Here is a 567,720-nt window from a genome sequence, read left to right as displayed (position 1 = left end):
GTGCGGTGGCAGACAGTGTCGAACGCAGCGGAGAGGTCCAGGAGGATGAGGGCCACTGTTTCCCCCTTGTCGAGCAGGGTCCGGATGTCGTTGGTGGCTGCGATGAGGGCGGTCTCGGTGCTGTGGTTGGCTCTGAAGCCAGACTGTGAGGGGTCGAGGGATCCGTTCGTCTCGAGGAAGGCGGTCAGCTGTCTGTTGACGATCTTCTCGATGACTTTAGCAGGAAAAGGGAGGAGCGAGATGGGGCGGAAGTTTTTGAGGTCGGTGGGGTCCGCTGTAGGTTTCTTCAGGAGGGCGCTGAGCCCGGCATGTTTCCAGCTCTCTGGGAAGGTGGCGGTGTTGAAGGAGGTGTTGATGATGTTCCGGAGTTGGGGTGCGATGGTGGAGTCAGCCTTGTTGAAGACGTGGTGTGGGCAGGGGTCGGTCGGTGATCCGGAGTGGATGGTGTTCATCGTGCGGGCTGTGTCTTCGGTGGTCACCGTGGTCCAGGTGCGAAGGGTGGCGGTGGGGGGCGTTGGTTCGACGGTTGGGTGCATGGGTGGTGCGCCGAAGCTGTTGTGGATGTCGGCGATCTTGGAAGAACGAGGCGAGGGAGTCGCAGAGGTCTTGTGACGGAGTGATGTCGTTGGTGCCAGTGCTGGGGTTGGAGAACTCCTTGACGATGCTGAAGAGTTCCTTGCTGTCGTGTGTATTGTTGTCCAGTCGTTCCTTCAGGGATTTCTTCTTGGTGGTGCGGATGAGCTGGTGGTGCTTGCAGGTGGCGTGTTTGAGGGCGGTCATGTTGTCGGTGGTCCGGTCGAGGAGCCAGGCTTTCTCGAGGGTGCGGCAGGTCTTCTTTGAGTCCTTGAGTTCGTCGGTGAACCAGGATGCCTTCTTGCTTCTGGGTCTGCTGGGAGGGTTCTTCAGTGGTGCGAGGTCGTCGGCGCAGGCGGTCAGCCACTGCGTGAAGTTCCGGGCTGCTTCGTTGGGGTCCGTTGCACTGGCGGGTGGGTTCTGGCTGAGAGAGGTGGTGAGCTGCTCGGTGGTGATCTTACTCCAGCTTCTGTAGAGAATCTGAAGCGGGTGGTGGTGGGTCGTGGTTCTTCTGAAGCTGAAGTGGACGCAGCTGTGGTCGGTCCAGTGGAGTCCGGTGGAGTGGTTGAAGGTGATGTGCTTGCTGGATGAGAAGACGGGATCAAGCGTGTGGCCGGCGTAGTGGGTGGGGGTGTTGACTAGTTGATTGAGTCCGAGGTTGGCGAGGTTGTCCAGCAGGGCGGTGGTGTTGCGGTCCTTGTTGTTCTCCAGGTGGAAGTTGAGGTCCACTAGGAGGATGTAGTCAGCGGAGAGGAGGGCGTGTGGGCTGATGAAGTCTGTGATGTCTTCGCTGAATTGTGTGCGTGGTCCCGGGGGTCTGTAGACGAGGGTGCCTCTGAGGGTCGTCTTAGGGTCGGTGTGAATCTGGAAGTGGAGATGTTCGGCTGCGGTGAAGGGGTCGTTGGCGTCGGTCGTGATGCGGATGGTGTTCTTGTGAATGATGGCGATGCCTCCTCCGGTCTGGTTGACGCGGTCCCTCCTGATGATCTTGTACCCGTCCGGGATGGCGATGGCGATGTCGGGTGCAGAGGAGGCGTTCATCCAGGTTTCCGTGAGGAAGGCGACGTCCGGTGATGTAGCGTCGAGGAGGTTCCAGAGTTCCACGACGTGTCTGTGGACGGAGCGGGTGTTGAGCAGGATGCACTTGAGGTGGTTGCTGCTGGTGCTTGGCTTGGCGGGTGCGGGGCAGGTTAGTTGCCTACTAGACTCTGAAATTAATGTATCAAGACTTAATTTGAATTGTGAGCCCTGCTGACCACAGTTTAGGCTGGAGGCAGCGGTCAGTAAAGGCCCTCAGCCACGTGGCGTTCATTTGAGCTGCACAGATTGGGAGCATTTGGTTTTCTTAACCGATTATAGTCTCTTATACAATTTGCATCAGTACGAATCTTGAATTGTGAGCCCTGCTGCCCACAGTGTAGACCGGAGGCAGTGGTCAGGAAGGGCCTAGAGCCACGTGGCGTTGAGTTGAGCTGTATAGAGTTAGTGGTAGGTATGGCGCTCAGAGTGTGCGCAGCCAGCGATGATGCGTGGTGTGGGCGGGCCGCACTGTGAGCAATCTATCTTGCCTACTGGACTGCGTCATCTGCAATCGCGACTCCATCTGAATTGTGAGCCCTGCTGTCCGTAGTGTAGATCGAAGGCAGTAGTCAGCAAAGACATTGAGAATTGCTTTTTGTGACTTCCTCTTGACAAAATCCAATGACATAGAGTACAGTTCACTCTGCAATAAATAAATCAAAACTGAATTCAAATTGTGAGCTCTGCTGTCCGCAGTGTAGACTGCCATTCAGTGTTCCTTTGGACTTGCAAGATAAATTTGGTCATTGTACTAAAGCTATAATTGATATAAAAAAAGTTCTTGAAGCAAGGATACTAAAAGGGTATTATGTAGGTTTTAGGGACGTTGTAGTTAGTTGCCTACTGGACTCTATAATTAATGAATCAAGACTCAATTTTAATTGTGAGCTCTGCTGACCGCAGTGTAGGCCGGAGGCAGTGGTCAGCAGGGGCCCACAGCCACGTGGCGTTGAGTTGAGCTGTACAGTTAGTGGCATTAGAATAATTCAGCGTGTAAGGAGCCTGCGATGATGCGTGGTCCGGGAGGGTCGCACTGATAGCAATGTCTTTTGTCTAATGAATTCTGCCTTAATAAGTGTACGTGGCGATGATATGGTGCACTGAGTTAGTGACACCTGAAGCACTCCGCAAGTGCGTACCCTGCGATAATGTGTGGTCCTGGCGGGCCGCACTGGTAGCAATGTCTTTTGTCTAATGAATTCTGCCTTAATAAGGCCACGTGGTGTTGACTTGTGGTGCACTGAGTTAGTGGTACCTCTGGCGCTCAGCATGTGTGCAGCCTGAGATGATGCGTGGTCCGGGCGGGCTGCACTGGGAGCAATGTTTCTTGCCTATTGGACTGCGTCATCTTTAATCGCCACTCCATCTGAATTGTGAGCCCTGCTGCCCTCAGTGTAGATCGAAGGCAGTAGTCTGTACAGATATAAGTCTGCTGTGCTGTGCCGCTGTATTCGCAGGGGGCCTCTGCTGAGGAGGCCCGCGGTCATGGTGGCAGCCACGTGGCAGGGTGAGGGCCGACGCTCTGGCAGACCCGTTGGCCTTCACACAAGTGAACCACACCCAGAGCCCTGGGCTATTTTTTCACACTTCTTCGCTGGAGTTGTGTACGTTGGACCAGCCCACTGCGCTTCCGCTTACTTGGGACGACGACACAGGTACATGACCGAGATCTTCCCCACAGCCTGAGGTAACATGGTTGCATCCACTGTCCACATCACTACAAGCAGCAGCAGTATATGTACACATGGAGAGGTTTGTGCTCTGCATAGTGAGGTCTGTCCAGCACATCACCGCTACACCTGGTATTGTGTGCATTATTATTGGTGGATGACTTGCGTCCTTCACACATGTTTGGTTGCCACATCTCGCAACATTCAGCTATTGTGTGGCTGAAGGGCCATGCCGTTTTTGGAAAGTCCGCTGTATTGTTGTGCACTGCCTCAGTGATAGTGGGGGGGTAGGTCCTAAGGGTGGTGGCAGTGGGTTTTGTGGCTTTCTTGGGGGTCGGAGGTGCATGATCAGTAGCTCTATGGCATCTGTTGGTCTTCAGATGTGATTCTGGGCTGGGTTCCTTTTCACACTGTAGGTAGTCGTCCTACTTTATACTAGTAAAAGGCAGATTTTACATTCCTACTGCTAACGCAGCTTATCGCCTGTATTTGGATCGCACTGCAGATTTGGTTGCTCATTGAAAATATCGAGAAATTGTGTTTTTGTGTCATTTCTGCACAGGAACGCCTACTCTTCATATTGTTAGTGTTAGTTATTGCTCTAATTTGTGACAATTTTTTTTGCGGAAGCTATTGGTAGAAAACTGGCGATATCAACTGTTTTCACCAGGTTGAGAATGGAATGATAATTTAAAATCACTGAAAAAACTATAGGTGTAAAGTATATTATAACTAGAAATTAGCATTTAAAAAAACCTTCTGAAATTCACAAAAAAAAATGGCGAGGTATAGTTACCTCTACTAACTATAACGTTAGATTTTCTCTGGTTTTGTATGTGTGAAATGTCCAACTAACTATAACGCCCCTGAAACCTATGGTCTTTTCAGTGAATTTCAAAGGTTTTTTAAATGCTCATTTCTAACTATAACGTCCCTGAAACTTATGGTTTTTTCAATGAATATATATATATATATATATAAAATATATATATATATATATCGCAAAAACCTGCAGTACGCCAACATCCTTCAGCACGATGAATAACAGGTATGGACCACTCGAGGGACTCAAATAAAGTTTCTCAGTGCTTTATTGATTTAATGGCATCCAGTCAGTCCTGGCCAGTGCCCCAGCATGACGCGTTTCGACAGACAGATCATATATATATATATATATAAAAATTCAAACGAATAGTCCCGAACCTCCGACTCCGTCAAACAGAGACCTGACGAATCCCAAAGAAAAGGCAAAATGGTTTTATTGCACCAAGTTCAAAAGCGCAGCGGACTGACGCGTTTCGGGCGGATGCCCTTGATCACAGTAAAATGCAATTAGAAATGCCTTATTTTTATATGCTGTTGTGCACACCATGTGATATATAAACATAGACAACATACTATGAAGTGAGCCAAAATCCATAGAGAGATGTTTAAACTCCATTTTTCTCGCTCTATCTTAACGGGCACAATGTAGCCAAATAGTCAATCAAAGTAAACATCAATTCTTATGCTGAATAAATTCATAAATGAAAGTAAGTCCCTGCATAAATGCATATGAGAAAATACCAAACATAGGGGCCGATTATGATTGCGGATTTCCCGCATCCACCGGGCCGGCGGAAGCCACCGCCGGCCCGGAGGATGCGGGAAATCCGCCGGGGAGCCTTGCTAGACCCACCGCCATATTAGGATGGCTGGTGGGTCTTACTATCTGCCCGCCGCTTTTCCGCCGCGGGTGGAATCCGTCCGCGGCGGAAAAGCATTAACATGGCTGGCGGTGTCTATCAGACACCGCCAGCCATATTAGGATGACTGCGGAAAGATGCCTTTACACGGCGGCATTTCCGCCGTGTAAAGGCATACGGATTTGTGTTTGGGGGCCCGTTGCGGGCCCCCAGGGGTGAAGGGGGGGTGGGGGGTGCACATGGGGGGTACCTATGGTACCCCCCTGCATTTGCCTGCGCAAAGCGGCAGGCACCGCGAGGTGCCTGCCGCCTTGTGCATGCAAATGCACAACTTACTTTTTTATCATTGCGGCGGGTGCTGCTTCAAGCAGCTTCCGCCTCAATGATAAAAATACAGGATGTGACCGCCAGGGTGGCGGTCACATCCTAATTTGCACGGAGGGACCGCCGCTGCCCCTGCGGACGGTTCCTCCTCTATGGTGGCGGACGGACTCAGGTCCGTCCGCCACCATAATCGGCCCCATAGTTTTTACAGTACTGATGGGAAAGTGCGTATTGCAACGTAATACAAATGTGCAAAATATCGCAATTGTAAAGATTGAGAATTGTGCACATTTTTGCAAGTTAAAAGTAATAATTCATATACTTAAAACCATACTGGAAACACAATATTTCCCTATAAAAACTTTTTCCATTAGGATGTGCAAATCTTCGCAATGTAAACATGATAATTAGTGCAACATACGCAAATAATTTAAGTACTGTTATAACTATAGCTAAAATACGGTAAAAACAGCATAACTTGCATCGGGGACATCACATATAGATGGCAACCCCTCTGTATTGTAAACCTATAGACTAAACCCTGGGATATTTGGCTGGATGTGCTAAGAAAAAAGGAAATAACCTCCATGGTGTAGTGCATGATCCTGATGCAGCCGGATTTAATAAGCCATGTCTACATCCCAAGTGTTATAAATCGTGACTTAAAAAAAAAGGGGAATTATAGTTGGATCAACAAAATTAGAAAACATTTCAAATTATTAAATTAGGGAATAGTCCTAACAAAGGGTGGAGGCGGCCTTAGACAAGTTGTTAGTTTATCAGACATTAAATGGTGCAAGCCAGCAACAGTTCCTCCACGATGGGACCCTATAAAAAATGATAGAGGTCCTCTGTCGTGTTCAGTCCATTTGGAACTTTACTGTCCAATTCAAGAATCATTTTAGATTCTAATTGCCGAAGCATTTTGTCCCTGTCTCCTCCTCTGCGACGATTAGGAACAGGAGTGAGTACAAAATAGCTGAGACACTGTAAGTCATTATTGTGTACACTTTTAAAGTGTCTCGCGACAGGGTAGGAGCTGTCATTGTTGATAATCGCACGAAGATGCTGTAATATTCTGGCATGCACCTGCAGCCTGGTGCTGCCGACATATCTCAGGCCGCAGGTGCACGCCAGAACGTAAACAGCATACTCTGTCTTGCAATTGTAGCTCCCTCTGATGGGCAATGGAACAGGACTGAATGGGGTGTTGTACTTAGTGGTATTGGTGCCAAACTTACACGCCCTACAACTTGAGCATTTGAAAAACCCCAGCCAGGGTTTAAACCAAGACTGACTTTTAAGTAATTCTGGGAAGGAATTAGATACATGGGTACGCATGGAAGGGCCCCTACGAAAAGTGATGTTAGGGTTGCTAGGAAGTTGGGGTGCCAAGACCCCATCTGTCATAAGTATGGGCCAGCTCTTAGTCAGAATTGCCCGAATCCTTCTTTCCTGACAACTGAAAGAAGTAATGAACCTGATATTGGATTTTTCAGGATCCTCTGACATCTCACCAGTGGGGGCCTTAGATGTGAAAAGCGACTCTCTAGTCCTTTCCTTCATCTTGTTGACTGCCTTGCTGAGTATTATCTCACTATACTCTCTAGCTTTAAATCTAGCAAGTGCTTCAGTGGTGCATGTAAGTAGTTTATCTTCACTGCTACAGATCCGTTTCAGGCGGAGCAATTCCCCATAGGGTATATTGTCAATGACATGGCGTGGGTGGGCACTGCTCGCATGGAGGGTGGAATTCTCCGCTGTATTTTTTCTATGTAGGGTAGTGGTTATTTTATCTCCCTTTAGAAACACCTTCACATCCAAAAAGTCTACAGTGTGTTTACTGATGTTATATGTAAACTTCAAATTTTCTAGATTGGTGTTAAGGCTTGTAATAAAGGTTCTAGCGCTCTCTTCATCTCCCCTCCAGATTAAAAACACATCGTCAATATAACGAACCCATAGTGCTATATGCTCTGAAAATGTCTGATGGTGCTCCCCCATGAGGACCTGCTTCTCCCACCAGCCAACGTGCAAGCGCGCATAGCTGGGGGAAAAGCAGGCCCCCATGGCAACAGCTCTCTTTTGAAGATAGACATCCTTCCCAAAGACAAAGTAGTTATGATGTAAACTCCTTGTTACAAAATCCAACAACATCTTATTATGGTTATCACATTGGAAAGGTCTGGTGCTCAGAAAATATTCTAATGCCTTCAGACCCGTATGATGTTCTATGCTCGTATATAGAGCTTCGATATCCAAAGTTATAAACAAGGAATTTTCTGTCCATGGAATATCTTTGATTTTCTTTAAAAAATCTCCCGTGTCTTTTATGAAGGTAGGTAGATTAGAGACCAGGTTTTGCACAAAATAATCAACATATTGCGCCAAATGTTCTGCTACACTGCCAATGGCAGATATTATTGGTCTGCCTGGAATTGGTAAGGTTCCCTTCTGAATCTTAGGTATTAAATAGAACCTGGGCATGACCGGTTGGTCAACATTCAAAAACTTGAACTCTTGGATGGATATTTTTTTAGGGAGTCCCTGGCATGATCATACTGTTTAATAGATGTTTTCTGATAACATGTGGTATCTGAAAGTTGCCTATTGGCCTCAGCAATATATTGTTCTTAAGGCCAAACCACAATGTTGCCTCCCTTGTCTGAGCTACACACAATGTTCTTATAGTCATTTTTAAGTTTAGATATGAGTGCCAATATTGTATTTCTTTGTTCATTTTGATTCTTTTCCGATGTTTCACCTGGTGATGCAATTTCTTCAAATCCGATGTTACCACCTCATGAAAGGAGTCTATGGCATCTCTCGGCATAGTCGGTATAAAGCAAGATACGGGTTTGAACGGGCTCATACCCGCGCCTGTTTGCTCAATTTCCGCTTCCACTAGTTCTTGCTGTGTGGACACACTTGGATCTGTGCTAGTGTTTATACTGCCCATTTGTTGCAAAGTCAGTAGAGCTCTTACATCCCTGGCCTCAAGTGTTGGAACCGAAGGTTCTGTGTTGGTCACATTAATGTTGTTTAGTCCATCTTTGATGTTAAAAAACTTGCGCAATTTAAGTTTACGTATGTAGCGAAAGACGTCGATCCTGGTAGAGGTATAATTGAAGTCAGTAAGGGGGCAAAATTATATATATCATTTTTTCTTTTCATAGGTATCAGGGACGTTATAGTTAGTTTCACTTTTCTCTCGTACAAAACCATAGAAATGCCATAATAGTTAGTTCAGCTAACTATAACTCGCGCTCCCACAATGCACTGCTTATGACATCACATATTACAACATTCATGACATGGTCAGTGACATCACTGATGACATCACAGATGACATCTCAAATTACATCACTGATGAGATCATCCAGTGACTGTGTATTTCTATAAAGTATAAATATGTTTTATATATATATATATTCACTGAAAAAAACATAGGTTATAGACCATATATAGTTAGGAATTAGCATTTACAAAACCTTGAAAATTCACTGAAAAAACCATAGGTTATAGACCATATATAGTTAGGAATTAGCATTTAGAAAACCTTATTTTACTCACACAAAACCATTGAAATTCCATATATAGTTAGTTGCACTAACTATATATCGCGCACCCGCAATCCACTGCTGATGATGTCACATATTACATCATTCATGACATGGTCAGTGACATCACTGATGACATCACTGATGACATCATCTAGTGTCTGTGTGTTTTTGTAAAGTTTAAATACGTTTTACATATTGAAGAATGACTGGATGGATGGAAGACTGAGTGTGTGTGGCTGGCTGGGAGGTGTGTGATGCTGTGCATATCAATGTGTACTTGTATCAGTGATTGTATAAGAGAGTAAGTATGTGTTAGTATATGTGTGAAAAGTATGGTGTTCTGTGTTTAACTATAGATGAGGAAATCGAAGTGTGATTGATTCTTCACAGGACTGACTAGGTGTATGAGTGCATATGATAGTGTTCTAATAATAACTGACTGTATGTAGGAGTAATTGTATGGGTGAATGAGTGAATGTGTGTGTAGACGTAGGAATCAGTGAGTGCGTATGTAGTAACTGGTATTGGTGTGTCATGATGTCATCAGTGATGTCATTTGAGATGTCATCAGTGATGTCATTTCAGATGTCATTAGTGATGTCATCAGTGATGTCACTGAAGTATGGTGTTCTGTGTTTAACTGTATAGATGAAGAAATGGAAGTGTGATTGATTCTTTACAGGACTGACTTGGTGTGTGAGTAACTCCATGGATGAGTGGCAGTGTGTGACTGTCTGCATAGGTGTATGAGTGCATATGATAGTGTTGTAATAATGAGTGACTGTATGTATGAGTGATTGTATGGGTGAATGAGTGAATGTGTGTGTAGACGTAGGAATCAGTGAGTGCGTATGTAGTAACTGGTATTGGTGTGTCATGATGTCATCAGTGATGTCATTTGAGATGTCATCAGTGATGTCATCAGTGATGTCATTTGAGATGTCATCAGTGATGTCATCAGTGATGTCACTGACCATGTCATGAATGATGTAATATGTGACATCATCAGCAGTGGATTGCGGGTGCGCGATATATAGTTAGTGCAACTAACTATATATGGAATTTCAATGGTTTTGTGTGAGTAAAATAAGGTTTTCTAAATGCTAATTCCTAACTATATATGGTCTATAACCTATGGTTTTTCCAGTGAATTTTCAAGGTTTTGTAAATGCTAATTCCTAACTATATATGGTCTATAACCTATGGTTTTTTCAGTGAATTTCATTGGTTTTTTAACAGCTAATATCTGTAGCTGTAAAATGTATTCTTCTTTAAATCCAAAAATATATTTTATATGTTTATTAATAATTTTTTTTTTTTATATTTTTTTTTCTTCGTTCCCGCTTCGCGAATCGGGAAGCTTCCCGTTAGCTGACCTTGATGCCGCGAAATAGACCGCGAGCCGGTAAACGTTTCTTTACCGCAACTGCCGCGTTAGAAAACAACATTGTGACGCCTCCCGTCCGCATGACGTTTCGCGTTGTCGCGTGATACGTCATATGACGTGCTACGTTAGCGAACTGGTACGCTTACCGAGTCGCAAAGCACAGGTTTCTGGAAGCAAACCGGGAGGCCCTGCAAAGCGCTTAACGTAAACACAGCAGGTCATGTGACTTGGTAATAACACTTTTCATTGGTTCATTTCACTTTTGGTTTCCTAATGATGTAAGACTAGGTCATATAATCTAAAATGAACACTTTTCATTGGTTAAGAACTATTGTTTTTCCCAAATGATGAAAATCCCTCCTTCTTTCCTCACTCTGACTTTCATCATTGTGAGAGAAAGACCCTTTGTTACCAGTGAGCAATGGCTTCTTTAGTAGCTTCAGCTGGTGCTTCCCCACCACCTCCACCACATCCAAGGAAGAGTGGACCACCTGCTCAAGTTATAATTCAGCAAGAAGAGGAAGAAGAGGAACAGGACGACGAGCACGAAGAGAGGCACTTTTTGCCTGAGGAGCCCAGGACGTCTCACCGGAAAGAAAACTTCATTTGGCAATTTTTTAAAATTCCCAAAGGTCAGAAAAAAGTAAATGCAAGATACGTAACTTGCCTTATATGTCAAGATAGACTGTCCAGAGGGACCGACAAAAAATACAGTTTCGGAAACTACACAATGCATCGCCATATGACTAGGTGGCATCCTAACAACTACAGTGCTGCACAGTTTCGTAACGACCTAGATAATCTCCCTATTATGGCCAGAAGATCTGTTGTACCGGAAGTAACGGGACCAGAGGGCAGGGAGATGGTGCCAAATATACAAACGAGATTTCATGAAGTAAAACAAGTCTGCGTATATTGCAGTGGATTCATTTGCTACGGAGAAAGAAGCATCACTCTGATCAACAGAGCTATTGACTATCATATGCAAGTTTGTACGAAACGCCCCAAATAATAAATACTTTTTTTTTGTTTTGTTGCTCCTGTTGAGCCCTTTACAATGAATCGTTTTCATTGCCCCCTCCAAGAAAAACCCAAAAAAATATAAAACTGTTCAGAAAAATTCAAAAAAAGTAAAAAAATGTTCAGAAAAATAATAAAAAAAATATAAAACAACAAAAACAATTAAAAAAAAGTTCTTTTCAGAACTACCTCCCAGTTATTAAAAAATTGGTACAATATTTGGAACTGTGCCAACCTCTATTTCTCGTAGTTCGCTTCCCAGTTCGCTCGCCGGTACGCGAACCGGAAGTGAACCAAAACATTTAAAAAAAAAAAAGAACAGTAAGTATAAGGGAAGGAAACAGACACTTATGTTAAAAGAAAGACAGCTATAGGGGAGTAAACTTGAGATACTATTACCCGTAATCCACTGCTGATGATGTCACATATTACATCATTCATGACATGCTCAGTGACATCATCAGCAGAGGATTGCGGGTTTTTTGGCAACGTGCCTTATCCACGGTTTAATAACGCTGCCTTTTGCTTTATATAAGTTTTCAAATTGTATGAAATATATACCAATAGGTCGTTATGAACCTTTAGGTAGTGCTTTTCTTCATGAGGTCTGGTCGCTTCCATACACATACAGATGTTTCAAAGATGATCAAGAAGTTTATCTGAATGGAGAGGAATGCACTGAGACGCCAGATCATTCACTAATGTGTAGGCACATACAGTTACACGGTTCATGCAACAAACACCGACCAAATATGGCTTGCGTGTTGCAAGGCACGCCAGTTCCTGCTATCATCCCCACGTTCAAGTTGTTGGAAAATGGTAGTTATTTGATGCTCAATAATGAAGATTGTTCTGGGTTAATTAAAAGTATTCCTTTTATCGTAACAGTAAGTGAACGGGTTATTTGCTGCAGAAATGTTCTATTTCCTCCCACACATGAACATAGGGAGTTTTCAATCTGGCCACAAATACCAACCTTGGGAGCAGATTTCAACGGCATGGCAAGAATAAGAGCTCTTTTGTCTCAGAGAGAGGTGGCCTTGAGTTCGGCCCGTGAAACTTTCCTGCTTCACATAGCGAACACCCGTACAGAGGTGCAGACCCTTTTCAATACTGATTCGCCTTTCCATTTCAGCAAGATGGTTCGGACTATCTTTAACGCGTCCTCCACAAAGGCCCTGGCGCACTTTTTTAAAGTTGTTACCAGTGGTCTCGTGACTTCATTTGAGAAAATCTTTGGAGTCATCCCTGCTTTCTTTCATTCTATTTTTTCCACTGTGCTTCGTGGATTCCCATTTTTACTTGCATTACCAGCGGACGCTCTTGTGCTTTTTTACATTTTTAAATATGGATGTCCCTCCTGTGCAAGCTCCCACCCTGCAGCTGCTGACACTGTTCCGCAATCGCATGCTAGAATATTATGGCACAATGCCGTTGGCGATATTAAGCACGGCATATGGATTATCTTTTCGATTCTCCTACTTCACCTGTGTCCAGCCTGTATTTCACTGCCTGACCTGTGATTTCGATTGGGCCATTGATTTGTGTCTCTGCGGACCGGTTTCTCCTGACGTCGACTTTAATCAGCTGATGACTCCTATCATTACTCACGAGTTGGTTTGTCCTGGCGAAAGGATTATGGCTGTGGCATTGATGCATGGACTAATTGGTCCCTGGAATTTACTGGCGGCAACACAGTCTTTCTTGGAACAGACCTTTCTTGAAAACCCACCGAGCTGTCCTCTGATGGTGATAGAGGATCCGGTGCTGGGAGAGCACGTATGTTCTTTTCCGCTTTTAAATTGGATGGCTGAACTCTTTTCGGATGAAGACGGTGACTTCCTATTGGAGGCTGTTGCAGCTTATTTTGCATACACAGTTATGTCATAGACCTTTTTCATGTTTGATATGCTGAGTACTAGCATTTCATTGACAATTCATTGACTTATTTGTCAAGTTTTTATTATTTAGCTTGCCTATTGGCTTAAGACTCGATAAAGTACTTGGCTGTTTTATTTTTCTTTAGCATTAAATTTTCCTAGTTTTTAATGTTTTACCTTGCGGACCGTCCACATATAAAGTTGCAATCTGCTCTCATGAGATGGCACTTCTATTATCTTATTCAGTTCGTTTCCGGATCATGGGGAGGTGTCATCTAGGTCCTGGATATCTTTACACCGTGTTAAGTTAGCATGGGCTCATTACCGGTTTAAACGCCATTTTTCCTTTTTTGCAACTTCTGCACACGACACTTAGTTGTTGCTTTAGCTTTCAACCTAGTAGTTCATCGTGGTTTACATGAGAATAATATGTTATTGCTCTACTATCTGCTTTGCTTGTTAAACTATATCTGTACAGCGAGTGCTGAAGTTTCAAGAACAACACAATACAGAATTGTTATGAGGTCTGATCTCCACGACTTCATACTCATAACATAAGTGCAGCTTCTGCCAATTCTGGGCATGAGGCGGGTTTTATATTGCTTTGCCGAACACACATACACAACAGTTGATGCGGTTCACATGAAGAGAGAGCTGGTGTATGCTGATGTGATTCCTTCAAATCTAAGACACTAAAGTATGGGCACGCCCTAAACCAACACAAACAGACCTTCTTAGCAAATAATATAATATGTGTATTAGGGAGGGTGAGATATAAGCAGCCGCGGGCCGTGGAGGGAGTTACGGTGGGGCAGGGAGGCGGGGAGGGGGAGGGGCAGGGTGGAGCCCTCTCCACCCTGCCCCTCCCCCTCCCCGCCTCCCTGCCCCACCGTAACTCCCTCCACGGCCCGTGGCTGCTTATAAGTGTTGCTAACTCTTATTCATTTACAGCATGTTAACATACTGTCACCATTCGCTTTTTATGTACTAGTAACTATGCTGGTAATTTTGCTACTGATAATATGTGTACTTGTATTATCTAAGATACTACGCCTGAGAAGACGGCATTAGTAAATAAACATTTCAAATACACATGTGTTCTTCTTAACTCCATGTTCTGGTTTCTAAGAAATATATAACGACCGACTGTTCATGAGTTCCACGTATCCTGAGGTACTATAAGTTCATATTCTGGATTGTCTAAACATTGAGAGTTTGTTATATCCAATGTGACACTGTACCTAGCTTGCTAAGGGGTTTTTGATTACTAAGGTGAGTTTTGGGGCACCCTAATTCGCCGAGGTTCCAATCCTCTGTCCACAGTTCTGTGTGAGAACAGAAACCCTGCGACAGGGGCACCCCCGACCCTTGCTGGAGCTTCATCACACTTGCGATACAACTCCAGCAATGCGCCACCTTTACGGCACAGATACATCACGCATCTGTGCTGTTTTTGCCCCATGATGCGCCGCATTGTAAATGCAGCACACCATAGGTGACGGAACAGCGGCACAGAATGACTAACACATCCCTGGTGATGCGCCAGTCATCATAAATCTATCCCTATGCTTCTTATCTTGTTAGAGATGAACCGCCATATGTATCATCAAAGTTTTTTGCATTTCCTAAATAGCGAACTTTAAGGAATAAATAGCGATTCTTTACCATTCCTAGTTTGCGATGAGCTATTTGCTAATTACAAATTACCCATTCATTTCCTTCATTTCCATAGGGCGGTTGGACTCACTTTTAGCTCGAACGGCTGAATGGATTTCCACGAAACTTGGCAAAATTGTAGGGACTGGTAGCCCGATGTGCCTTTGCTATGTCTCAAGATATATGCTCCAGTGGTTTTTACGAAAATTAACTTTGAAAAATATATATTGGGCTACATTGGCCTATATATATGTTGGAGCCCAAATGTAGCCCAATGTAGCCCAATGAAGCCCAATGAAGCCCAATGTAGCCCAATGTAGCCCAAAGATGGCCGCCAGAGACAAAAAAAACAAATGTAGCCCAAATATCAGCCAGATGTAGCCCAACTATAGCCCAGTGACAGAATGACCAATCAGCTTCGCAAACATCCGTTACGCGAAGCGGAGCGCTGTTACAGATATATATCTTTTTTTGAACGTTAATTTCTCAAAATCCACTGGAGCACATATATTGAGACCTAGCAAAGGCACATCGGGCTACCAGTCCCTAATATTTTACCAAGTTTCGTGCAAATCCATTCAGCCGTTCGATTATTATTATTTTTTTTTTTTTTGCCCCGCGGGGCCCTTTTAAAACCTCCACATCAAACCTAGGGGGTCAGCGAGGATCTACTATGCCCCCTTATGGTCATTTGCCCCTTCGCTTTGGCCTCCTCTTGTCTCTCGATCCTACCGAGAGACAAGATGGCGGCCGCTACGGACTGTTTGGAATGTTTACAGACGCCGGAGAACCAATCAGCTTCGCTTCACAAAGCTCCGTTGCGCGAAAAGTACGCGTACTGGAGCGCTGCCCGGTCCGCTGTTACAGATATATATCTTTTTTTAAACGTTAATTTCTCAAAATCCACTGTAGCACATATATTGAGACCTACAAAAGGCACATCGGGCTACCAGTCCCTACAATTTTGCCAAGTTTCGTGCAAATCCATTCAGCCGTTCGGGCTAAAAGTGAGGCCAACCGCCCTATGGAAAACTCAATGTTAAAAACACGTTTTGGGACCCCCCTTTTTTCTCGACCCCCCCTGGACGACCCCCCCCCCAATTTTCAGGGGCTGCTCAGAAACAGAATGTGCCATTTTCCTGTAAATTTCAGCCAATTCCGTCCACAAACGCCAAAGTTATTTGACATAGAATTTTCAAAAATCCCATAGGAAAAAAATCCTAACTATATATACCTACTGGCGACCGCCAGTAGGTAATATATACCAAGGTGTATTGAAAAATGAGTGGGTGTATAAGTGTCTGAATGGAGGATTTAGTAGACTGTTTAAGTAAGTGATTACATGTGTCTTACTGAATACATGGGTTAGTGACTAAACTGTGTGAAGGTCTTAGTAATCCGAGCACTGCCTGCCATCTCGCCCTCTCTCGCTGCTAAAAACGAGAGCACTTTGGTCTTTATTTGTTTTTAATTTGCTCTGTTGTAATAACTCTTGTTGTGTGGGAATTTTAACTTGGGAATTTTAAGGGAGGGGGAATTGAACTGGTCTTTCTGAGCTCCGTGACCGCTAACCGCCATTTGTCTCACTTTGGCGTGGTCTAGTGGTTGAAGCTGGCCCCTTCAAAATGGGACACTGCGCGAGCTCCTCAGTCTTAGTAATCTGAGCACTGCCTGCTATTTTGACCTCACTCACTGCTACAAACGAGAGCAATTTGCACTTTATTTGGTTTTAATTTGAACCGGTCTTTCTGAGAGGTTGGGGGCTAGCCATCATATATAGGAGCTCCTTCACCTGCACTCCTTTAGCGAATGTGGAGATAGAGGTGGCGGAAGGCTTGGGTTTTCTCCTGACGCTCTCGGCCCATCAATCTATGGCAGGAGTAGTAATTTACCGTCCACCTGGTCTGGCGAAGAACTTCTTGGATTCTCTTAGCCATTCCATTTTCCCAATTGCAGCTAAATATAGCCATTGTATGGTCTTGTGTGATTTTAACATCCATATGGATAAATCTTTGGAGCCTGATCCTCTAAGATATAATGAATGCTTTGATAATCTTAATTTGACCCCTTTCGTATGTCTACCCACGCACGATAAAGGGCACATATTGGATCAGGTTTTTTCCTCCAATCAGATTTATATGGATGTCCCTCTAGCCTTAACCTGGTCTGACCACCATTTGATCAATTTTAAAATTTGTAGAGAAACCGCAAGACCCCAACCCCTGGATACAGCCAGGGTTAGTCATGGTGTTAGGCCATTTCATCTGATGACACCTGAGGCCATTCAGTGTGCGATGCGACAGCAATCGATTCCCCTAAGTGACGCCATGGAACAAGACTTTAGAGGGTTGGTTACAGCAACAAGCCACTGAACTGGCCCCGCTCTCTGCGAGACCTGTTAAATCTACTCAAGTCTCAGCCCCTTGGTTCTCTGAGGCCTTAAGGGTTAGTAAAAGGGCCTGTAAACATCTCGAAAGAGAGTGGTGGAGGAATTATACTCCCTCAGATAAACTGACTTACAAACTTTGCCCATAAAATTCATTAGAAGAAAGTACGCGAGGGAAAGAAAATCTTTCAGTCAACAAAATAGATTAGGCGGCTAATAAAAGTAAAACTCTTTTTAATGTTGTAAAAAGCTTCTCCTCTCCTGCGTCTATAAGCCAACCGTTTGTGCCTACAAGCGACTGGACTGAACGAATTGCCCTCTTCTTTTATGAAAAAATTAAATTGATCCAGGAATCCTTTGACGTTCAGTTAGTGGGCTTGGATGATGTTGAGGGTTCCCATCCAGCTGATTGTTCCAGCCCTAGTGCCTCCCCTAGGGAGTTCCCGGAGATTACTTTAGAGCAATCTTTGGTGTTCATGAAAGCTTTGAAATCTGATTCGCCCACTGATCCCTGTCCAGCGAAGGTTTTGTCCTCTTTGGCAGATGTGATCAACCCTTGTGTGAACTCTATCTTGAACACCACTTTATGGGAAGGGCTGATGCCACAAGTCCTCCTGCTACTTAAGAACCTGTCAGCTGACCCAGAGGAAGCATGTATTTACAGGCCTATTTCTCTCCTGCCTTTCTTTTTTGAAAAAAGTGTAAATCAAGTCCTAACGAATCATGTGGAAACCAATGATTTGCTGCATTCTAGCCAGTCAGGCTTTAGAGCCAATTTCAGTACTGAAACGGCCCTATTGGCAGTTGCAGAAACCATTAAAGCTACAATGGATAGTGAAGGTAATGCCGTCCTGGTTTTACTGGACCTCTCCGCAGCTTTCGACACCGTGCCTCTGTTGAGATTACTGCAGAGACTTAGCAACATCGGTATTGGAGGCACGGTGTTGAGTTGGTTTGCGTCCTTTCTCGCCAACCGCTCTCAAACCATCTGGTCTCTTCCTTTCTCGGTGGCGATTTCTCTTCTGAATGTTGGGGTGCCTCAGGGCTCTATTTTGAGCCCCACATTATTTAACTTATACGTGGCCCCCTGGCCCCTCTAGCTGAGAGATTTGGTGCCATAATAGTGTCATATGCTGATGACACTAAGCTGTTGTTTACTTGCGAGAAAGGAGTTGAGTTTGATGGCAACTTAATCAACACCTGTCTTTCTAAAGTCTTCTCTTGGTTAAGTCATAACCATCTTAAATGTAACTCCGAGAAGTCTGAGATTATCTTCTTTGGGCCTCGGCCACCTGATACCTGGCTTGAATGGTGGCCCCAGGATATGTCCCCTCCTGTGTTGGCCGTTTCCACAGTGAAGAATCTGGGAATTAAGCTGGACTCAACTCTTACTATGAAGGCTCAAGTACATTCGGTAAAAACAACGAAAAAACCAACTTTTTTTGCACCGCGCTGGATCAAGCCAAAAACAGACCAAGAGAACTCTTTGACATCATCAAAAAACAAACGTCTAAGTCAACGAATAGTGTCATCCAGCCCTCAAAAACACTATGCGACAACTTTGCCAACTTCTTCAACTAAAAAATCAACTTGATCGAAATCTCCCTGGACCTTAACCCTCTTCCCCCTGACAAAAACTGCTCTCCAACAAGCGAAATCTCCTCCATAGAAAGCCCGGCATCAACCTGGTCCTCCTTTGACACCGTCTCAGAATCAGAGATCCTCAATCTCATCTCCTTCTGCAAGCCATCCTCTCACAACCTCGATCCCATTCCCGCTCAAATTGTCAAGGAGCAGAAACTCTCCCTAGCTCCTCTTTGGTGCCAAATCATAAACAGTTCTCTAAAAACTGGCTCCATTCCAGACTGCCTTAAAGTCGGCCAAGTAACTCCTCTTCTGAAAAAAACAGGCCTAGACACAACCGACCTGAACAATTTGCATCCCATATCCAATCTCCCTTTCCTTGGCAAAGTCCTCAAAAAATGTGTCCTCCGTCAACTGAACTAACACATTGACAACATAAACTTGCTCGACCAACACCAATCTGGTTTCAGAAAAGGTTACAGCAGCGAAACTGCAATCCTCAACATCATGGACGACATCTTCAACTCCCTCGACGCTGGCCACTGCTGTCTCCTCATCCTCCTAGACTTGTCTGCTGCATTTGACACTGTAGACCACAGTCTTCTCATCAAAGCTCTCAATGAACGGGCTGGCGCAGAGAAAGTGGTCCTTCAGTGGTTCTCCTCCTTCTTCCAAAACCGCTCACAAAGAGTAAAAATCAAATCCTGTGCCTCCGAACTCGTTCCCGTCAACAGAGGAGTTCCTCAAGGCTCCATTCTCTCCCCCCAACTGTTCAACATATATATGGAACCTCTCACCTCCATTCTGAAAAAAGCGTATATCCCCTTTCATTTCTATGCAGATGACACACAGATCTACTTGGAAACCTCCTCCCTCAACGATATTCAAAGACTTAACAATACCCTCAATGAAGTCCAAGAATGGCTAGCAAAGAACCACCTCAAACTCAATCAGGGCAAAACCGAGTTCCTCCTCATCTCTAATAAAGAAGAAAACCCACAAATCGTTGAATGATTGAAAGCTATCGATGCCCTCAACGGAAATCCCACCCTGGCTCCCTCAGTCAAATCACTGGGAATCACCCTTGACCACAAACTCTCCATGTCCAATCACATCAAGAACTCCGCCAAGAGCGCCTTCCTCAATCTGAAACTCCTTAACAAAATCAAACCCCACATCCCCTCTTCCGACCTCAAGCAAGCAACCCAAGCCTTGGTGCTGTCCAGACTGGACTACGGGAACGCAGTTCTCTCCGGGACTGCCCGCTCTCACCTAGCCCCGCTCAAAATCAGCCTCAATGCTGCAATCAGAATAGTCACCGGAATCAAGAAATTTGACCTCATTTCTCCTGCGCTCAGAGATCTGAAATGGTTACCAGTTGAAATGCGAGCGAGTTTCAGAACGGCCTGCCTCACTCACAAAGCCCTGCCTCAGGAGCTCCAACTCTCTCCTCCTCATTCCCTTAAAAACGCGTAAACAAAAGACTGCTGCCCACTCTTTTGCTGGAAACGCCACAAAAATCTGGACCGCCATCCCAATCAACGTCAGAACCACCCCCTCCTTTCCAAAATTCAAAAGTCTCCTTAAAACTCTCTACCTCAACCGTGCCTTCCCGCACGCAATTACGTGATGCTCTTGGCTCCTCCTGGCTGGCTCCCATCAGCGCTCCCTCAACGGGTAGCCACGAGGCTTCGCACAGCCACTTCCTACCTATTCCATTCTCAGACCACCGGCTGACACCACGAAACGAAGTTCTCCAGCTCCAGTCGTGCCTTCCTTGGACTTTAATACCACCTCCTGACCCCTCCGCCTCTATGCCTCGCCTGAGGCTACCTCGTCCCCTCTACCTCAATCGGCTCACCGCAGAGACCCAAGAGAATTGTAAAGTCTGTTTTTGAACTTTTTCTCCCTCAACCGGCCTCCCTCTGACATTCAGCTGAACTCTGTAATGCTTCCATTTGAACCTTTTCTGTGTTCCCTCTTTCCTTGCCTCATCATTTATTTTTGTCTCCTCCTCATCTTGTTGTAAAGCGCTCCGATACCCTCGGGTCTGGCCAGCGCTATAGAAAACTTCCAAAATAAAAATAAAAATAAATAAATAAGAATATTGCGAAGTTTTCGCCCTTTGCTCTCTATCCCTCATAGGAAGACAGTGGTTCAGGCTATAACAATGTCTAGATTGGACTATGTTAATTCCTTGTTTCTCAGCCTTCCTGAATATCTTTTGGGCTGTCTACAAGTGATCCAGAATGCAGCAGCTAGAGCCCTCTTTTTGACAGGTTCCAGAACCCATACCACTCAGCTTCTATCTACACTTCACTGGCTTCCGGTACGGAAAATAATTCAGTTTAAAGCCCTGGTTCTGGTTTTTAAAGCCTTCCACAAGATTGGAGCCCCTTATCTTAGGGATAGATTTCAGCCTTATTTTCCCCAGCGCATCCTGAGATCTTCAACCCAACTTTTGATTGTCACACCCAGGGTGCGGCTGTGAAATAGTCTTCCTTTTTCTATCAGACAGAGCCATGATCTCCTTACTTTCAGGAAAAGTCTTAAAACGCGGGTCTTCCAGTTGTGAGCCGTTCAGCCGTGGTTTGCTTTGCTCTATGTTATGTGACTTAAGGATGTTTTCAGCGCCTGGACACTCCAGGGAGTAGCCGTGCGCTATATAAATATGTGCTAACATAACATAATATAACATATTGGTCTGTCTGTTGTTGTATAAGCTGCTGCATGGGTTGGTCAGTAGCTACATGAGTGTCCATATGAGTTATTGATTAGTTGCCTGAGTAATTGTGTGGGTGCCTGGGTGTGTGTGTGGGTGGGTGGGAGGTGCGTGACTCTGTGCATAGATGTTTGAGTGGTTGATCCACTGTGTGAATGGTTTTAAGAGTGCATGTGGAAACAACTGTATGGGTGGGTAAGTGTGTTTTGGTGAGTGAATGGATGTCTCAGTGGTACTTGTCCTAGTATCTACATATGTAAAAGGCAGTGTATGTGAGAGTTGGAGTATATAAATGACTATACGTCAGAGTCAGTGACTGTGAGAGTGGCTGTATGGATGAGTGTGTACTTGTATCACTGATTGGAAGTGTGATTGATCTTTTTATGACTGACTAGGTGTGTGAGTAACTCTGGAGGAGTGGTGGTGTGTGAGTGTCTGTATAGGTGTATGAGTGCTTATGATAGTGTTATATTGATGAGTGACTGCATGTATGAGTGATTGTATGGGTAAATGAGTGGATGAGTGTGTAGACCTAGTAATCAGTGAGTGCATATGTAGTAACTGGTATTGGTGTGTTGATGGTTTCGAAAATGGTAGTCTGTATTTTACAGTGGGTGTATCAAAGGTTATATTAGAGTGTGAGGAGGTGGATCAGATTTTCACATGGATGACGTCATCAGTGATGTCATCAGTGATGTAATTTGAGATGTCATCAGTGATGTCACTGACCATGTCATGAATGATGTAATATGTGACGTCATCAGCAGTGCATTGCTGGAGCGCGAGTTATAGTTAGCTGAACTAATTATAACAGGGGAATTTCTATGGTTTTGTACAAGACAAATGTCCAACTAACTATAACGTCCCTGAAACCTATGTTTTTTTCAGTGAATGTCTAGGGTATTTTAAATGCTAATTTCAAATTATAATGTTCATTAAACTTATGTTTTTTTCAGTAATTTTGAATTTTTTTGGTGATATTTTGTAACTTTGATATCCTAAAAATAGTTTTGTAATTTTTTTTGTTGCTTATTAAAATAATATAATGTCTTCTGTTTTCTTAAATATTTATATATATATATTTTTTAGATAAAAGTGGAGTCGCGCACCCATCGTGTACCTATCTCGGTGGGTGTGTGGATTCAAACCGCCATATTGGTAAAGTCATGAAGGATGCGCGTTTCAGCCAGCCCACTCCGCTTATGCTTACAGGGAGGGAACTACAATGCTGCATGTCCCAGGTCTTCCCTGTAGTGATCTGCTGATCACAGGTCTAGTTGTCAGCATGCCACAGCCACTCCCTCTTGGCTGGTTTACACCCATACCACACCCATGCAACACAGGCTTCACAGGACATGTGACCCTTCCAATAAAAAGGGCCGGGCACACGTTCTCGACGCCATTTCCACTCTCTATCTGGGTGTATTCCTGTGGTTATTATGTTGGTGGCAGCCGAGGTACTTTGGCCGACACAGGCCTCCTGCAACGTGGCAATGACTTGAGGTGCACAGAGTTGATGGCAGCCGAAGCACTTTGCCCGACACTTGCCTCCTGCCACGTGGCGATTACTTGAGGTGCACAGAGTTGGTGGCAGCTGAGGCATTTTGGCCGACACTGGCCTCCCGCCATGTGGCGATGACTTGAGCTGCACTGAGGTAGTGCCACCAGAGCTGAGCGGGTGTGCAGCCTGTGATGATGCATAGGCTTCGATACACCATCCTGGCAATCAAGACCCGATTTGAATTGTGAGCTCGGCTGGACCGAGTGTACGCCAAAGGCAGCTGGCTTTACAGACATAACTCCTCATTGCGGTGTAGCAGATTGTGCTGGGGGTCTGTGCCGCGGAATCCAGAAATGGCTGAGGAGGTTGCTTGGAGACACGCAGGTGGCGGCAGATGAGCATTGAGGTCTGGGTGTGCTGGGTCAGGCAGTCATCGGTGGGTGGCGGACTGGTCTGGGGACCTGGGCTAGGATGCTTGCGAAAGATGTAGGAATCATGAACACTGCCTGAGAAGTTTGCGACAACATTAGTATACAGGCCCCGTGGTCCAGTTTTGCCTGCAAATCGTAGGAATGTGTGTGCTTTCTGTTGCAGTGATTGTGTGCAGTGTCGGCAGGGAGCAAAAGTAGTACATGCAGTCAATTGCCCCCAAAATGCGCAGGAAGCTTGCTATTGGTTGGTTCCCTTGCTTGGTTTCCAGCTGTTGCTGCGCAGTGTGGGTGAAGTGAACATGCAGGTGTATCAAACTGAAACGAACCGTGATGCTTACAGGTATGATAAATCCTGCATTATGAGACCGTAACAGAAGTTTGTGTAGTTGTAACGTTCCTTTTCTTTCCTACGAAGGTTACGACCCCCCAAACTGCTGTTACGGTCATTTTGTGCAGGATTGATCATACCTGTAAGCATTCTGGTTTGTCCAAGTGCACTACATTGTACCATATCAGGTTTGTGACCATACTAACGCTTGACCATTGTCTTCATTTATCCAACAGATTTCTGAAGGCGTAGTTTGGGATTTTCAGGACGATCTACAGTTATTTCGATCCACAAGTTGATGTTCCCCATTGGGAATGTCAATCGTTGTTTGATGTTTTTGTGTTGTTAATTTATGTTTTTCGAATAAAGTACTGTTTTTTCACTACTGTTGACTACTAGACCTCATGACCTGGTGCACGCCCATTTCAGTGACCACAAACTTGGATCTGGAGCACAGAGGCATCAGGCAATGGCTGGGTTTGGGGTTGGTTGTGCAGGAATACTACAGATTGGGACGAGCGGGTGGTGCAGATACAGGGGCCCTACGTTGCTTTTGTGGACATGCATCCAAGACGTGTGATGAAGTTTAATAGGGCTAGCTGTGAGACTCTCGCAGTTGTTAGTTGGCAGGTACCAGAGGCCAACAGGTGCAGCACAGCCAGCAGATTTGCCTGCGGAAGGATGTTGATTTTCCGCTGTGTTGGTATCGTCAGCCTGTGGGCAATGTGGCAGTGTGCACCAACTAGAGAATAGGGCGATAATACTTTTGCTACTTTTACTGCACTAAAGTGTCAATAACTCGGCGATAAGTCCCCACTGTTGGGTTATAGGGTGACTCTAAAATGAGCCCTTGTGTTTATTAGGACTTTGTTGTAGCTACATGTGAATCACAAGATAAAAGATGAAAAAACAAGAAAAGTGGGCAAGGTACAACCTCCCTGACCCCCTAGGCCTGCTCAGGGGATCCCACAAACCCCAGGTCACAAAAATGATTACTATTTCTTTTCTTAAAAATCATCTGGGTGCAAGAATCCGGACGAAAAAATAAAAATAAATGATGGGGCGTATTCTCAAGGACTTATCACTGAGTGATAGGCACTTTAGCGCAGCAGAAGTGGCGAAAGAATTATCATCCCATTCTCAACCTGGTGAAAACTGCAGATATCACCAGTTTTCCAGCTATAGCTTCCGCAAAAAACATTGCCACGAATGAGAGCGACAACTAACGCTAATGATATGGAGAGTAGGCGTTCCTGTGCAAAAAAAGCCACGAAAACACCACTTCCCAATATTTTCAATGACCAGCCAAATCTGCAAAGCGATCCAAAAACAGGCGATAAGCCTCGTTAGCAGTAATTATTTAACATCTGCCTTTTAGTGGTGTAAAGCAAGATGACTACCTACAGTATGAAAGGGAGCCCAGCCCAGAGACACATCTGAAGACCAACACAGGTCATAGAGCTCCTGATCATGCTGCTCCGACGACCAAGAAGGCCACAACACCCACCGCCACCACCTCCAGGACCCCCCCCCCTACTACCACTGATGCAGCGCAGAACAGGAATTCGGACCTTCCCAAAATGGCATGGCCCCTCAGCCACACAATAGCTAAATGTTGGGAGAGGTGAGAAACAAGTATGAGTGAAGGAGGCAAGTCACCCATCAATAACAATGCACACAATGCCAAGTGTAGTGGTGATGTGCTGGACAGACCTCACTATGCAGAGCACAGACCTCTCCATGTGTACATATACTGCTGGTGCTTGTAGTGTTGTGGACAGTGGATGCAACTATGTTACCTCATGCAGTGGGGAAGATCTCGGTCATGTAGCTGAGTCTCCCCCCCTGTAAGAGGAAGCCGAGTGGGCTCATCTGACGTACGCACTCCAGCGTAGGAGTTCAAAAATCAGGCCCGGTTCTAGGCGTGATTCACTTCTGGGAAGGCCAACGCATCTGCCAGACCGTTGGCCCCCACCCTCCCACAAGGCAACCCCTGTGACCTCCAGCCTCCTCGACACAGGCCCCCTACAAACCCAGCAGCACAGCACTGCAGAGTGATATCTGTGCAGGCTACTTCCTTCGATGTACACTGCGGGCAGCAGGGCTCACAATTCAGATCGAGTCGCGATTGCAGATGACGCAGTCCAGTAGGCAACAGACATTGCTATCAATGCGGCCCGCCCGGAGCACGCATCATTACAGGCTGTGCACACGCTGAATGCTTCTGCTGCCACTAACTGCGCAGCTCAATTCAATGCCACGTGGCTGTGGGCCCATGCTGACCGCCGCCTCTGGCCTATACTGTGGACAGCAGGGCTGACAATTCAGATAGTCGCGATTGCAGATGACGCTGTCCAGTAGGCAACAGACATTGCTATCAGTACAGACCGCCCGGACCACGCATTATCGCTGGCTGATCACATGCTGAATGCTTCAGGTACTACTAACTCTGTGCAGCTCAAGTCGACGCCACATGGCTGTGGCCCCTTGCTGACTGCTCCCTCCGGCCTACTCTGCGGTCAGCAGGACTCACAATTCAAGATTAGTGCAGATGCAAATTGTGTAAGAGAGCATAATCGGTTAAGAAGACCAAATGCTCCATTCTGTGCTGCTCAACTCAACACCACATGGCTATGGGCCCTTGCTAACCACTGTCTCTGGCCTACACTGCGGTCAGCAGGGCTCACAATTCAAGATTAGTGCAGATGCAAATTGTGTAAGTGAGTATAATCGGTTAAGAAGACCAAATGCTCCATTCTGTGCTGCTCAACTCAACACCACATGGCTATGGGCCCTTGCTAACCACTGTCTCTGGCCTACACTGCGGTCAGCAGGGCTCACAATTCAAATTCAGTCTTGATTCATTAATTACAGAGTCTGGTAGGCAACAGACATTGCTCCCAGTGCGGCCTGGCCGGACCACGCATCATCGCTGTCTTTGCACACGCTGAGTGCTTCAGGTGCCACTAACTGTGTAGCTCTACTCAATGCCCTGTGCCTGTGGGCCCTTACTGACTGCTGCCTCTGACCTATACTGTGGTCAGCAGGGCTCACAATTCAAATTCAGTCTTGATTCATTCATTTTAGAGTCCAGTAGTCAAATAACTCTAACGTCCCTGAAATCTACATATTTTGACAATGTATTTCATACATATTTCATATTTTGTTCCACACACCTACATTGCAGTCAGCAGGGCTCACAATTTGAGTTCAGTCTTGATTTATTAACTACAGAGTGAATTGTACTCTATGTCCTCGGATTTTGTCAAGAGGAAGTGACAAAAAGCATTCTTCGATGTCTGTGCTGACTACCGCCTTCCATCTACACTGAGGACAGCAGGGCTCACAATTCAGATCGAATTGCAATTGCAGATGAAACAGTCCAGTAGGCAACAGACATTTCTCCTAGTGTGGCCCGCCCGTACCACACATCATCGCTGGCTGTGCACATGCTGAAGGCTTCTGATGTCACTAACGCAGTGCACCACAAGTTACCGCCGCGTGGCATTATTGAGGCAGAATTAATTAGGCAAAAGACATTGCTCCCAGTGCAGGCCCCCCCGAACCACGTATCATCGCTGCTGCACAAACACTGAGCGCCACTGTTGCCACTAACACAGTGCAGCACAAGTCAACACCACGTGGTTGTGGGCCCTTGCTGACCGTTGCCTTCGGCCTACACTGCAGTCAGCGGTCTCACACATATCCAATCCAATTCTGTCCTGCAAGGACACGCCATCATCGCTGGCTGGGTACATGCTGAGCTACCTCAGTGCACCACCAGAAATGCACCCTTTATGATACAATCTTTTGTGGGTGATTAAGATCTGGTGCCCCTACCTTAGTGCACCACAAGTCATGGATCCTTTATGATTGAATCTCTGTGTGTGATCCGATTATCACTGTTGTAGTTGTTGCCAGCACCAACCATTCCCTGAGGTCTGGCTTGCACTCACCCCACACGCATCCAGCACAGGCGTCACTGGACATGTGACCTTGGTAATAAAAAGGGGCCGAGCGCACGTGCCCGTAGTCAGTTCCACTATCTATCCAACTGTGTCTGTGTGTTCATTATGTATGCATGATGGCCCTGGGCCCTACCACATTACATTGTGCTGATGACTGAGCACGCAACCATATTACCTCTGGCAGTGGGGAAGACCTCGGTTATGTAACTTTGTCTGGGTCATTCTATGAGTACATATGTAGAGACTGGATGATTAGAGTACTGCAAGGAGAGTGTATGGTGAATTTATAAGTGCTTGGGGATTGGCGGAGTGATTGGATAAGTACATATGTTGGCTGAGCCTAACCCCCGAGCACAAGCTTGGCTCTAATTGGCTGCCAACCAGTGGCAACCCCGGCGGAGCGTCAGGATTGCAAACCAAACCTCGGGAGAGCCGACGCTACACACAGAGCATGAGTAGGCACCACGCCGGTTCATGAGGCACCCGCCTTCTTTGCTACGGGATCCACACAACCTTTGCTCTAGTATCCTGGGTTCCCGCCCACTAAAATCTGGGCCACTGGCTGGCGGGAATACCACAATTATGACTGGAAAACAGAGTCCAGGAGCTTCGAATTCTCATTGTGGTATACTGCATTCTCATTCAGTGGATACCCTCCCAGGTCGTTAATGTCTGGATCAATGAATTCTGACTGTTGGATCCCCGGAGACCCTTCCACTGGATCCCCTGATGCGAGCTGCTGAGTGGGTGGAGCACCAGTAATAAAAGGCCCAAAATCCTGTCTGCAAGTTATTCCCAGCCCCACAGCTGGATCATTGACATACGGCGGATAGAAACTACGGAATTCTGTAAGCTTCAGTAGAGTGGGTAGAGCCGGTGTGCTCTAGTCAGGGGCTCAACTAGAGCAACATTTTGGGCAAGGCTGATAAAAAATTTTGGGGGGGGGTGGGGGGCCCCTAATTCTTCCAGTCATAAGCCTCATTTACAGGTAAATGGGCTTTTAAAGACCTGTGAAGTACTCGGGGGCTCACACAAGGGGGCTGCACTGAGAGCCGCACACCCAGCGTGTTCACACCAGGGGGCCACGCTGAGAGTTGCGCGCCCAGTGCGTTCACACTAGCGGGTCGTGCTGAGTGAGGCGCACCCGGCGCGTTCACACTAGGGGGCTGTGCTGAGCGATACGTTAGTATCGTCACTCCAAACGTTTCTAAAAAAACGGTCCACTAATTTAAATTCGCCCCGAGGACCCCATCCCCCGGGGAATGCCCAATTCTTGAATGTTTTTATTAATCATTAGGAAGGGGGGCCACGTGGTTCGCCTACCCTTGTTGACTTCTGGCCCTGGTGACCCAATCCCCCGGGACCTTGCCTCTTCGTTGGGGACCGTGTGGGGAGCCCCAATGCCCCCACGGTCCCGCCGGCTCCCTGCCTCCTGCGGGAACCGGCATTGCTTTTGGGCAAGGGGAGCTGCTAACATGCAGCTCCCCTTGCCCAAAAGCAATCCTGCTTTGCTTTATTGAAGCGAGAGCAGGTTTCCCTGCTCTCGCTTCAACGAAGCAAAGCAGAGTTTGCTATGACACGGAGGGAGTCATGCTCCTGCCCTGCCACCGCAAATAGCAATGTCCCAGGGGTGGGTACCCCGGGACATTGCATGAGCCGGCCCTGGGGGGTGGTGGTCCTCAGGGCCCTCAAGGGCTTCAGGAGGGGGGCCGCACAGCCCCCCTCTCTATTTTCAAAGTCCAAGGGAGGTCGTGGTCCCTGGGTCATCGAGGGGCCTGTGAGGCCCTCAGCATATTTAATTAAAGCCCCGGGGCTTAGGAGGGCCTCAGAGGCCCCCCACTAATTACAAAACAAGCCACGGGGAGGTGGCGGTCCCCAGGGCTGTATAAGGGCCGTGTGCCCTCCTGCACCTAATTTACATAGTCCGGGAGGTGGCAGTCTCCAGGCCCACGCAATATAATTATGGGATTGCCCCCGGGGCCTGGCCCACCCTTTGGCTCATTTAAATGAAGTGGGGGAGCCCCCGGTGCGCATTCGGACGTTTTACAAAAGTTATATATATTTTGTGGGGCCTGGGGTCTTTGTGGGACCCCCTGAGCAGGCCTAGGGGGTCAGGGGGTTTCTACGGTGCCCCCTTTTCTTCTTTTTTTAATCTGTTTTCTATTATTTTCTTGTGACACGGTTCTACTGAGTCACAAGATGGCTGCCAAACACTTCCTGGCTTGGAGTGTTGGCAGCCAATCACAGTGCAGCTCGTGGTCGTGGCAGCCAATCACAGTCACAGTGAAGCTCGTGATCGGGAGGTTGTGCAAACCCACCGCTGCCCCAGATATCAAAACTTTTATTTTTTTAATTTCTCAGCAACTGCTAAATGGATTTACACCATTGAAAACAAAATTCGCTTTCTGAATCAAGCACTACCCTGTTGCCAAATTTGGTGTAATTCAATTCAGCAGTTTGGGCTGTAGCCTTGGCTAAAGTTTCCTATGGAAAATAACATGGGGAAAATGTGTTTTGGGACCCCCTCTTCTTTCTCGGCCCCCGCTTGACGAATCATCCCGAAACTTTAAAGACAGGAGCTGACTGGAGTGGGCTACTAGTTTTGAAAATTCGTCAACTTACCCCCGGGCCCAGGGGACCATCACCTCCCCGGGGCTTTAAACATTGGGAGGGGACCTGCGCCCCCCCTCCTGAAGCCCTTCATGGCCCAGGGAACCAACACCCCCAGGACTGGCTCCTGAAATGTCATGGGTTGCCCACCCCCTGGACACTGCTGTTTGCTAAGGCAGGGCGGGAGCTGTGCTGCTCCCACCTTGTCATAGCAAACTCTGGTTTGCATTTTGGAAGCGAAAGCAGGTTTCCTGCTCTCGCTTCTAAAATCCATAGCAGAATGTTTTTCCACACGGGGAGCTGCATGTTAACAGCTCTCTGTGTGGAAAAGTAATGCCAGCTCACGTAGGAGGTGGGGAGTCAGCGGGACCGTGGGGGCATTGGGGCTCCCCCCATGGTCCCCAACGTAGTGGCTAGGCCCCGGGGGATGGGGTACCCGGGGCCAGAAGTGGCCTGCGAGGGGGGCCACCACCCCCTCCCCGTTAATTAAATTAAAAAAATTAAAAACACGGAAAGGCCGGCCCTGGGGAAGGGGTCTCTGGGGCCTTAAATGGCCTGAGGGGGGAGGCCACATGGCTCCCCTCCCCAAAAATGTAAAAAAATTAAAAGGCTGGCCAGGCCCTGGAGGATGGGGTCCGCAGGGCCATAATTGGCTTCTGGAGGGGGGCCATGCAGTCCCCCTCCCGAATATATATATATTTTTTTTTAAAGGCTGACAGACCCGGGGGATGGGGTCCCGGGGGCCAAAAGTGGCCCTGGGAAGGGAGGACACAAGCCCCCTCCCATAACAGTGAATTAATTCAAAATTTGAAAAAGGAACCGGCAAGTCACTGGAGGCCCCACTCCCTTCCTGCAGCAGTGTACAAACGTGCCCCGGTGCGTTGTAAGTTGGGGAATTAATTCCCCTTCAATCCTGAGGGTCCCTGGGGGTCAACTAGCCCACCAGGTACCTCCAGCAATCACCACAGGGCTGCTTTGTGGAGAGGTGGTCTGAGGCCACGCCCCTTTTTTAAACCTCTCTGCAACGCAGCTCTGTGGCACTTGTTGGAGATACCTGGTGGGCTAGTTGGACCCTAGGGACCCTCAGGATTCAAGGGTATTTAATCCCCCAACTTACAACGTGCCAGGGGGCGAGCCTGATATGACAAGTGTGCAAACACACCCCCTGGTGCGCTGTAAATTGGGGGATTAAGTCCCCATGAATCCTGAGGGTCCCTGGGGGCTAACAAACCCACCAGGTACCTCCAGTAAGTGCCTCAGAGCTGTCTTGCAGGGAGGTGGTCCAAGGCAACGCCCCTTCTTACCCTAACCCCACTCTGCCAACGCGGCCTCTGGTGCACTGCTGGTGGGGCGATGAGGTCTTCTTGTGTCCTGAGGACCTCGGGACACGGGTGGACTTCATCGTCCGAGCAGCAGTGCGCCAGAAGCAGCATTTGCAGTGTGGTGTAAAAAGGGGCGTGGCTTAGGAACACCTCTTTGCAAGACAGCTCTGTGGTGCTCACTGGTGGGCTTGCCTGGTGGGCTACTTGGCCACCAGGGACCTTCACGATTCAAGGGGAGTTAATAGGGATGTTAGATTAGCATATATATATATATATACTGCTACATATTTCACAAATGCCCCTTCAGAGTGCAAGTGAGGAACAGCAAATCAAAATGCATAGCTAATGTGTAGTGAGGGGATGTACTTCTGATCAGTAAAGAAATTAGTGGGCAACAAACCAGAAAGGCATTGGGGAAACAACCTGTACTCCAAAAATTTTTGTTTGTATTACATTTACCACACAATTAGGCATATTATCAAGCCTGTGCGATAAAATTATCGCCGCTTTATCGGCCGAAAACGGCCGATAAAGCGGCGGTAATGGGCTTGATAATATGCTCTATGAATTCCAATCGAAGCCCATGTTAGATGTCTTCACATCTAACATGGGCTTCGATTGGAATTCCTTAGAGCATATTATCAAGCCCATTATCGCCGCTTTATCGGCAGTTTTCGGCCGATAAAGCGGCGATAATTTTATCGCACAGGCTTGATAATATGCCCCAATGTTTTCATCGTAAAGACTGTTGGCATGCAAGTCTTTCCACTGCAAGACAAAACCATCCTGAAGAATTAAACATTTTAAAACAGTACGAAACCTGTAAACGACAAATGCAATTTAAAATGTATTAAGAATGAATGTATATTTTTTGCACAGTAGGTGGCAGTGTTGGACTGTGAAAAAGTATGCATGGTAGTGGAATGCGTGGTGAAGGTGTTTCTAATGCGAGTGAATGTCAATGGGTGGTAGTGGTATGTGTTAAAAAATCTGCGATGTAAAGACGTGCGTGGTGAAGGAAGGCGTGGTAATGTCATACGACCCAGACACTGGGAGTAGTATAAGCCCATAGCATCGAATACTATGGTCCTTATCTTCAAGAGCCTGCAAAATCCTCTTCTCACGATCACTTCAGCCTTCATGTGACTGAAGAGATGGTGCAATTTCAACACACAAAGGGGCAGATTTATGATAAAACTGGCGCATCCCCAGGGATGAGCCAGTTATCTTGCGCCGCTGCTCCGCCACCCATGGTGCGCTGCATTTACAATGCGGCGCACCATGGGGCAAAAACGGCACAATGCGTGACACATCTGTGCCGTAAAGGTGGCGCATTGCTGGAGTTGCGTCGCAAGCTCCAGCAAGGCTCGGGGTGCTCCTATGCCTAACATGCTGCGTCAAGACCTACGCCTGCTTCAAGCAGGCGCAGGGTTTTGACGCAGCATTGGCCTGAAAGTGACTGAGTGAAATCTTATAGATTTCACTCAGCCACTTTTAGGAGGCGTTCCTGCGCAGGAACGCCCCCCCCCCTGCGAAGGAATGCCTCCTTATGGCGCAGGGCTTTACAACGTGACGCATCTCCTAGATGGGTCACGTTGTAAATAGGGTGCATTGTTTGCGCCGGTGTTGCGTCAAATAAAGTGACGCAATTGCAGCGCAAAGAGGCGCAAGGGCCTCATAAATCTGCCCCAAAGTGCTTGTTCCTAAAAACCTGGCTGACTGTAGGTGTCCTAGTGAGCACCTGCAGGGATATAGAGTGGAGACATGAGGGCAGATTTACTACTTCTGGCGCATCTCTGCTAATCAGCAGGTATGCTCCAGAAGAGTTGCGACGCATCTGGCCACCCGTGCACCACCACTGACGCGCTGCATTTACAATGCGGCGCACTGTGGCGCACAGGTGGGCAGATGCGTGTCGCATCCCCTGGCGGAAAGGCGGCGCATTGCTGGAGTTGTGTCACAACTGCGACGCAGCTCCAGCTAGGCTCTGGGTGCCCCTATCCCTAACATGCTTCGTCAATCCTTACACCTGCTTCAACAGGCGCAAGGTTTTGACGCAGCATGGCCATAAAAGTGACCGAGTAAAATCTTGTAGATTTCACTCAGCCACTTTTGCAAGGCGTTCCTGCTCACGAACGCCCCCTGTGCTGGCACGCCCACGTGTGGTGCCGGGGTTTACAACATGACGCATCTCCGTAGATGCGCCATGTTGTAAAAACCCCGCAGCATGGCGATGCCTTTGCGCCGCAGCTGCGTCACAAAAGTGACGCAACGGTGACACAAATGTGGCGTAAGGGGCTTTTAAATCTGGCCTATATAGTTTTAAAATTAAATCACAGCTCCTAAAAACGAATAACACATGGTTGCAAAGAGAGAATGCTGGAAAATTTCCGGAAAAAAATGCAATAGTGTGGCACAAAATTTACATTTCCAAATCGATGCCACAATGTCCTCAGGGGGGGCTGCCTAAGTTTGATATTGTTGTTCTGAGGCCATAATGCACATCACCGAGGTCAACATGGAGAAAACATGTCACTCTGAATCTAAGATGGATATCGCCTGTCTCCTAGAAACAAATATGTGGTTCTAAAGCCACGCTGCACATCCCCTGAGTCTCCTTCTAGCAAACTTTGCTCTGAATTCACACTGCACGTCACCTAAGTCTACTTTAAACAAGGTAGGAGAAATGAAATTATCGTCGCTTTTGCGGCAAAATTTCATCGCCTTATTAGCAAGCTGTCACTAACATCAGTTAGCGACAGCTTTTAGGTGATAGCGAACGGTTTGGGCCCACTTTGCATGTCAGTGATTTTTATCGGTAATGACATGCAAAGTGGGCGTACCAAACCTGTTAGCGACTGGAAGCAGTCACTAACATCGCTATTGCCTATTATCAACGCAGGCGTAGTGACAAAAAAATCGCGCTAAGCGCAAATATCGCTGAAAACTAACGCCTGCTCAGACCACTTCTTAACCTGTATATCCAATGGGAGGTGGATATTCAGGCTAAGTCCCTAATAGTGATAATGCCTGAATATTGCTGGATTTCCGGCGATATTCACGCATTTTGCCGCTATCGCCGGATATTTTATCGCTTTGGAGATAAACGTTGCTAATAGCACGTTATCTCTGCAATAAAATCCGGCGATGCGCGGCGCTAAAAATGTTTGCTAAACTTATTTAGCGATAAATAACGCTAGTTGTTGATAATATGCCCCTGTGACCTGAGGCACAAACACTCTGAGGGCCCCTGGATCGCTCTTTTTTTGTTAATTATGTAATTGCGGCCATTGAGTGTCTCTTGAAATGCTTCTGTTTGTCATGTCGGTTCTCCAAGGAGATGCTGACATCAGACAGCTCTGGAGAAACATTCCAAACAGAAAAGCAAACCTTTACACCTTATGACTGTGCACATGTATCTATGTGTCTATGGATGTGAGTGTGTTTCTGTGTATAGTGACAGTTTCATGGTGATCTAAGCACCTGTTGTTTGTGAGTAAGGTGTCTAAACTTTAAACATAGAACTTGGAATTTCTCCCAGTTAATACATGAACTTTAGACAAGAAAACTTGAAATCAGAGAAAGGCAATCCCAGGTCATTGGTTCCCATTTGTTATTTTTTCTGTTTAAAGTGTATGCATGAACTCTGAGAAATTCTGAGTGATAGGTGTCATGTGTTGTCATTGAAATGTATATGCTAAAACTAATTGAATAACAATGATTAACTACAAAGCACTTATCTTTGGTGTTAAATGGAAGACAGAGGACGTAACCCTTCAGTGTCTAAACAAGACAATATGCAATCCTAGACTCAAATCCCAGCTTCCCACCAACCAAATTGTGTGACTCACTGCCCATCGCTTCAGGTCAGTGTGTATCCTTTATTTAACCATCAACTTTGAAAGCATGTTGAAGTAATCCAGAACAGGATCTCGCTCCAGACAAATCTCACCAGTATGGTTATTATAAAATAATCTTACTTCACATTGAATAACAATGTAGGTTATGTAAATAGAGAGCATGACAAATATTGACATTTTTGGTAATTGGGAGCAGTGTCATCAGACCATGAGGGTATTCCTGAATATTACTTTCAATAAATGTCACTCAATTCAGTGATATAATCCCATATAATTGAGACACTGAGATGTTGGAAAATACATGTTTAGCCTTTTAAAGGTTCAGTTTTCACTGTAAAAGTGTGGTGTGTCCACGTTGTGTTTTGGGCCGTTTCCTATCGCGTGCACTAGGCCTACCCACATGAGTGAGGTAACATTTATATCAGGAAACTTTGGGAAATGTGGTTGGGTGGAATTTTGTGGATACATGCTGATTCCAGAACTTTCCATCACAGAAATATGAGGAAAATATATATATTTTTTAAACTTTGAGATTTGCAAGGGGTTCTGGGTAACATAACCGTCTGAGAGACACACAAGTCACCCCATCCTAGATTCCCTGTGTCTAGGTTTTAAAAAATGTATAGGTTTGCTAGGATTGCCGGCAGAGCTAGGGTTCAAAATCCACAGTTAGGCACTTTTCAAAAAAGGGGTCTGTTTTCACTGCAAAAATGTGGTGTGTCCCTGTTGCATTTTGGGCCATTTCCTGTCTTGCTCACTAGGCCTACCCACACAAGTGAGGTACCATTTTTATTGGGAGACTTTGAGAAATGCAGGGTGGGTGGAAGTTTGTGGATGCACCCTGATTCCAGATTTTCCATTACGGAAATGTGAGGGAAATGTGTTTATTTTGACAAAGTTGGAGGTTGCAAGGAATTCTGGGTAACAGAATCTGGTGAGAGCCACACAATTCACCCCATCCTGCATTACCCTGGGTGTCTAATTTTCAAACATTTATAGGTTTGCTGGTATCCCTAGGTGCCGGCTGAGCTAGGGTTAAAAATCCACAGCTAGGCACTTTGCATAAAAAGGTTCGGTCTTCAATGTAAAAATGTGGTGTGTCCATGTTGTGTTTTAAGCCAGATACTGTTGCTGGGTACTAGGCCTACCCAGACAAATGCATAGCATTTTTATCTGGAGACTTAGGGAAACACAGAATAGTAAAACAAGTGTTATTACCAATTGACTTTCTTTGCATTTATTCCTTCCAAATGTAAGACAATTTATAAATAAAGATGTTGAAAAATAACCTCTAATTCACATGCTTGTATGGGAACCCATAATTTTGAGATGTGCAAAAAAACACGGCTTATAAACTCTCTATTTTGTTCAGAAATATATTGGTTTCCTTGGTGTCAATTGTTTACTCTTTATAATGTACCAAATGAATTGCTACATACCCCGTACACAATGAAATACCATCGCAAGATGCAGCTCAGTTATTGGTTCCTCGGGTTCTTGGTGAACCTACAAGTCCTATATATCCCCACAACCAGAAGAGGCCAACGGATGTAATGGTATATTGCTTTCAAAATTGTGTCAGTTACAGGTGAAAACGGTGGCACAAATGGCTGTTTTTTCAACTTACTTTCAATATTTTCTATTTTCATTTCATTTTAAGGATTCATGCAAATTACCCATTGCTGAATTCAGAATTGTATCTAGTTTTCAAAAATGTATAGCTTTCTGGGATGCATTATTGATTTCACACCCATTTCTACCACTAACTGGAAGGAGGAAGAAAGCACAACAATTGGGATAAACAGGCTATGTCCCAGTAAAATACCAAAACTGTGTAGATATTTTTGTTTTTCTGACAAAAGTCTGCCTGTCCCTGAAAGCTGAGAAGATGGTGATTTCCGCACCAGAAAACCGTTGTTGATGCCATTTGCAGGGAAAAAAACAGACACTTTCATCTGCAGCAATTTGTTCCCATATTTAAAAATAAAAACTAATTTAGCTGTATTTTGGCTAATTTCTGGGTCCCTTCCAAGGGAATCCACAAACCCTGGGCACCTTTAAAATCCTTAGGGTCTTGGAAAAAAGGGCACAAATTTGACGTGGATATCTAATGTGGACCAAAAGTTACAGGGGCCTAATCACAAACTACCCCAAATAGCACTGGGGAGGGGGGACTGGGGGAGGGGTAAAGGCCTAGCTGCAAAAGGGCTAAGGTGATGTGGAATACTTGCCACTTGTGTGGGCACGATTAAGCTTTGTTTGGCTAATTGACTGTAAATGGTAATGGTTTATCATCCCTAGAAGGTGCCATGATCAGGTCAGCTGATTGGCCTTGTTCAGAATTTATGGCCTGTATCCTGCTGTGCTTTAGTATTGCTGGAAATCTCTTTATTTCATTGAGTCCTACTCTCAATTCCTACCCTCATGACAGTTACAACCCCCTCATACACCCTCTGTGAAGTGGGCCTAGTTCACAGGGCTCAAATTGCTTTACCCCTGTTGTGCTTCATGGTGCGATATGATACCATGACTGAGGTTCCTCAAGACCTTTAATTCCGTTCCGCTTGAATCCCTGCAAGCGTCCCCCAAAACCTGTGAGCCAATAGATTATTTGCATCTGTTGTCATTAGGGCCTTGGTGTGGTTTTCCATCGAATACCTGCAAGCTTACCCCAGAATCCCGTGAGCCAATGCAAGCCTTGCTACTGCTGTTACTGGGGCCTGGGTGTTGTTTTCCACTATACACGTTTGAGCGAAAATAATACTTTTGTTTCCTATTATTTGGTTCAGATCATCATATTGCACTTTCCCATTCTGTAAGGTCAAAGGGTCAACATCCTCCCAGACAGCTATGTGCCTCACATGCCTCACGTGACCTAGCTACATCCGTTGAGTCTTCAAGAGGGTATATAAACCCTACTCAACCCTGAATAGTGGCTTGAGCTCACTCCCTGCGTAACAAGCTTCACCCTTCCCAGTCACCAGAAGAATCCTGCCAGGACCCAGGAGCGCTCCAGTCTCCTTTGAGTCCATCTGAACCTGTGGTTCCAGTGGCTCAAGCTCCCTTGATGTCTTCCTCCTCTCTCCCTCCTGCACAGCTTCTCAAGACCCCTCGAGACTCTCTAAGGCAAAGCCTCGAGATCTTCTTCGAACTTCAGTCAAGGAGAAGAACTAGAGTACTTGATATCAGGCTAGTGCGCGCTAATCCTCCTATTGTAGTAAGCAGGACCGAGTATCCACGTCTTCAAAAACATAGACTTTTCCTCCATGCCCTCTCTGTGATTTACTCCAGCACTTCTTGGGTGTTTATACTCCAGACTCTTCCTGGAACCCTTGAGCTAGAGCTGTTTGTGGAAGGATTAAAGACTTGAGCTCCGGGTTTCTCTGATGAACAGTAGTGCCTAGAGAAAGCGCTTCAGAGTCATAGATATATATATGAAACTTGTAACAACATCTGTGTTCCGGGTTTAATCCTTGGGAGTGTTCCAAACTCCGATCTGTGATTTTGGGTATTTTTCCTCTCATGTCGAGCTGCTGATGAAACCTGTAAGTGTATGCCACTGAGGTCAATGCATGGTCACTGTATACAGAGGCCAGTTAGGGCACTGATGGCCTCCTCTTGTTGTTTCAATTGTTGCGTCATCGCAGTACCAGAGGTTCTGGTCCTGTACTTATCTACCTCGCAGACCAAAGGTCTCTGGAGTGACAAATTCTCTAACGCAGTGTCGCAAAGCCGCTGAGCGCATCCAGTACTGCACGTCTCTCTTTTCATATTTTATCCCAACCCCCCTTCCCCTCTGAGGACCACACTTTGTTTAAGGAGTTTTCATTCCCTGAACAGGCTGGGCCTGGGAGGGACAGGAGGTCCAGCATCGGCTCCAGTGTCATCTCTGCATTTGGGACCAGGTGAGTGCGTGACAATGAAGCATCTCCAGACGGTGCAGGCAATTAAGGTAGCATGTTGCCCAATTTTTGCATTGAAAACATTTATGAACAATGTCCTCTCTGTGTTATGCCACACTCAGGATATTGTGGATTTAAATATTGACCGGATTGTTTATTTATCAGAGAGACCTGGAACACCCCCTATTGTAGTCATATCCTGCAGACACTAGGACAACTTTGTTTATGATATTATTCCTAGCGTGTGAGAGAGACACTCTCATTATGCATTCACTCATTGCATTTTACTGTCTTGGCAAATAACTTTTCACTTCATGTGACTAAATGTAATTAATTCTTAAACCCCTTCCTATCATCTTAAAAATTATTCTTTATTTGTCTGTTCAAAGACATCCAAAATGTATTCATGGGCAATGTGTTTCGTTCCTCTAGGATGTAAATCAAAATAATGCAACTTAATTAAAATCAATTCCAGATTACAAATATTAAAACCACAGAGACTGCTAACACATTTTCACCACAACCCTTTGTATTAAATACAAATAGGTGACACATGTGACAAATAATATACAAGCATATCATGTTTATAGACACTTGTACAGTTTCTAGATTCTCATTACACCAAGATTCATAATACACTGAGATCGAAATTGGACAATTATTATTCTTTTTCTTGCAAAATACATGAACCCAGTCTTGTTTTAATAAAGCAATCAGAAGATATTCATTTAAATAGAGTCAAAGACAGACTTTATATATATACTAGCAGCCCGTCCCGACGTTGTTCGGGTATGAATTGCTGCCGGCCACTAGCATATGGTTTTGTAGGATTTTGTTTTGATAGCATTTCTTATCTGTGACAGGCCTGTGAAACGCTCCGATTCAAGTGCACTGCTGATGCACTTAAGAGTGCGCGTTCAGTAGTGTGTGAACTCGAGTTTCCCTACTTTATTTTTCCTTGCAATATTATATAGCGCGAACTCGACAACATGGCATGGGCACAATTTACATTACAGAAGAACACATTCATTTGTGGTAGGCACGGGGAGACAAAGCGATTTGCCTGAATCACAGGATGTTGAGCTGATGCTGAGATTCGAACGTAGCTCCCCAGCTCTAAAGTTTGCAATTCTAGAACTTGTGGCGGGAGGTGTGTCTAAAAGTGTATGTCGGTGCTGGCCATCAATGAGAGAGACCTGTGCATTTTTCAAATGGATGGTGAAAAAATATGAGTATGTTGCTGGAGATGTGGGCCGCCGTGACACCAATGTACTTACCGGGGAGGGTAAACACCCATTGTTCCGCAACTTTCTTTTCGCATACCATCACTCCGCAGACTTTCATTACAAAAGTACCATGACTCCGCAATGCCATTATAACGCATGGCATTAATAATAATAATAATAATAATAATATAATATATAATATAATAAATATATAATATAACGCATGGCATTACATTTTATATGCTTTTACCACGCATACATTTACAACGAAATTCGTTGTAAATGCATGAATGGTAAAAGCATGTTTTTTTTATGTTTGGATAAGGTAAGTATGGGTATAGGGGTATATGTTTGGGGTACTGAGGTATATGTTTTGGGGTGTTTGGTTATTTTAAGGGTTCAGATATAGTTGGGTAATGGGGTACAGGGGTAGTTTTAGGGTTTAGGCATAGGTATGGGTTTTGGGGTACAGGGGTATTTTTAGGGTTCAGGGCTAGGTTTGGGTTTTGGGGTATAGGGGTATTTTTAGGGTTCAGGGGTAAGTTTGGATTTTGGGGTACAGGGGTATTTTAAGGGTTCAGGGCTAGGTTTGGGTTTTGGGGTACAGGGGTCTTTTTAGGGTTCAGGGCTAGGTTTGGGTTTTGGTTACAGGGGTATTTTAGGGTTCAGGGGTAGGTTTGGGTTTTGGGGTACAGGGTTATTTTTATGGTTCAGGTCTAGGTTTGGGTTTGGGGGTACAGGGGTATTTATAGGGTTCAGGGGTAGGTTTGGGTTTTGGGGTACAGGGGTATTTTAAGGGTTCAGGGCTAGGTTTGGGTTTTGGGGTACAGGGGTATTTTAGGGTTCAGGGGTAGGTTTGGGTTTGGGGGTACAGGGGTATTTTTAGGGTTCGGCTAGGTTTGGGTTTTGGGGTACATGGGTATTTTTAGGGTTCAGGGGTAGGTTTGGGTTTTGGGGTACATGGGTATTTTTAGGGTTCAGGGCTAGGTTTGGGTTTTGGGGTACAGGGGTATTTTTAGGGTTTAGGGATAGGTTTGGGTTTTGGGGTACAGGGTATATTTATAGGGTTAAGATGGGTTAGTGTTTAATGGTGTTGGGGTATTTTAAGGAATAAGGGTGGGTTATGATTATGGGGTGCAGGGATATTTAAAGGGAGCAGGGTGGACACCTGGAGCTGGAATGTACAGAACCTGGGAAGAAAAAACAATGAAATATTGGGCACAACGCTCGCTTTTTTTTCCGTAATCCCGCGCCCCGCACGCGCCCACGCCCCCAGCACACGCCCACAGCACACAATATGAGACATGGCATGAAGGGCGGAACGTACCACATGCCCCCAGCATTTGTCACGCCCCCAGCACACGCCCAGAGCACAACGCAGACACGCCCACAAGGGACTACTTTGCTGGCACAGTTCTTTTACCTTTTAAATGTATATGGTGGGCGTCTGCATAGCCTATGTCCTTCTGCTGCAACTGCCCTTTCCAAAGCTGTATTGGGTGTTGTGATTGGTGCTGTGGTTCCTGAGATTACCCGCCTCGAAGGTTTGGGCTCTCTCTTTATTATATTAGTACTAGCAGCCCGTCCCGACGTTTTCCGGGTATGAAATAGAATGTGTGTAATGTGTTTATTTGGCAAGGGCAATTTATTTTAAAATCCCGCAGTAGACAAAAATTTTTGTTTTATTAGAATAGGGACGGAGAAGGCCCAGCTGCAGCCCTGGTTGATGTTAGCAGGCGCGTGTAATTGGTATAGTGATCCGCCGCCTGAGCCCGGCTACAGCCCTGGTTGATGTTAGCAGGCACGTGTAATGTCGTTGGATTAGAGAGTTATCAGCCGCGGGTAAATCCGTTTAATGAGAGAGTTGAGTGACAGCGAGTAGGAGAGGCTGCAGTAATTGCCCCCGAAGACACGCTCATTTGCGAGTTCCCCCGCTTAAGGCCCAGATGCAGGCCTGTTTGATGTTAGCAGGCACGTGTTACCCCGCTTGAGGCCCAGCTGCAGCCCTGGTTGATGTTATCAGGCGCGTGTAATTAGTGTACTGATCTGCCGCCTCAGCCCGGCTAGAGCCCCGGTTGATGGTAGCAGGTGCGCGTAATTTAGTTGAATGAGAGAGTTCAGTAACAGCGCGCAGGAGAGGCAGCAGTAACGTTACTTACCAGGCCTCCAGGTGAACGCGTTTGTCACGCCCCCAGCACACAGCCACAGCAGACGATCTTCTGATAAATGTACGACCCACATGGCATGAAGGGTGGAACGTAGCACACTCCCCCAGCGTTTCTCATGCCCCCATCGTGCCCCTTGATGCAGCGCAATTGCGTTCACACGGCATGAAGGCCAGACACACGGCCCCAGTGTTTCTCATGCCCCCAGTGTGCCCTTGATGCTGCGCAGCAACGTAATTGGCGCTTGTATGTACGACTCACATGGCATGAAGGCCGGACACACGCCCCCAGCGTATGTCACGCCCCCAGAACACGCCCACAGCCCTCGATGTGATGGCTGTACCACACACACCCAGTGTTAGTCGCGCCCCCAGCCAACGCCCACAGCACAACGCAGACACGCCCACAAGGAACTACTTCGCTGGCACAGTGCTTTTACCTTTTAAATGTATTAGAGGAGTTGGCCTAGCGGCTAAGGCGCTCGACCTCGGACCTGGGGATCTGGGTTTGAGTCTTGGTAACGACACCAAACATCCTGTGATTCTGGGCAAATCACTTAATCTCCCCGTGCCTAACAAAAATGAATGTGTGTTCTCATGTAAAGTAACTAGTGCTATGTAAAGCGCTCTGATCCCTGATTCAGTTTGGGTCAAGTTCGCGCTATATAAAACCCTGAAAAAAAAAAAGTTGGTAATAGGAGATAGCGATATTAGCGACTGTTTCCAGTTGCTAACATCTTGGCATGCCCACTTTGCATGTCATTAGTGATAAATATCACTGACATGCAAAGTGGGGCCCAAGATGGTCGCTATCTCCTACTAGCTGTCGCTAACTGGTGTTAGCGACAGCTAGGTAATAGGGAGATAATTTTATCTCCGCTTTCTTGGCTTTTAAAGATAAAGAGATAAACCCCCTTGATAATATGCCCCCTAGTTATTATTGTCCTCATACCCTGTTAATTAAACAAACCTAGGCAAAATGAGAAACAAATAACCAGGAGCCTGAGATAGTTGAGGTGCTCGGACCTCCCATTGTGCTCTTGGGGGTGGAGGCTCGATGTTTTTATTTTTCTTATGTCTTTTCCTCCTCACTTCGATGAGGTCGTCAGAGGTATGGGAGCTTCGCCCTCTGTAGTGCCGTGCTCCTCATTAGGGAAGGACCTCTTAGATGTCATGACTCGATTCAAGGTCTTGAGCATGCACAACCTCATTTCTTTATGAATCAGTTTTTTCAAGGTTTCATTATATATTATTATGGATGGGAGCGACAGCATCGTCTGAATCAATGTCAGACATTGCACAGACACACTTAAGGTTGATATATTGGTGTAAGCCTTATAATGTAGAGGCAACTGTAGGATAGAAGGGCTTGAAGGCACTGGGTCAGATGCTGAGGGCAGGATTATATGTTATCTCTAGTAAGTTAGGCCCTTAATTAGTTTAAATCCTAACCGCTTCAGCGCGGCGCGAATTTTCGCGCTGTGCTGAGCGTTCTAAGAAACGGGTGTGGTCGTGACGGAACGGTTCCGTCATGAGCACAGCTCAACCGTCGCTCATGACGGAACCGTTCCGTTGTGGTAAATAAATAATTAATTACCGGATCTATTTTTCGGTATACTCTAATAACAGATAGCTCAATAAATAAGAGTCAAGATACGAGGTAGCTAGAGTGTACAGGCTTTAATCAGGCATAAAAGGACAGGAATAGGACAGCCTGCATGGGAATGGGATGGCAGCTGCCGGGGGCAGGATCTGGGAGCATAAGGGGGAAGGCTAACTTTTAATAACAGTGCACAATATTTATAGTTAAACAAATACATTGCATTCAATACAGTAGGCGTAGCAGTAGGCGGAGTATGTAGCAGTCGCGAAAGATAAGGCATAAAGTGGGTGTAACAAGAGGTGTGTACAGGGCGTATACATAGACATGTGATGCAAACGTAAAAGAATATGTCATAAACGGGGCGGAAACATGGAGGGGGCTACCTGAGCAGCTGGGACCTCTAACCTAGTGGTGCGCGCAAATGGGCAATGACGTGTTACCAGGGAGAACTGGGGGCTATGACTTCTGTGCTAGACGAGGAGACGAAAGTCTGGAGTGTCAGAGCGACATGTACCTAGGCATATCTAGTATCTGGTGTTTAGAGTACATGTTGATAGAATCCAAAAGTTATCAGGGCAAAGGCTAACAGACATTAAGACTGGTGCGTGCATAATTCTATATGTATTGTGTGTGCGAGGAATATTCTATGAATATTAATACAGTATTTCTCTTGCATGGAGACATAAAGACTAGACCATGACGGGAACTATTGATGCGATTTAGTAACTTAGGAATGCAGAGAAGGAGGGCTGAACTGATAACTAGAATCATAACATACTCTTGGCAGACTGGGAGGCAGAGCCAGGCCGAGCCGGGCACTGCGAGGCAGGAAGTAAGTTAAGGGTCAGGGATATAGGTGGGGGCTGTATCGCTCCTCGGAGAGTGTTCAGGAGACAGGAGCTGAATCTGAGTCCGGGCCCTTTTGAGGCCTAGAAACGGGGATAATTCAATGAATTAACGTGCACACTGTAAAACGTGGCAACGTAGCTTTACATAGGCCTAATATTCGTTGTATTCACGAGGACTGGAAACTGGCATACTAGAGATGGACACAACTGTAATTGCGTCTTTAATCGATCAGAGGGGAATACATGCATATTGATCATACACATATAACATAAGATGGGGAACACGTAGGCACATATAACATGGCAAAATTTACTTTTCCACATTCCCTCCTTGTGTCCTACGTTTCCATCAGGAAACATCTATATTCATGATACCATCTATCATTTCATATAGCATCATTTGCTCGTCTCGAATTGTCTTGGAACGGGATTTAGGACTAGGAATACAAGAGGTAGCACAAATGCCGCAAATCGCAGGGCCACATTGTATACAGAGGCAGCAACTGAATATGATCATTACTGCAATACCTAGAAATGACAATACTTTCCATCCCCAGGCAGATATAATACTCCAGAGCCAACCGGACCATGTCCAGGTGCCTGGATTCTGGTGTAACTGATGGGCAATTTTATGAAGTCTGGTTATAGCTGAATAAACAGACGGCGCGTTATTAGGAATGAAAATGCAGCAACTAGATCCGATGACTCTACATGCTCCTCCTCTATCGGCCAGTATGACGTCAAGAACGAGACGATTTTGGAGCACGACAAATCTCATAGCAGATTGCTCTTCGGTTAAGTTACCTAGAGCAGAAGTAGTCTCATTCACTACTGCTTCAAGGGTTCTGGTTAGTCTACGTATTAACTTACTATTCTGGACAGGGCCTATAAAGAAGAAGAAACCTTTATTGAAATCTTGATATTGTTCTAGAGTAGTTTCAGTTTGATCGACAATTGGGGACTCAATCTCCCTTCTATGTCTGACGTGTACTAGATGTGTGTTTCTGTGATAATCAGATGGGGCTAGAAAAACTGGTGGCAGTAGGAAGGCAATATAACATGTTCCATCCCAATCGAGGGGCAGACGAACATATGCGGTCTGACCACAAACAAAATAAGAATGACGTGAAGCTTTGAAAGTAGATTTCCCACTGTCACTATACTCGACAGTAGTAGTACAATCACTATGTCCTACATGTGCGGAACCATTCTTTCTGACACATAATTCGCCTTTGACTGGTAGTACTGAAATAGCAGGTAAATCTGGAGTAGTATCAGACTGAACATTCAATACCATAAAATTCGAAGAATAATTACCTAAATCATATACTTCATTTTCTAGATCTAACCCTGTTCTATGGGGGAGACCTTGCTTGTCTGGAAAACATGTTCTATTCAGAAGGGACATATCACTTGAAGATGACGTTAACGTGGACCATGCTCCACACGAACCATTATGTGAAAACGGATAAGGAAAGAGTGGCAGAACTCCCTTCGGTGTCTGGAAAGGGGGGAGTCGACCACACACCCAACAATTAGTAGCATTGCTGGTCTGGTGTGAATAGTGTAACATTCTGATAAATGTATTATTTCTCATAGCAAGACGATAGGATAACTCGTGAGGAGGCAGATCACTAAATGTGTGCTCTACTGTAGCATTAGAAAACTTATTTACATGAGGAATTGGGAAACATAAATGCAATGCATAACTTGTGCAGGTAACCATCAAACTTAGAAACAATAAGAAACTTAGAAAAACGATACATCTTATAGAGGTTTGACTAACTCCCTCACTATGGGGGTCTATCTCATACATGTCAGATACCTGTCTAACTGTTTCACCCGAGAGGGACTTAGACAATTAAACTGGCTGACTTATTTTACTAGACCGGAGCTTCAATTTATACTCCTGTTGCGGAGTTTTCTCTAACAGAGGAACTTTCAGTTCAGGATTTAGATCAATATTTGGTTTCAGGCAGTCTTTAGAAGTGGAACAGTCTTTAGAAACGTCCTTTAAAAATGTCCTTTTCCGGACTCCATGGAATTTCTTGATATGGGACAGATGGACCCAACCCTTGCGGCCTTCCAACTTCACGGCCGTACGGGTGGTCAGAAGGACAAGTCTCGGCTCCTTCCAACGAGGCTCCAGCGGACTTGAACGATCAAAGTTCCTGACCAATACGAGGCTTCCTGGAACGATTTCATGCGGTTTCACCTCGGTATTGTCTGGAAATGCAGCGGCAACCTGTGAACGACAAGAGTGTAGGGCAGACATCAAGGAAGCTAGGTAATCTGTCAGCATATTACTGGAAACATCTGTAATACTGCGGGGTCTAGGTGTACCCCACATGTTTGGGGGGCGGCCGAATACGACCTTGTACGGGGACAGACCTGATCTGGAATGTGCAACCATTCGTGTATAAAATAGAGCAACTGGCAGGGCAACTAGCCAGTCTACACCTTTCTCTTGACATATCTTGGCAATACGGATTTTCAGGGTCTGATTATGTCTCTCTACGAGACCGGCTGCTTCAGGATGGCGCACACAATGGAACTTCCACTGGTACCCTAACAGAAGGGAAACATGTTTCATTAACTCGGATGAGAATGGCTGGCCGTTATCAGAATACACGACCCTAGGGAGTCCATAACGGGGGAAGAATTCACGAACCAACTGCTTGGCAGTGGTCGCGGCTGTGCAATCTGGAACTGGATATGCTTCTGTCCACCTGGACAAAGCGCATACAACTACGAGGACATACTTGAAACCTCGACATCGCTCCATCTGAATATAATCCACCTGGAGGACTTCAAAAGGGTGGTCAGGAGGTTGGAATCCACCTTGTTCCACCGGGACACTTTTACCTGGATTGAATTGACAACATATCATACAAGTACGGACTTTCTGCTTGGCTGCAGCGCGTAAGTGCTTGTTAAACCAGAGGTTCTGAATACTGTCTAACATGGCTTTTTCTCCTAGATGTGCTGGACTATGTGCGGTATTGATAATGACTTGAACCATAGAGTCGGGGAGAAACCATGTGGATTTTCCCTTCGTCAACCATCCCTGATCTGTCTGGACCCCTCCTTGTTCGGACCATTTCTTGATTTCTTCAGGAGTAGCTTGTAACTGTATGTCTATGACATCTTGTGTAGGGTCCTTAACTGTCATACATGTAGTCTGTTCTGGAGTGGATGTCTGTGTCTTGTTAGCTGGAATGTCTGGTGTCTGAGCTGTAAGCTTGGCTGTTCGATCTGCTAGATTGTTACCTTGGGAAATGATATCAGTAACTTTCGTATGTGCCTTGCACTTCATGATAGCGATAGCTGTCGGTAAATGTATTGCATCTAACAGAGCTTGAATGAGGAGACCATGCTGAATCTTGGTTCCATGAGAAGTCATGAAACCTCTCTCCTGCCAGAGCACTCCGAAGTCGTGTACAACTCCGAATGCGTAACGTGAATCTGTATATATGTTTACTTTCAGGTTCTTGGCACGTATGCAGGCTTGGGTCAGAGCAACTAGCTCTGCTGCTTGAGCAGACAGGGTGTCAATACGGTGTGTTTCAATAACTTCGGTGTCCGTAGTCACTGCATACGCGGCTACTAGTTCTCCTGTACTTGTTCTCATACATGAACCATCCACATAAAGTGTCAGGTCGGGATTAGGTAATGCAATGTCTGTCAGGTCTTGTCTTGGCTTGGTCATAGTATTAATGACTTCCACACAGTCATGTGTGGCAGGATTTGAAGTAACTGACGGTAACAGTGTAGCAGGATTTAGAACGTTGCAGCATCTGATTTCTATGTGTGGCTGGAACAGTGTCAGTTCATAACCTGTTAAACGTGCAATGGTCAAATGCTGAGTCTGTGTTCGGTTTAAAAGAACTTCCACGGAGTGTGGAACTTGTACTGTCAGGGAATGTCCTAACACTATGGAATCACTTTGTCTGATAGCTAGAGCTGTGGCTGCAACTGACTTGAGGCACGCAGGCAAAGCCTGGGCTACTGGATCTAATGTGCTCGAAAAATAAGCACAGGGCTTGTACTGTCCTGCTTGATCTTGTGTGAGAACAGATAATGCAGTACCATCACGTTCTGTGACAAAAAGTGTAAAAGGCTTACTGTAGTTCGGTGTTGCTAGAACAGGTGCTTGGCATAAGGCTTTCTTTAACTCATTAAAAGCAAGTGTATGTTCAGATGTCCAAGGGAGAACAGTCGATACGGCTGCCTCCTGTGTCGTTAACTGTATCAGTGGCTTGGCTAGAAATGCATACTGAGGAATCCATTGTCAGCAGTAAGAAGTAAGGCCAATAAAAGCTCGTACCTCCTTCTGTGTCTTGGGCTGTGGAAGACTCGCTATTAACTGGATACGGTCTGGTGTCAACTGCCTACCCCACTTGGACAGTAAGTGGCCTAAGTAGATCACTTGCTGGACACAGAACTGGAGCTTCGAAGGGGACACCTTGTGCCCTATCTCGGCTAGGAAATACAGAACTGTAAGTGACGCTCGTTCGCAGTCACGTTCAGAACGGGCTGTGATCAGTAGATCATCGACATACTGGAGCAGGGCAGTGTCAGTTGGCATGTGAATATTGTCTAGTTGTCTTTTAAGTGCTTGACTGTAAATACTAGGACTTTCTGTGAAACCTTGAGGAGCTCGTGTGAATTTATAGCTCCTCCCATTTAAACAAAAACCGGAAAAGGTACTGGCTGTCTGGATGAATCGGGACACTGAAAAATGCATTCTTGAGGTCTATTACAGTAAAAAATGTAGCTTCAGAATCAATAGCTGTCAATAGGGATGAAATATCTGGGACTACTGGATACTGGGGTATGATACATTTATTAAGTTCTCGAAGGTCAATCACTAATCGATATACTGGAGGTGCATTTGGATCAGTATGTTTCATGACTGGAATGATAGGAGAATTACATACATTGGAGTCAGTTTCTACAACCACTCCTTGAGCAATAAGCTCATCAATAATTTTGGATAAGGCTGTTACAGCCTCAGGTGGCAATCTGTATTGTCTGATTCGTGGCAAGACTATACCTTGCTTGAGAGTCACACGATGGGGTGTGATGTGCATACATCCTACATCAGTTGGACCTTGCGCCCATAAATGCTGCGGTACATTTAGTAACCTTGGATCAAAATCACATAATACATAGTGACCTTTAAAGTCTCTCAAAAACAATCGGACTCCTTCTGGGGAACAGCAAATTACTGCACCTAATTCCTTCAGTGTTTTAATGCCTAACACATTTTCTGGACATGATTTCGTAAGTAACAAATCAGTAGTAACTGGCTTTGAAATTTCGTTAATAATAGGCTTTCCTGAAAATCCAAGGGAAACATTTCTAGAGCCTGAGAGCGGAGCCCCTGGAACCTCGTCATGACTGATAGTAGTCCTACTTGCCCCTGTATCAATCAAAAACTTTCTGTCTTTCCCTAATACTTGACTGTGTACATAGGGACCCTCTTGATCTACAGGTATCTCGATGAGAGGCAAGCCTACCTCCCTCTCTAGGCTGTTTCATGAATACTGTTGATACTCTGGATACTCTGTCTGAGCCTACTGGTACATTTGCTGTGTAACATGCTGTGTTGCAGCGATAGGCTGCGGTGCTGGAACTGGCTGTTGTGCATTCTGTGGTGACTGAGAAGTCTGTGAAACTTGTTCTTGTCTAGGCGGACGTGGTCTTTCTTTAGTTTTACCAGTGGCTATGTTGTGTTTCAGAACTGCACACTCGTTTATAAAATGACCTGGCTGTTTACAGTAATTGCATGTCCCTTTAACGGGAGCTGCAGGATGACTGGCTTGATTCGGACTCCTCTTCTGACTGTCCTGTGGAACAGATTGTGCAACTAGTACTTTCATTTTCGTGTCTTTCATACGTCTCCTTTCGTGTTCTTGCTCTTCCCTGATTCTGTTCTGGTGATATTGGAGCATCTGGAGCATTTGTGACGGGGTATTAGCTTGCCAAGTACTTTCGACTTTCAATACTCGATTTTTAACTTGTGGGCTTGAATTCTCGACTAGTTTAGTAACAAAAAGATGAGGGTATGACTCACTACCTGTCTTCAAACCACTGTTAATTATAAAACATTTTTCAAATCTAGAATAAAAATCACTAGTGTCTTCATCCTGTTTCTGTTTACATGCTGAGATTGCATCCCAATCTTCCTTTTTCGTGGCTAGTAACCTTGGCAAAACCTGAATCAATAACTCGGGCAATTCTTTAACTTTACCCCCTAGATCGGTACCTGGTACTCGTGAATTATCTTCAGCTTCTAGAGCTGTCCAATCAATCTTTTTCTCTCCCACCTCCCATTCTTTTTCCTTGAGTTTTTCATATACCCCTGCGGGCAACAGGACCTTTAACATTTTAATGATATCTGGATACGTGTATTCTCCCATACGGAGCATGTCTTTTAATTCGCGATGGAACCCTGCTGGATCTTTGTCGTGACAGGGAATTAATTTCTTCATCTCTAAGAGTTCCATCTTGGTGATAGGGGTGTAAACAAATACTCGTTGCATTTCACCACCCGCTGTCCTAACTGGGTGTACTTCTCGTAACGGATGCTGTCTATCTATGTAAAATGATTTACTTTCTGGGGGTGAGACATGGACAAAATGCGGATTCAGAAACGTTCTATATTTGTGGCGCTGTTCCAGAATGACACTAATTAAGTCGGTACCAAGACCTCTCCATCTATACTGGAGTAACTCGTTCAGAACATCATGTAACGGACCTGGATCAGAATGTTGTCCCTCATACAGTGTAATGAGGTGCTGGATCATATACATACCCACCAGTCGCTGCTCGGCTGGGGGCAGTTTCAGAAACATTTGTGCCACTATTTCGTCTGGAAAAGTGGTAGAATCAGTAGCCCATCGGACTGCTGATCGGGCTAATTCTTGTTCATGCATGGTACTAAGTTCACTATAACCGATACGTGATTTCAGAATGTGATCGGTAGCTTGAAATACTTGCTCTAGAGAACCTTGTTCTGGTGCTGGAAGATGAAAAACGTTCTTGTGTTCTGGACGTGAATGTCGGTCGGGAAATCTAGATTTACCTACATACGCTATTCTGGCGGTATTCTCGTCTTCTACCTCTTCAGTAGGAGAGTCGTCTTCTTTCTCGGACACTTGTGCTGCTTTACGTTGCTCGTGCAACCTTATTATTTCTTTACGAATTTTCTTGTACATACTCTCTATACTAGCTAGTGTCTTGTGTCTTCCCTCGGCTATATGGTCACTCCACCTGGTCAGGACTTTAATTTCTTCCGGATCTTTATCCGGATAATCTTGTTCTCTTATCAAACAATTAATTAGAAACTTTAAAAGCATGAGCTGGATCTCGGCTTTCCTTTGAGACATGGCCTCGCCAATACTTTCTGGATCTACTCCTGTACGGATGAAACGATATATTCTGTCTAGATATTCTTTCATATTCGGTAGGGTGTCCAAATATTCGGTCACCCGTCTTACACGCAATGAATACAGGACCATACCATCATCGCCTGGGACTGGATCATAACGGCATTCTGTAAGAGCTCGTTTGATATCTGCAACTGACTGATTTTTGGGCGACCGCTGTAACGCTCGGGCATGTAGCTCGAGTAATGTCACACGTCTGTGTTGAGGCGGGGTTCCAGGAGGACTTCCCCCCGAGGCCCCTAAACTAGAATCGTCGACGGGTATTGTACGGGCTGGCAGAGTGACTGATGTAGCGGGAACTTGTACTATGGGCTGGACCGGGGGTACCGTAACAGGTGCTGTAACGGGTGCCCCGGTGGCTGGAGGAACAGGAATTACATTATTTACAGGAGCTGGCGGAACAGGATTTGCATATTCTGGGACTGTATCGTCCAAATAGGACGAGAGAAAAATATCAGCTGCGGTCGGTTTGTGACGTAGCTTAATCGGAACTAATGGCGGCGGAAAATTACATGGTGCTTCCGGGGTTGCTTTCGGCAAGCCCTCGGCAAGAAGAGGATACATACCCTTAATAAGGGCATTTCTCTGTCTGTCTGACTGTTCGGCTTTAACTCGTTCACCTATTTCGATCAATTCCCTTTCTTGGGCTCTTTCTGAGGATTCTCTACTTAATTCTGACTTTCTGATTTCTTTTTCGGTTCTTTTATGAGATTCTTTGCGCCATAACTCGATGGCATCTTTCTGGGACTGTCTGGATTTCTTTTTCCATAATGCTTCTTCTACTCGCATGATACACTCGGGATCCCATGTACCTGACACGGGCCATCTATACTTTTCTTCTAATTCTTTGGTGTACTCCACCCATAAGTCTAGATATAATATGGCACTTATGCCATGCTTGTGATACATAAAATGACCTGGACTGTCCCTAGGCGGGACAGGAACTGCTTCTTCGAGCAGACCTTTTCTAGTTCTTAACTGGCGTAACTTCGTGAACAGAGGCATAACTAAGACTGGAATCTGGACACAATACAATACACGATAAACACAATAATAACTTTAAGAAAACAAATCCCTCATACCACGACATTGAAAACACATGGAATAACATTTAGAATAACAGTTCGGACAAAATGCTACCTGGAATACTGAGAACAGAACACATGAATTTTTCGAGAACAGAACTTACTGGAACAGAAACTTACTAGAATGACTAGATGCACTGCTAAAACAGTACGAAACTTACCGGTCCCATAAAGAGACACGTCAGGACCCGCATCCACCTAGGTGGACACTTCGTGTTGGATCTGTGTACCCAAACCCACGGACCAGAGACAAATTACTTTGACCCTGTCTAGATACTACCCCAGCAACGGTACTCACCGGGCAGCAAGAACGGAAGGCCTCGGACTGGACTGGACTGCTACGACGACGGACGGACGAACTTCGGACTTCAGTTACAGGTGGGCCTCCGGATACCTCGGACCTTGGACTCTCGGCTTGGGCTCTGGTCGGGACTCGCCGCGTTCCTCCACCGCCTCGTCTGGACGCTGGACCGCAACCTCCGTCTCCTCCGTGGGCCTGAGGGATACTTGAAGCAGAAATATCTGCACGTGCACGGTATGGTTCCGTCACGGCTGCAGAGGATCAGGGGGCCTGCGTGGCTTCACCGGCGCGTGGGGAAAGGGCAAGTCCCTATTCGGGCGCCATTATGTGGTAAATAAATAATTAATTACCGGATCTATTTTTCGGGATACTCTAATAACAGATAGCTCAATAAATAAGAGTCAAGATACGAGGTAGCTAGAGTGTACAGGCTTTAATCAGGCATAAAAGGACAGGAATAGGACAGCCTGCATGGGAATGGGATGGCAGCTGCCGGGGGCAGGATCTGGGAGCATAAGGGGGAAGGCTAACTTTTAATAACAGTGCACAATATTTATAGTTAAACAAATACATTGCATTCAATACAGTAGGCGTAGCAGTAGGCGGAGTTTGTAGCAGTCGCGAAAGATAAGGCATAAAGTGGGTGTAACAAGAGGTGTGTACAGGGCGTATACATAGACATGTGATGCAAACGTAACAGAATATGTCATAAACGGGGCGGAAACATGGAGGGGGCTACCTGAGCAGCTGGGACCTCTAACCTAGTGGTGCGCGCAAATGGGCAATGACGTGTTACCAGGGAGAACTGGGGGCTATGACTTCTGTGCTAGAAGAGGAGACGAAAGTCTGGAGTGTCAGAGCGACATGTACCTAGGCATATCTAGTATCTGGTGTTTAGAGTACATGTTGATAGAATCCAAAAGTTATCAGGGCAAAGGCTAACAGACATTAAGGGGCTCATTAGGATGGCGGACGGAAGAGCCACCGCGGCCCTGTAGTAGGCGGAAAAAGCCTTTTCCGTGTCCGCCTGCCGCGGATACTCCGTCCGCCATATCAGGATAGGAAAACGTGTCAAATTCCCGTCCGCGACGGGAAAGCACGCTCCGCCGCCGAACTACACACGAGAGCGTGGCGGACGGAACACATCCGGAGGCCACGCCGTACGGACTGACGTCGAAGACCGTCCTCCAAATCAAGATGGCGGAAAATACACATAAAACCGCAGCGGAAAAACAACCTGTCTGAACACGGCGGAATCCCCACTGCGAAGACAGGTGACATAGCAGAGATACCCACCGCAAGCTGACCAACACCATGGACCCAGCGCTACACGCTTTCCCGATGCTCTTCGCGATCCACCACGTCCTAGTCATGGCCCACCACGGACGACGACGCAGGTAAGGCACAAACCATTGGCTGTCTGCAGGGGAATACCAGTAAGGGACGTGACGTAGGGAGGGGGAGTGTCATGTTACCGAAACCACTGATGAGAAGCATATACAAATACACATTTGTAGTACGCAAGCAGGAATGACAACGACAGACCACGAGACCTGATAGACAACCTTTATTGTACAAAATAGGGGTAAAATCACAGTGTATGCGTGAGCATGGGCAAAGTGGGCACCACAGCAGCTACATCATTGGCAGTCAACGAGAGGGCAGAATGCAGTATCAGAGCATCAACAGGGCATTGTGCAGTACAGAGCAGCTACATCAGAGGCAGTCAACGAGAGGGCAGAATACAGTATCAGAGCATCAACAGGGCATTGTGCAGTACAGAGCAGGTACATCATTGGCAGTCAACGAGAGGGCAGAATGCAGTATCAGAGCATCAACAGGGCATTGTGCAGTACAGAACAGGTACATCAGAGGCAGTAAACGAGAGGGCAGAATGCAGTATCAGAGCATCAACAGGGCATTGTGCAGTACAGAGCAGCTACATCAGAGGCAGTCAACGAGAGGGCAGAATGCAGTATCAGAGCATCAACAGGGCATTGTGCAGTACAGAGCAGCTACATCAGAGGCAGTCAACGAGAGGGCAGAATGCAGTATCAGAGCATCAACAGGGCATTGTGCAGTACAGAACAGGTACATCAGAGGCAGTAAACGAGAGGGCAGAATGCAGTATCAGAGCATCAACAGGGCATTGTGCAGTACAGAGCAGCTACATCAGAGGCAGTCAACGAGAGGGCAGAATGCAGTATCAGAGCATCAACAGGGCATTGTGCAGTACAGAGCAGCTACATCAGAGGCAGTCAACGAGAGGGCAGAATACAGTATCAGAGCATCAACAGGGCATTGTGCAGTACAGAGCAGGTACATCATTGGCAGTCAACGAGAGGGCAGAATGCAGTATCAGAGCATCAACAGGGCATTGTGCTGTACAGAGCAGGTACATCATTGGCAGCACATGAGAGGGCAGAATGCAGTATCAGAGCATCAACAGGGCATTGTGCTGTACAGAGCAGGTACATCATTGGCAGCACATGAGAGGGGCTAAGTGCATCAACAGTCCATTGCACAGAACAGGTCCATCACAGGCAGCACATGAGAGGGGCTAAGTGCATCAACAGTCCATTGCACAGAACAGGTCCAGAGGCAGCACATGAGAGGGGCTAAGTGCATCAACAGTCCATTGCACAGAACAGGTCCATCACAGGCAGCACATGAGAGGGGCTAAGTGCATCAACAGTCCATTGCACAGAACAGGTCCATCACAGGCAGCACATGAGAGGGGCTAAGTGCATCAACAGTCCATTGCACAGAACAGGTCCATCAGAGGCAGCACATGAGAGGGGCTAAGTGCATCAACAGTCCATTGCACAGAACAGGTCCATCATTGGCAGCACATGAGAGGGGCAGAATGCAGTATCAGAGCATCAACAGGGCAATGTGCAGTACAGAACAGGTACATCAGAGGCAGTAAACGAGAGGGCAGAATGCAGTATCAGAGCATCAACAGGGCAATGTGCAGTACAGAACAGGTACATCAGAGGCAGTAAACGAGAGGGCAGAATGCAGTATCAGAGCATCAACAGGGCAATGTGCAGTACAGAACAGGTACATCAGAGGCAGTAAACGAGAGGGCAGAATGCAGTATCAGAGCATCAACAGGGCAATGTGCAGTACAGAACAGGTACATCAGAGGCAGCACAACTACGTGTCCCTACCAAACCGTCACAGGGACCACAAGAGTGCCACGCAGTTCTCAATGGACACACCATGTGAACTAACATTTGAGTGAAGTGTACAGCACCTCACATCACAGAATCAGGGGGACTGCGTGAACTACCTGCCTCGGACACACTGGCAGCACCAGCAACAGGAGTGTGAGACACAGACACAGCCCGAGTGACACACACATGGGCCACGGACCCAGACACACTGGCAGCACCAGCAACAGGAGTGTGAGATACAGCCACAGCCCGAGTGACACACACATGGGCCACGGACCCAGACACACTGGCAGCACCAGCAACAGGAGTGTGAGACACAGCCACAGCCCGAGTGACACACACATGGGCCACGGACCCAGACACACTGGCAGCACCAGCAACAGGAGTGTGAGACACAGCCACAGCCCGAGTGACACACACATGGGCCACGGACCCAGACACACTGGCAGCACCAGCAACAGGAGTGTGAGACACAGCCACAGATGTAGTCACTGACACGTGAGCCACTGACCCAGACAGACTGCCAGCACCAGAAACAGGAGTGTGCAACACAGCCACAGATCTCCTAACTGACACGTGAGCCATAGACCCACATACCCTGCCAGGATCTGCAACAGGAGAGGGCACAACTGACACTGTGCCACCATCTGATACACGAGAGTCAACTGCACCAGCGCCACTGGGACAACTGAAATGATGAGCCACAGGGCTGTATGGGCCAGGAGGCAGGGTGGGCCTGGGAGCTGGGGATAGCTCACCTAGAGCCAAATCGGGGTTGGCAGGTGTCAATGGTGTGTGTCTGCGTTTCTTAGGGTGGTGTGAGTGCACCCTGGACAGGACAGGACTGCCAAGTGGTGGGGACTCCAAAGAATCACCACCCAGCATAGGTGGCGCAACTGCTGCGGGGGATCTGGTTTCGGGGGACGTGCTGGAGCCTGCTTGTCGTTTGCTCTGTGCCTGCCGCCTGGACTCGGAATGATGTGTAATGGGGGATGCAACAACAGGGGACACCCTCCTCTGCTTCTGACTGGCCTGGATGGGAGTGGAGGTATGGGGGGACTCCGCCGCGGAGACATCAGTGTTACGTTTAGTAGAAAACATCAGCCTCAGTGCAGCCAGGGGTGAAGTATGCCTGTCCTTGATAGCGCCATTGTCCATGCCAGATGCCTTGTCCGTAGGATGTGCCTTATCCTTAGGTGGAGTGTTGTCTCTGGATGTAGCCTGTGCCCTGCTCGCCGCCCTGTTCCTGCCAGCAGACTTGTCGTCTGTGGTGCACCTGTCTCCAGCAGACACCTGCTGTCTGTGTGTGTCCCTGTCCTTGGGAGAGTCCCTTACCTCTGCTGTGGGCCTGCTCTTGGGAGTCTCCCTGCTCTTAGTAGGTGCCTTAGTCTTCTCACTGTCCTTGGGAGAGTCCCTTACCTCTGCTGTGGGCCTGCTCTTGGGAGTCTCCCTGCTCTTAGTAGGTGCCTTAGTCTTCTCACTGTCCTTGGGAGAGTCCCTTACCTCTGCTGTGGGCCTGCTCTTGGGAGTCTCCCTGCTCTTAGTAGGTGCCTTAGTCTTCTCACTGTCCTTGGGAGAGTCCCTTACCTCTGCTGTGGGCCTGCTCTTGGGAGTCTCCCTGCTCTTAGTAGGTGCCTTAGTCTTCTCACTGTCCTTGGGAGAGTCCCTTACCTCTGCTGTGGGCCTGCTCTTGGGAGTCTCCCTGCTCTTAGTAGGTGCCTTTGTCTTCTGACTGGCCTTGTCCAAGGAACAGTCCATGGACATGTGACTATCCCTTGCCTTGGGAGTACCTTTCGTGTTGAATGGCTGTGTAGCTCCGGAAGGCATGTCCCCCAACAACACTTGTGGATCCTGTGTGTGTACTCCAGTGCATCTGACGTCGTCTACGTGAACAGATTTAGCTGATCTAGGGGATGGGGTCTGTGCCCTGCGTGCCCTGACGTGCTGTCTGACGCTGCTTCTAGTGCAATAAGCTGTATTTGAGTCCTGCTCAGAATAATCACTACCCCCTGAGACATCCAGCGGTGTAGATGGTGAAACACAAGTAGCACCCTGTTCGTTCGACTGTACTATTGCAGACGACACACTGCTTGCCAATGACTGCACTGTCCTGTGTAGACCTGCAAGATCGCCATGCATCCCTTCCATGAATGCCACCACCTGCCCCAACTTCCTATCATGGTCCTGGAAAGCATTTGTCATATTGGTCTGCCCCACACACAGCTGTCTGAGCAGATCAACGGCCTCAGCACACAGTGCATTTTGGCTCACCGTGGCAGGGGCAGCGGTGCCTGCACCGAACGCCACTCTGCTCCCCCTACTCCTCCGGCCACGAACAGTACATGGTGCAGTTGGCGGAAGTGTGGGCCCTGTGTGCTGTCTTACGACAGAAGGTGGTGAGTGCCCACTCCCAGTCTGTGACAACAGTGCAGGCTCACCCAGAGTGTCCGACGAGGAGGACGATGGCGTCTCCACATGCGAGTCCTCAGGGACGGTCCTGTCCCCCTCTCCGGCGCTGGCCTCCTCCGTGTCAGTCTGCGTGTGTGCGAAGTCTGAGCCGGACTCATTTCCTCGGCTACTCTCCACCGTCTGTGGCTGAGTGTCCTCTGTCAAAGCTGAAATGCACAGAAAAGATGTGTGAGTCATGGGCACACTCACGTACAGAAGGAACAGGATAGCCAAATCACATAGCAGACAAAGGTTTAGGAGCCCTCATCCTGCACATGGCCCACCCCTACCAGTCATCCTCACATTTTCTGCCATGGGGCCTTGGACCACTAGGGGATGTGCTTTTACACTCAACTACTAAGCAAGTGGCGTGTCAACATGGCGGACCTGGATGTCAAATGAGTACCGCCCAATGGGACCAAAAAGGCATCACAGGCATACATACGCAACACGGAACTCAATAGTGTGTCTGTGCACCAATACATGCATAGCACTCACAGGTTTCCTACACAGACAGTATGCTCACCGCTAGTTTGCTGTCGATCGGCACTCAGACGTTCGGCCAGTTCAGGATGCGTCACTGCAATGATACGTTGCATGAGAGGGGTCATGGAGCGTCGGGCCAGACGGGGCGTCCTTGGAATCAGGCCCAGTGTTACTTCCGCTACATTCTTGCTCAGCCTGGAAATGTCGTCCCAGCGTTTGTGGCAGTGTGTATGTCGTCTGTTGCACACCCCCAATGCCCGTACTTCCCTTGCTATGCTCCTCCACAGGTCCTTGCGAAGGTGCAGCTTGACCTACCATGATGGGAGACAAAAGGGTGTAAGTCAGTGGACAGGTGGCCTGTCACACACATAGGGGCAAGACGTTACTGTCAGCAGCCATGCACAATCAGGAACATATGTCTAGCCCACACTACACAGCTAAGATAGAAATAGGCCTGATCATTCAGCCCCCTCATGCACACCAACATGTCCCACACTGCACTTACCACCCGTCCCGGTGCGCCGTAGAGGCGTCCATAGTTGCGGAGTACACCGTCCACGAGGACATCAAGCTCCGCGGCGGTGAAGGGTCGAGACCGGATCTCTTTGCCTGACGACATGGCAAGATCACGGAGTATGGCACTAGAGCAGCAGTCGGTGGTCAGCTCAGCAGCAGCAGCAGGTCGAGGTGATGGTCACAGGCAGCAGTCGGTGGTCAGCTCAGCAGCAGCAGCAGGTCGAGGTGATGGTCACAGGCAGCAATGGTCCCCAGGGTAGAAAGTTTCATTTTGGCCAACACACATATATAGGGCCCTCAGCACGTGTCAGTGGCATACGTCGCCAGCAATTGGTCAGCCCTGGAAGCGTGATCGTGAAATGGCCCAATGACTGGCCCTGTTGTTGCGGTGCACAGCTTCCTCTACTTGCGATTGGCCGTATGCGGCCAGCGTCCCTCTTCCCATTGGCTGCATGTGCAGGGACCGTCACGGGCACACATCGGCAACCGCACGTGCAAGCCTCACGGAAGGAAGCTTCAGTTGCAACAATGTTGTATCACTGGCGCCTCCATGGCGGTGCACGTACACAGCGGGGGAGGTGCAGGCCTATACACCCTGTAGATGTACTCAATGGACATGCCAGTTCATGACCCCCCTTACAGTCACCTTGCATCATCCACCGTACACCGGCCGGAGCGGCCGGCCCATGAACAACCGCCGTGCCAGGCCCTGCCCAGGACCGCCGTGCCGGCCATGGCAACAACCGCCATTGCACGGACCGCCAGGGAACGGCGGTAGTGGAAGGGCCGTGCAATGGCGGTTGTTGCCATGGCCGGCACGGCGGTCCTGGGCAGGGCCTGGCACGGCGGTAGTGGAAGGGCCGTGCAATGGCGGATGTTGCCATGGCCGGCACGGCGGTCCTGGGCAGGGCCTGGCACGGCGGTAGTGGAAGGGCCGTGCAATGGCGGTTGTTGCCATGGCCGGCACGGCGGTCCTGGGCAGGGCCTGGCACGGCGGTAGTGGAAGGGCCGTGCAATGGCGGTTGTTGCCATGGCCGGCACGGCGGTCCTGGGCAGGGCCTGGCACGGCGGTAGTGGAAGGGCCGTGCAATGGCGGTTGTTGCCATGGCCGGCACGGCGGTCCTGGGCAGGGCCTGGCACGGCGGTAGTGGAAGGGCCGTGCAATGGCGGTTGTTGCCATGGCCGGCACGGCGGTCCTGGGCAGGGCCTGGCACGGCGGTTGTTCATGGGCCGGCCGCTCCGGCCGGTGTACGGTGGATGATGCAAGGTGACTGTAAGGGGGGTCATGAACTGGCATGTCCATTGAGTACATCTACAGGGTGTATAGGCCTGCACCTCCCCCGCTGTGTACGTGCACCGCCATGGAGGCGCCAGTGATACAACATTGTTGCAAATCGACCATCCGTCCCGGAACCTTACACATGCACTTGCCGGTGTGTGGGCGTGACGGTCTGTGCACGTGCAGACAGTGTGAATGTCGAAGGCGGCCCGCGTATGCCCAGACGTAAACAGCGGATGCAGTGCACCGCCATGGCGTGATCAATGTTAGCATCTTAGCCGATGATGCACCTTGTACCATTGTCTGCAGCTGCCTGCTCACGGTTGTGTGCGTGATTGCGTGGCTACACATGTCATGCTCCATCCCATGTGTGTCCATACCATGGCCATCGGTGAGCCACAAGTGTCCATCACGTGTGCATGTCCACATCGGGTAGTACCCTACACAATTCAGTCGTACCTCACATGTACACAGTAGATCCCGTATGAATGGGCACCTGTGAATCAGTTGTGAGTGAGTGGTATGTGTCAGATGATGACTATGGTGGGGGTTCTGTTGTGTACTGTACATGTGTGTTGCCTATTGTGTCCCCATGCATGTGATGTCCGTATGCCCACCATTCCTGGTGTTGCCATTGGGGCATCATGATATGGGGGGGTGGGGGGGTGTTTAATTTAGTATGTGTGCATGTACTTGCATGTGTGCATGTGATGTTGGGCCTACACATGTGGGTCATGTCACATGTCTGGTTGGCAGTGATGTTGAGGTGAGACACTGTGCATTGCACATGTTGCTAAACATCATGTTGCTAGTGGATGCACATTGTAGCTACGTCGGTCCATGTTGTCCTGACAATCAGAGGAGTCACACATATGACAAGCATACACTGGATACTACATGTTGGTAGAGGGCGTTGACATGTGATTGAGGTGCACACACGTGCGTTGTATGTTAATTGACTTCCATTCCATCTACTCCCACACAGGAGGGCTCCAAATGTCCTTCGCCCATACACTGTGCTGGAGGATATGGTGGACGAGGAGGTGATCCGGAAATTCAGGCTGGATCGCCGTCGATTGTTGCAACTTGTGACCCTATTGTCTCCTCATCTGCAGCCGCGAAGAACCTATCCAGGTTCCATGACACCCACGCAAAAGGTGATGGCGGCACTCCATTTCTTCGCAACAGGCACATTCCAGTACACAGTTGGAGATGCCGGGGGAATGTCACAGGCCATGTTCAGCACGGTACTCCGGGATGTACTGACAGCCATGATGCTGTACAAGCATGACTATATACATTTCCCTCAGGCGGCGGACTTGCCAGCGGTCAAAGCTGGCTTCTATGCCCTGGGTCGTATACCACACGTTGTGGGTTCCATTGATGGCACGCATATCGCGATCATTGCACCACGGGCACGTGAGCAGGTGTATAGGAATCGGAAACACTTCCATTCCCTGAACGTGCAGGTGGTGTGCCAGGCCGACAACATCATCTCACATGTGTGTGCAAGATTCCCTGGCTCTGCACATGACGCCCACATCATGCGGAGCAGCATGGTCCCCCAACTGATGGCTAATCTTCGTCCAGCACAAGCGTGGCTTGTTGGTGAGTATGCTGTGGTGACAGGAGTGATATCTGTGTGGCATGGTGTGCCCCACAATGCAGGTTGTGATGTTTCTCTCTCTCTCTCTTCCACCAACACAGGCGACTCGGCTTACCCAAACAGGCCTTGGCTGCTCAGTCCCTTACGCAATCCCACTACACCAGGAGAAATGAGATACAATGATGCCCATGGTAGGACACGTCGAGTGGTAGAACGGACATTTGGCCTGCTCAAGTCAAGGTTTCGGTGCCTGGATAAGACTGGAGGGGCCCTGCCTTACTCACCAGGCAAAGTATGCAAGATCGTGATAGCGTGCTGCATGCTTCACAACCTGGCTGTGCGCTATAACATTGAACTGCTCTTGGACCCTGATGAACTGCAAGTTCCTCGCCCTCCCGACCCAGCCATGTCAACTGATGAGGATAGTGGTGAGGAGGAAGGTGTGGACCAGAGGCGCCAGATCATTGATCGCTACTTCCCTTGATTGTGAGTGTGCTCCTCTTGTGCTGCTTGGGTATGCCCTGTGAATGTGTGCTGGTGTTGTGGCATAGTGGTGTGCTTCATCTCTGTGTTCTGCTATGTGATGCATGCATGTGTGTGTGTGTGCTAAATTGTGGCCAATGCACGTCTCCATGATGTGTGTCGTCTCATCCATTACTGTTGTGATGCGTGTGGGTAGTTAAATGTTGCACTGCAGTGTGTTCTGATGTGTGTGATCTTGTTTCCTGACGTGTCTTTGCGGTTTCTATTTTCCCTAGGTCACTCCCGCAGCGCCATGATTCTGTACCAGTTGGATACCTGTACCTAGTAACATCTGTTTCTGATGCATTCATGTGAATAAACATGGAGACAACACATGATTGAGTGAGTAAGTGGCTTTTATTTACAAAATGTGCATGGGTGTAGGTGCATATTTACAAATGAGTGAAGGGGTGGGGGAGTGAGAGTTGAAGGTTATGGCAGATGAAATGTCCGTGCGGACACCACATAGGGTGGTGTCTGCCTAGTACAGCAGGCCTGTGGCAGGTGGGACCGGATAGTTGGCAGGGTGAATGGCATGCGCAGGTACTGGGACAGTCATTTTCTGTTCCTCTTGGAGCGTGTGGCAGGTGCTTCCACACTGCTGTCGCCCACTTCCAGCCTCGGTCGGCCCCTCCGTCTTACTGCCGGTACGGTGTCATCTGGTTGCGCAGGGGCATCGGGTACCACATCCGCCGCAGGTGGCGGTGGCGGTGGCGGTGGCGGTGGCGGTGGCGGTGGCGGTGTTTGTGGCCTGATTGTCCTGGTGAAGATGTCCACTAGTTGGCCAAGCCGCCTCTCAATGGCCCCCAACATTGCAGTGTTATCTACAAAGTCCTGGTGGGCCCGGTCTGCCTGTGCCTGACCACGTTGGTAGCTCACCTCCACCCTGCCCAGTGCCTCCAATGACTGTTGCACTGGATTGGGTGTGTTGGTATCCTCCCGTGTTCTTTGACGTATGCTCCTGCCTGCCGGATCTGGCCTTGCATCTCTGCCTTGCCTCACACTCTCCCTGCGTGGCTGGGATGGCGCTGGCACGGCGTTGGCCGTTGGGTTGGGCAGGGTGGCAGGAGTGGTGGTAGCAGTGGTGGTGGTGGTGGAGGTGGTGCTGGTGGTGGCTGTGCAGGTCACAGTGGCCGGTGTTGTCACAATGGCAGAGGCCGTAGTTGTTGGTGCAGGGGTGACCTGGGAGCCAGATGGCCCTGGCTGGCTGCTTGTGCCGGGATCATCCTCTGCCCCGGAGGTGGCTGGCCAATCGTCCCCTGAGACGTCTGTGATTGGCGAGTCTGGAGGGCGGGTGTTGCTTCCAGCTGTCAGATGAGGATGACCTGCAAAACCAAAATGTGATGATGAGTAATGTGGACTTGACAGGTTGTTTTCACTTTTTTGGCCGATTCTGTCTGCACTGGTACTCACCCCACCCACCACCACCGCCATCCCTATGGACATGGGGGCCTGTTGGGAGTTGTAGTTCCATCCCCTCACACCCACCACCACCCACCACCACCGCCACCGCCATCCCTATGGACATGGGGGCCTGTTGGGAGTTGTAGTTCCATCCCCTCACACCCACCACCACCCACCACCACCGCCACCGCCATCCCTATGGACATGGGGGCCTGTTGGGAGTTGTAGTTCCATCCCCTCACACCCACCACCACCCACCACCACCGCCACCGCCATCCCTATGGACATGGGGGCCTGTTGGGAGTTGTGGTTCCATCCCCTCACACCCACCACCACCGCCATCCCTATGGACATGGGGGCCTGTTGGGAGTTGTGGTTCCATCCCCTCACACCCACCACCACCGCCACCGCCATCCCTATGGACATGGGGGCCTGTTGGGAGTTGTAGTTCCATCCCCTCACACCCACCACCACCCACCACCACCGCCACCGCCATCCCTATGGACATGGGGGCCTGTTGGGAGTTGTGGTTCCATCCCCTCACACCCACCACCACCGCCATCCCTATGGACATGGGGGCCTGTTGGGAGTTGTGGTTCCATCCCCTCACACCCACCACCACCGCCACCGCCATCCCTATGGACATGGGGGCCTGTTGGGAGTTGTAGTTCCATCCCCTCACACCCACCACCACCCACCGCCACCGCCATCCCTATGGACATGGGGGCCTGTTGGGAGTTGTGGTTCCATCCCCTCACACCCACCACCACCGCCATCCCTATGGACATGGGGGCCTGTTGGGAGTTGTAGTTCCATCCCCTCACACCCACCACCACCCACCACCACCGCCACCGCCATCCCTATGGACATGGGGGCCTGTTGGGAGTTGTAGTTCCATCCCCTCACACCCACCACCACCGCCACCGCCATCCCTATGGACATGGGGGCCTGTTGGGAGTTGTAGTTCCATCCCCTCACACCCACCACCACCCACCACCACCGCCACCGCCATCCCTATGGACATGGGGGCCTGTTGGGAGTTGTAGTTCCATCCCCTCACACCCACCACCACCCACCGCCACCGCCATCCCTATGGACATGGGGGCCTGTTGGAGTGATTTCGACGTTGGTGAGTATGTGGACTGCATGCATGGGTTGGGCTCTGGGAGATGTGTCTTCACAGTTGTGTGAGGCACACCATGTAGTAGTGCTCGTGGTGCTTGGTTTGTACTTACCAGCCTCTTCTCCCTCAGGAAGTCCATCAAGGCTCTCAGGGTGGATGATGGTCATCACCTTCTCCTCCCACTCGGTGTAGGGTAAGGGCTCCGGAGGGGTTCCACCGCCTGTATGATTAGCCCGGAGATAGTTCTTGGCTCGTATGGCTTTGACTCGGGTCTTTAGATCGTGCCACCGCCTCTGGATGTCCTGCTTCGTCCTCGGGACGCTCCCGGAGGCATTCACCCTGGTGACTATCCGGTCCCACATGCTGTTTCTCCTGGCTATGCTGGTCTGCTGCACTAGGGCCCCGAATAAGTGGGGTTCCACACGGATGATCTCATCGACCATAACCTTCAACTCGGTGTCAGTGAATTTGGGGTTTTTTTTTGGTGCCATGGTGTGTGGTGCTCGGGGTGTGGGTTTGCGTGGATGGGGTGGTGCAGGTGTGTGGTGTGTAAGAATGGTGTGGTGGGTGTTTGTGTGGTGGGTGTGTTTGGGTGTGGGTTGTGTGAATGCTATTTCTCTTTGGGCTCAGTTCAGTGGTGTGTCCTGCTAGCAGCTATGCTGTGATGCAGAGGAGTTGTGGAGTGGGTGGGAGTTCTTTTATGGTGTGTGTCTAGACCGTGTCTGAATGGTTATTGGCAGTCAGGTGCTAGGTGGGAGTGTTGGCAGGTGTGGATTGTGTGGTGCTTGGCGGTGGATCATTGTGTGTTGTGATTGGTTTGGATATTTTCGGTGGGTGGGCGTTTTTTTTCGTGTGTTTGGTGATAAACTTCCGTGCCAATGTATGGCATTGGTTTGACAGTAGGGATGTTGTTTGTGTTGTCGTTCCGCTGTGGTGCACGGATTCTCGGTGCATTGGTTCCGCTGCGGACGTGGATGGCGGTGACTACCGGGGTACTTGCGGAGTTATCCTAATTGCGGACACGGACATTGCGCAGGTATAGCGGGGGTGGTGGATGTATTCGCGGTCATGTGCGTACGCGGCGGTCGGTGTTTTTACTGTTCCGTCCGCCTGCCGCGGACTCAGGTGTACTCCGACCGCCGCGGACGGGGATTGGAGTGCTCCGTACGCCGCGGTCGGCGTTTTTTGTATGTTTTATCCTAATTGCTGTTGCGGATTTTCCGCGGACAGGTCCGGAGTAGCTTGCCACCTTCCGCGGCGGACGGTACACGTTTCCGTCCGCCATCCTAATCGACCCCTAAGACTGGTGCGTGCATAATTCTATATGTATTGTGTGTGCGAGGAATATTCTATGAATATTAATACAGTATTTCTCTTGCATGGAGACATAAAGACTAGACCATGACGGGAACTATTGATGCGATTCAGTAACTTAGGAATGCAGAGAAGGAGGGCTGAACTGATAACTAGAATCATAACATACTCTTGGCAGACTGGGAGGCAGAGCCAGGCCGAGCCGGGCACTGCGAGGCAGGAAGTAAGTTAAGGGTCAGGGATATAGGTGGAGGCTGTATCGCTCCTCGGAGAGTGTTCAGGAGACAGGAGCTGAATCTGAGTCCGGGCCCTTTTGAGGCCTAGAAACGGGGATAATTCAATGAATTAACGTGCACACTGTAAAACGTGGCAACGTAGCTTTACATAGGCCTAATATTCGTTGTATTCACGAGGACTGGAAACTGGCATACTAGAGATGGACACAACTGTAATTGCGTCTTTAATCGATCAGAGGGGAATACATGCATATTGATCATACACATATAACATAAGATGGGGAACACGTAGGCACATATAACATGGCAAAATTTACTTTTCCACACCGTCATGAGCATCGAAGGGGTTAAACCAAGTGATTTAAGCTCTTATAGGGTTCAGACTGATGTCTTTATTACAGCCTGCGTAGGGTTAGGAGGATTAAGCGTTGTGTGTCTCTCCCTTTTTTGGATTTTTTATGCAAAATAGTAATTGGGGTACGTGCGGAACCGGATTGAGATCGGCAACGGCTGGTTTAAATCGGGAAATGAGCAACTGGCGCTCGCATGTCCCTAAGAACAGCTGATGCCGGTCTCCATCACAAGTGGTGCAGAGGTGTTAATCTTCCCTCAAATTGCACCAGGGTCGAAACGTCAATGCCCACCCCCCTGTTCTTACTGTGCTTTAGGGGCCTGCACCCTTGTGTCCCTTCCCGCCCTCTTGTTTTGAATTGTATTGTGGGCAGGCTCCCTTGTTGTTCATCTGAACTAAAATTATAATAATTTCGCTTATAAATTTGTCTTGATTTCTCCTATCTTTTTCACTCACTTGAGCACGTACCTTTTCACCCTTCCTGCTGCATCTAGCAGTGCTTTTCAAATTGTGCCTAATTGAAAAGTTTTTTTTTTAAATAATGTTTTCAAAATAATGATGTGTTGTAAATAAATTGTTTGTATATGAATTTCTGAAAATTGATTTTTCATAAAATTGGTTTAACCTTCTACCAATTGGTTTATGTATCTGGCTTTTTTGAGTGTTGTGTTGTCTCTCTTCCTTTCTCTTTAGGATTGAAAACCACTGTGAAAAGTACTATTTATGCATTAATTGAAGATTAAGTAATGTGAAGGACCACCGTGTTTTCCTTATCAATTGATACCCAGGTCCTTTGACTTTTGTTGGGTTACCCCATTGATTCAATGGTCTCCATAGGGATACGGTGCCTCAAGCTTGATCGTGTTTGAAGATCAGCTGGAGGAAGGGAAGCCATGAAGAATGGCCCCTGGCAACGCGGGGACAAAGTGTGCCACTTGCCGAAGGTCATTCCTCTAATGCCTTTAAAGGAGAAGGGGTCCGTGTAAACGTTTGAAGAAAGAGGGCTTCCTGTTTGGAGTGAGGGTTATTTGAGGTAGGGTTTACCTCGATAGGCTATTGTACAAATATTTTGAGGTAAAGATTAGCCTGATGTTAACGCGCGATGTTATGAGGAGTGAGCGAGGAGTTAGACAGGTAATTTAAATGAGGGGGCTACGGCAATAATGAACATGGTATAAAGCGCAGTGAGAAGGGTTGCAAGGGGGGTAAGGGGGTGGGAAAGCTCCAGAGTTAGGGGGAGTTTTTTGGAGGGAATCTCCGAAAATTGGAGATCGGTTTGGAGGCAGGGGTTAGTGGGTGAGGTAAGCACCACACATCGACAATAAAACCTCAAAGTTGGTAAAGATAATAGAGACAAATGTTAGTCAAGTAATAAAAGCTCAACTTTTCTGCTCGGATCCGCATTTAAAAGAGGCAGATTATTGCTGGCTCATGCCTATTATATGTTACCAATATTCAGGAATCTTTATTTTGTGATGTATGCGGCTGCTTGGAGACTGCATTAAAAGTGTTTTGCATAATGTAGCCTCCATTCTTGTAATCAAATCTACAAAGCAATAGCATAGCCTTTGATTTTTCTCCAGAGGCTTTCGAATAATGGCCCATAGAGCAAAACAGTGGTTATGGTGGAATGACCCTCACAACCCCCCCCCCCTTTTAATGGGATTCTCTTAGTTTCAATGGCCCAGTCTTCGAGTTTAGCTAGGATAATCTTGGAAAAGATCTTTACTGAAATATCCAAAGGGGTAATAAGCCTATAGCGAGTAGGGTCTGAACCACTTCCTTTAAAAAAAAATCGGTTTCACTTTAGCCCCTTTCCAGGAAAAAGGGTAAAGACCAGACTTAGCAATCCAACTGAACAAGGAGGAATAGATCGGGCCCACCAGACACTATTTGTTTTAAATATTACTGCTGAGATGTTATCGGGGCCAGTGGCTCGGGAGAGTTATACTCTCTCGGTAACAGCCTTCACTTCCTTTACCGAGAACCATATAACTGGAAGAGTTTGCCCAAAAACTTTCTCAGGGCCATCTGAATCAGAAGGGCCCCTATATAAGTCTGTCAAATTAGTGGCCCACCGAGCTTCCGGAATCATACCGACAAGTGTGCCGCTATTTTGGCCATTAAACTCATTGACCTTTGTCCAAAACGTTTGCTGATCATTTAATATTATTTACGAGGAACTGACGCATCTGCATAGATGCGTCAGTTTCCTTGTTCCAGGGCCGAATGTCCTGGCACCACCATGGATGCGCTGTATTTACAATACAGTGCTCCATGACGCAAGGATTAACAGATTAGTCCAAAATTCTGACGCATTTGTTGGCACAAAAGTGACGCATTGCTGGAGTTGCTCATGAAACTCCAGCAATGCGCCACAACGGATGGGTGAGTCCGATTCAAAAAGCCCTGCGTCATTCCTCACGCCTGCTCTGAGCAGGAGTAGTTATTTTAACACAGTGTAGGTGTAGAGTGAAGCAGTGAAATATTGTAGATTTCACTGCGTTAGTTCCACAACGGTTTATGTGTGGGAACGCCCCCCCTGCATACATTAGACCTAGCTCAGTTTGTAGATATGGTGCAGTGTGCCCGACTGATTGCACCACCGCTGCGTCAGAAAAAAGTGATGCAGCGGTGGGGCAAGGGGCTTGTAAATAAGCCCAGAGTGCTTGAAATAAATATCATGAAGGTAAGCACAGTGTCATAGCTAGAACTACCGCCGCCCGGTGCAGGTAGGACCGACAGAGGATTTGTTCTGGGGGCGGGTGGCGGGCAACTGATGAATATTTTTCCGGGGGGGTGGAGTCTGGCGGATGATGGACAACTTGTTCTCGGTTGGATGGTGGTAGTCAGCAGACACGACTTGCTCACCTCCACTGCCCCCAAAAACAGTGCCGACCGGGGCAGCCCACCCTACCCCCCCCTCCCCTAGCTATGCCACTGGGTAAGCAATGTTTTGTTCGGCACAGTACAAGGACTGAGGAAAATGCTGCCGGATCCAGCAAGTATTTATGAAGTGGCTACATGAATTTATTGTGGTGTAAACCAATGTCACTAAAATCTATTCAGCAGTGACCACGTGCTGTCTGCTGCCTTTCGGAAAAGTGACCTGCAGGCTGTCGGGGGGCGTTCTTATTTTCACTTGCAGCTGGGCACAAAACAAAGGCCTGATTTAAAGGTCCATCGACACCCCCTTTTGTTGGAGTATTGTACTTGCTGGGAGCTCTCTGAACCCTAACACCTAGATGTCGACGCACTGGAAGGAAACCAAGGCACACCGCTGATTACTTCACAAGTACTTTGGGGAAACTAGGATTTGGAGGAGGATTTGTGACTGTTCCATCGTTGTATATCAGATAAATGCAGGCACTGTAAGAATGTCAGATGTAGGAGTTATTACACGAATAACAAGGTCAATAGCGCTTACTAATTTATGTTTGTTAAGTTCCTTGGGCCTTATTCATGAAGCCCTTGCGCCACCGGTGCGTCACTTTTTCCCATTTTAAAAGTGACGCATCGGTGGCGCAAGGCCTTCATAAATCTGCCCCCTTATTTTTAGCACTGCCTAATCCCAGTACAGGGTGTCAGAGCACCTTACATCACACCCACATATTATAAAAAGGCAATAGCTCCAGCCGGGCCTGTCGAAATAAAGCTGAATAAACAGTCTCCCGTGTGGTGTTTATTTATTTTTCTTCTATCCTTAGATTAGAAACAGTATGCCCATGCGCGTGAAGAGTCAATAAAGGCCAGAGGGAGGCGCACTCCTCTGTTTATCGGCCTGCAGCATCAGTTCCGTGCTGCTCCCTTCCAGTCGGCCTCCCACCTGCCCGGGACGTCCTGTCTGGCACAGATGTGCGAAGCAGCTGTTGTCACGGGGTGGCAGGGATGGCATGACCTGAAATGCCTCTCATTTACCTCCTTCCCCACTGCTGACTCTGCCTCTCTGCATTGTGAAATGATGAAAGGCGGAGAACTCGAGGCTTGTCTTTTTATTCAATCCTAGCCGTACATTTCTTGACTTGGCTAGTTGTTTGTGGGGAACAGCCTTTACAACGCGGGCATAACCACGCGCTACCATTACTACGCTGCTTTTACGACGCAAGTCATTTCAACGACTTGCGCTGGCGGGCGCTGTTGGACAAGGAATAGTTTCATTTTCTATTCCAACACCTTCCCAATTGTAACGGGGCTGGAGTTTGAATAGAAAATTAAACTATTCCAGTATCCAGCGCTTACAGCGCAAGTCGTTGTAACGACTTGCGTTGTAAACACAGCGTGGTAATAGCCCGCGTTATAGTGTCATACAACCCTTGTTTGTTCCTCGAACCCACGCTTCGTCAGAGTAGACTCTCCTTGACCCCTACACTTACGGTATCAAGTAGGGAAGCAAATATTGAGATTCCTTCCTCATCAATCAGTACCCCGGTACAAGCTGTTAGACTCACCTACGAATAGTGTTTCTTTCACATCCTCCGGACACAGCACTACTGGGCCACATGTTACTACTAGAAGGCAAAAGGCTAAATGTAAACGTAAGCACATACATAATGTTGAATCCCCACCCAACATTGTTAAAGGAAAGGGTAAAAATACTACAAAGCAGCGTAAAGCCGCTACAAAACCACTGGGGAGGAAAGGGAAACGGGCTGTGAGTGCATATGAAACAACGGGGCAACTAGCAAGTGCCACCAAGCAGGATGAAACCGGCAAGCCTAAGGATGTAGTGGAGGACGAGAACTTCAGGGGTAGACTTGAGACATTGATGATGACTCTCTTAGAACCCATTCGTCTAAAAATTACTAATATAGAAGTCCGACTGGTGAAAGTGGAGGAGCTGGTGCACAGTACACGTCATTTAGTACAGACAGCTACTCCTAATTCAATAGCCCGCTCTCCACCTTGTAAAGTGAAAGATCACGTTGTGGGTCGGCCTCCCAACCCTGTTACTGCTGGGCAATCGAAGCGTAAGGAGGTCAGCACTATACCAAAATCTAATAACCCTGCTTGCATAGTTAGCGGAGTAAATTCAGGAGGGACGGAAGGATGATATAGCTGCAAATTGTACCAATATTCAGGACCATAGAGAGAATCTCTACAATCCATTACAAAATCTAAATTTACCCCCAGAAGCCACACCGTCCACGGTTGTCTTGGCAAACGTTCCATCACTAGCACCCAATGTATTTGAACACTGGTCAACGCTAAGGAATAAGTCACTTTATTTCCTTACCACCACCAGGACTGGTCTGAAAACTTGCCTTTTTTCTGACTTTAAAGTGGTTCGAAGGATTGGGGGGGTTGGTACACCCCCCAGGTCTTTAAGTGGAGACTGTATTGTTTTAACTTTCAGGGCTCCACATCTGGTACGTACTATTATCGAGAGGGGCTTCAATGGGCCTGTTAACCCCAATGATATAAATATACTACCTTTAGGATACGTTTATCGCCCCTTGGAACCTGTAATGAATTTAGGTCCCCAGCGTTTAGTAGAAAATTACCCGGGAACCAGGCAGTTAAGATATTACACACCAACATATAATCGTTTCGAGGCTTTGAGTGGTCTGGAAGATAACGATTGACTCCATTCTGAGTCTTGTGTAAAATCAACCTGTGATACGGGCTGGTATAATACCGACAATAAACGGAGTTTATCCCCGGGGAGAAAGCATGTTCTACTGCTAAATGCACTGCGGGACCCTTTACTTATGGGAACAGAGCCCTAAGACGGATACCCAGGGCGAGTCTTAAGGCCTTGTACTTGAGCACTCGTTACACAGTTGTTACAAAAATATCGTGGGGGAACACGGAAGTGAGAGGGATGAAGGATTTAGCGACCCCCGTAATGAGATTTTAACTGGAGTTCAGGTAGTTTCTAATGATTTTTCTCAACTAGCACATGTTAACACGGCCCTATTAGAGGGCGTAATTCCCCCCTATACCTGTTCGACTATTGTTCAACCTCCATCCTGCCATATTGTCTCATGGAACACTGCTGGAATACGTTCGAAATTAAATAACCCATTATGGTGGGATTTTATCCTACAATTTGAGGTCCTTTGCTTCCAGGAGACCTGGACCAAGGAAGCGGTCCATCTAAATGGGTATAGGACATATCAGATCCCAGCAGTTGAATCTCGGAGTGCGAGAGGTAAAGGGGGGTTTGTGTGTGTATCTTTCCCATAGCATGAACCTAAAAAGGATAACTGAATTTGCCATTGATGATTACCACCATCTACTTGTGTTGGACTTGGACTCAATGTTCTCTATAGCCTTGGTCAACTTTTATAACAATATCCCACCAGGATCAGTGTGTAGCGTTATGAAGAATATCTTCCAATCACTGATCCGCCTAGGCAAAAGTAAAAGGAGAGACATAATGCTTCTCTTGGTGGGGGATTTTAATTGTACCCTATGTGAAAATGCAGAAGATAATTTATGTGGAGCATTGTGGGAAGAGGGTGCATGTTCCTCACACTTTAGTCATACTGCTTTGGGTGAACAGTTAAATGAACTAATTAACAGTCTTGACCTTGGCTTTGCTAATGAATTGTGTTCATCACCAGCCCCCGATGCCCCCTACATTTAGCGGTAGTTGTTGTCGTTCTACCATTGATTATGTTTTAGTTACTAGCAATCATGCATATAGCCTCCGTTCTTTTTATGTCTCTGATAATTCATTAAGCGATCATTTTCCTCTCTGCCTAACTGATGCATTGCCATCGAAGAAAATCTTAGGGACCAATAATAGTGATCGACTATCAGAGAACTTATCACTTGGTAGTACAAATGGTTACTCCCTACGATGGGCTATGGTAGATCAAACAGTGATGCTTAAATCAGTAATCTGCAAATGTAATTCAGAATTAGCGATATGCCTGAGTGAAGACACCACCCCTGCTACTCTATTAGCCTCATTTTTAACAATAACAAATGTAATACGGGAGTCCTTTATTAGGCAACACAAAAGTAATAGAGCTCAAAGTGGGTGATTTGACTCAAGTTGTACACAAGCCTACACACTCTTAAAAAAAGAACTGCATACAAAACCAAGAAGTATCTTAGATGTTAGGAGTGCTAGGACTACATATAAACAGGCGGTTAGAGACAGGAAAAACACGATAAGGAAGGAGGCTTGGGAGGCTCTGCATTTAGCCTCAGTAGCCAACGATAGCCCAGGCTTTTGGAAGGTAATTAGAACCCCATTCTTATCTAAAGAAAATGGCCCTACAATCGAGATAGCCATTCCGGAGAATCAATGGAATAAACATTTTGCCCAGGTATGTGAAGGGGTTGAACCTCCAGTTGATGCCCGTGAAATAAGCTACCCTCCCGATTCCAAGGATCTATTGTTTACCTTGGAGGAAGTCGAGAGGGCCTTACATGCCAGCCAGGGCGGTAAGGCTCCTGGCCCAGGTGGAGTCCCTATAAATATATTTAAGTCAATCATACCTCTATGGGGCCTCTTCTTGTGCAGGTGCTTAATGCAAGTTGTAACACTGGTTTTCTACCCACTTGTGTAGAGTCTACCATTGTGCCTATCTTCAAAAAGGGGGATAGGCATGACCCAGGATGTTACAGACCGATTTCCTTGTTGGATTCCATTACGAAGGTAGCTGGCCGGGTCATATTGGAACGCCTCCTGGACTGGGCCAATGAAAACTCTATTTTATCCGATTTGCAATATGGCTATCGGGCTGGTCTGGAGACAGTAGAACAGGGTTTAAACCTTTTATTGTTGGTGGGGAAATACACGAGGGCCAAGAGAGAAAACCTGTTTTTAGCCTTTGTGGACCTCTCGGCCGCTTTTGACTGCGTGTTCCACTCTAAACTATGCAAATTGCTAGGAGATTTTGGGGTTGATGTGAATATTATTTATTTTCTTAAGCGTTTTTATTGTGACGCTAAGGCTCGTGTTCGCTATGGCCTGAAGGGCGAACGCTCGGCTGCATTCCCGATTAGGAGTGGAGTCAGACAGGGTTGTGTCCTGGCTCCATTCCTTTTTAATTTGTATATCAATGGGCTTGAGGAAGCCTTGTGCAAAGATAATTTAGATTTTCCTCATGTAGCTGGACGTCCAATCCCAGCCCTCTTGTATGCGGATGATGCCGTGCTGATGTCACGCACTCAGGTGGGCCTACAGCGCGTAAGCTGACAGTTTTACCCTTTTCATGAAAGATCTGGGATTAAGGGTAAACTCTTCAAAAACTTTCATTATGCGCTGTGGCAGAAGTTTTGATATAAATAGAGATATCTTCATTGCAGGACAAAAGGTTGAGGCCACTAACATTTTTTGGTATTTGGGTATACTCTTTTCACAGAACAATTCCTTGCTACAAGCTGTAACAGCAACAAAACTGGCTTTTTTGCGCACTACATCTGCCCTCACTGGCTTTGCTAAAAAATTGGGTAAAAGACCTCCCAAGGAACTAATAAAAATATAGAGGCAACGTGTGTTTCCGCAGCCCTTTATGGGAGCGGGGTGTGGGGGGTTGCTGACCCAACCTCTGTCCAGACGGTTGAAAACTACTTTTTAAAATACATCTTAGCCATCCCAAGCGTCACTTCAGGATGTATTTGCCATGCAGAGTTAGGTCTTCCGTATATTTCTGACTTAATTAGACTTGAGCCTGTGCTATTGTGGCACAGACTATTGACGAAAGAGGAAACTACACTGAATAGAGATATCCTCTTAGACATATTGAAACTGGAAGGAGTAATGAGGATTCCCTGGCTGAGACATGTTTGCAAATTTTTTAAGGATCTCGGAAAACCAGTCAATTTTTTAAATCCTCTTACCATCATGGCAGTAACTAGAAAGGATTTGAGGAAGGAGGGTCTTATGCTGCTGGACACCCTGAGAATGACTTCTGAGATTGTAAAGTCTACAGTCCTGCATAATCAACTGATTTTAACTACTTTTAACATTCAGCCCTATTTAATTTTTTGTTCACGGAGCTTATGATAGATTTTTATTAACCCATTTTAGGCTGGGGCTCTTTCATAGATTAGTCAGTTTTCCTGTTACTCATGATTGGTCGCCGAGACCTCCAGCATCGTCCCTGTGACAATATTTCCCCCAAACTATGATTCATGTTATTTTGTTTTGTAAATTTTACTCTACTGTTAGGCGGCTGTTGTTGGTACCTATTTTAAAACAGTCCGGACTACACCAATGTCGCCCAGCTTTATTGTCATTACAATTTTTAGATAATGAAAATGGCGTTCTAAAAATTACAGCCTTCCTGAAAAAGTTCTTTATCTGAGGAAATGTATGTCCACTTAAATGCTTTTTTTGCACAGTAAAAAACTCCAGACACGGTATATAGGTTTCCCGGTTTATGCCCTTATATAGGCACAAGTCACATTGCCCTTATTTAGGCATAAAAATCCGACTCTTATTTAGGCATTATCCATGCTAACCAAATACAGACATGGTCACCTAAATGCGTCCATCCACATCACAACGAGTTCTTTGAAACCAGACTCTTAAGCCTTTAGGACTTCCCCTTGCTTGGATTATTGATTTCTTCAAGAACTCATTTATTATGCTTGAACATCTATTCCTTAGGGGTTCATTCATGATGTTCCTCTGCCTAACTTTTACGTCCGTACTGGCATTCCTATACACCTTCCAGGTTTAAATATACCGTCACTTGCCATGGCAAACCACGGTACGGTCCAGCTGTATACTTGCACGGCTCAGCTGCAGCAAGTTCAGAAGGCGATCGAGTCCCCACCTGACGCAATGACCAGACGCTGTCACCCTCCTTGCAGAGAATCCAGCTCCAGTGTTTCTGACTCCCACTGCGGGGTGTTAGAGATCGAGACCCGGAAAGAGATTCCAACCTCTCTCATTCTAAGGTATGGAGCAGACTAGAACCTAGAGAGACTTTTGGCACATCTTGGCAACACAAAAACTAAACTATAGCTAGCTATACTTTAGAAAACAGCACCTACTTCTCACCTCATACTACACTTAGGTTTGGTACACTGGAGTATAACTAGCTAGAAGCACCAGGTGAGTATTCACATTTTAGCCTGTGTTATTTATATATGTATTTTTATGAATATAAGTCATAGCTACAAACCATATTGCAGTATTATTTTATCTTACTGCTAACGCCGTACGTATTATACTTCACAATCTGACTTACGATTGAAATAGCTCATATGTTTTACACGAGAAATAAGACTGTTCAACAGACCCTTTTTATTAAAACACCCATCTATCTATTTCTGTGTAAACTCTGTAGAAACAAAGCATGCACGATTGACTGAGTGAAACTGTTATCTATTGTTTCCACGATTCTGAGACTATTCCAATTCTAAAGGGAAACATAGTTGTCATGTTTATGCGGTTGTCAGAAACTAATCCCTTCTTGTTTATTCGAGAAGTTTCTAGTGACCTCTGAGTTAGCTGGCGCACACAAGTAATTATGTTTAATGTACTTGATAGAGACATACTGACCTCAGTCCTATGTCAAAACTATAGTGTATATTATTCCAATGTGCAGAGCCTATCAGGGATATAGGAACTACACTATAGCTGTGGTTGGTGGAATCTGGCCAGAACTCCACGTTACATGCTTAATGCGGAGTGGCCAAAACTCTGCCACCCTGATTGCGGAACCATATTTATCGGCCACCACTAGTTAAGAGACATGAGTAAAATTAATTGAAATTATTTTTTAACAAAGGTTACACTTTATTTTATTTTTAAATCACGTTTAATATTAATTTTTAAAATAATACATGTAATGCTATATCATTTTTAGATTTAACAATAGTTAGATAGATAGATGGATAGATAGATAGATAGATAGATAGATAGATAGATAGATAGATAGATAGATAGATAGATAGATAGATAGATAGATAGATAGATAGATAGATAGATAGATAGATAGATAGATAGATAGATAGATAGATAGATAGATAGATAGATATAATTAGGTATAGATATGAAGATGGACCAACATGTTATATAAGTATTTTATAAGTCTCTGCTTCTAATATTTTCCATGGGAGTGTGTTGTAGTGCATGTTACTAGCCTTGACTGGTGCAAGACTTAACCGAAGGCTTGTTTGGAGCACATTTACTACTCTTATGCCAGCTTTAGGGCAGTAGTAACTTTAGAACTGTAGTTTGTGAATAGGAATGGGCTTACTTTTATGTGGCTGACTGCTGTAGTACAAAAGATTAGATGATTCGAGCACTGCAAGATGCTGTTGAGTTTTAAAACGATAACTGTGCTCCAGGAACGCCCTCTACTCCAGGGTGAGAAGTATTATAGACAAATGAGAACAAGTTCTTAATGAACTCGTATACCTGGGCACAAGTGTATGCTGATGACCAGCAAAAAGTTTCAAGAAACGGTTTATCACTTCTTCATTTGAAAGTTTTCATTTATTTGTAATCCGTAGTTCATAACGACATCCAAAAATGTTAATTCACATTTAATGTCTGGGTCAAAAAGATTAACCGTCTGATATCATTCATTTAGTTGGCAAATCTCTGGCCTCCCATGGCCTCCCAATGCATTTCGGCGCAAGCCAGCGCCTTTATCAAGGGATCTGCAAATTCAAATTGCGGTAATTAATACTACGTCGTGTGCGACCAGCAAAACTGCATGCAAACTGTGATTGCTAGCGCATATATAAAGTAAACACCATCAGTGGCAATTGGCTATTTGTCGGATGATAACGCTACATGTGACTATCTCTACGCGCGCTAGATACATGTGGAAACGGCTATTGATCCTGTCGCTTATATTAAACAAGGTGCTGGGAATTAAACTGGTGGCGTGATGGTTAAGGGGTAGTGCGAGGTTAACGGGAAGACTAATACCGGAGGAGAGATAGCAAGTACAAGAGTGCCTGCTACAGGTATGTAGAGGACACGGCGGTCTAGGATACGGGTTGATCCATCCGCTCGGGACTCCGTCAAATGTCAAGCTAACGTGCTAAGGCACGCAACCCTCTAACTGGCTGTAAATTAAACTGCGCTTACCAGGAAAAGCGAGGAGCCGCTCTCAGGGGTCTGCTGCACTCCGGTACAAACATCACGGAGTGGCGGAAGGTGTATAAAGGAAGTGGGTAGGTGGGGTTTGTATCTACGCCTTGTGCTAAGGGTTGTGGTACTTGTATGCTGATCAGTCCGATGTGTGATACAATAAATCAAAGAACATCATGCGAGGAACATGTAAAGCAGAAAATCAATACATTTACAAATAACAAAGAAATTCCACCCTTTCATTAAGACCAATCGGTTTCAAAGTTTTAAGACGATATATCCAGTGGTTCTCTCTCTTTAAGAGTTGTGTTTTGTTGTTGGTGCCTTCATGCTTATCCACTATTTCCAAAATGCGTGCTTTAAGTTCAGTTATGTCATGTTTAGCTTCCATGAAATGTATGGCAACGGTGGATTTGAGCGTTTTTGTGCGAATGTTACTTTTATGCTCGTTGAGCGGATTTTTAATTTACGCTCTGTGTGACCAACGTAATGCAATTTACAAGGACAGCTCAATATGTAGATCACGTTCATCGAGTCACATGTGCCATTTACTTGCAAGTTAATGGTTTCTTTGAACTCTGGTGGTGATAGCTTGTTGCCTTTCATAATATTACCACAGTTATTACAGTTCATGCATGGTAATGTTCCTTTCCATATAGAGTATGGGTTGATCTTGGGTCTAGATTTCAAAAGTTGTCCCATGTTTTTTGAACGTGTATGTGCAAACAATGGTTCATACTCAAATGCTCCCTTGAAATCTGGTTCTATCCGTAGTATCGACCAGTGTTTTCTTATGATGTTTTTAAAAGCTTGGCTGGCTGTAGAAAATTTACTCACACATGTTATACGTTGCTCACTGGAGGCTGGTTTATTGGTTAATAAAGTTTCTCTGGATATGTTTTTAATTCTTTGTGTGGCTTCATTCAAAATCGATGAAGGGTAGCCTCTTTTCTGGAATCGTGTGGACATTTCAATCATTTGAATTTCTGCTTTTTGCGGTTCCGAGACAACTCGTTTCACCCTCATGAGTTGTGAAAATGGCAAGTGTCTTTTTTGGGCTGGAGGATGAAAACTGTCATAACTCAATAAGTTATTCCGGTCTGTATTTTTTCTGTATAGAGTAGTATCAAAATTAGACTCTCCTCGGATGACATTAACATCCAGAAAATTGATGTTTTTTTCTTGGATATCCCAGGTGAACTGAATGCGTTCATCTATCAAATTCAGTTTTGAAATTTCTGATGATAAGGTTTCTTTGGCACCTTCCCAAACAATAAAAATATCATCAATGAAACGAACGTAGAGTTTAATATGTTCTTTCCATGTGTTTTGACTCAAAATGTTAGTTTCTTCATAGTTCCTCATGAAGATATTAGCGTAGGTCGGAGCAGCCGAATTGCCCATGGATGTACCACTCTTTTGGATATACCACAGTTCGCCATATTTAAAGTAGCTGTGCATTAGAGTGAACTCTAGAAGTTCCATCAAAAAGACTTTCATCGTATCTTCATAGCTACTGTGTAACAACACTTTTTCCACTGCCTCTATGCCTGATAGATGAGGTATAGACGTATATAATGCTTTGACGTCTATGGTCGCCATGTAAATAGGTTGTTCTTTGGTAATTTTGATAGTGGCCAATTTTTTCAAAAAGTCTGTGGTGTCTTTGATATATGACTGGGCTTCCACTGCAAATGGTTGGAGGTACTTGTCGAGGAATTTCCCCACGGGTTCATGAACGCTCTTAGTTGTGGACACTATGGGTCTGCATGGTGGTTTGTGTAAGTTTTTGTGGATTTTGGGTGTCATATAAAATGACGGGCTCCGTGGATCCATCTGTGTTAAATATTGTTTGGTTTTCTCTTTAATGGTGCCGTTGTCTGTCGCTTTATTCAAAATCTGAGCAAGGATGTCTTGAATTTCTCTGGTAGGGTTATATGAGATATTCATATACAAGTTGGTGTCGTCCAGATGTTCGCTGATTTGTGATTCATAATATGACCGGTCCATTATAACAAGAGCACCGCCCTTGTCTGCTTTCTGGCATAGTATGGTTTCATCGTAACTAATGTTTTTGATGATCTTCAATTCGCCCGATGATATATTGGTATGTTTCTTATGGCGAAGGTTGATTGATTGTAAATCCTGTTTACAAAGAGTTTCAAATAAATCTATGGCCTTATGGCTTACAGGTGCCATATAGTTGCTCTGTATTCTGAGTCCCTTAAGTTCATCTGGTTCTTCTCCTCTGACGTCTGTCACAATATTGTCAAAAAAGTTTCTGAGTCGCAATTTACGAGTGAGTTTGAACAAACTCACTTCCAATTCAAGGACAGGACATCGGTTTCCGTTGTAGGTATAAAGGACATACCTTTCTGCAATGTAATCATTTCTTTTTTGGTCAGGGATTTGTGTGATATGTTGATGACTAAATTGTCCTCATCCATTGCTGCAATTGTTATTTCCTCCTCTTGGGATTTTCTTTCATAAGTGGTGGTTCTTTCTCTTTTTCTGTATTTGTGTCCCCTCCTGGGTCTGCCCTTCTGTCTGGGCCTGACTCTAAAAAAGACGTCTGTCCAGAAGTTGTTGGGGTCTCCTTTGATCTCTGTGTCTGTGTCTTTTGAAATCTAGTTTGTGCAGACGTATCACTCCCTGTAGAAGAGGTATCTGTTTGTGAAGTTTGTCCTTTATTTTGCCTTCTTTTAGCATAGACTTCCGCCCATGAGTACACTTCCTCAAGTTTATAGTTGAGAGTGTCTCGACGGTACTTTCTAATTTTGCGCTCGTTGACTTCTTGAGTGTGTTTTGTTAATTGTTGGTTGATGTCTTCTAATGTTTTGGTGATTTCCTCAGGGCTCATAAATGTATTCAGTTCTTCCTTAACTCCCACGATTTCCGTGTTCAGTTCTTCTAATATTTTCGATAGTTCCTCGATGATCAACAGGATTAGATCCAGACTACACTTCTTCAGGATGGCGTACCAAATTGTTTGCTATTTTTGCATAGTGAGGGTTTCAGAGGGATTCTGAGTCCTCTAGGAATCCGTTGAGATTACTGTAGTAGCCTGTTCCTTCCTGAACCCCTCTTTACATTTCTCTAAACCCCTCACATTTTGTTGTAAATATGTTTCACTAGCGAAAACTGTGGCTTTTGTGAATATCTCATTTTTTGTAGTAGAATTTTGTTAAACTTTCTTAACTTCTAAAGTGTATTTATGCTTATCTGTTCTGGGAATTTCATCTCACAAAATACTTATGGTGCTCCCAGGTAAGAGGGTCTTGATAATTTGGGGACATGAATATTTTTGAATGATTTAATTATAAAAATTGCTATTGCTGCTACTACTTGTCTTGCTAGGAATATCATCAAATACATTGTTATAATTATTGAAGTTCCTAACCAGATCCTGTTGACCCTGTCTCTTGTTAGAGGAATGGCTGTTGTTTACTTTTCTGTAAGTGACACTTTGTTTTAATGGGAAGTATTTGTTTCGGTTGTTTCGGTTGGTCAATTTATTCATCTATCCCTAATGAAATGTAAGGCCTCCAATTGTTTTTTCACCCAGATGCTTTATTTGAGACCTCGCTAATGGCCTTCAAGTCCAGTGAAACACCCTTAAATAAGTATAATTGCTCTAACAATATTGCTGACCGATTTTGAGTAGGGTCATACTACTTCAGTGGTTATGGAACCATTTTTAGAGGTGGGGTGCTGCCATCAGTGTTACATCATTGAACTGATGGGGATTTTGAAAAATCAAGCATCAAACAGAGAACAAGTGTAGCAAATGAGCCATGCCCATTTAAGAAGAGAGTGGTAAGAGTTTGGTATGTAGCCGGTGCATTTTGAGGCACACTGTAACAAATAGATGTAATATATATATTAATATATATAATAAATATATTACTAAAGCATTGTGTTGTAGTGCACTGTCATTTAGGGGCAGCACATTTTCAATTGGAAATGCACTGAATTTGCACAAACATGAGGTTTTACTGATAAAACTATAGAGCACACAAATTATAATTTGTGGAAGTGTTCTGAAAATATTTGTGAATTGACAATCAGCAAGTAAAGTGTCTTGCTTTGTTTGAATCCTATTCATTTTTTATCACACTTTTTTAATTACAAACAGTTCTTCATTTCTGCTTTCTTAACTGTTGATATATTTTCAAACATATGTAAAATTCATTTATAGGTATTTATGTTGTGTTATGACAGGCTGCAGTCTTTAATTTCGTACTAGAAAGATTGTTGCATAGTTCACTTTACAAAACCCTCTCACTTTGCAGATAAAGAAAAGTAATCACCAGTCTCCATGTTAAAAGAATAAGTAGCAATTTGTCAGAACACATAGCCTGACCTTTGACCTCTGCCTATGAATGTGCGTCCAATGTGACAAGATAAAAACTGAATTTCAAGTAATGTGTATTGCTCATTCACCTTTGGAACTCCCACATGATTTTTTTGGGGTGGTTCAATTCAATTCTATTCAATTCTATTCTATTCTATTCTATTCTACTCTACTCTATTCAGTTCTATTCTATTCTATTCTACTCTACTATATTCTATTCTATTCTATTCTGGTCTATTATATTATATTATATTATATTATATTATATTATATTATATTATATTATATTATATTATATTATATTATATTATATTATATTATATTATATTATATTATATTATATTATATTCAATTCTATTCTATGCTACTCTTCTACTCTATTCTATTCTATCCTATTCTTGTCTTCCCTACTCTATTCTATTCTATTCTATCCTGTTGTATTCTATTCCATTCTACTCTACTCTATTCTATTCTATTTTATTCTAGTCTAGTCTGTCCTAGTCTAGTCTATTCAATTATATTCTGTTTGATTCTATTCTGTTCTATTCTATTCTATTCTACTCTATTCTATTCTATTCTATTCCATTCTCTTCTATTCTATTCAATTCAACTCGACTCTACTCTATTCTATTCTACTCTACTCTATTATATTATATTCTGTTCTATTCTGTTCTACTCTATTCTATTCTATTCTGTTCTACTCTGTTCTATTCTGCTCTATTCTACTCTATTCTATTCATTTTCAAACAGGGAGACAGAAATTATCCCCTTAATCGACTTAGAAGCAAAGTACTCTGCGGGAACAAAGTTGGAAGAACTAACATCTTGGGCATCTGCAAATTCTATCATCCCAATAAACCAAACCGGGTTCTGTCGTGGACAAGGAACCATCACTAACATCATAGCGCCAGCTCTGTGGATGGACGCGGCTAAAGGAGCAAAGTATCACCTATTTTTATGCTTCGTAGATTATAGCGCGGCCTTCGATCACGTAAACCGCGCCAACTATGGATAGAATTGGAAAGCTAGGGTTTACCGAAACCCCTTTTATATCAGCTGATACAGGTACACACCAACACCAGTGCTAAGATCAAACTAGGAGCTGGGATACACCTTTCAAGGTGAATTACCACCGTTAAAGGATTAAAGCAAGGGTGGGTCCTAGCACCCTTACTTTTTAACCTCTTTTTGTCTGACCTCCCCGGGGTACTGGACAAGAGCACATCACATGCCCTGAAACTGGGGAAAACTTTGCAGTCCAACCTGCTATATGCAGATGACTTGGTGCTGATAAGTCGAGCACCTATTGGCCTGCAACATCTTTTGGCCACAACTAAAAGTTTTTCACAATGCAACACCTTAAATATAAGTCCTAAGGAAACAAAAATGATGACTGTAAATGACCACAAAAAGAAAAAAATCAAATAGTACCTAGATGGGCAATGTTTGGACCAGGTAACTAACTACAAATTCCATGGTGTTCTGCTGGACTGCACAGGCTCATTTAGACCACAAATGGAGGCCCCTACGCAGGAAGGGCACAAGGAGCTATATAGCAATGAATCCCCTGAAAAAAAAGTGCTACCTGACCTAACCCTTGGTCACTTAACACAGGTGATCCACGCAAAATTACAACCACTGCTAACTTACGGGAGCGAAGCACTGAAAGGGAGAGACACAACGACCTTGGATGAAGTAATTGCCAATACCTATAGAGCAATTTTACGCCTACCAAAGTACGTTTCACCTGTCCAAATAAGTTTAGAATGTGGGCTACAAAAACAAACGGTGGAAAGGAGGGTCGCATATATATAAAAAGTTGGGACACGATCAGAGGCGCTGAGGCAGGATCTTTAAACTCGCACCTTTGGACCGAGTTGACACGCCGTGAAAAATGACCCGCAAGGAGTACTTATTTGACTCTCTAAGAATACCGGGACTGTCCGACCTCTGGGCAAAGTCTACAGATCAGAAGTGTTTTAAAAAGATCGTACCAAAGGTAACAAAAATGGTATCCCTCTAAGAAGTTAAGGAAACACTGGCTAAAAGGGCTCATTGCTGTACAGTACTCAGCGACTTTAAAGTTCTCAGACCGCAACCTTATCTGAAAACAGAAGTAAATCTCTGTATAAAAGAAAAAATTCCTTAAGCTCCGCACACCTCCCGCCATGGAAAAGGAGACTAGGAGTGCAGTCCTGCCGTCTATGCAAAAGAGGAAATGAGGACCTTGTGCACATTATCTGCATCTGCCCCAACCTGAAGGACATAAGAGGCACGTCACTTCGACCAATATTCAAGCAGAGCGGCATCAGGACCTGCAGGCAGGCTGTAAAACTGTACTTTAATCCGGCTGTAACACAACTAAACAGTCGGCTTACAAAATATTTTGACATAGTGACAGAGAGATGTAACCACATATTGCAGTTAGATATTAAATAAACAACCATGCCTGTTTTTTTAATCCTAGCTTAACTTGGCAAAACACTCTCCAGCCCACCTATACTGTCGCACGGGCACCTTAGTTCTGACACATTGCACAAGTCCGTACATGTGAATTTCAACACGATGTATAAGGGTGGTGTAACATGAAGTATAAAGATGGTTTTTAACTGCTGTTTATTTTGGCAAAGTTTCAGCTAGTTCACCTACTTGACACACAAGCATTTTATACCAGATGAAGTGTACAAGACTCAAAAAGTAAATTTAACATGTTGCACAATAATGTTTAACTTGATGAATAATGATGGCTTTTACTGTTGTTTAACTTGGCAAAGCTTTCGATAGCTCACCTATTTTATAAGCACAGACACTTTAGTTCTGATGAACAGCATAAGCCCCAAGATGAGAATTTTAACATAATGCATAAGATGGGTTTTAATGTTGTTTACCTTGCTGAATTATGTGTATGGAACTGTTACTATTCTATTCTATTCTAGTCTAGTCTATTCTATTCTACTCTACTATATTCTATTCTATGCTACTCTTTTACTCTATTCTATTCTATTCTGTCCTCTTCTTGTCTTCCCTACTCTATTCTATTCTATTCTATTCTATTCTGTTGTATTCTATTCCATTCTACTCTACTCTATTCTATTCTATTTTATTATAGTCTAGTCTGTCCTAGTCTAGTCTATTCAATTATATTCTGTTTGATTCTATTCTATTCTATTCTATTCTGTTCTATTCAATTCTATTCTACTCTACTCTATTCTATTCTATTCTATTCTATTCCATTCTCTTCTATCCTATTCAATTCTACTCGACTCTAGTCTATTATATTCTACTGTACTCTATTCTATTCTATTCTGTTCTATTCTGTTCTATGCTACGCTATTCTATTCATTTTCAAACAGGGAGACAGAAATGATCCCCTTAATCGACTTAGAAGCAAAGTACTCTGCGGGAACAAAGTTGGAAGAACTAACATCTTGGGCATCTGCAAATTCTATCATCCCAATAAACCAAACCGGGTTCTGTCATGGACAAGGTACCAACACTAACATCATGGAGCCAGCTCTGTGGATGGACGCGGCTAAAGGAGCAAAGTATCACCTATTTTTATGCTTCGTAGATTATAGCGCGGCCTTCGATCACGTAAACCGCGCCAACTATGGATAGAATTGGAAAGCTAGGGTTTACCGAAACCCCTTTTATATCAGCTGATACAGGTACACACCAACACCAGTGCTAAGATCAAACTAGGAGCTGGGACACACCTTTCAAGGCAAATTACCACTGTTAAAGGGTTAAAGCAAGGGTGGGTCCTAGCACCCTTACTTTTTAACCTCTTTTTGTCTGACCTCCCCGGGGTACTGGACAAGAGCACATCACATGCCCTGAAACTGGGAAAAACTTTGCTGTCCAACCTGCTATATGCAGATGACTTGGTGCTGATAAGTCGAGCACCTATTGGCCTGCAACATCTTTTGACCACAACTAAATGTTTTTCACAATGCAACACCTTAAATATAAGTCTTAAGGAAGCAAAAATGATGACTGTAAATTACCACAAAAAGAAAAAATTCAAATAGTACCTAGATGGGCAATGTTTGGACCAGGTAACTAACTACAAATTCCATGGTGTTCTGCTGGACTGCACAGGCTCATTTAGACCACAAATGGAGGCCCCTACGCAGGAAGGGCACAAGGAGCTATATAGCAATGAATCCCCTGAAAAAAAAGTGCTACCTGACCTAACCCTTGATCCCTTATTACAGGTGATCCACGCAAAATTACAACCACTGCTAACTTACGGGAGCGAAGCACTGAAAGGGAGAGACACAACGACCTTGGATGAAGTAATTGCCAATACCTATAGAGCAATTTTACGCCTACCAAAGTACGTTTCACCTGCCCAAATAAGTTTAGAATGTGGGCTACAAAAACAAACGGTGGAAAGGAGGGTCGCATATATATAAAAAGTTGGGACAAGATCAGAGGCGCTGAGGCAGGATCTTTAAACTCGCACCTTTGGACCGAGTTGACACGCCGTGAAAAATGACCCGCAAGGAGTACTTATTTGACTCTCTAAGAATACTGGGACTGTCCGACCTCTGGGCAAAGTCTACAGATCAGAAGTGTTTTAAAAAGATCGTACCAAAGGTAACAAAAATGGTATCCCTCTAAGAAGTTAAGGAAACACTGGCTAAAAGGGCTCATTGCTGTACAGTACTCAGCGACTTTAAAGTTCTCAGACCGCAACCTTACCTGAAAACAGAAGTAAATCTGTGTATAAAAGAAAAAATTCCTTAAGCTCCGCACACCTCCCGCCGTGGAAAAGGAGACTAGGAGTGCAGTCCTGCCGTCTATGCAAAAGAGGAAATGAGGACCTTGTGCACATTATCTGCATCTGCCCCAACCTGAAGGACATAAGAGGCACCTTACTTTGACCAATATTCAAGCAGAGCGGCATCAGGACCTGCAGCAGGCTGTAAAACTGTGCTTTAACCCGGCTGAAACACAACTAAACAGTCGGCTTACAAAATATTTTGACATAGTGACAGAGAGATTTAAACACATATTGCAGTTAGATATTAAATAAACAACCATGCCTGTTTTTTTAATCCTAGCTTAACTTGGCAAAACACTCTCCAGCCCACCTATACTGTCGCACGGGCACCTTAGTTCTGACAAATTGCACAAGTCCTTACATGTGAATTTCAACACGATGTATAAGGGTGATGTAACATGAAGTATAAAGATGGTTTTTAACTGCTGTTTATTTTGGCAAAGTTTCAGCTAGTTCACCTACTTGACGCACAGGCATTTTGTACCAGATGAAGTGTACAAGACTCAAAAAGTAAATTTAACATGTTGCACAATAATGTTTAACTTGATGAATAATGATGGCTTTTACTGTTGTTTAACTTGGCAAAGCTTTCGATAGCTCACCTATTATATAAGCACAGGCACTTTAGATCTGATGAACTGCATAAGCCCCAAGATGAGAATTTTAACATAATGCATAAGATGGGTTTTAATGTTGTTTACCTTGCTGAATTATGTGTATGGAACTGTTACTATTCTATTCTATTCTAGTCTAGTCTATTCTATTCTATTCTATGCTACTCTTTTACTCTATTCTATTCTATTCTGTCCTCTTCTTGTCTTCCCTACTCTATTCTATTTTATTCTATTCTATTCTATTATATTCTATTCTATTCTATTCTGTTGTATTCTATTCCATTCTACTCTACTCTATTCTATTCTATTTTATTATAGTCTAGTCTGTCCTAGTCTAGTCTATTCAATTATATTCTGTTTGATTCTATTCTATTCTATTCAATTCTACTCGACTCTACTCTATTCTACTCTATTCTATTCTATTCTGTTCTATTCAATTCTATTCTACTCTACTCTATTCTATTCTATTCTATTCAATTCTATTCTATCCTATTCAATTCTACTCGACTCTACTCTATTCTATTCTACTGTACTCTATTCTATTCTATTCTGTTCTATTCTGTTCTATGCTACTCTATTCTATTCATTTTCAAACAGGGAGACAGAAATGATCCCTTAATCGACTTAGAAGCAAAGTACTCTGCGGGAACAAAGTTGGAAGAACTAACATCTTGGGCATCTGCAAATTCTATCATCCCAATAAACCAAACCGGGTTCTGTCGTGGACAAGGAACCATCACTAACATCATGGCGCCAGCTCTGTGGATGGACGTGGCTAAAGGAGCAAAGTATCACCTATTTTTATGCTTCGTAGATTATAGCGCGGCCTTCGATCACGTAAACCGCGCCAACTATGGATAGAATTGGAAAGCTAGGGTTTACCGAAACCCCTTATATATCAGCTGATACAGGTACACACCAACACCAGTGCTAAGATCAAACTAGGAGCTGGGACACACCTTTCAAGGCGAATTACCACCGTTAAAGGGTTAAAGCAAGGGTGGGTCCTAGCACCCTTACTTTTTAACCTCTTTTGGTCTGAACTCCCCGGGGTACTGGACAAGAGCACATCACATGCCCTGAAACTGGGAAAAACTTTGCTGTCCAACCTGCTATATGCAGGTGACTTGGTGCTGATAAGTCGAGCACCTATTGGCCTGCAACATCTTTTGACCACAACTAAAAGTTTTTCACAATGCAACACCTTAAATATAAGTCTTAAGGAAACAAAAATGATGACTGTAAATTACCACAAAAAGAAAAAATTCAAATAGTACCTAGATGGGCAATGTTTGGACCAGGTAACTAACTACAAATTCCATGGTGTTCTGCTGGACTGCACAAGCTCATTTAGACCACAAATGGAGGCCTCTATGCAGGAAGGGCACAAGGAGCTATATAGCAATGAATCCCCTGAAAAAAAGTGCTACCTGACCTAACCCTTGGTCACTTAACACAGGTGATCCATGCAAAATTACAACCACTGCTAACTTACAGGAGCGAAGCACTGAAAGGGAGAGACACAACGACCTTGGATGAAGTAATTGCCAATACCTATAGAGCAATTTTACGCCTACCAAAGTACGTTTCACCTGCCCAAATACTTTAGAATGTGGGCTACAAAAACAAACGGTGGAAAGGAGGGTCGCATATATATAAAAAGTTGGGACAAGATCAGAGGCGCTGAGGCAGGATCTTTAAACTCGCACCTTTGGACCGAGTTGACACGCCGTGAAAAATGACCCGCAAGGAGTACTTATTTGACTCTCTAAGAATACCGGGACTGTCCGACCTCTGGGCAAAGTCTACAGATCAGAAGTGTTTTAAAAAGATCGTACCAAAGGTAACAAAAATGGTATCCCTCTAAGAAGTTAAGGAAACACTGGCTAAAAGGGCTCATTGCTGTACAGTACTCAGCGACTTTAAAGTTCTCAGACCGTAACCTTACCTGAAAACAGAAGTAAATCTGTGTATAAAAAAAAAAAAATCCTAAAGCTCCATTTTATCATCCTACCAATCCCCCCCACACCTCCCGCGATGGAAAAGGAGACTAGGAGTGCAGTCCTGCTGTCTACGAAGAAGAAGAAATGAGGACCTTGTGCACATTATCTGCATCTGACCCAACCTGAAGGACATAAGAGGCACCTTACTTCGACCAATATTCTAGCAGAGCGGCATCAGGAGCTGCAGCAGGCTGTAAAACTGTGCTTTAATCCGGCTGAAACACAACTGAACTGTCCGCCTACAAAATATTTTGACATAGTGACAGAGGGCCTGATTCACAGAACTAACTTAAGACAAAGTCCTAAACTTACTACTTTTGGTATTCACAGAAGTTAGGATTTTGTCTTAAGTTAGTCTTAAGACAAACTTAAGACAGACTTAAGACAGACTTAAGTTAGGATTTTGTCTTAAGTCTGTCTTAAGACAAACTTAAGACAAAATCCTAACTTCTGTGAATACCAAAAGTAGTAAGTTTAGGATTTTGTCTTAAGTTAGTTGTGTGAATCGGGCCCAGAGAGATTTAACCACATATTGCAGGTAGATATTAAATAAACAATCATGCCTGTTTTTTTTTAAATCCTAGCTTAACTTGGCAAAACACTCGCCAGCCCACCTATACTTTCGCACAGGCACCTTGGATCTGACCAATTGTTCTTACATGTGAATTTTAACACAATGTATAGTGATGGTTTAACATGAGGTACAAAGATGGTTTTCATACTGCTGTTTATTTTGGCAAAGTTTCAGCTAGTTTACCTACTTGACGCACAGGCATTTTATACCAGATGAATTGTACAAGCCTCAAAAAGTAACTTTAACATGTTGCGCAATAATGTTTAACTTGATGAATAATGATGGCTTTTACTGTTGTTTAACTTGGCAAAGCTTTCGATAGCTCACCTATTATATAAGCACAGACACTTTAGTTCTGATGAACAGCACAAGCCCCAAGGTGAGAATTTTAACATAATGCATAAGATGGGTTTTAATGTTGTTTACCTTGCTGAATTATGTGTATGGAACTGTTACTATTCTATTCTATTCTAGTCTAGTCTAGTGTAGTCTATTCTATTCTATTCTATTCTATTCTACTCTACTCTTTTCAGTTCTATTCTATTCTATTCTACTCTACTCTACTATATTCTATTCTATTCTATTCTGGTCTATTCTATTCTATTCTATTCTATTCTATTCTATTCTACTCTTTTACTCTATTCTATTCTATTCTGTCCTCTTCTTGTCTTCCCTACTCTATTCTATTCTATTCTATTCTATCCCATTCTGTTCTACTCTATTCTAGTCTACTCTGTTCTACTCTATTCCATTCTATTATATTCTGTTCTACTCTACTCTAGTCTATTCTACTATGGTCTATTCTATTCTATTCTATTCTATTCTATTCACCAGTTTGTGTAATGCTTTGGCTACCCAACACCTGGCTTCCCAGCAATGTCAGTTCTCGATGAAGTGAGGTTGATAAATTAAGGTTAGGGGGAAAGATAAGTTTTTAGTTTCTTTCTAAAACTCATTAACTGTCATCCATTCTCAGGCTGATAGGTAAGGAGTTCTAGAGTTTAGGTATAAGATATGTGAAGGACCGTCCTCCACTTCGAGCCCTCTTAACTCTGGGGACAACAAAAATATCAAAACTGTTGGACCTGAGGGCTCTAATGGTCCGATGGGAGGTGATCAGCTGATGGTGGACATGTGAGCCCTTTTAATAGTTTGCCTGATGTGTCATACATAGTGCATTGAATTGTGTCCTACAGCTTATGGTCAGCCAGTGAAGAGTTTTAAGCACTGCACATGCTGACTCTGAGTTTTCGGGATACCTAAAAGTATGCAAGGAGCTGCATTCTGAAAAATGTGAAGATTTTTGATGACCGAAGTTGGGTACTGTTATGTTATTTTATAAGGTCTCTTATATAGCGCACGGCTACTCCAAGGAGTGTCCCGGCGCTTTGGCAAAGAGAACTGGGAAAGAGTACACAACACAGCAACTCACAGAGGGCCGAAAAAAAATTATTGAGAGAAAAGCCAGGTCTTCAGCTCCTTTCTGAAAGAGAACAGACTGTTCTCTCTACTATGGGCCCGATTCACAGAACTAACTTAAGACAAAATCCTAAACTTACTTCTTTTGGCATTCACAGAAGTTAGGATTGTGTCTTAAGTTTGTCTTAAGATAGACTTAAGACAGACTTAAGATAAACTTAAGACAAAATCCTAACTTAAGTCTGTTTTAAGTCTGTCTTAAGACAGACTTAAGACAAAATCCTAACTTCTGTGAATACCAAAAGTAGGAAGTTTAGGATTTTGTCTTAAGTTAGTTCTGTGAATGGGGCCCAGTGAGTTGCCATAATGAAGGTGGGAAATAATCATTCCTTGAATCCTTGAATCACAGTTCTTTCTGACTCCAACAGGAGGCATTTCAAAGTGTTCCTACTAGATCCACTGCTGCTAAGATCAGATAGTAAGGCAGAGCTTCACCATGAATGTCCTTTGTATGAAGATCAGATGAAGTTATCCTGGTGAAGCTTGTCTATTATGGGTGGGAGTGTATCAGAAGAATCTTTAGTAGCCACTATTGTGTGTCATTCAGAAAACAGATCTAACTTATTTTGGATATGGATTGGGCTTGGATTCTATTTTGGATGGAGAAGCAAGAATGGGATTGACTTCTGCTTCAGTAACAATCACATTAACAACCTGGATTCGGCCAGACCGGCAGGTGCAAGTAGATTTAATTCTACTTGGCACTGCAAATCAGATAGGAATGGTTTGTTAAACTCTTATAAAAAGTTATGTGAGTTTTATAAGTTGTGCTGCCATGGCAACTGCCTGCAGTCATGAAGGAATCTTAATGGTAAGTGTTATTACCTTTGTTCATGTTTTGTGATCTTGCTTCCTGTTATAGTTTAATGAGGCCATCAGGGCATGATAAAGACATACACAATGCTGCAGTAGATATCTGTCACACCCCACCCAGAGGAAGGACTCAAGTGACCCAAACAGAGTTCATAGCCACCTGCACAGAATACAAAACCAGGGAGCCTGTTCAGAAATTGTATTTTGTAGTATGTTCAGTAGCACTACAATAGTACTGCTCACCCTACACAAAGCTATTCACAAACCTAAGTCCAGAGGTGTCTGCCTCCAGCCCTCCGATATTATGTCTATGGGATCTCCGCCATACCTGGAACATGGGGAAACTTACTACTAAATGGGAGTTCAATAGTGAGGATTAAGGACTAGTTAATGGAGGGCTAAGGACAAAGTAGGGAGGGAGATGTACCAACCTACAAAATAGTTAGGATTTCAAAAACTAATAGAGCCAAGAAAAATAGTAAATGTTCTCATGGCCAATTATTGGTAATGGAACACCTTTCCATGGAAAATAAAACAGACGGGGCTTTTAATAAAACCCCTTAGGCAATAAGGCTAAATTAAATTACATTATTTAAAATAGTTAAAAATATATTATAATTTATTATTATATCAAAAGTGAAAATAAAACAGACGGGGCTTTTAATAAAACCCCTTAGGCAATAAGGCTAAATAAAATTACATTATTTAAAATAGTTAACAATATATGATAATTTATTATTATATCAAAAGTGAAAATAAAATAAGTGTATTGTTTAATTATAAAATATTTAACAACTTTTTCTTAATGTACAAAACTGTGTAATGCTACATTTTAATAAAATATAATTGAATTACTTTTAATATATTCTATAAATAAGTTTTAGTAATTATGAATGCATATTCAAATATTATGTTACTTTAGACGTGGATTTCTTTATGAATATAGAAAAATAACTTTATTTTACTTGATTTAATATATTTAAATGAATTAAAGATGTATTGCAAAATTAAGTTAATAATGCTGTAGCATTTTTTTCTACATTTGAAAAACTAAATAACCTAGCATTAACATACAATAATATTTAACATAAATGTAATCATTTTTTTTTACTGTTGTCCGTACTTTTCCATATTGAGATTTCTGCCCGATATGTGGTAGTCTCCTGGGTTTTTCAGGCATGAAGCACTTTTGATGCATATCATTGTCTTTTTACTTTTATTCATGCAAAGGATGGGTGCAATAGCTGTAAGTCCTTTGCGGAGAGCGGGCTGCTGAATATCATGGAGGAATAAATCCATTTGACAACCTTTGCTGTGAAGGGGTCACAGTTGAGCAAGTAGGGTGCAAGGTGGTCATGGAGGTGTGCGTGCAGAACCTGGCCACAGGAGAGGCCTTCGCAGCCAGCAGCACACTTCACATGGCCGAAGGCAATGTACAGAAAGGGTCTGGCCACATGCAAAGGGCTGTGCACAGGATCTGGCCATACGGCAAGCCCACCACTCAAACCTTAATATATGTTGAATGCCGGGCCTGGTGTACCACCAGACATGCAGACAACTTCCACTGTATATGACCAAAGTCTGTACTTAGTGGGTTTGGCTGCTTGTGGAGGGGTGAGTGCAGACCCTAACCACAGGATAAAGCCCTGTGTCAAACTTGTCCTATGTATGGGTGATAATCGCATGTAGTGGACTTGTTCTATGTATGGCTTGTTGAAAAGTGTCCCTCTCTGAAGGGTCACCCCAACTTTTTTGCCTTCCTCTTCCTTTTTTTTCTGAGTTTGTTTTTGTTGGCTTTAGGACTCTGGGTACTTTAACACTGCTAACAAGTGCTGAAGTGCATGTGCTCCCTCACTTAAACATTGGCTCATACCCGAGCCTGTAAATGTAGTGCTACGAGTGGGCCTGCAGCACTGCTTGTGCCACACACCTAAGTAGACTTCTAACCATTTCTCACTTCTGACGCTGCAGGACATGTTTGTGCAATTCACTGCCACTTCAACTTGACATTTAAAGTCCATTCCCAAGCCGTAAACTCCCACTATATTACACGTCACCCCTAAGGTACACTCTAGGATGTCCTAGGGGCAGGGTACTGTGTAATTAAAAGGTAGGACATGTGCTTTTATGTTTTACATGTCCTGGCAGTGACAAACAGCAAAATGTGTTTTTCCCTACTGCGAGGCATAATCCTCTCATAGGCTAACAATGGGAATTCCTTAAAATACCTTTAAAATGTAATTCCTGATTGGAAAGGAGTAGCTGTATTATGGTTCATATATTTGGAATGGTAATGATAAATCCTCTTTACTGGTAAAAGCTGATTAAACATTACTATTTTCGAAAAGGCACTTTTAGAAAGCAGGCAGTTCTCTGCTTTTACTGCTCTAGGTGCCTTGAAGCCTGACTCCCATGCACGTCTGGACTGGGTGACAGTTACACTTTATGCATTCTTTCCAATCAAGCCACAAATACAGAAAGGCTAGGTGTGGCTGAGCATCCTTCTACATACATATGCATTTTGATGGCCCTTCCAGAGCAGAAATGGAGGAAGGGGCTCACACTTCCAATTCAAATGATAGTGATCTGACACCAAATATAATACTGATTACCCCCCACAGGAGGCCTGGCAGACCAGAGTAGGTTAAAAGGCATACTGGGGCACTTCAAAGCCATTAATGTCTTCCCCACTGTAATGGGACATTCGGGTATAAGTACTGGGTCTCTGACCCCAGCAAATCAGACACTTTAGAAGCTACACCTGAGCCTCTGTCATGACAACTGCTGTGCTGCTCAAAGGACTCAACTGGGCTGCTGATCTGGAAGGCCTGCTTTTTTGTTTGTGGCCCTGCTGCCTGCTGCTCTCTGACTCTGCTGAAGGAGAGCTGGACTCTACCTTCTTCCAAGTGATCTCAAGGGCTTTTTGGCTTGCCTCCTGTTGCTTGAGACTCAGGGATATCAAAGTCTCTACCCCTGCTCCTGTGTCTGGCTCACTGGAAGTGGCCCAGATACTTGCAACACAGAACTGGCACATTGACCAGGTGGTAGGAGTAAAATCGGCACCTCGCTTCAGAATCAGCGAATTGCCTCCAGAGTTCGATGCATCGGACAGCGTATCACTGTGGTGGCAGCTTGGTGAGATGGATGCATCCCCTCGACTGCATTGCAGAAACCAGCGCATCCGTCGAAGCCTCTCAACTCTGGCACTCGTCTTTGGAACTGATGAATGGAGAAGATTGACTCATCTTGCTGCTTAAGACCTGGAAAGATACTTTATTCACCCGGGCCTGGATGGGTCCTGTAACCGGCCGGCTCTCAATCATGGTCGGCCCAAACTTTGACTTTGACAATGCTGGGTTACTAATGTGAATTGTGTTAAGGAGAATCGAGCCACAGAGAAAGTAAAGGTTCTACTATTATGTCAATTGTTTATTGTTCGATTACTTAAAATCATGACAATTTAAAAACGACCTAAAAATATATTTCATCTTAATGCAACGGAAAATTTTAATTATTTAACAAAGTACGATAATATATATATATTATTCTTATTGTTTTTACACATGAAGCCGCTAAGATATGTTTAAAAACGTAATAAGATTGTTGGTGAGTTTAAAACCCGTCCCCGACTTTCAGTAGAACATACAAGGGTTTCACAGTAAGAGTCTTAGAGTATAATACGGGACAGGAGGTCCCAGACCAGTCATGAATTTGAAGATTGTGGCGATGGGTCCTGTAACCCCATGAAGTTATTTTTTTTACAGTTTGAAAAACAAATTTTGTGAACTTAACATTGAGCATTGTGTTGTTGGGGTTCATTGCTGATATAATGGCTTGCCGGCATGTTCGAACGCCGTGCTTGATCCATTCACCGCGTAACAACCGTCTTCTATCCTTGAGAAATGCTGGGCAAACACACACCACATGCTCAATTGATTCAGTGTAATGACCACAGCCCCTACAGTTAGTGTCCTCGTTTGGACGGCGCCATGCAGGCAAGTGTTTTAAAAAGGGCCATTCGCCCATCCTCAGGGCCATACATTTTTTCTTCCAAACTGCTGCTTAGGTGCTCGAAAGGTAAAGGGCCTCTGATCTGGGTTTAAGCTCAGTAATTATCGACCAGGCATGTTTTCGTTTGGACAGCTGTGCCCTGTCCTGATGAAAAGACCAGAGGCGAACACTTCTTTTAATGGACAATTTGAGTGCCTGCTGGGGGGGTTGGTTCCCCAATAGTCCACAGCATCGAGCAGTTCCAAAGAGTGGTCAAGGAAATGTCGATGTTTTTGACTGGGGTGACCTGTTGATATTTCTTGCCACAACTTGGTCTCCAGGCTTCCTTCCCTTGAATTACGCAGTCTGTGGCACAATTTGATGAATGCGCCTGCACCAACGCCCACGTGGTTCAGCAGGCCGAGCTCGAGCCTGATCTGGGCCGGTGAGGCCGATTTAGGAAGGTGCCAGACTCGTTTGTTGATTCTGGTTGTTGTTTTATTCAACATTAGCGAGTTGCTCCCCAACATTATTTCTTGGCCATAGGTTAAACAGTTTGTAATCTTTGCCTTCATAACTGTCAGGAGGGGGGATAAACTTCGGCCAAGTAACTGTGCCGAAACTTTCATCACTGCTGCTTCGAGGGACAGTGCTTTTGCTTTGACTGCTTCTTTCCGTTTTACAAAAGAGCCCATGAAATCCATATAAATACCCAGATATTTATATGATGTCACAGTTTCTTTTTTTTTGCCATTAAAGAACCATCCACCGGTTTGCTGCTTCCGATTTCCGAAGGTGATAGTTTTCGTTTTTTAAAGATTTAATTCCAAAGCAGTACTCAATGTAAAAGAAAGCAGCTGGTCAAGAAGTCTTTGTAAACCGACCCTCGTGTGACTGAATAACACATGATTGTCGGCATAAAGCAAGTTACTAATTCGGGTTCCACCAAGTGAGGGGGTATGAGAATTGGCCTTGTCCAGTAGATGGGATAAATCAGAGATAAAAAGATTAAACAAAAAAGGGGCCAACACACACCCTTGTTTGACTCCAGAGGAAGTCGGTATTTTTCTTGAGACGTGTGAGCCGTCACCCAATTTAATGCGAATCCAAGTGTTTGAATGAAGTTGGATTATTAGTTTTAACAGGATACTCGGGATTCCCCATTTTTGTAATTTGTGCCATAAAAGGGCCCTAGGCACCCGGTCGAAGGCCACTTTAAAATCAACAAAGCAGCAGTGCAATGGTGTTTTTGAGGATGCTGCTTTCTCCATAAGTATGGATAGGGCCAGTAGGTTGCTAGTAGTGCCTGATTTGGCCACAAAGCCAGTCTGATTAAATGGCAGCCGCTGGGTTTTTAGCGCCCAGGACGACAGATCTTCCAACAAGAGGCTGGCGAAATACTTGGAGTCTACCTCTAGGAGTGCTATCATCCTGTAGTTTTTAGGATCAGCTCTTCTGCCTCCTTTAAAAATTGGGTGAATTGTTGCTCCTTTCCATGAATCCGGTATATCGTAGGTATATAGGCAATGCAAAAATAGTGGGGCCAGATGTCCAGACCAAAGCATGGGATCAGCTTTAAACAGGGCCTGCGGGAGTCCATTAGGGCCCGGGGCCCCATCTGAATGGGCGTTGATAATATGGCGAATAATATTTTGTCTCATGCCTTCATAAGAGGACCAAAAATTTGAAAGTTGAGGGTCTTGCTGAAACGTCGTTTCCTCTTTAATAATAAGTGAGTTGAAGACATTGGGTATATCATTTATGGTTAATGTGCCGTTTCTCGTTGTTTTCCGTGGTGAGGTGATGTTCAATTGATCCCTTTCTTTATTTTGATCTTGGAAGTGCTCTGTTAGAAAAAGGGCCCATTCAGCTTCACTTATGTTGGCGCTGCATTGGCCAGTTGTGCCCAGTGTCCTCCTATTCACCAGTGTCCAAAAGGGTTTAGGATTGGAATTTTTGCTGGCGTGGACTAGTTTCAGCCAGAACTGGTCGGCGGCTATATGTTTGTTCCTGATGACTGTTTTTCTCAATGCTTTCTGAGCTTGCTTATAGTCAGAGAATGCATGAATATCACCCGGGCGTTTCCTGGCGAGGCGTTATGCAGCATTGCGTTTGGTCTTCAGTGTTTTTGTCTCTGCTGTAATGAGATTCTGTACAGGGTATGGAGATTTGTGTACTGAAGACAGAAATTGACTCAGCAATTGATGGACGAGGAACTCCCATGTTTTAATTGGATCAATGTCTCCTGTACTCCATTCTCCTAGGAGCGATCTACATTTGTCCATTATTGCAGGGAGTAGATGGTCCGTCCATTTCAGTTTTTTAACGTTCTCTGTACGAATGCCAGTTGTAGTGTGGGCTATTGCCGAGTGATGAGCAACATTGAGGGATAAGCCAATTATTTGGGGGCGATAGTCTCTGACGCCCGGAGGTGCAATGTAAAAGTTCTCTATTAAGGGGAGTATTTCAAAGTTTCCAAGCGTGTAGTCAAGAAATGAGTAGGAACGGCCGTTAGTTCGAGTCCAGGCTGGTGGAGAATCCATAGAAAATCTCCCATTCAATACAGTGAAACCCAGGCTGTTAAGTTGTAGAGCAGCATATTCACCCAACTTGCGTGGCCTGATGCCTGATGGTTTGAGAAGGGGCACTAGGTACGATGGAGCGGCTGGGAGTATTTAGTTATCTTCGTCTTGGGTGGTTGAGTGTAGATTGGTGTTAAAATCTCCAGAAATTAAGCATGGGACTGCGCCATTGGCTTTTATAAGGTTGGACAAGATGTCAATCAGTCGATCGAATTTAGCTTTTTTCTTGCTGGAGTAAGGTGCAACATAAATGTTAAGCAGAAAAAGTTGTCTGGCTGCGTTTGGACTGCTGATTCTAATACCGGTAATCCAGTCTTCATTGAATTCCAACGTTTTGATGTTCAAAGATAATTTACAGGCGACGTAGATCGAAAGGCCGCCTCGTGGCCGGCCAGACTTGTGCACTCTTATTGCTGGTACCCTGAATTCTAGATAGCCTTCGATAGGGGAGCTTGATACAGACCAGGTTTCCTGGAGAAGTATGATAGTGGGTTTTTTCAGGAATTCCAGACTGTTAGGGGATTAAAGTTTACCATCAAGGCCGTTAATGATCCAGGAACATATCAACAAGCTGGAGCGGATAATATTTCAGTCTTTGTGGTCTCGGAACAGGGCCCCTGGCAGCCAGTCCCAATCAGGCTTTACAGTGGATTGTCTCTCTGTGATGGACTCGCCAGACTCAATTAGGGAGCTGCTTCGAGCTGATCTCAATATTGAAAATGGTAGATGTATTGATTGGGTTGCAGGAACCAGGGCACTGGACAGAATTGAGGGGTACCGAAGGTCGGTAGGTGTTACTAGTTTAATGCCCCAGCTGTTGAATTGCTCTGTCTGTGTTAATACCAGGTCCTTTATTGCTTCGGTTGCTACTATTATGAGTGTCATGAACAATGACAGATCTCAGGTCACATTAGCATTAGTGCAGAGTTGTGTTAGTAAGTATGAGTATCAGAGTGATGGGAGGGTGAAATTGTTAGGGAGGGTGAGATTGGGTTTGTGCTTACGAGTGTCTACTCTGTCTGGAATTACCATAATTCCTTCTGCTTGGAGTATGGATAACACCTTCACCCCCACAGAATGGGGTTGAGGGGCCTGGGAGATACAATACCACTTGTCAGGACACCATGCTGTGTCCTGGAAGTGAGGGAATGGAGTCTCCACCGCAGGTCGGTCATCTGCTTGGCGGCGTCCTTATGTAAGTGTCTGGTATTGGATACAGCATTCACCTTCTCCATGATTGTGGCCCACATTTCCCTTCTCCGAATCATGGTGGTTCTCTGTACCTGTGCTCTAACAACAGGGGCTCAACCCTAATTATCTTACCCACCATAACAGTTAACTCATTTTCTGGAAATTTGGGTTGCCTTCCAACAGCTTTGATTCCTGAACACTTGAGCATGGATCTCAGATGGTTCTGCGGTTTGTGAGTGGTAAATGTTTTGTGGGGTTGTAGGTGGCTCTTCTGCAGTGTGAGCTGCAGGTGTTGTTGATGTGCGGTGTCAGTGAGAGCTGCCCCACGGGACTCCCATTAACCTTGGTTTTATGCGTGCTTTTCACGAGCACGAAGCACAGCCATTCAAGTGGGGTAATATTTTTATTGGAACAATGGGGGAACACTGTGTGGTAAGAATTGTGTGGATTCCTGGTGATCCCAGAAGATTATGTCACAGAAATGCAATTAAAATTCACAATTTTGTCAACGTTTGAGGTTTGCAGGGCATTGTGGATGTGAAAACATTGTGGAATCTATGCAAGGCACACCACTTTGGACTCCTCTTGTTGTCTACATTATGAAATGTCTGGTTTTGTTTGGTTTCCCTTGGTGACCGGTGAGCCCGGCCTTAAAAACTGCTGCTATCCCCATTGCCAAATCAGGTAATTTTTGGGACAGGAAATGTTGATGTCTCGACATTGGGTTTTGGGCCCATTCCTGCCGTAGGCACTTGGCCTACCCATACAAGTGAGTTGTCGTTTAAATGAGAAGACTTGTAGGGAATGGTCGGAGATTTGTGGCTCTTCACAGTTTTCATAACTTTCCATCACAGAAATATGAGAAAAATATTTTTGTGTCAAAGTTTTAGGTCTGCAAATGCTTCTGGGTAAGAAAACCTGGTTTCTAGTTGTACAAAATGTGCAGGTTTGCAAAGTGTCACTAAACGCTAGCTGAACTATGGTCCAAAATCCACAATTACCCTTGCTGCAAAAAAAGGGTCAGTTTTCAAATATAAAATGTCATTTGTCCATGTTGCATTTGGGATCTACCCCCATTAGTCATGTATCATTTTTGGGACACTTGGAGAAATGCTGGGTGGTAAGATATGTGTGGCTTTTCAAAGATTCCAGAACTTTCCATCACATAAATGTGAAAAAAAAATGTATTTTGAGTCAAAGTTTGAAGTTTTCAGCGGCTTCTGGGCAGGGAAACCTGGTGAAATCCATGCATGTTACCCGAACCTGGATTCCCTCAGGTATCTATTTTTTAAAAATGCACATATTTGCTACGGTTCCCAAAGTGCAGGCTGAGCTGGGACCCAAAATCCACAGCTCCCCACATTGGAAAAAAGGGTAATTTGTCAGTGGAAACATGTAATGTGACCATGTTGCATTTTGGGGCCTTACCTACCGTGGGCAAAAGGCCTCCCCACGCAAGTGAGGTACCATTTTTATCGACAGACTTGGGGAAACACAGACTAGTAAAACACTTGTTGTTACCAAATGTATTTCACTGCATTTGTGCCTTTCAAAGCCAGTGTGGAAAAAAGAAGACACTTTGATGAAGGCCTTCTGAAGCCCATGCTAGTACGATACCCACAAATTCAGATATGTAAAAGTAACTACTTCTCCTAAACTCCATATTTGGTGTCTATTTCAGAAATACATAGGTTTCCTTGATACCCATTTTTACTCTTTACAGTATGAATTGCTCTATACCCAGTACACAATGAAAAAACATTGCATGGTGCAACTCGGGTACTGGCACGGACTTCCTCAGGTCCTTTGAAAACCTACAAACCTTATATATTCCTGCAATCAAACGGGTTTACTGGAGATAATGGTATATTGCTTTTGTAAACTGCCCAATGTGACAAGAAGTTAAAAATGAAAACAATGTCACAACTGGAAGTTTTTTGCTACTCATTTTCAATATTTCTTATTTCATGGTTAGTTTCCTTAGGAAAACCTTGGGAAAGATAAAAAATGACATTGTCTACTTTTCAGATATCTAAAGCTTTCTTGGATCAACTATCGGTTTCATCCCGATTTCCACCACAAACTGAAAGTAGGTTGAAAGCAGAACATTTTTGAATAATTGCCAACCTCTTTGAATTTTTTTTTTTTTAAAGGGATTTTGATTTAGCTCTGAATGTACCTGAAAGCTGGCAAGATGCTGACTATCACAGCAAACCTTTGTTGGTGCCATTTTTAGGAAAAACAGCAGACACTTTATTGCGGAGGACTTTTTTTCCTATCTTTTTCTCAGAAAACCTAAAATCTAGTTATATTTTGGCTACTTTCTCAGTCCTCTCCAGGGGAATCCACAAATCCTGGGTACGGTAAAATTCCCAGGGTGTTGCAAAAAAAGACATGAATTGGGTGTGGATACCTTATGTGGAAAAAAGCTATGGAGGTCTAAGTACCAACTACCCCAAATAGTCAAAAAAAGAACTTGGCATAATATGGTGAAAAGGCCGAGCAGGGAAAGGGTTAATGTTAAAAAGCTGTGCCACCAAAACCAAACTAACAGCAGGAAACTGCCTCTAAAACGGCGATAATGGGCTTGCTAATATGCGTTATAGAATTCCAATAGAGGCCCAGGCTAGATGTGCAGGACTTCTAACCGGGGCTTCTATTGGAATTCTATAACGCATATAAGCAAGCCCATTATTGCCGTTTTAGCAGCAGTTTCCTGCTGCTAAATCGGTGATAATTTTAACGAGGTTCTTGCTAATATGCCCCATTTTCACCAGGGCATGGTGCAAAATGGTTCTAAGTTCATGTTTTAAAAGTCTCACTTTTAAAAAGTGCCTCTCAGTGCGATGATATAAGGTGAGTATCAACCTCAAAGCTGCCGCATTTTTTTTTTATTTGAAAGGATGTTATCATATTTTAGATGGTGTGTTTGTTGCATGATTTACATGGCAAACATTTCAGCGCTTTCTCACCTTGTAAGATTGCAGAGACAGCCGGGCCTATGCACTGATGCAGGGGGAGAGAACAACCTAATTTGTTGTAACAACGGCCCCCACAACGCTAAGGATGCCTGGCCTCCACCTTGGGGGTGCCCAGGAGTGGACACCTCACAGGGAAAGCCAGGATGGGTACCACAGCGGTATTCGTACAAGCGCCTTGAGACCCTTGCGGGTGAGTAGTGCGCTATACAAGTATCAATTTACAATTTACATTTACAGTTTGTATTCTTTTTTACTTTCACTCCCAGGAGTGGAATGGATGAGGCGAAGCCCTCCCTGCAGGAGCAGCAGCTGCCAGTGCTCAGAGCACAAACTTTATGAAAACAATATCCCCAAGTCGCAGGCCGCTGTCGGACACACCGCTGACCCTCTGCAGCCCCACTCAGTGTGGCCTGTTCTTTCTGCAGGAATCACCCCTGCTGCTCCCTGTGCTTTCTCAACATTCAAGTGGCCTTTTTGTCTCGCTTCTCGCATTTTAAAAGCAGCAGCTGCAATCAGCCTCCGACTGATATGTGACGTGTGCGTGATACAAAATAGAAACTCAGCGCTCACTACACGGAACACAGGTTTGCAGATTCCCTTGCTCTTTGGATCATGTGATGTGAACAAGAACCACAACGCACAAAAAGCATAAGGCGCCGAAAAGGAAACACAAGGCAGCAGCACTGTTTACCTGATGAAAATCAGTCACCTGAAGCCCTATGTACTAAAGCCCTTTCCCATAGACACAGAACGGGTAAAACCCTTAGATATGTTCAGGCTGCCCAGCCTAGCTGCTTCCTCTCTAAAATGATTGCATGTACATTAGGTATACTCCAGATTGGTTACTGGTTTACCCTTGTGAGTCCCTAGTATATGGTAACTTAGGTACTAAGGGCATAGGTACCCCAAAGGCCTACCAGGGGCTGAAGCACGTATTATGCCACCCCTGGGAAGCCTTCCAAAATGGCACCACAGGTCTGCTACTGCAGATTAATCCTTACTAAGATATAGGTTACCTATATCTACCTTTAATCACTGCACATATAAACCTTTCAGTCACTCCTATGGCAGGCCTTATCAATCCTGAAGGCAGAGTGCCTGGTTTTGTGTGAGAGGGTGCCCATGCATGAGCCAGGCCTCCATGCAGTTTTCGGAACGTATTCTTTGAGGCTACTCTGTGATGCAGCCAGACCATTTACTCTTGATTGCAGTATAACCTTGCGGTAAATGCTAACTTTGGAATGGCTGCATGGAAACATGTTGTGTTTGGTGTCAAACCCTTTGAAATCCTACCCCCCGACAGTCCTGGCAGCGGGGGTAGAATTCCACCCTTCTAGAGGGAGAGACATGTACACACTGGTTGTGAGAAGTTAGCCTGGCCTATGATGTCCACTATTCTAATGGGCATCTGCACCAGTCTAATCAACCCTTATTGATGGTGGTTGTAAAGTCAACCTTATAGACAAGCTATCCTAGTGGTAGCATGGACCAGCAGTCATAGGCTAAGACTTCAGAGAGCATGTGAAGCCAGCTGTTTTACCAATTATAATCCCTTGAATACCAAATGAAAATACACCACACAAGGTATATATGAAATATATATGTATTTATTCTAAACACAACGCCTCTGCACTCTTTATAAGGTCAGAGGTAAAAGTACATCACAAGTTACTCAATTAGCATACGATAAGTTGCACAAATACAGTTATGCCCAAGGGGCCTCACAAACCATATACCAAAGAAGTGGTATAAGAACCACGTGAGAGTAAGACAGCACGCCTAGGGGCTGTAGAATCGCTGAGACTACACTAAACAACCAAAGGTTAGGCAGTAGGAGGCCCAACCACGTGTGCAGTGTCTAAACACAGTCGCGAGTTGCCATTGACTTATAATGGGAAACAAAGAATTTACAAAGTTACTGTTTAAGGGCACTTCCGGATGGACTACGACAAAACCCCTTTAGACTAGGACACTTCGAGAGTCAAGACCCACGGGAGCACTGGAGTACTCGTGTTGCCTAACCCAGGGAAGCCGGGTGCATAGGTGCCTTTTGGTGTCGGGTTTCGTCGTCGTTTTCTATGGAGATCTGCAAAGAAGTGCTGCAGGCGACCAGAGGAAAAGTGTCCGGGTGGATCCAAGGGTGGATCGATGATGTGAAGAACCTGAAAGCAGAGGGGACAGAGTCTGGGTCACTAGCCAGTGACCAGGAAGGAACCAGTAAGGAACCAGGCACTGTTGCGTGCTTGAAGGTGAAGAAGGTGAGCTTGTCTCTTCTGCCACGAGTTCGAGGAGGCATCGACGATGACCAGGCGCTGGATTCGAGCTGTCCCACGAAGGATCTAGTTGACTGCGGTATCGGTATCCCGATTGGACCCAACAAGCCTTGGCAACCGCAACCCATGCAGGATGTCGAGATTGGCTCTGTTGCAGACCAGCAAGGTCTGTGGCATTTCTCCTTTGAAGGGAAGCTGGAGCAAGCCTGAATCAATCAGGAAAGCAGATTAGTTCAAAAGTAAAGTCTTCAGGGGGCTCACTAGCCAACGGGCAAGGAACTAGGAAGACGCGTCGAGCTGAAATGCAAGAGCGGGCCCCACGCGGCACTCGTGGATTGCGGAGGGCTGAGCTTCGGTGCAAATGGTGCTCCGGTCTGGGGCTTCTCGTACCCCAATGCACAACTGCGAGGTACGTCGGTAGTCGCGCAGTTGGCAAAATGCAGGATGTCCAGAGTGTCCGGTCCCACGTCTCTCGTGTCCACCACGGGACTCAGCTTTGCTGTGGATGTGAGTCGGAGTTAGAGAAGTCTGAGAGTCCAGTTCCTGTGTCGCTGAGTCTTCAGGTTCCGGCAGGAGCGTTGACAAAGCAGACCAGCAAGTAACTGGTGGTGCCTGTTTGCACAGGGTGGTCACTTTTTGACCAAAAGGGAGAAGTCTTCCATCTTCTAGTCAGAATAAAATGTCGAAGGTTCAAGAGTTCTGTATCAAAGTTTCTTTCCAGGATAATCTAAAGTCCTGGGGACACAGCTCCTATACTTATACTAAGCTAAGGGGCTGGATTACCTGCCTAGGTCCCTCCTATGGTGGACCTGAGTAGGGGGTGGTTACACCCCTTTCCCTTTGTCCAGTTTCGCGCCAGAGCTGGGGCTGGAGTGCCCAGCAACTGGTTTGAACCGGGCTATGCATGGAGCACCTTGTGTGCCGCAGGCAGTGTCTAGATGCATTCACTGAATGCAGCCCTCCCTGCCCCACTACACAAAACCCCTGACTGGGGTGGTGCAGGAGACCTATTGTCCAGGCCGCCCTTGCTGGAGTTTCCCCCAGCAACATGAGGTCAGACTCGTGTCTGTGGCAGCAGCATCCATTTGATGATGCTGAGGCTCTGTTTAGCTTTAACCGGGTAAAGCAGTAATATACATGTCTTTTCCCTCTAGAAGGGTGGAATGCTACCCCCCTCCACCAGAATTGGTGGGGGGGGGTAGTATTCCAAAGTGTTTGACACCTTACACGACATGTTTTGATAAAGCCAAACCAAAGTTAGCATTAACCGCGGGGATTATAATGCACTTAAGAGTATATGGTATGGCTATATCATAGAACAGCTATAAGGAGATGGTTCGGAAAGCTGCAGAGGGGCTCAGCTCATGCTAGGGCACCCTCTCACATAAAACCAAGAATTCTGCCTCCAGGATTGTCGAGGCCTACCATAGGAGTGACTTATAGGTGCATATGTGTCTATATGTATAGATATATGTAGATATACTATATCTAAGTAAGGGGTGATTACACCACCTTACCCAAGCTGAGTGATCATCCTGTGGTGTCAGTTTGGAGGGCCAGCCAGGGGTGGCATAATACATGCTGCAGCCCCTGGTAGGCCTTGCCAGGGACAACCAGGGACAACCAACAGGACCCCCTGTGTGGCAATACCCACAATTCCCCCACTTCCAACCCCCGTTTGCGCCACATTACCCTCCATTCTATCGCCCCCAAAACCCTACACACCCTCCTTTTTTAGGCAGAGGTTGGGGCAGAGGGCGAGGGCGAAAAAGAGGGAACTTACCAGAAAAGAAAGTCCAATGGGAAGACTCACGCCCCCAAGGGATGGACACGAGGACCACGACCCGATCAGGACCAAAATAAGCCTGGTGGTAAATTTATCTGACCGTCCCCTCACAGAGAGAGAGGAAGAAGTCCTTCAGAAAGGTCTGGGCTTTGTACCCACCCCCAAAATAGACTCATTCCAACAAACCAGGGAACTCAAATCGTTCTTCAGGAAAATAAGGTTGAAAACGTTTTTTGAAGGGAAGCCCTGTGAACCAAATGATGATTCAGGACTACGTAATCCTTCTACCTTCACACCCAATAACGGAATGGTCCCCAACGAAGTACTGACTTTCGAACAAGCTGTACTTAAAGACATCAAGAAATTAGATCTGCAAATACCACACTCCAACATCTCCAAGAATGAGATGGCTGTATTGAAATCACTGGCTGATGACCCGATGATTACTATTAAACAGGCGGACAAAGGGGGTGCCACTGTTCTAATGAATACTGTGGACTATGAGACAGAGTGTACCAGACAACTTAGCGACCAAAGATACTATACACCCATCCCTACTGATCCAACTATGCGCTTACAGACCACGATTACTAGCTTGGTCACAAGCGCGGAATGTGAACAATGGATCACCAGAAAAGAGGCAGATTTTCTGATAAAGAAGGACCCACGGGTACCATATTTTTATATACTGCCCAAGATCCACAAAGCAGCCAGACCAGTACCAGGGAGACCAATTGTCTCAGGGATAGACTCCGTTTTGGAGCCACTCTCCCAATTCTGTGACCATTTCCTACAACCACTTGTGAAAAACATTCCCTCATACATCCAAGACACCACGGATGTATTACGAATCCTGGACACCATACAGGACATAGGAGAGACTGACTTCTTGATTACCCTAGATGTGGAAGCCCTCTACACTAACATCCCTCAGAGGGCCACTCTAGAGGTAATTGAGGAAAAACTGGGCCTAGAAACTTGGAACTCCAACACCCCACAGACCTTTGTTATGGAATGCGCCACCCTAGCCCTGACCGAAAACTATTTCGAATACAGTGGCAAGTACTATCATCAGACCCAAGGTACATCTATGGGCAGTACCTTTGCCCCTTCGGTGGCCTGTCTGTATATGGCCAAATTTGAGGGTCTACACATACACCATGAGTCCAACCCTTTCAGGGATAACATCAAAAGGTGGCGACGCTTTATAGATGGCATCCTGATCTTGTGGAAGGGCCCTTCCACTTCTCATTTAGCTTTTCTTGAGTGGAGCAACACATTGAACCCTCACATACACTTCACCATGGTCTCCTCACCTAATGAGATCGCCTTCCTGGACTTAACAATCAAACTTGAAGGAGGAGCTGTAAGTACAACGATGTACAGAAAACCCACAGACCGCAACAGCCTCCTACACTACAAGAGCCACCATCCCAAGGCCTTACGCACCAATCTGCCTTTTGGCCAATTTCTGCGGATAAGGCGCAATTGTAGTGCTGTCTCGGACTATAAGAAGGAATCCTCAATTCTCTCAAGGAACCTACTTGACAGAGGGTATCCTAAAAGTGAGGTTCTAAGAGCGAGAAAACGGGCCAGAAACAATAACCGGGAGGAACTTCTTGACCGTCAGGAAAGAGTCCCGGTTGAAGATCAACCGATCACCTGTGTGACCACCTTCACCCCATTATCCAACAAAATCAGGAATACGATCAAACACCACTGGGGTATTCTCAACACAGGAGATTTGGTCCTGGATGAACCAAGGTTCGCCTTCAAGAGGTCACAAAACCTGAAGGATATTCTAATCAGCACCAGGCCAAAGAAGATCAGGAAAGACACCCAACAAACCTTGTGGCATCTACCCCCCGTGACGGGCCACTACCCTTGCGGCATGTGCGGGGTATGCAAATACACCATGACATTAAAGACCATACAACTCTCCGATACTTTTATATGGGAGCTCAGACACCACACTAATTGCAATACACCATACTGCATATACATGCTCACGTGCCCGTGTGGCTTGAAATATATCGGGATGACAACCCGCCCAGTCAAAACCCGCATTATCGAGCACCGCAGCAATTTCCGCTGCAAGAAGATCCACACAAAAATGTGCAAACACTATGTGGACTCTAATCACAATGAAGACTCCATGAAGTGGATAGTGCTAGAATCCAGCCCACACTGCCCGAAAAGTGCCCTCTTCCGGAAGGAACAGAGATGGGTACACCGACTTTCTACAGATAAACAGGGCCTTAACGAAGACATTCCATGGCACTCACTGTAGACCAGCCAGTGCTCATATATATATATATATACCATCACTTCCCACTGACGGCTGCTGATACACCTGACTGGAGCATACATCAAGAGGAGAGGTGACACTCTACCCTACTTCCTCATGCTGCTATCACACCCCTCTTAGATCCTGACCACACTCTAACGGTTGTTCCCTTCTACCCTCACACCAGGGTCCTCCCAACTTGCAGGTCAACAAATGGCCCTTATACCACACATCCCCGTCTTTGTTCTCCCAACAATGAGCCACTTGCCCACTTTAATATGGCCCCCACTTTTGGAACTGACACCGGGGTAATTGGATAAACTATTATCCATATAATGAAGCAAAGGGCCTTTACACTCCGTTTTCACGTTGTTGTCTTCCAAAAGAGCAACTTGCCCACTACAACATGGCCACCGCTCTTGGAATAGACACCGGGGCAGTCGAAGAATTTGAAGGCCATACATATATACGTAGGGCACCCCGTTTCTAACACTCATGGGGCCGCTCTCAATCTTCATAGTTCCACGAACTCCCCACACCTTGGCCCTTCACTATTAACCATAGGGGACAACTGTTATGTTATGTTATTTTGTTATGTTATTTAAATTTTTATAGCGCACAGCTGCCCCAGCAAAGGGGCGTCCTGGCGCTTTGACAGACACTATAACATAACACACAGTAAAAGAAAGAAATTAACCAGACACAGGAAACAGAAAAGTTTTAATCGCCTGCCTGAAGGCGAACAAGTCTTCAAGAGCACGGATGTATACCGGGAGCGAATTCCATAAGCCTGCCGCTAGCACCCTAAAGGAACGGCCACCCATTCTGCTCAGCTTAAAGCGTGGACAGACAGCCAGATGGAGCCCCTCCGATCTCAAGGATCTCGAAGGCACATAGGGCGTGAGTAAATTGGCAAGTGCCGGCGGCGAAGAAGATTTCAGAATTTTAAAGGCCAGACAAAGCGCCTTGAACTTGATTCGCTGTCTGACCGGGAGCCAATGTAAGGCCGTGATGGTGCCAGACACTGAACAGTGTCTGGGGAGGCCCACAATGGCTCGTGCCGCGGCATTTTGTACTCTTTGGAGCCTAGAAGCCTCCGCTTGATTCACCCCTAACAACAGTGAGCTGCCGTAGTCCAGCCGAGATAGTATTGAGGCCTGGACCACAAGCTGTCTAGTAGGGGGATCGAAGTATTTTAAAACCGGCCTAGTACCCCGCAGAATTCCATAGCACGTGGCAGCCACCTTCTTGGTATGGTCCCTGAAGGTGAGCGCCGAGTCCAACCAGATTCCTAGATTTCTCACTCCAGCAGCTGGAATAGGAGTGACACCTAACTCTGATGGCCACCACTGGTCACCCCATAGCTTAGCGTGCTTCCCTAATACCAACACCTCCGTTTTGGTGGCATTCAACTGAAGGCAGTTGGTGCGAAGCCAGCTTGCAACTGCCAAAAGACCCGCACGGAATCTGGGGGCCTCCACCTCAGGGTCTCCACTAAGTGTCACCGCCAGCTGTGTGTCGTCCGCATATGAGGCCATCGTAAGACCCCACTGTTTGACGACACCAGCTAACGGTTTCACATAGAGGTTGAACATTGTAGGGCTCAACGAAGATCCCTGTGGTACCCCCAGCTCCAGGGGAAAGGTGGCGGATTGGCCCGGTGGTATAGCCACTTTAAAAGAACGATCCGCCAGAAAAGACCGAAACCACTGGAGAGCGACATCCGTCACTCCTGCCTCCTGTAAGCGTTGGATCAGTATGTGGTGGGACACAGTATCGAAGGCAGCGCTTAGATCTAATAGTATAAGCGCTGCAGTATGACCTGAGTCCAATACCTGGCGAAGATGTTCCGTGATGTAGAGTAATGCCGTCTCGGTACTGTGTCCCGACCGGAAGCCGTTCTGACTGGGATCCAAAATCTGGTTACGAACCAGATGCTCAGACAGAGCAGAGTTGACATGGGCTTCTGTTACTTTAGCGATCCAAGGCAGCAGGGAGATAGGTCGATAATTTTCTGGCAGCCGGGGGTCGGAGTTGGCTTTCTTTAGTATGGGAGTGACCACTGCCTGTTTCCATGCCGTGGGCACCGTTCCACCAGACAGTGACATATTGATAAGATTCAATATGGGGTCACGGCATAGTGGGGAAAGTGTGTTAATAAAGGCTGGCTTTAACGGGTCCGCAGGGGAACCTGACTTGACCCTGAGGCTGAGCTTGTCAAAGGCCTCAATCGACAGTTCAGGTAAAAAAGCCAGGGGCTCAAAGTCCGTCATATCAGGGACAGTAGCCTCTCGATCCTGGTGGAGTGTGTCGAACCCATGGTAGATTTTTTTCACTTTCTCCACAAAAAAGGAGGCCAGTTTATCACAGTGGGAATCTGTGCAAATCACCTCTGATGAGGATCTATTTTTCATAAGGTCCTTCAGTACCTTAAAAATCAGTTTTGATGGGTTGGGGCTGGTGGCAAATTCGTGAGCGTAAAATGCGGCTCGTGCTCTACAGATGGCTCTATGATAGAGCTTCAGCTCAGTAAAATACCGAGTTTTCAGAGCAGGGTCATAGGAACGTCTCCATTCCCTCTCTGTTTTTCGGCACGATTTTTTCAATTCTGCGAGAGACTCATTATACCAGGGACTAGGTGTTTTTGTCCGGCCTTTCGACCACCGTAGAGGTATAAGAGAATCCAGGGCATCGGTAATCCAAACGCAGAACTGTTGGTAACCTTGTTCCACATTAGTGAAAGTGCTCAAAGGTTTCCGCTCCAGTATACCGTAAAACTCTTCCAACGTAAGCTTGTGCCAAAGCCTTTTAAGGATAGGCCTGTCCATAGATATAAAAGGCTTATCATGGACCGGACAAAGGGCTTCTACTAGCAGATGATCAGTCCACCCCATCAGCCTCGGATCTGACAACCTTAACCCGTCAAGTGTGGAAAAAAAGGGGTCAAGAATGTGGCCTCCGGAGTGGGTTGGAAGGGTGACAAGCTGAGTAAGTTGGAGAGCTTCCAAATCCGCCAGCAGGGAGCTCACGGTGGTGGATGACCCATTGTCAAAATGGATGTTGAGGTCCCCCAAGATGTTAAAATTAGCACAACCAAGCGCTATGGGACTGACCATATCGGCCAGTGCGGACCTGAAGAGAGAATCATTGCCGGGGGGACGGTAGACAAGCAACCCACTGAAAGTGAATTGATGGGAACTAACCCTAGTAGCCAGCGCTCCAGCGCGCCCCTTGACCATTACAAGATGGCCGCCATATTACCGGGTGGAATCACGTGACCCTACAGAGTAGGCGGCGTCAAGTCCCTGCAGGCGCGTTCAGTCACCGGGATAAAACACACCGACCGCCGAGCTCCCTTATCTACTCGAGCTCGGCGGACATGGGTAGGTCTCCCCACACGGACACTGGCGATTTGAGGTGAGTGGCTTAGCCTGAAGCAGGAGAAGGGACGCTATTACCATGTTCGACAAACACTTCTATGTGTTTGTTCTAGTAACCCTGAGGCGCTACCTTTGTGCTCTCTCTCCCCCTTCTTCCCTTCAGCTACACTTAATGGGCTCATCCCTGTTGTTCGACCCCGCCGATCCCTCATGTGGCAATTAGTCCTTAACCATTAGGTAAGAAGGGGACATGCGCTGTATCACTACAGCGCCTAACACAGTCACACCGTGAGTGAGTTGGATGGATGTTTGTCTTTCTGGTTGTTGCTTAGCCATAGTAAGCCTTATCTGGTGCCCCCACCAACAGAATTGCTCATTAAATGTTAATAGATGGGAGTCCTATCGCTCCCAGTATGCTGCATTTTAAAATCCTTGTTTTTAAACATCACTCCTTCACACCACAGTTCTATTCACATATACAGTGGCTATGTGTGCACTCAACTAAGCACTTTGCACGCTCCACGTATACAGGTATGCAGTAGTTGTGCACTCCAGTTCACAACACCGCCAGCATGCCACTATTTTTTCTATGTCCTGGCAATAACGTGACTTATGTTGGTTTAATGAAATTATGCTTTAACCATTGTTTCCTTATTTTTTCTCTATGTATAGGCATAGGAGAATCCACAGAGGTAACATACACCACATACATGACACTAGCATGTTATTGATGTTCCTTCCCCTTTCTCACTTTTATAAAGGTCCTGATGAATCGCGTGTAACTAGACACTGTGCGAGAAACATGTCGACCACCTTCACTTCTAGTCTCCTCTAGGATCACTTGCATTGACCTGTTGACACCTAGCGAGCTAGCCCCACCTTTTAATTGCAGCCAGGGGACCCCCAGAATAAAGTGAATTCCGGTACCCCTTGCTACATTTTAATCTCCCCATCACATCACTATACCATCCTGCCCACACACCCCCACCTCATCAAAAGGCTGTCGGATAAAAAGATATCCGCCAAAGCGCCCCTCTTTGAGGTGAGCCCGTCGGGGATTGCACCGCCTCCCCGACGAGGAGCATACGCCGATGATGAAGCATGACACCCTTCTGGGTGTGTGAGGCAAATTCATCCGACATAATGGATGCCCCAGGGTGTCACACGAACACCTTTGGTCACGCCAGTTAATACTTTCCAATCTCTTCACAGGAACAGTTCAGCAGCCCCCTTTTGCTTGCCCAGGCCTTGGATGCAGCAATGCCCTGGGTACCTATGGCACATTATACAGGGGCTCACAAAGGTGAACGAATACCCAATCTGGTATGTACCTAAAGTACATGGTATCAATTTAGAGAGAGAACAGCTGGGCTGTGGGTCTGATTAGCAGGCCCACAGCCACACTAGAGTCGAAAAACCAGAAAATCACAGCAAAAAGTGGGGGTGACCATAGGAAGCAGACCCTACTCTCCTACACTGGTCTCCCCGGTAATAGGTTAAAAGAGCCCTGGCATCATAAAATGGATGCTGCAGCCGCAGACACTAGTCTGGCCTCTTGTTTCTGACCGAAACTCCAACAGGGGAGGCCTGGACAATAGGTTTCCTGTCACAGGGAGGTGTAACCACTTCCCATACAGGCTTTAGTGTATTGGGGCTGGGTGGGTGCACTCCAAGTGTGCTTTGAAAGTCTGCACTGGGCGCACATTTGGTGTCCCTGTGCATACCCCAGTTCAAACCGGTTGCAGGGGCTACCAGCCCCTGCTCTGGCATGAAACTGGATAAAGGAAATGGGTGCAACCACCGCCTCTTTCCAAACCCTCCCATAGGTGGGACCCTAGAGTAAGTCCAACCCCTTTCTTTAGTATAAGTAAGGAACCCCTGGCAACAGGACTTTAGATAACACCTGGACGAAACTCTGAAACTGAATCCTGGAACTTCGATGCTCTACTAAAGACTAGAGGATGGAAGAATCTCCCTTGGGGTCAAAGAGTGACTCCCCTGCTTGGCAGGCATCAACAAAGCATCTTGCCAGTCTGCATTTCTGAAGCTCCGGACAGACTCCGAAGTATTTGCAACACAGGAAGAGGATTTCCCAGACTTCCCAGAGGCGGAAGTGAGTCCCCAGCACAGCTGAGACCAGCAGCCCTCACGAGTGACGCGGAAACGGAACCCCTGGACACCATGCACATTTGCCAGTGCATTGACTCCTCGACATTCCTTGAAGTTGTGCTTTGAGGTACTTGTAGCCCAAGCCCCGAGCACCATCTGCATTGAAGATTGTGGACCTACACTCCAGGAGTATTCCGTGAGCCCGCTTCTTGCATTTCCACTTGAGGCTCCTTTGCGATCCCTGGTCCATTGACTGGTGGGTCCCTGTGAAGGCAAATCCGATTTTTTTTCTTGGGCTTCCCTGGTTGCTCCCGATGTGCCCTGTATCCCCACCACGTGGTGAGTCCCTCAGACCTTGCTGGTCTGCACCAAAGCATTTCTTTGATTCCTGCGTGGGTTGCTGTTGCCAAGGCTTGTTGGGTCCAATCCGGGCACCGACACCGCAGCACTCGACATCCTTTGTGGGACAGCTTGATTCCAGATCCTGGATGTCGTTGACGCCTCCTGGTCCTCGTGGCTGAAGAGTCAAGCTTCACCTTCTTCACTTGAAATCACCCGACATTGGTGGGCATTCGACTATCGTACCCCTTATCACTGGCAAGTGACCCAGACTCTGTGCCCTCTGCTTTCGGGTTCCTCTCATCTTCGATCCAGGCTTGGATCACACAGGACACTTTCCACTTGGACGGCAGTAGTGCTTTGCAGCAGATCACCATTGAACTCAACGACGATTCCCAACAACAAAAGACACCTATGCACCCGGCTTCCCTGGGTGAGGTAACTCGAGTACTAGGGTGCTCCCGTGGTGTTGACTCTAGAACCCCTTAGGTCTAAAGGGATTTGCTCAAAGTCCTCTTCTAAGTGTCCCTTTTCTTTCAATTCCCAACCGCGACTTTCCCCGTAGAATTTAACGGTGATTTGCGGCTGTGTTTAGACACTGCACTCTTCCCCTGTGGGTCCCCTGTGTCACTACCTTGGGTGGTTCCTGGTGGCCCTGGCTGTTCTACAGGCTCTAGGCCTGGTGTCTATGTCAGTCGTGGTTCTTATACTCCGCAGCGAGAGACCTGCTCGCCTCCTTCCTCGCTAATAGAACACAGGCGGTCACTCTTGGACCATTTCGTTCTGCCAAACTGTCGCTGCCGTGTGGGGTTCCTCAAGGCTCATCCCTTAGTCCGACACTTTTTAACATCTATGTGTCGGACCTTGCCAGTGTCATCAAGGCACATGGGATGAGCCTAACCTCGTACGCAGACGACACACAGTTGGTGTTGGCCATTAAGGGGGACGGACAGGAGGTGGCAGAAAGGTTCCAAAGAGGCATGATAGCTATCGGTGAGTGGATGGCAGGAAACTGCCTGAAGCTCAACTCCGAGAAAACGGAGGTCGTAATCTTTGGCAATCTCTTGCCACCGTGGCCCAACATTTGGTGGCCATCAACATCTGGCACCCCACCTTGCCCAACCCCCAAGGTGAGAAATCTGGGAGTTGTCTTTGACAACCAGCTGAACTTCATGGCACATGCCAATAAAGTAGCGTCCACGGCCCATTTTAAACTTAGAATAATCAGGAAAATTTTGCCTTTTCTGCCTGACACAGCCGCCAAGACCCTGGTCACGTCATTGGTCTTAAGTTCACTGGATTACTGCAACGGACTCTTTTTGAATGCACAATCTAGAGTCACAAAGAAGTTGCAGATGGTACAAAATGCGGCAGCACGTTTGCTGTCCAAAAAAACAAAATTCGCACCCATCTCAGATACTCTAAGGTCCTACCATTGGTTGTCCATTCAAAACAGGATAAAGTTTAAAGCGATGTGCATAGTTTACAAAGTAATGCAGGATCAGGGGCCTCGCTTCCTTAAAGATCACCTAATTCCTTACAGTCCGGCTAGAAAGCTACGATCTTCAGCACTTAACCAATTAGTGGTCCCACGTAGCAGAACCGTGACATGGGGTGACCGCCGTTTCCTAGTTGCGGCCCCCAAGATCTGGAATACCTTACCATACCACATTAAAGCCAGTCCATCGCTCCTACAGTTTAGGAAAAATCTGAAGACGTGGTTATTCAATCAATAAATATCGTACACCTTCTGCATCCTCACCTCTAGGGATTGACATAACTGCAGTCTAGCGCCGAGACACCCAAGGGTAATTGTTCGCGCTCTAAAAATGTCAGAAAATAAATAAATAAATACCACTTTCTTAATATATGGTTTGGTACGCCCCTAGGGCTCAACGTCTATTGTGCTAATTTACTGTGTGTTATTAAGTTTACTCAATGTACTTTTGCCTCTAGCCTCATAAAGAGACTAGAGGGATGTGTTTAGAATAAATACATATATTTTGTATATATACACCTGGTGTGGATCTCCTTTCATTTGGTCATTCATGAGATTATAGTCTGGTAAAACAAGCTGCTTTACATTCCTTCAAGACTTAACCTGAAGGCTGCTCTACACAGCTACCACTAGGATAGCTTTCTATAAGGTTGTCTAAACCTACCATCAATAAGGGTTGTTTGGACTGGTGCAAGGTGCCCACTAGAATATGCCAGGCCAACTTCTCACAGGTGCATACACGGCTCTCTCCAGAGGTGCACACAGGGCCCCCCTTAGGCACGCACAGGGCTCTGTCACAGACACGCGCAGTGCTCACTCTACAGGTGCGTACAGGGCTCCCTCCAGAGGTGCACACAGGGCTCAGGTACACACAGGGCTCAGGTACACACAGGTCTCCATCTACAGGCACGCACAGGCCCCCTTTATATGTGCACCCAAGGCTCCCTCCACAGGCACAGGGCTCTGTCACAGACACGCGCAGGGCTCACTCTACAGGTGCCTACAGGACTCCCTCCAGCGGTGCACACAGGGCTCAGGTACACACAGGTCTCCATCTACAGGCACGCACATGCCCCCTTTATATGTGCACCCAAGGCTCCCTCCACAGGCACAGGGCTCTGTTACAGGTATGTACAGGGCTCTGTTACAGGTGTGTACAGGGCTCTATCACAGGCACATGTACGGCACCCAAGACTCCCTCCACAGGCACAGAAGGCTCAAGTACACACAGGGCTCCCCCCACATGCGCACACAGGGCTCAGGCACACACAGGGCTCCATCTACAGGCACACAGAGGGCTTTGTCACAGGCACATACAGGGCGCCCAAGGCTTCCTCCACAGGCACAGGGCTCTCTCTGTTCCATACACACACAGGGCTTCGTCTACAGGCGCACACAGGGCTCAGGTCACACAGGGCTTCGTCTACAGGCACACACAGGGCTCAGGTCACACAGGGCTCTGGTACACACAGGGTTCGTCACAGGCACATACAGGGCGCCCAGGGCTCCCTCTACAGGCACAGGGCTCCCGCCAGACGCTCACACAGGGAGTGGAGGAGCCCTGTGTCTTGGGAGGAGTTGGAGACGCCAGGAGTTGTCATTAATTCGGACGGTGTGTGCTCGGAAAATAAAAGCGATCAGGGGCGTGGAAAGGACACTCATTAACCCCGGCGGAGGAGACGGAGCGAGGTGGATTCTGAGCCCGACGTCTCCCAGGCAGCGGGGAGAGGGCAGCTGCACCCCCGGGATGGAGAGGGACCCCGAGAAGCACCGCCATGCCCTGCTCAACCAAGGGGAGGAGAACGAGATGGTAAGAGCGGAGTCTAGGCGCTGTGTCACCCTCTCTGCCTCTCTAGGCGCTGTGTCACCCTCTCTGCGGAGTCTAGGCGCTCTGTCACCCTCTCTGCCTCTCTAGGCGCTGTGTCACCCTCTCTGCGGAGTCTAGGCGCTGTGTCACCCTCTCTGCCTCTCTGCCGGAGTCTAGACTACCAAATGACTCCATGTCAGCAGAATCCCTGTATTCCAGTCCGGGCTTTGCGTTTATAAAGGCTTGCTTTCAGACGCTGTAGTCCAGTTGTTTCAGTTAAAATGATCACGACTACAGCTCCCAGAATGCACCAGATTGTTATTGAAAACCCAGCACTGCAAAATGGTGTCTCATGGTGACGGGGAGTCAGTTGGTAACTTGAACAAAGTTTTTTTAGGATGTCCTTCCCAAAAAAGAAGATTAATCTTTTGAGCAATTTAGTTCAATGACCGTGGGGCTAAAGAATTCTTTACTCGGATGTCTGAGAATCTATTTTTAGTCAGGGCCGGCTTCAGGACGGTGCGACCGGTGTAGCCGCACCAGTGGCTGACTTTAGGGGGCGCTGAGTTTAGAAATAAGTTCTGGGTTTGAAAGCACCTGCTGCAGAGTTCCTTGTGTGTTCAGCAGTTTTCAGGCAACAATTAAAATGTCAGGATACCTCTGGTGATCAATGCTCCTGCTGGAGAGAGATCGGGGTTTTGGCTTATAGCAAAGTGGTGCAGAGGGTTAATGTGCCTGCTGCAAAGAGCGCGCACCGCGCAGATCACTGAACCGTGTTTTTATTATGTGGATAGGTCAATGCGTTACTGATTGTGTTTATTTATTAACTAATAGTTTTAATTAAGTGTGTGATTACCCTAGGGTGTCCTTGCGTTAACGAACTAATACATTCTGAACACCAACTCATAGTCTCAATTGTTTAAAGCGAAGCCTGTGTGAATACATGGGTTTTCAGAGCCCTGAGAAGTGTTTAAAGGTCCGGCTGCAGGTGTAACTCAGTCTAGTCCTCGCCTGGGCTCTGAGTGTAGCTCAGGCCTCAGTCTAGTCCATGCCTGGGCTCCGAGTGTAACTCAGGCATCAGTCCAGTCCTCGCCTGGGCTCCGAGTGTAACTCGGGCGTCAGTCTAGTCCACGCCTGGGCTCCAAGTGTAACTCAGGCATCAGTCTAGTCCACGCCTGGGCTCCGAGTGTAACTCAGGCTTCAGTCTAGTCCACGCCTGGGCTCCGAGTGTAACTCGGGCATCAGTCTAGTCCCCGCCTAGGCTCCAAGTGTAACTCAGGCATCAGTCTAGTCCATGCCTGGGCTCCAAGTGTAACTCAGTCCAGTCCTCGCCTGGGCTCCGAGTGTAACTCAGGCATCAGTCTAGTCCACGCCTGGGCTCCGAGTGTAACTCAGGCATCAGTCTAGTCCACGCCTGGGCTCCGAGTGTAACTCAGGCGTCAGTCTAGTGCCTGCCTGGGCTTGGAGTGTAACTCGGGCGTCAGTCTAGTGCCTGCCTGGGCTTGGAGTGTAACTCGGGCGTCAGTCTAGTCCCTGCCTGGGCTCCGGGTGTAACTCAGGCGTCAGCCTAGTCCACGCCTGGGCTCCGAGTGTAACTCAGACATCAGTCTAGTCCTCGCCTGGGCTCCGAGTGTAACTCAGGCGTCAGTCTAGTCCAAGCCTGGGCTCCGAGTGTAACTCGGGCGTCAGTCTAGTCCACGCCTGGCTCCGAGTGTAACTCGGGCGTCAGTCTAGTCTATGCCTGGGCTCCGAGTGTAACTCAGGCGTCAGTCTAGTCCCTGCCTGGGCTCCGAGTGTAACTCAGACGTCCGTCTAGTCCTCGCCTGGGCTCCGAGTGTAACTCGGGCATCAGTCTAGTCCACGCCTGGGCTCCGAGTGTAACTCAGACGTCAGTCTAGTCCACGCCTGGGCTCCGAGTGTAACTCGGGCATCAGCCTAGTCCACGCCTGGGCTCCGAGTGTAACTCAGGCGTCAATCTAGTCCACGCCTGGCTCCGAGTGTACCTCAGGCATCAGTCTAGTACACGCCTGGGCTCCGAGTGTAACTCAGGCGTCAGTCTAGTCCACGCCTGGCTCCGAGTGTAACTCAGACGTCAGTCTAGTCCACGCCTGGGCTCCGAGTGTAACTCGGGCATCAGTCTAGTACGCGCCTGGGCTCCGATTGTAACTCGGGCATCAGTCTAGTACGCGCCTGGGCTCCGAGTGTAACTCGGGCATCAGTCTAGACCACGCCTGGGCTCTGAGTGTAACTCGGGCATCAGTCTAGTACGCGCCTGGGCTCCGAGTGTAACTCGGGCATCAGCCTAGTCCACGCCTGGGCTCCGAGTGTAACTCAGGCATCAGTCTAGTCAACGCCTTGGCTCCGAGTGTAACTCAAGCGTCAGTCTAGTCCACGCCTGGGCTCCGAGTGTAACTCGGGCGTCAGTCTAGTCCACGCCTGGGCTCCGAGCGTAACTCAGACATCAGTCTAGTCCACGCCTGGGCTCCGATTGTAACTCAGGCATCAGTCTAGTCCATGCCTGAGCTCCGAGTGTTCCTCAGGCATCAGTCTAGTCCATGCCTGAGCTCCGAGTGTAACTCAGGCATCAGTCTAGTCCATGCCTGGGCTCCGAGTGTAACTCAGTCTAGTTCATGCCTGGGCTCCGAGTGTAACTCAGTCTAGTTCATGCCTGGGCTCCGAGTGTAACTCAGTCTAGTCCCTGCCTGGGCTCTGAGTGTAACTCAGGCGTCAGTCTTGTCCCTGCCTGGGCACTGAGTGTAACTCGGGCGTCAGTCTAGTCCACGACTGGGCTCTGAGTGTAACTCAGGCTTCAGTCTAGTCCACGCCTGGGCTCCGAGTGTAACTCAGGCATCAGTCCAGTCCACGCCTGGGCTCCGAGTGTAACTCAGGCGTCAGTCTAGTCCGTGCCTGGGCTCCGAGTGTAACTCAGACGTCAGTCCAGTCCTCACCTGAGCTCCGAGTGTAACTCAGACATCAGTCAGGTCCACGCCTGGGCTCCGAGTGTAACTCAGATGTCAGTCTAGTCCACGCCTGTGCTCAGAGTGTAACTCAGGCATCAGTCCAGTCCACGCCTGGGCTCCGAGTGTAACTCAGGCGTCAGTCTAGTCCGTGCCTGGGCTCCGAGTGTAACTCAGACATCAGTCCAGTCCTCACCTGAGCTCCGAGTGTAACCCAGACATCAGTCAGGTCCACGCCTGGGCTCCGAGTGTAACTCGGGTGTCAGTCTAGTCAATGCCTGGGCTCCGAGTGTAACTCAGGCGTCAGTCTAGTCCACGCCTGGGCTCCGAGTGTAACTCAGGCGTCAGCCTAGTCCACGCCTGGGCTCCGAGTGTAACTCGGGCGTCAGTCTAGTCTATGCCTGGGCTCCGAGTGTAACTCAGGCGTCAGTCTAGTCCCTGCCTGGGCTCCGAGTGTAACTCAGACGTCCGTCTAGTCCTCGCCTGGGCTCCGAGTGTAACTCGGGCGTCAGTCTAGCCCACGCCTGGGCTCCGAGTGTAACTCAGACGTCAGTCTAGTCCACGCCTGGGCTCCGAGTGTAACTCGGGTATCAGCCTAGTCTACGCCTGGGCTCCGAGTGTAACTCAGGCGTCAGTCTAGTCCTCGCCTGGCTCCGAGTGTACCTCAGGCATCAGTCTAGTACACGCCTGGGCTCCGAGTGTAACTCAGGCGTCAGTCTAGTCCACGCCTGGCTCCGAGTGTAACTCAGACGTCAGTCTAGTCCACGCCTGGGCTCCGAGTGTAACTCAGGCATCAGTCTAGTACGCGCCTGGGCTCCGATTGTAACTCGGGCATCAGTCTAGTACGCGCCTGGGCTCCGAGTGTAACTCGGGCATCAGTCTAGTCCACGCCTGGGCTCTGAGTGTAACTCGGGCATCAGTCTAGTACGCGCCTGGGCTCCGAGTGTAACTCAGGCATCAGCCTAGTCCACGCCTGGGCTCCGAGTGTAACTCAGGCATCAGTCTAGTCAACGCCTGGGCTCCGAGTGTAACTCAGGCGTCAGTCTAGTCCACGCCTGGGCTCCGAGTGTAACTCAGGCGTCCGTCTAGTCCACGCCTGGGCTCCGAGCGTAACTCAGACATCAGTCTAGTCCACGCCTGGGCTCCGATTGTAACTCAGGCATCAGTCTAGTCCATGCCTGAGCTCCGAGTGTACCTCAGGAATCAGTCTAGTCCATGCCTGAGCTCCGAGTGTAACTCAGGCATCAGTCTAGTTCATGCCTGGGCTCCGAGTGTAACTCAGTCTAGTTCATGCCTGGGCTCCGAGTGTAACTCAGTCTAGTCCCTGCCTGGGCTCTGAGTGTATCTCAGGCGTCAGTCTAGTCCCTGCCTGGGCACTGAGTGTAACTCGGGCATCAGTCTAGTCCACGCCTGGGCTCTGAGTGTAACTCAGGCTTCAGTCTAGTCCACGCCTGGGCTCCGAGTGTAACTCAGGCATCAGTCCAGTCCACGCCTGGGCTCCGAGTGTAACTCAGGCGTCAGTCTAGTCCGTACCTGGGCTCCGAGTGTAACTCAGACGTCAGTCCAGTCCTCACCTGAGCTCCGAGTGTAACTCAGACATCAGTCAGGTCCACGCCTGGGCTCCGAGTGTAACTCAGATGTCAGTCTAGTCCACGCCTGTGCTCAGAGTGTAACTCAGGCATTAGTCCAGTCCACGCCTGTGCTCCGAGTGTAACTCAGGCGTCAGTCTAGTCCGTGCCTGGGCTCCGACTGTAACTCAGACGTCAGTCCAGTCCTCACCTGAGCTCCGAGTGTAACCCAGACATCAGTCAGGTCCACGCCTGGGCTCCGAGTGTAACTCGGGTATCAGTCTAGTCAATGCCTGGGCTCCGAGTGTAACTCAGGCGTCAGTCTAGTCCACGCCTGGCTCCGAGTGTAACTCAGGCGTCAGTCTAGTCCACGCCTGGCTCCGAGTGTAACTCAGGCGTCAGTCTAGTCCACCCCTGGGCTCCGAGTGTAACTCGGGCGTCAGTCTAGTCCACGCCTGGGCTCCGAGTGTAACTCAGGCGTCAGTCTAGTCCACGCCTGGGCTCCGAGTGTAACTCAGGCGTCAGTCCAGTCCACGCCTGGGCTCCGAGTGTAACTCAGGCGTCAGTCTAGTCCCTGCCTGGGCTCTGAGTGTATCTCAGGCGTCAGTCTAGTCCACGCCTGGACTCCGAGTGTAACTCGGGCGTCAGTCTAGTCCACGCCTGGGCTCCGAGTGTAACTCAGGCCTCAGTCTAGTCCATGTCTGGATTCCGAATGTAACTCGGGCGTCAGTCTAGTCTAGTCCCTGCTTGGGCTCCGAGTGTAACTTGGGCATCAGTCTAGTCCCTGCCTGGGCTCTGAGTGTAACTCGGGAGTCAGTCTAGTCCTCGCCTGGGCTCCGAGTGTAACTTGGGCATCAGTCTAGTCCCTGCCTGGGCTCTGAGTGTAACTCGGGCGTCAGTCTAGTCCACGTCTAGACTCCAAGTGTAACTCGGGCGTCAGTCTAGTCCACGCCTGGGCTCAGAGTGTAACTCGGGTGTCAGTCTTGTCCATGGCTGAGCTCCGAGTGTAACTCAGGCGTCAGTCTAGTCCACGCCTGGGCTCCGAGTGTAACTCAGGCGTCAGTCTAGTCCACGCCTGGGCTCCGAGTGTAACTCAGGCGTCAGTCTAGTCCACGCCTGGACTCCGAGTTTAACTCGGGCGTCAGTCTAGTCCACGCCGGGGCTCAGAGTGTAACTCGGGCGTCAGTCTAGTCCATGCCTGGGCTCCGAGTGTAACTCAGATGTCAGTCCAGTCCATGCCTCGGCTCCAAGTGTAACACAGGCATCAGTCTAGTCCTCGCCGGGGCTCAGAGTGTAACTCGGGCGTCAGTCTAGTCCTTGCCCGGGTTCTGAGTGTAACTCGGGCATCAGTCCAGTCCACGCTTGGGCTCCGAGTGTACCTCAGGGGTCAGTCTAGTCCACGCCTGGGCTCTGAGTGTAACTCAGACATCAGTCTAGTCCACGCCTGGGCTCCGAGTGTAACTCAGATGTCAGTCTAGTCCACGCCTGTGCTCAGAGTGTAACTCAGGCATCAGTCCAGTCCACGCCTGGGCTCCGAGTGTAACTCAGGCGTCAGTCTAGTCCGTGCCTGGGCTCCGAGTGTAACTCAGACGTCAGTCCAGTCCTCACCTGAGCTCCGAGTGTAACCCAGACATCAGTCAGGTCCACGCCTGGGCTCCGAGTGTAACTCGGGTGTCAGTCTAGTCAATGCCTGGGCTCCGAGTGTAACTCAGGCGTCAGTCTAGTCCACGCCTGGCTCCGAGTGTAACTCAGGCGTCAGTCTAGTCCACGCCTGGCTCCGAGTGTAACTCAGGCGTCAGTCTAGTCCACCCCTGGGCTCCGAGTGTAACTCGGGCGTTAGTCTAGTCCACGCCTGGGCTCCGAGTGCAACTCAGGCGTCAGTCTAGTCCACGCCTGGGCTCCGAGTGTAACTCAGGCGTCAGTCTAGTCCGTACCTGGGCTCCGAGTGTAACTCAGACGTCAGTCCAGTCCTCACCTGAGCTCCGAGTGTAACTCAGACATCAGTCAGGTCCACGCCTGGGCTCCGAGTGTAACTCAGATGTCAGTCTAGTCCACGCCTGTGCTCAGAGTGTAACTCAGGCATCAGTCCAGTCCACGCCTGGGCTCCGAGTGTAACTCAGGCGTCAGTCTAGTCCGTGCCTGGGCTCCGAGTGTAACTCAGACGTCAGTCCAGTCCTCACCTGAGCTCCGAGTGTAACCCAGACATCAGTCAGGTCCACGCCTGGCTCCGAGTGTAACTCAGGCGTCAGTCTCGTCCACCCCTGGGCTCCGAGTGTAACTCGGGCGTCAGTCTAGTCCACGCCTGGGCTCCGAGTGTAACTCAGGCGTCAGTCTAGTCCACGCCTGGGCTCCGAGTGTAACTCAGGTGTCAGTCCAGTCCACGCCTGGGCTCCGAGTGTAACTCAGGCGTCAGTCTAGTCCCTGCCTGGGCTCTGAGTGTATCTCAGGCGTCAGTCTAGTCCACGCCTGGGCTCCGAGTGTAACTCGGGCGTCAGTCTAGTCTATGCCTGGGCTGCGAGTGTAACTCAGGCGTCAGTCTAGTCCCTGCCTGGGCTCCGAGTGTAACTCAGACGTCCGTCTAGTCCTTGCTGGGCTCCGAGTGTAACTCGGGCATCAGTCTAGTCCACGCCTGGGCTCCGAGTGTAACTCAGACGTCAGTCTAGTCCACGCCTGGGCTCCGAGTGTAACTCGGGTATCAGCCTAGTCCACGCCTGGGCTCCGAGTGTAACTCAGGCGTCAGTCTAGTCCTCGCCTGGCTCCGAGTGTACCTCAGGCATCAGTCTAGTACACGCCTGGGCTCCGAGTGTAACTCAGGCATCAGTCTAGTACGCGCCTGGGCTCCGATTGTAACTCGGGCATCAGTCTAGTACGCGCCTGGGCTCCGAGTGTAACTCGGGCATCAGTCTAGTCCACGCCTGGGCTCTGAGTGTAACTCGGGCATCAGTCTAGTACGCGCCTGGGCTCCGAGTGTAACTCGGGCATCAGCCTAGTCCACGCCTGGGCTCCGAGTGTAACTCAGGCATCAGTCTAGTCAACGCCTGGGCTCCGAGTGTAACTCAGGCGTCAGTCTAGTCCACGCCTGGGCTCCGAGTGTAACTCGGGCGTCAGTCTAGTCCACGCCTGGGCTCCGAGCGTAACTCAGACATCAGTCTAGTCCACGCCTGGGCTCCGATTGTAACTCAGGCATCAGTCTAGTCCATGCCTGAGCTCCGAGTGTACCTCAGGCATCAGTCTAGTCCATGCCTGAGCTCCGAGTGTAACTCAGGGATCAGTCTAGTCCATGCCTGGGCTCCGAGTGTAACTCAGTCTAGTTCATTCCTGGGCTCCGAGTGTAACTCAGTCTAGTTCATGCCTGGGCTCCGAGTGTAACTCAGTCTAGTCCCTGCCTGGGCTCTGAGTGTATCTCAGGCGTCAGTCTAGTCCCTGCCTGGGCACTGAGTGTAACTCGGGCGTCAGTCTAGTCCACGCCTGGGCTCTGAGTGTAACTCAGGCTTCAGTCTAGTCCACGCCTGGGCTCCGAGTGTAACTCAGGCATCAGTCCAGTCCACGCCTGGGCTCCGAGTGTAACTCAGGCGTCAGTCTAGTCCGTACCTGGGCTCCGAGTGTAACTCAGACGTCAGTCCAGTCCTCACCTGAGCTCCGAGTGTAACTCAGACATCAGTCAGGTCCACGCCTGGGCTCCGAGTGTAACTCAGATGTCAGTCTAGTCCACGCCTGTGCTCAGAGTGTAACTCAGGCATCAGTCCAGTCCACGCCTGTGCTCCGAGTGTAACTCAGGCGTCAGTCTAGTCCGTGCCTGGGCTCCGAGTGTAACTCAGACGTCAGTCCAGTCCTCACCTGAGCTCCGAGTGTAACCCAGACATCAGTCAGGTCCACGCCTGGGCTCCGAGTGTAACTCGGGTATCAGTCTAGTCAATGCCTGGGCTCCGAGTGTAACTCAGGCGTCAGTCTAGTCCACGCCTGGCTCCGAGTGTAACTCAGGCGTCAGTCTAGTCCACGCCTGGCTCCGAGTGTAACTCAGGCGTCAGTCTAGTCCACCCCTGGGCTCCGAGTGTAACTCGGGCGTCAGTCTAGTCCACGCCTGGGCTCCGAGTGTAACTCAGGCGTCAGTCTAGTCCACGCCTGGGCTCCGAGTGTAACTCAGGCGTCAGTCCAGTCCACGCCTGGGCTCCGAGTGTAACTCAGGCGTCAGTCTAGTCCCTGCCTGGGCTCTGAGTGTATCTCAGGCGTCAGTCTAGTCCACGCCTGGACTCCGAGTGTAACTCGGGCGTCAGTCTAGTCCACGCCTGGGCTCCGAGTGTAACTCAGGCGTCAGTCTAGTCCATGTCTGGATTCCGAATGTAACTCGGGCGTCAGTCTAGTCTAGTCCCTGCTTGGGCTCCGAGTGTAACTTGGGCATCAGTCTAGTCCCTGCCTGGGCTCTGAGTGTAACTCGGGAGTCAGTCTAGTCCTCGCCTGGGCTCCGAGTGTAACTTGGGCATCAGTCTAGTCCCTGCCTGGGCTCTGAGTGTAACTCGGGCGTCAGTCTAGTCCACGTCTAGACTCCAAGTGTAACTCGGGCGTCAGTCTAGTCCACGCCTGGGCTCAGAGTGTAACTCGGGTGTCAGTCTTGTCCATGGCTGAGCTCCGAGTGTAACTCAGGCGTCAGTCTAGTCCACGCCTGGGCTCCGAGTGTAACTCAGGCGTCAGTCTAGTCCACGCCTGGGCTCCGAGTGTAACTCAGGCGTCAGTCTAGTCCACGCCTGGACTCCGAGTTTAACTCGGGCGTCAGTCTAGTCCACGCCGGGGCTCAGAGTGTAACTCGGGCGTCAGTCTAGTCCATGCCTGGGCTCCGAGTGTAACTCAGATGTCAGTCCAGTCCATGCCTCGGCTCCAAGTGTAACACAGGCATCAGTCTAGTCCTCGCCGGGGCTCAGAGTGTAACTCGGGCGTCAGTCTAGTCCTTGCCCGGGTTCTGAGTGTAACTCGGGCATCAGTCCAGTCCACGCTTGGGCTCCGAGTGTACCTCAGGGGTCAGTCTAGTCCACGCCTGGGCTCTGAGTGTAACTCAGACATCAGTCTAGTCCACGCCTGGGCTCCGAGTGTAACTCAGATGTCAGTCTAGTCCACGCCTGTGCTCAGAGTGTAACTCAGGCATCAGTCCAGTCCACGCCTGGGCTCCGAGTGTAACTCAGGCGTCAGTCTAGTCCGTGCCTGGGCTCCGAGTGTAACTCAGACGTCAGTCCAGTCCTCACCTGAGCTCCGAGTGTAACCCAGACATCAGTCAGGTCCACGCCTGGGCTCCGAGTGTAACTCGGGTGTCAGTCTAGTCAATGCCTGGGCTCCGAGTGTAACTCAGGCGTCAGTCTAGTCCACGCCTGGCTCCGAGTGTAACTCAGGCGTCAGTCTAGTCCACGCCTGGCTCCGAGTGTAACTCAGGCGTCAGTCTAGTCCACCCCTGGGCTCCGAGTGTAACTCGGGCGTTAGTCTAGTCCACGCCTGGGCTCCGAGTGCAACTCAGGCGTCAGTCTAGTCCACGCCTGGGCTCCGAGTGTAACTCAGGCGTCAGTCTAGTCCGTACCTGGGCTCCGAGTGTAACTCAGACGTCAGTCCAGTCCTCACCTGAGCTCCGAGTGTAACTCAGACATCAGTCAGGTCCACGCCTGGGCTCCGAGTGTAACTCAGATGTCAGTCTAGTCCACGCCTGTGCTCAGAGTGTAACTCAGGCATCAGTCTAGTCCGTGCCTGGGCTCCGAGTGTAACTCAGACGTCAGTCCAGTCCTCACCTGAGCTCCGAGTGTAACCCAGACATCAGTCAGGTCCACGCCTGGCTCCGAGTGTAACTCAGGCGTCAGTCTCGTCCACCCCTGGGCTCCGAGTGTAACTCGGGCGTCAGTCTAGTCCACGCCTGGGCTCCGAGTGTAACTCAGGCGTTAGTCTAGTCCACGCCTGGGCTCCGAGTGTAACTCAGGTGTCAGTCCAGTCCACGCCTGGGCTCCGAGTGTAACTCAGGCGTCAGTCTAGTCCCTGCCTGGGCTCTGAGTGTATCTCAGGCGTCAGTCTAGTCCACGCCTGGGCTCCGAGTGTAACTCGGGCGTCAGTCTAGTCTATGCCTGGGCTGCGAGTGTAACTCAGGCGTCAGTCTAGTCCCTGCCTGGGCTCCGAGTGTAACTCAGACGTCCGTCTAGTCCTCGCCTGGGCTCCGAGTGTAACTCGGGCATCAGTCTAGTCCACGCCTGGGCTCCGAGTGTAACTCAGACGTCAGTCTAGTCCACGCCTGGGCTCCGAGTGTAACTCGGGTATCAGCCTAGTCCATGCCTGGGCTCCGAGTGTAACTCAGGCGTCAGTCTAGTCCTCGCCTGGCTCCGAGTGTACCTCAGGCATCAGTCTAGTACACGCCTGGGCTCCGAGTGTAACTCAGGCATCAGTCTAGTACGCGCCTGGGCTCCGATTGTAACTCGGGCATCAGTCTAGTACGCGCCTGGGCTCCGAGTGTAACTCGGGCATCAGTCTAGTCCACGCCTGGGCTCTGAGTGTAACTCGGGCATCAGTCTAGTACGCGCCTGGGCTCCGAGTGTAACTCGGGCATCAGCCTAGTCCACGCCTGGGCTCCGAGTGTAACTCAGGCATCAGTCTAGTCAACGCCTGGGCTCCGAGTGTAACTCAGGCGTCAGTCTAGTCCACGCCTGGGCTCCGAGTGTAACTCGGGCGTCAGTCTAGTCCACGCCTGGGCTCCGAGCGTAACTCAGACATCAGTCTAGTCCACGCCTGGGCTCCGATTGTAACTCAGGCATCAGTCTAGTCCATGCCTGAGCTCCGAGTGTACCTCAGGCATCAGTCTAGTCCATGCCTGAGCTCCGAGTGTAACTCAGGGATCAGTCTAGTCCATGCCTGGGCTCCGAGTGTAACTCAGTCTAGTTCATTCCTGGGCTCCGAGTGTAACTCAGTCTAGTTCATGCCTGGGCTCCGAGTGTAACTCAGTCTAGTCCCTGCCTGGGCTCTGAGTGTATCTCAGGCGTCAGTCTAGTCCCTGCCTGGGCACTGAGTGTAACTCGGGCGTCAGTCTAGTCCACGCCTGGGCTCTGAGTGTAACTCAGGCTTCAGTCTAGTCCACGCCTGGGCTCCGAGTGTAACTCAGGCATCAGTCCAGTCCACGCCTGGGCTCCGAGTGTAACTCAGGCGTCAGTCTAGTCCGTACCTGGGCTCCGAGTGTAACTCAGACGTCAGTCCAGTCCTCACCTGAGCTCCGAGTGTAACTCAGACATCAGTCAGGTCCACGCCTGGGCTCCGAGTGTAACTCAGATGTCAGTCTAGTCCACGCCTGTGCTCAGAGTGTAACTCAGGCATCAGTCCAGTCCACGCCTGTGCTCCGAGTGTAACTCAGGCGTCAGTCTAGTCCGTGCCTGGGCTCCGAGTGTAACTCAGACGTCAGTCCAGTCCTCACCTGAGCTCCGAGTGTAACCCAGACATCAGTCAGGTCCACGCCTGGGCTCCGAGTGTAACTCGGGTGTCAGTCTAGTCAATGCCTGGGCTCCGAGTGTAACTCAGGCGTCAGTCTAGTCCACGCCTGGCTCAGAGTGTAACTCAGGCGTCAGTCTAGTCCACGCCTGGCTCCGAGTGTAACTCAGGCGTCAGTCTAGTCCACCCCTGGGCTCCGAGTGTAACTCGGGCGTCAGTCTAGTCCACGCCTGAGCTAAGAGTGTAACTCAGGCGTCAGTCTAGTCCACGCCTGGGCTCCGAGTGTAACTCAGGCGTCAGTCCAGTCCACGCCTGGGCTCCGAGTGTAACTCAGGCGTCAGTCTAGTCCCTGCCTGGGCTCTGAGTGTATCTCAGGCGTCAGTCTAGTCCACGCCTGGACTCCGAGTGTAACTCGGGCGTCAGTCTAGTCCACGCCTGGGCTCCGAGTGTAACTCAGGCGTCAGTCTAGTCCATGTCTGGATTCCGAATGTAACTCGGGCGTCAGTCTAGTCTAGTCCCTGCTTGGGCTCCGAGTGTAACTTGGGCATCAGTCTAGTCCCTGCCTGGGCTCTGAGTGTAACTCGGGCGTCAGTCTAGTCCTCGCCTGGGCTCCGAGTGTAACTTGGGCATCAGTCTAGTCCCTGCCTGGGCTCTGAGTGTAACTCGGGCGTCAGTCTAGTCCTCGCCTGGGCTCTGAGTGTATCTCAGGCGTCAGTCTAGTCCACGTCTGGACTCCAAGTGTAACTCGGGCGTCAGTCTAGTCCACGCCTGGGCTCAGAGTGTAACTCGGGCGTCAGTCTTGTCCATGGCTGAGCTCCGAGTGTAACTCAGGCGTCAGTCTAGTCCACGCCTGGGCTCCGAGTGTAACTCAGGCGTCAGTCTAGTCCACGCCTGGGCTCCGAGTGTAACTCAGGCGTCAGTCTAGTCCACGCCTGGACTCCGAGTTTAACTCGGGCGTCAGTCTAGTCCACGCCGGGGCTCAGAGTGTAACTCGGGCGTCAGTCTAGTCCATGCCTGGGCTCCGAGTGTAACTCAGATGTCAGTCCAGTCCATGCCTCGGCTCCAAGTGTAACACAGGCATCAGTCTAGTCCTCGCCTGGGCTCAGAGTGTAACTCGGGCGTCAGTCTAGTCCTTGCCCGGGTTCTGAGTGTAACTCGGGCGTCAGTCCAGTCCACGCTTGGGCTCCGAGTGTACCTCAGGGGTCAGTCTAGTCCACGCCTGGGCTCTGAGTGTAACTCAGACGTCAGTCAGGTCCACGCCTGGGCTCCGAGTGTAACTCAGATGTCAGTCTAGTCCACGCCTGTGCTCAGAGTGTAACTCAGGCATCAGTCCAGTCCACGCCTGGGCTCCGAGTGTAACTCAGGCGTCAGTCTAGTCCGTGCCTGGGCTCCGAGTGTAACTCAGACATCAGTCCAGTCCTCAACTGAGCTCCGAGTGTAACCCAGACATCAGTCAGGTCCACGCCTGGGCTCCGAGTGTAACTCGGGTGTCAGTCTAGGCAATGCCTGGGCTCCGAATGTAACTCAGGCGTCAGTCTAGTCCACGCCTGGCTCCGAGTGTAACTCAGGCGTCAGTCTAGTCCACGCCTGGCTCCGAGTGTAACTCAGGCGTCAGTCTACTCCACCCCTGGGCTCCGAGTGTAACTCGGGCGTTAGTCTAGTCCACGCCTGGGCTCCGAGTGTAACTCAGGCGTCAGTCTAGTCCACGCCTGGGCTCCGAGTGTAACTCAGGCGTCAGTCTAGTCCGTACCTGGGCTCCGAGTGTAACTCAGGCGTCAGTCTAGTCCCTGCCTGGGCTCTGAGTGTAACTCGGGCGTTAGTCTAGTCCACGCCTGGGCTCCGAGTGTAACTCAGGCGTCAGTCTAGTCCACCCCTGGGCTCCGAGTGTAACTCGGGCGTTAGTCTAGTCCACGCCTGGGCTCCGAGTGTAACTCAGGCGTCAGTCTAGTCCACGCCTGGGCTCCGAGTGTAACTCAGGCGTCAGTCTAGTCCGTACCTGGGCTCCGAGTGTAACTCAGACGTCAGTCCAGTCCTTACCTGAGCTCCGAGTGTAACTCAGACATCAGTCAGGTCCACGCCTGGGCTCCGAGTGTAACTCAGATGTCAGTCTAGTCCACGCCTGTGCTCAGAGTGTAACTCAGGCATCAGTCCAGTCCACGCCTGTGCTCCGAGTGTAACTCAGGCGTCAGTCTAGTCCGTGCCTGGGCTCCGAGTGTAACTCAGACGTCAGTCCAGTCCTCACCTGAGCTCCGAGTGTAACCCAGACATCAGTCAGGTCCACGCCTGGGCTCCGAGTGTAACTCGGGTGTCAGTCTAGTCAATGCCTGGGCTCCGAGTGTAACTCAGGCGTCAGTCCAGTCCACGCCTGGCTCCGAGTGTAACTCAGGCGTCAGTCTAGTCCACGCCTGGCTCCGAGTGTAACTCAGGCGTCAGTCTAGTCCACCCCTGGGCTCCGAGTGTAACTCGGGCGTCAGTCTAGTCCACGCCTGGGCTCCGAGTGTAACTCAGGCGTCAGTCTAGTCCACGCCTGGGCTCCGAGTGTAACTCAGGTGTCAGTCCAGTCCACGCCTGGGCTCCGAGTGTAACTCAGGCGTCAGTCTAGTCCCTGCCTGGGCTCTGAGTGTATCTCAGGCGTCAGTCTAGTCCACGCCTGGACTCCGAGTGTAACTCGGGCGTCAGTCTAGTCCACGCCTGGGCTCCGAGTGTAACTCAGGCGTCAGTCTAGTCCATGTCTGGATTCCGAATGTAACTCGGGCGTCAGTCTAGTCTAGTCCCTGCTTGGGCTCCGAGTGTAACTTGGGCATCAGTCTAGTCCCTGCCTGGGCTCTGAGTGTAACTCGGGCGTCAGTCTAGTCCTCGCCTGGGCTCCGAGTGTAACTTGGGCATCAGTCTAGTCCCTGCCTGGGCTCTGAGTGTAACTCGGGCGTCAGTCTAGTCCTCGCCTGGGCTCTGAGTGTATCTCAGGCGTCAGTCTAGTCCACGTCTGGACTCCGAGTGTAACTCGGGCGTCAGTCTAGTCCACGCCTGGGCTCAGAGTGTAACTCGGGCGTCAGTCTAGTCCATGGCTGAGCTCCGAGTGTAACTCAGGCGTCAGTCTAGTCCACGCCTGGGCTCCGAGTGTAACTCAGGCGTCAGTCTAGTCCACGCCTGGGCTCCGAGTGTAACTCAGGCGTCAGTCTAGTCCACGCCTGGACTCCGAGTTTAACTCGGGCGTCAGTCTAGTCCACACCGGGGCTCAGAGTGTAACTCGGGCGTCAGTCTAGTCCATGCCTGGGCTCCGAGTGTAACTCAGATGTCAGTCCAGTCCATGCCTCGGCTCCAAGTGTAACACAGGCATCAGTCTAGTCCTCGCCTGGGCTCAGAGTGTAACTCGGGCGTCAGTCTAGTCCTTGCCCGGGTTCTGAGTGTAACTCGGGCGTCAGTCCAGTCCACGCTTGGGCTCCGAGTGTACCTCAGGGGTCAGTCTAGTCCACGCCTGGGCTCTGAGTGTAACTCAGACATCAGTCAGGTCCACGCCTGGGCTCCGAGTGTAACTCAGATGTCAGTCTTGTCCACGCCTGTGCTCAGAGTGTAACTCAGGCATCAGTCCAGTCCACGCCTGGGCTCCGAGTGTAACTCAGGCGTCAGTCTAGTCCGTGCCTGGGCTCCGAGTGTAACTCAGACGTCAGTCCAGTCCTCACCTGAGCTCCGAGTGTAACCCAGACATCAGTCAGGTCCACGCCTGGGCTCCGAGTGTAACTCGGGTGTCAGTCTAGTCAATGCCTGGGCTCCGAGTGTAACTCAGGCGTCAGTCTAGTCCACGCCTGGCTCCGAGTGTAACTCAGGCGTCAGTCTAGTCCACGCCTGGCTCCGAGTGTAACTCAGGCGTCAGTCTAGTCCACCCCTGGGCTCCGAGTGTAACTCGGGCGTTAGTCTAGTCCACGCCTGGGCTCCGAGTGTAACTCAGGCGTCAGTCTAGTCCATGCCTGGGCTCCGAGTGTAACTCAGGCGTCAGTCTAGTCCCTGCCTGGGCTCTGAGTGTATCTCAGGCGTCAGTCTAGTCCACGCCTGGGCTCCGAGTGTAACTCAGACGTCAGTCCAGTCCTCAACTGAGCTCCGAGTGTAACCCAGACATCAGTCAGGTCCACGCCTGGGCTCCGAGTGTAACTCGGGTGTCAGTCTAGTCAATGCCTGGGCTCCGAGTGTAACTCAGGCGTCAGTCTAGTCCACGCCTGGCTCCGAGTGTAACTCAGGCGTCAGTCTAGTCCACGCCTGGCTCCGAGTGTAACTCAGGCGTCAGTCTAGTCCACCCCTGGGCTCCGAGTGTAACTCGGGCGTTAGTCTAGTCCACGCCTGGGCTCCGAGTGTAACTCAGGCGTCAGTCTAGTCCACGCCTGGGCTCCGAGTGTAACTCAGGCGTCAGTCTAGTCCGTACCTGGGCTCCGAGTGTAACTCAGACGTCAGTCCAGTCCTTACCTGAGCTCCGAGTGTAACTCAGACATCAGTCAGGTCCACGCCTGGGCTCCGAGTGTAACTCAGATGTCAGTCTAGTCCACGCCTGTGCTCAGAGTGTAACTCAGGCATCAGTCCAGTCCACGCCTGTGCTCCGAGTGTAACTCAGGCGTCAGTCTAGTCCGTGCCTGGGCTCCGAGTGTAACTCAGACGTCAGTCCAGTCCTCACCTGAGCTCCGAGTGTAACCCAGACATCAGTCAGGTCCACGCCTGGGCTCCGATTGTAACTCGGGTGTCAGTCTAGTCAATGCCTGGGCTCCGAGTGTAACTCAGGCGTCAGTCTAGTCCACGCCTGGCTCCGAGTGTAACTCAGGCGTCAGTCTAGTCCACGCCTGGCTCCGAGTGTAACTCAGGCGTCAGTCTAGTCCACCCCTGGGCTCCGAGTGTAACTCGGGCGTCAGTCTAGTCCACGCCTGGGCTCCGAGTGTAACTCAGGCGTCAGTCTAGTCCACGCCTGGGCTCCGAGTGTAACTCAGGTGTCAGTCCAGTCCACGCCTGGGCTCCGAGTGTAACTCAGGCGTCAGTCTAGTCCCTGCCTGGGCTCTGAGTGTATCTCAGGCGTCAGTCTAGTCCACGCCTGGACTCCGAGTGTAACTCGGGCGTCAGTCTAGTCCACGCCTGGGCTCCGAGTGTAACTCAGGCGTCAGTCTAGTCCATGTCTGGATTCCGAATGTAACTCGGGCGTCAGTCTAGTCTAGTCCCTGCTTGGGCTCCGAGTGTAACTTGGGCATCAGTCTAGTCCCTGCCTGGGCTCTGAGTGTAACTCGGGCGTCAGTCTAGTCCTCGCCTGGGCTCCGAGTGTAACTTGGGCATCAGTCTAGTCCCTGCCTGGGCTCTGAGTGTAACTCGGGCGTCAGTCTAGTCCTCGCCTGGGCTCTGAGTGTATCTCAGGCGTCAGTCTAGTCCACGTCTGGACTCCGAGTGTAACTCGGGCGTCAGTCTAGTCCACGCCTGGGCTCAGAGTGTAACTCGGGCGTCAGTCTAGTCCATGGCTGAGCTCCGAGTGTAACTCAGGCGTCAGTCTAGTCCACGCCTGGGCTCCGAGTGTAACTCAGGCGTCAGTCTAGTCCACGCCTGGGCTCCGAGTGTATCTCAGGCGTCAGTCTAGTCCACGCCTGGACTCCGAGTTTAACTCGGGCGTCAGTCTAGTCCACACCGGGGCTCAGAGTGTAACTCGGGCGTCAGTCTAGTCCATGCCTGGGCTCCGAGTGTAACTCAGATGTCAGTCCAGTCCATGCCTCGGCTCCAAGTGTAACACAGGCATCAGTCTAGTCCTCGCCTGGGCTCAGAGTGTAACTCGGGCGTCAGTCTAGACCTTGCCCGGGTTCTGAGTGTAACTCGGGCGTCAGTCCAGTCCACGCTTGGGCTCCGAGTGTACCTCAGGGGTCAGTCTAGTCCACGCCTGGGCTCTGAGTGTAACTCAGACATCAGTCAGGTCCACGCCTGGGCTCCGAGTGTAACTCAGATGTCAGTCTAGTCCACGCCTGTGCTCAGAGTGTAACTCAGGCATCAGTCCAGTCCACGCCTGGGCTCCGAGTGTAACTCAGGCGTCAGTCTAGTCCGTGCCTGGGCTCCGAGTGTAACTCAGACGTCAGTCCAGTCCTCACCTGAGCTCCGAGTGTAACCCAGACATCAGTCAGGTCCACGCCTGGGCTCCGAGTGTAACTCGGGTGTCAGTCTAGTCAATGCCTGGGCTCCGAGTGTAACTCAGGCGTCAGTCTAGTCCACGCCTGGCTCCGAGTGTAACTCAGGCGTCAGTCTAGTCCACGCCTGGCTCCGAGTGTAACTCAGGCGTCAGTCTAGTCCACCCCTGGGCTCCGAGTGTAACTCGGGCGTTAGTCTAGTCCACGCCTGGGCTCCGAGTGTAACTCAGGCGTCAGTCTAGTCCACGCCTGGGCTCCGAGTGTAACTCAGGCGTCAGTCTAGTCCCTGCCTGGGCTCTGAGTGTATTTCAGGCGTCAGTCTAGTCCACGCCTGGACTCCGAGTGTAACTCGGGCGTCAGTCTAGTCCACGCCTGGGCTCCGAGTGTAACTCAGGCGTCAGTCTAGTCCTCGCCTGGGCTCCGAGTGCAACTCGGGTGTCAGTCTAGTCCTCGCCTGGGCTCCGAGTGTAACTCAGGCGTCAGTCTAGTCCATGCCTGGGCTCCGAGTGTAACTCAGGCATCAGTCCAGTCCTCGCCTGGGCTCCGAGTGTAACTCAGGCATCAGTCCAGTCCTCGCCTGGGCTCCGAGTGTAACTCAGGCATCAGTCTAGTCCACGGCTGGCTCCGAGTGTAACTCAGGCATCAGTCTAGTCCTCGCCTGGGCTCAGAGTGTAACTCAGGCGTCAGTCTAGTCCTCGCCTGGGCTCCGAGTGTAACTCAGGCGTCAGTCCAGTCCTCGCCTGGGCTCCGAGTGTAACTCAGGCGTCAGTCCAGTCCTCGCCTAGGCTCCGAGTGTAACTCGGGCGTCCGTCTAGTCCACGCCTGGGCTCCGAGTGTAACTCAGGCATCAGTCTAGTCCACGGCTGGCTCCGAGTGTAACTCAGGCGTCAGTCTAGTCCACGCCTGGGCTCCGAGTGTAACTCAGGCATCAGTCCAGTCCTCGCCTGGGCTCCGAGTGCAACTCAGGCGTCAGTCCAGTCCTCGCCTGGGCTCAGAGTGTAACTCAGGCGTCAGTCCAGTCCTCGCCTTGGCTCAGGGTGTAACTCAGGCGTCAGTCTAGTCCTCGCCTTGGCTCAGAGTGTAACTCAGGCATCAGTCTAGTCCACGCCTGGCTCCAGTGTAATCAGGCATCAGTCTAGTCCGCGCCTGGGCTCTGAGTGTAACTCAGGCGTCAGTCTAGTCCATGCCTGGGCTCAGAGTGTAACTCAAGCATCAGTCTAGTCCACGCCTGGGCTCTGAGTGTAACTCAGGCGTCAGTCTAGTCCCTGCCTGGGCTCAGAGTGTAACTCGGGCGTCAGTCTAGTCCCTGCCTGGGCTCCGAGTGTAACTCAGGCATCAGTCTAGTCCCTGCCTGGGCTCCGAGTGTAACTCAGGCGTCAGTCTAGCCCCTGCCCTGAGTGTAACTCAGGTGACTAGTCCTTGCCTGGGCTCTAAGTGTAACTTGGGCCTTAGTCTAGACGGTTCCTGGGCTCCGAGTGTAACTCAGGCATTAGTCTAGACGGTGCCTGGGCTCCGAGTGTAACTCGGGCGTCAGTCTAGTCCACGCCTGGGCTCTGAGTGTAACTCAGGCGTCAGTCTAGTCCACGCCTGGGCTCTGAGTGTAACTCAGGCGTCAGTCTAGTCCACGCCTGGGCTCTGAGTGTAACTCAGGCTTCAGTCTAGTCCCTGCCTGGGCACTGAGTGTAACTCAGGCGTCAGTCCAGTCCACGCCTGGGCTCAGAGTGTAACTCAGGCGTCAGTCTAGTCCCTGCCTGGGCTCAGAGTGTAACTCAGGCGTCAGTCTAGTCCCTGCCTGGGCTCCGAGTGTAACTCAGACGTCAGTTTAGTCCATACCTGGGCTCCGAGTGTTACGCAGGTGGCTAGTCCTCGCCTGGGCACAGAGTGTAACTCAGGCATCAGTCTAGTCCACTAAATTCACCATGGAGCCTGAGGGGTACTATATAAACCAGGTTAGGACCCCACTCACTGAAACAAAGCACAATGATGACCTGGCCTATTTTCTACAACAGATCCAAGTGATGATGATGATTAGAGCCTTGTATAGCGCAACTTTGCCCGAAGGCGTCAAGGCGCTGAAGATGGAAAGAAAAAAAGCTGAGTGAGAAAAGGAGGAGGAAAACCGGCTAAAGGTAGGCTTCTCTGAAGAGCCAGCTCTTCAAAGCCTTCAAGTGGAACTAGTATTTATCAGCAGCTATCACGACTTCGTGTGCTGCATGGGCAGTGAATCCTACACTGTCTACCTCTTCAGGTCCCTGTTCTATTTGTAAAAATGTTCCCCGTTAGTGCAACCCAGTGCTAAGTGTAATCACTACAGTTCTAATTGTACACATAAGTGCCAATAAAGTGCCAAGAATGCAAAATAATGTGTAATTGTACGGGGTGCCTCACGGAAGTAACACCATGTGAGTCCACTGGTTGGTTCTCACCAGTGGATTCGGGGGCCAAATTTACAGTGTGGTTTGTGGCTCAGGGCTGCACCGTTGGGGGCGGGGTTACAGGGAGAGGGGGCGGAGCTGAAACAAAAAAATTGGGACCATGAGGTTGAACACAGGTCCCTGTAGCAGAAGCATTCGTCCCGGCATACACACATCTCTCTCTCTCTCTCTCTCTCTTTCCCTCTCTGTCTCCCTCTCTCTCCCTCCATCTGTCTCCCGCTGTCTTTCTCCCTCCGTCTGTCTATCTCCCTCCGTCTGTCGCCCTCCTCCCTCTGTCGCCTCCTCCCTCTGTCTGTCTCTCGCTGTCTCCCTCTGTCTCCGTCCCCCTCTGTCTCCCTCCCTCTCTTTCTCTCTCTCTCTCTCTGTCTCCCTCCCTCTCCCTCCCCCTGACTACCTCGCTCTGTCAACCTCTGTCTCCCTCCATACCCCCCTCCCTCCATCCATCCCTCTCCTTCCCTCCCTCCCTCTCCGTCCCTCCCTCTGTCTCCCCCACTGCCTCTCTCTGTCTCCCTCTCTATCTCCCTCCTCTGTCACCCTCTGTCTCCCTCCCTCTCCCTCCCTCCCTCTCCTTCCCTCCCTCCCTCTCCTTCTGTCTCCCTCTGTCATCTCACCCTGTGTGTATGTCAGCCCTCAGCCCGGGATGAGACAGCTTCCCCAGCGGGCACAGACAGCCAGCACCCGAGCACTTCACAGGTCTTTAAAAGACCATTTGCATGTTAATGAGTCCTTGTTGTACTTCACCTCTTGGGCCTCTGCATCTCCTCGGTGACAATCACTGGAATCCCCCCCCTCCCCCCGGCCCCAGAGAGCAGAGTCTCTGAGTCTGGGCTGCTGCAAACAAATTTTTTTAACACAGGTACAACGTCTGCACGGTCCACGGGCCGCCAGGGAAGGCTTGCTGGGCAGCTGGCGGCCCGCGGGCCGTACTCTGAGTACCCGTGGTCTAGTCCACATCTTGGCTCCAAGTATAACTCAGGCGTCAGTCTAGTCCACACCTGGGATCCGAGTGTAACGCATGAGTTAGTCTAGTCCTTGCCTGGGCTCCAAGTGTACCTCATGTGAGAAGGCAGCCTGGCATATGATGTCCACTAGTTCTAGTGGGCACCTTGCACCAGTCTAATCAACCCTTGTTGATGGTGGTTGTAAAGTCAACCTTATAGAAAGCTATCCTAGTGGTAGCATGGACCAGCAGTCAATAGGCTAAGACTTCAGAGAGCATGCAAAGCTAGTTGTTTTACCAATTATAATCCCTTGAATACCAAATGAAAGGACACCACACAAGGTATATATCAAATATATATATATATATTTATTCTAAACACAACCCCTCTGCACTCTTTATGAGGTCAGAGGGTAAAATACAATACAAGTTACTTAATTAGCATACGATAAGTTGCACAGTATACGTTTTGCCCTAGGGGCCTCACAAACCATATACTAAAATAGTGGTATAAGAACCACGTCTGGAATAGAAAGTAGGCCTAGGGCCTAGGGAATCGCTGGGGCTACTCTAAACAACCAAAGGTTAGGAAGTAGGAGGCCCACGGGAGACGCGTGCAGTGTCTAAACACAGCCACGAGTTACCATTGACTTTCTATGGGAAACGAAGAAGTTACAAAGTTACTGTTTTACGGCACTACCGGATGGACTATGACAAAACCCCTATAGACTAGGACACTTCGAGAGTCAAGACCCACGGGAGCATCTGAGTACTCGTGTTACCTCACCCAGGGAAGCCGGGTTTATAGGTGCCTTTTAGTGTCGGTTTCGTCGTCGTTTTCCATGGAGATCTGCAAAGAAGTGCTGCAGGCAACCAGAGGAAGAGTGTCTGGGTGGATCCAAGGGTGAATCGAAGATCTGAAGAACCTGAAAGCCGAAGCGACAGAGTTTGGGTCACTAGCCAGTGACCAGGAAGGAACCAGGCGATGTCGCGTTGATCTCAGGTGAAGAGGTGAAACTTGTCTCTGCAGCCACGAGGTCCAGGAGGTGTCGTTGACAACCAGGAGCTGGATTTGAGCTGTCCCATAAAGGATCTAGTTGACTTCGGTGTCGGTATCCGGATTGGACCCAACAAGCCTTGGCAAACGCAATACACGCAGGAGATGAAGATTGGCTTCGGTGCAGACCATCAAGGTCTGTGGCGCTTCTCCTTTTCAGGGAAGCTGGAGCAAGCCTGGAGCAACCAGGAAAGCAAGTTAAATTCAAGATGGAGTCCTCCGGGGGCTCACTAGCCAATGGACTAGGAACCAGGAAGACACGTCAAGCTGAAATGCAACAGAGGGCCCCCAGGGACACTCGTGGAGTGTGGAGGGCTGAGCTTCAGTGCAAATGGTTCTCGGGTCTGGAGCTTCTTGTATCCAATGCACAACTGCGAGTTACCTCGGGAGTCGATGCAGTTATTAAAATGCAGGTTGTCCAGGAGTTCCGGTCCCATGTCTCTCGTGTCCGCCACGGGCCTCAGCTTTGCTGGGATCGTCAAACATGGTCAGAGATGCCTGGAAGTCTGTGTCCTGAGTCACAGAGTCTTCGAGTTCCGGCAGGAGCCTACGACAAAGCAGACCGGCAAGTTAGTGGTGGTGCCTGTTTGCACAGGGTGATCACTCCTTGACCACAAGGGAGATGTCTTTCATCTTCCAGTCGAAATGGAATGTCGAAGGTCCAGGATATGTCTTGTAAAGATTCGTCCAGGGTAATCTAAAGTCCTAGGGACACAGCTCCTATACTTATACTAGGAAAAGGGGCTGGATTAGCTGCTTGGTCCTTCCTATGGGTGGACCTGGGAAGGGGGTGATTACACTCCTTTCCCTTTGTCCAGTTTCGGGCCAGAGCGGGGCTGGAGTGCCCCAGCAACTGGGTTGAACCCGGCTATGCATGGAGCACCTTCTGTGCCCCAGGCAGTGTCTGGGAAAGCAACTGCTGATGCAGCCCTCCCTGTCCCAATACACAAAACCCTGTCTGGGGAGTTGCTGGCACCTCCCTTGACAGGAAACCTATTGTCCAGGTCTCCCTTGCCTGAGTTTCGTCCAGCAGCAGGAGGTCAGACTCGTGTCTGTGGCAGCAGCATCCATTTTGTAAGGCTGAGGCTCTGTTTAACTTTAACCGGGTAAACCAGTAACTACATGTCTTCTCCCTCTAGAAGGGTGGAATGCTACCCCTGCCGCCAGGACTGGTGGGGGGGTAGTATTCCAAAGTGTTTGACACCTTACACAACATGTTTTGATAAAGCCAAACCAAAGTTAGCATTAACCGCGAAGATTATAATGCACTTAAGAGTATATGGTATGGCTATAACATAGAACAGCTATAAGGAGATGGTTCCGAAAGCTGCAGATGGGCTCAGCTCATGCTAGGGCACCCTCTCACATAAAACCAAGCACTCTGCCTCCAGGATTGTTAAGGCCTGCTTTAGGAGTGACTTATAGGTTACTATGTGTCTATATATAAGGTAGATATAGATATACTATATCTAAGTAAGGAGTGATTGCACCACCTTACCCAGGCTGTGTGAACAGACCTGTGGTGTCAGTTTGGAGGGCCAGTCAGGGGTGGCATAATACATGCTGCAGCCCCTGGTAGGCATTGGATGCAACTATGCCCTGGGTACATATGGTACACTATACAGGTACTCACAAAGGTGACCCAATACCCAATCTGGTATTTACCTAAAGTACATTGAGTCCATTTTACAGAGAAAGCAGATAGGCTGGGGCCCTGAATAGCAGGGTCCCAGTTCAACTAAGTCGAAAACCAGCAAAACACTAGACCAAAAGAGTGGGGGTAACCATATAGTCAGATATCCACCTTCCTACAACTCAGGCATCAGTCTTGTCCATGCCTGGGCTTTTAGTGTAGCTCAGGCTTCAGTCGAGTCCAGGCCTGGGCTTTAAGTGTAGCTCAGGCATCAGTCTAGTCCACGCCTAGGCTCTGAGTGAAACTCAACATCAGTCTAGTCCACGCCTTTACTCCGAGTGTTAGTCAGGTGGCTAGTCCACGCCTGGACTCCAATTGTAGCTCAGAAGTCAATCTAATCCATGCCTGGGCTCCAAGTGTAAATCAGGCGTCAGTCTAATCCATGCCTGGGCTCCTAGTGAATCTCAGGCGTCAGTCTAGTCCATCCCTGGGCTCCAAGTGCAACTCAGGCAGCAGTCGAGTCCACGCCTGGGCTTCAAGTATAGCGCAGGAGTCAGTCTAGTCCACGCCTGGGCTCCAAGTGTAACTCAGGCATCATTCTAGTCCACGCCTGATCTCTTCTCTTCTCTTCTCTGCAAAAATTCCTCCATGGAGGGTCCTCCTACTTGCTGCCAATGGGTCAGCTCAGACAGGTCCCCTAGTTCAGCACTGTGCTCCCCTGTAGGTTCCAGGGCATCCCCCTCAAGGGCTGCCTCCTCCTGGACCGTTGGAACTTTGGGGTCTGGTTTCCCCGCACACCTTACCTCTTCTCTTTAAGGCAGGTACCTGGGCCATACTTTCAGGCTCCAGGAACTCTTGAGCACCCTTACTGGCTGCCATAGACCGAGGGGTCACACACGCCAACTCAGGCAGACCCAACATCTCTAAATTAGACTTCTTCTCCACCTTAGCCCAAGGGGAGCTCTCTAAATCACTACCCAACTGACAATCCACAGGCATGGCTGACCTCACAGCTGCTTGGAGAGTACCCCCCACTCAAACAGAACCTGAGCCACCTCACACTGGCTCTCTGAGTTCTCCGCAGCAACTACAGAGAAGAATGCATGGGGTATCACCTGCTCCTTAGACACCAGCCGACAACTGACAGCTGTCACACTGGCCCTGCTGTCTCTCAGAGCCTCCACCCTATGGCCATTGATGGTCACTCACTGCCTGTATGTTTTAGTGTTATCAGGCAGCTGGGTCCTAGGGACCATGTCACAATCTCTTAAAGAGACAAAGGACATTTCTGCGGGATACCGCCCACCTTGGGCACCCATCTCCTCCCCTCCCAGGGCTACACTTCCCATCTGACCGGGTGGTGCATACTGACCCTTTTGGGGTCACAGGGGATCATCCCAATGGTATCCCACTTGCTTACACTGAAAGCAGGTAGAGGGCCCCATGTTAACAGGTTCACCTATCGGGGCTCTGACTTTTTAGGGGGAAGCTGGGAACCCTTACCCTGGTTCCCTTGGGAATTACTTAGGGGCCCTTTCTGGAACTCCCTCTGTTTACCCTTGCCCCCCCCCCCACTCTTCTGCAGGGAACCCTGCCTACCCTTGGCGGAGTCTCCCACATGACCCTTGTGGACCCGGGTACTCACCCAGCGGTCCGCCTCCTCGGCAGGCGTCCTAGGGTTAGTTAGCTTGCTATCAATAAGGTGATGGTGAAGCTCTGTAAAACAGTTACAAGACAAGTGTTCACATGCAAACAAATCATAGAGCTCCTCAAAAGTACTCACTTTGCTACCCTTCACCCAACCATCCATAGCTCTGCAAAAGAAAGATACATAATCTACCCAAGTGGCTTCCTTCAGCTTTTTACAATTCCTGAACCTCTGTCTATAGAGGCAAACCATACCTTGTCATCAGGGATTCCTTCATGTGGGCATAATACATCCTATTCTTAACATGCAGGTCTAACAAAGTATCCCGCCTCTGACCCACAAAGCGGCGCACAACTCTGCTCCCCAATCCTTCTCAGGGACCCGGTGGGCCAACATTGCTATTTCATAGGCTGCAAACCACTGCCCAATATCTTCTTGCTTATGGAAATCTTTGATGACATCCTTGGGGATATATACCCTGCATTTTGAAGGCACATATGGTGCGCTGCCACCTGAGGGATTAATTCTACGTTTTTAGCTTTGATCTCCAACTCCCTCAACATTCTCTCCTGCTCTAATCTCCTTATCTCTCTCGCTCTCACCAAGGCTAACTTGTTATTTTCAAACTCCAGCTACTTATTCTCTAGGTCCTTTTGACCCTTTATTTTGAGACCTGGCCAGATCCATTATATGCCTTCTATTTCTCTCCCTATCCACTAGCTCTCCTGGGGACAGGTCTTTGGAAGAAACCCTGTTCCCTGGCGGGGTAGGTACTTTCTCCCCTCCTGGGCCCACTGGCCCATGTAGCTGCCCTTCTGCCTCCTCTGCGTCCACCACAGGGTGCTCCACATTCTCACAGGAATTTCTTGCTTCCACCCAGGCCCTCAGCGCCTTGTGGAACTCCCTCTTCTTTGTGAGGCCTGGAGTAGCAACTTTACATTTTCTACAGAAGGCTTTCAGCTTTTTCACATTATAGGTATCCAGCCTATCTTCCTCAAAATCTAGATCCATAGAGGTATTGGATGCTGGTGGACTCATGGCAATAAGAATTGTTATTCTTTAGCAAACAAAAAATATTTCCAAGCAAAAAGGATTCTACCAAAGTGTATGTGGTTGCGTTTGGCCTGCACTCACTAGTAGTGTACACCAATCACTGTATATGAGTCACAAATGCAAGTCCAAATCCCACCGCTGGTCAATAATGTTAGAACTGGGGGTGTCTAGTTGGCTGAGGTAGGTACCTTTGACCAAGTAAGGAACCCTTGCTTCTAGTCATGGTAAGGGGGCTACACTCCTAAATAACCCCTGCTCACCCCCTTGGTAGCTTGGCATGAGCCGGCAGGCTTATCTCAGAGACAGTGTGTAAAGCATTTGTGAACACATACAGTAATACAGTGAAAACACTACAGATGAACACCACACAGGTTTTATAAAAATAATTATTCTTTATATAGAATTAACATAAGACACAAATGTCAAAAATGCACAATACTGTAATCAGAAATAATACTTCAAGATAGTAGAAGTAGCTTAAAATAGGTTATTCACTTAAACACAGTTTTTAGCAACAGATAACCCCAACTGGAGTTATCACGACGTTGAGGTCAAAGAAATCCCAAAGTACGGCGCCGACCGCAAGGTGCGCGGCGTCGAGCCCAGAGTCAAAACAGACCCATAAAGAACAGTACCTTGGAAAAAACAAAGACAGCTTGCGGCGTAGGGGAGATGTGGCTCATTGGCGCTGCGTGGCGTCGGTTCCTTGCTTTGGGGGAGGCTACGCGTCAGGTCCTCGATGCTTCCGCAAAGCAGGGGAGGCATCGGTACCTTACCGGAGAGGAGGTGATGTCACAATGACACTGAAACCACGTTTCCGTATGATGTCACGATGTCGATGGATTCTTGACCACCCACATCGAGTATCGGCTCCACGATAAAGTCGGCTTCGGAGTCGATGCGGCAGAGCAGCATGTGTCGGGCCTACATCGCAAAGTCAGAGCAGTGCTCACGGCTTATGGCAGGTTATGATGTTGCTTGCTGCCGTTGATGTGGCACGGCGGCCAGCGTCAGGTCTACGTTGTAAGTCGGAGCAGCGCTCACAGCACCGATGCAGATCAAGGCGACGCTCACAGGCATCGGTGTTGCAATTTCCATCTGTAGCAGCCAGAACAGCATGTTCCAGATGCAGGCAAGCATCTGGAAGCAGACTTCAGATAGGAGGCAAGCTCAAATTAAATTTTCAATAAAATTATTTTCTCCTTTCCTTGGCAATAAAGAAACCACTGCAGACCAACCCCAGCAAACAACACACTGGAATAGGGGTAGTTAAAAAACTCCAGCAGATTCTCTGGTTCTACTGCTTGGCAAAAGGTCCGTCTTGATTCCCAGAAGTGATCTAAGGGCCTAGGGTCTGGGCCCCAGTATTTAAACCCAGTAAATCCACAGTAAATGGCACTGAATAGCAGTGGCACAGCGCCCAAAGCATCTAACCAGCAAAAACATATCAAAAACAGAGGAGACAACAGCAAAAAATGGAAGGGAGACTCATGCCAATGGTACGAGATCTAACACCTACACTATCCAACACTTTCCCCACTGTTGCACTCACTGGAGCGGGAATAGTAATTTTTACCCCTCCTCTATCTAACACTTACCCTACTGTTGCACTCACTGGAGTTGGAATCGTAGTTTTTACTCCTACACTACCCAACACTTACCCCCCTGTTTCCCCAAAGGTATCATACATTGTAATGGTGTGCGTTGTAATGGTAGTTTCTAAAAATGCGTTGTAATGGCATGCATTGTAAAATCATGCTTTGTAATGGTAGTTGCGATGTAAAAACTGCGTTCGTAAAGGCATGCGTTGTAATTGTTTGCGTTGTAAAGTCATATATTCCCATGCTTCTCCATAGGCTGAACTTCTAAACTATGATTTGAAAAGCCATCAATACACACCCTGGCTGTGTCCCAAGTCTCCTGAAACATAAAAACATCGTAGTTATTTATGTAGGATAGCCAATCCGAATCTACAAGTTTAAGTCTAATACGAGGCAGGTTCCAAGAGACTGTGACTCATATACAGTGATTGGTGTACACTACTAGTGAGTGCAGGCCAAACGCAACCACATTCCAAGAGACTGTAGACACACTTGATCGAATGTTCAGAGCACCCATGGGAGTGGAGCTGCAGGAGGTTGAACCACTGGAGCAGGGATACAGCTGGTAGAATAGTCTCTAATCCCATCAGAAAGCACGCCCGGCTGTCCAAGCTGTACTTTTTCTAGTTTCGGTGTGATGGGCCGGGCACTCGCTCATTGCTATAGGCTCAGCTAGGTCAGGTTGTCCGTCAATTGCGTTGAAGTTTGATACCTCTGGTCGAGCCTTCAGACTGGGGGTCCAGGGACAGGGTTTGCGGAGGCTCTTCCTGCTACCAGGAGTAGAGCTGCTTGTGAGAGGGGGCAATTTTGCCAGATATTAGTCTTGTTTGATCCCTCAAGGTGGCTTGTGCTCAGTTCAAATTTGGTTGGCAACCAAGGAATCATCGTCCATTATCACAGAAATCTAGTCAAAGGATGATACTTCTGGTCTATAACATTTGGAATATTCGATATCTGGTCTGACTATAGAAAGACAGTTGTGTTTGGTCCTGAGCCAATGTGTAATTTTATTGCTCAATCAGTCAGTATCCTGGAAAGACCCCAAAGTTAGCTAGGGTACCTGAGTCATGTTGAGCACTCTTCCGGGAGCTCCCTCAGCACTAGGCAGGAGAGAGTGCTCCAGATGGGTTTACGAGAGTTGTGCAGACGACTATCGGCTAAGGGATATCTTGTCCCATGAATGGCTTTGGTAGAGAGTTCATCCACATAAGGGACAGAGGGGAATTGGGGACCAAACAGATGAACTGGAGACTTGATCACCAGAGCTGTCGTTATAGAGCCTTCCAGTGTCGGCTGCAACCAGGGGGCATTTACAGAAGAGTTTGAACCTCCCTAGTCCTGCGAGACCAACAAAAAAGGTAGACTTGAGGCAGCATGATTGGGGGACGATGCATTAGTGGGAAATGTTTCTGAGGGGGCTCTCTCCCAGTAGATTTAAAACCATTATTGCAACGGTAGAGTTGCCGATCTGGACCCTTGAGACATGCGCACTTACAACAGCATAATCGTTATTTGTGCAGAGAGAGAAGCTCGCAGCCTTGTTGTGTTGTCCATTTTTTTCTGGTGATGTGATGCATGGACAGCACTAGATCAAGACCATTGCAAAGTATTTGCACACTCGTTATTCACTTGTGCTGCAGATAGAGCTGGCGAAGGAACAAGGGCTTCGATGCAAGGTGCCAAAGTCGGCTCTTTGGTAGCCAAAGGGGCAAACCTGTTGGAACAGGGAATTCTGGAAAAGATGTTGACTTCATGGCTGAAGGGAAGTCGAGGTGCAGCAGAGGCTTTCGGGGAGGAAACCTAATTGCCTGTGGTGCTTACATTAGGCCTGGTCGGGAAATTTTGTTCTGTTCACGGAATTTGCGGAATTGGGGTAATTTCGCGTTACGCAAAAATGCGAAATTGCCCAAAATTCTGCATTTGCAAGATATTTCCCCCCAAGCACGCACACAGCGATTGCGAACAGTAAAAAAGCATCGCGAACAAGCAATTCCGCTTGTTCGTGGAATCTTTGCGTGTTCTCGGAGATTTTTTACCGTTTCGAGGAGATTTGCATAACGCGATTACGCAATTTCTGCCCACACCTAGCTTACATGTCCCTGAGACCCCAGGGTTACAGGGGCACTCCTGGTGCTAGGAATTGTTGCACCGGTCTCTGGACATAGATGCACTGCTCAATGAGGATTTCTTTTTGAACATATCTGCTACTTTAGGCAAGTTGGGTCTGCCACTGGTAGCTGATAAGATACATTGGTCTTTAGTATTGACTTCACCTCTTCGATCAGATGATCGGTACCGTCAAGGGTGCAGTTCCTAGCTGCAGCCGCGGGGCACTGGCTGTATCACCCAAGGGTTTCCTTATTTTTAGGTCGAGCTTCGATCGACCTGTTCTATCCTCTTCTGTGGGCTCTGGCAAACCCACAGATTGCCATTGGTTACTATTTGTGGCATTCAGTAATGCCGGCTTGTTATTGGTGCATTTCTGAAAATGCCCCTCCTTTGCCTGCTTAGTTCTGTCCCTGGCGATTTCACTCAGAGACGGTTTTGTTTGGCCATCACACTGTACAGCTGTGAGGGCCCCTCCTCCTTGTTTTTGGGTTTTCATTCAGTGAAGCTTCATTTTGCTCGGCTGTGAATAGGTCACGTGACAAGTGCAGCCCCCCCCCCCCATCTCTATGCACAAGACTTTCTGAGTGCTGCTGCCTCTCTCCGTGATGTCTCAACCCCCCAGGGCACGGGCGTGGCAGTCACTGTGTAATCACCGGTAAAGTGGTTTACCGCCTTTCTGAAAAAATGCATGTGTGCACCATAAAGATTGTGCAAGGAATACTGTAAGTGTGGGACCCGTCAGGGGCTGGTGTATGTGAGATGAGGAGCTGTCTGTCTGCTGGAGGTGGAGGGGGGGGCTGCCAGGCCAGCTGGTGGGGTGCCACCTGCAGAACCTCCCGTTATCTAGTGCAAACATGGGTGTGTTGGCATGCGACATCTCATTTGTGTCTACATACACACAGGATGTAATTATATCCTGTAAATGATTTCCCAACGTTTCCTCTTGGTGCCAAGAGATGCAATGGGGGTGTCCTCACAACAAACCAGAATCTATTAATACACGTAATGACGCAATCAACATCCAGCAGCATTAAAGCACAGCCTCGGCTGTGCCCAGAAGCCCTTATGTTTTTTCGGCGTGCAGCACGTTAGCAAAACCATGACACGGTTTCATGTGGCGCAGGGGTTTACAACGTGACGCATCTCCCTAGATGCATCACGTTGTAAATACGGCGTAACATGGCACATGATTTACGGATATACAGAAGTGACACAACGGCGGCGTGAATGTGTCACAAGGGGCTTGTAAATCTGCCCCTTTAACTCTGTTTGCTGAGGGTGTAAATTCGTTCTCCTTCTCCTACTGTCCCTAGTTTTTCACTATTTTTCTCCTATCTACTTCCCACAAATCTTTGGGGCATATTACCAAGCTTAAGCAATAAATATCGCTAAGCTTGGTTAGCGGCTACATTTATATTGCCGAGCTTCGCCTATTTTTATCGCTTAGGAGCCTTGCTATTATCAAGGTTTAGCTCCTAAGCGATAAAAATCGTCTGAAATGCATGAATATCGCTGAAAAGTCAGCGATATTCATGCATTACCGAGCAAATGCTCTTAGCCATGTTATCCACCTCCCATTGGATAACATGGCTAAGAACTGCTCTGGGGCAGGCGTTAGCTTTTGGAGATATTCGCGCTTAGCGCGATTATTTCCAAAAGTTGGTAATAGGAGTTAGCGATGTTAGCGACTGTTTCTAGTCGCTAACATCTTGGCACGCCCACTTTGCAGGTCATTAGCGATATATATCGCTGACATGCAAAGTGGGCTCCCAGAAGCTCGCTATCTCCTACTAGCTGTCGCTAACTGGTGTTAGCGACAGCTAGGTAATAGGGCGATTAAATTATCGCCGCTTTAGCGGGAATAATCCCCGCTAAAGCGGCGATAAGGCCCTTGGTAATATGCCCCCATGTCTCTTCTCCTCTGACGTGTGTCCCCCCTTGTCCTTCAGGGTGTCCGCCTTCTCTCTTGTTGCTCCCTCCCCTCTCTCGCAGGTTCCCCCCTCCCTTCTTTTCTCTCCCTCCATCGATTCTTTTTCTCTTGCTCACCGAGAGCGTCGCATTTCCATTCCCGAGTCGAACTTTCATTTGTTTGTGTTCGTGATCACATTTCCATCGCAGCAAAGGCGCCGAAGAGGCCACGTGGCTGCGATCACGCGGTGTGTTCATTGTATTCACAAATGGCCGCTTGAGGCTCGAGCAGCCCCCCTCGGCCATCCCCGGCTCCTCACACAGCCTGTGAAACGCGGCCAACAAATACATCCAGGCAGGAATGCGGATGAGGCGGGAACGAAAGGTCCACCTGCGTTTCTGGTATTCTAATCATACAGCCTTAGAATGAGTGCTATTTTTTTAGTTTATACCTCGCAATGTGCTACATTGTGGAGAACGTTTCTTTATGTTGTCTTAAAAAACCAAACCCTCATTAAAATCTATATTTTGAAATACACAAGTACAAACCTGGCCTCGGAGGGCAGACTTTACATGGAAAGGCGCTGCAAAGACATGCGTGTGACGTGTGGTGACGAGCGTGGCTGTGTGGCCTCGGAAGGCAGACTTTACATGGAAAGGCGCTGCAATGACATGCGTGTGACGTGTGGTGACGAGCGTGGCTGTGTGGCCTCGGAGGGCAGACTTTACATGGAAAGGCGCTGCAATTACATGCGTGTGACGTGTGGTGACTAGCGTGGCTGTGGGGCCTCTGAGGGCAGACTTTACATGGAAGGGCGCTGCAATGACATGCGTGTGACGTGTGGTGACGAGCGTGGCTGTGTGGCCTCGGAGGGCAGACTTTACATGGAAGGGCACTGCAATGACATGCGTGTGACATGTGGTGACGAGCGTGCTGTGTGGCCTCGGAGGGCAGACTTTACATGGAAGGGCGCTGCAATTACATGTGTGTGACGTGTGCAGACGAGCGTAGCTGTGGGGCCTCGGAGGGCAGACTTTACATGGAAAGGCGCTGCAATTACATGCGTGTGACATGTGGTGACTAGCGTGGCTGTGGGGCCTCTGAGGGCAGACTTTACATGGAAGGGCACTGCAATGACATGCGTGTGACGTGTGGTGACGAGCGTGGCTGTGTGGCCTCGGAGGGCAGACTTTACATGGAAGGGCGCTGCAATTACATGTGTGTGACGTGTGGTGACGAGCGTGGCTGTGGGGCCTCGGAGGGCAGACTTTACGTGGAAAGGAGCTGCAATTACATGCGTGTGACGTGTGGTGACTAGCGTGGCTGTGGGGCCTCTGAGGGCAGACTTTACATGGAAGGGCACTGCAATGACATGCGTGTGACGTGTGGTGACGAGCGTGGCTGTGTGGCCTCGGAGGGCAGACTTTACATGGAAGGGCGCTGCAATGATATGCGTGTGACGTGTGGTGACGAGTGTGGCTGTGGCCTCGGAAGGCAGACTTTACGTGGAAAGGCGCTGCAATTACATGTGTGTGACGTGTGGTGACGAGCGTGGCTGTGGGGCCTCGGAGGGCAGACTTTACGTGGAAAGGCGCTGCAATTACATGCGTGTGACGTGTGGTGACTAGCGTGGCTGTGGGGCCTCTGAGGGCAGACTTTACATGGAAGGGCACTGCAATGACATGCGTGTGATGTGTGGTGACGAGCGTGGCTGTGTGGCCTCGGAGGGCAGACTTTACATGGAAGGGCGCTGCAATTACATGTGTGTGACGTGTGGTGACGAGCGTGGCTGTAGGGCCTCGGAGGGCAGACTTTACGTGGAAAGGAGCTGCAATTACATGCGTGTGACATGTGGTGACTAGCGTGGCTGTGGGGCCTCTGAGGGCAGACTTTACATGGAGGGGCACTGCAATGACATGTGTGTGACGTGTGGTGACGAGCGTGGCTGTGTGGCCTCGGAGGGCAGACTTTACATGGAAGGGCGCTGCAATGATATGCGTGTGACGTGTGGTGACGAGTGTGGCTGTGGCCTCGGAAGGCAGACTTTACGCGGAAAGGTGCTGCAATTACATGTGTGTGACGTGTGGTGACGAGCGTGGCTTGGGGCCTCGGAGGGCAGACTATACGTGGAAAGGCGCTGCAATTACATGCGTGTGACGTGTGGTGACTAGCGTGGCTGTGGGGCCTCTGAGGGCAGACTTTACATGGAAGGGCACTGCAATGACATGCGTGTGACGTGTGGTGACGAGCGTGGCTGTGTGGCTTAGGAGGGCAGACTTTACATGGAAGGGCGCTGCAATTACATGTGTGTGACGTGTGGTGACGAGCGTGGCTGTGGGGCCTCGGAGGGCAGACTTTACGTGGAAAGGCGCTGCAATTACATGCGTGTGACGTGTGGTGACTAGCATGGCTGTGGGGCCTCTGAGGGCAGACTTTACATGGAAGGGCACTGCAATGACATGCGTGTGACGTGTGGTGACGAGCGTGGCTGTGTGGCCTCGGAGGGCAGACTTTACATGGAAGGGCGCTGCAATTGCATGCGTGTGACGTGTGGTGACGAGCGTGGCTCTGGGGCCTCGGAGGGCAGACTTTACATGGAAAGGCACAGCAATGACAATGCGTGTGACGTGTGGTGACGAGCATGGCTGTGGCCTCGGAAGGCAGACTTTACGTGGAAAGGCGCAGCAATTACATGCGTGTGACGTGTGGTGACGAGCATGGCTGTGTTGCCTTGGAGGGCAGACTTTACATGGAAATGCGCTGCAATGACATGCGTGTGACGTATGGTGACGAGCATGGCTCTGGGGCCTCGGAGGGCAGACTTTACATGGAAAGGCACTGCAATGACATGCGTGTGATGTGTGGTGACGAGCGTGGCTCTGGGGCCTCGGAGGGCAGACTTTACATGGAAAGGCACTGCAATGACATGTGTGTGACGTGTGGTGACTAGCGTGGCTGTAGGGCCTCGGAGGGCAGACTTTACATGGAAGGGCACTGCAATGACATGTGTGTGACGTGTGGTGACTAGCGTGGCTGTAGGGCCTCGGAGGGCAGACTTTACATGGAAGGGCACTGCAATGACATGTGTGTGACGTGTGGTGACTAGCGTGGCTGTGGGACCTCGGAGGGCAGACTTTACATGGAAGGGCGCTGCAATGATATGCGTGTGACGTGTGGTGACGAGTGTGGCTGTGGCCTCGGAAGGCAGACTTTACATGGAAAGGTGCTGCAATTACATGCGTGTGACGTGTGGTGACTAGCGTGGCTGTGGGGCCTCTGAGGGCAGACTTTACATGGAAGGGCACTGCAATGACATGCGTGTGACGTGTGGTGACGAGCGTGGCTGTGTGGCCTCGGAGGGCAGACTTTACATGGAAGGGCGCTGCAATTGCATGCGTGTGACGTGTGGTGACGAGCGTGGCTCTGGGGCCTCGGAGGGCAGACTTTACATGGAAAGGCACAGCAATGACAATGCGTGTGACGTGTGGTGACGAGCATGGCTGTGGCCTCGGAAGGCAGACTTTACGTGGAAAGGTGCTGCAATTACATGCGTGTGACGTGTGGTGACGAGCATGGCTGTGTGGCCTCGGAGGGCGGACTTTACATGAAAAGGCGCTGCAATTACATGCATGTGATGTGTGGTGATGAGCGTGGCTGTAGGGCCTCGGAGGGCAGACTTTACATGGAAGGGCACTGCAATGACATGCGTGTGACGTGTGGTGACTAGCGTGGCTGTGGGGCCTCGGAGGGCAGACTTTACATGGAAGGGCGCTGCAATGATATGAGTGTGACGTGTGGTGACGAGTGTGGCTGTGGCCTCGGAAGGCAGACTTTACGTGGAAAGGCGCTGCAATTACATGCGTGTGACGTGTGGTGATGACCATGGCTGTGTTGCCTTGGAGGGCAGACTTTACATGGAAAGGCGCTGCAATGACATGCGTGTGACGTATGGTGACGAGCATGGCTCTGGGGCCTCGGAGGGCAGACTTTACATGGAAAGGCACTGCAATGACATGCGTGTGACGTGTGGTGCCGAGCGTGGCTCTGGGTCCTCGGAGGGCAGACTTTACATGGAAAGGCACTGCAATCACATGCGTGTGACGTGTGGTGATGTGCGTGGCTGTGTGGTCTCGGAGTACAGACTTTCCATGGAAAGGCGCTGCTATGACATGCTTGTGACGTGTGGTGACGAGCGTGGCTGTGGAGCCTCAGAGGGCAGCATTTACATGGAAGGGCACTGCAATGACTCGCGTGTGAAGTGTGGTGACGAGCGTGGCTGTGTGCCCTCGGAGGGCAGACTTTACATGAAAAGGCGCTGCAATGACATGCATGTGACGTGTGGTGACAAGCGTGCCTGTGGGGCCTCAGAGGGCAGACTTTACATGGAAAGGCGCTGCAATGACATGCGTGTGACGTGTGGTGACGAGCGTGGCTGTAGGGCCTCAGAGGGCAGACTTCACATGGAAGGGCACTGAAATGACTTGCGTGTGACGTGTGGTGACGAGCGTGGCTGTGTGGCCTCGGAGGGCAGACTTACATGGAAAGGCGCTGCAATGACATGCGTGTGACGTGTGGTGACAAGCGTGGCTGTGGGGCCTCAGAGGGCAGACTTCACATGGAAGGGCACTGAAATGACTTGCGTGTGACGTGTGGTGACGAGCGTGGCTGTGTGGCCTCGGAGGGCAGACTTTACATGGAAAGACACTGCAATGACAAGCGGGTGACGTGTGGTGACGAGCGTGGCTGTGGGGCCTCAGAGGGCAGACTTTACATGGAAAGGCGCAGCAATGACATGCGTGTGACGTGCGGAGACGAGCGTGGCTGTGGGACCTTGGAGGGCAGACTTTACATGAAAAGGCGCTGCAATGACATGCATGTGACGTGTGGTGACAAGCGTGACTGTGGGGCCTCGTAGGGCAGACTCTACACGAAAAGGCGCTGCAATGACATGCATGTGACGTGTGGTGACGAGCGTGGCTGTGGGGCCTCGGAGGGCAGACTTTACATGGAAAGGCGCTGCAATGACATGCGTGTGTTGTGTGGAGACGAGTGTGGCTGTGGGGTATTGGAGGGCAGACTTTACATGGAAGGGCAGTGCAATGACTTGCGTGTGACGTGTGGTGATGAGCGTGGCTGTGTGGCCTCGGAGGGCAGACTTTACCTGGACAGGCGCTTCAATTACATTCGTGTGACGTGTGGTGACGAGCGTGGCTGTGGGGCCTCGATGGGCAGACTTTACATGGAAAGGCGCTGCAATGACATGCGTGTGACGTGTGGTGACGAGCGTGGCTGTGTGGCCTCGGAGGGCAGACTTTACATGGAAAGGCGCTGCAATGACATGCGGGTGACGTGTGGTGACGAGCGTGGCTGTGGGGCCTCAGAGGGCAGACTTTACATGGAAAAGCGCAGCAATGACATGCGTGTGACGTGTGGGGACGAGCGTGTCTGTGGGACCTTGGAGGGCAGACTTTACATGAAAAGGCGCTGCAATGACATGCATGTGACGTGTGGTGACGAGTGTGACTGTGGGGCCTCGTAGGGCAGACTCTACATGAAAAGGCGCTGCAATGACATGCATGTGACGTGTGGTGACGAGCGTGGCTGTGGGGCCTCGGAGGGCAGTCTTTACATGGAAAGGCGCTACAATGACATGCGTGTGACGTGTGGGGACGAGCGTGGCTGTGGGGACTTGAAGGGCAGACTTTACATGGAAGGGCAGTGCAATGACTTGCGTGTGACGTGTGGTGATGAGCGTGGCTGTGTGGCCTTGGAGGGCAGACTTTACATGGACAGGCGCTTCAATTACATTCGTGTGACGTGTGGTGACGAGCGTGGCTGTGGGGCCTCGATGGGCAGACTTTACATGGAAAGGCGCTGCAATGACATGCGTGTGACGTGTGGTGATGACCATGGCTGTGTTGCCTTGGAGGGCAGACTTTACATGGAAAGGCGCTGCAATGACATGCGTGTGACGTATGGTGACGAGCATGGCTCTGGGGCCTCGGAGGGCAGACTTTACATGGAAAGGCACTGCAATGACATGCGTGTGACGTGTGGTGCCGAGCGTGGCTCTGGGTCCTCGGAGGGCAGACTTTACATGGAAAGGCACTGCAATCACATGCATGTGACGTGTGGTGATGAGCGTGGCTGTGGGGCCTCGGAGGGCAGTCTTTACATGGAAAGGCGCTACAATGACATGCGTGTGACGTGTGGTGACGAGCGTGGCTGTGGGGCCTTGGAGGGCAGTCTTTACATGGAAAGGCGCTGCAATGACATGCGGGTGACGTGTGTGGACGAGCGTGGCTGTGGGGACTTGAAGGGCAGACTTTACATGGAAGGGCAGTGCAATGACTTGCATGTGACGTGTGGTGATGAGCGTGGCTGTGTGGCCTCGGAGGGCAGACTTTACATGGAAAGGCGCTGCAATTACATTCGTGTGACGTGTGGTGACGAGCGTGGCTGTGGGGCCTCGGAGGGCAGTCTTTACATGGAAAGGCGCTACAATGACATGCGTGTGACGTGTGGTGACGAGCGTGGCTGTGGGGCCTCGGAGGGCAGTCTTTACATGGAAAGGCGCTACAATGACATGCGTGTGACGTGTGGTGACGAGCATGGCTGTGGAGCCTCAGAGGGCAGACTTTACATGGAAAGGCACTGCAATGACATGCGTGTGACGTGTGGGGACGAGCGTGGCTGTGGGGCCTCGGAGGGCAGACTTTACGTGGAAAGGCGCTGCAATGACATGCGGGTGACGTGTGGTGACGAGCATGGCTGTGGAGCCTCAGAGGGCAGACTTTACATGAAAAGGCACTGCAATGACATGCATGTGACGTGTGGTGACGAGCGTGGCTGTGGGGCCTCAGAGGGCAGACTTTACATGGAAAGGCGCTGCAATGACATGCGTGTGACGTGTGGTGACGAGTGTGGCTGTGTGGCCTCGGAGGGCAGACTTTACATGGAAAGGCACTGCAATGACATGCGGGTGACGTGTGGTGACGAGCGTGGCTGTGGGGCCTCAGAGGGCAGACTTTACATGGAAAGGCGCAGCAATGACATGCGTGTGACGTGTGGGGACGAGCGTGGCTGTGGGACCTTGGAGGGCAGACTTTACATGAAAAGGCGCTGCAATGACATGCATGTGACGTGTGGTGACAAGCGTGACTGTGGGGCCTCGTAGGGCAGACTCTACATGAAAAGGCGCTGCAATGACATGCATGTGACGTGTGGTGACGAGCGTGGCTGTGGGGCCTCGGAGGGCAGTCTTTACATGGAAAGGCGCTACAATGACATGCGTGTGACGTGTGGGGACGAGCGTGGCTGTGGGGACTTGAAGGGCAGACTTTACATGGAAGGGCAGTGCAATGACTTGCGTGTGACGTGTGGTGATGAGCGTGGCTGTGTGGCCTCGGAGGGCAGACTTTACATGGACAGGCGCTTCAATTACATTCGTGTGACGTGTGGTGACGAGCGTGGCTGTGGGGCCTCGATGGGCAGACTTTACATGGAAAGGCGCTGCAATGACATGCGTGTGACGTGTGGTGACGAGCGTGGCTGTGTGGCCTCGGAGGGCAGACTTTACATGGAAAGGCGCTGCAATGACATGCGGGTGACGTGTGGTGACGAGCGTGGCTGTGGGGCCTCAGAGGGCAGACTTTACATGGAAAAGCGCAGCAATGACATGCGTGTGACGTGTGGGGACGAGCGTGGCTGTGGGACCTTGGAGGGCAGACTTTACATGAAAAGGCGCTGCAATGACATGCATGTGACGTGTGGTGACGAGTGTGACTGTGGGGCCTCGTAGGGCAGATTCTACATGAAAAGGCGCTGCAATGACATGCATGTGACGTGTGGTGACGAGCGTGGCTGTGGGGCCTCGGGGGGCAGTCTTTACATGGAAAGGCGCTACAATGACATGCGTGTGACGTGTGGTGACGAGCGTGGCTGTGGGGCCTCGGAGGGCAGTCTTTACATGGAAAGGCGCTGCAATGACATGCGGGTGACGTGTGTGGACGAGCGTGGCTGTGGGGACTTGAAGGGCAGACTTTACATGGAAGGGCAGTGCAATGACTTGCGTGTGACGTGTGGTGATGAGCGTGGCTGTGGGGCCTCGGAGGGCAGTCTTTACATGGAAAGGCGCTACAATGACATGCGTGTGACGTGTGGTGACGAGCGTGGCTGTGGGGCCTCGGAGGGCAGTCTTTACATGGAAAGGCGCTACAATGACATGCATGTGACGTGTGGTGACGAGCATGGCTGTGGAGCCTCAGAGGGCAGACTTTACATGGAAAGGCACTGCAATGACATGCGTGTGACGTGTGGGGACGAGCGTGGCTGTGGGGCCTCGGAGGGCAGTCTTTACTTGGAAAGGCACTGCAGTGACATGCGTGTGACGTGTGGTGACGAGCGTGGCTGTGGAGCCTCAGAGGGCAGACTTTACATGGAAAGGCACTGCAATGACATGCGTGTGACGTGTGGTGACGAGCGTGGCTGTGTGGCCTCTGCAGGTCCTGTCCCTTTCACACGTCAGTGTTAGCAGCTGATCACTGTTATTGTTGGCAGTCAGGCCTTGGGGCAGGCGCCCTCACAGCAGGAGGAGGTCAGCTCGGGCTCCAGCCGCGAGCCTGTTAATGTCCTTTGGTAATTCTCTCATTTATAGGCTGTTCTTCAGGTTATGCATTTCTGGCCTGTTGAATTCATCACATTAAAATGTGCAGGTGGCAACAAAAGCTCCTACGAGAATCAACAGGTAAACAGTGAAATGGCTTTCTGCCAAACCAGCCTAACGTCCAGTGTATTCCAGCACTTTAACCAGGCACTTTCTAGACTTGCAGTCGCGCTCCGGTCCGCCCCGGAACAAGGACAGCCCCCCTGCCTTCCCAGTTTGGGCACCCTTGGGCTCCCCTCTTACTTTTCTGGTGTTGAAAAGAAGCATTTTGTGGAGCATTCTAACTTCAAGGAGCAAAATTCAGGGACAAAAAAGGTATTAAAAGGGTGATGCATGTGACACAAAACAAGGGAACAGATGTGTTGTGTCCTCCCTTGACTTTGAAAGTCCCTTAATCTATGTGGTACTGATGGAAACTGACCTGGCTGGAATATATTCTGCCCTTTCTTGGATTGGTGACCTCGGTTACTGTCCGCTGGGCAAACCACCATCGCAGAGACGACAAATCATAAGGTTTGTCTACACTCCTTTTCTGGACATCATGACGTGGAGAGGTGTGGTGCAGCGGCCAGGGCAGCTGACTTCGGAGCACAGGGTTCAAGGTTTGATCCCCGGGTCCGGTGGCAGCTCAGCACCATGCAACTCTGGGCAATAGCTCACTTAATTTCCACAACAGCCACCAGCGCCTTGAGACCGGTAAGGGTGAGTAGTTCGTGCTTTACAAATATGATTTACTTACTTGGCTAATGAACAAGCTCAAGATTGACATATTTCGACCAGTGTTGCTTTCACAATCCAAACGCCACTCACACCCTTACTCCAGGAAGCTTGGGGAGCATCCCTCTGGCTGACCATGGGCATGTGGTTCAAGAGATCAGTACTTGGCTGAGTCCAGCGTCTCAGGACATGCCGCCCGACAATGTGAGAAGCATGTATGCCTCTTCAGCTCACATAGGGCCGACCTATGCAGCAGCAGTTCAATGCATATTTTAAAAATAAGTACGTTGTTCGTAAGATGTCATATATGTGTTGAACGGCTAAACACTTATAAGCAGGGCACAAGTCCTAAAAAAAGAAGGGGGGACGCTGACGTCACAACAGGGAGTGACGTCTCGAAAGGTGGCTTGCACCATCAGACTCATTACCTCCCTTTGCTCACCCCTTAGCAAATGGAGCCACATATACACTCTTTAGCCTCTCTGGGGCGAGATCTCGTCCTAGAGAGGCCAAAGCGTGAATGTGTGGCTCCATTTGCTCCAGTTATCGAGCTCCCGGTTAAATAAGTGGGGGGGACGCCATCCACTCGACTCGAAACCTGCTTATAAGGTCCAAAAGGCGGGACAGATTGAATTGCAAATGCTTGTTTTCTGCTAGTGAAGAGTTTCGAGGCGATTTTTGCTTGTCCATTCTAGCTGTAACAGCCAATAGGAGGAGAACAGTGCGAGGCGTAATATAACGTAATATGGTCGATACGAGATTTGAAGTTACTTGTTTCCACCTTGGACGCAATCCCATGAATGATGAGTGGCCTGGCCTGGCCTCTTCTGAGCAATGATGGGTGAAGACGGGCCCGCCACTTCCGGCACTGCTGGAAACCAGAGGCGGTTTTCAGCGTCCTGAGGCTCCTCCCAGCCTCAAGGCACACTGGGGGATGAAGTCCCACCCCAGTGCGTTGGGCAAACAGCAAATGAAGCCAGGAGTGAGGGTAGATATGCGGGCGGCGAGCAGCTGGTGGAGGTACGTAAGGTTTATGTGCACATTTTAGTTGTATTCTAATTATTACATATTCCTATGTATGCCTTTACCCACTTCATGCCTTCTGGTGGAATGCCTCTGCACTGTGCGGCACCATGGAATGTTGGGTGCTGGTTGAAGATAAGCCGCAGTTATGATGGGGCTGAGCTGCCTGCTCAATTTTACTATAGATTTCTGCCTTCTATGGACTCCATCCATTCAAAAGCCTTTCCTCCTTTATCCAATTCACCCAACTAACAGGCACACCTGTCCTCCCAAAAAGATCTCACAAGCCCCCTGTACCAATCAACTTCAATGAATCCATCCATTTCCCAACACAACTATAAATGAGTGACACCTCAAGAGCACACCCTTACCACAACTAATCCACAAGCAGAAAGAAAGCTCATATCACTAATCTACTCCCTATTTAACTCTAACGTCGGCTTTCAGGGTGGCATGCTACCTGCGGCAAAGTGCTTCAATGCCTCATCAGAGGTGGTAAGCGCTATATATATAAAAATTACAATATAAGTTCTCCATATCAGAGCTCTTTCTTTACAGGGGCTGACGGAAGCAGAATAAAGTTCTCTCCATGGAGCTCTGGGACATCGTTAGTAGTCATTCTGAATGAATGTGCCAATGCATTTGACGTTATAGGCAAGGCTCATTTGAGACTTAGCGGGATGAGGGAGGGTGGCTTTCGCATTCCTCAATGGGAGAGTGGCAAGAATCCTTTAAACCTACTCCTGAACCTACATCAATGCCTTCAGAGTTCTTGCCTTCCATCTCATGCTTCTGTTCACATCTCACCCTTCTCGCCCTCTTCTTTGCAATCTGTTGTTCATCCTCTTGGTGTTAATCAGGTATTTAGGCCTAATAAGCTTCTTTTTATCCTTAAATATAGGCTATCTGTCCTTTTTGATGAAGCAAAAGCCTTCTTTGGTGCCATTTGGTTGTTCCTCAAAGAATTGTGTTTGAACTCGATCTTTATTGCGTTGTCACCAACGATATTTCACCTCTTGCCGGACTCTATATCTTACCTGGCTTTAGAACTCAATTAATCAATCATTCATTTGTAAAGCGTGCTACATACCCGTGAGGGTCTCAAGGCGCTGGGGGGGAGGGGGCTGCTACTGATCGAAAAGCCAGGTCTTGAGAAGTCTTCTGAAGGCCTGCAGGTCCTGGGTGTGTCGGAGGCTGGTAGGGAGAGTGTTCCAGGTCTTGGCGGCTAAGTAGGAGAAGGATCTGCCGCCGGCGGTGGTTTTTCCGGACGCGTGAAACTGTGGCCAGGGTGAGGTTGGCAGAGCAGAGGCTGCGGGTGGGGGTGTAGAAGCTGAGTCGGTCGTTGAGGTATGCTGGTCCGTCGTTGTGTAGAGCTTTGTGTGCGTGGATGAGGAGTTTGAAGGTGATCCTGTTGTTGACAGGGAGCCAATGCAGGCCTCTAAGGTGGGGTGTGATGTGGCTGCATCGGGGGACGTTGAGGATCAGTCGTGCGAGGTGTTCTGGATGCGTTGCAGCCGTCTCAGGAGCTTGGTTGTTGTTCCTGCGCAGAGGGCGTTCCCGTAGTCCAGCCTGCTGGTGACGAGGGCCTGGGTGATGGTTTTTCTTGTGTCGGAGGGGATCCATTTGAAGATCCTGCGGAGCATTCGACTGGTGTTGAAGCAGGAAGCGAAAACGGCGTTGACCTGCTTGGTCATGGAGAGGGCGGAGTCGAGGATGACCCCCAGGTTGCGTGCATGGTCGTTGGGTTCTGGGGCTGTTCCTAGCGATATTGGCCACCAGGAGTCGTCCCAGGCTGAGGGTGTGGGGCCGAGGATGAGGACCTCCGTCTTGTCTGAGTTCAGCTTCCGCCTGCTGTCCTTCATCCATTCGGCGACGGCCTTCATTCCTCTGTGGAGGTTGGCTTTGGCGGTGTGGGGGTCTTCAGTGAGGGATATGATCAGCTGGGTGTCGTCGGCTTAGAAAATTATGTTGAGGGTATGTTGTCATGCAAAGTGGGCGAGTGGTACCATGTAGACATTGAACAGCATCGGGCTGAGGGATGATCCCTGTGGAACGCCACAGATGATCTTGGTGGTCCTGGAGCGGAAGGGTGGGAGGCGGACGCTCTGGGTTCTGCCGGATATGAAGGATGTGGTCCAGGCCAGGGCCTTCTCTTGGATTCCGGCATCATGGAGGCGTGCTGTTAGGGTGCGGTGGAAGACCATGTCGAAGGCTGCTGATAGGTCCAGAAGGATGAGGGCGGCTGTTTCTCCTTTGTCCATAAGGATCCTGATGTCGTCGGTGGCGGCGATGAGGGCGGTCTCGCGACTGTGGTTGCTGCGGAAGCCGGACTGGGATGGGTCCAGGATGTTGTTGTCTTCGAGGTAGCGGGTCAGCTGTCTGCTGACGATCTTTTCCATGACTTTCACAGGGAAAGGGAGCAGGGAGATGGGCCGGAAGTTCTTGAGGTCGTTGGGGTCCGCCTTGGGTTTCTTCAGTAGGGCGTTGATCTCGGCGTGTTTCCAGCTCTCTGGGAAGGTTGCTATCTCGAAGGAGATGTTGATTGTTTTCCGGAGATGGGGTGCGATGGCTGTGCTGGCTTTGTTGAAAACATGGTGAGGGCATGGGTCAGATGGGGATCCGCAATAGATGGAGTTCATGGTCTTGATGGTGTCTTCGACGCTGACGTCGGATCAGGCGGTCAGGCGACTGGTGCCGGTGGTGGTCTTGGCGGTGAATGTGGGGGTGGCTGTGTTGAAGCTGTCGTGGATGTCGGTGATCTTGCGGTGAAAGAAGGTGGCCAGTGAGTTGCACAGGTCTTGTGATGGTGGAACGTCGTTGGGGTTGGAACTGGGGTTGGAGAGTTCTTTCACGATGTTGAAGAGCTATTTGCTGTTGTGTGCGTTGTTGTCTAGGCGGTCCTCTTGGTGGTCCTATTGGCGGTCCTGATGAGTTGGTGGTGTCTGCGGCTGGCGTTCTTGTGAGCTGTGTAGCTGTCTGGTGTTCGTCGCGGAGCCAGCTCTTCTCCAGCTTCCGACAGGTGCGTTTGGAGGTCCGGAGGTCTTCGGTGAATCATGCAACTTTCTTGTTGGTGTGGTTGCTGGCGGAGGTCTTGAGTGGGGCGAGGGTGTTGGTGCAGTCGTTTATCCACTGTTTGAGGTTGATGGCAGCGGTGTCGGGGTCGGTGGGGTCGGCGGGTGATCCCAAGGCGAGGGTGGTGGTCAGTTGGTCCTCGTGACCTTGCCCCAGCAGCAGCGTGGCATCTGTTGGGTGCGGTGGTGTGTGGTGGGTTTCCTGAAGGTGAAGTGGACGCATCTGTGGTCTGTCCAGTGGGGTTTGGTGGTGTGGTTGAAGGAGACGTGGGGATTTGCGGAGAAGATGGGATCCAGTGTGTGTCCAGCGGTGTGGGTGGGTGTCGTTATTAGCTGTTTGAGTCTGAGGTTAGCGAGGTTGACGATCAGGGCGGTGGAGTTGGCGTCGTTGTGGTTCTCGAGGTGGAAGTTCAGGTCCCCGAGGAGGATGTAGTATGTGGAGGCGAGGGCGTGGGTGCTGATGAGGTCGGCGATGGAGTCGCTGAACTGTGGTTGGTGTCCGGGTGGTCTGTAGACGAGTGTTCCTCTGAGGGGGGTGTTGGGGTCGGTGTGGATCTGGAAGTGCATGTGCTCGGCGGTGGTGAGGGTGTCGTCGGTGTTGGTCGAGACTCTGAGAGTGACCTTGTGGATGATGGCGATTCCCCTCCCACTCCGTTGGTGCGGTCTCTGCGGGAGATCTTGTAGCCTTCTGGGATGGCTATGGCGATGTCTGGTGCCGAGGTGGCGTTCAGCCAGGTCTCTGTCAGGAAGGCGACGTCATGGGTGGTTGAGTCTAGGAGGTCCCAGTGTTCGATGGCGTGTTTGCGAGCGGAGCGGGTGTTGAGGAGGATGCATCGGATGGTGGTTAAGTTCTTTGGTTGATGGTTTGGTGGGCCGAATGCTGGTGAGGCTGCAGTTCCGGCAGGTGAAGGGCTCTTGGGTGCGCTTCGGGGTGGCCCGGTAGCAGGAGTGATGTCGTGCGGGGTTGAGTGCGTGGAGAGTGCTATACTCGTAGTGCAGTCTGGTGTGGCGGCTTTGGGGTCCAGGGGTTCTGGTGCTGGGCACGGTCCATGCCCGGACGGGCGCAGACGGGCTTGCCTTTGGCGCACCAGCGGCGCGCCCACTGCGTGCGTCCGCTGCGCGGCCTCCATATGAGGGGCTATGGGAGGGAGGAGCAGCTGGGAGGCGGGAGCGGCATGGCGAATGGGGCAGCAGGGGGCGGGGCCGCAGGGAGACAGCGGCAGGAGGCGGGAGGGGAGGGGAGCGGGTGGGGGGCAGGGGGGTAGGACACAGGGCACTGGCGGCAGTGGAATACGCAACAATAAGGGGCAGAACCCAGTAACAGTGGCAAAAGAAGAACCAGTTGGCACAAAAAGAAAGGAAATGCGGTCCGAGGCATAAGAGAAGAAGGACGGCAGCCGTCAGGGGCAACCAGGCAAGGACGCAGCGGGACAGCGGCACAGGGGGACCGTGTGGTGGCTGAGGGGGGCGACCTCCCTGCTGACAGGGTCAAAGGTCGCTTTGAACTATATGCCCCTTTATCCCTGCCAAATAGTGGTAACGTGCCTGTGCTCCCCTTTTAACCATGGTGAAATTGACATAATCCTAATTGATACATTGACCATATCTATAAATCCCTAGTGGACAGTACAGAGTACACGGAATAGCTACGGCCTGGAAGTTAAATGCCCCAAGTGGACTTCCGCACTGTTCGACCTGTCAGCCTTCGGGTGGTCTCCCCAAGCAATTTGCTTTCACTCCTATTTTAATGAATTTGTTTTTGTTTGCTTTAGGACTCTGTGCACTTTAATACTGCTAACCAGTGCTAAAGAGCGTGTGCCCTCTCCTTAAAACATGGTTTGCACCTGATGGGCATATCTAATGCACTTATAAGTCCCCAGTAAAGTTGTATTTCATATACCTATGGCTGGTAAATTAATAACTACTAGTGGGAATGCAGCACTTCTTGTGCCACCCCTTTAAGTAGACCCTTAAAACATGTCTCATGCCTGCCCTTGCAGCCTGGTTGCTGTTTTAAACTGCCAATTCACCCTACTAAAAAACAAAACATTTGCCAAGCTGAAAACCTCCTTTTTATAACATATAAGTCACCATTAAGGTAGGCCCGAGACAGCCCACGGGGAAGGGTGAATTGTAGGTAAGAAGTTGGACATGTACTTTTAGGTTTTACATGCGCTGATTGTGAAAAACCTCTAAAATCATTTTTTACTACTGTGAGGCTTACCGGACCCACCCACAGGATAACATTGGGTTACCTTATTACAGTGCTAACATTTGATTGGGAATAGATAGGAAAGTCATGTTTCAATCAATTAATCAGGGAATTGTAAAGCGCAGCTATTCACCTGTGAGAGTCTCAAAGCACTGAGAGGGGATAGGGGGCTGCTGATCCATCTGAGGGACTGGGGTTCAGTCGAAGAGTCTTGACATCCTTCCTGAATCAGGTCAGCAACTGGGCTTGCCTGAGGTGGAGAGGTATGGTGTTCCAGGACTTGCCGTGAGGAAGGACAATGATCTTCCTCTTGTTCTAGTCTTGTGGATCCATGGGATGGTAGCCAGGGCCAGTTGGACAGAGTGGAGGTGTTGGTGGGTTTGTGAAATGAGAGGCAGTGGAATCGTCCCAAACTTCAGGCAACTGTCTTTCATCCAGGTGGCAGCGGCCTTCATCCCCCTGTGGAAGTTGCTTCTGGCGGCTGTGGGTTCGTTGGTGAGGGCGAGAATCAGTTGGGTGTTGTCGGCATAGGAGACGATGTTGAGTCAGTGGTTCCTGATGATAGCTGAGAGTGAAGCCATGTAGACATTGAAGAGGGTGGGGCTCAGGAAGCAGCTCTGGGGCACTCCACAGCTGATCTCTGTAGGTTCTAAGAGAAACAGAGGAACTCTGTCTCACTGTGTTTGACCAGTGAGGAAGGAATGGATCGAGTCCAGGGCCTTGTCGCAGATGCCGGCATTCTGGAGTCTCATGATTAGGGTGCAGTAGGAGATGATGTCGAAGGCCGCAGAGAAGTCCAGTAGGATGAGGGTTGCGGGTTTGCCCCGGTCCAGGAGGGAACAGATGTTGTCGGTGGCAGTGAGGAGTGCAGTCTCGGTGCTGTGGTTGCTTCGGAAGCTGGATTGGAAGATATCCAGGACATGGTTCGCTTAGATGAAATAGGATGACCTTGAATGGGAAGGAGAGCAGGGAGATGGGTCTGAAGTTCTTGAGGCCTGTCGGGTGAGAGGATGGTTTCTTAAGGAGGGGGTTGATCTCTGTGTGTTTCCAGTCATCGGGGAAGGTGGTGGTTTCGATGGAGCAGTTGATTGTGCTGCGAAGCTCGGGGGCAATGGAGCTGGCTGCTCTATAGAAGATGTAGCGCAGACATGGGTCCAAGGGGCTCTGGAGTGGATGCTCTTCATGATCTTGAGTGTATCTTCGGTGGTGAGCGGGGTCCGATTGAGCAGTATCTGTTGGGGTGCAGTGTGGTGACGAGCGGTGGTGTTGGGCGTGGTGGGAGAGTCTTGGGTGTTGGAGCTGTCATAGATGTGCCTGATCTTGTGGTGGAATAAGGTGCAGAGTTTGTTGCAGGGGTCTTAGGGGGATGGGACATCTGTGATCTCGCTGTTGGGCCTGGCAAACTCCTTGATGATGGTGAAGAGTTCTTTGCTGTTGTGTGCGTTAGTGTTGATTCTGTCTTGGACGGTCGTTTTTGTTGTGATTTTGAGGAGGAGGTGGTGTGTGGTGACTTCAGCTTTGAAGGTTACGTGGGTTTCCAGTGTTTTATTGTTCTTTTAACTCTTCTCGAGTTGTCTACAGGTGCGCCTGGACTCTTGGAGGTTGGGAGTAACCCAGATGGATTTCTTGAAGTGTTGCTTGCCGGGTGCCCCCTTGAGGGGTGCCAGAGTGTCGGAGAAGTTGGATATCCATTGGTGGAGCTTGTGTGCTGAGGTGTTAGCGTCGGGGGATGTCCACAGTGTGGTAGTGCTGAGGTAGGCAGTTGTGAGAAGTTAGCCTGGCATATGATGTCCACTAGTTCTAGTGGGCACCTTGCACCAGTCTAATCGACCATTATTGATGGTGGTTGTAAAGTCAACCTTATAGAAAGCTACCCTAGTGGTAGCATGGACCCGCAGTCATCAGGCTAAGACTTCAGAGAGTGTATTAAGCAAGTTGTTTTACCAATTATAATCACTTGAGTACCAAATGAAAGGACACCACACAAAGTATATATCAAACATATATGTATTTATTCTAAACACAACCCCTCTGCACTCTTTATGAGGTCAGAGGTAAAAGTACAATACAAGAATCTTAATTAGCATAAGATAAGTTGCACAGTATACGTTTTGCCCTAGGGGCCTCACAAACCATATACTAAAATAGTGGTATAAGAACCAGGTGAGAATTAAAAAGCAGGCCTGGGGCCTGTGGAATCACTGGGGCTACTCTAAACAACCAAAGGTTAGGAAGTAGGAGGCCCACGGGAGATGCGTGCAGTGTCTAAACACAGCTGCGGGTTACCGTTGACTTTCTATGGGAAACAAACAAGTTACAATTTTACCGTTTAAGGATACTTCCTGATGGATTACGATGAAACCCTTTTAGACTTAGACACTAGGAGGGCCAATACCCTCGAGACTGCCAGAGTACTCGTTTTACCTCACCCACGGAAGCCAGGTGCATAGGTGTCTTTTGGTGTCAGGTTTCGTCGTTGATTTCAATGGAGAGCTGCAAAGAAGTGCTGCAGGCGACCAGAGGAAATGTGTCCGGATGGATCCAAGGGTGGATTGAAGATCTGAAAAATATGAAAGCAGAAGAGACGGAGTCTGGGTCACTTGCCAGTGACCAGGATGGCGATGGAAAGCTGCCAGCCAATGTCGGGAGATTTCAGGAGAAAAGGTAAAGTTTGTCTCTTCAGCCACGAGGACCAGGAGGCGTTGACGACAACCAAGAGCTGGATTCGAGCTGTCCCACAAAGATCTAGTTGACTGCGGTGTCGGTATCCGGATTGGACCCAACAAGCCTTGGCAAACGCACCCCACGCAAGATGTCAAGATTGGCTTCGGTGCAGACCAACAAGGTCTGTGGCACTTCTCCTTTGTAGGGAAGCTGGAGCAAGGCTGGAGAAACTAGGAAAGCAAGGTAGATTCAAAATGGAGTTTTCCGGGGGCTCACTAGCCAACGGACTAGGAACTGGGAAGATGTGTCGAGCTGAAATGCAAAAGCGGGGCCCACGGGACACTCGTGGAGTGGGAGCCTCTGAGCTTCAGTGCAAATGGTGCTCGAGTCTGGGGCTTCAAGCACCCCAATGCACAACTTCGAGATACCTCGTGAAGTGAGTGCAGCTTGCAAAATGCAGGATGTCCAGGAGTTCCAGTCCCATGTCTCTCGTGTCCACCACAGGTCTCCGCTTTGCTGTGAGCGAAGGTCGGGGTCAGAGATGTGTGGAAGTCTGTGTCCTGTGTCACAGATTCTGAGATTTCTTCCGTCCTCCAGTCGAAATGGAATGTCGAAGGTCCAGGATTTATGTTTCAGAGTTTCATCCAGAGTAATCTAAAGTCCTAGGGACTGGGTTCCTATACTTATACTAAGTTTAGGGGCTGGACTATCTTTAAGGTCCCTCCTATGGGTGGACCTGAGAAGGGGGTGGTTACACCCCTTTCCCTTTGTCCAGTTTCACGCTAGAGATGGGGCAGAGTGCAGCAGCAACCGGTTTGAACTGGTAAATGCATGGAGCACCTAGTGTGCCCCAGGCAGTGCCTGGAAAGCATTCACTGAATGCATCCCTCCCTGTCCCAATACACAAAACCCTGTCTGGGGAGGTACCAGCAACTCCCTGGACAGGAAACCTATTGTCCAGGCCTCGCCTGCCGGAGTTTCGTCCAGCAGCAGGAGAGCAGACTCGGGTCTGTGGCAGCAGCATCCATTTTGTGATATTGAGGCTCTGTTTAACTTTCTCCCTCTAGAAGGCTGGAATGCTACCCCCGCCGCCCGAACTGGCGGGGGGTAGTATTCCAAAGTGTTTGACGCCTTACACAACATGTTTTGATAAAGCCAAACCAAGGTTAGCATCAACCGCGAGGATTATAATGCATTTAAGAGATTATGGTATGGCTATATCATAGAACAGCTATAAGGAGATGGTTCCGAAAGCTGCAGAGGGGCTCAGCTCATGCTAGGGCACCCTCTCACATAAAGCCATGCACTCTACCTCCAGGGTTGTCGAGGTCTGCCTTAGGAGTGGCTTCAAGGTGTATATATGTCTATATAGGTATATAGATATAGGTATACTATATCTAAGTAAGGGGTGATTACACCACCTTACCCAGGCTTTATGAACAGACCTGTGGTGTCAGTTTGGAAGGCAAACCAGGGGTGGCACAATACACGCTGCAGCCCCTGGTAGGCCTAGGGTGCACCTATGCCCTGGGTACCTAGGATACACTATACAGGGGCTCACAAGGGTGACCCAGTAGCCAATCTAGTATGTATCTAGTATGTACCTAAAGTACATGGTATCAATTTAGAGAGAGAACAGCTAGGCTGTGGGCCTGATTAGCAGGGCCACAGCCAGACTAAAGTCGAAAACCAGAGAATCACAGCAAAAAGTGGGGGTAACCATAGGAAGCAGACCCTACTCTCCTACAGCGGTGAGATGTTCTTCAGTGACCCTGCTCCAGCTATGGGAGGTGGGTGGGGAAAGCAGTGGTGTACGGTGAGTTAGGTGAAGGCGAAGTGCATGCACTGTTGGTCGGTCCAGAGGAATTCAGTGGTGTGGCTGTAGGTGATGTTTTCCCTGGTGGAGAAGATGAGGTTGAGCATGTGGCCTGCTGCGTGGGTTGGAGAGGTGACTAGCTGTTTGAGTCCTACATTGGCGAAGTTCTCCAGAAGGGATGCATAGTTCTTGTCATTGAGGTTGTCCAGGTGATAGTTGAGGTCGCAGAGAAGGATGTAATGAGTGGATGCAAGAGCCTGGGGTGCATTGAAGTTGACAATAGCATCGGTGAAGGGTGGGTAGGAGCCAGGAGGTCTGTAGAAGAAAGTGCTGCAGAGGGTGGTGTTGGCGTTTGTCTCGATCCGTAAGTGGAGGTTTTCCATGGTTGTTATTGGGTCATCTGAGTGGGGTGTTTTTGTGGACCATGGCGATGCCTCCTCCTGGTCGGTTGGTGCGGTCCTTGTGGGTGATCTTGTAGCAGGCAGGGGTGGAGGAGGCGATGTCTGGGTGGAGCTAGGGTTTGTCCAGGTTTCCTTTAGGAAGGTGATGACGGTAGACACGGAGTCGAGGAGGTCCCAGATATCAGTGGCGTGTTTGTGGAGGACACATGTTGAGGATGATGCAGCGGACCCAATCAGGTGCGCTGTTGGTTTGCTGGACGGTGGAAGGAGCTGGAGTGCAGATGTGGGTGAGGGTGCAGCTGCAGTTTCAGCAGGAGAAGGGTCCTTGGGTGTTCACCTCTGATCTCCAGGTGGAGAAAAGTCTTTGTAAGAAGCTGGAGCGTGCTTTGCGAAAATCCTACAACTCAGTTGCGAAGTGCGCCTTTGGAACAGCTTTAAAAAAATGTCATGGGTTAAAACGCTCTACCATTGGAGACTTTTTAGTCAATCAAATAAAGTCCTCGGACAGATCAGTGAAAAAAGTCTATAAGATTGTTCAAGACTTTATTAACGTTGGCTGTGGATAGCAATATCGTTCTCACGGTTACTCTTTGTGAGGACTTATCTACTTTTTCTCAAGAGAAAGTTCAAGCTATTTATTCCTCTTTTTCCTCAGATGGGTCTCCAACTACGCCAATCCCGACTCTAGACAAGCCCAGAATCTGGTCCGAGTTCAGTGTGTTTAGCCCAGAAGCCTCAATGTTGGAACTGAGCAAATGTAAATCAGGTTCGCCAGGTGATCCTTGCCTAGCCAAGTATTTTAAACTGATGGCCGAGTGGCTCATTCCGCGACTCAATCCCATTTGGAACTCCTCCTTGAGGACGGGCATCTAACCTTTCTCCTGGAAAGCGGCCTATGTCTTGCCAATCCTGAAAATAGCAGACGCCGATCCAGCAGATCTCAAGAGTTTTAGGCCTATTTCTCTCCTGCCTGTTCTGGGTCAAAATCCTTGAGAAGGAAGTCCAGAAGCAATAATCTGTCTTCCTTGAGTCCAACAACTGTTTTTACGACACCCAATCCCGATTTAGATCTGGTTAAAGCACTGAGACAGCCCTTTTCGAAGCAGTGGAATCCATACATGAAGCCTTAGAGCAGGGCAGTTCCGCAATGCTTGTGCTGTTGGAATTATCTGCTGCGTTTGATACACTGTCGCACCATATCCTAATGGACAGACTTGAGCTCCTGGGTACCACACTGGCCTGGTTTCGCTCGTTTCTAGAGGGCCGGTCACAGCAAGTACTGCTTCGTCCTCACGTCTCCTCACCCAAACCCCTTCTGTGTGGGGTTCCTCAGGGCTGTGCTCTGAGCCCAATGTTGTTTAATGTTTATCTGTCCCCGCTTGCTTCTTTAGGTGAGCTATGGGGAGTGAAAATTATCTCCTATGCTGATCACACTCAACTAGTGTTCTCTTTTAAAGAGCACTCAGAGGTAGCATTTAACAACTTTAAGAACTTTCTGACTAACATCTCGATGTGGATGACGGATTGGTGCCTGAAATTAAATGCCGACAAAATGGAGGTATTAATTTTTAATCAACCCTCTCCTGCGACCTCTAATCTCTGGTGGCTCCGGAGTTACACCCCCACCTGTCCAAGTAGATTTTGCCACAAATCTAGGGTTTAAATTTGATACCCTCCTCTCTTGTAAAGCCCAGATCGGCCAAGTCTCCTCGACCTGCTTCTGGAAATTAAAACCTTGCAGAGATTCTTGCAACTCCTTCTGATGTAATGCAGGAAGACTGTGGTCCACGCAATGGTTATGTCAAAGCTGGATTACGCTAATAACCTGTACCTGAGTCGTCCACCTTACCTGACCCACAGGCACCAGGTTATCCAGAATGCTGCGGCCAGACTCATTAGAAATGTTCCACTGCGTCATCACAACTCTCCCCACTTGTGGAGCCTGCACTGGCTGCCGGTCAAAAGGAGTATAGAGTTTAATGCATTGACCATCGCCTACAGAGCATCCAGGGATAAGGGCCCTGTGCACTTGAGGCAAACACTCCAGAAATATCAGCAGTGCAGGGCCCTGAGATCTAATTTCCAGCAACTTCTTAGGATTCCCTGTTTTGCAAAAGCCAGGAACATGAGTCAAGCCTTCTCAGTGAGAACTGCATCCCTGTGGAACTCCATGCCGGAACACGTCGCAAGGCAGAAACAGAACAGCTATTCCGGAGATCCCTGAAGACTTGCTGTTTGCCCGCTCGTAACCTTCTTTCTCTATTCTGCTCTTCCTGTCTACTGAATCTGTTGTTAGCACCGGGACACTTCCGTTGGAGGTAGCCATGAGCTCTATAAATGGCCCATTCATTAATTCATTCATTCATTTATTCACAAAGGGTTTCACACTAGTCTGTTATGCCCCCTGACACGCTGGGGCCAGGGCTGGAAAGAAGGAAGTTCCAGACACCTCTGTAGGGAAGAACTCTGAAATCTTATCCCATTTCAAAGTTGGTACCAGGTATAAATATTGGGCCCTCAGACCCAACTCTTCAGTACACGTCTAGACCTGTTGAAGACTAAGAAGAAGGACTGCTCTGCTGCCCTTCTGCTAGGAGGACTGCCCATCTGCCCTGCTGCTCTGCTGTCCTATTGCCTGAGTGAGAAGGACTGGAACTGCATCTTGAACTCAGAACCACCAGAGTGACTCCAAGGGCCAGTTGGCTGGCCTCCTGATCACAGCCTGAGGGACAGAAAAGCCTCCAACTAACTATAACTCTGCACCTGGGCTCTACCAGCTTTGATTCCTAACCCTGCAAGTGGTGCCTCTCCAGTCCTTGACCCCTTATAAGTGGGGCTAAAGGCGCTTTACCAGCTCAGCTGTGATCTCCAGCAGAACCAATGCAGTGCAAAGTATCTCCTCGTAGCCCTGCATCGGAACCACCACTCAGGACCTTGCATCGCAGCCCCGCAGCTCATCGGAATGTGGAAAAGTAAATTTTGCCATGTTCTGTGTCCCTACGTGTCCTCCATCTTATGTTATGTGTGCATGATTAAATATGCATATGTATCCCCATGTTTGATTAAAGACGCAATTACAGTTGTGTCCATCTCTAGTATGCCAGTCTCCAGTTCTCGTGAAAGCTACGAGTATCAGGCCTATGTAAAGTTACGTTGCCACGTTTCTCAGTGTGCACGTTATTTTATTGTAAAGTCCCCGTTTCTAGGCCTCAAAAGGGCCCGGACACCAGATTCAGCTCCTGTCTTCTGAATCCTCGCTGAGGAGCGATACAGCCCCCACCTGTATTCCTGACCCTTCACTTACTTCCTGCCTCACAGTGCCCGGCTCAGCCTGGCTCTGCCTCTGAGTCTGCCAAGAGTATGTTATGATTCTAGTTATCAGTCCAGCCCTCCTTCTCTGCATTCCTAAGCTACTGAATCGCATCAATAGTTTCCGTCATTGTCTAGCCTTTACGTCTCCATGTAAGAGAAATACTGCATTTAATGGTCATTTAATATTCTTCAACACGCACTACATGTAGAATAATGCATGCTCCAGTCTTAGAGTCCGTTAGCCTTTACCCCGATAACTTTTGGATTCTATCAACATGTTCTCCAAACATCAGATACTAGATACTGTTTAGGTACATGTCGCCCTGACTCTCCAGACTTCAGTCTCTGCTCCTAGCACAGAGTTCATAGCCCCCAGCTTCTCCTAGTAACACGTCATTGTCAGTTTACGTGCACCATTAGGTTAGAGGTCCCGGCTCCTTAGGTAAGCCCCCTCCATGTTTCCGCCCCATTTATGACATATTCTGTTACGTTTACATCACATGTCTATGTATACGCCCCTGTTACACCCATTTTCACCCTTATCTTTCGCGACTGCTATTGACCACACCCACTGCTCCGCCTACTGTAATTCATTGTAATGTAACTGTTTTAGTATATATATTTGTGCACTGTTATTAAATGTTACGCCGATTCTGATCCTGGCCCCGGCAGCGCTGCCATCCTGTTCCCGTGCAGGTTGTCCTGTTCCTGTCCCTTATGCTGTATTAAACCTGCAAACTCCTACTACCTCGAATCTTGACTCTTATTTATTGAGCTATCTGTTATTGCTATGTCCAGTAAAACCTAGATCCGGTATTATTTATTTATATACCACATAATGGCGCCCGAATAGGGACTTGCCCTTTCCCCACGCGCCGGTGAAGCCACGCCGGCCCCCTGACCCTCTGCAGCCGTGACGGAACCATACCGTGCACGTGCAGATATTTCTGCTTCAAGTATCCCTCAGGCCCACGGAGGAGACGGAGGTGGCGGTCCAGCATCCAGACGAGGCGGTGGAGGAACGCGGCGAGTCCCGACCAGAGCCCAAGCCGAGAGTCCAAGGTCCGAGGTATCCGGAGGCCCACCCGTAACAGAAGTCCGAAGTTCGTCCATCCGGCGTCGTTGCAGTCCAGTCCAGTCCGAGGCCTTCCGTTCTTGCTGCCCGGTGAGTACCATTGCTGGGGTAGTATCTAGACAGGGTCAATCTAATTGACTCTGGTCCGTGGGTTGGTGGTACACAGACCCAAAACGAAGTGTCCACTTCGGTGGATGCGGGTCCTGACGTGTCTCTTTATGAGACCGGTAAGTTTCGTACTGTTTCAGCAGTGCATCTAGTTTTCTGCTCTAGTCAGTTCTGTTCTCGAGAAAACTCATGTATTCTGTTTTCAGTATTCCAGGTAGTATTCTGTTCGAACTGTTATTTTAAATGTTCTTCATGTATTTTTAATGTAGTGGTATGAATGTGGAGTAATTATCGTGTTCATTGTGTATTGTATTGTGTCTAGATTACAGTTCAGTTATGCCCTTATTCTCTAAATTTCGTCAGTTAAAAACCAGAAAAGGTCTGCTAGAAGCAGCAGTTCCTGTCCCGCCTAGGGACAGTCCAGGTCATTTTATGTATCAGAAGCATGGCATAAGTGCCATATTATATCTAGATTTATGGGTAGAGTATACCAAAGAGTTAGAGGAAAAGTATAGATGGCCCGTATCAGGTACGTGGGATGCCGAGTGCATCATGAGAGTAGAAGAAGCATTATGGAAAAAGAAAGCCAGACAGTCACAGAAGGATGCCATCAAGTTATGGCGCAAAGAATCTCATAAAAGAACCGAAAAAGAAATCAGAAAGTCAGAACTAAGTAGAGAATCCTTAGAACGAGCCCAAGAAAGGGAACTAATCGAGATAGGTGAACGAGTTAAAACAGAACAGTCAGACAGACAGAGGCATGCCCTTATTAAGGGTATGTATCCTCTTCTTGCCGAGGGCTTGCCAAAAGCAACCCCGGAGGCATCCATTAACTTTCCGCCACCACTAGTTCCGACCAAGCTACGTCACAAACCGACCGCAGCTGATATTTTCATCTCGTCCTATTTGGACGACACAGTCCCAGAATATGTAAATCCTGTTCCGCCAGTCCCTGTAAATCAGGCAATTCCTGCTCCCCCAGACACCGGGGCACCCTTTGCAGTACCTACTACGGTACCCCCGGTCCAGCCTACATTACAATTTCCCGCCACGCTAGTACGAAGAGTATCAGTCGACGATTCCGGTTTAGGGGCCGCAGGAGGAGGTCCTCCTGGTACCCCGCCGCCACACCAACGTAGAACGTTGGCCGAGTTACATGAATGTGCGTTACAGCGTACGCCCAAATTTAAGTCCGTTGCAGAAATCCGACGAGCTCTTACTGAATGCCGCTATGATCCAGTGGCAGGTGATGATAGTACAGTAATATATTCCATCTGTGTAAGACGGGTGACCGGGTATTTGGACACCCTACCAGATATGAAAGGAGATCTAGACAGAATATATTGTTTCATCCGTACAGGGGATGATCCAGAAAGTATTGGCGAAGCCATGTCTCAAAGGAAAGCTGAGATCCAGCTCATGTTATTAAAGTTTCTGATTAATTGTCTAATAAGAGAACAAGATTACCCGACTAAAGATCCGGCTGAAATGAAAATCCTGACAAGGTGGAGTGATAATATAGCCGAGGGTAAACACAAGACTATCAGTAGTATAGAGAGTATGTACAAGAAAATTCGTAAGGAAATACTAAAGTTACACGAACAACGTAAAGCAGCACAAGTAAGCGAGAAAGAAAATGACTCTACTGAAGAGGTAGAGGACGAGAATCCCACTAGAATAGCGTATGTAGGAAAATCTAGATTTCCAGATCGCCATTTGCGCCTAGAACACAAGTCAGTTTTACATCATCCAGCACCAGAACAAGGTTCTCTGGAACAGGTATTTCAAGCTACCGATCACATTCTGAAATCACGAATCGGTTACAGTGAGTTAAGTACTATGCATGAACAAGAACTAGCCCGATCAGCAGTCCGATGGATTACTGATTCTACCACTTTTCCAGACGAAATAGTGGCACAAATGTTTCTGAAACTGCCTCCAGCCGAGCAACGACTGGTGGGTATGTATATGATCCAGCACCTCATTACTCTGTATGAGGGTCAACATTCTGATCCAGGTCCGTTACACGATGTCCTGAACGAGTTACTCCAGTATAGATGGAATGGTTTAGGTACCGATTTAATTAGTGTCATTCTAGAACAGCGCCACAAATATAGTATGTTTTTAAACCCGCATTTCGTTCATGTCTCACCTCCAGAAAGTAAACCGTTTTACATAGACAGACAGAATCCGTTACGAGAAGTACACCCAGTTAGGACAACAGATGGTGAAATGCAACGAGTGTTTATTTACACTCCGATTACAAAGATGGAACTCTTAGAGATGAAGAAATTAATTCCCTGTCATGACAAAGATCCAGCAGGGTTCCACCGAGAATTAAAAGACATGCTCCGTATGGGAGAATACACGTATCCAGATATAATTAAAATGTTAAAAGTCCTGTTGCCCGCAGGGGTATACGAGAAACCCAAGGAAAAAGATTGGGAGGTGGGGGAGAAAAAGATCGATTGGGCAGTTCTAGAAGCCGAAGACAAGATACGAGTACCAGGTACCGGTCTAGGAGAGAAATGTAAAGAATTACCAGAACTGTTAATACAAGTTTTGCCAAGATTATTAGCCACTAAAAAGGAAGACTGGGATGCAATCTCAGCCTGTAAACAGAAACAAGACGAAGACACTAGTGATTTTTATTCTAGATTCGAGAAATGCTTTAGTATCAACAGTGGCCTCAAGACAAGTAGCGAGTCATACCCTCATCTTTTTGTTACTAAATTAGTCGAGAATTCAAGTCCACAAGTTAAGAATCGAGTTTTGAAAGTCGAAAGTACCTGGCAAGCTAATACCCCGTCCCAGATGTTACAGATGCTTCAATACCACCAGAATAGAATCAGAGAAGAGCAAGATCATGAGAGAAAACGTATGAAAGACACGAAAATGAAAGTACTAGTTGCACAATCTGTTCCTCAAGACAGTCAGAAGAGGGGTACGAATCAAGCCAGTCATCCTGCAGTTCCCGTTAAAGGGACCTGCAATTATTGTAAACAGCCAGGTCATTTTATAAACGAGTGTGCAGTGCTGAAACACAACATAGCTACTGGTAAGACTAAAGAAAGACCACGTCCACCTAGACAAGAACAAGTTTCACAGACTTCTCAGCCACAGAATGCACAACAGACAGTTACAGCACCGCAGCCTATTGCTGCAACACAGCATGTTACACAGCAGATGTACCAGTATGCACAGTCCGAGTATCCAGAGTATCAGCCATATTCATGAAACAGCCTAGAGAGGGAGGTAGGCTTGCCTCTCATCGAGATACCTGTAGATCAAGAGGGTCCCTATGTTCATAGTCAAGTATTAGGGAAAGACAGAAAGTTTTTGATTGATACAGGGGCAAGTAGGACCACCATCAGTCACGCCGAAGTTCCAGGGGCTCCGGTCTCAGGCTCAAGAAATGTTTCCCTTGGATTTTCAGGAAAGCCTATTGTAAATGAGATATCTCAGCCAGTTACTCTAGAAGTAGGTCCATTGTCCCGTACTACTGATCTGTTACTTACGAAGTCATGCCCAGAAAATTTATTAGGCATTAAAACACTGAAAGAATTAGGTGCAGTTATTTGCTGTTCCCCCGAGGGAAAACGATTGTTCCTACGTGACTTCAAGGGTCACTATGTATTACGAGATTTTGATCCGAGATTGTCCAATGTTCCGCAGCATCTATGGGCACAAGGTCCAACTGATGTTGGTTATATGCAAATCACACCCCATCGTGTGACTCTCAAGCCAGGTGTAGTGTTACCACGAATCAGACAGTACAGATTGCCACCTGAGGCTGTAGCAGCCTTATCCAAAATTATTGACGAGCTCATCGCTCAAGGAGTAGTTGTAGAAACTGACTCCAATGTATGTAATTCTCCGATCATTCCAGTCATGAAACGTACTGATCCAAATGCACCCCCAGTATATCGATTAGTGATTGACCTTCGGGAGCTCAACAAATGTATTATTCCCCAGTACCCAGTTGTCCCAGATATCTCTTCCCTATTGACAGCCATTGATTCTGAAGCCACATTTTTCTCAGTCATAGACCTCAAGAACGCATTTTTTAGTGTCCCCATTCATCCAGACAGCCAGTTCCTTTTCGGTTTTTGTTTAAATGGAAGGAGCTATATGTTTACACGAGCTCCTCAAGGTTTCACAGAAAGTCCTAGTATTTACAGTCAAGCACTTAAGAGACAACTAGACAATATTCACATGCCAACTGACACTGCCCTGCTCCAGTATGTCGATGACCTACTGATCACAGCCCGTTCTGAACGTGCTTGCGAGCGAGCATCTCTTACAGTCTTGTATTTCCTTGCCGAGATGGGGCACAAGGTGTCCCCTTCTAAGCTTCAATTCTGTGTCCAGCAAGTGATCTACTTAGGCCACTTACTGTCCAAGAGGGGTAGGCAGTTGACACCCGACCGTATCCAGTTAATAGCGAGTCTTCCTCAGCCCAAGACCCAGAAGGAGGTACGTGCTTTTATCGGCCTCACTTCTTACTGCAGACAATGGATTCCTCAGTATGCATTTCTAGCTAAGCCACTGATACAGTTAACGACACAGGAGGCAGCCGTATCGACTGTCCTCCCTTGGACATCTGAACATACACTTAGTTTTAATGAGTTAAAGAAAGCTCTATGCCAAGCTCCAGTTCTAGCAACACCGAACTACAGTAAGCCTTTTACACTTTTTGTCACTGAACGCGAAGGTACAGCATTATCTGTTCTCACACAAGATCAAGCAGGACAATACAAGCCCTGTGCTTATTTTTCGAGCACATTAGATCCTGTAGCCCAGGCTCTGCCTGCGTGCCTCAAGTCAGTTGCAGCCACAGCACTAGCTATCAGACAAAGTGATTCCATAGTATTAGGACATTCCTTGACAGTACAAGTCCCACACTCTGTGGAAGTTCTTTTAAACCGAACACAGACTCAGCACTTGACAATTGCACGTTTAACAGGTTATGAATTGACACTGTTCCAGCCACACATAGAAATCAGACGCTGCAACGTTCTAAATCCTGCCACACTGTTACCGTCAGTAAATTCAAATTCTGCCACACACGACTGTGTGGAAGTAGTTAACACTATGACTAAGCCAAGACAAGATCTGACAGATATTCCATTACCAGATCCCGACCTGACACTTTATGTGGATGGTTCATGTATGAGAACAAGTACAGGAGAACTAGTAGCCGCGTATGCAGTGACTACTGACACTGAAGTTATTGAAACACACCGTATTGACACCCTGTCTGCTCAAGCAGCAGAGCTAGTTGCTCTGACACAAGCCTGCATACACGCCAAGAACCTGAAAGTTAATGTTTACACAGATTCACGTTACGCATTTGGAGTCGTACACGACTTTGGAGTGCTCTGGCAGGAGAGAGGTTTCATGACTTCTCATGGAACCAAGATTCAGCATGGTCTCCTTATTCAAGCTCTGTTAGATGCCATACACTTACCGACATCTATTGCTATCATGAAATGCAAAGCACATACGAAAGTTACTGACACTATTTCTCAAGGTAATGATCTAGCAGATCGCACAGCCAAGCTTACAGCACAGACGCCAGACATTCCAGTTAATAAGACACCGACATACACTCCAGATCCGACTACCTGTATGACAGTTAAGGACCCTACTCAAGATGTCATAGATATCCAGTTACATGCTACTCCCGATGAAATCAAGAAATGGTCCGAACAAGGAGGGGTCCAGACAGATCAGGGATGGGTGACGAAGGGTAAAGCCACATGGTTTCTCCCCGACTCTATGGTTCAAGTCATTATCAATACCGCACATAGTCCAGCACATTTAGGAGAAAAAGCTATGTTAGATAGTATCCAGAACATTTGGTTCAACAAGCATTTACGAGCTGCAGCCAAGCAGAAAGTCCGTACCTGTATGATATGTTGTCAGTTTAATCCAGGTAAAAGTGTTCCGGTGGAACAAGGTGGATTCCAGCCCCCTGACCACCCTTTTGAAGTCCTCCAGATGGATTATATTCAGATGGAGCGATGTCGAGGTTTCAAGTATGTCCTTGTAGTTGTATGCGCTTTGTCCAGGTGGACAGAAGCATATCCAGTCCCAGATTACACAGCCGCGACCACTGCCAAGCAGTTGGTTCGTGAATTCTTCCCCCGTTATGGACTCCCTAGAGTCGTATATTCTGATAACGGCCAGCCATTCTCATCCGAGCTTATGAAACATATTTCCCTGTTGTTAGGGTACCAGTGGAAGTTCCATTGTGTACGCCATCCAGAAGCAGCCGGTCTCGTAGAGAGACATAATCAGACCCTGAAAATCCGAATTGCAAAAGTATGTAAAGAGAAAGGTGTGGACTGGCTAGTAGCTCTGCCAGTTGCCTTGTTTTATATGCGCATGGTCGCACATTCCAGATCAGGTCTGTCCCCTTATGAGGTCGTATTCGGCCGCCCCCTAACATGTGGGGTACACCTAGACCTCGAAGTATTACCGATGTTTCAAGTAATATGCTGACAGATTACCTAGCTTCCTTGATGTCTGCCCTCAACTCTTGTCGTTCACAGGTTGCTGCCGCATTTCCAGACAATACCGAGGTGGCACCGCATGAAATCGTTCCCGGATCCATGGTTCTTGTCCGGAATTTTGATCGTTCAAGTCCGCTGGAGCCTCGCTGGAAGGAACCCCGACAGGTCCTCCTGGCCACCCGTACTGCCGTCAAGCTGGAAGGCAGGAAGGGCTGGGTCCATTTGTCACATGTGAAAAGATTTTTTGGACTACAGCCTGTTTCAAAGAACATTTCCGAGGATTCTAAAAACTGCCAAAGTACTATTCTTAAGGACTGTCCCGCAAAAGACATTGCTACGAACCCTTCCCTGTTAGAGAAAACTCCGCAACAGGAGTATAAGCTTAAACTAAGGTCTAGTAAAATAAGTCAGCCAGTTTGATTGTCTAAGTCCTCCCCTAGGTGAAACGGTTAGACCGGTTTCTGACATGTATATAATAGACCCCCACAGAGAGAGAGTTAGTGAGAACTCTAGAAGTTGCACTATTATTTTATGTTTTCTGCTATATTTTAGCATTATGATTTCCTGCACCAGTTATGCATTTTATTTGTATTTTCCAGTTTCTCATGTAAATAAGTCTGCTAATGTTACAGTAGAGCACACGTTTAGTGATCTGCCTCCTCATGAACTCTCTTATCGTCTTGCTATGCGTAATAATTCTTTTGTCCGCATGTTACATTATTCACACCAGACCAGCAATGCCACTAATTGTTGGGTGTGTGGTCGACTCCCCCCTTTCCAGACACCGAAGGGAGTTCTGCCACTCTTTCCTTATCCATTCTCACATAATGGTTCGTGTGGAGCATGGTCCACGTTAACGTCATCCTCAACAGATATGTCTTTTCTGAACAGTGCATGTTTCCCAGACAAGCAAGGTCTTCCCCACAGAACAGGGTTAGATCTAGAAAATGAAGTTTATAATTTGGGTAATTATTCTTCGAATTTTATGGTCCTGAATGTTCAGTCTGATACTACTCCAGACTTACCTGCTATGTCAGTACTACCAGTCAAAGGTGAATTATGTGTCCGAAATAATGGTTCCGTACATGTAGGCCATAGTGATTGTACTACTATTGTCAAGTATAGTGACAGTAGGAAATCTATTTTCAAAGCTTCACGTCATTCTTATTTTGTTTGTGGTCAGACCGCATATGTTCGTCTGCCCCTTGATTGGGATGGTACATGTTACATTGCCTTCCTACTGCCACCAGTTTTCCTAGCCCCACCTGACTATCATAGGAATTCCCACCTAGTACATACTAGACACAAGAGAAATCTCCCGATTGTCGATTATACTGAAACTGCTCTAGAACAATACATAGATATCAATAAAGGTGTCTTCCCCTACTTAGGTACTGTTGTAAATAGTAAACTGATACGTAGATTAACCAGAACACTTGAAGCAGTAGTGATCGAGACTACTTCTGCTCTAGGTAACTTAACCGAAGAACAATCCTTTATGAGAATTGTCGTGCTCCAGAATCGTCTCGTCCTTGACGTCATACTGGCCGATAGGGGCGGGGCATGTAGAGTCATCGGATCTAGTTGCTGCATTTTCATTCCTAATAACGCACCGTCTGTTTATTCAGCTATTACCAGACTCCATAAAATTGCCCATATGTTACACCAAGATCCAGGCACCTGGACATGGTCCGGTTGGTTCTGGAATACAATTTCCGCCTGGGGATGGAAAGTATTGTCATTTCTGGGTATTGCAGTAGCGATCATATTCAGTTGCTGCCTCTGTTTACAATGTGGCCCTGCGATTTGCGGCATTTGTGCTACATCTTGTATTCCTAGTCCCAAGTCCCGTCCTAAATCCCGTTCCAAGAAAACTCGAGACGAGCAAATGATACTGTATGAAATGATAGATGGTATCATGAATATTGATGTTTCCTGATGGAAACGTAGTGACAAGGAGGGAATGTGGAAAAGTAAATTTTGCCATGTTCTGTGTCCCTACGTGTCCTCCATCTTATGTTATGTGTGCATGATTAAATATGCATATGTATCCCCATGTTTGATTAAAGACGCAATTACAGTTGTGTCCATCTCTAGTATGCCAGTCTCCAGTTCTCGTGAAAGCTACGAGTATCAGGCCTATGTAAAGTTACGTTGCCACGTTTCTCAGTGTGCACTTTATTTTATTGTAAAGTCCCCGTTTCTAGGCCTCAAAAGGGCCCGGACACCAGATTCAGCTCCTGTCTTCTGAATCCTCGCTGAGGAGCGATACAGCCCCCACCTGTATTCCTGACCCTTCACTTACTTCCTGCCTCACAGTGCCCGGCTCAGCCTGGCTCTGCCTCTGAGTCTGCCAAGAGTATGTTATGATTCTAGTTATCAGTCCAGCCCTCCTTCTCTGCATTCCTAAGCTACTGAATCGCATCAATAGTTTCCGTCATTGTCTAGCCTTTACGTCTCCATGTAAGAGAAATACTGCATTTAATGGTCATTTAATATTCTTCAACACGCACTACATGTAGAATAATGCATGCTCCAGTCTTAGAGTCCGTTAGCCTTTACCCCGATAACTTTTGGATTCTATCAACATGTTCTCCAAACATCAGATACTAGATACTGTTTAGGTACATGTCGCCCTGACTCTCCAGACTTCAGTCTCTGCTCCTAGCACAGAGTTCATAGCCCCCAGCTTCTCCTAGTAACACGTCATTGTCAGTTTACGTGCACCATTAGGTTAGAGGTCCCGGCTCCTTAGGTAAGCCCCCTCCATGTTTCCGCCCCATTTATGACATATTCTGTTACGTTTACATCACATGTCTATGTATACGCCCCTGTTACACCCATTTTCACCCTTATCTTTCGCGACTGCTATTGACCACACCCACTGCTCCGCCTACTGTAATTCATTGTAATGTAACTGTTTTAGTATATATATTTGTGCACTGTTATTAAATGTTACGCCGATTCTGATCCTGGCCCCGGCAGCGCTGCCATCCTGTTCCCGTGCAGGTTGTCCTGTTCCTGTCCCTTATGCTGTATTAAACCTGCAAACTCCTACTACCTCGAATCTTGACTCTTATTTATTGAGCTATCTGTTATTGCTATGTCCAGTAAAACCTAGATCCGGTATTATTTATTTATATACCACAGGAACCACGGCTGTTTGACACATCCACAATGCAGAACCCTGCATCCCAGACCCTCACATCATTGGAACCACCATTATGTGGCACATTTCCTATGCAGAACTTCGCATCCCAGACCCACAGATCATTGAACCCACCACTGCGTGGCCGATCTCTGTTGTGGGATCTTGCATTGCAGCTCTGCAATCTTGGAACCACCACTGCCTGAAGCATCGCCAACACTGAACCTCATTTATGTGGCACAACCGCAACGCTCTGGAACTAGGATTGAAGGTACATATTTCCATGGGACTAACTTGGTCCTTCTAAGTTAAGCCTGGCTGCTTTTACGCCACAATACCAGAGGGTTGAGCACAGGTTAAGTTAGTGACTTTAGTTGTTCGCCCTGACAGGAATTGTGACTGTTGCTTGAGAGGGCTCACACCTTCCCAAACTAACAATTTCTCACAAGCACCCACCAATCGACAATTTCTCTCAAGCAACTATTGTGCCGTCCACTAAAGTAGAAGTGCTTGCATGGCTTCAGCCCTAGCTTCTGTAGCCTGACTGCCGCAGTTTAAAAAATGCAATTTGACCAGTCAAAATAAACTCTTTTGACAGGTAAAAAAATACCCTTTTCATTATTAATAAATCACCCCTATGTATTCCTTGTAGCCCACAAGGCAGTGTGAATGGTATTTAAAAGTAGGACATATATCATTGTAATATTAACATGTCCTTACACTGAGTAGCACCTAGAAGTTATTATGAAGAGAACCAGAGTACAAATAAAATTCTAATACTGTAGCTCAGGAATGGGACTAGCTAGAAAAATAATGAAAGACAGCGTTTAATAGATATCGAAAGCATAATTAGATGGTGAAGTCAAATTTTTAATAAATATTCAGGAAAAGTAGCATTTAGAACATTAACTTTTCTCTGCCTTAAATTTCTCAGGGCTAACTTGTATTTTCTCTCCAGCTTCTCCCAGCCAGTGATAAGAATTTGAATAGGTGTGAAAAAGGTTTGTAATGCTTTCCAGGAGTAGACAATAGGCTGACCTAATTGGGAAGAGATGACTCATCTGAACCTCACAGATTATGCAGGGTGAGGCTGTGGGCATCCTTTTTGACACTATGTCAAATTCTGCTGGAGTGTTAAATCCTGCTCTACCGGTTTTCCGGTTTTACATATAACACTTAGGGTGCAAATAAAAGGTTGAGAACAGGATACCAAGACAATTCTTCTGTATCCACTGTCTGATTGCTGGTGAACCCTGCTTTTATCCTACCATACTTCTGTCACCATGTTTATTGTGAGTACAGTGGCTGCTTTAATTTGGATTTAAGTATTGGATGTAGAAAGACTCTAGGAGTACCGTAGTATACTCCTGATACACATCCCCACGCCTCAAAGCCCAAGTTTGGAGTGGCCGAAGACTGTCACTTTCTTGTAAAAATGCCCCAAGGGGGTGCTCTTAGCCTTGGGAACTTTTACTCCATTGGTTGGGCCAGGAGTTATTCCCACCTGCTAGCTTGTGTCAGGAATAAACGTGGCATCTCCAGGCACCAACTTCAGAACACTCCCTGGACATGAAGGAGAACGAAAACGTTCTGGACCTACTCCCTCTTTATCCAACACAAAGAAGTGGAGTCATATGGCTGGCCTCCTGTTCAAGCTACAGGAACAGAACAAGCTACCAGATTCCTTTCCTACAACTTCCCAGCTGACCAGTAGCAGGTGGCCCTCGACTGGGCCTTGGTGCTGGTCTCTGTCTGACACTGGTGAGACTATAAGTACCTTTCTTGGGGTCCTGTGAGCTTCAGAAATGTACTCCTGTGGTGGATTCTGACATAAAGGACTAATTGAAAATGTAAACTCTCTGACTATGAAGAATCTGGTTGGTGTATCTGACTTGCGCTCAATCGCGGATCAAGGACTCGAGCAATGAGGAATACAGGGTATTGAAATTCATGGTTCTGCTTACACGGTGAGAGCCACATTAGTGGGGCATCTGCGCTGGCCGGGAGTTAGAGTGCCTCTGTCTACTTTAGAGGCAAATCACCACTTCACATCCAGAAGGTTGTCTACATTGTTGATTGCCAAACACTTCTGATTCCTCTATCTGCCCTTCAATCAGTGATTGGATAAGAACAAAGCAGATATGTTCTGGCTGGTCACTGTCTGACATTTATTATTATTACACTGATTTTTGCATCAGGCACCCAATTCAAATATGTTGATCCTTTCCTTTTTCTGCTGTCAAAAAATCTTTGACCCCACTGGTTGACAATATTTACTTGGGTTTCTTCTGATGTTTCTTTGGAACTTTCTCTAAAACACGGTTATGTCTTTCATATTCTAGTACAGTCAGCAGAATCTGGGGAAATAATTTCACATTTCAGCCTATGAAACAACACATTTGTTAAATTGATGAATTGCTAATGTGAAGGTTGCACTTCAGCTGAATAAGCTACTCATGTACATTATATGTGGATCAAAGTCTGTAGGTGTTAAGTAACTCCTGCAAATGTTGCACAGTTCATAACTGAGGGTGAAAAGTGCACTGCTGCAAGTATTGGCCATGCCAAAAAATTAGCAAATACACAGAGATCAAAAATGTTCATTATATTCAATGTCTATAAATTGGAAGAAGGTGCCCTATTAAAGTCAGTTACTTTCATGCTTCATGTTTGTGCTTTTTCTTTGCAGGAAATGTTTGCATACAAGACACAACCATGCCGAAGAGTGTTGTGCATCATTGGTCACATCCTGTCCCTTGGCCTCCTTCTCTTTATGTTCCACTGGAAGCCGGAGTGGGAGGTGTGGGCCAACTGTACGCCGTCCACCTTGAAAGACGCGGATGTCATGTTACTAAGGACCACGGTAAGGTGCCTTAGTTGTTGAGATGGGTTGGATGACAGAGTGCTCAATACAAAAAGGCATTCTTGGGCAATAGCATGTATGTCATAGATGTATGGGACTTTGCAGACTGCAACGGGAGAGCTAAGCTGGCGACATGGTAGGAATCATTTACACAAAGGCACCTTGTATGTGGGTGGTGATTTCTAATGCTACCAGATGTCATTTGCTTTGAAGAGGTGAATTACCTGGTCCTTCCTGAACTGCAAGAGAGTTAAGACAGTTCTGATGTTTACACTACACTGTCCCAGATCTTGGGAAAGTAGATGGAGATGGCCTATCTTTCTGTTTTCTATTTTTTGCAGTTTTGCATTTTATTAGGTTTGACCTATACCAGCTTTATTGGATTGCCAGCCTTTTGTTTTCAGTTCAGATCAGTTCAAAATACTTTATTTCAGTCAAAATAATCTAAAAATTGCAAAACACAGCAAACATTTATATCTAAAATTACATCATACAGTCAATCATGGTTAAAAAAAACCAAATAGAAATAATTGTACACATATTTTCATATTAGATTACATTAAACTTTTGATATGTAAAATTAGGCAAAGCGTACTCAATTAATTTCGGAAAGTGCGTAGTGCAATAAGTACATAAATTAGCTAAAAAGAACATTTATTAAAAAACAGGAGCCCTTAAATGTAAGACTATACTAGGTGTACGAAATAAATAGGTCAGCTTTCTATGCTATCACAATTACTTCACCACAGCGCAATCAATGCGACATTTCAAGATCTCAAGAAGACCCTTCTAGTGCGCCACATGGAGAACAGGAAGCCTGCAACCGAGTAAACTATTGGGGTGCTAGAATCAGATTTCAATATCCTGAATACTTCAAGACAGCGCCTATTGCCAAGATTCCTGCAAATCTGGACCAACCAACGTCTCCTTGCTTTATGGTAGCCTGGGCAGCTAACAAAATCATGGAGCTCGGTTTCCTCGGGATGGTCAGATGCCGGGCACTGGATCATTTGTTGATCTTTCCACTTAGATGTAAATCAGCAAAGTGGAAGCACCTCATATCTGTACTGTAAATAGAGCTTCCTTGCCGCTGGTGGATTTATAAGATCTATTGCCAACTCGAAGCAAGGAATATCTTTTATTTCTAGAAAAACACTTGTGAGTTTCCCAGTTCTGGAAGAGGTATGAAGTTGAGCCAGTCTGTACTCCAGCCAGTTTGTAAAGTGCCTTCATTTGATTCTTAGATATTAAGAAACAGGCTGACTCAGGTTGAGACCAGCAATCCCCTAAACCCATGCTAATTAGCCAAGATTTAATGTGGTCAAACCACAGTAACTTTGCAACACCCCGTGCCCTCAATACCTCTGGCAATTCCTCCCTGTAGGATATGAGTTTGGGGGTAGTCCACAGGCGGCGCCAGTACATTATAGGTTTGAGGCTCGCCACTTCAGCTATTGGTGTTATTCCCATATCGAGACTTAGAGGGACCAACGGGGTGCTACGTGGCAGTGTAAATAAGTATTGGTTCTCCACCTGCGTTAGCTTCTCCATGTTTAGGTGGCCCCATAGCTCTGCGCCATATAAAGCCCCGCGTCTCGCCTGGGCCCTATAGATTTCTATTGCTGGGCTGACAATTCTGTTACTAGACTTATTAAAAACCTTCATGATGCCTCCTGAAGATTGCTCTAATTTCAGCGTAGATTTCGTAATGTGGGCCGCCCATTCCATAGACTCGGAAATTGTAATACCTAGATACACAAAGGATGACACTCTCTCAAGAGGTTTACCATTTAAGGACGGGTTAGGACGTGTACTTTTTGGGCAATTAAATGCCATAAATTTGGTTTTCTGTAGGTTTATTTCTAAACCTCTATCTCTACAGAATATCTCAAATTTGTCCAAAACCCTTTGTATCCCCATAGGCGATTTAGCTACCAGTAGAGTGTCATCCGCAAACATCATTGCCGAGATTCTGCGGGAGGCTAACTTAGGGGCATCAAGGTCTTTTTCTGCAAGCAAGGCGTCAATCAGGCCATTAATGTAGAGGCTAAATAAAGTTGGTGCAAGCATGCAACCCTGGCGTATGCCACGGTTGATTGGGTATGGGTGCTGTAAGATTACCGTCCTTGCCATACCTAATTTGCGCATAGTTTCATTCATGTAAGCATTTAAAAAGTCAAATTAAATATTGGGGGACCCCCATCACACCCAAGACAAGCCATCATTTCTCCCCAGGTACTAAATCAAATGCAGATCTCAGGTCTACCAAAATTAAGAAGAGGCTGCCCCCCTGCAGGCTTACGGTCTTCCAGTACATCAATTGTAGTCTTATTACTTGGTCCAGGGTCGACAGTTTTTCCCTGAACCCGGCCTGTAGGGCAGACAGAGCCCTCCTCCCTTCCATCCAAAATTGTAATCTAAGGAGTAAGACTCGCGCAAATACTTTCTGCGAAATGTCTAATAAAGTTATGGGTCTATAGTTGGTTGGAAGGAGTGGGGAGCCCTTTTTAAAAATCGTAATTATTTCCGCACCAAGCCAGCTTGAGGGAATCTTCATACCTTGCATAATTGCATTAAAAAGCATCCAAAAATATGGGGCCAAATAGCAGGTTCACTCCTGAAGAGGTCTCCAGGTATCTTATCCAGACCTGGAGCTTTGCCCGGGGCTATCCTTGCTAGTGCGTCCTTTATTTCTTTTAAGCTTGTACCCACGACACAATCAGGCAAGGGGATTGAATACCAGTTAGCAGCGGGACAAACAACTAATTGGTCACAGCCATAAACAGAATCATCACTGGGCAATTGCTCCTTAGCATAAAGGGTTTCAAAATGCTCCCGTCAGACTTGTTCATCTAGGTTTGGTTCAGCTGCGCTTCGGGGGGTAGTCGTTCCTAAATTAACAACTCCCCAGAAGGTTTCATGTCTCTGTCCCCTAATGCAATTTTCATTGTGGCCCAGTTTTCATCTTCCCACCTTTGCTTAGCTTCTAGTGTGACTGTTTTACAGTTTGCTCTTGCCAACCTTATTAAGGGACAGTCTTTGGCTTTGACGGATGTTACTAATGCTTTTTTTGCCTTGCGGCAAGAGGTGTTGTACCAAGGGTGGGAGGGCAACTTATCCTGTTTCATAGTTTTATTTGGATAAAAGAATTCAAGAGTGACTTTTCCTAATTTAACATGATTCATTTGGACCTGCTGTAAATCTATACCATCCTTGCTCAGGCTACATAGAGTGGTCGCATCTGTAAAAACAGGTAACAAGGAATCATATAAACTGCCCAGTCTGTCTTCAGCTTGGCTCAAATTTGACCATTTCACTCTCTTCCTGCAGTTAGAAACCACCACCCTAGAATCGATAGGGTTATCTGTGAGGGACGGATTACCCGTGTTCAAAGCTTTAAGTTCTACTACTAGTGCAAAATTATCGCTATCTAGACGTGGTATAATTTTAAAAACCAACATCCTATCCCAGAGTGTGAATTAATAAAAATATAGTCTAATATAGACCCACGTTTTTTGCTGTAGAACGTATAACCATTCGATGATTCGGATAAGGATCTCCCATTGCAAACTCGAAGAGAGTGTCTCAGGGGGAGACAGCTCATCTGAATCACCAATGGAGACCATTTTCTGACTTTAGGACATTTTGACTCTGGGATTTTCAAACAGTGGTCCTCATCAAATAAGCTATCAAGGGGTAAACCCTCAAGCGGCTCAAACTGACAGTTGAAGTCCCCATCTACTATAATCATTTGATTAGTATCAATAGAACCTAGAAAAGTAGTTAACTCTTCCACCATATTGGATTCATTGCCCTTAGGAGTGGGTCTTGAGTATACATTTATTAGGACAACAGGGGACTTTGAAGGAAACCGTAACAAGACACTTAAGATGTCAATTGACCCTGTGTCAATTTGAACCGCTGTACACCCCAGGTGTGATCCCACCCAAATGGTAAGGCCCCCGGATGGTCTCCCAGTTCCCCCCGAGGTTGCTGGAATGTTAAAGCTGGCATAGCCTAATTTGGAAACCACTCTTCTTGCCCAGGTTTCTTGGAACATGCAGATTTCAAAATAATTAATACAAGTTTCCCATTCGAGGTCATCTAATTTACTAATAAAACCTGCAATATTCCAAGACAAAACCCTTGTTACCTGGGCGTTCGATAAGTTCTTATTCGAGGGCACCAATATTGGCTGATTCTGGGAGACATTTGTTAATCCAATAGCGTCTGGGGGCTTTAGCCCTAGATCCAATATTTGTTCAGAGTTTTCGGAGTAGTTAGACCTAGGGAAAAGACGGTTTAGGCTTCGGGAGCCGCTCATGCCCCTTCTGGCTAATCCGTCCTCCGACTCAAGATTTGGCCCTATAGGGCTGCCCTGACTCTCTAGGTCTAGTATTGCTGAGGCTATTTCCTCGTTATTAGTTGTATTGGGTCCCTTCAGTCAGTCCACTCCCTCAAGAGGACTGAACCTATCACCAGTTGGAATATTAATAATAGGAAGATTGTGCAGCAGCTGGCCTGGGTGTGGAAATACCGCTCTTTTAAGGGGAAATCTCCTTCCCGACTTTTGTTTTCCAAACAAATATTATTCCAAATATACATACATATATAGGGTCTCCCAAGAAACATTCTTTCACCAGTGGTCTATTGACATGTCATTCAAATTATACTCCTTCTCACCCCAGCAAATGACCAGCCCACTCTCCCCATTTGATAATTTCAGTTTGAGTAACTAAATTGTTTCCTTTCACATATAAAGACACACCTACAAAACAGTCCCCAGAAATAGAATTTGTAACCTGCTTGAGCTTCCCAATGACTGATAGTCCGATGTATAGCAGGGCTGCATCAACTATTTTCATAACTCTTAAGAGTTTATAGTAAATCACAATATTTATTCCTGGCTATAAACTAGCTTTGGTATATGTATTTATCCTACTGAAAATGAGCACAAGTCATTAGAACAGCAGGAGCATCTGTACAGATCTTTATGTTGAAGTCACCCGCCCACAGCATTGTAATTGACATTAACACCACTCACACCAAGGGGAAGCTTCAAGGCTGCACTAACACCATTTGCCCCTGGAGGGAGAGTTAGAAATTATGAGCAACTGTAAGGAAACTTGCATTTGTGCTGGTTTCCCCTCACTTTTTCCCCATTTAGACTACTCTCCGCCGGTTTTTGAAGTTGAGAGTGCACTGAGACCTGCTTTCCAGAACTTAGTGACAGAGTTCTTTCCCTTACAAAAATGTATGTTTAATTGGGTGTCCCCAATAGACATGTACTGGCTTACTTATAAGCCCCGAGTATATGGTGCCCAGTACCCAGGGCATGTAAGGCTAGCTGTTCACATAAGAGCTGCAACACTGGTTGTGCCACTCCACAACAAGTGAAAACATGACTTTCAGCAGCCATTGCAGACTGACGAGGCTGTGTATGCACCACACACACGACTTTGCCACTACCACTATTGTCAAAGTACATAAGTCCTTTGACTATATATAAGTCTCCTCTATGGCAGACCTGTTAGAAATTAAGGTTTCTGGTAGTCAGAGTATACACCCTGTCCTAGTAGGAGCCACAATCCCAGTCAGAGTAAGTCAGACACACAGAAACATTACCTGTCCTCATTCTCTGGTAGCTTGGCACACAGCAGGCAGGCTTAACGTAAGAGGTAATGTGTAAAGTATCTCTACTGGGTGAGGGAAGCTATCACTGCATCTCTTCTGGGTGCAGAATGCTTGAACCGCTGACTGTTCTTAGGGAGGCAAGGTTGCACTGCTATCTGTTCTGCACCTGTTCAGGGTGAGGCAAGCATTCACTGCATTTCTTCTGGGTGGTGGGAAGCTATCACTGCATCTCTTCTGGGTGAAGAAAGCAATCACTGCATCTCTTCTGGGTGAGAGAAGCTTGCATTGCTCACTGTACTGCAAGTTTTCTACGTGAGGGAAGCTTGCACACCTGTTTGCACTGCAACTGCTCTGGGTGAGGGATTCTTGATTTGCCCTGTCTGTACTACATTTGTTCTGGGTAGTAGAACTTGCACAGTTTTTTTTACTGCACCAGCCCATCTGTAAGGAACCAGTCCATCTGTATTGTACATGTTCCATGTGAAGGAAACATGTACCGTTGGCTTTACTGCACCTGTCTGTCTGTAGTGTACCTGTAGTGGATAATGGAAGCTTGCACTGTAGGCTTTACTGCACCTGTCTGGCTGTGGTGTACCTGTCCTGGGTGAGGAAAGCATTCTCTGTCGGCTTTACTATTCTCAACTGTCTGTAATCAAATATTCCGGGTGACGGAAGCTTGCACTGTTGCATTTACTGCACCTGTCTGTCCTTAGTCTACCTGTTACGGGTGTTGGATGCTTGGATTGTTGGCTTTACTGCAACTGTCTGTCTGCAGTGTACCTGTTACGGGTGATGAAAGATTGCACTGTTGGTTTTACTGCACCTGTCTGTCTGTAGTGAACCTCTTCTGGGTATTTGTTGGAAGCTTGCACTGCTCGTACTGTCTGTATTGAACCTCTTAAGGGCGAGGGAAGCTTGTACTGCTTCTGTCTGTAGTGCACCTATCCTGGATGGCGGAAGCTCGCAATGCTGCTGTCTGTACTGCATGTGTTTTGAGTGAGGAAAGCTTGCACCCGAGAGCACTGCTCCTCTTCTGGGCGAGGGAAGCTTGCACTGTTTCTGTCTGAAAGGAGCCTCTTCTGGGTGAGGGAAGCTTGCACTGCTTCTGTCTGCAGTGAGCCTCTTCTGGGTGAGGGAACCTTGCACTTTCTCTGTCTGCAGTGAACCTATTCTGAGTGACAGAAGCTTGGAGAGCCCCTTGGGCTCTGCCTGTTCTGTGCTTGAGGGACCTTGCAATGCAGCTGCCGTGAGCCACTAATGCGTCCACCTTCCTCGAACTAAATCCAAAGCTGGGCTACCGAGGGACAATATAGGAACTATACCTAGGCAAATACCATTGTTTGACTGTATATCAGAATATCACATATGAATATATCTTCCAACATAAATATTGTGTCCTAAATATCGTTTACAAAACATTACAATGTAAGTAGATGTTCTGTTATTAAAAGTAAAGTAAAGTAAAGTCCACATTTGTAAAGCGCACAATCACCCGTAAGGGTCTCTAGGCGCTGGGGGCCGTCGGGAAGATTAAGCGAGCTACTGCCCAGAGTCACATGGTGCTGGGCTAACCTGCCGCCGGAGCCGGGGATCGAACCGTGGTCCCCAGATTCCAGCGTCAGTTGCCCTGGCCGCGGCGCCACACCTCTCCCCTTAACAATTTGGGAATATTATGTAAATAATATTTAGAACACCACCGGCACTGCATCAAGCTAGGCAATTGCGATTCCTTAATTGCGATTATTAAGGAATCGCAATTGCCTATTCATGTAGGTTTTGAAAAAAAAATTTGGGATTCCTACACATTCCTTAATTGCGAATGCCTTCCCATTTATTCCTCTAAGCCTAGAGGCCGATGGGAATAAATGGGAAGCAATTCGCAATTTGCGATTACCAAATAGGTTATCACAAATTCCCAATACAATTTCAAGAGTGATAGGCGGCCAAAAGTCCACCATGTTTCACCCCTGAAATTGACCTTTGTGTACATGTGCCCCACATGTGCCCTAAGGGCATGTCTGTGCGCCACATAGCACTAGAAAAATGCACTTTTAGCATTTTTCTAAGGAATTGCAAATTCTCACCAGCTTGAAGTTGAATGCTAATTTGTGATTCCTTAAATGCAAAGTCCCACTCTTAGATTGCTTCTTGTATTGCATTTAAGGAATCACAAATTGCGATTCCTTAAATGCATTCGCAAAATCGGTAATCGCTAATTTTGCAATTAACTATTTTGCACATAGGTTTTGGCTTGATGCATCGCAAAGAGCAAAATACCATTCTGCGAATCGCCCCATTTGCAACCAGTATTTTGCTTGATGCGTGTGGCCCAACATTTTTTCTAGATGACATTCTGGTACCCAGACTCTGAGAGCGAAGGATGAATGCTCCTCATAGCATGATGACAGTGTTTTTTCAAACATGTTTTTATGACGATCAGTACAATGATCAAGGCACAGTGCAACGGCACAGGTAAATCATGTTCCGCCGTGGATTATCCAATTGTAGTACGAAACCAAGGCATTATCAGTGATCATTACTCAATCTCAGGAAACTCACATTGCATGTTATCACAAATGAACTGTAAAAGATACGCTAAAGAAAAGCAGTCAGCAGAAGTGAGTAAGTCCATTATTATGCTTCCAGTAAGAGAACCCCTACCCCCCTCAACATCCCAAAACAACCATGTGGTGGGGGTGGGCAGGGCACAGGAGAGCAGCAAAGATGATTACATTGTTAATACAGGGTTTTACATTCTAATTAATGGTTTCTCTGGTTCATATGGTGAGTAATGCGCACTAACAGCCTCTGCAACCAGTGGTACATTGTGGTGCGTGACTTTGCAAAGTGTGTTGAACACGCAGTTTCCTGCAGACAACGCTTGGAGGACAATGCATGGTCAAAGGAAATTTGACCCGACTCCGAATGAAAAATCAGTGCAAACACTATCTGTACCCAATTCAGATCTACTGCCACACTTGGAATAAGGCTGGTCCTTGAGCACCAGAAATATTGTACATTCAATTTACAGTGTCCACTACATTCTACCCCTGTTCCACATCACTATTTCAGTTTTAGGTTTTTTGTCCTTGAGAGCGGTAATGTCCTTATTCCAGTGAACAGACTTTCAGGGAAGAAATTCTAACTATAAGATAAGAACATGGGGGTATATTATCAAGGGGTTTTATCTCCGCTTTTTTGGCTTTAAAAGCCAAGAAAGCGGAGATAAAATTATCTCCCTATTACCAAGCTGTCGCTAACACCAGTTAGCGACAGCTAATAGGAGATAGCGACCATCTTGGGCCCCGCTTTGCATGTCGGTGATATTTATCACTAATGACATGCAAAGTGAGCGTGCCAAGATGTTAGCGACTGGAAACAGTCGCTAACATCGCTATCTCCTATTACCAACTTTTGGAGATATTCGCGCTAAGCGCGAATATCTCCAAAAGCTAACACCTGCCCTGAGCAGTTCTTCACCATGTTATCCAATGGGAGGTGGATAACATGGCTAAGAGCATTTGCTCGATAATGCATGAATATCGCTGTCTTTTCAGCGATATTCATGCATTGCGGCCGTTTTTTATCGCATTTGCGATAAACCTTGCTAATAGCAAGGTTTATCTGCGATAAAAATCGCCGATTTGCGACAATAATGTTTGTCTCTAAACAAGTTAGAGACAAAAATTATCGCTAGTTGTTGGTAATATACCCCAGTCTTCCTTGACACTCCACAACTAGTTAAGGTCTCAGGGATCTGAAATGTGTTTCTATGATAAGGTCCTCTTTTATCCTGTGGTTTGGAGACAGAAACAGTAGCGTATTGTTCAACAGCTGTGAATTGACTTCCTCCTCTGCTGTCCATTGACCATGGACTGACTCGATATCTCTCTTTAGGATGACTTTAAAACCTACTCCAGGAAGAAGGTGAGATGGATCCACTTGCCTGCTCTCCTGAACCCATCGAGGGGGAAGGGAGACTATCTCATGGCGGCTGACGAGAACGCCATCATCGACCGAGCCATCATGAAGCCAGAGTACAAGGTACAACCTTCAGTATCCTTACCATCAGCAGTATCACGTCTGCAGAATTCTGTGAGGGAGTACTAGATGTACAGTTGTTCATACTAATGGACTCATTACAAGTGCTCCAATCATCCCAGATTGGGCACATACGGCGGCTTGCGCTTGATACTGGATTACAATTTATATACGAATTCCACACCTTCTCCCTGCACAAGTTATTCCAGGTTAATCCTGTGGACATTTGTGAAGGAACAATACCGTGAATAAGTCTTGTAGATCATGGAGGGTGAACCAGGAGGTTTTACATCATTATCTAACTGGTGGGACTTTTCATGTTGTGGTAATAAACACCTAATACTGTATTACTGGTAGTTCTGCATGCAGTATTTCCGCATTATTTTATAAAATTAGCCCTGAGTAATCTCCAAATAAAACCTTAGCAAAAATGAATTTATGATTAATGGGAGAGAATTAAGATTTCAATAAAAAACCTAAATATATGGAATTAATCTGTTTAATCAACATAATCTTAACTGACACACACAGCATGCACTCTTTATAACATCACACATTAAATACTGCAATAAATGTTCAATAAAATTACTAAAGATTTGTGTAAGGTTGACGTGAATGGAACCTCACCAAACACCTAAAAGGAAAGAAACATCAACTACAAATATATGGATTTGTGTAAGAATCATTTAATGATGTAAGGTGTGCCGTGATCAAAAGACTCATCATTCGCTGGAGAAAGTCGCCTGACCTTCTGCACATCACGGCCTGGATGCGGTTGCTTACTGCGTGGGCACACGCGTAAAGCATAGCACTGCGCAGGGAAGACAACCTGGGGCTTCATAAATTTCCCATAGCCACTTGCTAGGACGTCATCGTAGCTGACTTGCACACTGACACACATGATGCCTCCACACCATTGAGTGACCCATTTACTGACAGGAGGTGGTAGTAGAAGGGGAGGAGCACCACCCTCCCCTCCCTGTGGAGGAGGAGAGGGGGGTGTTCCTCCCCATCCCCTTATAGGAGTACTATAACGCATTAGCACGCGTCCAACTCCACAATCCAACTATCCTAAGGAGACTCATACAGCATCTCTTATTGTGGTCCTTACAACTGAGTGCAATGTAAATGATACCATGGAGGGGGGATATGATTTAATGGTCGCAAATGTTTATTATTGCTACTATTACTGTTACCCTTAGAAATTGATTGATTACTTCTGAAATTGCGATATGTTAATTCTTGTGACTTGTGAACCCCTGCAACTGAACTATGTTCACAACTTCCCTGATGACCGTATATATGTATATCTATACTACTATTATAAAGAGAGAACACAAACCTTTGAGCCAGGTAAACTAGAAAAGTAATGCACCAATCACTACACACAATACACCATTTGAAAGGGGAGATATAGCAGAAGGACATAGGCTATAGATATGTACACCATATACATTAAGAAAGAAAAACGCTAAAACTGTAAAAGTAGTCCCTTGGGGGCGTGGTCGTCTGTGGGCGTTTACAGGGACATGCCAACTGCTAACAACACCTTACATTGCACACATACAGCACAAATGCGGAATTATGTGCTTTCCCTGAATTTAAAACGCAATAACAGCTTACATTGCACACATAGACCACAAATGCACAAATTATACGCTTTCACCAAATTTATAACGCATTATATGCAGACCCAGGCATTATATGCAGACCCAGACCGAAATGCGCTTTCACACGATTTAAAAGTAATACTAAACCATAAATCGGAAAATCTTTGTATATGGCGCAGGATCAGCGCGATATAACAAATATTGTAATACAAACACATTCCTTGTAGTTACCCTTGACGCCTTCGTCCCATTAGAATCAAAAGCAGCCGTGCCTTCCGTAAACGATAACTCGAACATGGCGTCACTCAGGGGGCAGGCAGAATCACATTGTTGACAAATCACAACGCATCTACTGAAACACACATACGACTTCAATGTAAAAAAACACACAACACGGTAACCATTGGCCAACGATGTCATAAAGGGGCCAAACAGGAAATAAACAAGGCGGCATTTCTTCGGAAATACAAACGCGATCAATGCTTCATTTATAACTTGGAAAAGAGCGCGGAAATCTCACGAACACGTCATTAGATAGCGCGGAGCCGTTCCTAAGTAGCGCAGAAATTAGCCGAAGGCGTCTTTACATAGCGCCAACCTTACCCAAAGCCGTCAGAACTACAATTACAAAGGCGTCAGAGCAAGTGTGCAGGTTATGTAGCGCGGACCCATTTCTACATAGCGCACTAATTAGCCGAAGGCGTCTTTACATAGCGCCGACCTTAACCAAAGGCGTCAGAGCAAGTGTGCAGACCAAACGAAGTACAATTAGAGGTACAATACTGCAATATATGCTACACACTCTGGCACACAGCAAACAAATTGTGAGTGGTAGCATACTGTGTTACAAGGAAAAAGTGGTGGTGTGCAAGTAACATAAGGAGCACAAAACACGTGAAAAGCAGACGTTAAGATACACATAAAAGTGATAATTCTGAACAAACAAAATACATAAGGTAACACTAACAGGAGGAAACAAGTCACAGGCTACAAAACAGGTTACAAGACAAAACAAAGTACAATAAGAGGTATAATACTGCAATATATGCTACACACTCAGGCACAACAATAAACATTAAGTAGGCAATGGTGGCACTTGTGCAAGTATCAACAGCAAACAAAATGTGAGAGCTACCATACTGTCTGTTAGTCTATTACAACTGGTGTGTGCAACAAACAGAATTGAAACATAAGGAGCACATTACACGTCAACAGATTACTAAACCACACGTTAAGATACATGACAGAAAAGTGACAATTGGGACAAAACAAAATACATGAGGTAGCAAAAACTGCCAGCAGGAAACAGTGACAAGTGTGCAGGTGACAAGACAAAACAAAGTACAATTACAGGTATAATACGGCAATATATGCTACACACTCAGGCACTCAGCCACAACAATAAACGTTACGTAGGCAATGGTCGCACTTGTGCAACTATCAACAGCAAACAAAATGTAAGAGCTAGCATACTGTCTGTTACAAGGGAAAAGTGGTGTGTGCAACTAACAGAATTGAAACATAAGGAGCACATTACACGTGAACAGATTACAAAACCAGACTTTAACATACATGACAGAAAAGTAAAAATTGTGACCAAACAAAATACATGAGGTAGCATAAACTGCCAGGAGGAAACAGTGATAAGTGTGCAGGTTACAAGACAAAACAAAGTACAATTAGAGGTATAATACTGCAATATATGCTACACACTCAGGCACAAGAATAAACGTTACGTAACAAACAGTGACAAGTGTGCAGGTTACAAGACAAAACAAAGTACAAATAGAGGTATAATACTGCAATATATGCTACACACTCAGGCACAAGAATAAACGTTACGTAGGCAACGGTGGCACACACATTACTATGCAAAAACAATTAGGGAAAGCAACAGTGAACATCAACGTAACTACATTACTCTCTCTTCTGAAAATATTTAAAACACATACATTTCAATATGGTGAAGAGGAAAACACATCTTTCACGGACTACATACAAAAAACGCGCAAACACAAACAAGCGCATAAGACTGACACAGACAAATCATGAGGAAACGTTACATAACATCGATGCACCATCAACCTCACATCTTCCACAAACAAACAATATAACACATTCACAACGGCATCATAACAGTACTCCTCAGCCAACAACCTCTAATACCAGACACGTGGACAACACTAACAAGACCAACAAAGACACCACTCACATACAAAAACAGCAAACTTTAATAACTCCAAATATGCAATCACAACAAGAAGAACATACAGTACAACACACACACACTCTCAGATCTGCATTCAACTACAACCCACTTCATGACTACTGCAACAGTCCACATGTCAAAATTGGAGACATAGACAATGTCTGTACTCACTGCAACGCACTTAAATGGAAGGCAGAACCTAAAGCCCTTTGCTGCTCATCAGAAAAAGTACTTATTAACAACATTCAAGATCTACCGCCACTCATTAGACAACTACTAGATGGCACTCACACACTTTCAAATCATTTCTTAACAAACACACGCCGTTACAATACTCTATTCCAAATGACATCCTTTGGTGCAAATGAAGTTAGGGAAGGCAATTTCATGCCAACTTTTAAAATACAGGGACAGTTATACCACTTGATTGGAGGTATGCTTCCAATGGAAGGGAAAGCGCCACAGTTCCTACAAATATATTTCCTATCTGAACACCAACAAATAGACGCACGCTCACACATGGTGCCAAATTTAAAAACACACCTTATACAACTAATACAAAACAAATTGCACCATCATAACACATACAGTCGTTCACTAAAGTACAACTATGAAATGAATTCACAAGAGGAAGATTTGCGCATTATTATACACGCTGATAAACAGCCACCAAATACACATGCAGGAAGATATAATGCACCAACTACAGATGAAGTTGCAGTTCTTTTAGTAAACGAGAACAAGGGACCACGCGACATCGTATTACATACCCGAGAAGGAGTATTACGCAAAGTATCTGAATTACATAGATCCTATGATCCTTTACAATACCCCATCCTATTCCCTACAGGTGAAGATGGTTATTGTCTCAATATACCACAAACAAACTCTGCAACAAACAAAACAGTTACATGCGTGCAGTACTATGCCTATACTCTTATGGTTAGAAATACCACTTTCAATACCTTGCATTGGTTCCGCAATCTCTTCAATCAATACATTGTAGATATGATGGCCAAAATGATCACAGAAAGACTAGACTTTATCAGGTACAATCAAAAACAACTACGCGCAGACAACTACATCAATTTAAAAGATGCTGTCAATCAAGATCACAACGTACAAGCTCAAGACATTGGACAGCATGTTATTTTACCAGCTACCTTCACTGGATCACCAAGGTACATGCACGAAAAAACACAAGATGCTATGACATACGTCAGGCACTATGGCAGACCAGATTTATTCATTACTTTCACATGCAATCCAGACTGGCAAGAAATTAAAGATCAATTGTTCCCAAAACAAAAACCATGCGATAGACATGACATAGTTGCACGGGTATTCAATTTAAAAGTTAAAACACTAATGAAACTATTAACACAACAGGGTATCTTTGGATCTACTAAAGCTTACATATTTACTATTGAATGGCAAAAGAGAGGACTACCTCATGTACACATGCTATTATGGCTTGACCCAAAAATGAATGCCGATGACGTTGATCTCATTATCTCCGCAGAGCTGCCTGATCCTGTTAACGATCCAAAACTATTTCTAATTGTCAAGAAAAACATGATACATGGTCCTTGTGGTGAACACAACCTTCTTTCACCGTGTATGAAAAACGTGATTTGCACCAAAAAATACCCAAGCCCTCTCATTAATGAAACTGAAACTGGGGTTAACCGCTACCCCATATATCGTAGGAGGGACACCGAACATGGTGGACATACTGTCACAATGACGGTTAGAGGACAGGAAGTCACTGTCAACAATCAGTGGGTTGTTCCATATTCACCACTACTCTGTCGCACTTTCAATGCTCACATTAATATTGAATACTGCCAATCTGTTAAAGCAATCAAATATATTTGCAAATATATTAACAAAGGCTCGGATCAAGCAACTGCTGCTATTGAAAACAAACACAATGAAATAGACACATATCTAAATGGACGTTATATTAGCACTTCCGAAGCAGTGTGGCGCATTCTAGAGTTTCACATTCATGAACGCCATCCCACTGTCACACATCTAGCTGTGTATCTTGAAAATGGTCAAAGAGTCTATTTCAATGACAAGAACATTCAACATGTAGCAGAGAACCCAACGCACACAACGCTTACTGCCTTCTTCCAATTGTGTGCCACCGACAATGTTGCAAAAACATTGCTATACCAAGAAGTACTGATAGAGCGCGCGAGGCCACCCGACCAATAGTTTTCGCCGTTTCCGGCTTCAGGGCCCATATACTTTTCAAAATCACCATATACCTCGATCAGGTGACTTCACGAGCTCTACCAAGTTGTGTGTGTGTGTTCCCTACTATTATTTTCAGTGCACCCGACTTACCATCCACCGATGCGGGTACCTAATGACCACAATGAATCAGGGAGCTAGCTGTAAAGAAAGGCAGCAAAATACAAACCCAACCAATAACATTCAAATACTGTTTAAATGACCACGGACAACTGGAAGTTTTAAAATGTTTATCTAAAGTTCATTATTTTCTTGCATGAGGTACAGTAAAATAAGGCAATCAATAACCAAGATAACGTAAATTATATAGCTATAAAGAAATAATGACAGAGTAATCATTGAAGTACTAATAAAAATGTAACGAGAAAAATACTATGCAATTCAGTATTATCTAAACATGGGCAGACTAAGTGTGGGTAACTATAGGAGGGCCTACAATGAGTAACACGCTTCACTTAAAGTAAAGGGGCCTTTGAACAGTCTAGGCAATGAAGTTCTAGACCATATCAGAAAATGACAAACTGAAATGCAAAATATAATTTCTAACAAGTGAGAAGACATAGGAACAAACTTATGAAAATATGTAATTGACTTTCAATAGTTGCGGAAAGGCATGGAAAATATAACATATGCAATGATGAACTTTATTAAAGCAAAAGTTAGAAATTCAGAAGGTGCAAGATTTTAAGAGTTTTCAGAGCAATATTTACCTAGAAAGGTGTGGAAACCAAACCCTGGCCACGGGTCAGTTAAGGACAGGAAACCCTCAAGGAAGGATACCCCTCAAAGGACAGCAGGTGCAGAATGGACACCCAGGACAGAACAGGATACCCTCGGAATAGGAATCAGGACAGGACCCTCAGGACAGGACAGCAAACCCTCAGGACAGGACCTCTTCAGGACAGGACCGGAACCCACAGTTCGGAAGCAACGCCTGCGCTCCACCCGCTCTGCAGCTATCGATCAAGACCCCGATTGGGTCAGCGAACTCCCAGCTAAGTGCTTCGCCAGCACTTTAAGGTTCAGTAGAACCTCAGTCTATGGTCAAATTCGGACAGAGTGCTTGCAGCGCTCTGTATCTTCAGTCACCTATTGAGTGCGTTGGGTCAGTGACAGGTCAGCTAAACCAGACAAGTCGGACGGTTCACTAGGTGAACCCAGGGTAAATATACAGTTTGGGGACAGTGTACCACCCCCCAATGTTGCAAAGTGTCAGAATCCCTCAATTTCGATTGGTCCTAAGGTAGGATTTGGGTAACACACCAATCACGACATAGAGTTTCAAGCCTACATTTGCATAATAGGGTACCGCCTAACTAGATTGGGGTTCTCATGAGAACTGGTGCAGAAATACAATGGCAACTTTAACAATGTTGCGCCGTGAGAACATATGATTGGTTCAGCCGAATTTTCGGGTCGTTTCTCAGGAGCATCTTGCTCATCACTGCCAACTGGCTGTGTTCCATCAGTCAAGGTCTGCTATGCCTCGGCAAGTCGCGCAGGCGCAGAAGGACCTCCAAAACGGTTCTTGGTACAGACAAACCCCATTCCCCGCGGTACATAAAAAGTAAGCGAAAAACAAATTAATACATAGTAATGTCATTATGAAAACACATCACAGGATTTGTACTTTTAACTCATCATCAAGGAATAAAACTATTGCGTTTAAATGTTAGCCACATTGATACAGTCACAAGAGCAGTGGCACGAGCAGTACCACATGATAAGCACAGCTATGAATTACGCATGCGCATAACTTTCCCTCCACTTCTGCAGACGCGTCAAGACACGTGAGTGTGGCTGACGCATGCGCAGTAACTAAATACAAGCAGCGGCCATTTTATAAACACGGATTAAAATAGTTAGGAATACACATAGGCAAGCGTCATAAACTTTACTCAAACTCAATATAAATGTTAGTAAGACGTACATTGATTACCTTGTTATACATAAACGAGGTTCTTGACTTCGGCAAGCCGCAAAATATGCGAAGCTTTGCTTCATCAATCCCCTCTTTGATGATATTTACTATCATCACTAAATATAATGGAACCAGATGCCAACTTTCTTTCACACTTTATAAAGTTCTATCTCTTCCAGCAATCGTTCTAACTTTTCTCTTTCAGTTCTAGTAGGGTGAGAAGTCTTCACCTTTTTGTATATCTGGTCATTCACTTCCTCTAATTCAATCTCATCCACACTTCGTTTCACTCCTCTTGCATTTACCTCGTGCTTTTTGGTGCGCTTGTGGTATTTACAGCACAAGAAAATGAAAAGTATAATAAGACCTGTAATACCAATTGGCATCAGTATTTTGAACAATAAGCTTTTACCTATGCTAGCAAGCCAATGACCTACATTTGAGAGACCATCTACCAGTCTCTTCCAGGCACTATCAACCTCGAGTGGTTTGAGTTCCTTTGTCAAATTAGTAATGTTTTTCACATATCTTTTGATCTGTACACTTTTATCCGGAATATAAGTGCAACAATGTTGCGCCTTCAACATCCGGCAGACTCCGCCCTCTTTCGCTAATAAGGTGTCAAGAGCAAGTCGATTCTGCAAAACCATTGATCTGATCGCAACCATTTCAGTATTGACCAGCAGAAATCCATGAGCTGTTTCAGTAGACAGCACATCCACTATAGTAGACAATTTGCAAATTCTGTGAGTGTTCAGAACCACTCCCACTCCAGGTATCAGTGCACTGAAAATACTACCCATAATTTCACCTATACTTTCTCTTTTACTACGCACTAAGCCATTAGTATCTTCATTGCTTCCAGCTTTCCCATTCACATGGTATATTTTCGGGAAGACAATGCCAAAGTAGCAGCTTCCATACCAGTGATCCGGCAATTTGAAATAAGCCTTGTCCCCACAAATAAAATAAATTCCAGGAAACACAGGCTCTGACCCATTTTTGAAACCCCAACCTCCAATTACCTTGTAATTATGTTCACATTCACTGGAACCAATGAAAACATTATTATAATAGCTAGTCTTCTCGCGGTGAAGACATAGCTTGCCTTTCTTTTCAAAATCCAGCAACAGAGCAGGACCCGCTCCACCAGATGAGGTGCCTTCCATGTTCTCTGCCCACTTTGGCTTTTTCTGACTTTCGTCATTAGCCTTCTTTTGAATTTTAATTCTTCTTTTCTCTGCCATGTTCAGGAACATCTTTTCCTGCTCACGCAAAGAACAAGTCAAGTTATCTCTGTGTGCGTCTGCTATGTCAATGTTACCTATAGTCAGAAAGTAGTCGCCCATATATCTTATGGTGTCACTTTTGGTATGTACAGGATTCAAGTTCCCACGTATCGGAAGTTCAGAAAAGATCACGTCATTATTAGAGTAATAGTACTGTAATGGTCCTCTTTTGTAAAATAAACTAGCTAAAATGCTACAGGAGATTCCATATGTCAATGGCAGGTGATGGTATGTCACGCCTTCAGCCACAGAAGTAGGTAGCTTCATGCAGACATAGCAATCTTCAATTTCCATAGTCTCTACATAGTGTATTAACAAGTTTGCAAAAACATTTAAGTGTGTCCTGTTCTTAATTCCATGATAATGTAGTCCTCCCTCATCTGATGCTTCTAAGTCTCGTTTTGTTTGTCTCAGTGCTCTCTCATGTCTTGCTACACTCTGTGTTGTCAACTCCTCACTGTCAGTATTTACAGTTTCAGTAGGGACAATGTTAGTATCTTTACTTACAGCAAAGGGAATGAAAATTGTTAGTCCTATCCAGATGACTATCAGTACTACTACACTACATATACACACCTTGCAACACGTCTTAAAACGGCTGCAACTAGGTCTACCATTCACTGTTGAATCAGACATTTTGGCTCAGAAGGAGTTTCTCGACCCCTCTTTTTGGCTTTACACAACTAGCTTACTTTGTGCAAATTCACGGTGGTTCGTCTTCTTCTTCAGCTGAGTACTCAGGGACGGGCTCTCCGTCGCTCACGTCAGTTATATCAAGATCTTCAAGTTCTTCCAAAACCAGTGTCCATTCAGGAGACTTGTACTTTTTGTTTTGTCTTTTTATTCGTTCACTCCTTCTTTTGGAAGAGTTTTCTTCTTGCTCTGCTATCCGAGCACTTCTTCTTGCTTCTGCACGTTTTTCTTCCACTGTCTTTATCCTTAGCCTCAATCTTTTTACAAACCTAGGCTCAAGGTTGTTTCTTTTCTTTAGTCTCTTAGTCGGTACTTGGACTTCACTTTCTTCTCTTATTCTCTCGTTCTCTTTAGCTTGTGGCAATTCTTCTCCACTTTCTTCTTCTACTTCCCCTATCTGGCTAGTTCCCGGGCTAGCATCAAATTCTTCTGCCTGGTTGCTAATCTGGCCTTGTTCAGGAATATTTTGTTTTTGGCTTTCGATTGTCTCTGTTTCTGTTTCTGTTTCCTGAACCCGTTCTTCTAACCCTCTCTGATCCTGTTCAAGCACTTCGATCTCTTGATTTTCTTCTGCTCGAACTATCACTCTATTTCTAGTCTCTCCCTTATCTGCATCAGGTGTTAGCGGTGGTGTATCGAACACCTGTTCTGTCCCTGTCTGACCTTCTCCTTCCTCAGTTTTGATGTGAATCTCAAGCGGCTGAGGTTCTTCGCCTGTGCCTTGCTTTTCCTGGCTAATCCACTCTCTACCATCACAAAGTCGTTCTCTTGTTCTGATGGGATCTTCGGTCAGATCAATCATCGGTATCCATTCTTCTGGCCATATGCTCGGCAGCTCGTCTTCAGCTACTCCTGGCTCAGTTTCCTGGACCTCTTCAGCAGGCTGGATTCTTGGCAGTTCGTAGACAACTACTCCTGGGCCAACGTCTGCTGTTCCTGCAACCGGACTGGTGCTGGGCTGCTCGTTGTCAGCTGCTTCTGGACTGGCTCCTGCAGGGTCCTCTGCTGGTTGCCCTTCTTCTGCAAATTCTTTGTCTGGTAATACCTTCTGGGTGTGTCCAGCGTGGATCCACTGGGGAACACCTGCGACCTTCACTGCAGTGGTTGTTACCAGGATTACTTGGCGTTTCTTTCCCCACCTTGGTGCCAGACAATTTGATCGAGTGTGCTTCTTTATTTTGACCCAGTCTCCTGGAACCAAGCTGTGGAGAGGAGTCGTTGGATTGAGGATGCCGTCGTCTCCAATCTGGCGAGAGATAGAACGCACTTGGTCACCCAATCTTCTGCAGTATTCAAGCACCAAATCATCAGTAATACTCAACAGTTTGCTTCCTGGCACCCATGCTTGCCTCATCACTCTTCCCATAATGATTTCATGGGGATTTAGGCCTGTCTTGCGGTCAGGAACACTTCTCAGTCCCATCAGGACCAGAGGCAGGGCCTTCACCCAGGTCATGCCAGTAGCATTTGTCAGTTTTGCTAGTCTGTTATTGATAGTTCCATTTACTTGTTCCACTATTCCAGAAGCCTCTGGGTGGTATGCACAATGCAGTTTCTGCCTTATTCCAAAGGCCTTACAGAGTTCAGCCAGTATTTCATTCTGGAAATGTCCACCCTTATCTGATTCAATAATGTATGGTATCCCGAATCTAGGTATCAGTTCTTTTAGTAAACACTTCGCTACTGTCAATGCGTCACTTTGGGGAGTAGGGTAAGCTTCTACCCATTTTGAAAATACGCAAACAATGACAAGGACATATCGCTTCCCTTCACAACGGGGCATGGTGATGAAATCAATCTGTATCCTTACAAAGGGACCCCCTGATCTCCCAATCTTGCTCAGTTCAACCATTGTCCTCTTGCCTGGGTTCATCTGTTGACATGACAGGCACCTCTGGCAGAGGGACTCTGCTACCTTCCTGAACTTTTTACTGTACCAAGTCTGTTGAAATACCAGAATCATGGCATCCCTACCAATGTGTGATCCTTCGTGTATTAATCTTGCCATTGTGCCAAGCAAGTGTCGGGGTAACACAGGCATACCAGTTGGGCCCAAAATCACACCATCCACACGTCTCGGTCTACACCCATCCTCCTTCCATTTCTCTCTTTCTTGCCAAGGAGCCGATTCCTGCCATTCTCTCACTTCATCCCATGTAGGCACTTCTTCAAACACCTGAAGCTGGCAGCTGGTTCCTGGCCCCCCTCGTTTTGGATTTACAATATACCGATCTTTGGCGCACCATTGGGCCACTCGATCAGCATAATCGTTTCCCAGTGATACTTTGTCCATGCTCTTTTTATGAGCAGCACATTTTACCACTGCCAGTTCTTTGGGCAACTGGATGGCCTCTAAAAGGTCATGAACAACTTTTGCATTCCGAATGGGAGTACCTGAGGAAGTCATGAATTCCCTCTGTAGCCACAATTGGCCAAAGTCATGCACAACTCCATAACAGTACTGACTGTCAGTATACACTGTTATGCGTAAGTTCTTCCCAATTTTGCAAGCTTTTATCATAGCAATTAATTCGGCTACTTGTGCAGACTTGATGTTATATAGGTAACCTGCTTCTTCATTTTTGGTTAAGGAGACTACAGCATAGGCAGCACTCAGGCCTCCTAGTTCATGTCTTAGACAGGAACCATCCACAAATAATTCCTTGTCATGCACAGGCAATGGCGTTTCCTTTATGTCTGGGCGTGGTTTAGTATTGAACTCCGTTAGGTCAATGCAATCATGTTCATCATCATTCCCACCTTCCATTTCCAAGGGGTCGGGGAGCAAAGTGGCAGGGTTCAGAATACCGCACCTAACAATGCTTACATTTGCTGCACCCACAAGAATCCTCTCGTATTTAGTCAGCCGACTAGGGGTGAGATACTGCGTTTTAGTTCTGGTCAATAGAATTACTACTCCATGCGAAACATACACAGTCACAGGATGTCCCATGACAATGGACTCACTTTGTTCTAAACTTGCACAGGTAGCAGCTACCGCTTTCAGACATCCTGGTAATCCAGCAGCTACTGGGTCCAAAGTGGCAGAGAAATAGGCTACAGGCCTTCTGGTCGTGCCATGTTCTTGAGTAAGGACTGACAATGCGCAATTATCGCGAGTGTCACAAAATAGGGCAAACTCTTTGGAATAATCTGGCATTCCCAGCGCAGGGGCTGTACACAGACAGTTTTTCAGTCTTGTGAAAGCCATTAGGCTTTCATCGTCCCACTCTACAATATCTGGCATTCCTCTCGTGGTCATTTTTATCAAAGGCCTGGCTAAGGCTGCAAATCCCAGAATCCACTGCCTACAGTAGCCTAGTACACCCAGGAACATTCTGACATCTTTTTGAGTACGGGGCAACTGCATCTTTTGAATTATTCTCACTCTTTCTGATGTGACTTTTCTGACACCCTTTTCTATCTGGTGTCCTAGATATTTCACTGATTTCGCACAGAACTGTAGTTTGTCAGGGGCCACTTTATGCCCTTTCTCACACAGATGATTTAGGAGGGCAATGGTGTCAACTACACAGTCCCTATGACTTTTAGACGCCAGTAGAAGGTCGTCTATGTACTGCACTAAGACCGAATTCCCAGGTAAGATCAAAGTCTCTAGACATTTTTTCAAGATCTGATTAAAGATAGAGGGGCTCTCTGTATACCCTTGAGGGACCCTGTTCCAGCAATACACGTGACCTTCGAAGGCAAATGAGAAAAGAAATTTGCTGTCGGGGTGCAGGGGTATCGAAAAGAATGCATGACATAAATCAATCACAGTGAACCACTCGGCATCCCAAGGAATCTGGTACAATATCACTGCTGGGTTCGGGACAATAGGGCAGCAAGGAACTACAATTTTGTTTACCTTTCTTAGGTCCTGCACTACCCTATACTTGCCGCTAGGCTTCTTGATGCCCATAATCGGTGAGTTGCATGGGCTGCTCATTACTTCCTGTATGATGTCTCCTTCTAATAATTTTTGAATTTCCAGAGTGACACCTGCTTTCACTTCAGCATTCATTCGGTAGGGCCTAGTGTTAGGATATACCGCATTGTCCTTGATGGCTATCTGTATGGGGTCCACATCTTTCATCAACCCCACATCTTTTCCAGTGAAATCCCACACCTCTGGCTTTACTGCTTCCTGGAGTTCTTGGGGCAAGTCCTGCAGGGTCAATCTTTTAATTTCTGAGTCAGGTCTAAGTAACAATAGTTTATAAATGCCATCTTCATCTGGGGTCTGTATTTCAACACCCTTTGGTGTGCAAAAGATGGTACAGTTCATTTTGCACAGCAAATCACGACCCAGTAGATTCACTGGACTGGTGTCACAGACGACAAATCTATGCATCTGTTTAAAATTTCCAATTGAAATCTCCATTGGTTCGGTAACAGGAGTACTAATCAATTGATTAGATACACCCACTACTTGGATATTTTCTCCCGAGAGGGGTAGGTTTGGAACGTCCACTGTTCTTACAGTAGAACGGGTAGCACCAGTGTCCAACAGAAAGGTGACATCATTTCCGTCAACCTTTCCTTCAATGTATGGTCCAGTCTGGTCTACCGGCAAGGAAGCGCCAAGTACGCACTCCTCGTCCTCCCCTCTCAGGCCCCGTCAGTCCTGATCATTACAAAGGAAGGTATCATTTAGCAGATACTGCGAAGTTGCTGTATTTCTGTTCTCCCCACTTTCCCAAACTTCTATCTCCTCACCCTCTGCCTGTCTTCCCCTGTATACCTGCTTGGGTGCTCGAGGTACCTGGACTGTTTTTACCTGGGGTTGAGTCTTTCTTGGTCTTTCCTTCTGCGTCTGTGGAGTTAAATCAGGAGTTTTTGCATTACCATCTAATAATTGGGGACACTCGTTTCGCCAGTGTCCAATTTCGCCGCACTGATGGCAGGGAAATTTCTTCATAGCCTCTTCCCTGCTAAATTTGGGCCGGGGCTTTCCTCCACCCCCTCCCCCAGGATTTTGGTTCTCAGCATTTTTAACCATGTTACTCAATTGTTTTTCCTGCTGTTCTGCGAGCTTCACCTGAGCCCACATCACCTTTTCCTTAGGGGCCTTTTTCTTTTCTGCCATCTCGTCCTCACAGTACTTAGCGTACCGCAGGACCTCATCCATCTTCTTTGTATGCCAACAGATTTTATTATCTTTTATCCACTGACAAATTTCAGGTCTTAACCCATTTACAAACCTGTAAATAAAGTGTGTCATGTCCTTCAAATCGATGTTATCAATACCACTGTATGTTTTAAATACCTGCAATAACCTCTCATAGAAGGAGTGCACTGTCTCGTCCCTTTCCTGTGTTGTTCTATCTATTTTTGTCCAATCAGTTTCCTTTGCGGGCACCTTTTCTTTCAAATGCTGAATTACCTGCTCATATTTTCGCATGACATCCTTTGATGGCTCCCCTGTTTCCTTATTTCTTGGGTACTCCTCACTGGGCCAGTCTATGGCTATTTTACACTGGGTCCACAAATCTACCGGAACCACAATGTCGAAAAACCCATCCAGGTCTTTCCACAGACATTTCTGTACCTTCACGAACCTCTCCACCTGCCTGTACCAGTCAACTGGTTTCTCTCGTAATTTTGGAAAATCGTTCGTGAAGGACACAATATCCTGCCTAGACCAGGGGACATGTACATATTTCCCTCCTGGAACTTCGCGCATGGGGCATAACTGCTCAGGTTTTTCTACCTCCCTTAAAGCAAATTCAGGAGTCACTTGTCGGGAGCGAACCTCTTCCCTCTTTTTCGCCCACCTGCTTCTCCATCTTTCCACATCACCCCATTTCTGCAGTACCCCCATTAATTCTTTAATCTGCAGCTTTTTTCCCGCCACATTCAGGTGCTCTATATCTTTGTCTGAGAAGTCTGCTCTGTACGGTTTCTGTAAGGGCTTGGATTTTGAGATATCTACCCCCATACTAACTGCTGTTTCGCTCAGTTTTTCGTGGAGCACTCTGGTGTTCCTTGTAAAGCTTTTACATATGAACGACAATTCTTCTTCAGAGTAAGTGTTCAATCGATCCAACCCCACATTTCCTGCCATTAACTCTTCTATTTCTACCCTCAGCTTGTAGAGGTCTAAAGGTTTCGTTTGCGGAGTCTGTTTCTCTAATTCACGACTCCAACTCTCAATTTCATCCGGAGTTACCAGAGAGACATTCCTAGTACCTGTTGCTGATTCTAATTTAATCTCTTTCGCATTAAAAGGGTTATGCCTCTGCTGCATTCCCTTTCCGGTCGGTTTGTTTGGCAAGTCCAAGAACGCAACTTCAGACTCGCACTCACTGGACTGATCATCTATGATTATCGGTTCCTGTCTCGGGGGTGCCATGACTGGGGTCATAACTGGAGTAATCGGATTTCCCTGACCATTTCCGTATAACGGGACCACCGGTCCAATAGTTACTGGAATAGTCAATGCCTCAGGACTGGTATTTAACTGGGAGATTTTCTGAATTATTTCTGTCCTTTGTCTAGTTAGAGCCTCTTGCTCCTTTTCCACTAGTATCCTTCTTAAAGTTGTGTCATGTAATATCTGTGGGGTCAACGGAGGAGTAAAACTCGGGGCAGTAGGATGCGTTTCACTTGGTCCTCCACCATAATTTGGTTTCGGGAATAAAGTCCCAGTATTAAAGGACCTGCGCTCTTCCTCATATGGAGGCTGAACAAAAGACAATCCTGAATTCAATGGTTTTTCTTCTTTTTCATACAGGGGTCTGGGAAAGAACATTTTTGTACGTGAGTATTTTTCTTCCTGACTTACGGGCACTTTGGGATATATATCCCTTGTTTCCGTCGGTTCTGGTTTCTCAAAATAGGGTAACCCTTGACCACCCCCTCCCAGTCCTAGGGACCTGTCTTCTTCCTTGAGGAAGTGGCGTCGGGGAGCATCTCCTACACTGGAAGGTCGGGTTCCCTCATTATAAGGTGGCGGACTTCTGGTACAAATGTCATCTATCAATTCATCATCTGATTCCCCCGGGGCCCCCCAATGCTTACATTTTTCAGTACTTTTCTCACCTGCTGCAGGGTTATGACATGCCGGCATCATGGGGAACAGACCCTCAACAATCATGCTCTGCCTCCACTGTTTCATCCTTTTATCCCTGGACTCCTGTTTCTGCCTGGGGTACCACTTGGTCAAACCCTTGTCCATTCGGGGTCTTTCTCTTTCAAAAGCCTCAATCTCCCATTCCTCTAATGCCTCATACTGCGTTAGTCTTGTCCTGGGATGCAGTTCATTCATTCGGGTTCTTAAATTAAATAAGATCCTACCATTGAAAGTACCATCTAACGGAAAAGCCAATACTCCGTCATCTTTTGTGTACTTCACCCAATTCTCCAACCACACACAGGTATTGTACCCTCGGTCAAACATCATAAATGAGGCGGGAGTATTGGGTGGTGGGACAAGAACACCTTCTCTAGATTTAATCGGTTTGTCCGTTTTAAAATAATTTTTCACCTTACTTACAAGGGACATTTTTCTCTTTGTTCCGTACATAATATCGTATCTATTAGTCTTCCACTGATCCCTTTCAAACCCTAGGTGCCTTGGATCAGGTCGAGTTCCTGTAGTCTGCGAGTGCCACATACGACTTCTACGCTAAACTTTGTTTACAAACTACCTCCAATCAGAACGCGCTTCAGAAATTCGTGCAACCAATGGGTGCGCGACACTAAATAAGCTCCGCCAATGGGTGCGCGGCCCCTTCGTGAGACAGTTCCCACGCTCCGGCGCTCACCCCTCCTTTACAAACTCAGCTCCGCTACCCGCCCGCTGCTTCTACCAATCCCAGCGCGGCACAGAGTGACGTCAGAGACGCTTCGCGGCTGACCCCCTCCCTTCACAAGGTAACGGAAACTTTCTTTCTTTTAAAGTGCTCAGTGCTTGGTTATTTTACAACAAATACACATTCGCCACAGTGCTCAAGTGTCTAGACAGAGAAAGAATTGTTTTACTGCAAGTAAACTACTTCCATTTACTTTTCACTCGCTGCGGGCCGATCTCTTCCGCCTACCCTTCACTCTAGCATCGGTGAACCTGTTATTCCCCTAAACTCATCCACTTCTTTCCGGGATATATTCCGAGTTTAAGGTTTCTCAGCGGACCCCTCTGCTTTCACGCTAGCTCCGAGGAAACTGCTACTCTTCCGATGTGACCCTTACTAGGTTACGCCACTATGGGAATTTTGCCAATGAACCCCGTTACTGTCATTTATTCACACATGTATTAAAAAAAAACCCTAGTTAGTGCTTCCCGGTTATCCTAACCTGCACCTAACTTTCCTCGAGCCTGTGACCTCAGGACAATGGATTCTATTCACCACTTGCCCTTTCAATTCCCCGGGGAGTTCGGACAACATGAAACGATACGGTTTACAAATGCATGGATTAGTACATATAACAATATAAGAACAAGAATAATAACAATGCAAAAATTCATGAGTTTCAGCAGCGTATTCACAAGAGAATGATCAGGTCTCTTAGAACAGCCGCTCTTCTAGCAGCATCAATATACTAGCAGCTTCCGACTCAACTAGTCCAACTAATCCCTGCCTTACTCTCAACTAGTCCCTAACCATCCTCTAGCTACCAGAAAACTGATAGAGCGCGCGAGGCCACCCGACCAATAGTTTTCGCCGTTTCCGGCTTCAGGGCCCATATACTTTTCAAAATCACCATATACCTCGATCAGGTGACTTCACGAGCTCTACCAAGTTGTGTGTGTGTGTTCCCTACTATTATTTTCAGTGCACCCGACTTACCATCCACCGATGCGGGTACCTAATGACCACAATGAATCAGGGAGCTAGCTGTAAAGAAAGGCAGCAAAATACAAACCCAACCAATAACATTCAAATACTGTTTAAATGACCACGGACAACTGGAAGTTTTAAAATGTTTATCTAAAGTTCATTATTTTCTTGCATGAGGTACAGTAAAATAAGGCAATCAATAACCAAGATAACGTAAATTATATAGCTATAAAGAAATAATGACAGAGTAATCATTGAAGTACTAATAAAAATGTAACGAGAAAAATACTATGCAATTCAGTATTATCTAAACATGGGCAGACTAAGTGTGGGTAACTATAGGAGGGCCTACAATGAGTAACACGCTTCACTTAAAGTAAAGGGGCCTTTGAACAGTCTAGGCAATGAAGTTCTAGACCATATCAGAAAATGACAAACTGCAATGCAAAATATAATTTCTAACAAGTGAGAAGACATAGGAACAAACTTATGAAAATATGTAATTGACTTTCAATAGTTGCGGAAAGGCATGGAAAATATAACATATGCAATGATGAACTTTATTAAAGCAAAAGTTAGAAATTCAGAAGGTGCAAGATTTTAAGAGTTTTCAGAGCAATATTTACCTAGAAAGGTGTGGAAACCAAACCCTGGCCACGGGTCAGTTAAGGACAGGAAACCCTCAAGGAAGGATACCCCTCAAAGGACAGCAGGTGCAGAATGGACACCCAGGACAGAACAGGATACCCTCGGAATAGGAATCAGGACAGGACCCTCAGGACAGGACAGCAAACCCTCAGGACAGGACCTCTTCAGGACAGGACCGGAACCCACAGTTCGGAAGCAACGCCTGCGCTCCACCCGCTCTGCAGCTATCGATCAAGACCCCGATTGGGTCAGCGAACTCCCAGCTAAGTGCTTCGCCAGCACTTTAAGGTTCAGTAGAACCTCAGTCTATGGTCAAATTCGGACAGAGTGCTTGCAGCGCTCTGTATCTTCAGTCACCTATTGAGTGCGTTGGGTCAGTGACAGGTCAGCTAAACCAGACAAGTCGGACGGTTCACTAGGTGAACCCAGGGTAAATATACAGTTTGGGGACAGTGTACCACCCCCCAATGTTGCAAAGTGTCAGAATCCCTCAATTTCGATTGGTCCTAAGGTAGGATTTGGGTAACACACCAATCACGACATAGAGTTTCAAGCCTACATTTGCATAATAGGGTACCGCCTAACTAGATTGGGGTTCTCATGAGAACTGGTGCAGAAATACAATGGCAACTTTAACAATGTTGCGCCGTGAGAACATATGATTGGTTCAGCCGAATTTTCGGGTCGTTTCTCAGGAGCATCTTGCTCATCACTGCCAACTGGTTGTGTTCCATCAGTCAAGGTCTGCTATGCCTCGGCAAGTCGCGCAGGCGCAGAAGGACCTCCAAAATGGTTCTTGGTACAGACAAACCCCATTCCCCGCGGTACATAAAAAGTAAGCGAAAAACAAATTAATACATAGTAATGTCATTATGAAAACACATCACAGGATTTGTACATTTAACTCATCATCAAGGAATAAAACTATTGCGTTTAAATGTTAGCCACATTGATACAGTCACAAGAGCAGTGGCACGAGCAGTACCACATGATAAGCACAGCTATGAATTACGCATGCGCATAACTTTCCCTCCACTTCTGCAGACGCGTCAAGACACGTGAGTGTGGCTGACGCATGCGCAGTAACTAAATACAAGCAGCGGCCATTTTATAAACACGGATTAAAATAGTTAGGAATACACATAGGCAAGCGTCATAAACTTTACTCAAACTCAATATAAATGTTAGTAAGACGTACATTGATTACCTTGTTATACATAAACGAGGTTCTTGACTTCGGCAAGCCGCAAAATATGCGAAGCTTTGCTTCATCAGTACCACAATACTATACATGGTCAAAATCAAATTTTAAACGGCGAAAACGTGGACAGCAAGTATTAGGACACCCTGGTGTAAAAAAAAGACTCAGCTCTTGGTAGAATGTACACTATTGACCCAAACCAATCGGAGTGTTTCCACTTACGCATTCTTTTACGGCATGTTCGCGGACCTACAGGCTTTGACACTCTTTTAACTGTTAATGGACAATTAATGCCTACCTATCAAGCAGCGTGTAAAGAACTTGGACTCATTGAAGACGACCAACATTGGAAACATACATTAGGTGATGCTGCACTTTCACATTCCCCATCTAAGCTACGTGAATTTTTGGTTACTATTCTGCTGTTTTGTAACCCATCTGATCCTCTTACTTTATGGGAGCAATACAAAGAAGATTTGTGTGAAGATATACTACACAAGAGGCGACAACAAACAAATGATGAATCACTACCAATGACTAATGACATCTTTAACAAAGGTCTCATTGAAATTGAAGACTCGCTGTATGTACTAAGTGAAAAAACATTAAAAGATTTCAAACTACCCCAAACAAATAGAAATATACATACACCGTACAATCATACTGATCTGCAAAACTCTACAGACAACCTAATGCATTACGTTGCACAACATTTACCAAACTTAGTGCACGATCAAACAATAGCATACAACACCATTGTTGAAAGTGTGGAAAAAATAGGGACAATTTTCTTCTTAGACGCAACAGGAGGGTCTGGTAAAACGTACTTAATTAACCTAATACTTGCAAAAGTACGGTCTTTAGGACTACTGGCTCTTGCAGTTGCATCTTCTGGAATAGCTGCCACTTTGCTAACTGGAGGAAAAACAGCACACTCCACCTTTAAACTACCTTTAACGGTTTCCATTGAAAAAGAATCCACTTGCTCAATACGCAAAAACGGACCCGTAGGCACCATGCTTCAAAGGGTGTCTCTTATTATGTGGGACGAATGCACTATGACACACCGCGCACATATAGACGCTGTACACCGAACTCTACAAGACATTCGAAATTCTCATGAAATCATGGGTGGTGTCACTTTCGTCTTTGCAGATGACTTCTGTCAGACTCTTCCTGTTGTCCCAAGAGGAACACGTGCCGATATACTTAAAGCATGTTTAAAAGCATCACACCTATGGGACTCCATACAAACTCTTACCTTACGCACTAACATGAGAACACATTTAGGAGGTGGAGATAATATGTTTGCTGATCTTCTACTACAAGTTGGTAATGGCAAATTCCCAAACATAAATAATAACATTAAAATTGAGAAATTAGGAACGGCTGTCTCTACCTTACAAGAACTCATACAACATGTATACCCAGACGTTCAACTGATTATTAACAAACACTACCAATGGATTTGTGAAAGAGCTATAGTTTCACCCAGAAACACAAATGTCAACCACATCAATGAACATATACTCCAACAAGTCCCAGGTGAAAATAAAATATATAAATCCATTGACAGAGTATTAGATACTGAAGACGCAGTACATTATCCTCAAGAATTCCTCAATTCGCTTAACTCTTCAGGACTTCCGCCTCATGTACTACAATTAAAAATAGGCATTCCAATCATCTTATTGCGCAACCTACTTCCACCCCATCTATGCAATGGAACACGACTACAAATTAAAACTCTTTTACCTTATATCATTAAAGCAACTATTCTATCAGGACCTGCAGCAGGACAGTTAGCTCACATTCCACGCATACCCATGAGCCCTACAGATCTACCTTTCCAATTTAAACGCTTGCAATTCCCTATTAACATTGCCTTTGCATCTACCATTAACAAATCGCAAGGTCAAACATACAAAGTTATAGGCATCGACTTACGAGAAGACTGCTTCACTCATGGCCAGTTATATGTTGCACTCTCTCGCACCGGGAATGCCAAAAATCAATTTATTCTACATCCTCATTCAAATGAAACTAAAAATGTTGCTTACCGCAAAATCTTACAATAAGGTCACACTTCATCAGTAACAACAACATTACACACTTTACTTTTCATCCCCGGACAACGTCGGGACAGGCTGCTAGTATATATATATATATATATATATATATATATATATATACCTTGCCTCTGTTGAACACTAGTGTGATATGTGGCCTATATCCAACAACAGTGATTTTTATTCTCACTTGCAATGCTAGGATGCAGTTGCTGTTGATGTACAGTTATAATTCCTTTTTGCTTGTATGAGTGGATTGTAAAACAAAAATGCAATACACAGATTTAAACAAAATAGAAAATTAAACTTCATACACTCAAACTCTAAAAATCCTGAAACAAAAGATGATAATGAGACAAATCTGTTTGACGATGAAAGCTTCAGTCCAGCTGATTGATCTCTACGCGGGAGCCCCGACCAAGCTCATCAAACGACTGCAACGCATCCAAAACACCTCGGCACAACTGATCCTCGACATACCACGCCACGGCCACAGTACCAGAAACCTGCACCGGATCCCCGTCAATAGGAGGATATCCTTCAAACTCCTCACCCTCCACACAAGGCACTCCACAAGACCGGCCCAGCCTACCTCAACAGACGGCTCTCCTTCTACATCCCCAACCGCCAGCTACGCTCCACCGACCTCTCACTCACCACCGTCCTGCGCATCTGAAGAACCTCCACCGGCGGGAGATCCTTCTCCCACCTTGCTGCCAATACATGGAACACCCTCCCACTGAGCCTACGACAGACCCAAGACCTGCTGACCTTCAGGAGGATACTCAAGACCTGGCTGTTCGAAAAGTAGCGCCCCTCCCCCCCAGAATCCTTGAGACCCTTGCGGGTATGTAGTGCGCTTTACAAATGATTGATTGATTGATTGATTGAAGACGAGTATTGCCATGAGTAACCAAACTCATTGATGAATATTCTGAAATACCTAAGATCCGAACATCATACAGAGCAGAGGTGGGGGCGTGGCCTGACAATATGGCCGAGTAGATGCTTCTACCAGTGCTCCTGTTGACACGGACAGAATCCGGCAATATCTTGCAGTGCCTCAGCAATAAACCCCCCGTTCGAAGTTTCAATGTGCAGTCACATTTGCTCTGGGGCCAGCCGTGAGCTAAATTCTGCCATCCGGAGCGTATAACTAGCTCCGGCGGGTCGACGGCCTGTAAGACAACCAGCTCCATTTTCTCCACCCCTAGAGGATCAAGGCAGAGAGGCTTCCAGCAACCAAATTCGGACGAGTTGATGGGGTTGACAGGCCCCACCGACACAGATGACCTGATCGCCTGCTTGTGATTCCAGCAGAACGAGATCCGGTGAGGGGATGCAACCCTGAGATGGCTAGCCCAGGGAGGTGAGGCCAGCAGCGGTGGTGAAATGGAGCTTTGGGCCCTGCACTACTAGAGGGGGTTGGCCCTGAGAGGAAGTGAGAAGCCCCCCTGATGGCTTTCCAACCGTAATCTGTGGTGGTGAGCCCTTGTCTGCTTGTTCTTCTTTGCTCGGGATTTGGTTGGCTTATGGGGCGGCACTTGCGAATCCTTACCTTGTCTGATGTTAGACTGGAAGGGATGGTGGTACTGCCCAAGAGGTGGGGGTAGTTTGATCAGAATATAATGTACCCGTTATGGTATGGTTTGGGTAGTTGCCTTTGCCTCGGTGTCCGAGAACTATTGGGACATTTTATCAAGAACAGACGATAAAATTATCGGTGCTTTATTGGCAGGAAACTGCTGCTCAAGCTGCGATAATGGGCTTGATAATATGCCCTTGTGAATTCCCATAGCAGCCCAGGTTCTGGTGTTAACCTTGGCTGCTATGGGAATTCACAAGGACGTATTATCAAGCCCATTATCGCCGCTTTAGCAGCAGTTTCCTGCCGATAAAGCGCCGATAATTTTATCGCCAGTTCTTGATAATATGCCTCTATGTTTGTATTGTTCGAGAGGTCCTAATGGATGAAAGGGCTGTGCAGGGTGGTGTGGCTGAGCAGGGATTGTGTGGGTGCATTCTGTGACTCATGGCTGCCTCCATAACATAGTTGATCACCTGGAAAGTCCGTGGTATAGCTGCCTTTGAGAAAAGCAGGCAGGTATTCACTTATCTGAAATGATACAGAGTGGCAGTGGAATGTCTGCAAGAAATAAATATCAGGTGGGGCTCACTACAATGCTTCAGGAAACGGTGGATAGGGCAACTCACGCCACCTCCTATTTAGGGTTTGCAATATTTACATCATGTGGCGGATCCCGAGGGGAGGTATGTAATTTTACATGGAAAGTTAGAGGGGAAGGACATCTGTATCATTAAAGTGTATGCTCCTAACATTGACTGCCCTGCCTTTTTCCCTGCCATGATGGCAGTGGTGACTCCTTATCTGGATGCAGCAATAATATTGGTAGGCAACGTGAATTGTGTCCGTGATGGATCTTTCGATCGTGAGCTACCTCTAGCACATCCAAAACCCCACCTGACTGGGACACTACAGGATATTCTGGTTGGCATGCAGTTATGCAATGTCTGGAGAGACTGTCATCCTGCGAAGAGATTGTTCTCATTTAATTCTCCGGTGTCTGGGACTTTTAGCCACCTGGACTACTGTTTCCTTTCAACTGAACACCCCCGAGGTGGAGGGGATCACCTATTTACCTAGATACCTCAGATCACTCGCCTGTTCTGTTGAGTCTTGGTGGGGTCCATGCACGCACAGCGATACCCCTGTGGTGCCTTAGAGTTGAGACACTGACTGATACCCCCTTTGTGGCTACAGTCTCAGACACTTTGTCCCGTGTCAAATTTGGGGTCTGCATCAAGACAAGCACTCGAATGGAAGGCCATGAAGGCTGTACTTAGAGGGGAGTGTATTAAGACATCGTATGGGGTCTGGCAGCAGCTGGAACAGGACATAAAAACTCCGGGAAAAAAATGGGTAAATTGGAGGCTGAGCTTCCCTTGGCCACCCATGCTATAGTGGAGTGGTGCGCCACAAGGGAGGCCCTGATGGAGAATTGACGCAGGTTAGAGAAATTTACTTATACTGTATACAGGCAGCATCTGCATATGGAGGGAGACAGAATGGGAGCTCTACTGGCCAGATCGGTAAAACGAGGATCGCATACGAAACCTATAAAACACCTCCAGGGTAGTAACAGGGTTATAGTGTATATGCAATGCGTGATTCTCAAAATCCTGGGTTCGCATCTCGGTAACGTCTTTGCAAAAGAAATGTACTGGAGGCTATACAGGACTTCCTGACCTCTGTTGAGCTCCCCAGATTGGAACCGGAGATGGCTGATGCGCTGAATGCTCTGATTACTAGGGAGGAGATCCTTGCTGCCATTCGGCATCTCAAGCTGGCTAAAAGCCCTGGGAGTGACGGGATACCGGCAGAGTTTTACCAGAGAATTTTCCCTGTGTTGGTTGACTGCCTCTTAGAGCTCTACAATGAAGCCCTAAACATTTATACTTTGCCTGCCTCTATGCATAAGGAAAGGGTGGCCATGATACCAAAGCCTGGCAGGGACCCTTTACTGGCTAGTACTTACAGGCCGATCTCACTATTAAACTTGTATGTGAAAATGCTTAGTGGTATTCTGGCGGACCGCCTTCTATTGCACATGGCTCTTCTTAAACATACAGATCAAGCGTGGTTCATCCCGAAGCGTAGTACCACTCATAATTTATGATTGTTTTGTATGTGTTGCATGCTCCATTCCTCATGGAAGACGATTATGTCCTAGCACTTCTAGACATGGAGCAGGCCTTTGATTCTGTGGACTGGTCTTATGCCTGGCAGGCTTTTCAATTAATTGGAGTGGGTCCCAGTTTCCTTGAATGGGTCCAGTTGTTCTATGCCGCCCCGTCGGACCGAATACGGACTGAGGGATTAAGATCCAAACCATTTGCACTGTGCCGGGGCACCTGTCAGGGCTGCCCTTTATCTCCTCTCCTCTCCTCTTTGCGGTTGCTATGGAGACTCTTGTGGCTGCCTTGCGTGGAGGGATGGGTGTAAGGGGGATAACTCTTGTGGAGACCAACCACTTGGTCTCCCTATATGCAGATGATACATCTGTGTATTTTTGTCAACCGGTACACTCAGTGGCTATCCTCCTTATGGCGCTGCAGAAGTTTGGTGACATCTTGGGTCTCCGTATTAATCTGGGGAAAATTAAATCGATCCCATTGGGAAGGCTAGCAGGGAGACCAGCAGATGAGTTACATCAGGTGGGGTCTCTATTGGTGACTGAGGGAACTAACTACTTGGGGATCTGACTGGTGACTACGGCCTCCTCCTATTTGGACATTAATGTGGGAAGACTGGTACACTCCATACGCGGCTCCATACGGTTCTGGAGAGACTTGCCCATGTCCCTTATCGGCCGAATAGCCATTGCAAAAATTACCCTTTTGTCACATTGTCAATATGCACAACAACATTCGCTATAGGTGATCCCCAGGTGTTATTTCAAAACCGTCGATGGATTGTTGGTGGATCTCCTGTGGGGCTCCAAACGCAAGACAGGATGCCTAAAACACTAAAGAGAACATGGGGTAGAGGGTGGCTTGAGGTACCCAGTCTGGAATTTTATTACATGGCTTCCCAACTTCAACACATGGTATATTGGTTGCACATTGATGATAATTTGCAGAAACAACTCCTAGCAGGCACGTACGGTAAAGTTAACGGGCAATTTTCTAATGCAGGAGGAGGCAGAAGCCTCCTTTGGTCTGGGGGCTGGACAGTTTCTACAAAATGAGAAGATATGAAGGGTTGCGCTGAAGGTCTGCCCATCTTTCCCTGAGGAGCCCCTTGCACTAATGAACTGAAGGTATTGTTGTATATGGCCCAGGGGCGTCGACTGGTGTCCCAACTCTACTGGGCCTTATGGGATGACCTACCAGGTGGGACTCTCCCTGTGCACATGAAGTGGGATGCACTGGTTGGGGAATCTCTAACAGAGAGGGAATCGTTGAGGGTCCATGAGGGAGTCCGAGGTGTAAGCTCCAATGCACATTTTAAACTCCTTCAATACAATTTTGTACATCAGACTCACCTTACCCCATGGACACTATGCATGATCTAGTCGGACCGGTCTGGAGCATGCCTACAATGTGGGTCGCATGTCATGGGCCAGTCCGTCCCTTGCTCCCTACCTGTAGGCCATACTCACACACCTGAAAGGAGTTACAGTTTGGGTGGTTCCCAGGGAGATCCAACAAGTGCTGCTGGGCTTACTTGCTGCCCCAAAAAATAAGAAACTGAGTCAGAATTGTGTTCTTTTGGGACTGCTGTTAGCAAAAAGATGCCTTGCTATAGCGTGGCTTTGACCTGCTCCCCCACTGGTTGGGACATGAGTGAGAGACGTGTGAGTTGGCGACTGCAAAGGCAGTCTGAATGAAGTTTGTCCGGAAAGATGAAAAACATGAAGACGATCTCCAGTCATGGTCATCTATGTTGTCTGATTTGAGGGAACCGTGGGCCACAGGGGGCAGGAGAGTGCGAATAAGAAAGGGACACAGTTATCCTAAGAGAGTTGACTGCTGGATGATGGATGGCAGGTGAGGACCGAGAATACATTGGGATACCTAGGAAGCATGTGCACAGTTTACTCTTTCAGATACACGATGCTGATGCAGCACAACTCCAGAAAAACACCTAGAAATCATCACCATACTTCCCTAGGAGCTATTCACACATTACTGGTCAGTGGGGCCCATAACACCGCAAGTCATCTGTACACACATTCACCCTGCTCCCAGGATTTGGTGAAGACTGGAGGAGAGCTACAAGGTTTAAGCGGAGTGTGTTATTTCATACTAAAATTTTATACACTATATACATCTGCAGTTTGTCGATATCACCATTGTTTAAATTCAAGAAACATTTAAAACACCCCACCAGTTGTTGTCAATGGATCTGCTAGTAAAAGTTAACTAATGGACAACAAGACCAGCTCAATTCTCCATTTATTTAATTTTTATTTTTAGATTTAAATCTCCTAGCATGATCTCACTTTCACTCACTTTATTTTAATAATCATTTAAAACATTTAATAACCTAGAGAGAAAAGAAGTTAAGTTCAAACATTTATATTTATTAGCATATCAGTTCAGAAAAATAAGGAAAATACATATTACTAAGGTTGCAGGACACGGACATCAAAATAAGGACAGGACAGTTCCTAAAGGCCACCTCTCTATTCTCTCTTGAGGTTCGCCTCTCATAGGGACTCCGCACCCATTCAAAAGTTTAAGTTCAGAAAAATATCAAAGTCTTTGCGCCATAGGAAAGTCTGACAGCATGTCAGGATGAAAAAATAAAATCGGAAAGCAAGCTTTTTTCATACTTACAAACGTCCTCTTTTATACCCTTTTTCACTAACTTATCTATCTAAAAATTGAAACCTTTGGGGTTTTGGACTGCCTTGATTGATCAAATCACTGGGTGGATGAGCATAATCTCGTCACCTTATTGTTCGCTTTTCCTCAAAGTCATCGTTATAATTGAAAAATAAAGTCGCTATTGTCTCTTAGAAACTTCTTCTGCTTGTGTCTTTTAAGTAGTTAATTGTACTGATTTCTTCACGTTCACGATGCTGACATTCATAGTTGCTGGCACCAACTCAGGGACCAGGCCAAATTGTCCTTGACCCTTTTTGTACAGGCACAGGCTGCTCGTGCTTTCTTGAGTTCAGTCACGCATGCGTACATCATAAATGTAAATTGTAAATTGATACTTGTATAGCGCACTACTCACCCGCAAGGGTCTCAAGGCGCTTGTACGAATACCACTGTGGAACCCATCCTGGCTTTCCCTGTGAGGTGTCCACTCCTGGGCACCCCCAAGGTGGAGGCCAGGCATCCTTAGAGTTGTGGGGGCCGTTGTGGAGATTAAGCAAGCTATTGCCCAGAGTTGCAGAGTGGGACTCCATGATTGGAATAGGCACGAGGCGAGAATTATCAGGTCTGTGGAATTTTTGAGCCCAAGACCCGCCGAGGCGGGGAATTGAACCCTGGTCCCGGGCTAGACCTCTGCATCAGGGTCTGCCGCTCTAACCTTTGAGCCACACTTCTCCATCATCGCAAACTCGAAGTCGTAGACAGCTTCCTTTTTCAAGTAGGCCGCATAGGCCACAATGGGAACTATTACAGAAACAAACACAATTAAACGTTAATTTTCGAAATATAGCCCTTCTGTTTACCCCCCCCCATTCTAAAGTAACCCAATTAGTTATTACTTAGCAAAATAAGCAACATATAAGCATAGTTTACTCACCATTCTCCATCATTTATGCCACAATTTGACAAACTAAAAGCACATTCATGCAATTTTTGGGTAAATTATAACAAATACGCATAAATTAATACGACGACTTCACTAAATTAGTAAGTTATGATTCGCATCATAAGTAAATTAGTATCCCACATGTATTTGAGTGTGTGCATACTTTTCTATGTTGGTTAATTGTAAAACCAAACAATTAATTCAGGTTACTGTTATGAAGAAGCAATTTCACGAGCGGTATACAAACATTTTTGTTTCCAACCTCGCTCCATCAATGCCTTGGCACAGAGGTGGGGAGGGAGGGAGGCAGGGGAGATAATCTGCTCAATATTGGCATGGAGCTTCATGGACAGGGAGGAGGGAGTGGGCGTCTTTATGTACAGTATAATGCAACTGCAGTGGATCCTGTTTACTGTTTTTATGTTTCAAACCGAGAATTAGGATCTTTCACATGCACAAGACTGATGTGTTGCTACCCTCCCCTTTCCCCCCCTGCCATTACAATACGGGAATTACCGGCGATGATGCTTTTTTGCTTACTTATGGCTGTATGGAAGGGAGAGGGAAGGAGGAAGATGAATATCCCTCTGGTAAATTCCTACACAAACACTGTGGGCTTGATTCACAAAAGTAATCTGAGACAAAATCTTAACTTTACGACTTTTGGTATTCACAAAGGGTATTTAGGAGTAGTAAAATTAGGATTTTGTCTCAGTTAAACTTAAGTTTTGGTCTTAAGTTAAACTAAAGACCAAAACTAATGCGTTAGAAATATAATGATTGAGAAGCTGCAGAAATGATTGAAATGAGTGAGTTTAGTTATAGTTAGCAGAAATTATATTTTGGGTAATGAGCAATGGCCCTATATTTGGGGGCATTTATCATGTCTGTGGTAAAACAGTTTTTTAAAGTTTTCAGTCTCTGTATGTTGCACGAGTATTTCATCAGAGAGCGTATCATGTTAATGAAGTGAAAAGTGAATAAAATGAGTCTCAGTGTGGCTCATAATTTTGGTCAATTGTTAATGGATATGCTTGGTGTATTGATTCTGCCTTTTATTGTGACTTTGAATGGTGTGAAGATTAGAAAGTAGTTTAGATTGGTAAATCGAGTGCACTGCTCCCGCCCTGCCATGTTAAAAATCTGCTTCGTTTATAGAAGTGAGAGCAGAAAAACTGCTCTCACTTTCATGAAGCGAAGCAGAATTGCTTTTGGGCAAAGGGAGCTGCATGTTTGCATCTCCCTTTGTCCAAAAGCAATGCCAGCTCCTGCAGGAGGCAGGGCCCCGCCAGGGGCTGCAGGGCATTTGGGATCCCCCAATGGTCCCCAAAGAAGTGGCCATGCCCTGAGGGATGGGGTCTCTGGGGCCACAAATGGCCAGGGAGGGGGGATGCACAGCACCACTCCTTTAGAAAAAATATAAACAAAAAATGGCCAGCCCCAGGGGATGGGGTCCCTGGGGTTGAAAATGGCTTCAGGAGGTCGGAGATGCGTGGCCCCCCTTCTTTAAATTTAGTTAAAAAAAATAGAAGTGGCCATGCCCCAGCGGATGCGATTCCTGGGGCGGAAAACGCCTGGGGATGGGGGGCCGCATGTCCCCCCTCCCCTTTAAAAATACATAAATAAATAAAGGAATAACCCCAGGGGATGGGCTCCCCGGAGTGTAATCGGACTCAGAAGGGGGTATCGTGCCCCCCTGTTTTCAATGTAATTTTTTTTTAATGGCTCAGACCCACACAGCCCCCCTTCCAAAAATAAAAAAAATTAAAAGAAACCGGCAACTCGCAGGAAACCCCGCCCCTTCCCTGCACCTCTCTGCAAATACACCTCCTGGCACGCTCTGGGTTGGGGATGAAGTCACCTTCACTGGTGAGGGTCTTAGGGGCCAACTAGCCTACCAGGTACCTCCAGAAAGCCCTACACAGTGGGATTACTGAGAGGTGGTCCAAGGCCACTCCCTTTTTACAACACACTGCAAATGTGCCTCTTGATGCACTGGTGGTGGGGTAATGAGGTCCCCTTCTGTTCTGAGGACCTCAGGACTGTAGTGGACTTAACCCCCGAATCTGCAGTGCGCAAGGAGGTGTGTTTGCAGAGTGGTGTAAAAAGGGGGTCCGGCATCTGACCACTCTTAGCAATTTAGCTGTGGTGGGATTACTAGCGGTAACAGGAGGGCTAGTTGGCCCCCAGGGACCCTCAGAAGGCAAAGGGACATCATCTCCAACCAAAAGCACACCCGGAGGCACGTTTGCAGTGTGGTGGAGAAAGGGGGTGGGGCCTGTGTCCAGAACTTAGCGAACCTACTGTGTGGGGCTTACTGGAGGCAGTAGGAGGAGTAGTTGGTCCCCAAAGATGTCCTTGGGGGCCAACTACCCCTCCTGTTACCTCCAGTAAATCCCACAGAATGGGATTGCTAAGAGGTTATAGTTAGTTTTAGCATTTAACAAACCTAGCAATTCACTGGAAAAACAGGTTTCAGGGATGTTATAGTTAGGAATTAGCATTTAAAAACCCTTAGATATGTACTGAAAAATCCAGAGGTTTCAGGGATGGTATAGCTGTGCTGACATTTTACTCATACAAAACCAGAGAAATTCAGCCGTTATATTAGCTGAGCTAACCATAACTCGCACCCCCAATGCACTGCTGATGACATCACATATTACACTCATGAAATGGTCAGTGACCACACTGATGACATCACTGATGACATCTCAAATGACATCACTGATGACATCACAGATGACATCATCCACTTAATATCTGACGCACCTCCTCACACACTAATATAACCTTTCATACACCCACTCTAAAATATAGACTACCATTGCCGAAACCATGCACACACCAATACCAGTTAGTACATATCCACTCACTGATTCATATGTCTAAACCCACATCTACTCACTCACGTATACAGTTACTCATACACGCAGTCACTCATCAATACAGCCACTGATATATACACTCATATACCCATACAGACACTCACATACCGACACTCACCCATAGAGCTACTCACACACCTAGTCAGTCACCCAAAGATTCAATCAAACTGCCATTCACTCACCTATACAGTTATACACACACACCTCTCCTATTCATACAGATAGTAACACATACTTACTCTCTTCTACAATCACTGACACAAATACACGCTCATCCATACAACCACTCTCACAATCACTCACTCTTACATATAGTGACTTATATACTCCAACACTCACATATACTACCTTTCACATATGTAGTTACTTAAACATATACTGTTGAATAGCTTTATTTCGATATATTGACATATCATAAAAGCATTACAATACAGAATAAAAATAATACATTATAATCAACAATAGACATTTTTTTTAAATCCACCAAGTCAATGATAAAACATTAATAAATTATTTGCCCAGGCATAAAAACAGCTTAGGGGCTGGTTCCACTAACATTTTACTGAAGCAGGAGTTTCCTTGCAGTTCATATCCGCCAAGCCCAGCCCAAAAATGTTGCCAGGCAGCAGGCGAACAAGGGGCATGCATCAGATCGTAATATGCCTAGAGCCTCCAAATGCGATCTAGTGCCTAGACTCCTGCATAATGGTTTCAGCCATCTGGACCTGGGCGCTATATATGCAGGACATTCAAACAACAGGTGGGCAGTAGACTCAACCTTTAATTCACAAAAAGGGCAGTATGGTATAGTTTGCAGCGGAGGCTTCCAGCTAGAAGTTAACTGCCCTAAAGGAAGAACTCCCACCCTAAATCTGAAATACAGCGATCTGTCCCACGGGTTAAGGATCAAATCCAGGTAGGGTTCTCTACAAGGGAGTTCCTTAATTAATAGAAACTCTACAGCTGATCTACAAAGACTGGGATTGCTCATTCTCGCATTAGACGCCCATGACCAGTAGATTTTCTTGAGCATCTGTTTTGATGGAGCTGTTCTGTTAGCCCAAGCATCCCCTAAACCTATTTCATAGAGAAGCCACTTAACTTCCCTGAGCCAGCCGACCTTATGCCAGCCAGGTAAAGCAAGGAGTTCTTTTAGGGCATCAGCATAACTGCACAATTGTGGTACATTCCAAATCCGGGCCCATAAAAAGAGGGGGCGTAGCCTGACTTGCTCACTTATTGGGCGTGTACCTGCATCAAGCAAGAGGGGGAGTGTAGGGGTACTATGTGGCAGCTTCATAAGATCCTTATGGAAGTTGTTTTCGAGGTATGCTAAGGTGTTAACTCTCTGTACACCCCACAGTTCTGCACCATACAAGGCCGCACTCACCGCCCTTGCCCTGTAGATATCTAATAATGCCCCAATAGGTTTTAGAGATGAGGCACGTTGTTCTCTTAGCAGGGCCCCTGTAACCCTCTTATGGGTCAAAAAGACTTTTTGGTGATGGGACTTCCAATTCATCGAGACACAAAGTCGTATACCCAAGTAGTCGAACTCCTTCACCCTTTCAAGTGGGACTAAGTCTAGGACAGGAGGGATCACAGTTTTCCTAGGGGAGTTCAGAACAAGGAATTTGGTTTTGCTTATATTTATGGCTAAGCCCTTGGTATCACAAAAGTCCTTAAAGCTAGAAAGCAACTTTTGGATGCCAGCAGGGGTCTTTGAGATTAGGAGGGTGTCATCTGCAAATAGGAGCGTGGGTATTTTTCTGCCAGCCAGGGAGGGTGCATCTGATGGATGTTGAAGAAGATGCTCAACCACTCCGTTTACGTATAGTGAAAACAGGGTGGGGGCTAGCACACATCCCTGGCGGACGCCCCTATCTACAGGAATGCGAGATGTTTTTTGCCCCTGATCACCCCACCTAATCTGAGCAAAGTTACGTTCATGAAACTTGATAAGCAATCCCAACAAGTATGGGGGGATACCCAACCCTTCTAGGGCATTCCACAATTGGGCTCGTGGGACCAGGAAGACTAGATAGAGACTGCCCTTGCCCAATACAACCACTTTCCAATACAGCATTAATAGACGAAATGTCTGTTCGATGGTACCTATTCCTGATCTGAATCCGGCCTGGAAATCTGATAATACCTGGTTTTCCTCAGCCCAATGGAGGATCCTACCTAAGTCTACTTTACCCGCTACCTTTTGGGTTGAATCGAGCAGACTAATTGGACGGTAGTTGGCTGGGTCGTCCCGACAGCCTTTCTTAAAAATCGGGACGAATTCAGCACCCCTCCAAGAGTCAGGTAGGCAGCCTCCCAATACAGCCTCGTTCAAAAGTGAGGCAATTAGTCTACTCCACACACATACATTTTCCTTCAACAGATCGCCAGGAATGCCATCCGGGCCTGCAGCTTTGTTGGTAACAAGGCACCTAATTGCCCCCTCTACTTCCTTTACACTAAAGGGGCAGTCATTGGTTGTTAAGGCAACCGGCAGTCTGAGTGGGAAATCCATTTTGAGTTGTGATACATCTGGAGGGATAGAATATAGTTTGGAAAAATGGGCAAACCAAGCCTCCCCTGGGATGTTACAAGTCATTTGTGCATCAATGGGCTTATGCCTGGCTCTCATCAGGTCCCAGAACCCCTTGGAATCTTTTTTAGAACTAGCCTCCATTAGGTCACTCCAGAAGTTGGAATCATGTGCTTCCTTAGCCGAGGCTATAGTTTTTTTATATACATTCCTGGCAAATCTAATTTTTCCTGGAACTTTGGATTTCACAGCAAGAATGAGTTCAGTTTTGGCAACCCGACATTCTGAAGAATACCATTTGTCTCTAGACTTGGAGACACCTTTCGTGAGGGCCCTTAGCCTGTTTTGCGGAATAATAAACAATTCACTTAGTGCCGAAATGGTTTCTATGAAGGTCGTCAAAACAGTGACATCGGTATTTTCCGGAGCATCTAAAGTTAGCGTCACTGCTGTCATTATAGTCTTTGCTTGTTCCATCCTGCCCTCGTCCGCTGCTACTTTTGCCCATTTTAACCGCCTGCCACAGTTTGAAGGAGCAAGTTCGTGAGATGTTTTCCATACAGAGGTGGCCTTGACCAATTTACTATCGTGCCACGGCGCGGTAAGGGTTAGAGACAGGGGATTGTGGTCGCTATCACAAGACGATATAACTTCCATATCTCGGTGGAACGGCCATAAATTGAAGTTCAGCATGATGTAGTCTATTCTGGAGGTATGACCTACCCTATTATAAGTGTGCGCTCCCCTAAGATCTGAGTTGGAGCGACCATTAGTTGCTCTCAGGGCGTGTTCCATACAAAGTGAATTAATGTCTATGGCACTCTGCGTCCACTTTTGGATCGGGTCTAGGGCAAGCGTGGGAATGCCCCTCCTTGTGTCATCTTCCCAGTTGTCCAGGATGTTCTCACTTGCCAAGGGTTCGAAGCAACAATTAAAGTCGCCTGCGAGGATTACATAGGAATCAACGTTACAGGATTCAAGTTCACTGTTTAATCCTGTTGATGGTATCGTTGAAGCCCCGCCCCTGACCCCCCTTAGATAGAGGTTAAAGACTTCTAACTTTCTCCCCCCCTCGCAAGATATAGATAATCTCTGGAGATCGGGGGATTGGGTGAATTTATGTTTTACACTTAAACCCAATGCAATACTGACCCAGATAAGAAGGCCGCCAGAAGGGCGACCTTTACTACCCTGTTGTTGGGTGGCGGGAACAAAATAAGTTGTAAAGCCTACCCTATGTCTAGGTTCTAGGCACCAGGTTTCCTGTAAAAGACAGATGCTAAAGGGATCCAAAAAGGAGTTCCACTCTGGGATGTCAAAATTACGAGCAAGCCCTGCCACATTCCAGCTTAGAATCTTTAACTGAGTGCTACCTGGAGTGGCCTGCCTAGGCAAGCTAACTGGTGTATCGGGATCAGGCTCTATTCCTAACGCCTCTATAACAGCTATATTTTATCGGGGTGACACAAGAATCATAGGGGTAGCAACTAGATCATGCGCTGCTGCTTGGGTTCCTAGATTGTTTAAGGAATTCAGGGCCCCCTCTATTAGCGGGGGATGAATCGTAGATTGTATGAGTGTGGTGGAATTAGTGTCCTCAGATTCGAACGGCAGGAATAAGGGATTTAAAACCCCCACAGTTAAGGAAGCCTTTACTGGGGCTGGGGGAGCAGCTTGCCTTGGGAGTCAATCAACGTCCTCAAGGCAGCCAAACCTGTTCGTGGTTGGGAGGCCAAGCCAGCGTCTCGATAGAGCATGGTCTTTGTCTTTATTGGAGTACCCCCTCCATGGCCGATGGCGTACCAGAGACCAGTCGCCATCCTGTGTGTACGTAGTGCGTGGGGGATAAAAAAAGGACAGTTGCCTAGGTACAATGGATAGGCCTTCGCCCTCAGTAGGCCATGAACAAATGTGGTGTGCCGTGTATGGGTCTTCAAATGTTACCACTATGCAGTCCCCAGGGCTAGATTTCTTGGAGGGACCCACCCATGGAACTCGACGGACCATTAAAACATTGCTTTTCCGACCATTTGGGATCGGTCTGTTCACGTTGAGCCAGTCCATGGTCTTGTTCTTTAAAGACCAGTGGTTCTCGTGCTGGTCATTTTCAATCAGGGGAACACCCGTCAACACAACCACGTACTCATTGGCCTCCGGTGGTAGATCAATATAGCCCCTTCGGAAGTTATTCTTAATACGTGGGCCCTGGGTCGAATGGTGAACTGCTTTGCTGGCGATAGTTCTAGAAGGGGCACCAACATTGGGGTGTGCAGGAATTTGGGTGGTGGGGGGCTTCGATTGTCTAGTTGGGAGATCAGTCAATCTTCGATCCGTACCAATGGTTCGTGGTTTGGGAACCGGCCGTGCTATTGCAGGTGGTGGGGGGGTGAGTTGTGTGGCTTGTGGGACTGGGTCTTTCTCTATGAGACCTTGGTTTTCTAATCCACGCAAGCCAAGAGTAGCCAGGGCTATAATGCTCTTTTCCATCTCTAGCAGATTATTTTCTATGCGTGATAGCCTCAAGTCTAAAGGAGAAAGAAGCTTCTTTAGTGAATCCCAGACTAAACCTATAAATTCCCCATCCCTCGCATCAAGTCCCTCCAGGTGTGAGCCGTCTCCCTCAGCAGTTGTGTTAACAGATATAGAGGCAGTTGTGTTAACAGATATAGAGGCTATTCCCTCTTCAACTACCTCTATACGAGCCTTGGGCAAGGATGCACACTCTCCTTTAGCATTATTCACTGGTACACCTCCCGTATTAAGCTGGCTATTACCATTTATATTGTTACATACAGGAATTTCAGGAGTTACCAGAGAAGGAGGAGTGGCTAACTGGCCAGGAGAAGCCACAGGTAGATTCTGATTATCCAAGTGGTTTGCCGGATACAAGGATAGAACTGGAGTAAGTGGAATCGAACTATGATGGACGACTGCCTGAATAATTCCGCAGCACGTATTGGCCGGACGCTCTGGGGTTACAGCAGCCGCTAGGTGTCCCAAGGAGGATTTTTTGGATTTAGCAAAGTCCTGGGACAGTCTTCTAGCCGCGGCCAAGTCCAAGGAGACGCGAGTCTGCAGTTTGGAAATTTCGTTATCAATGGCTAGGTTAGTACGAGTAATGAAATCGCCCATGGGTCCATTTGTTTGCAATCCACCTTTAATGGCCCTATTACGTGCTGCCCGGGTACACATAACTAACAAGATAAGGAACCCACCTCAGCAAGAATAGGGGAACAGTATTAATCGGTCAAAGAGCAAGGGGGTTGGGCCAGTCCAGTCCTCTCCGTACTCGAACGGCCTCAACGGCCCGCTCTTTGCCCGGTCCTCGCCCCGAGCTGCGTCCCGCGCTGCGGGAGTCGGAGGCTTGATATAGGGGGCGTGATAGGCGGGGGGCGGGCCAGCAGGGAGAGCGGACCGGATGGTGGTAAACGGTCTCGCAGGGACTCCTGGTTGATGGAGTCCCTGCACGCTCGCAGCCCCGCCGAGCCTCAAGCCCTGAGCCGCCTTACCGCTCCTGATCTTCAAGTAATAAGGCCCCACGTACTCCAAGACGCTGCGGCACCCGCGAAGCGGGTGCGGCGAGGTGTGGGAAGATGAACCTGGAAATCGCCTCCTGTGCAAGCCTCCTCCGTGTGCAAGACTCATGAAGCCATACACCAAGTGAATCACCCACTGACATGTCAATGCAGGGAGTCACACCCCCTCACTCACCCACACAGACACTCAGGCACCGATACAGGTACTCCGACAACCAACCATTAACCCATATAAACACTCATGTAGCTACTCACCAAGAAATGCAGCCACTTACACACCAACTGACAGACTGATACAGACATTCACACAGATAAGCCATTTACCCATGCATTCACTAAGACACGTTTAATCACTAACTTATACAGTCAGTTACGCACCCACTAAATCATCCATTCAGACACTCATACACCCACACATTCTTCAATAAACCTTGGCATATATATATATATATATATATATATATATATATATATATATATATATATATATATATATATATATATATATATATTACCTACTGGCAGTCGCCAGTAGGTATATATAGTTAGGATTTTTTCTCTATGGGATTTTTGAAAATTCTATGTCTAATAACTTTGGCGTTTGTGGACGGAATTGGCTGAAATTTTCAGGAAAATGGAACATTTTTTTTCTGAGCAGCCCCTGAAAATTTGGGGGGGGGTTTGTCAAGGGGGGGGCCGAGAAAAAAGGGGGGTCCCAAAACACGTTTTTCCCATGTTAATTTCCATAGGGCGGTTGGACTCACTTTTAGCTCGAACGGCTGAATGGATTTCCACGAAACTTGGCAAAATTGTAGGGACTGGTAGCCCGATGTGCCTTTGCTAGGTCTCAATATATGTGCTCCAGTGGATTTTGAGAAATTAACGTTCAAAAAAAGATATATATCTGTGACAGCGCTCCGGGCAGCGCTCCGCTTCGCGTACTTTTCGCGTCACGGAGCTTTGCGAAGCGAAGCTGATTGGCTCTCCGGTGTCTGTAAACATTCCAAACAGTCCGTAGCCGCCGCCATCTTGTCTCTCGGTAGGATCGAGAGACAAGAGGAGGCCAAAGCGAAGGGGCAAATGACCATAAGGGGGCATAGTAGATCCTCCCTGACCCCCTAGGTTTGATGTGGAGGTTTTAAAAGGGCCCCGCGGGGCAAAAAAAAAATAAATAAAAATCGAACGGGTGAATGGATTTGCATGAAACTTGGCAAAATTGTAGGGACTGGTAGCCCGATGTGCCTTTGCTGGGTCTCAATATATGTGCTGCAGTGGATTTTGAGAAATTAACGTTCAAAAAAAGATATATATCTGTGACAGCGTCCCGGGTAGCGCTCCGTTTCGCGTACTTTTCGCGTTACGGAGCTTTGCGAAGCGAAGCTTATTGGCTCTCCGGTGTCTGTAAACATTCAAAACAGTACGGAGCGGCCGCCATCTTGTCTCTCGGTAGGATCGAGAGACAAGAGGAGGCCAAAGCGAAGGGGAAAATGACCATAAGGGGGCATAGTAGATCCTCCCTGACCCCATAGGTTTGATGTGGAGGCTTTAAAAGGGCTCCGCGGGGCAAAAAAAAAAAAATCGTTTTTTTTGGTGGGGTGCGCCCGGTTAGCATAATGGGAAGCGGACTGGGGAGCGTACTACAAGGAAACAAGAATGATTGACTTTTAACTTATTGTATGTTTATGTACTTTTTTTTTCTTTTTTTTCTGCTGAGTGACGTCTCGGCCTATCTCCACGGGATGCAGTCCCTACCATCTCGGCGTTTAAGCCCAGGGGGACCGGTAGTGTGGGAGAGATAACGTCTGTTAACGTTCGATTCGAAGGAAATCAGGAAGTGTTGAAAAACATTGTCTGCGCCATCTTGCCTTTTTTCAAATGCCACACTTTTGTCGTGCACGGCAGCCATTTTAGATGCCTTGACCAGACCCACTCTCTGCACGCTGTCGATCCTTAGCATGGCTCCCCACCCTCGCAAGCATCTCCCCCAGGCACTGGTCACCCCCGCTCTCTGTCTTATGCATGGGCAATAAACCTCCCCCCATCTGCGCTGCTCTTCCCTGAGAATCACACCCTGTGCCCGCCCGACACCTCCCTTTCGCCCTATTCACTACCGCACCCTCTGACACTCCTCTTCCTCTGTGTCCGATTGTCCAGGCCGGTCCCAGGCTATCAGGTAGCCCTGCAGATGTAGTTTATGGCCCCAGCTGTAAAGAATCACCCCTCTTCAAAGGAGTTACAGTAGATCAAGGCCCCCACCCGATGAGATCCGTCACACCACACGCGTTCCTACTATCTGAAAACCATCCTGTATTGTGATTGGGGAGGGGACCGAGCCTGAAGCGGAAGATTCCAGGGATGCCTCTTTGTACATCAAAGTTTTTACAATTATGTGTCACATTAAAATATATAGCACTCCAACAAAGTAGTAGGATTATAAAACTTTAATAACTTATAAATATATACAACGCAACAAAAACAGTGAAAACATTTAAACATTTTTAGGAAAAAAGAAGGAACAATGGTCAGTAGCGGTCGGTTGTGCGAATAGTCCCAAGGCAGCACAACGTCCTGAGTTCTGGATGGCACCCAGGTGATGTTGCCTGGGTGCCGCACTGGTTTTGGGTATCCTACAATGCTGCTCCGAATAAAGGCGTGGGGCGTCCCGGGGGGTGGCTCGTCAGTAGCGGTCTGTTGTGCGAATAGTCCCAAGGCAGCAGAACGCGCTGAGATGTGGATGGCACCCAGGTGATGTCAAGTAAGTTGCCGCACTGGTTTTGGTATCCTACAATGCTGCTCCGAATAACGGCGTGGGGCGCCCCGGGGGGGGGGGGGTGTGAGGCGGCGTGAACGGTCCTCCCCAGGTGGAGGCTCGTCTGCTGTAGTGGGGCGCCCCTTTACCGTTTCAGTTGCCATTCCGCCCGCTATTGGTACACTGTGTCAAAATCCGCCATTCAGCTGAGTTGCGCCCACTCTTGCGGTGCAGCGATAGGCGGCTGCCACAGGACTCTTTTTGGGCCTGGTCCACTGAAAAGGCCCTGGGACACCTTGGAAATCGGACGCTTGTCTGCTAGGTCTTGGACCCCATTCTCGAAAGCGTCCCCTCAGCCTTGAGGATTCAACAAAAGTCTTGGGGGCCCCCGAATCCTGCAGGCTTCCGGTGGGGAGCGGCTGCCATGATTGCTCGCGGAATGACCACGACGGAGCCACGAGATGGTGGTGCTCTCATGCTGACGCCAGCTTCAGTCTGAAACATCCAGAAACAAGGTGGGGCTTTCATCGTTTGGGGAAAAAAAAAGTTTTCATACAATGAAAAGTGTTATTTTTAGGTCATATGATCAAGCCTTCCATCATTAGGAAACCAAAAGTAAAATGAACCAATGAAAAGTTTTATAAACAAGTCACATGACCTGTTATGCGGCATAGGGTATAAAAAGCGTCGAAAATCCGTTGGCACGTGAGGCGGCGTCAGTAGCGGACCGATGTGCGAATAGGCCGAAGGCAGCACAACGCGCCAAGATCCGGATGGCACCGAGGTGGTGTCTAGCAAGTTGCCGCACTGGTGTGGCCATCCTACAATGCTGAAAGTCGGCGTGAGGCGCCCCGTTGGCCTGTGAGTTGGCGTCAGTAGCGGACCGATGTGCGAATAGGGCCAAAGGCAGCGCAACGCGCCAAGATCCGAATGGCACCGAGGTGGTGTCTAGCAAGTTGCCGCACTGGTGTGGCCATCCTACAATGCTGCGCCGAAAGTCGGCGTGGGGCGCTCCGTTGGCCTGTGAGTTCGCGTCAGTCAGTGGGGGTTATTTGAGGATCTGACTGCATTGGAAAGCAATGTGATGCTGTGCGTCGCCCCCAAGATGAAGGTTCCTCGGCTGCAGTGGGGCGCCCCTTGGTGTTTCACTCGCTATGCAGCTGAGTTGCGTGCGCACTTGCGGCGAATAGGCCGAAGGCAGCACAACAATATTTTCTGAATAGAAGACACCACAAGGCGCTGAGATTCGGTTGGCACCGAGGTGGTGTCTAGCAAGTTGCCGCACTGGTGTGGCCATCCTACAATCCTGCTCCGAATAACGGCGTGGGGTGCCCGAAGGGGGGGGGAGGCGGCGTGAACGGGCCTTTCCAGGTGGAGGCTCGTCTGCTGTAGTGGGGCGCCCCTTTACCGTTTCAGTTGCCATTCAGCTGAGTTTCGGCCGCTCTTGATGCTACAGCGACAGGCGGCTGCAACAGGACTCTCAAAATGGCGGCCTGTTCTTTGGATTTGGGCCTGGTCCACTAAAATGGCCCTGGGACACCTTAGAACTCGGACGCTCAAATTTTTTTTCCTTTCCTCTACATGCAAAAAAGGTAAATGCCCGGTACGTTACCTGCCTCATCTGCCACGATGTACTCTCCCGAGGAACCGAAAAAAAATATAGTTATGGTAACTATACCATGCATCGTCATATGGAGAGGTGGCACCGATTAATTATAGTGCTGCACAAAAGAGAGATTTGGAGGAGAACCCCCGACCTGCCAGTACATTCACCAAAGAAGTGGCACTGACAGCATCAGAGGCAAGGGAAACGGTCCCAAATATTTAGAAGAACTTTGGAAAGATTAAAATGACATGTTTAGATTGTGGCAAATTAATTTCATGTGGACGGATGAGTGTTACTCTAATAAATACAGCATATGAACATCATCATAGTCGATGGTTGGTAGAGACATTTTGACTATATCCTGGACCTGCCCGTCCTCGCCCAAAATGGCGCCGGAATAAATGGGACTCGTAACTCCTTGTTGTGTACTGGTTGCAGAACCTTGAAATCACGAGATACGTATGCAGTTTTGAAGCACATGGCGGGCGGGGACGAGAATTGATTGAATATTTCGACATCCCTATTGATATTAAGTTCTGATGTGTTATTGATTACTGTACTATTGAAAGTTCGAATTAACGTCACCCATGGTACTTGCCCGCAAATGTATATCTAGATAATTTTATTGTAACTGGCTCTGTCGTATTTTAATTATAAAATGTACGTCCACCGATTCCGCAACTGTTAGACACCTTAGTTCTTGCAACCTAATGGCCCGCCCATTACGGTCCTCTACAGTGTAAATGTCTACTCATCATATACGATTACAGTTTGCTCCGTGGCCGGCCCACGTGGTTATAGGCCCGTATTTGTATACTGACATTTTCACAATAAAGGTTTTTAAAAGAAAACATGGTAGTAGTATTTACATTGGTAAAGTTTTTAATAATAGTCACTGTTTTAGAATCAGTAAAAGGCAAGTGAAATAAAGCAGTCCAATTACATGAAGGGTGAAAGGTATAATACGCAGGAACGCAGTAAAGATAAATGGTCAAGGGCTGTTGTGTTTCTACTTCTGCAACATAAAGTGATCGATAAGAATCTGATATTCAGGCGTATCGGCGACTAAGACAGCAGGCCGAGCCTCTTTTGCTCAACGGCTCTGTCATGGGACGAAGAAACGCCCTTTTTCTCGAAAAAGGAATATATTTTACTTGCAGGACAGTTGTAAATTTTCCGGGAAAGTACATTAGCCTGGAACATTATAACATATGTTTAAGAAAAAATAATGTTCGAAAGTAATAAAAAGCGTAATTTTTAGGTCATATGACCAAGCCTTTCATCATTAGAATAAGAAAAGTAAAATGAACCAATGAAAAGTTTTATTAACAAGTCACATGACCTGTTATGCTTACGTTACGCGCTGCACGCCGCGCCCCGGATCGCTTCCGGGAAGCTGCGCTTCGCGCACCGGAGCACTTCCGGATGCGCTAACGCGGCGCGTCATATGACGCATTACGCGACAACGCAGGTCCAGAATATAGTCAAAATGTCTCCACCAACCAGCGGTCGGAACACAACCCCTTTCAGCAGGCTAAATAGTTCTGTTAAATGACAACAGAAGGGACAGGCAACAAGAACCATCAGTCAAAGAGGGGAGGGCAAGTTCTTCTCTACCGGGTCACGTTGGGGCGCTACCGGAACTGATCGAATTGGTAGTCTACAGTGTTTCTGGATGTTTCAGACTGAAGCTGGCGTTAGCATGAGAGCACCACCATTTCGTTGCTCCGTCGTGGCCATTCCACGAGCAATCATGCTAGCCGCTCCCCACCAGAAGACTGCGGGAGTCGGGGGCCCCCAAGACTTTTGTAGAATCTTCAAGGCTGAGGGGACGCTTTCGAGAATGGAGCCCAAGCTCTAGCAGACAAGCGTCCGAGTTCCAAGGTGTCGCAGGCCCATTTTAGTGGACCACGCCCAGATCTGAAGACCCGGCCGCCATTTTGAGAGTCCTGTGGCAGCCGCCTATCGCTGCACCGCAAGAGCGGGAGCAACTCAAGTACATGGTGAGCGAGACGCTGTAGTCGAAAGAGCGGGCGGTAAACAGCTGAATAGCGGAAGAGGCACAGTGTAGCAAAAGCGGGCGGAATGGCAACAGAAACGGTAAAGGGGCGCCCCACTACAGCGTGTCTTTAGGTGAAACGGATTGTGGGACAAGGTCAAGAATGGAAGAGTCACCAAAAGGCAAAAAGTTCCGCTTGACCCCGGGAGCCGGCCACCTATGTCGGGGGCGATCTCAGGCCACACCAGGGCAACACGACTTGCGGAGGGGGCCGGAGCGAAGCGCCCCCTCTGAGTCCGCGCCATGACACCGTCCCTCGGGGGCCTCCGTCAAGCGGTTCAGGGTGGCACCGCATCACATTGTTTTCAAATGCAGTCACGTCCTCAAACAGCCCCCACTTACATTGAGAATAGTGAAGCTGTAGCAAGTGCAAATAGGCTTCAGACAGTGTTACAAGCACTCCTCAAAACTTTGAACTATCAGAGTGCATGAGTTTCATGCTCGATCGATTGAGCTAGCCGGATCGGGCAACAAAAAGTATAAAATAGTTATGTAAATAGTTATTTAATAAAATGTTTTACCCTGTTACTTTGCTGGTGTGTTGTATATATTTGTAATATTTGCATAGAGTTTATCGTTATTTTGGGCGGGGTGGGTGGCGGAGCCGAGCTGTCTTGCAGCCATCATGGTGTGGAGCTCAGTTCATCTCACTAGTTTCGTATCTCTCATGAGGGGTTGTTCCTAATGTTTCTATTTTAGCGAGGTCAAAAAGAGATCCCATTAGTGGCCTACTGATTTTGCTCGATTCCTTTTGTTTTTTTACACGATTTTTCACTATCTGCAAAGACTAAACAGAGTATTGCGACTCTGTGCTTGTTTGTAAATAGAGAATGAACCAAAGAGAAACAATTCTAAAACAGTAAATGCTTGGATAACAATCAATCAAATGGAGAGAGAAGCAGGCACGACGGATTACAACGGGGGCAAAGGCCTGCGTTAACTACCCTTCACTATCTGCAAAGAGAGAGTACTCCTAATAGAAATGAGGGGGAGGGGGGGGCAGCATTCAAAGCAGATCAGTGTGCATAAACACGAAAATGTTTTTACTTACCACGTACTTGACATTCGACAGCTTATGATATTTGCTATTAAAAAACCATTGAAATTCACTGAAAAAACCATAGGTTAGAGACCATATATAGTTAGGAATTAGCATTTAAAAAACCTTGAAAATTCACTGAAAAAACCATAGGTTATAGACCATATATAGTTAGGGATTAGCATTTAAAAAACCTTATTTTACTCACACAAAACCATTGAAATTCCATATATAGTTAGTTGCACTAACTATATATCGCGCACCCGCAATCCACTGCTGATGATGTCACATATTACATCATTCATGACATGGTCAGTGAAATCACTGATGACATCTCAAATGACATCACTGATAACATCTCAAATGACATCACTGATGACATCTCAAATGACATCACTGATGACATCACTGATGACATCTCATTTGACATCAATGACCACATCACTGATGATATCATTCATGTGACAATACAATGCATCTCCTCACACTTTAATATAACCTCTGTTACACCCAGTGTTAAATACAGAGTATAATTTTTGAAACCATTGACACACCAATACTAGTTACTACATACGCACTCAGTGATTCCTATGTTTACACACACATTCACTCATTCACCCATACAATCATTCATACATACAATCACTCATCTTTACAACACTATCATATGCACTCATACACCTATACAGACTCTCACACTCTGCCACTCATCCATGGAGTTACTCACACACCTAGTCAGTCCTGTAAAGAATCAATCACACTTCCATTTTCTAATCTATACAGTTAAACATAGAGCACCTTACATTTTGAAACATATACTAACACATACTTACTCTCTTATACAATCATTGATACAAGTACACATTGATCTGCACAGAGTCACACACCTCCCAGCCAGCCACACACACACTCAGTCTCCCATACAAATACTTGGGCAATCAATCAATAACCCATATAGTTACTCATATAGCTACTGATCAACACATGCAGCAGTTTACAGAACAACAGACATAATGATGCACAAATTAAGACAGTTTAGTCACTAACCCATGCACTCAGTGAGACACATTTAATCACTCACTCATACATTCAGTCATGCACCTACTAAATCCTTCGTCCAGACACTTATACATCTACTCATTCTTCAATATGTAAGACATATTTTAACTTTACAGAAACATACAGTCACTGGATGTTGTCATCAGTGATGTCATCAGTGATGTCATTTGAGATGTCATCAGTGATGTCATCAGTGATGTCACTGACCATGTCATGAATGATGTAATATGTGACATCATCAGCAGTGGATTGCGGGTGCGCGATATATAGTTAGTGCAACTAACTATATATGGAATTTCAATGGTTTTGTGTGAGTAAAATAAGGTTTTTTAAATGCTAATCCCTAACTATATATGGTCTATAACCTATGGTTTTTTCAGTGAATTTTCAAGGTTTTTTAAATGCTAATTCCTAACTATATATGGTCTCTAACCTATGGTTTTTTCAGTGAATATATATATATATATATATATATATATATATATATATATATATATATATATATATATATATATATATATATATATATATATATATATATATATTCACTGAAAAAACCATAGGTTTCACACCAGTTATAATTAGGTGGAAATTTTACTTGCATAAAACCATTGAAATTCCCACGTTATAGTTAGTTGGACTCACTATAACTTGCGCATGCAATGCACTGCTGATGACTGATGACGTCACATATTACATCACTCATGACATGGTCAGTGACATCACTCATGACATCACTGATGACATCTCAAATGACATCACTGATGACAACATCCTTGTGACAAAGTGGCAGACCTCCTATCAGCATAAAATAACCTTTGACACACACATTCAAAAATAGAAACTAACATTTTCTTTAAAAAGGAGAAACCAATACCAATTACAACAACTTATTAGGTAATTCCAACATCTACATACACATCCACTCATTCACCAACAGTACTATATAGTCACTCATGCATGTACTTACTCATCATATGTACTCATACACCTATACATCCTGTTACACACTAATACTCATCCATATAGTTACTCACACACAAATTCACACATGCAAATAAACTATCAAAAAACAATTTACTTGATTATACTGCTATATACACACCACTACACCACTACACATACTTCTACAGAAACGGAAACATATTTACTCTCTTAAACAATCAATTATAAAAACACATACTCACTAACCCACCCATACACACAATCATCCACCCATACAGTCTTGCACACATGCTGTCTTCAAAATACATACAAATAGTGAGTCACTCATTCATGCATCTGTGCTCTAAGTAATATCCCCCACCGAACCATACAGACACTGATACTGATACTGATACTCAAAAAAACAACTAATAACCCATATACACACTCATGTAGCTACTCACCAACCCATGCAGCCACTTATACACAAAGTGAGACACAGATACAGATATTTAAATATTTAAACATTACTCGCTAATATATGTATTCACTAAGATACATTTAATAAGTCAGTTAACCAATCAATTTTACACAAAAGAAACATTCATTTAGACAATTATTTACCTATTTATTCTTCCATCAACCTTTAGATATACATAAATAAAGATACACATTCACTGGATGATGTCATCAGTGATGTCATTTGAGATGTCATCAGTGATGTCATGAGTGATGTCACTGACCATGTCATGAGTGATGTAATATGTGACGTCATAAGCAGTGCATTGCACGCGCAAGTTATAGTGAGTCCAGCTAACTATAACGTGGGAATTTCAATGGTTTTATGCGAGTAAAATTTCCACCTAACTATAACTGGTGTAAAACCTATGGTTTTTTCAGTGAATTTAATAGGTTTTTTTAAATGCTAATTCCTAACTATAACTGGTGTGAAACCTATGGTTTTTTCAGTGAATATATATATATATATATATATATATATAAATATATATATATATATATATATATATATTCACTGAAAAAACCATAGGTTATAGACCATATATAGTTAGGAATTAGCATTTACAAAACCTTGAAAATTCACTGAAAAAACCATAGGTTATAGACCATATATCGTTAGGAATTAGCATTTAAAAAACCTTATTTTACTCACACAAAACCATTGAAATTCCATATATAGTTAGTTGCACTAACTATATATCGCCCACCCGCAATCCACTGCTGATGATGTCACATATTACATCATTCATGACATGGTCAGTGAAATCACTGATGACATCTCAAATGACATCACTGATAACATCTCAAATGACATCACTGATGACATCTCAAATGACATCACTGATGACATCACTGATGACATCTCATTTGACATCAATGACCACATCACTGATGATATCATTCATGTGACAATACAATGCATCTCCTCACACTTTAATATAACCTCTGTTACACCCAGTGTTAAATACAGAGTATAATTTTTGAAACCATTGACACACCAATACTAGTTACTACATACGCACTCAGTGATTCCTATGTTTACACACACATTCACTCATTCACCCATACAATCATTCATACATACAATCACTCATCTTTACAACACTATCATATGCACTCATACACCTATACAGACTCTCACACTCTGCCACTCATCCATGGAGTTACTCACACACCTAGTCAGTCCTGTAAAGAATCAATCACACTTCCATTTTCTAATCTATACAGTTAAACATAGAGCACCTTACATTTTGAAACATATACTAACACATACTTACTCTCTTATACAATCATTGATACAAGTACACATTGATCTGCACAGAGTCACACACCTCCCAGCCAGCCACACACACACTCAGTCTCCCATACAAATACTTGGGCAATCAATCAATAACCCATATAGTTACTCATATAGCTACTGATCAACACATGCAGCAGTTTACAGAACAACAGACATAATGATGCACAAATTAAGACAGTTTAGTCACTAACCCATGCACTCAGTGAGACACATTTAATCACTCACTCATACATTCAGTCATGCACCTACTAAATCCTTCGTCCAGACACTTATACATCTACTCATTCTTCAATATGTAAGACATATTTTAACTTTACAGAAACATACAGTCACTGGATGTTGTCATCAGTGATGTCATCAGTGATGTCATTTGAGATGTCATCAGTGATGTCATCAGTGATGTCACTGACCATGTCATGAATGATGTAATATGTGACATCATCAGCAGTGGATTGCGGGTGCGCGATATATAGTTAGTGCAACTAACTATATATGGAATTTCAATGGTTTTGTGTGAGTAAAATAAGGTTTTTTAAATGCTAATCCCTAACTATATATGGTCTATAACCTATGGTTTTTTCAGTGAATTTTCAAGGTTTTTTAAATGCTAATTCCTAACTATATATGGTCTCTAACCTATGGTTTTTTCAGTGAATATATATATATATATATATATATATATATATATATATATATATATATATATATATATATATATATATATATATATATATATATATATATATATATATTCACTGAAAAAACCATAGGTTTCACACCAGTTATAATTAGGTGGAAATTTTACTTGCATAAAACCATTGAAATTCCCACGTTATAGTTAGTTGGACTCACTATAACTTGCGCATGCAATGCACTGCTGATGACTGATGACGTCACATATTACATCACTCATGACATGGTCAGTGACATCACTCATGACATCACTGATGACATCTCAAATGACATCACTGATGACAACATCCTTGTGACAAAGTGGCAGACCTCCTATCAGCATAAAATAACCTTTGACACACACATTCAAAAATAGAAACTAACATTTTCTTTAAAAAGGAGAAACCAATACCAATTACAACAACTTATTAGGTAATTCCAACATCTACATACACATCCACTCATTCACCAACAGTACTATATAGTCACTCATGCATGTACTTACTCATCATATGTACTCATACACCTATACATCCTGTTACACACTAATACTCATCCATATAGTTACTCACACACAAATTCACACATGCAAATAAACTATCAAAAAACAATTTACTTGATTATACTGCTATATACACACCACTACACCACTACACATACTTCTACAGAAACGGAAACATATTTACTCTCTTAAACAATCAATTATAAAAACACATACTCACTAACCCACCCATACACACAATCATCCACCCATACAGTCTTGCACACATGCTGTCTTCAAAATACATACAAATAGTGAGTCACTCATTCATGCATCTGTGCTCTAAGTAATATCCCCCACCGAACCATACAGACACTGATACTGATACTGATACTCAAAAAAACAACTAATAACCCATATACACACTCATGTAGCTACTCACCAACCCATGCAGCCACTTATACACAAAGTGAGACACAGATACAGATATTTAAATATTTAAACATTACTCGCTAATATATGTATTCACTAAGATACATTTAATAAGTCAGTTAACCAATCAATTTTACACAAAAGAAACATTCATTTAGACAATTATTTACCTATTTATTCTTCCATCAACCTTTAGATATACATAAATAAAGATACACATTCACTGGATGATGTCATCAGTGATGTCATTTGAGATGTCATCAGTGATGTCATGAGTGATGTCACTGACCATGTCATGAGTGATGTAATATGTGACGTCATAAGCAGTGCATTGCACGCGCAAGTTATAGTGAGTCCAGCTAACTATAACGTGGGAATTTCAATGGTTTTATGCGAGTAAAATTTCCACCTAACTATAACTGGTGTAAAACCTATGGTTTTTTCAGTGAATTTAATAGGTTTTTTTAAATGCTAATTCCTAACTATAACTGGTGTGAAACCTATGGTTTTTTCAGTGAATATATATATATATATATATATATATATAAATATATATATATATATATATATATATATTCACTGAAAAAACCATAGGTTATAGACCATATATAGTTAGGAATTAGCATTTACAAAACCTTGAAAATTCACTGAAAAAACCATAGGTTATAGACCATATATCGTTAGGAATTAGCATTTAAAAAACCTTATTTTACTCACACAAAACCATTGAAATTCCATATATAGTTAGTTGCACTAACTATATATCGCCCACCCGCAATCCACTGCTGATGATGTCACATATTACATCATTCATGACATGGTCAGTGACATCACTGATGACATCACTGATGACATCTCAAATGACATCACTGATGACATGACTGATAACAACATCCAGTGATTTTTTGGTTCTGTAAAGTTTAAATATGTCTTACATATTGAAGAATGAGTGGATGTGTAAGTGTCTGGACGAAGGATTTAGTAGGTGCATGACTGACTGTATGAGTGAGTGATTAAATGTGTCTCACTGAGTGCATGGGTTAGTGACTAAACTGTCTTAATTTGTGCATCATTATGTCTGTTGTTCTGTAAACTGCTGCATGTGTTGATCAGTAGCTATATGAGTAACTATATGGGTTATTGATTGATTGCCCAAGTATTTGTATGGGAGACTGAGTGTGTGTGTGGCTGGCTGGGAGGTGTGTGACTCTGTGCAGATCAATGTGTACTTGTATCAATGATTGTATAAGAAGGTAAGTATGTGTTAGTATATGTTTGAAAATGTAAGGTGCTCTATGTTTAACTGTATAGACAAGAAAATGGAAGTGTCATTGATTCTTTACAGGACTGACTAGGTGTGTGAGTAACTCCATGGATGAGTGGCAGACTGTGAGTGTCTGTATAGGTGTATGAGTGCATATGATAGTGTTGTAAAGATGAGTGATTGTATGTATGAATGATTGTATGGGTGAATGAGTGAAGGTGTGTGTAGACGTAGGAATCAGTGAGTGCGTATGTAGTAACTAGTATTGGTGTGTCAATGGTTTCAAAAATTATACTCTGTATTTAACACTGGGTGAAACAGAGGTTATATTAAAATGTGAGGAGATGCATTGTATTGTCACATGAATGATATCATCAGTGATGTGGTTATTGATGTCAAATGAGATGTCATCAGTGATGTCATCAGTGATGTCATTTGAGATGTCATCAGTGATGTCATCAGTGATGTCACTGACCATGTCATGAATGATGTAATATGTGACATCATCAGCAGTGGATTGCGGGTGCGCGATATATAGTTAGTGCAACTAACTATATATGGAATTTCAATGGTTTTGTGTGAGTAAAATAAGGTTTTTTAAATGCTAATTCCTAACGATAAATGGTCTATAACCTATGGTTTTTTCAGTGAATTTTCAAGGTTTTGTAAATGCTAATTCCTAACTATATATGGTCTATAACCTATGGTTTTTTCAGTGAATTTTCAAGGTTTTGTAAATGCTAATTCCTAACTATATATGGTCTATAACCTATGGTTTTTTCAGTGAATTTCAATGGTTTTTTAATAGCAAATATCATAAGCTGTCGAATGTCAAGTACGTGGTAAGTAAAAACATTTTCGTGTTTATGCACACTGATCTGCTTTGAATGCTGCCCCCCCCCCCCTCATTTCTATTAGGAGTACTCTCTCTTTGCAGATAGTGAAAGGTAGTTAATGCAGGCCTTTACCCCCGTTGTAATACGTCGTGCCTGCTTCTCTCTCCATTTGATTGATTGTTATCCAAGCATTTACTGTTTTAGAATTGGTTCTCTTTGGTTCATTCTCTATTTACAAACAAACACAGAGTCGCAATACTCTGTTTAGTCTTTGCAGATAACGAAAAATCGTGTAAAAAAACAAAAGGAATCGAGCAAAATCAGTAGGCCACTAATGGGATCTCTTTTTGACCTCGCTAAAATAGAAACATTAGGAACAACCCCTCATGACAAATACGAAACTAGTGAGATGAACTGAACTCCACACCATGATGGCTGCAATACAGCTCGGCTCCGCCACCCACCCCGCCCAAAATAACGATAAAGAGCGGCTGCCATGATTGCTCGCGGAATGGCCACGACGGAGCTACGAAATGGTGGTGCTCTCATGCTAACCCCAGCTTCAGTCTGAAACATCCAGAAACACTGTAGACTACCAATTCGATCAGTTCCGGTAGCACCCCAACGTAACCCGGTAGAGAAGAACTAGCCCTCCCCTCTTTGACTGAGGGTTCTTGTTGCCTGTCCCTTCTGTTGTCATTTAACAGAACTATTTAGCCTGCTGAAAGGGGTTGTGTTCCGACCGCTGGTTGGTGGAGACATTTTGACTATATTCTGGACCTGCGTTGTCGCGTAATGCGTCATATGACGCGCCGCGTTAGCGCATCCGGAAGTCATCCGGGGCGCGACGCGCAGCGCGTAACGTAAGCATAACAGGTCATGTGACTTTTTAATAAAACTTTTCATTGGTTCATTTTACTTTTCTTATTCTAATGATGAAAGGCTTGGTCATATGACCTAAAAATTACGCTTTTTATTACTTCCGAACATTATTTTTTCTTAAATATATGTTATAATGTTCCAGGCTAATGTACTTTCCCGGAAAATTTACAACTGTCCTGCAAGTAAAATATATTCTTTTTTCGAGAAAAAGGGCGTTTCTTCGTCCCATGACGGAGCCGTTGAGCAAAAGAGGGTCGACCTGCTGTCTTAGTCGCCGATACGCCTGAATATGAGATTCTTATCGATCACTTTATGTTGCAGGAGTAGAAAACACAACAGCCCTTGACCATTTATCTTTACTGCGTTCCTGCGTATTATACCTTTTACCCTTCATGTAATTGGTCTGCTTTATTTCACTTGCCTTTTAATGATTCTAAAACAGTGACTATTATTAAAAACGTTACCAATGTATATACTACTACCATGTTTTCTTTTAAAAACCTTTATTGTGAAAATTTCATTATACAAATACGAGCCTATAACCACGTGGGCCGGCCACGGAGCAAACTGTAATCGTATATGATGAGTAGACATTTACACTGTCGAGGAACGTAACGGGCGGGCCATTAGGTTGCAAGAACTAAGGTGTCTAACAGTTGCGGAATCGGTGGACGTACATTTTATAATTAAAATACGACAGGGCCAGTTACAATAAAATTATCTAGATATACATTTGCGGGCAAGTACCATGGGTGACGTTAATTCGAACCTTCAATAGTACAGTAATCAATAACACATCAGAACTTAATATCAATAGGGATGTCGAAATATTCAATCAATTCTCGTCCCCGCCCGCCATGTGCTTCAAAACTGCATACGTATCTCGTGATTTCAAGGTTCTGCAACCAGTACACAACAAGGAGTTACGAGTCCCATTTATTCCGGCGCCATTTTGGGCGAGGACGGGCAGGTCCAGGATATAGTCAAAATGTCTCTACCAACCATCGACTATGATGATGTTCATATGCTGTATTTATTAGAGTAACACTCATCTGTCCACATGAAATTAATTTGCCACAATCTAAACATGTCATTTTAATCTTTCCAAAGTTCTTCTAAATATTTGGGACCGTTTCCCTTGCCTCTGATGCTGTCAGTGCCACTTCTTTGATGAATGTACTGGCAGGTCGGGGGTTCTCCTCCAAATCTCTCTTTTATGCAGCACTATAATTAATTGGTGCCACCTCTCCATATGACGATGCATGGTATAGTTACCATAACTATATATTTTTTCGGTTCCTCTGGAGAGTACATCGTGGCAGATGAAGCGTGTAACGTACCGGGCATTTACCTTTTTTTGCATGTAGAGGAAAGGAAAAAAAATTCGAGCGTCCAAGTTCTAAGGTGTCCCAGGGCCATTTTAGTGGACCAGGCCCAAATCCAAAGAACAGGCCGCCATTTTGAGAGTCCTGTTGCAGCCGCCTGTCGCTGTAGCATCAAGAGCGGCCGAAACTCAGCTGAATGGCAACTGAAACGGTAAAGGGGCGCCCCACTACAGCAGACGAGCCTCCACCTAGGAAGGCCCGTTCACGCCGCCTCCCCCCCCCCCTTCGGGCACCCCACGCCGTTATTCGGAGCAGTATTGTAGGATGGCCACACCAGTGCGGCAACTTGCTAGACATCACCTCGGTGGTAACCGAATCTCAGCGCCTTGTGGTGTCTTCTATTCAGAAAATATTGTTGCGCTGCCTTTGGCCCCATTCGCACATCGGTCCGCTACTGACGCCATCTCACAGGCTAATGGGGCGCCCCACGCCGACTTTCAGCATTGTAGGATGGCCACACCAGTACAGCAACTTGCTAGACACCACCTCTGTGCCATCCGGATCTTGGCATCTCAGCGCCTAGTGGTGTCTTCTATTCAGAAAATATTGTTGCGCTGCCTTTGGCCCCATTCGCACATCGGTCCGCTACTGACACCATCTCACAGGCCAACAGGGCGCCCCACGCCGACTTTTACCATTGTAGGATGGCCACACCAGTGCAACAACTTGCTAGACACCACCTCGGTGCCATCCGGATCTTGGCATCTCAGTGCCTTGTGGTGTCTTCTATTCAGAAAATATTGTTGCGCTGCCTTTGGCCCCATTCGCACATCGGTCCGCTACTGACGCCATCTCACAGGCCAACGGGGCGCCCCACGCCGACTTTCAACATTGTAGGATGGCCACACCAGTGCGACAACTTGCTAGACACCACCTCGGTGCCATCCGGATCTTGGCATCTCAGCGCCCAGTGGTGTCTTCTATTCGGAAAATATTGTTGCGCTGCCTTTGGCCCCATTCGCACATCGGTCCGCTACTGACGCCATCTCACAGGCTAATGGGGCGCCCCACGCCGACTTTCAGCATTGTAGGATGGCCACACCAGTACAGCAACTTGCTAGACACCACCTCTGTGCCATCCGGATCTTGGCATCTCAGCGCCTAGTGGTGTCTTCTATTCAGAAAATATTGTTGCGCTGCCTTTGGCCCCATTCGCACATCGGTCCGCTACTGACACCATCTCACAGGCCAACAGGGCGCCCCACGCCGACTTTTACCATTGTAGGATGGCCACACCAGTGCAACAACTTGCTAGACACCACCTCGGTGCCATCCGGATCTTGGCATCTCAGTGCCTTGTGGTGTCTTCTATTCAGAAAATATTGTTGCGCTGCCTTTGGCCCCATTCGCACATCAGTCCGCTACTGACGCCATCTCACAGGCCAACGGGGCGCCCCACGCCGACTTTCAACATTGTAGGATGGCCACACCAGTGCGACAACTTGCTAGACACCACCTCGGTGCCATCCGGATCTTGGCATCTCAGCGCCCAGTGGTGTCTTCTATTCGGAAAATATTGTTGCGCTGCCTTTGGCCCCATTCGCACATCGGTCCGCTACTGACGCCATCTCACAGGCCAACGGGGCGCCCCACGCCGACTTTCAACATTTTAGGATGGCCACACTAGTGCAGCAACTTACTAGACACCACCTCGGTGCCATCCGGATCTTGGCGCGTTGTGCTGCCTTCGGCCTATTCGCACATCGGTCCGCTACTGACGCGAACTCACAGGCCAACGGGGCGCCCCACACCGGCTTTCAGCATTGTAGGATGGCCACACCAGTGCTGCAACTTGCTGGACACCACCTCGGTGCCATCCGGATCTTGGCATCTCAGCGCCTTGTGGTGTCTTCTATTCAGAAAATATTGTTGCGCTGCCTTTGGCCCCATTCGCACATCGGTCCGCTACTGACGCCATCTCACAGGCCAACGGGGCGCCCCACGCCGACTTTCAACATTGTAGGATGGCCACACCAGTGCGGCAACTTACTAGACACCACCTCGGTGGCATCCGGATCTTGGCGCGTTGTGCTGCCTTCGGCCTATTCGCACATCGGTCCGCTACTGACGCGAACTCACAGGCCAACGGGGCGCCCCACGCCGACTTTCAGCATTGTAGGATGGCCACACCAGTGCTGCAACTTGCTGGACACCACCTCGGTGCCATCCGGATCTTGGCGCGTTGCGTTGCCTTCGGCCTATTCGCACATCGGTCCGCTACTGACGCCGCCTCACGTGCCAACGTATTTTCTCCGCATTTTATACCCTATGCCGCATAACAGGTCATGTGACTTGTTTATAAAACTTTTCATTGGTTCATTTTACTTTTGGTTTCCTAATGATGGAAGGCTTGATCATATGACCTAAAAATAACACTTTTCATTGGATGAAAACTTTTTTTTTTCCCAAACGATGAAAGCCCCACCTTGTTTCTGGATGTTTCAGACTGAAGCTGGCGTCAGCATGAAAGCACCACCATCTCGTGGCTCCGTCGTGATCATTCCGCGAGCAATCATGGCAGCCGCTCCCCACCAGAAGCCTGCAGGAGTCGGGGGCCCCCAAAACTTTTGTTGAATCCTCAAGGCGGAGGGGACGCTTTCGAGAATGGGGTCCAAGACCTAGCAGACAAGCGTCCGATTTCCAAGGTGTCCCAGGGCCATTTCAGTGGACCAGGCCCAAAAAGGAAAGAGCCTGCCGCCATTTTGAGAGTCCTGTGACAGCCGCCTATCGCTGCACCGCAAGAGTGGGCACAACTCAGCTGAATTGCGGCTTTTGACACAGTGGACCAAAAGCGGACGGAATGGCAACTGAAACGGTAAAGGGGCGCCCCACTACAACAGACTAGACTCCACCTGGAGAGGCCCGTTCACGCCGCCTCCCCCCCCCCCCCGGGGCGCCCCACGCCGTTATTCGGAGGGCGGCAACTTACTGGACATCACCTTGGTGCCATCGTTCTGCTGCCTTGGAACTATTCGCACAACAGACCGCTACTGATGACCCACCCCCCGCGACGCCCCACGCCGGATACCGAAATCAGTGCGGCACCCAGGCAACATCACCTTGGTCCGTCCAGAAATCTGGACGTTGTGCTGCGTTGGGACTATTCGCACAACCGACGGCTACTTCCTTCTTTTTCCCTAAAAATGTTTAAATGTTTTTACTGTTTTTGTTTTGTTGTATATATTTATAAGTTATTAAAGTTTTATAATTCTACTACTTTGTTGGAGTGCTATATATTTTTAATGTGACACATAATTGTAAAAACTTTGATGTACAAAGAGTCATCCCTGGAATCTTCCGCTTCAGGCTCGGTCCCCTCCCCAATCACAATACAGGATGGTTTTCAGATAGTAGGAACGCGCGTGCTGTGACGGATCTCATCGAGTGTGGGCCTTGATCTACTATAACTCCTTTGAAGAGGGGTGATTCTTTACAGCTGGGGCCATAAACTACATCTTCAGGGCTAGCTGATAGCCTAGGACTGGCCTGGACAATTGGACACAGAGGAAAAGGAGTGTCAGAGGGTGCGGTAGTGAATAGGGCGAAAGGGAGGTGTCGGGCGGGCACAGGGTGTGATTCTCAGGGAAGAGCAGCGCAGATGGGGGGAGGTTTATTACCCATGCATAAGACAGAGAGCGGGGGTGACCAGTGCCTGGGGGAGATGCTTGCGAGGGTGGGGAGCCATGCTAAGGATCGACAGCGTGCAGAGAGTGGGTCTGGTCAAGGCATCTAAAATGACTGCCGTGCACGACAAAAGTGTGGCATTTGAAAAAAGGCAAGATGGCGCAGACAATGTTTTTCAACACTTCCTGATTTCCTTCGAATCGAACGTTAACAGACGTTGGGGCATATTACCAAAGTTAAGCGATATTTATCCCTAACGATGCTTAGCAACAAATTTTTTACCGCTAAGCATCGTCAGAAATTATCGCAGATAAACCTTGCTATTATCAAGGTTTATCGCAAATGCGATAAAAAACGACCGCAATGCATTAATATCGCTGAAAAGTCAGCGATATTCATGCATTACCGAGCTAATGCTCTTAGCCATGTTATCCACCTCCCATTGGATAACATGGCTAAGAACTGCTCAGGGCAGGTGGTAGCGCTTGGAGATATTCGCGCTTAGCGCGAATATCTCCAAAAGTTGGTAATAGGAGATAGCGATGTTAGCGACTGTTTCCAGTCGCTAACATCTTGGCATGCCCACTTTGCATGTCATTAGTGATAAATATCACTGACATGCAAAGTGGGGCCCAAGATGGTCGCTATCTCCTACTAGCGGTCGCTAACTGGTGTTAGCAACAGCTAGGTAATACAGAGATAATTTTATCTCCGCGAAGCGGAGCGCTGTTACAGATATATATCTTTTTTTGAACGTTAATTTCTCAAAATCCACTGAAGCACATATATTGAGACCTAGCAAAGGCACATCGAGCTACCAGTCCCTACAATTTTGCCAAGTTTCGTGCAAATCCATTCAGCCGTTCGATTATTATTATTTTTTTTTTTTTTGCCCCGCGGGGCCCTTTTAAAACCTCCACATCAAACCTAAGAGGTCAAGGAGAATCTACTATGCCCCCTTATGGTCATTTGCCCCTTCGCTTTGGCCTCCTCTTGTCTCTTGATCCTACCGAGAGACAAGATGGCGGCCGCTACGGACTGTTTGCAATGTTTACAGACGCCGGAGAACCAATCAGCTTCGCAAAGCTCCGTTACGCGAAAAGTACGCGGAGCGCTGTTACAGATATATATCTTTTTTTGAACGTTAATTTCTCAAAATCCACTGGAGCACATATATTGAGACCTAGCAAAGGCACATCGGGCTACCAGTCCCTACAATTTTGCCAAGTTTCGTGCAAATCCATTCAGCCGTTCGATTATTATTATTTTATTTTTTTTTGCCCCGCGGGGCCCTTTTAAAACCTCCACATCAAACCTAGAGGGTCAGGGAGGATCTACTATGCCCCCTTATGGTCATTTGCCCCTTTGCTTTGGCCTCCTCTTGTCTCTCGATCCTACCGAGAGACAAGATGGCGGCCGCTACGGACTGTTTGGAATGTTTACAGACGCCGGAGAACCAATCAGCTTCGCTTCACAAAGCTCCGTAACGCGAAAAGTACGCGAACTGGAGCGCTGCCTGGTCCGCTGTTACAGATATATATCTTTTTTTGAACGTTAGTTTCTCAAAATCCACTGGAGCACATATATTGAGACCTAGCAAAGGCACATCGGGCTACCAGTCCCTACAATTTTGCCAAGTTTCGTGCAAATCCATTCAGCCGTTCGGGCTAAAAGTGAGGCCAACCGCCCTATGGAAAACTCAATGTTAAAAACACGTTTTGGGACCCCCCTTTTTTCTCGGCCCCCCCTTGACGAACCCCCCCCAAATTTTCAGGGGCTGCTCAGATACAAAATGTTCCATTTTCCTGAAAATTTCAGCCAATTCCGTCCACAAACGCCAAAGTTATTAGACATAGAATTTTCAAAAATCCCATAGAGAAAAAATCCTAACTATATATACCTATTGGCGACCGCCAGTAGGTAATATATATATATATATATATATATATATATATATATATATATATATATATATATATATATATATATATATATATATATATATATAACATTTCTATGGCAAAATGAAACCCCTCATTTTGTTCCTTTTCAAATTAAATGTTTTAATTGTTACCACTTTATTCCAATCAAGATGACTTCAGGTGTGCCATACTTTTGTCATAAGTAAGACTGTTAGCGTTCTAGTTGTTCTTTAGAACACTCTGGGACATTCTGTCATTGGGCTATAGTTGTTCTACATCTGGCTGATATTTGGGTTACATTTGGGCTCTTTTGTCTCTGGTGTCCATCTTGGGAGACTGCATATCAGAATTTTTTTTATGAAATATAAGAGGATTTGAGAAGTCACTCAAAATCCCTCATTCGGCGCCAAAGTTATTCCCAACAGAATGTTGAGGATTTCCTATGGAAAACAATCCTAACTATAACTACCTACTGGCGACCGCCAGTAGGTAATATATATATTACCTACTGGCGGTCGCCAGTAGGTATATATAGTTAGGATTTTTTCTCTATGGGATTTTTGAAAATTCTATGTCTAATAACTTTGGCGTTTGTGGACGGAATTGGCTGAAATTTGCAGGAAAATGGCACATTTTGTTTCTGAGCAGCCCCTGAAAATTGGGGGGGGGTTCGTCCAGGGGGGGTCGAGAAAAACGGGGGGTCCCAAAACGTGTTTTTAACATTGAGTTTTCGATAGGGCGGTTGGCCTCACTTTTAGCCCGAACGGCTGAATGGATTTGCACGAAACTTGGCAAAATTGTAGGGACTGGTAGCCCGATGTGCCTTTTGTAGGTCTCAATATATGTGCTACAGTGGATTTTGAGAAATTAACGTTTAAAAAAAGATATATATCTGTAACAGCGGACCGGGCAGCGCTCCAGGACGCGTACTTTTCGCGCAACGGAGCTTTGTGAAGCGAAGCTGATTGCTTCTCCGGCGTCTGTCAACATTCCAAACAGTCCGTAGCGGCCGCCATCTTGTCTCTCGGTAGGATCGAGAGACAAGAGAAGGCCAAAGCGAAGGGGCAAATGACCATAAGGGGGAATAGTAGATCCTCGCTGACCCCCTAGGTTTGATGTGGAGGTTTTAAAAGGGCCCCGCGGGGCAAAAAAAATAAATAATAATAATAATCGAACGGCTGAATGGATTTGCACGAAACTTGGCAAAATTGTAGGGATTGGTAGCCCGATGTGCCTATGCTAGGTCTCAATATATGTGCTTCAGTGGATTTTGAGAAATTAACGTTCAAAAAAAGATATATATCTGTAACAGCGCACCGCTTCGCGTACTTTTCGCGTTACGGAGCTTTGCGAAGCGAAGCTGTTTGGCTCTCCGGTGTCTGTAAACATTCCAAACAGTACGTAGCGGCCGCCATCTTGTCTCTCGGTAGGATCGAGAGACAAGAGGAGGCCAAAGCGAAGGGGCAAATGACCATAAGGGGGCATAGTAGATCCTCGCTGACCCCCTAGGTTTGATGTGGAGGTTTTAAAAGGGCCCCACGGGGCAAAAAAAAAAAATAATAATAATAATCGAACGGCTGAATGGATTTGCACGAAACTTGGTAAAATATTAGGGACTGGTAGCCCGATGTGCCTTTGCTAGGTCTCAATATATGTGCTTCAGTGCATTTTGAGAAATTAACGTTCAAAAACAAGATATATATCTGTAACAGCGCTCCGCTTCGCGGAGATAAAATTATATCTGTATTACCTAGCTGTTGCTAACACCAGTTAGCGACGGCTAGTAGGAGATAGCGACCATCTTGGGCCCCACTTTGCATGTGAGTGATATTTATCACTAATGACATGCAAAGTGGGCATGCCAAGATGTTAGCGACTGGAAACAGTCGCTAACATCGCTATCTCCTATTATCAACTTTTGGAAATATATGAGATAAGCGCGAATATCTCCAAAAAGTAACAGCTGCCCTGAGCAGTTCTTAGCCATGTTATCCAATGGGAGGTGGATAACATGGCTAAGAGCATTAGCTCGGTAATGCATGAATATCGCTGTGTTTTCAGCGATATTAATGCATTGCGGTCGTTTTTTATCGTATTTGCGATAAACCTTGATAATAGCAAGGTTTATCTGCGATAATTTCTGACGGTAAAAAAATCTTTGCAATGCATCGTTAGGGATAAATATCGCTTAACTTTGGTAATATGCCCCAACGTCTGTTAACGTTCGTTTCAAAGGAAATCAGGAAGTGTTGAAAAACATTGTCTGCGCCATCTTGTCTTTTTTCAAATGCCACACTTTTGTCATGCACGGCAGCCATTTTAGATGCCTTGACCAGACCCACTCTGTGCACGCGGTCGATCCTTAGCATGGCTCCCCACCCTCGCAAGCATCTCACCCAGGCAGTGGTCACCCCCGCTCTCTGTCTTATGCATGGGTAATAAACCTCCCCCCATCTGCGCTGCTCTTCCCTGAGAATCACACCCTGTGCCCGCCCGACACCTCCCTTTCGCCCTATTCACTACCGCACCCTCTGACACTCCTTTTCCTCTGTGTCCGATTGTCCAGGCCGGTCCTAGGCTATCAGCTAGCCCTGCAGATGTAGTTTATGGCCACAGCTGTAAAGAATCACCCCTCTTCAAAGGAGTTATAGTAGATCAAGGCCCACACTCGATGAGATCCGTCACAGCAGAAGCGTTGCTATTATCTGAAAACCATCCTGTATTGTGATTGGGGAGGGGACCGAGCGTGAAGCGGAAGATTCCAGGGATGACTCTTTGTACATCAAAGTTTTTACAATTATGTGTCACATTAAAAATATATAGCACTCCGACAAAGTAGTAAGATTATAAAACTTTAATAATTTATAAATATATACAAGAAAACAAAAATAGTAATAACATATAAACATTTTTAGGGAAAAACAACGAAGTAGCGGTCGGCTGTGCGAATAGTCCCAACACAGCACAACGTCCAGATTTCCGGCGTGGGGCGTCGCGGGGGGTGGGTCATCAGTAGCAAACTGTTGTGCGAATAGTTCCAAGGCAGCAGAACGCGCCGAAATCTAGATGACACGAAAGTGATGTCTAGGAAGTTGCCACCCAGCAAATAACGGCGTGGGGCGTCGCGGGGGGTGGGTCATCAGTAGCAAACTGTTGTGCGAATAGTTCCAAGGCAGCAGAACGATGGCACCAAGGTGATGTCCAGTAAGTTGCCGCACTGGTTTTGGTATCCTACAATGCTGCTCCGAATAACGGCGTGGGGCGCCCCGGGGGAGGCGGCGTGAACGGGCCTCTCCAGGTGGAGTGTCATCTGTTGTAGTGGGGCGCCCCTTTACCGTTTCAGTTGCCATTCCGTCCGTTTTTGGTCCACTGTGTCAAAAGCCGCAATTCAGCTGAGTTGCGCCGACTCTTGCGGTGCAGCGATAGGCGGCTGTCACAGGACTCTCAAAATGGCGGCAGGCTCTTTCCTTTTTGGGCCTGGTCCACTGAAATGGCCCTGGGACACCTTGGAAATCGGACGCTTGTCTGCTAAGTCTTGGACCCCATTCTCGAAAGCGTCCCCTCCGCCTTGAGAATTCATCAAAAGTTTTGGGGGCCCCGACTCCTGCAGGCTTCTGGTGGGGAGCGGCTGCCATGATTGCTCGCGGAATGACCACGACGGAGCTACGAGATGGTGGTGCTCTCATGCTGACGCCAGTTTAGTCTGAAACATCCAGAAACAAGGTGGGGCTTTCATCGTTTGGGAAAAAAAAAAGTTTTCATCCAATGAAAAGTGTTGTTTTTAGGTCATATGATCAAGCCTTCCATCATTAGGAAACCAAAAGTAAAATGAACCAATGAAAAGTTTTATAAACAAGTCACATGACCTGTTATGCGGCATAGGGTATAAAATGCGGAGAAAATACGTTGGCACGTGAGGCGGCGTCAGTAGCGGACCAATGTGCGAATAGGCCGAAGGCAATACAACGCGCCAAGATCCGGATGGCACCGAGGTGGTGTCATAGTTGAGAGTTCTGAGCAGCGGTTGTAACACTGTCTGAAGCTTATTTGCAGCTGCTGCAGCTTCACTACGCGCCAAGATCCGGATGGCACCGAGGTGGTGTCTAGTAAGGTGCACTGGTGTGGCCATCCTACAATGCTGAAAGTCGGCGTGGGGCGCCCCGTTGGCCTGTGAGTTTGCGTCAGTAGCGGACCGATGTGCGAATAGGCCGAAGGCAGCACAACGCGCCAAGATCCGGATGGCACCGAGGTGGTGTCTAGTAAGTTGCCGCACTGGTGTGGCCATCCAACAATGCTGAAAGTCGGCGTGGGGCGCCCCGTTGGCCTGTGAGATGGCGTCAGTAGCGGACCGATGTGCGAATAGGCCGAAGGCAGCACAACGCGCCAAGATCCGGATGGCACCGAGGTGGTGTCTAGTAAGTTGCCGCACTGGTGTGGCCATCCAACAATGCTGAAAGTCGGCGTGGGGCGCCCTGTTGGCCTGTGAGATGGTGTCAGTAGCGGACTGATGTGCGAATGGGGCCAAAGGCAGCGCAACAATATTTTCTACAATATTTTCGGAGTAGAAGACACCACAAGGCGCTGAGATGCCAAGATCCGGATGGCACCGAGGTGATGTCTAAGTTGCGGACCGATGTGCGAATGGGGCCAAAGGCAGCGCAACAATATTTTCTGAAGAGAATACACCACAAGGCGCTGAGATGCCAAGATCCGGATGGCACCGAGGTGATGTCTAAGTTGCGGACCGATGTGCGAATGGGGCCAAAGGCAGCGTAACAATATTTTCTGTATGGAAGATACCAGTAGGCGTTGAGATGCCAAGATTCGGATGGCACCGAGGTGATGTCTAGCAAGTTGCTGTACTGGTGTGGTCGTCCTACAATGCTGAAACTCGGCGTGGGTCGCCCCATTAGCCTGTGAGATGGCTGTTCTTTGGATTTGGGCCTGGTCCACTAAAATGGCCCTGGGACACCTTAGAACTCGGACGCTCGATTTTTTTTTCCTTTCCTGTACATGCAAAAAAAGGTAAATGCCCGATACGTTACATGCTTCATCTGCCACGATGAACTCTCCAGAGGAACCGAAAAAAAATATAGTTGTGGTAACTATACCATGCATCGTCAAATGGAGAGGTGGCACCAATTAATTATAGTGCTGCATAAAAGAGAGATTTGGAGGAGAACCCCTGACCTGCTAGTACATTCATCAAAGAAGTGGCACTGAGAGCTTCAGAGGCAAGGGAAACGGTCCCAAATATTTAGAAGAACTTTGGAAAGATTAAAATGACATGTTTAGATTGTGGCAAATTAATTTCATGTGGACAGATGAGTGTTACTCTAATAAATACAGCATATGAACATCATCATAGTCGATGGTTGGTAGAGACATTTTGACTATATCCTGGACCTGCCCGTCCTCGCCCAAAATGGCGCCGGAATAAATGGGACTCGTAACTCCTTGTTGTGTACTGGTTGCAGAACCTTGAAATCACGAGATACGTATGCAGTTTTGAAGCACATGGCGGGCGGGGACGAGAATTGATTGAATATTTCGACATCCCTATTGATATTAAGTTCTGATGTGTTATTGATTACTGTACTGTTGAAAGTTCGAATTAACGTCACCCATGGTACTTGCCCGCAAATGTATATCTAGATAATTTTATTGTAACTGGCCCTGTCGTATTTTAATTATAAAATGTACGTCCACCGATTCCGTAACTGTTAGACACCTTAGTTCTTGCAACCTAATGGCCCGCCCGTTACGTTCCTCTACAGTGTAAATGTCTATTCATCATATACGATTACAGTTTGCTCTGTGGCAGGCCCACGTGGTTATAGGCTCGTATTTGTGTAATGAAATTTTCACAATAAAGGTTTTTAAAAGAAAACATGGTAGTAGTATATACATTGGTAAAGTTTTTAATAATAGTGACTGTTTTAGAATCATTAAAAGGCAAGTGAAATAAAGCAGACCAATTACATGAAGGGTAAAAGGTATAATACGAAGGAACGCAGTAAAGATAAATGGTCAAGGGCTGTTGTGTTTTCTATTCCTGCAACATAAAGTGATCGATAAGAATCTCATATTCAGGCGTATCGGCGACTAAGACAGCAGGTCGACCCTCTTTTGCTCAACGGCTCCGTCATGGGACGAAGAAACGCTCTTTTTCTCGAAAAAAGAATATATTTTACTTGCAGGACAGTTGTAAAATTTCCGGGAAAGTACATTAGCCTGGAACATTATAACATATATTTAAGAAAAAATAATGTTCGGAAGTAATGAAAAGCGTAATTTTTAGGTCATATGACCAAGCCTTTCATCATTACAATAAGAAAAGTAAAATGAACCAATGAAAAGTTTTATTAACAAGTCACATGACTTGTTATGCTTACGTTACGCGCTGCGCGCCCCGGATGACTTCCGGATGCGCTAATGCGGCGCGTCATATGACGCATTACGCGACAACGCAGGTACAGAATATAGTCAAAATGTCTCCACCAACCAGCGGTCGGAACACAACCCCTTTCAGCAGGCTAAATAGTTCTGTTAAATGACAACAGAAGGGACAGGCAACAAGAACCATCAGTCAAAGAGGGGAGGGCTAGTTCTTCTCTACCGGGTTACATTGGGGCGCTACCGGAACTGATCGAATTGGTAGTCTACAGTGTTTCTGGATGTTTCAGACTGAAGCTGGGGTTAGCATGAGAGCAGCACCATTTCGTAGCTCCGTCGTGGTCATTCCGCAACCAATCATGGCAGCCGTTCTTTATCGTTATTTTGGGCGGGGTGGGTGGCGGAGCCGAGCTGTTTTGCAGCCATCATTGTGTGGAGTTCAGTTCATCTCACTAGTTTTGTATTTGTCATGAGGGGTTGTTCCTAATGTTTCTATTTTAGCGAGGTCAAAAAGAGATCCCATTAGTGGCCTACTGATTTTGCTCGATTCCTTTTCTTGTTTTTTTACACGATTTTTCGTTATCTGCAAAGACTAAACAGAGTATTGCGACTCTGTGTTTGTTTGTAAATAGAGAATGAACCAAAGAGAACTAATTCTAAAACAGTAAATACTTGGATAACAATCAATCAAATGGAGAGAGAAACAGGCACGACGGATTACAACGGGGGCAAAGGCCTGCGTTAACTACCTTTCACTATCTGCAAAGAGAGAGTACTCCTAATAGAAATGAGGGGGGGGGGCACCATTCAAAGCAGATCAGTGTGCATAAACACGAAAATGTTTTCACTTACCACGTACTTGACATTCGACAGCTTATGATATTTGCTATTAAAAAACCATTGAAATTCACTGAAAAAACCATAGGTTATAGACCATATATAGTTAGGAATTAGCATTTACAAAACCTTGAAAATTCACTGAAAAAACCATAGGTTATAGACCATATATAGTTAGGAATTAGCATTTAAAAAACCTTATTTTACTCACACAAAACCATTGAAATTCCATATATAGTTAGTTGCACTAACTATATATCGCGCACCCGCAATCCACTGCTGATCATGTCACATATTACATCATTCATGACATGGTCAGTGACATCACTGATGACATCACTGATGACATCTCAAATGACATCACTGATGACATCACTGATGACATCTCATTTGACATCATTCTTGTGCTAATACGATAAACCTCTTCAGACTCTAATATAACCTTAGATACACTCAGTGTATACAGACACTCACACACTGCCACTCATCCATGGAGTTACTCACACACCCAGTCAGTCATGCAAAGAAACAGTCTCACCTCCATTTCTTCAACTATACAGTTAAACACACCTTACTTATTGAAACATATACTAACACATATTTGCTCTCTTATACAATCCCTGATACAAGTTCACAATGATCGATACAACCACTCACTCATTCAGTGGCTCTCATGCACAGGTATTTATATATGCCAACTCTCACATGTACTGTGTTTTACATATGTACTTACTATGACATGTAGCATTGAGATATCCATTCACTCATCAATACACTCATGCACACAGTCAACTGCCCATGTAGCTGTTTCCACATGCACTCTTGAACTCATACACCTAGTGAATAAACTGCTCACACATCTATGCATAGAGTCACACACCTTCCAGCCACCCCCACACAAACTCAATCTCCCATAGAAATACTTGGGCAACCAATTAATAACACATATAGCCTCTCGTATAGCTAATGATCAACACATGCAGCAGTTTACAGAACAACAGACATAATGATGCACAAATTAAGACAGTTTAGTCACTAACCCATGCATTCAGTGAGACACATTTAATCACTCACTCATACAGTCAGTCACGCACCTACTAAATCCTTCATCCAGACTCTTATACATCCACTCATTCTTCAATATGTAAGACATATTTTAACTTTACAGAAACATACAGTCACTGGATGTTGTCATCAGTGATGTCATCAGTGATGTCATTTGAGATGTCATCAGTGATGTCATCAGTGATGTCACTGACCATGTCATGAATGATGTAATATGTGACATGATCAGCAGTGGATTGCGGGTGCGCGATATATAGTTAGTGCAACTAACTATATATGGAATTTCAATGGTTTTGTGTGAGTAAAATAAGGTTTTTTAAATGCTAATTCCTAACTATATATGGTCTATAACCTATGGTTTTTTCAGTGAATATATATATATATATATATATATATATATATATATATATATATATATATAACTTTCTTAAACTTTTAACAAACACTCAGTCACTGAAATATGTGATGTCATCAGCAGTGCCTTGCGGGGGCACGAGTTTTGGTTAGCTCAGCTAACTATGACAGCTGAATTTCTCTGGTTTTGTACGAGTGAAATGCCAGCCTAACTGTAACATCCCTGAAACCTGTGTTTTTTTCAGTGAATATCTAAGGTTTTTTAAATGAGAATTCCTAACTATATCATCCCAGAAACCTGTGTTTTTTTCAGTGAATATATATATTTATATGTATCACTTAATGGCAGTTGCCAGTAGGTAGTTATAGTTAGGATCTAGTTTCAATAATAAGTGTCAACGTAAGTTCTGTGTGTCATGGAAAGTTTGGTGGCAATCCGTGCAGTGGGGTCCGAGAAATAGGGGCACAGAATAAGGGTGGGTTTGCAATGTTAATTCCCATAGGAACACGTTGTCGAACCTACAGCCAGAACCGCTAGACAGAATTGCACCAACTTATTTAGAAAGTTAAATGTTGTTACGCAGATTGTTCTTTTTGTTAGTTTGTGCAAATCTGTTCAGTAGTTCTTGAGAAATTAAATCTGAACAGCATAAGGATACCCCTGCCCGCAGATATTTCGTGGTGGTTTCATGGTGATTGCGGTTAAATTGAGAGGAATTTGCAGTAAACCGCAAAATTACACACCATTGTGGATGCTCTGATTGGCTGGATGCAACCTTACCAGAAAATTGCAGTGGTTTCGCTGTGCTCGCGGTTACATTGTGACATGTTCGAGGTGGATCGCGAAAGAGCGCCAATGGAAATGCTGTGATTGGCTGGAAGCAACCAGGACAGAATGTTGCGGCTGCCATGTTATGTATCAGGGACGGTTTCCGAGACTGAACATTTTTGGGGAAAGTGAAATAAGGGGTCAGGGTAGAGGCACTCTGACCTCATTTTTGACAAATGGGGGTATTAGTGACACAAGGTAGGTGTACAAACACGATTTTTTTAATCGCTTACGATAGTCGCGATGTCACTGCGACCACCAGTACAGCCCTCCATTTACCATTGCGGGTATCATCGTATTCGCGAGGCCAGGCATCACTGTGAACACGAAGCACCATTTTAAAGATTAATTTAAACAAACTTTCTTGAAAAATATGATTTTAAAAAGTACAGTGATAAACACCTAGGGCCTTGTTACGATGAGGCACCGGAAGCCTCCGAACTCAGGTCGGATGCTTTCCAGGCCTCATCGTGGTTTCACTTTTAACCGCCGCATCATGATGCCGGCAGTCAAAAGTGAAACCAGCCAGTCATCACAGTTGGCTTCCGACGGGCTCAAGGAGCATTTTTGCCGTTGGGATTACGATGCTTGGTTTCTGACAGGCTTTCCATGTCGGGCTTTCTGACATGGAAAGTCTGTCGGAAAGCTAGTTTGTGGCCCCCTAGAAGGGCCCCCTACTCCTTGCAGCCTCCGATTGGGGCCGAGGGGGCACCTATGGGGTCCCCCTGTTGATCTCTGCGCCTTGTGACAGGCTCCTTCCAGTTCCTGCCAAGTGGTACAGGAATGAACAGATTCTCCCATTTCTCTATGGGAGCTTGTGCAATGGCCGGTTTACGGCCACAGCACAAGCTCCCATGGAGAAATGGGTGTATGCAACAGCATCATGTGTGGTCACACTGTAATGCTGCTATCGGGACCGCCTACCAATACTCAGAATACCCGCGAACATGGAATTGGTTTAAAAGATTGTTTTTGTCCAAACTCCAGATAAAAAAGTAGCCTTAAACAGTGCATTAATAAACCCCTAGTGTAAAAAAAACAGTAAAATGTCTGTATATGTGTGTTTTACACCTCTTAAAAAAGGCACGATCGTCGTGGTTACCAAAGTCATCGCGACCCTCAGCATAATTGTGAAAACGGGAAGTAGGGTTCAAACATCGTTTTAAAAATAAATACTGCTAAAATATGTGTACAAACATGTTTTTTAAGTTAGTAATGTGTGTGTATTGTAATAGTTCGAAATAATTTTAGAAGTTAACATTTTTTAATGTGATGGTGGACTTTGAATTTCTACTTTTGTTTTGTCATTTCGCGACATGATTATAATCATCGCGACGTCATTGCGGAGTTCAAAAATTCCTTAAAAAATATATTTGACAAGAAAATGAACAGCATGTTTGGCTCTTGTGTGGCTCTGAGAAAAGCCTTTGTGTTGAGAGTGTGTATAAGACAGCTACAGGTAAGACTGTATGCAGAGTTTCAGGATGCTTATAAACATCCTGTTCCCTTAGTCTGTAAAGTGAACGCCATCACTTCTATACATTCTATGCATGTCAAAACATAGATTATTTTTGTAGATCGAACTCATGTTGTGTTCTCTGAGGAAAGCAGAAACCGTTTTATTAACATGTTTCCTGGCTTTGTCAATTTGTGGACAGAATTGATTTGACCACTTCCATTTCTGTCTTTGGCATATATCGGAGCACACTTAGACAGTGTGAGGGAAAAGAGACATCAGTTCAGCAAAGGTTTCCTTCATTGGGATCTTCAGCCCTACCTCAGTAAATGTGTGTCAACTGATGAAACTTTGTTCCTCTCTGGCAAACCCAAGTCCCTGTCAATGCCTCTCTTTTCTGCAGCCTCTTTAGTCCAATAGACATAGCTGTGGACCACAATCCACAAGCTAAACTTTTTGAAGTGAAGGAGCAATAGCAGTCAGGAGAGGACTGGAGCTGAATGAGGTAGTTTTCCAAATGAAAAGCAGTTACAATGGAGTTGTTTAAAAATTGTTTAAAAAAGATATATTTCATTGGCTGCTGTCAGCATGTAAGTGAATAAAACCAAGTAATGTGTTTGATACATCAGTAAGACGCCCTATTATTGACTGTTGTTTAATAAAAGTAATGTATTACTGACATGGATATGCTTTTGAATCTGTGGAGTAAACCACATCTGCTGTATATTATTTGGAAGTTTCATGTTCCTTCTAGAATGTACTGTGAACTTTTGACCTGGTTTCCCTGGGTTGCTAGGAACACTGAGCTAAGAGTGTATTGGAAGGAAGGGTGCTAAAGAGACAGAACATTGGGGCATATTATCAAGGGGGTTTATCTCTGCTTTTTTGGCTTTAAAAGCCAAGAAAGCGGAGATAAAATTATCTCCCTATTACCAAGCTGTCGCTAACACCAGTTAGTGACAGCTAATAGGAGATAGCGACCATTTTGGGCCCCGCTTTGCATGTCAGTGATATTTATCACTAATGACATGCAAAGTGGGCGTGCCAAGATGTTAGCGACTGGAAACAGTCGCTAACATCGCTATCTCCTATTACCAACTTTTGGAGATATTCGCGCTAAGCGCGAATATCTCCAAAAGCTAACACCTGCCCTGAGCAGTTCTTCACCATGTTATCCAATGGGAGGTGGATAACATGGCTAAGAGCATTTGCTCGATAATGCATGAATATCGCTGACTTTTCAGCGATATTCATGCATTGCGGCCGTTTTTTATCGCATTTGCGATAAACCTTGCTAATAGCAAGGTTTATCTGCGATAAAAATCGCCGATGTGCGGCGATAATTTTTGTCTCTAAACAAGTTAGAGACAAAAATTATCGCTAGTTGTTGGTAATATGCCCCATTGTTTTTAAGTTGAGGAGGTATGATAACATTTAAGTAATGGAAAACTTTAATTTCCAATTCAGTACTATGTCATAAACTGTCATGCAGTATCTAAATTTTAAGAATTTGAAGCTAAATATAGGTTTAGACTCCTGCTTTCTTCATCATTACTCCATGATGAATGCAAAAACATCGCGAACACACAGAGACAGGAACCTCTTTTTGAAAGAGAGGTAAAGGGTTAACAGATCCTAACCATTCACAGGTGAAGATACAGTCACTTAAAATGAAATAGATGATTTCATTTGCTGCCTTTCTCATGATCATAGAGTGGTAAAATATTTAGCAACATGTGTGGCAACACTGGGTCTTACTAAACTTTGGGCAACACCCACAAGTCATAACCTCCTTAAAAAACTAACAAAGAAAACAGTGCAAAATTAATCTTGGATTGAAGATAAGGCAGCCTTAACAAGGAGGTCGCATGGTTGGATGATTCTGAGCACCTATTCCTCTCTGGGGGCTCAGAAGTATCTAGCGTTGGGTTTTGCCAATCATACAAAAATTTTATTTTTGAAATACAGACTAGGCTTGTTGCCATGCACAAAGCACTTTCCACATTGGCTGAAAATCCAAGCTGATTCCAACTGCCGCTTATGTGGGACAATGCAAGAACATATGCTGCATCTCCTCTGCACATGTAAAGAATGAACTGAGGAAAGAAGTCTGTTTTTAAAACCACTTTTTAACCAGAGAGGCATTCGCACACGGAGACAAGCTGTGTTGGCATGCTTTGCGACCAAGGACACGCAGCTTAATTATCGCTTTGTAACATTTTTAAGACAAGTGGAAAAGAAAATGACAAAGTCCGAACTATCACACAGTAGATAGGGAATAGGATAAATGCTGCTATAATAATTGCTCGTTTTTTTTTCTTTTTTAAAAACTTTTTATTAACTGCATAGAAAAAGGACAGTGGTGTACATCACATTTTAAGCATCTTCGTACCAGACAAGATCAAGGCATAGCACATAAAATCACAAATACAAGCCTTACAATGAGTAAATTACATCATATATGCAACCTTTCGAGTGGTTCGTCAACTCTGGCCGTCACTGGGGGTTTGCAGATATGTCCCCTGTACTCATTCCAGCTGTACCAGATACCAACCCACTTCTGTGGGCAGCCCCTCGTCACATAGACTGTCTTTTCACGGAGCATGCACCAGTCCATGTCTTTTTTCCATGCACCAATCTTTGGAGGCATACCAGCCCCCCAGAGCCTAGCTACATTACGCTTTGCAATCACAAATCCAAGTGTAGCCCATGTTCTACCCCTTGCAGATAGATCGGTGGGTTCCCATATATTCAGCAGGCATCGTTTCTCCTCCACCCGCAATTCCACCCCCCATACCTCGCGCATGCACTGGTGTATTTGTTGCCTGTAGATCCGTATGAGTGGGCATTCCCACAGAATGTGAAAAAACGTCCCCGCCTCCCCGCAACCCCTCCAACAGAGCCCGTCAGAGCCACGGCCCATGAGCCGCAACCTTGTGCCTGAGATGTACACACGGTGAAGCAATTTCAGTTGAATCAGACGGAGTCTAGCCAATATGGCCACCTCCCTAGGGGATGCCAGCGCTCCAGTCCTCTCTTCTTCATCAATTTCCAACCCATCCGCCTCCCATTTTCTCTTGAGAGTATGCAGCAGCTCAGGGGAGTTATTAACAATCTTTTTTTATGTGAGGGAGATGGCGTGGTCAGGAATGTGACCGTCTAGCAGTCTGTCTTCCAGAGGGGAGGATGCCGGAGGAAGGGTCCCAGGGGGAATGTTGGATTGGAGGGAGTGGCGATCCTGCAAGTAGCTGTAAAATTCACTTGGGGCAAGCTCATAAGTCTGCTGGAGGTGCGCGAACCCTACAACCCCTTTGGAGCCCCATAGGTCTCGGATGTGGGAAATCCCAATTAAGTCCCAGTTATGGAACACTTTCGTGCGGTGCAGGCTGCCCAGACGCCCCGAAGCCCACAACGGAGTGGACATAGTGATGGTATCTGCCCAGCCCAGCTTCTTTTGCACCACGTGCCAGATTTGCACAGAGTGTTTGGTTGGGCCTGTGAGCGGGAACCTACCTGGCTTAGAGCATAGCGCTCTCTCATAGTTCCCTCCCGGCAGCAACCAACGGTCCATCCCGTACCCGGGTTCATTACCATCACAATATGTGCCTTGGTTGATGGCTGAGAGGTGTGCAGCCCAATAATACTTGCGGGTATCAGGCAACGCAATACCCCCATCAAACCAACCAAGCGTCAGTTTCTGAAGGGAGATGCGAGGAGCTCCTGCCCATAGTAGCTCGCGGAGTGAGGCTTCAAGTGTCGCAAAGTATGACTATGGCACCAGATCCGGATGGTTCTGTAATGCATACAAGAATCTCAGCAGTGCCATTATTTTAAACAGCGACACCCTGCCTAACAGGGACAGTGGCAGGTTGCACCACGCGGCCAAGTCCCTCCGGAACCGCTGCAAAGGAGGGAGGAGGTTCCTCTCATAACGAGTGCTCGCAGTCTTAGGGACATATACCCCCAGGTACTTGAACCCATCCTCAGCTATTGTAATTGGGCAATCGCGAGGTACAGCCGGCGGGCCACCATGAAGGACATAGAGGACCGATTTGCTCCAATTTATACTGTAACCTGAGTTATGCCCAAAGCTCGTGAAAATGTCCATGGCCACAATGAGGGATTTACGAGGGCTAGTCAAATACAGAAGGATGTTGTCCGCGTATAGCGAGATTCTGTCCTCCCAGCCGTCTGCCCAGCGGAGTCTCTTTATAGAGAGGTCTTGTCGAATCCAGGCTGCTAAGGGCTCCAGGGACAGAGCAAAGAGCGGCGGCGAGAGTGGGCACCCCTGCCGTGTTCCCCTCTCCAAAGCAACCACCTCAGATAATTTGTTGTTAACAGTAACCTGGGCAAGTGGCTCAGAGTAAAGGAGGCGGACCCAGCCGATGATTTCAGGTCCAAAGCCCAATTTCCGGAGAACCGCTAGCATGTACGGCCATTCCAGAGTGTCAAAAGCCATGCCCGCATCTAGGGATACTAGCACAGCATCCTCTCAGAGAGTGTGGCAGCGCCCTAAAACCCCCTGCACTCGGCGGAGGTTAAGAGCGGTGTTACAATGTGGCATAAAACGCGACTGATCTGGGTGGACCAGTGTCGATAGGACAGGTCGGAGCCTGTTGGCTAGGACCTTGGCCAGGATCTTGGGTTCCAAATTTAGTAGGGAGATAGGCCTATAGGAGGCACACAGGTTTCTGGGTTTGCCGTCCTTCGGGATGGCAACTATGGTAGCTATTCGTTGATCTCTGGGTAATAGGCCTTGCTTTTTACTTTCCTCGAACATCCGCTTAAGGTATGAACTGAGGCCATCAGCTTTGATCTTATAGAGCTCGATAGGGAGCCCGTTGGGTCCCATAGCCTTGCCAGAACGCAGATCACATATGGCCCTACTAAGCTCCTCCACCGAGAGTGGGGCCTCCAATAGCTCCCTCTTCCCATCCGTAAGGGCAGGCATTTGAATGTCAGTTAGCAAGTCGACCGAGTCCTCCTCAGGCCGGTCAGATCCTTTACTATAAACCCGTCGGTTGTGTTTCTCAAACTCTCTTACCACCTCCCGGGGTTCCCTTACAACCGCTCCAGAGTCGGTCAAAATTTCCACTACTACCTTCGGTGACTGCTGTTTTTTGTCCAACCATGCAATAAGTTTGCCGGCCTTGTCTCCCTGATCGTAGATCCTACCCTCCCTATCTCTAAGGGTAGTACGTGCAGCATCCGTGGCTAGCGACTTGTATTGGGCTCGTTTAAGGCACAGCTGGTGTGTCCCTTCCGGGTCATCCCCAGTGAGCACCGCTGCCTCAAGGGCCTGCAGGTCCCCTCCACTCTGAGAGCCTGTGTCTCCCGCTCCCTTCGAGGGCCAGCAATTTCCGACAGGGCCTCCCCTCTCAACACCGTCTTAAACGCCTCCCACAATATGGCTGAGGACTCCACTGTGCCCTCGTTTTCCTCAAAATAGCGGTCCATCGCAGTAGCAAGGGCCTTACGTGTATCAGGATTTCAGAGATGCCAGGCACTAATCGGAGCTACTCTGCCCTCTCACTCGTCTCTGATCGTGAGATGGATCAGTAGAGAGGAGTGGTCTGATATACCACGCACCAGATGGGTGGCCTCACAGACAACCATGCCGCACTGCAGCAGTGCAAAAACATAATCCAAACGGGAGAAGGAGTGAGGCGGACCCGATAAGAAGGTGTACTGCCTGTCGGCAGGGTGTTTGAAGCGCCAGAGGTCTGTGAGGACAAACGTATCTGTAAAATCAGGTAGCCACAGCTGGCCAGGGGGAAGATCCCTCGGGGGAGGCCTATCACAATGACCTGAGACCACTGCATTGAAGTCGCCCCGGACAAAGAGCTGACCCTCCGGAAGGGAGAGGAGCAGCTTCCCCAAAGCCTGGAAAAACTGGGTCTGTAGTCCCGGCGGGATATAGCAAGTCACTAGGTTAACTCTGCCGCCCTACCATTGGCCTGACAGAGCAGCATATCTACCCAGGGAATCTGTCTCGGTGTGGTCAAGGCTCCGGCATACCATAATACCGACTCCTCGGGAGCCAGAGGTGAAGCCTGCATGAAAAACAAGGGAATAACCAAATCTGTTAAGCGCGTGACAAGTATTGCCCAGGAGATGGGTCTCCTGCAGGAGAACCACGTCCGGCGCGTGCCGTTTAAGGAAGTGCAAGACTATTGTCCTTTTAAGCTTGTCCCCCAGCCCGTTGACGTTCCAACTCAGAATTTTAAGGCTTTTATCCCACCCCATGTTGGTAGATATGTTGAAATGCGCTTAAGGCCTCGATACTCCTGGCACCACACTGCAATACAATCATCTTCCTCATGTGTGACAACACCAAACAAGCCCAACCCCCTCCCCCCCACTCCCCTCCCAGCCAACCACCCAATCCAGACACCCCACCAGGTCCCCCCCCCACTTCTCCCCCAAACACGCCCCCCTCCCTGCATCCCTGCTCCCTAGGCTTACAACTACCCACATCCCCAATTAGCAGAGCGCCTTTCGCCCAGAACCCCAACCTAGAGTGGAGAAAAGCTCCCCTCTTCTAACAAAGCTTTATGCTAAGAGGAACATGCGCCGGCTCCAGCTCCAGCAGCCACTCACTCCCACCCTTAAACATTATTGCGTACCATTCCAGCTTCCTAGCAAAAGTCACGTTTGGGCAGTAGGCAGGGTCCGGCCCGAACACAGTTCAACAATGTCTCAGCCTGCCCGGGAAGATATGAACCCCGCAGTAGTTACCTCAGGGGAGCAATACATACATCATCTCTAATCACCTCACAATCCGCTACCTCCACAAGGCCCGCTTCCTACCACCCGTTTGCTCCCCCCCATATAGAGGGCATGACCATTATGTGCAGTCTTTGCAATACGTTACAGTTCGTAGAAGTTTACTCCTGCCGGTCTACCATCGCTACTGCTCCTCTGTGTCACGCAGAATGTCCCCGGGAGGGCTAGCCGACCTCGACCTCGACCTCCAGGAGCGTTGACTCCGTCCTCCCGCCTCTGATTGTCCAGTCGTCGATCCAGGTGAAGCAAACTGCGCGTCTCTCCAGCTACCGCCGTCCAGGCTGTCCGGATTCCTGGACGCCTCCTCGTCCAGCCTGCTCTGTACATCTGAGGGGCTGGTAAAAAAGAGGGATCTGCCCCCGGCAATGACCTTGAAGAACATCACATACTTTATTCCCTTGTCACGCAATGCTGCTTTGACACCTGTAAAGGTACGGCGCTCCCTCTGTACCTGTACCATATTGGAGGTCTCCTGATAGTCTCGCCGCTTGTAGGATGGCGTCTCTATCTCGATAGTTCAGGACCTTTGCTATGATTGTTCTAGGCGGTGCCCCTGGTTTTGGCTTGGGGAGGGGCGCGCGGTGCGCGCACTCGATGGTAAAGATACGCGATAGGCGCGTAGGTTTCAAATGGTTGACTATCAGGTCCTCAAAGAACAGCTCCACACTAGGCCCCTCTGTTTCCTCCGGAACGCCTACCACACGTATATTGCTCCTCCGAGCCCGCCCTTCCTGGTCCTCGAGCTTGAGGGCCATGTGACGGTGTTGGTGGACTAGCTCATTTACACGGTTCTCCAATGTTTTTGTTGACATCCGAAGCTCCTTGATTCCGTCCTCGTTAGCCTGGGCCCTGTCAGAAGTCTTACTGAGGTCTGCTCGGAGGAGATTAACCTCAATGGAGACTCTGTCTATCTTCATCTCCAGATTCGTGCCCAGGGTCTGTATAGCTGCCATGATAGAGGCCAGCGATGGGTCCTGAGGGGCAGCGACATCGCCCGTCGTACCACTCGCCGGGGGGGTCCCTTTGTGGACGGCATATTTGTCTAGTTTGTTGAATTGTGTGGGGACAGTAGAATTGGGCCTCATGACGACAGGATGCGCCCCTGTCGGCAGTCACAAGGCAGTCCAATGCGTGCAGGAGACCGTCGTTTTCAAAAGGGGACGGCAGGAAGAGGGAAAACAGTCCAGGCCCCCCGCAGCCAGCACAGAGGATCGGTGATGGAAGGCCCAAGCGCCCCGGCCCAGCTGAGCGCCACTGTCCATAGCCCCCAGAAGCAGCACACCACTGGCCCCGACCCGGGGTAAGTTAGGAAGCGGCCAACCACTGCCACTCGAGGCCCCTCACTTGGTACGGCACGCACCCATCCACCCCCGCCTGCTGATCTCCTCCGTAGGGGGTGTCCCCTTGTGCCTCACTCTTCAAGATAGCTGATGCCAGGTTATGCCGGGCCCGCACTGGACCGGGAACCCTCCGTCTTGACCCACGCCAGGCCTCAAGAGCCGTCACCTCTCTAGACGCCGTCACCGCCTCTCTCCGTCGGGCCAGCCAGCCGATGAGGCCTCATCAGGCAGTCCACTTGATTGGCACCGTCTTTCGGGCGCACAGCGACTGGCCCCGCGTAGCCGGTATAGGGGTCGTGGGAAAATGCACCCGCAAAGGCCTCCTGCCCCGGCCCCTGCCGCTCAAATCGTCCAGGGCCAGGCCCACCAGCCAGGCCCCTAGCACTCCGCAGGCCCCCGCTGCACCACCGCGGAAATTCCAGCGCGGGCCCCACACAACAGCAGCCGGGCCGCGCTCAACTCCCACAGCGGAGGGGGGGCCTCCGCACAATAACCTTCCACCGTATGCACCCCCGACATGGCCTACAGCCGCCGCTCACACGCCGGCTGGTCCTCACTGTAGCTCATGCGGAGAGGCCCCCGGCCCTGGCCCCACCGTTTCAATTGTTCAGGGCAAGTCACTCAGTAGGGCCCTCGCATTCCCAGGCCCAATGCAGCACCTCCACAGCAATCCGGGCGCGGGCCCCACACAGCAGCCGTCTGTACGCGCTCCGGGCCTCCAACTGGTGGGGGAGCCCCTCTATAGAGTTCCCTCGCAGGAACCCCCACCAGGCACTCACTGCCGCTGTTCGAGCGCCGGCCTCTCCTCACTTCCGCCCTCGCGGAGAAGGCCGGCCAGCCGGGCCCTCGTGTGAGCCGCCGGTCCGCCTCCACCTCCACAGCAACTCCGCCGCAGAGCAGGCCGGCACTCGGGGGGCAGATCTCAGGCCGGGAGTCGAGCCTCGTCGCCGGTTTTGGAGCGCTAGGTAGCTCTGTGCAGTGCTGGACAGGGGCCGCAGAAGAAGCTGAATGATCGTCGGATTTTTCACCAGATTTAGGTGGGTGAATGCTCGGCTTCACGGAGCTCCGGAGTTAGGCAGCCATCTTCACCGGCGCCTGGCCACTCCCCGTCTTGCTTGGTTTTTTAATGTACTGTAAATATCATTTGCTTATAATGTCTTCTAACTAGTTTTAATCTGCAATGAGATATTTTGTAGCAATGGTTTTAAGTAACTATGCTAAATAAAATACACTGAAACTGAAACTGAGTGGTAAGTTGAAGAGGGTGCCATTTTATAGTTGCTTTCAATGAGAGTGGTGTAACATTCTAGTGGTTATTATCCAATATACACCAAACCTGAAACTGTAAATCTACAGGCATAACTATAAAAGGGACCTAAAAGACAGTGGGTCATTAGCGGAGAAGGATGCCGGTCCTTCATAAGAAACTAGTTTGCAATCTTCTGTCTTCTGAGAACCAAGCAATCTGTTGTGGCACTTGACTACCTCAGGGTAGCAAGGCAATATTGGTGCATCATCTTAGTCCCTCAATCTAACTGTGGTGAAATTCCAGTTTGGGGCAGATTTCAAGATTTTACCAATGTTGTATAACACAACAAAGCACTATAGATACTATTATAAAGCCTGCACAAGTCAACAACGATCCATGAAGGGTTCCTTCTGGTAGAGCCGACTTGTGCACAGGGCCTTGACTGAGTTTGAGGGTCGTCTTGAACACAGCCCCACACATGTGCACACAAGTGTGTGCATGTGTTCACATTCAAGCAGCCTAGAGCTTATTACCGTAGCGGCAATGGGCCTTATCATAAGAAAAGTCACACTTGTAGTTCATCCATATTCCATTTCAACAGAGCTTATAGTGACTGAGCCTTTGTTAGAGAGACTCATTCACAACAAAAGTCCATGAACCAAGGTGTCCAAAAAGTGAATAATCCAGTGGGGATCAATAGGCAGAACTCATTTCTCATAGTGCCCTTTCTTTTGTACCCAAAACTCATTAAGATCAATTCGTAGAAGGATGATATTTAGAACTTTGCATATGTAACCTTCTCTTATATGATCAAACTGTGGAAGAATAAAGTGGTCTTCTAATAGGGTCATGTTTCTTGTTGCAGGTTCGGTTTGTTCAGGTGCACAAGATTCGTTATGTGTGGGACAGCTCTGAGAACCGGTTCACGAAAATTGGGTATGGTTCATTTTCTCTACACAAACAATTGATGAACTGTATGCCTCCAGCCAAAAGTTGATATTTGGGAGTCGGGGAAGTTCAAGCATCCTATCGCCTCGGGCATCTTAGACCTGTTAAAGCTTGGCATAGAGTTAAGCCGGAGTCCCTGCTCCTCCAATGGGAAGTCACACAACTCCCAGGAAGAACACAAATATTCCACCATCTTCAAGACCTATAAAAGACAATCCTTTGTGCCATCCAGCTAGAGCCTGCTAAAGTAAACCAGTTTAACGATAAACTTACCTGTATTACATCTGTCTATAAACCAATTGATCCTCTTTTTCTCTTTGGGAGACACATTGGATAGTTCTCTGGCTGCCTATAACAAGAACATGCCATGTTTTGCTCTTCCGTCACTTCAGAAGACTGTGTTTGCCATTTCTCTTTGCTGTCTTCAATCAGTGCATGCCACAAGTGGCTCTTCTGTTCTATGGTCGCTGGCAAGCAAAGTCTCAAATATGCCTTGCCCTGACAACATTTGATAACAAAGGGACCTATGGTATTAGCAAGCTTGTGGTTATGAACCTTAACTGCCCTTTGGCCCCAACTCCAGTTCTTTTCCCTGACACTTGCTCATTGCCTCTTCACCTAGACTAATTATAGGATGAACAACCTTTACAACGCAACTTTTACCACGCAGTGCCTTTACAACGCAACTTTTACAACGCACACCATTACAACGCATTGCGCTGGGTGGCGCTCTAGGATAGGGAATAGATTTAATTTACTATCCAACACCTTCCCTAGTGTCCACGGGGACTGGAGTTGGAATAGTAAATTAAATAATTCACTATCCAACACCCAAAAGCACTATGCGTTGTAATGGTATGCGATGTAAAAACTGCGTTGTAAAGGCATGCGATGTAAAAGCATGCGTTGTAATGTCATACATCCTAATTATAGACACTACAAAATGTCAAGTACTGCACCTACCTAATAACAGAATAACTCTCAGGTTAAATGACAGATTGTCTGCCATAATGTCTCTGTTCCACAGGTAGCTTGGCACTGCCACCAGGGGCTAGGATCAGTAACTCCTGTGTTGACTCTGGGCCCGATTCACAGAACTAACTTAAGACAATATCCTAAACTTACTACTTTTGGTATTCACAGAAGTTAGGATTTTGTCTTAAGTTTGTCTTAAGACAGACTTAAGACAGACTTAAGACAGACTTAAGTTAGGATTTTGTCTTAAGTCTGTCTTAAGACAAACTTAAGACAAAATCCTAACTTGTGTGAATACCAAAAGTAGTAAGTTTAGGAATTTGTCTTAAGTTAGTTCTGTGAATCGACCCCTCTGTGTCTGGTTTCCTGATAGTTTGGCACAGCCTACAGGGCAAAGATTCTGTCACTCCTGGGTTCACTCCACAATATACTTCCTAGTGGCACATCCCTGTTCCTTGATACTTGCATTCTATTACTGCTAGGTGTACTCTACATTGCACTCACGAGTGACCTAGCACTGCCCAAGGGGCCAGGATACTAGTGTTACTGTATTAACTTCATGTCGTTTTTCCAGGTTGGATAGAATTGCACCAGTAGCTAGGATTCTATTGCGCCTGGATTGACTCCTTATTGTGCATCATGGTAGCTTACCACTGCTACCAGGGAATGGGATTAAGTTTGTTCTGGGTGACCGTATATACCATTACATTGGTACTTATGTTGCCAGATAGTTGGTATATGCTTTCATGGCCACTTGCATATTCACTACACAGCAGGATATGCAGATTGCCTACATGGCGTGTAGCACAATCTCTTAAGGACATATTGAATAACAGATTGCATGGCAATATTGAGTGATAAATTTCATGGAAAATTGGTCACAAAGTAAATCACAAATATGTGATAGACTCCAGTATACAAAAAATTAATGGCTGGACTGCTTAAATTAATTTCAGATACTGTTAATTCTGTGTTTTGCACATCATGCCACCTCAGTTTACACCCAGCCATATGCAAATCAATCTTGACCCTGCTCCAATCGGAACAGTTAGGCCGGAACTGCCAAGTCAGGTCCTCCCAGAACCAGAACACACGCAACCCGAGACTGGTATTGCCATGGATAAGGCTCTTCAGTCAGGCGCAGCTTGGTTTCAGCACATGTAACCCTGATAATTGCTATATTTTACTACCCCAACAGCAGTCAAAGGGGCCATCTTCGTTGCTTGCACCAGGGCCCATGGCATCCTTGCTGTGCTATTGCTGCCTGCCAGCACTAGCAGAATTAACTTTGGAGCTGACAGATGCTGGTCAAAACAGGCAAAGCAAGAGTGTGTATGAGATATGGGGTAAACTTTGCCCAATAATGTGTGTTGTAAATGTAATGAAAGCTTTGTTTGCAAGTGGCTCCACTCAGCTTATTTGGAACATCTTTCATGTGTCCCAATAGCACCACAAGGGGGTGGACATGAGTTCCAGATCTATCAGGTCTGACACAATGTGTTGTCCACACCTCCTGAGCTCTGCCTTCACATTCAAGTCTGGAAGTTCCTGTGTTATGTATGATCAAATCAAGCCCAGCTCTGGACATCTTGATCTGGGATGGCTATGCGGGCCATGAATGTGCAAAGTAAAAGTGCGCATAAATCAACAAAGGATTTGCTATCAAGACACTGGCAACATCTGACCAATATGGACATGTCTTAGAAGAAAAACTTAAATTTCTCGGATCCATGACTGTTGACCATGCACAGTGCCCATTCTATTGTCTGCAAATCTTAACTATCATCTTATCGGAGCAGCATGTTTTTTTTCTGCTGAAGTGGGCGTGTCCCAAGATACTCTGCTGTTCAGTTGTGGATGGTAGCAGATAGATGAGATAACATCAGTTTCCACCTGTGCTGGGTGACTTCTGTTTACACATTGCAACAGCGTCACTGGTTCAGAGTTAAAATATTTAAAGAAACTTTTAAATCTATTTAGTAGTTCTCCTCTGTGGTTTCTGGGAACATAAATGACAAATTGTGCTTTCTTTATCTTCAAAAAAGTTAAAAAACAAAAACACAAAAAAGCATAAAATGACAAGAACCCCATGTCTTTTACAAGGCCTGCAACATCCTTCCTGAGTATATTGTCTGGAGGCCAATGGCGACTGGTAAATCTTGATAAGGGAGTGGCATAGGGTACTAGCTGTGGCTACCTTAACGTTGTTTTTGCTGTTTCTAAGTGCCAACACGACCATCAGTATTGGAGCGCTTTGCCAATTCATGACATAATACAAAGTATGTCTAAGAGACCAGACATAATATGAAGAAATAATACAAAAAATAAACATAACAAAGAAAAATTAAGTTATTCAATAAGCAGGTGCCAATTTGAGACCCTCTGTAATTGACTGTACTAACAGCGATGGTGCCTGCAATTGACAGCACGCCACCATCCCTATGACTGAATTCCAAAATTAAAAACCTTTTTTTAAAGCAGGCTGTGTTCCTTAGAGCAACCACTTCTGATTTAAAAAACAAGGTTTTCCACTTTGGAACTCCACCCCCTCCAAGGCTCTCAGCATGATTTTGAATGGGAAAGGGGTCCTCAGGGGTCATTAGCTTATCAATGTTTTTCAATTGTAATTGCACTGGTAAACTATCAATAAATTCCATTCAAAATTGGAAAGGGGAAGGGGAAAACCCGTTCCTAGCCCACCTTCTTATCCTGGTCCCCTGTCACCTTGGTCTTAGTTTCGGTGCTCCTTTGTCCTTTGGCTGGTCCTCGTGCATCAGGTCTTCTGGTGCTACTGGCCTAGGTTTCTCAGACCTTCCGGGTCATCCTAGTTCTACTAGTCCTCCTGGTCTCCCTGTTCTACCTTGTTCTTCTCCATATGACATTGGTCCCCTCTATAATAGTCCTCCTAGTAATATTCTTCCTGGGTCTAGTGTTTCTCATCCCTGTGCTTAGGGGCTTCCTAGTTCCCATGTTGCGTGTTACCCTGGTTCATGTACTTCTTGTCACTCTGGTTTAGGATTCTTCTGAGCCGGGCCCTCGTGGAGCATCTCATCCTAGCTCCACTGGGCCTGGACCTCGGCCTGGACCTCCTGGTCCTTTATATCCCTCCTGGTCTTTCTGATCCAGGGCCTTCTGCTGAACCTGGTCCTTTCTGTTTCTGGTCTTCCTGATCCTGTTCCATTTGCTTATTCCCTCTTGGTTCTACTTTATCTGATCTCTTTGGTCCTCCTTTCTCTGATCCTTCCTTCCATTGGTCTCCTGGTACTGCTCATCTTTCATCTGTTTACCTGGGTCTGCTGCTCCTATTTTCCATGTCTTTTTGCCCCTCAACCTATTTGTTCCCAGTCCCCTCTGGCATTGGTAATCCTCCTCCTCATGGTGTAGGTCTCCCTGAGCATTCTTCTTCTTCTCCTGTCCATGTGGCTCTGGTCATCCTAGCCCACCTGGTGGTCCACCTAATGGCCCTTATACTCCCACTGGTCATCATCCTCGTCCTACTGGTCCTTCTCCTTCCTTCCCCAGCCCTTCTTCACAAGGTCTTTAGTCAAGTACAGTCCTGTCACTCTAATTTATGTACTTTTTGGCTTCCAGATGATTTCATTTGCTGAGACAGCACTGTCAAGGACAGAAATGAGTGCTCAGCAGCGACAGATCTTTTCCCACTTAAAACACTGCTAAGCATGTTAAAATCAAAACTACCATTCCTAAGATACATTGCGCAGGTGGCAAAAATGTGAGTGTGGCTGAACAATGCGAAGAAATGAAGATATTTTATGCATTGGTCCTCTATCGAGAAGGTGTACAATTCTGACACATTCCCAGGTGCACTTCCCTTGGTAAATCTGTGAATATGCAAGAAGCATGGATGGATCCATAGGAACACACATGCTCCACCCATGTAACACTTTACCAGCGCAGGGTAATGCAAGGGAATACATTTCATAGCCTTGTGTTGCTCCAGATTTATCAAGCCGTGCAGGGCCACACAAGGTGGCTTTGCGTGGCTTGGTAAATCTGACTTAAGAATGGCGTTGCTCTTGGGTCTCCTTGAGTGACGCAGTCTTTTGATTAATCTGGGCCCTAGTGTAAATTGTTGTTTCTGGTGGCTGGTGTGTGTGCAGCACCCGAGACTCTTCCTGACACGCCACTGGCTGCATGTCACACTATTGTGCAGTCTATATGCCAAGGTGGCTAAGGCATTACCAATGGGGCGCTGCGCTACTTACAGCCCATGCGGCCTCACCATGTAGTGCTCGGGTACTTTTGTGGGTTTTTTTGGGCCCTGGTAGGGTCTCCTTTACAAGCATGTTGCAGGCATACAATCAATGATCCCAGCCAGGCCCCATCGGCTAGGGCGCCACCACTGACTGTCCCTCGCCTCCTCTCCTAAGGATGCCCTAGAATACACCAGCCTGTACTGCTTGTGCCACTGTGGCCATATAACTTGGGGGATAGGTTCTGATGCAATCCTGGGTTGTTCTGTTCACCACTGGACCTCTCATCATTGACCCCCCCAGGTTGTGGCACTCCATCATAGCACTGATGTAGAAGGGGGTCCATCTTCCTCCAGCTCCAGCTGTGGCTCTAGGATTTGCAGGCTGCTTGGACAGCTCATCATCTGTGCCTTCTGTTACTCAGTCGGAGCTATAAGTTCACTGATGGTGAAGGGTACAAGGATGGTGATATATTTATGGTTCCAGTCGCAGGAGCTGTGTTAGCAAGCAGCTATCTTGGTTCCTGGCAGACAGTCTCTCCAAGGTTACAAACTTTACCAATATTGAAGCATGCATTTGTGAACCTTTCACACCCCTTCCTAGTTACTGATTCAATAGACCACATTTCATTCTTCTCAGATGGACGAAAGACTGAGTCAGTTTGGAGAATTTGTCCTGTAGTTGCTCGAAGGTGTGTGCAGCATGCTCCTAAACACACTGAGCCCTCTTAATCAGCTTAGGTCAATGCATAGTAATCAATCTAAAGTAAAGGAATAAGAAGGCCTCTTGGATGAATGTAAATGTATCAGATATTTGTCAAAAATATTATATGCAAAACAATTTCCTGTGTTCTCATTTCAGGGCTCTGGAGGACAAGTATTCCTGCACTGACATGCACACAAAGTTCGGATCCGGATTCACAAGTGAAGAGCAAGAAATCGGGTAGGAAGACCGTGAGCCAGCACTCAAAATGAGCAGCACAGTCCAATTTATTGATGTTAAGTGCACTACACTCTAGCAAAGCACGTATGTAGCACTTGCACTCACTGTGAAAAAAATTAGGATTTAGCAACAAACTCTTTGAAAGTTTATGGGGCCAATTATCTGAGGTCTTCTGCTGCACTTAAAATATTCTTTTTTGATTCAAATTGTTTCAAATTGTTTCAACATGCATGGCTGCCAAACTGAAAACAAGGAGATGATGGACAGAGCGATGACACTTTTCAGACACTCACCCCAGTCACAAATCTAGGTTGAATCCATCATCTTTCTTTAGCTCACTTCACAACCCCAGTTCAGACACAGCCATATGCAAATCAGTCTTGACCCTGTGCCTCATGGGAACAGTCCAGCCCGAACTGCCAAGCCACGTGTTACCTGGACCAGAAACAAGCATCCTGGGACCTGTTTCGGGCTAACACCCCTCATCAGCCAGGCTAGCTTGAATCCAGTGGCAAAATGAGAAAGGGACCCACGTCTGGGCATGCCCTCCCAACTTAGGGAGAACAAAGCAAACACAAGAAGAGGATGGACGGAGCGCTGAAACTTTTCAGACACTCACCCGCAGTCACTGATCTGGGTTGAATCCATCATCGTGAAATAGCTCAACACAGATCTGTGACTGGAGAGGAGTGTCTGAAAAGTTTCAGCTCTAAGTCCATCATCTCCTTGTGTCTGCTTTGTTCGCCCTGAGTCCTTGTTTTTGGTTTCCAAACTACACATTTTGTAAGTAGGGTTGTGTGAAATTTATGTTTTTGCTGTCACAAAATTATGCAAAAAGCCAATCCTACACTTAAACCAAGTACCGCAAACAGCTGCAGCTCATATTCTCGTAGTTAGAGTTGATCCTGCGCTTCCACGACATAGCCTTGCTGTTCAAAGATGGCCCAATGTATGTCATTACAACGCGGGCTTTACACCGAGCTACCATTACAACGCAACTATCATGACGCAAGTCGTTACAACGACTTGCGCTGGAGGCGCTGGATTTAGGAATAGTATGATTTACTATTCCAACTCCAGTCCACGTAACAGTAGGGAAGGTGTTGGAATAGTAAACCATACTATTCCTTAGTATATAGCGCCATCCAGCGCAAGTCGTTGTAACGACTTGCGTTGTGATGGCTGCGCCGTAATGGTAGCGAGGTGTAAAGCCCGCGTTGTAATGGCTGTCTCCCAAGATGGCCACCACATTTATAGTAAGTTGCCATGTTAGACTTTGGCAGTTATTGTGTCAAGCAGCAAAGTATCAGTGAGATGTTACAGAGACTTCTGCTGTGCCTTCCATGAGCCAGCATCAGTGTAAAGGGACAAATGGCTCCATTCTCTGAAGTGACTACAGTGCTACAGGCAGTGAGTGTGCACACTCTTCACACACCAGAGACCTTCCCAGCCCCCTCCTGTGATCCACTGCTTGCTCCGTCATTCAACACATAGTTCACAGGTAACTGATGTCGGGCTGTCAAGATTTTCTTGTCCATGACTGAGGTTCCCTTCAAGTCAGGCATTTCTTTCCACTGAATCACATGTAATCCTGTTTATAGTCTCATATGTTGAGGACTTCAAGAGAGTAATGAACAGACCTGGACTGGAGAAGCTGCTCATGCATGGACCTTGGAAACGTCACAGCTATGATGATGCAGAATTCACTGGGGCATGTGGGGAAGATGTGATCAGCTGCTACTTCTGTTGAACCCTAGTTTGCATCCTTGAGGGTAAATGTTCCCTTCATTGATGACCAAGTAGCTTGAAGTAGTGTAAGAATCTGTTTACGGCCAGGCGGAGTAAATGTCTCCCTATCCTGAGAAGGACATGGGATCCGAGGCATGTACCGTCTATTCACATGTGCTCAAGGTGCTGGAACCTCAGAATGCCACATAAAGCAGGCCTCAATGCAGCAGCAAGACTGGTCACAGGAACGAGAAAATTTGACCATATATCACCGCACCTGAAAGCATTAAATTGGCTACCCTCCGAAGCCAGAATTCAACTAAAAATGGCATGTATTACCCACAGAGCGATTCATTACAACACACCAAGATACCTTGCACAGAAAATTATAATATCAGGAGGAAAGAGACCGGCCAGGAAGGCCAAGGAACTGATGCTGAGACCACCCATATTCAAGAAGAAGAAAACCTACGATAGAGCTTTTTCAGGAGCGGCCCCCAGAATTTGGAACTCTCTACCCCCGAACATTAGAAAAATTACAAACACCGCAACATTTAAGAGGGAAGCTAAGATCTTTTTCATGAGCAAGTTCCTTCCTTAGACAAACAGATCATCATCTAAGCCTGACATAGAGACGCCTACCCTACAACATAAGGGAAGTATATACGAAACAGCCAACTCTATGCTGATACGACCAGTCGATGCGATACTACATCAGGTTTGTGAAAAACATAAAGAACTATGAAAAAGTCTTTAACATCATTCATATACAGGAGAATATAATTAACAACTTATCCTACCCCAGACAACTGTATATTCTTTGTTAAACTAATAATGTAACCTACCTATTCTACATTTTTGTTTTCTTCATTTCCCCTATCATCGGAGGAAACACACCTATCGAATTTCTCTACTGTAATATCATATATTTCTTGTCATGTTAAGCGCTCTGATACCCAAGGGTCTTGTTCGCGCTATAGAAAACTTTTTAATAAATAAATAATAAATAATAAATACATTTATACATGTAGTATGTTTTCAGTGTTTATTACTAACCAAGGAATTGTTCTTTGTAGGAAATTGATAGTGGGACCCAATGCAATTGAAGTAGAGGTAGTTCCAGTGTGGAAACTGCTCTTCAAAGAGGTAGGTAGGGTTCCTGGACTCTTACTGTGTAAGATAAAAAACAAATAAAGAACAACAGTTAACTGGCTGAGAAGGGTTTGTAATAGGTTACTCTGTTATTAATCAGGTTATTACAATGACAGCTCTTTCAGGTGTGAGTGGCTAATTTACTATATAGAGTTTCAAATATTCTGTGTCATAGCTGTAGCCTGAATCCATTGCATAATTCCAAACCTTTGCCTGCAGTTATGCATTTCTGCTGTCCTTTTGGTGGTAATTGATCAAGAATTATGTAGGAAATAATTAACTATCCCTAAAAACCATACTCCCCAATTTAAATTAATTATAATTATACCCAGGGATATTATGTTATTATGCTCGGTCTCTAGTTCAGCACCCTCAGGGAGATCTTCACACCACAGACCCAGGACTCTGTTGCAGCTTGCATTAGTTATATCAAACCATACTGACCTTGAAAATTACTAGTTTATTGATTAATGTCAATAATCAAAATAATCTGTGAAAGCTATTTTTATCTGTTTTCTCTTTGTTCTACACAGGTTCTAAATCCCTTTTACTTGTTCCAAGCTGTTGCCATGGGTCTTTGGCTGTCCCTTGGGAACTATGAAATTTCTGGTGTCATCATCTTTATGACTCTAGTTTCTGTCATAGTCACTACCTATGACCTCCGGAAGGTGAGAGCTTTGACTCGCTGAAAAAAGTCATCTATTTGGTAGGGGCTTTGATGGGTTCATACCTAGACAGCAAGATAAAAAGGTTGCACTCCAGCAAATGAGTGGAAATTTAGCTAAAGGCAAACAGTGTGGCATGAAATGAAGGCTGAGTGGCTACAGCTGGGGTGCAACAGTTATACATCAAGCTGACCTAAATATACTGCCATGGATAAATTCTGCCTTCAGTGCTGCTCCTCCCAGTGGGTGAGGGAATACTGAACAAGGGAAGAAGTGAATATGGTATGGGTCATTTCACTTACCAGATAACTGCTGTATCATGCCATGCCATGCCATAAACCACATCATTAACCACACCATACCATTTCTTTTGTATTTCACTATAATCTCAAAGTGTCCAAAAGTTTTTGAAATATACATTAGTCAGATGGATACAGGTTTTAAATGGGGTTAGTTTGTTGGTCCGTCTGAGGCCAGGTGTCAGTTAGTTCCAAAGTTTTGAACCTATGGCAACCACAGTTTTCTTGTTCTATCGCCGTTGTGCTAATCTTGGAGTCAGGTCCTCATCAGCCAGCTGTTTGACCTGTCAGTCTTAGGGTGGTCTTTGTCTTTACCCTCCAAATTTTGCTGAAATTAATCTTTGTTGGCTCTAGGACTATGTTCATTTAACCACTGCTAACCATTGCTAAAGTTCTGTGCTCTCTTCCGTAAACATGGTAAAATTGGCTTACATGTGATTGGCAGATTTAATTTACTTCTAAGTCCCTTGAAGAGTGGTATACCATATACCCAGGGTCTGTAAATGAAATGCTGCTAGTGGGCCTGCAGCACTTATTGTAGTACTTAAAATGTGTCCCAAGTCTACCATTGCAGCTTGAATGCTTTTTTAAACTGCTAATTTGAATTGGCAATATAACCCCCTTGCCAACCATTACTCTTTTCTTTTATTACATATAAGTCACCCATAAGGAAGGTCCTAGGTAGTCCGTAGGTTGGTGTGGATTGTAATAAAATGATTGGAATGTACTTTGGGGCAGATTTACAAGGCCCTTGCACCACTTATGCATCACTTTTAACATGGGAAAAGTGACGCAAAAGTGGCGCAAGGGGCTTGTAAATCTGCCCCTCTAAGTTTAAGACCTGGTTCACCAACCAACGGAAGATGGCAGGGGCATTATTCAAACCAAAGGGCATGACTTTAAGTTGAAAGTGGCCCTACGGGGTAGAGAATGCTGACTTCTCCTTAGCCCCCTCAGTGAGGGTAACCGGCCAGTACCCTGAAGTAAATGTACTCCTAAACTTGGCAGCCTGCAACCGATCTATGAGCTCATTAGCTCCGGGGATGGGTTGAGCATCAATCTCGGTGTATGAGTTGAGCCCCCTGGAGTTCACAAAAAATCTCCGGTTCTGGGGCAGCGCCCAGTAGGACAGCCTTGGGTACCAGGACCACTTGGCAAATCCAGGAACGTTTGGAGTACCCAATGTTTCCCAAAGCCAGCATCTTAGAGACTTCCTGTTTGATGCTGGCCCTAATTTTGTCAGTTAGCAAGTATATATGTTTCTGACAGGCCGGATGTTGCCAGTATCAATATCTTGATAAACACTAATGGGCCGATTAGGATGGCGGACGGACTTGCGTCCGTCCGCCACCCCTGAGTAGGAGGGACCGTCCGCAAGGGCAGCGGCGGTCCCTCCATGGCAATTAGGATGTGACCGCCACCCTGGCGGTCACATCCTGTATGTTTTACATTGCGGCGGGTGCTGCTTGAAGCAGCACCCGCCGCAATGTAAAAAACGAAAGCTGTGCATTTGCATGCACAAAGCGGCAGGCACCGCGCGGTGCCTGCCGCTTCGTGCACGCAAAGGCAGGGGGGTACCATAGGTACCCCCCATGTGCACCCCCCACGCAACCTTCACCCAGGGGGCCCGCAACGGGCCCCCAAAGTGATTGTCCGTATGCTTTTCCACGGCGGAAAAGCCGCCGCGGAAAAGCATTACTTTCCCTACATCCTAATATGGCTGGCGGTGTCTGATAGACACCGCCTGCCATGTCAGTGCTTTTCCACCGTGGTCGCCTTCCGACCGCGGCGGTAAAGCGGCGGACAGATTGTGAGACCCACCAGCCATCCTGATTTGGCGGTGGGTCTTTCAGGCCTCCTCGGCGGATTTCCCGCATACTCCAGGCCGGCGGTGGCTTCCGCCGGCCCGGAGTATGTGGAAAATCCGCCATCATAATGACCCCCTTAATGTGTAACCCCAGGAGTGAGGGGAAACAGTGGGGCAAACTGTCCCAGCAACTGGCACCATGTACCTCTACTGATCTCGGGTCAGGGTAGAAGGGAATTTGACACCTTCCACTGGCACATCTTTCTCTTTGGATGACAGGAGGTCTGCAAGAGGTTCACTCTCCTCTTCCTCCCCATCATCTGTCACCAGCAGCACGGTGACCTCAGATCTCTCATAATGAAGGTTTAGGTGGTTAAGATGGAATAATCTTAACAGATTTCTGGGGGTCTTGAGGTCCACCAGGTTAGTGGTTTTCCCCTTTCTCAGAATCCCCTCATGGGGCCCACCCCAATGGTCTTGGAGGACCCTGGTCTCCATGGCTCCGTTACGTTCACTTTCTGGTCAGGTTGAACCTCCAAACTGAGTGGGCTTCTGGTTGTATGACTGTTTAAAATGCGCTATTTCATCAAAAGTCATGCACTTTTCCTTTGCACACTCTGCAAAAGAATAACGCCCATGTTTGAAGAGGTAAACCACGTGGGTGATTCAAAAGTCAGAGAGACTGCCTCCCGTGATCAAGGCTCTATTGAGCAGAAACGGTAGGAATAGTGAGCCCCTTGCCTCTGTAGTGTTCCACAATAAAAGAACTTTACCTGAAAAACAACCAGAGCCGGTGCACCTCTTTTTTAGGGTAAAAGGAGGAGTTGTTGGAATGTTTTCTGGAAGCCTTGCACCAGCATGCACTGGCGGCAGTGAGAGGTCGTGGGCTCCTTGCGTGGCAATGGAGGATGGTGATAGATATATATATATATATATAGGCGATGTGCTGCAGCACTGACTGTAAAGTTTAGCATATTGTTTGCCGTCTGCCTTATTGCTGTAGAAACCACAACGACTGGTGATCACAGTTGTTTGAAGAATTTCGACATGAGCAACTTCTATGGAGGGAGCTTCCACACTGATTGGAATGTACGGGAGATCTTGGGCCGCAGGACCAGTCACTGCCACGGACCACCAGTGAGTGCTTGCTTCTGTCTTGTCACCCAAGTGACTTTTCGAACAGCAACAGCCAGGAGGAGAATAAACATTTAGGGGCTTATTTACAAATTCCTTGCGCCGCTGGTGCATCACCTTTTCTCATGTTAAAAGTGACGCACCAGTTGCTCAAGCGTCTTGTAAATAAGCCCCTTAGAGTGCAAGCCTCTCTTTCCTTTAGTAGAAGCAAACATGTCTACGGTAACGGAATGCGAGGGAGCGGCTGACGATATTTTTAAACAGGGAGCTGGACAAGGAAAGAATGTCCCCAAGTTAATAGGAGCCACCACCAACCCCACTTTTAACCTCAAAGTATTGTACCAAACCTTAGAAAAGATGTATGAAAAAGAGATAAAAAAATGTTGGAAGGCCACCTCCAAAAATATCTGGATGTGGAACGCTTACCTAGAGGTCTATGCATATTTACAGGCCCATCTCATAAAAATCCGGACCCACAACTTTTAAAAGACTAGGCTGAAGATACCACGGAATCTGGAAAAGGCAAGGTTAGGATCCTCATTAGGTATGCATGGAGCAATCAAGCAAAATATTTAGGGGAAATCAATAGATTGGAAGAAATAATTGATAAAGACAAGTATACCAAACAAAGTGAGGAACTAAAAATGGCCGTGAAGAACCAGCTTAAGGACTGCGAAGACATCATCAGACGTTGAAAGCAAACCAAATTTCAGCGAGATGAACAAGATTATGAATCAGGCCGGATCCTGACGTTTGCCCGAAAATTCTATGTCCCGAGAAATCAACTAAATGAACAAAAAGGAGGGGGCATTGTTACCAACAAAGAGACCTCTGAATCATAGGTAGAAACATCGGAAGGGGAGCAGACAAAATATCACATCAAAGATACCAGGAGGACTGGTGAACCTCCTTATTTTCGGGAATACAAACTGATCAAGGAATGCTGAAAAAGACCAGCTCCTGGAACCCATCCTCCAGAGCGCACAAGTGAAAAACAAGAAGGGGCAAGAAAGGAATGAGGAGAGCCTCTTACTCCCAGAGTAACGCACAGCAGGGAGAAGCAGGGCAGATGGTAAAAGCCATAGAGGAGAAAACCATAATTAATTTATCTGACAGAACATTGGACACAGATGAGACACAAGTCTTGAAATCGGGCTTAACCTTCAGTCCTACCACGGAGTTTGAGTATGCCCAGACTCTAAATCACCTTTTTAAGTATATAAGAAAATTGAAACTACAAAAGATTCATCTACTACACCCCAAGAAAGCAACTCAGGGAGCAACAATTACATAAAATGATATGGATCTCCTAATTGGAAACGACTTAGAAACTCTAATGGTGTTGCAAGCTCTGGAAGCTCCATCTGAAACTAGAGTATTCAATGACGAACGTGATATGGATACCTGTCTTGCACAACCTGGCATAATTCAATCCAGTGGGAAGATTGAACTAAAGAAGAAATCCTGGGTCATTCCACAAACCCCACATGATGCCATTGATGTGTTCAATGAAGCAATGATTGCAGACCTAAAATCTATGGGAAGGAACCTTGACGATTCCAGACATTATAACATCCCCTTTAAACAATGGAAAGCTATAGAGGCTCTCAAGAACAATGACTCATTGGTGATAAGACCCTCGGACAAGGGAGGGAACATTGTTTTATTTAACAAGGATCAATATCTTAAAGAGGCGATGAGGCAACTAAGTGATGAGCAGTGTTATTTGCCTATCCAAAGAATAGAATATGTTGATTGTGTAAGAACATTTCACAACCATTTGAAAACATGGAGGGATGAAGGCATGCTTGATCAAGACAAATACAACTTCATACATTTGCGAATAGCCTGTCCTTCCCACTTTTTATCATCTCCCAAAAGTGTGTCCTCTTCATATAGTCTTTCGTAGAGCACATCTATTTATATTGACTCATTTCTGGACCTATGGGTAAAAGATCTAAGTTCTTATGTTAGGGACACATAAGATTTTTTGAGATTGATTGAGGGAATTCCATGGGAGGATGAAATGCTGCTAATTACTTTAGATATTACCAGTCTCTATAGCTGTTTAAATCATTAGCAAGGCATCACTGCAGTAAAATGTTTTTTTAAAGAAAAGATCCATGAAATGCCAGAAACACAACATGATGCTTTTGGACATGATTAGTTTCTGCCTAGAGAATAATATTTTAATATTCTCTAGTCAGCTGTTCAGACAACAGCAAGGGACTGTGATGAGCATGTGCTTTGCCCCAGCTACGTGAACGTGTTCAATGGGCTGGTGGGAGAAGCCCGTGGCATGGGTCAGAGGGCCCTGACAATTGGGTTGAGAATATGGCACTGTGGGCCCGTTATAAAGGTGAACTGTTTCTTGTGTGAAGGGGCAGGTGCACATCCACTGAAGACTTGATATCTTTTCTTAATTGTAATAACCTTAACCTAGTGTTTTCTGGACATATCAGTGATACCATTGTGTGTTTTCTAGATTTGGAAGTTTACATGGAGGACGATAAACTCTTAACAAGGTTGTATAGAAAACCCACAGCATGGAACTCTGTCCTACATGCAGGGAGCTATCATGCTAGAAGTTTGATCAGGAATATTCCCTATGTTAAATTTCCGCATATAAAATGAATCTGCACAAATATTAATGAATATCAGAAAGCAAAGAGTGAGCTCTAGAACGTTTTAAGATGGGGGGATACACGACCAGTATCCTGAATGAGGCAGCAAAAAGGTCAGATAATGTGACCAGATCGGAATTGTTAGGAGCTAAGAAAACAATGGGGCCTAAAAATCATAATGAAGGCGGCCCATTGAGGATGATTATGCAATATAACGAGAGATTGCATCAAATATTCTGGATCGTTAAGACAAACTGGCACATTCTTCAAAAGAGATAACATATTAGGAAGTAGTATCACTGCACAACCCCAAATCACATACAGACGTTGCCTGTCGATCAGCGATCACCTAGTACACAGACATTATCCTTCCACTCTCACTAACAGTGACAGTGTCATGGGTTTCTTTCCTTGCCTGAAATGCAAAGCCTGCAAAAATAGCAGCAAAGTAAGCAAATATAAGGTTACCGAGCAGGGCCCCAAGCAGTTCAGGAGCATTAACAGACTACTTAACTGTATTTCCAAGTTCACAGTGTACTGCTTAAAATGCCCCTGTCCGAAACACTACATAGGGAGTACCATCCATCTGAGCAAGATGGTATACTGTTTGGAGCAAGGGCATTCCAGACATACTGTGAACTCTGAATTACAGTGCAATAGTTTGTTTATCTTCTTCAGTTTTGTGACACCTCTTCTACCACCTTGTAACCACGGACCTTGTTGCGGTTTTTATAGGCTTTACAGTTTATACAGGTGAAAAAGCCCGTGATCATGTCTTTCCTAACTGGAGTAGACCTATAGTGACTATGTACTAGGTGATCCTTTGTCGACGGACTGTGTCTGAAAGTGATTTGTGGAAAGGGGCAATCACCTTACCGATTGTGTTATCGGTTAATAAGATGTGCCAGCTTTTATTTAAAAATTTTACCACCTGATGGGAGTTTTCAGTAAAACTGGTGATCATCCTTATGATCCCTTCTTTGTAGTTGGTATCGGGTCCAGTCGGAGTCTTAGTGGTCAACATTTGGGACCTTTTCACTGCCTCTGTTCTTTTCATCACTTCCTCTAGGTTCCTCTGGTGTAACCCTTTCTCTTGAATCTCTCTAAAGCACAATTTTTTGCTTTCTGTCATTCAACTCTGTTGATACAATTTTGTTTTATTTGTAGGTGTTCACCATAAGGGATATTTCTTGTCCGGCTTTTCGTATGGTGACTACCAGCATGTAGTACCGAGTTCACAGCCGTGGGTTTGCGGTATAGCTTAGCTAATAGCTTATTATACTCCACATACACTTCTAAATCAAGGTAAAATGCACTCCTATCACTGATGTTTACGAAAAAGGTCAGATTAAGGTCATTTATATTAAGGGCAGTTTAGTACGATTCAGCATCTGTACCGGTCCCTTTCCAAACCATTGCTAAGGTCTTCCCATCCATGCCACGTGCTTCTCCCACCAGCCCACAAACAAGTTTGCGTAGCTGGGGGCCAAGCACATGCCCATAGAGGTCACTAGTTGTTGTCCTGCAAACAAAAAGATATTATTTTCTAGAAAAAATGTTGTCATAGATAATAGCATGGTATTATGTTCCTGGTATTTCAGGGCCCTTTTATCTAGGAACCATTTAACTGCATTTAAGCCCCTTTCTTATTCTATGCAGGTGTAAAGGCTTGTTATGTCAAATGTCAAGGAGCCTTTGTATGAAGGGGGGCATGCTATGGACCCCCAAAGTTAGTTTCCGACAGCCATTTCATGTCCAACAGACCGACTCAGAAAGGTTGTTAGAATTGGACATCGTAATGCTTTGGTCAGAAATGCAGTCCATAGACCTGTACGATTCTGCTCCACCTGACTCAGTCTCCGACTGCCACTCAGAACTGAGTCAGACAGACCGAACGGTTACCTTGCATCCTAATTGGTTGGTCGGGAATGTTTCTGAGTCTGACAGAAACTTGGGTTTCGACACAGCTTAGGAGAATCTGAATGCAAGTCGGAGCCTTTCTGACCGACATCGAAATCAGCCCCTTAGTGTGGAAGTTGGAGAGGTTGTATGAAAGGTTATATTGGGGTGTGAGTGGGTACATCAGAGATTCTCATTTGAGTGATGTCACTGACCATGTCATGGGTGATGTAATATGGGAGGTCATAAGCACTGCGTTGCAGGGGGGCGAGTTATAGTAAGCTCAGCTAACAATAACTGCTGAATATCTCTGGTTTTGTACAAGTGAAATGCAGCCTAATTATAACTTCCCGGTAACCTTTGGTTTTTTAGTTAATTTCTAAGGCTTTTTAATTTTATTTCCTCAATATAACAGGCCTGTAACCTTTAGTTTTTTACACCAAGGAAGGCACCTGGAGGTGCACAAGTAGACCGCAGGGCTCTCGCAGCGCGGGGCGCGTGCACGCCTGCCTGGGCTGCGCCCGGGCAAAGGGCAGGCCCATCTGCGCCCGGAGGAGGCTGGGCTCAGCCTACCTTCTTGGTCTTGCTTACTTACGTCCTCAGACCTTAGCCCTCTGCTTAGCAGGCTCATCCACCTCCCTGCTTCTCCTACAGCTCGAACTCCACTTCTTAGCCGCGAAGGACCAGTTAGGGAGAAAACTCCTTTTTACACCTATTCTCATATATTCGCACCAACTATTTGCTGACTACCAATCTAGATCCTCATAGAATGTATGTCAATCTAGTCTGGAAGTTTTGTATCTCCCTTTGTGATTCAAGCTGACTTTAAAACCCTCACCTTCTTTAAAAGAACTCTTATTTGTGCAGGGCGGGCGCAGGGCCAACTCGGGCTACCTTATTCTTAAAGGGTCAAGCGTACTTATAATGGGTAAGCGCAGAGGGTGGCTGGATCTACAAGTAAAGAGCCCCCGCATACTGGTAGCCCCATGGACTCTTTTCTGCAGCACGCAGATGGGGTCTTGGACAATGAGATTGAACTGGTGGTTTGACATTTATCTCGTTCTCCTTCCCACCCTCCCCTATTGATTTCCCCGGTCACTCCACATGCTGCCACTCAAACTCAGTTACAGCCCCCTCCGGTAGACCAGGTTGTCCTGTCGCCAGTTCAGGTGGGGGGTACTGTTCCTGTCTCCCCATTGGGTATCACCCGCGAGGTGCACACATGCCAGCCTCTGGGTCAGGACTGGGCAAGCTTTCTGGCAACAGCTTGAGCTCAGGAGGCTCAAAGAGAATTAAACTGCACATCATCACAAACCATTTTTTTACCTCTGCCACAGTACCATGCAAAAGTGCCCTATTCATTTCTCCTTGACATAAAGCAAGAGTTTTCAGATACTACAGCCTCCTAACTCATCGTTGAGTGGTGCACAGCTGACATCCTAAAATGATGAATGGTGGTTTAGCACATTTTCTTAAATAAACAAGCTAGTGAGTGTCCCTGCGAAGGTATATGTTTTTCTCAGCTTGCAAATATCCACGACTTCTAAAGTAACTATTTTCTGTTTTAAATTTCGCCTTGGAAATATACTTAGGATGTTTCTTAATATATCAATGGATTGCTGTCTAATACTACAAGCACTACTACAATTCCATTTGTATATAGCCCCCTGACTACGCCTTCCTTGTACCTCTTCTGTATTAACTTCTTCTATGTTTCTCAATACCATCACCTCTTTTGCTATAGGACTGCCATTTTTCATTTCATAACATCGTCCTGATTCATCATTAGCATGAACTAATCTATTATCCTGGAGATAGCTTTCTTTGTTAAAGAAAGGCTCTGTACTAGAAGTATGTATCCATTCTCCACTAAAAACAGTACAAAAGTTACTTCTATTTACTAATCTTTTCTTCTGGTTTTGCCTCCTCATGTACAACACTCTTTTGTCATGAGTCTTCATTCTATTTAGTATCAAAATGAAAAGCGTCCTCTTCAAAGCAAAGGCATTATCAACTACTCTCTCAACTTGTTGTTTCTGTTTAAGTGCATCTCTCCTTCTCTACTTTTTCAAATTTTGAGTAAATTTAAAACCACTCTAGAACGAAGCATCCTAACTCTGATTTCTTACAACTGCTTCTGTCTTCTGGTTAAGGTGTGTCCATGTTTCTTACAATGTTTTCTGGTCTTGCAATGTATACTTTGTCCACTGTTATTGTTTCTGATAGTCATAATTTCATTTTCTTTATTTTGTAATCTTTGCAAAATCCACATATAGTTTTAAGAAATGAATTTGTCCTCGTAGCAGTAGGTCTTTTCTCTTTCGAAACTTTTTTTTGCATTTTTCCCCTTTTGTAACTCATTCCTGCAAAGATAGTGTAGTTGCTTCTGTTGTTTTTTCGCCCAAGCTTTTATAGGCATTCTAACTGTGTGTAGTTATCCAGATATTGTTCTGTAAAAAAAAAGTTTCTTTTTATTTTTACCTTAGCCAACATATCAAAACCTTTATTATTGACTTGCACACAATACAAAAACAGTTTTCATATTTTTTTACAGTTCTAAATCTACAGATGAACCTAGATATATTACAACATGCACGTACTTCAATATATCAAACCCAAAGCAAAACACAAAACTTTATTTATTAGTTAGCTTTTAACATTTTAGCACCCTGTCATACAACACAGTTGCACCACATGTCACTTCTCACTTATAAATGGCAAAAGAACAGTTTATCCGGTCTGTAGTAAATTTTAAAATGAACATCAAGCCTAGGGGGAGTATTTACAAACCCCTTGCACTTTCTGAAGCATCACTTTTTGTGACACACCGGCGGTGTAATATGGTGCTCCATATTTACAAGACCACGTAACGGCACTCTGCATAGCTTTTCATAGCCTTATAAATATGAGCCCTTGTCATACAGCACTGAGTACATGAGTAGTGTTTCAGTGATTGGATGACTACATGTGGCTGCTCATGTGTTTTTGGTTCAGTGAAGATGTATAGCCTGGGTATTTAAATAACTACATAGAAAGTGCCAGAATATTTCAGTGAGTGCATCGGTAGTGCATGGCTAATTAGATGAGCGCATTTCTAGTGCCTGAGTGATTGCATGACTCCATTGTTAAATCCTGAGAGATTTATTGAAAGATAGTGGACTGCTGGGGTCATTGTATTAGTGCAAGATTATTGCCTCAGTAATTAATTGAGTGCATAGGTACTAGATGGATAATCGGTTTACCACAATGGTTCTCTCTACATAAGTAGATGATTTCATGAGTGTTTGCAAGAGTGCGCATGTGTGCCTCAGTATTTTAATTAGTGCATTCTTTGGAATCGGGTGTTTAGATGACTGCATAGGTTCTGCACCAATGTTATGATAAATACATAGTTTCCGTCTTGTTAATTGCATAAGTAAATGGTTATTGTCTAGGTGGTTAGATGAATGCGTAAATAGTACCTCCATTGTTCATGACTACATAATTTCTGTCTGCCTGATTGCAAAGGTACTTGTATAGTGTCTTGGTAATTGAATAACTCCATGTATACTAAATCATTAGTTTGATGACGGCCTGACTAGTGGCTGGGTAATTGCATGAGTGCCTGAATACTGCCCGCTGACTGTCTGTAAAAGTACCTTCATTGCTGTTAGATAGATAGCAGTTGAGACAATATCTCTGACTCCTTTTGTCAGTATCATACTACTTCTTTTACTGTATAGATGCTTTTCTACTGAACTATGTGTGAATGAAGTCAGGATATCACACTTTATATATAATTGCCTATATCACTCTCTAGCAGCATGCATTGGCTTATTACTGAGCACACACCTGCATCAGTAAGTTTGTAAAATGGAACCTACATCATGTCTTAAATACTTCTTCTGCTTCCAAAACATACATTCTGCATTCATTAAACAAAAGTTACAGTCCAAATGAAGCTAGCACAAGAACTTTCAATTCATTGTCCACTATTAAAGAAACCATGTTTAAAGAAAAACACCACCCTTGTCATACACATGAAGTTTTCATCAGCCTTACTGAACAAAGATCTTCATGTAAACATATATATGATTTCTTAATAGATGTACACTTTCGAGCCATCTTTCAAAAAATATATACGTCTTTAAGTAAACTCAAAAGTCCTGCCGTATATATAGAGCTATGTGCAACCACAAGAAGCACATCTCACCACCCAAGCATATGCAAAGCAGTCATATAATTTTAACCTGTTAAACACATAGGGACTGATTCACAGAACTAACTTAAGACAAAATCCTAAACTTACTACTTTTGGTATTCACAGAAGTTAGGATTTTGTCTTAAGTTTGTCTTAAGACAGACTTAAGACAGACTTAAGAGAAAATCCTAACTTAAGTCTGTCTTAAGCCTGACTTAAGTTTGTCTTAAGACAAACTTAAGACAAAATCCTAACTTCTGTGAATACCAAAAGTAGTAAGTTTAGGATTTTGTCTTAAGTTAGTTCTGTGAATCGGGCCCATACTGTCTAATAGATACAATTCATATGAAATATTTTTTCATAGCACTGTGATACTCTTTTTTTGAACAAACTTCAATATACATCTTCATTCCTAGTGTAATTTTTATAAAGAATTAAAAAGTTATGTACATACCAGTCAATTCACTTTATAGACTATATTGTTATTTTAGCTCTTTGTAGATAGTTTTGATACTGTTAGGATTTGTAGAAACTAAGCACAAGAATGGTACACCACTCTCATACAAAGCAACCATTTAATGTCAACCTCTTCAGCTTTGCCCTCTGTGATCATGAGAAAGGCAGCACGTGAAATCATGTCTTTCATTTTAGACTACACTATATCCACTTGTGAATGGTTAGCATCTGCTAACCCCTTCCCTCTCTTTCAAAAAGAGATTCCTATCTATGTGTGTTTGCAATGTAATTGCGGTCATTGCAGAGAATTCGCGAAACAAAACAGGAGTCCAAACTTATATTTAGCTTCATTCATTTCACATAGTCACAGAGTTGGAAATTAAAGCTTAACATTACTTAAATCGTGCCCTTACCCATCAACTTTTTATAAACAAAATGTTTCTTTAACACCCTTCCACCCAATACACTCTTAGCTCAGTCAACCTAACAACCTAGTGGAATAAGTAGGTCACAAGTTCCCAGCACATTCAAGAAGGGAACATGCTTCTTCTAAATGAGATACAGCATGTGTAGTTTACTCCACAGATTCAAAACCATATCCATGTCTGTATTACAATTCTTTTTTTAAACAACAGCCAATAATAAGACTTAGTCCTGAGGCATCCAACACGCTACCTAATTTTGGTCACTTTCATGCTGACAGCATCCAATGAAATATATATATTATTTTAAACAAAACACCTCCATATTAACTGCTTGTCCTTTGGAAAACTATCTCATTCAGCTTCAGCCTTTTCCTGACTATAATTACTCCTTCACTTCAAAATGGTAAGAGTATGGATTGTGGGCCACAGCTATATCTATTGGGCTAAAGAGGCTGCAAAAAAAAGAGGTATTGACAGAGACTTGGGTTTGCTAATTGTGCAGATTGCTTGGTTTGGCCAGAGAGGGTTAAAATGTCATTAGTTGCTGGCTTTGGTTAAACCCATCATGGATTCCCAAGCTCCTCACCTCATGATTGTGCACTGTGGTGGCAATGACCTAGGCGCATTGACTGGGTAGGGCTGGACATCCATAATGAAAGAAACCTTAGCAGAACTGATGTCAATTTTCCCTCACACTGGCTTGGTGTACTCTAATATATGCCAAAGCCAAAAATGGAAGCGGTCAAATGAATTCTGTCCACAGATTGACAAAGATAGGAAACATGCTAATAAAACAGTTTCTGCATTCCTCGGACACCATCGCATGGGCTGTATTTATAACAACAATCTGCATTTTGAAATGCAGGGAATTTATAGAACTGATGGAGAACACTTTACAGATGAAGGCAACAGGATGTTTCTAAGTAACCTGAATCTCTGCATCTGGTCTTATTTATAGCAGCCATATATAGATAACCAACGCAACAGCTCTTGTCAGTGTCACCCTAGTACCTGAAATATTGTAATTTTCTATAAAAGATCCTTTATGAAAAAGAAATCGGGGATCTACGTAGTGAAGTGTGCGATCCCTGTGGAAACGTGGCAAAGACAGAAACAAAAGCAGATATTCAATGACCACCAACACATCCAGAAATTATATGTAAAAAATCCACTCTGACCATTGCATGACACATATTACTATACACACTTCTTTCAAAGCATATTTAGACTCATATTTTTGTACTAAGTTTCTTTAAAAACCATCTTTCAGATCTATTTTAAGTTTTTGCGGTTATTCGGGACGTTGTGATGACGTTGTTAACTGCGACAATTACGCCGTTTCCATGAATTCTAAAACACATACATCCCCATATACTACTGTTTTTACCCACCAGGGGTTTCTTACAATATTCTCCAAAGTCATGTTGTTCTAGAGAATTTTTCAAAAACCACCTCAAAAACCTTTTTTTTCGTGGTGACTCCGAAGATCGAGATGACGTCGGTAATCGCGATTCCCCCGGACACGTCACAAACAGGCAAAGCAAAAGCAGAAATCCAATAGCCACAACCAAATAAAAAAATAATACCTATATAATTAATTATATCTATCACAGTAAATAACTCACAAATAAATACCTCTATAAAAACTTTTATCAGAATCTCAATCTCTATAACAATGCGTATTAATGACTCACTGATATATTTTTTATATTTCCATTAATGTTTGCGACTACATTGTTGTCGTGATGTCCCCGTACGATACACATGAGGTCTGCACTGGCGGCCGCAGCATTGTTGCGAATATCGCACGCGGGATTAAAAGAATATATTTTACACACATAACTTGTGTCACTAAGAGCCCCATTTCTCAAACATGGTGTCAAAGTAACTCTACTCTGATCTCTTATATTAGCTTTTGGAGAAAGTTTTAGCCCTGGGAACCGTTCCAGAGCAATAAAATGGCAGCTGCAACTTTCTGTTCAGGTAGCATCCAGCCAATCATTTCCATTGGTGCGTACATTTGTGATTAATCGCAAAATCTTTGTGAAATATCCGTGGCCAGAGATATAACTACAATTTTCAGCTTAAATTTCTCAAAGACTACTAAACAGATTTACACTAAATAGGCAAATGCACTTCCTTTGACCAACTCCTGCCTCCCTGCCAAATTTGGTGTAAATCCGTTCAACGGTTCCTGCTGAAGGTGTGTCTAAAAGTTCCTATGGGAGTTAACATTACAGACGCACTGTTATTTCACACCCCAAATTCTCGGTCCCCACTACACAGATCACCCCTGAACTTTCCATGACAACCAGAACCTATGTTGACACTTTTTGGGGAAAATTTCATGCAAATTGTACACAACGTCAAAATTATAGGCAAGTCAAAAATTGCTTTTCCTATCAAAACTAGGTCCTAACTTTAACTGCATACCGGCCTTTTTTAACTGTGTCTATATTTTTAGGGGAGGTGGGCTGCGTGGCTCCCATCCCCGGGCCTATTTCTGCCCTGGGGATCCCGTCCCCTTGTCCCGGCCTTTATTTATTTTTAGATTTTTTTTGTAATAGGGGAGTGTCATGTCTGTTAGGCTAGTCCTGTCATGTATGCCTTTTTTCACATACATTGTCCTATCCACATGACAATAACGGGTTTTGCATTGTGACCTATTACATAATAGCTTGCTCTGTCTCTTGGGAGCGGGCTCTTAGTCTGTAGAAAGGTCACCACTTTTTTCATCCTTGGCCAACAGGCCCACTGCACATGGTCGTATTTGTTTGGAAAATATTTATGATTGTTTTCAAAACATTTATGATTGTTTTAAAAACATATCAATTTTAGAAGAAACCCTGGAGTGACTGCTCCACTAATTAAAAACCCCTCTTTCCCCCTGCAAAATAGAGGAGAATTCCTGCATGCTGAATTTTCGACATGCAGTGGTCTGACGTCCCTTGCGGGGTATATCAAACAACAAAAGAGTGTAATTCAATGGGTGTGTATAAGCACAAAAGGGAGAAAGGTGAAAGAAACAAATCTCCTTGGATGTATTCTGGAAGCCCTCACTCACCACCCTGGTTGGTGACATGCTTCATCATCGGGCCCACCGGGAGAAGCCGAATTCCTCGCCGGTGTGCTACCACGCCAGGTTACTGCGGAGCTGGTTTTTGTGAAAGTTGTGTGCAAAAATATTTTAAAAATGTCCTGGTTGCGTCCCACATAAAAAACTTTATTCAGTGGTCAACCTGACATATTAAAACGATGTGATGGGAAATTACCAAATTAATAGTTGTTTCTGCCCTTTATGTGTGAATTACTGGGCATTCTTCAGGACCATGAGGAGTGTACCTCGGCGGTATGAGCACGCTAAGGCCCACCCTAACCTGAGGACATGAAAGTTAAAAGTTGGTGTAAAAACTATATGGTGCAAGAAAAACAAAAGAGAACAAACCAACAAGTTAAGGGGATTTCCCTCAGATTCAAAGGAACCTGTATAGTCTAGAAAAGGAGAAAGTAAAATGACATACATCCATATAGAATGACAAAAACAAATAGTTAGTTCAGTCTGTCTCATGGGTTCTCTTAAAGGACCGATCTCAGATTGAAGTGCTTATGGTTAGTCAAACATATTGTGACCATAGTGTTATAATAGATATTTTAGTGGTAGGGCCATCGACCTTGCTGGTGCAGGCCGGTGGGCACTATGCAAGAAGAAAAAGGCATAGGGGGTGGCTCTCCACGCCGGGTGTGGCATTAAATCGATACTCGTGTTTAGAGATCAATGGGCCAGAAAGCGGGGCCAGTAGGTGGAAGGTAACCTGTTGAATGACCCAGCACAAACGTAAAAATTAGTTAAGTAAGGATTCTCACTTGTCAATAAAAAGATCCACGCCCCATAGGTCTCAGAAGGGGGGTGGAGGCGAAAATGGCACACCCTGTAGGATGGGGGACATTAAAATAACAGAAACAAAGTTAGACAGTAAAAAGATGCACGGGGCATCGTGGACCACTTAGCTGTTAGTAAAGATGTGAAGCGAACTCATGCCCGCAACGCCTGGCACCCGCTCGGTACCTGCGATCAGCCTCTTCACCGGTCCTCGTGGATAATGGTCGGTGAAGGAGGCATTGTTAATGTAGGATTCAGCAAGGTATTCGACCCGGAAGGGAAGCGCGGTGGAGGGCGTGTGAACGGTTCCAATCGGGACTGAGTTTGCCTCGAAATGAAAGCGAGGCTTGGAACGCTGAGGCGAAAGCGAGGTTTGAAACGCTCACCTGTGCGGACTGCTTCCAAACAGAATTAAGTTTGCCTCGAAAGCGAGGCTTGGAACGTTGAGGCGAAAGTGAGTCTTGAAACGCTCACCTGTGTGAGTATGCGTTGACAAGCGGCAAAGCTTTATCAGCCTGACAGTTGCTCGACATAGTTTGTGTCATGATGCACGCATGGCAAAAGGGTATTGCCCTGCTTGGTGCGCCTAGTACAAAATGGGCATGATTTAACGGGTAGTGGTTAGAAACTCATAATGGATATACTTGCAAAAACAGTGAAAATTACGGCAATCAGGACCGTCTGGAATTTCGGCAAAAAGGCCTTACTAATGATAACAACGAGGGTATCAATGTATAGGGCGGTCATGAAACAGAAAAGAAGGGGGGGAGAGAGAGGGATTATGGGGGGGAGGGGAAGATGACCAAGGTATTCCATCATTTGAACCAGTTAGGTCTTGAAACAGAAAAAGGGGGGTCATTAGTGTTTAAGTACTGATGATCATGGGATCCCATCATTTAGACCATTCAGGTGCATCCCCAGTCTATACACCCAGCGTTGTTCTTTTTCAAAAAGAGCATTCTTGATGTTTCTTCCAAAGTTCACGTGTTCAATGATCGTCCAATGGAGATCATTCGGGGAATGGTTTTGGAGCAGAAAATGTTCGCTCATTTTTGTAGTCACCTTGCGTCACCTGATGTTGCTGCGGCGTTCGCATATTCGCTGTTTGTTTTTGCAAGTGGTCATGCCCACATATCTTTTCTGGCAGGGGCACGTGATCAAATAGACCACATTTGTGGAATTACAATTTGTGTGGGCTCTCTGGGTCCAGAGTTTACCTTGTTCCAATTTAATTGATTGGTATGTTTAGTCAAGTGGCACGCACTACAATTTGAACAAGGATAGTGGCCAATTATTGGTGGGAGACCCCACGCACTGGTTATTGACCTCACAGTTAGTATGTTTGTGGGCTCCACTTTTGGACGTGTGTGGACCAGTGAGTCTCTCAAACTTCTTCCCTTCTTAAAGGAAAACAGAGGCTATTCCTAGTTTTTTTTTATTGCTGGTGATGATGCTCCAGTGTTTGTTGATCGATTTTTTCATTGCGTCTGACAGACTGCAGTATGTAGTGACACACGTGAGTGGGGCATCCTTAGGTTCTTTAAGGGTGTCTTCAAGAAGTGCTTCACGAGGCTGGTTCCTGGCATGTTTGTTGCCTTTGTCTAGAATGCGTGTAGGGTAGCCTCTTGATTTTAGTCTCTTGGTTAGGTCAGTTGCTTGTTCTCGGTATTCCTTGATATCGCTACAGTTTCTTCTAATCCTTAGGTACTGACCATAAGGAAGGTGTTCCCTGAGTGGTCTTGGGTGGAAGCTCGAGAATTCCAGTAAGTTGTTTTTAGCAGTTGGCTTGTAATGGGTTCTAGTAATTAGGGCTGTACCTCTCACTGTGATAACCAGATCTAGAAATACTACTTCCTCTTTACTTTTACAATGTGTAAATTTCAGATTAGGGTCTAAGGTGTTAAGCCAGTTGAGGAAATTTTCCAATAGGGTTTCATCGCCCTTCTAGATGAGGAGGACGTCATCTATATACCTCCTCCATAATCCTATGGAGGAGCAGAAGCGGTTACCAGCGGGCAGGATGTGCTTAGATTCAAAATCATGGACATATAGTCCCGCTACGCTAGGAGCGAAAGTACTGCCCATGGAAGTCCCAGTGCTTTGTAGGTATAATTTGCCCTTATACTCAAAGTAATTCTCTTTCAATGATATGGTGGCACATTGGAAAATAAAGTCTTTCGGTGTTGTGTGCTCCCAAGTCACAGAATCCAGTGCTGTTCCCAGGACTCTGAGGGTATAGCCTTGAGGAATACTTGTGTATAGACTTTCTATGTCTAATGTCACAAGTATGATGGATCCTTCCTCAAAGGTGAAGTCTTGTAGGAGTTGTAGTACACTCTTAGTGTCTTTGAGGTAGGTGGTGGTATTTTGTATTATGGGTTTCAGAAAGTGGTCACAGAACACTGATAGTGGTTCCAGGAGTGACCCAATCCCCGACACAATCGGTCTACCTGGCGGGGGTGTTACGTTTTTGTGTGTTTTCGGCAGGGTGTAGAAGTATGGTATTATATTCTCACCCGCCGTTAGAAAAGCCTCCTCTTGTCTGGAGATGTGGTCATTCTCTTCCGCTTCCTTGACTAGGTAATGGATGCGTGATTTTAGTTCTGGTGTGTGGTCTATTGTAAGGGGTTGTAGTTGGTCCTGTTGTCCAGAAGAGTCAGACATACTTTGTCATAGTCAGAAGTATTCTGGATGACAATACCACCCCCCTTATCAGCAGGCTTAATAGTAATGTCTTTGCTGTTCTGTAGGTCTTGGAGAGCTTTATATTCTAAGGCAGTAAAGTTCCTAAAGGTATTGGGTGTTTGTAGGACTTCCATATCATTAAAAACTGCCTGCTCAAAAGCTGTTATCTCTGCTGGTATTGTGTAGGGAGGAGGTACAAAAGTGGATTTATCTCTAAGGTTGGTGTTGCCTCTGAAGGTTTCAGGCTCTGGTTTTTCTTTTGATTCAAAAAATGATTTGAGTTTAAGCTTCCTGAAAAATTCGGAGAGCTCACAATGTAATTTAAATTGGTCAGGTCTCTCTGTAGGTACAAACCTTGCGGGGTGTCATCCGCGAAGACGAGACGGAGTCCTTTAATTCTAACCAGCAGGTGAGAGGGTTGGACCTTCCCTAGGGAGTTCTTCGTTTACATACATATAAATACATGCTACACTTACTCATCTCGGCTAGGTACACGAAGGCAGATTACGTAGGGCACAGTTTAGGAGTACACTAGTGCTACTGTTATATTCTGGGCTATATGCACTCGTCCTTTTAGCACTATGGTAGACATGTATCTACTGTTTACGGTGTTAGATCTTGCGATATGTTTCTGTCTCCTGATTACTGCAGCACATATGTTTTACACAAGGCTGACGCTGGACCAATAAATACTTATTGAAAAATGTCCTAAACGCCATCTTGTGTATTTTCTGAGAATAAGCAAGCACGAGAGACTGAGCAAAAAGTACTGTACTGTTTTCCACAATCCCTGATCGATCAGGGTTGTCATGTTAAGTGGTTGCCAGAGACTACCTACACTGCCATAAGATGTAGAGAGGTGGTAGTGGCAGTATAGAGCTAGCTGGTTTAATGGCTGACATATCTTGTGGGAGTGTCCGGAGTAGGCTCGAACACCAAGCCGTCAGTTTAGGTCATCAAATAAGATGCAGGTCATGGAGGGCTTGTAGTAACTACATGACAGGAGGGGGGCTGCAGGGCTCTTTCTTCTGGCTGAGGAGGACCATAAGGACCCCATTGCAGGGGGCCCGGCCTATATCACATTTTCTAAGAAGTAGTTGGGCCCCCTGCCCTGGGCCGATTTCAGCCCCAGGGACATCATCCCCTGGTGCCCGGCCATTTGTTCTGGGTGCCCTCAGGGCACCCTGTCTGTATTGGGACTGTGGGAGAAGTCAGAAGTCCCCCACAGTCCCTGCTGGCTTCCCGCCTCCCACTGGAGTCTGCACTGCTTTCAGACAGAGGGAGCTGCGAAACATACAGGTCCCTGTATCTGAAAGCAATTTGCCTGTTTCCCTGCTCACTTGACAGTGAGCATGGAAACAGACAAATGTTCTGCTTCCAGTAAGGTTGCTGGAAACGGAGTGTTTGCTGTGACTTGACGAGAGCAGTAAAGCTCCTGCTAAGCCACAGCAAATAGCTATGTCTCGGGGTTGGCACCCTGGAATTTAGCAGGAGCTGGCCTGGGGGTGTCGGAGCCCAGGGTCATCTATGGCTCCCGGAGGGGTGCAGCACGGGCCTCCTCCTTTGTTCTAGTATGGTCTGCCCCGGGGAGGTTGTGGTCCCCGAGGCCAAGAAAGGCCCAGGAAGCGGGGTCGTGCAGGACATCTTGAATATTTTTTACTGAATTTGTCCCCAGAGTGGTGGTGGTCCACGGGCCCAAGGGGCCAGTGAGGCATCCCATTATACATCAAACAGCTTTGGGGAGGTGTTGGTTGCCGGGCATTGGGGGCAAGCGAGGGCCCCGTGCATTGTTTTGTATTAGCCCCGTGGAGTTGTCTGTTCGGGGTTGTTGGGAGGCAATACCGCCCCCCTGCATTAATTTAGACAATAGCCCCAGGGAGGTGGTGGTACCCAAGGCATGGGGGGCCATCAAGTCTCCCCCATCTGTTTTTAATTATTACAACTGCATGTCCCCGAGAACGGGCCCCATCAAGGGCTAAATAATAGAGAAGCGCAGGAGCCCTTTTTTAAAAGAAATTCATCAGAAGCAGTGGGTCTAACATGGCTCCTTCCAAACATTTTGTGAGAAAATGCTTTTTGGGCCCTGTGGGATCCCCGTGGGACCCAAAAAAAGGCCAAGGGGGTCAGGGTTTTCCTATCCTACCCCCTTCTCTTTTTCATATATCATGGTTCTCATGAGGACTCACACTGAGGCAATGACCAACCACTTCAGGAGTAGGTGGAGATTCATCGATGACTTGTTTCTGGTATGGCAAGGCACGGAGGCTGAAGCAATAAAGTTCATTGAAGCAATCAACAGTAATGATTTGAACTTAAGCTTTATAGCCAATATTAGCAAAACAAGCGTAAGGTTTTTGGATGTCGGGATGTATATCAACCAGGGCAAATTAGAGACGAACCTAAACAGAAAGTCCACGGCAGGCAATGCAATTCTACATGCCAGTAGCTCACATCCGAACCATTTAGTGCAGAGTATACCTCATGGGGAGCTGCTGCGCATAAAACGTATATGCAGTAATAACCGAGACTTAGAAGTTGCACAAAAAGAAGGCCTAGCCAGATTCAAGGAAAGAGGTTACAGGAACAAATGTTTGGCAACAGCACTAACTAAAAGTAAGCTTAAGCAAAGGGAGACTCTACTGAAACAAAAGACAGACAGGCCCATCCAAGATGAAGCACCAAATAATTTTCGGTTCATCTTGGAATTTAACCAAGAATCAGCTATGAGAAATGTCATCAATAAGAACTGGCACCTGATCAGACAGGATCCTATTATAGGAAAGACAGTCCCTAAACGTCCATTGATTACATATAGGAGGAAGACTTCAATGAAAGACACTTTGGTGGACAATGACCCCTGCGGTCCTCCAATAAAGACTACTTGGCTAAACCAGAGATTAGGGTTTCACAAATGTAAATCATGCAAAGCCTGCCAAAATTGGATGTCAATGACAAGTTATTCGACCCCATTTGGCGGCCCAGACAAACAAATAAATAGAGCCCTAAATTGCAAAACGGATCATGTGGTGTATGTGCTGGAGTGCCCATGTAAACTGAGATATGTTGGAAGTACCATCCTCCAAGGCCATAAAAGGGTACTCCAGCACATAAGTGCCATCAAAAATAATGATCAAACTTATCCAGTGGCTCGCCACTTTAATGAGCGGCAACCCCAATGAGCTTATATACTTTCTCATTGGTGCAGTTCCGAGAAACAAAAGAGGCGGGGTCAGGGAGTGAACACAGGTACCCCCCATGTGCACCCCCCACCTGTACTTCACTCTGGGGGGCCGCAGGGGGCCCCCAGAGTGATGACCGCATGCCTTTCCGTGGCGGCAGCACCGCAGCGGAAAGGCTCTGAACACCACACATCATAATATGGTTGGCGGTGTCCATTGGACACCGCCACCATATTATTCCTTTTCCGCCCCGGCCGCAAGGCGACCGGGGCGGAAAAGTGGCAGGCAGTGTTTCCCTCCTTTGCGGTCCCCCCGCCATTGTAATGTGGTGTGGGGAAAAGGGTGGCGTGCATTTATGTTGGGCGGATCGCCACCGCCACCATGGCGGTGGCGATCCGCCCGACATCGTAATGGACCCCTAACGATAGACCCCTAAGCAACCAAATGGATTGAATAGTTTGGAGGTACTCCATGCCAGCTTACACACATAATGGACTTTATTTTAACTTATTGTAACTAATGTGAACCCTGTCATCTCTAACTAACATTATCATATATTGATCCACGGCCAATGTTGAAATAAACACTGAAAAGTAACCAGCAAGTCCGCAATTACCAATTGTACTAGGTCTTAAATCTCAGTACCTTCCCTTTGTTCTTAATATCACCAATTTATTTTTAGGCACAGTTCACTTTTTTTAGGAAAATACAAAAATATTTTAGCACATTTTTACAAACCTGCTGCGTTGAAAACAAGTACTATATGAAAATCCTAAATCTAGACTTTTAGATCATACAATTATAAACACAATTGGAATACATTTCCAAGGAATGAAAAATAATTAGGCATTGATGCTATGATGTAAACAAATAAAAAATGAATTTTATGGCTTTATCCATTTATTTATTTAAATGTATATATATATATATATATATATATATATCTATATATATATATATATATATATATATATATATTTATTTATGCATTCATTTACCCACATATTCATGTATATATTTATATTTTAATATATTTATATATTTCTGCATATATTTATTTACATCAATGAAGAGGTGACTGATTATCAGGAAAATAATATTATTTAAGTGGAAATGTGTTTATAGATGCTTATATGTGTATTTATTCATTTGTGTATTTATTCACATATTTATGTATGCGTATTTGCACAGAATATTATGTACTGAACAGGGGTTATGAAGCTAACATTGCACAATACCCCCCTTGTTGAATTGAAAAGCAAAACTACTTGGATGGCATTTAAACACGGATGTTGGTTTCAAAAAGCACTGGGCACGTTAAGACTGTCAGTCACATGGATTATTTAAACAAAACAGCATGTTTAAAGAAAAGAAAAAAGTGTAACCTTTAAAACAGCATTTCAGTGGTAGATACGCGTCATGTGATCAAGTCCCCTGGGAGGGACGAAATGCGTAATGGCTGCCATTTTGTTTGTGGAGAGAAAACAAACTGATCGGTATTTGGAAGAATTCCGTGGTCCGTGCCCTTTTCAAAGCGCATGCTGTAAGTAAAGCGCATCGGTGAAGGAGTGCTACGCGATATATATATATTTATATATGTATATATATATATATATATATATATATATATATATATATATATATATATATATATATATATATATATATATACATATATATATATATATATATACACATATACACACACACACACACACACATACATATATATTTATGTAGTTATAGATAGGACCATGTTTCCTTGGCAAAAGCGTTTTTGGCAGGCCTATATATTTGCTGCCGTTTGACAAATCTTCACAACATTTTCTGAAAAAAAGCATGCCGGTGATTCTTGTTGTGCATGGAAATTTTTGGGATGATCTCTCAAGCAGGGGGCGAGAAAAAGGGGAGGGTAATAAAAAAGTGAGTTTCCCCATGTTTATTCCATTAGGAGCTTTGAACACAACTAGAACCCGAACCGCTGGACGGAATTACACCAAATTTGGCAGAAAGGTAAATTTAGTTATGCAGATCACGCTTTCCCTTATTTGGTGTATATCCATCCTGTAGTTGTTAGGAAATTTAAGGATATCCAAATTAGGAAAACAGCGATTGCGGCTGATTCGCGAATAATTTAAGGTGCTTTTGAAGAGAACCCGAGAGCTCTGATTGGCTGCGAACACTTCAATGAGGAAGTGTTGGCAGCCATCTTGGAACTCAGCTTCAGCCGACTCCCCCCAGTAATAAATAGAAAGGAAAATGAGGCAGGGTAGAAGTACTGTGATCCCAGATCCTTGGTCTTGGGGTCCCAGAAGGACCCCTGAAGGGCAAAAAGCATTTTTTAAACAATGTTACTGCAAATTTGGGAAATGTGCAAATTGAAGGCAAAAATGGAATAAAAGGGTTGGCCAAGTCCTGTGTGCATGCCCGCATATCTTAAAAGTAAAGGAGAGGGTGCTCACAACCCCCCTTCATAGGCATTTCTATGCCCTTGGGACCACTGTCTCTGCAGGGCTTATGCTTATATGAATGTGGAGGGCTGCATGGACCCCTCTGTGCACTACAACCTCCCTAGGGTATTAATTTTTTTAATTGTATGGGGGCTGCATGAACTTCCCGTGCCCAGGGAACACCATCTCCCCAGGGCTTTAAAAATAAAATTTGCAGGGGAGCTGCATAGACCCCCCCCCAGGGCCCCAGGGCCCACCACATCCCGGGGCTAAATTGTTAGTAATGGGGAGCCTTGCAGACCCCCCAGGGCCAGCATCTTCTCGGGGCAAAAATACAACTTTTAAACCTGGTGTGGGACGCTCAGCCCCCCTCCCAGGCAATATACAGACTTGGGAACCACCACCTCTCCGGGGCCAGCCCGTGAACTAAAGGGGAGGGGGATGCATGTCCTTCATCTAAGAGCCAAAGATGGCCCTGGGGACTACCACCCCTCTGGGCTGGCTCCTGCTCTGTCCCAGGGTGCCCACCCCCAGGACATAGCTGTTTGCTCTTACTGTGTTTAAATGTCTGTATAATTGGATGTGTGAGTGGCTGCATTAGTGAATGAGTGGCTGTACGGATGAGTTTGTGGGTTTGTGAGTTTTCTATAGCGCGAACTTGACCCGAATCAGGTATCAGAGTGCTTTACATGAGCAGCAGTTGCGTTACATGAGAACACATTCATTTTTTGTTAGGCACGGGGAGATAAAGTGATTTGCCCAGAATCACAGGATGTACAGCGTCATTGCCGAGACTCGAACCCAGTTCCCCAGATTCGAGGTCAACCACCCTAGCCGTTAGGCCAACTCCTCTCCCTATAGAGGGGTGATTGGTTGAGTGAGTATAGGTATGGGTCTGTGAATGGCTATATGAGAGGTTGTTTGTGTATGAGAGGTTCTATGGGATGTGAGTGGATGTGTGAGAGGTTCTGTGGACAATGTCATTAGTGATGTCATCAGTGATGTCATTTGAGATTTCATAAGTGATGTCATCAGTGAAATCACTGACCATGTCATGAGTGATATCCTACGTGATGTCATAAGCAGTGCATTGTGTGGGCATAAGTTATAGTTAGCTCTGGTAACTATAACTGCTGAATTTAGCTGATTTTGTAAGAGTGAAATCTGTGCCTAACTATAATGTCCACAGACACAAACACACACACACAGTGCCCTTTCAGGCTTAGAGTGCCGCAAAGATTATGCAACAGAGATCAGGGAATCCTTGGCATCTCCCAAGATATAGGTGTAGAGCAGCTCCTCAATATGGTACCTATACAACGTCACTGACACTCCAAATTTGCTCATCTCAAATGTCTGTTTTTCTAGTAGAATTTGAACAGTGCCAGCCACGCCGAGCTAGAAAGTGTCAAAGCCTTCTGCAAAGTTTGTAAGTATAGGGTCAACAAGTGCCATCCATGCCAAACTGAAAAACACTGGGCAGCTCCAGTAAATCTATCCCCAAGTAGTCGTTTCTGCTTGCCCACAGCCACAGGATTAAGAAGAAAATGTTGTGGTTCTCAAAGTTTTGTGGCTCCTGGGCACTACAAGACTACAGCCGTTATGCGAGTGTACGTTTGTAACAGTAACACTTTCATACTCACCCTTAGTACTACCGACATGACTGGCTTACTGATGGGAAGGTTCATGGTATGGGCACAGCTCCCAGGCATCTAGATGACACTTCTCCTTTTCATTATAAGAGACACAGTTGTGTAGTCTTTGTGGCCGAATATTGTGGTTGCCTGGTGAGGGTGACAAGGCACCCTGTTGCAGGTCAAGGTCACCCAGGAACTGTGTAGAAGCAGTTATCGAATCACACAAGTTAATTTTATGCAGTGCTAAGGTATAAAGTTTTGTCAAGGTCTCCAGTGTTTGGACCTGCTGTATCAGGGCAAGTACAGTCTGCTTATACATGTTCAATGTGCCTGTACAGGTTAAGGATGGATCAGTGACTGATGGGGAGTGTCAGTATTTGCATATCTATGTTGGTCTCTGTATATTTGTGGGTGTGGGAGAGATAAAATCAACTTTTAGTTTCCTACAATGCAGCATTTCCTCGAAAAATCAAGGGTTTACTATTACTATAACCCTTACACAAGCCTTGTGGAAAACGTGTGGCATGGTTGGGACAAACCTTTAATATCTTTTTTTTTTTTTTAAGATTTCAAGAGCATAGGTCTTAGATTATGATTTTACGAGAAGATTGTTGCTGATGTAAGAAGCCCAATACAACAGGGCACATATTCATGACTGTTGGCACACTGGACAGGAATTACATGTGTGAGTTAGATGCATAGACGTCATCTCGAAGTCTCCAGGGGATGCAAATGAGGCCCCTGGCACTGCTCATGTATCCCCTGGCACTGCCCTCGGGGCCCCTAGCCTCAGAGGGGGAGAAGGCAGCACCAGAAACTGAGCAACAGGAACATTTTGCTGTGATAAATGCTCATGAGTTGCAGAAAAAAGCTTCTGTTCGTGGCAGCACCATTTGATATTGTATCAGTTACAGGACAAAGAAATGCCCCATACACTGGCCCTCTAAGATGTCCCATGTGACAGTGCCAGACTGCCTGAAAGGCCTTTCCAACACAGGGAGTGGGGTGTATTGCAAGAGCATTGAGAGGTGCCACAGATTAGGGTTGAAACTGTTTATGGGTCCAACAAGTGCTGGCATAGGGTAGAGTGCTGCAGGCCAGGATTGAGGTGCACTATGCACCTGCTAATGCCCCCAAGTACTGGTGGAACAGAGGGGGGGCGGAGGGGGGGGGGGTGCTGCATGTCAATAATCAGGAGTACGGTAGAGCTGTGTTTGTGTTCTAGCACTGGAAGACCAGATGGTAGGTCCTGCCTTAACTGGGGGTCACCAGGGGTAGCAGCTGACACCCCTGGATTTCCCTTTGCAGCACAAGTCACTGTCCTTGTGACCTCTGACCTCAAAGGTAGAAGGAGAAGGACCCAAACACCAACAGGCCTTAAGGATATGTGTTTATTTTCCTATTTCAGTGTCCCTGTCTGCCTCTCAACAACATCATGTCCCTGAATGATACAAGGTTCTGAGTCAAAGGGCATGTGTTCCCTCTGAAAATGACTGAGAGCATGCATAGCATCTGTGTCCATATATGCACCCACTCGCCAGGTGGGGAGATACATGATTAAATGATGTCTTGATTGTCATTGGCAAAGTATTCTTATAAAGTACTGTTGTAATATTCTATTTAGCTATGACTCAAAAGCAACATTAAATGATATGTGGGTCAAGACAACCACACAATAAATGTGACCTTATTTTAAAATAAAACAAGCTCACAGTTTCAATTCAGAATAGATCTTTAGTTTTTAAGCTTGGGTGGGGGCGCACTAATATGAAGTCCAAAACAAGCAAGATATTTTTTGGAAGTCCTTTTTTTATTTATACAATGAAATTTTATTGAATGAAATAGTCCATTGATTTCATTAAATACAAAAAAGAGTTGATCAGCCAACACGTTTCTCTCTCGTACAGGGAGCTTCCGCAGGGCTTGCGGCCCCACCCAAGCTCAAAAAGTATTGTTTGATCTGGACTCACAGGGACGCCACTCAGCAGCTGGCGCCAGGGGTAGCGGCACATACTCAGACACGCTGTTGGAACTGGGATTAGGGTGCGGCATTCTTTGGGTCCGCTGCTGCTCTTTTTTACTTCAGAATAGATCTTTTTTTTCAAAATTGCAGAATCATGAACACTTGGCTACTGTACATAGCATTTTAACCATTCATTAAAATAGTGCTTATCAAGCATCATTTATTGAAAGAAAACAACATTATTCATTCACTCCTGAAGTGAATAATCCATGCATATTCCTATCTATACTACTATTATAAAGAGAGAACTTGCACCTTTTGGCAAGGTAATCTCGGGAACCACAGCGCCAATCTACACACCCGATACATCTTTGAAAATGTCAGGGTGTGTAGATGGACATAGGCTATATACATTTAAAAAAAAAGCAAAATAAAAAAAATTATTTACAAAACAAAGTAGTCCCCTGAAAGTACCGCCGGCCGGGACCTAGCGCTGGCCGTGACGCGACGTGCGTCATGACGAAGGAGGAGCGGCGGCGTCATGGAGGAGCGGCGGCGTCATGGAGGGGCGGTGGCGTCATGGAGGGGCGGTGGTGCAGTGGTGCAGTGAGTAGCGACGGCGACGACTACATGGAGAGGCGGCGGTGCAGTGGTGGCGACATGAAGAGGAGGAGAGGCGGGTCAGGTAAGAAAAGTAAATAGTCGGGGGTGGGAGGGAGTCGGGCGGTACTCGGGAGGCTGGAGGCGGGAGGCTGGAGGCTGGAGGCGGGAGGGAGGCGGGAGGGGGGGGGAGGGAGACTGTCGGTGGGTGCACCGCTCGACAACATGCTGCCCCAGCCACCTTCTGGCCCCGGGCTAAAAATGCAGCCCCCAGCCCCCTTCTGCCCCAGGCAACGCTGGGGCGGGCTGCTAGTATCCTTATAAAGGCATAAGAATCATATCCATATTTAGTCTTAGCCAATGCAGTCCAAATACGGCAAGGCTACTCCCATAGACTCCTAGAAAGTACAACGCGTTCTTTAAACAAACCGAGCCTCCAGCAGCCCGGGAAATCCATCCTGCTTTTGTTTTGATTTGTCCAAGAACTCCTGGAGTCCTGAAAGAACTGTAAGTTCTTAGTGACATCTTATGTCCAACCTTACGTCAAACCCGGCACCTTCCAGGTATAAATATACCAACAGCTGCCCTAACAAACACACGGTGGTTTGGAGCAGTTCGGCTCTCTACTTACCCGAACCCCAGCTGTAACGAGAGCCGAAGGAAGCCGACCCTCCCATTGACGCACTGAGAGAGACGCTGTCTTTTCTCCTGCCGAGAAATCCAGCTCCAGTGTTTCCAGTCACCCTTGCGGGTTTCTGGGAGATCAAGTCCTGAGAACGAGATACAAGACCTCCTTCATTCTATAACCAAGGTACGGAGCTGATTAGATCCTTAGAGAATTCTTGATTCAGATTCTTGGCAAAAACTAACTTAACTTAAAACTGCAGCTCACTTATTCCTTCCCACGTACTAGGCTTAGGTTAGGTACACCGGAGTAGGCGTATCTTAGAAGCACCAGTTGAGTACGTTTAGTCAATGATTTTATGTATGTATATATTTTATCTATTTTAAACACGGTATGGCTTAGAAACTGTACCATGCTTTTACAGTATTATTTCATAATACTCCTTTTACTATACGCACTTTACTTTATGACAGGTATTGCAATTGTGGCAACTCACTTCTCTTGCATGAGAAAGAAGACTGCTCAATAAATAACAACTTTTATTGAAAACGCCCGTCTCTCTATTTCTCTGCACTCCTGGTGAAACTAAGCATGCACGATTGACTGAGTAAAATAGTTATCTATTGTTTCTGCGACTCTGGAGATATACTCCTTATTCTGGAGGGAGCAAAGTTGTCATGTTTATGCGGTTGTCAGAAGCTAATCCCTTCTTGTCTATTCAGGGAAGTTAACACCTCCTTGTTTACTCGAGAAAGTTTCTAGTCACCTCTGAGCTAGCTGGCATTCATAATTAAGTCTAACATATTCAGTAGAGACCTAGTCGACCTCAGTCCTACGTCTAAACTGTCGTTTATGTTATTCCAATGCGCAGAGCCTATTGGGAATATAGGAAATACACTACAGGGGGATGAGGGCAGCAGTTTCCCCGTTGTCGAGCAGGGATCTGATGTTGTCGGTAGCTGCGATGAGAGCGGTCTCGGTGCTGTGGTTTGCTCAGAAACCGGACTGTGATGGGTCGAGGGATCCGTTGGTCTCGAGGAAGGCGGAGAGTTGCCTGTTGACGGTCTTCTCGATGACTTTGGCTGGGAAGGGGAGGAGCGAGATTGGGCGGAAGTTCTTGAGGTCCGTGGGGTCCGCGGTGGGCTTCTTCAGGAGGGCGCTCAGCTCGGCATGTTACCAACTCTCCCGGAAGGTGGCGGATGCGAAGGAGCTGTTGATGATGTTCCGGAGCTGAGGGGCAATGATGGAGTCGGCTTTGTTGAAGATGTGGAGTGGGCCGGGGTCGGTTGGGGAGCCGGAGTGGATGTTGTTCATCAGCCGGGTGGTGTCTTCGGTACTAACAGGGGTCCAGGTGCAGTGGGTGGTGGTGGGGGGCGTTGGTTCGGTGGTAGGGTGCGTGGTCTGTGCGCCGAAGCTGTTGTGTATGTCGGCGATCTTGCGGTGGAAGAATGAGGCGAGTGAGTCGCAGAGGTCTTGCGAGGGTGTGATATCGTTGTTGCAGGCGCTGGGGTTGGAGAGCTCTTTAACGATGCTGAAGATTTCCTTCCTGTTGTGGGTGTTGTTGTCCAGTCGTTCTTGTAATGTACTCCTTTTGGTGGTGCGGCTCAGCTGGTGGTGTTTGCGGGTGGCGTTCTTGAGGGCTGTCATGTTTTCTGCTGTCTGGTCGTGACGCCAGGCTTTCTCGAGGGTGCGGCAGGTTTTCTTGGAGTTTTTGAGATCGTTGGTGAACCACGAGGCGTTCCTGCTGCTGGATCTGATGGGAGGGTTCTTCAGTGGTGCGAGGTCGTCGGCGCAGGTGGTGAGCCACTGTGTGAGGTTGCGGGCTGCTTCGCTGGGGTCCGTCGTGTTGGTGGGTGGGTTCTGGCTGAGGGCGGTGGTGAGCTGGTTGGCGGTGATCTTGCTCCAGTTTCCGCGGGGGACCTGCTGCGGGTGGTGGTGGGTCGTGGTTCTCCTGAAGTTGAAGTGGACGCAGCTGTGATCTGTCCAGTGTAGTCCGGAGGAGTGGCTGAAGGAGATGTGCTTGCTGGAGGAGAAGACGGGGTCAAGCGTGTGGCCGGCGTAGTGGGAGGGGGTGTTCACCAGTTGCTTGAGTCCGAGGTTGGCGAGGTTGTCCAGCAGGGCGGCGGTGTTGCTGTCATTGTTGTTCTCCAGGTGGAGGTTGAGGTCCCCTAGGAGGATGTAGTCTGATGAGGTGAGGGCATGTGGGATGATGAAGTCTGCGATGGCTTCGCTGAATTGTGTGCGTGGTCCCGGGGGTCTATAGATGAGAGTGCCTCTGAGGGTGGTTTTGGGGTCGGTATGTATCTGAAAGTGGAGGTGCTCGGCGGCGGTGAGGGTGTCGTCGGAGTTGGTCGTGATGCGGATGGTGTTTCTGTGGACGATGTCGATGCCTCCTCCGGTTTGGTTGACGCGGTCCCTCCGGGTGATCTTGTAGCCATCCGGAATGGCTATGGCGATGTCAGGGGCTGAGGAGGCGTTCATCCAGGTTTCTGTGAGGAAGGCGACGTCTGGTGATGTTGTGTCGAGGAGGTTCCAGAGTTCGATGGCGTGCCTGTGGACGGAGCGGGTGTTGAGCAGGATGCACTTGAGGTGGTTGTTGCTGGTGCTCGGCTTGGTGGGTGCGGTGCTGGTTCCGAGGCAGGTGAATTGGCAGGCTTGGCAGGTGAAGGGTCCGTGGGTGCGTTTCAGGGTGGCTCGGTAGCAAGCGGGGTTCCGGCCGGCGTTGAGTGCGTGGAGGGTGGCGACATCGTAGGTCCGTCGGGTGGGCTGGCATCGGTGGAGCCCAGGGTTCCTGGCACTAAGCGCGGTCCAGGCGTGGACGGGCGTAGACGGGCTTACCTTTGGCGCGCCTTCGGCGTGCAATCGGCGCGCCCGCTGCGCGTACGCGTGGTCCCCGCCATTTATGGCGAAGTGGGAAGGAGGAGCAGCTGGGAGGCGGGAGCGGGGCGGCGAATGGGGAGCGGGAGACAGGAGAGGGGGCGGGGCCGTAGGAGAGCAGCCGCAGGGAGCAGAGGGGGGGAAAGAGCGGGAAAACAGAGCGGTAGAGAGCGAGGGCAAGCCTGGGCAAGCCTGGAGATCGGGGCAAGCCTGGGCAAGCCTGGGGAGCGAGGGCAAGCCTGGAGAGCAGGGGCCCTAAGGAGAGGCGGCAGCAAGAGGGCCAAGCAAGCAGCGGCAGCAGAATCCGGGCACACGGGGGCCGTGCGGTAGTGGAGTGACCGGGTCATGTGACATCATTTCCTGTGTTAACAAGGGAGAATGAAACTTGTGATGTCACTTCCTGTGATTTCGTCAGCAGTGAAAGGGCATGTGATGTCATTTCCACTACTCCTGGTATTTTGGTGACTTGATCCCCATGGGTAGATGCACACAGGGCAATATCTAATTCACATATTATACCTTTTACCAAATCAATTGCCAATCTTTACAAAAAACTGGGGGTCCCTCTCCCATCATATCCAATCAGAGAGGTTATTTTAAAAGGACATGGTGCTGTGAGGTCTTCCTGTGGTATGAACACATAACTGGATACTCTTCAGCCACAGATCCAACCTCTCAGTCTGGGCAACAGATCCGGAGATACTTAAGCATCATTGAGTGTCATCAAGCCAGAACCTTTAGAAGCTAAGTTAAGGTTTAACGATTTTTCTCGTATTATTTAACACGATCTTTAACTCCTAGTAAAGTGATGCACAAGATATACTGAAGAGGTGTTAACTCACTTCCAAGGACTGTAAAGATTCTTGAGGGTATTAGAGGAACATTGATGCCCCACCTTAGAATGCAATTCTAAATTCAGTGCTAGAAAGAGATTATAAATCTGTCTAGGATGTTAAAAAGTGTGGAATATTTCTGTTCATATTAACATGTGCATCTTTTTGCTCCTCTTTAACAGCAATCAGTTAACCTGCATAACTTGGTTGCGGCGAACAATAGCGTCATGGTCACCGTGGGTCTGAAAACTGGAGGTGAGTTTGTTGCATTTGTTCTAAGACGTCATGCCATAATATTGGAAGGTTCAGGATAAGAAACCCTTTAAGGGCTAAAGGATTTATTTGGCATGAGTCATCAGTTTCCAAAAATAAATGGCTTTGACTGGATAAACACATGCATTTTTTTTTGTTGACTTTTTGCATAAGGCCTTACGTGTCATTGGTCCAACTTCTCTTACTTTCCTGCTAGATCCTGGCTCATCCTGAGCCCAGCTTCTCAATGTTCCCAAGATTAGGAAAGCACACCAAAGCAGGAGATACTTTGCTCATCAGCCGGGAATTAAATGGACTCTTTGTCATTGTACATTAGACCAATCAAATTTGGTCACCTATATAGAGGGACTCTTTTTTCGCCTTAATTTTTGAGTTAATTGAAGAAAACATGTGCTGTAATTTCATTCAAAATATATTTAACTGCTATGACTGAGCCTGTGACAAATGTGACACCACAAAGTGCAATTCCAACTATAGGGCATGTGACGCAAAGAAAAGTGGGATACTATCCTCTCCTAACTCTCCCATACTCTGGAGAGTGGGCGTTCCCACATACACACGTTCATGCTAATGCTCGCTCTCACACTGGGTGCACGGTATGTTAAATCAATCTTTGAAATGTTTTCCTGGATCCTGGGGACAGTAAATCACAAGGGGTGCTGTCCATAACTAGATTTTTGCAAGTCATTTAGGGGTTCTGTAAGCAGAGATATATGACCTCATAATGAATACCTCCCCACCCACAGAAAGGTTTTAAAGTATGGCCGAAGTGAGATCTTGTCCAGGGCCCCACCTATCCAGGTGGCATGCATTAATTGACCAGGATAGTCAGAATGTAAGTACTGTTTTTAAAAACGTATACTTTATTTTTTGTTTTGTGAGCCAGGCAGACCCTGTCTCACCAAATCTTGCAAAGTTTAGCAAGAGTCAGTATTGACATGAGGGCAGTTTGGTTCTGATTGGTCTTAGCTAAGCATCTCAAGTAGGCGTTTTCCCATTCCTACCGCATGTGCCATTAATTCTGCCCTCAAATACAACTGAATGGTAGGAGTGTGAGTTGTCACCTCATGCCATCAGTGACAATGCCCCTATGGAACTGGCCAGTGTCATGCATTTTCATCTTTACAGACAGTCAACAAAGGTATACCCAAAAAAGGTCAAGCAGCATATTTGAAGTAGGAAGGTGGGTGCAGCGCCTAAATCTATTTGCTGTTCTTACACTGCACACTGGTGAGGGGCTATCACAGGGTGGGGCAAAGGTTGGCCTGCTGAGTCTATAGGACTGATCTCAGACCCACAGAATATGTTGTAGATAGCAGTGCACACTGGCTTCCTTTCATTGTGAATGCTAAATATCTCCCCCTGACCTGCTCTGTCCATATGGAGAGCCCCAAGAGGTGGACCTAGGTGTTTTCACACTGCTCCACCCCAGAGATCATCTGGGGGGCCCTTAGTCTCATGCCTATTCGCCACCCCTTCCCCCCCAGGACTTTAACTGAAGAAATTTAAACCAAGACAGAGATCCCTCTGTCTTACTCCATAATACTTCCCATGGGACCACTTCATCCATCACTATCAGTTCCCCCAGATCTCTATTCCTGCCCTTCTAAGTGGGACGCTCAGTTGGTCCTGCAAACATTCAGGCGTACCAGGTGAGTCCCATAATGGAGCCTCACCTGAATAATAATCGATTCCTAATATGTTCCTGATCTTTACCCACAAAATCAGAGCTGCCTTCAACATCTTTAATTTTACTCTCTTGAAAATTTTCTTTGCACCAAACTTAAACAAAAATCCCTTCCCACCTCACTCTTTAATCATCTCCTCAAACCCCCCCCGCTCACTCCCTGATCCCTGGTGTACATAGTAAAACCCTGCAATTTTTAAACTGGAATGACGTACAGTATAATTTTACGTCTGGTAGTGCAAGCCCTCCTTCTGCCAATGTACGCCTAAGTTTCTTCCAGGACATACGTGCTCCCCTATCTGCCCAAACAAAACTGCCCAATTAACCCTGTATTTTATCCATTACCCTACTCGGGAACGTTAAAGGTATGCAATTAAAAAGAAATGTAAGCTTTGGCAGAATCACCATTTTAATCAAATTGACCCTTCCATACACCGTTAACGGGAGATTCTTCCACCTACTTAATGTTCTCTCTATTTCCTTTATGATTCTCTCAAGATTATGCTGTGGAACAACCTGCACTGTATTGAGAATGTTAATTCCTAAATATCTAATCTCTCTCTGTACACTCGCCCTCCAGTCTGGGATGTTCCAGCACATGATCCCGTTTACTAGGCATCCAGACAAGGTCCCAAATTCTTCCGCCAATTGCTCTATCCTTGGGATTGTTGTCTGCTGTATAAATGATTAGATCATCCGCGTATAAAGAGATATTTTTTTCAAACATACCTATACGGAAAGCCTTCACCTGCTTAGTCTGACACAGCGCCTAAGCAAATGGCTCGATATATAAATTAAAGAACTGGGGTGACATTGGACAGCCCCGTTGCGTCCCTCTTGTGCTCTTAAAAGTCTTAGTAAGGACTCCATTTAAAAGAATCCTAGCTGTAGAACAGTTATGTAATGTTTTTAGTGTGATTATAAAGTCTGGCCCAAATCCCATATGTTCTAAGACTACCCATAAATATTCCCAGCAAACTCAACCAAGCGCCTTAGCCGCATGCAATGTGACAACCGCCAAGGGGACAGATCTTTCCGTAGCTATGTCAATGCATCCTATTAGATGTTGAGTCAACTCACACATTTGCCTTCCGGGTATAAACCCCTTCTGGTCCTCATGAATTAGTTGAGGTATTACTCTGGATAACCTCCCTGCTAAACTGCTAACAAAGATCTTATAGTTGGCATTTAGCAGGGATATTGGCCGCTATGATTCTGCCTTAGCCGGGTCCTTAGCAGGTTTCAGTACTAAAACTATAGAGGCTTCAGGCCATGATTCTGGGTCTATATATCAAGTTGAACGACTTCTCACAGGTAGGTAATTTTACTTCAACTATGTTTTTATATACTTCGGCCTGGAGAGCATCAAACCCTGCCACCTTCCCATTTTTATACTTTTTTATTGCTCCATTTATCTCTTTTGTGACTGGTGCTTCCAGTATTTCTTTCCCTTCTTCACTCAGTAACGGAAGATCATGCGAGCTAAGCCAACATCTGATCTTTGTGGTATCAGAGATAAAGTTTTCCGTGTAAAGCTTTGAAAATAACTATGTGCTCCTGCATGGAATCCCAGCTATCCAACGTTCCTCCTGTTTCACTTTTTAGCTCTTTTATCCTTGACCTTTCAATCCTTGACCTTTCCACTCTCGCTTTCCAGGCAAGCAGAGCACCTGCTTTTTCACCATATTTGAATTCCTTTATAGTCACTGCTTGCCATCTAGCTTTACACTTTTGCTTTATTTTTATTTTAAATTCCAATTGTGCCTCATTTAACCTCTCATCCATCCTCGCTTTTTCTTCCCCCATACTCATGGAATATAGAGCCTCCTCTAAAATTCAAATCTCCTTTTCCATATTCTCTAGTTCTATACGTGCTTTCCATTTTTCTAATGAAGTTAGGCTTTTTAGGATTCCCCGGATATATGCCATAAAGGCATCCCATACAATACACAAGGGAGCAGTGTCTTGATTGTTAACAAAGTATTGAGTTGTTGCTTCCATCCAGAGCTATCGCAACACCCTCTTCTAGGAGCAGTGCACATCTTAAAGTCCATCTCGTAGGTGGTTACGGCCCCAAAGCTTGTATGGTTACCATTACAGGTGAGTGGTCTGAGATGTGGGCAGGGAAATGCTTGATCTTCCTAATATTTGCTGCAAAAGATCTATCAGCTAAAAATAGACAAGTCTCGAAAAGTGGTGATTTATTTTGGTATGGTAAGTGTACCCCCTTGTCTTGCCCTTCAAATGTCTCCAAACATCCACCTAGCACAGGGTCCAAAAAGACATTGAAGTCCCCACCTACAATTCCAGGAACAGAGATTGCTGCCATCCTCAATTCTAGGTCTACAATGTATTGAGGGTTATCCTCATTGGGTCCATAGTATCCCATACATAAAAAATCCCTGTCTGCCCACTTTAAACGGGCTGAAGCCCACCTACCCGAGCTATCTGTGCTAGACTCATTCATTTCTATTCCGCAACCACTCCTAACCAGAATAGCCACTCCCTTACTGCAACATAGTTGATCTGAGACAATAAAGCTTTGGACCCAACCGCACCTCCAAAACAACTCCCCACTCTCATTTGCCAAAAGGTGCATTTCCTGTAAGAGCATAACTTGTGCCTGACTATTTTTTAAATATTCCAATATTTTCCTCTGCCTAGGTTTGGACCTCAGACTATTCACATTCCAAGTGAGAATTTTGATGCTTGGAATGTTAATTGAAGCAATTTTTCTTAATAGGTTCTCTTCCTATTTTCAATCCTGAGCTGAAGAAATGTTCCTGCATAAAAGGCGTTGATGACTTTTTTTCCCCCCACTGCTACCCACCCGTGCTCCCCCACCACCCCCCCCTTCCCCTGCTGTGCCCTACCCGAGGAACCCTCCATATATTATTATGCATATTAATTCCTATAGGCATACCATCGGGGGGAATTTACTGACACACTACTAGTGTATATATTGCTATAGAGCTTATTTTTTACTTCGCAGTATTCTCGTTGCTCATTCTGTTTATTAACGCTTCTACGTCATCCACTGAGCGGTAGTTGTACATTTTATTATTCCACATTATGCGGAGCATAGTGGGGAATTTTAACTGGACTTTCCCTCCTAACCTTTGAAGCTCCTCCATCTTTCCGCCTAGCTCTCACTGCTTTTGTTCTGCGACCTTACATACATCAGATCTAACCAGAAAGGAATAACCATTAACCACGTATGGGTCATTTTTTTAAAGCATTGCCAAGTATCTCCTCCTTGCTATTGTTGGAAAGAAAGTTTACCAAGATCTTTCTAAGTTTGTTTCTCTGTGGGTTACGTCGAAACAGCTCTCTGTGTGCCCTCTGTATTTCACTCTCGAGATTTATCTGTTCCTTATCCTCCAGGATCGTTTTTCGAAGAAGGGAGATTATAAAAGCCTTCATCTCTGGCCCTTCCTCACTTTCAGGAATATTTAAGAATCTTATATTATTCCTGCGAGAGTTATTCTCTATTCTCTCTATATCGTCTCTTAGCATTTGGTTTTGTTTGCCTAGATTAGAGATCTCGATTGTGTTCTTCTCAACCTCCTGTTTTACAGCACCACTTCTTCCTCCAAAATTTTTGTGCAGGAGGTAACCTCTTTTAGCTTCTGGGCTAGCTCAGAGCAAGATACTTGTAGGCCTAGTTGGTTAGCCTCTGATACGTCAAAATGCTCTTTTATATCATTTTTCAGCTCCAATAGCATACTCGCCAGTGAGATCTCTACCTCTATGTTTGTTGCAGGTGCTCTTTCTCCTGAACTGGTTATGCAATCCTGGTTATCCCCATTTATTTCTGATGGTGGCGCTTCCAGCACCTTGACTGATGTCAGAGCCGAATATCTATTACTTACTGGGACTGTTATTATATCCTGCTGCGGGGCCCTGCTCTGACACCTTGAGGTGCTCAAATTACTCAAATTACTCAAAGTACTCATTCCGTCAGTGTCTTCAGTATCATTGTCTTTTCCCATGTTGCTGGCACAGACAATTGTATTTTCAGGAATATGCTCTCCAAGCTAGAACTTGTGCTTGCTGCATTATCTTTCTGCATCCTTTGCAACATGCGAAAAAAGGATTTGAGTGAAGGAGTTACTTTAACTCTTGCAGTTGGGAGGCAAGATTTCTTTATATTCTTTCCCTCAATGGTTTTCTTTAGGGACCCCCCAGTCCCTCTACCTTGCAAGGACACCCTTTGTTGCCCCCTTTTTTGCCTTAATTATGGTCTTCACCCCTTGTGGTAAGTCAGGCAGGGTGTCTGGTGAGATGGGAAGAAGACTTGCCTTACCTCCAATATTCCCAGTCCTCAGCGTATACCTGAGGGGACCTCACCTTCCTTGTGGATTCCTGTCTCCATATGCGAGAGTCTTCCTCCCCCTCTCCTGGTCCTCGCGTCTGCTGTTTCCATGCTCCAGACAGGCCTCTCCCCTCAGATCCCACCTCTTCCACCTGATGCAGGCAAGCCCTGCTTGTTCTGCCTCTACCCCCGATTCCAGCCCGTCAGATCCATTGGAGGCTTCCAGCTGCCTCTCTCCAGCGCGTCAACTGTACTCCACGCTGTGCTCCCCAGCGTCTTCCTGGCATGACACCGGGCTGCGTGAACTTTACCCAGCACCCTGGACTGCTACAGGTACGTACGTCAGTCCACTTTGAACTCTCCAAAAATAGAAAACTGAGGGGCATATTATCAAGGGGGTTTATCTCCGCTTTTTTGGCTTTAAAAGCCAAGAAAGCGGAGATAAAATTATCCCCCTATTACCTAGCTGTCGCTAACACCAGTTAGCGACGGCTAGTAGGAGATAGCGACCATCTTGGGCCCCACTTTGCATGTCAGTGATATTTATCACTAATGACATGCAAAGTGGGCGTGCCAAGATGTTAGCGACTGGAAACAGTCGCTAACATCGCTATCTCCTATTACCAACTTTTGGAGATATCCGCGTTAAGCGCGAATATCTCCAAAAACTAACACCTGCCCTGAGCAGTTCTTAGCCATGTTATCCAATGGGAGGTGGATAACATGACTAAGAGCATTAGCTCGGTAATGCATGAATATCGCTGACTTTTCAGCGATATTCATGCATTGCGGCCGTTTTTTATCGCATTTGCGATAAACCTTGATAATAGCAAGGTTTATCTGCGATAATTTCTGACGATGCTTAGCGTTAAAAAAATCGTTTCTAAGCATCGTTAGCGATAAATATCGCTTAACGTTGGTAATATGCCCCCAAGTATTTCTCCCTGCCGTGTTCGGCTCCTTTCCGCTTCACAGTTCTCCCGCTCCTCCTTTATCCAGCTCTCCTGCTCTTCCAGTGAGATACTCCCCGTACTGGCGCCTGTGTCCTCTAGCATCTAGCTAGTGGCCGCCATGTTACTCTAGTGTAATGAATTCTGCTTTAGGTCGAATTTTTTGGGTCTAACAAAGATACCAAATTTTCTTGCCCATGTCTGTGAGTACTTTCAACCTTGTGCCCCCTGAGCGATTAATATAGGACACAGCTGTAAAGTTGTATAAACTTAATAGTACTGCACTGTTCCTTATGGATGAGTTGAAGCTCAATAGTGCGTTCAGGCCAGCCATCATCTCTAGACAATTTATGTGAAGTCAACGTTCCTCGTGAGACCACTTCTCTCCTGTCTCTATCTTGTCCAGACTCGCACCCCATCTCAGGTTGCTTGCGACTGGTTCCACTATGCAGTCTGGGACATTCCCAAAAGATTGCCTTCCCATTCAAACTGTCCACCACTCCAGGAGGTCCTCTCGAGCCTCCTGAGACAAGGGAATATTGTCTGAATTCCATAGTCTTTTTTTCAACCCCAAGGATTTTACAGGTACATGCATCATTGTTGCCGTTTGCGATTCCTTAATTGCAAAAATTAAGGAATCGCAATTAAGGATTTGCAAACGGCAATGCATGATTAATTTGCATTTTTTTTTGCGATTCGGTAATTTTCTTTAATTGCGATTCACATTTTGCGAATCGCAATTAAGGAAAACCTTCCCATTGATTCCTATGGGCCAAAAGGCCCATAGGAATCAATGGGAAGGCATTAACATTTTGCGATTTTCATTTTGCGAATCGCAATTTTTTAATGCTTTTCAAGGGTGCTGAGGGGGGTCCAAAGGACCCCCCCCCTTCACCCTTGAAATGTTTTTGTAAATGCAAGTTTCACACACACATGTCCAAAGGACATGTGTGTGTGTAACATGACACTTTCAAAAATGCATTTTTGAGCATTTTTGGAAGATTTCTCAAATTAACACGAGGTTGAACCTCGTGTTAATTTGCTCCCCCTATTTGCGAATTCTCAATTTTTAAAACATTCATGCATTGCATTTAAGGAATCGCACAAATGCGATTCCTTAAATGCAATCGCATTTTTAGAAATCACAATTTTTTTTTGATTTTCACACAATTGTTTCATGCATCCCAAAAAGTGATTTTGGAATCGCAAACGGCCGAATTTTGCGATTCGCACCGTTTACGACTCCAAAATCGCTTGATGCATGTGGCTGTAAGTCTCTGCAGGGTCCAGTAATGTAAGGGACCTGGGAAAACAGCCTGAATGGAAGAGGACAGAAGGCCAGCCACCATTGCTAGAGATTTTAGGCTCAGTGCATCTTTTGATAAGACTGTAGTGATGATGACACACTGGTGAGTTGTAATCTAAGTAGGATTATTCAGGTAAACAGGTAGTATAAATCAAAAATAAGTCCTCATCAATAGGTAGATAAGTCCTGTAAGGCAGCCTGTAGGTCATCATTAACAGCCCCACCAGGAGCAGCCTGCTAGCTGCTCAGCCCCATCCACCAACTATCATGACTTATCCAGTCACACAGACATTCCACTCAGAACACTCACACAGGCTGAGCAGCTAAGGACAGGATAACATAGGAGATAACATAGAAGAAAAACATAACATTAGAATACTACATTACCACCTCCCTAATAAACAGAAGAATAATGAAACCAATGTATAGAACAATAAACCTAAAAGTACAGCAAAAGTAAATAGTCCACAACACACGGATGAAGGAAACACAGCCTGTATCAATAATGTGGAAATTAACTATTTAAATCAAAGTCAAAAGCCCAAACCAAGGGATGTTGGGAACACCGTATCACAAGAGGGTACAGAACTAAAGCCAAGAAGGAAAGATGGATACAGAATACAATACCAATCCCCCTCCTTAAAAGGGAAAATAAATGTCAAAATGTAAGCTCTCCAAGAAAGGAGACTAGTCGTGTGGACAAAAGGGAAAAACACCCAATATCCTGCCCCAACAAAACAAGGGAAAACAAAGTAAAATGGAGCAAAGTTGTGTGACAAAAGGGAATAGCACCCAATATCCTGCGTCCGCATTTAATAAGGGACAACTTGTTACGTATGTGCTCTCTGTGTAAGGAGACCTATTGTGTGGACTAAAGGAACTGAAACACAATGTCCTGCCCCCACCATTAACAAGGGAAAACTTGTAACGTATATACTCTCCGTGTGAGGAGGCACACAAGGACAAAACCCTGCAACCCAAAACAACGTGCCGCACAAGGTGTTTTACGCACACAGGGAACACAACCCTGCATCAAAATTGATCGGGCAGCACAAAGTGTCCTATGCACGCAAGGAAAGTATATCCTTTCAAGAAGTCAAAAAGGGAAAGACAACCTTAAAAACTACCTTCATGTAAGGGCACACAAACAATCCAAATGTGAAAATGGGACTAAAACCCAAACACCATCCCTACAGTAAGGGAAACAAAAAGAGACCATAGCTAACAGAAATTCATGGTCACCTAACTGAAGTGCAGAGTAACTTTAGACATGTAATTCCAAAAACAACATAAAAGACATAAAACTGTAATGAAAGTTACACCGGCCAGCGACCCCTCACCCAAGCAAAGGAACTCTCAATTTGTGCGCCCCAACTGTAACCGTAAAGCCACATACTATTTCAAAACTTCTTGAAAAAGTGAAAAATGTTACACAACACAATTGTGCACAGGCAGCCACTTCAGATACAATGGAAATAAAAGGAACTCAAAGCAGGTGCACAGGGTGTCTTAAAACTTTCACACTTCGCAATTTCAACGTGGATTTGCCGATCTAATCCTATAAAATAACAAAGTCAGTGTGGCCTTACTGGACTGTTCCTTTTGAGAAACGAAGTAGGCGACAAAAGCAGCATTAACAAAACAGGCGGTAGGTAAGTTCCCAAGCCGTTTAAAATGCTGATTCGCCCCCGCCCCCCCCCCCCCACCACGGACTCCAACAGTTTTGAAAAATTTATTTTCGTAATGTGTGGTTGTCAACTCAGAAAATGGGTGAAACTGTATAAAGAGCCAACTCCAAAATGTCTGCACGTTGTATCACGCTGCGCCGGGTGGCCCCCAGCATCAGCGTGTCCCAAAACGACAATCAGGATCGCTGGAGCTGAAAAGGATACTTCCGTCACAGTAGCTGACGTAGGGCTCTGCACAGCACGAGACTAGGAACCTTCTCTAAGGTAAGCGCATGTAGTAGTAATTTCGAGCTACTCATTTTAAAATTTGAAAAATTACAGTTGGGTAAAACTGGCGACATGAGGTCTCAACGTAGCCCAACAAACAAAGACAAGCCAAGTCTCACCTAATTCGATTGGCACAGACATTGGGCCCGATTCACAGAACTAACTTAAGACAAAATCCTAAACTTACTACTTTTGGTATTCACAGAAGTTAGGATTTTGTCTTAAGTTTGTCTTAAGACAGACTTAAGTTAGGATTTTGTCTTAAGTCTGTCTTAAGACTGTCTTAAGTCTATCTTAAGACAAACTTAAGACAAAATCCTAACTTCTGTGAATACCAAAAGTAGTAAGTTTAGGATTTAGTCTTAAGTTAGTTTTGTGAATCGGGCCCAATGAGAGCATAGCTAGAGCACTCGAGACTCCAATCACCGATGAGCACGAAAAACACCTCCTCTGTTTGGCCTCAAACACCTCTTCAGACCAACATGCAAACAGCCAGGCATAGCTAGGAAACACACCCTGTAGCTTGTGAAAAGGTTTCCAAAAATCCATTGGGTTTTCTTTTTTTGTACAATCATGTTTTAGTACAAGTCTCGATGTGCAGGGACCATCGCTCCAATGTAGGCTGCAATAAAGTCATAGAGACCTCGTGTCTTTAGGTGCAGTAGAAAAATGTACATGGAAAGCACAGTATGCGCAAAGATAGTCTTACTGCAACGCCCATGTAATTAAAGATAAGTCTTACGGCACTTGTAGGTTCACTCTGCACAGCATCCTTAAAGTCAAAGAAGTTCTTCAATTTATTTGAAATCCCAGAACTTGATGTTGAGATCCCATGAGATGGGGTAAACCACGCTTGTGTGGGGGCTGTCCAATGTAATGGACACTGGTCGCTGTTGTTGTACCTGTTTGATTTGATCCCGTAGTAGCACAAAGTCTTTAAAGTGAAATACTTGTGTGGCCTCTTGTGACTCTTCTTTGCGGCGTCTTTTTCCTGTTGCTTGCGCCTGTCGTCTCTTCCCTGTTGTAGTTTGTTACCAAAATGTTGCAGAAGGCATCTTGATGTCTTTAAAGTCTACTTGTACCAACTAAAGACGGTTGGGGCGTCCTCAACTCGTCGCCAAAATTAATGTAGTAATGATGACTTGCTGGTGAGTTGTAATCCAAGTAGGTTTATTCAGGTAGATAAACAGGTAGTATAAATCATCACTAAGTCATCATCAACAGGTAGATAAGTCCTGTAAGGCAGCCTGTAGGTCACCATTAACAGCCCCACCAGACGCAGCCTGCTAGCTGCTTAGCCCCATCCACCAACTATCATCACTCATCCAGTCACACAGACATTCCAAACATAGCCCACTCACCAACATTCCACTCAGAACACTCACACGGACTGAGCAGCTAAGGACATAATAACGTAGGAGATAACATAGAAGAAAAACCATAACATTAGAATACTACAAAGACATAAGCTACTTCCTTCTTCGTTTTGGACAATTTCTTCAGGGGTAATTGTAGTTGGCTCATGATGGTAGTCACTTCAAACCCTAGGAATTCTGGGGCATATTACCAGGGGCTAGTATCGCCGCTTTCTCGGCGAATAGTGCTGAGAAAGCGGCGATACAGCTAGAGCTCTATTACCAAGGGCAATTTAACGCCTGGCCCGAGCCCACTTTGCATGTCGGCGATAAACATTGCTAATGACATGCAAAGTGGGCGTTCCCACGTCCAACCACATGTAAAATGTGGTTGGAGGTGAGAACACCCTATCACCAAGGCAGCCGTTGGGAGACAAAAACCTGCGATAAACTCATTTATCGCAGGTCTCCCAACGTCTGCTCCGACCAGGCGTTAGGGCATTGTTAACAAGGGGGTGTGGATCATAAAGCTGAATCCACCCCCCCATATTATCAAAGCCCACATTAGCGCATGAAAATAACGTTTGTTTTCATGCACTAATGTGCCATATCGCCGACTATCGCCGGATTTCCTATCGCCTGCCTGATGCGCATTGAAAATTGCGCACTAAGTAGGCGTTGGAATCCGGCGATAGCCGCCGATACGGAAATGTGCGTTGTGCGTCTTGCAACGCACACCTCCGTAATATGCCCCTCTATTTTGTGTGTAGGGGTTGTCAAAGATTTCTCTGTATTGATAATAACTCCTAGTCCCCCCAAGAGGTCTATTGTCCACTTCATATGTATTAGCAATTTCTCTTGACTCTGTGACATTATTAACCTATTGTGTAGATAGATCAGTAATTGAACACCAATCTTCTTAAGTAAAGCTACTACAGGTCTTAGAATCTTAAACAAAATTGATAAATTGTTCCCTTCCATGATAAACGTAAATACTTTCGGGAGTGATAATCCATAGGAATTGTGAAATATCCATCTCTGAGATCCAATTTCACAAGCCAATCCTTTTCTTGTAAAATGTCCCTCAGAAGATGAATACATTCCATTTTAAGGTGTCTGTATACTAGGAAGGTATTTAGTTGCTTTAAGTTTATTACAGGCCACCAGCCCTTGCCTTTTTTCTTTACTAAATGATTGTACGTACAAACCCATTGTTTGTCCCTAAGACTCTGTGAATGGCCCCTTTGTGTAACATTTGAGTCACCTCAGATTCCACTAAGGCTGACTGGTCTTGAGCTAAGGTCAATTCTCTGGGTTGGTGCTTTTGATTGGGTATGTGGGTGAATTCTATCTTGAACCCTCTTACGGTGTTGAGTACCCAAGGATCATTTCTTATCAGGCATCAATTTTTGCTGAAAAGGCCTAGTCTTCCCCCTACCTTTTGAAGGGAAGTACCAGTAGGGGTTAGGAGTCTAAGCTTGAGGTCCACCTCTTTGGAATCTGCCACTGCCACCTCGAGCGCCGGGGCCTCGACCTTTTTGAGAAAAGAAAGTACTATTTCCACGGAATTGCCTTCTGAAACTTTGTGGATTATATTGATAACAGTTGGACTGAGCCTTGCTAAAGGCTGAAAATGTTGACATATACTTCCCGAAAATTTGAATGATGTTCTCTTCAAAGAGTAGACCATTTGAGTCACCCTTACAATCCTTGTTGGCCAAATCTCCAAACTTAGGGCTTATTCTCATTAGTATGGCTCTTCTACGATCTGCCGTCAGGCCAGCAGTAGCATTTCCCAGGAGACATAGCGTGCGTTGGATTTAACCGCGGAGTAGTTCAACATCTACATGCATTGGAGGCTTTCTCAGCCAGATCTAAAATTCTTTCAAGAGGGCCCAAAATATCTAGTACTTTATCCTGGCATTGTTTTAGGCAACGCTCAAGACCTTTCCTCGGATCCCTTCCAGTTTGAAATAAAAAGGTCATCAATTCAGGGTCTAAGTTTGGTGTCCTTCCTGATTTGTTGTCTAGGACATTCGGCCCTCATTAAGTTTCACGCTTCCTTTTCAAGGGAATTGCAAATCCAAAATGTTATGAATTTTGATTCGTGGTCCATGGGCCACCAATCCGACCCTCTCTGGTGTGTGATGTGATTTGGATTAAACATTTCCACCCCTGCCAGGTCTTTAATAGCCTTAGAGCAAGAAAGCTGGTCAAGGTCCTCATCAAGAAGGTCATAATCTAGGGTCTCTAGAGGGTCGAAGATGTATTCATCCTACTCATCCTCAGGGTACATATTGTAGGAGTGTGCTTTGTTTACACTCTGCAGGCTGGTGTCCTTTGTGCCATGAAGGTCACTTGATATGTTTGTGTTGCAATGGACACCTGAACAAATGCACCAATAAGGCTGCCTTTGCTCATCGTGCCGCTATGGATATCAAGGTCATTCATAGCGCATAGACTACCCAGAGGTTGTTCTCTATATTTTTGTAGTGCGCATGCTACCATTACTAGCAATAACGTTAGTTACGTTCTGTTTTTTTTCAGGGCCTTACCTCCTTTCCTATTGGGAGTCTCCTCCTCTGTGAGTGATATTAAATCCTCCTCATAATAATCTATTTTCCTTTTGCTAGGGGCAGCTTCAACTACCTCTTTCATGTAAATGTAAATGTAAATGTAAATGTAAATTTACATTTACATTTACATTTACATTTACCTCTTTCAATGAGGATTTAAATTGTTTCTGAAAATAGTTAATCAGCATTCTTTCGTTAAGGGGCATGCTTGTACTCCCATCTGTCTCATTATCTGACATTGTTTAGTCAGAATGATAGGGGATTTACAAGGGTATTGATTTATCAGTCAGTCAGTCAAACCACTTTATTCGATTAATTAAATTCATAAAAGCACAGGAACACAAGACAATACAAGACATATGGGTGATACATAAATGTAACCAATTTCTACACAAATGTATAAATAATTTAAAACTCCGTGATATATACAATAAGAATAGTTACATGATGTTAAAATTAAAAAAAGTTCATGATTCAATCATTAAAGGGGATCTTTTTCTCCTGAGGCGAACAGCAACAACAAGAAAACTGGCGATATTAAAAAATTTCCAGGTATGTCTAACAGTTGAAGGTACATTAGGGCTGGTCTAACCTGTAAAAAGCCCTTTCCTCTCAGGAGCGGAATTAAAAACGTCTTCCTAATATCAGTGTAATATCAGTGTAAAAGTCGCAAAACACTATAAAGTGCATGGTATCTTGGTTTGAAAAGCTGTCACAGTTACATGGGGCCATATCTTCAGGTTTACACCACCCTGAAAGATTGCCCAATGAAAAATGGATCAGGTTAAAACGAAACCTGGTCAAAAGCCAGCGTTGGAAGGGCTTTGTCACAATTCTTAAGTAGGGCTCAACTGATTGGTGAGGAAGTTAATAAATAATGAGACCTAACCGGGTTTTTTTTATTTCCTCATCCTCCCGTCCCAGCCCCAGGATGTTCAGAAACTGCGATTTTACCCATTTTAGGTCAGTTTTCTTGAACCCTTCTGGGTCATTATAAATGTCTGGACACCCAAGTTTAATGAACATATCCTTAATGTAAGACAACCACTGAATGCTACCAGCTTTATCTAAAACAACACAATCCCTTAAAATCTGGTGGTCAACCTTAGTTCTGGGTTGAGCCAGGTTTTTATCCAACAGACCAAGGGGGCCAGACTCACCAAGTCAGACACATATCCCATCCCCAGTTCCTGGTGGAAAGCGAAGGTTGGAGCAGGTTGGGGGACAGACAAGAGGGAGCGGATGAATTTATTTTCTGCCATCTGAACCCCTACCGCTTGCTTGTACCCCCAAATAGCTGCACCATATGTGGCGATAACCAAACATTTCGACCTATAAATGGCGATAATTGCCTCACAGGGCCTGGCTCCCAGTCGCCGTGCAAAGCCTAGTAATGCTGATGACGATCTCACTACTGCATTCTCTTTGGCTTTGAGCTTGGGGAACCAAGAACATCTATCATCAAATAGAACCCCCAGGTATGTAAAAACTGTCACTCTGGACACCTCAGCCCCCTTGCAGTAAAAGGTTGTAACTTTATTCTTATGTTGACCCATAGTCAAGACGTGGGATTTGGAAATATTTACCACCAAGTCCAGGGAGTTCATAAACGTCCCAAATGCATCTAAAAGTCTCTGAAGACCTAGCGGAGTTTGTGCTAGTAGATGGTATCATCCGCGTATAGAAGCACCGGAATGGTCCTATTACCTACAAGCAGGATGTCCAAGCTAGTCTTATCTACTGTTTTATCTAGGGCATTAATATATAGAGTAAAAAGTAGAGGGGCCAATATACAGCCTTGGCAAATAACTCTACCAGATTTAAAGTGTTGTGTGCATTTGCCCTCCTGAGTAACTCTGACAGCCGCAAAAAGATCCCGATGTAGGTCAGCTAAGAAATAAACCAGGCCGGGATCAATCCCTTTATCAAGTAAAATGGACCATAGCCTTGATCTGTTCACAAGATCAAAAGCTGACAATAGATCCATAAAGCCCATGCATATGGAGCACTTCGAAGCTACGGTGTATTTGTTTTTCAGTAGATACAGATTAAGGCACTGGTCCATGGTGCTTCTGCCTGGTCTAAAACCATAGTAAAGGTTGCATAGAACCCCATTTTCATTTACCCAATCGGTGATTTTGACCAAAATCATCTTACCTAGGACTTTAACGGCAGAGTCTATCAGTGAAATGTGGCTGTAGCACTTAGGGTCCCCTCTCTGCCCCTTTTTGAAAACTGGAATGATAATGACTGGGACCATGAACTCGGGAACCCCTCGACAACTGTGGGGTTAAAAACATTAGTTAAAATTTTAGCCCAAAATTAGGCATCACCCTTATAGAAGTCAACAGGGACAGCATCAGGGCCAGGTGCCTTATTACTAGATAAATCTATTATTGCCCTCTCCATGTCTTCTTCTTTAAAGATCAACAAAGGTAAATCGTTACTAGTGTCTAAAGCTGGAAAAGACTCATGTAGCTTGTTTGACCCATAGATGCCCTTGAAATAGGAAAGTCACTGGTCCTCTGAGATGTTAGTTTCCAGGCTACCACTCTCCTGCCCCAAAAAAAGAGGACTATCAACAATAGCCCAACACTTTGAGCTGTCCTTTAATATTTCTGCGGACATTAAAGCATTCCAGGCCTGTGATTTGATCTCGTTTTTGTGGGAAAAGACTGCAGTTTTGTATTTTTCTTCTGAGTCTAACTAACTGTGCCCTGTCTCTGGGTTTAGTTTGCAATGCTTTTATTAAATTTTGGTGAGCTCTAGAGTATTTAGAATCAAACCACCTTTCCCCTGGATTAGGCCTGGCCTTACTTGTAATAGTTAATTCTGTTGCAACCTGCCCACAATGGCCTCAAAGGCTTTAATAACTATGTCCTCCGGGGTAGAATAATCAGCACACTTTACAATGTCATACTTAACCTTCATAAATATATTAGCAAAGAAAAAATCGGGGATTACCCTGGACCATTTTAGCCTCCTCCCTTGGTCTCTAGTTATCACAGGGTTAGGCCCCCTGTCCCTGCCTGGGGCGCACAGAAGGTCCATACCTATATCTAGCTCAAGGATAACAAGATTAAGATCACTGAAGGGAGAGAGCCTCGCGTTATAAAATACTACATTCGCTAACAAAGAGGGGGATATGAATATATAATCAATAATAGTCTCACTATCCCTCAAGTTGCTACCCTCTCACTAAAATCATGAAAACATGGTTCATAGAGATCGGCACCTGAGAGGAGATCCTCCAGAGCCTCCCCTTTGGGTGTGTGTTCAAAATGAGGTGGCGACGAATGGTCAGGACCAAAGGAATCGTCAATTTGATAATTAAGATCACACAAATGAACATTAAAATCACCCATGAATATAGTATAAAAAAGGCGGTTTGCTGTAAACTATATGTATCTAAAAAACATTTCAAATAAAGGAGATGCTCATTGCTAAATTCACATTCCCCAGAATTATAGAAATTAATTAGCAATATTTTAGGGTAATTAGGGGTAGTTAGTTCAGCTAGCAAACAATTGTGAGAAGTTACCTCCAACAGCTTTACAGACCCTTTTAACCTTAGAGAGAAGAGGAGCATTGAACCACCCTTAGCTCTACCTGCCGGCGTTGGGAGAGAAATATGATTTAAATCCATCGAACCAGAAATTGCTCTCCTTTTCCCATGTCTCCTGGAGGGCTATATAGTCATACTTTTTAACAAACATCAACCAACTCGGATCCTCCCTTTTTGATCTAAGCCCTGCAATATTCCAGCTAATTATGCTACAGTTGTGACCAGCATCAACATCTATAATTTGAGGTTTGGGACTAGGTTCCCAAGGGCAAACGTGGGAAGACTCTAGTCAGTCATTCTCATCTAACTGGGACAGTAGAGAGAACCTATTAGATAAGACTAAACCCGCCCCTCTATGACTTGTCTGAGTATCAGATGCTTGGTGGGGTAATATGTCTCTGACATTAACACATTGGAGTTGGGGTTCAGTGTTATTGTGTTTTACAAGGCTCTGATGGGCCCGAGGTGGCCTCCTTGAAAATGCCTCTGAATGGGTCTTAACGGCTGCAGTTGTGCGTCTAAGGGGGGATAAAATAATCCCAGCGGTAGGGCTCTAGTACCCCCCTCCCCCCTCTCCAACTTTGAGGCATCCCAAAACAATCTATCAGCAGTACCTCAATATTAAAATTAACAATTACACAATCCCCTGCTACTTGTTTTGGGGAATTGCCTATCCACCCTACCCGCCAAGCCATTTAGATGTTTGGGGAAATTTTTGTGTTTCCAGAGCAATAAGATCACACCATATTTTAGTTTTTACTATCAAATCTGCAGTGGATTTTTCCTCTTTGTTACCCAATGGTGGAACCCTTACAAGAACCGCAACCAAAGGGGTTGCTTCTGGAGGGAGGTTCATATTAGGTTGTTTAGTTTTAGTGCTCCTCTCGTGTGGGGTGGGGAGCTCCCTGTTTACCGAGGTTTGAGCATAATCCATTACAGCCACAGGGTTCCTATCAAAACTGCTGGGATTCCCCCGTCTCCCAGTGCGGCCCCAGCAACCACTAACACTAGGAAACCCTAAATCACTTTTCACTTGTTGTGGAGGAGTTAAGTGAGCACTCCTACCATCCTCGCCCATACATACACCAATGTATAGATTAGGTTTAGGGGGCTCAGGTTATTTAGACGGAACATGCGCTAAGTTTGGAGCTGTTAAAAGAGAGTGATTACGTTCGCATTTTTCCAGTATACCAGCTACACAAGTGTTCATTGTATCAATGATATCTTTCGCAACGCTGGTCAAAACAGATTCCAAACGAGAAGTAAAAATTTCTTCCACCATGTTCCGAACTGTCACATCTAGAGTTTCAGTTGCAGCAGTCCCTTGGGAGGAATTATTACTTTTTGGGCCTTTGTCCCGTTTACTCGTTTTCCTGGATGATTTCTTTTTCACAATTTTTTGCCTGCGGGGGCTGCCCCTAGGGTGCCAGTATATGGGCTGGTGAAGAAATTGTGGTTACATTCGCCAAACCCCTGCCTCAATGGCATCAGGAATAGGTCCAAGTACACTAGTTGAAGTTGTTAAAAGAACTAGCGGCTCCAATGGACCTGGATTTTTCACCACAGAATCTGGTGTAATAGTCCCAGCAACTAACTCTTGACTCAAGTCCAAACCTAGTTCCTTTTCTGCGTTGGCAATTTCTTTATTTAGTACCCCCACAGCCGAAGTTAAATATGAAATAATGGTTGACGATTTTCTGGGTACTTTTGTTTTTACCCCCTCTGGTCGTGGCTGCATAGAAGTTTCCGCTTACCCATTGTCGATGTCAGATGAAAGGGGGGTGGCCCAGCCCGGCCTCTTCCGGTCGCTGACGGGTGCGGCCCCTCTTATGCGCCTCCTGGCGCCAACAGCGTGTTCCCGGCGTCACCCCAGCTAAGGCTGCTGGGGATTGTAGTCCCTGGTGTCAGCGGTACAAATGGCGGCTCCCGGTAGGCGTCCGGCGTCTCGTGGCCTAAACGAATCCCCAGGGGCAACAAGACAGCGTGGCAGGTGAGTAGAGGGCAAGTTCAGCGGGTTCAAGTATGCATAATAAAAGAAAACTGTGTACTGGGACGTTATTCTTTCAAGTGCCCAGGTAAGGATCTCCAGCGCTGGGTTCTCCCCAGGGGGCTATGAGTTCCGTTGACCAGAAGTTTGTGGAAGGAAAATGTGCCCCACCGCACCTATAGCAAGGATGCGGCCACTGTCCCTGTCAGCTGTGTCCCCGATATATTATTTCGAGCTGCAGCAGTTACTGGAGGACCAGTATGGGGTTAATGCGGCCCCCGGCAGCCTTGTTGCTCAATTGAGGCAGTCGCGATCCTCACACCTCCGTCGACACGGACTCCCACCTCACCCCTACGCGGACCGTTACCTGGGGCAGGCAGTCACTCCAGCAGCAGCCGCTTGTGAAAATCCAGCGGCTGCCCAGGGTCACACGGTGCGCAGAGCAGCTGGTCCTAGTAAGGAAAGCACAGTGCACCTCAGCGGGCACGAGCCCTGCACAAAGCAAAGACCGCGGTGCTTGGTGCGGGCTCCACTGGCACGTACATACAAACCCGTGCCCTCCAGCTAGGGGTGGAGAGGCGGAGCGATGCAAGGCCGAGACACCGCAGCACGGGGGAAGCGCCTGAAACCACCGGCAGGTATTGATTAATCAAAAGGATCTTATTTGTGGCATCTTAGTATCCATGACTACAAGTAAGCTTATTCTGTATTACATCTATGTGTTCTAGAACTAGGGTAGAACTAGGGGATTGATATATTAAATATAACTTAATCTTCCTGGTGCTGCAGTCTTCATTACATTATTCCCTTTCTTTAACTTCCTTTTTTTTTATCTGGTGATAAAGAATTGAGGAACTTCTTCAGTTGTCAGCCTCCGGATGAATGATTGCTAGCTTGCGTTAGGCTTATTACTATGGTATTGCACCATTAAAGCAGAGGACTCTGGAAGTCTTCTTTCTAATTTAATTATGCTGGTCATACGTATCTCCCCAAAGAAGGGAAAGGGGTGTGATGCTTCTTTTTAGCAGGCAAGTTAGGACAAGTACGTCCTTGTGACGCATTCTTGATTTTCTGTCTCCGCCCGCACTTCTGGTCTCGGGCATCCAGCAGAGTCCGGTTCAGGTGTCCCCATTGGGATTTCCTCAGGGAAGTCGCAACGAGGAGCACCAGGCCAGCTAGCAGTCAGTGTAGAGAGACTGCATTGGGAGTGCTGATCCAGAGACTCAGGGGCATATTATCAAGGGAGTTTATCTCCGCTTTTTTGGCTTTAAAAGCCAAGAAAGCGGAGATAAAATTATCTCCCTATTACCTAGCTGTCGCTAACACCAGTTAGCAACAGCTAGTAGGAGATAGCGACCATCTTGGGCCCCGCTTTGCATGTCAGAGATATTTATCCCTAATGACATGCAAAGTGGGCGTGCCAAGATGTTAGCGACTGGAAACAGTCGCTAACATCGCTATCTCCTATTACCAACTTTTGGAGGTATTCGCGCTAAGCACGATTATCTCCAAAAGCTAACACCTGCCCTGAGCAGTTCTTAGCCATGTTATCCAATGGGAGGTGGATAACATGGCTAAGAGCATTAGCTCGGTAATGCATGGATATCGCAGACTTTTCAGCGATATTCATGCATTTCGGCCGATTTTTATCGCTTAGGAGATAAACCTTGATAATAGCAAGATTCCTAAGTGATAAAAATTGCCGCAGCTCGGTGATAAAAATATCGCCGCTAAACCAACATAGCGATAATTATCGCTAGTTGTTGGTAATATGCCCCTCAGTCCGTTCGCTCGTATCGGTGCGGGAGTCAGGTGGAAGCAGGCAAGTGCTCCGACAGCCCTAAGCAATGGGCGAACGTTAGTCTTAAAGTCTTAAGACACAACATTTGTCTTAAGAGTAAGAACATAAACTTAAGTTAACTTAAGCAGAATAGAAGGATACATATAGGCAAATAGGGACCCAACCAAAAATTGGAAGGGTAACTGCCTAAAAGAAAAAGGCAAGATTCACCTACCTTGTGTAGTCTGTTAAGGAAATAGGGGCATATTATCAAGAAAGGGCGTTACATTATCGCCGCTTTTGTCGGCAGGAAACTGCCTTTAAAGCGGCGATAATGGGCTTGATAATATGCTCTATGAATTCCAATCGAAGCCCATGTTAGATGTCTTCACATCTAACATGGGCTTCAATTGGAATTCATAGAGCATATTATCAAGCCCATTACTGCCGCTTTATCGGCAGTTTCCTGACGATAAAAGCCGCGATAATGTAACGCCCTTTCTTGATAATATGCCCCATAGTTTTTAGTAAAGTTTAGACGTTATTCAATTAAAAATGGAGTAATTCTCACAGCCACCTAGTGGGGATACTTAACTGTATAGAAGCAGTGAATAAAAGAGGATGATGCATAGTTACAATGATGTTATGTTGTTTTTCTAAAGTTCTATGGAATGTGTTACTTATGATGTAATACATGTTCTTTAAAGAGCTGCATGTTTGGGGCAGTAATAAAAGTTATTTCATAATGGTAGCCTCCGGTCTTGTAATGAAATCAATCAGCAGGACAGACCCCAGGGAGAATCTATCTGCAGCTTAGGTCACAGGGATACTCTATATGCAGGAGTCTCAGTGGTAATCTATCTGCAGGGCAGGCCCCAGGAAGAATCTATCTTCAGGACTGGCCCCTATTTCACCACCATCACCCACATGTGTCGTGTCCTTACACAAATATTCATTGACATTGTGGCAGCTGGTTAATCATCCTGTTTAAGACCAGCTCAAGGCTAACCTGACTTTTATTTGTAATACAACATCAAACCTAAATGCAAAATCAAAATAAAGCTAAATGAACATTAAAACAACATAAGAAGCAAAAATGAAAAATCATCGTAGCTCTACATTTTTGTGAGGCTTGTCATAACATTTTCCAACTTACATTGCAAGTAGGTGACAATGTGGAGAAAAAAGAATAGAAAGTCAAGAGACAACAGCAAATTTCTGCTACTAATGAAATATTCTGTTTTGAAGCACTTGACAGCCACCATATAAAAGGTATAAATGATAAGAAAGAGATGTCATGCTTTCTGCAATGACAATCGCTTCTCATTGTTATCTTGATTGCCTTTGGTTATAATTGGTGATTGTCACATTATATTTAAAGGCGAGTCATCAGTGATGATGACGTCATTCTAATTTCATGACATCATAGCATGGAGATTACAACTCCTGTCAAGCCATAATCGCCTGGTTAAGATAGTTATGCTACACACCAACTCAAATGCAATGCATTTATGTTGCATTTTGTGTTTGACACAGTTTCACATCAATGATCTGATCATCAACAGATTGGTGAGTCTTTGAAACCACCACTCATATTTGGGTTGCCTCTTCCAATAAGGCAATTCAAGAAGAAGTGATCTTTTTGCTCAGAAACAATTTGAACTTCTAAACAGACAATATCATCACAGAATTCACAGTAAGTGACTGCCTGCAATAGTTCATATATTATTATGCATGCCAGTCTTTGATTTCAGGCAGTACTGTTGTCATGTTCATTTAAAGAGTTCCTATTCTTTTCCCTATATTTGATGTTTCCTTTTGGAATACAAAACCAATGGGAATGAAGATATGACCTACTCTGTGTTTCAAAAGATATAGCACAATTAGCGCTGGGATGCCTCCGGGTAACCATGCGCTTTATAAATCTGGTTACATTACATTACATTACAATGTAAGGCACTGCAGTGGTGCACTGGACGGCTCATAATTTGAGTGAATACACGCAAGGGCAGAAAATGATGTTCATCTTCTTCCTCGTCAAATTTCTTTTCCTTATCTCTGAACATTTGCGAAGGAAGGATGACCAGGTACCTGGCAAGTGGTCTCTTCAGGGACCTTTACAAATTTCTGAAGCATGAGTAAGGACAGTTGTACAGGAGGCACATAGAATCTATGGGCCCGATTCACAGAACTAACTTAAGACAAAATCCTAAACTTACTACTTTTGGTATTCACAGAAGTTACGATTTTGTCTTAAGTTTGTCTTAAGACAGACTTAAGACAGACTTAAGACAGACTTAAGTTAGGATTTTGTCTTAAGTCTGTCTTAGGTCTGTCTTAAGACAAACTTAAGACAAAATCCTAACTTCTGTGAATACCAAAAGTAGTAAGTTTGGGGCCGATTCACAGAACTAACTTAAGACAAAATCCTAAACTTACTACTTTTGGTTTCACAGAAGTTAGGATTTTGTCTTAAGTCTGTCTTAAGTCTGTCTTAAGTCTGTCTTAAGACAAACTTAAGACAAAATCCTAACTTCTGTGAATACCAAAAGTAGTAAGTTTAGGATTTTGTCTTAAGTTAGTTCTGTGAATCGGGCCCTATAGGATTTTGTCTTAAGTTAGTTCTGTGAATCGGGCCCTATATATACAAACTAAGAACAAAGGGCCCGATTCACAAGACTAACTTAAGACAAAATCCTAAACTTACTACTTTTGGTATTCACAGAAGTTAGGATTTTGTCTTAAGTTTGTCTTAAGACAGACTTAAGACAAAATCCTAACTTAAGTCTGTCTTAAGTCTGTCTTAAGTCTGTCTTAAGACAAACTTAAGACAAAATCCCAACTTCTGTGAATACCACTAGTAGTAAGTTTAGGATTTTGTCTTAAGTTAGTTCTGTGAATCGGCCCCAAAAAAGGAAGACAAATTCACATAACAAGAAACCTCATCTTTCCCATGCCGGAGGAAGATAGGATTTCATATGTGATGGAAACTTTGTGAGTTTTAGCTTCTTTCTGTTTGAAATATATTTAGCTCCATGTTCCAATGACACACATTAAAAATCCCAGAGGTGTGTGGTTCGAGACACGTGCTACCAACTGTCAAGTCTAGAGATAGGGCATGAGCCAACTTCCAGAGTTTTTACAAAAGTATTGCATTCACCAGTTGCCTTTTGTATTGGGAGGGAATATCTATATTTTCCAATTTAAGGATTGTCTGATCCAGACATGATCCCTTCATCAGCTCCAGCAAGATGGCCATGTGGTATATCAAAAGGTTTGTTGATTCTTTGACAACATGTTTATGTCCTTGGTGGATCTTTCCAGTGATGTGGCTTTAATAGGAGTAAAAATGTGTCCTCTCCAAGAATATGGATTCTGCTAAATGACTGCAGAGCCCTGCAGCTTTGGCTGGAGCATGTTGGTAGATCTGGATAGGATACAGCTCATGGGTTTATCTGTAGGCCAAGGGAAAAGAATAAGTGAAAAATAATTCCTCAAATAGGAAGTAATTTGCAAAAATGACCCTCAGCCTTCAGGCTGTTCTCTGAAGGTACACTAGAAAATGGCAATGGGGAATTCATAAAACATAAATATGAAACAGGTGTGTGTATGTAAATTGGCAGATATGAGCCACATCCTGGTTATTAGCATCACTAGCAATCCGTCTGTGCTGTTGGGTGAATTTGCACCTTCTCCGCGCTCGGGCTTACTGCAATATCTAGTCTTGAACTGAGAGATGGTCGGAATGCTCCATCTGTTTCAAGATATCAGTTACTGATTTGTTTGCCTTTACACTCAATGCCCATGTTCTGACCTTTTGCTCCAGATTTTGAGACCATGCGATTTATGAAGACTGAGAACATGGACTATGTCTTGGCAGGTGTCTCCTCTATGCTTTCACTCCATTTTCACTGATACGGAGTTCTGGTCAGGATGATGGACAATGTGGCAGCGTACATTTTCTTGATAGTTCCATGCTGGCTAAGAAGGTGGTAATTTCCATCACTGGTTCAGATGGCAGTCATGCCAGCCTAGAGACACCCAAAAAATGTGATCCCCCCAAAGTCAATGGCCTGATCAATATGGAGGTTGAGCTGGAAGTTCTTCGAGGTTGAGGCTTTCAAGGGAGGTGGGGAAGGCTATTTAAAGGCAGAGCAGTCCAGTTATTCTGTATACCTATATGGATTAGATCCACCATTTTCTTGGCTTATTTCATTGCTGGCTCCATCTTTATGAGGGGGTTCAAGAATGTTCACCAGAGTATCGGCTTGGTTTGGTGGAATCCCTGTAATTGTCATTTGTGATACAGCTCACCATCAATTTGGGTGACATTACACATTAATGGTGGACTCTAGTGCTATCTATTTTCAAGGCTGGAGTACTTTTGACTGTTTCAAAATTATTTTTCATTTTGTAACACCTCTTTATGGTGGTTTTATTTATTTGTGCCTCCGTCCAGAGCAAAGAATTCAGAACACCTCAGGTTAGTAATGTAGACAAACGACAATACCTTGATTACTTACGCTAATCTTCACTACTCAGAGTCACTGATACAAGACCTCTGTCTCCCATAGGATAACATTTAGATTAACTTATGATATCTTATAAGTATGATTTCCAAAAGGGGGGATACAAATGATTCACGTTTTGTGTCTCTGGAATCCTAATTTAAAATCCTAATTTAAGGTGAAGTCGAATTTTAAATAAAAATTCTGAAAATGCCACTTTTAGAAAGTTGGTATTTTCTTCCTTTAGCTATTTGGTACCTTCTAGCCTGTCTCTGATCACATGTAGTTGGCAGCTGGGCTTTATAAATTCCTGCTAAACAGCCATACATAATGGGAGCTCAGGTGTGTCTCAATGAGCAATTTCTGGCTGGATGAGAAGTAGGTACTGGGCACAGCCTCACACCTGAATAGGCTATGCCCTGGTCCCACACAAAGGGCTGCACACCAACTGTAGTAAGTCTGGAGCAAGGACAGAAAGGGCAGGGATTCTGTGACTTCAAAGGCATGTCTTTGTAGTCGCCCCCGCTTGAAAGGCCCTGCTGGGTATAAGTACTGGACCTCAGGCTCCTCTATTTGAGTACTCTTCTGGACCTGTGGATACTCTGCCAGGAATAAGGACTGCTGTGCTGCTGAAAGGACTGCCACACTCCTGCTTTGCAGTGTTGATCTGCTGCGTCATGCCCTCTTGCCTGGTTGAGAAGTACTGGTCCTGCATCCCTTGACCCAGAATTTAGAGTGACAGAGTGGGCTAGTTGGCTGGCCTCCTGATCTGAAGCCTCAAGGATATAACAGGCTTCCAACCCCTGCACCATGACTCAGTCATCTGTGAGTCGACCCTGCCAAGTGGTGCTACTCCAGTCATGGACCCTTGGAAGTGGGCCTAGGGTGCTTGCTAGTGAAACCAATGAATCTTCTCTGCTCAGCGATGCATCCTTGAGCCCAACTGACGCATCTTCCCGGCTGAGCAGAGCATCCTGGAGCATCTCGTTATATTGTTTTAATGACCGCGTTGTATAAGGATTGCACTGTAATGGCTGTTTCCCCTGCATCTTGGAGCTAACGTATTGCTTTCGGAACCAGCGTCTCCAAACGCAGCTTCACCGCTCATCAAAGCCAACGCATCGCCTCAGCTGTGCTTTGCAACCTCGACACCGAACTCCGCATCTAAAGCCCCATCGATGGGATCCTTGGTGCTGACACAACAGGACCTCACATTGCAGCCTCGACGCATCTCAAAACCGATGCATTGCCTTGGCTGCACAACACATCCTCCACGTGGATCCATGCAACTATCCGCAACCAGGATTTAAGATACTCCGTTCAGTGGGCTTAACTGAGTCCCAGGGGCTGGCACGCGCTCCATGGTTGACCTGAACTTGTGACTTTGTCCTAGTCTGGCACAACCAGATGTCCCCAATAGCACTTTGTTAGCACTCTTTTTCACTATAAACTTATAAAATCAACATCAACATCTAATTAGATTTTTTTTCATTTGGGCCATATTTTATTTATTAAAATCAGAGCTATTTTTCTAACCTGGTGTAGAATCATTTTGTGTGGTGTTTTAATTGTTTGACTGTTTGAGGTGTTGCACAAATTCTTTAACACTTTAAGTTAAGTCTGACCGCTCTGTTTATCTTGCTGAAAAAATAAAGTTAAAAAAACCCAAAAAAAGTCTGACCGCTCTGTGCCGTGTTACCAGAGGGTGAGCAAAGGTTAATTTAGAGTTTGCCTGCCCCTACCTTGACTAGTATTGTTGTTTCTGCTTGACCAGGGCTCATACACCAGTTCTAAAATATACTGCACACACATTCCTGAGATGACCACAAAAGCACACAACCTAGAGCCATGCTTACAACCCCACTTTAAGTTCAATTCATCATGTCATTTAACATGTCATGAGTATTGTAATGTGTGAGTACAAAAACAGTGTATGTCAGGAGAGAAGACTGTAGTTATTCAACTAATATTTAACTGGTGAATTTCAGTGGGTTTTTTTTAGAAGTTAGTTCTTTTCTCATTCCAAAACATAACTATTATGCTACCTTAACCTTTGTTTTTTTCAGTGAATCTCTGGGTTTTTATTAATATAACATAGAATCTTATTACCATACTTAACTATAGTGTCACTTTATCCTTTGGTTTGTTTCAGTGGGTTTGTGTTTTAAAAACAAAATCATATTTAACATTGAGTATCCAAACCCTAAATTGGGCCCTGTTTCCAACTGATCATTACACAGTCCACAGATCCTCTCTTAATACCTTCAAACTTCATCTTATGATCTGAAAAGTAGAAAAGACCATACATTTTGTATAAATATTATTGTTTAACTCTGGGCCTGAATACACTGTCTAGGTAAGCTTGTCTTAAAAAAAAATGTTGCCCATTGTAGAGCAATACAGATTTTTCGGAAACACGTTTCACAAATTGAAACAATCACTATTATTCTTTAATAAATTAAATTATTCTTACCAAACTATTTGCTACAGAAAAAAATCAGTTTTCAAGAAAAAAGAATATTTGTCATTCAAGACCCTAAATACACCCAAAGCTAATTCGCTAACAGGTAAAAAAGCAACATTTCAGATTTATACACTGATTTTCAATTTTTCATTTTCAAACACAAATTTTATTATTAGCATAGCACTAATAAATGTTGTAGAAAATGTGAGGTTCTTTTCTTCCTAAGCCCTTCTCTTTTTCTGCTTTCTAACATTTTTACAGCATTAATTTACCTCTTCTTGGATCTGATATATTTGAGAAAGATTGAATCATATTGATGGAGGGGATATAACAAGGGTTCTAACAGAATGATTATTGAAATGTTTTGAATTTCACATTTTAAGATAACAAATTATTTGTCAGGGTTATCCACCTTTAAAAAAAAGACTGCAAAAGTACATCACCAAGTTATGAACTATCCATAATAACAGGAATGTGAAAACAATATATTTTCTTTTTTTGCAGAGTACAAAGAGGTGGAATCACACAATTTAGTCCCCGGAGATGTAATTATATTAACTGGAAATAAGCTTTATTTGCCGTGTGATGCTGTACTCATTAATGGGAGTTGCATTGTAGATGAAGGCATGCTTACAGGTATGAACACTTTTTATATTGTCTTCTGTGACACAGTTCATCATCAAAGTAATTTATTTTGGTCATGTGACAATAAAAGTGCAAATGCAATAAATACATACAATATATAAAAATAGCAGCCGTAATAAATGTGCAGCTCCATATTTAATAAATAACCAATTAGTCTCACACAATATCCTCTGATGTGATGTGGCAGTAAACTCAGAACAACATAAACCTCAGGAAATCCTAAAACTAGACGAAAGTTGCCCGGTACTATTCGTTTTCTTTAGGTTTCTGGTCACTAGTTATTGCTGTCACATTTTCCCATCTTTCCTGCACCAATAAAAGGGGTTACAATGTGAGACTCACCCTCTCCCCCTGCTAGTGAACCTGCGTGTGCCTAGGCTGTCCTGCCTTGTCTGGTGGGGTTATCCAGGAGCCTTTACAATGTGTTAGTCAAGTAGAATCCCTGCTCTAAAATCAAAATAAACCTTTACAAATGCTTTCCACTGATTCACCTTTGGTCAATATGTTTTTGGGTTTATGACCAGTAAAGAAAGCTAAATCTACTGTTTATAAACAAGCATTGGAACAGCTAGTAGGTCTGGGTTTCTTGTGTTAATGGATGCAGGTTTGGCACATTAGAAGAAGACATTGGAGAGGGAGACGGCTGACATGGACACAGAAGGCTACAGTTGTAGGGGAGTCCCTCATGTGATTAAAACACACACATTGGAGTTAAGGTGGAGGGGTACACCAACAACCCATGTCATTAAATGAGAGATGAATACTCCGCCGGGCTGAGTCAAGATGAGATCTACAAAGTCTAAAGCCAGTGGCTTACAGAGGCTGATCAAAGAAACTCATGGTTGACAGAGGTGGACTCAAGGCCCACTCTGTGTATGTTGTAAGAAAGAACCCTGCTTGATAGCTGTGCTGTCAAAATCCAGACCTCAATAGCAATTGAGAGCAATATCCATGATTAACTGGTTTCAAGGACATATATTTCCATAAGAGGTTTGTGGTCTGATTCTCAACTAGCCCATAGACCATTATATGAGTTAAGAAGAAACCTTTTGTGGTTGATCATGAGAAGTTTGTGGCGAAGATATGGGGCCATATTATCAAGGGTGGCGATAGGGAATTTTCGCCGCTATAGCGGCCGTTTTCGGCCGCTAAGCGGCGATAAATCTATCGCCCTATTAGAAAGCTGTCGCTAACAGCAGTTAGCGACAGCTTTTAGGTGATAGCGACCGGTTTGGGGCCTGCTTTGCATGTCAGCGATATTTATCGCTAATGACATGCAAAGTGGGTGTACTCAACCTGTTAGCGGCTGAAAGCAGTCGCTAACACAGCTATCACCTATTAGCAAGTAAATCTAGGCGCGAATATTGCCAGAACCTAACGCCTGCTCAGACCAGGACTTAACCTGTTTATCCAATGGGAGGTGGATAATCAGGTTAAGTCCTCATTAGCGTTAATGTCTGAATATCGCTGGATTCCCAGCGATATTCACGCATTGAGCCACTATCGCATGATATTTAATCGCATTAGAGATAAACGTTGCTAATAGCATGTTATCGCTGCGATAATATCCGGTGGCAGGCAGCGATAAAAAAAATGCGTTAATCGCATTTAGTTATAAATATCGCTATTTGTTGCTAATATGCCCCTTTCTTCCTCTACTGCCTCCAAAGCCCAGTGGTCCTGACACTGGTAAGGCTCTGCAGGTTTGAGCCCTGTCATTTTCATAATGAAACCATATTTCACAGACCCCGAAAATACTTTACATTTTTTGTGAAAAATAGCTTTTTCAAATGACTGCATTCTGTGTAATGAAAGTGCACCAATATGTAATTCTTCTCTGTCGCGTGCGGTCTCTCTCATTCTCACTTTATCCTTCCTTCCTTACTTTCTCTTCAACTCTTTGTCTCATGTCGCTACCCTTTTCCCACCGCTTTCTGTTTTTCCCTCTATTTCCTTTCTCTATATTTGTCTGTCTCCAGCTCTCGTTCTCTAGTTCTTTATTTGTGTCCCTCTCTCTTTAACTCTTGCCTCAACAAATCTGTTCAGTCTCTTTTTACCCTTCTTAATCATTGGAATTTCTTAAGCAAGTGAAAGGGAGATGCCTTTGTGGCAGAGTGAACCTACACTCAATTAGGCCCGCATTTTATAATACTGAAGAACAATATTTGTGTTTAAAAAGTCACTTCATTGACTCAGTCAAACATACTTTATTTCACATTATTTCAAGGCATACAACGTACAAATATAAAAACAAGTTAAAAAACATTGCATCAATAAAATATGTAAAAGGGATTACACCATGTAAGATAAAGCCATAATTTCATAACTTCATCAATGTCGGATAAAACAATCCATTAAAAGGAAACAGGCATGAAGGTAGACGTCTTCCACTAATTCTAATTCAGTTGTAAGCAGTCCATTGGGATCGCCTGGTTCAGTTGTAAGCATTGTCTTGACCACACAGAAAGCCATAACAACAGGGGAGCCTAATCAGTGCCTCGAGATGAGGTAAAGCCAGTTCTGAATGTGGTAGGTCATTTCCACAAGACCGAGGAAGTGAGAGCAGATTTTTACAAAAAAACGGGACATATTTACATGGGCTTTATCTCGGCTTTTTTGGCTTGCAAAGCCAAAAAAGCCGAGATAAAACCAGCGCCCTATTTACAAGAGGGTGCTAACATGCATATTCACGAGTTTGCACCCTTTTTCCCAACGCCTGCCTTTGCATCTCCAATGAGATGCAAAGTGGGTGTCATTGGGCGTACCCCAGATGGACTACTGTGCAAATATCGCTGCTGTTTACATCGTGAGATTTGCAAGGCAGCCCACATGATTTTAGCACACATTAGATTTTGGCTAAAACTGCAGTTTTCGCCAAAATCTAACGTCTACTAAAATCCTGACTTTTGTAAAGGACAATGGTGGTGAGATGCACACCGATATTCACTCCATTTCAATTTTTACTTCCTGAGTCCTCACCAATTCAACTTTTGTTAGCGTGCAAGCTTGCTCCGCGCTCCGCCCAATTGCTCTGCAATTATTAGAACGAACAGGAAGGAACCAGTCTGACTCCATTTCAAGCTGCACAGCCGTTTCCAGCCAATGAATCCAATAAATCAAATTCGTATTCAACATTTCATTTCATCCACTTTTGCTCTGTTAGTTTAATCCTTTCTATCCTTTGTTTTCCTTCAATTTATTTTACTCATTCTTTTATGCACTCGCGTTTTTCACACCAACACAGGAGAGTCAAAGTGTTTCCACAAGTCACGATTTATTTAAAACACCCAATGCATTTCGGGACAACCCTTCGTCAGGGGTATCTATAAAAAAATTAATAATGACCATAAGTAAAATGCAAAGTTAAAGATACAATACACTGACTAAAGACGAAAAATGACATTTTCAATTTCAATTAATGAAACAATGAAACACTGCTACGTTCTACATAACTCATTTATCTATGACTTCCATCATTAATACAAACACCCACTATGATTCACCCTTCATTGCCCCCATATTTACGCCTAAAAAGGAAATTAGCCTCCAATGCTGCTTAAATACACATGCTTGCCACTAGAAACCTTCACAATAACTCGGTTTTAAGAAACATCAAAACTCTAAAGTACGTTCTAACCCCATGCTTGCCACTAAACCTTGATTTTATCACTGCTTCTGTGAGGCACTCAAGCTTTCCACTCCGCTTACCGTGACCGCGGAGGGCACACTATGGAAAAACGATGGGATGGCACGGGCAAGCCTGGAAAGGAGTGGCATTTAGAAATGCTTGTAAGAAATAAAGAAGCACCAGTCATAGATAAATGAGTTATGTAGAACGTAGCAGTGTTTCATTGTTTCATTAATTGAAATTGAGAATGTCATTTTTCGTCTTTAGTCAGTGTATTGTATCTTTAACTTTGCATTTTACTTATGGTCATTATTAATTTTTTTATAGATACCCCTGACGAAGGGTTGTCCCGAAATGCATTGGGTGTTTTAAATAAATCGTGACTTGTGGAAACACTTTGACTCTCCTGAGTTGGTGTGAAAAACGCGAGTGCATAAAAGAGTGAGTAAAATAAATTGAAGGAAAACAAAGGATAAAAAGGATTAAACTAACAAAATCCTGACTTAGCCATCCCTAACATAGGGGGTGGATTATGCTGATACGGCCCTGTGGGTCGTATCAGCAAGGTTATCGCCCTTTTGCAGGGAACATCGCTGGAAAACTAGCGGTGTTCCCTGCAAAAGGGTGATAACCTCGCTATCTCTGGAATTTTTATCGCCCTGGAGTAACGTATTGTTAATTACACGCTACCAGGGCGATAAATACCAGAGATAGCCTGCGATAATATAATTATCACTATGCACGGCAAGTGATAATTATCGCTGGCCGTTGTTAAAATGCCACAACATTCTTTAGAATTTCGGAGCGGAGCTGGGTCCACTCTTTCCCAGATCGCAGCTCCATAAGTGGCACTTGCCAGCATTTCCCGTGAATAAATGTGTTACATTTCCGGAAGGGCTTATAGCTAAGTTTTTTAGAGAGGTAAGACAAAGGCCTAATCCCATTTTCCAAAAGGGCATTTCTGTTTAGTACTTGCTATCATAGGTTACTCCTAGATAGGCGTATGACTCAGCCGCCGTCAGTTTCTGATCCTTTATGTAAAAGTGGAAAGGTTTCTTAGGGCCATAATATCAAGAAAGGGTGATACATTATCGCCGCTTTTATCGCTGGATAATATGCCCTTGTGAATTCCCATAGCAGCCCAGGTTAACCCCAGAACTTGGGCTGCTATGGGAATTCACAAGGGCATATTATGAAGCCCATTATCGCTGATTTATCGGCAGTTTCCTGCTGATAAAAGCGGCGATAATGTATCACTCTTGCTTAATATGGCCCTTAGTGCTGGGACCGGCAATTTATCTATAGAATTTTGTGACATTAACACTTAGGTCCGGCTAGCCACATAAGATGAGTTGTCCTGAATAAGTTTCTGTAGTGCATTTGGGGTTCTAGCCAGGAGCACTGAGTCATCCGCATCGAAGAGAATGGGTAAGCGTATAGATGACTCTATATAAGGGAAGTCCTTCGTGGAGCGACCCACTCTTGAGAATGTGTTCGTTCTGCCAGAGGTATGCAAACAGAGCATAATACAGAAGCATATTTTTTCCTTAAAGGGGAGAGCGTTCCAGTCACAAAGATGCCATTACCTGAAGCAGACAGCCCCATGCCCTGGAAGGTGTACAGCGGAGAAGATTACAAGAGGCACGTCCTGTTCTGTGGCACCAACCTCATCCAGAGCAAGGCATCTGCTTCCGGCCCCGCGAGAGCTGTGGTTCTGCAAACTGGTAAGTTTCCTAACTCAGCCTTGCCTTTGTCTGTGATAATAGTTCCATTGAGTCTTTTCACAAAAGTGCAAACTGTGCAATAGGTTTCAGAGGTCAAGAATGAAGGAATGTCTATGTCATGGTAGGTATATATGTGTTCACATACCTTCATGGCTGTTGAACTCTGAGCTGACTTGGGATTCCAGATTTATTTATGGTTGGTGTGTAATTTTTTTTCTTATAATGACTCTCTTCCTGAGTCTACAGCAGAGATAATTATTATGTCTGTCCTATGAAAACAAAAACAGGCGGAGGTTTAAAGCAATTTAGTGAAGGGCATATTCCAATGTCCTTTTATCATGTGCAAACTTTCTGTTTGCACATGATAAAAGGCCCCCTTGCACCATGGTGCAAATGGGCCTCCATTGAGAGCATGATTATTTTTGTGCAGGAAGGGAAACTTTCCTGCACAAAATCAATCACAAGAGGGGTTTTCCTCTTTCTATCTATGCTGCAAAATTTTACCAGGTCCAATGTAGAACAGCACCCCATTCTCATCAAGGCCTCTGTGGGATCCAGCGAGCAACCACAGATGAGATCATTACACCAAAAACAACAGATTAAGGACCTAATTTAGATCTCAGCGGACAGGTTACTCCATTACAATGTTGATGGATAACCCATCCGTCGAAGTATGAACCCCAAAGGATATAATGGGATTTATAATTTGTCAGATGGGTTATCTATCACCCTTTTGACAGAGTAACCTCTCCGCTGGGATTTAAATCAGGCCTTTAGTCAGAAGTTAAACGTTTCTCCGGGACAAACCTGGTCCCTAAATCTGACAAGCACTGCATTGTAGTCAGCCTTAACGTTTGACTTTGACGCGGTCTAAAGCGACAAAATACCCGTGGTTGGCATTTGGTGCTTTTAGGTGCCAGAAAACTCTAAAACACCTCAAAATCATATCTACGACTCCCCTCAACGCATTTTTGTACTTTTAGTGTTTTTTCTACCTATCAATTGTTTTGGTACTGGTAAATGATTTACACCTGTTTTCCTTTGAGTTGAGCCTGACTGTTCTGCCCCACAGCCACCCTGGACTGAGCTTTTGTTGAAATGCAAGTGCTCTAACTGGACCTGACACAGAAGAGTAACATTATTAGTTGGAAATGCCTCACAACTACCCTATCTAATAATCCACTTTCCCACACCAGGGGCCCGATTCACAGAACTAACTTAAGACAAAATCCTAAACTTACTGCCATTTTGGTATTCACAGAAGGCACTTACTCATTTCGGTATTCACAGGTGTTAGGAGTCCTAACTTTAGGACTCCTAAATGCCTTCTGTGAATACCGAAGGGGTGGTGATGAGCTGTTTCAGTCTGATGTTGGTGAGGTTGTCCAGGAGGGCAGTGGAGTTGAGGTCGCTGACGATATTGAGGTCGAAGTTCAGGTCTCTGAGCAGTATGTAGCCTATGGAGGCAGTGGCGTGTAGAGTGATGAGGCCAGTGATGGTTGTGGTGAACTAGGTTCGTGGTCTGTGGGCCGGGGGGGTCTGTAGGTGAGAATGCCGCACAGGGTCATTCTGGGAATGTCTGGAAATGGAGGTGTTCCAAGAGGGACGAGCAGTTGTTTGTGCTGGAAGTGGTGAGTAGGAGGAAGTTCTTGTGCACGATGGTGGAGTCCTCCTCCTTGGTGAGTGTTGTGGTCCTTCCTCTGGATCTTGCATCTGTTGGAGATGGCTGCAGCGATGTCGGGGCAGAGGTGGAGTTTGTCCAGGTTTCTTTGAGGAAGGTGATGTCTAGCGAAAGGGTGTCAAGGTGGTCCCAGATCTCTATAGCGTGTCTGTGCAGGGAGCGTACATCATGGAGTATGCACCTAAGGGGTTCGGTGTGCTGGCGTCCGGAGTGTGGGCAGTAGCTGTAGCAGTTCAGAGGTTGGTGAAGGTTCGGCAACAGCGTCTGCAAGAAAACGGCCATGGGTGGTGTCTAGCATCAACAGCTGGCAGTTGTTGTTTCTTCCGAGGTTGAGTGTATGGTGGGCAGCTGAGTCGTAGCGGTGGGGAGTCGTGGAACCAGGGTCCCAGGTGCTGGTCGCTGATGGGCTTGCCTTTGGCGTGCCCTTGGCTCACCAGTGGGGCGGCCACGCAGCGGCTGGTATTAAGAAGGGGACAGGGAGGGGGAACAGCTGGGAGGTGGAAACCAGCAGGGGGAGGGGCTGCGGGGGCCGCAGCAGATTAATTCATCTGAGATCCCTATGTCAACTGCTTTGTTCTGACAAACCCATTATATGTCGTGAACTGGTACTTTGTTTTTCCAAATGTTTCTTTTATATTTTTGAATAAGCGAAGGACACTGTTGTCATATAGGTTGCTTGTCATCGCACATTTCACTTCTACCAATAGGCATTTGTGTGCCAGCTATAAATATAGGGGCAGATTTACTGCACCTTGGAACACTTTTTGTGACGCACCCTGGGGTGCAACTAGCCCACCAGCTTCCTCCAGTAAGCGCCACAGAGCTGCGTTGCACAGAGGTGTAAAAAGGGGTGTGGCCTCAGAACACCTCTCTGCAACGCAGCTCCCTGGTGCATACTGGAGGTACCTGGTGGGCTAGTTGGCCCCCAGGGACCCCCAGTATTCAAGGGGAATGTGTTCCCCTCAGCAAACGCGCCAAATATATGTATTTAATATAAATATTAGGAGGGAAAATGATATTCTTTTAGTTTTAATAAACTTATATTACTTTTAAATGCAATTTGGAGAAGTCGCGCTAGATGTGTGCTGCATGTACACACCCAACGCGGATCCCATGTGACCAAAAAAAGAGATTTTATTGGTTTATAACACTTACTGTTTTAACTATTGAAGAACCTCACCCATTTCAATTACTCTTCTTAGACCTTCCTTAGGAGAAGACCTGTCCTGAAAAGAACATCACTTTTTGTTCATTGGAAACCTGAACTTCTTTTTTGGAGTCAAAAATGGCTATACCACTGCAACAATCATCTGATTCTGATGATTTTGTTACTGAACAATTTCTACCAGAACCTCACCCTCCCAAAAGATACACATCCATCGTATGGAAATTTTTTACTTTTCCGGAGGGGCAAAAGAAATGTAATGCCACCAAAGTAACATGCAAAATTTGCAAGGCAGTACTGTCCAGAGGAGATGCTCATGAAGAATATAGAAGACTGCGCCAAAATGCACCTCCACCACCGGCAATACCAAGTACCTCTGCGGCATCACTTACAATATCACCACCAGACAAACGTCTCCAATTGGGGAAAGTTAGAATGCACAGCGTGAAATCCAATTGATTAATTTGTTATGGGGAGCAATCAGTAGACCTAGTTTGCAGAGCAATGGATAACCATCAATGCTAGTTTTTTTTTTATTCTGTCAAAGTTCATGGTTTTGGTCGTCCTGCTGACTTTTTTTTTCTTTTTAAAAAAACCCAAAAAAACAAAATAACGTTAAAAAAATCAACAAAAAAATATAAAAGTACAAAAAACTAAAAAAAAAAAGTGATTTTCAGAACTAACTACTCTGGTTAAAGAAAGAGCTCAATTTAAATGCAAGTGTGTGAAAGTTTACATAAATGTATACGTACTGCAGAATTGACTTAGCGAATGCATTTGTCATATATGGTGAATGTATAACTGCAGAACTATAAGGAAGTGCTGTAGCATGACACTGTAAGCTCTTTAGCTACAGCATGCTTAGCTACTTCCGAAGCACAGAGATGCAACATACAAATAACAGTATTCCTTGCAGTGTATAAAGAAAGATTAAACATATTAGATAAATAAATGTGTTAAAACTCGGAGTAAAGGAAAATAATAAATTAATACTCTGATATAAATTATAACACGGGATTCAGTGAAAAATTGGGGTTAGGGTAATGAAGAATAATAAAAAAGTTTCACAAAAAAAGGGAAGTTACTAGAATAATAAGTCAGAAAAAAAGGGGAATGAATGTTAATACTAAAATTTAAAAAAAGTAACCTATAGAAATGCTTTAATAAGAAAAATTAGTTTAAGTAAAGCATTTTAGAAATTATACAAAAGTTAAAAAGTATGGAAAGAGGCACATATTGTTAATGTATATTTAAAAATACATAAAACATTATGTCCCCTCCAGAGGAGTTGGACGAATTCCGATGGAGGAAGGAAAGAATATCGAAGAGAGGTAAATTATCTGAATGGGTATATGTTTGATATTTTTAAAAAAGAAAGCACAAATATTTAAATGATTATAGAATGTGGTATTATTATTTTAAATTGAATATAATAACGAGTTGATGAAAGAACCATTACAAAAAGTATAGGTTAATTAAGCAATTACTACGTGCAAAGTAATGATTAGGAGCGATGCCATCATCTTGAGTTTATCTTTCATTTCCACAGAGGGATCATATTGTTTTTTTTTGGTTATTAATTTTTTATTTCCACAGTTCAGCAACATCAGTTAACAAGCACAAATCAGAATTAAGTCCAAAAATATAAGGCTTACAAAAGAAACTAATACAACTAATATAGCGGGTCCAAAAAATTAAATACACTGGCAAATCGTAAATCATAAATCATAAATCATACATCATACATTCATACCTTCATGTGTTCATATGGGCAACAAAATGCTCCCAAATATTCAATCCTAGTTTACGTTTCGTTGCCCCCTTTATTGAGTATAAGCTTAATTCTAGGTTAGCTAATCGATACATTTTAGCCCTCCAGACTTCAAACCTTGGTGGCTCGGGGCATAACCGGCGATACATAAACGAGCAATAGTCGTTGCTACAAACAATAAAAATCGGTGTTTATACAAAACACTCCCTCTTGTAACTAGGCGCCCCTTCCCTAGGAGCATTAAAGCTGGAGTAATGTTAAACGTAACCCCTAAAATAGTGGACAGAAAATGTTCAATATCATATAGAAACAAATGCAATTTGATACAGGTAAAAAAAATATGTACTATGTCAGCATTTTCTCCCCCACAACGAAAGCATTTCCCATCATAGCGATCACCCCACTTTTGCATATGTGCTGGGGTATAATACAATCTAAATAAAGTTTAAAAAAATAGTATTTTGAAATTTGCTGATAAAAAATCTTCCTTTGATCTTTCAAGTGCATCTTCAATTGATACATCAAATTTGGTTTCTCCCAATGTCACTGACCATTGTAAGTTGTGCTTCTCCATATCATCCTTTTTACATGCCAACATGATTTTATACAATACTCCTATTTTGCTCTGAGATTTAATAGCCTCAATCAAAGGATTAGAAATTAATTTTAATTTCCTTTTTAACAAAAAGTCCCATACTTGAAGAAACTTAAAAAATGTGTGGTACAGTATATACCTTAACGAGGTCTCCTAACTCTTTGATAAGTCCCTTCTTGTCATATAAATCTCCTAGCTGACATATTCCCCTATCTCGCGAACCAATCGCGACCCTGTCCCAAAATGTGAAAGGGAGCAGTTTCTTCGCATTCATGGGAGTATAATAGGAAAGAACTCCTAGGTCAATTAATTTACGTACTTTCCTCCATGTTTTTATAGCTGCATCCAAAATCTTAAACCTAGTTCTTTTGTAATAATTCACTTCAAGTTCCCGCAATAAACTACGATTAGCTTCTGTTCCTAGAACTAAGTAAAAAATAGAACTGAATGTGGTTGTGTTGGCCCCATCCGCTCCACACAACAATACACTCATTTTTTGTAAAAAACAAACAATAATACAAAACAAAATCTGGTACTGCTAAACCACCCTTGCAGTTGAAATTTGCTGATAAAAAATCTTCCTTTGATCTTTCAAGTGCATCTTCAATTGATACATCAAATTTGGTTTCTCCCAATGTCACTGACCATTGTAAGTTGTGCTTCTCCATATCATCCTTTTTACATGCCAACATGATTTTATACAATACTCCTATTTTGCTCTGAGATTTAATAGCCTCAATCAAAGGATTAGAAATTAATTTTAATTTCCTTTTTAACAAAAAGTCCCATACTTGAAGAAACTTAAAAAATGTGTGGTACAGTATATACCTTAACGAGGTCTCCTAACTCTTTGATAAGTCCCTTCTTGTCATATAAATCTCCTAGCTGACATATTCCCCTATCTCGCGAACCAATCGCGACCCTGTCCCAAAATGTGAAAGGGAGCAGTTTCTTCGCATTCATGGGAGTATAATAGGAAAGAACTCCTAGGTCAATTAATTTACGTACTTTCCTCCATGTTTTTATAGCTGCATCCAAAATCTTAAACCTAGTTCTTTTGTAATAATTCACTTCAAGTTCCCGCAATAAACTACGATTAGCTTCTGTTCCTAGAACTAAGTAAAAAATAGAACTGAATGTGGTTGTGTTGGCCCCATCCGCTCCACACAACAATACACTCATTTTTTGTAAAAAACAAACAATAATACAAAACAAAATCTGGTACTGCTAAACCACCCTTGCAGTTGCAAGTGACATGAATCTCATGGCTCTACAATGTTTTCCAGGGGCCCATAAGAATTTGGAGCACAGTGCCTGTAGCTTCTGCAATTTAAATGGGGAAATTTCTAGCGGTATTGCTCTAAATAGTTATAGTACCCGCAGTAGAATATTCATTTTTAAAATATTTGCTCGCCCAATCAAAGTAAAATGCAGCCTGCCCCATCTCTCCAAAGAATCTGCAATATTACTACATAATGATCCCCAGTTTGCATCAACTAATGTGGTCATTGAGGGCCTAATCTTTACACCCAAATATGTAGCTTCAGTCACAACTCTTGGATCATTTAATACTACAGTGTCAGTACATACAAGTTGCATCTTAGTGACATTCAACTTGTATCCCGACATCTGACCAAATTTCCAGGCTAACCGTTCAATCTCCAATATTGCAGTAGCCGGGTGCTCAGATGTAATCGCAATATCATCCGCATGTGCAGATACAGTGTAGGGTATATTGCGTACCAAAAAGGGCTTCATTAACTGACTTCTGGAGAGCATTTCTATAAAAGGATTAATATATAAGGCGAAAAGTAAAGGAGAACAGGGACACCCCAGTCTCGTGCTTCTAGTAATCTGCACTATTTCTGAAGTTGATCCCATTACCCCTATTCTCACTACAGGTGAAGCATATAGAACTTGCAATGCGGTCATGAAACTTTTCCGAAATCCCACGGTTTCCATTAATGTCTATAGATACTGCCATTCTACACGATCAAACGCTTTTTCTGTGTCTAACAGAATCAGCCCTAGTTTTCGCCTCTCTACATTCGCTATATCAAACAGAGTAATCACTTTATTAACGTGTAATACCGTCCCCCGGCCATGTATATAAACCATGTTGAGCTTGAGATACCAAGGAGGCAATTACTTCGGAAAGACGATTGGCTAAGATTTCTGAGTATATTTTACTATCACAATTTAAAAGTGGGATAGGGCGGTATGAACCCGGTAGCTCTGCATCTTTGCCCTTTTTGCTATCCCACGACTTTGGGGCTAGCCCGATTTGAGCCGCCCTAAACGTAGCCAACATAATTTGCTTCAGATGATCACATTTTTTTGATAAATCTCTTAAGGTAACTGGTCAGGGCCCGCTGCCTTCCCCATCGCCAACGTATTCACTGCATTTGTTCCTTCTTCCATCGTTATCGGGGTATCCAGCATATCTGCAGCCTCTGAATCTAATTTGAGGAACTCCCCAAACAAAGTTGGTATTATTTCCACAAGCCGCCCTTGTTGACTGGTATAGAGATCAGTATAGAATTGTTGAAAAATAGCTAGGATCTCTTTTAGGTCCAACCTTAATATCCATGCATTATCTTTTAATGCAACAATATCACAACTAGATTCATTCATACGCAATTTAAGAGCTACACATCTTCCAACTGACTCCCCGTATTCATGGCATAGTTTTCTATGGGTCAAATACTTTCTTGCAATCTCCATATCCCAAGCCCCCATTATTTTGGCCCTTTTTCTGGCAACCTCGTCCTCTAAATCTGGAATATTACCCTGATTAGCAATTCCCTGAGTCCATTTCTCCTCAGATTTCTGCAGGTCAAAGTATTAACTCTTCATCTCTCTTTTAACAATTTTTTGATGAAATAACCCAAAACTCAAAACCTCCCCCTAAAACAAGCTTTAAAAGTATCCCAGACAATACTAATACTAGCTGAGTCCCTATTATTATCGAAAAATTCCTTTAGCCACCGAGACATATGTTCTATAAAGTTATCACTAACACACAGCTTCCGGTCAAAAAAAAGAAATTTGGGGTCTACACATTTCCCCCTAGCCAGAGAGTATTAATACAATAGGGGAGTGATCAGATGCAATTTTAGGATAAATCTGCATTCTAGCCCTGGCCAAAATAGCGGTACTTATGAAAAAATAATCTAGACGAACCCTCTTTTTATGGGGAAAGGAGTAAAACGTATATCCGGGGTCTGTCGAAGATAGTGTGCTCCATACCTTTATCAGACCATGATCCTTTAATATATTAAACAAAGCTTTAAACACCTGTGGTTTTCACCCTTTATAGCTTTTAGGCCCTCCCACAAAATCTTGACTGGTTAAGTTAATATTCATATCGCCACAGATAATTAAAGGGGTGGCCCATGTTGCGAGCTCTATATGCAATTCTGCCAGAACTGCTGCTTCATCTAAATTAGATCCATAAATATTGCAAAGAGTAAAGGTCCTAAGTCGCCCGCCAAGTTCGACTATAGCCCAGCGTCCAGATTTATCAGCTAATTTTCGGCGAGCGATGAACATATTCGTTTTTGCTAAAATGGCCATACCCAGAGTCATTACTAATTGTTTCGAGGAGACAAGGACAGAAAATCCCAAATCTGATAGCAGATGGTGTTTACTCCATGGCAAATGCGTGTCTTGTTTGCAAACAATGTCTGGATTAAGATAACGCAGTTCAGCAGCTACCCTCTTTCTTTTATTAATATTATTTAAACCAGAAACATTTAAAGTACATATTCGAATGTCCCTAGACGCCATCAAACATCATGTCAGGTTTGCCGATAAGATTGCACACGTCTAAACAATAGTATTGCCCAAAAGCAGAGTTTGTTGCATTTTTTGTTACCTGTTTTATGCTGAAACTGTGGATTTCTTTTTCCCCATTTTACCCTAGCACCATGACCTCCCTTACCTCCCGCCATACCCAAAAACCCCAAACCCCCCCACGCATCCCACCCTTCCCTTTAACAAGGCTTTGGGACTTATGGTCCTACAGATGGCGGCCTCCAACTTCCCTACCCTTACCCACAAGCCAGCAACACAAAATTATCCTCATTCATATAAAGGAGAAAAACAATCTATAAGCGAGTACTGATCATTAGCAATTACACATTATCTCCAAAACTAGGAAGTGAAAGAAACAGCGAGAGAGCACTAAATTGAGAAACGACAATACATCACTTCTATAGCCCTGGTTCAGATTTAGTCAATTGACCAGCACTTTACTGGATACTATGCAAAAACTCTTTAGCAGGTCCCTCAGTAGAAAAAAATTGTGTACGATCCTGATATATTATCTTCAATTTTGCGGGATTCGATAAGTAAACTTGCACCCCTCTAGCCTGAAACAGTGTAATTCATTGGCGAAGCTGCCAAGGATATTACGTAGTACATCTGCAAAAATCAGGTCTTACGAAAAACTCAAATCCTGGGCCAGTTCTCCGCTTATCCGGGTCGAGCAAGTTTGAAAACATACTTATGGGCCAAGAAGCTATTAAAAGAAATTAACAATGCCCTAGGTCTATCCATATTTTGTGCGCCAGACTCTCCAGCAGATTGTCCTGTGCGTGCTCTAATATTAAAAGGAAAGCGATGGACTCTCTCAATTTCCCTGTCCCAATCCCATTTACTTAGTTCTGGAAAAGCGTTCTTAAATAAATCCACTATGAATATACGAGCATCTTGACCCTCTTTTCCTTCTGGAACTTGTAAAACCCTCAGATTATTTCTGCGCGCTCTATTTTCAAAGTCAGCTAATTTCCATTGCGTATCCTCCTTTATCGCCAGAATTGAATCTGTGGCTGCTTTCTGTTGCGCAACGTCATCTTCTAAATTTGAAATGCGAGTCTCAGTCTCATTGAATCTAGATGTGAAGTCCGCCTGTGATTTTGCTAATCTGCTAACTGAATTCTGTACTTTGCGACAAAGTGTTTGAACCCTTTGGCTTTTTGCTCTAGTTTCATCGCGCAGAGACATTATGGATTTATAAATCAATGACAGAGATATATCCTCGTCCAAGATTGTTAATGTATATTTTAATTTATATATAACTTCATGATACTTCAAGTGGAGTTGGATGACTTTCAACAGAGAATTTCAAAGAACAATAAATAATATTTATTTTAGTATGCAAGTATTTCTTAATGATTGGAAAATGTAGTATAAATAACTATCAAGGACAAAAGGAAATACTTTGGAATAAATGAGAATACTCTTTATCTTCTTGAGTGAAAATGGGCTAAAAGTATTTTTTATTGAATAGTGCTTTTACCAATTTTCACTCGTGAAGAACAGGAGGATTATTTTCGCAAGCACTTTTTTTGAAAAAATAATATAATTGTGGCTTTAAATGGTAATTAATAATTCTTTCCATTTTTAAAAATGATTATTAAATGTAATAATGAAATAAAATGTACATAAATGTATCTGAAAGTAAAAAAAGCCCAAACATTTAAATAAAGATGATCGGGCAGTACTTATATAATGTAAGGAATGAGTGAGTATGATAAAATAAAAAAACTGTGATCCAACACGTGATGACGTCAAGGAAGGAGTGTTGTGCTGTTCCTCAAGAGTGAGTGTTGGAAGTCACACCTCAGATGGAAACCACAGAGTCTCACTGATAACTACAGTTGGAAATCCATTTGTTGGATTTTAATGCCCTCACACACCCTTGCAGGTGTCATGCTTCATCATTTGGGCTGCTCCCCGTTGGGTCTGCGGTGCAATACCCAACGGGCTCACCTCAAAGAGGGGCACTTTACCGGAGATCTTTTATCCAACAGCCTTTTTGTGAAGTGCGGGTATGGGGCCAGGAAAGTGTAGACGTAGTAGTGAGTTTAAAGGGGACTGGGAGTACCTGAAATTAAATTTTATTCTGGGGGTCTCCTGCCCTCAGTAAAAGCAATCTAACCGGCACTTATTGGAGCGTAATGTCTCCTATTTATGTGTCAGTTAGTGAGGAATAGTGACAACGGTGAACATGTTTCTCGCATTTGTGTCTAATAACTAGCGATTCTTCAGGACCATAACAAATTAAACTATCTACACTAAACGATTAGTTGTGTGTATGGTATAGAGATTCATAAAAACACAACGCACAAAGGTGTCTAATGTGTAAATGTACCTGCGATGGACTGGATCTACCTTTATGGGAAAAAAAGGATGCATAAATCACAGATATACACTTTGATGAATCATGCCATACGGTGCCTGTGGTGACTCCAAACTTCATATAGTGATACTCAGTGTTGTTCGTAACTTGCACTTGAGCACAATACAATTATATCAAATCGTGATGGTTCAATACCCAAAGTGAGCTATGGTGGATTATGCATGCCCCTGTGGAACAATTAAAATAGAAACAGCAGAACAATCAATTAGGACTCACCCAATGGTGTCAAGATTCCAGGCATCAACAGTACCCGGCGGACCACACATCAGGTTAGTACTGCCCTGTATTATGGGCTGCACATAGAAGGACGGTGGCAATCAATAGAAACTTTTAGCATAAATTCGATAAACCACTTCTCTCAAGGATGTATGTGGTACGCGTTCATGGATGCATGTAGTATTGTTTGATCGTGGAGTAGTGATATTTTTTAAACAATGGCGATATTCGCAATAGTTGTTGTGTGGTACTGTACACTGTGTGTGTGTGGTATTAATGGTATCTGGTTGTGGCTGGGCCCTGCGCCTAGCAGAGTGTATTATGCTTCTTGACCCCTCAATCTTTCACGGGCCATACAGCATGGTACTGGACCCGAGTTTGTGTGAGCTAATTGGTAAACCAAGGCTCAAAGTCTAGGTCGTATAGTTTGGCAAAGCCCCAGTGGAGCACTTCCGTAAGGTTAAGAGTGTGCCCGGTACGAGTTGCCACACACACTTATACTTATCTCTATGATAGACTAGAGGTCGACAATGTTAAATGATAGCCGTGCGAGGTTGGCTTGCTAAGTTTTGGTGGAGTCCCGTGAGTGTTCCTCCAGCTTCTTTTTCTGCCTGGTGGCTTTGCTGGTGGCGGGTTTCAAAAGGACGAAGTGTCCTTTAGGAAGAGGACCTTCTGCGTTAAGTGACGTGGGGTTCCGGGAGGTTAGAGGGGCGAATCTGGCCAGGATTAATTAAATAGATCAATCACTCGGTTCACAAAGAGGTGAAGAGATCGTGGAGTCCCGTAAGGTTAACGGGGCGAATTACAGTGAAAATTAAATAAATAAATCCAATGAATCAGGCGCTCGGCTCACTAAAAGGTGTAGACTTCGCCCTGCAGTACTCACTCACTCATGTATTATTCTAGAGGTTGACGGGGCGATTTCTGGCAAGGATTAATTAATTAAATCAATCGCTCGGTTCACTCAAAGGTGTAGCCTACACCCTGCAGTGCTCACTCAATCGTGTACTGTTCTAGAGGGGGTACTAATGAATTTCAACGCTCCGAGTTAATACTCACATTCGAAGCCTTGTGTGGTGCTCTGAGACCTACCCACGCCGCCGAGTCCGGGTGGTGTCTTTTTTTCATGCAGCCATCGTTAAGTGCAGTGGTGTTTATCATGTGACTAAAGGGGTGTGTGTAGTCTCTAACGGTCACATGGTTTACAGTAGTGTTTTGAGCGGCCATGACACAGTGGTGTAGTGACGCTTCGTAGGAATCGGCCCAGCGTTACCTATGTTGGTATTTGGGATTAATCAAGCTATAGTGTATAAAAAGGCAAAGCGTCTTCTCACACTCCGGTGTATTCGGGCCAATTGAATAAAAATTGCATAAAAATTGCGCCTGCGGGATGTGCCTGCGGGTGTCACGTGATAGTAATGGTTGTCTGAGTTAGCCATGACACAGTGATTTAATAATGGATTGTGTGATTCAGACATAAGGTTAAGTGATGGGTATTCCTCGTTTTTATCTTATTGTATAGTCAATCAACAATTGATGGGAAGTTTGGGATATTGTGTCAGGATTAATCCTTGCAAGTCAAATGGGGGTGTTATTTGAAATGCCCATAGTGGTTACTCGTCGTGAGCAATGGCCCCACATGATTTGTTAAGGTGTAGAGTAGTGGGTTAACGCTACTCTTGTTCATTGAGTCAGTTGGTGTGAAATACTCTGATAAAATTAAGTAGGATCTCACGTGTTCAGGACCGGTCTATAGGTCAAAAGTGTAGTGACATCAGTCTGTTTTTGAACATGTATAACATTGTCGCCCCTTGTGTCATCTAAAGTGATAGTATCCTAAGAAGTAGTAGGGCTGTGAGCAAACATCAGGACTTAATAGTGCTCCAGTGTATTTCTTCATTCAGGCCCGTACTGTCTGTAGATAGGCGATGTATCCACCTTTGGTGAAGGGGTTGTTTTTGGAACGTCTGGGGTTTGCCTCAAGAACAAGCCATTTTACGGAATCTGGTGAGTGGTTGTGTTCTATGAAGTGGGCACACATTTTTGCGCTGCTTTGTTTGCAGCGAAAGCTACTGTGATGCTCTGTGATCCGTGTCTTGATGGGGAGTGTTGTCATCCCCACATAATGGGGGCCGCAGGGACAGGTCAGGAGAAAGATGCAATTCGTAGTATTGCAGTTAGTGTGTCCCCTCATTTCCCAAGTAAATGAGTTGTTCAGCCGGATGTTTTTTTGTGCTGTGGTGAATGCACAGGCACTGCACGTACCACACGTACCACACGGGTAGTGCCCCTTTACCGCAGGCAGTTGCCACAAAGTTGTTTGTTGGGTCACAGCTTTTTTCTTTGGTCTGGTCTGGATATGGGTATCCTTAATATTCCTAGAGCGTTTGAATGCAAATCTTGGCGGTTCAAAACTCAGGACCCCTGTGTTGAGGATGTGCCAGTGTTTCATCAGTACTTTTCTCAGTTTGTTAGAGGCAGGTGTAAAGGTGCTCACACATGTCATCAGTTCAGTGTCAGTAGGGCCATGTGTCTTGGGTTCCAAAAGGCTTTTTCTGTGGTTATTACAGGCTCTTTTCTTAGCAAGTGAGACACTTCTATGGCGATAGCCACGGGCAGTCAGATTACTGGCTAGGGTTGCAGATTCAGATTTATATTCTTCAATGGTACTGCAATTCCTCCTCACCATTAGAAATTGCCCGAAGGGCACGTTTTCTCTCAATGCTTTAGGGTGGTTGCTACTAAAGTGGAGGAGGCTATTACGGTCAGTACTCTTTCTATACATGGTAGTTGAGAGGTTGTTACTCTCAATTTTGATGGTTAAGTCCAGAAATGCTATTGAAGAAGGAGATGCCGTAATAGTGAAGTTAAGATATGGATTCAGGTTGTTAATCCATTGGAGGAATTCACTACATGACTCACTACTGCCAGTCCAAAAAATCAGGATGTCATCTATAAAGCGCTTCCACAGAAGAATGTGCGCATGGTATGGGTTTGAGTTATGGAAGATGTGTTTACCCTCGAATGCTGCCATATAGAGGCAGGCCACACTGACAGCAAAGGTACTCCCCATCGAAGTACCTTGCGTTTGATGGTAAAGTTGTCCCTTGAATTCAAAAAAGTTTTCAATAATGGCCAGTGTGGCACGCACCATTATGAATGCAAGAGGTTTTAGTGATTCCCAAGGTGTGACCTCCAGTGCTTCCTCAATCACCTCTAGTGTGGCCCTCTGTGGGATGTTAGTATAGAGGGCCTCCACATCTAGGGTGATGAGGAAGCTGATCTGGTCAGTGTCTTGAAACTGATCCAGTAGACATAAGACGTCTGTTGTGTCCTGTATGTATGACGGTAAGAGTTTGACTAGCGGCTGCGGAAAGTGATCGCAGATATGCGAGAGCGGTTCTAAGACCGAGTCTATCCCTGACACTATCGGGCGGCCTGGTACTGGTGAAACCCCCTCACAAAATGGGCTACGTACATGGTGAGGGTATCGTAACGTCACATAGAAAAAACAAGCCAATCAACATAAGGATCAGGAAGGTGGAGTTAACCACACAACAGCCGATCAAATGTTTTTAAAAATCTGCGCAATGAAAGGGATTGGTCGGTAATACGTCTTCTTACAATGCTTCACAACCAATGAAAAAGAGCTGTAGAAAATTTCTGTTTTTAACATACGAGCAAATCAGATGACCTTGCAAGTACACGCAGCGAGAGGCAATTATTGAAGATGACTTTCTTTCACAAGACCCCGAAAGGCTTCTTGCAGAATAAGTACTCACTAATCTGCCAGACCCCATTTAATGATTAACCAGGCTCTGAAGCCTAAACACGTCAGAAATTATCTCTCGTCACTTTCTCTTCTTCCAGGTTCACCGTGAAAGTGCATGTCTCCTTCTCCTTTAACTCCTTTCTTTTTCATAGTAAATGTTACTCATACACTATCCAGCAAATACCCCACAGATGCAACCCCCTGGATTTGCAATAGTAATTGTTACTCATACACTATCCAGCACATACCCTACAGATGCACCACCTTGGGGTAGTAATATTTTTTTTACTGATACACTATCCAGCACAAACCGTACAGATGCCCCCCCCCCCCTGGAGTTAGAATAGTAATTGTTACCCCTACACTTACATGCACTTACCCTACAGATGCACCCCCCTGGAGTTAGAATAGTAATTGTTACCCCTACACTAACCTGCACTTACCCTACACATGCAACCTGCTCTCTCTTTTAAAATCCAAACCAGATTTATAACACCCTTGCACTACTTTCGAGTCACTTTTCCCATCTTAAAAGTAATGCAATAGTAATGCAATGAACTTGTAAACCTGCCCCTATGCACAATGCGAGCCAAACAAGTACACAACTCATTCAATTCTTTATAGATCACAATGAGAGAGTGTTGCTTTACGATTCACAATGAACTTCAATAAATACTTTGTGCCTATTTAAATGGAAGACGAGATTGTCGACATTACAAAACTTAGTGAAATATTAACAAAGACAGAGTTAAAATTGTCGTCGCTTTAACACCTGCAAAGTACAACAAAAACACCGAAAATGGGCTTCAAAATCCTTTGTTATCTTACTGGAAGATGTTCTCAACATTGCTGTTTCCTATACAAGACTGAGAGCCACCTTAGGGGCTATAAAATAAATCATTGCGGGGGCTCCAAGGTAACCCTGGGCGTAGTTCACGGAGCCGCACTCCGCGGAGCTACGCGAAGACGCAGTTGCACTCCGCGACCTTCGCGTAGCTCCGCGGACATGCGTAGTAGCTTGCTAGACCCGTTCGCGCGCCGTTTTTCGTCTTCGGGAGCGCGGTGCGCATGTTCGGGGCGCTGCCTGCATGCTCGAGATAGCTAGCGCGCTAAGTTACTCAAGAGGTTTGTCCCGCCCGCTTGCGTTCCCTTATTTCCAAAGTGCGTGATCGCGTCAAATATCGCGCGAACTTACCCCCGGCGCACGCGATAATGTTATTCAGCGCGCGAGAACTACGCTACGCACCGGATCGCGGAGTAATCGACAGCTTCGCGTTCTCCGTAGAACGCGGAGTTGCCAAAACTCCGCAAGCTCCGCGAACGGAGCGTAGTTCTTCGCCCAGGGTTACTCCAAGGCCCCCACTGCAAAATTAGAAGTGTGTGGGTCTCAACATTCCCCCCTCAAGCCCCGGGAACCACCACCTCCCGGGGGTTTGTGTATTGTGGGAAGCAGGCTCCGTGGGCCCACCGCCTGGAGCCCTCGAGGGCCCTGGGGACCGCCACGCCCCATAGCCGGCTCCTGCAGTGTCCCTGGGCGCCTACCGCCGGGACACTGCTGTGTGCTATGAGAGGGCGGGAGTCTCGCGGCTCCAGCCCTCCCATAGCAAACTTGGTTTGGATTTTGAAAGACAGAGCAGTGAACTCTGTTCTCACTTTCAAAATCCAAACCAGATTGCTTTTCCACATGCAAGTTAGCATCTCCCCATGTGGAAAAGCAATGCCGGCTTCATAAGGACGCGGGGAGCCGGCGGGACCGTGGAGGCATTGTGGCTTCCCCCACGGTCCCCAACATTTTTTATAAGGATAGGGTCCGCTGGGATATTTGAAATTACTGATAGGGGCTATTTTTTTTACAGTAAAATTAGAAGTCACGCACCCAGCACAGCGCTCAGTGTGGCCCCCTGGTGTGAAAGCGCTGGATGCACAACTCATAATCTGTAGGGTGCGCGACTCCAGTGCCTTCGGTGCACAACTTCTACGCGTTTGGGAGCCGGCATTGCTTTTCCATATGGGGAGCTACTAACATGCAGCTCCCCATGTGGAAAAGCAATCTGATTTAGATTTTGAAAGAGAGAACAGATTTCCTTGCTATGGGAGGGCGGGATGGACACCCCGGGACAGTGCAGGAGCCGACCCTCCCACAATACATAATGCCCCGGGATGTGTGGTCCCCGGGGCTTTGGGGAACTTGCAGCCCCCCCAACCATTTTTTTTGTAGCCCCGGGGGGTGATGTTGCCCTTGAGTGCTCCAGGAGGGGGGCCACGTAGTCCCCCGACCACAATACATAAAGCCCCGGGGGTGGTGGTCCCGCGGCTTTTGGGACCTTGGACCCCTTCCCCCACCATTTTTTTTGTTGCCCCGGGGGTGACGATCCCCTTGGCTGTGGGGCCCTTCTGGACCCGCATGAAATTTAATCATTTTGCCCCCGGGGCTAATTATCAAAAAAGCTCTGTTTTATTTTATTTATTGTTTTTTATGGCACAGTCCGTGCACCCTACATGCACCTGCCAGGTCTTTTTTAAAAAAAAAATTAACAAATATTGTGGACCCTGAGGGGTCCTTCTGGGACCCCCTAAGTTGGTCTAGAGCAGAGGTCTTCAATCTGTGGGGCGCGACCCCCAGGGGGAGTCCTGGGAAGGGGGTTGCGCATTCCCTGGGCTCACTTCCGCCTGGCCTCTTGGAAAAGTAAACTGTCCCTGGGCAGTTCATTTTGAAATTAAAATACTTCGAGCTTCATTGCAATTCAGGAAGTGTTCTCCTGTGCTGTGAAACCGAGCTGATCAGACAGCTAGGCAAGGTTTGCCTGCTTGCCTGAAAGGACTGGAAATGTGCGCGCTACGGGTTAATTTGAAAGTGTAAAGGGGCAATCTATAGATGTAAAGAATGCTTGGTACTGACTTTCATTGATTGAATCCCTCCCTGGAAGCTTAGTGACGAGCTGTGAAGTGCGTGCTTCTAATTGCAAATATATTTACATAGCGCTTACGATCGGGAAGGAGGTGTTGAATTTCAGTAAGTAGCAAGAACAAGCATTTACAATACAATAGGTCGCGCACTTATAAAAGTAAAAGCTACAGGTATTATAAATTATGTTTTTATTTATATTTTGGAGTAATTATGTAAGGAAAAAGTGCCCGCAATAGCTTTTATATCTCATTCTGCTTAGCAGTTGGCATTTAACCTTACTCACATTTCTATGTGATCCTGTCACAAGTCCTCAACTGCTCCAAAGTTGTAACGGTGGCAAACAAAATATAGTATTTCTGTGTGTATGGAATCGCTTAGCTTGTCTTTGCTCCCATACTGCAGTTGTTTAGACATCACCAGGAATTCGGAGTTTAGAGAGTACTGACCCTAAACATGCACACTAAGCCAGTCTGGCTCAACTGCTATCAGCCCAGTACCTCCGACAGTATGAGGCTGCAATGACCTCACAGGTGTTAGTATGGATGCAGCCCATGGGAGAGACTCCTACTAACCAAGCTGATGTCCAATGGGGCCTCAACAGACACTTTCTCTTCTCTCTGCTTCACTAAACATTCCTCTTGTCAGGGGCAGGAGTAGGCTGATCTCTCACAAGGTGCAGTGGCCATCTTAGAAATACTAACAGCCACTTGAGCTACTTCCAGCGAAATGCCAACAGAGACTGCAATACAGGCATGTGCTATTAATGAGCAGTTCCGTTGGGCCTGTAATAATCCCATTGCTAGTTTTAAATATGTATTTCACATATTCTCATGAAAAGCCCATATCTTAAAAATGTCAAAATACAATTTTGATGCATTGCAGTACGTGCGTGCAAGCATTGGGAAAATTAACTACCAGGATGCAATGCAGCTGCTATTGCCAAATCACTACAGTTAATGAGTAAAGATAACAATGCATCATATTAAAGAAGCAGTTTCCGCACAGTGACTTGATGGGAACCAGCATGCACTGCTCTTTAACATGTGCTGCTGTAGAAGAGTGCTAAGTTTGCTTACTGCTTACTTCAGTACTGAGTCCAACTCTCATTTTTGTCAACCAGTGGAACTTTACCTGCAGAAAGCTGCCTCCTGTCCGTTGATCTTCGGACATCCTCCAGCATCCTGAGGCAGAGCATTTCACTTTCACCCTGCTCTCTCGGCAACTGGCTGCAGCTCCGAAGCTGGGCTGCGTGCCACAGGCGCCCTGTTGCAACAGTAAGTGCGGAGCCTATGCGTATTAAATTAAGCGGGTGCCATGTGTAAATGAGGCGCTAAGAAGGCCTGGTTACATGATCAACCGCGGTACACCTGCATATTAAATTAACCGGGCACTGTGCTACTACTACAGTAAGTGTAGCACCCGTGCAGGTTACATTTATGTGCATGGCGGCCCTTACAGTTTAATATTGTTTCACCACCATAAAAAATGATTTGCCATGGGAATTGGGGACGTTTATGGTTGTCGAGGATGAGGAGTACCAGGTTCCAGAAATTTGTTTCAGGAGGGGTCCTTACGTCTAAAATCTTTTGAAAGGGGGGTCTCAGCATCAAAAAGTTTGAAGACCACTGGTCTAGAGGGTAAACATATTTCTACCCTGCCCCCTTTCTAAGTTTTGCACATATATTCCTCTGACTTCTTCAGCCTCGAATGTTGACAACCACTTGACAGCCAATTAGCATTCAGCTCCTGATCGGAAGGGTGCGCTTATAGTGCGCTCATGGTGTGCTCAAGGTGCGCTCAGGATGCGCAGATCCACTGTGGCCATAGATATATAAATACTTTTAACTGTAATTTTCTCAGTAACTACTGAACATATTGATATCATTTAAGCAAAAGGCACAAGTCTGAACTGAGGACTACCTCTTTGCCAAATTTGGCGTAATTCCGTTCAGCAGTTCGGGCTGTAGCTGTGGCTAAAGGTCCTATGGGAAATTGCATGGGGAAAACGCATTTTGGGACCTCTTTTTTCTGTGATGAATCACAGTGAAACTTTCAGGATAGGAGCGGACCGGAGCTGACCGTAAGTTTTGAAAATTACGCAAAGATTCATCAACCAGTGCCAAAGTTATTCCAAATAGAATGTTGCGGATATATATATATATATATATATATATATATATATATATATATATATATATATCACCAAACATCCCTCCACAAAAGAAGAATCGGAGGCCAGAGGGGGTTGCGGAGAAAACCAAGCTTTAATCGGCAGCTGTTACAGTCTTGGCGAATGCATTTCGGCTACATGCCTTCTTCAGCGCCCTGCCGTACGAGGTAAAACTTCAATACTAAGTCCCAGTCCTGCTTCCCTTTGTGTGTGGGTCCGGAGACTCCTCCCCAAGCTAATTTCGCTCACCTGTTGGTGTCCGTGAAGAGTATACGGACTCCAACTCCCAGAATGCAAGGAGTGAGTGCATCAGGGTCGGCGGTGTGGGGGGTGTGTTTCAAATGTTAAATCGCTTGTCCAGATAGTGCAGGAAGGAAATGAAGGTACGCACATAAGGCTGCCAACCTCTTCAAGGCCTCCCCTGGGCCCCCTCGGACTGCAGCTACCTCAAAGTCCAGGTAGGAGTGTCAGCAGGGACTGCCATTCAGCATAGCGTCCTAACGGGGGTAAAATACCCCCTACCGCCTGGGACCTCCTGGAATTTAAGGTGGACACCAGATCTCTCGGTACCCCAAGTAGTGACGTCGCTGAAGAACAACGATGGTTGCCAGTGTATGTCCGGGTCTCCTGCTGCTGCAGGGCCGTCCGTACTGCTCCTCTGGCTGGAGCAGAAAATATCACCAAACATCCCTCCACAAAAGAAGAATCGGAGGCCAGAGGGGGTTGCAGAGAAAACCAAGCTTTAATCGGCAGCTGTTACAGTCTTGGCGAATGCATTTCGGCTACATGCCTTCTTCAGCGCCCTGCCGTGTGAGGTAAAACTTCAATACTAAGTCCCAGTCCTGCTTCCCTTTGTGTGTGGGTCCGGAGACTCCTCCCCAAGCTAATTTCGCTCACCTGTTGGTGTCCGTGAAGAGTATACGGACTCCAACTCCCAGAATGCAAGGAGTGAGTGCATCTGGGTCAGCGGTGTGGGGGGTGCGTTTCAAATGTTAAATCGCTTGTCCAGATAGTGCAGGAAGGAAATGAAGGTACGCACATAAGGCTGCCAACTTCTTCAAGGCCTCCCCTGGGCCCCCACGGACTGCAGCTACCTCAAAGTCCAGGTAGGAGTGTCAGCAGGGACTGCCATTCAGCATAGCATCCTAACGGGGGTAAAATACCCCCTACTGCCTGGGACCTCCTGGAATTTAAGGTGGACACCGGATCACTCGGTACCCCGAGTAGTGACGTCGCTGATGAACAACGATGGTTGCCAGTGTATGTCCGGGTCTCTTGCTGCTTCAGGGCCGTCCGTACTGCTCCTCTGGCTGGAGCAGAAAATATCACCAAACATCCCTCCACAAAAGAAGAATCGGAGGCCAGAGGGGGTTGCAGAGAAAACCAAGCTTTAATCGGCAGCTGTTACAGTCTTGGCGAATGCATTTCGGCTACATGCCTTCTTCAGCGCCCTGCTGTGCGAGGTAAAACTTCAATACTAAGTCCCAGTCCTGCTTCCCTTTGTGTGTGGGTCCGGAGACTCCTCCCCAAGCTAATTTCGCTCACCTGTTGGTGTCCGTGAAAGTCCGTATAAAGTCCAGAAGTTTTGTGTATCAGCCTCAATCGCCAAATTTTCCAACAGGTACAGACCACTCGGACGCCAAACAAATGATTTCTATGTGGTTTTATTTCCCCATTACCACCAGCATGACGCGTTTCGGCCACGTCACTGCAGCCTTGATCACATGGCAAGAAAGGGCCAATAAAGGGCTTAAATACAGTGTGAGTGAGTTCGACACAGATCATCTGAAGTATAGACATTTAAGACATACTATAGACCTCATAAAAAATCATGGAAGACAGGTACATGTTAAAATATCGCATTTGGTAACTTAATAAATAATACATACATACAAATATAAATATGTATAGATAAATAACCATCGAAGCAATATTGAAAAAGTAGAAGGCTAAAAAATAAACACCTCCTTCTTACCCCTATTTCTTATACATGGACTTAGAAATGTGGTTAATGAACCTTATGTTATCTTATTCATTTGTCCAATAATCACACTCTATTTAATTCGAATGTCCTGTACATATTCCCAAAACAATTGATGTCTACTGTCTTAGTAGCGTACTTTTACGCCCTGATATATTCTGTGAAAAAAATATATATACATGTAAGTTTGAAGTGCAAATATTGTGCAAATGTGCAAAAAATGCCTATTTCTAAAATACTCTTGGATAAAAGGATACTAAAATGTCATATCAAAATACCAAGTTAGAAAAACGCATAAAAAACTCCTACTTTCTTTGTAAAAAAAACACACATCAGGACGGGCACCATGATCCAAATGATAATAACGACACAGTGTCCTAATGTTTCTAAGTTACACAATCCATATCACAGTGGTAATCACTACATGTGTAAGTAACTCCTAGACACTGAGAATTCATATTTTACATTCTGAAAGTGCAAGTGCAAGATTTATATTGAGCAAACTGCAATTGGAAAAGTTACGACAAAGTGAGATCACAGTACCCAGAAACATGTAGTGATGTAAGGGAGGGTATTTGTGTTGGCCCTAAGTGCTGACTCAGTTAAGGGTTCCCTATATACGAAAATAGATGGAATTATCAGCATTACTGTTTCAAACAAGGAGTAGACAAGACTATACCCTATGCTGTTGGCAGGAACACAGTAAAACAGTAAAGCTGATAGATGTTCTATAGAAAACTATGTAAGTCCTCCCCTGTGTTCATCCCATTAGGGATCCTCGTATCTGATAACAGGATATATTTGCTCTCTTGGGGGCTGATTCACAGAACTAACTTAAGACAAAATCCTAAACTTACTACTTTTGGTATTCACAGAAGTTAGGATTTTGTCTTAAGTTTGTCTTAAAACAGACTTAAGACAGACTTAAGACAAAATTCTGTCTTAAGCCTGTCTTAAGTCTGTCTTAAGACAAAATCCTAACTTCTGTGAATGCCAAAGTAGTAAGTTTAGAATTCTGTCTTAAGTTAGTTCTGTGAATCGGGCCCTAGCTGTCTCAATTGTCTCTCCCTGTTGCCTCCTCTTATATTCTTGGGTACTGCATCGATTATAAAGTACTTCAGGTCATTCAGGTTTTTAGCGTGGACTAGTTCAAAGTGGCGGGCAACCGGATAATTCGCATCCCAATTCACGATTGCCCTTAGGTGTTGGAGGATACGGTTAAAGGCTTGAAGCTTCGTGCTGCCTACATACTTGAGCCTGCATGTGCATTCGAGTACATAAACCCCAAAATCTGTGCGGCAGGTGTAAAGTCCTTTGATCTGGATTGGGTTGGGGTTGAAGGCAGAGCAATATTCACTGGTATTGATGCCAAATTTACATGCCCTACACGAGATGCACCGATGGAAGCCTGTTTTATTGGACAACCAATTCTTCACATCTCTTACTTCAGGACTAGATTTCACAAGGGAATCCCTCATAGAGGGATCCCTCCTGAAGGTGATAGATGGCTCATCTGGTATCAGTGTGGCTAGACTGATATCAGTTTTAAGCAGCGGCCAATGCCTCTTTAGTATCCCCCTTACCTTCCTTTCATCGGTGTTAAAAGTAGTAATAAGGCACGGTCTTTCTTCTTCCTTAGCTAGATCTGAGTTATCATCTAACTGTTTGTTGTCAATGTTGCCTAACAGGCATTCCTCCCTGCTTTTACTATTGGCTCTCTCCCTAGACTCTTTTAGTTCTTTAGGGGCGTAGCCACGGGCCAGAAATCTCTTATATGCCTCCGTTTGGCAGGCGGCCTCCAGCTCAGACTCAGAGCTACATATCCTACGCATCCTGATGAACTCGCCATAGGGTATGCTTTTAATTAGATGGCCTGGATGGGCACTTTTTGCATGTAAAATTGCGTTGCCCGCAGTGCTTTTCCTGTGAAGCCTGGTTTCAATATTATTTTCATTGACATAAATTTCTTCATCAAGGAATTGAATGTGGGTTGTACTTATTTGGGACGTGAATTTGAGGTTCAGATCATTCTCGATTATCACATCCACAAAATCCCTTGCAGATTCTGGTGACCCTTTCCATACCATGCAAATTTCATCTATAAACCTCCAGAAGTGCAATATGCTGTCAGAGAATCTGGATCTGTGTGTACCCATGAGGACATGCTCCTCCCACCACCCAACATGCAAGCATGCTTCGGTTGGGGAGAAGCATGCCCCCATAGCCACACCCCTTTGCTGTTGGTATATTTCTCTGTTGAACAGAAAGTAGTTATTCAATAAGCAAAGTTGTATCATTCTTAGTAACATGACATTATGTTGTTTAAATACTATGTTACGTTGGTCCAAAAAATATTTAACAGCATTAAGCCCATCTGTATGTTCGATGCTGGTATACAATGTACTAATATCAAGGGCAATAAGTACAAGATCTGGTTCCCATTCTACCTCCATGAGTTTAGTGAGGAAATGACCTGTGTCCTTAATGAATGAAGGAAGGTTCTCTACAAAATCATGAAGAAAGTAGTCCACATACTTGGAGATCGCTTCCAACAAGCTTCCCTGGGCTGAAATGATTGGTCGTCCAGGTACTGGGGTGATCTGCTTGTGGATTTTAGGAATGAGATAAAAATTCGGGGTTACTGGGAAATCATTTTTCAAAAAAGCATGTTCTTGTTTGCTTAAAAGTCCCTCTCGTTTCCATTGGTTAAGCTCCTTATGCACTGTGTCCTTCAAGCATCTAATGTCATTGAAATTTCCTTTTCTGTAACACGTTGCATCGTCCAAGTGGTGTTCAGCTTCCTCCATGTAAATGTAAATGTAAATGTAAATGTAAATGTAAATGTAAATGTAAATGTGGGTGTACTTGTAAAGCGCACTGCGACTCCATGGAGTATCCTGGCGCTGAAGACCGCTGGGGAACCCGTCCTGGTTTTCCCTGTGAGATGGTCCCTTCTGGGTATCTCCAAGGTGGAGCCAGGCATCCCCGGCGTCTGTGGGGGGCCGTTGTAGAGATGAGGCAAGCTTAATGCCCAGAGTTACCGAGTGTGATCCCTGGTTAGAGTATGCACCGAGGCGAGAATTATCGAGTCCGCTGACCCTGGTCCACGACCCTGCCGCGTCGGGAATTGAACCCTGGTCCCGGGCCATTCTCTGCCTCCGGGTCTGCCGCCTCTAACCAGTGAGCCACACCACTCCACAAGGGATCGTGGCCAGATAACAATATTTCCTCCCTGATCAGCTTTAATAATTATAAGATTGGAGTTATCTCTGAGCTTTTTCATGAGACTAATCTATTGCTTATCCATATACTTGAATCTTTTGGTTCTTCTAGATACGCTGGCTTGTAACCCCTTGAGATCTTCTATTACCATGTCGCTGAAAGTATCTATCGCATCCTTGGGCATTAGGGGGATGAATGTGGAGGGTAATTTGAAGTGCGTGGTGCAAGGTTGATTGATATTGATACCCATTGTCTGCAAATTCACTTGTGTTGACCCCTCACCAAGATCTTCCTCCAATGCCAATTCATTCGCGACCTGTAATGCTTTAGTGTCTGAGACTTGGAACTTACTAGAAGGTGGAAGTGTCAAGGTGATGTCAGAAGCTTTGTCCTGGACCTTTGTTAGCTGGAAATGCTTTTTTATTTTAGTTTCCGAATAAACTTGAACACGTCAATCCGAGTTTGTACATAATTAAAGGTATTTTTCAGACAGAAAGATAGGCCCAGAGATAATAGTTGTATTTCAGCTTTAGAGAGAGTAACCTCGGATAAATTCACCGCTGTATTGTCTTCCGACAGATTGGGGTCAGATCCTCTAGCAGAATCAGTTGTCTCTCCTGATTCGCCACTAATGGCAGTACCATCCAACTTGTCTACCATTTCTTGCTTCTGCCTCTCTTGGTGAAGCCTTTCCCTCCTACGTTTCCTCCTTACGTTACCTCTTTTGTTTTTAAGCTTTCATTTGTTTTCCGCTGCTGCTGGGTCCCTGGTTGTAAAGTTTGGAGTCTGTCCTCTATTAAAAAACCCAATTCCTCAGATGGTGCATAGTGAGTTGGAACTTGCGCCTGATTTAGTGCCCCTGCCGCATCATCATCTCATTTAACGCTGCTCGTGGTTGAACTTAATTCAGTCTCAGAGATTTCTGCTTCTAATCCATTGCTTGAGGTTTGTGCAGCAGTTTTAGGAGTAAGAGCTTGTCTCTTCATAGTATCGTACTTGCGCGCAAACGTAAATATTCTGCCCGTTTCATAATCCTGTTTGTCTCTGGCAAACTTATATTGCTTGCTTGTACTGATAGTCTCCTGATGTTTTACTAATCTGGCATTGATTTCATCTCTATACTTCTTGATAAAATCTTTATTTTCATGTTTGTCCAGCTCCATATTAAAATATTCGATTTCTTTTAAAATGTCATTCCTGTCAATTTCGGCATACCTGATAAGAATGCAAATCATATTCATTGAAGCATCCAGGTTGTTTGTGGCCCATTCTTTCAACATGAGGGGGTTGGGGTTCTCAAATGATGGTGCTATGAGAACCCTCAACCCCTCGGTACTCTTTGCAATTCTCTATATTTTTCAAGGGAACGCTTCTCCCACCACTTGGTAATTTCAGTCCGTAAAAGCTTTTCCAATACATATATATATAGATATATAGATATATATATTACCTACTGTTGGTTGCCAGTAGGTAGTTATAGGTAGGACCAGGTATCCATAGGAAATCCACAACATTATATTCCTAATAACTTTGGCGCCGGTTGACGAATCTTTGCGAAATTTTCAAAACTCGTGGCCCGCTCCGGTCCGCTCCTATACTCAAAGTTTGGGCTGATTCTGATTCGTCAAGAGGGGGCTGAGAAAAAAGGGGTATCCCAAAACGTTTTTTCCCCATGCAATTTTTTATAGGAACTTTTAGTCGCAGCTACAGACCGAACTGCTGAACGGATTTACACCAAATTTGGCATAGAGGTAGCCCTTGGTTCACACTCATGCTTTTTGGTTAAATGGTGTAAATACGTTCAGTAGTTGCAGAGAAAATCACATATATATCTATGGCCGCGGTAGATCAGCGCGCCCGATGCGCACCCACCCGATTACGCTCTGCATGCTAATTGGCTGTCAACTGGCTGTCAACACTCCAAACCAGAAAGTGTTGGCAGCCATTTTGTGCCTCGGTAGAAGCGAGGCTCAAGAAATCAGTGGAACAGGTGCGCAAAACGTATAAAGGGGGCAGGGTAGAAATACCCTGACCCTCTAGACCTGCTTAGGGGGTCGCACAAGGACCCCAAGGGCCCAAAACATTATTTTTTTTTAAACGGAAAAATACACGTAGGGTGCGCTGTAAAAAAATATTACAACAATGCATGGGCTCCCGCGCTTCTTAATAAGTAGCCCCGGGGACCGCCACCCCCCAGGGCTACAAAATAAATTGGTGGGGGGCTCAAAGTCTACACCCCAGCAAAATACATGGGTGGGCTTAAAGGCCGGGGGGTTCAAAGGCCCCCAAAGCCCTGGGGTCCACCACGCCCTGGGGCTTTGTATATTGTGGGAGGGGGCCGCGTGGCCCCCTCCTGGAGTCGTGTAGGGCGCTGGCGTCCACCTCCCCCCAGGGCCTGCTCCTGCAGGGTCTCGGTGTGCCCACCCGGGACACTGTTGTTTGCTATGGCAGGGCGGGAGCAGAGGTTCCCCCCTATCATAACAAACTTGGTGTGCATTTTGAAAGAGAGAGCAGGGAAACCTGCTCTCTCTTTCAAAATGCAAACCATATTGCTTTTCCACACGGGGAGCTGCATGTTAGCAGCTCCCCGTGTGGAAAAGCAATACCTGCTCCCGAAGGACGTGGGGAGCCGGCTGGGACGGTGGGGGCATTGGGGCTCCCCCCATGGTCCCCAACGTTGTATATAGGCCCCGGGGGATGAGGTCCCTGGGGAGAATAGAAATTAGTGATAGGTGCAATTTTTTTTTTTTTACGGTCAAATTAGGAGTCACGCACCCAGCGCAGTGCTCAGCGTGGCCCCCTGGTGTGCACGCGCTGGGTGCGCGACTCCTAACGCGTTGGGTGCGCGACTCCTAACGCATTGGGTGCACGACTCCTAACGCATTGGGTGCACGACTCCTAACGCGTTGGGTGCACGACTCCTAGCACGTTGGGTGCGGGACTCTAAGCAAAAAAAAAAGTAATATTTTTCAGATATACATCAAGCTTATGTGTTTAGTTCTTGGGTGGCTCTAAAAAGAGCTGTTATGTTTATTGAGAGATTTTGGTATCTATAGGTACGTACCTATGCAGAGTCTAAAGTTGTAATGTTAGCCTCATCTGTAAAATGTACACCATCTCTCCTATAGATGCCATCCATACTGAAACGCAGTTTGTTGTGGTAAATGGACCGCATCCTATAATCTCGGAGAAAAGCAGAAACAGCTTTGTTGACATGTTTCCTAGCTTTCTCAATCTGTGGACAAAATTGATTGGACCAGTTCCATTTCTGTGACATCAATTCTCCAAAGGTGTCCTTCATAAGTATTTCTAGACCTACCCCAGTCAAAGTGCCTAGGTCATTGCCACTACATTGCACAAATATGAGGTCATGGTGTTGGAGATGCAAAAAGGATTTAACCAATGACATCAAGTGGTGCCACTTTAATCCCCTCTGTCCAATCCATTTAATGTTTATATTTGGCAAAGCTAGGCATTTGTCAATGCCTCTGTTTTCTGCATACCTTTGGCTCCAGAAAATATAGCTGTGTCCCACAATCCACAACTCTAAGCATCTAGAGGTCTGGATGCACTCAGAAGGTATCTGTATGTGAAATGGCAGTTTGACAACTAAGATTTTTCTAAAATGGTGGATAAGATGCAGTTTTGAAAAAAGAAAAGATTGGCTGTTTGAGAATATTCTAAACTGAAAAGTAAGGTGCATGTTTCTGTTTTTTAAAAGCATGTTTCCTACTGGTTAACAAAAACTTTATGAAAACTATATGAAAGGTTAGAAAGGAACATTAAATAGGATAAGGTGATATTTTGAAAAGTCAAGCACACTTGCTGTTTGGATTATCAACATTGTTTGCTGAACTTCTGACCTGTGTGCTCAGTTGAGTGTTCCATGAACTGTTACTATGGTAACAAGCAGTAAGCAGATTGAAGGTAGAGTTCAAATTTATGTAAATTGGAAAGGGTTAAAATGTGTAACCAATAGAAATGTGTGTTAGCTTTCTAATTAATGTGGGAAGCAATGTGATTTGATATTTACATCTATAAGTGTGTGCAGAATGAGAGGGAAAGTTTGTCATTTTTTGGTTTTGCTAAGAGCAGTGCAGTACAGAGATTCTGTATAAGAAAATCTGTTGTGTGACTGACATACTTCTTAATCTACAAATCAATTTGAAAGGTGAGTTATTAATTTGTGAGGGGTTGTATGTGGTGCCATGTTTTTTAATAAGAGTAATGTGTTTCTCCTGCTAAAGTCCAGGGAATAGTTTTGCTTGTCTAGAATCACATTGTGTCTGCATTCGGGCAACCATTGTCAGAGAAGCATTTGGTAACTTCATGTGTTTGCTGACAGATAACTGTTTTAAAATCTGTCATGTTGTCAAGTTTTAGTAACATTAGAAGCCAGTCATTGCTTATGCATTCACAGAATGAGTCAGGCTTTTACACTAGAGTGTAGTTCTGAAATATGTAGAATGTCTGAAGTCAGCTTACCCCTTCCAGACTAGTGAATGTGTTTTGGTAAAGTCCAAGGGATAGTGTTGCTTGTCTAGAATCACACTGTGAGTCTGTGTGCATTTGGGCAACCATTGAGAGATAAGCATTTGGTTACTTCATGTATTTGCTGACACATAAGTGGTGAAAAACCTATCCTGTTGACAAGTTTTAGTAGTATTAGAAGTCAGTCCTTGCTTATGCATTTGCAGAATGAGTCGGATATTCACACTAGAATGAAGTAGTGAAATATGTAGAACGTGTGCAGTCATTTTACCCCTTTCAGGCTAGTGAGTGCCTTTGGTTAAAGTCCAAGGAATAGTGTTGCATGTCTACAATACCACTGTGAGTCTATGTGCATTTGGGTAACCATTGTGAGACAATCATTTGATGAATTTTTTTATTTGCTGACACATAAGTGTTTAAAAATCTATTACACCCCTTGCATTTCTCTAGTCACCCTATCAGCATCATGTACTAATCCATTTACTGCAGTAAAACACAACCAATTACTAATTCACCCAGTGTCTTTCCTTGTAGTAGTCTTATCATTCAGTCAGTATCCAAGTACTCATGCAGCGATCCAGGGCCTTAACACATGGACTGCTTGAAACTCCAATGCACTATGCATGTAGTTCTCAAACCAACCACACTTGTGTTTCAGGCCTACAATTCCTGTGTCTGTATCCATACACTCATGCAAATACCCTGTTACTCCTCTTGCCCCCCTCTAGTGACCCATTCAATACTGTGTACTTAAGTACTCAAGCAGTGATCCAGGCCCTTAGCACATGGACTTCTACAAAGTCTTATGCACTATGCATGTAGTCCTCCAACCACCTACACACTTATGTTTCAGGTCTACAATTCCCCAGCCAGTATCCATACACTTTTGCAAACACACTGTTACTCCCCTTGTGCTCCTCCAGTGACCCTTTCAGCACCATGTACTAATCCATTCACTGCAGTAAAACACAACCAATTATAAATTCACCCAGTGTCTCTCCTTGTAGCACTCTAATCATTCAGTCAGAATACAAGTACTCATGCAGCGATTCAGGGACTTAGCACATGGACTGCTTCAAACTCCTATGCACTATTCATGTAGTCCTCTAACCACCTACACACTTGTGTTTTTGGCCTACAATGCCCCAGTCAGTATCCACACACTGCTGCAAACACCCTGTTATCCCCCTTACACTCCTCTAGTGACTCATTCAACACCATGAAGGAATCCATTCACTGTCCAAAACCCAGCCATTTATACATTCACCCAGGCACTCTCCTTCCAGTATTCTAATCATTCAGTCAGTGTCCAAGTACTCATGCAGTAATCCAGGGCTTACAACATGGAGTGCTACAAACCCCTGTCCAATATACATCTATTCATTTATTTCACCTATACATTTATCTTACACATGTGCATGTATCCAGGCAGTATCCATACACTCCAGCAAACACCCTGTTACTGCTCTTGCAATCCTATAGTGACCTATTAAGTACCATCTACTAATCCATTCACTATGCCAAAAGTGAACTATTTATAAATTCACCCAGGCACTCTCATTGCAGTACTCTAATTATTCACACTGGTACAAACGCTTGTCCATTACACGTGAAGACATGTAATCACCTACACAGTTCTGTATACACCTTGAATTACAATTTCACTTAGTGATTACAAAAGAAAGTGTTTAAATGGTTTTATATAGAATGTGTTGGTAAAAAGTCTACCGATTCGGTAAAATAAAAATTCGGTAAATTTACCGATTCTGAGGCACCGAGATGTAGGTGGGACTCTTCAGAGTCCCAGAGGCCTTACAGAATCGGTATTTTAACATAAAATCCAATTTGATGGTAAAATACCGATTCCGGTGTGCATGCACATGTGTGCATGCACACCTATGCCATGTGACAGGCAGACCTGCCCTTAAGGCATGTATGCCTGCCACATGGCACCCGATCCTGTTTTGGGGGTGCCAGAGGGTGTCAAAGTGACACCCCCTGCACCCTTGTGCAAATCGGTATTTACCGATTCGGTAAATACCGAATCGGTAATGCCCATTCATTCCTATGGGCTTCAAAGCCCATAGGAATGAATGGGCATTACCGATTCGGTATTTACCGAATCGGTAAATACCGAATTCTTCAGAATCGGTATTCCAGCACATCTGGAATACCTACATATACACCCCTTAGATTTACCGATTTTTAATTACCGAATCGGTAAAATTCGGTAATAAAAAATCGGTAAATCTATTTTACCTACATCTGGGCCTAGACCCTTGCAGAGTGAGAAAAAATACTGGTTTGCAAGGTCATTCTCTGGCTAGTCTTTCTAGAAAAGTATGTCAAAGTGTTTTTCATCATTTCAGGATGTTAGTAGTACATCATTCTCAAATGTGGAAGTTAGTCAGAAGATTGTATTACGCAAAAAGTCCACCACTAATTTTAAATGAGTTGAACTGAGCTCTTTTGCGTGTGTCAGTGTCAGATGTGAAGAAGGTTTTGATGAAAGTGAGTTTTGTTACTTTGGTCCTGAACAAGAGAGTGCAGAAACTGACACATTAACAGAAGACTATGTTGAAGAGAATGTGCAACCTAGTACTACAAAAAATTTTGAAGAACAAATTACAAAGTTTAAGGTCATTTCTGGTGAAAAGCCAAATTATTCTTGTATTTGTTGTCGGCGAACTCACTATAAAAATCAGACTAGGACTGTTGATCTGTATTTAAGAAGTGAAAGAGAAAATAATGATAAGTGGAAGGAATTTGCAACGTATTTGTTGGTAAAGAATTGTTTTAATTCGGGTTCTGAGCAGCGTTTTTGTAAATATTGTTATAACAAATTAGATGAGAATAAAATGGCTGCTAGAACTGTCCACAGTAATATAGAGTTGGTAGCTATTCCTCCAGAACTGATATATTTAAATACCTATGAGTGTATTCTCATTCAATGTGTGCACCCATTTCAAGCTATTGTTCGTATGGAGCCTAAAACAGGTAAATTGCCTCCTTCAGATTTACAGAGAGGATTAAAAAGAAGAGTTGTATATTTACCTCTAGATTTAAAGAAAAATATTGAAACTATTGGTGTAGAGAATGTTGAAAATGAACCACTAGTTATTCTAGTTAATGGCATTCCTACTAAGAGTAAGAAAATCTGGCAAGAATTAGTGGATGTTAGGAAACTGCAAAAGGTAACATTGTATCTAATAAAAAAAAACAATGAGTGCTATAAAAATGTGTATGTGGGAGAAGAAGAAATACTTTTAGCAGAAGATACTGAAACGTCAAGTGAACAAACTGAAAAAGTTGACATATCTAAAAGTGAAGAAAACTATGAACATTATAGTGTATATCCGCTTCATTCAAAAGAAGTGATGGGGTATACTATTGAGTTATTCCAAATGAAAAAAGCAAAGGGAAGTCCAATGAGTGCATGGGAAAAAAGCTTGGAAGCTCGTTGTTTCCCTCAGTTGTTTCCCAACAGGAAAAGGTGAACGATATGATGAACGACCTGTGCAGATTCCTGCATCTGAATATCGGACAACAAGATTGTATGCAGAAGATCCAAGATTTTGACAATGTAATCCATATATATTTCATCTTTTGTTTGAGAGTGACTTGTCTGGACTTTCATATGCAGTCAATCACATATTGAAAACAGGAGTACATCTTCAAAATGTTTCTGCAAAGGAATTTAAAGATAAAGTACATCAGAGAGATGATCATTTAGAGTCTCAGCTGATTATTCTGATGGCATGTCAGCGTGGCACTAATGAGTATTGGTACCATCATCATGGAGAACTTAAATGTATGCTAAGAAACTTTAGAACTCCTACGTGGTTCCTTACCCTAAGCTGTGCTGAATACGCTTGGGATGATTTACTTGAATTTCTTCAAGAGGCAAATTTGAATATAAAAAATATTGAATACAAGACACCTGGAGAATAGTGCTCTTTGGATCCTGTTAATGTATGCAGGGATTTTAATCATAGATTTGAAGCTATTATGTCTTTTATCTGCAATTAAAAAGAATCCTTTTTTCTTGGAGAAGGTGTGGATTTCTTTTGGAGAAAGGAGTATCAAGCTCGAGGTGCTCCTCATATACATATGCTGATATGGATCAAGGATACCCCGAAATTCGGAACAGATTCTGATGATGCTGTTTTGTGTTGTATTGAAGAATATGCCACATGTGCCATACCCAAAAGCACAGCAGAAAACAACTTAAAACTACAAGTCTTACGATTCCAAAGCCATCGATGTGGGAAATACTGTCGACGAAAGTATAAGTCTAAGGAAAAGTGTTATACCAAATGTTGTTTTAAATTTCCACGTTCTGTAATATCCAAAGGAAGAGTAAACAGTTTAATGTCAGCTATGAGACATACCATCACTAGAAAGTTTCCAAAAAATACCTGCAAATTGAGAAGAAGTGAAGAATCAAAATACATAAATGATTACAATCCGGTTATTCTCCCTATGTGGAATGCTAACTATATATTCAGTACGTAGCAGATAATTCCATTGCTTTCACTCCGTATATAACATTCTACATTACAAAATCAGATAAGACGGAATTGAAAGAAATGTGGGAAGAGATTTCTCATGAGAAGAGTCTAAGTAAGAAATTATACAGTTTCAGTTTGAAGATGTTATCCCATTGAGAAATTGGAGCGTATAAATGCTCAGATCGGTTATCCTCTCCTAGTTTATACTCCAAATCTAGAAGAATCATTTGGGTGAGTCTAGGTCTAGTGCAACACGAAATCGAGTACTTAAATCTGTTCAAGAAATCAAATATTTAGCAGAAAAAGATCCGGAAAGTACAGATATTGTGAAAACAAAGATGTTGGACACATATTATCCAAATAGAAGTCATCATCTTGAGAACAAATGTCTCTATGAAGTGCTGCAAAACTACACTTTTAAACATCAATGAGGGAAAATATGCAGTGATTGGTTCTGAAGGATGTTTGGTAAAACAAAAGAAAGGACATTTGATTAATCACAGGAAACTGAGTTGCAACACTCCTGATAATAGGGAATTTTACTATTTAGCACTTTTGCAACTCTTCAAACCGTGGTGTTCAAAATTGGAATTACTTGGAGATTTTCAGAGCTATGAATAGTCCTTCAATGCTTGTAAAGATAACATAGAATGTACTGTTTTTGCAAATTATGTGAAAATGTTGAACAATGAAATGGATCAAGGAGCTAATATTGCAGCTGAGATTCCTAGGGACAGTTCTCAAGACAGTCAAAGTTCTGCTCCACTGAGTCAAGATCCACTAGGACAACCAATTGCTGAAAATGAAGAAGCAATCACCATGAATGAGGCGGAAACAGCAATGCATCAAGCTCAAGAAGATATTATGGACTTAGCAAACTTGGAAGAACAACTAAATGTTGAACAGAAAGAAATATATCAGCAAGTGAGACAACAGATTGACCATGGATTTCTTCATGAAAAGAAAGAATGCACATGTACATCATTTCAACCTAGCCAAATGTATGTGAGTGGTCAAGCTGGAACAGGAAAAAGTTTGTTAATTAAAGTAATCACCAGTTATCTGCAGAAAACAACTGACTCACATTTGTCTTGTGTTGTAACTGCTCCAACTGGGTTGGCAGCGCACAACATTAAAGGAATTACATTGCATCGTTTACTTATGCTACCTGTGGAGCATGAAAAAAATTGGAATATCACAAGGTATCTGGAGACGCTTGTTATGAAGTTTCAGGAGTGCTAAAGAAAATGAAACTTCTGAATATTGATGAGTGGTAAGCATGGTCTCAAACTTAATGCTTGCTTTTGTGCATTTAAGAATGCAGCAAATTCTTAAAACAGAGTATGATGTCTTATTTGGAGGTAAACAAGTCATAGTTTTTGGAGATCTACTGCAACTTACTCCCCTAAAAGGACAACCAGTATTTAAAACACTTGTGAATGAAGACACCAGAAAATCTTTGGGTAGGGTTGGAAACGTTAATATTTGGTCATATTTTTAATACAAGGAACTCATTACAAATATGCGACAGACAAATGTTGTTGATTATGGAACTATTCTTCAAGATATAAGAATTGGAGTACTGGCAGACATGGCAAACAAGCTTTGCAAAGTCGATTACTTTCAAATTTGTTTCCAAATAAAAATATAGTTCCTGAGAAAATATATATGAAAATTGCAGAAAATACATCTATAATCTGCTTAATGCCAACACTGCGCGAGTGTTCTATATTCAATGAACAATTTTTGAAGCTAGAAAATGAAGAAATAATAAAAATGGATGCCATTGATAAAATAGAGCATGACGGAATCACTATTGTTTTGACAGAAGAATTGAGAACAAATTTGAATTCTTTGGAAAAATCGATATCCAAAACTGCTGGTTTAGAAAAGAATCTATATGCATGTATAAGCTGTCTGGTAATTTTAAGGCGTAATTCGGATGTAGAAAAAGATTTAGTTAATGGAGCGATGGGTAAATGTGTGAATTTTGTTAATTATCAGAATAAAGATAGAATTGAATTTAAAAAAATAAAATTTGATCTGCTTGAAGAAGTAAAACAAATTGGTTGTTGTTCAGTTCGTTTTTTGCTTGTTAAAGATGTATATGTCTGTAGAAAACAGTTTCCACTTTCTCTGGCATATAGAGTGACTGTTCATAAATCTCAAGGTTTAAGTGTAGACAGTGCTTTGGTGAACATTAGAAGTACTGTGTTTAACCCCTTCCATGCTCATGACGAGCTCAGCTCGTAATGCAGTACAGTGCTCCTGTGCTCATGATGAGCTGAGCTCGTCATGACCACACCCGTTTTTATTGCTGTACAGCACAGCAGAGGAATATGTGCAGCAGCCATGTGGTTAAAGAGGGTTTGGCATATGTTGCTTTGTCTGAGTCAGAACTTTATCAGGTTTGTTTTTGATTGATTTTGATGCCACAAAGGTTACTTCAGATGCAAACTGTGGAAAAGACTATAATAGGTTCAGAAGGGCGTATGCTACCAATTTAGGACAATATCCTGAATTTGAAAAGTGCGTGGTAGGTCAAAAAATTAGATATGAGAATATCTGTAGTGAAGTTATAGAGAAGGAAAAAAACAAGATAATGTTGTGATTGCGATCAAAAGGAAAAGGGACACTGTTGAAGAGATTGTTAGTTATCATAGTTCAGGTATCAACTGCTATGCTAATGTAGCGGTCAATGTTGTATTTTTTCTTGAAAGTTTGCAACTGCAAATTATGGAGAATCGGGAAAAAAGATGTTGTTCCTTGTTGAATTCTCTATATGAAATATTGAGAACTGATAAAAGTAAAATGTCAAACGTTTCTGATATAGGTAATCTATTGGATATATGTTCTGGTTCTACACAATGTACGCAGAATATCCAACAAGATGCTAAGGAATTTCTAATGTATTTGCTTACTGTATTGGAAAATGAAGGCATAGACATTGAAAATCTTTTTGGCCTTTGTTATCAATGGGAACATCAGTGTGAAAATTGTATGTTTACAGGCAGCACTAACATAGGCACTGAAAGATGTATATATATGTGACATTACCATACTGTAAACTAGTTAAATGCAGCAAATCAAAACATGGAGTGTAGCCAATGCAAATCAGAAATGCTATCAACATTATTTATACAAAGATATGGACACTATATAATTTTAATGATGCCACGTTGTACAGTTGATGGAAGAAAATTGGAAACTTTAATCAAACATTTTATAGCAAGTCTACTATCAATATCAGGAAGAAGTTTTGTAGCAGTAGCAATAATTTTCCATGATGGTCCTTCTTGAACATCTGGACATTACACTGCCTATTTAAAATGCGATAAAGGATGGACATATTGTAATGATGCTCAATTGGTTTTTAAACAACGTTTGCCTAGTGAATTACCAAATTCCTACCTAATGTTTTTGAAGCCAAAGTTTTAGGAACATAAGTCGGTCTCTGAGGAATTTATTAATATGTATCAATATGATTACTATTGGACAATTTCATTATAAAGGATTTCAAGAATACTATTTGGCCTAGAGGAAAAGTATATGTTTGAATTAAGGACTTTTTCTTGCACATTCTGTCAGCATATATTTTTAAAGAACATTATTTATAGTGTATGAAAATTAAAAATAATTGTTCATCTTATTATTTGAGTTCTTTCATATTCAAATAAGAAATGTATCTTTGAACATAGCATTTTATATATGTGTGATTTATATTATATGGTTTGTTATTGAGGATGTAGTTTTTGTGGAATGTTCAGAAATAGTTGGGTATATTATAAATATGTCAGTTGTAGCTTTGTTTTTTTTAAAACAATTTTATTGATTGTTTTTTTTTGCCCACTGTTATGTGATGAGTATGATTGAAATCACTGTTTGTAGTGAAATTCAATATGTTGTGAGAACAGCAAAAAAGGCAAGGAAAATAATTCATAAAATGTTAAAATTATGTTGTGTTGTGAAAAATTTAATATCATATATTATAACTGTTTTTTTTCTTTTCTTTCACAGATCCTAATTCTAAAATATACATTTTCCACAAATTTTAATTATAAAAACCAACTGAAAAAAATGTGTAGCTTTTTTATTTCTGTTACTGTGAAGGTAAGATGAACTAAGTATTAATATGCACAATGGGCTATGTTTGCACACTGGTGAAGAAAGGGGGGATGGACGGAGTAGATATGAGTGGAAAGATGCTCTGTGGGCATTTTAAGTTACCGGATAAAGTTACCTTGAATACTGAGTGTCCCTGGGGGCCAACTAACCCACCAGATATGTGCAGAAAGTGCCGAGAGTTGCAGTGCAGAGAGGTATAAAATGTGACATGGCTTCGGAGCACCTCTCTGCAACGCAGCTGTATGGTGTTCAATAGAGAGACATGGTGGGCTAGTAGGACCCAGAGACTTTCAGGTTTAAAAGAGACTAAATTCCTCAACTTAAAACAAGTCACAGAGAGTGTTTGCACATGTCACATGGCGCCCCATCCCTTCCCTTCACCACTCTATAAACATGTGCTATCACTTTGCCAAAACCTAAGTACTTATAAATGTATCTTGTTCTCCCTTTGCAGTACTGAAATGTTCTCTACTTATAAGTCATATACTAAAGGATTGGCCTACCCATTAACCCTTTACAAGTTAATTTCTTAATATACTATGCGAGCACATCTGCAAGAAGCAACAAAGTATTAATACAGTCTTCAAAACACCCAGTTATACCTATGTAGTTTTGGAATCTCCCTGTCATAGGATATCATGTGACCTGAAAAAAAAAGATTTCATTGATTTATAATATTTCCCATTGTACCTATTGAAAGACCGCAATAATTTAAATTATTCTTCTTTGAGCATCTTTGGAGAGATAATTTTGTGCTTGCCTCCTGTCACTCTCCTGCAATTTTTCAAACTATGAACTAGCAATATGTTCTTATTGTAACAGTCTGCCAATACCTAAGCACTTATGGGGCAAATTTAGAAGCATCCTGTGCCAAAAATATGTCACTTTTTGTAGCATAGTGATAGCGCAAGACACTCTTTCATAATCACAAACAGAGGAAAAGGCACTCTGTGTACCTTTTCTTCTCCATGTAAATACGACCTCATCATACACACCACTTGGCATTGAAAGGGCGTTCTATAGGTGTTGCTGTGCGTGTTTGCACAGAACACTCATAAAACAAGACACATCTCCAGATTGATCAGAAATCCTAAATCTGGATATGTGTGTGAATGCTGCATCATCCTCCAATTGGTATAGTAAGGCACAACAAGGAGAATTATTTTCATTTCTCCTAATTTTTTCTCTTTCAATATATGCTACATTCCACACCATACATTGAAGGATAAAAATGCCTTCACTGATTGATTTTGTGCAGGAAGGTGTTCTTCCTGCACAAAAACAAACTCCACACGACACAGACATCCTTGCACCATGGTGCAAGGATGCCTGTGTCACTGTATGTCTGCAGTTTAAGCAGCAGTGCAGAGGGAAGCATAGACTTGCAACATATTTATGTACATATGTTGCATCCCTGTGCTTCGGAAGTACTACAGCATACTGCAGCTAAAGAGCGTACAGTGTCATGCTGCAGCACTTCCTTATAGTTCGGCACTTATACATTCACCATAGACCACTAATGCATCCTTTCAGTCAATTATGCACTGCGCAAACATTAAAATAAACTTTCACACACTATCATGCAAATATAGCTCTTTTTTTAACCAGAGAAGTTAGTACTGAAAAGAATTTAAAAAAAAACTTTTTTGTAGTTTTTGTAACAATTTTGTTATTTTTTGGGATTTTTTAAAAGGAAAAAAAGAGCACTGGAGGAACAAAACAATGAACTTCAGGAAAAAAAATAAACAAAACTTCAGCACCGGTGATTTTGCAGATAAGGTCGATGGACTGCTCTCTAAAGCAGAGCAGTTTGTTGCATTTAATGCAACTAATTTTAACATGTCCGAATTCTGGACCTATGTCCAGGTGGCCAGGAGATGATGCCGCAGATGTGCTTGCCACTGCTGGCAGAGGGTTGTCACAGAGTCTTGTGCACTCCTCGTTCACCAGGATCACACGGTGCAGAGGCTTCAGGTGCTTCAGCATACTTGCGGTCCCAATAGAGTACTTTTTGGTTGGATCACCTCTTGACAGTACTTTTTTGCTGATCTTACAGGTGACTTTAGTCGCATTGACTTTTTTTGTCCTTTGGGAAACTAATTTGTTTTCTAAACAACTGATGTGTATCTCTCAGAGCGTGGACGTTCAGGAACAAATCCATCATCAGATGAGTGTTCAGAGTCTGATGGTGGCTGCTGTCCAGAAGCCATTGTTGGAATGGAAAGCAATAGCAGGTGTGCAATCAGCAAAACAAAGTTCTTCTCAGCTCTCAGATGTTCCTCCAAAGAAGGTCTAAGAAGAATGATTAAAATGGGTGGGGTCCTTTAATAGTTACAATAGGAAATGTTATAAACCAATCAAATCTTTTTTTTTTCAGGTCACATGGGGTCCGCGTACCATGCGCACAGGCAGCACGCACCCAAAGCGACTTCGCGAAATTGCATTTAAAACTAATATAAGTTTATTAAAAGTAAAAGTATATTATTTGTATGATTAGCTTAGATAATGTCTTGACCTAATATGTAAATTAAATACATATATATATCATTTTAGACATTAAAAAAATTCACGGGAGTCGCGCACTCACCGCGTCGAACATGTATATGACGCCACGCGCAAGCGAGCGAGCATCGCATAAAGTGATACGAATGAGTTGCATATGCGCCTAAAGTCGCATACTGGTCGCATAGCAATCGCACAGGAAAATACGCACCCATCGCACATCCTACGTGGATCCTGGAAAACAATCCTAAAATGGCGGCTAGGTTTTGCGCAGTGATCAGGAAAGGTACGCTTTGGATGCGCGACTCCCCCAAAAAAAATTGGGAAAATAAATAAATAAAAATAAAGTGAATACTATAAATATATTTAAAAAAATTATAAAACAAATAAAAAACATTAGTTTCACTATTTAAAAAAATATTTCTTCCCATTTATATTAAAAATATATAATGTAATTAAAAAATAAAATATGTAAAAGTAAATATCAGTATCAACAAATTAAATATAACATGTATTATATTGAAAAATTATCATTTAAAAAACCTTTAAAATTCACTGAAAAAACCATAGGTTTCACACATGTTATATTTAAGAATTAGCATTTAAAAAACCTTAGGAATTTACTGAAAAAACCATAGGTTTCAGACATGTTATAGTTAGGAATTAGCATTTAAAAAACCTTAGAAATTCACTGAAAAACCATAAGTTTCAGGGGTGTTATAGTTAGCTGGACATTTCACTCGTACAAATCCATTGAAGTTCTTCCGTTATAGTTAGTTGTACTAACTATAACTTGCGCGCCCATAATTCTCTGCTGATGTCACATATTACATCATTCATGACATGGTCATTGACATCACTGATGACATCACTGATGACATCTCAAATGACATCACTGATGGCATCATCCACATGAGAATCTGATACACCTCATCATACACTAGTATAACCTTTCATCACTCACTATAAACTATTGAGTACCATGTTTAAACCATTGACACACCAATACAAGTTTCTAAAACTCCACTCAGTGATTTGTTGATCTACACACACATCGAAACACTTACCTATAGATTCACTCATACATGCTGACAAAGACCAATAGAACACTATTAAATATACTTATACACCTACATCACCATTACACACCAGCACACATCCTATTCACTTATACAGTCATCCTACTCACTTATGCTAACAATTGACTCATTTACTCAGCTACACACTTATACAAACACAACTTTATTAATTCATATGTAGTAACTCATGCTTAGTGTGTTATAAAATCACTATTACAAGTATACAGTTTTCCATACAGTCACTCATACAATCATTGAGTCTTATGTATACTTATTTATATAATTGCCACATACACTGCCTTTTATATTTCTACTTTACTGGACATGTATCAATGAGAAATATGGTTACTCATCAACAAACCCATAAAGAGATTCACTCACCCAAACAACTGTTTCCACATGCAGTCTTAACCTCATATACCTACTAAATGAACTATTTACACATCTTTGGACAGTCACACACCTCCCACCCAACCACACACAAATCCACTCTCCCATACAAATATTCACTTAACTAGTTAATAACTAATATAAACTTTCACATAGCTTGTAACCAACATATGCAGTAGTTTACACAACAAGAGACAGAGTGATACAGATATTCACCCAGTTTAATCACTATCCCATATATTTAATGAGACACTTTAAATTAGTCACTAAGACAGTCAATCACAGTGCTACTAAATCCTCCATCCAGACACTTATACATCCACTCAGTCTTCAATGCAGATTGCTATATATATAATACTTATTTAAATATCAAATCAAACCACATTCACTGGATGATGTCATCAGTGATGTCATCAGTGATATCATTTGGGATGTCATCAATGATGTCATCAGTGATGTCACTGTTGTGTAAAGAAAATAATAGCAAGCTTCTAAATACAAAAAGGGCTCATGTATTCTAGGTGTAAATACAGATCAATTATAAAAAATTGTGCAAATCACCCACTACAACTGTAGAAAAATATTTGTATTTTATTGGTTTTATACTTTTTAAATCAATTCATAGATTAATAAATAATTCATAAAATACTTTTTTATTTCTTCATATGTTTTTTTTATACACAGAAAAGAATATATTCATATACATGTAGACTTATAACTAATAATAGAGACAGTTGTATAGCTTTCCAATCAGGGACAGCATACTCTTGAGCAGGATATTAGCACTAACAAGTATAAGTGCCTTAAAAGCAGTTCTGAAGTTGTTGTCTGGAAGAAACAGTTTCACTTTCTTTAGAAGAGAGAACTTTTATCAAGCTGCGTTTATTTGAGATGCAATATATATTATTGACAAACAGTACTTTGTCATGCGTCTAAGGATAATGAGAAAGGAAACTCTCACCTGATTCAAATTAGTTACAGCCACCCCAACATAATATCTACAGGATAGGACACAAGAGCAAACATTTGGAAGTTAAAAAGAAAACTTGCAGTCGTTTCATGATATTACTATTTTGATATAAACAAGATGTTATTTTGATATCTGTTGTATAGTCCACACACAAAGTAGGCAGACATCATGTGGTGAAAGGAAAATATTAGAGGATTAATGTTATTTGTAATTACATATTTTATTGATTGTTTTTGTGAAACAATTTCATATATTTTTGTTTTATGTTTCTAATAGACTGTAATTGTAATTGAGTTGAACATATATAAGAAATATTTGAAAACTAACACAATCATGACTAAATGCAAGGACAATAATAAATACATTATCCAGTCCTTAGGCATGGCACTAAGTAGGGAGCTCTGCAAGAGCACCAACAATCAACAATGTAAACGCTTGAAACAGTAGACAATTAGTCTAAAAAAATATCCTGTGACATAATGGGCCAAGCTCCTAAGCCAAGTAAGAGCCTCCAGTTTCTGCTTATTGCCACCTTTTTATTGCCACTTTCTTTTCCCGCCGTCATTGTCCTGCATTATCCTTGCATTGGTAGCCTGCTTGCTTGTTGCTTGACTAATCAAAGATGAATCCTCTTCAATCACCCTCTGGTAAAATGTTGGTGTCAATGTTCAGATCTACAGATCCTCTATACATACAGTTCACTGCTGTTCACAATGGCATTGTTATATACACTTCCCTAGGCATTTGCCTTTCATAATATCATTGTTTTTCTATCTCCACTAGGGTTCAACACAGCAAAAGGTGATCTGGTGAGGTCCATTCTATATTCCAGGCCTGTCAACTTCAAACTTCACCGAGACGCAGTACGGTTTATCATGTGTCTTATTGTATTCGGCCTCATGGTAGTGATTTACACAATTGTGATATACATCAGGGCACGTGTAAGTAACATTTTCTTTAATTCACTGTTTTGAGAAACTTTTAATGAATTGGTGAATCCATTTTCAAAGGGGTATGGGTATTGGGGTGTGGGAGACATTGGGTTACGGCTAGGGGAGACAGGGAGCATTGGGCCATTGGACCAACCTGAGGTAGGGCTCAGGGTTTGGAAGGCAGTGGGACATGGAGGCTCAGGAGAGGCCAGGGTATGACTTTGGCTCCAGGTGGTTCCACTTCTGCCTGGTGTGCTGAATGTCACTTCTTGGTGGCTTTCTCACAAACCTAAAAAGCTCCAGGGATCAACATTGATGTGCGGCAAACATCAGCAGCAGTGGAAGGACACATGGTCACTGGATAGGTGTAAGGCCAGGGACTCATCTTCAATGAAGGAAATAGTGAGCATGGCAACCTCTCTGACCCGGCTATGGTAGTTTCCATTTGTGGAAGGGAGGCCACCATGGATGGACTGTTTCAAGTATGTTTGCTTGACAAGGCCCAGGACAAAAGCTTCTATGTGTACAATGTGATGTCCAAAGTAATTCATTAATCAATTTGTAGCTTTTCACTCAAAACCACTGTGATAACTTAAAATGTACTAGTCCGATAAAGAGTGTGCCTAGGACCGCCAGCCCCCCTGCAAAATGTAAGCACTGCTTTCAATGCAGAAAGAATACTACAGACTACCTTTTTCTTGGGTGTAAGAAATGTCAGTTCACCTAGTTGTCCAGTGTTCAGCTTTTAATGCAGAACTTAATTACCCAGATTTAGGCTGTGCATCCCATAAAAGCCAATTACACCTTTAAAGTGATTGAACACAATCCTATTCTGAACCTTTCTGGCCCATCTAATTTTAATAATATGATTTGCACAAATCTTTCTACATTTCTACTGGAAACAGTCCTCGTAGTTCCAGATCCCACATGGAACATATCTCTTGTTCATATGGCACAAATGGAATTCCTATTGTTATCCTTGAATAGTATTTCAAATCATTTTATAAAAAGGATGTGCAGATGTAAAGTGGCATTGGTCCTGGAGAGACAAACCATAAGTGGTTGCACCACTTAAATTCTTAACAAGTCTGGTCCTAGTTTCATCTTCCAAACTAAAGTTACAGTGTTATGCACTTTAAACATAACATGTGCAAAGTGACAAACATATTTTACACTTTATCCAAAAGGACTGTTGCATTTCCTTTTAGTGCCCAATTGAAATATCAAATTTTAGACTTTGACCACATTTGTCACAGAGCTTCCTATGCACAGATAGTCAATAGTCTTCTTGACTCAACCCACACATGTGTGCACTTAATATTACCTCAGCTGTCTGTAGCTGCTGATTTTCTCTAATTGGGCACTACAGGTTGAAGTTCAAAACCATTAAACAAAATCAGTATAGTCAGTGATACCTTACTAAGGGGTCTCACACCACATCAGAGGTCCACACCAGTGGTCTACAAGGGAAAAATATCTAGTTGCCATCTCATTGAGACCCTGGAGCTCTTGAAAGAATCTGTTCTTTGAATCCAGTCCAAATGCACCACAGTTAGTGCGCACAGACTGAGGAAGGGCCATCACTGGTTGCTTGAGTGAAAGGAAGGCATATATGATGACTGCGTGGGCTGTGTCTGGAGTGGGTGACAGTGTCTGCAGGGGATTCCTGAACTACCATCTTTGGATGTAGTAAATACAGAGCCAATACAGTTTGTGTATTCATTGCCTTCTAAAAGCATAACACTTTTAACTTAAGAATATAAAATAAAAAGGGATATGGTGGAATTTTAATTTGCAATTAGCAGTGTTAAGCACACCACACATTTTAACTATAAAGGTCTCTGTTTGTACTTACTATCAATGTGGTGTCTTTCTTCCACTAGAAATCCGCTGAGGAAACTATAATAGTATTGATCATCGTGATGACCATAGCAGTGCCTCCCGCTCTCCTGGCTGCTTTAGCGGTGGGTAACATGTACGCCCAAAAACGGCTGAAGAATAAGGGCATCTTCTGCTTCAGCCCTCAGCGGATCAACTTATGGGGACAAGCCAACATTGTCTGCTTCGACAAGGTAAAGGCAGCAGTTTGAGGCCATCTCTCATGTACCTGTTTACAATCACTTCAGCTTTAGTACATATTAATAGGCGAGCTGTAGCCTGTAATAGTCGGATTGGGGAACAGATTTCTATGGAGGAACTGGGATGATTAACATTTACTACTAGAGTTTGGCAACGGTTTAGCTCTGCTCACACAGTCAGGCACATACAAGAAGGTTCAGTTTGACTAGACTAGCCTATGACTCCAGAGTGTGACCAGCTCCATCTGAAGCATAGCTAAAGTTCAACTACCCCATCTTTGCAATGGCTTTCTTAGTCATGATGACCCCATGGCAGGATATTCTGTGCCAGGCAATCCAGAGAGCTAGAGAGTGGGCCAAGAGCTTTTCCTGTACATTAGCAGTCAATGAGTGCTTGTTCGCTGTATCTTTATTTCTTGAGGCGACCAATACCCAACTCTTTCATAGTGACATTTCCTCCGTGAGGGCTCTGTGCGCACGGAGAAGTGACTAAGTTGGCGGTGAATCCAAACCTATTCAAAGGAAAATCAGAGTTTTTGATGCAATTAAAAAAATCGGCAGGGAATATGGGGTCTCATTGTATAAATGGGTGAGTTGTATGCTTCGCCAGATGTTCTTTCCTGGAACAGAACTGCCCGCCACTAATTGCAAGTATGATCCTCTTGTATTTTCCACTTAAAATCTCAAACAAGATTAGGTTGTTGACTGTGAAAGGCAAACACCATCCAAAAGTAGTATAGTTTATGTAGATCTGGTTAGGAAGCATGGAAGGGGGTGCATGGTACTTACCTGTGTGGTACTTACCTGCGTGGTGACATCCTTCAGGGTAAAGACTGCATATATATACCTTTCACTTACCACCAGGACAGCAATGTCTGTCTTTTCTTACACCCTTTACCGGCAACTGGTGTGGAGAAAATGTCCATAATATTTGTACAAAGAGGGTTGGGAGCTTACCTCTAAGTATGCATAGAGAAATGGTTACCATCTCCCAGCAAGGAAGTAACATACTCCCCTCATCACAAGACACACGCCTTTAGTCTTGAATACACTTCCCAAAGTTAGTGTCTATGCCAGAATTTGGTGAGCCTGGACTGGCTTGCCAGCAGTTTCTTTTCATTAACAAATTCTTTCCAATCATAACTGCATGATGCCATTGTGCATTTGGATTTTGGTTGAAGAGTCAATGCTGCAAACACAAAGGTTCAGCAATCCAAATGTATTTATAATAAATTATGGGATGTCCAAGCTAGTGAATTCAAATAAATGTAATTTTGAACAAATGATGTATCTGGGACGGAGATGAAAAATACATTGCGCAGCACCAGAATGCCTAGAATCTTCCTCATGACACTTTCTGGAAGTAGTGCAATAAGTAATATTATTTGATATTCTTCCACAGACAGGAACCTTAACAGAAGATGGCCTGGATCTGTGGGGACTTGTGCCATCAGGAGGGAACAGGTGAGGTTGGTCACTACCTAAATTGACATTCTTTTATTGTTTTGAGAAGATGTGGTCTGTGTCTTAAAGAACTGTAGATTTTTTATTAACATACAGCAATGTGTCTATAGCTATCATTTGTACAGCTGAGACTTCATAATTAGAGGTGGGCGATAAATTCTGCTCTACCGGCAGCGATCCAGGAGTTTTGCCTACTCCGTGTTGCACTTGTAATGCAGAGTTCTGGCAAAACTCCACCAATCACTGAGTGGCGGAGTGTTTTCTCACACGTGACTCGCCAATTGTAAGTTAATGAGCATGTGTGATAATTGCCATCCCATAGTGCAATGTCCGGGCGCTAGTATGGCACCCAGTGAGATTTTCTCAATGCGGGTGGTCATGACTGTTGCCATTTGCGCTGATTTTGCAGCGTGGACCAAGCTCCTGGTGCTAAAAATCAGCACAACATGCCGATTCCGCCCGTTCGCGTCACTCCATGGAATCTCATGGAGTTGTCAGGTAAGTGAAACTCAGGCAGTTCCGTCCACTCCTATTCATAATAATAACCACAAATTAACAAGAAGAACTGCAGCCCTGATTTACCAAAATTCTTCAAGCGCTTAACTCTGCCTTTATATTGTTTTATGGGCTGAACAATGTATTTTCCCTCACTTCTCCTTAAATTGCCATTCCTATCACAAAGACAACATGTGTACAGTCTAGAAAAAAGTTACTGAATTAATTAAAAGTTGTAAAAGAAAAATATCCAGACACAGTGTGATTCAAGAATTATAAATAACTACAGATATCAGCAAATGTTCAGTAGAAACAGCTCTAAGTCAACCACTGAAAACTATGCAGGAATGAGGGCATATCAACAGGCGTGAATTAAAGAAGTGGCCCGGAAATGGATTCTGATGGTGGGAGGAACTCCCACACTGTAAGGGATTCTGCAGAGAGTCTGAGCAGAGAGATCTAGATGGTGGAATTTGTGAATATCTAGACACAGCAGAGCCAAGCTTGTGATCAGTCTGTAAACTATGCCATCTGCAGTTTCTGGGTGGTTGTCTAATGCCAAGTTGATTGTTCATAATGCGTGAAAGCTTGAAAGAGATTGCAAAGGGCAAGGTAGCCATTGTTATGAACAGAAAATAGGTGTGATGTGGTCAAGTGAGAAGCACCAGTGAGAAGGTAGTCTGAGAGTGGATCATGCCTTTTAGGGAAGAAAATAATGATAGAGATAGGCCAGAAAAAAGAGTGGCACCACCGTTTGGCCTTGAAGAGATCAGGACATAACCATTGTCAGATGATGGCAGCAAACGGTTTTATCTCCACAATAAGGAAAGAGGAGATAAACATGTAGCAATCAGTTTACTTGTTTGTAGTGTGAAGTTCAAAGACAAGCCAAGAGATGTAGAAATACATAGTAGCACCTAAATAAAATGTGCATATGCAGAAGAGACATGTCCAGAGGAAGAGATGAGAAGACACTGTGGTTTACAAGGGTTAAGCTTTGAAAAAACAAGTAATAATAATCATAGCATTTGTAGAGCGCAACAGCTACTCAAGCAGAGGTGTCCCGGCGCTACGTGGCCACTGTGGGAGAGGGAGGTCCGAACGAGATGTTAGCATTGGCTGAAAAGCCAAGTCTTCAGAGTCTTTCTGAATTCATGTTTGGAATTGATCAGACACATATGGGAAGGCAGGGAGTTCCACAGCCTGGCCGTCCTCACTAAAATGAAGGGCATCCCATCCTCAGTGGTGATGAGTCAGACTCTCTGGTGATGGATATCAGTGAGAGCCAACACCTATTGACACAGAGAGGTATCATTCCATACTGGTGGAGAGAGGCGCCTTTGTCGAGTCATTAGGAAGCCGCCCACCTTCATACACATGTTGATGCTGTAGTTATTATTCTTTTAAAACAATATCATTAACACTAATATCTGGCAAGCATGAGTCCTCACTATTTTTTCTGTTACAGTTTTCAGACTGTTTACAGGTTCAGCTCTGGTGCAGCCTTACCCTGGGGGCCGCTCTTAGGAGCCCTCGCCAGCTGCCACTCCCTGATGGTCATCGATGGGAAACTTCAAGGCGATCCGCTGGACCTCAAGATGTTTGAAGGCACCTATTGGGTAACAAGTCGTTGCTTTGTTCATATTCTCCATCACATTGATATTTAAGAGTCAGACCATATAAACCTCAGCTGTAGATGGTAGTACCTTTTACAACAGCCCTTTTCTTTGTATCACCAGAGCATTTAGTATAGTGTCTGTGCCTACAACCGGGTGAAAATTTGTAAATCTGCCCTGATCACTCACCTGTCATCTCTCCAAGATCAATGCAGTAATTAACATGGCCAATAATTGCTCCCATTTTATAAGTGCCATTTGAGTCTGTGGTGTGCTGAATAGATTTTCATTATTATCCGATACATCATACACCACCTCTGCAGCTTACAGTTTGAATTATGCAAACTTATCTCCTTTAAGAAGACACAGAATTGTACCCAGTATCCCAGACGTGACTCCGAGGGTTGGTTGGGTAACCAACTGTTTGAGCTACAACAAGCTTCAACAGGCATTTAGTTTAGTTTCAACATTATGGGGCATGGTCCCTTCTGCTGGCCTGTGCTGAATCAAGTCCTAATCTCCAAGTGCGGTTCTAGGGGCCTGGACTCTTGGCCAGCATCAGAAGTACTCCTGGCAGCCTAACCTTCTGGTCTGGGACTTGAGAACATTTTGCCAACTTTTGCCCTGAGAACCAGTGTGGGACCAGAACAATCGGCCAACTGTTCCACTGAGGGTGCATTCCTGCTGGAACTGAGTTTGCCGCAGTTCTCACTATCTTCTTCTCTACAGCATATCCACTTGAATAGGGCCACCATAGACCAGCATCCAATGACTTTGAGCCATCTCTGGCCTGGACTGCAGTCTTGCCCCGCTGAGGAAATCCATGCTCAGAAAAGTTTTAATGTCCGCATGTAGAAAACGTCACCAGACCAAGCTGCTGCTTGCATCTATTTGATATCAAGGGCTGTTTGGGCATGAAAAGTAAGCTTTTCCCAAACTGAGCTTTCCTACCTTTGTCGACAGCTTTACCAAGAACTTGAACTTTGGCTCTCCGTCATCGACAAGCCCAGCTTAGGTTACATACTATTTCCTTGCCACACTGAAGACTTTCTGTTCCATAAAGATGTACAAGTGTGAAGATAACATTTGGCCAGGACAAACTAGGTTCTTGTATCTGACCCACAGTCCATTGCAGTCGACCTTAAACCTTAGCCTTGTCAAGTCTAACACAACAGGTGATCATGGTTGGCGCTAAATGCTTTCCGACGCTATTTTAAATTAACCCGGGGCGGAGTTCGCGGAGTTGTGCTACTCTGAACTCTGCAAAGTGCAAAAAAACCTCGGGTGGAGTATGATAAAAAAATGCTGTTTGCGGTGATTGCACAGTGCCGGATGCTTCTCCGCACTATGCACTCATTGTGAATGGCGCCATGCACAGCGCAAGCTTTCCTTTTCTGCCGCTTGAGTAGATTTTTATTCGAGCGGCAGCTTTCTCAATGCGAATGGGCAGTTTCTCAATGCAAGTGGTTGCGAGCATACGTGACCACTCGCAATGAGAATCCTGACCACCCCGTGTTGATAAATCTCACTGAGAGGTTTATTTTCCACACTCGCGCTTGCCAACTTGATGCTGACAATCGAAAACAAGGCAAAATCTCGCCGGGAGGTTGATTTTCCTCGCTCGCGCGCGCCAACTTGATGTTGATGAATCGCTGAAGCCAGGTAGCAGGGTAAAAGAAGCATACCAGGAAATGGCTGGCAGCAGTGACTGCCTGATTCGAAGGGGTGAAAACATGGCAGAATACTCCTGAGCACGAGTCCGGAATTATGCGAATGTGTAAGGAAGCTGGAGGAGAACAGGCGTATAGGTGAACCCCAGAGGTTGACAAGAGGGGACCCAATGTGTCAAGCACGAAGCATCATGGACGAAAAAAATGTCAGGGTAGCAGTGGGTGGAAGCAGGGAGGGAGGAATGGTAAGAATTGACAGAACGGAGATGTTAAAGGGAGGAATCAGGGCTGTAGGCTGTGATGCTCCTGTGTGGCCTCGTGAGGTGTTAAAGCAACGATCAAGGGACCCGGTGGGAGCGCTGTATGTTAGTGGCAACAGTGTAACAGGCGTGGTGTGAGAGGGACCGCAAACCCCAGAGTGTGGCGATCTGTCTAATGTTGTGATAAGTGGCCTGTCTGGCTTTTAGAGGAGTGGGGATCCTGGTGAGGCATCAGGGCGTCTAGTAGAAATGGAAGTGCGCCGTCAGGCGGGGGAGGAGTGGGGAGGCCATAGGGTGGTGGGGGTCTGGAGAGTAGAAATCCGATAGTCCAGACCTGAGCTGCATAGTTCAGAGGAAGAAGGGGGAGGTAGGGGGCAGGGTTGCGTGGGCAGAGCAATCGAGCAGAGGAACTGGTCAGAAGGCGCGGTGCTGGGGGGGTTGGTAAGCAAATAAATACCTGTGTGGTCAGTAGGCCTGGAGACACTTGATCTGTTCTGTATCTGGCCAGGGTCCACTTCTGTGTCATATATGTGCTGGAAGAGCGGAAAGTCTGCAGCGAATAAGAATATGGTGGAAAGACTAGCAGGGCCTTCGGTGGAGAACAGAGTTTGTGATAAATCCATGGTTCAAACCGACAGGTCTGACCTTGGTCTGTGTCAGAACAAGTCTACAAAGTTGGTCGGTGAGTGGTGGAAGGTAAAAGCTGGCAGTAACATGTGTGCAATAGGAGTGATTAGCCTGCACGTTGGACATTTTGCAGCATCAGCACAAGTTGAAAAGGCTGCCGGACCGTATGGGTAGAGTGACTTGGTGCCGTTCAGACTGGAAAAGATAAACCCCGTGCCTGTGCCTGTAATGTAGCAAGATAAAACATGGGGGGGGGGGGTGAAGATCTACTTGTGAAAAAAAAGGGGGGGTGAGAATCAACCTGGAGGAAACAATGAAAAGGCTTCCCGGGAGAAACAATGTCAGACCCCGGGAAGGTGGATGAGACGAAAGAAGGAGAAGTGAATTGCCCCTGTTCAGAGGGATAATATCCTAGCGTGGGAGAGCCGCAAGAGGAACATAGTTGATGACCGAGGGTGTGAGATATGTCAAAGTACAGAGGCGAGAGACCTGTGGCTGGTTGGCCACAAATGTTAATGGGAGCGGGGCAAGATGTCACAAGAGCGGTGGCATCAATAATAAAGTGAAGCCGAAAGAGACAGTAGCAGCGTGCCACGTCTGGGCTTAGGTCAAGAGTTGTGTCACTTTCTAACTGCATGTACTGTACACATCCATTTGGCCTCCGTCCTTTGTAGTGTCAATTCCCTATCCCCACCATGGTTATTCATGGGGATATGGTCAATGCCAAAGAATCTGAATTTAATGGGCCCTGTGTGTGTTGTACGATAGAGCTCTGTCATGGGGTATCTATTGTCGCCATTGATGAGGGCCCTGCGGTGTTCTTGTATTCTGGTCTTGCGACTGCGTACGGTGCTGCCTACGTAGATCTAGTGACAAGGACATTCGATGACGTAGATGACATACTGTGTATTGCAGTTGATGTGGTGTTTGATTGCATGAGTGGAGTCTGTGTCGTAACAGAATTCTTTAGATTTGTTTTTTCCCAAACAGCAGATATTGCAGTTGGTGCAGATGTAGAAACCCTGGTGGGTCTGTGGCAACCAAGTGGTGGTGGTTGTTTTGGTTGTTGTGATGTAGCTCGGGCATAGGGATCTCCTCAGTGTGCGTCCTCTGCTGTAGATCAATGATGGGTTGTCATTGATAAGTGGGCGTAGTGTGGGGATTTCCAGTAGCAGGTGCCAGTGTTTTCTGAAAGCCCTGAAGATCTTGTCTCCATGCGCCGTGTAGTTGGTGAAAAAGGCTATTCTTCCCTTGTGATGTTTACTGTTGTGATGTTTGCCTGTCCTGTCTGCTGTGCTAGTTCTAAGTTTTAAGTGTGTCTCCTCTTGGAAGGCTCAGGGCTCTCTCTTCATCCCTGTTGAGGATTTTGTGCTCGTACCTCCTTTGTTTGAAGCGTTCCTTGATATCAACAAGGTTCTCTAGGAAGCCTTCTATAACATGCAATAAAGTTCTTGTGTTATTGGCAGAGTATCTATTTCTCATAAACCCAGACTGATCTAGATGAATAATTGAATCTAACATAGAGGTTAACCTAGTTGCAAGTATTTTGGCATAGAGTTTACAATCTTGGTTTATTAAGGAAATAGGACTGTAATTTGACACAAGTGTAGGGTCTTTGTTAGGTTTAGGTAGTGCAACAATCAAAGCCTCAGCAAAAGAACCTGTGGTAGCCCCTGTAGAACTAAAAACGGTAAATAGTTTCAATAAATGAGGAACTGCTGCAACTGTAATTCTTTATAAAATTCTGCTGGAATGCTATCAGGTCCTGAAGATTTATTTTGTTTAAGAGACTTAATGGCTAATAAAATTTCATCTTCAGTAATGGGTAAATCTAATTTATTTTTTTGTTAATTGAGAAACCTTGGGTAAACTGCATTTAGATAAAAAAAGAGTCAATTAAAGAAGGATCATCAAATTTATGTTTATTATATAGAGTAGCGTAATAATTAAAAAATGTATTAACAATATCATTTTGCGATAATGCAATTTTCTCATTGGGGCCAAGAATCTCTGCCTTACAGCTTCCTAAATAATCTAGAATTTTTGTACGTTTTACAGGATGTAGTAAACCCTTGACATTCAAAGAGATTATTTTAACGTTATGAACATTAGCCATAGTAAAGTAGAGAGGAAGAAAAGACTAAGAAGAGGAGAAAAAGTTGAAGAAGATAATTGATGTTGTTTTTTTACTGACAGTAGCACAGATGGGAGGAGGGCAGTCATTCCTCTAAATTAAAGTTTATCTCTGGCTTCTCAACTCAACTATCACCTGACCTTTTAAACAATGTCAATACAACAATATTATTCTGCAGATCTTTGCTTCCACACAAATACATCTATTCCCATGCTATTTATTTGTGATGCTTCACATTAACATAAAACATTCCTTTAAAGTCAAACATATTGGCATTGCCAATGCTTGTTTTTGGTTCTGTTCCATGGCTAAAGAGGAAAGACTAAACTTTTAATGGCAATTTGTATAAAAAGGGCACTTTTGGTTGCAACATGGCCTTCAAGCACTGCTTAACTACTGAGGCTCTACTGAGCTCTGTCGGACGCAAACATCCTATCGATTGTTTAAAGAAAATGAAGTGCAGTATCTTGAAACATTTACAGATATAATTGTTATGTTATAGCACCACATCTACTTTACAAATCTTATACAAATGTCGATATAGGTGTATAAGTATTTTTGATAGTGTTCTATTGTTCATTGACAGCACGTATGAGTGAATCTACAGGTCAGTGATCAGATGTGTGTATACATCTATGAATCACTGAGTGGGTTTTTAGATACTTGTATTGCTGTGTCAATGGATTCAAATATGATACTCTGTATTTTACAAAGAGTGATGAAAGATTTCACTAGTGTATGAAAAGGTGTATGTGATTGTCACGTGGATTATGTAATCAATGATGTCATCAGTGATGTCATTTGAGATGTCATCGGTGATGTCACTGACCATGTCATGAATGATGTAATATGTGACATCATCAGCAGTGGATTGCGGGTGCGGGAAATATAGTTAGTACAACTAACTATATAAAAGCAATTTCATTGGTTGTGTATGAGTGAACTGTCCAGTTAACTATAACACCCCTAAAACTTATAGTTTTTTGAGTGAATTTCAAAGGTTTTTTAAATGCTAATTCCTAACTATATAAGGCCTGAAACCTATGGTTTTTTCAGTGAATTTCAAAGGTTTTTCAAATGCTAATTCCTAACTATATAAGGCCTGAACCCTATGGTTTTTCAGTGAAAATATATATATATATATGTTATAAATTACATTGCGTATCACTGCCCTAAATGTATTTCTTCTTTTTGCTGCCAGGAGGTTGAGGATCAGAGTATCAGTGAAGACGTCGAAGGGAATCGAACATCATCAATGATTCTTAAGCCCGGACCGAAGATCACCCAGGTACTTACATTTGGGATGGCAGATTTGGGTGTTGGCTAGTCTGAATGCTAGATCACCTCATGAGTGCTTGTCCTTTCTGAGTCTTTACCTTCTTGTTCCCTTGGCAGGCGTCTCTTTTGAATCCCTTTTATTCTCTGACTCACTGTGTGATCCTGGGCACTGCTCACCTCCTCTTTCTACGAACTTTTTTCTACCCAGCCACCAGTCCATGCCCAAGTCCCTGACTGTGTTCCAAATATAGTCCTGGACAGTCCTGACAAGTTGTGCAATATAAATTACTGAAACTCTGTTATTGTTTTATGACTTGAGCTGTAGCAATGTTCATCACAGTTAGAGGAGAGGTTTTGTTTTATGCACCACGAGTAGCTATGATGTATTTTAGTGTGCAGATGTGATACCCAGCCTACGCCGTGAGAAGAGATCAGGTGTATTGGTGTTTACAAGACCAATATTTCACAAGCTTCTTCCTCCCCTTTAGTATTTGGCAGGTGCACAGAGACTTTTAGTGGCCTGTAAGGCATTATGGTTCATTTCCAGCACCCCTGAATGACCAGCCTTTTTTCTTGGCAGTCAATCAAGTTTCCTGACACACAGATATTGGAAACACAGGCTCACTCATAAACGTTGGCTCTAATTTTCCAACACAAAACACAGAACCACATTACCATCATGGAATAATGTGATCAGTACAGATTGAGAAGTATAAATAGCTAGGTGTTTTATCATTTACTACATGGCTGTGTGCTCTGTCCATTACACATTTGTTTGAACATAAAGAATGTTTCTTCTTGTTTGCCCTCTTCCATGTAGAAAAAACTGGATGTTTGTGCACCGCTTGCAGTAACCAACATGAAACAACTATAAACCAGCAGGGAGAGGCTTTTCTCTGTTATTTTATACAGTGCAAAGCCGATCCCAAAGCTCGTCAGACGGACCCCTCTAATGATGTCACTTCCAAAACCAGCAGAGACTCTGGGTCTTCTCCACAACCAGCAGAGACTCTGGGTCACCTCCACAGCTAGCAGAGGCTCTAGATCACCTCTACAACCAGCTGAGACACTAGATTACTCCACAACCAGCAGACACTCTAGGTACCCCCCACAACCAGCGAAAACTCTAGGTCACCTCCACAACCAGAAGAGACTCTATGACACAAACACGACCAGCAGAGAACATCCACAACCAGCAGAGACTCTAGGTCACCTCCACAACTAGAAAAAATCTGGGTCACCTCCACAACCAGCAGAGACTCTAGGTTACCCCTACAACCAGTAGAGACTGTTGATTACCTCTACAACCAGCAGAGACTCTTGTCCACCTCCACAACAAGCAGAGACTCTGGGTGGATTCCACAATCATCAGAGATGCTGGGTCACCTCCAAAACCAGAAGAGACTCTAGATCACCTTCACAACCAGCAAAGACTCTTTGTCACCTCCAAAACCAACAGAGACTCTATGTCACCTCCACAATGAGCAGTGGCTCTATGTCACCTCGACAACCAACAGAGACCCCAGGTCACCTCCACAAACAGCAGAGACTCTAGGTGTCCTCAACAACCAGTGGAGACTATAGGTCACCCACACAGCCAGCAGATACTCCAGGTCACATCCACAACCAGCAGATACACTTGGTCACCTCCACGATCAGCAGAGACTCACAGTCACCTCCAAAGCCAACAGAGACTCACAGTCACCTCCAAAACCAGAAAATACTCTGAGACACCTCCACAACCAGCAGATATTGTAGGTCACCTCCACCACCATCAGGGACTCTGTGCCACCTTCACAACCAGCAGAGGCTCTAAGTTGCCTCCAGAGACTCCAGTCCACCTCCACAACCAGCAGAGACTCTAGGTCGCCTCCATAACTAGTGGAGACTCTAGGCCACCTCCACAAACAGCACACCTTCTGGGTTACCTCCACAACCAGCAGAGACTCTGAGTTGCCTCCACAACCAGCAGAGACTCTGGGACACCTGCACAACCAGCAGAGACTCTGGGTCACCATCCACAACCAACAGAGACTCTGGGTCACCTCCACAACCAGCAGAGACTCTGGGTCACCTCTACAACTAGCAGAGGTTTTAGATCACCTCTACAACCAGCAGACACACTAGATTATTCCACAACCAGCAGAGACTCTGGGTCACCTTCACAACAAGCAGACGCTCTAGGTCACCTCCACAACCAGGGGAAAAAGACTAGGTTACATCCACAACCTGCAGAGACTCTGGGTCATCTCCACAACCAGAGGAGACTCTGGGACACCTCCACAACCAGTAGAGATTCTGGGTCACCTCAACAACCAGCAGAGACTGTAGGTTGCCTCCATAATCAGAAAAGTCTGTAGGTCACCTCCACATCGAGCAGAGTATATAGGTCACTTGCACAACAAGCAGAGACTCTACGATGCTTCCACAACTACCAGAGATTCTGGATCGACTTCCCAACCAGAAGAATCTCTGGGCTACCTCCACAACCAGCAGACACTAGGTCGCTTTCACATTCAGCAGAGACCCTAGGTCATCTACACAACCAGCAGGAACTCTGGGTCAGCTCCCCAACAAGCAGAGACTCTAGGTCAACTCCACAACCAGCAGAGACTCTGGGTCACCTCCACAACCAGCAGAGACTCTGGGGCACTGCCACAATCATCAGAGACTCTGTGTCACACCCATAACCAGTAGAGACTCTAGGTCACGCCTCCTACCAGCAGAGGCTGTAGGTCACCTACACAAACAGCAAAGACTCTAGGTCACCTCCACAACCAGAAGAGACTCTAGGTCACCTCCACAACCAGCAGATACTCAAGGTTGCCTCCACAACCAACAAAGACTCTAGGTCACCTCCACAACCAGCAGAGACTCTGGGCCACCTCCACAACCAGCAGAGATTCTGGGTTGTCTCCACAACCACTAGAGACTCCAGGTCACCCACACAACCAGCAGAGGCTCTAGGTCACATTCACTACCAGCAGAAACACTATGTCACCTCCACAACCAGCGGATACTCTAGGTCAGTGGTTCCCAAACTTTTCACTCCTGTGGACCCCCATTGAGTCACCACCAGAAGCCGGGGACCCCCAAGCAATTTGTAGGATTTACATTTCAAACATTGAAACAGTAATTCGAACAAAATAAACACAGGTGTACACAAAAGAAAAACTCAAATTACTAACAGTTTTTGGGGCATATTTACAAGCCCCTATCCCCATGGGAACGTCACTTTTTGCGATGTTCCCGTGGAGATATGGGCTTCGCCTTATGTAAAAGGCAGCGTTGAGCCACTTACTGTGGCTTAACACTGCTTTGCAAATAAGACCCCCTTTCATGCAATACTTAACGTGAAAGAGGTGGGCAGTGGGTGTTGCGATGGGCGTCCCACTGCAACACCCATTGATTTTTTAACGCTACCTCCTATTTACAAGGGCAGCGTAAATAGGAGGCTGCGCCAAAATTAAAACCAGGAAACACCTGGACTTAACTTGATGAAACGAGGAGAAATGCTTTATTACTCCTTGATTTTGCTTTTCCATGTGTGCTGCCTTATGCAGTACACATGGAAAAAGCAAAACGCCTTGGGTTTTTTATGTTCAGGAAGGAGGATCTTCCTGTACATAAACAATCTTCCCCTACACTTAGCAGGGTAGCGCCAGCGCAGGGGGAAACGCAAGGCTGCACCATAGTCTTGTAAATATGGTGCAGCCTTACGTTTCCGAAGTGGTGGACAGTGTCATTAAGCCAAGGAGGCTAACGACACGCTCCTCCACTTCTGTGGTAAATATCCCTCTTAAACTTTTATATTGAAAGAATTTGAAATAAATAATTTAATGGAAAGATTGGTGCTGCATCCCAGTGACAAACTTTTACATGGCTGGTTTTATTTTGCAGTACGAGGCTCCTGCTCCTGCCAGGGCCAGACTGGAAACCAAAAGCAGCCCTAGAAAATGTTTTCAGACCAGTCCCCAAACGGTGCATACCAAGTGCAATGAGTGAGCCTGGCCACTATTGTGGGGGCTTTGGAATGCTCTCCCCCAAAAGTTTTTGGGAAACAATGGTGCAGTCTACAACACAGTTATCATTACATATTGAATTTTATAGCTTTTAAAGAATAGTAAATGAAGACCTTATTATGCACCAGGATACGACAATCTGGGAAGAACAATAAGTTACTGACAGAAGCAGTAAGTAACCGACTGACCTATGCACATAACATTTAAAAAAAAAAAGATGCATGGTCTATGTTCTTTGCAGTAGGCATATTAACCCTCTGTGCTACATTAGATAAGTTAAAGCTGCCACTGGACAAAACTCTCCTCTCTCTCTTTCCAGCAGGTACATTAATCACTGGTGTTATCTTGACACTTTTATTGTTGCTTGAAAACTGCTAATTCCGCAAGGAACTTTGAAGTGCTTTTAAAGCTGCTGCCTGCGGACCCCCTGGGAATGTGTCAAGGACCCCTGGGGGTCCGCGGACCACAGTTTGGGAAACACTGCTCTAGGTCACATCCACAACCAGCAGAGACTCTGGGTCATCTCCACAACCAGCAGAGTCCCTGAGTCACCTTCACAAACCTGCAGTGACTCTGGGTCACCTCCACAAACAAGCAGAGACTCTGGGACACCTCTACAACCAGCAGATATTTTGGGTCACCTCCATAACCAGCAGAGACTGTAGGTTGGCTCCATAACCAGCAAAGTCTCTAGGTCACCTCGGCAACCAGGAGATACTCTGTGTCATCTCCACAATGAGCAGAGTCTCTGAGTAATCGCCACAAACCAGCAGAGACTGTCAGTTACCTCCATCATCATCAGAAACTCTGGGCCACCTTCACAACCAGCAGAAGCTCTAGGTCACCTCCAAAACCAGCAAAGACTCTATGACACCCCCACAACCAGCATAGAACCTCCACAACCAGCAGAGACTCTAGGTCAACTCCACAACCAGCAGAGACTCTGTGTCACACCCTCAACCAGTAGAGACTCTAGGTCACTTCTACAACCAGCAGTGGCTCTAGGTCACCTACACAAACAACACAGACTCTAGGTCACCTCCACAACCAGAAGAGACTCTAGGTCACCCCCATAACAAGCAGAGACTCCAGGTTGCCACCGCAGGCAACAAAGACTCTAGGTCACCTCCAAAACCAGCAGAGACTCTAGGTCAACTCCAAAACTAGCAGAGACTCTAGATCACCTTCAGAACCAGCTGAGACTCTATGTCACCTCCAAAACCAGCAGAGACTCTACGTCACCTCAACAACGAGCAGAGGCTCTTGGTTGCCTCTACAACCAACAGAGACCCCAGGTCACCTCCACAAACAGCAGAGACTCTAGGTCACGTCAACAACCAATAGAAACTCTGGGTCATCTCCACAACCAGCAGAGTCTCTGAGTCACTTCCATAAACCAGCATCCACTCTGTGTTCCCTCCACAACCAGCAGAGATTCTCAGTCACCTCCAAAACCATCAAAGACTGTGGGACACATCCACAGCCAACAGATATTATGGGTCACCTCCGCCACATCAGAGACTCTGGGCCACCTTCACAACCAGCAGAGGCTCTAAGTTGCCTCCAAAGACTCCTGTTCACCTCCACAACCAGCAGAGACTCTAGGTCACCTCCATAACTAGCAGAGACTCTAGGTCGCCTCAAAAACCAGCAGAGACTCTAGTTTGCATCCATAACTAGCAGAGACTCTGGATCACCTCCAGAACCAGCAGATACTTTGAGTCACCTTTACAACAGGCAGAGACTCTGGGTCACCTCTACAACCAGCAGGGACTCTGCGTCACCTTCAGAACCAGCAGATACTCATGGTCACCTCCACAACCAGCAGAGGCTCGAGGTCACCTCCACAACAAGCAGAGACTCTATGTCACCTCCACAACCAGGAAGGACACTAGGTCACATCTACAACAAGCAGAGACTCTGGGTCACCTCCACAACCAGCAGAGTTTCTGGGTCACCTCCACAACCAGCGGAGACTCTGGGTCAACATCCAAAAACAGCAGAGACGCTGGGTCACTTTCACAACAAGCAGAGAGTCTGGGTCACCTCCACAACCAGCAGGGACTCTGGATCACCTCCATAACCAGCAGAGTCTCTAGGTCACCTCCACAACCAGGAAAGACACCAGGTCACATCCACAACCAGCACATACTCTGGGACACCTTTACAACCACCAGAGATTCAGGGTCCCCTCCACAACCAGCAGAGACTCTTGGTCATCTCAACAACTGGCAGAGACTCTAGGTCACCTGCACAACCAGCAGAGACTCTTGCTTGCCTCCACAACCAGCAGAGACTCTTGCTTGCCTCCACAACCAGCAGAGACTCTTGCTTGCCTCCACAACCAGCAGAGACTCTTGCTTGCCTCCACAACCAGCAGAGACTCTAGGTCACCTCCAAAACTATCAGATACTCTGTGTCACACCCACAACCAGTAGAGGCTCCAGGTCACATACACAAACAGCAAAGACTCTAGGTCACCTCCACAACCAGCAGAGACTCAAGATCGCCTCCACAACCAACAAAGACTCTAGGTCACCTCCATTACCAGCAGAGGCTCTAAGCCACTTCCACCACCAGCAGAAACTCTGGGTTGCCTCCACAGCTTGCAGAGACTCTAGGTCGTTTCCACAACAAGAAGAGACTCTAGCTCGCTTCCACAACTAGCGGAGATTCTGGATTGACTCCACAACCCGAAGAAACTCTGGGCCACCTCCACAAACAGTAGAGACTCTGGGTCACCTCCACAACATGCAGAGACTCTGAGTCACCTCCACAATCAGCAGAACTTCTGGGTCACCTCTACAACCAGCAGAGACTATGGGCCACCTTGTCTTCCAGCAGAGACTCTGAGTCACCTCCACAGCCAGCAGAGACCCTGAGTCACCTCCACAACCAGCAGAAATTATGGGTCATCTCCTCAACCCGCAGAGACTTTAGGCCACCTTCACAACAGCACACAGACTCTAGGTCACCTTCACAACCAGCAGAAACTCTAGGTCACCTCCACAACAAGCACTGTAGGTCACATGCACAACCGGCATAGACTTTGTGCCACCTTCACAAACAGCAGAGTCTCTGAGTCACCTCCAGAACCAGCAACGATTCTCGTTCCCTCCACAACCAGCAGAGACTCTGAGTCACCTCCACAAGCAACAGAGACTCTGGCTCACCTCTACAAACAGTAGAGACTCTGGGCCACCTCCACAACAGGCAGCGACTCTGAGGGGCATATTAGCAACAAATAGCGATATTTATCGCTAAATGCGCTTAGCACATTTTTTTTTTATCGCTGCCTATTGCCGGATATTATCGCAGAGATAACATGCTATTAGCAACGTTCATCGCTAATGCAATAAAATATCCGGCGGTAGCGGCTCAATGCGTGAATATCGCTGGCATTAATGCTAATGGTGACCTAACCTCAATATCCACCTCCCATTGGATAAACAGGTTAAGTCATGGTCTGAGCAGGCGTTAGGTTCTGGCAATAATCGCGCTTAGCCCAAATTTTTTAATTGCACAGCCTGCCTTGCTAATAGGCGATACCTCCGTTGCGCTACATGAGTCCTGAACAGCTTATAGTGCCCTCAAAAATTGTGACGTAATGTTCTGCTTCGTCCCTAGGTTCCTGTTGAAGGCCTCGCCATCGTGCACCAGTTCCCATTTTCTTCAGGCCTACAGAGGATGACGGTTGTCACACAGGTGGTTGGGGGCGACCAGTGCCTGGCCTTCATGAAAGGAGCACCAGAGAAGGTGATCAGCTTCTGCAGACCAGAGACAGGTATTCAGACATGGAGTAAAAACAACTCAACACTGAGCATTTCCAACATAAGTAAATATTCTAGGGTTCCCTGGTCCCTTCTCCATAAGTAAGCATGAGGGCCCCCAGTGAGCATCTTGCTAAGTTCCAGAACTCTATCATGACTTTCAATATTCTCAATATACATATTTGGGCATATTCTACATCTCATAATATGTTAATTCCACACAGAAATGGGGGCGGGGTGTATTGAAAATTGAATCTGCCCCGCATGTTTACAACTGGTCAATAGCATTATAAATAGCAAGAAATGAAAGACGAACTTTACGTACACAATTGTATTGTGGAAAGATAACATCTTCGAAATATATTGCCTTATGGGCACATAACACCATTAAGTTACAGTTTAGAATGAGCATTGGCAAAGGAAAACGTTTTGTCCTGAGCTTGATGGTATGGTGCCAGCGTATGCCATAGAAATGAAAAAGAAAAAAGAAAACACACTGCCACCTAAATGTGAACCCAGTTTGATTGCAATTACAATTTCAACCTTCAAACAATTTACAGATACAGCTGTTTTACTAGTGATGTTTTAAATAACACACCTCACAACTGTACCATGTATTTTATTTTAAGTATTTTTGAAGGAGGCACTAATAGATTGCTACATACACCAGCAGCACTCAAACCACCGGCAGTTGCAAAATTACAATGTGACTTAAACACCCTAAAAAGGGGATGGGAAATAAATAACATCTAACTGGGCACATGAAGTGCATGATAAATAGATAGGCAAACTTGTCACTGAAGATGAAGGAGATATTTTAAAGTGAGTGTGCAGTCACTAAAAGAGGAGGCATCCAGTGGGTAAGATGGGCTGACCCTTTATCCCATGCTCTATGCTCTAGATATGATTGACAGTTTAAAACACCAAAAGAAAAAGCCCACTGGCCAAACCACACTCTACATTTAATGTAGAAGATCAAAGTGTACTGACGAAAGAAAAACCTTTGTGATAATGGCAACACTGGAGCACAAACCTTCCCAGAAAACTCAACTCCTTTCTATTGCAATGCAATGTCTAAGAGGTTTCAAATTCCCTCTAAATAAACAGGTCTCCATAATACGTCACAGAGTCTGGAAATCATGGATTACCTCAAAGGTGGGGATTCAGAGAGGGGAGTACTGAAGGGCAAGGTATGTATCACAACATAGGGTGTAGCCATGGGGCTCTAGGGAAGAGATACACGTCAATAGAGGTACAGGACAGACTGAAAAAGACTATTTACAGTACACTATGGGGGTGCGCTTACATTAGACGCACCGCGGTGGAGAAATCGAGTGATATCTTCAAAGCACGGGAAGCAACGTATGAACCAAGCAGACATATTCCTCACACCCTAGAGCAAAGAAAACTCATTTGACCAACTCGGTGGTTGTGGAACTCGTTGTGGAAGAATGAAGATTGTCTTATATTGTCCATCATCTCCTTGTGTTTTCTTTGTTTGCCTTGTAGTAACATTTAATTTTACAGACCCTGGGTACATGTTGCATCATATACTAGGTATGTACATGTAATTTCAATTTACCATTCAATGTAGGCTGATTTTACCATGTTTTAGGGAGAGACACAAGCACTTTAGCACTGGTTTGCAGTGGTAAGCTGCAAAGAGTCTGAAAAGCCAACAAAAACGGTTTCAGCAAAAGGAAGGGAGTGCAGTCAAAAATGTTTAGGGTGACTCTGGAGAGAAGGTCTCCTCCAACACTTACCCTGCCATAAAATGTATTTAGAAATGGTTTGGATGTGGACATTGAATCACAATTTGGAAGGGGCGTGTTTGACGAGTCCCTTACACATTCCAATTAAATGTAAGCTGTATTAATGTTTTCCAATTCCAGTTGCAGTCTACTAACAGGTTACAGACACCTCAAATGATGGGTGTAAGTCATTCACAAAAGGGGACCCCTTTACAGTTTTTTAAAACACAATTTCGGCAAAAGGTAGTGGTCTACAGACTGTTTCAAAGAAAATGAACTTTACTTTTTATACCAATCCCTGTTTCTTTTAAAAAAAATAGGCAACATGAATGGAGGGTGACGGACTTAAAAAAAACCAACAATAACATGTCACACATTATTGATCTCTGGGCCCATAGAGCAACCTTCCTGGTCCTATGTAAATAACCCACATCATTGCTTTCTTTTACTAAGATTCACTGGTGTCTTACGTTTCCAAAGGGCTTTCCTAAACTAGGGTCCCTAAAGCCCTGTTCCTGTGATTATTTTTCAGGTCAAGACTTTTGACATTTTACGTTTGTTTGTGGCTTTTATAATTATCTTCGTAGTTGATATATTTTACCACTTTTTAAACTTTGCCATTTTGCACAAGTGAGGCCTGCTTTGATATACCTGCAAATTCTGTCGTCACCTACGATATGTTCTGGGGTGGCGAGCTTATTAGCATGGGCGTTGCGGTCTAGGAAACCATTTGACCATGCAATAAACATGTAGCAGAGCAACCATGGTTTTATGAAGACATGTGATAAATATCGTATAGAATTAACCTTAATAAGGCCAACAAATCCATAGTTATTTATTTCTTATGGGCAAACCAATATCTGAGGGTTTTCAAGTCCAATGTGAGACTAGAACATATGAGTTTTTAGATTTGTTCTGTATGATAAAATGTATGCTTTTTGTAGTCTTTTATTCGTGGTTTTTGCATAATTGTGTTTATGGTCAAAATTTGGCCGAATAAAGAATTTTTTACTTGACTTGACCGCATTTAAAAACAATAAAAGTCTACTTTATTTAAAGGCAATCACAGACATGGTGAACTGCTGACCCCAGCAGTCCAACATCCAATCTCTGTGAGTCACAATGTGCAACCACTCAATGGATAGTTATTAGCTTTCATGAGATAGTTCAGATTGTGACCCACTCCAAAGGGAATTTTCAGAACCAAAGGACTAGTACATGGGTTTATTTGCAGAATTAGAAACAATTTGCAAGATCTCAGTGCATAATTTAAAAAAATATTTTTAAAATTGATTCTTGGGTCATCTGGTTTAAGTTGCTGTAAAATGTTACCTGTTTTTTCACCAAACACAGTTTTTCCCCAACACAATTCCCTTCATGTGGTTGAATAATAGTATTTACTAAAGCACTCTCCATCTAAGCCTAAATATGTGTTGTCTTGTGACTGAATGAAATTGTGCAAAAGTTGAGTTCTTGTGATGTAACAGAATGTTGATCTGTGATATTTTTTCTTTGAATAGTCCCGTCCAACTTTTCAAGCGAACTTCAGATTTACACCATGCAAGGATTTCGGGTCATTGGATTGGCGTACAAGCCTATGCCATCGAAGACGCCAACGGAACTGTGCAGTTTAGCAAGGTAAGAGAGTGAAGCCTCCATCCCACAAGCCCTTGCAAGAAGAGGAGGTAACTCATTCCTGATGGAAACCTCAATCCTCAGCAAGAGAAAGCATCTGCTCTCCTGAGATGATCATATTACTGTAATTGGAAACCATGCAAGATTAGTATTTAAGTGGCCTATGATATGACTATTATTTTTTAACTTGCTCCACAAGACCTCCTTTTAGTTTGTCACATGGTCAGCTTCTGGCGGTGGACTCAGGATTACAAAAACATGTTAGGTCTATGTGAGTGCATGACTGAATGGGATAGCTTGTATAGAACAACACCGTAAACTAAACCATCTCAAGGTGCTTTCTGAGTGCCTGGAATGTTCATATTTTTATATGGCTTTTCCTAATTTGTAACCTGATTTCTTAGTTTTTACAACTCCTAAAATGTGATTCCAAATAGATACCAATGGAGTATCCGGAAGGGGTGTATTGTAGGTGTCCAAATACCAAATCTGTATATAGCAATGTTTAGCAGCCAAAATCTGTTCAGTAACTCTGCTCTATTGATCTCCTGAAGGGAAAGGATTTGTAGTTAATTGACAGATTCAGGATCACCAGAACTAGCTTTATGATTACATTGCAAATGCAGCCAAATAGATGGATACGGCCAGAGACTACTGTCCCAGGTAATATTGAATACTTCAGAGGAACCCTTGGAATGTATTCAATAGGAAAGATTTGTAGGTGGGGAAGTGGAACTTGCAAAGCAGACACATTATCTTTGGATGCGGATGAGATTTCATTATATCTGGAGACAATACATTCCTTGGGCAATGTCCTGAAGTCTAAAAACTGAAGACACTTATAAACACTGCCTCGTGAGATTGTTCCAATGATTGATGGATCATCTGCCCATTGAAATGTTGCCCAGAGGCTCAGAAGTTCGACCCATGTAGCAGTGTGCTTCTCCCAGGGGATAATTAAAGGGGCTACTAGCATCCCCTAGACTAAAACTTTGTCTTGTATCAGGAGTGAAAAATATGTTTAAAATGGTAATGATGAATGCATTTTTGAGTATGTTTGGAGAGACTTAAGAATGTGGCCATAGCAAGAGAAAGATTTAAGAGGGATACCTAATAGGGAAAAAACTGTGCATTGATTGTGGTGCCTAGGGTAAAAATAAGAGGATTTGAAGGGGTGGCAGTGGGATTGGATCCTGAAGACAGGGTGGAAGATCAGATCCACAGATTGACTTGAAAGAACATAAAGATGGAGGGCATTCTTACATTGACTGCTTTACTGTATCGTTTGCCTTTTTCTTTTGCTTTGAAGGGAAGAGGTTGAATCTAACTTGGAATTTCTTGGGCTGCTGGTGATGGAAAACCAGCTGAAGCCGGAGACGAAGCCAGTGTTGGAGGAACTCTTGGATGCGAGATTCAGGACAGTAATGGTGACAGGTATGTAAGATTACCACTGGATCTCAGTGCTCTTCACATGGGTCACACACGGGTGAGGATTTCTGATACCTCTATTAAAGAGTGCATCAAGAAGCTTAACTTGTTCACCCTCACAAGATAAGCATCTGCTCAAATATGTAAAACAAATGTATTCAAGTAATAGTTGGAAGTCTTCAGCGTCATAATCTTTTAAATGGATTTGCCATGTTCACGTAACTAAGACCACCTATCAATCATAAGTATTTGTTATAGAAGTTTTATTTATAAACACTAAAAAGTCGCTTAGAATTACAAAGAAATCTTAAGACAATGAACATGTTACAGTCATTCTGCAGTACAAACATGATCTGTGTTATACAATGTCTATGATAGGTTCCACTCTGTCAGAGTGATGTATACAAATACTTGTTTTTTTTAATAAAACATTAAGGGCCTCATTAGGATCGAGGACGGACGCAAGTCCGTCCGCGACCCCAGAGGATGAGGGAACGTCCGCATGGGCTGCGGCGTTCCTTCATGTGCGATTAGGATGTGACCGGCACCCTGGCGGTCACATCCTGGATATTTAACATTGCGGAGGGTGCTGCTTCAAGCAGCACCCGCCGCAATGTTAAAAGTGCTTGTTTAACATTTACATGCACAAAGCGGCAGTCACCGCGCGGTGCCTGCCGCTTTGTGCATGTAAATGCTGAGGGGTACCATAGGTACCCCCCATGTGCACCCCCCACCCGCCAACACCCTGGGGGCCCGCAACGGGCCCCCAAAATCAAAAGTACACATGCTTTTCCACGGCGGAAAAAACGCCGCGGAAAAGCATGTTTAGAAATGCATTCTAATTCGGCTGGCGGTGTCTGATAGACACTGCCAGCCAAATGAGAGCTTTTCCGCCGCGGTTGTAATCCAACCGCGGCGGAAAAGCGGCGGACAGAAACCAAGACCCACCAGCCATCGTAATGCGGCGGTGGGTCTTTGGGGAGTCCGCAGAGGATTTTCCGCCTCCTCCGGGCCGGAGGTGGCTTCCGCCGGCCCGGAGGAGGCGGAAAATCCTCCATGATAATGAGGCCCAAAATCTGGAAAGGTGGTCCCCAACTATTCTAATAACTACACTGCACATGTCCCATTCTGCAAGTAATTGCAGTACAACAGTGGAGTTCTGCTACAAAAATAAAAGTGTGTTGTTAATGTGGGCAAATCAAAACAAATTAAATCAAACTCAACAGACACAGTAAAGCTTATTTTTTTATTGGCCGATTACACATCCAGACTAGAATTCCTTTCTTTATTTTCTCTTAACCTAAATTCTTACTTCTTTGGTATTTCCAAGACACATATTTATATTCTTGATTTCGAACTACTGCATTATTAAAAGGCTTTAAAAAATATTATACTACTCATGCCTGATAATGTTTCCATAACATACTGCAACCTCAAGGACTTGAGGGAGATGTTAGAGTATTCTGTCTTAATACACATGTCAGTTCAAGTTCCACCAATTCCCACCAATTTCTCAAATCTGAACCATTCTTAATAGTCTGATTTAAAATTTGATTGGCTGTTTAATTTTTGTCTGCCAGGCGTTATTTAATTATCCACCCTAATTTGTGCTGTACACCAGGGCAGAGAAGCTTTATGCCAGGGCTGAGAAACTTTCCAACATCTATATGCAATTTGAAGAAATTCTAACCCTTGATTGCAGACAGTTTTTTCGTGTAGAGAGTCTCCGGTCCCTCTCCAGGGACACCTCTCTGGCCAATCATAGCCAGACTTCTCAACTTCCATGACTAACATACTGCTCTGCGATTAGCTCATGAGAAAGGACCATTTCACCATCAAAGTTCTGCAATTTTGATCTTTCCTGACTTTACTGATGCAGTCCCGGACCCCTGCCCGAAATGTACAGTGGTGTGGGGTATGCCATATCCAACGTGAATAAGATGGAACTTGGTGGCAGGGTCCTTACCTTCCAACATGCCCTGATATCCTCAAATTTGGCTCGACGTGATCTGATTCTAGGGCCACACTTGCATCAATGACTGGCCAACACTGAGGAAGCCTGAATTTCCAAGCTGAGCTGATCCTCTCCTTCCCACTTCCAATATGCTTGTGGCATCCCTTTTGTGATAACTTCTTGTAGGGGACTGGTTGTGATGTTCATACTCTCCTTATCTTGTGTTTTTTATGTTTAGTGTTCTTTCACTTAGACATGCCTAGAAGCTATTTCTCACCCTTTGTTGGCTTTTGTTTTGCTCATGGGCTCTTGGCTTCAGCAAAGTAGCACTGAATTTTGGAGTTCTCAGTGTGGGTGGAGCTGTGTTAGGTGTTGTCACGTCAGTTGATTCACTGTCATGCACGCTCTATGGTTATTAGCGTATGATTCTTTCCATCTGGATTAAACACACTAGTTTGTTTACTTTATGTTCCTCTTTGAGTTATGACTTCTCGTAGGCTCACTCTTAAATGGCTCACTTGGAAAATGAGAGGTCCTAATGACCATCACAAAGCCAGCAGCGTATTGACATACCTGGCCCACCACAAGATCAATGTGGGCTTCTTTCAAGAGATACACCTGGCACCCAAATGCCCATCTTCCTTCGGCCCAAAGTGTTCCCTCACCGCTACTTCTCTTCATATACTACTTATTCCAGAGGAGTGTGTATTTTCGTACGTCCTGACATAACCTTTAAACTTCATGAGATCTATGGCGACTGCGTTTGTAGATTTGGTATTCTAGTGGCACCCTAGGAAAAGTCTAATTACTTAAATACATCCACACCAAATATTGATGAACCTCAACTTTTTCTACATGTATTCTCCAAACTGCAACACTCTCACAGAGATGCCATGATATGGAAACTAACCTACATTTAGTGCTGGATGCACAATGGGACTTTTCTGGTACCCTCTGCAAATACCACACTCAGGCAGTGAAAGTTCTCATAATACCATTAGTCTATATAGGTTGGCAGATCTGTGGTATTAGGCACATGAAGCACATCTCGAGTTATCCTCAAGACTTGATTATTGGCTGGCCATTCCAGAAATTGCCACTTCTGTATCAGCGGCCTAGCAGTTACCCTACACTCTTTCAGATCACTCATCAGTTGTGTTTCAATTTGCCCTCCCTCGCTCCAGGTTTTGTCACCCATACTGGTGATTTAAGGCCTCTTCTCTGTTGGAACCACTATGGGAGGCCTATAAGACGTAGATCTGAGGGCAGGCAATAGTGAAGCATGCAAGAGTGTTGAATGACATTCTTAGGGATTTTGTGCATATCAAGGCTAGCTTTGAAGGCTCTTGAAGTTGTGAAAGGGAGAGTCCTGGCAGAACATTGGCTTGACTGTTCAGGAAAGAGAGAGAGAGAGAGAGAGAGAGAGAGAGAGAGCAGGACCCCATATTGATAGATTGGAGGGTGGGGACGGAACAGTTCTCACTAACAACGTCGATAGCCCATCTGAATTTGTACATTATTACTCCTGTCTTTACGCTCCTGGGGGAGCTGGGCCCCTGGAAGATATTACTAACTACCTAAACATAGTAGCGCTGGTGTGGCTTGAGGAATACCATCAACTGTTTCAGAGTCAACCAATAGCCTCTGAAGAGGTTGTTGCCGCCATTGATTTACTTGCTGGAGATAAAGCCCCAGGCACAGTGGGGTCCCTGCATTTTTTTAATAAGCGTTCCAACATATTTTTGCTCCCACCTTATTGAGGTATTTACAGAGGCACTTTGAAACAGGGAATTACTCCCTTGATGCAGAAAGCCATCTCCTTTCTCCTCACTACACCTGGGGAAGAACCCACTATATGTGCCTCTTAATGACCCCTCTTATTAAGAAATAGTGATATCAAGATTCTTGCTAAAATAATTGCCATCAAGCTATCCCTCCTGCTGGAGTGCATAGTTGCTCCTGTACAGTCGAAATTTGTTCTCCATAAAATCACAACATCAAATCTCAGCATTGGTATTGTGGTGATCAATCAAATCAGCCCTGAGGTTAGAGCAACAGTAACAATGCTTGACACCGAAAAGGGGTTTTAATCCCTGGAATAGACATTTTTGTTTGAGATCCTCCAATGATTATGGTATACCCAACAATCATGTCGCCCTTATATGCACGTCCGATGGCCTGTATTTCTGACAATGGCCTCACATCAGACACATTCTCATTAGCGTGAGGGACGTAGCAGGAATGCCCCCATCTCCTATATTATTTATATTGACCATGGATCCTTAGTTTAGGCAGCTCCAAGAAAAGCACCTGCATGGAGGCCTTAGCTTTCATCATGGATTCTTCTTGCTGTCCAGGTGTGCAGATGATAGTGAGATCATCAGATTTGGGACATTTTCTGGTATTTCCATTAATTGGTCTAAATCAAACCTTTTCCTTATAACTGAGAGTACAACACAGGTTACCCTAGAACATCCTATCAGCTGGGGTACAGACTTCGTTAAACACCTGACTATCTTTCTACAGAGACACAAAGAGAGAAAGGGTATACTGGAACTACTTCTTGTCCCTTAGAGACATACACAAACAACAATGTAGGAATAATTCCTGGGAAGGATTACTGCTAAATGTGGTGAAAAAATTAAGTGACTCCTTTTTTAAGAAGAACCCTCACCCACCAACCTAATTGGTGGCATGCTTCATCATTGGGTTCCCACCCGAGGGGCCGAGTGCCTCTCGGGTGTGCTGTGATGCCTGAATTATAGCAAAGTGGGATTTTTTAGGGTGCAAGGTGAGTGACAGGTGAACGTGATTTTTAAGGTTGCCTTTATGACTCCTGAAAATGTTTTATTGGTGGGGTCATAGGACAAGATTAAAAACAAAGTTGGTGGATGTCTTCAATAGCTTTTTTGGTCAAAGACATTTGTGGTGTAATAATGGCAAGGTCTACATGTTTCACCCTTTGCATTGCAGCAAGGCTTTCTTCAGAACTGGTGAAAAGGAAATGCATGCACACGCTAGAGTGAACCATATAGCGCTTGCTGAGCAGCGATACTTACGGTTCTGTTATCTACGATTCATTCTGGAAAACAAAATGACACATGATGTAAAGATCCATTCATTCTAGCAACTCATTTATTCCACAGCAGTAATCACAATATTAGGTTTATCAGGTGTGATAAAAAAGATCCACATGCCTGGATCTGCAATCATTTATCCACCTGTGTTACCTAAAATTTGTTGCGGGCACACAAGAATCGCATTCTGACTCAGGCGCATGCTCATAACCACACTTGTGACAATCAATGTGTGGTCTATTTTCCTGGAGAACCAGTGCAAATTGCTGTAATCCTCCTATCCAGCGAGAGAAACCAGTTCAGGCAAAATCTCTACTTTGTCAACATTCATGGAGATAAAATTGATCTGAAAATAACCAATAGCGGTAGAGTGGATTCTTATTCGTGCAGTAGTTACTTTAAAAATAATCAAACAATAGCGGAGAACAAGAAACTGTTATGGAGCGTCTTGCAAATGCTCTTGTAGACGTAAGAAGTTAGGATCACAAGCGCTCATATTATGGTAGATCGAGCACCCAAAGTCGCGTTGGTACAACTAGTAATACAGCATCAACAGTAACAATTGTACACAATCGCGTCCCGCTACAAATGGAGAGGTTTATCTTGCTGCACCCACCTACATCTAGACTTCAGGATATTTGGGGACCCAATTGGTCTTATCTACTTTGCAATGCATCAGATGATCCTAAGACCCCAGTTGTGGGTGAGACTGAATAACTACCTTGTCTCCAAATTGACACTTTTGGGTTTCCAGATGTGTCTTGATATGAAATATTACTACTTTTCTGATATTTTTATGCTCTCTTTTTCTTTCACCTTCTATTTTATTTCATAGCTCTGTAAACATAGCCCTTTTGATGGATTTACATTTGCATTCACCCTTTGTAATTTCATGTGCCTTCGAACACCCCTGCTACATAATTAGACTGTCCTTTTGTTAGACTGTCCTTGTTTGACGTCAAGAGTGCATGGTCGCAAGTCCTGTTTAGACATGACTGGATGTGCTATGTTGAATTTGAAATTAAATCTGTGCGGCCACATTCCTAAACATGCCATTTTGCTGTTTGCTGTTGATATTTAAGTGTCAACATGTGGTATTTAATAGATTAGGGATGTGTATGTTCCTCAGGTGACAACCTTCAGACAGCGCTGACTATTGGAAAACATTCTGGAATGATTGCTGAGTCTAGCACGGGTATCCTGGTCACCGCCTGTGGACCAGAAGGCTCCGGCCCGCCATCCATCACCCTAAGAGTGGTAGATAATCAGAAGAGCAAGATGGACGGACTAAACGTAAGTAATGCCTTCTGGGTATGCATCGCATGAGCTGGAGCGAGGAACAGCAAACATTTTGGATAGAGTTGTTCTCCAGCTTTTCTAGAGGTTGTCAGATGTGTAAGTTAAAAACATCCACTCTGAGTCTTTCTTATTGATTTCCAACATACTCTTGACATCTTCACAATATGGTGGGTAAAAATACACAGTTCGCAAAACAGTCATTTACATTTTAATACATATAATAGATAATAACTTCTGGGTGTTAAAAGAAGGGAATACCCATGTGCATGTGACCTCCAAAGTGAACAGTGGAAATATTGTTGGCTCACAAGGCCTGGAACTCAATGTTATTAAGACATGTCACATTTCTACCTTTCCAAACCTCTCTTGAGAAGATTCTCATTCTGTCTGTGATGATGGCCAACCTGAAGCTGGATCAGCGCATCGCCGACATGTAGAATGGCAGAGCCCCACTCCATTCCTCAAGTCACGGATTTGTGCACAAGTTTCTAAGCTGAAGACACTAGTGTGGTATATAAAGAGTCCTTCTTATTGGTATCATGATTGCATGGGCATCACTCATGGCTCCACCTTGCACCAATTTCCGTTAAAGGGAGTGCGCCATTACCACCTCCCACAGTGCCCACTGTTCGCTGCGTACTACCTCTGTGAGTGCTTCACCAGACATGTTAATGTGCTTACCTGTGAGATTAGGGTGGCACAGAGCTGAATATCATACTACACTTGGTGGTTGAATCAACCTGAACCTGTCCACCTAAATGCTTGTATGCAAAATATTTAATATCTGTAAAAACACACAAATGTGAATTCTTAGAAAAGCAGAAAAAGGAAATATGAATGGCTTGGAAAAGAATGAAAGACCTGGAGAATATCCCACACCACAGCAGTGATGTTAACGGGAAGCTGCTAAGATGGGTACTTGGTCAATTTCATGATTTTGCCACAGGCTAGTATATCATCCCTGGGGAACTTCAAATAAATTGGTTTTAACATTGAGTAAAACAACAAGCAGAAAGATGTCACTATGACTGTTCAGAGTTCTGCCTTGTTGAAGATTTCAATTCAGTGGCTAATTAAAAGTGTATGAGTGGCTTCCTATACCCACTCTCCCTCGTCTGCACCAAACATGAGTTTCAATCTCTGTGTTATGTATCCGGAGTAGCGGCGCAGGAGCTCAGCTGAACCTAGGAGGAACTGTTCAATGCAGCAGTAATGGATGTCTATGGAGCCTAGCAAGGCCTCACTCTGGCGTAGATGTAGGATGGGACTTTAGAGGGTGACCATGCAATCAAAGCTGATGAGGACCTACCTAATCCTCAGAACATTCATAAGGTACATGCCTTGGGTATCAAAACAATCCCAAGTTTTCATGGTCTAGAGATCCAAAATGGTGAAGACCTGTTCCCAATGGGAGGAGCTCTCTGCTGCAAACCACTTCTACCACTGACCCTCCCTGTTCAGCCCTGGTAAGCTTTAAAGTAATTCTCCTGCTACCTACAACACCTCTTGTGGACTCCTGATAGTAGGTCTCCTTTAGGGCTGCCGGGTCTCCCTTTTCAACGGGAAAAGATGCTTCTTTGAACAAAGTATTAAATAATCAGATTATAAAATAGGGACTGGTCTTTCTAGTACAGGTTACCTACACACTGAGAAATTACCTTTGTTCATAAATTCGAATTAAAAGTTGGAAATTTAATATCACATAACATTTTTTGCAGCAGGAGATAGGCCCTGCAGCCGAGGCTGCAAAGAAAATATGCAGCTAAATCATGTTAAATTTCAGAAGCAGTAAGGAAGTTACATCCCCATCACTCCTTGAAAGACTTGGCCTGTGATATGGGCGGTAGGGGTCAGGGATATAGATGGGCCTACATACAATAAGGTGTCAAACTAAAGGGACACCAAAGGCAATTTGGAAATAAAAATACTCAACATTTTAAAAATAGCAAATGTGATTGGGCCTGGGCAGCAGGCTGACAACCACTGACTGCAGAGGTCAACACACCATTTATCCTGAGTAAAATGGGGGGGCTGTGGAAAATATGCATTTCCACAGAATTATGCATATAATTAGAAGCTCCAGACATGAGGCACTGCCAAGAGCACACTTATGTTATGAAATGTAATAATTTGTTTGCACATCCAAACTTATTAATTAGAGGGTACCGTCATGAGGCATGCACACCTTGAACAATGTTCTGAAGGCAAAATGTGGAAGAGGACAGAGTTGATTTATTTCCAGAACACTGGTGGTCTTGTAACAGTGATAAAAGGGTGTGTTAAAGATCACCTAGTCCTGCCATCAGTCGGCAGTGTCCTGTGGGAGGAGGGATATCATTTCATGCCATTAATTTAATTTGATGTTATTTCTACAAGTGAGCCATTAATAATGACAATTTTGTAATACTATTTTTGATTACAGGAGATGTTCATTAGCATTGAAGAGAAATTCAACCAGGCGACGCTGTTGGGAAACTACTACTTTGCCATGGATGGAAAAACATATCAAGTTATACTACAGCACTTCTACAGTCTGCTCCCAAAAGTATGTTTTAGATTTTCAAACAAACTAAATGTATTTATTTCCAAGACATAATCCTTAAGAAGTAGAAAACAATAATTTTTATAAGAAGGTATGAAAACATCTTTTTCAATGTCAAATCTCCATGGATTTGTACATTATAATAAGTGCAACCCTGGATCACTTTAACATAACAGATTTTATACCTCTTCCTTGAAAACACCTAACACAAGTTAAATTCCAAAAGCACTTTTACAAACTCCTATATTTGTTTTGTTGATAAATTATTTTATTGATACAAACTCAAATATTCAACAATAAAAGGTCCTTTCTGAGTTAACGTATTAACACAATCAAATCTAAATATTTCATTTTTAATAGAGTGATTAATGCTTCTGATCGTTTTGTAGCTTGGTATTTCCTAAAAGTAGGACAAGTGACTTTCTTCCTCACTTCCCAATACAACAGACAGTCTAATAGGAGACAATAATGTGTATACTTCTAAAACCACATGACACTAATTATGTGAAATCATTTTTTCTCTGAGATCTCTTATTCTCCAAATTGGGTCAATCACAATACCTATAAATGTATATGGAATGTAAGACACATAGGGAAAATGCCATCAACTGGAATCCCTTGAAAGGAATGCTTGAGATATTTCTTGGAGGACAAATAACCTTTATCTTAAGTTTAACTGCATCTTTCGGCTGCATCAGTGTTTCAACTTCTCATGGTGAATCTTCTTAACGATGTGGAGAATACTGCCATTTTCCAAGATGACGTTTTGATCCATGTACATGATAGGCCTACCCACAATGATGGCATAATGAACAAAGTTATGTCTATATTCCAGAGCCAATGTGTAGTTTTGAAACGTGAGAAAGGTACGTTTATTTTAAAAATCGGTAGAATACCTGGGTCGTGCAATTTCCAGCACTGGTATCCAACTTGGACCAAGATTACTGAATGGTATATCACAAGCACCTCTTCCCGATGTCACAGTTGGTGAGAAATCTTTCCTTGGATTGAGCAAATTGTATTTGCGGTTTATATCTGATTATCCTAATAGAGTCAGACCTATATCAAATTTGCTAAAGAAGTACACAGTATTTGTATGGGATGAAAGTTGCAAAACAGCTTTTGAATGGGTGAGGAGACACCTGAGTGAGGTCAAAGAGTTAAAACCTTCTGATCCTTCAATACCGTATTCTCTTTCAGTTGATGCAAACAATCAGGGCTTGTGTGCATTGTTGACCCAGAGAATTGCCAATGAAGAACAAACCATTGGGTTTACATGGAGAATGCTTTGTAAAGCTGATTTGCATTAATTCGTTATTGAAAATGAACTTTTGGAATGCCGGTGGGCAATTGAAAAAAGTAGGTGGTATTTGTGGGGCAGAATATTTACACTACAGACAGACCACAAGATCCTTAGGCCCCCATTAGGATGGCTCCCATCGGTAAAAGCGACTGCCCGCCTTAAGGGTGGCGGTCCCGATGTATGCATTAGGATGTGCCCGCCAAAGTGGCAGGCGCATCCCTCATTTTTAACATTGTGGCGGGCGGTGCTCACTGCACCGCCTGCCACAATGTTAAAAATGTATGCATGCATTTGCATACATGGAGCGGCAGGCACCGCGTGGTGCCTGCGGCTTTGTGTATGCAAATGCTGGGGGGTACCACAGGTACCTCCCCGTGTGCACCCCCCACCCCTCCTTCACTCTGGGGCCCACAAGGGGCGCCCAGAGTGAAGACCGCATGACGATGCCGCCACAGAAAGGCATCTCTTTTGGCCCATACTAATATGTCTGGCGGTGTCTATTAGACACCGCCACCATATTAATCCTTTTCCGCCGTGGCCGCAAGGCGACCGGGGCGGAAAAGCGGCAGACGGTCTTTCCGTCGGCCGCGGTCCCTCCACCATACTAATATGGCGGAGGGGAATTCAGTTGCAGATGTCGGGCGGATTGCCCCCGCCAGGCCGGCAGTGGCTACTGCTAGCCAGGCGGGGGCAATCCGCCCGACATTCTAATGGGCCCCTTAGTTAATATATTAGGAGGAACGTCTAATAGGAATAATACTCTCCGTATAGCCAGGCTGTCCACCGAATTGCTGCAATTTCAGTTTATTATTGAGCAAAATTTTGTTAGAATATCAGTAAGTGTAATAGGGGAACCCTGTAACCCTAAGAACCTGGGCGGCTAATTAAACAAACAACAATGGTTCTGTCGGAAACACATTTCAATTGAACATAGTACTTAATAAGTAAATGTAACCATAATTCCCATGAAGGATATATACAAACAATAAACACTGACCACAAGAGGAAAAAGTAAATCTTTAGTATTCAACTTTTTCATAGATTTGAATTCTACAAAGCATTAGGCGTTCTGTCCAATACACACAAAACACATGGACTGTGAATACATAATGGGTGTGGGTCGTGACTGGTGACTGACTGTTACAGGTGACAGAACATATATACATCAAATAAAAACTTTTTCAAAATATCCACTGTAAATCACAATAGTCTCAGGAGGTTAAATTGTTTCTTTTGTTCGTTGGGACTTTGTATAGACGGATATATTGCATAGAACGTCGACGTTTCGATCCTAGGGACGATGCGCTGCTTTATGTGCATCTAAAGCGGGTCTTCATCAGGACTGGAATATGGTTGGACAGCCTTATTGTTAGGTGTGTGATTCCTCTGATCTTCTACTTTGAACGAAGCACTGGTTGCACTGTTTGATGTACTTGTTCTTTTACTTCATGTTGATTCTTCTACACCAGCCGGTGGGAATATTTAAGGGTCTGGGGCGCCTTGGCGATTGCTTGAGTGTGCAGGCAAGAACGTCTGTCTCCGTCAGATCATTGTATTGAATGGATTGAATGTATTGAAATAATTAATAATATTAGAAATTAATGAATGAATTAATTAAAATGATGTAACTTTTCACCCTGTACCCCACAACCCGCTATGACACTAAAAATTCCAATGAACAATTACATTTGAAAAGAATTACAAATTAACAAACTATATTACAAATATTAACAATTATTATATAAATACTTTAAAACATATCCAATTAAAATATATCCTAAATTATATAAAAATAATTAAAAACAGAATATTATTAACAATATTTTTGCAAATGATATTAACAACATTAATATTTTTAACATTGATATTAACAACATAGATATTTTTAACATCGATATTACTTACCTTAGAAAATCAATATTCTTGTCAACAACATTCCAGCATCATTATATTTGTGGATCACAATATCAAAAATCTATATTTCTGTAGCTCCATATTGTTTACTCGATATTTTGTCTGAATACCCCAAAAAAATCCTCGAATTTGGGTGTCAGGGTAAATTTTAAAAATAGGATAAATAATTGTTGACTCCTAGTCAATTTTTTTCCTAGGACTTTAATACAGTTTTAGTTTTTATCAGTGTTACAAATTCAGTGAATTTCAAGGATTGCTGGTCAGGGAGTAAGCTGTAAGCCAAAGGGACCATTGTGTTATTTATGTTAGCATGAATAATGTATATTGGGTGAATGGATGAGGTATGGATTTAAAAGTCCCATCCAATATGTAATTTTCATCATTCTCAAGGGTTACCAGGTTATGAGTTGTGCTGAATATGAATTATGTTCTGAAAGATTTTCTTTGTCATGCCACAGGAAAGGTTTATTAGAGCAACAAGCTGTTAGTTCAGGGGGGGATGTTAATCTCAGAATAGGTTAGTGGTGTTACTCTTTGAAAATTACTTGCCTGTATTTGCCTCTGTATCGTTCGCCTCTGGTTGGGTATTGTGGGCACAGTACTAGCTGCATGCTTGGTAATGTTATGGGATACCTACATACCTACCTCAAAACTAAGCCACAGGACTCATTGGATCTGGACGCAAGCTTTTTACCAGTTGTTGTACATTTTCACACACTTCATTCTCCATTGCAGAGGCAGAGTGGTTGTGCTATGTAGTCCTTTTTACATTGTCACCCAGAGTAACTGTTCTGCCTTTGCAATGGGATGAAGAATACTGCACACACCTCCTTTGACTTCTGGGCTCAGGTTATCTCTTCTTACAATAAAGATAGCCACCATGCTTGAGCAGCCTTTTGCATCTCTGGAACTGTATATTGTTTGCTAGTTTGCTTTAAGCCATTTTTGGATTATCTGTAGAAAAAAAGAGGGAAGATTTTTTTTCAAATTTTACGTGGACAAAATGTGTTTACAGTTGTGTTTTCAAAATGCATCTGCAAATACATTGATTTTGAAAAATTAAATGTTAATATTTCTGCAAAGATTTGTTGAGAAATTTTCTTTAAAGAGCTATGTACATGTGAAAAGAATGTTTAATGAATTCTATATGCACATTTTTTAATTAATTTTTACAAGAGATGATTTTTAATCTTTTGTAGTCTGGTTTCTGGCAGTGAGATGCCTTTCTATTTGGGCTGCTTAGAGGATGGCTTGCAGCTTTAGAAGTTTTGTGGTATGGTCTGTAATTGTTTTGAAAAGAAAATAACATTTGAGATTAGACATTTTGAAATGGACAGTGGAATTTTCTTTTAAAACCACTGTAAAGAAGCAAGCTTTTCTGGTGGCACTTTTTGTAGTATGTAGAAAGAACGATGTTAGATTTGGTTATGCTTAGTTTTTTAAAACCATGTTTACATGGAAAGGTTTTTGTATTTTCATGCACAGGGTATGTTTTGGACTTTCAGTTTGTAGATTTGCAAATTCTTCGAAGTGATTGTAAGGTCTGTTTAATAGAAAAATAGAAGTAATTCATACTGTAATCATAATGATTTTTCCCCCTAGCGGCTCTCTAGTATCTGCCCTGAGGTAAGTAGATGGCGGAGTCAGAATAGCAATTTTGACCGCAGCCACTGTCCAGCACCTGACATGAGAAAAGTACCCGGTGAAGTTAGAATAGTATTGTTGCTCCCCAGCCACTCTACAGCATCTGCCCTGAGGTAAGTACCTGGCAGAGTAAGAATAGTATTTTTGTCCCTCAGTCACTGTCCACCACCTGTCCTGAGTTAAGTACTTTGCGGACTTGGAGTAGTAATTTTAGCCCTCATCCACTGTTCTGCACCTGCCCTGAGGTTAGTAGCCAGCAGAGTTAGAATAGTAATGTTACCCCAGCCTCTGTCCAGCACCTGCCCTGAGGTAAATACCAGGCAGAGTTAGAATAGTCATTTTGGCCCAAACCCACTGTCCAGCACCTGTCGTGAGGTAAACACTGGGCAGTTCGAATATTAATGTTCCCCGTCACTGTCCAGTACCTGCCCTGAGGTAAGCACACTGTGGAGGTAGAATAGTAAATGTGGTCCCCAACCACTGTCTAGCAACTACCCTGGGTAAGTACCTGGCTGAGTTAGAATAGTAATTATGCCCCCAACAACTGTCCAGCACCTGTTCCGAGGTAAGTACCCAGCAGAGTTAGAATAGTAATATAGGCCTGCAGCCACTGTTGAGCACCTGCACTGAGGTGAGTACCCGGTGGAGCTACAATAGTAAATTTGGCCCCTAGTTACTCTCCAACACCTGCCCTTAGGTTAGTACCTGGTGGAGTTAGAGCAGTGATTTTACTCCCAGTCACTGTTAAGCGCCTGCCCTGTGGTTAGTAATGTACTTCAATCCTTGTCTAATAAAGTAATTACAAAAAATAATAACAATAATTATAAGGTTGAGTTTATTTCTGAACTTAATTTCTGTAATAATGATTACTAAACTGACTTACATTGTTAGCACTCCAGTAACTCTATCCAAAATTAAGTCTGTAGATAATCTTTGATTTTTTTAGAAAAATACAATAATATATGTTTACAAGATTTAGCAAGTTAATTTCTAAAGGTGCTTGTTGTAAACATTGTACTTCCTTGTGCGGATAGGTAGCAGTGTGTGAACAGCATACTGTCTCTGGTCTCCGTCTCTCTTTCAAGTTTGTGGTCAAAAGCAAAGTCAGTGTACCACTGAGCACAAAATGGTGGATGGGTGAATTTATAAATTTTTTAGGTAATATTCGATAATTCAAATCAAAATATGCATTGAAATGTAATTTTTAAAGTGAATAATAATGTGACAGAATGTATATTTATTTTGTTGGTTTAAAAAAATATGCTATTTCTCCTTGCTCACATAGAAAAACAGCAATTTTAATTAGGGACAGGTTGTGCAGCTAGGGTTAAAAAAAGAAAGGACTACTGTACAAATGTGATAATTGAAAACACTTTCATTTAGGTATTAAATACATTGCAAGGTGATTTCATCATCAATGTTTTACTCTAAAACATGCTTTGAAAAATCTTAGTGTGCTGCCTCATTTTACAAACTTTTCTGAAATTAAGTGCATTTTTAAATGTTTTTAAAGAAGTGCTGTAAGGGTATGCATGGTAATGCATGCGGTAATGACATGTGTGGTAAAGACATGCGCTGTACTGGTATGTTTGTTTTTGAAACCACATTGTAAAGACATGCATAGTAAAGTCATGCGTTGTGCGTCATACAACAACCATACCCCAATGCCACCTTATGCTAGAGACAGACAGGGGTCACGTGATACCATTAGTAAGATTATTGGCAGGTGGGGTGAGTGAAGGCTGAAATACAAAAGAGATGCTTAGGTACAGGTAACAAAGCACTCATGCTGCACTAGTCTCAAGAGACCATGAGCCTCCTCAGTCAGTGCCTCATACAATCCATGCTTATACAGAGGTCTGATGAGAGGTAGAATACAGAGTGCTGTAGACACAAGCAAACAACGCCAGGCAGCACTCTGTACCGGAGAGCACCATGGATCCTGCGGTGGTGGCAGAGTCAAAGGCTGGTGTCCATTCAGACAAAGGCCGCCTCCAAGAAGAGTCTTCACCTCAGCATCAGTCCCCATTACAAGGGTCATTGCAAGGATGGATCTTTAGTTCATTAGCCTCAGATCCCTCAGAGGGCAGGAAGCCTCCCCCATTAGAAGGTATGGATGTGCTTCCAGCAGACTTGGAGCAAGCGATGAGTGCATTCCCTAAGACACCACAAGGCAAGGGTCTCATCAGCCAATCCCAGTGCAATTTGTGAGTATTGCCCAAGACACCACAAGGCAAGAGTCTCCTCGGCCAATCCCAGTGCAGAACACAATCTTGTATGCATTCCTCAAGACACCACAAGGCAAGAGTCGCATCAGCCAATCCCAGTGCCGGGTACAATCGTGTGTGCATTTCTCAAGACACCACAAGGCAAGAGTCTCCACAGCCAATCCCAGTACAATTTGTGAGTAGTGCCCAAGACCCAACAAGGCAAGAGTCTCCTTGGCCAATCCCAGTGCAGGGCACAATCTTGTATGCATTTCTCAAGACACCACAAGGCAAGAGTCTCTATAGCCAATCCCAGTGCAGGGTACAATCGGTGAGTTCCAAACGCTATTAACAGGTGATGCCTGTGTGCAAGCTGATGGTTACAGGCTTGAATCCTGTCACATCTACTCAGCATTTCACCATTCTGAGTTTGATACAATAAGTATCATTGAGGAATTATAGGTGTTATGAGCAAATACGGATGATCCATTATCTGTGGTAATTATAATTATAAATCAAAACACTGGGATCCTGTTGTATTGCAAAGAGTAACTTGTTCTCCTGTTTCTCTTTCTTTCAGTTTCTTCTGAATGGAGTCATCTTTGCCAGGATGTCTCCTAGACAGAAAGCAAGCTTGGTTGAAGAACTGATTAAATTAGAGTGAGTAACCAATTTAAAAATGAATGAAGCATGAGGCTGAGCAGTAACTCTTGACCGGGGATACTCACTGATAGTACAGACAGATGAACACCGTACTATGATTGCTGTGAGTTACAAGGAGTTCAGTTTTACCTAGAAGTGCACAAGCGTGTCATACGTCTACTTATATTTTTAATGGCAGGAGGGGCAGCGGGAACATGAATGTGTGTAGCAGGCACATGGTTACTCCTGTGTCGCTCCCAGAGGAACTGTGATGTTTATAACTGTATCAATAGCTCTATATAGGCTGCCACTTGACAGGACTGCACTAAAGGCCTCTCACCTGTGTCTGCCCAGAGAATACAGGCAGCCTCTCCACCAGTGTCTGTCCTTTGACAGATCTGCAGCACAGACAACCTCTCCGCCTGTGTCTTTCATGTGCTAGAGCAGTAGACCAGGTAGCCTTTTCACCTGTGTCTACCCTGTGATAGATCAGTAGCACAGAAACCTCTTTACCTGTGTCGATCCAGCAACAGATCTGTAGGAGAGGCAGCCTCTTCACCAGTACCTGCTCTCTGACAGATCTGTAGCACAGGGAGCCTCTCTATGTGTGCCTGCCCTGAGGCAGACCTGTAGCAGTGGCAGCCTCTCCACCTGTGTCTGTCCTGAGACATATCTGTAGCGCAAGCAGCCTCTCTACGTATGCCTGCCATTAGACAGACCTGTAGCAGAAGCAGTCCCTCCACCCGTGTCTATCCTTTGACAGATGTGTAGCACAGGAACCTATTCACCTTTGTCTACACTGAGAGAGATCTGTAGCATAGGCAGCCTCTCCACCTGTGTCTGCCCTGTGACAGATCTGTAGCACAGGGTGCCTCTCCACCTGTGTCTACCCTGAGAGAGATCGCACAGGAAGCCTCTCCACCTTTGTACTGAGACAGATCTGTAGCAGAGGATGCCTCTTCACCTGTGGCAGTTTTACAAAATGTTACTATCGCTACTTTCGCCCAACAATTACAGCGCATCTGAAATTAGCGCATCATTTAAAGGTTTGCCTCGCTACTGCCTCGAGCGTTACCTGTCACATTTTTAATATTGATACGTTCACCCAACAGTTAATGCATCTGAAGTCAGTGCATCATTCAAAATGTTGCCTCGTTACTACCTCGAGCCCTACAACATTCTCATACCTGACGACGTCCCAGCACTGTCTCCCTTTGCGACCTGCCTTCTTAAGTCTCCATACTGACTGCTCCTGTCCTTGTGAAGTACAGGCCTCAAACTCAACGTATGCGTCATGATGCGTTATGACGTTCGAAGGCCATCTTTGAACAGGCTCACTGCTTGTTTTTTTGTCTGTATTACATGTGCATCATACGGTGATACACACACCAAACTTACTTCAATATTTCTATATTCATTTCTTTGCATGTTATTTGGACTCCAAATTTATAGTACTTATAATGTGTACTTTAGAGTCTGTAAATACTCCTCCAGCGTTTCTCGGCTATCCTGGAGAACCAGCTATCAGATGGGAGGTTTGGCATGATGCTTTTGAAACTTATCTTGGTGTCATGGTGCAGCAAGATTTAGTGCTTATAGAAAGAAATGTTTACTGTTACATTCTCTTGGATTTGATGGGAGATCTGTGTTTTAACATTTACCTGATTTACCTCAAGAAGAAGGTGGACCTAACAATGAATATAGAGAAACTGTACAAAAACACAAACTTCGTTTTGACAAACAGCCAAGTCTCATGGTCCTCAGGCATACATTTTTTAAGAGGAAACAATCTGAAAGAGAAGAAGTTGATTCTTACATCTCTTTTTTACGCAGATTGGTAGCGGACTGCAGGATTGAGAACTTCACAGACCAACTCATCAGAGACCAATTTGTATGTTATTTTAAAGACAAAAACATTAGCCAGAAATTACTCACTATGGGTGATCTGTCTTTCGATGATACTATTAAATTCACAAATAGCATAGAAATGTCAATGGTTTCTTTAAAAGAATTAGACGAGAAGGTTATAGAACCAGTTAATGCTATTAACCTCAATTCTTCTGTTAAATCTGTCAAGAAAACATTTAAAGGGAATTCCAACATACTAAGTAAATCTACCAAGCCTGGAACAACATTTAGTGTGGGATCTAACTTATGTTTGAGATGTGGAAACATCACTTCACACTAAAGGATCACGTTGTCCTGCATCTATTGTTACCTGCAACTATTGTAAAAAGATAGGACAATTTGCTAAGGTTTGTTTGAGGTTGAAAGGGCAAAAAGGTCTAAAGAAGCCTGTTGTATGTCTCATTAATTACAATTCTTCTTCCGACTCTGAATTAGTTTCAGTCACTACTGATTCAAACGTCAGTGGTTCCTCTTGTTCACATGATGTCATCGAAGGTGATCCTAGGTCCTGCATCGATCCCTTAGTTGATATTTCTGTGGGGAGCAATTGCATTACGCTTTTAGTGGATTCTGGTGCAAAAATAACTATGAATATACAAAAACATTTTGATGAGACTTGGAAAGGGAGTCAACCTCTTCTCCCTCCGATCGCTCTCCTGTGTCATATGAGGGTCATCAAATTGACCTTTTGGGTTTCTTCGAAGAGGAGATGTGCTTTAAAGGGAAGAAAATAAAAGGGAAGATTTATGATGCATTTAAAGGACTTAACATTTCAGGGTGCTTACATCAAGGCTTATTTGGCATGATCCTTAAACCTGGAACCTAAGAACAAGTCCGTGTTGTAGGATGTCCTGATGAAATTCAAATGCTTAAAGATAAAGTTCCCTCTGTATTTAGTTCTGATTTAGGTAAAATGTGTGGTTTTAAACACAGGATAATTGTTGACGAAGGTTCTATTCCTGTAAAACACAAACTTAGAGGGGTGCCCAACAGTGTGAGGGACGACCTGGAAAAAGAAGAGTTGCAACTGTATGAGAAAGATGTTATCGAACCTGCTGAGTCATCTTCATGGCTTTTTCTGTTGGTTGTCCTAGGAAGAGGTGTGGTCAAGTAAGGGTATGTGTTGACTTAAGGTCTCTCAACAAAGAGATCTGGGTTGTCTCACATCCTCTTCCAAAAATCAACGACCACTTTGCTTCTACTGAAGGAGCTAAGTTTTTCACCAAGTTAGACCTTGCCAGTGCTTACCACCAGGTTGAGTTACATGCAGATTTCCGTCATCTTACTGCGTTTGTCTACCCTCTAGGCACGTTTCAGTACCAACGCATGCCCTTTGGATTGGCATCGGCTGCGTCGGTATTCCAGAGGGTGATGAGCAACATTCTTAAGGGAGTTGGCGGTGTATTAGTATTCCAAGACAGACGATGTTCTCATTTTGGCTAAGGATGCTTCTTCACATGATTCTATTTTACACAATGTATTAAGTCTTTTTCAGCAACATGGTGTTGTACTAAAATTGGAAGAATTAAACACAAATTTGTACTGAAGTAGAGTACTTAGGTCACAATCACACTCATGAAGGTGTTAAACCAAGGCCTGGTCTCCTTGAGGCTATTTCTAATGCTTCTACCCCCACTGACAAGACTGGGGTTAAATCCCTACTTGGACTCTGTGAATATTATTCGAGATGTATTCCTCATTATGCCACAATTGTTCGTCCCATTAATCATCTCCTCAAAAAGGGTGCCAAGTTTGTTTGGAGTGATGAATGTGTGTCTGCTTTTGATGAGGTTAACATTTTTCTAGGGAAAAGTACGGTACTCAAGCCTTTTGATCCTAGTTTGTCTTGCTGTTTAACTGTTGACGCTAGTACAGTAAGACTTGTTACTACATTGACACAAGTGGAGGATGAAGTTGTAAAGACTATAGGCTTTGCATCGAGAGTTCTAAGGGCTGCTGAGTTGCAATATTTAGTCATTGAAAGGGAGCTCTTAGCTTGCGCCTGGGCTATTGAAAAGGTTTACCCATATGTATGGGGAAAACATTTTTTACTTCATCACAAGCCTCTTGTTGTTATCTTGGGTGGGAGTTTGAGTAAGTGTTGCACTCCCAGAGTTATGAGAATGGTCACTAAATTGCTCCAGCACCAATTTGATGTCAGGCACATTTCTGGTGGAAAGAATGGCAGGGCAGATTTTCTCTCTTGTTTTCCTGCTACTGAAATTCATGATGATGAAATTTCTTTTTCTGATCCTATTGAAGAGGATTGCATGGATTGTCTTGTTGCAGGAGTGGATATTCCTGAGCTCAAGTTTTGTTCTGAAGATGAATGGATATCAGCATTTTCCAGTGACTACTATCCTTCAAGAAGTTTGCAACCTTGTTAGAAATATGTGGACAAAAGAGAAAGTACTTTCTCCTTCCCTGCAACCATTTTCTAAAATAGAGGATTACTTTTCTTCAGAAGATGGAATTTTGTTGCGCAATGACAAACTTATCCCTCCACATGTTTTCAGGAAAGGGATTATTGATCGGGCTCATGAAGGACATTTAGGTTCCTCTTTTATAAAACGGTGCATTTGTGATACCTGTTGGTGGCCTGGAATGGATTCAGAGATTGATGAGTTTGTTGTGGACTGTTGTGTTTGCAGGTCATCTGACAAATCCCGTAAAGTTTCTATTCCTCCTCTTATGCATGTTGAGTGTCCAGACCGTACATTGGTTAAACCATGTCGATGTCATGGGACCATATAATATGCTTTCTGGTGGTTACAGAATTATTTTGGTCCTTGTTGACTATGCCTCAAAGTGGCCTGAGTACAAGTTGTCAAGGAAGTGGACACTAAGAGTGTTATAGATTTTTTGAGTGATGTCTGTTCTAGAGAGGGGTTTCCAGAAATTCTTGTTTCTGATAATGGTAAGCAGTTCGTTAGTAAAGATTTTGAACCCTTTCTGTCTGTTTCTGGTTAAGACGCGTGAAAAGTTCACTTTATCATCCTCAAGGTAATGGACTTGTGGAAAGGATGAATCGCATGATTGGGGACTGTGTTAAATGGGTTAAAGCCAGCAACCATGATATTGTGAAAGCTCTTAACAGCATGAAATGGTTTTACAGAACCACTCTCCATTCATCCACCAAAGTGTCTCCTTTTGAATTGATGAGGGGAAGAAAGGCCAGCACTTCTTTCCGTCCAGGGTGGATGTCCAAATGGGTTAATGCAGAGGCAGATGTCTTGAAATTGATGTCTATTGTGTAAGTGAATTTTTCTTCTACTCAAGCTAAGCAGAAAGCTTGTTTTGAATCTCAGAGAGGTCTAAGACGTCAATCCTTAAGGTTGGGGATACTATTACAATCAAGAAATCCTATCATGTCAACAAAGGTGAAAGCAAATTTGGTCCACCAGTCAGAGTAATTAAGTTGGTGGGCAATGCTGTGCAGGTTGAAGGTTTTTTTTTTTGGAATCTCAACAAAGTTGCAGAAGATCAATCTTCTGTTCCGTGTTTATCCTCCATGCAAGGTAGTTACTCTCCTTTCAATACCGAATCAGTCCAAGGTAATGCCAGGAGAAGTTCCTGTGTCATTGTGAAAACTGCAAGGTATAGAGTTTAGTATTCATTGTCAAACTCGTTATGTATACATTTTATTATTATTTTCAAATCTGCATGGTATAGAGTTTATTAATTTTGTTGCTGTTTTTTTTGTTAGAAGAAGGGAATGTAATGTAGTAATCAGTATTATGATTCTCTCGTGTATTGGTTTGCTCATTTTTCTTATATCATATATTACATGTGTTAGCCGGTTATTGCAAAGTCTTAGTTTCTTTTAGAATGTTCTCTTGCTGCTTAGGAGCATTAGAATGTATGTGGTTCACTCTTGAGTTGGTGTCTGTTGGAGCAGGCTGTTTTAAAGCTGGGTCCTCTTCCATGTAACCTTATAATAAATATACTCAAGATAGGACCAGTTTCCTGCATCATGACTACAGCTGCTATGTTGTAAGAGATGAACAAACTGAGAAGAGGAAGGAAAAACACTGAATAAGAAGCGAGAAAATTAGTGACAAACAAGCTAAACCATGGTTATCAGTGGGTTGGTCTGAAGCCCCTTTTAAGTATTGGTATTGTCCGCAAGAGGTCTTTGACAATAGACTCCCTCAGCACAACCACTTTGCCAATGCCAACTGACACCAACAGCACAGCACGCAACCTCCACCGATGGATCTCCGACTGTGCCGATACTGTAGCACCCCTTAAAAAAAGACCAGGCAAGCAACACACCAGGAAAGCCAGCTGGTTCACTCCCATGCCTTCACATACCTGCTGACAAATCGAGAAGAGATGGATGAACAAGAAAACACTGAAAACCCACGCAACCTTCGAATTCACCGTCAACGTACACCAGCTCCTCAAAACCACAAAGAAATGGGCTTCCAAGACAGAATTAACACCAACGCACACAACAGCAAAAAACTCTTCTCCATCGTCAAGGAGTTCACCAGGCCCAACTGCGAGATCACAAATGTCCCACACTCCCAAGACCCATGCAACAAACTTGGCACATTCTTCCACCACAAGATCAGGTAGATCAATGACAGCTTCGATGTCCTAGACAGTTCACTGATAGAATATCGATTACAAAAATATTGATGTTCAAAATGTCAATAAAAAAATATAGACTACAAAAATATCAACTCCTATACCTAAACAGGTTAAGTACAAGTATATTGAATCAAAAATTTCGATGTAAAAAATATAGATGTAAAAAATAGCGATTTAAATACATATATATATATATAAACTAAAATAAAATATTATATATTAAATATTAATATTAATTTTAATAATATAAAAGAAACTAACTTTAATATATATTCACAAATGATAACAATTAACCTTAATTTAAAAAATAAACAGACCAACATAATAGTTTATATATATATATATATATACTTTAAAATAATAATTAAACTATTATCTTTAATTTATTTTAACATTTTTAAATGATATAAAATTATATATATTTGTATATGAATAACTCTAAAAAAATCTAGAGTAAATTAAAACATTAAACTTGAATTGCCCAATACAATAAGTGCAACAGTAGGATAGCAAAATAATAAAATGTACTATTCCAACCCCAGTAAGTGCAGCAGTAGGAAAAGTGTTGGATAGCTGAGATGTAAAAATTACTATTCCCACTCTAAAGGGTGCAAACGTAGGGAAAGTGTTTGATAGCAGAGGAGAGAAAAATACTATTCCCACTCCAGTAAGAGCAACAGTAGGTAAAGTTTGGGATAGCAGAGGGTACGAATTACTATTCTCACTCCACTGAGTGCCACAGCAGGATAAGTATTGGATAGTGGAGAGTTAAAATGTACTATTCCCATTCCAGTGAATGCAACAGTAGGGAAAGTGTTGGGTAGCGGAGGAGTAAAAATTACTATTCCCACTACAGCGAGTGCAACAGTAGGAAGAGTGTTGGATAGCGGAGGGGGAAAAATTACTATTTCCACTCCAGTGAATGCAGCAGGAGGGAAAGTGTTGGATAGCAATGAAAAGAAACTACTATTCACACTCAAACAGAATATTTTTTATTCAAAACAATAACAAATATTAATTAACAAAATAAAATTTAAAAATAATAAACATATAAAAAGAACACATATTAAATATTATTTATATATAACAAAAACCTAAACATATTATATAAAATAAATTAATAACTATATTTACAAAAGATTTCTTCTTTTAATACAGATTTTCTTTTACAAACAATAAAACGTTTTTAAAACATAAATGTATTAATTTTATTTCCTTCTCTATAACACAACACAAATACCAAAACACTTCAACATTTTTAATTAAATGTATTAACATATTTAACCTAATTAATAATCAATTAAACAAATGATTATTAATAAATAAAATTAATAAACATCAATCAACTGCACACACTTTAACACTATAATATCCACAACACACACCTAAAATTTATTACACAATTACCATAATTAATTGCCAAGTAATACATAAAAATTATTTAACAACCAATTTTTAAATCATCAATTAAAAATAAATTACTTCCCACCCTTTACACCTATAAAAACCACAACATAAACCTAAAATTATTTACACAATGACCATACTTAATTACCAATTAATTAATTATAATTATTTAAGAACCAATTAGTAATTCATCAATAACAAATAAATTACTTCCCACCCTTTACGCCTATAAAAACCACAACACATACCTAAAATAATTACACAATAACCACAATTATTTACCAATTAATTCAAATTAATTAACAAACAATGATTAATTAATTGATTAAAAATAAATTTCTTCCCACCCAATACACCTATAAACACCACAACACAAACTTACAACTAATTACATAATTACCATAATTAATTACTGTTTAATTAGTTAAATTTAATCAACAAAGAATTAATAATTAGTTAATATAATAATATAATTTACATATTTAACACTTAAACAATTATTAATTAGTTAATAATATGAATCACACATTTAACACTATAACAACTCAATTAAACAAACATTAATAAATACATATTATTCAATACATTTAATATAATTCAATTACCGAAGTACTAATCCAGGGTCCCAACCCTTCATTGTGGGACAATTCCTGTTGGCCAGCCAATCTGGGACCCACACCCACCCTTACAGGCCATGCACGCAACCTTGGCATCATACTGGATCCATTGCTCTCAATAAACTGCCAAAGCAAGTCAGTTTCCTCAGCCTGCTTCTACACACTCCTCCTGCTTCGAAAGACATTCAGATGGATCCCCACAGAATTCAGAAAGACTGTCACCCACGCACTCATCACCAGCAGACTCGACTACGGCAATGCACCCTACTCCGGTGTCACCCAGAAATAACTCAGGAAACCACAAAACGCCACCGCCATACTGGTCCTCGACATCACCTGCTGCAGCCACATCATGCAACACCTCCAACAACTTCACTGGCTCCCGTTCAACAAGAGAATCACCTTTAAGCTCCTCACGCATGCCTACAAAGCTCTCCACAACATAGGACCAGCATACATGAACCTCTGCCTCACATTCTACGTTCCCGCCAGACAACTCTGCACCTCCCATTGCGCCCTAGCCTCCATTCCCAGGATCCACAAGACCAGACCTGGAGGAAGTTCCTTTTCCTACTTTGCCACCAAGACACCCTACCCCTCCATCTCAAGCAATCTGCGTCGCTGACACAATTCAAGAAGGAACTCGAGACCTGGCTCTTCAAATGATCCTCCACACACGGAAGTGCCTTCTGCAGCATACACGGAAATAGGGTAAAAGCTCCCCTCTTCGAATGGCCTGAAGCAGGGCTGCTTATTAGTCTCTCTGTTGTTTTCCTTATTCATAAGCAACCTATCAGAGTGGCTTTTAAGATTAAAGAATTTCCCTCCTAAAATAGCTTTCCATGACATACACACTCTAATGTATACCGATATTGAATTCATATTTGACTTACTACCAATCGGCTTACAACATAATTTGAGGGCTTATTAGTATGGCTGGTGGACTTAGGTCCGCCCGCCACCCAAGCGGTGCTGGGACCGGCCACCTGTGGTGTGACTATCCCACACCGGCAATTAGGATGCCATGGTGGCGGTGGCATCCCCTATTCCCAGCATTGTGGTGGGCGGTGCTGCAACTGCAGGGGGGGTACCCCATGGGCACCCTCCAACACCCGGGGGCCCCGCAACAGGCCCACAATGCCAAGGACTTCATGTCTTTGTCACCGCCACCATATTGGAGCTGTTTTCTGCCCGGTCAACAAGTCGACTGGCGGAAAAGCGACGCAGCCCCCCCCCCCCCGCAGATCCCCCGCCATGGTAATTTGGCGTGGGGAAATGGGACGCGGGTGGATCGCCACAGCCATGCAGGTGGTGGCAATCCGCCCGACATCGTAATCGACCCCTTGGATGGTCTCTTCAGTTATACTGCATAAAATATTCTGAAAATAAATATTTCTAAAACAAAAGGGTTACCATTCAGGGGATGGAAACATTATATTTATTTTAAGTGGTAATTGGGAGGGAAATCAGTAGAAGTAGTAAAGGGGTACACTTGCTTAGGGAGAGCATTTGCACAGATGCTCGAAATAACTCCCATCTTCAGCACTTGGAATTAAAGGCTACAGCCCATGTAATTGCATTAAAGAGTGTTTATTCTTTCTCTGATAAGAGACATTTTTTTCCACTCCTGGAAATATACCATGCTAAAATCCCTCCCACCTTCACACACAAATTTGAATATTTACAAATAAACAAATGGCACATTCTGAATAAGAAGGAAGGTAATTTACAACACAAAATAACCACTACAAGTCAGGCTACTTCGGTTCAGGCACTTTGTTTAGAAGTGTCGCTGATTAGTGCCTATACCAATGCCTTGGCCAATATACTTAGAAGGGCATATAATGTGTTACTTACAGAAAGAGATATTCTGAGAGCTTACCTAAAGTACAAAACATATATGGTTGGGTCCAGTAATTACACTTCTAATGAAAATCTCGTAATAGGATTATTACACTTCAACTGCGCTATATCACTTTTACAGTCTTGGTCGCGGGCCCATCAAAAGCTATTTTAAAAAATATGACACAGCGCCTAAGCTTTGACTTAGACTCTGCTCACTGTTCTCAGTTATCCCACTATAGGTCCTATGCAGCTTCTCTTGCGTATAAGACCTATCAAAAACATTTGAGATTTACACTAGAACACAGCGTTCGACGCAGTATCATTATGCTTCGTCTAAGGATATTGTCTTCAGGAATTTATACTTAATAATGGGACAAAACAAACGAAAAAACAGAATTATGCAAGCTTTGTAGAGGAGGAGAACAAGATTTAGCCTCATGTTTAGATCTGCCCAAATAAAGTTTTTGCAGCAGCTTGGCTTTGTTTCTTAAAACCCATATGTTGTAGATGAAGTCTATTTGCAATTAACAATTTTATTGTCTTAATCAATTTACCCCAAATGAATTTGTTTGTTGCTACTTCAATACATTTTTTAAATCTTTTTTATCTCTGTCTTAAAAAGAACTCTTATTTATTGTTATTAAGTTCAACAACAATGTATTCTCTGTATTTGTTCAAATTGTTGACCTCTTTCCTCAGTTGCAAAGTTGGTTCTAAGTGTGCTTTTTCTTTAGTGTATTTTTTAGATCACTTTTAAATACTACTTATTTTTCTCCTTTTTAACGTTCATGTTACAAAGGGGCCGATTCCGATTTGGTAAAATCCCTTACAAATATCTGTACGGAGCATATTTCCCATACGAATCGTACCCTTAAACGTCCCCATAGGTACGATGAAGTACGATTCGGACCCAAAGCAAATCTCCGTACGAATCATACGAAAGACCATACGACTTAAAAATCCATACAAATCGCATTCGGAAAACGCAGTGCGCGACGTCCGTACGGATTGAAGCAGCATTTTACGACCTAGCAAGTACCATTCGTCTCGTCAACACTTCGTATGACCCTTTTTCTGCGGGAGCTCAAAACGTCCGGAAAAGCAGATATTGACTTGAACCGCGTACGAAACGGAGTCCCCCGGGTACGGTACGTACACCCCATGATTGCAGGGGTACGGTGCATAGGGGTACGGTACATAGGGGTATTGTGCGTAGGGGTACGGTGCGTAGGGCTATGGTGCATAGGGGTACGGTGCGTAGGGGTACGGTGCGTACACCCCATGAATGCAGGGGTACGGTGTGTATGTGATTGTTTGGCTCTCCGTACGAATTGCTCATATGCGACGTTTTCCATACAAATCGCGTTCTCATTCTCTGTTACGGATCGTACTTGTTGGGTCGTACAGCATGTTTACGATCCGTACGGTTCACTTTGAGGGTCTTATCATACGGATTTTCCCTTTTCATACTGTACACAACAATTTGGTCGTATATTTTTCCTACGAATCGAACTACGCGATTCGTACGGAATTGTACGATTCGTAAGAAAGGGCTACGGATTCGATTTGTTGTTCGGATTAGTTTACCGAATCGGAATCGGCCCGAAAGTGTTTAAGAGACACTGTAGCTTTAAAACATCTGCATAGGTGAATGTTTACTAAGTAAAAAAAAATAATGCTAGCATAAACTAGCAACTTTTATTTGATGACATAGTTTATTTTCACTTTTTATTTTTGTTTCATATGCTTGCAATACAAACAACCATTGCACCAGATTGCCAAGATCAAGCCTATTGGCTTTGCTAATGTTCTAAGTGGTATTCAATTTTTCCTTTTTTTTCAGTTCCTCTTTAATCAGTTTGTTCTGGAAACAGGCATAAAACACATAGGTAAAACCAGAAAGCAAAAGGTTTAGATCACAAGATGAGGTCTCCGCCACACCTTCACAACGCTGCCCACACACAATGCCACGAATGATAGATAGGTGACATTGTCTTGCTGTTTGAGGGGTAATGTTGGAATTGTGTTATTCTATGGCAGTGTCTATCTATGGATAGACGCTGGATGCTTGATAATGTTCTGTAATCTAAAAACACACAAGATACAGAGGGATGAGAGGACAACGATCCCTCTTCGAACTCCCCCTCAACAATTATATCTCACAAAAATAAGAGGGATAATAAAATTGCATGAAGGTAGGTGAGTGTGTGGGAATGCACCCAATTTTATAAAACTGTAATACCCACAACATTATTCACCAGTACACAATGACTACTTTTCCACTCCAAGAGAATAGACAAAGTTATGAAATTAATAAATGCAATAAGTCTGTGTTAAAAAAAACAAAAAACAGAAAGCTATTCATTAGTGAAAAGTGAACTAAATAAAAATAGGAAAGAAGGTAAGCAAAAAAGTTCATACAATAAGGTAAAGACAGACAAGAAAAGTCTGTCCCTGCTCCATCAGGATAGGCAGCCCCAAGTTTACCTGCTTATGTGGCTGTCCTTTTTTGGTCTCACCTACAGGCAACATTTTTAATTCAGCAAGCAAGTAACTCATGCAAAGCACTCATGATATTCTCAAAGAAGCTAATTATTGAAATAAAAGATAATGTATAAAATAGCAACAGGTGAAAATATTTTAATCTGTAACTATTTTCCCTGATGGCCGATTTACCATGGGGATATATTCTTACGTCTGTGAGGCCCTGCTGGGCACAGGGATTTAAAGTGTTTGCTATTTTATTCATTTATTTTCTTCACATTTTGGGGCATATTTACAAGGAGTTAATGCCACCAGAATATCACATTTTCCGACGTTCTGGTGGCATTAAGTCCTTCGCCTTATTTATGAGGTGGCGTCAAGCCACTTAAAGTGGCTTATTGCCGCCTTGTAAATAATGCACAGTTCACGCAGCACTTAGCGTGAAAGTGGAGTGCAATGGGTGTTGCCATGGGTGTTCCACCGCAACACCCTTTGCTATTTGACACTGCCCCATAATTTCAAGGTATGGGGCAGCGCCAAAAATATCACCAGAGAATATCTGATCTTAAGCAGGCGATACGAGGTGAAATGTTTCATTTAGCCCGTTCCTTCACATAAACAATCACCCCTGCAGCGCAGCCCCCCTTGCAAAATGGTGCAAAGGTGCCTGCACTGGTGCTAGGCAGCTGCTTTATGCCCGCAGAAATGCAGTGGTGCACCACATTATTGTAAATACAGCGTATCCCTGTTTTTTGAAACTGATGGAGTGTGGCGTTACCAATTTTGCAGTAACACAGCGCTTCGCCAGATTCCAGAAAATAGGCCCCTTTGTGTTTTAAGGGATTTTGACACCACATTAACATTTACAAAATCTTTGGCCCAAAGCAAATAAAAATAATTCACTCAATAGACGTTTAGCACACAGAAAACAAATGGCATATATGCTGCTAACCCTTGCAAATGATAATAAAAGAAGATGTTATACAGTAACTCAAGAGTGCTTAGAAAGGAGACCTTTTCAAAGAACTAGAAGCAGTAACCTTCAGATTCCTAGATGCAACCAGTTGACGGAGGAGAGGTAATTAGCCAAATAATGTTGGAGGAATGATCACATAAATGTAATTTCTGTAACAAACAAATTGATAAGCAAATGCAGATCTGCACGGAATAATTTAGCATCCAAAAACATATTTTATTCCACAATAACTCCTACATCAAAACTAGCCCTGAGTTGAGCAAGGCAGTTCCAGTGAGGAACAGAAGAAGTTTAGATTCAGATGACAACTTTCTTGAGTGCTGCTACTGGGCAGCGGCGTAACATTAGGCCTCGAACTGCAGGTGGTCCCCTCCTGCACTTTGCACGGGCAGCGGGCCCCTGGCCTGAGAGCTCCTGACTGGGTTTAGTGGGCTGGACCCTCCATGCACTTGGCACGGGTGTCCCCTCAAGTTTTCTTACGCCACTGCCGCAGGACTACTCCCTTTCTGCCTCATACAGGAAAAAAATGTCCTCTCAGATTCCATTATGAGGATGATTATCAGCCACAACGTATTTGATTTACAGTTTAGGTTCAAAATGTTTAGCATTTCGCAAACTCAGGAAAAGATTGAACTTCATAAGCAACGTGTATGACAGCCTTCCCAATGAGGTATTTGAGGTTAAAGGAGTAAGGGCTGATAGTGTACTGTTTAAAGAAGATGAACCCAGGTGTTAAAGCATGATTATTTTCCGAATGGCAGGTTTGCTATGGGCTGACATGGATACTTGTGAGGTCTCCTTTACTTTGTATTATCCTTTTGATAAAGTAGAGTTACAAAGATCATGGTTGCTTGTCCCAGTCTATCACTGAGCAGCATTATGTGTGGACAATTAGGAGCATGGGAATGAGAGTGAAGTAAAATTATTTGTTGTTCACTAGGAGGATTTTGGTGAAAATATCAAGACTTCAGCTTCAGACCTCACTTTCTCTAACTTTTGTTTTCTAGTTACTATGTGGGAATGTGTGGAGATGGTGCTAACGACTGTGGGGTGAGTATAAGAAGCACTGTGAGGTAATCCCCAACACTGTTAGATGAAGAAGGCAGGCAAGTGTTGATTGTAGGTCTATATTGTAGGATCTTTACAAGAGACTTCATCCTTCAGTTTGCAGATGCAACTGCTCTACAATTCAACATTAAACATTCTACACTATCCATATTCTATGACAGAACACTATGATGTAAATATGTAAGGGACAGGAAGGAAGTACTAAGAAGTTACAAGAACACAACATCACCTCCCTTTTATTACAATAAACAAATAAATATAAAAATAAGAATTACAAGAATGTGGTACAATATAACACTCTATATACAATCTTGGAGACAAAGAGGAACTCTTCTCTGCCTATATGGCTTTCCCACCACAGATTGTCATGAACTAGGAGAGACATCTGAAGAATTCTCCTCATAATATGTAATTGAACATTTGGCTATTCTATTGAGGTTCCATACTTTATGGTCTTGTGTTCTGACCGCATTAACTAACAGTTTGATTACTTTGATAGGTAGACTGAATTTTGAGAACCCGAATCTCCTTTCTGTAAGTTTTATTCTGACTCAGTCACCAACATTAACTGCAGTCTTTTTCACTGCTTTTCTAGCATCAAAGACCATCTTCCTCTTATACATTTTCTCAAACTCACGTTCTTTCCAATCAACGTTACTATCAACCTCACCACCTACTTCTTTTATTTTTGATGTAACACAAGCAGGTTTAAAATGAGTGCTACCTAACTTTCTTTTGAATAATGTAAAAGGAGAAACGCCCGTCGGTGAATGAGGTGTGAGTCTGTATTCACAAACTTTCCTTTTAACTGCTTCTTCCAAATGTCTGTGGGACACAAAAGCTAGTTGCATGTATTCTTTGAAAACCCTGACAAATCTCTCAACAACCCCATTGCATTCTGGGTGGTAGAGTGCGGCACGCTTATGTGTAACTCATCTGTCAAGCAAAAACTGTTCCACCAAGCGAGAGGTAAATTGTACCCCGTTATCAGTCAATATAGAGTTATGGAAACCCTCGTTTACAAAAAGATCATCAAGGAAAGTCATAACCGCGGAAGAGTCCACACTATTAACAATTTTTATGATGGGCCACCTAGAGAACATGTCGATACAAACCAACACATGCCGATCCTGAGTTTTGACCTTAACAGGTCCTAAGATGTCTAGAGCAATGTCCACCCAAGGACCAGTGGCTTGTTTTCTTAGAACCATGGGCTGTGTTCTACATTTGAAAATCTTGTCACTGATAGAACATTGTGAACAACACCGCACAGACCTCTCAATTTGAGTGTCCATTGCGGGCCACCAATATGCTTCCTTTATCCTTTCTTTTGTTTTAGCTATACCCATATGACTCGTGTGTGCATTGTCAATAAGCTTTTGGCGCAAACTCAACAGAGGAACTAGTTAACTTCCCCTGAACAGCAGGTCATTGTGTAAATACATTTCTTCCTTGGCGCTCCAAAGCCCCTTAATATTTTCATCATATTCACGTTTCTCACCCCATCCTTCACGCATGAGAGAAATTACACGCTGCAATACTGGATCACCTCTTAGACTAGCAGTCCATTCCTCTTCCGTGATCACACCCTAAATCACAACACACATTTTTAGATCTTCAGAAGAGTCCTCGCCCATAAAGTATTCATCTTCTTTGCTATCAGAAGCTGCATCGCCACTAAGTCTTGATAAGCAATCTGCAGGAATATTATCAGTCCCTCGCAAATATGAGACCTGAAATTCAAAGTCCTACAATGCTACTACCCATTTCCTTATTCTGTGAGAGACACAATCAATACCCTTCTTCTCAAACACTTCTTTGAGAGGTTCATGGTCCGTAACCACTGTAAAATGCTTACCCCACAACATTTTTTTTAGTTTTCGAGCAGCCCAATAGACAGCCAAAGCTTCTTTTTCTATTACTGAGTAGTTGCACTCAGTCCCTCTTAGCAGTCTTGAAATAAACAAAATGGTATTATCCACTTTATCCCCACTTTGTAAAAGGACTGCTCCCAGTCCTTTGCAACTTGCATCTGTCATTATGTAAGACTCTTTAGTGGGGTCAAAACTTGAAAAATTTTGTGCATTATTCAAACAATCTTTGATTAAATCAAATTCAACACAGCATGATTTATCCCAAATGATCAGGTTTATTTTAGCGAAACCAGGAACGAATTTATTATAGATCTCTGCCATGCCTAAGAATTTAACTTGTTCTTCTTTGTTCTCAGGATACTTGAGATGGGTGATAGTTTCTACTAAAGAAGGTTTGGGTTTAATGCCTAAGCCTAAAATCAAATGCCCAAGAAATTCAATTACTTTCACATCAAGCTTACACTTGTCTAGCCTGAGAGCGAGACCTGACTCCTCTAGTTTAAATAAGACTTGATTGACTCTCTCGACATTGCTCTTGTTCGGTGACACCATGAACAAGAACATCGTCTTGGTAGACCTTAATGCCATTAATGCCGATCAGTATGTTATCCATTACCCTTTGAAACACCGAGGCTGCAGAAATTAAGCCAAAAGCGATTCTAAGAAATTTGTAGGTGCCAAATGGTGTTATAAAAGTTGTCAGGTCTTGGCAGGAGGGATGTAATCTGACCTGATGATAGGCAGATGTTAAATCTAGTGTTGAAAAGTGAGTGGAACCATTCAAAGAGGACAACATCTCTGTAATGTTGGGCACAGGGTAGTGGTCTACTACAACTGCTTTATTGTGTTCTCTCATATCAATACATAATCTGGCCTGTCCATTGGCCTTTTGGGCCATAACAACCGGAGATACCCATTCTATAGCTTCAACTTTCTGTATGACTCCATTCTCCAAGAGTTTATTCAGCTCACTTTTCATTTTGTCCCTAACCAAGAGTGGTACATTCCTGACTTTGGCAACCTTGGGCAGAGAATCATTCTTTAATTTGATGAGGTGCAAATATTTTTTTAGACATCCAAGTTTCTTATCAAAGACCCTGGGGAATTTCTTCAACCAGTCTCTGACACTGAAGCAACATTGGGAATATCTCTGAGACACACTTGTGGAACCTCATTTGGATCTAAATAGACACCTAGATCTCGTTGATGAGACAAACTGATTAGTGAGTCTCCTTTCATTGACACATACATTTTTCCTGCAGTAATTCTACCTCTGAAATCTATACTGCCCAAGAAATAACCTAGCAAATTTATAATTTGCCATGCACAGGCTGCCTCTAAGTGAACAAGCAAAGTTTATTGGTGAGGCTGCATGTCCTTGATGCATCAGTGGGAGAAGCAGCTGGGTCATGAAGATAGTCCCTTCACTATTATCTAGGATCAAATTATTAATAACTCTAACTCCTCCTAGAACTTGATTGGTCGGAACCACTGCTCTATAAAGTCCTTGTGTGGCTACAAATGGTGTCAGGAGAAGCACAACCAGCATGTGTCAAACAACATCAGTACATTTATTTATCACATGGACCAGGCAGCCATCCTGTATGTAAGAGTCTCTTCATGCCTTCAGAAAGGAAGAAGGTTCTCTTTCCGGCAGTGTAGTGTCTTAATTCTTTTTTGCCAGTTGTGCTTTGCGGGGTGTCAGTTAGAACTGTATTACATTGCAGTGCAAAAGCAATTCACATGTAAATATATAATATTCAAAAGCTTCCTCGAGGACTAATAACCTTTACACACATTTTTGTTCAACAGGCACTTAGAACGGCTCACGTTGGTATCTCACTTTCGGAGCAAGAAGCGTCAATGGCTTCGCCCTTCACATCGCAAACCCCGAATATTAAATGTGTTTCTGAAGTCATCAAGTAAGCCAAATACTGCATATTGTTAGTATTAAGTGAAAAACAATTCATGCACTGGTCATAGGAAAAGACACACTGTAAACAGAAGTGTCATATTCTCATGGGTAAACTTACACATGCACATTTACTCAAGTGTAAATCTACTTCTCCTGCACCAGTGTACAAGTGAACACTTTTTTCTAGTCACCATTTTCAAGTGTATATTTATACCTAAGTGCAGATTTAAATGTCTCAAACCCCTCGGCTCATGGAGTGGAAACAACTAAGACTCAAACTACATGTGTAAAGTTACCACTGGTAAATGTTTACATGTAGATGAAGAGCCCAGACACCCTGATGAAGATCTCCTTATTGGAAAGTATTGAGAAAATTATTAAAGTTCATACGTTAGTTAAAAAAATACTAAAATTGTTTTAATGTCATATTATAAATGTAAAGTGAATAAAATAATTACTGCTCCAATAAGAACAATCCAGCTGGTCCTCCATGAACCAGAACACAAGTGTGTGTGAGTTCTTTAAAACACTGCCTGCTGGCTCCATAGTGGTATCTCAGGTGCATACAATGGTTCTTTGCCCACTCTACTGACATATTTGTGCCAGCAATACTATGCAACCCAGGCCACAGTTGTAAACCTCAACAGTCGCTTCTTCATTCCCAACGACACTCCCACACCCCCTACATCTCCTCAATCCTGATGTATCTGTGTGGCCTTCAGATATGCCCAGACTGGAGTCCATCTGATTGGCCATAACATATGGCTGTACAATAGCATACTTCCACATTGGGAATCCTCATGTCTTTGTCACTTAGAGTCGCGTCAGCTTTGCTAGCTCCAGCCGTGTCCTCAGGTATGCTCATTTAGGTTTTGTGAGAATAGTTTACTTCTGTGAAGAATGATTTAGTCAGCATCATTAGGATGACTACAAAGCGATGAAAGAGGCAAGCCTTGAATAAAAAGGGAGAGAAACCTTAATTCCATTGATTACCATGCCAACATATCCCACTATCCTAATATTAAGTTTTCATCAGTGTGGTACACCTGCACACCAGGTACCTGAAGAGATCAGGTGCGCACTTAAGCATGAGTTGGCATATTCTGGATTTGACCTGTCAGAAAAACAGGAAATAAGCAGGATTTCCCCCAATTTACTTTTAAACCTGCGTGTGATCCAGACGCCTCTAGGATGATCATAATACCCGGCAGACTGTGACTGGGTCCCCTTAGATATAATATGCATCATTCATCTCACAGAGACCATACATAGGTTTGCCAATAATCTAGTGCCCCAGTTGACAGAGCAGTAACGGAGAACACAGGCAAGGGGATCCATTGTGAGAGCAAAGAGGAGTGCTGAAAGCGGCAGCCCTGATACATCCCTCGTGGAATCCTCTATGGCTGAGAGAATACCTGCTCAGTCGGCAAACATGATATTGTAATAACATACAGTAGTTTTATCCATTTAAGGACATTATGTATTAACCCTAGTTTTTGTAACACTGCAAATATAAATTGCAATCTAGCATATCGAAGGCTTTCTAGGAGGCCACTACTCAGTGTGAGAAAGTCCTCGGCACCCTGTCCAGCATCAGGAAGAGCTGCTAAGGTTCAAATGAGTGCTGCATCCAGGGATAAATTAGTTTTGGTCTGGCTCTACCAGTTCACCCATGCAGAGCATCAGTTTGCTCACCAGCAGCTTCCTCAGTATTTTATAGACTGTGGGGCATATTATCAAGGGGGTCTATCTCCGCTTTTTTGGCTTTAAAAGCCAAGAAAGCGGAGATAAAATTATCTCCCTATTAGCTAGCTGTCGCTAACACCAGTTAGCGACAGCTAGTAGGAGATAGCGACCATCTTGGGCCCCACTTTGCATGTCAGTGATATTTATCACTAATGACATGCAAAGTGGGCGTGCCAAGATGTTAGTGACTGGAAACGGTCGCCAACATCGCTATCTCCTATTACCAACTTATGGAGATATTCGCGCTAAGCGCTAAGCGCGAATATCTCCAAAAGCTAACACCTGCCCTGAGCAGTTCTTAGCCATGTTATCCAATGGGAGGTGGATAACATGGCTAAGAGCATTAGCTCGGTAATGCATGAATATTGCTGACTTTTCAGCGATATTCATGCATTGCGGCCGATTTTTATCGCATTTGCGATAAACCTTGGTAATACCAAGGTTTATTTGCGATAAAAATCGCCGCAGCTCAGCGGTAAATTTTTGTCTCTAACCAAGCAATAGCGATAATTATCGCTATTGCTTGGTAATATGCCCCTGTGTTCAGTAACTTAAGTGGCCTACACAATATAGCATTCAGTGGGTGACTCCCCACTTAAGGTAGGACTACTATAGTGGCCACTCAAGTGGCTGCTGGAAAAGATCACCCTCAGAAGTCATGTTTGTACAGATTCAGCAATTTAGGGGCTAAGCGACCTTTATATATAGAAAATAATTCTGGTGGCAGGTCATCTACACCAGGCATGTTTCCCCTGGCCAATTGATCAACTGCCAAGGCTACTTCTTACACAGACCAGGGGGCATCCAGTGCCAATCTATGTTCTCCAGACAAAATTGTTAAAGCTCTGCTGTTCATATATTGCATCATTTCATATTTCCCCTACTCCACAGGGGCTGAGAATAAGTTCACATAGTAGTCATCGAAGGCCTGATTTATTTCAAGTTATGTAAGCAGATTATTGCAATCGGGTAATGTAATTGCTTTTGCTCGGCAGCCAGGCCAGCAACTAGCCTGTTTTCTCCCCCTGCCCATTCTGTCTGGCCAGCTACTCCTGGTATCTTACCCCCTCAGTTTACACATCACATGGTGGCACATTAATAGTCCCTCGATCCTATAAGTATTTTTAAGGAAGGCTCCCTATATAACAGCCTTAAATGCATTCAATTCAGAGGCCATTTCTCCACCTCTCCCCTCAGTTTCCATAAAATAACAGATTTTAGGTTTCCCACAATCGTCATGCAGTTGCCAATTCAGCAGTAATAGCGGGATCCGTAACCATCTCTCACATTCATAACGGACTATGATCAAATGAACTCAACCAAGAAAAATAGCAGTAAGGGATACTAAGGGGCCCATTAGGATGGCGGGCAGATTGCCCTCACCAGGCTGGGGGTAGCCACCGCCAACCTGGCGGGGGCAATCTGCCCGCCATCCTCACCTAAATGACCTCCCGCCATATTAGTAGGGCAGAGGGACCGCGGCGGACGGAAAGACCGTCCGCCGCTTTTCCGCCCCGGTCGCCTTGCGAACGGGGCGGAAAAGGTCTAATATGGTGGCGGTGTCTAATAGACACCACCATCCATATTAGAATGGGCTTGTTTAGATGCCTTTCCGTGGCGGCAATGCCGCCACGGAAAGGCATGCAGTCTTCACTTTGGGGGTCCCCTGTGGGCCCCCAGAGTGAAGGAGAAGTGGGGGGTGCACACGGGGTATCTGTGTTACCCCCCTGCATTTGCATAAACAAAGCGGCAGGCAACGCTCTGTGCCTGCCGCTTTGTTTATGTAAATGCCTTTGTTTATGCAAATGCATACGTGCATTTTTAGCATTGTGGCGGGCGGTGCTGAGAGCACCGCCCGCCACAATGCTAAAAAGGCAGGATGCACCTGCCACAGTGGCGGGCGCATCCTAATACCCCCCACGGGACCCCTGCCCTTATGGCAGGCAACCCAATAACCGATAGTCCGCCCGCCATCCTAATGACCCCCTCATTACCATAAAATGCTACCAACACTTATTATTAGCGATTGGTTTCACCTGAGGTGAGAGAACATTGGTGCAGTGAGGTTGGCCATACATGCCCCTCGGGAGTCAACTATCGAATTGGCCCATCATCTCCTTGAAGCTTTGGGAATAATTATTTCCAGCCTGAATTGTTAACGTCACAATTAAAGGATTTGATATTTGTGGAACCAATCGCTAATATTAAGTGTTGGTAGAGTTTTATGGTAACTGACATGACAGCATGGATTGACGTTTCGCAACTCATTGAGCTTGGAAACGTGCGTTAACTGGGATTACATTTGAATTACTTTTTTAGCGTGAACATCGTGAAATTTGCCCTGAGGAAGCCCCCTGTGGGGCGAAACGTGTTGGCTGTTTATGGAACAACACGTGGCATTCTGTGTGACGATAAAAGATTAAAGATTCACCACTGTGAAATCAAGGAAGAATTTGGACATGATTAATACATTGTGCATTTATGCGTTGAATAACTGTTATGTTGCCTCTCTGTGCTCTTAGTATTGTTATGATGTTATGTTAGGTTAAAATCATTTATAGAGCGCACTTTCACCAGACAGTTTCATGGCGCTGTGAACGGGGGCAGCAACTGAATGAATGGTGGGCAGAGCCTTACTCATATGCCTGAGAGAACAACAGTGTTTTCAAAAGGGATCTGAAGTGGGTGTAAGACGTTGTTGATCTGAATTCCAAGGGGAGGGAGTTCCAGAAGTGAGGCGCAAGAAATGAGAATCTGAGACCACCGTGTTTCTTTCGTTTGAAGGTGGGGGTAGTAAGCAAGGATAAGTGAGAGGAGCGAAGATCACGGGAAGGAAGATACCGATGGGTCAAGGAGGAGATGAAAGCTGGACCAAGACCGGCCAAGGCTTTAAAGATAATACAGTCCAGTTTGAATTCACAGCGTTTCGCCATTTAGAGCCAGTGGAGGCTCTTCATCAAAGGGCGAACATGGTGGTGCCTGGGTTGGTGAACGATGACCCTCGCTGCCTGGTTTTTTACCAGTTGCAGACGACGGAGCTGATAGGCGGGGATGCCAAAAATAAAGTGAATTGGCATAGTCAAAGCGGGAAATGACCAAGGCCAGGAGAACCAGGGTCAGGGCATGCGTAGTTAAAAATCTAGAGATCTTTCGGATTCTGCGAAGGTGGAAGAAGCAAGAAGACACCACTGCAATGATCTGAGGCTTCATGGAAAGATCTTTGCAGATTATAACCCCTAGGCTCTAACAGATTCCGTGGGTCGGGGAGGATTGCCTAGGAGGGGGGGGGCAAAAGATGGAGTTCCATGTGTTAAAAGTGCCTCCAGTCAGGATCAGCTCAGTCTTATTGGGGTTAAGTTTTAGTTGATTGGTCAACATCCAATCGCTGATGAGGCTCATTGTGCACTGAAAGTTATTGACTGAGATATCAGAGGAGTCGATTTCAAACACCAGCTGGATGTCATCTGCATAGTTTAAAGCAGCGACCTTGCTTTTGCGCAGGGCCCAGAGCAGGGGAGACAGGTACAGGTTAAAAAGAAGGGGAGAGAGGGAGGATCCCTGGGGGACTTACCTAACTTTCTCTGCTGAGAAGTTGGTAAGGCTGACAGCTTGATGTTGGTTACTGAGGAAGGAGGAAATCCACTTCAGAGCCATGATCAAATCAAGTTTTACTTAAATATTCCTCCTCTATAATTTCTAATATATAGCTAGGTCTGATGGGAAACCTATCTAGTCTTGTGTGTATCTTACGCATATTGGAACAAAAAAGAGAATCCCCAATCCTAGCAGGACTCTCCTTTCATGCTTCCATGAGCTGCCAGTGCCCAGTCCAGAGGGCAAACTCACTGGAGATCGCGTTGCAAGGAGCCCCCTGTAGAGGAAGTAGAGATCCATACTTTTAGTCACATCCGTTACTATGTTAAAATGTACACCCATCATGCACGCTGGAGCATTTTCAAATCACCTGCAGGTTGGGAGCAGACTTGCTTTCCCCGCACGTCCTCCTGCGGGTTGGGAAACTACTATGTTTCGTGAATATCACGGCTCCCTTAACCTGTTCCAACAACACCGATATCAGTGGGAGCGGGTACTGATTACGTATGATGATTGTGTTTAAGGCACGAAAGTCTATACATGTCCTTAATTCTCTGTTGGCTTTAGGAATAAAAAATAACGGAGAGGCCGCAGGTGAAATGGACGGACGTATGAATCCTCTGGCCAAATATTCGTCTAAATATTGGCGCAGGTGTTTATTTTTGGGTTCAGTTAGAGCATAAACCCTTCCACAGGGTACCACTGAATCAGGTTTCAAGTCAATCCTACAATCGTTGAGCCTGTGAGGAGGCAACACTTCCGCCATCCGATCATCAAACACATCTTCAAATTGTTGATAACTTGCGGGCAATACTGTTTCTTTCTCTGCAGCGGTGGCAATGTGGAATTGGTGTTCCCAGGTGGGACTAAACGAGTTGGAACCTTTCCAACAATGTTCTCTGCAAAAATCAGAATCCAGACTCAATGTTTTCTGATTCCAGTCAATATTGGGGTTGTGGGTAGATAGCTAAGGTAACCCCAATATGATGTCGTATAATGGGGCTTGAATAATGTGGAAGGATAAGAGCTCTTGGTGCCCTTTTATGCACTCCACGATATATGGTTTGGTGGCCTGACATATGGGACCAGACTCGAGTTGCTTTCCATCCACAGCAAACACCACCTCAGGTATAGATTTGGAGACAAGTTGTACTTCCTGGGTATCCATAAAACAACCGGTATGATAACACACAGACTATAGGGGGGTTAAGTGGGGAAGGATGAGGAAACCTATCTAAAGGATGGAGACAACAGGGAGGGAGACCTGTAACGAGACACAAATGAGAGGTAATTACTACTTGCTCTTAACACCTCTCTCTATTGTTGTATAGCTCCTATATATCCATATATCGTGTTAAGTTAGCATAGGTACATTTCGGATTTAAACGCCATTTTTCCTTTCTTGCAACTTCTGCACACGACCCTTATTTGTTGACTTAGCTTTCAACCTAGTGGTTTGCCGTGGTGTATGTGAGAATAATATGTTATTGCTCTGATATCAGTTTTGTTTAATAAACCATGTCTGCACGGAGAGTGCTGAAGTTTCAGGAGCAACACGATATGGAATTGTTATGAGGTCTGATCTCCACGCCTTCATAGTCATAACACAAGTGCAGCCTTTGCCAACTTGGGCTTGAGGCGGGATTGATATTGCTTTGCACGAGAATTGTTAACACACTTGATGCGGTGCACATGCAGAGAGAGCTGGTGTATGCTGATGTGATTCCTTCATGCTAGGACACTAAGGTATGGGCCCGCCCTAAAACAACCCAAAGAGACCTTCTTAGATAATAATATAATATATGTGTTAGGGAGGGTGAGATATAAGTGTTGTTAACTCTTATTCATTACAGCATGTTAACATGCTGTCACCATTCGCTTTTTATGTCTTAGTAACTATGCTGATAATTTTGCTACTGATAATAAGTATACTTGTATTATCAAAGATACTGCGCCTGAGAAGACGGCATTAGTAAATAAACATTTCAAATGCACATGTGTCTTCTTTACTCCATGTTCTGGTTTGTAATGATAATATAACGAAAGAGTGTTCATGAGTCCCACGTACCCTGAGGTACTGTAAGTTCATGTTCTGGTTTGTCTAAACATTGGGTGTTTGATATGTCCAATGAGACACTGTAGCTAGCTCGGTAAGGGGTGAGTTGGTTGCTAAGGTAAGTTTTGGGACACCCTAATTTGCCAAGGTTCCACTCCTCTGTGCACAGTTCTGTGTGAGTACAGAAACCCTGCAACATGGCGCCCAACGGTTTCGGTGGTCTTATATCATGACACTCGAGTAGTTTATCGTTCATGCCTTAACCCCTTCACTTCCGTTTCCGGAAAACGGGGTGTTGGTGAAACCTACCTATTTCTTGGAATAGGTCTTTATTCAAGCTTGATTCTTACCTAAACGGTTTCTTTGGATTACTACCCAGTTGTGCTACAAAGTATTCTTTGTTTTTTCTTGTTTCCAGTTCTGTAATGGCGGCAGCGGTGGCTATTGCGCAGCATAGTCGCGTAGCGGTACGCAACCATCTTCAGACGTACCAGGTCCCAGTAGATGGGATGGCTGTGATTTTCGTGGTATGTGCAGATCCGGCGTTTCCTTACGAGTTGTTTTACTCTTGGGTTACGTTTCCGGCTGTGGACGCTAATTCTGGTTTGTTCCACTCCTACACCGCCTCAGATGTCCCAGCTGAATATACGCCGTACAGGGCATTGGAAATACCTATTGATCATTGGCAGCATCGAGTTTGGTTTGATGGCGCACTCCCCCACTCTATGTCCCCTGCGAGGTTAGGTCCACTCTCAATTCCAGGTACTAATTGGCCTGCGTTGGGTGGCTTTACCCCGCACCCGAATCACGGGGCTTGCACCCTGGCTGAAATTCGCAGGCTGCATGTAGTTTCCATTTCCGTGATTCGTGCTTTAGTGCAATACATCGGTCGACATCTTCCTGGTGGTCCCCAGGGGGGTGCGGCCGCTCCCATGGAACGAGGCGGTATGCGTCTCAATCCAGTGATGGTAAATTCGGTTTTTGGTGCGCGTCCTGTTGACAACGATGACTTCCCATTCTGGCTAGCAGAGAAGTTTGATCAACTGGAGGCGGTTTTTCCGAATTCTACTCCTGCTGATAAACATAGAATGTTAACGATTACTCTACCGAAGGATATTACTCCTGAACTTGCTGACTGTGACAGCTGGGGAAAAACATTTGCGGCAGTTTATACAAGGTGTTTCGGCACCCCGTCTATGACTGCCCTGCCTGAAATCGTTAGACGTGTTCAGAATGATCACGGTCCAGAGGCAGCGGTTGAATTGGGTATGCGCCTGTGTGGTTCTTTTGAGATTGTAAGTGATCTCATTCTCTCCAATGTTAAAGGAGATGCAGTTAACTTTCAGGTGTCGAATGCTTTGGCTGCTCTGCCCGATGCCGACAAACCCCGCCAGTTAGCAAAAATTGTGGTGGCCGCTTATAAAACAATTGGCCGCACAAGTAGAGGTCTAAAATATTTTCCAGTGAAGGAGAAAAAACAACCACAGGGACAATCTGCAGTGACAGATGCCCAGCCCAAGTCCAAGAAACAAAATTGGCCTAAAAAACAGACACAGGGGAAGCAGACAACGCAGACTCAGGGTACTTTTCCTGCAATACAAGCTCCTGCGCCACCCGAAAAAGTTTATGATTTGCGCGACCGCGCGATGATTAAATCGCCTGATCGTTTTCAGGGTTCTGATCAACGCTCTCCTCGTTCCTTTCAGGACACATCGGCCCCGAAGACCGGTGGAGGAGGAGGGGGTGGACGTGGACGTGGTGGCCAACAAGGACGTGGCCAGTCCCGCCAGACGGACGGCGCAGTGAAGCAGGAGGATTCTACGCCTAGGCGTCCGCAGTTTGCGAAAAAGAAAGTCGCAGCCTTAACAGCGCATCGATATGCCACAGATAGTGAGAACGCGGCTTCGGAATCTGACGTGGGCTCTGACCTTGCTGGACAGCGCGGCGGAGATAACCATAGTCAGAGAGGCGCTGCGTCCACTACTGAGGGTGACAGCGACTGATGTCTACGTTGTGATAGAAACAGCGGATACGAGACTTGCTCCCCCTGAAAGACTATATGAAATTGTCCTGTTAATTGAAGGTGACATACAGCGTACCGTTAAAGGTGTATTTTGGGAGAATCTGTCTTCTACATATGATATTTTACTTTCGGAGGCTGACTGGCCCCCACCTTTTGTGCTCGCGGCGCCGCGAGGGGAGGAGGTAATCCTACCCAGTTTCGCGGACACTGTCTCGAAAGAGCATGCGCAGCATTTTGCAGAAGAGTGGGCTCGGGCTCTCGCGCCGGCTCTGTACCGTAACCAATGTGGTTGGGATAAATTGTCGCCTTGCCACGAAATTCCGTTGCGGTCTCAGCCGCAGCCTCAACCTCAATATCCCATTCGGCGTGAAGCAAAATCTTCCGTCGCGGAAATCCTTGAACAATTGGAATATCAGGGAGTTATTGAAACGTGTGTGTCACCGATGAATAATCCCCTTTTTACTGTGAATAAACCTGACGGATCATATCGTTTGGTTTTGGATTACCGGCATTTAAACTCGCATTGCCGTAACTGTGCAGTACAGAATACCCACGGCTCTGCCCTAGTGGATAGTCTCGTGCGTAAGCGTTTCAAGACAACGCTTGACATATCCAATGGTTTTTATGCCCACAGATTGGACAGCTTTAGCTCCCAATGGACCAGTTTTACAAGCGCTGGAGTCCAAAAGCAATTCCGGCGTCTTCCAATGGGCTACAAGAATAGTCCTGGTGTATTTACCGCTCGAATTGTCTCTATTCTGGAGGCACTCGACCCTGATGCTTTTTCGTATGTGGATGACATATATCTCACAGACGACGATATTTGGGAGCATCTGTGTCGTGTAAATTCTCTTGTTTGCAACTTCGCAGACATGGGTTACAAATTCAACTTTGCAAAATCGCACATTGCTGAACACACAGTGTTGTTTTTGGGCTATGAGCTCAACAATGAAGGTAGAGGTTTGGCTCCTCACTTCTTGGAGAAGTGCGCACAATTGCGCGCACCAACAACTCTGAAAAAATTACAATCCTTACTGGGCTTTTTGAATTTCGGCAGAACTTACATTCCGGAATATGCCCAGCGTATCAAGCCTTTGTATGCTTTGATACAACCAACTTTCTCAAAATCATGCTGGCTGCCTGAGCATTCAGCCATTTTGCAATCCTTGCAGGCTGATCTGCTCGCTTCTAAATATTTACTGACTCGTGATAACCACACCAACCTGGTCATAAGAATAATTCCTGGGACGGTGGGTTTCACTTACCTCACTTTTAATGAAGGTGACACGGTACCTATTGCTTACAAGTCACACTTGTACACTTCGGCTGAGATGCGGTTTCCCACAGTGGAAAAGGTTTTAACTGCTGTACAGATGGCTATTCTAAAGGAACGAGCTCTGTCACAGGGGAAACGCATGCTAGTGGTAACACCCTGTCCTCATTTGGAGGCAGTCACGAAAGCCAGTGTACCAAATTCAAAAGCTTTGCACCCTCGGTGGATTCAGTGGGCTGCGTCATTGTCATCCTCGGATGTCATGTTTATTTTTGACGCTTCCTTACGGTCGCAGGAGTTCTTGCAGTATGAATTCGTTCACCCTGCTCCTCTGGCGATGCGACCTTTGGAGGACTTCCATTGCATCATTTACACTGATGGGTCGGCGCAGGTTGCGCATGGCTCTAAACATGCCTACGTTTCCGCTTGCGCCATTGTGGTCGGTGCTATGTTGAATGATGAGTTCATTTCCAGGGAGGTACACACGTTGCCCCTGGGCGATTGCACCGCACAATTAGCAGAGCTTCGTGCTCTCTTACTAGCTTTGGAGTACGCAGATCCAAGTGTTACTACTCTAATTGTAAGTGATTCTTACTACTGTGTCCAGTCTTACAATGAAAACTTGTTCTTTTGGATTCAAAATGATTTTCATGATTCCAAGGGTAGCACAATAAAACATAAAAAGATCTGGGTTCGAGTGGCAGAGCTTAAGGCTGTGTTGCCACTCGTTTATGTGATTCATACTCTCGGTCATCAGCGCGTGGGAGTTCACGCTGTTGGCAACTCGCTTGCTGATGAAGCAGCGAAATCAGCAGTATCTACATACTTAGTTGCAGCAGTTACTAGGTCTAAAACCAAGATTGATAGCGACATCTTGGCAGCGATTGCTGCCTCTGAGAAGGGAAGTAAACATCCTTCGGGATTCCCTTCGAAGTATAAATACCACTTAAGTCCCGAAAAGGTTCCTTTTGTGACAATTCCTGATGTTGGGGAACGGCTGATTCCCAACTCTGATCGCAGAACAGACTTGATTACAGCGGCTCATGAAGGTGTGGCGTCTGCGCATGCGGGCGTCTCAGCCACTGTAACGCAACTACAACAACGTTTCTGGTGGCGGGGACTGTACAAACAGACGCGTGATTATGTCCTTCTTTGTGACATATGCCAGCAGATTAAACCTTCAACTGCTACGCGTCCGCCTCAGACTCAGTTGTACATTTCTAATAAACCACTAGGCTGTGTTTATTTAGATCACTGCGGTCCATTTTCATCTGATACTGCGTATAAATACATCTTAGTAGCAGTTGACTCATGCACACGCTTTGTGTGGTTATGGCCACATCGCAGCGCTGATTCCCGGACTGTCATCAGAGATTTGCGTATCTTTATAGGGATTTTTGCCTGTGGTACCTTCCATTCGGATCAGGGTCCGGCTTTCGCCTCTAAGGCGTATAAGGATGCCATGACTTCGATGGGGGTCCAAGTCAAGTTTTCGTCACCCTACAGGCCCGAGGGTAATAGTGTAGTTGAACGAATGAACCGTGATTTAAAGCAATCTTTGACAGCCCGAGTTATAGGCACTGGCAGAAACTGGCTGGCCCACCTCTATGGCGTGCAGCGTGCTCTTAATAATCTCCCTAGAAGGTCTCTGGGTGGGCGGACCCCATACGAAATGCTCTTTGGCATCAAGATGTTCGTCCCTGACCTTGACGGTCTAGACTCGGTGGTTCGCGCCACTTCCTTTGACGCAGATGAACATTGCAATGTTTTACAGAATCTACAAAAGACGAGAGACACTCTTGCAAAGGAACATTTGCCCTCCACATCGGATGATGCGTTGCAGATCCCGGTAGTTGGCTGGCTACCCCAAGTTGGAGAACTGGTTCGAGAGAAGATCGACAACAAGAAAGAGTTTGGTCCCTCCTATCGAGCTCCGGTCCCAGTGCTTGGAGTGAAGGGCACAAGAACAGTCATTTTACCACCACTTCCAGGTCGTAAGGAAAACAGGTTTATTTCTATTGACAATGTCAAGATACACAGAGTGGCCGATTCTTCTTAGCATGACACCGGCTGTTTCCTGTCCTTCCATTGTGAGAAATTCAATTATGCCCACTGCTTCTAATAATGAACCTGAGGTGGCCATCGAATTACCTGCTGTTTCCAGTCCATTATTGAATAATTTACCAGGAACTAACCTTGATGAGACAGACTATACATACCCCACTGATTTGTCCATGCCTGACCTGCAAGCTCGTTTAGCCACGGAATCCAGATTTTCATTTGACTCTGCTTCCCTTGCCTCGAAAAAACCCTCTAAAATTGCATTATATGCTAGCCTGTTTAAAAAACATTTTTTGATACCTCCTTGGATATACATTTGGATGGTCCTTTTTTCAGTTTACCTTTTTATGTCAATTGGTTTTGTGTTTTATTTTTTTCGGATTATGAATGGACACTATGTCGAGGAGAGAACTTGCATTACTCATTTGAATGGAACTTTGGCCCCACTTTCCTCTTCACATTCTACACACAGATTAAAAAGAGACTTGACTTTGGTTAACATCACAGCGTGGCCTGTTCTGGATGGAATAGCGTGGGATGCAGTTCGTTTTCAGATTCATGGTCCAACGGAAGTCGTTAATGTCCCTAATGTACTCAGAGTTAATATGGGGGATGTGGTGAAACAAAACATTCGTTCTGATGATTGGGATGTTAATGCTGTGGAAAGTTTGTTTTCTGATTTGAAATATTATGCTGCTTTTGATGCTGAGGATTTATATTTAGAATCTGCTAATTATGGTGAATTGTTCTGTTACCAACATTATGGCAATCACTTCTTACACAAGACATCTTCCCGAAGGGATGCGGTTAATTTTACTCAGTGGGAACATTGCCCAGCACCGACACAAGGGAGTTCAGAAACGTTTCTTAAAAAGTATACTTATTTCACTGACTTTAATCAGTCCAATCCGGAGTCCTTTTATTTTAAATTTCACAAACAGCCACTGTCCAAGGTTCGACTTACAAATACAAAATTGTTATATTCAAAGGCCTTCCTGGATCAATTAGTTACTGGAGGGTATGAGTTATGGAAGGATACCATAGACCTTAAATCAGTTTGGGGCTCAAGGGCCTGGCAGGTACAAGGCACTGAGGCTTTGCACCGTGCATGTCTCATCCCAAATCATATGTGGTTTTTAAATGAAACCATTTCCCAGACCACGTGCTTTGGATTGGCTACATCTAAAAGGTTAAACACCCCGTCTTTCCCGGAGTTGGAGGAATATGAGAATTGGAGTAATTTTACTGAATTGTCCATTAGAGAAATACAGGCTCTGCTTCTGAATTCCTCCTTTAACATTTCCAGTATGAATCCCAAGGGTTGGCTGCTTTGGCACCGTAGTGCTGATTCTTGCCAAAAAAGATTTTTAAATATAACTGACGGTTTTAAGACTGTTAGATCTGATCCCCGTTTTGATTTGAGTCATACTGTCACCTCTTACTCTGTGGGCAAGTTGTGTCAAGCTTGGCTGAAACATTCAACTTTACCTGCGGTTAAGTATCACCTTTCCAAACTGAATGCAGACGTGGATTTGAATGATTTCATTAAGGGCCCAGCTAGTGGCAGGTCGAAACGCTGGTTATATGGTGTTTACAATGAAATTTGGAAACTCTCACAAATTGAGGCTGCTTCACGCCTTAGGGCTATTGATCAGGCAAATCTTGAGAAAGTTCTTGCAGTTGTTGACAATAGCATTAACGTGCTTTCCTCAAGAATTTACACGTTGGATAATATTGTGTCGTCTGTTGTTGATATTGTACATGATGAAGTATCTGTATTATACCATGGTCAAAATCAATTACGTTCAATCATGCAGTTTGCATGGACACTTCAGACTCTGAAAATGGGTAAAGTTCCCTGGGGATACATGAATGTTTCTTCTTTATTTGCACCGTTTAATTTGACAGACAAACAACGCTTGCTTTCAATGCGTGATGCTTCCTTTTCTATGCTACATATTGAAAGGTTGGAATCTTTACCTTTTTCTGTGGCAGAATCCACTGCTGCTACGTGGCTTATCCACGGTTTAATAACGCTGCCTTTTGCTTTATATAAGTTTTCAAATTGTATGAAATATGTGCCAATAGGTCGTTTTGAACCCTTAGGTAGCGGTTTTCTTCATGAGGTCTGGTCACTCCCATACACATACAGATGTTTCAAGGATGAACAAGAGGTTTATCTAACAGGGGATGAGTGTACTGAGACGCCAGATCATTCTTTAATGTGCAGACACATACAGTTACACGGTTCATGTAACAAGGACCGACCGAATATGGCTTGCGTTTTACAGGGCACGCCAGTTCCTGCTATCATCCCCACGTTTAAATTGTTAGAGAATGGTAGTTATTTAATGCTCAATAATGAAAACTGTTGTGGTTTAATTAAAGGTATAGCTTTCATAGTAACGGTTAGTGAGCGAGTTATTTGCTGCAGAAATGTTCTTTATCCTCCCACACGTGAACATAGGGAGTCTTCCATTTGGCCACAGATACCGACCTTGGGAGCAGAATTCAGCGGCATGGCTAGAATAAGAGCTCTATTGTCCCAGAAAGAGGTGGCCTTGAGCTCGGCCCGTGAAACTTTCGTGCTTCACATTGCTAACACCCGCACGGAGGTTCAGGCTCTTTTAAACACTGATTTGCCCTTGCATTTCGGAGCCATGGTCCGTTCTATCTTTAACGCATCCTCCACAACGGGCCTAGCACATTTTTTTAAAGTTGTTAGCGGTGGTCTCGTGACTTCCTTTGAGAAGATTTTTGGAGTCATCCCTGCTTTCTTCCATTCTATTTTTTCATCCTTGTTTGGAGGGTTCCCGTTTTTGCTTGCATTAGCGGCTGGCGCATTGGTGGTTTTCTGCCTTTTTAAATATGGATGCCCTTCCTGTGCAAGACCACGCACAGTTACTACTGACGCGGTTTCGCAACCGCATGCTTGATTATTATGGCACACTGCCGTTGGCGACTCTAAGCACGGCGTTTGGATTATCTTTTCGGTTCTCCTATTTCACCTGTGTCCAGCCTGTATTTCACTGCCTGACCTGTGATTTCCTTTGGGCCATTGATTTGTGTCTCTGCGGACCAATATCTTCTGACGTCGATTTTGATCAACTGATGAGTCCTATCATTGCTCACGAGTTGGTTTGTTCTGACGAAAGGATTATGGCCTTGGCGGTGGCACATGGACTAATGGGTCCCTGGGATGTGTTGTCGGCAGCGCAAAATTTCTTGGAACGGAGTTTTCTTGACAACCCACCGAGCTGTCCTCTGATGGTTATAGAGGATGCGGTGCTGGAAGATCACGTATGTTCCTTTCATCTTTTAAATTGGATGGCTGAACTGTTTTCGGATGAGGACAATGACTTCCTCCTGGAGGCTGTTGCAGCTTACTTTTCATATACAGTCTTATCATAGACACTGCCTCAAATTGACATGCTGATTGATAGCATTTCCTTGATTTTATTGACTTTTGGTCAAGACATTTTATTTTTTGCTTGCCTATTGGCTTGAGCCACATTATATTTGTGGGCTATTTTTTGGCATTACTTTTTATAATTGAATTTTTATTCATGCTCGTTTATACATGGATTCTGCTCTCATGTGATGGCACTTCTGTTACCTTGTTTAGTCCGTTCTCGGATCATGGGGGGGTGTTGTATAGCTCCTATATATCCATATATCGTGTTAAGTTAGCATAGGTACATTTCGGATTTAAACGCCATTTTTCCTTTCTTGCAACTTCTGCACACGACCCTTATTTGTTGACTTAGCTTTCAACCTAGTGGTTTGCCGTGGTGTATGTGAGAATAATATGTTATTGCTCTGATATCAGTTTTGTTTAATAAACCATGTCTGCACGGAGAGTGCTGAAGTTTCAGGAGCAACACGATATGGAATTGTTATGAGGTCTGATCTCCACGCCTTCATAGTCATAACACAAGTGCAGCCTTTGCCAACTTGGGCTTGAGGCGGGATTGATATTGCTTTGCACGAGAATTGTTAACACACTTGATGCGGTGCACATGCAGAGAGAGCTGGTGTATGCTGATGTGATTCCTTCATGCTAGGACACTAAGGTATGGGCCCGCCCTAAAACAACCCAAAGAGACCTTCTTAGATAATAATATAATATATGTGTTAGGGAGGGTGAGATATAAGTGTTGTTAACTCTTATTCATTACAGCATGTTAACATGCTGTCACCATTCGCTTTTTATGTCTTAGTAACTATGCTGATAATTTTGCTACTGATAATAAGTATACTTGTATTATCAAAGATACTGCGCCTGAGAAGACGGCATTAGTAAATAAACATTTCAAATGCACATGTGTCTTCTTTACTCCATGTTCTGGTTTGTAATGATAATATAACGAAAGAGTGTTCATGAGTCCCACGTACCCTGAGGTACTGTAAGTTCATGTTCTGGTTTGTCTAAACATTGGGTGTTTGATATGTCCAATGAGACACTGTAGCTAGCTCGGTAAGGGGTGAGTTGGTTGCTAAGGTAAGTTTTGGGACACCCTAATTTGCCAAGGTTCCACTCCTCTGTGCACAGTTCTGTGTGAGTACAGAAACCCTGCAACACTATCTCTAATCCTCCCTTGACACCCATACTTCCACTAACCTGTAAAGAAAAATATGCTTGCTGGATTCCAGGGGTGTTGAGCTTGCACCTCTAATTACCATACAGGATGCTGGGATAATGAGGTACATACGATGGCTCAAAAAGACCCTCTGTCTTTGACATCCCTGTGGAGGACTACAGGAAAGGAATAAAACAATGTTGAGCAGCAGCAGTGAATGTCACGATCAATAAGGATATGCACACATGGAATAGAACACCAATAGTAATGTAGCATAAGCAGTATCCAAGAGGTGTAAGAACAGTTTGCACAATAACGAGAAGAGTTACGTCATTCTCCCCGATAACAGCACACAAAACGGAACTGATAACAGGATCCACTATATCAGTAATATCTGTGATGTCAAGACTTTCCCCGGCATGAACTTTTAAAGTACTGAGGAAAGTTTGCCAACAAAAAGAAATCTAGACACACAGATAATGCCAAGTAATGTAGACAAGTATCCCTCCCTCACAAGAACTCCGTGAGAACGCTCACGAGCTCAGCCAACGTACGGAAGATAAGGTAAAGTGCACTCCGATACAATCAGGGTCATAAAATGGAGCAAGCAAGTTTTCAAAGAGACCAGAAAGGGTAGATGGATTAGCGGTGCCCAAGGCACCCTTACCCGACCAAGGAATCAGGAAATGCAGCCACAAGATCTCCAAGTCAAAGCGGAATAATCGGCAGCTTCTTCACCCTACTGCCTCGCTATGTCAGTGTTTCCGCATCATGTGAGACGCGATGGCTGATGTAGGGTCTGACGTGATGCGCTGGGCTGAGGCTGCCGGGAAATGTAGTTTCTTTCCCAACCTGTGCAACTGGGCTCCGTGACCCCGAACAGTTTCCGCACCAATTAATTTCCCATGCACTTTATACTTATGTGTAGCACGAAAATGGCTAGACGGATTTCATTAAAATTTGGCAGGATTACACGTTATGGTGTGCAGAATGATCCTTTTGTGTTCTAGAGGTAAGTAGAACAAGTATACTGTACGTTATAAGGCATTTTAACTTATCTGTAGTTGCTGTACTTTTTCAAACATTTCATGGTACAAGTCAGTATGTGATTGGCAAATGACAGCCTTTACAGAAGTTAAAGCCTATTTTGGGACTATTTTCCTTTGCGTTCTAGGGGCCACTCTGTCTCCCGGGGAACATTTTGGGTTGACACCCTCAATCCACACTTAGGGGGCAGAATAATGTATGCACCTATTCTGGGGTGGGAGCACTGTGTGATGCTGCGTGTTGCCCCCAAACCCTTTACCTGCCCCCAAAAAAGGTGTGTGGTGCGGCTCACCCAGGGATCATGCCAGGCTCTCACCCAAAAATACGGGCATAAGTATTTTGGCACCTACGGGAGTTGGATTGAGGGTAAATACCCAAAATCTATCCCGGGGACAGAAAGGGACATTGGACACCAAGGAAAAATAGACCCAAAAAAACTAAAAAGGAGGTGGACTTTCTGCACACCTAATGGTTGGTTGAGGGCATTTACCCAAACTCTGCCGCAGAGGACACAAAGCCCGCTGGACACCAGGAAAAAATAGGCCCAAAAATTAAAATTGGGGTTGGGGCGTTTCACTCAGGCATTACCCTGTTATCAGTCTTTCTGCTCACTAGAGGTTGATTGAGGGCACTGACTGAAATCTTCCTGCAGGGGACAAAAAGGCCATTAGATACTGGGAGGGCAAAAGTCCTAAAATTAAAAAGGGGGGAGGCAGCTCGCTCATGCATTGTGCCTTGCGGATGTATGATGTTACAACGCATACTTTTACAACGCCTACCTTTACAACGCGGTTTTTACAATGCATACCATTACAACGCATAATGCTTTTAGGCGCTGGATAGTGAATAGTTTAATTTACTATTCCAACTCCAGTCCCCGTGGATAGTAGGGAAGGTTATTGGATAGTAAATTAACCTATTCCCTATCCTAGAGCCCCCCCCAGAGCAATGCGTTGTAATAGTTTGCGTTATAAAAGTTGCGTTGTAATGGTAGGTCATTGTAAAAGTTTCGTTGTAAAGGTTGTTTACCGTGCCTTGCCCATAGTGCTGAATCGTCACAACAGTATTTCTGACCATTTAGGGAAATTGTGGGTAAACAGCCCTCCGACCTCTTTTTATAAGGCCCAAAAAATTTGGAGTCTAGGGGACTTTATCCCCTCCCCAGGTGGCCATATTGGAAGAAACGACTGCCACCCAGAGGGAAATAAAGACTGTTGGGGTTAATTTGGGGTGAGAGCTCAGAATGATGTCTCAGCGGGCCACCCACACCCATTTTACTGCTTAAAAAAATCTTGTGTCTAGTAGGCATACGATCCTCTGTGGGGGCATATTGGAAGTAAAGAACTCCTGTCTGCGGTTGGAGGGTAGAAATACTGTCAGGGTCATTTTGGTCATTCTATAAGGTGTTGACATCGCTCTCAGCTACAACCTCGAAATATTGGCATGAAGAAATTATTCACGAGCATGGCTTGCAATACGTGGTGCCCAGATGTTCTATATTTGAGATACATTATCCTTCTAAGATGGCTCCTGAAGAGGGTAATCATCGAAGCACGCTTCAGTGCGGCTTCAGTATTCCTTGGTATTTAAATCAGCCAATATGCCATTTCCGACGTCCGGGAGCCATACACGGCAGGAGAGACGAATATCGGCAGGATGTCTACTGGCGTCCTCGTTGGAGGTAAGACAGCTTGCAGCATAGGATATGCGATCCATATGATTAGAAGACCTGGACAGTCGCTAGTCATACTTCCATTTGATCTATGCCCTATTTACATTGAGATATTTACTTTTTGTCATTCTAGATGGCGGGTACTCACGCTATCTGATATGGATATTTACATTGAATGAAAATATATATTGAGGACACTTGAATACGGAGGCTACATATAAGAGCAATATAAAGACCTATAAACCTCGCCAACTCATCGGGCCGATTCACAGAACTAACTTAAGACAAAAGCCTAAACTTACTACTTTTGGTATTCGCAGAAGTTAGGATTTTGTCTTAAGACAAACTTAAGACAGACTTAAGACAGACTTAAGACAAACTTAAGACAAACTTAAGACAAAATCCTAACTTAAGTCTGTCTTAAGTCTGTCTTAAGTTTGTCTAAAGACAAATTTAAGACGAAATCCTAACTTCTGTGAATACCAAAAGTGGTAAGTTTAGGATTTTGTCTTAAGGTAGTTCTGTGAATCGGGCCCAATATACTCATACTATATAAATGTATCACAATTTTCTAAAATTAGTTTTTTTTAATATTATTGCTACACAGAATACAGATGAAGGCTGATGTCTTTGTAGTGATTGCCGGGACAGAAATAAAACCGGCATGGAGGTAGGGTAGTTTTTGAGATTTTCAGCATATTCTTCTGGTTCAAACTTTGGGTGCGTTTGGAATTGATGCACTGACTGAAAGTTGCTCATATTACCATCTAGGTATAAATAAGCAATATTCCTGGAAGACAGGTGCACGCTGCGTTCTTTTATTAAACTGCTTGATTGTAGATCACGGATCCACACCTTACGGGAGATTGCATGTACCTACCAAGGAGGTGTAAATAGTCACTTATTTAGAGGAATGATTTCACTGCACCACATCCCACTTCACCCCATCTGAAATCCTGGAGTGCAGTTTTAATGTATAGATCATGCACGGTTATAAACAGCTTTTAAATGTGGTGTGATATGTTCTATGGTTGTGACAAAGAAAAAAAATGTATTTGAATTTCACAGTGCACCATTTACCATCTACTTGAAAGGAAGCTTTGGGTTTCCACAAAGATTAACACATGTGTATAATGTGTGGTTTTCTTACACTACACTACATCTACATTTGTGTTATTTTCTTGTGGGGAACACCCTAAACAATGAAACATGTGTTGGCTGGCTAGACAAAAGAGAAAGAAAATTAAAGACCAATAGGACATACAAGAAATGTGTCATAACAAGTGATTTTTTTTATTGGACTTAGTGTGTGTTCGGGCTATATATTGTGATCCCTAATTTAAATTATACACCTTGCCTACACGTCTTTGCAACTTTAAACACCTTTAAACCTGAATGAGGTGGCACCAGATTTGTTATGTGGGCAAGGGATATTGCAGTGTAGAGGTGAGAAGAAGTTGCCAAGTGTATATAACAAACAATTGGAAACTGGTAAACAAAGCCTTTACAATTCTCTGTCAATTTCACAGCTAAGTAGTGTACCTACACTGTGGTGATTTGTCCTAAATTCATGGTAGGAGATGTGCTGGGCAAAGACAGATCATTTATGGAAGTTTTTATTCATGCAGACAACAGATCATGAGTGGTTAGTATTGTTTTCTCCACATTTATAGGCCATTGACACCCTTAGGTCCTGTAGGTGTCACTTATAGCCACAAAATGAATAAGCTGTGGACTGTGCTTGCTGTACACATGTGTTTATTTGCTTTTGCAACTGGTAGTGGGGACAGAAGCTTTGTAGAACTGTTTGATTGCCTAATCATCAACAAGTGATCTTTGTGTTTTCTCACCAGGGAGGGGCGCTGTGCTCTTGTGACCTCATTTGCGGTGTTTAAATTTATGTCCATGTACGCAACTACATCCCTGATCACGCAGGTTCTATTCAGCTGGGTATGTTTTGAACTCATGGTGACTTCTGATATGTTCCACATGAGACCAATCAATATTGGGGGGGGGGTGGAATAACCCAAGGAAATGGAATGAGAAGCTTTAGTGTTTATCTCCTTAAATCCTTGTGATTATGCAATATATGAAATATCATCATCTAGGAATCTTTGAAGAAACAGAACCTGTCAGTACCCTTAAACTCCTGTTGTGTCCCCCAGATATTACCTCATCGTTTGTTATTACAGGATAGAGAGGATCCCCAGTGTACATACTTAAAACAGTTCAGATTATTGAAACTATGGTTCTTCTCTTACAGTGATGCAAATGGATGCTCTTTATTTGTATTTAATTTTTTACTTTAATAATTTAGAAATGTTATTCTTATGGACGTCTTATGGACGTGATGTGCATTGCTCCAAGTTGGTAAATAAGAATATTTGAAGATGGGTGGGGGATCACTTGAAGACAGATTGATGGATTATAATTGTTGGAGCCTGAGAAACACACTCAGATAGTGATTTACACTCACAACAGATTGTACTCAACCTACTTGTACTTGGAAATCTCCTCTGCTTCAGACATCCAATGCCTCAAACACTGCCTGCACAACTTCCAGACCTGCCAGTCCAGCATCTACACTGCAACTATAATAAGACAGATTTCCTCTTAATTGCAAAGAACAACAAATAGGCAACAGTACAAACCTGGCTCTGTGATACGAACCTTGACAGCTTCAAACCTCAACTTTCACTCAATGCAGAGACAATTGAATTCACCCTGGACACCAACCTCACCCTCAAGGAACACTGTTACAAATGGGGGTCTCTAGATGGCAGAGGGAAGAACATTTGTCCAAGTAAGGACCCTTCTTCCTAGTCAGGATAAGGGAGTTACACTCCTAAAATTACCCTTGCTCACCCCCTCGGTAGCTTGGCACGAGCAATCAGGCTTATCTTAGAGGCAGTGTGTAAAGCATAATTTGCCAAAAAGTTAATGAACATTCACCATATAAAATTTTGACACTACTGATGCCTTATTTATCAAATAGAAAACAATGAGTTGGAAAAGTTTGATGTCATGAAAATATAACTAAAAAAAGTCATTGCTTCAACATGCATGTAAATGAGGGAGGACACACATGGGATCAGCACAGGCTTTTCTTGCTTGATACATACCTATTCATGTGCAGATTTACATCAGCTGTCACTATTCTCCAGGAAACAAGAGCTGTTACCGGCTATTAAAGGCCTGCTTCAGCGTTAAAGGCCTGAGCCGAAAGCGAGGGACTTTAACAAGGCAGCGGGACTTTAAAAGCCAGTATAGCCCTGCTACAAAGGGCTAAAAGGCTATTAGTACATTCTGCCACTAGAAGGCAGAATGCTCTAACAAATAAAACAAAGCCTTCAGGGAGCGCAACGGGATTGAAATTCCCTCAGGCTCCCTGAAGCCTTTGTTCACAGCCAAAGCTGTGAACAAAGAAACATTGGAATGTTGGAACTCCGGGCTCATACCAGCCATTATAAGCCTGGAGCACTACATTGTTTTCAATGGAGCTTCCGACATTCCAAAGTTCTAATATAGCCTTATAGCCCGCCGTAGAGGGCTAAACCAGCTATTAAAGGCCCGCTGAATCGTTAAAGGCCCGAGCCGAAGGCGAGGGACTTTAACGAGACAGCGGGACTTTAATTGCCGGTATAGCCCGCTACGAAGGGCTATAAGGCTATTAGAACATTCTGCCACTAGAGGGCAGAATGTTCTAACAAATTAAACAAAGGGTTCTTGAAGCTCGAGGGGATATAAATCCCCTCGAGCTTCGAGAAGCCTTTGTAGAACATTGGAATGTTGCTCTGCGGGCCTTTACCGGCCTGTAGAAGCACGGAGCACTCCATTGTCTGCAATGGAGCTCCCAACATTCCAATGTTCTAATATTCATTATTCATCAAAGAGGAGCATTAGAGAAAAAAATATGCATCAAGGGTGCCGTCCACTCAACTATACCATTTCCAAAAAAGCCCTTGCTGCACGTTACCCATCATGATGAAAGTTTTAGGGGTACCCCACTTCTTCTGTTTTGGTGGGGGAGGGTCTAGTCCCTACTGATGAAACATCCCATGTTTATAAGTGTAGAGAAACGCAGCTCCTGTGCTAAAAAGTGATTCTTACAAATGTTAAGACAAGTAAAAAATGTGTGTTTAGGAAGTGCCTCACGTAAGCAACCACCCAGGAGCAATTGGTGGTTTCTCGCCGAATAGCTTACTCTCTCATCATCAGCACTTTCCTAGAAAGGAACAAAAACCAACACCCAAAACATGAGTGAGAAAGGAATATATGTGTGTGACCTAAAAACTACTAACAGTATACAGTGCACCTCTGAACATATGTATTCCCTATCGCTCCCCATTTAGAGAGGAGAGGATTCTTCCTCACAACCACTACAAAACTTAAAAATGAGTTACGGAAGAGTAGACTGAACTTGTCTTTAATTTGTAGTGCCTGCACTCATAGTTAAAAAACCACACCACGTTTAGACCATTTTAAGCCGAACAGCTGATATGTTTCATTGCCACTTTAACTTATCAGGGCACGGAGACCCCATTCCACCTTTAAGATGCACTGGACCTGCAGGTTACAAAAATAGGATTAGACAACATATAATATAGAGAATACAAAAAGTAAAACAAGAAAGAAAGTTTTTTTTAGAAAGGTGTAACATTTAGTCACCCAAAGGGATGCTTCACAATGAGAGCAGTAAGACAGCTCAATTAGGAGCCATGGAATACATTTGGACAATCTAGAAAAGGCCACAAATAAGGAAACAACCATATTTTTTCATTAACACCATGTTCATTTCCTAGAACTGTTACTCCTTAGGATTCACTGTAATCATAACAAACAGAATTTTCTTTTAGTACTTGTATGGTAATTGTCATCCTGCCCAACGCACACTATATTGCTCTCAGAAGAATGAATGGCTCAGTGAACTCTGCCAAGATTCAAATGAGACCAACCCAGTATAAAGGTGTTTACATTTAGCTGAGAAGGAAGGTATTACACATTAAATGTACTCTATATCCCCAGGAAAGAGTTAAGCATTAGTTCCGAAACAGAGATATGCAGGGGATAGTCCAAGGATGTATACACCCTTAGAAGTAATTGCACCTTGAAAGAGCCTAGGAACCGGATCCTTGAAGACTAGAGAAGCTAATGAAAGCACGCGGATGGAGGCTTTGATGACAGCATGACTTGGAGAAGCATCTGGGCATGGAAGTCTCAAAGGGTGTAGAAACATAAGTATGGACGCCTTGTGCATGTGAGAATAGAAAACCTGGAGGCAAGAGGACCCTACGTGGAACCTGAAACTAAGACTCAGAGGACATAGGACCTAGAGGAGAACCTGACCTGACAATGAACGCTTTTGAAGCATGTGAGCCTGAAAGAAAAGGAGAGGTGGACATTTTGGAAGCTCAAGGATCTGAGGAAGAACCTCAGGCGGCGAGCATTGGATGCATCGGAGCTGGTATTGTGAGCACAGCCAGGGCGATAGTCTAATCTCCATGATGCAGCTATAGAATCCTAGAGTGGATTACCATCACAGCTATGGAAGGCAGGCTCAACAGGACCAACAAGATGATGGTTGATGTGAGTACCAAAGCATCCTTATAAAGCAGTGAAGAGGCAATTCAAACAACCTTTTTTAATGCAGCACATAGCTTCCTGTGCTATGAGAATACTAGCGCACCTGACTATACCCCAGAAAGCAAACTCCTTCGATTTACTCCATGCCTGCTCCAATATGTCAAATGAGGGGTCCAAGGGTGCGTGGGCGTGCTTTGTTTTTTTCTCCCTCTCTAAGCGCTTTTCATCCTTTTTTAATGTTGCATCATGTACGGACTAAGAAATGCATTGCTAGAAAAACGGCACTCAACTGAGATCAAAGGTGGACTGGATCCTCCAGGTTCCCCCTTAACCACCAGAGTTTAATGGAAGAGAAGCACAACTGTTTGAGATCATGAGCAGCTTCCTGTTGGTCCTAACCTGGGCCTGTTGCTGTGGTGCACATCTGGGCTGCTTGGCCATAGTAGCTCTTCTGCAGCTAACAGAGTTTGCAATGGAAGAAGTCACACAACATTTGGATCTGTTAGCATTGGTGTTCTCACTTAGTAAAGATTTCTTTTATATAAATATATGAACATGATATAAACAAGAACAACCCCCCGCCCCACAAATTCCACCACAAAAAGAGTGCTATTTCCGGTAGGAGCAAATGATGAAATTCCAAAGACGGGGAGTGAAGTTCGGCATTTTAGACAGAGATGCCATCGGTTGAGTGTCATGTCCATGTTTGTTGCCTGACTGTGTCCTCCTATGAATCCATTTGCTTCTCTTATTCTGCTCATCTATCATGTGCATGGGTTAAAATTGATCAATAATGTATGTAATCAGCAGTCCCAATCAGTCACTGAGCATCTTTTAATAGGGGGCATGCAGCTGATGCCTCATACACCACCACTTCCTTGTCCTTCTTTAGAACTGTGCCACATAACACAGCTGTGCACAAAGGCACTCAAAATAATACGTTTTTAATTTAGCATCCATGTGCATAACTGTAATGTTTAATCTCTAAAATGAATCATTAGACTGATGTCATTTTGGGGGTCATCTCAGACCACATATTGAACCAGAAAATTTGAATTGATGACTTAATTGTACACGACAGCAGCTTATCTTGAGGCACAATGAACTAACTGTGTGCATTGATATTCACAATAATAGACTTTTTATTTGTTGTACTGTTTTTCTTCTACTATTACAGAACTTTGGACTCTTTGGAAGATGCCAGTACCTCATTGGTGATCTTGCGATCTCAACAGGGGTGTGCTTGACAAGTACGATTCTACACTCTCTCCAACATGAATTTAAATGTATTCTTATTGCCTGATATTCAAAAATGCATTTTGTGGTAGCCCCATTCCACTTGTGTGTGTATGGAATTTTCCAAACCTTTGCATTACACATGAGCATATACATTTGAAAATATACACTTTTTACCCTATTTAAAGATTCATCACTCATTGATTAGCTCAGTGCCAACACAAAGTACCAGGCTACTGGCCAGGATGGAGACACCAGAGGGCAAATGCAAAGGCCATGTCATTGGGGGTGTCTCTGATGAGTAGTATATTTGGTATCCGGCCACATAGGCACACTCACACCCCTAAATTCCTACACCCACCCAAAGCACAAACACACACACACAAGCAAATGTTTCTACATTCATCAGATCAGATAGACATACACATGAGCAGAAGCAAACCGTTCTCTCTCTTCATTGAATTCCATTTTGGAGACATACCTCCATCATCACAGAAAGGGAGATATGAGTGTAGCTATCAACAGTAATCCATATAACAAAAACAATGCACCCTGATTGCCTTTGATAAAAACATCCACTCTTAGGTTTATCTCAAGAAGGTGATAAATAAGAACAAAAGCCTCTATCCAAATTGCTCACCAAGGGGGCCATTAGGATGGCGGGTGGACTTTGCCCGCCCGCCATCCTCACAGTACTTGGGACCGCCTACCATAAGGGTAGGCGGTCCCAAGTACTGTATTAGTATTAGGTTGCGCCTGCCACAGTGGCGGGCGCATCCTGCATTTTTAACATTGTGGCGGACGGTGCTCTCAGCACCGCCCGCAACAATGCAAAAAATGCATGTATGCATTTGCATACACAAAGCGTCAGGCAGCGCGCGGTGCCTGCCGCTTTGTTTATGCAAATGCCGGAGGGTACCACTGGTGTGCACCCCCCCACCTCTCCTTCACTCCGGGGGCACGCAGGGGGCCCCCAAAGTAAAGAACGCATGCCTTTCCGTGGCGTTATAGCCGCCACGAAAAGGCATCTGCATGGCTAAAATGGCTGGTGGTGTCTATTAGACACCGCCACCATATTAAACCTTTTCCACCCGGGTCACAAGGCGACCGGGGCGGAAAAGCAGTGGACGGTTTTTCCGTCCGCCGCGGACCCCCCAGCCATGCTAATATGGCGGGGGATCATTCTGGTTAGGATGGCGGGTGGATTGCCCCTGTCAGGCTGGCGGTGGCTACCGCTAGCCTGGCGGGGGCAATCCTCCCACCATCCTAATGGGCCCCAAAGTGTGGTCAGCAATCACCAAAGTGATGGAAAATCCATTATGAGATTCTGGATCATTAGCTGAGGCGAGAAAAAGACATGGGCTCACTGCCACAAAGTTAGTAAAATGGGCTTGTGGTGAAAAATGTCATTCAGAAAACCTGGGCTTAACCTGTTGTAGCAATTCCATAAAGCATCTGGCATACTGACAGAGAAATGTGTATTCAGTTTTATTCAGCACCAAAAGAACATTGAGGAAAATAAAATAATAATGATCCTAAACCAATTTAATAAAAATGAAGAAATATATATGAATAAAATAACACCAAAATTACAAAACATGGTTAAGGGGATCATGAGACATTCATTTCTGATGAAAATGTCAGAAAATCTATTGGGAACTAAGATGGTATTAATGTATTTATTTAGTGAATGTGCTTACACAGCTCAACAATGATGCCATTTGGCATCCTGGCCCAGAGCAAAACTACTGGGAAAGAGAACAGGGAAAAAGTCAACATAGGCTAGCTGTATTAAAAATAAAGCAGCTACAGAAGGTCACAGTGAGAAATTGGGTTGTTGGTTGTGGGGAGTTAAACTGTACTCAATGACAGCCAAAGGATAAACCACAAAAGTCACTGAATTAACCTATGCTTTACCCTCCGACCGCTTGGCTCAAAAACGGTCAGGCATAATTTAGAGACATGGAGTAAAGTATTTGTGCAGCACTTAAACAGTAATAAACTGAAAACACAGCACAAGAGAAATCACATACGACTTTAGAAAAATAGATTCAATATTAATAATTTATTTGTCATCACAATGACAAAAATCCAATCAGTATAACAAGCATTATGAGTTTGTAAGTTTTAAAGTAAAAAATTGCATCTAAATGATGAAAACACCAAACGCAAACATCTAGTCGCTTTAGTCTGGGGCAAAGTCGAAATCTATGGCCGACTGCGATGGAGCGCGGTTCGGCTACACGGAGTGGATTGGGCACAGTCTCTGGTTACCTTTAGGCTTCAAAGAATTTTTTAAGAAAAATGACTGAGGGGGTAAATTTCAGAAGGGCAACTGGTGGCGTCTGAGGAGGAGGCATTTTCATCAGGGAGCCACTGGACGAAGTCACGGTTCGGTGACTTAATATCGAGGGACATAATATAGAATGCCCAAAATATCGAAGGACAAAATATAGAATCCCTATCTACAAACAGGTAAGTACTAAAATATCGAATCCAATATATAGATTGTTAAAAATATAGTTAATAAAAATATCGATTTTTAAAATATATTAAAAATAATATAAAATTAATTAAATATTAAAAACAATTAAATAAAATATACTTAAAATAATGTAAAAAAAGTCATACATAAAATTAATAAATGTAATGTAAAAAAAGTAGAGAATTTGTTGGATAGCGAGAGGGTAAAAATTACTATTCCACTCCAGTGAGTGTAATAGTAGGGAAAGCATTGGATAGAGTAGGGGCAAAAATTACTATTCCCACTCCAAAGAGTGCAACAGTAGGGAAAGCGTTGGATAGCGGTGGGGTGAAAATTACTATTCCCACTCCAGAGAGTGCGACAGAAGGGAAAGCATTGAACAGCGTAGGGGTAAAAATTACTATTCCCCCTCCAGTGAGTGCAACAGTAGGGAAAGTGTGGGATAGCGGGGGGTAAAAATTACTATTCCTACTCCAGATAGGGCAACAGTAGGGAAAGCGTTGGATAGCGGAAGGGTAAAAATTACTATTCCCACTCCAGAGAGTGCAGCAGTAGGGAAAACGTTGGATAGCATAGGGGTAAAAATTATTATTCCCACTCCAAAGAGTGCAACAGTAGGGAAAGCGTTGGTTAGCCTAGGGATAAAAATTACTATTCCCACTCCAGAGAGTGCAACAGTAGAGAAAGCGTTGGATAGCAAAGGGGTAAAAGTGACTATTCCCACTCCAGTGAGCGCAATAGTAGGGAAAGCACTGGATAGCGGGGGGGGGGGGTAAAAATTATTATTCTCACTCCAGAGATTGCAACAGTAGGGAAAGCGTTGGATAGTATAGGGGTAAAAATTACTATTCCCACTCCAGGAAGTGCAACAGTAGGGAAAGTAATGATTTAATATTAAAATACAATTACATTCATTATCAATAGCAATAAAACAATTAATTAAAAATAATTACCAAATAATAATAATTAATTACCAAGTAAAAACGTTAAATACTAATTAATAAAAAAATAATTACCAAATAAAACAATTAATTACTGATTAATAAAAATTAATTACCAATTAATAATTAATTATCAATTAATTATCAATACATATAAATACAAATATTATTTTACTTTATTACAATTAAATCACTTCCTACCCTATTCCCCTATAAACCCACAACCCGCTCCAAATAAATACAATTAACTTAATTATCAACTAATCAATTAATAAAAAATAATTACCAATTAACAAAAATGAATTACAATTAATAAAAAATGAATTACCAATTAATACAAATTACCAATTAAAAATTAATTATCAATCAATTAATTATCCATACATATAAATAACAATGTATATTTATTATTATTATTATTATTATTATTATTATTATTATTTTTATTATTATTATTATTATTATTTCTTTATTTCGGCCGATTGGCCATAAAAGACACATATTTATACATAGTAAAACAGAGGATCATAACAATATACATACACCAATACTTTAAAACATTCAAATTGTTAAAATACGGTACAGAATTAATTTTCAACATCCTCATTTAAACGCATTTCATTTAACAGCTGGAGTTTTGGGCTTGTACAAGGGTCCTACTCAAAGCAACTGACCAAGTTTCCTGCGAACAATATACACAGAATGGAGGAACCTACTGATACTGAATACAATAAACTGGGCTGTATTAGTTTTTATAATCCTATATGCTGTAAAACAGGATCTAGTTCCAAGGAGAGTGCACATGGGTTTAAGCCATCTCATTCGAGCCTTCGAATACGCTTTATATAAATAGCATGTGAACCTCATTCTCTGTACAAGAATCTGAGCACATAGAACATTTCCCATTTTTGCCATTCAGGCATCCCAATTTTTTTCTTTGACCAGCGTTCTATATTGGAGTTCAACATAAGGGTTCCATACCTAAATTTCAAAAAAAGAGACTTCGCAATAGGTGGCTCTATTTCATCCAAAAAGGATTCAAAACGGGGTTCATCTTTGAAGGATAAAAAATCTTGAATTAAGGACCCAGTTCTACTTTCATATACAAGCCTATAAGTCATATAGGACCAAAATGCTCGTTTTACTATGGATTTAGCAAAGGCCGGTAAATTATCTGGATTCTCCCACAGCGAGTACAAGCCCAGAATTGAGAACCACTTTTTAATGTGCACAAGCCATTGGATAGAATGAAAAGAATCAAGATCCAATAATTCTCGAAGACCATTTCTATATTCGAGCAATTCTGGAGTAGACCATACCCTAATCCAAAAGATTAATGGTCTCATAATGGTAAAATAGTCAGTTCTTTTGAAATTCAAATCAAGCTGGAGGGGAGTCAGGGGTGTACTATTAGGGACCCTTACTATAGCTCTCATAAATTTATTGTCCAGGCCCTGGAAACTATCCCTGGCCCAAGGTCCCCATATCTCAGCCCCGTACAAGGCGGCAGATTGAATTTTAAATTTAAAAAGTTCGAGAACAGGGGTTACACTCTTGCTTGTACTAGCATTCAATCTACTGATAATTGGTTTGACGTTGTGAGCATATGACACCTTACTTTTCTCGATTTGGGCCTTCCATGCTAATTTAGAATCGAGTACTACCCCCAGGTAGGAAAAGTTTTCCACAGTTCCTAATGTCTGGCCATTCAGAGTCAAGTTCCCTCTGTCCGGTTTACTGGGGTTCAATGCCATACACTTAGTTTTATCAACGTTTATTTCTAATCCCTTGGTCACACAATAGCAGCTAAAGGAGTTTAAGAGTGCCTGGATGCCCTTTTTGGTTTGGGATATTAAGATGGTATCATCCGCGAAGAGCAACGCAGGCACCCTCTCTCCATTAAGCTGTGGGGAATCGTTAATACAACCATTCAAATAATCAGGCACATCATTGACAAATAAGGAAAATAAGGTGGGGGCCAAGACGCATCCTTGCCGAACACCACGCTCAATGGGAATGTTACGCGTGAGCTCACCATTTGGACCCCACCTGATGTTTGCGTGGTTTCTAGCATGCAACTCAATTATTTGGACCAAAAGACACCCTGGCAGACCAGCTTCACTCAGGGACCTCCAGAGCAGGTTGCGAGGGACAAGGTCGAATGCCGCTCTCAGGTCTACGAAAGCTACATACAAATGACCTTTCCTAATTTGCACGTATTTCCAAATTATACAGCAGAATCTGAAGATCTGATCTATGGTGCTGGTCTTACTCCTAAAGCCTGCTTGGAATTTAGAGAGTATTGCTGAATCCTCCAGCCAATCATTAATCCGAAATAGTAAATGTTTGGCATAGAGTTTTTGCAGGGTGTCCATTAAACTAATTGGTCTGTAATTTGAAGGTACAGATCTATTCCCCTTTTTAAAAATTAAAACAACTTCTGCTGCACGCCAACTATCTGGAAATTGACAACTTTTAGACAAAACATTGAACAAGCGATTTATATAAGGAGCCCAAACTTCAATATCATGTTTATATAAATCTCCCGGTATTTTATCAGGGCCAGGAGCTTTACTGTTTTTTAGTTCATTAATTGCCCTTTTTGTTTCCTCCAGTGTAAAGTCAAGACATTCAATAGGTGGAGGGAGCCATGGTATCTCGTCGACACCACTATTATATTGTTTATAAAGTGATGTGAAGTGTGTCACCCAAGTCAATTCATCTAAAAACGTGTCCTTCACAGCTCTACCTGCATGCCCCTCATTTGCAACCAGCCTCCAAAAACCAACATTGTCATTTAATTTTGCAGCAACTAACATCTCGGCCCAGATCGATTCTTCCCATAGTTTTTTTGCAGTTTTTTGGGCACGCTTATACTCCTCCCTTGCTGATTTAACTTCTTCCTTTGGTATACTTTTAATGGCAAGCAAAAGCTGTCTCTTAGCCAACCTACATGAGTGATCATACCATAGTTTTCCATGGCATCCTACTCGTACATTTTGTTGCTTTTTCTTAGGCATTTTTGACAAACAAGTTTTTAGTTCATTGAAAAAAACATTGTGTAGTTCGAAAAAGTGATCAAATTGTTCAGGTAAAAAAGGTTGTCCAGCTATAGGTCCAAACATTGTCCCAAAGAGCGAATATACGATGCTAAGGCCTTGCCATCAGACAAGATATAAGGCCATTTTAGTGCACGTCTATTATTATTAATGTGTACCTGTTCACACGGATTACCAGTCATAATCTCGTTCGATGTAATAGTTGAGTTGGCAGGGATGTCACTAATCAGATGCGCATCGATATAAAGTTCTAGGGGATAGTGATCACTTTCCTCTCTACTTGCCACTTTCAGGTCAACCAAATAATGCCAAATACTTAGTGAAACAAGTATAAAGTCTAAGTTACTTTTTGATTTTGCAAAAGTTGTTTTTTTTGTCAGGTCGGATGGGAGGCGGCCATTGCATGCTCTGAGACCATGATCCGCAGTTAGCATCAATAGTTGGACGGCCAGAGTAGAGCATTTAACGCAATTTGAAGTGTCAAGCTGGGGAATTTTATACGCTTGATCTTCATCCTCAAAGACATCAATAATCCCAAGAACCGGTTCAAAATTGCAGTTTAAGTCGCCTCCCAAGATTACCGGAGCATCACCAACCACCTTTTTCAAAAAGTGGTCCAGTGTTTCCAGAGTAGGTGAGACCTTGGAGTGGCCAAGGGGTCTATTATAGACATTAACAATGTAGCATTCAGTCCCCTTTGAAGTTACAAGTTTTAAAACAAGAATATCAGGAGATCCTGTGTCGATTGTTTCAACCCTTACAGTCAGGGTAACTTTAAGCCATGTGATCAATCCCCCTGACGGCCTCCCCCTGTCGGACCTGACTGCCTCAATACCAAAGGTTTTATATCCAATCCTATACGGAATATCCATTGCCCATGTTTCTTGCAATAAACAAAAATCACTGGAGTCAACATAATCAGCCCATTCTGGGTCTTTCAGATTTTTGCCCACACCAGCAATGTTCCACGACAAAATAAGCAGCTGTGGGATTGGTCCATTACTAGAACAGGTGTAGTCATCAATGGGCGGCACGGGTACCGACTGTGAATTAACACTATCTAGCTGTATGTCAGCAGTTTGGTTCTCCGCTTCGGTGGACACAATCCTTACTACAATATTAGTTTCCTCATCAAGACAACCCTCATCCAGGGATGGTAAATTCGCTACTGAGAGACTTTCCTTTTTCTGATGGCCCCATATTCTGCTATTACTCTTGGCTCCCGCATCCTTGCTCTGTGATAACTTACTTTTATTAGTTCTGGGATAGATATTCCCATCACCAAGTATACAGTAAGTGTCATATAGCTTAGGGATACAGTTTGGCATAGACTCAAGTCAGTCAACAGCATCTAAACAACTGAACCTATTAAAGGTGGGAATACCATTCCACATATTTCGGTCAGCCTGTCTGGCCAGATTTGGTACATAACCTTGGTGCTGTTTAACAGTATTCCAGTTGAACCCATAGTTTAAAGGCCTAGGTGGTGGATAAAAAAACGATAAAGGCCTAGCTTCAATAGGTGATGTATCTCCATATGATTTCCATGTGCAAATCTGATCGGCACTATGGGGTTCCTCAAATGAAATGACTATACAGTCACCCGAAATTGATTTAGCTATAGGTCCTACCCATGGAACCCTGCGAACCATAAGGATTTTGCTTTTCATATGGTTTGGAATCAGTTTATTTGAATTTAACCAATAGACCACCTTGTTTTTTAGAGATTGAAAGTTCTCTTCATATTGGTTTCCCAATTCAGGTACCCCGGTGAGAACAATTACAAAAGGACTGGCATCAGGAGGCAGATCAATATACCCTCCTTTAAAGTTGTTGTAAGCATGACCTGATTGATGATTAGACGTGTTTGTTATGTTGGCAAAAGATCTATCAGCCAGAGATTTGTTAAGGCCAAAAGTAGTATGGGTATTAGCATGTATATTGGATGAGAATTTTTGCGGAACGGAAGTATTGGGGGACAGAGGAATGGGTAGCAGCAACATTAGCCAACTGTGACTTTTTACTTTGTACAGGACCCTTCAACGAGGGTTTACTAGTGATGTTTACAGATGGCGGGTTCAAAGGTGTAGAATTAGATTTTATTAAAGTACTCGTTGCCAAATTTGCACTTGTGTTTTTTACTGCTCCCTCTTTTTGCTGCTGTACACTAGATGGATTTAGATTCGGGTGTACCACAGGGGCCGAAGTTGAAGCCTGCATGGGAATTGCAGGTGTATCACTACAATTAAGACTTAGGCTAGATAGGGTTATAACACTTTTCTCCACCTCAAGTAGCTGGTTCTCAATGCCAGTTAACCTGACTTCTAACGGCCTGAGAAGTTTCTTAAGCGTCTCCCATACTAGTTTTAAAAACTCTTCCCTTTCCCCTTCTTGGTCAGCCATGGATATGGAAGTTTTCTCACCCTCATTAACAGAGTGGTCAACCCTTAAGTCCGAGTTTAGTGCCTCTATGTTGTCATTACTACTTTGTCTAGTTGGAAGCATGTGATCAGACCCAATCATAGGAATAGTTGCAATAGTTCTTTGTGGAGCCCCCCCTGTAACGCATTGGCTTGAAGCTACCTTTGCCTTTTTCCTGGCGTACACGGATAGATGTTTCCGTTTTCTCTTTTGTTTGGGTATTGCCTTGACGACTCCCTGGTTCTTATTTGAATCCGCTTCCCCCAACACCTTATCATCCTCAACATTTTTCGCACCCTCAACATTCTCTATCAGTGGATCCGAAGATGGAATACTTTCAGATGCAACACTGACAGATAGCTTCGAGGGGATTAAATCATGATCAGCAATGGGAGCTGTTTTCTCAGAGATAGAGTGAACCTCGGCCAAGGTGATGATTGGTGTGGGACCAGTAGTGCGCTCTGGAGTTTTTGAGAAGGCAATGTTACCTAGCGAAGATTTTTTCCTTAGTGCTAATTCAGTTGAGAGCCTTCTTACAGACTCTAGCTCCATGGACACTCTGTGCTGGAGTTTGGTGATTTCACTATCGATCGACAAGCTAGTCCGTGTAATGAAATTGTCCAGGGTCCCAGTAGCCTTTTTCACAGACTTAGTGGCCTTACTCCGAGTTGCCCGAACAGACGTAATTAAATAATAGGTAGGGGTCTATGGGACACAAGTGAATCTGGATACCGTGATAAATACAGCTTAGAGAGATGGCCCGGTCCGGTCTTACGCGGTCTGGAACGGCCCAGTCTTTGCCCAGCCTTCGCCCGGGCTGCGGGAATTAGAAGTTGTAATATAGGGGGCGTGATGGGCGGGGGGCGGGCCAGCAGGGAGAGTGGACCGGAAGCTAGCCGTCGGTCTTGCAGGGACTTCTGGGTATTGAAGTCCCCGCACGCTCGCAGCCCCGCTGTAGCCTCACACCCGGTGCCGCCTTACCGCCTCAGACAGTGCTCCTCGATGAAGTTGCCCCGTCACCCACAAAGCGAAGCGGCACCCGCGAAGCGGGTGCGGCGAGGGGTGGGCTGGTGCGCTGATGCGCTGGATGAAATGCTGCTATGCCACACTTAGAACCAAGATCCTCAGTTGAACAAACGAGTAAGTGACCCACACGTTGAGAGTCAGAAGGACTTTTAAAAGCCTCAGAAGGGCGGGGGGCGGGCCAGCAGGGAGAGCGGACCGGAAGCTAGCCGTCGGTCTTGCAGGGACTTCTGGGTATTGAAGTCCCCGCACGCTCGCAGCCCCGCTGTAGCCTCACACCCGGTGCCGCCTTACCGCCTCAGACAGTGCTCCTCGATGAAGTTGCCCCGTCACCCACAAAGCGAAGCGGCACCCGCGAAGTGGGTGCTGCGAGGGGTGGGCTGGTGCGCTGATGCGCTGGATGAAATGCTGCTATGCCACACTTAGAACCAAGATCCTCCGTTGAACAAACGAGTAAGTGATCTTGTATTTTTATGTCTTCGTTAGCGAGCTAACCTGTTTGTCTTTTTCCTTTTCTTAATTTGCGCGGAAGGTGTTGCAGGCAGAGAGTTCTGACTAGGAACCGGAAGCTTCCCACCCTATTCCCCTATAAACCCACAACCCGCAACGAAATTAAATTACACAAAAATTAAATTTCATAACATTCATTACTTAAAAAAATTAAACATGCATTACAAAATTAATAAATAATTTCAATACATATACTACAATACATAACACAAAAAATATCGATATTATGAAAATCAATATTTTGTATTCGATAATATGGAATTCGATATTTCATACCCTAAATTCGATATTCTGGGCTATCTATATTTTAGTAATTCAATATTCTGGGCTGTCAATATTTTTGATTCGATATTTTGCGCAGTCTATATTTTGGAATCGATATTTAGAGTGTTCACCGAAGTCACAGTGAAGATTAATACGTTCGGGCTTAGTCTCTTTTACAGAATTGGAAAGTCTCCAGTGGACAAAGCTGCAGACTGTATTCAACAAGGGCTCCACTAGGCCAGGTACCCTTTCTGTAAGGACAGGTTTTACTGCTGCAGGAAAGAATGTAAAAGACACTCAATTGATGGACGGATTGCAGAACAAATCAAAACATTCAACCCCAGTCAAGGGATCTGGGTTATATCCAACATTCTTTTGCCCACCATACCACCCCAGGGTTGAATGTAGCGGGAGCTGCCGGAAAATCAGACCGACCAACAATGTCTCTTGGGTCGATCATCAAGCACGTAGATCCTGGTTTCCTCTTGGTTCTCAGGGTTCTTTTTTGCAGAAAACGCCCAAGATTTAGGCTACTTGGGCTCCTTTAGCACCATGTCTATATGTCCAGGACTGGAGAGGAACCACTTGAAGGAATGGGATTCCCTCGGGCTGGGTCTAGCTGCGGGTTCAAGATGGTTGGAGCCATTCCTGTCCTTGAGCTCTGATCAGGAAGCCAGCCAACTAGCTCTTGGAATCACCCTGTAAGTCTTGGGTTCAAGCAGGAAAGCAGATCAGCAGGTCTCAGGTGGCAGAGCAGTCCTCTCAGGGTACGGGAAGGCTGCAGGCCACATGGTGGCCATCGTGGTGCAGCAGGGAAGACCTCTGAAGTACATGGCAGACAACAGATAGCAAGGCAGTTCTCTGAGAGCCTTTTCATGGGTCCATAACTGAACTGAAGAGTGGGTCGGAAGGTCCTTTTATTATACCTGGCACCAGCATTCAGTTGGAAGAAATGTCTGGGGATTTCTTCACACTGAAGTGTCTGGAAGGTCTCACCTTTCTATCCTGTTCCCAGGCTGTCTGGGGGCACCCTAAGATAGTGTGAAGTTCCTTGAGTGTGAGCGGAGGCAGAGTTTTTGAAGTGCAAGTATTTTTGTGCACAGTTTTCCCCACCCCCTATCCTGCCAACACCCAGACCCTCTATTGTTTTGCTGTCTGGGAGGAATACACAAAGGCCAATTACCAACTACACCTAGTCATATGACCCTGGTAACCAACAGCATACACCAGATGTTTAGGACAAGAAAAAGAACATTTTCCAAAAGTATCTTTTCAGAATTGTGACTTAAAATCTGATTTTACCAGTAAAGAGGATTTTAAATTACAATTCCTTGGAGACCAAACATGATGTTTCTGCCTGCTCCCAAACAAAAGTTACCTCTTATTAAATAAAATAAGGGATCCCTATGTTATCCTATGTGAGAGGTAAGCCTTACATTAGTGAAAAATAAATGTTAACTACAATGCGTCCTTCCCTATAGACTGATAAGGGCCTACCATAGAGTGGAGTCATACATAATAAAAAGGAAGCTTTAGCCCTGGCAAAGGATTTCTTTTGCCAAGTCGAATTAGCAGTGTAACTCTGCATGCAGGCTGCAGTGGGAGGCCTGGGATATGTTTTAAGGGACTCCTTAAATGGATTGCACAATAAGTGCTGCAGGCCCACTAGCAGCATTTGATTTATCAACCCTGGATATATAGTATACCACAGTGGCAGGGTCAATTAACTCTCAGGCAGGCAGTCTGAAATACTTCTAGTTTTCCTTGTACTTTTCTCGTGGGGCCTCTAGCACAAATAGAAAGTGAAATTAGAGTACTTTGAACCTGCTTTCGGCTCCAGTCAGAAATCCCAATTTCTTAAGATGCTGGATATTTCCTTTGGTTCATTCCTAAGATTTACTGACAGATGGGGAAACCACCTATCGTAAGAGTCCACATTCTTCAGTGGGCAGGAGTTGGGGGTGGGGGGTGCACATGGGGGTACCTATGGTACCCCCCTGCTTTTACATGTACAATGTGGCAGGCACCGCGTGGTGCCTGTCACATTGTGCATGTAAAAGCACAACATGTATATTTTACATTGCGGTGAGTGCTGCTTGCAGCACCGCCCACCGCAATGTAAAATATACAGGATGCACCCGGCACACTGGCGGGTGCATCATAATTGCTATGGTGGGACCGCCGCAACTATTGCGGGCGGTCCCTTTGGCAGCTGCGATGGCGGGCGGACTTTGTCCTCCCTCCATCGTGATCGGCCCCTAAGTAGCCATTAATAACTCTTAATCTAATTCTAACACATTAATGATTTGCAAAGCTAGTGTTGATTTGCTGTGCCTCCTTTTGTTGGGGAAACCTTGCCTGGAGGTCTTTCTATATTATTCAAATAAGTGAGCAGCCTTTGAAAACGATCCCTAGCTTTTTCTTGATTCGGGCCCCCTCTTTTTGAAAATGGAGACAATCTGACTGGCAACTGACTACCATTAAGGACACTGGGGCAGATCTAAAAGCAAGTGCTGCAGCACTTCCGAAGCACAGGAATGTGACATATTTACAATAATATGTTGCATTCCTGTGCTCTCCCCTACGCTGGCACACAAACTGCAGCCATGCGCTGACGCATGCACCCTTGCACCATGGTGCAAGGATGCCTCTGTCATGGGGAGATTGTTTTTGTGCAGGAAGGTGTACCTTTCCTGAACAAAAACAATCACAGGCATTTTCCTCTTTCAGTGTGTGCTGTAGAATGCAGCATGCATTGAAAAGAGAAAAAAACGTGGAGAAATAAAAACATTTCTCCTCATTGCGCCTCGCTACGCCTCCCCTGGGGAGGCGTAGCATTGACACACATTTCCAGATGTACGATTTCTCATACATCTGAAAATGTGCCTTGTTCCATGGGTGTTATGTTGGAACACCCACAGCATCAACCATAGAACGCCCCTACCACGCAAAGTGCTGCTTGTGAAGGGGCCATATTTACAAGGAGGGAAAAAGTCACGCAGGGTGGCTTTTCCTCTCCTTGTAAATATGGTGAAGTGAAATGCGCCTCCAGTACATCACAAAAATTGACATGCTGGTGGCGCAGGGGGCTTGAGTGGGATCCATTTTACTATATGCATGCCAGATATTCAGTTCAATTCCTGGTCATTTTGACAACATTTGGGGTCCGATTCCGATTCGGTAAAATCCCTTTACCAATAGCCGTACGGAGCATATTTCCCGTACGAATCGTACCCGTAAACGTCCCCGTGCGCACGATGAAGTATGATTCAGATCGAGGGCAGATCTCCGTACGAATCGTACTAACAACCGTGCGACTAAAAAATAGGTGCAAATTGTATCCGGAACATGCAGTACACGACGTCCGTATGTAATTAGGCAGCAGTTTCTGGCACAGCAAGTACTATTCATCTCTGCAGCACTCCGTACGACTCTTTTTCTACAGGAGCTCAAAACGGCCGGAAACGTGTTTTGTGGTGTTGTGCGAGTCGTTTTCACCCTCCTTGTGCTGTTTTATGGGGTTCGCATGGTTCAGTACGGCTCGTTTAGTTGTATTTGCCTCTGTTTTCTGGTACTAGTCATTTTCACCCTCCATGTACTGTTTTACGGGGTTCGCGTGCGCGTCGTTCAGTGTGGGTTTGTCTCGTATTTGATTGTGTGGCTCGCTCATACGCGACTTTTTCCGTATGAATCGCATTCTGATTCCCCGGTCTGGATCGTATTTGTTGGGTCGTACGGCATGTTTACGATTCGTACGGATTTTTGCCTTGCTATTCGTACGGTTCTTAACGATTCGATCGTATATTTTTCATACGAATCATACTACGGGATTCGAACGGTAATTGGACGAGTCATACGTAAATGGCTACGGATTTGATTTGGTCGTACGAATTAGTTTACCGAATCGGAATCGGCCCCTTGATGTTTCCTTTCCCATATTCTCAGGTACCTGGCAGTGGAAGTCCAGTGATTAAATCATTGCCTTCTTGCCCGTAAGTGAAGCATTTTGTTTTCTCACAGGAAAGGTATTCCACAAGAGATAATTACTGCCACTAGGGAAGGAAGAGCTTGACCAGAAGCCAATTAAAAAAATCTGTGGAAACCACAGGCGTAGATTTTTGAAGTACATTACACTGAATAGATTTTTAATAAATATTACAACAGTCTGCTGCTTATTACTGTCGTTTTTTTCCTAACCCGATTTATGCAAACTATGACCTTTATTGACAAGTGGGCTTTTATTATGCAAAAGAACTACCACAGTTTATTAAAGAGAAGTAAAAGATGTGTATTCTATTACTGTAGATACTTGCCAATCTAAATATTTGACATGACCTATATTGCACACTCTGCACCCAGATGTAATAGACTTTGTATAGATGACTTAGCTAATGTTATATGTAGGCCTCTAATCATGTTAGAAATTAACTTCCTTTGATGCATGGCTGCTGCAACTTAGTTCACAGCAGTTCAGGGTTGCATTGGAGGCCTGATGTAATGATTTTAAAATACACATGTGGGCGGTGTCCATCTACACTGCTGCCCACATTTGATATTCACCTTTTATGCCATGGGTGCATTTCTGCATGGTATTACTATGGTCTTAATCAAACTTTAAATATGCCACTTGGAGATAGACAATCTTTGACTGTGTTATCTGTGTACCAAATTGTATGAATGTTGGGTTTATCACTGTGTGTCGCATGTAAATAACCACAATGTTTTTTTATCAGTGTGCAGTGCCACATCACAATCAAGCGTGCTGTATCGTAATGCTAATACTTCAATATGCAATTTTTGTCTTTTTTCTTGAAAAAACTATTTTTCTCATACCTACACAGAAAGTCAGAGGCAACAATCTTTCACATGCTAAAGCTTGTTTAAATAGAGACAATATTAAGAAGCAATTGCTGTGACATTGGATTTATTTGGATCGAATTGTAATTCATTCATACATGTTTCTTTTCTTTCAGTGAGTCTGAATGGTGCCTATCCAAAGATATCTCCATACAGACCTACAAACCGACTGATGTCACCCCCTTTTGTCCTGTCGATATGTCTGCACACGCTCTTTACCTTCATCATACAGGTCCTTGGCTATGTATCAGTTCTACAGCAACCGTGGTATAATGCAACAAATATCCATAGGTAAACACCAACTCTGGTGTGACTTGTTGCTTTTCATTTTAGGAATTGCAGGGGTCTGTTGCGTTTTTAATGTAATGGCTTTTTTTATATATTGTTTGCTGCTGCAGTTTCTCAATTTCATAGCACTGTAAATGAAGACTGTAAAACTGAATGGTATTCAATTTGTCAATATCCTAAAGATGTAATAGTGACAATGCTTGTTTGGGGTGCGAGCCGAGTGATACGCTAGGGTATGCATCACATTCCAAATAATTATGGACACTGTCTCCAGTCCTCAATTGTTTCACAAATCATTGCTTCAGGTAAGTGGGTCTAATTTTCAATTGAAGCAAAACAAGCCTACAAGGCCCAGAAAGTGTAGGAATAACACCAACCAATTTCTTCTTCAAGTGGGGTTATTGTGATAAGATGTCCTCAGCAAATCCAGCTGCACACACTGCAGCTCTCAATCCAGTGCTGGTCATTTTTAGTAGCCCGACATCCTTGGCTCTACTCATCCATTTCATGCTCCAGATTACATCGTCATCATCATCAAAGCCTTAGACTTTCACACAAAGGTCCAGTACTGGAAAACATTTCCGTAATGACCTGGAAGAGGGTGAACACCTCTAGTTAAATGAAGATCTCAAGAGAAGGCACTTAACTCACCTATCTGACCAGCTGAGTGTGGTGTGCATGAATGATAATCCATATTCCAGAACAAATTTCTCATCCAATTTCTTTAGTTGCCCAATGGGTTCTTGTTCAAAGTATGGGCCCCATTCTCTGAACAACTGTCTCACCTGAGGGTCATGTTGAAAATGATGAGAGTTCAAGGAGTAGTGAACCTGGTGGAGGATCACTGACAGAATATTGACCTACAAAATATTGACCTACAGAAATATCGATGCAGAAATATCGAAGGCAAGAATATCGATGTCCTATCTACAACATGGTAAGTACAAACATATTGAAACAAAAATATCAATGTTAAATATATCGTAATTAAAAATATCATTTTTTTCAGTTAAAAAAACATGTGTAAAGTAAATAATACTTATAAATAAAATAAACATAGTAAATAGTTAATAGTCATTACGTTTTAATAATTTTATTAATAACACAAATCATTAAAAAATATTATAAATTACAAATACATCTACAAACATAAAACAATAACATAACATGAATAAAAAGTAAATAATTACATTTAATACATTAAAAAAATTATTATACTTTCAATATTTTTAACAATATTTATATACTACATTATCTAAAATAATACAAAAAATATTAAATAGCTAAATAAATAAAACTACTATTCAAAGTCCCCAAAAAAACTACAGTAATGAAAACTTTGGATAGCATAGGACTTAAAATTACTATTTCCACTCCAGAAAATGCAACAGTAGAAAAAGCGTTGGATAGAGTAGGGGTAAATATGACAATTTTAACTCCAGCGAGTGCAACAGTAGGGAAAGCGTTGGATAGCGTAAGGGTAAAAATTACGATTCCCACTCCAGAGAGTGCAACAGTAGAGAAAGCGTTGGATAGCGTAGGGGTAAAAATTACTATTCCAACTCCAGAGAGTGCAACAGTAGGGAAAGGGTTGGATAGCGTAGGGGTAAAAATTACTATTCCCACTCCAGAGAGTGCAACAGTAGGGAAAGTGTTGGGTAGCGTAGGGGAAAAAATACTATTCCCACTCCAGTGAGTGCAACACTAGCAAAAGCGTTGGATAGCATTGATGTAAAAATTACTATCCCCACTCCAGATAGTGCAACAGTAGGGAAAGCGTTGGTTAGTGGAGGGGAAAAAATTACTATTACCACTCCAGTGAGTGCAACAGTAGGGAAAGCGTTGGATAGCGTAGGGGTAAAAATTACTATTCCCACTCCAGAGAGTGTAACAGTAGGGAAAGCGTTGGATAGCGTAGAAGTTAAATATATCATATTTATAAATAATTGTTTGCATTTAAAATAATTAATAATTTAACATTTAAATAACTCTACATCATTTACAAGTGCCTATAAATAATTATTGAAAACATAATTACAATTGAATAATTAATTAACAATAATTAAAAAAATACGAATAAATATTAATTAGTAAATATTAGATACCACATAATGAATATTGAACAATAAAATATTTGTCAATACAAAAAACATATCAATTATTAGAAATTAATTAACAATTAAAAAATATTAAACAATAACATTATTTTTCATTCCAAAAAATACTTTATATGAAACATTACTTACCAACTAATTAAAAATAATTTCCAAATAATAAAAATGAACTACCAATTAAAAATACTAATTGTCAATTAACAAAATAATTACCAATTCAAAAATGAATTACTAAGTACAAAAATTAATTACCAATTGAAAACATTAATTACCAATTCGAAAAATAAATTACCAATAAAATAATGAATTGGCAATTAATAATTAATTAAAAATAAAATAATTATCAACAGCAATAAACAAAAATAAATCATTACTTAATTACAATTAAATTACTTCCCACCCAATTCCCCTATAAACCGACAACGCACAACAGAACTTAAATGCAAAAATTAATTAAAATTAATTTATAATTCCTAATAATTATTAATTAACTAAGTATATTTAATTTACTTCCCGCCCTATTCCCGTATAAACCCAGAACCCGCTCCTGTACTAAAAAATAAAATTGACTTAAAAATAACATTATTAATATATAAAAATAGTTCACCTACAATTGAAAACAAGTAAAATACTTAACAAAAAACATATAACACATACATGGTAAACACATAATAAAATACATAACAATAATACAAATATCGAAATTAGTAAAATCGAGATTAGTGACATCGATATATTCGATGTCAATATTACTAACTTCGATATTACTTACATCGATATAAAAAAATCGATATTACTTACCTTAGGGTTGATATTCTGTCCAACGATATTCTTGACCTCGTTATTCTATACCTTCGATATTTCCAACTCAATATTTATGTAGGTCGATAATTAGGAATTGATATTTAGACTCTACAACACTGGTGGCACATTCAGAGAATGCCAAGAGTAAAAAATGGAAGCCAAGTTTAACCGGACTTGAATGATGACCTCAGGCATTGGCTGTGTCCATGTTCTTATTATTTTCAAACAAGAAATAAAGAATGAATATTTCATCTATATTTGTCAATGACATCTTGATGTATTGAAGGAGATGTGTAACTCTGAATAATGATTCATTCAGGGATATTAATACCCTGTTCTTTTTCATGTAATCTAAATATACCAAAGCAGGAAGCTGCTAGTTTCTTTACCTGCCTCTTAAATATGAGTGTGTTGTCCTGCCTGATTCCTAGATATTCCACAGCAGGTTTAGCGTTCGGGGTGAAGACCTAGAGAATCTGGCCAACAATCCAGAGTCCAGCATTTTAATCATTACCATCTACTATGACATCTGTCTTTTCTCCATTAATTGTTAAACAGCATGCAGCCATCCATTGTGCTACTGCTATAAGACAAGGTTTCTGTTGTGATGATTCAGATTGTTTTTATGGAGCTATGGAGATAACAATCTGAGGGGGATATTTAAACTGTCAGAGCACAGCGTTATGCAAAAGTTGCTAACGCCACGCTTCGACAGTTTTAAAATGCAGGTATGAGCCAGATTTACAAAATACGGTGGAGCCCTGTGTTTCCCCTAGCACTGGCACTAAAAAAAGCTGCCTAGCGCTAAAACAGGCGCGCTTGCGCCATGTTGAAGGGGTACCTGCAATGCAGGGGCGATTGTTTATGTGCAGAAATGGACACTGTAAGCGCTGTGGGAGTGCAGGCCGGATAAACAGATGCGGAGGCTGTATGTAGTGAGCAATTGCAAGTGGTTTATTACGCACAACAGGCTGTCTGGGATCCCAGAATTGGAATGGTTCTTTTTTATTCTTCAGATCTTCTTCTTGTCAGGTGGCCTCTGCATCGGTTGTCGTTTGGTCTGGTCGGGCTTTCGAATCCAGTGACCTTCCCTTGAGGCTCATAAAGAGGGGAGAAACAAAAGGGGCCAGTCAGTCGGAGGTTTGACCGTATGGTCGGAGTGTTAGGTTACCCTTCACCACACCCAGTCGGTGCTTTGGTGAAAAAAAACGTTGAAGGTGGGCAGGCAAAAGAAAATGTGAGGGACGAAAGGGGATAGGATAAAGTAAGACATGGCAGAGGAAATACTGTGTTTATACTGAGAGATGAGGTACTTCTGGGTTGTGTATATGACATGCTATACACCCATACCCTCCCCTATCCCACCCCTGGTATCTGCTTACCTTCCACCTCCCGTGGCCCCGCTATCCCTCTCTCACCCCCACAAGTACTCACCGGCTCTACAGCCTCCTCCGTTGGGCACCACCACTCCTGGCTCCACTGTTCTTCGACGTCTCTTCTGTCTGCCTCGTCTTTTTGTCTCGCACCATCCTCCGTCTCCTCCACACTCTGGCTATCTCGCAACTCCTCTCCGCTCCCTGCAAGTGCATCCGCTTCCTCTTCTGTTAAGGCCTTTTTCACTGTTCATGGGCTTCTGCTCCGGAGTCAATGCCTCCCCCTTCCGCCGACGCCTACCGAGCACTTCGTTCCTGTAGAGATACACGACAAGGGGGGCGGGGTCATCATTTCAGATGGCGTTATGGGGGCATTGTACTTCCCTAGAGTTTGAATGGTTTTGCGGACACTCTCGGATACTGCACTCTGAAATAGCAGGTACAATACAGGTCCCCATAGGCACGTCTCACTGACACCTTCCTGCACATAAAAATCTTGAAAGGCGAACTGGTGTTTCTATATGTTGCAGAATGAAGCACACATAGAAAGAGCAAACTCTGAGGAGATATTATTGATTTCTCCTCGTATCTCCATCCTAAGACCAGATTTTTCCTGTCCTTAGTTTTTGGCCCTGCCCCATCCTTGTAAATATGGGGCAGCCCTAAAATAATGGGTGTTGCAGTGGAACGCCCACTGCAACAACAATTGCACGCCCTTTTCTTGCTAATTGAAGAGTGAAAAGGGGCCTTATTTGCAAGGCGGCGTTAATGTCGGTATATGCACCTCTTACTATGCCCATTTCGTATATGCTCCTATCGCTATATACCCCTTTTGCTACATGCCTCTTTCAGTGCATGTCCCTATCGGTATATTCTGTTTCTGCAATATGCCTCTTTCATTGTATGCCCCTATCAATATATGCCACTTTAGCTATATTCCTCTTTCAGTGTATGCTACTATTGGTATATAGCGGTACAAAAGTGGGTGGTGATGGACGGACCATCTGAACCAATCAAACACACACCCAGGCAACAGATCTGGGTTTAATCCATCACCGTTCTTGTTGTGTGTTTTGCTGTTCACCCTATGTGGGAAGGGTATGCCCAGACGTGGGTCCCGTGCTCACTAGGCCACTGGAGTCAAGCTATCCTGGCTGATGAAGGCTGATAGCCAGAAACCGGTCCTAGGATGCTTGATTCCGGTTCAGGGAAGACATGGCTTGGCAGTTCGGGCTGGACTGTTCCCGTGAGGCACAGGGTCAAGACTGATTTGCATATGGCCATGTCTGAACTGGGGTCGCTTGGTGAGCAAAATAACGATGGATTAAACCCAGATGTGTGACTAGGGGTGAATGTTTTGCCATTGTGCAACATTCCGTCCATCATATTGTGTGTTTTACTATTGGTATATGTCCCTTTTGCAACACGCCTCTTTCAGAGTATGTTCCTATTGGTATATTCTCTTTCTGCTATATGCCTCTTTCAGTGTATGCCTCTATCAGTATATGCAGCTTTAGGTATCAGCCCCTATCAATTAATGCCACTTTTAGTAATACGATGTGGGAGTGCGGGTTTTATAAACAGGCGAGGAGGCTGTAAAATGGGTCTGAAAGAAGGAGTTTTTTTGATAACAGAAGAGGTTAGTGTTCGGGTGGCTGAATGTCCCTCGGGTTCTTCTTCCTCGGACGACTCCGTTGATGAGCTGGACGATTTTGAGACTCATAGAGAAGAGGACTCGCTCTAGTTTTCCTCTTGACTGAGGTGGTCTTCCCGGAGGGTCATAGGAGGATGAAAAACAAATGAGGGAACCGTAAGAAAATTGCTTTGCTGAGGTTTTTAGTTTCTACCTTCACCACACCTTTAGTGTTCGAATCCTATACCCGGAAAGTACCAGTGAAGGGCAAGAAAGTCTTGGTGCTCAGATCGAGGTTCGTGAAGGGAGGGGGGTAGGAATTAAGTGCCTAGGATGACTTCAGAAAAGTGCTCTTAGGAAGGTTTACACTGAAAAAACGCCGCAAACTATTGTGAGATGCAAGAGACGGTATGTACAAGGACACCGAGTTCTTAGTCAGGAAATACCTCCATACCACCCACTATTCCTAGCTCCACCCGGATGTCCCTTCCTTCTCCACCCACCCACTTCCCGGTATCCCTGAGCCGTTAGCACTCACCGGCTCCGCTGCAACTCTCCAGAGTTGCGGCCGCTCTCCAGCTTCCTCCGGACACCACAAAGTCCTCGCACCAGCTCTCCGCTCCCTCCTCCTGGTCGCCCGATGGTCTCGCATCCGGTGTCTTGGGTCCCGCGTCTTCTCTCTGCTCTGGTTTGGGTCCCGCGTCTTCTCACTGTACTGCCTCGCTTCCACTCTCTTCCGCTCCTCTCGTGCCAACCTTCTCCGACCCCGCCTCTTGAACCGGGTCGCCTATCATTGGATCATCCTTACTGCTTCCGCTTTCCAAAGGGGTCACTTCCGGGTTATCGTACTTGTCAGCGTTTTCCTGGGGAAAAACACGAGAGGAGCATGGTAGCGGTAGTCTCGGATTACAGTCCCGAGATGGAACGTGTTGCTGTCGCTCTCCCCATGGTGATAGTCCGGTGAGTCCTTCCTCCGTTCCTATGACTTCCTCACATACGGCTCATTACGTTATATGCTCCTATCAGTATATGCCCCTCTTACTATGCCCATTTCGTGTATGCTCCTATCGGTATATGCCCCTTTTGCTACATGCCTCTTTCTGTGTATGTTCCCATCAGTATATTTTGTTTCTGCTATATTCCTCTTTCAATGTATGCTCCAATCGGTATATTCTCTTCCTGCAATATGGCTCTTTTGGTCTATGCTCCTCTCAGTATATGCTGCTTTAGGGATATGCCTCTTTCTGATATGCTCCTATCGGTATATGCCACTTTGTCCATAAGCCACTTTGGGTATATGCTCATATCAGTATATTTCCTTTCTGCTCTATGCCTCTTTCGATATATGCTCCTATCACTATATGCCACTTTAACAATATGCCCCTTTCGGTATATTCTTCTATCAGTGAATGCTGCCTTAGCTATATGCCTCTTTTGGTATATGCTCCTATCAGTATACCCTGCTTAAGGTATATGCCTCTTTTGGATATGCTCCTATCGGTATATTCCCTTTCTGCTATGTGCCTCTTTTTGGTATATGCTCCTATCAGTATATGTTGCTTTAGGTATATGCCTCTTTCAGATATGCTTCTATCGGTATATTCCCTTTCTGCTACATGGCTCTTTTGGTATATGCTCTTATAAGTATATGCCTCTTTCGGTATATGCACCTATCAGTATATGGTCCTATTATTTTTTGCCTCTTTCGCCAATATATACCCTTTTCAGAATATGCTTCATTAGGTACAGGCTCCTACCGATATATGTCCTTTTCGCCATAAGTACTTCACTTTAAATGCTCTTAACTGCTTTTAAGTGAATCACTTCCTTGTAATATAAATGTATATTATGTTTCAAAAACAATAGCACAGTGAGTATTTTTTCTAGCCTCTTCTTCTTTGCCAGGTACAAACTTAGTTTCATACATCTGATCAGAAATGGAATAATGTATATTTATTTTTTCTTCTGTACAGCGCTTGTCTAACTGGAAACCTGGACGTGAAGCGGTCACAGTTTACAAACTATGAAGGCACCACCTTATTTCCACTGTATCAGGGAACCCTGATCATTGCAGCGTTTGTGTTCGCCAAAGGGAAGCCCTTCAGAAAACCTCTGTACACAAACTGTAAGTGCATATTTTCAGTAATGTATGAGTACTTTTCAAACGCATGCACCGGGACTCCATGACAGTGATTGCTGAAAGCCCGTTGAGGGGCGGGGCACTGCAGGAGTCTCATTGTTTACTATGTCTGCTCCGGATTTGTTCCAGATTTCATGCATAATTACAAAGAAGCATGACACGCGTGTGTGCTTGTAAACAGGTTGTGACCTATGATTCTTAGCTGACTCCTGTGATCAAGGGGCTCACTGTCCATTGGGTAGGAGCTGAACCTGCCAGTGGAAATCCAGGGTACTGCTAGGTATGAGCTACCACCCAGTGGAAATCCAGGGTACGGCTACGTGGGAGCTACCACCCAGTGGAAATCCAGGGGACTGCTACGTGGGAGCTACCACCCACTGGACATCCAGGGGAATGCTATGTGGGAGCTACCACCCAGTGGAAATCCACGGATCTGGTAGGTGGGTGCTACCACGCAGTGGAAATCCAGGGGACTGCTATGTGCGAGCTGCCACCCAAAAATATGTAGTCTTCATATTTTCTGCTTATGTTTACCCCACTGCATTTCATATGATTGTGTGTGCATACCTTATAAGATTTGAGGCAATATAGTCTGACACATTAGAGGTTATTCATTCATATATATGTAGTCACATGATTTATAATATCTTAGAGAATTAAGCGAAGGTGCAATAATCACTTCCTTCAAAAAAGTGAATATTACTTTTGATGAACATAACTTCATCCGGATCCCAATTCTTGAGCTAATTCGGTCCTTACCACACGCAGCCCACCTACCAGGATCCACACTTGACTCTAAGTGTGAAATGGCTAACGCACGCCTGATAACCCACCGGATATACAACGAGTATTGACAACTTGTATGTTCTCCTGTGATCCACTCATATTTATGTTCCCAATTTTTTTTCTCACCCTATTCATTTGATATAATCTACAACAAGTACCGTCATCGTCTATGTTTTAAGGTTATACATGTTTCTAGTTCTTCAGTCAATCTATTTGATGTAACATTTGTAAAGTGCTCTGATACACTTCCAGGTTCTATCTAACACTAGTGGTCCAGAAGGCTGGACCAGGTATCACCTCCAGCAAATGACAGCACCGTCAACGAGACTGAGAGACCGTGTGGTGTGACAACATACCTGTGGCAGCTCATACTGAGACTGTCCTGCATCCTTTATGATATGAACATTCTATTTACCTGGGGCGTTCACCTAAAAAGGATGTTTGTTGGTGTTCCATTCAGTGTCCATTCCGCTATCGGGTTTTGCTTTGGGACTGTGTTTTTTTGTTGTTGTCTTTTCATTTACTGTTAGGGAACTGTAGTATCTTCACGAAAAGGATGCAGACATGTAGAGTTCATAATCCACTTTATTTGAATTCAGAAAGAAGCAGGAATGAAGAAAACAAGCAGCTGTAAAGGAGCTGACTGTACAAGCATTTGAATAAAGACATTCTATGGTACATAGCAACAGAGAATACACATACAAGATTCTACAGTAAAGCATTCTAACCTACAAGTACTATCACATATTCCATAAAGAAACATGCACTCACTACACATCCCCCTTTCTTAATAATAATCATGAAAAGAAATGAATAAGGAAGAAAAGAAAACATTAAACAAATTAAAATCAGGAACGGACATAATCCTGAAACTTCTTGGGAGTAACTACACGTCTTCCACACCTAGTGGTTTTGTTAACATCCACACCGTCCAAGACATCCACACCATCACCGAATGTAGGCTCCACAGGAGGTACAAAAGCCTGAGGAGGAAAATGTTGAAAGTCACTACTACGATGCTTGTCACCTCCTTGATCACTAAGAGAAGAACCAACCAAACCACCACCAAGCATAGGGAGTGGAACAACGGAATCCTGCATGGGAACCAAATCTCGCATTTGGCCATCCACAGAAGCTCCAGACTCACCCCCCTTCTCTAAAATCGGAAAAGCTTCCAACCACCAGTAATCTCTTTCCTTAGTACAAATATTCTTCTGAATAACACCTGACTTATCTGCCAAAGCAATACGATTCAAATGATGAATAGTACCATCATCTAATTCAACCGTGTTCCTCATAACCCTTGTAACAATTTTGGGATTGGAGAACTTAGGTTCTAATTTACCAGACTTCCTACTAGACTTAACTCTAACACACTGTCCCACTTTGATACTCACTTCCTTAGTACCATGTCTAGTGTCAAAGTATGACTTATTCTTATCTTGAGAATTAATGATGGCTTGTTTAACAAGGTCAGGATCCCAATCATATTTCTTACTCCTACCAATCCAACCAGGATTTAATCTACAATGAGGAAATCTACCTCTCATCAAATTGAAAGGACTTTCTCCTACCGTATCATGTACAGTGATCCTGTAAGACCAAATCAATTTGTTAAGTTCATCATCCCAATTCTTATTTCCTTTCTTAGCTAGTTGTAAGAGACCTTTCAAAACTCTGTTCATCCTTTCCATGACAGAATTCCCTCTAGGGTGGCAAAGGGCTGTAAATTTTTGTTCAATGCCTGTGAAACACAGAAATTTCTTCATAAGTTCCGACCGGAACTGTACACCATTATCGGTTAAAATTGAAACTGGAAAACCTTCCCTTAAAAAGCATTTATCCAAAAAATCTATCACCACCTGTGTGTTAACACTAGTGACTACTTCAACTTCAATCCACCTAGAAAATAAGTCCACAAGAACCAATATGTACTTTGAAATGCCATCTTGCCAGACAACCGGTCCCATTATATCTAGAGCAACATGCTCCCAAGCTAAATTTGGATAAATTAACGAAGACATGGGTGGATTCAGGGTTTTTTGTGACTTGTCTGCACACTCACACTGGATACAATTTCGAACATGTCTTTCAATATAACATTTTAATATTTCTCTTGGTGCGAGAAATGCCTTGATGACCCTCATGACCCAAAATTATAATGCTGTCTCTAATGCCTAGAGGAGGTACAATTTTCCCAGCTCTACACAAATATGCATCATCAACACTCAATTCATTACGAACCTCCCTAAAAGGTCTCAAACTAGGATCCAATTTACAATCCTTACTCCAACCTTGAATAACCTTGTCCTTTACTGTTTGTAAAAGTTCATCCTTTACGTTTTCTTCATCCCACTTATCTTTAGATAAACCAGGAGTACCAGTGAAGACAGCAACTACACACATATCATTCCAAGGATCAGGATCAACTTCTTTTAGAGGCAAAGGAAGCCTACTGAGGAAATCTGCAATGACATTTTTAACCCCAGGAACATATTGTACATCATAACAAAAATCCTGAATTCTCATTGACATTCTTGCAATCCTTGCAGATGCTCTGGACAGACCCTCAGTAGTAAGCAATTTCGTCAAAGGTTTGTGGTCTGATCTCAGTAAAAACTTTTTCCCCCAAATAAACTTTCTGAAATGATCCATGACCCAAACACATGCTAGAGTCTCCCGCTCTATTACTGAATACTTTGTTTCAGCAGGAGACAGCGAACGGGATGCCAAGGCAATGACCACTTCATTTCCATTTTTTGAGACCTGAGACAACACACCCCCCAAACCTGTACCGCTGGCGTCAGTAGTGAGAATATTATCTGCACAAGGATCAAAACCCTTAAACGCAGGTGCATTCGCAATTGCATTCTTGATGCAATCAAAAGCTTTCTGACAGCCCTCATTCCAAAGAAAAGGAACCTTGTTCTTCATCAGCAAACGCATTTCATACGTCTTTTGTGAAAAGTTGCACACAGATTTAGCATAAAACTCGGCCAAACCTAAGAACGAACGCAAATCATCCTTTGATTTGAGAGCAGGAGCATTAAGAATGGCCTCCATCAATGAAGTTTTGGGTTTAATACCATCGCCATCAATTTCATGGCCTAAGTATGTGACCGACTTTTCAGAAAACTTGCATTTGGTACCCTCAGCCACCAAACCATTGCTTTTAAGGATTGACAAAACCTCTCTCAATAAAGCATCATGCTGTACTTTGTCCTTGCCCATTATCAAGATGTCGTCTTGAAAAAAAACAACCTCTTTGATATGGCCAAATAGATTAGACATAAGCCTTTGAAAAACGGCCGCAGCCGAAGCTAATCCAAAAGGCATACGTTTAAATCTATAACACCCAAAGGGTGTGCAAAAAGAGGTAAATTGCCTGCTATTATTATCCAGTACCACTTGATGATATGCAGCTAAAAGGTCCAAGGTTGAGAACCATTTTGCACCACGTGTCAAAGCTAGCATTTCATCTATTCTGGGCAGTGGAAACTGCTCAACCAAGATGTTATTGTTTAAATACCTAAGGTCCACACACAAACGGGCCTTGCCATTGGACTTGCGGGCTACGACCAATGGAGAAACCCATTCGGCAGCTTCTATAGGTTCAATCACCTTGTTAGCAAGCATTTTGTCTAATTCCCCTTTAACTTCATCCCTGATAATGAAAGGGATATTCCTAGCCTTATGAACTTTAGGACAAGCTCCCTCCTTCAAACGAATTTGATGTGTGAAACCTTTTAATTTGCCCATACGACTCTCGAATACCTCAGGAAACTCATGTAAAACCCACTTCTTAGTGTCTACACTTTCACAAGAAACCAATACTTGCTCCTTGCTGTTCGGATTAAGAATTATGTCTAACATCTTCTGGTCCTTCCACCCCAAAACTGCTGGCCCTTCCTCGGAAATGTACAATTTACCAGTGCATTGCCTATCCTTAAAACGGAAAATCAGAGTTCTATATCCTAACATTTCAATGCTTTTACCAGTATAGCCCTCCACTGCAATGTCATTAGGTTCCAACCATTCTCCTATGTTATTGACAAATTTACTTTTCCAAACATGTTGAGCCACAATTGTAAACGGTGAACCAGAATCCGCAGCTAATTGTATCATAACCCCTCCCAATGAGATGTGACATAACGGTTTAGAGGAAATATCACCAGTGATATTCAGTACAACTTTTTTCAGTTGTACCAAATTCACTTGTGAATCCGTGTCACTTGAAGATGATGAGGAGGAGTCCTGAACATACGTAACTTTACCTTTAGAAGGTTTCTTGCTTTTAGGATTGCAAACTCTAGAAAAATGGCCAACTAAACCACATTCAATGCATTTTGCAGCTTTGCAGGACATCTATCATACGTAGCAGAATGTGAATAACTGCCACATCTGTAACAAATCACAGTGTTAAACTTTTTCTGCCCCTCATTACTCTTCTTGTCAGGAAAATTACTTTTCTTTTTTTCAAATTTGGAATTTTTGTTGCCTTTAAACACCACTTTCCTTTCAGTAATTTTCCCAACAACTTCTTCAGAGCCTTTTTTGTCTTGAGACAGAGTGACTTTCGCACGCCTTTCAGACAGTTCAGCTTTTTTTACCATGGTAATAATGTCCTTTAAACATTTATCACCCTCCACCCACAACTTATCCTGCAATGTTTTGTTTTTTTGCATACAGCTCTTCTTGCAATTGTGCGAATTTGCACTTGGCAGCCAGTTTTTTTTAAAGCAGAAACATATTCTTCTACCGATTCATGTTTCTCTTGCTTTCTGTGAAAAAATGAATGCCTCGTAACACCAATACAGACTGAAGGAGAGAATTGATCATCAAGGTTTAACAAAGCGACCTTAAAAACATCTAAATCCCCATCAGCCCTCTCTTGTGTATGTAAATCATTAAAAATGTGTAAACCTTCAGGACCTAAGGAATAAAACAACATTCTCTTTTTCCTTTCTGGCGAAAATGCACCATTAACATCTTCTAAATTAGCCAAATAATTTAGAAAATATTCTTTCCAGTCTAGCCATGAAACTATAGGTTCCCCTGGAACAGATAAAAATTCTTTAGGTGAGTTAATTTGCAGATTAGGCACATTAATATCCCCAGAAGTGTTCGGTCTTGAAGATGAGCTGTCAGTCGTCATGTTCTTAAATAAAATAAAAGATTTGCACTGTGTTGTTAAGGGTAGGTGAAGTATATAGAAAAAATTAAGGTTTAAAATAAGGTTCACCACTTCAAGAAATTAAATATACATAAGAAAACACCACATCCAGAATTTGGTGCTGCAAGTATCCTTCTTCCTGAAATTCTAGAAAGTACCTTTAGAAAATCAAAATCGCCGCTGTTCGCAAATGTTTTAGTCCAAACCAAGACGAAATGTGAAATTGTAGTTCCTTCGGTAAAAACAACTCGTTTGGTTGCTATAGCAACTGGAGATGCTGATTTCCAATTTCCAAAATGGCTGCTTTACGTGACTCTCTGCGCGATGACGTCTATGAAGACGTGTAGATGTGAGCGCCAAGTCGCGTTGATCACTTCAGTGACGTGATGAAAGGAATGCCGGTTAAGGGTGAGAAGGTGCTCGCACCAAGGACACACGCGGCATATTCAAAGGTAAGCGTCTAACGATCGCTATACCAACGGTAAGGAAACTTCAATGAAAGAATTCACCAGTGTGCACTTTGAATCCGAAAAGTAACACAGCGAAGCGGTCTTGAGATACAGTCAGCCCAATATCTTCTCCCACATAGTCATTTAAACGTTGATCTTCACACGCGTGTAGATCCGTAGACATGCAGAAACTAGAAAAAAAGTCCGAGTGACACGCCGTGATTACCTTGATAACAGTATGACTATTATGAAAAAGGTAGACACGAAGAAGAAAAAGGGTTTAGTACTCACAAAATACCAGTCCTTGGAAAAAAACAACGATTTTTTCCGTTTTTTTTTTTTTAAAGTCCATGTGATCCCATCCTGTCGCCAAAAATTGTAGTATCTTCACGGAAAGGATGCAGACATGTAGAGTTCATAATCCACTTTATTTGAATTCAGAAAGAAGCAGGAATGAAGGAAACAAGCAGCTGTAAAGGAGCTGACTGTACAAGCATTTGAATAAAGACATTCTATGGTACATAGCAACAGAGAATACACATACAAGATTCTACAGTAAAGCATTCTAACCTACAAGTACTATCACATATTCCATAAAGAAACATGCACTCACTACAGGAACATTGCAGTGTTTGCCAATGAAGTAACTGGTAAACACCAAAGAAGAGAAGGAGGGGAAGCTGAATTTGTCACCAGCCAAGGCAGGCATAATGGAGAATCCCACAGTCACGTGGGACACAGAGAATAAAGGTAGGCGCATGACCGGGCAGAGTTAGAACGACCTGGGTACACCCAAGCAAGCAACCAATGCTCCCTGTCCAGGCTCATCTTTTTGGCTGAGAGCCAATCATCCCGGGGGCCCAGAGTCTCATGCCTCGTGGTGTATTCTACCCTAAAGGCATCATCACAGTCGCATCATGATGGACTCTGCTGGCTCAATGCAGAGCCCAGCTCCTGTTTTTATGTGGCTGAAGCTTGCAAAGTGCACTCATTTCACTCAATATGCTTTGGAGTCAGAGTATTATTTTAGACAGCAAAGCTCAGAAACAGAAGGAGGACAACCTTGCTTGCTGTTTCTGAGCTGCATTGTCTGAAAGTTTAATACCAGGTTAAATGAATTGACTTTAGAGACTGCAGGCACATAAAACACTGAGCCAGCTCAGCCTGGGTTTACTATCTGGTAACATGAAAATTGTTCCTAGACAAGTAACAACTAAATAATAATTTCTTGGACATTTCAGTTAGAGAGTTGCACTGAATTCTTCTGAAGGTGGCAATAACACTTTGCAGAAGTGAAGTCATGTGTTTTTAAAGCTTCTTTCTGAATGATTCTAAGATGCCTGTTTTTTGTTGTTTTAGATCTATTCTCACTACTACTGATTGGACTGTCTTCACTATGTATTTTCCTGATTTTTGGTGACTTCGAAGCGCTGTACATTATGTCACAGGTACAGGTCGCCTTGAATCCAATTCAATTTACTCTCATGAAAATTGTTTACATCACCTTGAATGTAATCATGACTACAGAAATGTTAAATAGGGGGACCCTAATGCACTCCCTTAGGAAGACCCTCAGTCAGCAGGGGCAGTGCCAAGGTCATTGGGTCTCCATGGGAGAGCGTTGGTGAAGCTGCTTCTTTCATTAGGGTTATAGCTAACTCTACCTTCTCATCTGCCCTCCTCACCCTGTTACTTACCTTTGCAATTTCAATGTCCTAACCTACACAGTGCACCCTCCCCAAGCAAGAGTTCTTTCCTTCATCAAGGTCAACTGCCTCTACTATGAAAGAGGAATAAGCCCACCTCCTTTCTATATTTCTTTGTGCCCATCAGGGATCTTCCTTCTGTATCTTTAGCTAAGGTAACATGTTGCCTTCATTTTCTATATATTTTTTTGTTTTGAGAAATGGATTGTGTCAAGTTACATTTCTGCCATTGATTGGATCTGCATTATGATTAATAAGGACTGGAATTTATTCAGTAAACACATCACAATTAATAGTGAAATACTTGCAGTCCCTTTCTTTAGCCTTGCCGAAGGGAGGGAATATTTCCCACTTGCTGGCAGTAATGGAGTCTCAGGCCAAATATCTATTAAATATTGCTTTAGACTGCCCTAAATCTTCTGCATGTCTGTGACTGGTGTTATAGCAGCATAAAGAGGTGCATTTGAGAGGATGGTAGCTGGATGTGTCCCAGAAAGCCTCGCTGTTGCCGATGCTCATTAACTAGGTGTAAACTCTCTGGGGTAGACCAGGAGTGGGTAATCCATAAGTCATTGAAGAACCAGAAACCTACTCAGGGTTTCAGACCTAACTCAAGGTACATCAGGAAAGTTCAGAAAACCTTATAAAAGATCAAGGCAAAATAACCATCTTCTATTTTACAATGGTTTCTGCCAACACAGTAATTGCAACAGAAGAGGTGATCAGGATTCCAAAGGAAATCAGAAGCAGATTTTCATGTTCCCTGTTAATTGAAAAAGGGCCACGTGACCTGTAGCCTCTGTTAATCTGCACTTTGTTGCCCTTTCCGGTTTTCTATAGGGGTGGGTGGAGCTCGCGGAGTCCTACATTGCAAAATTCCTCTGAGTTATAAAAAAACTCTGTGAAATACCGTGGAGTTCCGCGTGTGGCGGAATGCCGCCCACTACGTATACTAAAGACAACCACTCACTCTACAACATGTGGCACACCGACCCCTAGGCCTGCAGCACAGTCAGAAGCACTGCAGATCTAAGGAGGCAAGACCAAGCTAACGCCCGGCTGCGGTAAAGGTTGTTATGTTAGTTGAGGGACTGAGAAGCTTTATAGAACTTGTGTGTTCAGCTATAGCTGTACATGATGCAATGTCAGCGTTTGATAATAAAATAGCACACAGCAGGTAACAGTGCAAGAAGTGATGTAGATTTGAAAAGAGCCGCCATCTCCTCAAGCTATGACTGGAGCAGTCGGAGAAACTGCCATAGTCAGGAAGACACTCGATCAAACGGATTGGTGTCACTACAACGCATGCTTTTACCACGCATGCCTTTACAACGCGGTTTTTACCACGCAGTCCATTACAACGCATAATGCTTTTAGGCGCTGGATAGTGAAATATTTAATTTACTATTCCAACTCCAGTCCCCGTGGATAGCAGGGAAGGTGTTGGATAGTATATTAAATACATTCCCTATCCTAGAGCGCCCCCCAGCGCATTGCGTTGTAATGGTTTGCGTGGTAAAAGTTGCGATGTAATGGTAGTGCGTTGTAAAAAATTCGTTGTAACCGTGCTACACCGATCAAACAATAGGCGTGGCGCACCCTTCAGAAAGCATTTAATTATAGACAATGTGTGCCTCTCATGGTTTTCCCTCTCTCTTGCCCCAGTCTTTGGACCTCTTCCCTCTCGCTGATTCCTCCATTTCCTCCCCCAGAATCCTGCATCCTTGAAGCTTCAGAACCGCGGTGTCTCTTACGTCATGTTCGGTTCTCTTATTTTTTCTGGTTTGAGCTTCTGTGCTGACGTAACAATATTGCGATGGCCGCAACTTTTGGAAATGGAATACAGCATAGTAAGGTTTGCTGCATTGGGGAGTTTTCACTATTTAAGGTGATTTGGGGGAGGAGAGCTCACAATACAAGCGGCAATGGAGGCATGCTGGTGAACTCTGCTCCGCCGGTGGCTGGCGGAGGTTTTTTTTGCATAACTTCGCACTCTACTTAGAATGCAGAGTGCCAAAACTCCATGAACTCCGCCAGTGGAGTGGAGTTCCTGGCCCACCCATAGTTTTCTACCATGACTTATCTTCACACCATTTGCTCCACTCATGTAATACACTCTTAGTGAATTCTAGGAGTGCAGCAAGTGGGAAACAAACTGTTCATAACACAGCTAATCTTTGAGTGCGGCTAAAATTAAGTAGACAGCTTATGCTCCCTCCCCATCTGACCCCAGTTCTGTTCCTGCACCTGCCCAGCTTCTGCTCTTTGGGCTTAATATTTCACCGCTAGATTGGATTCAGTTCCAGCTAATTCAAAGTTGGTGTGGGCCCATGGGCTGCAGGGCATGAAAGATAGTAAAAGTCTGGATTTTTTCCAGCCCACATTTAGGGTGCCAACTATCATAGTTAAAGTTTATTTTACTACTTTGTGCCGTGACTTGGATTTGTGAATGATCCGTTTCACTAGACTAAATATTTAAACTGATCGTTGAATTCGAGGTTGTTCCGCATCTGTTCCTCTATGTAGTAGATCCAAGAACTTTTGTGAGGAATCAAAAGAGAACATTTGATGGACTGTTATGGCACTTGAACCATAATTTATTTTAGATTTTAGATTTTAGAAACTTAAAAACTAATCCAAAGTTAAACTGCTAAGCAGCAAAAATCCATCAGAGAATTGACTCAGGTGCATTATAACCTTGAACTTGAAGGAGGATGCATGACACAAGGTACTCATTAAATTAAAAAGGGACCGCTTTCCATAGATGGTACCCTGGCTATTAGATACTGATTTGGAAAATGTGGTGTTCATGACAAGACTCAGAGGTATTATAAAGGTGTTCATTGTTCTTGGTTGCAGCTCGCCTGCGTTCCCACTCTTTGGAGGGTTTACTTGTTCATCTCTCTGGTCATCCTCTTTTTGGTATGCTGCGGGGTTGAGGTGAGTACTTGTACAGTTTCTGACCAACGTGCCTAGTCACTGACTTTTACCTTACTCTGTGAATCGATATTCAAAGTTTTGTGGGTATAGAAAGAATGTTTAGTAATTACATCTAGAGTTTGAATAAACAGCCCAGTAAGTCAACTCTAAATAAAATGACCAGCCTATGTAAAATACTGACTACTTTGATTTGAATCATGACTTTGAATGCACTGTACACATATTGCAGTCTTTATGTAAATAAATATGTTCTTTGATTACTGGTTTCTAATATGTTTACCCCCAGAATCATGTACTGGATACGCAGGAGAGGGTACAAGATATATCTGTTTCCAAACGTATGTTTGCAGAAACTGATAGATAAGCAAGCCTATACATCTATAAGTCAACCCACTTTTTTCTCATTTCTTTTTTTCATTTTTGTAATTTTAGACTTGATATTCTTTGCATTCTTTGATACAAAAATACAATATTCATGACACATATTCATAAATTGTGCCATGAGGTCAATGTGAAGGGAAATCAAGCTTATTTTTATGAAAATTTAATTTTCTTTGTCTTTACAGGAAGGAATTATTGGAAACCGAGCACTCTGGGTCTGGATAAAGAAGAAGGTTAACTACAAATCTAAAAGTCAGTACCAGAAGCTGCAGCGGCTCCTGGAAAGGGATCCACAGTGGCCACCGATAAACCAAACCATCTATCCTGACTCAGCTGTTACAGAGCTAGAAGTTGAAATAGACACCTACCGCAACCCAGCCAGCATTTGACAAAAATGTGCATGTGCTGACAAAGATGAAACTCAACTCCAAGCTGCATGGAATCGAAAAAGGGACTCCCTGGTCTTTTAGCCAGCACTATTTATTTGCGAATGATTAACAATTGCATTATTCATTGCTGTAATCCTGTGATTTTAGAGTCGCATCCCAACCTCCTGCATCCACATACTCAGAAATTTCTCAATAAATCTTGTAGAATGTAATGCTCCAAAACAGATCCGGGCCTGCTGGTCAGTACCTGTTACTGGGGTAGAATGTGGGCCGCTTAAGGGGTGGTTCCATTCATTGTGTGCTTACAAGCCAATCTACATACATTGTCAAGAAACAAAGTTAGGGTTTTGTACAAGAAGGGGAGACTTTGGTTTTGTGGTCCCTGCATGATCGTCCATTGATTAAAGATATTAGCCAGAGACAAACAGTGAGAATTATGCCCAACATTGGTCTGTACCCAGATGTCTAGAAAGGACATTTTGTAGAATAAACATATTAAGATCTTGGCTTCAAATGAGCCTTTGTACCTGCTCAGTGTTTCCCAACCAAGGCACTGAAGATCATGTGAAATAGGAAGGTACATCACAAGGCCACATGAATAAACAGTGTAAATGAGAGTAGAGCTAGGTATGCGGGTGCGAACGGGATGGAGAAAAAACAAGAGGATCACCAAATGGTGTTCTGAATCAGATGGTTGCAAATGGATGACGTGTTGCTTGAAGAGAATGCTCTTACCTCCTTTCTAAACAGCATAAGTGATGAAGTTTGCTGGATATGGGTCTAAAGGGAGTCCCAGGCCATAATAAGCAATAGGAGATGCAGGCAGTGGCAGTGTGTCAATGGGATTGCTGCTGCTCCGACTAGAGAGTTTAAAATGCCTCTGTGTGTCATTTCTAAAAATGGGAGTTTTTTCTGCAATAGTTTCTTGAGTCATGTGATAAGGGGGTGTTCTGGAAAACACTCTGATTGGTCAGACAATTATTCATACTGGTTCTACACCTTTTATTAGTCCAATATATTTTTCATTGACATCCCATACTTCTGGATTCACAGTCTCTCTCAGATCAAAAGGAAGTTCTTCAACAGTTAAAACTAGATATAACCTTACAGCTGTCTCATGTCGGGCCATTTTGAACTCCCCATCCTCGTAATGAGTCTGGAATTCAACACCATTTGGGGTACAATAGATAGTACAGTTTAACTTTCACATTACGAGCCTCATTACGAGGTCTGGCAGACTTTAGTCCGCCCAACACCGTCTCGATCCTGGGATCGACAGACCCCGGCCGGCAGTCTCGTCTGCCTCATTAGGATGCGACCGAACACTGTTTGGTCGTAATCCTACATTTCCATATGGGAACATGTAATACAGCCATAAACTCCCGTGGTAAACGCTCTCATAGGGAAATGGTAGGTGGCAGAAATCCCGGCATTCGTGGCAGGCACCTCAAGGTGTATGCCACTGGTGGCAGGGATTGACAGTGGGCACCTAAATTGGTCCCCAACCGGAGGCCTTTAGGGAAAGGGAGCCCTTCTAGGGGCCCCCAAAGTCGACTTCAAACAGCCTTTCTGTGTTGTAAGGCCGGCACTGAAAGGATGTCGAAGTCTAACATTGTAATCCCAAGGGTGGAAAGGCCACCCTAGGAGATTATCAGCTGACTTCCGACTGGTAAACGGGCACCTACAGCCTGCCGGAAGCCAGCTGGATGTCTGGCCGGTTTAAATTCCAACTGCCTGAAACGTTATCAGGCAGTCGGAATTGAAGCCGATGATCCATGCTGGAAGGGCTCCGACGTAAGGTCGGAGGCCTTCCAACACGGATCGTAATTGGCCCCAAGTCTCTCCTTAATAGGTTTACAGTACTAGTGGCACAAACAATAAACTGATAAACTTCTTCAAATGAACACATTTTTACGGGGACCTTTTCTGAAAATGGATTTGTGGTCTATTTATTTAAAACTCCTACAACTTGGATCTTCTATCCCGAGAGGGGTAGGTCTGGGATTACCGCTGTTCTGACAGTAGATTGGGTAGCACCACTGTCAATGAAAAAGGGCACTTGATGGCCATTAACCTCTCCTTCAACAAATGTCCACCTTGGTCCACCTCTAAGACTGCTCCAAGTATGCAATCTTCCTGCGCCCTCTGACACCGTCATTGGGAATTTTCAGAATGTGTGCTGTCATTATCTAACAACTCGAATTGCTGAAATGTATTTTGATCCTCGAATGGATTTGTATTTATTTTAGGCAATTGATTCTGATTAAACTTCGGGTTCTCCATATTTTTTGGTATCATCTGGGCGTGTGGGACATGAATCATTGGAATTGGTCTGGGTACTGGCTTTTTCCTTTGCTGAGCTGGTCCATTTTGTATTTGCATTTGATTACCTCCCTGCATTGGAACGTTTCCATTTAATCTATGGGGATTGAGCCCGCAGTCCTGCTTCCAATGCCCGATTTGATTGCAATATTGGCAATGGATCCTTTTCTTCCATGTTGCAATATCAATGCCTGTTTTCGTGTCAGCTGAAACACCTCTCCCTCTACAAAATCTCCCTGCATAGCTGGTATACCAGCCGGTGGACTAACACCTTGCAAACCACCATCATTTCCGACAAAAGGCAGATTCTGGTTTTGGAAACACTTCTAGGCAAACTTTGTCTGAGCCATCATGAATTTCTCATTTATTTTCTACTGCTTCATTTCCTGTTCATCACGGCAGTATTGCACATATCTCAGGTTCACGTTCAATGATTATTCTGCCAACAAATCACACTCTGCTGTATATGTGCACTATTTTCCGGTCTCAAGCAAAATGATAAAGTGAGATACGCAAAATCCCATATCATTAGGTCTGGATACTCTCTGCCACTGTGCTGCTGAAACACCTAGAATAAACGCTCATGATAATCATGCACTTGTTCTTTTGGTTCTTGAGAGGTTCTCTTTACCCAGTCCAAATATTTCGGTGGAATTTTCCCTTTCAGAAATGTAATTACAGCTCCATACTTTTGCATGACTACAAGAGATGGTGCATTAGTGCAAGGGTGTCTTATCGGTGGTCGTGATCTGGCACTGCAACCTTACATTCTGCCCCGAAATCGTTCTGCACCTCAATGTCAAAATAAGTATTGAAACCAATCCATAACACCTTTGACAGTTTTACAAATTAATCAACTTGAGTGTACCACTCCACAGATTTATCTCTCAATTTGGGGAAATTATTTGTAAATACAGCAAGATCTCCTCCCATCCAAAGCACATGGACATATACCCCTCCCTCTACTTCTTTTAATAGAAAGCTTGACACTTCTCCTTCATTAGAAAACCCTGCTTGTTGCTTTTTCTCTGTCTGTTCGGCTTTCCTTTTCTTTTTTCTTTGACTATTTGTTTTAACATTTCTCAAAATCACTCCATCAGCGAAGGCATTTTATTAATTTAGTGATATGCAGTCTCTTTCCTGAGTCTCACGTTGTCTCAATTGCTCATCATCTACTTGAGCTCTATATCTTTTCTAATACGAAATGGGTTTTAGAAATGTCCACATCCCATTTTTGGGCAACCTCTGCTAGTTTCTCATGTTTTACTCCAGCACGTCTGGTAATCTCTTTACGCAAGTAAACCAACTCCTTCTTCTGGTACTAGTTCACATGCTCAAGCTCCAAACAACCGCTGACCATTGTTCCCAATATAAACTTCAATCTAGCAACAACTAAAAGTCTTTCTCCCTCAGTCTGTTGAGTAATAACCGTATGTCGTTCTGTCTTTCTCATTTCCTCAAACCATGGAGGAAGATCCCCATCTTCAAAAAAATTAACCTCCCTTGTCTCATCGGAGTAGTAAGGTAAATCCTTCTCCCTCCCTCATAGTCTGGATTGTTCATGGGGTCATCCAAGTAACTGTTTGAGTAGTCTGGAATGTTGGGGTGAACTCCCCTGCTGGTGCTCCCCAACAGCCCCTTGCTCAGGAATTATATTTTTGGATGTTAAAGGGGAACACATTCCTGCTGGTTGAACTGTTACGGTCTGAGTAATGGGAGCTGGAACAGTTATAATTCTTGTAGTAGCACCTATTGACCTCACTACAGAAGACAATTCGACCCTAGTAGGCAATGTACCTGTCATCATCATCGGTTGGCTTACATGCACGATCAAATGAACTGCTCTTTCAACTCGAATTAGACTATGATCAACAGGAGCTGTAGGTGCTGTTGAAGTACCCTCGGTTTCCTTTACAAGGGCCTTATAAGTTTGAGGATGTGCAGCTAACAATGCTTCTAATAGTTCATCCCCTGAATCACTGTCAGAATCAGATTTTTTTGCCACCCATCTCCTCATCCCTTTTCTTTGTTTTATTGTTCTTAGTTTTCTCAGTTTTGTCAGTAGTAAGGATTGGATATAATCAGGGGCCAGATGTGCAATGCATTTTACCGCTTGCAAATGGCCCATCGGGCCGTTTGTGACCAATACAATGGTCTTTGGCATGAACCAAGTCTATTTTTTGAGTTGATAACCTAAACCTGACTCTCAACGTAGGGTTTGTGAGTTGCTATTAGGAAGGGGTGTGTTAAGGGTGTCCCTTCCTAATAGCGACTCACACTGGTAGGAATATTTTACTACCGGGAAGGTGGTTGAGAAACATTCACAGTTACCACCAACTTCGAGTTGCTGGTAACTCATTTCCAAACGGGAAGGGGTCCCCAAGGGACCCTTCCCCCTTTGTGAATGTGGGCACCAAAATGTTTTAAGAGCAGGGAGTGGTCCCCCATACCACTGCCTACTCTTAAAAAATGAAAAGGTAGCTTTTAATTTTTAGTTTTGAAATGCATCCCATTTTCCTTTAAGGAAAACAGGCTGAATTACAAAAATAATGCTTTATTTAAAAAGCAATCACAGACATGGTGGTCTGATGACCCCAGCAGTCCACCATCCCTGTGATTGTAGACATTCACAATGGGTCACAAATTGCAACCTGCCTCATGAATATTGATGAGTCCGGCGACCCACTGCAAGTCACTAATAGTGGCAAACATACTGTTTTACATTGCAGTTTGCCATTTCCTAATAGTGAATTGCTAAACGCGATTTCGTACATCTGGCCCCTAGTCCCTTAAATTATGGCTTTCCTCCGTCTCTGTTGTTGTTCATCCCCTCTAGCAATTGCATAAGTGCACACTGCTTTCTAAGTCTGTTTTTGATATTTCTCCCTCTTCTTTGCATGTGCAGCTTTCCCCCATAAATTCAGTGCCTCATATTGTGTAGATAAATTAATCCCTCAATACTTCTTAATTCAAAGGTTCCAATTTAGGGAAAATCAAGGTACCTTCATCCTCAGTGATCTAGCACCATTGACGAACCACAAACATGTCTATTCCCGCATTTGTTGTCATATAGGGCCCGATTCACAGAACTAACTTAAGACAGAATCCTAAACTTACTACTTTTGGTATTCACAGAAGTTAGGATTTTGTCTTAAGTTTGTCTTAAGACAGACTTAAGACAGACTTAAGACAAAATCCTAACTTAAGTCTGTCTTAAGTCTGTCTTAAGTCTGTCTTAAGACAAACTTAAGACTAAATCCTAACTTCTGTGAATACCAAAAGTAGTAAGTTTAGGATTTTGTCTTAAGTTAGTTCTGTGAATCGGCCCCATAATGTGCAAGCGTGCCCTCAGGTGGTCCCTCTTTGCCCTTCCGTACAGGAATTGTCACCACACTCTTTACAAAATTCATAATGCTCTTTAAACATCATGGTTTCAATTTATAAATCAGCAATCAATGGTAATGACAGTTAAAGTCCCCATGTCTTTTGATAATTTCCTGCAAATGTCAGTTTTACTTGCTCTAATCTTAGTAAAGCTTTCAAAATAAAGACCTTTTCACCAACTACAAAGAAGCTAACAAAGCTCAACAGACCAACACCCTATTTCGTCATAAACCAATAACAGCTTGGCAGCACAGCAACCGACCAATCCCAGTGTGGCACACTATGATGTATGAACTCGATCCTTGCAGCAGTCCCCTCCCTTACCGTTATCTCTCATACATGTAATACTTCACAAATGCAACAAATACATTTAGCTAAACACTTTGGGGCAGATTTACAACTTCTGGCACATCTCTGCAAATCAGCAGGGATGCCCCAGAACAGATGCGTCACGCAATCCCGCCCTTGCGCCACCACAAACGCGTTGCATATACAATGCGTCGCACCATGGTGCAAGGAGGGCAGAAGCGTGACGCATCTTGTGGCGTACGGGCGGCGCATTGCTGGAGTCACTTTGCAAGCACAACGCAACTCCTGCAATGCACAGGTGACGCCCATGCTTAATGTGGTGCGTCACTCCTTACGCCTGCTTCAAGCAGGCGTAAGGATTTGACGCAGCAGCATTGTAAAACTGACTCAGTGAAATCTTGCCCACATGAAACATGATGCAGGTTTCATGTGGTACAGGGCTTTAGAAAGTGACACATCTGCCTAGATGCGTCACGTTGTAAATAAGTCGCAACGTGGCACATGGTTTACACCGCCGCTGCATTACAAAAGCGAAGCAACGGCGGCGTAAAAGTGTCGCAAGGGGCTTGTAAATCTGCCCCTTTGTCTGCTCTTCTAAAGAAAGTAGATATAATTCAACGTCAAAATATTACGGTTCTGTCACCCTTTAACTTGTCTTCATTAAAATACATTTTTCATCCACTGAATAAAATCTTGACTGGCAAAATTTCACACAAATCAATGCAGCTTTACTTTTAGGCAGGTAAGTTCCACTACCATCAATTGAATTAGTATAATTTGTCGAATGGGTCAATACGATGTCAGTGATTGTTGTGATGTATGCAGGCCCAACAACGGCAATACCAATAAAGGCAGCATCAACGTATGCCATAACCTGGCCCACATGACCTTGCCAATACCCGTCAATGCAATGCCAATGTATGACATAACCAAGCAGTCGCACAGCAGCACTGACACCGGCAATGACAATATCATTGTATGTCATAATCCATGCACAAATGACGATACTGTTAAGAACAATGTCGATGTACGTTATGACCTATGTCAATACCAGTAAAAACAATGTCAATGCATGCGATGACAACTGTATGCACAATGTTAAGGATGTCGATAAAAATGATACGAGTGACTTCAATATTGTTTCCAGGAGTTCTAATGAACTCACATCATTGCTGTCGGATTCACCCAAGGTGACCTCCCCATCAACCCCGCGTCATACATGCTTGGTTAGACAAATCCCATGACCCTCACCCACGCCTATTGAATACCAGGTTACAGATTTATTTGCATGTGTTCCGAGTAGCAAGGAGCAAGTGGCAGTCCTTGCAACAACATCCCCAATTTATAAGGTGAGCCAGTGGATGTCCAGACACAGTCTAGGGCGGAACATGTGATGAATCATGTGAAGGAGAGGAGTGTCCCAGTGAGATGGTGGAACGCAGTACCACCATAGAAGTTTAGCCACATAAACTGTCCATCAATGGTGAAGTTCAACATGTGGACAAAGCAAGTAGAGAACAGTACCATATTTTATTGCACTGGCATGGCTGTAAGTACAGTCCAAAGGAGTAACTGGGCATGTGACAGAGAGAAATGCCAGGGGCGACTCTTACCTTGGAATTGGCACCTCCCGTGTGGGGGTTGTTGTTCGTGCCATAGGGGGAGGATGTACACACATATCCGGGGCTGAGGGTGTGGATCCCTTGCCTTCAGCAGCATTTCCCTGTGCTAACAGGTAAGGCAGCACAGCACTGTCGCAGGTCTACAGGTTTTTCAGCACAACAACGGCATTGAGGTGGTAGGCAGCCATTGTAGCGATATGATAAAAGTGGTTCTGCGTGTCCACCATATGCACTCTCAGAGAGCCAGTGTCTTGAAATTACCAGCTCAACACTCTCTGTTGCTTTTGCTTTTCAGCAAAAAGCCCCTACAGAAAGAGTTTTTTGGCAATGTAAAGAACATCCTGATGCACAGGCTACATTTTTACATTGTCCTATCCAGGACTGCCATGCCTTCCATGGTAGTCCCAGGCATGGGACGTCTGGGCAGGACAAATCACTGGTGGTAGTCTTGCCTTAAAAAAGGGTGGAGCTCTGTTAATGTGACTAAACTTAGAGAATAAGATGCTGGAGGTGGTGTTTCCTGGTTGATTCCTCTCTGTTTTTCCCTAGAAGATCATATACTCCTTCCTTTGCCATCCTGCCCCATGGTATTACACTATTCTATGCTCTAGTTCTGGCCCTGCACATGATCTGGACTTTTCTCAGGAAGAGCCACCCTCTGTCCCAATGTAATTAACACTTACCCACCCCTTGTCTGTGTTTTGATTTCTACTGTCTACTTAGTTCTTTTTGCACACCTGCACTTTTACCTTGCCGGCTGTGCTGTTGTAAATATCATATTTTATCGTCCTCTTTAAGGGTCTTAATTCCTCTTCTTTGAATGCCCCTTTAGAGAATGATATGTGTATTAATTAATTTATCGATAGGGAACATGTTTGAACAAGTCAACTGCCCATTACTTGTCATGATGTTCAGTTCCTGCAAATGTGATAATCACGCTTACATGAATGTATTAGTAGCAGTCAATGATGGGTTTTGGTCATTTATAAGTTTCAATATTGTCAAATGAAATAATAAAGTTTCCAGGAGATGGATAGTTATGTGTTGCGTTTGTTTTCTTTCCTAAAGCACCAAGTCTGATTAAAAGCTGAAAGGGCATCAGGCCACTCTTTGTTAAAAATGTATCCTAAAGTTTTCAGCAAACCCTGGAATAATCTATAAAGATCAGATATAAAGAGCTAAATGTCACATCTGGAGACCAAAGGACAGGGTAGCACTGAATACTGCTGTGTCACAAGCACACAGCTGGCTCTATGAGCTGAAAATTACAGTTATTGTTCTACAATAAAGCGCAGGTTGCAAACCATCTTTGAAAGTAAAAATTGTTTTTTATTTTAACTTATTATTATGTGCTAGAATTATTATGGTGCTTAGAAGTAGTAAATGAGGGTCTTAAAACTATGGCATCCATATCAATAATGTTAGAGTATTTTTGGTTGTTTATATTACTCATAAACGTGCTCGTTGCCTGGTGGCCCTGTCTCCGACATTCCCGCTCTGCCGAAGCTTTTTGAAAAATGTGTCCAGATCCAACACTGCAACCACATAGATAAGTTCCCACTCCTTGACCAGTGCCAATCTGGCTTCCGTCAAGGTCATGGCAAATAATCAGCACGCACACGCATAGTGGATGGCGTATTAAAAATGCTGGATCAGAATGTATTGTGTCTTCTTATTCTCCTTGACTTATCATCCGATTTCAATACTGTCAAACACTACAGTCTTCTAAACCTACTTGGATGGAGGATGGGGTCATCAGGGACCGTCCTGCATTGGTTTACCTCATTCCTCCATAACAGAACCTAAAGAGTCAATGTTAGCCAATCCCTGTCCACGTCCACTGTGGACACCCTAGGGGTCCCACAGGGACCTGCCCTCTCTCCCATTCTCTCCAACAAATTCATGGAAACTTTAGCAGACTCCCTGTCATCCTCTAACATTCATCATCACATGTATGCAGATGACGCCCAATTGTACCTGAAAATCTCCTCCCTAGAAGCCCTAGTCATTCCCAGGCTAGATTACAAAAGTGCCACACTTTGTGGCCAGCGCAGATACAGGTGGTCCCTCTAAGGGCCTCTCTTAGCACTGCTGCCAGACTTGTTAACAGAAGAATTAGAAACAAACCTATCTCCAGGGATCTAAAATCCCTGAACTGGCTCCCTTATGAGGCAAGAATACAACACAGCATTGTTAGCAGGACTCATAAAGCCTTCCATTTCAATACCCTTAGTGGAGCGGTGTGGCGCAGCGGCCCATGCAGCTGACTTCGAAGCACAGGGTTCACGGTTTGATCCCCAGCTCCGGCGGCAGCTCAGCACCTTGTGACTCTGGGCAATAGCTCACTTAATTTCCACGATGGCCCCCAGCGCCTTGAGACCCATAAAGGTCAGTAGTTCGCGCTTTACAAATACAGATTCATATTTTTACATTTTAGGTATTTGGCACAAAAGCTAGAATTACTGGGCAGTTGTAGATCACCATGAAGTACCAACTCCCTGCTGCTGAAACCACAGATTTTCCACAAAAAGAACACATGCAACAGAGCTTTCTCAGGTATCGCCCTGAAAATGTTGAATTATCTGCCTTCAGAAATTTGTCTGATTCATCTACCACAGGTCAAAAAAAAGAAGTGAAAACACTTCTGAGGAACTTATTTTTGCCCTAAGATAACACCTTTTGTCCTTACCCTTGACTATTATTCATTTGTTGATCATGATTTTGGAGGTCATGTCTTCTCAGCTTGTTATTCTTCTCTGATCTCTGATTGTATATCTCTCGTATATCTGACTGTTCTCTTGTTTCCTACTTGTCCCTTACTTCGGCCACTTCTAAAGCACTCTAATACCCTCACGGGTCTTGTTTGTGCTGTAGAAAACTTTAAAAATAAATATTTTGTTGTAACACTTATTTTTGTGGGCATTATGTAAGGAAGTCATGAACTGGTGAAGTAAGTTAAAGTTGAATTTATTAAGTAGTCAACAGGAATTACGATGAACGATCTGACGCCAATTCAACACCTTCCAACTGACCCAGAACCCCCGATTCACAATGGTCCTTCCATTCCCTTGACATGCAGGAATTCCAGATGTCCAGAAAATGGAAGGTGAACCCAACACATCTTTCCCCTTAACAATAAAAATGTAATTAAAACAAATAGCAATAAAGTATACAACGTAAGGATAAAATTAACACTGAGGAAAAATCATAAAAGTTATTACAAAACATGATCATAAAAATTGGAAGATATCTTGACGATCACATTGTATACAAATCATGAAGTTATTGTAAAATGTAATCATGAAACATTATATGCTAATCATAAAGTTAATGCAAATTGTAATCATGAAACTTAGAAGGTAATTTAACGGTCCTGTAAGAAGGAGAACGAAAAGTGGAATTAGTGTCAATGTTAATATTTCTGTTAGGTTGAACACCCAAACCTGTTTTTGACACAGCGATCTTCCCTTTGTTCCACCATCATCCAATTTGACAGCACCTTTATTAACCCTAACCAACTTCTTAAGAACAGAAAATTTGGATTCCCCCTTGAGTAAAATCCTGGAACACTTCACCCTCATCATGTCCCCCACACAAACATTCAATTGTTTAGGAACAGGACTGGACTGTGTTCGATCATTTTTGTTTAGAGAAATGACATGTTTCCTGCTCACATCGTCAATCTTGTCCTTCGACACAACAAACTCTTTTTTCCCCATCCATCTTCTCAAAAGATTAGAGGAAGGTATACAACATCTTAACAAAAAAAATGGAGACACATTTGTGTCAGAATTGGGAGTAGTGCGAACAGCCCATAGAAATTATTTTAAATTTCTGCTTTGCAATTCAAACCGCTAGCTTTAGCTAATTGTACATTCTGTTTAATTACTCTGATAAAATGCTCTACAAGACCATTGCTCCTTGGATGATAAAGTGCATGTTTAATACCCACAGAACGTATGAACTCTTCAAATTGAACTGAAACAAATTGGGGGCCATTATCAAAGAGGAACTCCTCAGGAACACCCTCACTGCTGAAAAGTGAGTTAAGAAATGTTATGATACCGGAGGAATAAGCAGAGTTTACTCACTTGCTTTCTGGCCAACGACTATGTAAATCCATAAGAACAATGCTATAATCAGGTAAATTGGCAGACAAATTTAAAGGGCCAATAATATCAACAGCAACCTTAAACCAAGGTTTGTCAGGGACTTCTATGGCTTCAATGGGAGAAGGACTGCTTACTTGTGATTTGTCACTAATAGCACATTCCATACAGTCTCTAGCAAAATGCTCCACCTGTTTGTCCAAAGCTGGCCACCAAAAGTTTTCTCTTGGCCTCCTTTTCATGGCACGCATACCTATGTGGCCTTTCTGGGCCAATGTAAGAACTTTGTTTCTCATGGCTTCAGGAACAACTAATAATGATGATCTATATAAAAGACTATTGACTGTGGATAACTCATCAAAAACATGCTTGTACTTGCAAGCACAATTATGTTCGTTGATGTTGTGGGACCATCCTTGACATAAACCATTCAACATTTCCTTAAACTCCAGAATAAATTCTGGGAGTGGATAAAACAACAAATCAAGAAGAGACTGGTACTGAAACTCTGGTCCTCTTTACTCTACTTCGTCTTCTTTTCTGCAGACTGTATTCTTCTTGAGAACCTTTAACAATAACACAAAACATAAATACCTACTCTACTCTGTTCTATATTCTCTCTATTTTTCTACTATATTACTTAACCTAAGCTTCAAGTGCTGTGCATCTCCTATGTGTGTATGTCTAATAAAGATATTTAATTCTCTTCTACTCTTGTTTCTGTCTCCCAACTTCTCAACCTATAAAGCAATTCTATTAGTCCCTCTTTTCTGCCAAGTCAACCTTTTAAGTAAGTATCATAAGCATTCATAGGCTTCTCTTCACTTACTTATTTGTGGGAGATTCTGTCCTCTGTATTATCTTCACTTGAACTATTCCTTGTACTCCGTGATTTTATTTTCTCTTGTACCAGGTTTATAGTGCTTCTGCTCTCTGGTAAGTGTTGCCTTAATCTATAATCTAAGTAAGCTAAATATAGTTCTTTCACTATATTAACATTCTTATTAATCTTTGTTTTTTCTTTTTATTTGTCTCTAAAGGTTCTTTTCTATTCACAACAGGTAAGCTACATTTGTATAACTAACTATTTACACATTCCTTAGTTCAATACTTGATTTACACATAACATTTTTCGAGAATGCTTGTACTTAGCTTTTGTCTTCTTATTTTCTGTCCTTAGGTGGCGCTGAGGTAGCGCTTAACCTCAGCCCCTCCCCCTCCCCACGTCACCGCCCTGCAGGAACTCCTACTGCCGACCGCGGCTGCTTAACCTGAGTGAAGCAGCTGTCAGAAAAAGAAGACTGCTCAGCGCGAAGGGAGACACTGCCACTTCTTCCTCCAGTTCGGCAATCTTCTCGCTAATAAAACCACCTTGAAAATTGACCTTATACCTACACCAGCTCCCGACGGAAGCAAGGACGGAACAACGGACGAAACCCAACATGAGGAATTTCTCTAACAGAAACTTTCTCTGGAGCTCTAAATCTTTGGTGCGTACACAGAATTTACTTCATTGAAGTACACTTTCATCACAGAGCGTGCGCTTCACCTAATCTTCTGGACACCTGTGGAAAGAAAAACTAGACCACCGCAGTGCTTTCAGAAGCGGCAGCCATCTTAGAATTTCGTTGCTGATTTAATTTGGTTCAGAGGTTTCTTGGGGGCTGTCTTTTCTTTGTTAGGCAATAAGTATTATTTAGTGTAGCGCCCACAATGGCCATATTAACCATTGGAGTTCTGACAACCACCAACAAGGAAGAATTTCACGCTCAATTACAGAATAAGAAGGTTCAGCTCCGTGCAGACTACTTGAAGCAAATGCAATCACTTAGTCCTTGCCATCTCCATTCTGCAAAAGAATGGCACCTAAACCTTTTTGGCTGGCATCAGACATAATTATGGTTTTGTCACAAGGATCAAATGCTTTAAGGGGAATGGCATGAGATACTTCATACTTGATTAAGTTAAAATCCTTAGTGCATGCATCACTCCAAGAGAAACAAAAGTTTTTCTTGAGGAGAGATCTAATGTTGAAAGTTTTAGATGCACAATTAGGAATCAAACGACAATAAAATTCAATGAGGCCCATAAAAGACTTTAACTGTTCCTTATCACTTGGAATTCTGAAATCGTCAATGGCCTTAACCAAGCTGTGCTTGGGTTGCACACCATCAGCTGATAACTTGTACCCTAAGTAGTCTACAGTAGTACAAATAAGTTTACATTTATTAAGGCCAAGGGTGATACCCTTTGATCTCAGCAAAGCTAATACACCATACACCAATATGTCATCTTGAAAGGCCATCACGTCGGGCATGCCTTTGAACATACTTTCAACCACTCTCTGAAAGATGGCAGACACAGAGGCCAGACCAAAAGGCATGCGCTTAAATTGGAAAATGCCCTCCAGAGTGATGAAAGCAGTAAAGTGTCTTAATTCAGCATGTAATTAAATCTGATGATATGCATATGACATATCTAATAATTTGAAGAACTTAGCACCTTTGAGGGAAGATGTCATCTGCGTGATGTTAGGCAGGGGATGCTGATCAATCCATATATTCTTATTTAGGTCACGTAAATCCACACACATGCACGGATTGTCATTGGCCTTTTTAGCGGATTCAATCGGTTCAATTACATCACATGAACACAATCTATTTAATTCTTTCGTTAAATCAGATTTAGAGCTAGAGGTACCTTTCTTACCTTGTGTAACACAGGTTGAGCATCACTAGATAATTTAATCCTGTGTTTGAAACCTTTGAAAAGACCTAAGTCTTTAGTAAATACCTCTGGATATAACGCTTCCCAGGAACTTGGTTGAACATTTTGAACCTGAAAGAAATCTTTCTTTAAAATTACTTGTTGTGTATTATTTGGATACCAAGATTACCATGGTCTCCCCACCCGAGAGGACATGCTTTGTCCTTTGTCACATATACAACGCCTTTGAACACACTATCCTGAAATACAAAATCAGCATTAAATTTGCCAATTACATCAATAACTTTTCCACCCTAACCAATGGGATGTACACAAGACACTTTGAGAGTTTGCTCCATTAAAGACTTTTTCCAAAGTGATTCACTTATTAAAGTGAATGGAGATCCAGAATCTGCCGACATTTGTACATTTACACCATTCACAGTAATTGTACACAGAGGTCTCTTCAGACCTTGGGAATTGACACCCCAAATACCATTAGAACAGTCCATGTACACAATAGTAAGGAATTCGTCTTCTTGGCTAGATGAACAATTTTCTTCTGCTAAAGATTCAACATTGTGTACTTTCTTGAATGGTGGTTCATTTTAGAAAGACAAACAGCAGCAAAATGTATTTTTGGGAGCATTTGATACATATTTTATCAATGGCAGGGCACAATGTAGAATTGGCCAGGTGAGTAGTACTACCACATCTGTAGTGTTTTGCTTGACGTAATGTTGGCACTTTTTTAATCTGGTTTAACTTTTAGATCCTTAGACTTCTTATATTTTGATTTAACTGCACAACATTTTTGGTTATTGCTGTCGGTTAAAGACATTTGTTCCATGTACGAAGAAGTGCTTTCAATCCTTGTTGCGATCTCTAAAGCGTTTCATAAGGTCAAGTCAGATTTGGATAGAAGTGCTTCTTGAACCTTTTTATTGTTGGTTTTTTCAACTAACTGATCTTTGATCATAACCTCTTCGAAAGCTTGGTATCCACAAGAAGAAGCAAGAATACTCAAAGCACCAATGTATGATGAAGCAGATTCACCTTGTAATTGGACTCTCTTATAGAACTTATGTCTTTCCAAAGTAATGTTTTTGAAAGCTTTGAAACGATTATCCAATGCTCTGATGGCAGTAGCATATTCATCCACTATGTTGTCACCTTCCCCATTACCAACGATGATAGTCTCCTTAGGAATGTATTTTAGTATATTGCGGCCTTCAGTGCCTAAACAATGTCTTAAAACAGCATATTTCTTTTTACAAGCAAAAGATTCACCATCAAGGGCTTCAAGATTCGCTTCAAACCCCCCTTTCAATTTTTCCCAATCAATTTCTGGAGAAGCAGGATTTGGTATAAAAGGTGCTGGTGGAGAAATGGATTGTAGCATTGAAAATGAATAAAATGATGTCTTTGCAAAATAGTAATATATTGGATACTTTTCTAGTTTGATAATAATGTTCAAATCAAAAGAAGGAATAATAATGATTGGTGTGCGAATCACGGAGATCAGCACTATGCTACTGACTATATAGTGCAGAACATCGAAATAGTTACTGCAAATGTGGCGAAATTATTGCAGGCAATACTTGAAAAGATTACTTTTAGATTAAGTGTGCAAATCACCGAGACCAGCACATATGAAAATATTGCCTGACTAAAGAAACGATGCAGGCTATAGAGAAATGCCTGGTCTGAAGATGGCCACTGTCGTGAATGATGTGACGTCACGCGTAAGCGTCTTGACGCACATGGAGGGAAATGAGCGCTGGCGCATGGCTGCGAGGAGAGAAGCGCACGCGACAGTTGAAATCAAATGACGGTTGGAAGGGAAATAAAAAATCTGGCAGGATGGCGCAAAAAAGAACAATCCTGGAAGTGTTGCACCGCCTATGCGCCTTACTAACAAACAGAGATTAATCCCAAAATCAACTGGTGGTCCAAAATCGGCAGGAACAACGTTGGAAACTCTCTGGATCCAGCGTGTACAAATGGATGGTCGGAAGCTTGCACGCATGGAGGTCCTGTTGACCGACAGCCCGTTACCAGTGTAAGGAAGTAACCTCTTCCATGCTCATGACAAGGTCAGCTCGTCATGCAGTACACTGGAGCTGTGCTTATGACGAGCTGACCTTGTCATGAACAATGGAGTTTCTAGATGTTCAGCACCCAGCGGGAATTGCCTTAGCATTGAAGGTGGTAAGGAACCGGTGAAGTAAGTTAAAGTTGAATTTACTAAGTAGTCGACAGGACATACGATGAACGTTCTGACGCTCAATTCAACACCGCCCAACTGACCCAGAACCCACCCCCCACAATGTTCCTTCCATTCTCTTGACGTGCAGGAATTCCAGACATCCAGAGAATGGAAGGGACACCCAACACATTACATTAGGGTTTTAGTTTAAAATAAGTAAAGTTCTTCCATACAGTATCGGAGTAAAAGGAAACTATCCCATAGGATTAAGATGGCCGGTGCTGTAACGCCGTTTGATGTGTGTTTCTAGCGAAAATAAGGCTTGTTGTGCGAAAGTGAGGTGTCGAAATGAAGGTTCCAAGAAAGCCGCATGGACACACAAGTAAGTCCTCGAGGCTGACAATTTGAAATTAAACACCATGGCAGTTGTGTTGCAAATCAATCAATCAATTTTATATCTCGAGGTTCGAAGCTCAATCGGCGCTCATTGGCTACGTCAAAACCATTTAGGACTCGTGACTGAAGCCGAAATCTTTGTATAGGCTCAACACTCAATTGTTGTTTGTAGGAAGCACACAATCACGATGAAATTCTTAGTTCAGTCAATTTATGGCACTTACAGCTTAATCAATGGTCTCATCGCAAATCCAATGTTCTCCAGAGGTGCTGGGCAGTATGAGCTTCATGTTTCTATCATCTTCTTCTTTTCTTCTTTATCGCTGTGGACTCTGTATCTCTGTAATGTATATACAGGGATGGAGTTATTTTATATGTCTGTCCCCTGCACAGACTGTAGGTTCAACTCGTTGCCATTGATGTAAAGATCCACACAGTAGTCAGTAGGAAAATTATAGTTTATTCTACGTCCTATACTTCCAGGTTATACCTCCAACTCCCCTTTTTCCAGGAGAAACCATTCCACCCAGGTTACATCAAGTTCTAAGATCCATACTCTCTAGAAAGTTTGAGCAACTCTACAAAAAGACTCCGGAAGACAATGGAGGATAAAAATAGAAGAGGCCTAAATGGGAATTTGGGTTGTCACATTGACATAGTCCTTAGTGTTAGGGAGACACAAATCCAAACCTGCAGCTTTAGAAAGTTCTAGTATGTAACAGTGCTCTCTCAACACACAGACTCATCTTTGTACCACACAATATTGGAGAAATGCGATGTGACCCTATCTTCTTCTTGTGACTGAAGGCAGTTTTCCCTGAAGTTCCATGAAACTAATAAAGGGTGAGGGTGCTCAGAACGAATGTATAAAATGTATGAAGAGTGGAGGATTCTTACCTCACGGCTCTCTGAAAGGTTTTATAGTGTCTCCTGTGCCTTTGCTTTTAGATATTACTTCTCAGAACAGACTTCAGTGAATCTTTGCTATCCAGTGGATGCTACTGTCACCTGAAAAATCTCAGCTCAGGTTACACAAATTATTTAGATAAGAATGATGTTTTTATTAAGCATGGGCGTAAAATCCGTTCTGCTCGCAGAATTTGCGAATTTTTGACAAATTCGCGTTCCGCAAATCGTGCGCATTTGTCAAAGAATTCGCAATTTGCAAGCTTGCGGATTTTTTTGCTTGGTCGCGAGACTTTTTGTCCGCGAGCACGTAAAAACAGACGCGAACACGCAATTGCACAACACGAGCATGCAACTTGCCCATGTACGACTGCATGGGTAACCTCGCAGTAGCTGCACTGAAAAAATCCTGAGAACACGCAAAAAGCCCCGCGAACACGCAAAAAGCCCCACGAACACGCAAAAAAATAAAAATTCGTGGATTTCGCGGACCGCGAATTCGCTTTCGCTCGAATTCGCAAATTTCGCCCATACTTAGTTTTTATGTCTCACCTGCAGAGCGTTGCAGCAGTTTTTTGTTACACGACCTATTGTGGACAATACAGATACTTACCTTAAACTTTGAGCCACCTCATTGCTTATCACTTGTTGGATTTCTTGTCAATCGTATTTAGTTGCTTTCATTCAATGGATTTCAGCGGCGTAAGACCCTTATGGGTGAGTAGCTGATCTATATAAATTCCTGATCGATCGATTGATTGATTTCTCTTCTTGTGTTTGTCCCTCTATGAGAACATAGCTCGTTTGCCATCCTTTCCTTTAGGTGACCTGCAGCCTCTTACTGCTCACATTCATGGAACTACTTTTTTCTTTTTCTTTAGCTCTTTAGCACAACTTTTCTTGGTCTAGCTCCCTCTCCTCTGTATACCCTGTCACCATATACAGCTTTGCCCCCTGTACTCTCTATCTTGCTTTCATCCCAGCTTGTTGATGATTTCCTGACCCCTCCTCACTCATTTTTGTTACAGCTACTTTTGTTGGTCCCCTGCCCCTGGATACATCACTTCCTCCTTTATCAGCAGCATTTACTTCCCCATTCTCTGCTTCTCCTTTACCATCCATCTGACCAGTTCCTTTGTTGCTTTAAATATTTCTTTCTTATTCTGTGTAGGAGGGCCTTTTTACACCTTTCTATTAAGTGATTTTTGAATGCACAGCTTCAAGGGAAGCCACCATCTTGAGACAGTAAATTAACAAAAGGGCTGTGGCATAATGACATATGGGCACACATGCCTGAAGAAGTATGCATACCTAATTGTCATCACGCGCGAGCCACCAAATCACCCTTAGAGCATGCATGATGATACATATCAGTGCATGACTTCTGAGTGCATCAAAAATAGTCACAACATTACCTAAAGACCTCGCAAAGATGAAAGGCTAGGCCCACTTTTCTGCAAGATCTCAGATGAGTACCTAACACAGTGAGTTATCTTGCTTAATACTGAGTGCCTTCTCTAGGTTCATTGTTCATCGCACTTTGTGCGTTGGAGAGTTGATTAGGCAGCCATGTCCTCTATGAACACTTTCAACTCAAATCAGACACCTATGTGGGACTTTTGGGAAAGAATGGTTTGACCTTGTAATCTAAGAAAAACATTTACCAGCTGTGGAAATCACCAGAAGTTGAAGGATCAGGGAAGGAATACAATGTACCTGAAAGAAGATGGTGTGGAGGGCACAACTGGGGTATGAAGCTGGAGCGCCTCACTGGAGATCCAGGTGAGGAGAGGGCAGGAGGCGACACTCTCAAAAAGAGCAAGTAGGGAGGGATGCAAGTGTCAGGCTGGAGTTGGAGAGACAGTATTGGTTGCTGGAACTTCATTGGTCACTGGATTGCCTTCAAATTCCCCTTATGTGTGATGTGTGGACAATGGCAGGGGTTGAGGTGGTCTGTATTCAATTGATTGCAAGTATGTTCACATATCTTGATTCAAGTATACTAGAAGGCTTATTTACAAAAGGCCTGAGCACCAAAGCTTCTCTTTTTGTGACGCTCCAGGAGGGCAGGCCTCTCAATCATATCTATGAGGCGACACATGGCCACCCTGCATGGCTTTGCATGGCCTCATAAATATGGCGTAAGGCAAAGCAGCGCAAATCACTGCATCACCCGACTCTGCGTCAATGAGGCGTTCCATCGGCGTTGCAGAGGGTGTTCTAATGCAGCACCCAGGGCTTTCTATGCCCCAGATTTACAAAATTATGTAAACCTGGAGAAGCACCATACTCTCATGCCTTCCTATAGCAGGTGTAACAAGGAGAAAGGTTTTAATTTCTCCTCGTTTTGTCCTCTTTCCTTGTGTGCTGCATTGTGCCGCACACACAGAAAGAGGAAAATGCCTCTTGGATTTGTTTTTTGTGCAAGAAGGTGCCTCTTCCTGCACAAAAACAATCCTGCCAGACTCAGGCACCCTTGCACCATGGTGCAGGCGTACCTGCGTTGGCGCTAGGCTGCGAATTGTGCGCCTGCAGTGGCTGAAAGGAAAGGAATGCACTGAATCTTGGAAATATGGTGCATTCCTGCCCTCTCAAATTAGCGTAGGGCAGCGCAGCAAAAAAACTTGCGGAGTGGCCCTACGCCAAATAATTGTAAATATGTCCATTAGAGTGTTTCCAACAGTGAAAATGAGACAATGACATTTTTTGCAGGACATAATCTTTTTGAATGGAAGCAGAACTATGGGCCCAAAGAGGTTCCTGCTTTACAGCTATTGTAGATTATATTTATATACTGCCCATGGTACCGTCGTCAAATTGCCACTTGTATTTTAATCTGGAACCTAAACCTTATTCTATTAGTGAACCAGCATTATTTGTTGTTTCTTTTTTTTTTTTTTTACTGATCAGTGCACTATGGGTATCATTTATCACATGTTGTGGTAAGGCAGCGCATATAGAAAGAGGGAACAACAAGGAGATATAAATATATATCTCCTTATTACGCGTCACCTTGTAATTTGGTGCTTTCCCAAGTTTTCATCACTTTGTAAATCTGGGGCAGCGTCAGATTTCATGATTCCCACTGGAACGCTGATGAAATGCCTCGTGTGCACAGAGAAAGGCAGGGCGGCTTTGCGCAGTTACATAAATACAAATGAGAAACCTGTGTCATGCATGTACCATTTTATGTGGCACAGGGCTCTCTTAAATAAGCTACTGAGAAACTAAGGGGCCCATTAGGATGGGTAGCCACCGCCGGCCAGGCAGGGGGCGAGCCGCCCGCCATCCGTCCCGGAATGACCCCCTGCCATATTTGTATGGCAGTGGGGTCCGCGGCAGATGGAAAGACCGTCCGCCGCTTTTCCGCCCGGCGCCTTGCGGCCGGGGCGGAAAAGGGTTTATATGGTGGCGGTGTCTATCAGACACCCCCAGCCATATTAGCATTGGCTGTGGAAGATGCTTTTCCGTGGCAGCACGGAAAGGCAGGCGGTCTTCACTTTGGGGGCCCCCTGCGGGCCCCCATGGTGAAGGCGAGGTGGGGGATGCACATGGGGGGTACCTGTGGAACCCCCTGCATTTGCATACACAATGCGGCAGGCACCGTGCAGTGCCTGCCGCTTTGTGTATGCAAATGCATCACAAGCATTTTTAGCATTGTGGCGGGCGGTGCTGAGAGCACCGCCCGCCACAATGTTAAACATGCATGTTGCGCACGACACTGTGGCGGGTGCATCCCAATACCCCCCACGGGACCCCCGCCCTTCTGGCGGGCAGTCCATTCACCCGATGGGATGGCGGGTGGACTAAGTCCGCCCGTCATCCTACTGACCCCCTAAGTGTAAATTCTCTTGAAATAAACCATTGTATTTTATATTTACTCATTTAGCAGGTGTAAATGTATGGGCGGTATGCATCTTTTGTAACACCTGAACAAAAAATAGAATCATAATGTTGCCAATGTGTACGTGGAAACAGTCAGCTAACATAGTTGAGGTATTCTTTAGAATGTTAATTAAGCAGATATGCATTACCTCTTTGCATTAATGTATCACTGTATTGTTATGTGCCTTCATCGAAGATGCTAGATGGTGGCATTTGAGTTTCCCTCCACTCTGCAGCGGATCTCTGTTGTCAACCTGATGATTGGATCAAATGAGTTCATGGGTTTTATGAAAGGGGCACCATAAGTGGTAGTCAGAGTTTGCCGGCCTCAGACAGGTAGGTTGACTTTTTGTCATGGCACAGTCTGTGAAAATGCCCACTTATCTATCTACTTTTATCTACATATTTAAAGATATTAGTAATACATAATACCCAAGTAGGTACGACTATAAACAGACAAATAGCATGTATAGCATGTCTGCTTCCGTTAAAATATATAGTCTTTCATGACATTGGCAAACATTCCGTGCCTTGTACGCACCTTCCTGTTTTCCAGTTTTTCACTTTCACTTGGATGAAGTTTATACTCTGTAAATATCACTAATAATTAGGCATGAAAGGCATCTGATTAGTGTAAAAAGAACAATTGGTGGGTAGAATACTGAACAATCAATCTTGACCCCGCTCCCAATGGGAACAGTCCAGTCCGAACTCCCGAGTCCGGTCTTCCCAGGACCGGAAACAAGTATCCTGGGACCGGTTTCAGGGCATCACACGTCATCAGCCAGAATAGCCTGAATTCAGTGATGCAGTGAGCAAGGGACCCATGTCTGGGCATCCCCATCCCACTTAGGGCGGCAAATGCAAAAAGTGCAATTGATGGATAGAGTGCTGAACATTGTCAAACATTCACCCCAGTTCAGAGAAAAGGGCATACATCCATTGTTCTTTTGCTCACCATAACACCCCAGTTTGGACCCAGTCACATGCAAATCAGTCTTGACCCTGCTCCACATGGTAACAGACCAGCCTGAACTTCCAGGCCAGGTCCTCCCTGGACTGGAAACGGGCATCCTGGTAGTGGTTTCTTGGTATTACTCCTCATCAGCCAGGACAGCCTGAATACAGTGGCATGGTGAGCGCGGGACCCACGCCTGGCCATCCCCATCCCACTTGGGGGTGACAAATGCAAAAAGAACAATTAATGGACAGAATTCTGAACAATGTCAAACACTCACCCTCAGTACAGACATCTGGGCCTAAATGCATTGTTTTTCGCTCACCACGGTATACCCCCAGTCTGGACCCCGCCATATGCAAGTCAGTCTTGACCCTGCTCCCCATGGTAACAGTCTAGCCCGACCTTCCAGGCCAGGTCCTCCCTGGACTGGAAACAAGCATCCTAGGACCGGTTTTAGAGTACTACCACTCATCAGCCAGTATGAGTCCAGTGGCCTGGCGAGCATGGGACTCGGGATTACAAATAAATACAACACATGCACAGATAGATAACATCACTATGCTAGAAGCAAGTACATACATTATAAGCTGGTATTAGCTGCTACATAGTCATTGTAGTGGTAGGCTTCACAGTCCTTCTCCCTGACCCTGTTACACTATGTTATGCTTCTGCACTCTCCTCTTTCCTCTTCATGTCTCCATTCTTCCCAGCATAATCTATCCTCTGATTCTCCTGTGGAATAGTGAATAATTGGCAAGGAAATCTCCTGTTTGGAAACATATCATCTACCCAATCATACTTCCTTACTCCAGGTTCAACATTGAATGTGTTGCCTTTAAACTATGACAATCTTTTCGCATGCCAAATTTTTCCATCACTTGGCAACGCTGAATTTCAAAGAATGTTAACAACCCGCAAATGTTCAGAATATCTACGCTCCCCCTTCTTAACAAGTTTTCCCTTCTTCACCTTTACAAAATCCACCACCTTGAGATTAACCTTCTTCACTGCATGCAATGATTCATATCTACTCTTATATTTTATTTGGCTCATTTCCATTCAGTTTCTCAGTCCCTTGTGTGTCCAATCAACCTACCTAGTTTTGGTTAACCAACCCATGTTATCTTTAGTGCTGGGTGTTTTCCCTCTGATAAGTTCAAAAGGACTATACTCTGTTGACTCACACCAAGTCAACCGGTAAGACCCTGGAGTTTTTATTAATTTATTCTCCCAAATCATATTATTACTGTTCGCTGACTCAATGATCCCTTTTATCACTCTATTGAAGCATTCGACGTGTCCGTTGCCTTTGGGATGGTAAAGAGCTGTTATTTTGTGTATTACTCCGGTATTTTCCATGAATTTCCTGAAAACATCTGAGATAAACTGCCCCCTATTATCACTGACCACAAGTTTGGGAAGCCGTTCTCTGCAGAATATCTCTTCCCAAAACGTTAACGCCATCCAAGTATCAGCTTTTAGTACAATTTTTATTTCTGCCCATTTCGAGAAATGTTCCACAGCTGCCAGGATGTGTCTGGATACCCCAAACACATCCTGGACTGGACCGCAGATATCCACCCCTATCCTCTCCCACATCATTTGTGGAACTTCTGTGGGATATAGTGGTGGTTTGAATGTGACCATTGCCACTGAGTTTACACATCTCATGCATTCCCTTACCATATTTTCAATTTCCTGTCCTCTTCTTGCCACTAATAGGATTGTTTGACTCTACTTTTGTTTTTTTACAATGCCCATATGACCTTCGTAACATAGATTAATTAATCTATCATGTGGGTCCCTAGGCGGAGTTAGTTTAGCGCCCTTTAATAAGAAACCTTCCTCCACAGACTACTCATTCTTCACTTCCCAGAATGCAGTCCAATCCTTGTCCAAACGTTTTTTCTCTGACTATCCCTCCTTGACGTTCTTCATGACCTACAGTAACATGCAATCTTGGGCTGTTAACCATGCCCCTGTATCAATGCTTTGAAACACCTCAGTGAATACCATTGTTTACAAACTATCCTCCCACTCATTACTCATGTCTTCTTTATTGGGCAATTGAAACCTTCTTATAAAATCCACAATTTTATTGAGAGCTCCTGGGACATAAGGAACTTCATACAAATAGTCCAACAGTTGCATGGATAACCTGGTTATCCCAGGTGAAAGGTCACTGAGCCCCTGTGAAGTGAGAACCTTGGTCAGGGGTTTATGTTTGCTTCTTACTATCAACTTAGTTCCCCAAATGAACTTCATGAAGTATTTTAAACCCTACACACAGCCTACAGTTTCTCTTTCTATAACAGATTTTACAGGTAGCCACCACACTTGTCAGCGGGTGGTGGCTGGTGTCCTTTGCCTACAAGCCGGCAGTTCTCTTGATGCCTTCTTCGATATTCCGTGCATTCATGCACATCTTAAGCGCTTGCACCCACATATTGCCTTCTGGGCACACTTTGAGTTCATCATGCTCTTGGGTATGAAGGGTATGTAGGGTAGAGAGCTTGACACCTTAGGTCACCTTTTGAGCAGAACATTAGAGGATCTCTCTACCTACACGCATGGTGGTTTATGCTGTAATAGAACTCTGTCTCAGATTTTGACCCACGCCACAGAAGGGGGTCTGATTACCTGTGAGTCAATCACAGTTGGCAAGTTATTCACAATAACATGAGACAGGGGGCAGAATACTGGTGAGTCATCCTCAGCTGACGAGCCATCCACAACAACAGTGAGCCATTCCCAGCTGCTGAGTCATCCACAACAACACGAGATGGGCCACCAAGTCTCAGTGGCCATTTTAATGCTCTGAACTAAAAGTAGCCTGGCTCCGGAACATTTCATGCTTCTCATCAAGGAATCCAAACTTGATGCATCTCCTGCCCAGCCACCAAATTTGGATCACATGTCTCCATTTAGATACGATAAGAACTCTATTTAGAGCCCTCCCACTTTGCGATCATCCCAGCGGCTACCATGCTCATTGGTAGGGGCTTGGTCACCTTGCTTAGACATCTGGCCGGAACCTATATAAAGGAAAGGTTGGTACCTCTCACTGCTGGCAAAATCTCTGAACATTCAAGCTGCTGAACATTCTGAAAACAGCTACGCTAGGGTTATTTGGTTGACCAGCTACATTTGTTGTTTACTGTGTACATTGTGTTCTCTTCCAACCACACTAGGAACTCTATATTTTGTGCAATCTGGTGCTATCATATGTGGAGAAACACTAAAAATCGGTGTGCACTTGTCAGCATAAATGTGGAGATCACACATCTACTAGGTATGAAGGTTGATACTCAACAAGAGTTCTGTGTTGTGATATTTAACTAGGCTTTCTTGTTTTCAGTTTCTAATTTCGATAAATTCTTGTTTTTTCAGTGATTTCAATACCTTTTAAAAACAATGACTACACATTTTCGCACCATTAAAAACAACAGAAACAGTGTTTTTCTGGTTCAAATGGAAAGCTTCGCTTTTAATATTGCTTGCTTTCGGCACTGATAGTGCATGGTATATAGACAGTGTATAGACAGCGTACGTACAGTGTATATGAGGCCCATACATATTTTCACAAATCAAACTTATTGTGGTCATGCACTCTCACTTTTTCTTTACCATGTAAACTTTTATCTGTGAAAAGCCCCTCTCAAAATGGCCAAAACAGCCAGTACACAGTTTGCTGGCCTCTAACATAGCTTTCCATGCCAATACTGATGCACCTGAAGATTGTGATTCTGTGGGACAGGTTCTGCAACATATTCGTTGAACTGGGCCCATATGCCAACAGAGTTATTGAAGTGGTCAAAATTAAGCTGAAAATCGGTAAACTTCAGATTAAAAAACCTAACCAAGAGAATGGTGATTCCGCTCAATGTGCAAAAAAACAAGACCCCTGTCCAAAGAAAAGAAAATTATTTTCTTGATTCCCCTCACTCAGCCAACGTTGCCCCTAGGTGACATGCTTCATCATTGGGGCCATCCCAAACAGCTTCTGTTTGGGGCATGCTCGACTTGCGAAACTACGTAGGAGCACTTTTGGGGGAAGAAATGTGTAGTGCAGCGTTAGTGGAGTGGTGAAAGTGATGGTAATAATACCTAGCTAGTGAGTTGATATTTTATTCTTGCTCCTAGTTTGTATGGATAAAAAGAGCGTTAAATAATAGGGAAAAGATATAACTATTATGAGAATTCACTCCCTAAAATTTGGTCAACATGTTTCAAGGTATCCCCTAAACCTCTTCTTCAGGACCACATGGGGGCCAGCCCCATGCGTGCCACTCCTTGTGAAAACCTATAATAAAGAGAGCATTCACACCTAGGGGCCGATTCCGATCCTGGGAAAACGCTGTACAAATCGTGGTATGGAGCGTTTTCCCATACAACTCGTACTTGTAAAGAGGCCCCTACAACCTAGGAAGTACGATCCGTACAAATAGACGCACTCCACACAAATTGTAAAAAATACCATACAACTCGTATATACAAGCGCTTCCGATTCGGATTGCTCTGTACACGGCGTTCCCATGTATTCCCGGCAGCAGTTTACAACCCGGCAAGTACGATTCGTACAAACGGCACTCCGTACGGCTCTTTCTTTACTAGAGCCAAAAAGTGCCAGAAAAACCTTGTACGCCCAAAAAACAGTACGAGACAGACCCCCCCCATGTACGCGTCGTACACCCCATGAATACAGGGGTACGGTGCGTATGTACGGTGCATACGGATGACATGGAAAGTAGGGTACGGTGCGTACCTATGCGATGAAGGGGTACTGGTGGTGTATGCACCATACAAGCACCGTACCCCAAAATCGCCTGTGTACGCACCGTACCCCGAAATCGCCTGTGTATGCACCGTACCCGAAAATCGCGTCTGTACGCACCGTACCCCAAAATCACGTACGTACGGTGCATACATGCGCGATGTTGGGGTACACACCATACACACGCCTCGCATGTGGGGGGACCCCTGTATGCCTCATACCCCTATACGACCCGTACCTCGGTATGAGTCGTACCCCCAGAACGAGTCATACCAGGGTACAAGGCGTATAGGGGTTCGCTTCGTTGCCGGGTACGAGTCATTCCCCGTATACAGGCCATTTTCCATACAAATCGTATGCTGACAACCCGGTACGAATCGTACTTGACGGGTTGGACAGCCTTTTTACAAATTGTATGGTCTTTTTTACAAGTCCGTGTCATACAGCTTTTCCCAATCCGATTTGTATGGATCGGGCCGATCTGTATGTATTTTTCCCGTACGAATCGTACTACACGGGTTGGAAGGGACTTTTACAATTTGTATGGAAAAAAATGCAAATCCTATTTGTATGGAAAATAAAAATCCAGGATCAGAATCGGCCCCCTAATGTGTGAGCACTCTATTAAAAATACATATGTTTTAGTCTTTGACTAGTAATATCCGTTCAGGGAATAAAACAGAATGAAAAGTTAGCACATAATGACTGCCCACCTCTCACGTGGGCAGGTCTATACCCAATGAGGTAATCTAATCAATGTATTCCTCTATAGTTGGTGCCCATAGAGATAATAATGAATTAGTGCTTTAATCTAATGTGACATAATAAAACACATCAGATGTCTCCTTTGTGAGAAAGCGTAGTTAGAAGCAGAAATATAACTTTAAAAAAACTCGTGAAAAAACTCAACACCACATGACATACAACATACAAACACATAACATTCTCAAAATTTCTGGAAAATACTGATGCTTTGGTAATACTATGCCTCATGGTCTGCCGGGGTAGAGGGGCTTGTAGTCATACCCTAAAGAGATACAGAGCATTGTAGTTAACTGTGAGCAAAGAGAAGAAAATAAGAGAACTACCAGCAAAGCATATTGCTGTGTCTGCCCATAACATGGGTGGCAGATGCTCAAAGAAACAGAAAAATAGTACTTTGAAATGTCCGGAAAAACCTGTTGAGGAAAAGAAACTTAATTCGTCAAAGCACACCTCCATCTAATAATACCTACTGGCACCTGGGCGGACCGCATCTTAACACATCTGTCTCCTGATGCAGTTTATATAGGAATGAAAAAGGCCAGTCATGCTAGTAAGTTTGACTAGACCGTGGAAGTTTAAGCAGAACAAAGATGGCCGCTACTGTTGGCAATACACACGGACCATCTTGGGAGGATATGAAAGTGTTCCTCGGTCTTGCCCCCTGCAGCATAACTGAGTCAGGTATTAGTGTGGTTGCCAAGATTATCAAAAAATCACATTGATAACGCGGGAAGTTAAAAGAGACAACTTATAATCAGTCATGAAACCAAAGTATGGTCAGGCCGAGTGTGTTGGAAAGTCGGCCATTTCTCTTAGTGAAAAACGGGGCCATCTCGGTGGGCTGAAACCATTAATCATATGTACCCTCCTAGTATTGTCTGGCTGTCTAGGACAGAGGAAATGCTATGGTCAGTGCGTAAAAATGGAATGAAAATCTGAAGATAATAAGATAATAAAAATATAAAAATCAAAATTGGTCTCCGTGAGAGACTCATTGTGGGGCCACATTGGATAGAAAAGGGTGATGCCAAAGCTGATATATTTAAAAATATATATATATAGAAATTAAATATAGGGGCCCACGTGGGAGTCCATGTGTAGGAGAAATGTTCATAAAGGGCACGGTAATACTCGGTTTAAACGAGTGTTCACTGAGTGTTTGTGTCACAAAGGTCATGTTGGATATGAGACCAGTTGGCTCTTGCTGATAGCATGAGTTTCTGATTTCAGGTCTGAAAAAGATAGAGGTGGAACACAACGAATGAAAATGATACAGCTCTAGGGTGTTATAGGTGTTTTATCAAAGTTCTTCAACACATGCGTCCCGGGTGATAAAGTCACTAAAATTGTCACCCAGCCTACTCTCAAGGAGATGTTTCACATCTACGCCAATTCCGCTGAACACTTGGTAGACAAAGGTGCTTTCAGAGTGTTTTTTTTATTATGTCCACTACAGCAGTCATGTGATTCTGTAAAAGTCTAAGAATGCAGTAGAGTGTACTTTTTTCACATCACTATCAATATGCGACCGAAGATCCTCACATTGATAATATACCATCGGGCAGTATGATTTCCACTCCCCTGCATGAAAACAGTATAGCTACAGATCCTATCCACATGGATGAGAGCTACGACCTATCAGAGAATCACACCTGACCCTCAGCGGAGGTGCGTTTTAATTCCAATGGGACCTGCAATTCCTTACACATCCAGATTCTGAAGTTCAGTCACCCTTGCTCTTTGAAAAGGAACTTAAAACCCTACACTTTAAGCAACACTTCATCCACGTGACTCTCTGCTAATGGACTCCAGCTAGTAATCACCTGGCTCCTGCTTGTGTCTCCTCTTGTTCATGTGATCTGAGACTCCCTTCACACCAATATCCACCACTTATGCTTTTTAGAAAGGAGCTGAAGACCGGCCTCATCCATGTATAAACATCTGATTCTGGACACCATATAGTAACCCCCCTTGTTCTACCCCCATCCAGATCTCCTCTGTCCTTCTGTCTTTCATCCGACCCTTGTACAGAGCTCTGTTGTTCTATACCTAGGCTTGTGCTACATAATGTTGTGAAACTGTATTTAAGTGCTCAAGACTTCTTTCATTACCTGAATAAATTGTGTGAATAAAAATTAGTAAAGGAAACTAGTATTGGGGACACTGCAATATGTTCTGGTAAATTCCTTCCCTCCTGCCTCTTGAGTGGCTGGAATACACATGTGCATTTCATGGTTTTGCATCATGAAGGACTTGTGTGACCCAGAGTTTGTGCTATCTGCAGTGTCTGAGATGGAAAACATTGAGCAGGAGGACTATCCTAATTGTTAGACAAGCTTCAGTATGCTCATTTTTGAAAAAGTCCTAGCCTGAAGTCTGAGTCTTGCCAAATGTTGGGCAGGTTTCACACTGTGTGTCTCTGGCTACTATAGTTGTGCAATGTACAATGCACAAGTTTACAGGTTACATAAAAACACAACCTGTCCTCACGAGCGACATCCTGGCGTGTTGCAAGTCATAGCATGCAGATGTGGTCTGAGCTCCTACTGTGGGCTTGCAGGAGTGGAATGAGTAGAACCATCCACGGAGCAGGCACGGGTTCTATCCCGGTCGCCCCAGCTCTGAGCAGCATGCTACGATTTATCTTGGAGCAATCAGTTCTACAATTTTCATTGAATCATTTTTTAGCAGGGGGGAGAAGGAGGTCAGGATGGACTCTAAAATCACAAAGCTACTTCAACCCAGAATAGAGTTCAAATATTTCCAAATAAATAGTATTAATAATGGACAAATGAGTCCCTTGTCAGTTTTACATGAAGCTAGGATATGTGCACTGAGGGGTATATTATCAACAACTAGCGATAATTTTTGTCTCTAACTTGTTTAGAGACAAAAATTATCGACGCACATCGGCGATTTTTATCGCAGATAAACCTTGCTATTAGCAAGGTTTATCGCAAATGCGATAAAAAACGCCCGCAATGCATGAATATCGCTGAAAAGTCAGCGATATTCATGCATTATCGAGCAAATGCTCTTAGCCATGTTATCCACCTCCCATTGGATAACATGGCTAAGAACTGCTCAGGGCAGGTGTTAGCTTTTGGAGATATTCGCCCTTAGCGCAAATATCTCCAAAAGTTGGTAATAGGAGATAGCGATGTTAGCGACTGTTTCCAGTCGCTAACATCTTGGCACGCCCACTTTGCATGTCATTAGTGATAAATATCACTGACATGCAAAGTGGGGCCCAAGATCGTCGCTATCTCCTATTAGCTGTCGCTAACTGGTGTTAGCGACAGCTTGGTAATAGGGAGATAATTTTATCTCCGCTTTCTTGGCTTTTAAAGCCAAAAAAGCGGAGATAAAACCCCTTGATAATATACCCCTGAGTTATTATTTCTTGGTCAGTGCATGCTCATTGTTGTCAAATGCTGGATTGTAATGAATTTCCCTTCCATGGTCTGTCTCAGTAATGGATGGATCAGGATAAATTGTTTGGTTCAACGGTGGCCACTGCGGATCCTGGTGCAGGAGTCGTTGCAGTTTCCGATATTGACTTCTAGATTCATAGTTGACCGTCTTCTTTATCCATAGCCACAATGCTCGGTTCTGAATAATGCCCTCCTGCAAAATTAAGGAAAATTATTTTGCATATGTTTAAGTTCTCTTCACATTGAACTCAGGGCAAAACCGATGAATGGTGACATCATTAATGTGTTTTTTTAACATTGGACGCAAAGAAAAACGGGTAAAACAAATCAGAATTAAAAACAAAACTTGGAAAAATATAACAGGTACATATTAGAGTACAGCATAAGCGTTCTCTTGCAAGAAAACTTAAATAATAAATATGAGGCTCCAAAACGGTGCTACCTTGTATATATATATACAAAATATAGAGGTGATACAGTTGAGTCTCCCTTGTACAAAAGGGAAAATCCTAAATAGCAATCCAATAATAAATACTCTGAAATCTTCCAAAATTGATTCTGAAGGAAATTAAGTTTTCTACATAATTTGAACCAGCTATTGAGAAATCAAGTATCTGGCCAATCAATGTACGAACTACCCAACAAGAGTTCAGGGGTCATTTAAAGCATCCTAGAAATATGACACCCGCCAAAGTTTGTCACATCTCAAATCCACCCTCCTTCCAATGTCCCTGCCCCATGTTTAGCTCAGGAAATGTACCATTGCCACTGTACACTTAGCAAGCGATGCTCTAACGCCATCCCAGAGTCTTCTAAATTAATTTTGATGTGAAATCAACTAGACCACATTTCAGATGAATGCTGCTCCACTCAAGAGCATGTTTCTTCATGTTACAGCTTTTGTAGATTTTACACATTTATAATATAGTTAGGTATGCACTATCTACCAGTTTCAGTTACAAGCAATTTTATGTACGAATGCAGAATATATCTTGCACGAGCACTCGTATATCAAGTAGGTGATTATAATTTATTAATTATACAACACATTGATTTTCAATAAAACACAATACTTATAGACTAGATTTGAAGTCTTAAGTCAAACAGAAGTCACTATTTTTGATGACTTGCTGATTTTTATTAGGAATGACTGTTTTGGGTAATGCTAGACCTAATTGCTGAAACTCACAGTTTTTCACAACTCCCTTCCGACAAGCGTAAACCCTTGAATGTCTCTTCACAAAGTGAGGTAAAAGTCAGTCTCTTCTGAATCAAATTAGGCTGAAATTTCATTTGAATACATCAAACCACAATAGTAAAGTACTTACCTCAACCCCGTAGGATACAAAGAAGAGGATGACCAGTGTGATGAGCAGATAGACCCGCCAAAGGGTGGGAACGCAGACGAGCTGTCAAGGGAGAAAAATGAATACCTTTGAAATAGCTTATTAAGGAGTCAGATGAACACTACATTTTTCTAATCAGTAATCAGTGTTAAATCTAATCAGCACTGTTGGAATGGGTGAATGTGGTGTTAATAATTACTGCAATGTGGGCAGACCCAAAAATGTCAATAGCAATAAATGCAATATCAATGTATGCCATAACCTGTGCCCACACCACCAATTCAGTACCAGTCAGCGCAATGTGAATGTATGTCATGACCCGTACATGCATAATAGCGTTGACACTCACAATGACACTAGCAATGACGAGATCAATGTATGTCATAATCCAGGCTCAACTAACGATACTGTTACTAGTAACCACAATGCCGATGTACGGTATGACGTTATGACTTAAGCAAACTTAACCAGTAAGAACAAAGTCAATATATGCTATGAAAACTGTATGCACAATGGTAAGGATGTCGATAAAAATTAGTCCAGTGGCTGCCATATTATTATTTGGAGTTCCAATAAACTCGTATCATTGCTGTCGGTTTCACCTATGGGGACCTCCCCATCAACCCAGAATCAGAGATCCGTGGTTAGATAAGTTCTACAACCCATCCCTATGGAATGGCAGATCACAGATGGGGTCTCTCTTAACCTAAAGACAAATGCGCACCCAGGGAAAACCCTCACCGATCCCACAGACAGATAGTTGCACCGCAAACAGGTCCAAGAAAGTGTGCCCCTATAAAACACGTTTGGCCAGGAGCTCACGTTCTCCAAAATACCACAAAGCTAGATATCCCATGCACATAGAAACACCCAACCAATCAGGACACAGCGTGCATACCACACAGTGATCACGGGCTTCTCATTCCTGACATCTGGACACATACATACTGGTCCTCACTAGCTCTCCTGAGGTCGAGAGCCATCTGTGTCCTTATCAGATGCCCACATTCATTGATTTATGACTGAGATGCTTTTTTGGAATATAGAAAATTGCTTTATTGTACCTCATGAACTGTACATAACAGCAGCCAAACTTTGTACACACAGAGACTTTGAGAAGACGCACTTTGTCGAAGCTCTCCATCTGCAGCGTTTAATCAAACCAACTTGTTCCTGTTTTATAAAATGCCTCTTGTCATATCATTTATTAAAGGTAAACTAATATCCGAGCAACAGCACCATGTGGCATGCAAAACAAGAGAATCATCCCTCAAATTCAAAATGTATAAAATATCAGGATCAATTCTAAGGTGAATTGTGTTGTTGAGTTTAATTCCTGATTAGTATAGTTTAATTTTAGATTAGTATATACATTTTAAAATCCAAAGAAAAACCAAGTTTGCCTTTAATGACTGTCCATCAATTCTTTGCTTTTGCCCCTCTTCAAAGCTCTTGAATCTCCCATTGCCGGAGTGTGAAGAGATGTAGAAACAATTTAAATTGAATATCAATTTACTTTTTTAAACCAATGCAGGGGACATTCTAAAATAATGGTGACTTTGAGCCAGAGGAGCAGGAGCAGAACCCGGGCAGATAAAGGAACATGACTTGGGTCAGTGAAGAAGGTGGAGGTCATTGGCTGTCCGCTTAATCTTAGCCTTATTCATACATCAGGGCTTCTGTCATTAAGTAAGAGTGTACCGCCTAAGTGGAGCCGATGATGTTGAGATAATATGTGGTAGAAAACCAAAAGGGGGGATTATTCACAGACCAATGGGTTTACTTGTCACCTTGTCTATTGACAGGGAATATGACCATTGAATCCTGAGTTGGAGGAAGAATGAAATCTGTGTAATCTGCTGCTCTAGTTGTCACTATTTTCACCCTCCATTGGTGTCTTTGTCTGTCCATCATGATAGGTAGGCTCTTGATCTTGTATGGATGTATGCTCTTACAAATACATATCAGTATTTATTAATTATCGAACTATCTGGGAGCAACCGGGCACCATAAAGTTTTGGGGATGGGATGCAGGGAAATTTAAAAAAATTTGAGTTATACAATTACAATTCACATATTTACAACTTCATTACTTTTCCAAAGTCAAAGCCCATGGTAACATCACAGTCATACGTTGACCGCTGGAAAGTGAAAAATATAAATGAGCAAGTTTCAAGATATCCGTGGATCAAACAGAGATATTCAGACAAGGAGTGCCTGCAAAATAGCATATCTTGGGATATTAAATGAAACTCAATGAGAAATTTGCAAAATTACAGTTTCACTTGTCTGGTGCCTTGCAGGACCTTTCCTAAGTGGTTGGGTACTTTGTGCAAAAAAGGTTGTGAGATATACCACCAGGAGAGTGGTTGAAACAGAAATATCTCTTGTAGAGACATTCCCCGTGCTATCCAGACTCCCACTGGTATCTCAAGAGACTACAGTGTGAGAGGGGGTCTCTCATAAAAAAAATAAAAGATACCAAAAATGTATATAGTGAAACATTTTGAGAATGTAATGAATTTCACTGGCATAAAGAGAATGTACCACAAGCCTAATTCAGAGCCTTACATTCAAGACATGTATGTTTCAAACAACTTCCAACATCCTGCCTAGACTGCAAAGAATATAAGGCCTGGCCTGGCGGAACCAGACCATTCAGGGGTTTTCATCTACCACCTGCAGAAACATTGGCACTCCCTGAGCGTGTCGCTTACTCAGGTTATATGTTTGTCACTGATATGAAAGACATGGTTTTGGAATGTAAGTACTTCTCCACCTTTAAATGGTGAAAAGGCAGGAGCAAGCAAGCAGGAATAGAAGATGCTACTGTCCTAACTGGGCTAGTAATGGAAAAGACCTCTCCGTTGTTGATGAATTGTCTTATCTGAAGAGAGCAAAACACAACTGAAGTGTTCTTCAAACCATGTGAAGGACAGTGATCCACACATTGGGAAAATGTGCACTTGTCTGCCAGATTACAGATGACTGCCACTGCCTCAAACTAAGAAAGTGGTTGTGGAAGGCAGATACCCTGAACTCTTTGTGTTGTAAATGTAAATGTATTTATATAGCGCAAATCACCGACACGGTATCTAAGCGCTTGCTTAGGGAACCCGTCCTGGTATTCCCCTGTGAGATACCCCGGCAGGGTGTCCACAAGGTGAAAGCCAGGCATCCCGCCGTGAGGGGCGTAGTGGAGATTAAGCAAGCTATTGACCAGAGTCGCAGAGTGTGACCCCGTAGGCACCGGAGCGAGAATTATCGAGTCCGTGGAATTTTAGAACCCGAGACCCGCCGAGGCGGGGAATCGAACCCTGGTCCATGGCCGATCTCAGCTTCCGGGTCTGCCGCCTCTAACCACTGAGCCACACTTCTCCACTTGTCCATGTAGAGGCTCCTTATGTCCACCTGCGGAGGTATTAGGACACAATAACTGGGAAAATGTTTTCTGTAACATCTTTGAGCAGACATGGATGCCATTGTTGACATTATTCATAGCCCCTCCTCCTCTGTGTCAGGAGAAGGAAGCCAGGCAGTAAATCAACTTTCTGAACTGTGATGCACAACACAGGGCTTACTGTTCTAAAGCCCTTCAAAATAAATCATTGGCATTGTAGTCTACGGCAGTGTTCACTAGAGGCCAGTGGCGCTTTCTGCGTCATGCTTTGGGGCATTGGAGTCTCCCTCCCTGCGTGAGAGCAGCCGTCCGTCACTCACAGGCATAGACCCCACCCTTTCCCATTTGTCGCATGTAGGAATGGATGCAAGCACAGGTGCCTTGTTCTCGGTAATGATAAGTGTTAGAATGCTAATCTTCTGTTATGTATTTTGTTCTGAGACCCCCTCGCCACCCTAAGCTCCCCCACTGTGACACCCCAGGGCCTGGCTGCACGTCGCTGGCTCCGTTAGCAGTGGAGCTGCAGCATGAGTTCCACCACGAAATGGATGCAAAAGGCGAGCAGGCCAGGGTTCTTGTTCTCTTGTGAAGTTGATCCAAATATCTGAGTCAATGGCAAAGACAAGATCTGTCCTTACAATAGACAGTTATCTGCTGTATGGCATTAAAACTGGTCCTATTTTCATTCCCTTAATAACTTTACAGCCAAAAACATGGATTGATTTATGAAAAATGACTGTTGAAAAGGTTACAGCAATGCATGCCAGCGATTTAGTTCTTCTCTTACTTCAAGTTTTACTTAATCTTGCCTCCCTTGACTGTTAGCTATTTAATCATGTTGCGTTGCTTTCTGTATTTTATTTACGTGCACACTTTGAGCTGTGCAGGTGTTTATGAGGGACTTTGATTGAGAGCTCTGACGCTGAAGCCAAAGCAAAGTGCCTGTCAGTGGCTTGGCCTCCCTTCAGAGCACACAGAACAATGGTCATGTATTCCAGTTGTAATTGCAATTTTGTGTAAATGTGTGTGAAGGGGGTGCACAGATGCTAAAAAATGTACAGGGCAAAAGTAAAAGTAAATAAATTGCTTAAATGTGAGTAAGTGCAGTGTATGTTTGGAAGTGGTGAAGAGAGGGAGATGCCAGGAGGTGCATTTGGTGAAGAGTGAAAAGAGGGTGCTGTAGAGGAAAGAGAGGTGGTTGAAGATGTGCAGATATTTTTTCCTTTTGAAGGAGGATCCAGGATGAACCCCACATTTCTCTATTAAATTTGCCCACGTCACTCACTGCATAAAAGACATACAAATACATGTGTATGCCCCACCATGTTCGAATGTCACCAGCTGCCATTGGTGCTGAGGTCAATATGATGTTGAAAGAGATTGGTTTTATCTTCGAATTTACAATGATGCCGAATGACTATATACCATACATGGAATACTATCCTTTGACGGCGTGGTGAAGTCTTGGTAGCATAGATGAAACCAAAGTTGATAAAACACACTAAATTAAAAACATTGAAGGATTGGGACACTGTTTTGATGAAATTGCAAAGCATTATGGTCACTTTGTTCCTTGAAATTTCGAGTAATGAGGCAATTGAAATTTGTGATGACAACTTGTGGATGCAAAACATTGTATTCTGAATGGGTTAACCAGCACATCGAATTTTGGAAAGGGTACACTGCTGTCAAGCATTAATGTCTGTATAATATCTGAATAATTGACCCACTGCCACTCTAATGTCTTTTTTGCAATGCTCAAGGACTGTGGTCGTCCTTCATTGTTGATGAAGCTTTGCTTTAAAAGATCAGAGAAGTGTCCACTCTGACATCTGCAGATGATTAAGACTCATCAAGGGTCGAAACGGGTTATGCTGTTGGACTTGCCGAGCGATCAAACATCTACGGTTAATACCTTGGAAATTTACAAAGGACGTTTACGAGTACTATCTTTATGTACGCACTCACGGCGGAGATCCAGCCCAAATGTGCCGGCATAAAGATAGTACTCGTAAATGTCCTTTGTGAATTCCCAAAGTCACAAACGTAATCACGTTTAAATTCATCATTGTGAATCGGGGCATTTTTTTATCAGGCACAAAGTGCTGTTAAAGTTGGGGCCCCTCCCACCTTTGGCCCCTGATGCATTGCACTGGGTGCACCACTGGTAACTACTCCCCTGTCTACACAATATACCGCCCCTCATCGACTGAACAGTCACAGATTAAGTGAAGAGATCGGACACCTGTCGCTGGCCAACGAAGGTCTTTGTCTTAGTC

At 44.6% G+C, this 567,720-nt stretch overlaps 3 protein-coding genes across 4 annotated transcripts in view; 1 reads left to right on the top strand and 2 right to left on the bottom strand.

The window, feature by feature from the left end:
* Positions 1-20,080: 20,080 nt before the first annotated feature.
* LOC144792073 (uncharacterized) lies at positions 20,081-60,692 on the bottom strand. The gene is made up of 3 exons (XM_078666921.1): positions 60,287-60,692; positions 58,984-59,927; positions 20,081-20,170 (listed from the first exon to the last, which is right to left on the bottom strand). The coding sequence occupies exons 1-3, from the start codon at positions 60,369-60,371 to the stop codon at positions 20,081-20,083; spliced, it is 1,119 nt and encodes a 372-aa protein (XP_078523047.1). The 5' UTR covers positions 60,372-60,692.
* Positions 60,693-121,318: 60,626 nt separating this feature from the next.
* Positions 121,319-529,347, top strand: LOC144792208 (putative cation-transporting ATPase 13A4). Of its 2 annotated transcripts, XM_078667108.1 has the most exons (31): positions 121,319-121,466; positions 191,364-191,537; positions 201,069-201,215; positions 284,091-284,161; positions 290,224-290,304; positions 293,109-293,178; positions 293,718-293,852; positions 313,585-313,647; positions 327,585-327,657; positions 356,628-356,759; positions 361,950-362,120; positions 406,658-406,815; positions 408,690-408,878; positions 410,287-410,348; positions 412,312-412,462; positions 418,352-418,438; positions 426,078-426,234; positions 429,492-429,609; positions 430,916-431,040; positions 437,195-437,358; positions 439,787-439,909; positions 447,555-447,634; positions 462,457-462,499; positions 466,204-466,313; positions 488,212-488,308; positions 493,119-493,191; positions 508,854-509,028; positions 516,923-517,074; positions 524,857-524,945; positions 528,063-528,143; positions 528,710-529,347. In XM_078667108.1, exons 1-31 carry the CDS (start codon positions 121,404-121,406, stop codon positions 528,911-528,913), a joined length of 3,618 nt encoding a protein of 1,205 aa, XP_078523234.1. In that variant the 5' UTR covers positions 121,319-121,403; the 3' UTR covers positions 528,914-529,347. The 2 variants fall into 2 exon arrangements, with proteins under 2 accessions (XP_078523234.1, XP_078523235.1); XM_078667109.1 differs by lacking the exon at positions 313,585-313,647.
* Positions 529,348-560,657: 31,310 nt separating this feature from the next.
* The window catches only part of LOC144792071 (putative cation-transporting ATPase 13A4), a 238,349-nt gene continuing 231,286 nt past the window's right edge, over positions 560,658-567,720 (bottom strand). The window contains 3 exon segments of the mRNA XM_078666918.1: positions 560,658-560,888; positions 562,024-562,104; positions 564,175-564,182. Of these exon segments, the coding sequence (XP_078523044.1) occupies positions 560,658-560,888; positions 562,024-562,104; positions 564,175-564,182 (320 nt within the window).

Source organism: Lissotriton helveticus, chromosome 11 (genome assembly GCF_964261635.1).
Source record: "Lissotriton helveticus chromosome 11, aLisHel1.1, whole genome shotgun sequence".
Taxonomy (NCBI): domain Eukaryota; kingdom Metazoa; phylum Chordata; class Amphibia; order Caudata; family Salamandridae; genus Lissotriton; species Lissotriton helveticus.
This window is presented reverse-complemented; position numbering and strand designations above follow the sequence as displayed.

What these genes read in the sequence shown, in the direction of transcription:
- LOC144792073 (XM_078666921.1), bottom strand. Translation starts at nt 60,371, where the DNA reads ATGACCCCTCTCATGCAACGTATCATTGCAGTGACGCATCCTGAACTG. An exon ending in CGATCGACAGCAAACTAGCG is followed by an intron (nt 59,928 to 60,286) that starts GTGAGCATACTG and finishes TGTGCATTTCAG; the next exon opens with CTTTGACAGAGGACACTCAG. An exon ending in AGAGCAGGCCCACAGCAGAG is followed by an intron (nt 20,171 to 58,983) that starts GTAAGGGACTCT and finishes TAACCATTTCAG; the next exon opens with ATCTCTGAGCGCAGGAGAAA.
- LOC144792208 (XM_078667108.1), top strand. Translation starts at nt 121,404, where the DNA reads ATGGAGAGGGACCCCGAGAAGCACCGCCATGCCCTGCTCAACCAAGGG. An exon ending in TGATATACATCAGGGCACGT is followed by an intron (nt 406,816 to 408,689) that starts GTAAGTAACATT and finishes TTCTTCCACTAG; the next exon opens with AAATCCGCTGAGGAAACTAT. An exon ending in TGTTTGAAGGCACCTATTGG is followed by an intron (nt 412,463 to 418,351) that starts GTAACAAGTCGT and finishes TTTTGCTGCCAG; the next exon opens with GAGGTTGAGGATCAGAGTAT.